The sequence below is a fragment of the Peromyscus leucopus genome, chromosome 20 (genome assembly GCF_004664715.2).
Source record: "Peromyscus leucopus breed LL Stock chromosome 20, UCI_PerLeu_2.1, whole genome shotgun sequence".
Classification (NCBI taxonomy): domain Eukaryota; kingdom Metazoa; phylum Chordata; class Mammalia; order Rodentia; family Cricetidae; genus Peromyscus; species Peromyscus leucopus.
The window spans coordinates 42,212,803-42,663,597 of record NC_051080.1 but is presented as its reverse complement, the minus strand read 5'-3'; the positions used below and the strand labels follow the sequence as shown (position 1 = coordinate 42,663,597).

At 42.3% G+C, this 450,795-nt stretch overlaps 2 protein-coding genes, 1 long non-coding RNA gene and 1 other non-coding gene across 6 annotated transcripts; 2 read left to right on the top strand and 2 right to left on the bottom strand.

Annotated features, from left to right (window-relative positions):
• Nucleotides 1–40,961: 40,961 nt before the first annotated feature.
• On the top strand, nt 40,962–296,260 carry Stk3 (serine/threonine kinase 3). 3 transcript variants are annotated; one of them, XM_028884472.2, is made up of 12 exons: nt 72,834–72,915; nt 76,812–76,832; nt 77,109–77,237; nt 80,830–80,944; nt 99,880–99,928; nt 121,052–121,216; nt 121,686–121,853; nt 190,440–190,577; nt 200,547–200,672; nt 224,433–224,625; nt 236,192–236,367; nt 295,955–296,260. In XM_028884472.2, exons 4-12 carry the CDS (start codon nt 80,850–80,852, stop codon nt 296,111–296,113), a joined length of 1,269 nt encoding a protein of 422 aa, XP_028740305.1. In that variant the 5' UTR covers nt 72,834–72,915; nt 76,812–76,832; nt 77,109–77,237; nt 80,830–80,849; the 3' UTR covers nt 296,114–296,260. The 3 variants fall into 3 exon arrangements, with proteins under 3 accessions (XP_028740302.1, XP_028740306.1, XP_028740305.1); XM_028884469.2 differs by lacking the exons at nt 76,812–76,832; nt 99,880–99,928 and adding an exon at nt 40,962–41,187 and having other exon boundaries at nt 72,835–72,915; XM_028884473.2 differs by lacking the exons at nt 76,812–76,832; nt 99,880–99,928; nt 121,052–121,216; nt 121,686–121,853 and adding an exon at nt 40,962–41,187 and having other exon boundaries at nt 72,835–72,915.
• On the bottom strand, nt 204,233–208,970 carry LOC119086383. The gene is made up of 3 exons (XR_005089663.1): nt 208,902–208,970; nt 208,523–208,658; nt 204,233–204,471 (listed from the first exon to the last, which is right to left on the bottom strand). It is a non-coding gene; the product is annotated as an uncharacterized LOC119086383 (long non-coding RNA).
• Nucleotides 296,261–319,578: 23,318 nt separating the features above from the next.
• On the bottom strand, nt 319,579–325,464 carry Kcns2 (potassium voltage-gated channel modifier subfamily S member 2). Its single transcript, XM_028884468.2, has 2 exons — nt 325,024–325,464; nt 319,579–324,426 (listed from the first exon to the last, which is right to left on the bottom strand). Exon 2 carries the CDS (start codon nt 324,381–324,383, stop codon nt 322,950–322,952), a length of 1,434 nt encoding a protein of 477 aa, XP_028740301.1. The 5' UTR covers nt 324,384–324,426; nt 325,024–325,464; the 3' UTR covers nt 319,579–322,949.
• Nucleotides 325,465–427,062: 101,598 nt separating this feature from the next.
• Nucleotides 427,063–427,135, top strand: Trnak-cuu. Its single transcript has one exon. It is a non-coding gene; the product is annotated as a tRNA-Lys (tRNA).
• The last annotated feature ends 23,660 nt before the right edge of the window (nt 427,136–450,795 follow it).

Below are 450,795 nucleotides of genomic sequence, written 5' to 3'. Positions count from 1 at the left end.
CTCTGTTTTCAAGTCACAAGAGTTTCATTACTTTCTCTTTCCTCCTGTAATCATCTGTATAAATCCACACCAACACAGAGACTGCTACCCCTCCCCCTCCTCTCCAAGTTTAAAACTCTATTTGCATATTTAAAATTGTGCACATTCCAGTAATTAATTTATTTGAACTGTTTTCAAAAAGGCCTCTCTGGAGCTGGGCATGGAGGTGAACTCCTTTAATCCTAGCATTGAGAGGTAAAAGTGGATGAATCTCTGTGAGTACAAGGACAGCCTGGTCTACATAGTGAGCTCTAGGCAGACCAGGGTTACACTGTAAGGCTCTGTCTTAAAACACAAACAAAAACTCTGTGATTATACTGAATTTCAGGTCTTATTTGGCTCTGCAAGTAATAAGACCAAAATTCAATACCCAGAACCCATATTTAAAAGGCCAGATATGGTGGTGACATGCTGTTGTACTTACAGTGTTGGGGAGGTGGAAACAGGCGTCTCCCTGGGGCTCACTTGTCTGCTAGCCTAGCCTACTTCGTGAGCTCCAGGCCAATGAGAAATCCTGTCTCTAAATACAGTGAACAACATTCCTGAGGAATGTTACCTGAGGCTGTCATCTGGCCTTCTCATGCATGCACACACACGGGCAATGCTCCTATCTACATATACACCTGCACACACATGGATATATGCACACATATGTGCATTGCACACACTCACAAGCACACACACACACACACACACACAACACACACACACACACAGATAAGGGAACGGTGTCTTACGACCTGAAGGACACTGAGATTAAGTTTGAGTGTCACTGTCCATTTCCCCCTCTCCTACTAATACCCGCTGCTTGCTCTTTCCTTCCTGCCAGTCAGACAGACAGACGGGAGAAAGAGAAAGATACACTTTCCATTGTTAGTAGCTTTCCATTCTTTGATGTAAAAGGGGTAACGCAGACATTAAATGATTAGACTTGATCCAACTTCTTTGCATCTTATGACGTCAAATAGCCAATAGGCACTTAATTGTGCCTATCTGTGTCACATACCGCACAACCAATCACCTGTGGCATATACCATGCAACCATTCACTGTGGCATATACCATGCAACCATTCACTGTGGTATATACCATGCAACCATTCACTGTGGCATATACCATGCAACCATTCACTGTTTATATTTTCACTGTGGCATATACCTGCCCATTCACTTATATACCATGCAACCATTCACTGTGGTATATACCATGCAACCATTCACTGTGGCATATACCATGCAACCATTCACCTGTGGCATATACCATGCAACCATTCACCTGTGGCATATACCATGCAACCATTCACTGTGGTATATACCATGCAACCATTCACTGTGATAAAAAAAAAAAAAAAATATAACATGCAACCATTCACTGTGGCATATACCATGCAACCATTCACTGTGGTATATACATGCAAAACTTATATACCATAAAATAAAAAAAAATGTATATACCATGCAACCATTCACCTGTGGCATATACCATGCAACCATTCACTGTGGTATATACCATGCAACCATTCACTGTGTAATCAAACACTGTGAATACATAACCATCACTTGGATATACCATGCAACCATTCACCTGTGGCATATACCATGCAACCATTCACTGTGGTATATACATTTTTTTTTTTTTTTTTTTTTTTTTTTCAACATTCACTTTATATACCATGCAACCATTCACTGTGTATATACATGCATCATACCATGCAACCATTCACTGTGGCATATACCATGCAACCATTCACTGTGGTATATACCATGCAACCATTCACTGTGGCATATACCATGCAACCATTCACCTGCTTGCTTCTCTTGTTTGACTGATTCTTTTGAAGACAGGGCTTTACTTTTGCATTTCTGTCCCCCACAGTTTGGTGGTACTGGATATCTTGATCTTAGTCATATTGAGGTTTGTCAGAAATGGTTGTCCAGCATGCTGAGCCAAGTGTGTGAGTGGAGCCTGGTCTGTGTGGAGTACCGACTCTCTCCTTGTAAAGATTAAACACCCAAAGAAATGAGCTCTAGCCGTTCACAGTGAGGTGATCGAGTGGAGTGTGTCACTGTGTCATATGAGTATTCATTAACTTACTGCTGACTGTGTGCTGGCCACTTTTCTCACAGTAGGAGAGGTCCCCCTTCTCATAAAGTTGACAGATTTTTTTTGTTTTGTTTTAAGATAGTCTTTCTTTGTAGCCCTGACTGACCTTGAACTTTTAGAGCTCTATCTACCTCTACCACCTGAATGCTGGGGTTAAAGCCATGCACAACCATGTCCAGCCTAGATTTATTTTTTAACGAACAAGATAAACCTAACAACAGATAGAGGAATACTACAAAGTTTTGTGTTTTAGTTCAGTGAAAACTCACCACAAGAATAACACTGAGACCCTAATGCCTCCTCTTTCCTGATTCCTGTTGTCAGAGGCGACTTGACAGTGGACAGAAGGACAAAGGACGAGTCCTTTGATTCCTGCGGTGACTGTGGCAGCCACAGGCAGCATGGCTGCCCTCACTAGCTGCTGCTTCTGCTCCCACAGGAGGCTTCTTCTTAGGTGTCCAGAGTCTGTATGTTTGGAGTGTTCTCAGCCCCTGTTCTTCCTCCTGGGCTTCATGCTTGTGGCTCTTTCTGGAAATAGAATTCACACCTACCGTCTTTCACTTGTGTTTCCTACTGAGGGTAAAAATCTCCCGTGCTCTCTCTGCATTGGAGTTTTATCAGTAACATCTTTGGGTTCCCTGAGCTGGGGAACTGTCTTGGTCGTGGCAGGGTTGGGGAATGGTGGGAGTGGGGGGGTGTTTCTTTATAAGTAATTGGACTCAGGGCTTCCTGCATGCTAACTACATACTCTACTACTGAGCTATACCCCCCCCTTTTTTTTTCTGACTCCTAAGTGTATAACATTTCCTTGACTCCAGGCCTTTGTTAATGCTTCTGACTGGAGGCTAGACTTTCATCTGATCCGTGTCCAGCCACTCCAGAACCGATTGTTCTGTTTTCTTCAAAGCACAGGTCTATCTGATATCAGGTTTACTTTGGTCGTTAGCTCCATGAGAATACAGACCTTGTTTCATTCATTGCTTGAAACAGTGGCTGCCCCTCAGGGAGCAGTGGATTCGTACTGCTGCGATGTAGGGATGGAGGAGACGATCACCCAGTATGTGCTGAATGAGTAACAGAATTCGGGCTCCTGTCCTCTGAATCCTCACATCTTTCCTCCACCATGGCTGCCATCTCCCTCAGACTGCAGTGGCTTAGTTCTCTGCGTAGACTTGTAGTGTAAGCAGCAAGACACTCACAGAATCCCTTGGGTGGGAAGGGCCTATGTGACTAGTGGTTTCAGAGGTTCTGTCCACAACTGCTCGGTACCGTGGCAGTGGGAGACTGTGGCCAAGGACGCCGCTCGCTCCTACACAGCAGGCAGCAGGGAGGGTGACAGGAAAAGGCAGGAAAATGGTGTTAATTACGTTTATCATTGCTCTGATCAAATACCTGACAAAATCAACTGAAGGAGAAAAGGAGGGAGGAGGGAGGGAGGGGAGGGAGGAGGAAGAGAGGGAGAGAGGAAAAGAGGGAGGGAGAGAGGGAGAGAGAGAGGGAAGGAAGGAGGAAAGGAAGGAGGGGTTTATTTTGTCTTACAAGGAGGTCATGGTGGCAGGAAATTGAGGCAGTTGGTCCCATTGTGTCCTTCCTTAGTCAGGAAAGCAGAGAGAGATGAATATTGGTTCTCAGCTCAGGGATTTTTTCCCCCCACAGTGATCCTAAGTCTTATCAAGCTCAAAATCAAGATTAACCATCACAATAATACACACTCAAGGACCCACCCTCACCGACCTGCTTCCTCCAGTTACACCCCACCTCCCCAAGTCTACATAGTGCCACCAGCTGGGGACCGAGGTTAAAACACAAGCTTGTGGGGGACATTTCACATTCAGACCGTAACAGGTGCCATCCCATCATTGGTGTACCCTCTCTTCCCAGTCAGCGGAGTCACCCCTTCCATTTCCTGAGACCAGGAAGTGTCATTTGAGCTACTGCTAAGGGTTCTCTCTTTATGGAGCACCCACCGCATCATCCTGCTCTACAACACAGAAAACCATGCCGTGCATAGCCAACGCCTTCTGTTATGCTCTGGCACAGAGCCAAATACGCCCAGCAGACATGGCACAGTGGCATGTGTGGACAGAGAAATCAACAATGCCAGTTGTCTGAGTTCCAGTTTAATGTTCAATCTTCTGAGCTTCAACCGCTCATGAGAGATCTTTAAGAACCAGCCTTTATGATGCCTGGCTCTCTGTGCCCCATGAGGACTTAGCAGTCAAATCCATTTACGTAACTGGAGCGTGTACAATTTTCTCTGTAATGTGTTTGTTCACTTATACTAAAGTATCGTTTTCAAATTTAGAGATTTTTCCTGGGTACTCTCTTTTCCAAAACATAATAAACCATTAAATTTTATTGACCTTGCATTGATTTGTTGGGAAATACCACAATTTACACTTCTCCTTTTTAATAACATTCCTGCTCTGCTACTTTGACATTAATTCTTTATCCATAATAAAAACCCCTCTGTCTGGTCCAAGGGTAACTTAATTAAGAAACAATCATTGGTGTGAAAAATTTGTGCAGACTTTTCCAAGAGGAAAATACATGCATGCTTTTCCTTTCTCCACAAGTTTATTTTTCCTCTGAAAGAACTTTTGTGGATTAGTCAAGCATTGTTTCTTCATACAGAGACCAAGCTGGCTTTCCTAAAATTGGCAAGTATTTGCTAATCCTGCTTTTCATTTGCATGTAAATTAATGTATAGATAGTTCCCTTTACAAGGCTGGATTTATTCTCACTATTCCCTCACACTAAGCAAATAAATGAATCTAGACTCCATTCAAGCTGTCTTTATTCAACATAGGAAACAGATGCAAGACAGCATTTTTAAAAAATCACTAGATATATGTCAGTATATGTATTAAAATTTTCTTACTACATGATAAAAAAAATTGTCATATATTTCCAACCGTTGGTAAATGTGAAGTAAGTTGGTTTAAAATCATAAACCATTTTTAGGGTTCAGGTTGTAGCTTACTGGTAAACTCTTCCATAACATGAAAAGATTCAAGTTGGGTCCCTGACCCGAGAAACATCGTATTTCCAGCACCCAGCTAAATATGTTGTTCACGCCTTTCCTTTCCTTTGCCCTCTTTTCTTCTTGATTGGTTTATCCTCTTCCCATCCAAGTATTGCTACCGCTTAGTCCTCAGGCTTTACATTGCTCTATCCCCTCTACAACTAAATAACTCTTGTATTTATTTTCTTTGTTGATAGCCAGGAGTTTATCCAGCAATTAACTTGAGCTTGAAATACTTGGTCAGTTCATACTGATGGTTACTAATGTCACCCTTAGAAGTTTTAAATGCACTTCAATGCATTACTTCTCTAAGAACTTCAAATGCCAGAAACTCTTAAAGAGGTTTAACCTTCTAGCACACCTCTCTAAAACAATCAGCAAATATTTTACCCTCCTTGGTAGAAACTTAACACTCTTGGTTTGCTAATAAGGTAAATAAATCTTCCTTTGGAAGTTGTGACAGGTTCTGTACTTGCAGTTGGGGTTATAACTAGAAATTCTGAGTACCCAAGTAACAATGTGTTTTGCTTGGCCCTTTGACCTTCATTAATTGCAAAATAAACAGATCCATGAAGCAAGAGCTTTTTAATAAAATTGAGATCAATTTGGCTCTTAAGTGGATTTAATTATTGTTTATTCTCAGCAGCTTATTGACATATAATTCATATACCACATAACTCACTTTATAAAATATATAAAATGTTTTTTATACTTTCACAAGTATGCATAGCCATTAATACAGTCAATAGTAGGACATTTTCATGGCCACAGGAAAAGCCTGTCTCTTAAGCTATCCCTTCCTGTCCCCTTTACAGCTTTTCCCCTTGCCCTAAGCAATAACTTTTAAAGAAATCTTTCTATATAGATTTCTCTGTTCTGAACAACATTCAAATTGAATCACATAGCATGTTTTCTTTCACTTAGCACAGTGTTCTCAAGATTCACTTATGATATAGCAATGCAGCAGTGCTTTGCTCCCTTTTTAAAGGATGGCATTGGGTGGGGAAATACCAGTCTTGTAAGAATCATTAACTACAATTCACTTACAAAGCAAAGCAGTTACAGGGCAGAAGGGGAACTTAGGGAAGAGGGTTGAAATGTTTCTTTTTTTCTGCGGAGATTGGCTGTTTCTAGGAGCAAACACAGGATAGTAAGTGAGGAGTAAAAGAATGTCAGTTGAGGGATAAACATCTTTGATGGCCAGCCCTCATCGGGCTTTTGCAGGGGTAAGGTGTGGTAGGAACCTAGGCTTTAGTTCTGGAATGCTAATTACTGTGATTTCAGGAAATTGTCACTTTTTAACCCAAAATGGAAAAACTTTTCAAAATGGCGTAGTCATGGCTAATTTTCCTGACTTTTGTTCCAATAGGCAGGTAGGTGGAGGATGGGGCATAGTTGTTGCCCATATTGCACCTCCTGCAGGATGAGGCAGCATTCTCATCAGGGGTTCTTGGAGCAATCTCTGGTATTAGTAATTTTTCATGAGAAATATGCTGTAGCAGATATAAAGATGTTTCCTCGATGGCCTCCAAGCCTGCTGATTTTTCTGTAGCTACCTAATAGTTACCCCTGGAAAGCTGAGACCCTAAAATCACCAAAGAAAGGGATATGGAATCAGTCTGAGTGTTCCCAGCTGACATTATGGATGTAGAAGAATTTAGTGTCTCTACTCTTGATAACTTTAAGGGATTAGAGGGCAGTCAAGAGGACTCAGATGGAGTCAGATTGTTCTAGGTTCATCTGAGTAGAGAAAATTATAGTAGCAATTGAGAACACAAGGTCCAGAGATTAACTGCATCACTACTAAGAGCACTTTACTAGGAACATCCAGAACGTTTTTAAACTGTTCACCAATGGGATAGTAATGTTTGGCATGGTCTTAGTCTGATTCTGTGGGCCTTGTAAAGCAGAGGACACATGAGCAGGATTATTAGGAGTGATCAAACAGTGGCATGTTTATGAATAGGAAAAGGATGGGCATCCGAATACTCTCCTGGCATATCAGCAGCCCATATAGAGGACTGTAAATGCTTTGCTTCTTTTCATGGTCCAGTATACTTCATTCTGTAGCTAGTCCACATTTTAATCCATTCATTAATTGATGGACATTGGATTTTTTTTTCAACCTTTTGACTTGTGTGAACAATAGTGCTGTAAACATTTGAGAACAAGTGTCTGCTGGTCATATGCTCATATCTCTTGAGCATACACTTGGGGTCAAATAATAATCTTAGATATTATAGTTTGGGAACTTCCAACTGACTATATTGCTTAACCTGCAATAGAACGAATGAGAATTCTAATGTTTCTACCCCTCATCAGTATGGTGGTCATCTGATTTTGGCTCTGGTTGTCCTAGCAGGTGTGAAGTGGTGTCTTATTGTGGCTTCAACTTGCATCTTCTGAGTCTGACTCATTTCATTAAATATGATCCGTGTTCCTGCAAATGATACAATTTTGTTATCCGTGATAACTGAATATAACTCCACCTCATTCTCTTTATGGACAGCTAGTTGATTCCTTATTTTGTCTTTTTCTTGTCTGGGGAATGGTGTTAGCCATAAACTTGAATATGCAAATATCCCTGATGTGCCATTACGTACCCAGGATTATTTTCAGTTTTTTTCCCAGGATTGATAAAGCTGAATTATAGGCTAGTTCTACTTTTATTTATTTATTTTTTCAGGAACTGCCACACTGATTTCCAGAGTGGCTATGCAAACTTACATTCCCATCAGCCATGTATAACTCCATCCCTGACTTTGTCATGTGTTGGTTTTCTTGACAATAGTCATTCTGACTGCCAGGGAAAGGAGATGGAATCTCAATGTAGTTTTGATTCCCTAATGGTTACAGATGTTGGACATTTTATGGTATGTTTGTTGGCCAAGTGGCCTACCTTAGGCTGAGGACTCTGATTCCCTTCCTGTCTGGGAAAACAGGGCTGGAGCCTTGTGCTGCTTGCTATGTTGCTAGGTAGCCTCTCTGGGTAGCCTTGCTGTGTATGTCAGTGGTCTCATGACAATCTTTGCAATTTCTGATGCTCCTCCAATCTTTTATCTTTGGAATGGAGTCTATCCTGTGCTGCACCAACTCATTTGCCCACTTCTAATCACACCCAGGAGCCAAAGTGCTGTTTTCTACTTCACGCCTGTGCTAAGCCTTTTGATCCAAGAACATGGAATGTTTCCCCATTCACTTGGTATTCTTAAAAATTTCCTCACAAAGGGATTTTAGTTTTCAGAGTCTTGTATGCCTTTTATTAATTTTTTCTTATGCATGTTGTTCTCTTTGATGCTATTATAAATAGATTGTTTTCAGGTTGATAATTGTATATGTAGAAGTGCAATAAATTTAATGTTCACACATTGTCCTTGTCTGATGCAACATTGCTTGATTTCTTTACTGATTCTAATAGACGTCTAGTAAATTCCAAAGGATTTTTGCATGTATAAGATCATGGCACTTTTGAAAATAAGTTTCTTCTTTTCTAATATGGATGTGTTATTCCATTTTCTTACATACTGCTTAATCAGAAGTGTGATTTGGAAAGTGTTCTTAGTTTTCTTTTTGAATGTGTATATGAAGATCAACACTAATTCTTCATTGACTAGTTTGCAAAGTCGATGGTGAAATCTTGGCCTCGGTTTGTTTTTTGGGCACTCATAACAAAACAAAACACCCCGATTCAATGTCTTCCTTTGTTACTCTCGTATACACATTTTCTATTTCCTCTTGAGTCAGTTTTGGCAGTTTGTCCCTGTCTCGGGGTTCCTGATTCTTTCAGCCTTGTCACTTGATTGTTTTAAGCGTTGACAGATGTGATATGTCAGTACCAACTGGAGAACACCAATGAGGTGAGGCTGGGTGCAAGAGTAGACAGGAATAAACAGCAACAAGGGATCATCAACGTATGAAGCCACAGAAACCAAAATGTGCCTTAGCAGAGAAGTCAGAACAGGCACGAGATAGTGTCAGTTGGAGACTAGACTGCAAAGAGAAGTGGAACCGGGAGTGCAATTGTGGGAAGGAAAAGAAGGAAAAGAAATAGACCGAGACTTGGGCAGAGAGACCAAGGACAGTGGAAAGATCAGGGAGTAGTGCCTGTTTCTAAACCCACTCTTGACTCAATTCAGGCTTTTTCTGAGCTGTGGTGAAGCAAGGAGCCATTCATTGGGTTTGGTGTTAAAGGGTTCAAAGACGTGGAAAAGTGGGACTGACTTCACTGGGCTGTGTCTTAGCGAACGTTTCTATTGCTGTGAAGATATACTACCACGGCAGCAACTCTTATAAAGGAAAACATTTAATTGGGAGTTGTTCACAGTTCAGAGGTTCAGTCCATTATCATCATGATGGGAGAACACGGTGGCCTGCAGGCAGACGTGGTACTGGAGTAGCTGAGAGTCCTACATCTTGCAGGCAAAAGGAAGTCAACTGAGACACTGGGCAGTATCCTGAGCATAGACCTCAAAGTCCACCCCCCTAGTGACACACTTCCTCCAACAAGGCCACACCCACTCCAACAAAACCACACCTCCTAATAGTACCACTCCCTATGAGATTATGAGGGCCAATTACATTCAAACTACCACAGGCTACATGAGAATAGCATGAGAATTTCAGGAGGAGTCCCACAACCTGCTGAAGACACATTCTAAACTCCTTAGTGGTGACAGAGACATCCAAGAACAATTAATTTAAGTTAACATATGTAATTTGGAACCTATTTGGACCATACACGATCACTGACAAAAATGCACAATTATACTAATATTTTCTATGTCCCAGAAACAAGAAAATTATTTTCCCATATTTTGGAATATAAAAGTTGAGCCTTTATTCCAAATTAATTCTTGCCTAAAAAAGAATGAGTAACATGAATCCATTAAATAAATAAAAGAAGTAAAATGGAAAATATTTTTGATCACATACTTGATTAAAATATTTAGTATTATGTGTATCTGGAAAAAGATGTCCCTTGAGAAATACAAATTCCTGCTAAGCTGGGGTTTATTCTAAAGGGAGAAAGCCACAGCTATGCTAATAATCCCTTTTAAGATTCTGTGGATAACACAAGACTCAAAGCATTATCTAATATAAACATGTAAGGAGATTTGAGAGAAACACAACAAAAATAAACTGTGAGGATCACCCCTACAGAGATTTTTCCCCTCCCTCTGACTTGTTTAAAATCTGAAGGAAAGGAATAAGAATGGTTATAAGGATAGAGAAGAATATTGCAGAAAGTCATAAACAGCTCATAAAAATGAGCTAGGTCCTTAAGAGCATATTAAGACGAATTTAGATATAGATAGGTTACCCCATCTGTTATTGATTGGGTTAGGATTTTAGTTGAAACTGAGAAATAAATAAATTAGCCTTGCTCCAAAGGTGACTTGTTTGACAAAATGACCAGACATTAGTTGTCTTTCTCCTCTGCCTGTCTCCTGTCTTCCCTCCTCCTTCTCTTCCTCTTCTTCCTCACATTTCTCTCCCCTTCTCCTTTTCCCTTTCCTCCTCACCTTTTTTATTCCACAGATGGATCCCTTTGTGTTTCTTGGGAAGACATTTTCTGAATCAACAAGATTTCATATTCTTTGTAGTTAACTGTGGGTTGAACGGAGCCCTGTCAAGCCGGCTTCAGGATGGCCCGGCTGTGGAAACACGAAGACACAAGAAGGGGCCTGGAGAAAGGCTACCCCTGAAGATCCTTCTGACTCAACCTTTCAAAAAGGACCCGGACCCGAGAGGCTGTGGCGTGCTGCCTGGAAATTAGCCTGGCGTTGGCACCGGCGCTGATCCCCTCAACAGATGCTCCTTCTTGGCTCTGGAGAGCAGCGGTCCAGGCAGAGGAGAGCCTGGCAGGTCCTCGGAGAGTAAGGCATCTGAGCCGTTATCTTAAAGATGGTCGTTAGCCACGTGTACACTGTACATGGACAGAGACGATCCCCCAGGAGGTGCCGTGGAGCTCCTGCCTCCGTCAGAGGAGGCTGAGCATGCAACGACACTCTACACTCACATACACAAGACCTGCACATATTCACACTCACACACCTTTACCCACACTCATAGTCACATGCTCTTGCAGACTCTCACTCATATATACTCATGCCTATCCTTACACTGACAATCATACACACATGTATACTCTCACACACGTTCAGACATGCATGCTCTTTCTCACACATACACATGCATTCACATTCATACATGCTCAAACATCGATTCATTCATTCATATACTTGCACACATTCTGACACACATGCTCACACATAGTGACACATGCACATACATACCCACATGTACACACTCAAATTCATACTCCTATGCACAAACATGTAAAAACAATCAAGCACTTTCAACTCATGCACTCATATATCCACACATACTCTAGTGTACTAACACATTCACATCCACTTACATAGCACATTCACACAAATTTGCATATATATTCACATTCATGTACTCATACTAGCATATACATACACATTATCACAGACTTTACATGCTAAATCATAGATTCACATTTACACACACTCACTCAATCACACACTTGCTATCTCTTGCACACACAAACTCAGATACAAACTCACCTACTCACAAACACACATCCAAAAACACATAAAAGACATAGTTATACACATGCTTGCATACACACTCTAGAAAACATACACTCACTCAAAATCATGCACTCATACACATGTTCACACTCATACACACAGATGTACACTCAGTCACAATTATACCCTCATAAACACATACTCATACAATCAAACTATGACTCAGTCTTAAAAATACACACTCTTGCGCATGCATACTCACTTATATTCACACACATGCTCAGACACAACCAACCACTCACTCAAAAAACCATATGCTTAGATTACTTTCACACATACACTGATGCACTCATACATGCTTGCACATGCTTACATACTCATATACCAACATATATACCATCCATCACAAGTTCACACATGTTCACACTCATTCACTTATACAAACTCAATGCACATTCAAGCATACTCCCATACTTAACACTTACATACTTTTGTACAAATAAACAAGAACATTCACACAGGCTGACACACACAATCACATAAATACACTCAGACACTCATTCACACACACTTATTCACTCACAAATGCATCTATGCTTACTTAGATCTATGCACACTTACAAACTCTCACATGGATACATACTTATTCATACTCATGCGTATAAGCTCAACACATTCACACATATAGTTTCACACACTCATTGGAACTCACATTTGCATACTAACTCTTGTAGCAGGTCTTTCTTTGGACCGCAGCTCCCAAATAATGACACGGAGAATTCTTATTAATTATGAAAGTCAGCCTCAGCTTAGGTTTATTCTCAAGTAGTTTTTTTTGTTTTTCTCAATTTATTTATTTTATAATTTTACTTTATATATCAACCATGGATTCTCCTGTCCCTCACCTCCCATCCCCCTGCTTTCCCTCCAGCTCCCCCACCATTCCCATCTCCTCCAGGGCAAAGACCCCCCTGGGGATTCAGTTCAACCTGGTAGACTCAGTCCAGGCAGGTCCAGTCCCCTCCTCCCAGGCTGAGCCAAGTGTCCCTGCATAAGCCCCAGGTTCCAAACAGCCAACTCATGCACTAAGGACAGGTCCTGGACCTGCTGCCTGGGGGCCTCCAAAACACTTCAAGTTAATCACCTGTCTCACTTATCCAGACTAGACTGTTACTCACAACTCCAGACAGGATACCTAGAAAACAAGACCATAAGAAAGCCACAGGGATCTCCCAATGACCGAGAAATGGATGAGATCTACATGAACAACCTGGACGTGAGTGGGGGTAATGAAGGGCAAGGGTCGAGGGAAAGAGAGCTTAGGGGAGCAGGAGAACCCAGCTGGATCAAGAAAAGAGAGAGAACAAGTAATAAGAGACCATGATAAATGAAGACCACATGAGAATAGGAAGAAGCAAAGTGCTAGAGAGGTCCCCAGAAATCCACAAAGATACCTCCACAATAGACTGCTGTCAATGGTCGAGAGACAGCCTGAACTGACCTACTCTGGTGATAGGATGGCCAAACACCCTAATTGTCAGGCTAGAAACCTCATCCAGTGACTGAGGGAAGCAGATGCAAAGAGCCACTGCCAGGCCCCAGGTGGAGTTCCAGGAGTCCAATTGGCAAGAAAGAGGAGGGATTGTATGAGAGACCAAGATTGGAAAAAGCACAGGGACAAATAGCCAAACTAACGGAAACACATGAACTATGAACCAATAGCTGAGGAGCCCCCAACTGGATCAACTAGTTCTTATAACTTAAATTAACCCATTTATATTAATCTGCGTTCTTCCACGTGGCTTGTTACCTCTCCTCCACACTGTACATCCAACTTCCCTGTGTCTTGCTGGCAAATTCTGCACCTCAGATTCCTCCCCAAGTTCCTTGCTCTCTCCGGAAGTCCTGCCCATCCTCTCCTGCCTAGCAATTGGGCGTTCAGCTCTTTATTAAACCAACCATAAGGTGCCTAGGCAGGCAAGGTGAAACAGCAGCACATTTTCACACAGTGTGATCAAATGTTCTGCAACAAACTCTTTCACACATGAAGTCACTTACAAACACATTCACACATTCATAGTCCTCACACACTGCCACACTCAAACTCACATGCACACTTATACCTTCACACAGATGCTCAGTATCACAGAAACATAGATGCCTTCACATCCTTGTACATGCTCACAGTTTCACACTCACATTAAGAAATATAGTCACATGGTCAGACACCCACACATTCCCACACACTCATGCACACTCCTGCCCTATTACACACAAGATCACATGGGTATACTCACATGTGTACAAGCACATACACCTACCTAGACACTTGGTCTCACATACTTATGCCATTACTTTTATACTTATCCACTAAGAAATACACTGTCACACATGTTCAGACAAACTCTCACAAACTCATGAGTTTGCACTCACTCATAATGCTCCTATGTACTGCAATACACCCTTGCACACCTAAACACTAACACAGTTTTCACACACATATTCATACTTGCACACTGATACATGTTCACCTACACATGCATTCACACTCCAACATAGCCTCACTTACACACTTTCGCCCTCTATACTCACACACTCCCACTTATACATTTGTGCATATGCACATTTGTGTACACTTCCTCATTTAAACTTTCTCACACTCCTACAAGCCTACAGGAACACGTTCACATGCACACTCACAAAATACATTCACTTATATAGTCTCACGCTTGCCAACACAGCACTCTCACACATGCTCATACACATGCTTACACACGTTCACTTTCAAATTCTCATACATTATCATGTAATCAATCACATGCACTCATACCTTAGCACACTCATGTACATTCACTCTCACACACTAACACATGCTCATCCTCTCACACATAATTGTTTCACACAGTTTGCATGCATTTACATATACACTGCCATGCATTCAACACACTCACTCACATACTCATGCACATTTACACCTCTCACACTCTCACATAATCTCCCGTATCTACACACACACACACACACACACACACACACACACACACACACACAGAAACATCCTCATGTTCTTGAACCCACATTCAAGCATTCAAATCATTCTCCACCTCTTGCAAAGCTGGGGCTTCTGGGAGGTGGCATTAGTCCCGATTCCTAATGTGAAACATTTGCTGTTTTGTAAGAACAGGAAAGAACTATTATGAATCTGTTCAAGGTGGTGAAGAAGCCTCTGAGTTCTTATGTCATGTGCATGAAGGTGACGCTGATTTACATGTTTTTTGCAGAAGAGGGTGGTGGAGAGTGATTGCATGGTGCCCATTATTATTAAAGATGCATGAAAGTGCATTCATGTTGTCCCTGCTTTGACTTAATTACAGTTCTGTTTGGGGGGAAGGAAAGTTCTGTGTTCTCCTCCGGAGGGGAGACTGTTTTGACTCGAAGAGAAATTTCAACTTTAGTAAGAAGAATCATGTACAAAAATTGTGTGTGTGCAACTCTGTGCACGCGTGGGCCTCTAAGAGCCGGGTAGTTTAGAAACAGAATGGAATAGACATCAACTCTGCTTTTGTCATTTCAGCACGTCTTCCTTTTGGGAGCAGACTCTTCAACATCTGGAGGACATATGGCACATGCCGCTCAGTACTGATTGGTCTTCGATGCAGCACATAATAAAAACAATTAGAGTCATTTATTGCATGGAATTTATATGGATTCTGGGAGAGGAAAGCCCATTCTTCTTGTGATATCTCAAACAGTGGGTAGTCTATGCGCTTGCAGCTCTCGGGAGTGATTTGTGCTGCCATTTCCAGAGGAACTGTCTGGGAACAAAGCTAACAGGAAGGTACGCACCAGCAGAGCAAAGAATCCTTGTGTTCCTATGTGCTGTTCACTACAGAATCTCCGCACTCACTGCAGTGTGTGTTCACTGTGGCATCTCAGGACTCACTGCAGTGTGTGTTCACTGCAACATCTCAGCACTCACTGCAGTGTGTGTTCACTGTGACATCTCAGCACTAACTGCAGTGTGTGTTTACTGCAACATCTCAGCACTCACTGCAGTGTGTGTTCACTGCAGCATCTCCGCACTAACTGCAGTGTGTGTTCACTGCAGAATCTCCGCACTAACTGCAGTGTGTGTTCACTGTGGCATCTCAGCACTCACTGCAGTGTGTGTTCACTGTAACATCTCAGCACTCACTGCAGTGTGTTTCACTGTGACATCTCAGCACTCACTGCAGTGTGTGTGTGTTTGCTGCAGCATCTCAGCACTCACTGCAGTGTGTGTTCACTGTGGCATCTCAGTGCTCACAGCAGTGTGTGTGTTTGCTGCGGCATCTCAGTACTCACAGAAGTGTCTGGCACTGCAGCATCTCAGAGCTCACTGCAGTGTCTGGCACGTAGGAGGTACTCAGGAAATGTTAGATGAAGGAAAGTCAGAACTGAGAAACAGGATGAAAACATAATCCTGGCAATGTGTTCTCACCTCCAGTTCCATTTGTGTCCAGAGCTGTTTCTGCCTTTGGGGCCATTCAGGTTTGTGAGTTAGCAAGTCTCCTTTACTACTTCTAGTTGGTTTGGCAGATACCACAGAATCGGTTCATTCGGTGCTGCCACAGCCCCACAGTGACACAGCTGTTTACGCAGCATCTGGAAAATGAAGTCTAATTACTTGTATGCTCTGCAGTGAGGACTTCTGCCTGTAATGGAGCACCCACTAAATGCATCTGAGTGACATTTGCAGGGGGTTTCTGAGCAGCGTGCTCTGACTATCCTGGCATCACTGTAGTAGACACACTCAGGTACTATTTTACAGCAGCTGAGTCAGCAGCTGTCCTGAAGGAGTTTGGCTCTGTGTGGACTATAGTGACAGCAGCCACTTCCTGGTCTGGCAGGAAAGGTTTAAATTGCCGTTGTGTGTGTGTGTGTGTGTGTGTGTGTGTGTGTGTGTGTGTGTGTGTACACCATAGTGCACATGTTGGCAGCAGAGGAAAACTTGTAGGAGTCTGTGCTTTGCTTCCACCATGGGGTTCCTGGGGATTGAACTCAGGGCCTCAGGCTTGGCAGCAGGCGCCCTTAGCCACTAAGCCAATTCACCAGTGCTTGAACGAATTCTTGTTTCTACAGTTGAACTCTGGCCAATATAATAAATTTAAGTTGATTTTTTGTCAGTAGCAACTACAGAAATTGGATAATTTCTAAGGGCCAACAACAGCAACCCAAAACCAAATGAAGTAGAAATAGTAACAAAAAAGATGCAGAAAAAAAAAATGGGTATTTTCAGTGAAAACATATCAGACTGACATTGGGCCCAGAATTCACTGTGCAGACCAGGTAAACCTCGAACTCACAGAGATCCACCTGCCTCTGCCTTCCAAGTGCTGGGATTAAATGATTGGGCCACCATTCCCAGCTTCAACCAGAGTATATTCTACCAGCAATTTCCAATATTCAGAACCTAGTAAATCCTGGTATTTTGTTGTTAAAGACACTGGACCCTCCCTCATCAGGCCTGGAGGAAGGGGTGTCATTTCATCCCTCACGGGGTGTCACCAGGGTGCAGGCAGAGCACCTGCTTCTAGCCTCCTCCCACTCCGATGGTAAGCACTCCTTCAGTTTTTCCTGTCTGCCTAAGTGGCTTTGGTTTCTCTGCTGTCCTTCACAAGGGAGCGCTCGAGGCCAGTTCGGCCTTACCCAACCCAGTTAGACCCTGATGCCTGAGCCAGCATGTCCATTTCAACCAAGTCAGCTTCATCTACAATGATGTTTCTCCATGCCTGAGTGCTTTCAAAATATATTCCCATAGAAATTATACTAGTAGTTTGTTTAAAGTAGCAAATCTGTGTACCTTTGCAGCATCAAATTCAAAACAAATTCAAAATTCAAACAAAGCACCTTTGAAAGGACAGTCCTGGCCTTTCAAATACCTGAGGCTGTTGTCGTCACCGGCTCTGGTCCTTCACGTGCTTTCGCAGCACAGTGGCTTGGGGGACCTATGGGCAGTGCCAGGAGCGGATTGGTCAAATTGAAGAGCATTTTCCCTGTAACAATTTTCTGTTGCTTCTCTAAGAACCACCATAGCTTGAATACCCTTTGTAAACTGGATACGCTCACTCTCCGAGAACGGATCAGAGCAGCACTGAGAGCTGGGGTGAAGGGTCATCACAGTGGAAATACTCTCCAGGTTTTCCCATAAGCAACCTCCCCCACTCACCCCTCCTTACCACGGAACCCCTACTGCCATTAATCATAACTGCCGTACTAGGAAGGAGAGACAGCTGCTGTTTAGAATCAATTCTAAGGGCGACTCATCTTTCCTCATAACAAATAGTGTTCATCTTTTTGGCTACCTTGTTCTTGTATGTATTGGATCAGAGGAAGTGACGGTTTCCTGCACTATCTGATGTAAAAGCAGCACAGTCCTTCACGGTGGGTCCCAGAATGAGAGGAAACAGAACAGTCGCAGGGGTCAGTGCTGGCGAGTCAAGCTTCTTCGGGGGAAGCTCCTGTACTAATGCACCTGTGGAGTGTTCTTTCCATTCTTTCCAGCTAACACTTTGTACAGGGTAAGTTGTCCACACCCGGAAGCATTCTTGACCACCCATTACAATCTTATAATCCTATGTTCCATGACCTTGAGCTAAGCATTCTCCAAAATGCAGTCTCTCCTGAAATTATGACCTTAAATGAAGCATGCTCAGAAATGTACTCCTTAACATTAAATGGTGCATGCTCAGGAATGCACCCACCCTAAAGTGTTTGCATGCATACATACATACATGTCCCCAGGTAAAATCCCTATGCTTCCTTTATTCAAGGAGGGCATTGCATTGGAAACAACCTCATATTTTCCTTAGCGGCTTCAGGTTCTGAATCGCTCTTGGTCAGGCTTGTTTAGGTTTGCACTTACTGAGCTGTGACCCTGCAGCCTTTGGTTACAGAGCCAGACATGTCAAGCAAGAAATCAGAGCTTGCTTTTCAAAGCTGAAGAGTCTTGAATTGACTGTTAATGCAGGAAATCTAGCCAATGTACTCGAAGTGACGTTTTCACACTGAAGGCCTTCATGGATTTAGTTAGGCATTTGAAGTGACACTGAACCCACATGAGTTTTAAAGAGCACAATTGGTGGGTACAAGAAAATGGAAAATCTTTTTTATCTAGTAGGGGGTGAATTGGCCAAGGAAATAACATACAGAGACCAGGGGTCTAAGCAAGGAATCAGAAATACTCAAAAATTGTGCGTGGACTTGCAGGCCAGGTGCACCACACTCGGAATCTTACTTTGCTTCTGTTTAAAACAAGCATGCCACACACATGCCGTACCTGAGTGTGTTTTTGCTGGAGATCAAAGAAAAGCAGGACTGTTCTTGTTAGTTATTTAGCGGTGCTCTTACCCTGCGAGGAAATGTCACGAAACATGACAGAATCCACTAACAAGAGTTTTATTAAGATAAAAGAGACAGACCTGCAGAGAGACACGTGTGTAGAGAAGAAGGAGGGAGCCGGGAATATGGTGCCGGCTTATAAAGGCTGGGTGGCGCAGGCGTACACAGGTCCATGTGGCTACTCCACGCATGCACAGATCACATGGTTGCGTTGCGTGCTCTTACGCAACCATGCAAAGCCACGGGGTCCTGGTCACTCGAGTTGCCTTGACCTGGAAATGGCTATTTTGACCGGGAACTGACTAGGCGGAAGTGTCTAGGTCTGCCGGGCATGCGCCAACATGTCCAACCCTGGGGGCGTGTTGTGAATCCATCATCCCTGACTCTTCTTTTTTAAAAAAGAAAAAAAAATTGTAGTTGAGTGGGTATGGGGCGACGTTTCTCTCAAAGAATGCTTCTGGCTGAATAGTGGGCATCGGTTGGCTCTTGAGGGAAATGGGGAGGGTAGTGAAGTCCTGGGATGATGGTGGGGAAGTCCTGGAATGACGTTCTGCCGTCTCCTTGTTCTGCAGCTGTCCATCCATGCTGTGGCTGGGAACCTTCTGTTTGACAAGATACTGTTGACATAGAAAAGCTTAGAGAAAAAAGATCATTATTATTTTATTTTTGGAGTTGGCATTTATCTGAGGTAGATCTGGCCTGCTGAGATAGAGGCATGTGACATTTACCTGAGGTAGATCTGGCCTTAGAACTCTGCTTAATTTTTATCTGAGACAAGTCTCATTAGAGGTAGTTCATTTAAGGCACCTGTTTTCCTTAGGCAAGCCTTGCTGGAGGTAGTTTATTTAAGGCACCTGTTTCCCTTATTAGGTTAGCACTTAGGAAATGCAGGTGATCAGTTGCTGAGTATCGAACAATGATAAATTGTTGTATTACATTGTTCCTTACCGCCTGGATATTTTTGATGGTCCTTTTGCCTCTGGCTCTGTGTGGCCCTGGTTGGGAAAGGAAGGGGTGATACCTTATTCCTCTGGAATTGGTGACAAGGCAGTGGATCCTGATGTCCTCTGGAGCTTGAGAGTGAGAGGCCCTGTTTGTTTCACTGTATATGAAGAGAGATTTTTCTGGGATGGAGGTGAGATAAAAGGTTTTAGATGAGACAGGTGGACCCAGTGAGGAAAGCCCTCGAGTTTAGCAGCTGTAGGAGTCAAGAATTACCTTGAAGGGTCCCTGCCACTTAGGGGAAAGGAGTGGAGGGGGGTGGCCTGGAGGGAAGAGAAGAACCTGATCCCCTATGTATATTGGAGGTGGACAATTATTGTCACACGACTGAGGTAACGAACAGTCTGCATAGCTCCATAGAATAGACCTTAGGTGACATAAAAGGGGAGTTAACAGGCTATCTGTAACAGTTGGAGGGTTGGATAAAAGACCTGGTGTTAGAACTGGACTTCCATACATTAGTTCAAACGGAGAAATTGAAAGAGGTTTTTTAGGAAGAGCCCTGAGCCTGAGAAGAGCTAGAGGCAATAATCTTACCCAGTTGAGCTGAAGTTCCTGCGACATCTTAGTAAGAATAGTTTTTTTTTTTTTTTTTTTTTTTTTTTTTTTTTTTTTTGGTTTTTCGAGACAGGGTTTCTCTGTGTAGCTTTGCACCTTTCCTGGAACTCACTTGGTAGCCCAGGTTGGCCTCGAACTCACAGAGATCCGCCTGGCTCTGCCTCCCGAGTGCTGGGATTAAAGGCGTGCGCCACCACCGCCCGGCTAAGAATAGTTTTTAAAGATCAGTTGGTACGCTCCACCTTTCCTGAGAATTGAGGACAGTATGGGATATGAAAATGCCAAGGAATGTTAAGAGCCTTAGCTAGTGTCTGAGAAATCTGAGAGGTGAACTCTGGGCCATTGTCAACTGAAGAGAAGCAGGAACCCCAAACGGAGCAATAATTTCTCAGAGAAGGAGGTCTGCAATTGTCTGAGCCCACTTATTAAAAACCAGATGTGCACTGAGTGGTGGCGGCGGCGGCGGTGGCGGCGGCGGCGGCGGTGGCGGCAGCAGCAGCAGCAGCAGCAGCACACGCCTTTAATCCCAGCACTCGGGAGGCAGAGGCAGGCGGATCTCTGTGAGTTCAAGGCCAGCCTGGGCTAAAGAGTGAGTTCCAGGAAAGGCGCAAAGCTACACAAGAGAAACCCTGTCTCGAAAAACCAAAAAAAAAAGAAAAAAAGAAAAAAAAAGCAAGAAAGAAAAGAAAAAGAAACTGGATATGCCTCAACCCAATTTGAAAATGAGACTACCATCACGAGGAGAAATTTAACTTTCCTGATGGTGGGTATATAGGTAAAATCGAGCTGCCAGTCAGTCCCTGGAAGGGAACCTCTACCTGGTGGGTAGGAAAAGACTGACTCCTATACTTGGTATTGGGATCTGTTTTTTGGCAGATCTCACAAGAGGCAGTAATAGTTTTTAAGAACTGTAAGTCCTCAGAGGTGGGCTGCAGGTGAGCTTTTACGAATTGAGACAGAGCAAGATTATTAGGATGAAAGAACTGGTGTAAAGAGGAAAGAATTTGTCTAGTGTCTGGAGTTCCCTGTGAGGGTGTAGGCTGTACTGTATAGATTCCTGTGGTGGGTGAGGTGAGACTTGGCCCTGGAGGGCCGCTGTCCTGGCTACCTGGTCAGCCCAGTTGTTTCCCCTAGAGATGATGGAGCTGTCGGTCTGATGAGACCAGCAGTGGACAATTCCTATAGCCCTGGGGAGGTGGGAAGCCTCCAGCATGGCCATTATTTGGCCTGAGTTAGATATGGATCCCCCTTTTGCTGTGAGAAGGCCACACTCCATCCAAATAGCAGCGTGGGACAGGAGAATATGAAAAGCATATTTGGAGTCTGTGTAAACATTTAGAGATTGTCCCTGTGCCAATTGGAAGGCACGGATAAGAGCTATTAGCTCAGCCTGTTGGTTAGTGGTATGTGGGTAATGCCTGTGCCTCTATGATCTCAGTATCTGACACTATGGCATAACCTGCTTTACGGGTCCCTTCATATAAAAAGGAGCTGCCATCTGTGTACCAGGTGTAAGTGGCCTGAGGCAATGTGCCCTCCTGTATGTGTGAAGGGTGAGGCAATAGTTCCTCTGAGGTTTCAGTACAGGAATGAGAAGGAGAATATTCAGCATTAGGTTGAGGGAGGAGGCTTGAAATATTAAGAGGTGGACAAGTCCGGAAAGTAAGTGTGGCATCCTCTAGTAATGCCACCTGGAGAGAAAGAACGTAGGAAGGAGGTAAAGTTTGTAAGCCTTTATAAGTTAAAAGATGGGACAGATTATGATGAGAAAACAAAATAATGGGTGACCCAAAGCTTAGCTTCTTTGATTCCTGAATAAGGATCTCTGCAGCTGCTAAAGCATGGATGCAAGGTGCCCAGCCCTGACTGGTAAGGTCTAGCTTCTTTGACAGATAGGCTACAGGTGCAAAGGAGGGTCCCAGCCGATGCCCTAGAGTTCCCAGGGCAAATCCCTCCTTCTCTTCTACATAGAGGGAGAATATAGCAACTGTTTTTTAAAAGTATTTTAAACTGGCACCGTAATACTTTTGGTGAGAAAACTTCCAATAACTTTATTCCGAAATTTAAAACCAGCATTTAGGCAGAAAACCAAAATAAGAATTGTAAATGTTAGAAAGTGATGTAATTAATATTTATAGATAGAATGATTGAATACCTGGAGATTTGGAAGGACTGAGAATAACATTAGTAAAATAGTCCTCCATAAATCACAGAGACAGGGATAGACACATCATACCTCTTTTGAAAAACCTACGGGTTTAAAGATGTCGGCACCTTCCTGAATAAATTCATAGGTTCTCTCCCGTTTGTTTTCTTCTTTGTTACTTGTTTTCTTGTGTTTCTGGGAATTTCACAGCATGTTTCTGAAGTTCATTTTCAACAATAAATATGCTATGGTAGCCAAGAAAAGTTTTTTTTAAAAAGCGAAATAATGCACATAATTTACTCTATGTGCCAGAATCAAAACATTAAAATGTGTGATGGTAAGATTAAAACAGTATAAGCCTTGAATCCAGTAGATTTTGGTTTCAAGCCAGGCAGTGGTGGTGCACACCTTTAATCTTAGCACTCTGGAGGCAGAGGCAGGCGGGTCTCTGTGAGTTTGAAGCCAGCCTGGTCTCACAGAGTGAGTTCCAGGACAGGCACTAAAACTACACAGAGAAACCCTGTCTCGAAAACAAACAAACAAAACAAAAATCAGTTTTATCTCCAAGCCCTGACACCTTTAGACTACTGGTGTTAGAATTTGTAAGTAAAATCTGTGTTATAGACCCCAACTGTTCCAGTTTCCTCCTCAGCCCTCACTGCCTGTCCTTGGCCTAGAGCTGTCATGGGTGGAGTACCTGCCCCTGCCTCTGCCCTTGCCCCTGCCCCTGCCCCTGCCCCTGCCCTGCCCTGCCCTGCCCTGCCCCTGCCTCACGCAGTTGTGTCTGATATGTCTGGTTTGGTGAGCACCTCTAACATTTCAAGCGCAGCCCCTCAGAAGCCTGCACAGTTGGGTGCCTCCTTCAGTCTCTCTGCTGTCACTAGAAGAGTTTCCTTCCCTGAGCAGCCACCATTCAGAGTGGGCCTGAGGGACACATGGAGCCCAGCTGCCTCCACTGCCCTGCAGATCTAAGAGAACAAACCATTGCTGTTTCGACCTATTGAGAATCAGTCAATAAAAGGCACCAGCTGTTTCTGTTTTTACTGCTGTTGAAGTTCCCAGAAATTAACTCAGATACTGCTGCTTTGACCTCATTGGCTGGAATTTAGACACATGGCCATTACTAACTGTAGGAGACTGGGAAGTACAACCAGGCTAAACTTAGTATTTTATTACCTTGGAAGAAAAAAAGAAAGTCTAAATATGTATTCAGACATATGTCTAGATGAGTGTGTATGTGTGTGAGTTGTGCTGATGATTGGATCCATGGCATGCATGTGCTACCACTGAGCAATATTCCCAGCCCCATTTCTCTACTTCTCGAAGAGACCCTTCCATGTCAATAAAAAGCCATTTCAATCACAACGACTTCATTTTTTCTATAATATATTTCCAGTGCTATGGAATCTTAGTTTAAGATGTGCTACGTTTGTTTATTGTGTGGAGTATTTGTTTAATGATGCAAAGATGTGTCACAGTCTTTTATGTTGCATTTGTTTAACTCTCTAAAGCTGTGTTACTTTGCCTGTCTAAACCACCTGATTGGTCTAATAAAGAGCTGAATGGTCAATAGTGAGGCAGGAGAGTAGATGGGTGGGGCTGCCAGGCAGAGTGAATAAGTAGGAGGAAAAATCTAGGCTCGATAAAAAGAAGAGTGAAGAGTGAGAAAAGGAGAAGAGGACACCAGAAGCTAGCCACCAAGCCACACAACCAGCCACAGAGTAAGAAAGGAAGACATATAAAATAAAGAAAGGTAAAAAGCCTGGGAACAAAATGTAAAAGAAGAGAAATTGCTTAAATAAGTTAGAAAAACTGGCTAGAAACAAGCCAAGCTAAAGCTGAGCCTTCATAAGTAAGAATACATCTCCATGTATTTATTTTGGAGCTGGGTGTCAGGACCCCAAGGAGTAAAAAAAAGCAACCCAACTACAATTCAGTTCATAATTTCCCTTAACATTATTTCCAATCTCCTTCCTGAGTCAGATAGAGCTAAAATAAAATGCATGCTTATCCATATTTTTTTATATGTATGGTTTTTTGTTGGAATTATTCCTGGAAATAAGATTGCTGGTTCAAAGCATGCATGTATTTTCATTTTGAAAGATGTTATAAAATTATGCTTAGAAGGACTTTACTAATGATGTATATTTCTAAATAGATATATAAATGTCTCTTATGAGACAATTTAATTTTTATATACATTTATTTTGTGTTTATGTGTATGTGTGTGGGGGCACCTGTACCACAGTGCACATCGGAGACAACTTAAGGGAATAGGTTCTCTCTTCTCTGGAACCCACATAATGCTGGGTTCCGATACTGATGAATAATAGATGGTGGCAACAATAGCCGCAGTAGCAGCAGCCGAGTAGATGCACACACCAACAAAAGGGCAAAGGCAGGCAGGTAACAGCACACCGCCGCCGCTGTCGTCGCTACCACCACCACCACCTGGATCTTTAAAGGTATTTCCTGGAAGGATTAACTGAGAAGGGAAGGATCCAATCAAGTTGGCAACCAAGATTACTGTAAGTTCATAATAATAGTTCAGGCCATGATCACTGGTCCTGCTCTGAGACAGCACATCAGAACGGAAGCATGCAGTGTAGCTAAGCACTTGCTTCATGGCCAGGAATTAGTGAAAGTCGAAGAAGAAGGGGTCAGGATCCCACTGTCCCCCGCATGGATGTGCCACCAATGGCCAGAAGACCTCCCGCTAGGTCTCATCCCTTAAAAATCCCACAACCTGGGGCTGGAGAGATGGCTCAGTGGTCAAGAGCACTGGCTGCTCTTCCAGAAGGCCCAGGTTCAATTCCCAGCAACCACATGGCAGCTCACAACTGTCTGTAACTCCTTTTCCAGGGGAATCTGACACTTCACACTAAAACACGTAAAATAAGGCACGCATGCCTTTAGTCCCAGCACTCCAGATGCAGAGCCAGGTGGATCTCTGTGAGTTCAAGGCCAGCCTGGTCTACAGTGTGAGATCTAGGACAGGCACCAAAACTACATAGAGAAATCCTATCTTGAAAAAAAACAAAAAACACAGCCTCTCAATGGTACCACTCCAGGTGTTAATTAAACCTTTACTATATGACCTTAGGGGTCATTTAGAATCCAAACTACAGCAAAAGTGTCAAATCCTCATTAGATATTCAGTCCATTCATTGATGCTGATCCCTGGAAGTTTGGTTTTTTTTTTTTTTTTTTTTTTTTTTTTTTTTTTTTTTTTTTTTTTTAGCAGACAGGAGCCAATTGGAAATACAATACAACAAATATCTTGGGCTCATCCTGTCTTGAAGCATATGTTCATTTCTTATCTTAGAACTGTGAAGCAAGACGTATTTTCCCAGGTTGATGCTTCCCTTCCCTCCCTGGGACTCGGGTTCATGGTCCTTGTTCTAGTCCTGAAGGATGTCTCTTCATGTGTGCACAGGGAATGGGCTCCAAAGCGATTGGCATTAAAAAAAATCAGACACTTAAAATTAAGAAAACTCTGGAAAGCTCTTGGCTCAGTAAGGGGAAGACTGGCTGTTTTTCATGGCAACAATTCCAAACTTTTGGAATTTCCTTCTTAAGTTAAAAACCCCCTGATTGGGCCAGGCAGTGGTGGCACCAGGCAGTGGTGGCACCAGGCAGTGGTGGCACCAGGCAGTGGCACCAGGTGGAGGCAGAAGCAGGAGAATCTCTGTGAGTTCGAGGCCAGCCTGGTCTACAGAGTGAGTTCCAGGACAACCAGGGCTGTTACACAGAGAAACCCTGTGTCTCAAAAAACAAAAACAAAAACAAAAAAACCTCCCCAAACCCTGATAGGTACATAATCCTCAGATTCCAGATAACGGCAATGATAATAACTCTTAAAATCTGGTTATTTTCAAACAAATGGATTACTCTGTACCTATGATCAGTCATTAGTGCTTTCCCTTAGTTTATTATATTAATTAATATTATATTATATTAATTTAATATATTATATGGATGCTTTCAAGCTTTCCCTGCTAATATTTAATTAATTTGATTAATTAATATTAAATTAACCCTTTTCATATCTGAAACATGCCATGACTTTGTAAGTTGAAACATATATTTATTTCCTTCTAGGAATCATGGCTAAGACTTGGTAAATTATTGATTGCACTTGGAAAATGCTACACGTCAAAGGCTTATGGTCTACACTTTTCTAGCATTAAACCTATATTTTTCTGCAAAAAATAATCACTTCCCACATTTCAAATAAATATGAACTAATTACAAGTCATCCATGCTTACTTTTCAAGACAACATAGAGACCAGGTCTGGTGCCTCATGCCTGTGATCCCAGCACCCAGGGCTGAGGCAGGAGGAGGTCATTATAAGCTGGAGGCCAGCCTGGGCTTCTAAGTGAGTTTCCGGCCAGTGAGGGCTACCCTGCCTTTCCTGTTGTCAGGTCCCAAAGACCCAGCACAAATGGCTAATTGTAATGAGTATTAGCATCTGGAAGCACACGAGCTCACTCAGGACCTGTGGCTCCTCCCAGCACTTCTCACCCTGCCCCCAGCTAAACTTCGCCAGCCCCAGGGTGGGGGTGGGGCTTCCCTTCCCTTCCCCCACCTTCTCTTTCCCATATAACCCTGCCATTTCGGCCAGGAGCTCTCTCGGCTCCTCTCTTAGCTTGCTCTCAGCCTCTTTGCCCTCTTGGCTCTCTCTCCCCCTCACCCCCTCTCATGGCCTGGTTTAGTCTAGACTCTTCCAGAAGCCTCTGGCTGGCCTCCTCCTCGTAGCTGCTGTCAAACCCTTCCCCTCACCCACACCGTGGACGGCCATGTTCTCATTCTCATTCACCTGTCAAGATTCACTGCACCCTGAACTAGGAGTCAAAGTCTTCCCCGTTCTTAAATGACTCTGCCAGGCACTTTGTCACATCAGTGAGATATGCTTTTGGAAAATAATTAGGTTATGCCTTCATTAATGGGATCAGTGCCCATTAAAATAGGCTGGAGGAGCCGGGTGGCACAGGCCTTTCATCCCAGCACTTGGGAGGCAGAGGCAGTGGATATCTGAGTTCAAGGCCAGTCTGGTCTTACAAAGCAAGTTCCAGGACAGTCATGGCTACACAGAGAAACCCTGTTTCAAAAACAAACAAACAAACAAACAAAAAACAAAAAACAAAAAAAAAAAAAAAAGGAAAGAAAGAAAGAAAGAAAAGGAAAGGTTGTGAGAATCTCCTTACCTCTTATGTGAGGGCTGAAGAAAAAACGGTCATCCATGTTCTCAGCAGGGCCTCCATTTTAGACTTCCCAGCTGCAAGAACTTTGAGACATAAATCACTATTGTTTCAGCTTACTGTGTCTTATTATGGCAGTGTAAGAAAACAGCACACATAGTGAACAGTATTCTGCACAGGGAAGCAGACAGAGCACCAAAAATCAGCGCCCTCAGGACCGAGCTCCATGTCAAGGAGGACACATGTGTACCTTGCTCAAGGACAGAGGGTGCTGCAGTAGGACACTCATAAAGCTTGCTAGAAATCTGTCCCCCAGAACATCCCTCCCGATGGATGTTTCAGTGGGGGGGGGGCATGGTATGGTGACTGCCACTTCTGTTATGTACTGCTAGAGCCAAGTGCCTGAGATGCTGCCTATGATATAGAAATCCAGAGGAAAGAACATACCAACCAGGAAAATAAATCCTTTTCTTTTGCAACATTTTTTTAGCACCTACTCTTTACAAAGTTCAGTGGTTTGGAATAAAATGGCCTGCATAGGCTCATGGGGATTGGCATTATTGGGATCTTGTTGGAGTTGCTATGACACTGTTGGAGAAAGTGTGTTACTGGGGTCTGGCTTTGAGGTCTCAGATGCTCAAGCCAGGCTCAGTGTAGAACTCTCTCTTCCTGCTGTCTGCTGATCTGGGTTTAGTATTCTCAGCTACCTCTCCAGCACCATGTCTACCTGCATGTCACCCTGCTTCCTACCATGATGACAATGAACTAAACCGCTGAACTGTAGGCCAGCCCCAATTAAATGCTTTCCTTTTTAAAAGTTGCTGTGGTCATGGTGTCTCTTCACAGCAATAGAAACCCTAACTAAGACATAAAAACATCATATTATCTTGTAAAGAAAAAAAAATATTTAGGAGCTAGAGAGATGGCTCTGTAAGACGAATTGCTAAATGATCTTATTAATTAAAAAAAAAAAAACAAAAACCCAGAGCCAGATATTGGGGTAAAAGCCAAGAGATCAGGGAATAGGACAAGCCACAGCCAAACTCACTTCAATTCCTCAGCTTCCAAAGAGACCTACTTCCTGTCTACCCATGCCTACATGCCTTTCTGTTCTTCCATCTCACTTCCTCTCTCTACCCAGCTACATCACTTCCTCTTTCTGCCCAGTTCTGTCACTTCCTGTCTGAATGTATGTACAGACCTCCAGACCTTTATGGTTAACTAGTGTTGGAATTTAAGGCATGTGCCACCATGCCTGGCTCTGTTCCCAGTATGGCCTTGAACTCACAGAGATCCAGATAGATCTCTGCCTTCTGAATGCTAGGATTAAAGGCGTGTGCTACCATTGCCTGACTTCTATGTTTACTATAGTGGCTGCTTTTTCCTTTGATCCTCAGATAAGCTTTATTAGGGTGTACAATATATTGAGGGACACAATATATCACCACATGGCTCTGTGGTTAAGAGAACTTGTGCTTTCAGAGGACCCGGGTTTGGTTCCCAGAATCATATGGCAGCTCACAACCTTTTGGAACTCTAGTTCCAGGGGGATCTGATGGCCTTTCTAGCATCTGTAGGCACAAAGCACACATTTGTTACACATAAATACATGCAGGCAAATACTCACACACATAAAAATAAGGAAGAAATATATAAAGGGTGTCTCTCCATTTTGAAGAGCAGGCAATACAAATGAATTTGGAGGAAACAAAATGAACTATGGCACACTCATTTGGTGAGGTAAGAGGTGGTGGCTGTGGCTCGCTCTGCTTTGCTGATCTTTCAGCTTCCACCCTTGTGGGAGTCCAGGTCTGACCTGTTGAAGGGTTCTTGGGGGCAGGGAGGAGAGAGGAATGAGGAAGTATTAGATAGAAAGATAGAAGGAAATGATAAGAAAGACAAAGACACAGGATAGCTTCGGGAGGACACTGGGTCAATACCCAGCTGCCTCAAGGTTTATTCCAAAGGGCTTTTTATATAATGCCAAGGGGCAAGGCAAAAGATTCCCCCTTTCAAGATCAAAGCATAACATAGAGCCAAAAGTATATATACCCTTTCAAAACACCTGGTAACCACACCTATGGCCAAATCATCCCATTATGCAGCCCTGCTGGGTAAAGCAAGCTCAGATTCTCTGATCTTGAGTAAGGTCTTACTAGGGATCCTCTGTGGGCCCCCACACACCCTGATATCTGGCTCCAGATTTTTATTATAAAACAAATTAGGATTCATACAACATCTGGCGTCCAACATGTGGGGCACAAATTCACAAAAAAGCCACTTGCCTGTGGCTTAACAGTAACCAGCTCATGCCAGAGCTGCACACAGCCAGAGTCTACACCCCACTGCACACAGCCAGAGTCTACACCCACCTGAGCATGAGTCCCCACTCTGCCAGCTAAGTTTCTGTTGCAGCCTCTCTGCAGCAAACTGCACAGGATTTGGGCTCCAAAAGCCACAGGAGTTAGCTGCTTTCACATGGTCCCCCATACAAATAGCTGGGTCTTTTGCTTCTCTCCTCTCAGGGTACGTTGTGACTGTCTCTGGACTCCTCCTCAGGCTGTTGCCACACCATCATTTGAATCATCATTGTCAGCAGATTTGGTGAGTCAATTGGGATTTCTTAAAGGTGGGGATTAGTTTTTAAAAAGTCAGAGAGACAGTTTTTCCCCCACATTAAAAAATGGAAAACACATTTACATTGGAAAGAGTTTGTTCTCTGTTTCATAATATACTAGACAGTTTGAAAATGGAACAATTAAATGAGAGGATAATTTATGTAGATGGGATTTACATAATGTCAATTATAAACATCATCAGTTTGATCATTCTTGTTTTATCCCTAAAAAATTTGGCTGATATGAGTGCCAATATACAAGTCTTAGAAAAAACTTATTAAAACAGATTATAGAGATACTCACACCCAGACAGAGAAATTTAAAGGAGAACCAATCTCAATATTGCATTATAAGGTTACAGAAAAACAGCCTAAGGCCTTCAAACAGCCAACATTAATTTATCCAGTAACCTTACAGGAACTGCCAAATGATAGATATCCCCAAGACTGTGTAAGAGCTGAGTGGACTCCTGTGCAAATGTTAGATTTGAGGAGATTCAATGAAGCAATAGTCTCACGTGACATGCTCTCATTTTTTGTGAAGCAGATGTTAAATTGTGATCAACTTGTAATAGAATTATCCCTTAAGACTGGAGAGATTTAGTCGGGCGGTGGTGGCGCACACCTTTAATCCCAGCACTCGGGAGGCAGAGCCAGGCGGATCGCTGTGAGTTCGAGGCCAGCCTGGGCTACCAAGTGAGCTCCAGGAAAGGCGCAAAATTACACAGAGAAACCCTGTCTCGAAAAACCAAAAAAAAAAAAAAAAAAAAAAAGACTGGAGAGATTTGGTTACAGCTGTCTTGAAGGCTGGTCCCCAGTTACAATAGAGGATCTGGTGGAAGGATGAGGCTAAGACCATTGAACAATGCAGTAGGGCTAGAGGTATTGAAATTTCCAAAGATCAATTTCTTGGAGAGGGTAATTATGCTGATGTACAAAGACAATCTTTATATGATGACCACACCCTGGCTTTATGCTGCTAAGCAGCCTTGAGTACTTGGGACAGAATTAAAGACATAGGAAAGAAAATTGAGTCATTTACTAAAGTTATACAGGGTCCAAAAGAAATCTTCACTGATTTCTTACAAAGATTGACTTCAGCATTAAATAAAATGATACCAAATTCAGAAGCTAGACAAATAATAATTGAATCTCTTGCTTTTAAAAATGCTAATGCATAATGCAAAAGGATAATGGGGCCATTAAAGGCAAAATCAGCACCCTGGGAGGAATGGATCTGAGATACAATCAATATTGAATCTCATGATAATGATGATGCTTGAATAGGAGAAGTAATTTCTAGAGTTTTGAAGAAAAATCATAATGTGAAATGTTTCAATTGTGGTAAACAAGGTCACCTAAAAAAGGGACAGTAAACAGTGTGTTCCAAGAAACAATGTTTTTCAAGGAATACACCCAATTGAATGCCCTTCCCTTCTGGATTATGCAGAATGTATGGCAAAGGCAGACATTGGACTAAGGAATGTAGGTCAATAGGGACAGACAAGGTAATCCTTTGCCGTTGCCATCAGAAAATGCCCTGAGTGGCCTCCTGCAAACCCCCATGGCAAATTCAGTTTAGTCCTTTCCTATCATCATGGAAGAAACTCCTTCCCAGAGCAACTAAAGAACCTAATGCCTATTGTAAAACAAAACAAAACAAAAAGTATATTGCTCTGGAGGATAGAATAGCTATAGAACAGAGAACACAAAATTCTGGAGAAGCCATAAAGCAAATTTTTTGGCAAACTTCTTCTTTTTTTTTTTTTTAATGTTTTTGTTTTGTTGTGTTGTTGTTGTTTTTTTTTTAAATTTATATATTTTATTTTAGTGTATGTATGTCTGTGTGAGGGTGTCTAGTATCCTAGAACTGGAGTTACAGACAGTTGTGAGCTGCCATGTGGGTCCTGGGAATTGAACCCAGGTCCTCTGGAAGAGCAGTCAGTGCTCTTAACCGCTGAGCCATCTCTCCAGCCCCGGCAAACTTCTATAAATGAACAAAGACCAAAATTAAAAATAAGAATAAGTGACCTTCTCATTGAAGGTCTTGTAGACACAGGTGTGTGTTGCTGGAGGGCTTCTCTCCAGGTTCCCCAAGCCCCGCAGTCCCACAATCCACTTATAAAATAATCACTCAGACGCTTATATCACTTATAAACTGTATGGCCGTGGCAGGCTTCTTGCTAACTGTTCTTTTATCTTAAATTAACCCATTTTTATAAATCTATAGCTTGCCATGTGGCTGGTGGCTTACCGGCGTCTCTACATGCTCTTCTCCTGGCGGTGGCTGCAGTGTCTCTCCTCCTTCTTCCTGTTTCCCCAATTCTCCTCTCTCTTTGTCCCGCCTATACTTCCTGCCTGGTCACTGGCCATCAGTGTTTATTTATATAGAGTGATATCCACAGCAGGTGTGGATGTAACAATAATTGCACTAGAATCATGGCATACAAATTGGCCTTTTCAGAAGGTAAATGTTCAGCTGTTAGGGACTGAAACATTATCTCAAGTGAAATAGAGTGCAAGATGTGTCAAATGTAGAAGGACAGAGATGAAAATTAAAGCCATATGTGGCTAATATAGCTACGAATTTATGGGGCCATGGAATGGAATACCCAGATTAACATTCCTCCAACCTCAGAAACAAACCATAAACTATCTTATGCTTCTGAGAAAAAATACTAGAAGGTATTATAAAGAACAGTCACTGACCATCCAGATTGCACAAGAACAGGGCACAACAACTGCTGATCTTTCAAAGACACCAACAGTTCTATCTTTAAAATGGCTAACAGACAAGCCTGTATGGGTTCAGCAATGGCCTTTAATAACAGAGAAACTCCAGGCTTTAGAAGAGTTGGTACAAGAGCAGTTAAATGCTCATCATATTGAAGAATCACCAGCCCTTGGAATTCTCCTGTATTTGTTATTAAAAGAAATCTGGTAATTGGAGAATGGTAACAGATCTAAGAGCAATTAACAAAGTAATTCAGCCAATGGGCTCTATACAATCTGGAATTTCTCTGCCTACTCTGTTACCTACAGGATGGCCTCTTATAGTATCAATTTAAAAGATTGTTTATTCTTAATACCCTTACAAGAAAAAGACAGAAAATTTTGCCTTCACAGTGCCTGCTTACAATAATTCTCAGCCTGTTAAGAGATATCAATGGAAGGTTCTCCCACAGGGAATGTTAAATAGCCCAACGCCATGTCAATATTTTATATGACAACCGTTGGAAGTAATACATAAACAATTTCCTAAATCTATACTTTACCATTACATGGATGACATTTTACTAGCTGATTCAAATGTAGATACTTTAGAAAGAATATTTATAGAAATAAATAAAATTTTGCCTTGTTAAGGATTACAAATTGTTCCTGAAAAGACACAAAGAGGAGATTCTGTTAATTATTTAGGATATAAAATAGGTCTTCAAAAAAATTAGACCCCAAAAGGTGCAAATTAGGAGAGATTGACTGCAGAAATTGACTTTGTAAAGATTGCTAGGAGACAGTTCCTATCTAAAGTCCACTATTGGGATAAAAAAAATGATGAACTGAGTAATTTGTTCAAAACATTAAATAGTGACAAGGACTTAAATAGTCCAAGAGAATTATCAGCTGAAGCTGAGAGGGTTGGCTTTGGTGGAAAACAAAACACAGGATGCACATGTGGAGCATTTGGATACAAAGCTGAATTGCATTTTGGTTATTTCACCCTCTAAGCATTCACCTACAGGAATATTAATGCAGAGGAAAGAAATTATCTTAGAATGGGTTTTTTTTACTACATAAACAGAGTAAAAATTAAAAACTTATGTGAAAATGATCTCTGAGTTGATTCTAAAAGAAAATTAAGACTTTGTCAATTAGCAGGAATAGACCCAGCAGAAACTGTAGTACCTTTTACTAATGATGAAATTGACAAATTATTGTCAGAAAGTGAACCTTGCCAAAGATCTTACAGTAATTTTTTGGGAGATATTAACAACAAATATCCCAAAATAATTCAATTTATAAAGAGAACTAACTAGATCCTGCCTCTCATTGTATGGGGAACACCAACATCTGGAGTCTGTATTTTTTGTTTGTTTGTTGTTTTGTTTTTTCGAGACAGGGTTTCTCTGTGTAGCTTTAGTGCCTCTCCTGGATCTCACTCTGTAGACCAGACTGGCCTTGAACTCACAGAGATTTGCCTGGCTGTGCCTCCTGAGGGCTAGGATTAAAGGAGTGAGCCACCACCACCCATCAAGAGCCCATACATTTTATACTGATGCAACCAAATCAGGAAAGGCAGGTTACAAATCAGAAAATTTAAGTAAAGTGGCTCAAAGTCCTTATAGTTCTGTCTAAAAGTCAGAATTATATGCCATTCTGATGATATTAACAGATTTTACAGCACCACCTAACATAGTTACTGTTTCTCTGTATGCAGAAAGAGTTATTTTACACATTGAAACTTCTGAATTTATTCCTGATGAGTCAGAGTTAACTTCATTATTTATTCAATTACAAGAAACAGTCAGGAGTAGGTATCATCCCCTATATATAACTCACATCCGATCCCATATGGGTCAGTCAGGCCCTCTAGCACAAGGTAATGTGAAAATTGATTAGCTATTGATAGGAAATGTGCTGGAGGCCTCAGAATTTCATAAAAAAACATCAGGTTTGAAAACGGATTTTTCTATAACCTGGCAACAAGCCAAGGAAATTATAAGGAAATGTCCTACTTATTCTTTATACAACCAAACTCCACTACATGTAGGAAGTAACCCAAAGGGTACTCAAAGGAATGAAATCTGATAGATGGATGTGTTTCATTTTGTAGAATTTGGAAAATAAATTATGTACACCATACCATTGCTATCTCTTCAGGATTTCATTGAGCAACTGCTCTGAGTTTGAAAAGCTGATTCTGTATTTGCACATTTTCTAGAAGTTATGGCCATCATGGGTATATATGTACAAATTAAGAATGATAATTCTCCAGGATATGTCTCTGGTAAAAATGAAACAGTTTTTTGCTTATTACAATATAAAACATATTACAGGTATACCACACAGTCCTACAGGCCAAGCAGTCACAGAAAGTTCAAATCGAACTCTAAAGTATATGCTAAATAAACAGAAAGGGGTAACAAAACCCTCCAGAAATAGATTATATAATGCTCTATTAACTTTGAATTTTCTCAATGCCAATGAGAAAGGAACAACAGCTGTAAAGAGTCATTGGATAAAAGAAAAAAACTACAGAATTAAATCAGCCTGTATACTTTAAAGATGTGCTGAATGGAAATCAGGATATGTGTTACATTGGGAAGGAAGTTTTGCTCTTGTTTCCACAGGAGATGAAAAGCTATGGATACCATCAAAATTGATAACGGTTCAATTTGAACAAAAGAGACCTCTTAATTAAAAGAGGTGATAGTTCATCAATCACTGTGACTATTCAACTTAAACTAACTTATACAACTAACAAATACCTTTCATTCAATCAGATATAACTTGCCAAAGGGAAATTCCCCAAAGTTAGGGTTGGGGAAGGGTTCTGTTTTTGTCTTTTAGGAGAATGAAGACAAGGAATCTGAAGAACACCGGACAAATGAGACATCTGTAGAAAAAGGATGAATTATCCAGAAAAAATGTCCCAAGAAAAAGAGTAAATTGGCCTATTGGTATATCACATATCGAACAGGATAAATTTTCATAAGTCTTCCTAAATGTTTGTTTCTGTACTTCCCTACAGACACATAACACAAAAGTTCTTTATGTAGTCCCAGTTCAGTTAAAAATTAAAGCTGGCTTTGGTCTGGAAGAATGGCTCTGTCCTTCTCTAATCCCAAGCATGGCTGTTAAAGGGAAATGCAAAATCTCTGTATCATGTCAGAAGAGCCACCTGATATGGGACAGAATAAAACCAAAATTAGGGACTATTTTATTGCTACTAATCTCATGATCCTTTGGTTTTATTTTTGACTCTTTAAAATTTTTCTTAAGGTATAAATTTTATGTCAAAATTTATGAGATATATATATATATATATATTATATATATATATATATATATATATATATAAACTTTTTTCATGCTATTAATGGTCAGATAGAATACTAACTAATTCTTGGCTCCCTCTAGCTTCCTGTGCTTGATTTTGGGTTTGATTCTCTATCAGTTTTCTGCAGGGAACTATGATCATACCTAACAGAAACCTTTGAAGTCTCCAAAAGAATGATGGGGCCTTACAATGATGATTCCACATGGGCTATGATAATGCCATTAAGCTGACAAACACCACTCAAAGATTGGCTTTGGACTACAACCTGCTCAGGACAATTTTGAGATGGCTAGCTGAGATGATTCAGTCTCACAGCCTACTATAGTCAGGACTCAAGACAAGCCCTGCACTTTCCCATTATGCAGAGACTGGACAACAAATGATATACAGCTAACTTTCCCAGGACTTGATAATGAATCCAAAATTTTCTTTTCAGAATCCCCTAAAGAGGCCTTTACCCCAGACAGCAGGAAGTAAATTTAAAAACACAGTGCCTACATTCCCAAGAGGTAGGGTGGGTGGGTTTTGGTCCTTTAGTGGGTTATGGATATTTGTCATTGTTTAGGGTGGTTTATTACAAGTTATTATTGGTAACAGTCAGGAAAAATCTAAACAAACGAGATTAGATTCAGGTATAGCATTAATCTTGTCTTGAAAAGAAAGAAAGAGAATACAGATACAATAAGATAAAAGGTAGATTATTGAACCTACTCTGAAATGAAAAAATAGAGAATATGGATATGATAAGATAAAAAGGTAGATTATTGAATCCACTTTTAAAAAGCAGCTACTAGTTTTAAATATTTTGCATTGAATTTGATTTTTTTATTGTATACAAATTTCATATGTTGATACAAATTTGAGATTAATTTGTTAGAACATATTGTACATATATTTTTAATCTTGTTCAGGGTATTGTACTTATACAGCTCATTTAACAATGTAATGCAAATTTCTTGTCTTTGAAAGTTATTATCACCAACTGTTTAGGATAATAAACAAATGCACATTAGTGGTTAGTCACCTATTACAATCAAACTTGTAGTCAGGTTACGTATGTTTTTAAGGTCAAACAGAGATATAATTTAAATAGATAGGTCATCTTCAAACACTTCAGAGGTCTGCAGAATATGGCATTTAAGATGTTTTAATAACATAGATTTTTTTATGATAATGAGACATGTCTGTTCTTGGCAGCACTAATCTACTTCAGAGAAGATGATGGGCATCAAAGAAACTCCTTATTCAGTTTACTTTCTTTGTGGCAAAAGTTAACCTCTGGACAAGAAAATGCCCTTGCCCTGACTGCTGGCAAGCAGGACCCATATAAAGGACTGTTGAACCTTGCTAAGACAAGGTAGGACAGCCCTTCAGAATATTCTGCTTCACAGAAAAGTCTGTCAGATATGCTAGGCCTGTAGGCTGAAGATGGATGCCCCAACGTTGCACTCAGGCTAAGGAGTTGGTGAGGTAAGAGGTGGTGGCTGTGCCTTGCTGTGCTTCTCTGATCTTTCAGCTTTCACTCTGATATCTGGCTCTGGGTTTTTATTATAAGACCAATTAGGATTTGTACAACACTCATTTTTATTTGTGGTTTTGTTCTGGAGTTGGAGGTTGAACCTAGGGCCTTGTATATGTCCAACTCACTTTCCTTTCAATATATAATTCATGCATTAGTGATCTTTTAAAATTCTTGATGTTTTCCTGGCCCTGCACACACACACATGTGCTGTGGGACCCCCTCCCCCAGCTCACACGTACACAGTAATATTATTTTAAACATCAGCACTGGGAAGGCCTTTTGAAACTATCCCATCCACCTTCCGTTCTCCTCATTCCCACACCAAATTCACTTTTTCTGTTTCAGCAAAAAGCATCTCGAGAAGTGGTTTTATTTTTATTTTTATTTTTTTTCAACTTATCAGACTTTAAAATGGACTCAAATCATCTTCCTTCACACAGGTTCCTTATTTTCCTCCTAAATTTATCCTCCAGGAAGTCATTCCCAGCCCACCACTAGAACCCTCACTGGCTACTCCCAGGGCACTCAGGGACTGCTGGCGTATGCATGATGCTCTGCGGTGAACTTTTTCTTCTCCTTCAACCCAGCCTAAGTGTGAGTCATCTGAACAGCCAGACCGTATCATTTGCTCTCCCCGCTTCTCACATAAGCAAGTGCTTGGCTGGACACTGTCCTTTTCTACGGGCTCGTCTAGTGAATGCTAACCACCACTGTGCTTCCCAGACCACTTGCACTCTGGTGATGATAGACGCAGGAGGAAGTCCAGGAAGAAGGAAGCACGAAGTCACTGTTTACTTACTCCTCTAGTCTTCTAGTGAGTTCATTTAAGGCATTCCTCTTAAGACAACTACTGACTTGCCTCCCTTGCCCTTCTCTCTCTAGGACTGTGGGTTTGCGGTGGTTTGAATGGAAATGGCTTACCTAGGCTCCAGTGGCTCCTGGTTTTATCAGATTATAAATGCATGCACTTCTGGAGACACCCTATAATTTCACTCATCAAAAGAAGCATTGAGGAGGGAGTTTCTTGGCTCTTTGAGTTGTACCTTGAGAGTCACCACAATCATATAGACGTTAATGATATGGAAGCCTGAATCCCTATTTCCCTGGGATTCTCTCCTTCTCGTAAACTCTGTATTTAAAATCTGTGTTAAAATGGTCTTTTGATAAATTTCAAGTCCTTTTTGAGAAGCTTACACCCAGGCTCTTGACTGTGCTTTACAGAAGCTCCTAGAACATTGGTTCCCTGGTAATTGTTGCCTGGATGAGTGGAGACTGGTTTCTACAGAGAAAATATCAAGAGAAAGTCTGTTCTCTTTACCCCTTTGGAGTCACCAGGATTGTGTGGTAAATGCCTTTTCTTAAGCAACCATCTCATGGCCCTGAGTTGACATTTTAATGACTCAGTTTTTGTAATTGTCATTGTCCTATCACTTCTGAACTGCCCGAGGTAGATCTTGAATAGATGAAGCAGGTATACAGCTGTGGACTACTTTTTCTTGTTCACAGAACTGGGTTGATACTCATTTTGACTAACTTTCACTTCAGACACAAGGTTCTAACCTTGCACAATTCTTCATTTAAGAATATTCTAATAAAAGCAAGCAAACAAATTTGTATAGTTGTGAGAAAGTGTATGTGTATGTATTTTAAGGTTAAATAGTATACAAAAAATTGAATGTGTTTAAGGGGTGAAATTATAATGAGTTTGGGGCTGTTGGGGTGGGGAGAAGGACTCAGGAAAGAGAGAGAGAAGGGAAGAGAGAAGGAAAGAGAGAGAAAGAAAGAGAAGGAAGGAAAGGAAGGAAGGAAGGAAGAAAGAAGGAAGGAAGGAAGGAGAGGAAGGAAGGAAGGAGAGGAAGGAAGGAAGGAAATTCTCTCTTTTATCTTTTTCCTAGCACCATAACTAGTGGTTGGTTTCCCAGGTTACCCAACAGGACACCTGGTGCTCTAAATTTGGTGAGAGATCACTGCAGTGAATATTTTCTGTCATTCGACTGTAATTATTGTGCTCGTACACAATCAAAATCAACCAGAATTCCCAGAAGTATCTCAACTGCTCTAAGCTACAAATGTCAAATGGCTTGGTGGCTTGGGAAACATTAATAATAATAACTAATAATTATAAGCAGACTAGAGAGGAAAGTGTGGGCAGTTATACTTCAAACGGATTTACAAGATGATTAGCCTGTATCCTTGAGGAATCCAGAGAAATGAGTCAAATCTCAAGTGGGCCAGCGCCCCTCCTCCAGCTGAGCAGGTCTTGGGCGGGGAAGTCTCTTCTCCACTCCGGTTGTGCCCTCTAAGGCTGCCTCTCCCCGCTAGTCCCTGCAGCGCCTGACCCCGCCCACCCCTCCGGGCCCCGCTCGGCCCCGCCCACCCCTCCGAGCGCCGCTCCTCCCGGCTCACTCTTTCCCTGCTGCCCCACCCACTCTCTCCTTGCCGCGCTCGGCCCCGCCCATTCCCTCCGGGCCGCGCTCGGCCACGCTCTGCCGGGCTCAATCTCTGTGGGCTGCGCTCGGCTCCGCCCACTCTCTCCCTGCGGCTCTCGGCCCCGCCCACCCCTCCGGGCCCCGCTCGGCCCGGCTCACTCTTTTCCGACAGCGCTCGGCCCCGCCCCCTTTCTCCCGTCCGCGCTCGGCCCCGCCCCCTCTCTCCCGGCCGCGTCGGCCACGCCCCCTCTCTCCCGGCCGCGTCGGCCCCGCCCACCCTCCGCTGGCTCAGCTTCCCAGCGGCTCCAAGCGAAGGCCGCGGCCGAGGGGCGGGGCGGCCGGGAGGAACCGTGTCCAGGGGCGGGAGGGAGATCCGCCGCGGAGTGACGGGAAAGTTGGTCCGAGTTCTCGGGAGTTTCCCGGTGTGCTCCCCCGCGTTCGGCCGGCGGCTCCCAGGCTGCTTTCCTCTCTGCCGCCCTCCCGGTCCACTCGGCCCCTCTTTCTGCCGCCGGCCGCCATGGAGCAGCCGCCGGCGCCCAAGAGGTAACGACGGCGGGAGCTGGATGAGGACGGAAGCCGCGGGGCGGGGGCGGCTAGGCCAGGCCTGCCGCGACCCTGTCCCCGCCGGCCGGGCGCCGAGCAGAGCCTGGCCCAGTCGCCCACGGCCCGGCCGCGTCCTTCCGCGAGGCCCCGGGCCCCGAGGGGACGGCTCGCGGGGCCCCGGCGCGCGGCAAGTTGAGTGGCCAGCGCTGGGCACCCCGCAGATCGTGGGGTTAGGAGGGTTGGAGAGGCAAATTCACGAAGCCTTGAGACTTAGGACGAGGACATCAGTGCACGCTTTTCCTTCTTGCTCTCTCTCTCTCTCTTTTTTTTTTGGTCAAGTGATTTTAATATAATAACCCTTCACCTTGAGACGATGTATTGATTATTTACAGTTTAAGGAATTAAATATATTAATAGTCACGCAGAATGCAAAACATTATGGACATGCTGTAATGACAGGTGTTTCTCTCCCCCTCAAGTTCTAAAGAATTTATGGAGATGAGACAGGAGGAATGTTAAGTCAGAACCCCTCCCTCATATGGTTTTGCATGTAAAAATAGTGGTACTTTGGTATACTGTGTATTGTTTGTGTTTAATCTTGGACATATTGGTTGCATATGTGTACAGCATGTTTGAACTAATAATTTCAGTGATCTTAGGAAGCTAAGTAAATGCCCACTGATAAAAGTTCATAATGTGCACTCCCTGTGCCCCAAGAATGAATCAATTAATTGTTTGATGTTGTATAAGACATTTAATCTCACTTTTTCATTTTTAATTTATGCATCTCTCTCCAAGAGAGTGTTGTGGTGAAGATTAAAGACTTCATGTGCTTTGATAGCTAGAGATCTTTAAATGGAAACTGTTTGGCTCAGGAGCATGAAATAATTAAAAAAGGTAGGGACTTTTGAGAATGGTTGTGAATTGTGTGATTAGATATGTGAGCCTTGGGGCCTGGAAACCATCTGTTCACGTGCCAAAAAGGGAGGTTGTGAACAGGTTCTCAGAAGGGACAGGCTATCCATCAGAGTCCTGGGAGCAGGTCATTTGATAGATTGTTTCTAGCATGTTGTTGGTGTTTGTCATCTAGTATTCACTGGGCACTCCCCTCCCCCTCAGTGACAGAAGAAAAACTTATTTTTTCTTTCTGCTTTAGAAGGACAGTAAGGGGGGGGGGGAATGTCTGAGACCATGGCATAGGCCAACTTGAACGACTGAATCGAAGTAGAACCTCTTTATTGATTAGCTCTACTGTAGGTTATCAATTTCATTATGGCTGTAAGATAATACATGTATTTGATGAGACATCAGTGAACCCGGACAATCAGAAGTTGTGGGTGATAATTCCATAGTGATTTATACTTTACAAAGCAGTGGTTACAAATAAAACAGACTTATTTTTAACTTTAAATTTCTTCAGAGACTCATCGTTTTAATCTAGAAATGCAAATCTTTTAGCTCTTTTCCCACCTCCTCTCCTGTGTTGCCCTGTTTGGCCTTGAATGCCTGGGTTTAAGAGCTCCTGCCTTAGACTTAGGAATAGCTGAGACTAGAAGGATAGTTCTTGCTCAGGAAAGCAAACTTTAAAAAACATTACATTTTGTTTGTTTAGTGTCTCTGCCTCCCACCTGTGTGTGTGTGTGTGTGTGTGTGTGTGTGTGTGTGTGTGAGTGCGCGCGCGCACTCTTGTGCATGGAAGCCCATGTCTTGTGTGGAAGTAAGGACTACTTGGGGGAGTTGTTTCTCGATTTTACCATGTGAATCCTGGGGCTCAAACTCAGGTGATCTGGCTTGGTGGCAAATACCTTTACCTGTTGGGTTATTTTGCTGTCCTACCAGAAAGGCATTTCTAAAAAGCAAAAGATACGTGTTTTTCATAGCATTTTCAAATTCATAATATTTCTCCTCACAGCAGCTCTGTGGAGCAGGTTGGATTGCAGAAAGTTTTATTTTATAGATGAAGATACAGCTTGTTTCCAGACAGGAGCCTGGGGGTTACCGACGGTAAATGTCTGTGTTGCTCTCCTGATCTTTGTTGTCTCACAGTAAAGTGTACCTACCGTGGGAAATTTATACATTGTGACTTAACATTGGGGCTTTTCCCCTGAGACTCATTAGGTTATTGTGTGTGTGTGTGTGTGTGTGTGTGTGTGTGTGTGTGTGTATGTATGTATGTATAAGTATCTGTGTACTTGTCAGAAGTGATGTAGAAGCCTTATGTACCTCATCTGCATGGTCGGTCATTAACTGATGTTGTTGTTTTTTTCTCCTGTCCTCTTTTGCTCCCAAATAAGTCATTCATGTAGGCTTATTCTTTTTTTTTTTTTTTTTTTTGGTTTTTCAAGACGGGGTTTCTCTGTGTAGCTTTGCGCTTTTCCTGGAACTCCCTTTGGAGACCAGGCTGGCCTCAAACTCTCAGAGATCCGCCTGCCTCTGCCTCCCGAGTGCTGGGATTAAAGGCGTGTGCCACAACCACCCGGCGGCTTATTCTTAATTATAAATGTCTAGCTTTAGTTTGGCTTATTTCTTGCCAGTTTTTCTTAAATTATCCCATCTACCTTTTGTCTCTGGTACCTCTTGTCTACCTCTTTAACCTTTCTCTATTTCTGTATTTCTTTTCTTTCCTTCTTATTCCATGTCTGGCTGTGTGGCTGGGGTATTGGCCCCTTGGTATTGGCCCCTTCTTTTCTCAATCCTTGATCTCTCCTTCCAGATTTCTTCTTCTATATATTCTCTCTGTCTGCCAGCCAGCCCTGCCTATCCTTTTTCCTGCCTTGCTATTGGCTGTTCAGCTCTTTATTAGACCATCAGGTGTTTTACACAGGCACAGTAACACAGCCTCACAGAGTTAAACAAATGCAACATAAAAGAATGCAACACCTCTTTGCATCATTAAACAAATGTTCCACAGTGTAAACAAATGTAACACATCTTAAAATAATATTCTACAACAGACTGAAGCATTATTATGTGATGTGGTTGGTACATACCCTCCTTTAGTTAGTTATTTTGAAAAATAGTAATCCTGACCCTACCATGCTATGCTAGTTCTATGCTAGTTCCAAGTTTAAATGACTTCACTTGTAAAATATGTCATGGGAATTAAATGGGCTCATATGTAAAGCACTTAGTAAAGTGTTTCATGTATGTTTAGTACTATGTTATTGTTAGCTTGTAGTTTACTCATAAATGACGCTCAGAGAGGTTAAGGAACTTGGTTAAGTAAGAGCATCAGAATCCTTAGTCTGATGGTCTGCAAAGGTGCTTATGCCTTTATTATGTAGAGTGGTACTTTTTATAATTCTGTAATGTAGTGATCATCTTTTCTGCAGCTTTCTGGAACCTCAGCCCACTTTTTCTTAGTCTCAGTAAGAATGCCATGTATCCTTTCTGCCTGGAGCAGCACTACCTTAACATTCAGATGTAGTTTCATGGGGATGTGTTTGCTGCCCTTGTCCAAGCCCATGTGATCAGTTGCTGCTGCTCAGCTGGCATTTTGAGTTTTTCATGTGAGCCTTTATTATTTCATCTAGTTTGCCATTAGGTCCTACCAACATTTCCATGAAAAAGTTTGTGGATTATTTTTTTCTTTCTACTTCTCATTTGTAAGATGACTTCTGTATTTCAGAGTGACGTGCCACACTTGAATTGCAGCAGTGCCTCCTCACTGGCCAATTGTGTGTTGTCCTTTTCAGAAACTGTTCAGCAGTGGAGACATTCAGTAGCTGAAGGGCTGTGTTTGGGGTAGTGGGAGGGCATGGGACTGCTTCTAGACTCCTGCCCCTTGCTGTCTTGCAGAGCCAGTACTTCATAGAACAGTTTGCTTTAGTTGGTCCTGCATGTAGCTTCCAGTTTATTTTGCTAAAATATCATTGCAGTCATGCCTTTCTCCTCCATTAGAGATACAGTATCAGGTGGGGGGGGGGGGGGGGGGGGGGGGAGGGGGGAGGGCTGGGTTTTGTCATGGACTCTCCAGCTTCTTCTGTTACCAGTGACCAAGTGAATCTGGCCTCATAAAGCTTTCCTGGTGTTCTTTATTCAGGCTGGAGGCCATGAGTGCTCCCAGTTTTGCTTTGGTTCATGTTGTTCCTTTAGAAGAGTTTGTGTTAACTGGCTGTGGTGGTGCATGCCTGTAATGCTAGTACACAGATTGAGAAGGGAAGATCACTATAGATTTGAGGCCAGCCTGGGCTATATAGTGAGTACCTGGCTAGCCTGGGCTATAGAGTAAGACACTGTCTCAAAAAATAAAATAGAAAAAAGAGAAAGAAAAGTTTGTTATTGTTGTTATCATTATCATCATCATTATCATTTTCTTGTAGTCCATTTTATTCTTCCATCAAGGTCTGCTTCATAAAGTGTCTTCTCTGGGTATTTCTTTCTACCTCAAGATATTTTTCAGGGTTCCTAATGTGATGCTCATTTGATTATGTGCTATATCCTTTTTGTTCTTTTTTTTAATTACAAAATTTTAGGCATCCAAAACTTAATGAGGACTAATTTGATAAATATTTATGCATCAGCACCTAGCTTAAGACGTAAAATATTCTGAATATGTTTGAAGCCTTCCGTGTGTGTGTGTGTGTGTGTGTGTGTGTGTGTGTGTCTGTCTTCTCTGTTGCATCTCCTTCCTACCAGAGGATGGCCACTATTCTGGTGTGGGTATTTGATCTTTGCATACATGCCTTTATAAAACATGTAAACATGTTATGTAGCCTTGTCACTGATTTTGGATTTTCCTTCTTTTGCTATCATTCTTCTCTGGGAGCTGGAGAGTCTAGTGTGCAGCCAGATTTTAGAGTCACAATTCAGGATTCCCAGGCCATCTTGTACAGCAACTCTCATCCTCAAATTCATGGATTCAGTGTTCTACCAAGTCTTGTGTAGAACAGAGGCAGTACATGAGCTGCCTCTATCATTTATTCCAGGTATCACAGTGGTTTCTTGGTGTCCAGATTTTAAGTGTTGTCATACTGGACTTTGGAAATACGAGAACTCTGGTTGTTGGGAGTATATGTAGTTGTGTATAATTCTTGTCAAAGTGAGGATAGATATCCTTGCCAGAGAGACATGTTTTACCAAATGGGTCTCGTTCTTCAGCCATATTTAAGAATGACAGTTATGTAAAATTATAATTAACTGATTGGGGAGCAGTAGAGAAAAGTTGATGTGCAGCAGTGAAGACAGTGGAGAAGTAAGTGAGCGAGCTTTTGAAGTCTGCTTCAGGGTTGGTAACGCCTCTGATTTAAGCTGTCGTTAGTGAAGCTGTAGACGTTAAAGAGCTGGTAGCAGTGAGTAGTTTGGGGGAAGTAAAGTTGAAGATTGAAGTAAAAGAATTAGGGATTCAGAGTGTATTTACATAATTAAAAATGAAAATAACCTTAAGTCAGATATTTCTATTAATGGCTGAAGTTGGAAATTGTTGTATGGACTCAAAATCAAAGATAAAGAGGAATCAGTAAAAAGTATTCATGGTTTCCTTAATACGAACTAGCTTGTGATATCTGTGTGCCTGATCCTGGGAGTTAGGAATGTAAATTCATGGCAGAGAAGTCTGAGCGCTGTCAAGACAGTAAGAAGATGTTGTAGTGAGAGAATGGACTTGTCCATATTCAGAACATATAGGTTCTTGGAATGATGGAAGCGAAATTTTTGTGTCCTGGTGTATAGATTCACCGAGTGAGGGCTAGAGTTGTCTTTGATGAACTTGGAGAACTCTTAGAAAGTAAAGCAGGCCGTGACTTAGGGAGGAGTTAGCCGAGTTCCCACCGTAACTTAGTCTATTCAGTTCTCGTTTTTTGTGCAGGGGATCAGACTCCAGAGTCTCATCTATACTGGCACCCACTTGTGCTAATCTATACTCACAGACCAGACATGTTCAATTCTAGAATCAGACAAGTGACTAAAACAGACTTTCCCTTTTGGAGAGGACTGTGACAGTAGAGTATGGAACACTTTCAGGGGAGCAGACTGCAGCTGCACATTGGATAATAGGCAAACCGCCTCTCTAGGTGATTTTGAGTAACGATTTGTTTATCTGTTGTTCTTTAGGAATGAGGCATAGGACTTATAAGTGCTGAAGTGTTTGTTAGAAATGTAAAGGAGATTTGTGTGTGTGTGTGTGTGTGTGTGTGTGTGTGTGTGTGTGTGTATACCAAGCTAGATTGAAATGAGCGTTTCTGAAGTAATCTGTCATATGTGTTTGTTTGTGTGAGTTATAGACTCGCACATGTGGGAGCTAGTTTTCTCCTCCCACCGTGTAGGTTCTGGGAATTGAACTCAGGTTGTCAGGCTTGGTGGCAAGTGCCTTCACCTGCTGAGCCATCTTTCTGGCTTTTTTTTTTTTTTTTTTTAACTAATCTAAATGTTCATTCTGAAAAGCTTTAATAAATGGTATATGTATTTCAAAGTAAGTTTATAAAATAACAGATTTCCCTAAGGCTCTCTGGTTTTAGGATTCCTCCTCCATCCCTCTCCCTTCTTCCTCCCCTGTTAAGTTCCTCCCCCTCATAGCACTGTGGCCTGCTCTCCCTTCTCCAGAGCTCCTTCCCTCTTCCCTTGTCTACTTTCCTGGCTTCTATGATCACTCCAGTTTGTACACTCAAACCTGAATATTGATCTAAGATCCATAAAGAAAAGGGAATATGTGGTGTTCATCTTTTTTGGCTCTGTATTACCTCACTCAGTATAATATTTTTCAATTCTACCCATTTATCTGAAAAATGGTGATTCCATTTTTTTCTTTACAGCTGAATACAACTCCATTGTGTATATATACCACATTTTCATTATTCATCAGTTGATGGACATCTACATATAACACACACACACACACACACACACACACACACACACACACACACTCAATTTAAATGGAGTTACCCCATAGGGAGGATAATGTTCCCCCAGGAACTATAGACTATTCAATAAAACCCCAGTGCCAGGCAAGGGGTAACTTCTTTTTAGTTGTTGATCAGGGGTCCAAGAGACCCCCTGTGGTAGTTTGAATGTAATTGTCCCCCATAATCTCATAGGGAGTGGCACTAATAGTAAATGTGGCTTTGTTGAAGTGGGTACATTCTTGTTGCAGGAAGTGTGTCACTGTGGGGGTGGGCTTTGAGGGGGCTATGCTCAAGATTATCACCCAGTGTCTGAGACCACATCCTGTTGCCTGCAAGATGTAGGACTCTCAGCACCTTCTCCAGCACCGTGTCTTCCTGCATGCTGTCATGCTTCCCAGTCCTGGTGGTAATGGACTGAACCTCTGAAACTGTAAACCACCACCCTAATTAAATGTTTATTTTTTAAGAGTTGCCGTGGTCACGGTGTCTCTCACAGCAATAGAAACCCAAACTAAGACACCTCCCAAACAATATAGGCATTGCCATTGCTCTTGCTTCCTTGCCAGAACTTGAAGGTAAGACCCTATTGCTGAAGGCACCACAGCCTCTGATCACAGGACTTGGAGAAATCAAACTGGTGTTGACCTGGAAGCTTCCTTCTGGAGGGCTGGCCCTCACAGGATAGAAGGTGCTATGCAAGCTGCCACAGGAGGAGAGTTATTAACAGTCCTACACAGCTATAAAGCCTGAGAACTGTGACAATGACCTGTAGACAAGATATCCCTAACAGTGCAATAGTGGCAGTTCTATCTTGGGGGTACCAACAACTACCTAATTGGACTTAGCACCTGCTCAGTAGGAGAGAAGTCATGCCTGGTGCTATAAACCTAGCTAAGCACCCCAGGCTGGAGAGGCTATACACCCTAGAGAAGGACCTATTACTATTATTTTCCCAAGTTAATATAATTTCCAAACTCTTTCTAAATACTTATCCTTGTAGATAGTTGCCATTTTCACCCCTCACCAAAGAAGCCACATTTTTGCAGCAAGCAGATGGAGGCTGTTACAGACATTCACAACTGGTCACAGTTGTGGTTCACACTACATAGGGTAGGTGACTATGGAGTGCTCAGCTTCAAATGGGACATGTTTACTACAACTCCTGCACCTAAGGCTCAGGAGATACCGTGAAAGGGGACGGAGAGGACCAGATGACAGAGAGGACCTCTGGACATGATAACAGGATGCTCTGTTATGAACTCTGAGCAGCATGAGTACCTGCATAAGGCTTGCATGAGACCATACCTGCTCACATGCCAGCACAGGTGGAGGAAGAGCTCACAAGGCCCCATCCCTAGATGAAAAGTTGTAGATTGTCAAGAGCCGCTGATGGAGGGTTTTCCTCAGGAACAAACTCGGTGTTAGGTTGCCCAGCCCTATGAGATCAACCCTAAACACGTAAGGGTAACAACTAATTAGATTCATTAGGTTGTTTGTGCATTATATGTGTCTAATATCTATATATAATATATATATATATATATATATAAAATCAATAATAATTACAGAAGAAGAGGTCATAAATTTGAGAGAGGTAATTGGAGGTTGGGGGAGGGAGAGGTAGAAATTATGTAAGTACAATGCACTTAAGTATGAAATTCTTGAATTAAAATTAAAAAGTTTAAATTGAATTCCTCTTTGGATTGAAAGGGAAAAAATGAATAGTTATAATTTGAAGAATTAAGAAAACTTAGTTGGAAAGAAGTCTGTTTAACTAGAGATGTTACATCAAGTGACTTTCAGAATACATTTTTTGAAACATGAATACAGAGATTCCTCTGCATGTATGTGTCTGTATCTCAAATAGGGGTTTTATGAAGTATATTATGTTTTCCGATTTCTGTTTTCTTGTTTGTTTCATTTAAAAAAGATGGCCTTATACCAAATTATTTTCATGATTCATTAGTGAATTATGATTCACGGTTTGAAGAACCATGGTTGGTGTGAATTTTAGTGGTTGTCAGGGACTGACTTCATCACCGTCTCCAACGTACTTGGTAGAGATGATGACATGAACAGAGGCCCCCCAGATTGGTGCTGCCGCTGTGACTTACAGATGCTGTGGAAACATCTTTGGAGATTTTAGAAAGGGAAAAGTCGGTGGAGGCTGAGGATATTAATATTTAAAATTACTGTTTGGGGAATAATTCTGTGTGCCCAGTTAAAGTATGGGAAATGTGAAATGATGATCTGTGATGTTTGACAGTTCACAAAGAAATATGTGATGTGTGCAGTTTGCTGTGAGGCAAAGGCTCGTTTGTCTCTGGGTGTGTGCTGGGAAACATCCAGCCATAGAGACGATGACCTCAGTTGCTGATTCTTCCAGCCATCTGTAACTGTGAAGGATCTTTCCATTTTCCTTCCCAGAGAGAAAATATATGCTCTCTGCTAGATTGTACTTTTGGCTTCAAGCTTCGACTTTGCTGTGGTTTTAGTTGTCGCATGTGTGTTAGGATTATTCTAATTTTAAGAGGCCCATAGCTCTTAGAACCAAGAGTCTATATTTAAAACATTTTCTTCTAATAACATTATAGCTTCAAGTTGAATGAATGGAAGCAGCAAATATGGAAAGGGACATGTCTGAAGTTATGTTTACTATCTGTTATGAATATTAAAGTTCACATTACTTGGAGTTTTGAAGTACCTCAAAGATTATATCTTAAAAATTAATTTCAGAGGAAAATGAGGGTTGCCAGAATGATAACTGATAATTAACTGATACAGTTAGCATTGCATTGGGTTCTGAATTAGCCTGTGACATCTTTGTAAAAAGAAGTGAATTGAATAAAATTTCCAGGAATCAGAATGCTGATGCACACAGGTTTATTGGGCTCCAAGGATGGAAAATTTTTGTATTAAAACACAGAATACTATCCTCTGTCCAGGTCACTTTGGTTCTCCGAAATCATCAGACAGAGCTCACTATAATTAGAAAGGAATGCAAGTTGCACTTGTTAAACTTCATTGAATGATTATATATTTGAGGAAGACAAACTGAAAATAACAGAAAATTTCCTGAATTCTGTCTCTTGAGTCATGTAATATGTTGGTTGTTCCTTTTCCGTTTCTTGTAAAAACTGGTTTTCTTAGTGATCACTCACTGCTTATGGCTTTCAGAGTTGGCTTCACTCACATACTTTTTATTCATACATTCAGTAATTATTTATGATTGCTTTCCAAGTGACAGCTGCTAAGTATATTGGCAAATGAAACAGATGAGTTTGCCTGCATATAACATATACTCTAATTGGAGCTTGAGCTCTGGGAGCCGGAAGTAGTGCGCATACACATAAAGGGCTGGAACCTTCTTAGGGAAGTGGGAGGAGGCTTTTCTGATGGGGTGAGGTGTAGGCCAACAGGACATTGAGAAATTGAATTGGAGGGAAGTGGCGGCGGCGTCAGCAGCAGCATAGAATGTAATTCAGCTAGAGGGAAAGTTATGAGAATGCCTGAAGGGGGATTGAAATGAGGCCGTTATGGCTGGGTTAGAGGATGGAAAAAAGTGGTTGGGGATGATGTCAGAGACAGGGGCAGAGTCAGTGATGCCAGTGATGGAAGGAATGTGGATTTTAGCCAGGGTGTTGTGGGCTGTCATTAAAGGTTTAAAGGGGGGTTTTAAACAACTTAACATTTTACAAGACTGTTGTGTTTGCCCTGGGTAGACTATGGAGGGTTTATAATAAAAACAAAAGGCCAGAGAGCTGCCTCAGCAGTTAAGAACACTTCATGTTCTTGCAGAGGACCTGAGTTTGGTTCCTAGCACCCACATGGCAGCTCACACCTGTCTGAAACTCCAATTCTAGGCTATCTGACTCCCTCTTCTGGCCTCTGTATGCACCAGGCATGCACATAATGAAACATAAGGATGCACACAGAGAAACGCTATTGCAATAATTCATGAAACTGGTACAGTCAGTGGAGAGAGGAGAGAAGTGGACAGCTTTCAGTTACATTTTGGATTTAGAAATGATGTACTAAGTGTAGTGAATGAAGCAGGCAGAGTAAACCCTGACTCCTTGTTTGTGTTTGAGCAACTTGGAAGCCGGGTTTGGGGTTGTGGGAACTAAAAGAAGAACAGGGTTGGGTGTAATCTCTGTCTTGGAATTCCACACTGCCAGAAAAATGATTTGTATCAGTCTGAAGTGTGATATTAGGGGATTCCCTCCGAAGAGGAAGCAAGTAGGTAGGCTAAGGTGGGCACTAGCTTCGTCTCTTTGCTTCTTGTTTTAACCAGATTGAAGAACAGAAGCGTGTCTAACTTGTTTCAGGTGTGTTCAGATGTGATGGTGACCTGCTGTTGAAAAGTCTCTTCCCTGCAGTGTCAAACACTGGCACAAAACATACTGCTCGGTGAACTGAGCCAGGACAGACACAGTTGTAATAACCAGAAGCACTTTCCCCACAAAGAACATTGTCTTGGTATTCACAGAGTAACCTGTACGTACGACAGGAACTGCCCCTTTCACCTTTTAGTCCTCTGTCCCTTTTCTCAGTGAAGACTTGAGGTTGTTTGAACTGTAGGTTCTCAAAATCTGTTTTTCTGATTGCTTACTCAGGGTTCAGTCCAACTGACTGTTTTTTGCTCTGTATTTCCAGCAAATGGGCAGCTGGATCCAGAGATGGATCAGGCTCAAGTTGGATCACTTAGGCATTGTCATAGATGGGGTTTGGCATGACCTTAGGAGTCTCTTAATGTCTAATTGTCTCCCAATGTGTGTGGGGGCAGCAGCTGCTAATGGTTAGTGTTTATTTCTTTTAATTTATTGGGTGCTGCAGAATGGTGAAAATCTGGACCATTTTGATTTCACTTGTTACTCAGATTGTACTTATAAGCCACTTCCTCTCACTGTTTGGTTCCCAGTGGTGTCATTTGTACAGGAACACAGGACAAGTGCTTGCTTCTTTCCTGTTGCTGGAACGCTTTGAGTTAGTGACTCAGTTCCCTTCTTCCTTCACAAGGGACAAATCTGTCTTTGTCTTAAGTGCCGTTGAGGGGAGAGGGACTTTTAGCCTCTGCAGTTCCATCCTTTCTCAGTCTTCTCAGGAGACGTTTACCCCTGAGGGTCTTTGATGCTGTGACAAAACACTCAGGGCTCGTTTAGTGCATTTCCTTTTCCAGATTTGGAGTTAGCCATTTTTCCAAGAAGCTCTAGTTTCTTTTTGGTGAGAAATGGTATATTAAAATCCCAATTCTGCCGGGCGGTGGTGGTGCACGCCTTTAATCCCAGCACTCGGGAGGCAGAGGCAGGCGGATCTCTGTGAGTTCGAGGCCAGCCTGGTTTCCAAAGCGAGTACCAGGAAAGGCACAAAGCTACACAGAGAAACCCTGTCTTGAAAAACCAAAAAAAAAAAAAAAAAAAAAAAAAAAAAAAAAAAAAAATCCCAATGCTGGCACTAATTTTAGGTAAGAGAAACCATTAAGTCTTTCAAACTCTGGTGGTACATTTTGTCAAAATATGATGGCACTAACAATTTTGAGCTTGTGGTAGTTTGAATAGGAATGGCCCTCATAGGCTCATACATTTGAATGCTTGGTCATTACGGAGTGGCACTATTAGGAGATGTGTCCTTGTTGGAGTAGGTGTGGTCTTGTTGGAGGAATTGTGTCTCTGGGGGTGATCTTTGGAATTTCAAAAGTTCAAGTCAGGCCCAGTGGCTCTCCCTGCTACCTGAGGATCCAGATGTAGAACTCTCAGCTCCTTCTCCAGCACCATGTCTCCTACATACCACCATGCTTCCCATCATGACGACTAAACCTCCAAACTATAAGCCAGCCCTAGCCAAATGTTTTCCTTGATAGGAGTTGTTATGGTTATGGTATCTTTTCACGTAACATCTAAATTACGTGTATTTCTAAGTTTGAGTTAGAAGTTGGGTATGTATGGACTCATGGTATGTTAGAGACTGTAGACTTTGACTTCATGTCCTCTGTTTACTTTGATCTGAACTCCCAGTTCTCATTTTTACCACCTTTAAATGTTTTAGGTAGCTACTTGTAAGTAAAAAGAAAAGACTCCAAACCAGTACTACTGTTGGTAAGGTCAGATTTCAGGCCTTAAGTTTTGAATAGAGTTTTAGCTTGCCTTTTCTTCTGTACATAGAAGTATATCTGTGTACACGGAAAATAAAGGACTTTAGAGTGCCTACATTTTCAACAGCCATAAAGTTTGGACTACAGAGAATGAAGACATTGTATTGCTTTGAACAAAATTTGTAGTTCATGTGTTTTCCAATAAATTAAAAAAGAGATTCTAAGGAATGGAATCCCTTAGAGAAGTGACCCTGTGTGCTGTTGCTGTGCAGTTGGGTAGCACTGAGGGGTCAAGCAGAGCAATGCCTGTTTGTGCAGACTGCAGAAAACAACCCCTGTCTATCATAAATGACTCCTGTGCACAGCACTGAGTCAGAAATGGGACCCTTTGAATGATGCGGATGTTTACTGTTGTCTGAGTGTGAACTTGGCTTGATGTGAAGGTTCTGTTAGAGGGTTGATCTTGGGTGTTATTTCAGTAGTATATGAGTAATTAACATTTGAGGTTTGGGGGAATAAATGAGGAGCAGTATGTATGAGTAGACCCATGTTTGAAGTGTAAGGAGTGTCTTTGGTACAGATTATGTGCTCCCTCGATACGGTAGATCCACAGGAACATCATGGTGGCTGTGGTAAGTTTCATATAGAAGCAGCCACCCCCCCTCTTTTTTTTGAGTCAATATCTCTGCTGTGTAATGAGAATGACCCTCTGCTGGATTTACAGGGTGCATTTTCAAGTTTGTTTTGTCTGTATTTTCTGGACTTAAAGATTTTGAAAAATTAGTAATCAAGAAACTGACTACAGTAAAATGCTTCAGGACGGGGAATATCCAGCTTCATGTATGTTCCTTACAAGAAATTAAAAAGGAATAATGTCACTTTCCAGCTGATGCTAAGTAAAAAACATTATCAGAAAACAAAAACCAGAGTTTGGAGAGGAAAGGATAGAGTCAAATCTTTTCCCTTCTAGCTCCTTGTCAGGAAACTATAATTTTATAGAAATTTTGGACAAAGAGCCCAATCTGAGAGGAAATAACTTAGTCCCCAAGTTCAATACATTTTCTAAAGGCAAATGCGTTATGAGACTATGAGATTGCATCTGTTTCACCATTGGCACAGCGACAGGTGTGGTGCTTAAGAGCATCAGAGCCAGGCAGGTCTCAGTTCTGATAACCACTGCTCTTCTGCAGGGCCAGGCCAGGTAGTTACTCTCCTGTCTTAGTACATTTGTAAAATGGTGGCTATAATAGTACCTTTTGGGGGCTACAGGGCAGTTAAATAAATTGTAAGTTGTAAAGTGTATGTCTCTGAAGATAATTTCCAAAATGTTTAGAATGTGGTTCTAGTATTGCCAGCATCTTTAGGGTATTCATTACCCTCCGAGGGCTTACAAGGACAACTTTCACTTGGGTGCATAGGAGTCCAGAGATAAACATTTACTGAAGAGTTATAAATTGTTTAGCTTCTGAAAAGCAAAAATGAGCAGAAAAAGATGACCCCTGGATTTTATTAGTTTGAGGAAAAATGTACTTCCTGTAGTTGACATAGAAAAGATGTTTGATGTTGTAGATTCAAAGTCATATTTATCACTCTGTGTAGCCTAGAGAATATTTATTGTTAAGGCCTAACTTTGAGAATATTTTGATTTTTAAAGCATTGGTAGAGAACAAACCCAGGTTCTCCGAAGTGCTGTGCTGTAATGCCTGAACAGCATGTAGCTGCAGCCTCTAGCTTGGAGATATGCGTTTGGCTGTTGTTCAGCAGTGTCAGGCTGCAGCACTGAAGGAAATGTACCCTTGACTAGGGAGCTGGAAGTGGCTGGATAGGAAGTCCTCCTCCATATATGTCTTCAAAAGCTGTAACTAAGACAAACAACCCAAGTGAAAAAACAAACAGAAAGATCTCTGTAGTTGGAGGTTTCTCTGGTCCCACCCGGCCCCATGGTCCTGCGTTTCTCTGCCAGGTCCTGGCTCCAGTCGCAGGCCCATGGTCCTGTGTTTCTCCAGTCCGGCCAGGCCCCATGGTCCTGTGTTTCTCCAGTCCTGCCAGGCCCCACCAGGCCCCACCAGGCCCCACAGTCTGCAGCCGCTTATAAAATAATCACTCAGAGGCTTAATATTAATTGTAAATTATATGGCCTATGGGTCAGGCTTCTTGCTAGCTGGCTCTTATAACTTAACTCAACCCATAACTATTAATCTATGTATCACCATGTGTTCCATGGCTTTACCTGCGTCCCATTACATGATGCTCCTTGGATGGCCGTTTGGCGTCTCCTCCCACTCTCCTCTCTCCTCTCACTATCTCTCTTGGGCTTTCCTCATGGCTCCATCCTGCCCTGCCATAGGCCAATGCAGCTTGATTTACTAACCAGTGGGAACAGCATGTATTCACAGTGTACAGAAAGACATCCCACAGCAGATCTCAAATAAACAAGATTTCAGCTCAGAGCACTAGACAAAAGAGAACAAACAAATCCCAAATTAGCAGACAGAAATAGATCATAAATAACAAAGTAGAAATGAGTGGAATAGAAATAGAAACTAAATACAAAAGATCAGTGAAGAGCTGAATCTTTAAAAAGACAAAATTGGCAAACTCTCATCAAACTAAGAGAAAAAGAAAAGTCAAGTAAAATGAGAAAGATGGGACATTTCCACTGACCGCACAGGAGTGCGGAGGTCACTGGAGGTCCTGGAAACCGTGCACAGCAAGCACACAGACACCGTCCTAAAGTTCAGTCTCCAGGAAGTGGGGAACCTGACCTGATCAGCAGGTAATAAGATCAGTCATCAAAAGACCTCAGTGACACAAAGTCCAGACCTCACAACTTCTCTGCTGTGTTCTGCTGACTTTGCCACTTCCCTTAAGTTGCATCATAAAGAGTCAAGAGCAAAGGACTTGAAAAGACACTTCTCTAAAGAAGATGCACTAATGGCCCATGCCCTCCATGACAAGATGTCCGGCACCAGGAATCATCAGGAAATGGAATGCAGAACCATTAAAGACTGATAAATCCTTTTACGTTGGCTACTTTTATAAACCAGTGGTTGGAGAGATGACTCAGTGATTACGAGCACTTGCTACTCTTTTTTTCTTTTTCTTTTGTTCCTATATCTTTAATTGCAAATATTTGTTGCAGAGAGTTTGACTTGAGGCCTTTGGTTTCTGCTACAACCATCAATACTGGGCCCTCACTGGGGATCTTGGTTTTTCTGTTGTTGCTCTGTGTCATGAGATCCTGAAGCTTTGGAGCTGCAGGATGTGCCCCTTCATGTGCTCCAGAAGATCACGGATGGGGTGGATCAACTCATAACCCTGATTCTGGGCCTGGGTAGTTGCAGGGTTGGTCAACCCACCTGCCCTCCCTCATCCTCATCACCAGAGTGAGTTCTCCTGCATTGCCCTGGAGTTCACCCTGTGCAGTGCTGAGTAAGGGCTGGACCAGTTCGCCTTCTTTCATGTCCTCAGGGTTAGCTCATCTCACACTTACACAATCAGGGCTAGCTCTACTGTGTTGCCCAGGCGAGGTATAGGGGCCACTCTCAGGACCAGCTCCTCCATCTGCCTCAGATGGTGAGGGAGGGGGCGTCTCTCTCTCTTGCATGCTGCCATATGGCAGATGAGAGACAGTGCCAGATTTCCCAAGCTCGTGTTTTTGGCTGGTTCATCCCCCAACCCCCCACAGGGTCAACTCTTCTGTGCTGCCCAGATGAGGTGCAGGGCCTGCTTTTCTCAGTGCTGCAGCTGGGGAAGGGGAGGGTCTATTGCCTGGCCTGTCGGAGGGAGGGGCAGGACTTGCTACTCTTTGGTTTTTAGCACCCAGATGGCAGCTTATGACTACCTATAACTCGAGTTCCAGGGGATCTAACACCCTCTTGGCCTCTGAGGGCATCAGGCCTACATGTGGTACCTGTACGTAATGCAGGTGAAACACTCACACATATAAATTAAAAAACAAATGAACCGTGGTGGTTTGAATAGGAATGGCCTCCATAGACTCATGTTTGAATGCTTGGCCCATAGGGAATGGCACTATTAGCAAGTATGGCCTTGTTGGAGGAAGCATGTCACTGTGGGGGTGGGCTTTGAGGTCTCCTATGCCCAAGCTTATTGGGGGACAATGGGGGTCTAGCCCCTCCATAGTCCCCTCCCAGGGTCCAGGAAGAATCTACAACCAGCTGATAATTAATCTTTGATGAAAAGAAATGAATCTATGTACATGAAACTCCTTAGGCCATATACTTCATTGTTCTGTATGAGTCCTCTCTCTACAAGCTTCTATTCTGCTCTCATGCTTAGCTCTTTTCTTGCCTGATTTCTCTCTACCTTTATCTACTGTTCCATCTAAGTTCTATTTTAATTCTGCCTTATCTAGGTCCTTTTCAGCTCGTTCTTACCCAACTAGTACTTCCCCATCTTCCATCTCGTCCACATGTTCTCTTTGGACAAAATTTTCTTTGTCCCTCTCCATTCTCTGTCTCTCCGTCCTCTTAAGTCTCTCCGGAGTCCAGTCCCAAGCCATAGCAGTCCCCTGGTCGAGCAAGGTCACCATGCTTGAATTCTTGTGTGATCATAAAGGCAGGTAAGAGTTTCCTCAGGTAGTGATTGTCAGGCTTTCAGGGTCAAACGGAGGGGTGATAAGAATCACATAGAGGGGCAGTAATTGTTATTATCATTTGCAACCCAATAGGGAAGTGATTAATGAATTAACTAAAGGTTAAATTTGGGTAATATCTAAGAAGAGGGATCTTATGTGCTCAACTATAATTTTAAATGTGATTGGTAGAAAATGTTAAAAATCTATAAGTTGCTAGGTCAATGGGAGAAAATAAAACTGCCTTTTTTTTCCCCCCTGTGGCTATCTGTTCAAGCTATCTGTGGTTTTTCTGCAGGGTGGGGGAAGTGTGCTTGGTCGCTAGACAACCTGTGTACAGCTAGATGCCTCTGGTGATAGTTGAAGGGAGATCTGGAACTAGAGGTAAGACTTGGGAAAGGAGGTAGTTAAACTTAATTGGCACATCCACCAGGCCTTCTCAAACAGGTAGTCTGGATGCGTAAGTCTGTTCTTAGAGAGCACAGAGGTATCTCTGATAAGGTTCTTTCCTCCGTCTGAGGATGGACCTGGCTGGATGCTGCCAATGACGATAATTACAGGGAGGCTTGAACTGGGGTTCTGGCTGTGCATAGCTGTCAGCACAGGTTATCTAAATATTCTTTTAGTAGAGGGGAAATGGTGCCCAATCAATGATGGAAAAGCTACAATAGCACACAAGAAACTCATAGTAGGAAACAGCTGATAATCAAAAGCCAAATGTCACCTTGAGCCTCAGCTTGACCTCTGGAAGGCCCTCAGCTTCTTCCAGGTATTGGCTTTGTCATAATCAGCTGAAATCCTACTTTGTATGTTTTTGCGGCTTGCAGCACAAGCTTTCCCGGTATGGCACACAGTCTCCTGCTGCTGCCTGCAGATCGAGATAAAGAGCTCTCAGGTACCGCTCCAGCACCGTGTCTGCCTGCACACTGCCATGTTTCCCACCATGACCATGGACTAAACCTCTAAACTGTAAGCCAACCCCAGTTAAATGTTTTTCTTTGTCAGAGTTGCTGTGGTCATTGTGTCTTAATAACAATAAAAACCTTAAGACACAAATCAAACAAAAACAAACAAAAAAATTCAAGAAAAAAGCAAAAAACCCCCAAAAAACAACCCCCCCCAAAACCCAAAAAGACCAAAATCAAAACCCAAGACCAAACTCAGAAAATAGAGTGCCTGAAAGTCTTTCTAACACTGTGATATTTGTACACTGCTAATGGGAATGTGTTGTTGATAAACTAGGAGAGTTTCTCAAAGCAAATTAACCCAGAACTATAATATTTTCTAGGTTTGTATTTGAGTGAAATCATGCACTATTTATTATTTTCATGCTTGGCCTTTTCAGTTACTAATGGTGTCCAGTTTCATCCTTGTTTTTACAAATGACAGAATTTCATGCTTTTCAAAGATCACTTTTCTTTATCTGTTCATCAATTAATGGATACTGTTTATTGATAATTGAGCATAGTGCTATAAAAATGAAATATGGAACACTGATTTTGTTTCCCTTGTGTGTATACTCAGTAGTGGGGTTGCTAGATCATGTTTGCTAAGACCCCTTGTGGCTATATTCTCTATTTTCACTGTTTTTATAAACAGATGGCAAAGATGGAAGTGATAGTGCTTCATGATTTGGGTGCTTTGCCAGAATACTTTTTGGTTTTTATTTTTTATTTTTTGGTTTTTCGAGACAGGATTTCTCTGTGTAGCTTTGCGCCTTTCCTGGGACTCGCTTTGGAGACCAGGCTGGCCTCGAACTCACAGAGATCCACCTGGCTCTGCCTCCCAAGTGCTGGGATTAAAGGCGTGCGCCACCACCGCCCGGCGTACTTTTTGGTTTTTAAATTGAGATCATTTTTACCTGTTATCTTTTAGAAATTAAAATAAAAGTAAAATCCTAGCTGTGTCTGATAGAACACTGATAGATAAATTGCCCCCAACACATTACTCCAAGAAAATTAGAGCATTCTAAATGTAACCTTATTGTATTTGTGTAAATATAAAATAGCAGAATACTCTGTTGTACAGAAATTCAGTTTAGTGACCGTATAGTCTATTCAAAGTAGAGATAAACAGGATTGATGATAGGCTCTCTTGTGGTACACAGGATGTCCACCTTAGAAATGTGTCTCACATTTCATGCCTGGATTAATAAAAATGATTGTCTGCATTGTATTTAATAGTTTGTTGTTGGATTTTCTTTTACCCTAACTCCATGTTGGAACGCTGAAATATTGTTGGTTGTTTTTGCTTTTTTTGAGGGTTCACCACCCAGCTCCCAAATAAATCACATACAGAGGCTTCTTTTTTTTTTTTTTTCAGAAGTCAGTTGGGCATAATAAACTTTATGCCCAACAATGGAATAGTCTGTAGCTGTAACAAGCAGTTAAGACTTGGTTGCTTTTATATTTTTGCTTTTTAACACTCTTTTTAGATTTTTTTGTTTTATATGTATGGGTGTTTCGCCTGCATGTATGTCTGTGCATCCTGCACATGCCTGATGGCTACAGTGGTCAGAAAAGGGCAAGGTCATCTGATTCTCTGAAACTAGAGCTACTTACTGATGGTTGTGAGCCACCACCACATGCTGGGAACTAAACCTGTGTCCTCTGCAAGAGCAAGAAGTGCTCTTTGCCGCTGAACCGTCTCAGAGGCTTTTCTTAATTATAAATGTCCAGCCTTAGTTTGGCTTGTTTCTAGCCAGCTTTTCTTAAATTATCCCATCTGCCTTTTGCCTCTGGGCCTTTTCCTTTTCTCACTTCTGTGTATCTTATTTCACTCTTACTCCGTGGCTGGCTGGGTGGCTGGGTGGCTGACTCTAGCAGCCTCCTTTCCTTGTTTTCTTGCTCTTTCTTCTCCTCCCAGACTTCTCCTTCTATTTACTCTCTCTGTCTGCCAGTCCCACCTATCATTCCTTTCTCCTGCTTTGCTATTGGCTGTTCGGCTCTTTATTAGACCATCAGATGTTTTAGACAGGCACAGTAACACAGCTTCACAGAGTTAAACAAATGCAACATAAAAGAATGCAACACGTCTTTGCATCATTAAACAAATGTTCCACAGTGTAAACAAATGTAACACATTTTAAAATAATATTCTACAAGTTTCCTAACACCTACAGTCTTACCATTGAAGCATTACTTCGAGTTCAAGGCCATCCTGGTATACACAGCAAGTTAGAGGCCATCCAAAGGCCTTATAGTGAGATCCTGTTTTAAAAAAGAAACCTAGTCAAAACAAAGTGTATTTTAAAAGCATGAAAAAGCAATAGGGGATTCTTCCCCATTGCCAAAACCTGTTACCCAGGATCCTAAAACGTTCATGTGCTGCAGATATTTGAGTTCCTGCTGTGTCTCAGGTGTGGCTTTGATGTGGAGTGTAGCCATGAACAGAGCGGTCTCCAGTGATGTGTAGGCATCGCTGCCTGGGGTTTTCGTTTGGAAATGCCCTGCATGGGCTCATGTGCTCGGACTTTTTTTTGGCTGGAAATTGTTTGGAAGGTTGTAAAACTTTAGGAAATAGATTTACTGGAAGGAACAGCTTGCTGAGAGGGACTGGAGGTTAAGTAGCCCATCCCTTCCCCCTCCCTGATTTCCAACCGCCATGCAGTGTGACCAGCCTGCTTTCTGCTCTTGCTGCCCTTCCTGCACTGTAAGCCAGGATAAACTTTTTAAAACATAATCTTTGTCAGGTATTTTGTCAAACTAATAAGGGTGACTGATGCAGCCCCTCCCAGCATAGATTGTCACAATCCAGATACATCCACATTAAAAAAAAAAGAAAAGTCGTTTAGTTTTCTACACCTCATATTGTAACATTCACCCATTTCTCTTTGAAGTGTATTGTGAATTTGCTTCATATAAGTGTTTTTCATTTTACTTTCTTTAGGTCAGTGTTTTCTATAACATGATTTTAGTGTCGTATTAGTGAACAGGAATTTCATAATTAACAAATATTCTATATCAAGATATTTAATTTACTTCTAGATTTGTTGCAAATACATTATTGTATTTCTTGTTATTTCTAAGAATACACTATTAATTCTTGCCATTTTCACTAAAAACCTTTCTACCTATGAAAATGCAAACTTTCAATATGGGTTTTTATATACAGAGAGTGACCCTATTTATACCTGTCCCTCAGTTTCGACAATCTATTCCTGGTCAGTCCTGTGTATAATGTATTCTCCTATGCATATTTTACACTTCATTGTTTTGAAGTAGTCTGAGGGTTCATAATAATCTTGACTATTTCAGTATGTGGTAAGAATGTTGAACAGTTTATCACCACTATTATGTGGCATATTTCAGTGTAAACTAATCTTGAAATTATAAAACATGAAGAATTTGGAGAAATTCTTCTGCATAAAACAGTCTTTCTGTTTTATGCAGAATTCTCCCATCTCCCATACAATACTTAGGAAACTTTATATTGAGCTCTAGAGAAAATCATAACAAATTCATACATTTAACAGAAGTAACAAAAATGAGACTGTACAAAGTTATGATTTGATAGAATGTTGAGGTGGCATTTAAAAGTTGAATTGTTTGAGAATTTGGATGTCATGAATAACGAGAACTGCAGTGTTTCGTAGTATGGGTGAAGGCTGCCTTTAAGCTGGTGTAGAGGATGTGTTCTTACCTACTTGAAGAGATAGTGAAATGACAGGTATCTTCGTTTGTGTTACTGTATGATAAAGGAGTGTAGACTTCATTATTTATAAACAAAACAATTTATTTTTTCACAGTTGCAAAGGCAGGAAAATCAAAAGTTGAGATTCTGTTGTTCAGTAAGGTCTCTTGTTCGTTTCCAAAATGGTATCCTGTTGCTCCATTCTCTGAAGATGAGGGATGCTGTCTTCATAGGCCAAAGTGGAAAGCTCTGTGCTCTGTGGAACCTTCCCTGGCTTCAGTTCCACTCGTGAGGGAGGGAGGGGCTCTTAGGACACAGTTACCTGCTGTAGGTGTCGCCTTACTTGTGCCTGCCACACTTCCTATCCCCATGCTAGGGACTGACCCTAGGACCTTGTGTGCCAGGAGAGCTCGTTACCACTGAATGATGAAGCCCCTGGTTCTCTTCACTTTAGCGTTGAGAGAAGGCCTCACTAATTTGCTGGGCTCTTCTTGCACGCTCTCTTCAGTCCAGACTGCCTTTGAACTTGCGCTTCCTCCATCTCAGCCTCCCAAACAGATGGGATTGCAAACCTTTGTCACTAGGCCCAGCAGGCACAGTCACTCACTAAGTTTTGTTGGCTGTTTGTTTTCAACATGTCTGTTTATTGTTGAGAAGCCACACTCAGACTACAGCAGTGAGAAAACCAGATTGTATTAGCCACTTAATTGTAGCGCGTCTTTCTCTGTACCTCCAGCTCCCAAATAATGACATGGACACTTATTATTAATTGTAAAAGCCTGGCCTTAGCTTCTGCTTGTCCCACTAGCTCTTTTAACTTAAATTAACCTATTTATTTTACGCCATGTTCTGTCACCTGGCTCATTACCTCACCTCTCCACACTGCTCGTGCCACTTCCTCCAAGTCTGACTGGTGACCCTGCTTTTCTTCTTCTTCTTCTTCTTCTTCTTCTTCTTCTTCTTCTTCTTCTTCTTCTTCTCTTCTTCTCTTCTTCTTCTTCTTCTTCTTTTTTTTTTGTCTTTCGAGACAGGGTTTCTCCATGTAGTTTTGGTGCCTGTCCTGGCTCTCACTCGGTAGCTCAGGCTGGCCTTGAACTCACAGAGATCCGCCTGCCTCTGCTTCCTGAGTGCTGGGATTAAAGGTGTGCGCCACCACTGCCCAGCTAGCTATCTTATCTCCATGAATTTAAAGTTTTATACCTAAACCATTTCCTATCATAACTTACATTTACCATCTTAAATCTATCTTTTTTGATCTCAAAACATTTTTTAGATAAACAACTTAAGCTTTTATGTCTCTCAACCATATATATTTTATGTCTTTTTTCATGAGTTTTTTTTTTTTAATTTGGTAACAGAGAAAATTGTGGCTATAACTGTCTCATCTTCAACTCCATCAGAGACCTGCAAAGGATGTAATATTACCTGAGTAAATAGGAAGTGCAGAGCAAACAACTTCCAAAACTAGAGACATGACCGAAACAGCTGCCTGTCTGGCCAGTCAACCAAGTTTCCTTTGTAAGGTTAGAGCATCCATCTTTGGTCTACAGGCCTAATATCTGACAGACTTTTCTATGGAGCAGGAAATTCTATGGAGCAAGTCCTACCTTGTCCTGGCAAAGTTTGGCAGTCTTCTTCTTTTGTGTCCTGCCTGTCCATTTTGGACAGCATCTGTCAGCAATCAAGGTAATGGCAGTTTCTTGCCCAAATGGCTTTAATGCCCATCATGCTTTTTTGAAGTAAATTGGTGCTGCCAGGAGCACATGTGTCTCACTGTCATGAAAAGCCATATGCTATTAAAACATTTTAAATGCCATATTCTGTAGGTCTTTGAAGTGTTTGAAGACCATTTATTTATTTAAAATATATCTGTTTGACCTTGAAAACATACCTAACAAAGCTATAAGTTTGATTGTTATAGATGACTAATTACTAACTTGTCTTTCTTTATTATCGTAGATAGCTTTCCATGACTAAAACTTTACATTCCATTTTTAAATGAGCTGCATAGGTACAATACCTTAAAGAAGGATAGAAACATATATACAGTATAACAAAAATAACCTTAAATTTATATCAATATGCAATAAACCATACCAATGTAAAATATTTGAGACTAGTGGTTGTTTAAAAGTAGACTCAACAATCCACCTTTTTATCCCATCATTTCTATACTATATCCCCCATTTTTCCCTTCAGAAAGAGATCCCTGAATCTAATTTCCTTTGTTTAGCTTTTTACCTGACCATGACCAATAACAACTTGTAACCAAGCTCCTCAAATGATGACAAATATCCATAACCCACCAAATGACCAAAACTATCCACTCCACCTCTTGGGAATGTAGGTACTGTGTTCTCTAGACTTCATCCTGTTGTCTGGGGGTGATGAAATCTTTAGGCGACCCTGAAAAAAATTGGGATAATGGTCATGTCTTGGGAGAGCTAGCTTTATCATTTGTTGTCCAGTCTGTATGTAATGGGAAAATGCAGGGCTTATCTGAAGTCCTGGCTGGAGAAGTCTGTGAGGCTGGACCATCTCAGGTAGCAGCTTGAAGATGTTCTGGATGCAGAATTTTGAGAAAACTGCAGCAGAGGTATTCTGAGCGGCTGGATCACCTGGGCTACTTGTTTTTATTAATGTCTGGTCCTTTTTTTTTTTCTTTTCTGAAAACACAAACTTTTAAAGGTCACATATATATCTGCATTAACACAAGTTTGGGATGTGCAGTGTGCACAAGTCAGTTAAAGGTGATTGTTCTATGTTTGATCAGGTAAAAGGCATCTGTTAACTTTATAAGTTTGTTTGGACTGTACAACCAAATCTCTATCTATGCCATATGAAAGGATGGCATGTAATAATAAGTCATGAGGACTCTGCAGCCAACAAGGTTTACCATGTCTCCTCCAGTCTCAGAGCTGTTCCCATGCAGAGGATCAGCATACACACCACCTGTCCTGGAGTCTTTCTAGTCTTTCCCCCTCATATCTGTAGCCAGGATCCTCAGGATGTCTCTCTTGGTAAATTTGATCTCTTTTAACTTTGAAGTAATTCATAGCTTTACATTTCCTATGGAAAAAAAAGCACAACCTCTCCCTCAGCTAAACTCATTGTCAGACTTCCATTTTGCAGCCGAAATATCCCTAAAGTATCTAGGCTGGTTTAATTCAGCAGTCCCTTCCACAATCCAGGGTCTCTCAGCAGCTGTCATTCTCTGTTCATTAGCATTCGAAAAACTCAGTCATCAGAGCACCATACAGGATCCATATACCTTGTGTATTTCTCATTTTTATGTAACCCTTTTAAAAAATACTGTTTCACTCTCTCCTTAAAGACTTTATTATTTTTAAGCTTCTTATTTTTTTCTATGAATGTGTATACCCATTTTCTTTTCAGCATCTAAGCACATTTTTAAACATATTGTACCTTTTTAGAGGTTTTATGTGTCTGGACCTGGCTTTACTAAGCATCTGCTGTGTTCTCTGACTGAGACAAATCTTGAACTGCCATGCCAGCCACCACAAGGCTCAGCTCAGTGCCTGGCTCTGGCACAGGTGCTGGTGGCTGGTTCCAACCCCCGGGCAGCAGCCCATAGCTGCGCCTCTGTGAGCCACTGAGCACCAGCCTGCCTGAGAGACCGCAGGACTAGGAAGCTACATCGGCCCCTTGTTTAGAACTTTTCTTAGCGTTCTCAGGCCCTGTTTGGATATTTAAGCCTCCATATTGGATGCCGTATATAGCAAGTCTTTGTACTGTCAGCTCCCAGATGACGACACAGAGACTTATAATTAATTATGAAAGCTTGGCCTCAGCTTAGGCTTGTCCCACCAGCTCATAGAACTTAAATTCACTCATTTACTTTAATCTACATTCCGTTGCATGGCTTGTTACCTCATCTCTCCTTACTGTTCATGTTGCTTTCTCCACATCTGGCTGGTGGTCTTGCCTTTCTTCTTCCCTGAGTTCTCTCTGTCCTGAGAAGTCCTGCCTAATGTCTTACTGCCTAGCTGTTGGCCATTCAGCTCTTTATTAAACCAATCATAGTGACACATCTTCACACAGTGTAAAGGAATATTCTGCAATACTTAATTAAGAAAAAATAATTCTAGAATGTGCTTGACTTAGGCATATAGGCCTACTTCTCAAGTTTTATTAGGGAGATCCATCATGGGTAACTTGTTCTCTGTAGCTTTTTCTAGTATGTGGAAGACTTCCCACTTAAAGCCAAGAGTATATTTTTTGAACCTATGATTAAAACTTTTAGCCGGGCGGTGGTGGCACATGCCTTTAATCCCAGCACTCAGGAGGCAGAGCCAGGTGGATCATTGTGAGTTCGAGGCCAGCCTGAACTACCAAGTGAGTTCCAGGGAAGGCTACACAAAGAAACCCTGTCTCGAAAAAACCAAAAAAAACCAAAAAAAAAAAAAAAAACCAAAAAAACAAAAAACCAAAAACCCAAAAAAAACCAAACTTTTATATTTGAGATTATGAGGTGTTAAAACCTACCACTGTCATAGATAGATGTAGCAGTTTTTCTGTGTACTAGCAGTCGCTTCCTAAATAATCACTCAGAGACTTAATATTAATTATAAATGCTTGGCTGATGGATCAGGCTTATTACTAACTAGTTCTTACAACTTAAATTAACCCATTTCTATTAATCTCCATTCTGCCACATTGCATTACCTCTCTTTCTTCTTGCGCCTCCTGTTTCTTCTCTCTGTCTCCCTGGCGACTCTTCCGACTCTGCCCTTCTTCTCAGTGTCCTTAGTCTGGTTCTCCCACCTAACCTTATCCTGTCCAGCTATTGGCCAATCAGTTTCTTTACTAAACCAATCACAGTGACATATATTCACACAGTGTAAAGGAATATTCCACAGACAGATAAAACTATGCTTGTTATATTGCATTTGTCATATCAGTAAAGTAGGAATGCATGGTCTGTGTGCCTGTGCATGTGTGTGTGGTGTGTGTGTGTGTGTGTGTGTGTGTGTGTGTGATGGTGTGAGTATTTGGACTGGTTTAGGTGATGCTGAGATGGAACACAGGGCCTCATGCACGTAAGGAAAACAAAACACTGTATAGCTGAGCTGCATCTCCAGCCCTAGAGCAACTTCTCAACATGGGAACTTTTTTTTTTTTTTCAGCTATAGAGGGTTGAAAGCAGGCAATGTAAAAATTATTTTAAATTAAGTCTTAAACAAAAAGATCGGTTTTCATTTAAGTTACCAGAAAGAGAAAATAATAACAAATGGCAGAAAACACGAATTGTTTAACAAAATAAGTCATGTGTTTTCACTTGACAAATACCTCAGAGACACTGCCTTCACTTAAGTTAAATTAGTAACATTTTAGTTCTGTATGTTGAGAAAATAAGGTGTGTGGACTTAGAGAAAATACTGTGTTTACTGTATTCATCTGAGTGACCTATGACCTGTTGTGTTTAAAGTGAGCCAGATTATGGGCCTGTTTTGAAAGAAACTTTTCAACTCCCAAGGAATCCCAGAGTGGATAGATTTCTTTTTGGTTTAATACTAAAGAGACTTGTTAATACAGCAATGCTGTCTTCACAGCGTCATGTAGATGGTTCATCTGGAGTTACTTTTTCTTGATTAGCCATGAGGGACATGAAGCACTTTTGGTTTCCAGTGCACAATCGTCCATCTTTTTGAAGGTTTAAGGGCCAACTTCTCTTTCACAGGACGGCATTGCTTTTCTGATTTGTAACATCTATCAATTTAATTTCCTCTCCGTTTACTAGCCTTTTTATCTCTGTCGCTGCCTCGTCTAACGCTTTCTCAGTCTTCCTTCAGTGTCTGGCCCCTCATCCCATTGCTCCTCAGTGGCAGCTGCCTGGTCAGTTCCACGCTGGACTGATTCTCCAGTTTGCTTCCGTGCTGCGCAGCTCTGAGAACGTGCACACCTGCAGAGCGTTGTTTACAGTTGTGGTCTCCTGTTGCTGTCCAAGTCATGCAGTTACTTCCCTAGAACATTGTCTGCTCTGCTTGCTTCAAGGAGTCATACATCCCTAGATGTCAGATTGGGAAAAGTTAGGGTGGCATAAATGTCAAATTTAGCTTCTAGAGTCACCCCAGACGGCTCGCTTTTTGACTTCCTAAAGCAAACATTGAAACCAATATCTGAGAACCCCTCAACTTCTGCCACCAGTGCAGCGCCACAGCGAGGACCCAGTCACCCCAGTTCTTATGGTGAGAGGTGTTTCCTTTGCTGTTTTGAGGACTGGTTTTACTTGGTTTAGAACTTTAGGTTGTTTTTGTTTCCTTGGCATTTTAAGGTTACTGTAGTACTCTGGCTTGCTTAGTGTCTGATGAGGTGCTCACACTCAATCTTATGTTTGTTCTTTTAAAATCACCTAAAAATTAGAATATAGAATAATGGCTCTAATGCTTCTACTTGCATACGTATATACAAGTATGATCTGTACCTTTTACATATACATGTATACGCACATAAACTAACATTTCCATGTGAGAGGATCGCTGCAGTAGTGAACTCCATCACCTGTACCATAAGTGTATGGTACAGAGTGGAACCACTGCCCACACTGTATCATTCACTGCCTGGGCTTCTTGCAGTCTGAACTACTCAGTGTGCCCATGTCTGGCCTTTCTCCTCTCCATGATCATCTTGCTGGACAGTCAGAGATTGTGGTAGTATGCCCTCAGGCTCCCTGATTTTGGTTGTTCTTCAGACCCTCAGAGTAGCTGGGTCTCAAACAGTTAGAACCCTCTCAAGATGGAACCTGGCTGATAACCCCTTGAAGTATGGGGATAAAGAGATGGAGTTCTCCTGTGGTGAGCAGTTATGCAGGAGTCACTGTTGTTCCACATCTTCCAACTCAGCTAAGGCTGTGAGAACTGTTGCCCTGCCTAGGACTGCCGGTCTCCTTCCCGGACATCATGGCTTACAATGTAGATAGTTTCTACTTTCCTTACGCTGCACGGAAACTGGGACTGGAGCTGCTGGGGCTTGAGGAAGGGCAAGATAAGGAGAGAGAAAACCAAACCCTAAGACAGAACAAAACATAATCGAATTGCTGGGCACTGGTAAGAAAGAGAAAACAGCACTAAACATATGACATGTACATACAGCAGATATTTGCTTGCTTAAGGACACAGCCCTTCTGTTTTTATATTCTGTGTAGCTCATTCCTCACCCCATGTTTTTCAGTGTTCTTGAGTCTGTCTTGTTATTCCCAGGCTTCTCCTTCATTTATTTACTGTGGAGGCAGCTCATCCTCTTCTCTCCTTGTTTTTATTATTTTATTATCATTATTAAATGAAAAACTTTGTGCTTTTTATTTGACAGTTTCACACATGTATATAGTGAATTTTAGTTCTTTTCTCCCCTATTACTCTGCCACATCACCTTCCTCTCACTGAAGCCCTTCTTTTTACCACCAAGTATCCATCCCTTCTACTATGTATTTGTCCATCTGTCTGTCTCACTAGATAGGGTTGTCTTTATGAACATGATGGATAGGTTGATTCCTGGAACACGGCTACCCCCTGAGAGAAAGTGACATTCCTCTCCCAGCCACTGTCAACTATCAATAGACTATCAGGGCAGGAAGGTCCCTTATCAGCCCTTTTCCCTTTCACAGTGAACTGTTGATGGCCTGATCTTGTACAGGTAACCATAGCTACAGTGAATCCATCAGTGCATCAGCCATGTCAGGTCCAGAAGGTACTATACTGTTTCATAGCACTCTTCCTCAGCCTTTGGCTCTATGTTTCCCATGTCTGCCTACTGAGAGATTCCCTGAGCCTTAGATTGTGTGTGTGTGTGTGTGTGTGTGTGTGTGTGTGTGTGTGCGCGCGCGCAGTCCCATTTAGGGTAGAACATTCTACAGTCCCATATTTTCTGAACTTGACTATTGTACTGGCTACTGGCTGGGTTTGTGTGTCAACTTGACACAAGCCAAAGTCATCCTCAGTTGAGTAAATGCCTGGATGAGATCCAGCTCTAAGGCATTTTCTCATTTAGTGATCAATGGGGGAGGACCCAGTCCATGTTGGGTGGTGCCATCCCTGGGCTGCTGGTCCTGGGTTGTATGAGAAAGTAGCTGAGCAAGCCATAGGAAGCAAGTCAGTGCGCAGCACCCCTCCATGGCCTCTGCATCAGCTCCTGCTTCTGGGATCCTTCCCTGTTTTGAGTTCCTGTCCTGACTTCCTGCAGTGATGAACAGCTATGCTGAAGTGTGAGCCTAATAAACCCTTTCCTCCCCAACTTGCTCTTTGGTCATGGTGTTTTATCGAGCAATAGAAACTCAAACTAAGACAACTATTGTCTCTATATTAACCGCTGTCCGCTGCGAAGAGAAGTTCTCTGATGAAGGCTTAGAGCTGCAGCAATCTATGGACTTAAAGATATATAGAAGACAATTTGATACCATGTTCGTTTAACAAAACAGTAGTAGGCAGAATTCTATATTATTATTCTTATGTAAGTACAGTGATAAGGAGATTATTGTTTGTCTCTCTGTGTATATGCAAATGGATAACAAAAATACATCATAGTATAATAACAGTTTTAGTCATATAGTGATCTTATGCTAGTCATATTAGAATTGATTATATTTATATTTACAGTAATAGATACATGCCTATAAGGGCAATATGCTGCATAATAATGTTTTGGCTAATGATGAATTATGCATGATGACACTGGCCTCATAAGATTATAATGGAGCTGAAAATTTTCTGTCATTTAGTGATAGTATAGGCACTGTGATCTTTGAATACAACACGTAATGTTTATGGTGGTACCAGTATAAACAAGCCAGTGTGCTACAATCCTATAAAAGTATAACACATGCTTTTGTGTACAGTATATACTACTTGGCCATGATAATAAATGACTAAGCTGTTCATTTATGTATTAACTGCACTGTAGTTCTAATAGTTGTTTATGAGTATATTCCTACTTATAAAAATGTTTAGTACAAAATTGTAAGCCATGCATGTCTTCTACCATCTTTTCTGATTACCTTATTTTCCTGTCTTGTATGGACATAGTAGTAGAAATTGGTATATACTACCCATGTAATAGGCTATACCGTCTTGGTTTGTTGAAATACATGCCATAATGTTCTTATGATGAAATTGCCTAAAATACTTCTTGGAATCTATCTCCTTTATTAAGTGATTCATGACTATATATTGTTGGGTGAAGGCAGTAGAGGACTCAAGAGCCTGCATGAAGTAGAGTATGTATGAAATGCTATCTTGTATGCTTGAATGAGGGAAAATGTATTCATGTTTGAATGACGGCCTCACAAAAGCTAATAGAAGAGGTTTGTATCAGGGTGTGTTGCCTAGGCACATGAGGAACATCACTTGGAAGGAGACTGTTTGCTTTATACATTTCATATTAGTTTTTGAAGCATCTGATTATATTGCATATTACATTTTTTTGTAAAAGATTTTAAGGAAAGAATTTTCTTTCTTTTTAAATTTTATCAGTAAGCTAAAAAAGCTGAGTGAAGACAGTTTGACTAAGCAACCTGAGGAGGTTTTCGATGTATTGGAGAAGCTTGGAGAAGGGTGAGTAAAAAAAAAAATATGAACATATCTTTTTGATATGACAGCTTTGTCTAGTCTTTCAACTAGAGTGTGCTTGCTGGAGTTGAATACTACTAATATCAATTAAATTTGGCAATTAATGTCAAATTATGATAGCTATGGTAATACTGTCTTTTTTTGTTTGTTTGTTTGTTTTTTCCGAGACAGGGTTTCTCTGTGTAGCTTTGTGCCTTTCTTGGATCTCGCTTTGGAGACCAGGCTGGCCTCAAACTCACAGAGATCTGCCTGGCTCTGCCTCCTGAGTGCTGGGACTAAAGGCATGCACCCCGGGCGGTAATACTGTCTTTTAGAGGAGTAATCTCTCTCTAATCTCTCTCCCTCACTCTCTTTCTGTGAAGTAAGAAATATGGTGTAAAGTGATTTGTAAGAGGTTTGTTTATCTTAGGCTGCATTCTCATTAATAAACTACAGTTTTGGCTTTATTAGGCTAGTGGCTATAGGTTTGTTTTAGCACCTTATTTTATTTGGGAAAAGGCCAGTGGAAACTGTGAATTGAGTATCTGGAGGAAATCAGTATGTATAGACAGAGAATTGTTAACAGTGTCAAATTAATAGTAGAGGAATGTATATCATTTGATCATACAGAAAGGTAGATAGTAAGTGTAAAGTAATTAAATTTATAAGAACATAACATACAACATTGCAAATATAAGATGGAAGGAATGATATGAACTGTATTGCTCACTATATATGAGTTGTCACATTGAAGATGAACTCTTTGGGGAAAATTGAAGTAAGCTAACCATGCTGCTTACATGAGACTCGTATAAAACAAAACATTGAGTCCTGTTCAAAAATCATTATCAGAAAGAATTAAACCTGTGAATAAAACTAAAAAGAAAATAGAAGGGGCAGTGTTTATATTAGGTGAATTAAAGTCAGACTGAAAAGAAGTACATTATGTAAGGAAAGGAAAGAAAAATTATATTAAAACATTTTTGTCACATAGTATGATAACTAAATTTATAATGGGCAAGTTATTTGCAGTGTCAGTGGACTTTAATGAAAAATGGATATGTGTCTTTATATGTCTTTTAGAATTGGACAGATATAAAACATAGAAAGGGATTAAATGTTATTAGCAGACTTGATTATGTATGTATTTATGTAAAGCATCTATTTGTATTTATGTATGTTTAGACTTGCATGTATATACTTTGCAGTCTTCCTTTTTTGGTTTATCTTTAAAAACAGAAACTTGACAAATTCTAAGGTAGATTTTTTTTTTTAATTTTTTGTTTCCACTCTTCCTTCGTTCCCCTTCAGAGACAAGTAGGCCTCCCAGGGACATCAGCTGAACATGGCACAACAAGATACTATAAGACCAGGCACAAACCCTCACATCAGGGCTGGACGAGGTAACACAGTAGGAATAAAAGGGTCCTAAGAGCAGGCGAAAGAGTCAGAGACACCCCTACTCCCACTGTCAGGAGTCCCACAAGAACACCAAGCCAATGATCATAACATGTATGCAGAGGACCTAGTGCAGACCCATGCAGGCTCTGTGATTGCTGCTTCAGTCTGAGTCTCTGTGAGCCCTATCTAAGATAGATTTTTACAAATACATTTTCTGATATAGTTGGCTAACTTAGAAATAGTTACAAAATGAAATATCTCAGTAAATATAAATTGGGAAACATAATCTGAGGTAATCTAAAGATTGAAGGAAATATTATAGATTATTTAGAGAGCAATGAAAAGAAATGAAGAATGTTCTGGAACCTGTTAAGTGAAAAAATTTTAGTTTCAGATTTTTTCATTATTAATGAAGGTAAAAAATAATAGTACTTACTTAAACAACTTTACACACACACACACACACACACACACACAATATATATATATATATATGCATCTGTGTGTGTGTGTGTGTGTGTATGTGTGTGTGTAACAGAGTTTCACTGTGTAGTCCTGACTATCCTGGAATTCACGCTGTAGACCAGGCTGGCCTCAGAACTCACAGAGATCTGCCTGCCTCTGCCTCCTGAGTGCACTACCACTGCCCATCCAAATTTTCATATTCTAAAAAGAGCTAAAATAATAAAAATACAACAAAAACAAGGAGGGAAAACTGACTAAAACTGAAATTAATGAAGTAAACAAAAATTTAGGAATAATAAATACATATGAAAACCTTGGAATGTAATAATTTATTTAAATAGCTTCTGTTATTGACTAATATAAATCAAGATAGAGATATAGCATGGACAGGGCCCTGGGTTCAGTTCCCAGCACCCTCTACTCTACCCACACACAGGGAGGGACGGAATGAGAGAATGCAAGAACAGGAGAGCGAAAGTCTACAAGATCAAACTAAGACAAGGGTGTAAGTTCTGGTCAGGAGGAGGTTTGAGAGTCGGGGTGCTGCTTTGTGACAGTTTGAGGATCCAGAAGCTAAGGATTTCTTAGCAGATACAAAGTCTGTGAATTGATCTCACAAAGAAGTGAAAACTGAGATTAGTTACCACAGAGAAGACAGAGAGATAATTTAATATTGATGAAGTAAAATAGAAGACTTTCTTAGTTGCTTTTCTAGTTGTTGATAAAAATCTCTTACAAAAGCAACTTTGCCATCGTTGGAGGATACAGCCTGTGGCCTCACCCTCTCTAGTCAGCTCCACGCCATGCATGCATACATGCAGCTTTGCTTGGTAGATGTCCTGAGGTCTCTCCTGCAGGTTAGGCTTCACCTCACAGCTTCACACAGTGGTATTTCAGGGCCCCCTGTGCATGGGTTCCTATACCTGCCACATATTACCTAGCCTCAGCTGCCCTCTAAAAACCCAGAGTAAGTCTCCACGACCCCTCAATCTTAGATCTTCCCGTATTCAGATTTTGTGACTGTTTAGGCACAGTCTTACCTGGAAACCAACTCAGGAGGGAGATTCTGGGAAACAGAGCTCTCAATTTCTGTTATAGATCTGAGATATCCTTGGAGAGAAGGGACGGTGTTGCTAATTTATCTTAATAATGTAGCATTGAATCCTACCCTAGCTTTTGAGAAGAGGAAAAGCAGCCTTTCCCCCAGTGACTGTCACCATAGTGAATGAAGTCGCTCCCAAGAGCCTGTGCTGCAGGACGCAGTGTCCAGGACAAGTGTCTTCTGACTGCTTGTGACACTGCTGCTTACTTTCAAATGTCAACTTGGCAGTGCTTATTGTGTAGTTTGTAATATTAGGAACACCGGGAACACTGTATCTTGTTCTTTTCTGTGGAAACAGTGTGGTGAGAAGACCATGGTCTTTGGAGTCACTGAGTCAGTATCCTCATCTTTCAGGGATGAGAATTATATTTTTCCTCATGATTGAGAGGAGAGTTTGATAATGCTTGTAAAACCTTGTCTAGTACCTGCTGCACTGGTTTTAAACCTTGATTGGAATTCATATTAAATTACAGATGTCTTCCTTCTTCATTGTGTCTGCTCTGTAAAGTACATGAATATTTACTTGACAGACTTTCAAGAGTTGGAGTAGACATTAAGTCCTGTGTCTCCTTCTATGTGAATACCTATGAGCATGTGGCCTTTCTCTTGAGGAGACAATACTGAAAGAAGCATTTTGAGGGGACTTTGACTGAGGATTCTCTGCTTTAGTGTTAAGAGGTTCACAGTAGCTGAGTGTTGTGGTACACATTTGTAATCCCACTCTTGGGAATTTAAGATCATTCTTGGCTATGCTTAAGGCCAACCTGGGTCACACAAGACCCTGCCTCAAAAGAGTCAAAAATGGAAAAAAAAAAAGGTTCACAGTGATAGCATCCCGGGACTTTTGCTTGATTCAGCTTTTTCTCTTACCCGAGACTTGGACTGTTTTTAACTTAATTTTCGTGCTTGTAATTTCCGTTTCTGTCTCCTTAAGCTGCGTTTGAGTTGACAAACCGTAAGTTAGTCACTTGCCTCCTTCCCTCTCCTCCACCTCTCGCTCCCTTCCTCCATAAGAAAACAGCAACTCATTCTGTTTTTACATGATAAATTTTAAGTTTGTAATTTGAGCAGTAAAGCTGCTTCATTAAATTATTATTCCTTTATTTTTGTTATTCATCATTTATATGATGATTTAAGCTTGAAAATGTAATATGCAAAATATGTGTAAAAGTCACAGTAGTCTTTAATACAATGATATGAAAAAAATAATGTCTTGGCTTTCTTTTTTAAGGTCTTATGGAAGTGTTTTTAAAGCTATACATAAGGAATCTGGTCAAGTTGTTGCAATTAAGCAAGTACCTGTTGAGTCAGATCTTCAGGAAATAATTAAAGAAATTTCCATAATGCAGCAATGTGACAGGTATGAAAATACTTTATTTCCTTGTGTTCATTATGATTACTTTCATTAGTTACATAATAAAATATATATATTTTTGTTACCTATGTAAGTTGTTCATGATTTCACATTAGAAGCAAGATCAATACTAAATAATTCGAGGACGATGTTGTCGAATTGTCCTTTGTTTGGACTTACAACTCTTTGCTAATAAACAGAGATGATATAAAGGAATACAGGGAGGGAATAACCAGCCTTCCTTTCTTCAGGAAAATTTATGGATAGTTATTCTGTTTTTGATGTTAAGTGGCTCATTTTAATTCTGTATTACATTTTCTGTTCTTGTTTTTCCACTTGGTTTCTTATATAGCCTAAGGCTGGCTGGCCTTGAATTCCCATAGACTGGCCTCAAATTTGGGTTCCTTCTGCTTCATCCTTCTGAGTTATGAAATGATAGACATGTTCTGCCGTATCTGGCATATAATTGTTTTTGTATATCTGACTCATTCAACAAGCACTTATGAATATTTTCCTATTGGACAAGTACTGTGTCAGGATCTAGAAATATTAAGGAAACTAAGATTTTGTTTTCCTTCCTGAAGCGCTAAGGTCTAGTTGGGAGGACAAAACCATGAACAAAGAGCTCTGCCTGAGTATAGTTAGCGTGCTGACTGGGGGTCCTTGGAGTGGTGGTGAGAACAAGGAGGCAGGGTGCCTTCCTCAGCCATGGTGATTGCAAGTCCAGAATGCTGAGGACCAGTTAATTTGGTGGAGAAATGGAGGGATAAAAGAGTTAGGTATTATATGGAGAGGTGAAAATATAGTGTCTGTATTTGATACAGAGCAATTCAGACTTTTTTTTTAACCTTTAGATAATGAAGAGCCATCAGAGTTTTGTTTGTTTTTGTGTTTTGTTTGTTTTCTTTTCTCCTAAGTCAGCAGAACAGTGTGATGAACCTGTTTTTATTTGTTTAAAGGGAGGTGACTGTCAGCTGAGCAGCTGTGTAGAACATTGGTTATAGTGGGGGAGGTGGGGAGGAACTGTGACCTGGCAAAGCAAGTCAGAGGAAACGGAGAAGCAGTGGGTGAGACCTTGCATTTCAGCCTAGTAGCCACCTATTAAAGCAGCCAGAATAGCTAAAGCTCAGCCAGCCCTAAGCACCAGCCGTCTGTGTCGTTTTTACTTGAAGACTGTGTACAGTTCTAAGGCTCCACTAAAAAGTCTTCTCTGACAGTCTTAAGCCTCCTTAATGATGTCTTAAGAAAATGTCTTCTGAATGAAAACACGAAATAGAAGGCGGAGGACAGCACTGCTCCTGAAGATAGATAATGAATGAAAACATGAAATAGAAGGAGGAGGACAGGATTGCTTCCTGAAGCATGGAGAAGGTTTTGATTGTAGATGGAAGGGAGAAAGCTGGCAGAGGGAAGAGTCCATGCTGAGCATGGCCGGCTGACTAAACCGGACCATGAGAGGGAGAGCAAGAGAGGAGCCACCAACTAAGACGCACCAACTAAGAGACGCATCCCTGGTCAAGAGGCCAAGAGAGCAGAGCAGCCCAAATGGCAGTTACAGAGGGGTCAGGCTGGGGGAAGGGAAGTGGAAGCCCCACCCCTGGAAGGGACGGGTTTAGGGTGGGGAGGTGGCTGAGAAATGCTGGGAGGAGCCACAGGTACTGAGGGATGCTGGGAGAACTGGGAGGAGCCACAGGTACTGAGACTTGTCCTGGGTTTGAGGCCTAACAGTCTCTGCTCTGTGAATGTTAGTGCAGTACCTGCAGAGGCCAGAAAATGTTGTTCACAGGTTGCATGATGGGAACTAAACTCAGGTCCTCTGTAAGAGCAGTGCCTGTTCCCATATGAGATCTTTCTGTTGTCCTTTTATAGAATTGATGTTTATTTGTTGTGTGTGTTATGGTTGTGGGTAGGTTTTCCATGTGCACATGTCAAGGTCAGAGGAGAACCTGGGAGAGTTGGGGTTTAGTGCAGGCCATCAGCCTTGGAGGTGAAACCTTTACCTGCTGAGTCGTCTCATTGGCCCTGTAATGCTTGTCTTATATTTTGTTTATCTGACGCTGATAGCTAGTGAAGTAGCCACCTTTGATAGTAGCCTTTACTGGATGCACTCTGTAAGCAAACTGTCCTCTAAACAAACTGCATTTTTCTAGGTGTTTTACCCATGCGGGTTTATTTTTAAACCATCTTCTCTTTGCCACCCATGGGTTGGAATAATTAAAACTTTTTTTTTCTTTTTAGATTTATTTATTTTATTTTACATGTATGGGTGTTTTTGCAGAATATCTCTTCCCTATATTCATGCTTGGTGCCTAGGGAGGCCAAAAGAAGGTGTCAGATCCCATAAAGCTGAAGTCACAGATGGTTGTAAAGCTACCATGTGGGTGTTGGGTATTAAACTTGGGTCCTCTGGAAGAGCAGCCAATTTTCTTAACCACTGAGCCATCACTCCAGCCCCTGTAAATAATTTTTAAAATAGTTTTGCTTAGATTAAATCCTTTCTACTACATTCTCTCAGATTGTCCTCCTTTGAGCTTGATTACGTAGAAGGGTGTGCAACACAGTCTCTGCTGTTTTGTAGTTTTAATCCTTCTGTGTTTTCTGTGATGTTGAAAACTCTCTCTTTTAGATAAGTGTAGGCAGAAGTTTCTGTCCTTGAAGCCGCTCCAAAGTAACCACACAGAGGCTTAATAGTAATTATAACTGCTCAGCCAATAGCTCAGGCTTGTTATTAGCTAACTCTTACATTTACGTTTGGTACCTTTTCTTAGTACAGCATGTCCATTTTGCTTCTCTGCATCTGCTTGATACTCTTCTGACTCCACCCTTCTTCCCAGCATTCTGTTTGACTCTCCCCCAACCTTATCCTGTTCAGCTGTTGGTAAATCACCTTCTTTAATAAACCAATCATAGCAGCATATATTTACACAGTGTAAAGGAATATTCCACAGATAAGATATTTTATATACCAGTGTATGTAGCATATCTTTAACAATCACTAATTGTAATAGAGTTCATTGTTTGCTTCTAAGTTTTTCTGTAAATGACTTGGGTGTGAACACAGCTTATTCATCTCTGTAAGATTTAAACTGTCAGTTCAGAAATACTCTAAATTGTTAATGATATTGATTGAATATATGCTGTTTGTATAAGTATTTTTTTTCTCAAGAACGGTACAAACAACATGAAAGAAAAAATATGCCATTTGACTTCATTGAAATATACATAATTTTGAAGCTGAGCATTAATAGTGAGTGAAAAATCCTTTAGAACCATTATATTTAAAATGTTTTTGTTAAAGGAAACTAACTCCATTTGTTTCTAATATTAAGTAGTAAATGCTTTGCCAAAATGAAGCATTATTTTTGTTGGGGATCACTCAAAACACTTGGGCCTCCTCTGGCTTGTAATCTTGTTAAATTTTCATCCATGAAGTAAAACCTAATTATACGCAGTTGCTGGGCTTTAGCTACAGACGATTCAATGTAAATAGAAGTTAAGTCATTAAATTTATTTATTGAAACATGAAATGTTGAGAATACTTTATATTAGGATTAAGAAAAAAACTTTCTTTCAATGAACCATAATTGTTTCTCTTCAGTCCCTACGTGGTGAAGTACTATGGCAGCTACTTCAAGAACACAGACCTGTGGATCGTCATGGAGTACTGTGGAGCTGGCTCTGTCTCGGACATCATTCGGTTACGGAACAAGACGGTCAGTGTTCAACCGTCTCCCTCCCCGATCTCATCCAAAGGTTCCACTTTAGAATCTGACTAGTATTTCGTTACAAAGAAAACAGTAGTGGGAAAAAAGGAGGTTGAGACTAGGCATGCATCTTTCTAAGGCAGGTTGAGTCACCTGGTGACCTCTCAGGGACTGGGGAACTGCCAGTCCTTTGAGAGTCAGCATGTTTATGCATAGTAATCTAAGTTCAGTAAATGATGCTGGAATTCTATCTAAACTTCATAACATTCATTACATTTCCTCATCTTAATTTTTCTGTATTACCATTTTTAGCTGGTAATAGATGAAGTTACATTTCTGAATTTTTGAAAATAATTGAAATTTTTTTATTTTTCAAATGTCCAACAGGTATGTGGAAATGAAAGTGCTAGATTTCACACACACACACACACACACACACACACACACACACTCGCGTGTAGTGAATTTACTGAAGTGTACTACTTAATAAAACCTAACAACCAAGGCTCAGTGATCTTTTAATGTGGGTGGCTAAGAAGAATTATCAATGAAATGGTTTGTAATTCTGTAGAACAGTACGTTAGTTTCTATATGAAGTTACTATGTGCTGTCAAACATGTCTTGGTAAAATAAATTCAGAAAAAGTACATAACTACTTGAATCAATTTGTGGTTAACCAGAGTCATTTTAACGTTCTGATTGGTGAAATACTTGGACGTTTATTCTAATATTTTTCTGTGGAGAAAATAAATAGGATTTCTTTAAAAGGAAGTGAAACAGAGGTTTAAATAATCCTTGTTTTGACAGAGGATTAAATCATCTGTGACATTTTAATTAAGTATCTTAGAATTTCTATTGTTCTTAAATAGCATTTATGTAAATCAGATGATTTTTGAGTGGCAGAATAATTAAAATAATTACACCCTAGTTAGAGGAGTGTTAGAAAGTCATTTCAGGGCTAACCTCACTCCATTTGGTTTTTAAAATGATCAAATAAGAGATGGAGTAGAAGCATATGAAATAGAAAAATTTAAACATCTATTTTCATGGTTTTAAAGTATTAATTTTACTATTTTGAGTATAGAGTAGGTAGTTGATTCAAGAAGTTTCTTCCTTGTACCAATCATTATGAGCAGACAGACATGGATATGACCACAATCTTGAAGAAATAATTGGCTCCACCACTTAGCCTCTGAGGGGTTCTGCCCCTTCATATCCTTTGTAAGGAGTCAGTCCCCTGGCATGTTGGGACCCTGCATTAGGAACAGCCTAGTCACTATTTTCACAGAGTAGTTAACATCTCTTCATGAAAAAGACTAGAATGGTACAGGAGATAGGTGTGGCCTGTGGGGGTTGCCTGTGCTTCTTGCCTCGTTTGGCAGTTTGTGTCAGTTTTCAAGAGCATTAGTAGACTTGCTGTCTGGTACAAGGCCATCCCCCCATTTATTATCTAAAAAGACTAACATTGTTTGGGGACTAGTAATAGAAGGATGTGTTTCATTTCTTTTTGGGGTTTTGGGAATTGAACCTAGGCCCCCATGAGATTCACTCTAGTAGTTGTTTTCATGGTCATAAAACAGTGCTTTTCATAGTCACTTTAGGATTTACGTGCTCTGTTGTTTTTGTTATACGCTTTTTTGTTTAATTCTGTGTGCACATCATCTATCTATCATCTGTCTATCTGTCTGTCTATTACCTATCTGTCTGTCTGTCTATCTATCTATCTATCTATTTATCTTCTATCTATCTATCTATCTATCTATCTATCTATCTATCTATCTATCATCTATCTATCCATCCACACATATATCTATCAGTACATAAACACTTGGCATTTTTATTTACATTGGCAATGCTTATAATTATCCATGAAGTTTTGCTTTAATTGCTTTTTATTTCTCTCCACATTTCCCAGTTGCATGCAGAACATCAACTGTTTTTAAACGTGTAAGATGGTGATTACAGTGATCCTGCATGCTATGTATGTTCTCCACCACTGCGCTGCACCCAGAGCCCTCTCTCAGGTTTTGTAAATCTTGATCGACAGTTTCTTTAGTATTGGAAGATGCCATCTCATGACTGTCTAGCTCCTTTGTCTCTTCTAGTAAGTTTTGCAGTTGTTTCTTTGAAGATAAACTGTTACTTTTTTTAGGATTTAACCTTTGGATTTCAGAAGCTTTGCTTTGATGTACCTAGAATAGGCTTTTAACATCTTTATAAGGTATTTGTGTCTTGTTTTGATGAGTCTCATATCTATAGTTTTTGGACTTTATCCCTAGAGTAGTAGTGGAACTCCCTCCTTTCTTTCTTCCTCTGTCTCACCCTGTTGTGAGGGATTCTGGGATCATTTCCTTTTTTCTCGATTTTCATCATTTTGGTCTGTGTCTGATTATCTTTGAAATAGTGTCTCTAATTCCAGCACTTGAGAGGCAGAAGCAGGCTGTATGAATTCTTGAACTCCTTGAGTTCAAGGCTAGCGTGGTTTGCAAACTGAATTCGAGGCCAGCCAGGGCTATGTAGTGAGAGTCTGTCTTTAAAAAAAATAGAGCCGAGGGATGTAACTTGGTAGAGTGCTTGACCAGCATGCATGAAGCCATCGGTTTAATCCTTGTAATAGCAACAGCAACAAAAATAAAAATAAAAATAAAAATAGATATGATTTGAATCTCTGAATATTGATGTCTTCTTCCACCAAAGGCTTTTTGCTTGATTCTGTCAGGTAGCAATTCTGGATCACATTAATCCAATCTGGATCAGAGATAATTTGAATCTGGCCTGCTTTAATAGGATGTAGAGCATAGTTGGTCTTTCTTGTCAGACTTTCTTTGGACCTCCAGCCCACAAATAATGCATGGAACCTTATTATTAATTATGAAAGCTTGGCCTTTAGCTTAGGCTTGTTCCCCTAGCTCTTATAACTTAAATGAACCTGTTTCTGTTACTCCTACAAGGTTCTTTACCTCTCCTCCGTTCTGTATATCTGACTTACTGGCATCTCCTGTGCATCTAGATTCATCTTCAGTTCTCTCTCCCTGGAAGTCCCGCCTATTCTCTTCTGTCTAGCTATTGGCCAGTCAGCTCTTTATTAAACCAATCAGAAGTTGCCTTTCACACAGTGTAATCAAATATCCTGATATTGTAGGGCTAAATGACTCCTTGGAAAGTCCTAATGTTGATCCTCCTCATTCAGAATTTGTTCTTTGTTTTGGCCTCTTGGACTTTATTCCTTAATTTATAGGTATCTTTTGAGAAAAGCCACCTTTGTTCAGCTTATATCTCTAGTTTTCTTTCCTCATTTTTGGCTCAGAAAGAAGATGGTGCTTCTGTGTCATAGAATATCATTTTAAGATGTGTTATATTTGTTTATTGTTTATGCTGTGGAGCATTTGCTTTAATGATGCAAAGATGTTACATTCTTTTATGTTGCATTTGTTTAACTCTGTGAAGCTGTGTTACTTTACCTGTCTAAAACACTTGATTGGTCTAATAAAGAGCTGAACCGCCAATAGCAAGGCAGGAGTAAGGGTAGGGGGAGCTGTCAGGCAAAGAGGATAAAATAGGAGGAGAAATCTGAGAAGAAAGGATCTAGGAGTGAGAGGAGGAGGGGAGGACTCCAAGTGCCAGGCACCCAGCCACACAGCAAGCCATGGAGTAAGAAGTGCAGAAAGGTATACAGGATAAAGATAGAAGCCCAGAGGCAAAAGGTAGACTGGATAATTAAGAAAAGCTGACTAGAAATAAGCTAAGTTAAGGCTGGGCATTTATAAGTAATAATAAGTCTCCATGTGTTTATTTGGGTGTTGGGTGGTGGGGCCCCCAAAGAGCCAAAAGAGTAAAACAGCAACAGTAACTTTAACAACTACACTTCTCTACTTGACTGGTCACACACAGCCTTGTCCTGGTCACACACAGCCTTGTCCTGGTCACACACAGCCTCCTTGTCCAGGTGGTTAGCTCTTTCAGTAGCTGAATGCTGTGGAGCATCTGGCACATTGTTGGCACAGCAGAGCCCTTTCCTACTGGCTCCTCCGGGTTTGCGCTAGCAGCCTCTAACTTAGCTGCTGTTCATTCTGTGTGTCATTTGGGGAAGGGATCCATTTTTTTTTCTTGTGTAGAAATCTATTTCTCATGAGACAAATACGTATCCTTTCCATTTGACTACTAAACCTACTCTGCCAAAACCGAATTCGCGTGGCTCAGTAGTCAGTCTCTCTGTTCTAGTTAATCTATAGACTAGACTATTTTTGTAGTAAAAACAAACTTTTAAATCTGTGGCACACTTGATACTGGGGATACAATTTCCCTTAATTCTCTTCTTTCCCCTTGATCTCCCACATGGTGTTAAGAGAAGTTGTCAAGTTCCACAAAAGGTCTTGATGTTTTTATATTTGGAATTGTATTTAACTTATAATTTGGGTCAATTGACATTTCACTATTCATAGTTATAGAATGTCTTTATAGTCAGTTCTCAGAAGAATAACTTCTCTGCTCATGTCTTTCAATGCCCTTCTAGGCTGTTTTGAAAAAACCTGTACATTTTAAACTGCTTTGTTTCTAGGGGCTTTGCCATCTCTGTCCCCCACTGTCATGAATGGTGCTTTTTTTCTGCTTCTACTTTTTTGTTGGTTACATAATAATCTTTGCATATTATTATTATTCATGATTGCATACTCACTCCACTTTGCATTTGTTCTATCATTGAGCCTGTTGCTTGATTTTCACCAATTATTTGTTTATTTACTTTCTACCAGATACCCTTCTTGTAATTGAACTAATAAGGTCCTGTTTGATTCTTTGTATTGGTTCTTGTCCAAAGCACTAGTCCTTCTTTTTTTAATCTTTTCTTTTTTAAAAAAATTTTATTGTATGTATTTTTGTTTTCATCATACATTTTATACACACACACACACACACATATATATATAACATTTTGTTATATACATATTTTTATATACATATATATGTATATAAAATGTATACACACATGTTATGTGATCCCATGAGAGTCTGTTAAAGATGAACAAGAATTTATTAAGATATCAAATGGGGATAATACACTCATGGATACAGAACAAAGTAAACTGCAGTCATTGTCCTCCGTTCTGTCCAGGGGTAAAGGGAACCAACTGTCCGGTCTCTGATTACCCAAGAGAGAGCCAGCGCACCCCCTCCTCAGTTTTAACTGGTCACATACCCAGAGAGGGCCATGCCCATCAGGCCAGATAACCAAAAGGTCATTGGCTGAACGGAATGAATTTCCATAACACTTCCCCTATTTTGTCTAAATAAATGGGTTCTAACACATAGCTATATACAATAAGAACAATTGTCAAGTATAGTTCAGAATAAAGAAAGGACAATAGCATAAACAAAAATGGAATTACAATCAACAAGAACATCAAGCAAGAAACACATACTAAATATCCAGGCCCAAGGTAATTGGCAAGTTACAGAGATTACTCCAATAGCTGTCCTATCCTGAAAAATCTAAATCTTGAACCTGATATGCTCTTAGCTAAAATATGAGAGGATTCTAACTGCAACTATCTAGTCTTTAACCCCATCAAAGACCTAAGATGGAAAATAACATTATCTGAGTAAACGGGAAGTGCAAACAAGCAACTTCTGAAAAATACAAGAAATGACAGAGACAGTTGGCTGCTTCAACAGTCACCCAATGTTTCTCTGCAACGTTGGGGCATCCACTATTGGCTACAGACCTAGAATATCTAACAGACCTCTTTCAGAAGCAGGAAAATTTGAAAAATTGTACTATTCTGTCTTGGCAATGTTCAGCAGTTGCTTTTCCTTGTGTCCTACTTGTCTGGATTAGACAACATGCTTACTGTCAGCAGTTGAGGCAAGGGCAGTTCTTTGCTCAACAGGCCATTTTTGCCAAGAAGAAAACTCCATATGGAGTGTCTTCGATGCCCATCATCTTGTCGGGAGTAGATCAGTGCTGCCAGAAGCAACCATGTCTCCTGTCAACAGAATTCTAAGTTACTAAACATTTAAATGTCATATTCTCTGGATCTTTGAAGTGTTTGAAGATTACCTATCCATCTGAAATATATCTGAATATCTGATAGAAATATATATAAATATATCTACAAAACCTAACATGGCTATAAGTTTGACAAGCATGGATGACTATCAACTTGTAATTCTTAATAATTTATGTAGCTTAAAGACTAAAGCTTCACATTATAAAAATAAACAATCTTTAAACAGATGTACAGTATAAGGACAATGACCTCAAATTTGATAATATACAAAAATATCTTAATCAGACATAGAAATGTATAGTGCAATATGAAAAAAACCTTAATTTGTATCAATATACAAAATATCCTAAACAGAAGTAGAACATACATACAGTATGACAAATAAAATTTTACATTTGTATCAATATGCAGAAATATTTTAAACAGAAGTAGGAACATATGTACAATATGACAAATATGGTTTTGAATTTGTATCAGTATACAAATAATTTTAAACAGGAATACAAAAATAATTTTATGTTTGTATTAATATACAAGAATCCATACTAATGCAAATTATGTAAAACTGATAGTTGTTAATTTAGTTTACAAGTGGGTACAATAATCTACTTTATTTCCTATCCTACCTATCCCCCTTTTTTCTATTCCAAATGAGATTCCTGATCTAACTTTATTCTTCTGCCCCCAACCCTATAACAGCTTATAACCAACTCCTAGCAGATGACGATTATTGAAAACTATGAGAAAACAAAAACCTGTTGGGAGAGGGGGTGTCATTTTCTTAGAATTGTTTCCTGCTGTTTGGGGGCGATGGTATCTCTGTGGGATCCTGTACAAAACTAGAACAATGGTTAAGTCTCGTGAGGACTAGCTGTAACAGTTGTAGCCAGTCTCAGAGTAAAGTAAAGCTTACCTGAAGTTCTGGCTAGAGGTGTACAATGGTGGACCATCTCAGCTAGCCACCTTGGAACTGTCCTGAGCAGTTTGCTGTCCAAAGCTGATCTTTAAGTGATGTTTAACGGTTCAGTGGCATCATCATGAACCAGGTAGAATTGTTGTTGTGGGGCCCCATCTTCCTTCTGGAGACTTCAGAGTGATATCTGTTTGGAAAATTTTTGTTCCCTGTGGAAAACTTAAACATTATTAATATCGAGACAGAAAGTGTAAATTTTAAGATAGTAATATATCTAAAGAAAGGTTCTAAAGAATCAAAAAGAAGTATGAGGAGAAAGAGATTTATAACAACAATAGTCCCTATATTTTGGTTTTCTTCTGTCCCACACCAGGTGGCTCTTCTGATATGAGACAGAAACTCTAAATTTGTCTTTTAACAATATGCTTGGATTTAGAAAAGGAGAAAGCCATGCTCCAACTCTAAAGCCAGCTGTAATTTTTAATTGAGTTGGGACTATAAGTTTTCTGAGAAGTAAAGAGATATTAATGTTTAGGTAGTGAGATTTTACACTGTAGATAATATTGGTACCATTAGTCAGATTTTTCTTTGCTTGATAGTTTTTTTTCTGAATAGCTTTTCCTTCTTCCTTAGACATCTAAATGTCCAAGGTCTTTTGACTTCTTGAAAATGGGTATTTCTGTTTTCCTGTAAAGACTTGTAGAATTGTCACATTGGTGGATGAGCTATCTCTTCTCCTTATTAAGAGGCCTTTCCTGTTCAAATAGAACCTATAATTAATTTTGATGGTATCCATAGCTTTTCTTCTCCCATGGAAACAAAAGCGAAACCCCTTCTCTAATGTAGCATGGTTTTCATTCTGAGGTCAACACATCTTTGAAGTAAACAGGTTAATTTCACTCAGTAGTTTTTTTCTATTATCCAATGTTTTTCTGCTGCTGTTGTTCCTTTTCTCATTAGCGTTAAGAAAATTCAAGGTTAATAATGCATTATGTAATTTATCTCTGGGGGTCTTAGTTAATATGCTTTATATTATAATATGCAAAAAACTGTTTCATTTTACTAGACATTTGTGCTGGAGCATTGTCAGTCTTAATTTGTACAGGTGTACCCATGATGGCCATGACTTCTAATAGGTGTGTAATTGCAGAATCAGCCTTTTCAGAACTCAGAGCAAGTGCCCATTGAACCCTGCAAAATGTATCTATTGTATGGTGTATTTTAATTTTCCAAATTCTGCAAAATGAAACACATCCATTTGCCAAATTTCATTTCTTTGTATACCTTTAGAGTTACTTCTTGCAGGTAATGGAGTTTGGTTATAGAAGGAACAAGTAGGACTTTTTTCAGTTTCCTTGGCTTGTTGCCAAGTGATGGAAAAATCCTTTTTCAAATTTTTGCTATTGACGTGGTATTTTCTTTTTTATGAAATTCTGAGGCCTCCAGCACATTTCTTATTAATAACTGATCAATTTCATGATTACCTTGTGCTAGAGGGCCTGGCAGACCTATAAGGAATGGGTCTGATGTGTAAAATATATATATATGAATGAGACGATTCCTATTTCTGACTGTTTCCTGCAGTTGTATAAATAACAAAGTTAATTCTGTTTTACCAGGAATAAACTCAGTGGTTTTAATATATAAAACAACTCTTGCAGCATTTTGAGAATCAGTAGCTATATTGAGAGGTTCTGTAACGTCCATTAGTACCATAAGAATGGCATACAATTCTGACTTTGTACAGAATCATAAGGGCTTTGAGCCATTTTACTTAAATCTCCTGATTTATGTCCTGCCTTTCCTGATTTATTTACATCAGTATAGAATGTAGAGACTCCAGAGATTGGTGTTCTCCATATAATGTGAGGAAGTACCCAACTGTTTTTTTTTTTTTTTTGTGAATTTAAGTCTCTTGCTTTTGGGATAACTGTTGTAATATCACCCCCAAAATTACTGCAGGCTCTTTGCCAATATTCATTTTCTGTCCATAAAGAGGACATTTCCTCATTAGTTAAAGGTACTATGATTTCTGCTGGGTCCTTTCCTGTCAATTGATGAAGTCTTAATTTTCCTTTGAAAATCAAATCAGAAATCTTTCCCACAATGTCTTTAATTTGTTACTCTGTTTATGTGATAGAAATATCCCTTCCAATATAGTATCTTCCCTCCACAATAAAAGCCCTGTAGGGGAATACATAGAGGGTAATGTGATCAGAATGTAGTTAAGCTCTAGATCTGCACAATCCACATGTGCCTCCTGTAATTTCTTTTCCACCAAAGCCAATTTTCTCTTAGCTTCAGTAGCTAATTCTCTTGGACTATTTTAAGTACTTGTCACCATCCAGGGTTTTGAACAAATTACTCAATCAGTTTTTATCTCAGTAGTGGACTGTAAATTGAAAAATGTCACCTAGCAATTTTTGAAACTCATTAAGAGTCCAAAATTGATTTCTTCTGATTTGTACATTTTTAGGTTAAATTTTTTGTAGACCTATTTTTATTTATATTCTAAGTAATTCATAGAATCTCCTCTTTGTATTTTTTCAGGAGCAGTTTGTAATCCCCAGTGAGGCAAAACTTTATTTCCTTGAACATTTTTTCTAAAGTATCTACCTTTGAATCAGCTAATAAAATATGATTCATTTATGGTAAATTATAGATTGTGGAAATTGTAAATGAATTATTTACAACTGTCTTTGCACAAAGTATTGGCACAGGGTGGGGCTATTTAACATTCCCTGTGGGAGAACCTTCCTTTGATATCTCTTAAGTAGACACTGTGAAGGCAAATTTTTCTTTATCCTTTCTTGTAAAGGTATAGTGAAGAAAAAAATTGTAGATGTAACCAACCGTCTTATTAAATAAGAAACACAGAGCCAATGCAAAGATGAAAGCCCAAGAGGTCAGAGCTAAGAGCCTTACCCTTCACTTCTGCAGCTATCCTCTTCAGCCAAGAGACTTACTTCCTGTGTGTTTGTCTTTATATAGACTTTCTGTTCCGCCTTCTCATTGGTTGTAAACCCAACCACATTACTGCCTCGTCACTGCCGGTCTGTACAGACCTCCAGGTCTTCTATGGTTGGTATTGAGATTAAAGGCATGTGTCTCCATGCTGGCTATATCCTTGACCACACAGAGATCTACCTAGCTCTGCCTACCAAGTGCTGGGATAAAAGGCGTGCACCACCACCGCCCAGTTTCTGCTATGGTTTGCTAATAGCTCTTACCCCCAGGCAACTTTATTTATTAACATACAAATAAAATCACATTTCAGTACAAATAAAATATCACCATAAAAAATCTTTTTAAGTCAATAACTGTAATAGGCTATTCTATAGATAACATAGAAGGCAAAGGTATTCCAGACTATAGAGAGCCCATCAGCTGAATTACTTTACTTATGGCTCTTATATCTATCAGCATTCTTTGTTTCCCAGATTTCTTTTTAATAACAAATAGAGGAGAATTCCAAAGGCTGGTAGATTCTTGAATAGATCAAGCATTTAGTTGCTCCTGAACCAGCTGTTCTAAGGCCTGCAGTTCCTCTGAGGTCATAGGCTACTGCCCAACACAGACAGGTTTATCTTTTAACCATTTTAAAGGTGAGGCTGTTGGTACCTTGGAGAGATCAGCAGTTGTTGTGCCCTGCTTTTGTACAAACTGAATGTTCAGTGACTACTTATAATATTCTTCCCAGAAACATGAATTGGTTTATGATCCGCTTCTGAGATTGGAGGAATATTAATAATCTGGGTATTCCATTGCTGTAACAGATCACGACCCTATAGATTCACTGCTCTATTAGCCACTATGGCCTCAACTTTCCTCTCTGCCTTTCTAGCCCTATGTATTGAAGCCATCTCATGCTTCGTTTTACCTGAGATAGGGTTCCAATCCCCAAGAACTGAACATATCTACCTCCTGGAGAGGCCAATTTGGATGCCATGATTCTGGTGTAATTATAGTCACATCCACCCCTATGTCCAGCAAGCCCTCAATTGTAATGTTACTTATTTGTACTCTTAGCTTTGGTATGATCATTTATAGAAATTGCCAAAGTATTCATTTTATGGTTCCCCCTGGAATTTTTGATTCATCTCCCAAAGCTATTCTATCATCCAGAGCAGTATGGTTTTTACAATAGGCACTGGATTCTCTAATTGTTCTGGGGAGGAGTTTCCTCCACAGTGACTGGGAATGACTGGACCACAATCGACTTGGGGACCTGTGAAAAGCTCCCCCAAGGATGATAAAAGATTGCCTTGTTTGTCTGTTGTTGACCAGCATTCACTGGTTCAGTGTCGGCCTTTGCCTCATCTACATAATCCAGGTTGGGGCCTTCTGTTTTGATCATTCCTAGAAGAAACATTATTTCTAGGAATGCCTTGGATACAATTTCTCTTTAGATGGCCTTGTTTACCACAATTAAAACATTTGACACTTTGATGTCTCTTCAGGCCTTTGTAAATCATCTCTCCTATCCAAGCCTCATCACTATAATTATGAGACTCAATATTGACTGTATGTTGGATTCATTCTTCTATGGTGTCAATCTGACCTTTAAGGGTGCAATTATCTTTTTGCATTCTAAATTAGCATTTTCAAAAGCCAAAGATTCAACTAGTACTCATCTAACTTCTTGATCTGATATTATATTATTTACAGCTTTAGTCAGTCTTTGGAAAAAGTCAGTGAAGGGTTCTTTTGAGCCTTGTATGACTTTAGTAAATGGCTCAGTTCTTTTCCTGATTCTTAATTTTGATCCCAAGCATTCAAGGCTGCCATACAGCCTAGGAACAAGGTATACTCATCAAAGGTAGCCTGATTATTTACATCAGCATAATGGCCCTCTCCAAGAATTTGATTTTGGGAAATCTCAAAACCTCTGATCTTACCTTGTTGTTCAAGGGCCTTAGCTTCTTCTTTCAATGAGCTTTTCCATTGTACCTGAGGACCATATTCTAATAGTACAGAGACTAATTGATTCTAGTCATTTGGAGTGATTCTATTCCTAGAGAACCACATATTCAGCATCTGCTTCATATATGCTGAATGCATACCATAGGAAACTCTTGCTTCCTAATCTTTTAAATCTCTCATATATGTAGATTTCCATTTGCAATCTGCATATCCTTTGGGATAATTGTTATTTGCTGGCCTTTCACAAATAGTAACAAGATAAATCATAGCAGGTGTGCTGACCACCCTAGTAGCTCACCTCTAACTCTGTAAGATACGGGTGTGGTTAATTCCCCTCTATCTTATTTCGTCTGTGCCTTAATGCTCTTTTGACCAGTTTTAACAAGTTCTTCTAAGGCTTAAAATCTATTTGTAACTGCCTTCTGTAGGTCTCAACCTCCTGAACAGTGAACGCTTCCAAAGCCTTCATTAAATCAGTCAGTTTCTTGTTCTCATGATTCATATATAATTCCAAAGATTTTATCGTATTCACCAAGGCTACTGTGTCATCCTTAGAGATTGTCTGTATGGCATGCTTATTACCTTCCAGACCAATGTTCCGTCTGCCAGTTATCTTAGCCATCCTCCACGGAGTGGGTGTTGCCTGCTCGTTTCTCATTACCACTTTGCAAAGTCTGCTTCATTTCAGTCAATTTCTCATCTTCGGCACTGTTATTGAACCATTTTTAAAGGATATGATATGAATTGCCAGACTAATAGCAATTATAGCTAAAAATGTGTATATCCCAACTAGGTTGTTTATCTCTTCTAGCATGCCATCCATAACAGAAATAAGCAGGTGTCTAATTCCCTGCATTGTGGTGTTACCTGCCATTGACTTGGAAGAAGTTTACAAATTTGTAAAACAAAACAAAACAAAAACAGCTTATTTACTTATTTAATTGTTTATCAGTTTTTTTTTTTTTTTAATTTTCCGGAGCTGAGGACCGAACCCAGGGCCTTGTGCTTGCTAGGCAAGCGCTCTACCACTGAGCTAAATCCCCAACCCCTAATGTTTATTTATCAGTTTAAAGTTTAAAGTTATCAGGTAATTTACCTCAGCTAAAATGCTTAGAAGATTTCCCTAGGTGTAAAGCTCTTAATTAACCAGGCAGATTTGGATGGCTGGTTTGTGCAAGGATTTTAGGTTGTAATAACGATGTTTGGCCAGCAGGTGTCCCAGGTATGACACCAGAGCAAGTTCTGGGACACTGTAGCCTGGCTCTGGCTTGGCGCTCCCAAAGTCGACTGACCTGTGAGTTCTAAGCAAAACTTAACAGGAACTACACTGGACGGATTTGGTTAGAGAAAGCAGCGGAAAATTCTTAGCCTCTGACCCCGTGCTGAAGCGGGGCAGAATCTATATGAGGGAGGGGGCATGTGAAAATGGCAGGCTCAAGCAGAGCTGGACTGCATGGGCCGGCTGTGGAGCACATACACAGGATGGACCTGGGCTGAGGGTTCGGGGTGACATGGATGCCCTAAGTCAGCCTGCTAGAGGTGCTGTTCCAAATTAGGAGCAGGGATGTAAACCATCCGTGCAGGCTTAGCCGAGCTGGGAGCACAGACCAACTGCAGGGCGGGGTAGGCAGCTTTTCCACAGCCTCCGTGGGCGGGGCAGGTGCTGACACTAGCGAGCTATTCTGCATGGAAGGTGGGCGCTCCGAAGGCTGTGGGGTGGATTGGGGCTGGACACATGCTTCAGCACCTGTGCTCGCCTAGCAGAGCCAGTCGGGGCTGCTTGCCTGGCATACGGGCTCTCGGGGGCTCAGGGCGGACAGGCGCTCGCTCTCAGGGTAGGCGTGAGGGGGACTGAGGCTACAGCGGACTAGCCATGGGCCATCAGGCTGAGTTCACGTTGGGTGCCACTTGTTATGGGATCCCATGAGAGTCTGTTAAAGATATCAAGAATCTATTAAGTTATCAAATGGGGATAATACACTCCCAGATACAGAACAAAGTAAACCGCTGCCATTGTCCTCCGATGTGCCAGGGGTGAAGGGAACCAACTCACTGGTCTCCGATTACCCAAGTGAGAGCCAGCCAGCATGCTCCTTGCTCAGTTTTAACTGGTCACATACCCAGAAAGGGCCACGCCCATTGGGCCAGATAGCCCAAAGGTCATTGGCTGAACAGAATGAATTCCCACAACATGTATATGAGTATTTGCCTGCGTGTATGTATGTATACTATGTGTGAAGAGGTCAGAAGGTGATGTCAGATCCCCTGAGACTATAGTTAGAGAAGGTTGTGAGCAGCAGCATGGGTGCTGAGAACTGGATCCAGGTCCTCTGCAAGAGCAGCCAGTGCTCTTCACTGTTGAGCCATCCCTCTGGCCTTTTTCTCTCAATCTGTTAAATAATTTTAAAAGTTTTAATCTTGACCCAAGAAAGCCTTGGATTTGCTGTGAGTGTGTATTTCATAGATACTGGTTTATTCAGTCGGCCCTGTCATGCATGTTTGTCTGTTATGCCTTTGAAATGGCTTTTCCTATGTTTATATTCACAAAAATGAATTAATATATAACATGTGGATATAAAACTTCATTACAGCTTAAGCTTTATAAATCTGAAAACTAATCTGAGAACTAAAATTCAATGCATGTTCATTGAATTTGCTATTTCTGTGATTATCTTAGAAGTGTGAATAAAAACAGTAAAGTATGTGTTGAGAAGCAGGTCATATTGGTGCTCATGTGACTCACAGATGAGTGCTCTTACACAGCTTTGGTGTATTCTGATTTAAACGATGTTCACTTGATTGTTTCGTACTAAAAATTACAGCCATTTTAATAGTAGTCTTACTCAGGAATTTTTAGGTAAGCCCCTCTATTAGAAGTTTCTTCACCTGGACTGACTTCACAGATAGCAAGTCTAGTATAAAGAAGAAACATGTAAATGTGTAACAGTAATAATTAATAGAAGAAGAGGTCATGAATTTGAGAATTTGAGAGAGTGGGGGAGGGACACAGGAGGAGTTGGAGAGGGGTGGGTGGAAATGGTGTAAACACATATTCATGGGTGAGCTTCTCAAAACAATACTTTTTTCTTTAAAAAAGAGATTAGAACTAAGCGATTGTTTAGCAAGTTGACAGTAGAGCTTGTGGTTTTTGTTGTTGCTTGTTTGTCCAGCAGTGACTTGGGAGGCTCTAATGTGCTTCCTGGCATTGTGCTTAGTTTTGGAATTGAAGTTATTGATTTAAAAATTTGATCAAGCATTTCTTTGAAAGTCTGAAAATAAAACCACAAGAAAAAGCAAACCTAACTTAGGTTACATGCCTTCTAAGAAACGTTTAAGTTTGTGTTTATCTGGTCTGTGGAATAAGCACCGTTTATATCTTCCTCCCTCCTGTTTTACAACCTGTGCTGTTCAGTCATACGCCATGGAATACTGCCCTGTAAATAAGAGCAGGTTGGGGGCTGAGAATGAACTCATCTTCAGCCATTTGGTGTCTTCTGTTACCTTGTCTCCCCAAATTCCTGGCTTGGTGAATTTGCATACTTTTTGTCCACAAATTCCTAGCTTAAAACTCTATCTTTTCTTATTCTTATAGTTCAACCATGTGCAGGAAGCTGAGGCAGGAGAATTCTGAGCTACATAGCAGGACTGTCAACATCCAATCAACCAAACGGCAACAGAACATGATACTTTACTTGAAAATGACCTTTTTTCTTAAGCAGTTTGTACCTACACAGCAACCCATTGATTAACTGGATCGGATCTTCTAGAGCAGTGGTTCTCAACCTCCTGCTGCTCCGACCCTTCAGCTACACCTCGTGTGGTGCTGACCCAACCATAAAACTATTTTCGTTGCTACTTCATAATTGTTATTTTGCTACTTACTGTTATGAATTGTAATGTAATACCTGATATGCAGGATATCTGATGTGTGACCCCCAAAGGGGTTGCACCCCACAGGTTGAGACCTGCTGTGTCAGCATAGTTCTTGAAGGAGAACAGTGGATGACAGCTGTTGCAGCCTGACTGTCGTGTGCCTGTTCTGACTAGTAGGCAAGCTGAGTGTGTCTAACTTCCTCTCTGTGTGCCATCCTTTGCCTTCGTTGTTCTTCTTGGCCATCCTGATCAGTTTGCACGACATGTTTGACAGTTTGCTTGAAATACCTTTTTTAAAAATTAGGAGTTATCCGATTGTGAGCATAGATATTAACAAGAGTCTGCAAAACTTGACTTGCACTTTTTCTTTGGGAAATATACAAGAAAAGATCAAAGGATAGGATGAAGCTTGGTGCTAATTAGGTGTCTCCCTGTGATTATAATTGGGGGTGAGTTGTAAGGTGGGAGTTATCAGTTTAGTGTTGATCTTGACACAAAGCAGGCCAGAGTCACCAGATGGCAGTGAGTGTGCCTGGAAGTTAATGGTAGTGTGTAGCTGAAGTTTTCCTGTGTCCTGGCCTGCTGGCATTCGGGACAAATCTTTCCCAGTCGCGTCGCCCAAGTAAACACACAGAGACTTATATCACTTATAAACTGTACGGCCATGGCAGGCTCTTGCTATCTGTTCTTATAGCTTAAATTAACCCATTTCTATTAATCTGTAAGTTGCCACGTGGCTCATGGCTTACCAGTACCTTACATCATGCTTCTCCTCATGGCGTCTGGCAGCGTCTCCTGACTCAGCCTTCCACTTCCCAGCATTCTCTTCTCTCCTTCCCAGCATTCCTTCTTTCCACCTACACTATCCTTCCTGCCTGGCTACTGGCCAGTTAGCATTTTATTTATCAATCAATCATAGCAACACATATTCACAGCATACAGGACATCCCACAGCAGTAGTGACAGCCAGAACTCGGGTTAGAGTGACACTCCTGTGTTCTAGTGGGTGACACTTTTTGCCTGATTCTGTGGCATTACTGAAGTCACTGCTCAGTGTTATTTGAATCCTTTAGTTTGTAATTATGGGGGGGGGGAAATTTGTACATATGACTTAAATTCCAGAATTTTGAGGTTGGCTTTGTAAACACATCACACTTATTTAGTAATGGATTTTTTTAAAAAAATTTTGCTCAGTATTTTCATACTGTCTTTTAGTTTGGTGACTCTTCTCTCTAGTTAGCCCAGCTATTTTGTCATATACTTGGAAATCACATTTATTTAGTCTCTTTTCATGTTTGGGAGAAGAGTAGTTATGGATGCCTTCCCCAGGAATTTTAATATATTTCTCTAGGAAATATTTGAAGTCCCTAGAAGAGATACTCACATCCAGAAAGTCTTTAATAAATGTTTATTGAGTTGACAAGATTAATTGACTTCCTCCTGTGAATATAAAATAGCTACTCATCTATTTGATGTTATAAGGATAGATTGTAATTTGCATGGATGTTGCATTTTGGTATAATAATGGAAATTATTAAATATGACTATATATCAAAGAAAGTCCACCAAAAATGTGAAAAATGTGTCATGCTATTAACTTTGGTATATGTGAAACACCAGGGTGTGTTGTATTGGTTCTCTGACTGTTGTGGAAGTTATGTAGTATTTTTGGGTTTAACTCTTTGCTAAAAAATTTGTTAAAAAATGTCTACCTTGAAAGCTTTAATCTAGACCTCCTTTACCTCACAAATAAGAGCTGTGTTCTGTTGTTGTAAGTGCAACTTAATGTAAGCATTATTATTATTATTATTAATTTTTCATTTAAACAGTAATTTAACATATTTATGTAATTAATATTAGAAAGTTCCTTTCGAAGGAATTTAAAAATAACCAGTTATATCAAGTGCCATTTAGCATCTCTAAACATTTATGCATCTTAAACATTATATATTGCTGTGAAATTGAAGCTTTTTAAAGATGAGTTACAGTTTGGATTAGAGGTTTTCAAGATGATCCATATGTGATTATGAAGCTGTGCATTGATATGTGGAAGAAAGGCTGTATCTTAGAGGTTTATCCTGTGCTTGGAAACATTCTAAGAAGTTTCCCATGGTTATTCTCTCTGCTTTAAGCTCATTTTTGTTTTGGCTACTTATTTTCATTCAACCGTGTGTGTGTGTGTGTGTGTGTGTGTGTGTGTGTGTGTGTGTGTGTGTATGTATATATACGTGTATATATGTATATATACGTGTATATATGTATATATACGTGTATATATGTATATATACGTGGATATATACATATATATACATATATATATAATGATTGGAGACCATTAACATGATGAATTTAAGTTTTAATTTTTTTATGAACTAGATTGATGACCTGGGAAGATAACTAACTGGAAAGGAATTCAGCTTCTTCCTCATCTGTTAAGTTATTAATAATGTTTTATGGTACTTTGCAAGTCTGTCAATTAAATGGAATGCTTTGAACACATTTATTGGTAGAGGCTAGTACACCTCACTGGAAGTGTAAATGATACTAATAAATGTTTTTATATTCTTTACATCTTAGATGGTAATAAATCTAATGATAAGAGCAGTTCTGTAAAGAGTTAAGTGTTCTTAAAAAACAGAAAGGGAGAAATGTTTAGCCTGATATAGTTCAGAGAAAAACAGTTGCTTAGCAGATTTTCAAGAGAATAAATCATTCAGTCCATTCCACAGCACTCACTTTGTGGCTTATTTTGGTCGCTTTATCTCTAGCTTCTGAACAATACTTAGCAAGTAGGATGCTCAGTAAATACTTAAAGAATTGGAGACTTAAAGAATGAATGGATCAGATGAGGGGGGTAGACAGTAGCCTTGGAAAGGAAATAAGGGTATTAAAATTCTGTTTCTGTCTCTAAAGGCCGGTGTAGCCCCTAGCTCACCTAAGGAGAATGGTCTCAGCATCTGGTTTAGATGGATTTTCCTTTCTTATCAGTTCTTTAGGATCATTGCCATATACTTGATGATCTCTGTTACTGTTACCTCTGTTTTTGATGGAGATTTTCCTGCTTCTTTTCCCATGGTGACCAAAGCTGTGCGTGCCATCTTTGTGGTTTTCCAAAGTCTTCCGTTTGCTCCTCACTGTATCTGTTTCTCAAAATGTGTGGGTACTTTCTTGAGGAGTCTTTCTTGGAGCTTCTTGACTTCCTGTTCTAATGTAGACTCGTTGCCTTTTAGGTCTGCGGTTCAGCTGCAACCTTGGGCTTCCTTCCCCCTGGATTCCTGGGTCAGTGCCATCATTTTCTTACATATTTCCTGTTTTCCCCTTGCTTTTTTTTTTTAACCAAAATGTCTTCTTTATGCAATAAGAAGTTCATTATTTGAGTTCTCGCATATCTGAAACTATCTTTAATTTGGTTGGTGGTTAGCCTATGTAAATTTTAAATAAAAGATATTTTTCTCTTAAAATTGTGGGACTTCATCCCATTATCTTCTAGAATCTGGTATTGCTAATGTAATGTGGTGTCTGTCAGTGCCTTACTTATTGGTGAGTCTCACTTCCCCTGGAAGTTTTGGGGCTTTTGTTTCTTTTTCCTTATGTTTCTGATATTTCACACGAACAAAGTATATGATAAGAATATAAGTAGGCTTAATTTAAATCCTTTTTAGTAGTTATGCTCAGGGTACAGTAAATTCTTTCAGCATGAACACTGTGTTTCTTCACCTTTGGAAAAAGTTTCTTTGATAATTTTTCCTGTTTTCTTCATTTGATGATGATTTGTGTTTAAACCAATTGATAGATGTATGAAATTGATATGTATCTCCATGTATATATCTATATATAGATATATGCACACACCTAGAAGATATTTGCCTCTTTTTATCACTTGCCTTTGTTAGAAGGAAGTGAGAGTGATGGTTTATTGTACTTTATGTTCTGACTCTATTAATTAACTGTGTACTCAGCAGTTAGATTGTAGTTTGCAAGAATTTATTTTTATTATTCCATTCCCATAGCATAGTGATGCTGATACATGCATGCAAATGCTTTTCACATTGCTGTGAGAATCATTTTCTTTTTTCAAGTAATTTTTTGTTTTCTGAATCATCCTCCCTTCATCCATCCCTCTATCCTCCTCTTCATCCCCCTCCCTTCCTCTCACCTTCTTCCTTCTCTTCCCCTCCATTGCCCTCGCCCCTCCTTTCTTGTTCCTTTCTCTTCCTCTGCCTTGGTTCCCATTCTTTGTCTTTATTTCTTCCATGCTCAATTTATGGAGTCTTAGAGGTGAGATGAACAGCTAAATAAATACCTTCAGGTTTGGTTTTGTATAGAGTCTGTGTTATTCTATCTCCACCTCAGTTGTGATATGCCTATTCTATCTACTTTTATCCTCAGGAAACATTAAGTGAATATCATTAAAAAAGATCCATTTATTTTGTTATATGAATGTTTTGCCTATATGTATGTGTGTGGTATACCATGTGAGTACCTGTGCAGACCAGAAGAGAGAGTTGGTTCTTTTGGAACTGGAGTTACAAATGGTTGTTAACTACCAAGTGGGTTCCAGGTCCTCTGGAAGAGCAGCAACTGATGTTAACCCCAAGCACTTTGCAGAGAACTCTGTTAATCTATTACAGTTGAGCTACATACGCATGCTAGGGTCCTTCTAGCAGTTCTTCTCAGCCTTTGAGAAATCTTATTAGAAGTACACGATCGAGTCTGTGCAAAAGTTGTTAACACAGAAAAGGAGAACCAGATTGATATGGTGAAGATCACTAGTTCTTGGATCAGTGATCCCTGTGGGGCTTTCAGTCTTCATAACTTAGCTGTCCTCTATTTGAAATTTGTCACTGGGTGGTGGTGGCACATCCCTTTAATCCCAGAACTTGGGAGGCAGAGGCAGGCAGATCTCTCTGAGTTTGAAGTTCTGCAGATCAAGTTCCAGGACTGCCAGATCTGTTACACAGAGAAACCCTGTCTCGAAAAACAAAACCAAAAAAGAAATTTGTCTGTACAGATGATAATTACCAGGTAAATTATCTGTCTCTAAACACAGGTAACATTTATTTTGTTCTATTAGAGAACATTTTAGAATCTGTCTTTACCAGGATGAACTGTTTCTGTGATAGTAGTCTGGTTTAGGGGAATGAGGCTGGTGGAGAGGAAATTCAAGACTGAAGAGTTTAGAATTCAGTGTGATATGTATATTTTCTCTGGAGGCTTGTGATAGATTTGTTATTTTGTAAAGGAAACAATTGGGAAGTCCAGTTTTCTTTGATCATCATGTCTTTAGAGTGACAGAGGCTGCTGTATTATGGCTGTCCTGCGTGGTGAGCTCTGCCGGTCACGACGCTGGCACTCGTCCTTCGGTGGATATTGTGAAAACAGCACACGCAGTGCTTGTAATGTGCCAGGTGCTCTTCTGAGTAGTTCCCATCATGTTGTAGTGTTAAATTGTCCTAAGAAGATTCGACAGCTACAAAAACTGTTTTTAATCCTTTTTCCACAAGAAAAGTGGAGTCAAAGAGAAGTAAAAGTAGGTTTTGGAGACAGAAAATACCTGTCTTATAGGTCTGACCTATAGTTGTCAAAACCATGGAATCTGGACCAGAATTCCTAGGTTGAAATCATGTGTATGCTATGTACTTACTGTGAGCATGGGGAAGTGTTTCAGTTTCTTTGTGACTTAGTTTCTTCATCTGCACGGAGTGACTTAAGACTACTTTACTTCATTGAGTGTTTTAAAGAGAACACCCAAGTGGATGAATTGTCAGAGCAGCACCTGGCACACAGAGCCTTCTTGTATGTGTTGGTATTGCCACCATCGTATTATCTCCTGCAGATTGGAGGGAGTATCTTCATGTCATGAATTTACCCATCAGATAGGTTGTGGTAGAGATGTGCAGAGAACTACAGACCTAAGGACAGAGTTCTAGCACTCACCATCAGTCTTTTGAATTACTGTTACATTTTAGGCACAGTAAGAGTTTCTTCAGTAAAATCAGGCACTGGCTATTCAGATGTCCAAAGATCCTACTAGCCTTAGAATTAGTGTATTGTTCATAGCAGCTTTGATTTGAACACTAGATTTATAGCATTTAAAATCTATTTACCATGTTTAATTACCATGCTATTAATTACGGGCTTCTTTAAACAAGTTTTTTCTTTAAAGCATACCAAATTCTTATTATGATTTAATTTGCCTCCCTGTTATATTATTTCTGATAATAGATGTCTTTTGATATATGTGGACTTGTATTCCATAATGTGCTTTTCTGGGGTTTTCTATCTGCCCGTGTGTTACTAGTTTAATTCATGTTTATCTTTCTAGTCATTTGCTACATGCTTTCTCTTTGTGAAATAGATACAGTTCATACTGGATCTACAACTTCTTATGTATTAAGTGCTTTTTTGTTGTTTTGTGATCTCTTTTTTCATATGGGAAAAGATTTTTAAATGTCTGCCTACTGATCATTTTCACAGTATACTGTCACTTTTCTTTGAGAATCAAGGGATTATAAGCAGCATGTATATGTGTATTTACATGTGGTATAATAGAGAAAGCTTTCATTTTTAGATCACTAGTTGACTTCGAGATAGTATTAATCTTTTTTTCTTTGCCAGACATGTGCAGCCCAGATTTCATGAAAGACAAACTCTTTCTGCCCTCTTATATGTAATAATAGTTAAAATATTCTAGTTATGTTTTCTAATATATGTACTCTGTGCTGAGAGAAAGGTTTGTGTTTTTCTAGAATAACCCTATAACTTTTTTATTGCTTAAACTTTGGATACTTTATACTTGGATCTTGTCTTTTTTGGGTGGGATGACGTGGAATGAAAACCTGCTCTGCCGTTTTTCAGTTTCTTTCATCCTGAATACCCAAGAGCCCTTGTTCCCTTGTATTTTTTTTTTTAAACAAGGGAGAGGGAGAGAAATTTGGATCATAAAGCAGCTGGAATGTGAAGCTTGATTGGTATTCAGATAAAGTGTTACATGTAACCTTCCATATTATTTTTTGGTCACTATTCTGTTTGTATTATGTATCATAAAAAATAATGGAATTTGAAGCATTTGAGGATTTCTGAAATGAAATCTGAACACAGTATCAGTTCAGTTTGAAGCAAACATGTAATTTGGGCAGAGTAGGCAAAGAGACAGCATGGAGACCTTTAAACAGTCCCCATGTTTCTTGTAAAAGACAATTTTATGCACTTTCACTGGCCTCACATACTATACTCCTTTTTCTAGGGGCAGAAAATGGGAGTCAGTTTAGAGTCTGTTATGTATTCAGAATAATGGTTAGCATTTCTGGAGTTAGTTATTTTTTTTTTTTTTTTTTTTTTTTTTTTTTTTTTTTTTTTTTTTTTTTTTTTTTTCTTTTTGATTTTTGTTTAGTTTTTTATGTGCACAAATCTCTATTCTAGGAACTTCCCCTCTTTCATGTTAATTTTTTTTCTTCAGTTTTTCAGGACTGGGTTTCTCTGTGTTGTAGCTGGAAGTTTTTCTGTGTCACAGCCACTCAGTCCCAAATGCACATCCAGAGGCTTAATTACTTAATTACAAGTTGTTTGGTCTATGGCTCAACTTATTACTAACTAGCTTGTTCATGTTAAATTAACCCATTTCTATTAATCTGTGTATCTTCATGTATTTACCTGAGTTCCATTATATCTTGCTTCTCATGTGGGGTCTTGCATTGTCTCCTCAGACCCCACGTTTCTTCTTCCTGTATCTCTCTTGGATTTCCTGCCTGGCTGTCTCCTGTCTTGCCATAGGTCAAAGCAGCTTCTTTTTTTTTTTTTTTTTTTCGAGACAGGGTTTCTCTGTGTAGCTTTGCGCCTTTCCTGGAGCTCACTTGGTAGCCCAGGCTGGCCTCGAACTCACAAAGATCCGCCTGCCTCTGCCTCCCAAGTGCTGGGATTAAAGGCGTGCGCCACCACGCCCAGCTCAAAGCAGCTTCTTTATCAACCAATAGTAGCAACATATATTCACAGTGTACAGAAAGACCATTCCACAGCACTTCCCCTTTTCTGTCTAATTAAAAAGGAAGATGGATGCCCCAACATTGCAGAGGAACTTTGGGTGACTGTCCAGGAAGCCTGATGTCCCTGTCATTAGGTAACATTACATCTTTCTGGAGACTTTGATGAAGTTATAGTTTGTTTTAGTTATAATAAAAGTTAAATTAGATACAAAACTTTAGACTTACAAAGATAAGATAGATAATTAAATATTTTCTCTAATTTTGTCAAATGCAAATGGATTGGATATTGTTACTGTAATTCTTAATAACTGTTTTTGTTTTACTATATTAAGGTTAAAAACCTTCCTTTTTAATTAGACAAAAAGGGGGGAATGCTGTGGTATAATGCTCTTGTACACTGTAAAGATTTGTCACTCGAATTGGTTTAATAAAACACTGATTGGCCAGTAGCCGTGCAGGAAGTATAGGCAGGGAGACCAGACTAGGAAAATTCTGGGAAGAGGAACAGTGGAGTCAGTAGTCACCAATGAGATGCAGAGGAAGCAAGATGAGAATGCCACACTGAGAAAAGGTACCAAGCCATGTGGCCAAACTTAGATAAGAATTATGGATTAATTTACATGTAAGAGCTAGTTAGTAATAAGCATGAGCTACTGGCTGAGCATTTATAACTCATATAAACCTCTGAGTGGTTATTTGGAAGCCTACTGTGGGATGGGATGGGAGACAGAAAAGCCTCTGATTACACTATATAGCCCTGGCTGTCCTGGAACTTACTCTGTAGACCAGGCTGGCCTTGAACTCATAGAGATTCACTGCCTTTGTCTCCTGAGTGCTGGAACTAAAGGTGTGTGCCAGCACTGCCTGGCTTTAGGTGCTATAGGCATCAGTTTGAACTGTTGGTTACAAGTTATAGAAAACTACATTATACTGTTTATTTATTTATTATTTATTTGTTTTGAGATAGTATCTCACTACAGAGACTTGGCTGGACTAGAACTTACCATCTAGATTAGACTGGCCTTGAATTTACAGAGATCTGCCATCCTGTGCCTCCCAAGTGCTGGCGTGTGCCCAGCCTTATACTTTCTTTTTTAAACCGTAAAGGAAATCTGTTTGCTAATGTAACTAAAATTCTTTGTAAAATTAGTCTTGTATGTGTCTTGATTTCGGGTCAAAGGAATAAATAGAGTTTGTTTTTTGTGACACCATCATATTAGTGACAGCTTTTTTTTCCTAGCTACAAGATGGCTGCCAACAACATCCTGGATTCTGTATTTCAGTTAGAAATCCAACAGTTAGAGTAATAGTCCTGTACCTCAGTGCTTCAGCATGGGCTTTGCCTTTCTCTGAGCAATCACTGTGAGCATTAGCACTGTTATGTGGTAATTGGCTCCACTTGTGGCCGTGATGAGGTTGACTAAGACATGGTCTGAATGTGGAGAAGTAGTGATTGACTGTAAGGGATTCAGAGTATATTAGTAGGAGCAGGATGACTGAGAGCTAGACCGGCTGAAAAGAACATGTTTTTTGTATATTTGCTAAACAAAAAGCTGCATTGTCAAAGCTGTTGGGCCCCTAACTTCCTCCCTTACAATGGAGACAGAAAGGTTGGTATTTCTTAAAGAGCCCGTTGCTCACTTGTCAGTGAGAGGTGAACTCTCCAAGGAAGTTTACTGGGCCTTGAGGACCAGAGTTCTATTTGGGTCTGTAGCCCTCTGCTTAGTCTTAGTCCTAGGCACTGCTGTATGTTCATTTCTGTGCTAGGGTCTGAGAAGAGTGTTGGCTTGCATCCTGGTTATAAAATACCAGAAATTAAACAAAGCAGGAAGATTAATTTTGGCCCATGTGGTCACCTGGTTCCATGGCTTTTAGGCCTGTGACCAGGCAGAAGCATCGTGGTGGGAGGCTGTAAGGAGTAGAGCTGCTCACCTCAGGACTGGGCCAGAGGGAGGGACAAGAGCTAATCATCAAGGCCCTGCCCCACAGTCAGCTACTTTTTTCAGTAAGGCCCCACCTCCTAGTGTTCATCTGTCAGTCCGTCCATCAGTAGATGAATTCCTGAACTCAGTTCAGGACTCTTTCTTTTAGGAGGTGGTGTTTCATATTCAGATCATAGCAGAGTTGAGTGTTCTGTATGGAAGGTGATTCTTCTCCTCCTCCTCCTCCTCCTTTTCCTCCTCCTCCTTTTCCTCCTCCTCCTCTTCCACCTCCTCCCTTTTTCTTCTTTTCTTCAGTATAGCAAGTAATAGCTTTAAAGTGAATGAAAAAAAAATGACAGCATGTACTGTATGATTAGACCATCAGAATTTTTCATAGCAATCATGTGCCACCATGTCCTAATCTCTAGTTCAGTACATTGTACACTTCATGCTTCATTACATCTTTTCTAAATTTTTTATTGGATTATCAACACTTTTCTCTATGATTTTTCCTGTTACAACATAGTCCTCCAAATAGATGATCTCTTTTACCTTAACTAAGCACATTAGGTTTACAGTGGTATGCTCTTGTCTTCCCTTGGTAAGTTGCCCAGTTTCCCCCTTTGTTGTTATTCTTCTTGGCATTTTTCACAGTTCTATTTCCCTTTTGTGAGTCAGGCCCACCTTCATACACTATTTTCTTAGTGTGCATTCCTCTGTAGACAGATGATTTGTCTGTCAAGCCAGATATGCAGGGAGCTCCCTGCCTGTGGTAACCCTGACTCACAGCAGCCTGTGAGTTATTTGGAGTGGTTATTTGGAATGATTTCTTTAGTGGAAGTTCTGGATATGGAGCCAAAAAACCAAACTTCAGTGCCTAGGATGTTGATTACCTGGGTGCATTGTGTAATTTCACTCAACTTGAGACTCCTAATCCTAAAATGGGTGTAAAATCATATTACTTTTCTTACCTACATCAGTGTTTCTCAGTGAGGGACAAAGATGAGAAGTGCCAGAATTCTGTATCATGAAGCTTCATGTGGAAGTACTACTTTATTACTGTGAAGGCAAAAGTCCTTTAAAAATGCTGTTTGCATCTTCTGTTTTAAATTAATAATGAGTTCAGAATTTTATGTTTGTTGAAATTGTAGCCATCTAGCATTAGACTTCAAAAAACTCTGATATGTGTTATTGTATGCTTTTCCTCTTCTCATTTTTATTTTTGTTCCTTTTTTCTTTTCTAATTATGTATTTTAGATACTTTCTCATACTAATACATGGAAGTTTTATGTGAGTGTTACTGAATGCTTATATAGTTTTTCTTCTCTTGGATAAAATGAGTTCCAGCTTTTCCATTTTTGACCATTAAAATCAAAGCTACAAAAACATTGTACAGATGTGTTGATTTATTTGTATTTTTAATGGTCATTGAATATATTCAGAGAAAAGGGAATTTCTGGGTCCTTGAGTGTCAGCCTTTCCCAGTTCACTCCTCCAGGGCCGGGGAGCAAACCCAAGGCCTTGTGTGTGTTAGTCTCTGCTTTGGAGCAGCTTCACCAGTTGGCGTGCTCGCTTGTCCAGGCGGGTCTGACAGGCTGATGGACTGTGTGTATGGCTCGGGTCTCATGGTCTCAGCTCTCACTGGTGTCTTTCTGCTTCTCTGGGTTTTCTAGTTTCCTACAGGTGTTTGCTGTTCATTGCATTGTGGAACTCTCCCTTGGATTTTAAACTGCTTCTACTGTAGCAACTTCTAGTGTTACTGTAAATATTATATCTCTAACTAGTTTCTCCACATCTTGGTTCTTCTACTCTGAAGAGCTTTTTTTCTAAAATTTCAGGTATGATCACAGTAAGTGGGTGACTTTCCATTTTGTCTTCGTTTCCCATCTCTATTTTTATTCCAGAAACAACAACAACAAAACAACCCAACAACTAGTCACTGCTACTGGAACACACACACACACACACACACACACACACACACACACACACTTTATTATTTTGCATAGTCTATAAGATAATGGCTGTCGGTGTGATATTTTCATATATGCACAGAATGTGCTTTGATTGTATTACTGCCTTTGCTGCGCTCTTTCCTTTTCCTTCCCCAGTCTAGTCTCGTTGTACTGTATGTCTCTTTGTTTATGTGTGTGTGTGTGTGTGCATGTGTGTGTGCTGTGGCTGCATGTGGAGGTCAGAGGAAGGCTTTGGAGAGTCAGGTTTTCTCCTTCCGTTACAGCACCATATGGGTTCAGAGTATTAAACTTGGATCTGCAGGCTCAGTGACAAGTGCCTTTACCCGATGAGCCATCTTCCAGCCGCTGGCTTGCCTCTCTTTCTTTCTCTTTCTTTTGGTATTGAACAAAGCATGTCATAAACGTCTTGATGTCTTGTTTTGTCTAATGAGTGTGATGATCTAGAGTTCCATTGTTTTTGTAACTGACATGGTTTTGTTTATATTTATGGTCCATTGTGGATGTGGACCACATTTTAAAACTTCCCTCTTCATGCTTTGACTGGCACTTAGGCTGGTGACTGATATGTTTTTATGCCAATCACCCTTGCATTTGATACTATTTTCTTCTCTTCTTGGTCACTGCTCTTCCATGAGTCAAATAAGTTGTCTCAGCTGTGAAGCTTCCCTCAGTGGGGGAGATGCTGAAGTGAAATGGCTGAGGTTGGCAGGAACTGTGTGATATTCAAGGCTTTGAAGGTGTGTTAAGTGGCTTGGGCTTTGTGAGTCCTGGTTTTGGTACACAGTCGGTTTTAAGGAGGGCTGTTGTGGAGTGTTTCTGTAGCATCTCATAGTCTTATAGCGGTTTGTTTACTAGCTATCCTGACTATCATGAAGAAGGAGACAGTGGAGCAGGCTTTAGTTCCTGCCCTGCCTCCCTTCTGTGTTTGTGTTTGTTTGTTTAGGTAGTAAGTGAAACGATAGTGTAGAGTAATGGATGGTAAGAACCCAGTCAATATAAATTAATATCAGTGGGTAGGTACATTTGATTTGAATATAAAAGGTTTTTGAAAGAGCTGAGATTTGATACAGGCTTAAAGGACTGTAAGGCCTGCATGACTGAGTTCTGATCAGTTTGTGTTTGTTTGTTATATGTGTGTGCGATGTGCCTGTGAGTTGACGTGATCAGGTGCAACAATGACTTTAGGAGGTCAGATAACTTGCCAGTCAGTTCTCACCTCCACCATGTGTTCTGGGCATCAAGCACAGGTCGTCCGGCTGTGCAGCAGGTTTTACCTGTTGCGCCATCTTGCTGCCCTGGTTGGTTTTGAAGACCTTGTGCAAGTGGACTGGAGAGCTGGCCATTCTTGCAGCAGGCCTGGGCTCAGTTCACACACACACACACACACACACACACACACACACACACACACACGGCGGGCTCTGATGCCCTGGCCTCGCAAACCCCATACACGTGTGACAGTAGTACATTCACACACATGTGCTCACAGAATAAATAAATGTATTTAAAATAAGATCCCGTGTAAAATCATTGTGTAAGTGAAACTTCAAATAGTAGGATAATTTATTATCAAATTTTAAGTTTCACTCTCACAATGATTTTTTAGTATCCCTGTGAGCTAACAGTATTAAATACAGAGTGGACACATTGTTTCATGTGTATAGATGATTAAATGAAAAAGATGAGGTAAGTTTGACTCATTTTTAGAAATGTAAATTCCTAATTTTGTATAAACTTATAAAACTTCACTTGCATGGGCTTTTACTGACTAAAAACATTAAGGATTTCTGTTTATTTTAAAATCATTTATGCATTTGCCCTTGAGACAAGTTGGTGGGTGCATTTTTTATCAAAACCATATACACGGTGACATATTAAATGTATCATATTATTATACTAATCATATGACTCTAGAAACAAAAGTAACCAGAGGACTAAAGCCTATCAAAACCATCTTTTTGTTTTTGTACAATGAAATTCTTTTTAAATTTGCCAGGGAATTCATAGTAATATTGAAACCAGATGTAGACTTCCGTCTTGTAATGCATTAGCTCAGCTACAGAAGTCTTATTTTCATCCTGATTGCTGAGTGCTTCATTTGTGGCTTCTAATCGCTCCTTCTCTTCTAGAACAGATTATAAAATGCCATTGAAATGACTTAAAAATGACATTGCCCAATCATGTAGTGACAAGAAGGAATTAAACCCCAGTGTATTGAGATCACCTTAATTAAACCTAAAAACAAAGTAGCCCTGCTGATCCTTTTCTCTTGCAGGGCTTCTTAACAGATATACAGAGAGAAGCATTAGTCTAGTTTGACATGGATCTGTGACTTTTCCATCCTAGAGCTGAAATCTTCCTTATTTCCTTCTGTTGGGAGTAGATTGTCTTTCCTCTGTTTTTTTCTCCAAGGGTTTTCAGTACAACCTGATTGTCTTAGTCAGGGTTTCTGTTGTTGTGATAAAATATCATTCCCCAAATCAACACGGAGAGGGAAAGGGCTAACTTCATCTTGTAGCTTGTAAGTCCATCACTGAGGTAGGCCAGGGTGGGCACCTGGAGGCAGTTGATGTAGAGGCCAGAGAGGAACTCTGCTCACTGACTGGCTTGCTCGGCCTGTTTTCTTTCAGTACCCAGCACCATCAGCCCAAGGGTGGTACCGCCCACAGTGGGATGGACCCTCCCGCATCAACCATCAACTGAGAGATGTACCCTCGGCTTTCCCACAGGCCAGTCTGGGGGAGGCGGTTTCCCAGCTGAGGGTCCTTCCAGCCGACTGCAGCCTGTCACGTGACACACAACTACCAGCACACAGCCTTTCGAAATGGTTGGGTCTGTAGCTATTTAACTGAGAAAACACCGTAATACCTCAAATTGTATTAAATAAAGGGAACAGATTCCACATGAAATCTATCCACTTTGAGTAAAAAGCTATAATTTATATATAAATAAAAATTAAAAACAGATTATTTAAAAATGAAAGTCCATGTCTTAGGAAGGTGAAGGTCTGCTTTATGTTTTGATACCATGATGAGTGAGCATCTAAAAGGCACCAGGTAAGCATGACAGATGGCGCCTAGGTCAGGGCCTGCTGTGTGGTTAGTGTCCACTGAGTCACGACGGTTCTGTCTGCTGTCAGCTCTTCTCCGTTAGCGAGAGCCAGGTTCCTGGGGCAGCTTTAATTCTTGATACACACACTACTTCCATCCAAAGTTCATTTGATTCCATTTATGTTTAAAACAGAACAGGCAGGGATTGGTTGCTTAGATTAGCTAGAATTATTTTGGTGCTAAAATTTAGCCCTCCTCTTCCCCTTTTCCAGTCTCAGTGGAAGAGAAGTGGGCGTCACTCGTCTTTACAGATCGTCTCTTTTCTGCGCTTGCAGTATTCCTTTCTCGGGTGTCGCCCTGTGTGTCTTGTCTAATTAGTCCAACTAACGACTAATTTTAGTGTCATTCTTTCTCTCTTCCCCAGTTGTCCCCTCACTTTGAAATGCTTTTAAAAATGCTTAAGCAGTTACATGTCTGTCTTCTAGAGCAGTGGTTCTCAGCCTTCTTAATGCTGCGACCCTTTACTACGGTTCCTTCTGTTGTGGTGACCCCCAACCATAAAGTGATTTCATTGCTACTTCCTAACTGTAATTTTGCTGCTGGTATGAATTATAGTGTAAATATATGATATGTAAGATATCTGATGTGTGATCCCCAAAGGGGTCACAGCTCACAGGTTGAGAGCTGCTCTTCTAGACTGAGACCCTTTTTGTTAGGTTAAAAACACCTCCCTCTCCTCTGGCTTCCTACCTCCCTCTAGTAATTGAACTCATGGCTTTGACCACTGAGCCTCCTTCCAGACTCCTTTCTAATTTATTTTTTTTTTTTTTTTTTTTTTTTTTTTTTTTTTTTTTTTATTGAATCTTTCATGGTTTGACCATTTCTGATTGCTCATCCTTTGAACTGCTTCTCTGACTCTTTCTAATTTATTTTTTGAGGCAGTGTTTCTCTGAGATTCCAAGGCTGACCTTGAAGTTTTCTTCCTCCTATCATAGCTTCCCAATTGCTGCTATTTAATATGTTGCTATGATGTACAACTTTTTATTTGTTTTTATTCTTTTTCTTTTTTAATATAGAGCTGTGGCTCCAGGGTGGTGAGCTTTAAGAATACAGTGTGGGAAGTCTGAGAAGTTGACACTAAAGTTACTAATTATAAAGAATGCTTCCTGTCTAGAATTGTGCAGATTTACCATTTATTTCCATTTGTATATTCTTACACATCTAGCAAAATGTTGAAGGACTCCTAGTAAAAGAAGTAATTTGTGTTTAAAAACAAACAAACCAACTAACAAACTCCTTTACTAAAATGTAGTAAAGAGGCACCCCCCCCAAAAAAAAAACCTCACACATTAAAAAAAAAAAAAAAAAACAAACCAAAACCCACAGTGTATCTTAGGTCCATAGCTCATAAGACATTCAGATTTTCAGGATCCAAATTTAGAAAGAGATGGCCAGCATCGGATAATCACGCCCTTTAAACAGCAGGAGGAGCTAAATGCTGCAGACCGTGCAAACAGGTTTTACTTTTTTTTGTGCTTTACATAGATTCCCTAGAGCTTTTTGCTTTCACATCTGGATTTCTTCATTTCAGCACTCAAATGGGTTGTTAAAACAATACTGTACCACACAGTGTAAAACCAAGCCGCGCTATGTCCAGGCTCTGAGGGATTAGAAATCGTATTGGTTCTGACTAGAGGGTGATGTGAAATGAAGAGGAACAGATTGACTCCTTGGAGGAGCTGGAGGGGTTTCTCATTGACAGGAGGATAGTGCAGTGAAGTTAAGTTTCAGATCTGCCCTCTCAGGTCAGAATCAAATACAGGGAGGCCATTAGCAGTTCTTTTTTTGTTTGTTTGTTTTTTTGTTTTTCAAGACAGGGTTTCTCTGTGTAGCTTTGCGCCTTTCCTGAATCTCGCTGTGTAGACCAGGCTGGCCTCGAACTCACAAAGATCCACCTGGTTCTGCCTCCTGAGTGCTGGGATTAAAGGTGTGCTCCACCACCACCGCCCAGCAGCAGTTCCTTTTTAAAAGGAGCTTTTAATTATGTATATATGTGTGCATGTGTGTACACATGCGTTGTATGTGTGTGTGTGTGCGCGCGTGTGCATGCCCATGTGTATGTGTACATGTGTGCATGTTTGTGTCTGCACATGTGTCTGTCTGTGCTCGAGTGTGTGTGTGTGTGTGTGTGTGTGTGTGTGTGTGTGTACATGAGCACATGCCAGTGGAGCCCGGAAGAGGACATTAGATCTTGGAGCTGGAGTCACAGGTGAGCCACATGACCCAGAAGGGGTCTAGGTCCACAGGTGGAGAGCTAATGCTTTAAATCATATTTCTGTAAGCAAACACTTTATAAGTATAATAAAAAACATTGCAGCATATGATATACAGTAGTCTCAAATCTGAGCTGGTGTTTGAGACAGTGTTCCTTGGTGTGGTGTGGTACATGGTACACTTGTCGTGTGTTCAGAGTCAAGGCTACAGTGAAGTCACATGATACAGGACAGGTGAGCCTGTTAGAAATACCTCAGATCCATTATACATTTGAATTTGAATTTTTCTTATTTCAGGTTCAGAAATCTTTAAAATTTTTGAAATTCAATTAAAATAAAATGGCATTGTTTTTCCTTTCTCTTTTCCCCCTTTGCCTTCTCTGCCTCCCCCAGCAAGTTCACAGCCCCTCTTCTTGAACCATTCATTGTTACATGTGCATGTACGCTGATAAATACATAAATACAGCATGCTGAATCTGTTTAGTTTCGCCTACACGTATGTGTTTCGAGGACTGACTACTTGGTACTGGATAACCAGTCATGGGCTCCTCCCGGGAAGATTTAGTCTCCCTCAGCAATTGCAAATTGCTTGTAGCTGTGGCTCTGTGAAACTTGCTCTGACTGCATTGGGATGTCAACTGTTGGCATTGTGCAGGCCGTTCACCAGGTGTTGCTGAGGGTCCATGGGCACAGCTTCCCTGTCAGCCCGAAGGCACACCTCTCAGCTGACTTCGGGCCTGTGGCGCTCACATCTTTGCACTCCTTCTTCCACGAGGCCGGTTGAGTCTTAGGTGCAGGTGTTGTGTTGTTGACATAGCAGCTTTGGCTGAGGAGCTCAGGTAGTTGTTATCTACATTTTGATTAGTTGTGGCTTTCTGTAATGGTCTCTTGCTGCTGCCAAAAGCAGCTTCCTTATCTGGGTCTGTGCCATGTATGGTGGCCATGGGGTCCCTGGTAGAAGGCAGGGCTGGACTTGGTGGCCAGACTGAGAGGAATGGAGATGGGCTGACCAGAAACCCTTTACATTGTCATGTTTTCCACATCCTCCCAGTGAGTTATGATACTCTGTCTGGGGTCATGACCTAGAGTTTATAAAGAGCTGGGACATAATGACACTCTCATCTCCTACTTTCTGAGTGTGACTGAAAACCGTTTAGAAAGGAGGAGGAGGCATGGGTATAGATCAGGGGTCACATTGCAAGCAGACAAAAGCAAAACCTTGTAGTGTGTTACAGAAATTCCTTCCTTTTAGGACACAATGAAATTCCATTATATGTTGTCATGGTTTGAATAAACATCCTTCTGAAGTCCATGGGTTAAAGATTTGGGCTCAGGGTGATGATGTTGGGAGGTGGTGAGACCTTTACAGCTGGAGTCTTGAGGTCTTTAGGTCATAAGGAGTGTCCCTCCAAAAAGGATTTTGAGACCTTCAGTGGACCTCATTCTTCTTTTATACCTGGTTTGTGATGGATCATTTTTGTTCACCACAATCTCTTTGCTGTTTGGCCCAATAGACTCTCTTAGCCTTGGCCTGACCTTTCCAAATACAGCCAGAGTAACCTTTTCTCATTATGTGTTAAGTCTTTCAGTTATTTTGTTATAGGACAGGAAACTAACACACACACATAAACGTCCTTTATCTGTCACTGGACATTGCAGCTTGCTTCTCCTTTTAGTTATGTGAATGATGTGAATGTAGGAGCAGATACCTCTTTAGGATTTTGTTTTCAGTTCTTTGTATATTCTCTGAGATGTGGAATCCCTAGATGAAAAAGGGCACTCTGTTTAAATATTTTAGGAATTGCCATATGGTTTTCCAAAGTAACTATACTGTTCTACATCCTCTCTTTTTATCTTGTTTGGATAATAACACTAACTCTAAAAAAATGAATTGGTTTTCAGTTATTTAATTTCCATAACTACTGTATTGAAGATCTTTCCCTGTGATTATTAGCCGTTTTATCTTTTTTTTTTTTTTTTTTTTTTTGAGACAGGGTTTCTCTGTGTAGCTTTGCTTTCTGAGCTCACTTGGTAGCAGCTGGCTCGACTCACAGGATCCCTGGCTCTGCCTCCTGAGTGCTGGGATTAAAGGCGTGCGCCCCCAACGCCCGTCTTGTATATCATTTAAAGCATTTATTTTATTATTTGGTGTGCATGTCATGCGCTCTCATGGGATCCTGCATGCTTTGGCGTGGAGTTCAGAGCACAGGTTGTGTAAGGTGCTCAGTTCTGCCCCTCACTGAGATTCTTCTCACATTTGCTGCCTCCTGCACTCTGGGCCTGCGGGCCTGAAAACCTCGGCTGACTCTTGGTCTCTGTCTCCCATCTCACTGTAGGAATGTTGAGATGAAGAGCGGATGCACCTGCATCTGGCTTTTTCTGTGAGTTCTGGGGTCATCTTTGGGAAGTGAGGCTTGCCCATGTTTTCACCTGTTGACCCACCTTGACCCATGTTGTAGCTAGAGTTTTCCTGCCTTGCCCTCAGGACAAATCTTTGTCACCTGCCAGTCCCACAGCCGCTCAGACCCAACCAAGTAAACACAGAGACTTATATTGCATCCAAACTGTATGGCTGTGGTAGGCTTCTTGCTAACTGTTCTTATAGCTTAAATTGATCCATTTCCATAAACCTATACCTTGCCACGTGGCTCGTGGCTTACTGGCGTCTTCACATGCTGCTGGTCATGGCGGTGGCTGGCAGCGTCTCTCTGTCTTCCGCTTCCCTGAATTCTTTCTCCTTGTCCCACCTACTTCCTGCCCGGCCACTGGCCAATCAGTGTTTTATTTATTGACCAATCAATCAGAGCAATTTGACATACAGACCATCCCACAGCACCACGTTGGTTTGTCTTTGAGGAAATACCTATTCTGGTCCTTTGCCTTTAAAAAAAAATGTTTTTCTTTTGTTGTTGATTTTTAAGAGTTTTCTGTATATTTTGGAAATTATTGTTTGATCACAAGATAACTTGCATTTTGTTATTTTGGTTATTCCACAGATTTAAGGAACAGTTCATGAAGTCCTACATTCATGTTCTCTTTTGTGCTTGTGTCCTTCTGGTTGTCCACGTGTGAAGCTCTGACTGTCCTTCTTTTCTACTTGTGGTTTGTATTTAGTCTCACATTGAAATCCTTGATCCATTTTGAGTTTCTATGTGGATATGGTGCTACATGTTGAAAAGATTCTTCTTTCTCTATTAAATGGTTTTGATACTCTTGTTGAAAATCATGTGACTGGGTATACCTAGGCTATTTCTGGGATCATCATTCTATTCCATCATCTGTATGTCTTTCCTTTTACCAGTAAATAGTAAGATTTCAAATTAGGAAATGACTCTTGCAGTTTGTTCCGACTGTTCTTTAGCCCAGGCTGGCCTGGGAAGGCTGGAAGCCATGACAGTTCCACCTCAGCTGCTGAGTTATGAGATTACAGGTGGGAACCTTCACCTAGCTTGGGCCCATTAATTTTAACATTTTTTCTTTGTTTCTTCATTACATTACTGAGACTTTGATGGAGATCACATTGAATCTGTAGATTGTTTGGGTAGCATGGGCATCTTAGCAGGAAGTCTGAACGTGGCCATGGGATACATTTCCTCTTTGATTTCCTTCAATAGTGTTTCCTGGCTCTCACTGTATAAATCTTTCACGTGGTTAATTCCTACGTGCTTTATTCTTTTGATGTTAGTGTAAGTGGAATTTTTTTGTAATTTCCTTTTTAGAAATGCTAATGATTTTTGTGTGTTTATTTTGTACTTTGTCTCTTGCTACTTTGCTAAAGCTACTCATTCTCACAGTTTTTTAGTGTCATTGTTGTCCTGCAAACAGATCATTTTAATTCTTACAGTTCCTGTCTTGCTTCATTGCCCTGCCTAGAACCCTGTAGTGCTCTAGAAATGGCAAGAGCAGTTATCCGTGCTTGTTTCTGACTTAGTGGAGAAGCTTCCTCAGTCACTCATGGTGCTCCGTGTGCTTTGAGTCCTTAGCTTGCTGTGTGTTGTCATCATACTTTATTAAATTAAACTTTACTGTTTAATCAGTTAGCTTTCCTGTTAATGGTTAAAGTGGTTTCTTTTCTGTCATTCTGTTAAGATAGTATATTTCATTGTGTAAATTTTGTATGTTGCACCATCCTTCAACTTGAGAAATAAATTTCATTTGATCATGTTATATAAAATCCTTTCAGTATTCTGTTTCCTTGTATTTGCCAGTATTTTATTATGGATTTGCATTAATGTGCAGAGAAGAGTGCTGTTCTGTAGTTTTCTTACAGTGTCCATTTCCATCCCTGGTCTCAGCATAATGCATTAATAAAACAAGTTTTCTAAGTGTGCCTTCCCTTTTCTGATTTTTAGAAAGGTTTGAGAAGTTGAATCAAGGAATTTTCTCCCCACCTTCTTCTAGTGTAGTTTTTGTGTTCCAACATAACATCCACTCAATTGGCTCCATATCATTAGACCTCAGTAAAATGCCTTTCAGGGGTGGAGGCTGGAGGTATAGCTTAGAGACAGTGCATGCTTATAAAGTGTGAGTCCTTGGGTCAGCCTCAGGGCATCTCCCCATCTCCACACTCAAGACTAAATAGTTGTAATTTCCTCAGTTATGATAAAAGATAAGTTAGATATAAAACCTTAAACTCACAAATATAAGATAGATAGGACATCTTCTTTAATATTGTAACTATAATTCTTGCTCGATAATTGTTTTGTTATATGTACTTTTACCATGTTAAAGTTAAAACCTTCCTTTTTAAAAAAAAGAAGAAAAGGGGAAATGCTGTGGATATCGTTCTATATAAATAAAACACTGATGGCCAGTGACCAGACAGGAAGTATAGGCGGGACAAGGAGAGAGGAGAATTGGGGAAACAGGAAGAAGGGGAGACACTGCAGCCACCGCCAGGACAAGCAGCATGTAAAGACTCTGGTAAGCCACCAGCCACATGGCAAGGTATAGATTTATAAAAATGGGTTAATTTAAGATAAAAGAACAGTTAGCAAGAAGCCTGCCACGGCCATACAGTTTATAAGTGATATAAGCATCTGAGTGATTATTTTATAAGTGGATTGTGGGACTGTGGGGCTTGGGGAACCTGGAGAGACGCCCTCCAGCAACATTGGTGCTCAGTGAAGTGTTTGGTGTCAAGCCTGGCCCTCCGAGTTTGATGTCTGCGACCTTCACGGTGAAAGGGAAGAGTGCACTGCCCACAGCTGTCCTCTGACGTCCATACTTGCCCTATGATGCATACATACACACACAAAACAAACAAATAACCTGTAAAACGTTTTTTAAAATTAATTTTTAAAAACAAAACTGAACAAGGAAGAAGTGATTGGGAAAATCTGAAAAAAGAAAAGTTTAAATTTTTAATATAAAATGGATGTACACATATCACCAAAACAGTGAGTAAGTAAAAAGAGTTGAAAGGAAAATGAATTTGGTGGACAGATCAGACTCAAGTAACTAAAACAAATTGATGTCTTTTCTTTTTTGTCAATGATGTTAACAATATTGGGTCCAAAAATGAATGGTGAGGACGTCAAGTCAAGACAGTATTTGAAAATACTACTCAAAACCCACGGAAAGGGAAGGTGGGCATACAGTGCCTCCATACCTGAGGAACTATTGGCAACTGAAAGCTTTGGAAGGATGGAGAGTCAGTGTTCTTTGGGGATGTGGCTAGTGGTGGGTTGACCATGCTCCAGGGTATAGCCTCATACCCAAGAGCATTTTGGCAACATGAGTTGCACTTGATGGTTTTAGAAAGAGGAGAAGACCAGCATTTGCATGGAGACTGAAGGGGATAGATCTTGGAGGACTGGGAGAAGGGGTGAATATATATTATACATACATATATTAAATACATTGTACAACATTCTCAAAGAACTAATAAAATGCAAAAAAAGAAAAAAAATGAAAAAACAAAACAAAACAAAACAAAAACATGAAACCCAAACAGCCGCTCAGATATGCCTGAATATCCAAAGATGCATCTCAACCCTCCTCTGGTTCTCTGCTGCATTTTCCTGTGGTATTTGTCGCTGACCTTTTTTCTTATGCTGCCTCCTGTTTTCTGTCAAATTATGCCTTTCTCTGTACCTAGAACATAAGCTCAGGCATTTATGTTTGATGCGATTATGTAAGCATAGGTAAGTCATTGGACATTGGTGATTAAGTCACATGTCATAAGATGGGCTGAGAATCCAACCCTCTGATAGCATGGTTGTTTCCTCTGGTGACCATTTCCTATTAATTGTTCAGGGTTCCACCAAAAGTCATTTTCATTAGTATGAAAGAGTTATATTATGAATTAAAAAAGAGGAGCCAGAGATATACCATAGTTCAGTTGGTAGAGTGCTTGTGCTTATGTATGAAGCCCTGGGTGCAGCCATGAGTCCTTGAAGGCCCAGCACTCGGGAGGTCCATGCAGCAGACCAGAGGTTCAGGTCATCTGCAGCTCGATAGCAAGCTTTGAGCTACCTTGAGTTTCATGAGTCAGTGTCTCTGTCTCTGTCTCTGTCTCTCGTGTGTGTGTGCGTGTGTGTGTGTGTGTGTGTGTGTGTCCATGTGTCCCCTTTCATCTCTTTTGTTCAGCAAATTACAAGGGATTTAGAAATTCTTTTCTAATAATAGGAACCTAGAAAGAAAAGCAAATTTTACTTATTGTTATTTCAGAATATCATGCTACACTCTAGGATTTTTTAAAAAGGTGAAAAACATATTATAGTGGCTCAAAGGGAAATGTTGACTTCTGGTCAAGGTGATTCTTGGGATATGCATTTTTACTTTATGAGAGTCATAGATAATTGTGAAGAAATTTAATATTCCATTCTTCAGTAAAGTATGTAATAATAAAATGACAGTATTATGTGGCGGGCAGGAATTTTGTGATTTATTAGTCTTGATCTTTTTTGTAGGGGTTTAATGACTGTTAGAAAGAAGCCCTTGTGCCAGGTGGTGGTGGCGCAGCCGTTAATCCTGGCACTCAGAAGGCAGGGGCAGGCGGATCTCTGAGTTCGAGGCCAGCCTGGGCTAGAGAGCCAGATGTAGGACAGCCAGGGCTACACAGAGAAGCCTTGTTTTGAAAAACAAACAACAAAAACAACAACAAGAAAGAAAGAATGGACGTGTTACTAATGTTGTCCTCTGTGATTTTATCTGATATGGCATTTCATCACAATTTTAAAAATATTCCTTTCCAGTTGACAGAAGATGAAATTGCAACTATTCTAAAATCTACATTGAAAGGATTAGAATATTTGCATTTTATGAGGAAAATACACAGAGATATAAAAGCTGGGAATATTCTCCTCAATACAGAAGGACATGCAAAGCTTGCAGATTTTGGAGTGGCTGGCCAATTAACAGTAAGTTGACTTTAATAATTTGGATATATTTTTGACTGTTTTCAGACTTGATTTTGACTAAACTGATATTCAGAAAGTATGGAAGGATAACTTCGTTATTCTTATGGAGAAGAAGCCATGTTTGAGTCTATTTATGGTGTTAGGGTCAGTAGATAATAAAAGACATTTTATCACCAAAATGCTCAAGTTTATGAAAGAGAAACAATATTGAGTCTTGGTGTACTGGTTTTCATTGCTTTTGTTGTTGTTATACTATTTCAATGACTATCTCTAGTGAGATGATGAAGAGTTAAAAGCTCTTGGTCATTTTACAGTTAAAGGTTCCTACAGTATGTCATGCTATAACTAGTTGAAACATTTGGAAAATAGTTAATTTTTAATAGAATCTATGTTAATTGGGATCACACGTTGGTACACCTGTCTCCTTTGTGTTTTGTGTAGTATTTATTCTTATGTAATATTATTGCAGGACACAATGGCCAAACGCAATACTGTGATAGGAACCCCATTTTGGATGGCTCCTGAGGTAATTCAAGAAATAGGTTACAACTGTGTGGCTGACATCTGGTCCCTTGGCATCACTTCTATAGAGATGGCGGAAGGGAAACCCCCTTATGCTGACATACATCCAATGAGGGTAAGGAGATGGTGTTCTGCGGAAAGCATTGATTTTGAGTCTTGCAGGTTTGTAATGGTAGCAAACACAAAGCAAATGCATTCTTTAGATTCTGTGCAGAAGGAATAGACTGTTAAAAATGAGTAACTGTTACTTTTCTACTTTATTTCACTATATAATTACTTGGAAGACAAGAACTCTGAGGGCCATTTATCTCCCATAAGCACTATTTCTTCCATCCCAAATAATGCCCACAAGATCCTTGCTTTTCGGTAGAGAAATGTATTGTTTCTTTGTTCTTTAGCTCATTACTTTGCAAAGGCTGCTGGAAAGGATTTAAGAAATCTCCCCCACTTTCCCACACAGTCCTCAGTTCCTCCCTTTCTGTGCCTTTCCTTCCTTCTGTGTTATTTAAGCTGATATGAAAAAGTCCCAGTGGGCTGGAGAATGGCTCTGTGGTTAAGAGCACTGCTGCTCTTCCAGAGGACCCGGGTTCAATTCCCAGCACCCACGTGGAGGCTCACAGCTGTCTGTAACTGCATTCATGGGTTCCGTCATCTTCTGACCTCTGTGTCCACCAGGCATAGATGTGATTACACAGACAGGCGTGTAGGAAAAAACCCAAGCATGTAAAATAAACATTTGGAAGTCCTCATGTTCAGTGTTGCTAACTATCTGTAAGGGAGCTAGGTATATTTCTTTAGTTGATTGATTATTTAAAAATACACTTTTTTTTCTTTTGCTCACCATTACCTGCCTCCATGAAGTCCTCCCTATGATAATCTTTGCATTTGAAGTATATTATATACTGTGTATATTCAAGTCTCGCTTGCTGTGCTGTAGGATTTGTAATGACACAGTTTTTAAATCACAGTAACATGTGACTCGAGCATGGCTGTGTACTTTCCTCTTTGTAAATGCTTATTGCCATCTAGTGGCTTCAGTTTCCCTAGGAAGGCTGTAGGAGTGAAGGAGGGAGGGTGTGTATGTGTCACAGAAAAGACAGGGTGACTTGGCGAGGCAAGCAAAGCAAATGGAGGAAGAAAGAAGAGGATGCTTTCCAATATCTAATGAGGAGTACATTGGAATTATGTTTAACATTACAAGGATACAGATAAATACAGTATTGCAAATATGTATAAATCTATATGCCATATTGAGGCACATTACCAGACAGCTTATTTTAGTGGTACGGTTGTATTCCGTTTGTGGTTTGCAGTTCCTCCACAGGATCAGATAAGTTCTAGAGGTGAGTCTTACATTAAAACTACTCTGTTTCTACCCATTGTGAATCTTTTCCAAACAAATGGTTCAGCACATTAAAAGTCCCTCAGCCAGATTGAAAAGATTGTAGTATGTGGCTCTTGCTTTAATGATTTTAAAACTCACTTGAGTTTGAATTCATAGTTATAAATTGTAAAAATGTATTAGAATATAGTATTTCGTTTGGGGGGGCACCCAGGTAGGGGGATCAGGATCTGTCCCTGGTGCATGGGCAGGCTTCTGGGTATCCGGTGCCTGTGGTGTGACGCCTTGCACAGCCTTGGTGCAGTGGGAAGGGGCTTGGACCTGCCTAGGCTCAGTGAGCTGGGCTCTGCTGACTCCCCATGGGAGACCTCAATTTGGGGAGATGTGGGGATGCGGGGTGGCTTGGGAAAGAGGGCTGGGGGATGGGAGGAGGGAGAAGGAGGGATCTGTGGATAACATGAGTAGAAAATTTCTTAATAAAGAAAAATAAAATAAAATAAAAAAATAAACACAGCTGAAAAAAACATAGTATTTCTCTTTTTAAAATATCTAGATGTGCTGTATATATTGCAAACTTCTTCCTAGGATGCCTTGGTCTCTCTCTTTTTTTTTAATCATCATTTTAAGTCCTGCCAGGTTTTGAAGTCCCAACTCAGGTTTTATTTGTTTGTTTGTTTGTTTAATATGTATTGCATTTTGCCTGAGTGTATGTTTGGTGTGTGCCTGGTGTTCAGGCTAGAAAAGGGCATCAGGTCCTCTGAGACTAGAGGTATAGATGGTTGTGAGCTGCCATGTTGGTGATGGGAACCAAACCTGGAAGAGCAGCCAGTACTTATCCATTTCTTCATCTGCTCAGATTGTACTTAGATGTATGGGACTTCCTTGACCACAGTCTGTACAGACTTCTGTTTTTCTCCTAATTTGCATACAGAACACAATTGACTCTGGATTTTGGATGGTTGCCTTATGCATTTGAGAATGTAATGTGGTTATAGGATGCTTTGTAAATGGTGTTGGATCTTCCTGTGTTGTGAGCTATTTTACAGCCTGAGTGCTAAAGCGCGGTGTTGGGAAACAGCGAGGCATGTAGGAGATTGACATCCGGAACCAAGTCCTCAGCTGAAAGGCCTCTCACTTTCCTTGAAATGGTCATGCTTACTTGGGTTTTGGTTTTCCATTAGGTCCTTAGAAAACAGTTGTCTTTGGTTTGCTTGTGACTCAGTGCTTTTCCTTAGCTAATCATAGCCTAACTCTGTGCTTTATGCTTATTGCATTTGTCACACAGAATATGAAACTATGGTGTCTAGGGTATGTAGTTAATAAAACTAATAACAAAATAATAAAATAGTAACCTGTACAGTCTCATCCAGTTATCAGTGGTTTTTTTTTTTTTTTTTTTTTTTTTTTTTGTGTGTGTGTGTGTGTGTTGAGGGGTGTTTAAGATAAAAGAGCCTTCTGAGAGTGAAAAAAAAAAGGCCCTAACTAGAATTGGACAGCGAAAAAATGTATTTGAAAGTGTTATTATATCACTAGATAGTTCAGATAACCTTTAAGGAAAGGGTTACATTATTTGTTAATATGACTTAACCTGTCAGTAGCATAATCAGAATTTGAACTCAGGGATTGAACTTAGGTCATTAGGCTAGGCTGCAAATGCCCTTAACAGCTTAGCCATCTTGTTGCCCCCAGCCATTCTTAATAGGCGTCTGGCCCTGCCAACCACATGTAATAAGAACCCTACTTAATAGTGGTGCTGACTTCCAAGACTGATGTGAGATTAGGCTTTTGTTGTCATTTGCTTAGATATATCATGTTTTTTCCATGCCTTATAGTGTGATGTGACTGATATTTAAGAATTTTGAGACCTGAGTCAGTTTTTTGTCTGTGAATTAGTGGTAATGGCTCCATTGTACTTCATAGAGTTGTTTAAGTTCAATGAGGTATCCGGGAAATGCACTTAAACATAAAAGAAAATAGAATTGTTAACATTTTGTAGTTACTTTTCAGTTTTTGTAAATGATTCAGGTTCTTAAAAATTCCTATTTAACGCTAGTCACCATCGTTCTTAGGGAGCTTTTGCTGTGGGAAAACAAGCACCTCTTTATTCAGCTGACTGTGGTGTCTGTCCAGGAGGACAGTGAATGGATCGGGACCCTACGTGGTACCCAAGGCCTTACTCTGCTCACACGACTTCTGCACATGCTGCTGGAAGCAGTATGGAATCAGTGGGCCATGCAGACAGAGATACGTTTTCTCCCCTTTCTAATGGTGATGAATGGAGTTTGTTTGTTTTTAAATATGGGTTTCTGTGTATGAGTGCACGTTGTGTGTGTGTGTGTGTGTGTGTGTGTGTGTGTGTGTGTGTCTGCGTGTGTGCGCGCGTGCGTGTGCAAACTAACATACCAGAGGATAATGTTAGGTGCTAGTTCTTGCCTTCTGTCCTGTTTGAGGAGTCTCTTGTTCTCAACTGCTTACCCCAAGCTAATTGGCCTTTGGACTCCCAGGGATTCTCTTGTCTCTGCTCCTCATCCCCCTGTAAAGTGCTCTGGTTACAAGTGGCTCTTACTGTGTCTGGCTTTAATGGGTTCTGGGGGCGTGGTGGTGTCTAAATTCAGGTCCTCATGCTTGTGTGGCAAGTGTCTTGCCCGTCTCCCTAGCCCCCAGGGTTTTCTTTTTCCTCGACTTTTCACTTTTACCTGCTGTCTAGCCCAGTGATAGAAACCATGCCTGATCACAGAAGTGTAAAATGAGCTTTTCCTACCGCAGAGAATTCAATCAACTGGGCCCCTGAGAGTGCCCTTCAATACTGGTGTTTGGTAGGATGTGCATTTTTGTAAGATAGGTTTTTAAAGTAACTTTTTGTTACATATATTGATTTGTCTGTGTTGGGGACACAATTCATGTATAGAAGTCAGGACAATGTGGCTCTCTCTTTTCACCATGTGGCACTCAAGGATTAACTCAGGTTGTTAGGCGTGACAGCAGGTGTCTTTTCCTATTGAGTGATCTCACTGACCCAGTTTATACTTTTGATCAAATGAAAATAGGGGCTTCAGGAAGCAAGGACTCCTTTATCCAGAGTGATTGAGAATTGTGTGCTCAACAGTAAGAATATCATGACCCTCACAGAAATTTATGGTTTTTTTTCACTATTTGCTTTATCACAGTATACAATAATTCTGCATTTTAGTCTGAAATACACACACACACACACACACACACACACACACACACACACACTTCATATTGTATGGACATGGCATCCATATCTTCTTGTATTATTATTATTATTAGGTTAATATTAATATTATTAGGTTAACCCAGCTGCTCAAAACTGTTTCCTTGTCTTGCTGGGTGTGGTGGACACCTTTAATCCCAGCACTTTGAAAGCAGAGGAGAGTAGAGATCGAGGCCAGCCTGGTCTGTATGCTGAGATTTGCCTCAAAAAACAAAACAAAACAACCCTTTCTCTAAATTCTTCTATCATATTATATGAATAATGTATGTAACAGCACTTTTTAATGAGGCATTTGTCTTATATTTTCTGTTAGAGCTTAGTTTTAAAGGAAATGAGCTTCATATTTATTTTGAATTGAAGCTGGCAGAATGACCTATATATAAAAGTATTCAGTAAATATTTTTGTTAAGTGAATGTGAGCTAAGTTCTCTTTCTATCTGGAAGATACTTCTGTGATGTTAGTATTGAAATCTGGTGAGCTCAGACTCTTCTTTTTTACAATAATAAATGTTTTACCTAAAACTTAGGGCCAGGGAAATGAACAAAAACTTGAGTGTAAATGCTAATAAAGGACAGCTCGAAACACCCATCTTTCCTTGTATCCTGCCTTCCAGCCTTTTATTTAACAAAGTTTATTTACATTTTAAATTGATGTTATTCATTGTTTTTTGAGTACTTTGGACCCCGTCTCCTTACTGAGGGACTCGGAAGGAAAAGTATTGCCGTGCTCTAGTCTGATTTCTGGACACAGCAGCATTGGTTTGTGAAGGAATAGAATTGTTAGACCTTATGGCAGTTTGTTTGAAAAGCAAGTGTGTGGCATTAGTGTGTTCATCGTTACAGATACTCTTTTGTTCTCACTTTGTTCTAGTCACTATTGAGGATAGAGAACTTAGGTAGCAGTTATTGCAGAAAACACACAAGTCAGTGGAATTGTGGCTTGGAGATTGGTATGCTGACAAGTGTTGACTGTAATCTCAAGTGTACCACACTCAGAAATCCGTAATAGTTTTGGTAAGAAGTAGACTTTCTATCAAGTTTGACTTTTGAAATTATGCTTATACAGACACACAAAAATGACAATAGATGAGACATAGTTCAAATAAGTTCATCTTAAAACTAAATGTCCCCAGAAAGGTTGTTTACTAGCTGAAGAACCACACGTATTAATTATGTTAGTTCAGATTATGTGTATTGGTACTTAGTTTTCAGTGTAACTTTTACATGAATAGAACTCTCTTCATTACAGATGGGCTCATGTAAATAGTGTAATTACAAGAAGTTGAGTTATGAAGTGAAAGGCAAGGAATGCATGATAAAGGTGACTTTGTAAACCTCACAGTGACTTGTAAACTACAAGTCATCATTTTCATTGGAAGGCTTATGAATCTTTCAAATTCTGTAATCAAATAAATGATACTAAAGAAAGAAGTAATTTAACATAACAATGTGGCCTATACTAAACATATGTTCCTGTTAATAAGTTACATTATGATCTTTCAGGACTTGTGTTTAGTTAGTACATTTTGATTCATTTGATACCTCAGTTTTTCTTAATTTTTATTAGCAAGTTGTTACAGTGGTTAACAAGAAATACACAGATTTAAGTTGCAATCGTTTTCCCAGGGTTATATGATCCAACTTCACAAGCGTCTTGAACATATGTAGATGCTTTTCTACTTTGCTTTAGCTGTGACATACAATTGATAGAGGCAAGCATGAAAGCTTGGGCAAATTTTCCTTGCTTTTTCTGGATCTTGCTCAGGTTCTGTGGTATTTATGTAAAGAACAATTTCGTTACTGGGGAATGCATGTTGAAATTACCATGTGCACTGTTTTGCTGTAGGCCTGTTGGCACTGCCACAAAGGTAATGCTCTGCCAGTAGGCCGTTTCCTTGTCGGCTGCACTTACAGTTTAATAGAAATATTACATGACTTTTTAAACAAGTGTTTTGGCAGGGAGGAAATGGCAGATTCCATACAAACAAGCATAGCTTCCTTTTCTTAACCACACTACAGCTACTCAAGAAATTGTAGTTGGTTTCAAGTTTGGGAGTTTAGGGGTAGAATGGGGAGTCAGGTTGAAACAGAAATGACATTGATATTTACTATGAAATAGTCATGTATTTTTACTGCTGGATTTTATTACTGTTTAGTTTTAGTCAGTGACAACTAATATATTTCTGCATCACAGCTCAGATAATTTTAATGCAATTTAGGAATAACTGGGTTTTCATTGGTTGAAAAGGCCACGACCACAGATAGGTCCTAGATGCTAACACTGCTTTTTAAAGTTTTCTTCCTTACACTTTTGGCCTTGCTATGTGATTGGCCCTTCATGACTTTGCCTAAGCAATACCTTTTTTTTTTTTTTTTTTTTTTTTTTTTTTTTTTTTAAGTAAGCTGTGATTTTGTCTTGATGAGCGGCCTTAATAGCTTGAGAGCATAGTATGAGAATTGGGAGGTTTGTTCGCATAGACGTCAAACCTGATGTGGCTTCTGCCACATCTTTTGGTCAGTTTGCTTTGGGTCTCTGTTACTCATTTTGAAGAGTCATATTTATACTTTTTATTTGGAAGTTGCTCCATCCTATTCCTCTTTTACTTAGTCCGCTGGCCCTTAAAACGATTGCAGCTTTGATAAAACTGCCATCTTCAGTTGTAAAGGATTCATACTTTTGGAATTGCCTATAGGGAAGAAATTGTGCTTTACTTTTTGACGTGTCTGCGGCCACATTCTTTTTCTAGTGTAGAGCTCACTTTTCTTTTGTAGGGAAGAGGGATGATTTATACTCTACTCCTTTCCTTTTCTTATTGTTTCTGACCTCTCCGCCAACCACCTGGCAGCTGGAGAGCGTTACACTGCTTGCGGCGTGGTGGAGACTGGCACTGGGTGTGTTCTTACAGCCATCATAGCACCGGCTTTTGTTTTTCCCCATGTTTCAGTTTGTTGGTAATGGACATATGGACATCATATGTTCCGTGGAATACTGTACGAAGCCAATTTGAACTGTTTCCATTTGCCTCAAGTCCAATCATGGTATTTATTTTTCCATGGCACTTACCCAGATTATCCATACCTCCTGCTTAGCTTGTGTCTCTGCTACCATGGACTGTGTTTCATCTGATTGCCTCTAGTTTCTCACAGTATGTAATTGCCTTTTTCCCATAACTCCCTTTTCATAGCACTGATTGATGTTTATAAACGAGCCCAAGATCTTTTAGATAACAGATATTCAGGTGCATACTACATGATACTCAGTTTACTTTTGTTTACATACAAGGAGAGTTTTATATCCATTCTTCTTGACTGGAACTGAATATTCTAGTGAAAAAATTTAGGAGATTGACTTATGGTTTTAGACCAGTATTGCTTACTTAGTATCCATACTAATATGTAACAGTAATATGATATCAGAGTCCATTTGGTATATCAAGTCAAGTTATAATTTTATTCCTATGTTTTGAAGGTGAAATCCTCAAGTTCTTTTGTAGGCCTGAGGAAAGTGACTATCATATTGTTTCTTGTAGTTCTCTGGCCTTGCATTTCTAATTACTACTTTGCAGACAGTGAATATAGGAGTTGCAATACTCTTAGGTCATTCAGTGAAGCACTGGTATTGTTACTGGGAAGCTGTAGCTTTAAGCTTGTGGGTCAACTGGCAGAATTCATTTTTTATTCATTGAGCCAATAATTACTGGGTACCCACTATCTACTGGGGACTGTTCACATCCTGGGGATACAGAAGTAGAAGAAAAACATGAACATTTCTCTATTGGGTTTTATATACTGAAGGGGAAAGAGAATGTAGAAGAGAAATACAGCTTTTATATTACATGGTAATAAATACAAACAAAGCCAGGGGACGAACTAGGAGATGGTGAGAGCCACATCGGGTTTGTGTGTTGTGTTTTAGTCAGCCCTTCATCTAGAAAGTGGTACTCGACTAAAAACCTGAGGAAATTTAGGCTGAGTCTAGAATACTTAAGGAAGAAGTTAACATTTATATTTAGTTGTGCTGAAGTGGGGGTGTTAAAGGTTAAAAATCAATGCTCAGAATTTTCTTCTGAATGAGCTGCCATCTGAGTAGAGGAGGGACAGAATGTAGCCTGATCGGTGCTAAGATAGACCCCTTAGGAGGTTTTTCCTCAGAAAGGGACGGTGGCTAGATGATAAGAATGGCAATAGCAACAAGATAGCGAGTGGTGGATTCTGTTAGATCTATAGTTAAAGTGGGTTAGCTGAATTTGTAGATAAATCATGTACATTACACAGAGGTGATTTCAAAAGTCACTCTGATCTGCTTTGGAAGATGGTTGTTTCTACTCTATCAGTTAAAGTTTGGAGGGCCAAAAGTGAGTGGAATATTGTTTGTTTTTGTAGGAAACACAATTACTATTTTAATATGTTTGTTGTACAAAGGAAAGAAAGGTGTAAAGGAAGAAAGCAAAGCATAAAGATGAAAATAAAAATTGCCAGTACTTGTACAACTAAGAGATTTGTAATTGTCATTTGATACATGGTCTTCCTGTTTGCTTTGTGTATATAACACAAGAACATGCTGGGTTTTTAAAAGCATTTGTTAGTCAAAGGTGGAATAATGAGATTATATTGTCTCCTTATATCGTCTTCTCATTTAACACTATATCTTGACTACTTCTCAATATCCTTTTGACTCAAGCAAGGTATGGTCATGATGCATGCTTATAATCGCAGCTCTTGGAAGGCTGAAGGAGGAAGAGGGCAAGTTCAGGGCCACCCTGGGGTACATTGCAAGATTCTGTCTCAGTAGACAAATAATTTGAAAGTAAATACATTTTAATACAAATTTTGAGTGTAAATAAATGTTTATGAAATATTGTTTCAACTTTCAAGACTCATTTGTCCATTAATTATAAGTTACATTTTTTAAATTTGTTTTTTTGAGATAGGGTTTCTCTGTGTATCCCTGGCTGTCCTCAGACTCACTCTGTAGACCAGACTGGCCCAGAACTCAGAGATCCACCTGCCTCTGCCTCCTGAGTGCTGTGCGTGTGGCACCACACCTGGCAATAAGTTTTACTTTTTTTTTTTTTTTTGAGACAGGGTTTCTCTGTGTAGCTTTGTGCCTTTCCTGGAACTCGCTTTGGAGACCAGGCTGGCCTCGAACTTAGAGATCTGCCTGTCTCTGCCTCCCGAGTGCTGGGATTAAAGGCGCGCCACCACCGCCCGCAATAAGTTTTACTTTTAAAGACCGTATTCTGATGCAACCTTTAGGTTAAGGCACATCAGTTCTGCATGATTTTAATTTTCATTTCTTTTCCACACTATTATTTCTACATAAGATTTTAAGAACTCTACTGAGAGAGTTATCTTCTAGCCTTAAGAAACTCATTTTTACTGCAGATAATACATTGTATCTTTAACTTTGTATCAGTAGGCAGTCTTAACCAGCTGAATGATTGCATCAAGTCTAAATAATCAACCATATCAGAAACATGCAATTAATAATGAACAGATTGTTAGATACTTCCTCCTAGCAGGCCAGACATTTTAGAAAGAAAACACTCTGAATATTTTCTTCATTTAAAATGTATTTAACCTGCCAAAAAATACAAATGTGGTTTTCTTAACCTTGAGTACTGGTATATACACATGCATTTGGGAAGTATTCTGCTGTTACCAACCTCCTGGTCACTGGGGAGGTAGAGCTGCTTCTCACTCCCTGGCTGTTATTACTGTTTGCTACCCCTCTTGCTGCTGACATTCTGAGTTCTAAAACGCCCTGTCCCATCTCAAGAAGGAGAGTTCTGGACATTTCCTGGGAGGGGACAGAGGGTGGAAGAAGTGTAGGGAGAAGTTGCCCACATCTAGCGATTTGGAGGAGATGTACGACTGGAAGCCAAAGAAGGAGGAATTGGGAGAATCTGTGCTTTAGACAAGGGAAAGACGTAAGGAGAAGTAGTTGATGGCCCTTCAGCAGTGTGTGGCTCTTTTGTTTTTGTTTTGGTGACATGAACAGATCATCAGATTTAAGGCCGCGATTGGCTTTTAGGAGTATGGTTTAGCAATAGATAGTATGGGGTAGAAATAAATTCCTGAGACATCAAGAAAGTAATGGGCAGGAAAATGGAAGCAACAGGAGTAGACTTATCTGATGTGTTTGGCAGCCAAGGAGAAGAGGAAAGTTAGAAGAAAAATTGAAAGGTGTCAGAATCCATGGAAGGTTTAGTAGGATGAGGAGACTTCATCTGACTTTAGAATTATAGGAAGGACCCAGGGCAGAGAACTTAAGATAAGAGTAACTAAGTAAGTAAATAGGCCAGTAACTAAGCACAGCCCCAGTTAGGCAAAATGGAGTGTAAGTCTAGTTATCAAGCAAGGGAAATAGATGGAAAGTATGTTTATAAAATGCTCATGCCTGAATACCCAGTGTGTATTTTCATTACTTCCCTCTTCGGAAGCAATATAAAGTATTTTATATGGCTACCAGTCTTAGGCAGGGCTGATAGGCTGACAGAAATAATTTTCTAAGCCAACTGGTTTATGAATCCTGGTTAGCATTAGTGCTGGTGTAGTTGCTTACAAATTGTTCACCAGCCTTTTAGCAACCATACCATGACCAGCTCAGTGCAGACCAAAACTCATGATTGAATAACTTTAACCAAATTTTAAGAGTTGTGAAATATACACAAAATTTCATCTTTTAAAAACTAGTGTGTGTGTGTGTGTGTGTGTGTGTGTGTGTGTGTGTGTGTGTGTGTTCCTGTATGCATGTGCATACAGGTGTGCATGCCAGCATGTGTAGGTGTTCCTTTATACAAGCATGTACAGGTATTCATGCTAATGCGTGTGGGTGTAGCGGCCAAAGGTTGAAGTCTGATACTGCCTTCTATCCTTTTCTACTCTAGATTTTGAGATGGAGTCTCTTGTGATCCTGAAGATTTCTGTTTCAGCTAGGCTGGCTGGCTAGTGAGCTGCTGGGATCTGCCTGAGCTGGGGTTACAGGTGTATACCAGCTTGCCTGGCTTTCTTATAGGGGGTGCTGGAGATCTGAACTCAGGTCCTCAGGCTGGGACAGCGAAGGATTTTACTCAGGAGCTATCTTCCCAGCTCCACTTTTTTATTGTTCTGGACTCAGCACTATTGTTCACCTGAACTTCTTATCATCCCCATCTCAACTTCATAACTTAAATAACTTCCTGCTACTTTGTTCATCTGACATTAAGTAGCCACCATTCTCTATACGTTTGACTATTCTCGGTACCTTATATAAGTAAACTTATACAATATATGTCCATTTTTATAGGATGGGGTGTTCTGGATTCTTTTGCATAGACTGGTGTTTTGTAGGCTTGTCCCTATTGTTCCATATATTGGAATTTTGTTTTTTTAATTAACTAGTATTGTCCCACCCTCCCCATCTCTCTGTGTGTGCATGTGTGTGTTTATCCATTCCTTTGTTGGTACACACTTGCATTGTTATTATTCATAATAATTTTTATTATTGTGAGTAATGCTGCCACAGACAAGAGAGTGCAGATGTCTCTTTGAGTATTTTGAGTGTCTCTTTTCATTCTTCTGGGTATGAGCCCCAAAGTGGAATTCCTGGATGGTATGGCGAATGTGTTAGGATTTTTGAGGGACCACTATAATTTTTCCATAGCTCACCAACCTCTCCTGTTGTATTAGAGGCACAGGAAAAGAGGGCATATAGAACATATTGTTGTTTTCAAGGACGTATAGACACAATATCTTCCTGTACTTGTAGCTCCATTCAGAGGCAGGAGAATTGAGTTTAAGGCCAGCCTGACAATACAGAGAAACTGCATTACAAAAGAAAACAAAGCCAGATTTACAGACTCATGAGGTAAAAGAAAACCCTTGTGCGTCTTTGAGTGAGTCATTTCTGTGATCGGGAAGCTGGTTCACTTGTGCAGAGGAACAGAGGTCATGGCTACTCTTTACTGTGATAATCCTCAGAAGTTACATTTCTCTCTCACAGATCACAGTGCAAGGCTAAGAACATTTTGGAATGTATGATAGAGAATTTGTTAAATGTTTTGTTTTCCACAAACCAAATAGTTCATTTAACTATCTTTATTCATATAGCATTTATGTATATTTTCCCTTGTTAAACATTTATTTTAAGTTGGTTGACTTAAATCTATGTGTTTGAATCAGTATAAGTTAATGTGTCGTGCCCATTCTTTGACTGACTTCAATATGCAAATTTAGAGCTTATTCAATAATTTAGTATAATATTAAAATTAACAGCAGCTTTCTTTTTTGTTATTCACAAATGTGCATTTGGAATATATTGTTTCAAGCAGATCTGTTATAACACATTTAATGCAGTATTAGAATCATCATCATTGTAATTGAGAAAACAAAAGAACCACCTCTTCATACCAGTAAAATGTATATGAAGCAGTGAAATGGAAAATATGAATTATTTTCTTGCTTTTTGGGTATTTCATGGTTTTTATTTTGAACTTTAGTCGGAAGTGTCTCATAATTTCTTTTAATCTGTTTTGTTTGGGGAAAAGTGTTTTCAGACCTTATCTTTTGACCGCCATGTATGGGAACTAATTGTGATGTTTTATTTAGTAACACATTCCTGTAAACCACAGGCCAAATGTTTTAGCTTTTGGTATATGGATTCCTGTTTGTTTATTTGGTTGTTTTTTTTTTCTCTATCTCTTTTTTTTTTACCTTAAAGAAGGAGAAAATTAATCCTCTCCTCTGACAGTGAACATTTAGTGTTATAGTTTTATGATTCTTTAAAATTTGCTTGCCCTAGGCTAACTCAGTTCTTCTCATTTTTGACATTGAAGTATCTGGAAAGATTGAAGTCATAAAACTGAATGTCTGGGTTGTAAGAAAGTTTAGAGGCTATAAATAAAATATGTAGCACTAAACATTAACCACAGAGTTACTTCTGTTAGTGTTGATATTTTTGAAGCTAGATACTACTACAAATCCATAATGTGTCTCCCTTAAAAGAAGCATGTAAAAATGGTATCCTTATTTTAACACCTCTGAAACATTTCACAATAATTATAAGCATTCTTGGTGAAAAGCTTAGACTTCTATGAAGTGTTTTAAAATGTGTCCCTGGCCTGGTGGTGGTGGTGGTGGTGCATGCCTTTTCCCAGCACTCAGGAGACAGAGGCAGATGGATCTCTGTGAGTTCTATGTCAGCCTAATCTACACAGAGAGTTCAAGGACAGCCAGAGCTACACAGAGAAATCCTGTCTCGAAAAACCAACCAACCAATATAACAAACAAACAAAAAGATGTCCCCCAATTCTCCTAAGCAATAATAACTTGATGGTCAGAATGTGCCAAAATTGGGCGTTTCCCCAGAATTCTCTCTGAATTATCGTATTGCCACATAATTTAAATCACCCCTTGCTCTTAAAATATTTGGTGTGGGAGTAAAGCTGGGAGTGGGAGAGGTGGTCCTCCCAAGGAATCGCAGACCAGTTGGCTGTCCAGTGCCACCAGCCCAGAAAACAAACATAGAAGTAGCAGTATATGGTCTCAACAGATTATATTTAGGAATATATATATATATATATATATATATATATATATAAATGTACACACACACAAGTACTTATATTATTTACTAATAATTGATGAAAAAGACAATGAATTTGAACAAGAATAGAGAGGTGTACATGGCGGATTTAGAGGGAAGAAGGGGAGAAATCTGGTAATTAAAATACAATTTCAAAAATAAATGAAAAATTATATGGCTTCGATAATAGAAAAGACTACTTTTTATTTGTTGAAGAAATTGTTTTTAAAACCTTTGGAGGGAAAGAATTTATTTCAGGTTTGGTGAGATGGGTCATCAAATAAAAGTGCTTGTGCTCGAGGCAGTCAATAAGTTCCTTTTCTAGAGCCTACATGTGCTCAAGCATGGCGATAAGTTCCTTTTCTAGAGCCCACATGTGCTCAAGCATGGCGATAAGTTCCTTTTCTAGAGCCCACATGTGCTCAAGCATGGCGATAAGTTCCTTCCCTAGAGCCTGTATGGAATCAGAGACTCAAGTCCTACAAGTTGTTCTCTGACCTCCACAATTGCATCATGACACAAGTGTGCATGCACACACATAAGAAATACATAAATGCAAAAAGGTTGTTTAAAGTTTATTTTATAGGCCTTTAATCAGAGCTCTTCTTTCTAAGTCTGTTAATGCTTGAAGGAAAGAGTGATGTCTGAGGGCTAACTTGATGACTTGTAGATGGGAAATTTTGTCAGATAATGTAATATTATGGAAAACGTCTATAGCAAATAAATAACATCTATGCACACATGCACGCGCACACACACCTACCTGAAAATCATCTAAGGGTATTTTGTAGGCTAGGTATTATGTTCATGTAGTGTGAGAAGAATCTTTATCTGGCTCACAGAAAACTTCTGGCAAAGCAATTTATAGTTCTCTCTTTCTCTCTCTCTCTCTCTCTCTCTCTCTCTCTCTCTATATATATATATATATATATATGTCAGAATTATATATATATGTATGTCATATATATTTATATATGTCAGAATTGAGAAGATCAGGCATTTTCAGAGTGGTCTGTTAACAAAAAAGAGTAATTAAATAAAATCTCATGATTTTTAAAATCTGAAGGGATTAACTGTAGGCATCTGTTTTAGGCATCTAATACAATCATTGCTTAAAGAGTAAATAAGTTATTAGTGAATTGAAACTGTTTGTAGCTAATAAGTTTATTAGTTATCAAACTCTTTAGTTTAAAATAAGATGTGGAATAGTGTATACCTACTAGAATAATAAAACTCTTTTAAATTTGTTTGTTAGATAATATGTGTAATCAAGTAGCAGAAACAGTTGGAAAGCTGGGTACAATTGACATTTAATTGGGAGTGAATAGGAAACACTTCATATTTCTAAATGAGGTTTTAATTATAGTAAAATTGACTCACCTTTTTTTGACGTCTTTGCAAAGGAAATTTGAAACCACTTCAGTTGATGGTTGGCTTTTTCTGACTTTGATTAATCACTTTCAAAGTAAGGAGGTGGATCAGCACAGTGACTTCATCATTACACACACTAGTGACTTTGTAATTACACACAGTGGGGCTGTTGGAGACTTAGGTCATGCGACTGCAGAGGGTCTTACTGGTCACTTGACACAGTGCTGTGCATGTTCTGTGTATGATTCACACACACACAAGACAGATCTGAAAGAGATTCTGTTTCTATTGCTTTTGGTAAATATAGTTTAATAGAGTATATTTTAACTAGAAATAGTGGTTTCAAAGACATTTTATCTGTTAATTCTAAAAACATTAAGGTTTTTTTTTTTGTTTTGTTTTGTTTTTTCCTGCTTTTTGAGGCAGGGTTTCTCTGTGTAGCCTTGGTTGTCCTGGAACTCACTTTGTAGACCAGGCTGGCCTCCAACTCAGAGATCCACTTGCCTCTGCCTCCTGAGTGCTGGGATTGAAAGTGTGCACCACCATCGCCCAGCAATAAATTAATTTCTACTTGAATGAGTAACAGTGAACAATACATGCTTCATCAGCTGACAGATAGAATCTTCATTGGGAATAAGTACTTGACTGCATCTGGAAGATTCTTGTCGATCTCAGCAAGAATATTAACTTCTATGTAGTGTCATCTATTTGTAAATTTCTCATTTGCTCATTACACAGGCTAAAACATAATAAATGATTTTGTCATTAGTACTGTATTAAACAGCCAAGATTAATAGAGGCAATGAAACAATCAAAATGACTTATATGCACATATGAAAATACCAGTTAAATCCTGTGTATTCACGTATGCTATTTAAAATTCTAATGTAGGGAAAGGTAACAGAAATAGAAAGTATCTAATAATGTAATTATTTTAAAACAAGCTTATGTATATGGTTAGTCTTTTTTATATTTATTTATATGTATGTATGCATGTATGTGGGTGTCATGGTTAATCTCTTTCAAGAGGAATGGAAAGTACTGCTTTTTAAAGGAAAAACGTAAGTACTTATATTCTTTTCAATACCAAAGCAAGAAACAAAAGTTTCATTCACTTTTTTTTTTTTGGTAGAGAAAATTTCATCAGATTTAAACAACAATAATTATTCTCATGAGGAAAAGTTAAACTTAGTATAATGTTGCTAATTACATCACATTTTTCTTACGGGTTGTAGATTTAAATTTCTTTTGTGTTTTTAAGTTTTAAAATTCTCAGAGATTCTTACTTGGTTTTCTTAGTCTGAATTGCCTTATATATTCATTCAATTTTTAAAAGGATGCTGCATATTTAATGGGAGAACTTTTTTTTTTTAAGGAAGTGTTGCCAATCAGTCTAAATTTGTTACAGTTAAAATTTGATGGTCTACAGACAATTTATAATCCTTTTCTTGTTATAAAATATTGTCAAATTTTTAGTAGCATCAGTCGGAAAGTTTATGGAAACGTTGTTTAAGGTGGTTTAAAATAGACTAAGTCTTTAATTTGAATTGGATGGCACCTGTTTTCATTTTGTTTCCTCGGCAACACTGCTGGTACCCAAATTGCCCAGAGACCACCCTGGTTTTGGAAGAGAATGAAATCATTCTGTCTTTTTCTTTAAAAAAAAAAAAACTTCATCCTTTTACTGACTAAATATTTAAACAGGGTTATAAAACATCTGTCAGAGTTTGTGAACTCACTTTGGAGTAAAAGAGTTTAGGACACATAACTGGAAGTTTTGAATAAAAATACCTGAGTAATTTTAGTTTGACTTTCTAACGGTGAAAATTTTAGTATAATGAGAATTAGAAATTAGAAAAGTGACTAATAGTGAAAGGAGAAAAAAATGGCTGGACTTAGAGAGTTTTATGAAAAGCTATGATTTTTTTCTTTCATTCATTTAATGAGAATTTGGATTAAAAATGGAAAGATTTTTTTTTCTAGATGCTCCTAGAAGTCATGGTTCCTAGCAAAGCATGGTTTATTCTCTAGAGCAGTGGTTCTCATCCTTCTTAATGCTGGGACCCTTTAATACAGTTCTTCATGGTATGGTGACTTCAGCCATAGAATTATTTTGTTGCTACTTCATAACTGTAATTTTGTTACTGTTAGGAGTCCTAATGTAAATATCTGATATGCAGGATATCTGATGTATGACCCTAAAGGGGTTGTGACCTACAGTTTTGAGAATCATTGCTTTAGAGACTCCTACAAGATGAAGATGGGATGATGGGGCTAATAGAAATGGAATGTTTTCATAGGTCCTGCAGTTTTCATATTCTGTCATCTCTTCATGTCTTTGGATACCATGGAATGTTATATTAACTGTTTTTAACTGGGGACAGTTGAGACTTATAGTCATTAAAATGAGTAGATAAAAATTACTTATTTTCAATGACCCAAGGCCAGAACTGATCTCTTATACAATAGACATATATCTTAGGCTAACATGTATTCTTTTGACAAACTTTCTTGATCAAATAAGATTTATTCCTGTGCTCTCAATGAAAATTCATATAAGATATTTTAGTTCATATTTATTGGATGAATAAATAGATCTGCAGGTCTTTATTTTAAATTTTTTTTATATAGATTATTTCCTGCTGTGGAAATATTTATAGGAGGCAGATACTAAATCAGACTGGATAAGGAATCCTAGTATACAGAACCAACATGAGTACTAAATGTTTGACATCATTAAAAATGCTATTCTATTGTTCTTTTTACTGTAAGATTACATTTTAAAGACATCCCTTTTTCTTAGTTTTTGAACTTGAGAACTGGTTGTAGAAAGCCATTGGAACATTTTCCACAGAATGGTGGTTAGGGCAGAGCAGGGTAGAAGTATGGAAGACCCAACAGGAAAATGCTAATAGTCCCGGTGATAAGTGATGGACACTCACATTAAAATATTAGCTGTGGTAATGGAGAGAAGAAGGGTACTTCAAGATCTATAAAGGGCTTGAAACAAATAAGGCTAGTCTTATTTTAATTTTGTTTCAGCTTAAATGTTGGTACTAATGTTAACTATGTCCGTTATCCTGGAGGGACAGTTCTTTACTCATGAGTTTCCTCTGAAGCATTTCCTTACTTTCAAAGATGCTTCTGTATTTAACTTTTTAAAAATTGTTTCTATTCCAGAAGTGAGAGAGAAAAAGCTTAACCCTAAGTACTAGGGAATTGAACCTGGAGCATCCTAAGCAAGTGCTTTACTGCATCTTCAGGCCCTTCTCCCCTTTTTGATTGTCTCTATTGGCTTTAAAAAACATATTTTTTAAAATTATAATTACATCATTTCACCCTTCCCTTTCTTCCCTCTGCCCTCTCTCATTTACTGCCCCCTGTTCATTTTCAGATTCATGGCCTTTTCTTTTAATTGTTGTTATATACACATTCTCTCCTAAATACATAAATAAAACTCGCAAATCTATCTAATGTTCCATTTATGAAGATGATCTCAGGGCTATCCATTTAATATTGGATAACCAGTTGGGGCTCTTCCCTGGGAAAGAACATTTTTCTCACTCTCAGCATATCCTGGTTGCTCAGAGTAGTTCTTTGTTTATGGCTTAATCCCCATGAGTTTTCTCTCCTTGGTGTTAGCATGTCCATTGGTGTTGTTATTGTTCAGGTCTTGTTTAGGCAGCCATGTTGACGAGACTTCATGGATTAGAGACATTTCTAGGAAACACAATCTCACAGCAAACTTCCTGTTCCTCTGAGTCTTAGAATACTTCCTTCTCAATGATCCCTGAGCCTTAGGTTAGGAATTGTGTTATAGATGTATCAGATAGGACTGTGTACCACATGGTCTCTTGTTCTCTGCATTAAGATCAGTTATGGTTTTCTGTAATGGTCATTGTCCATTGCAAAGAGATGTTTCTCTGATGTGGGGTTAGAACTACACTTATCTGTGGGTCTGAGGATAAATATTTACAGTATAGTTATGAATTATTCTGGTTTAGTAAAGCGGTGGTTGTAGGTTCATCTCCATGATCTGTGAATTCATTAGCCCTGGATAGTGGCTAGGGTTTTAGTACCAAGCATGGTTTCCTTCTTGTTAAGTGGGCCTTAAGTACAACTAAAGAGCTGTTGGTTGCTGCCGAGTTAAGCATGCCACTACTGAACCCTTAGGGCTTTTGAGCCATGCTGGCCGTTGTTGTGGCTCATAGGCATCATGACTGGATAGGACTGTTGGTTGCTTCCTTCCTTTGGAACCTCGCATGGTGCCTTCTGGGTCTGTTATAAGTTGAGGTCTGGAATGGTAATTCCTCTAACATTGTTACTTTTGCTCAGGATTTTTTTTTAGCTGTCCAGGGTCTTTTGTAGTTCCATATGAATTTTAGGGTAGTTTTTTTCTATTTCTGTGAAGAATGAGATGGAGATTTTGATTGTTATTGTATTAAATCTGTAAATGGCTTTTGGCAGAATGGTCATTTTCATAATATTAGTTCTCCCAGTATATGAGCCTTGGATGTCTTTCCTTTTTTCCTAGTGTCTTTAACTCCTTCTTCAGAGCTTAAAATTTTCATTGTAGAGGTCTCTCATCTCCTTGGTTACATTTATTCTTAGATACTGCCTTTGAGGCTGTTGTGAGTAGGATTGTGTTCATGATCTCTTTCTCTGTTTATTTGTTGTTATTGTATTGAAAAGCTATTGAATTTTTGCAAGTTGAATCAGTATCTTACTGAATTATTATTGATTGTTTCTGGTAGAATTCTTGGGATCTCTATGGTATTATCTGCAAGTAGGAATACTTTGACTTCTTAATTTTCTATTTGTATCCCTTTTCTGCCTTCACAGTTCCATCTAGTTCTTCAAGCATGATATTGACAAATAGTGGGAATAGTGGCCATCCAGTCTTGTTCCTGATTTCAGTGGGATGGTTTCAAGTTTTTCTCCTGTAGGATGGTGTTGGCTGTGGGTTTATCATATACAGTTTTTATTGTGTTGAGGTGCTTTCCTCTAGCTGTGCTCTCTCCAGTACTTTTCTCATGAAGGCGTGCTGGATTTTGTCTGTCTTTTTCTACATCTATTGAGATGATCATGTGATTTTTGTCTTCAAGTCCATTTATGTGGTTTATTACATTTATTGACTTGAGTATGTTGAAACATCCCTGCATTTCCATAATAAAGTCATGATGGATAACCTTTTTGATGTGTATCTGTACTTGGTCTACAAGTATTTTATTAAGCATTTTTGAATCTGTTCATCAGGAACATTGGCCTGTACTTTTTATTTTGTTGCATCTTTACATGGTTTTGGTATTAGCATGATGCTGGCTCCATAAGGAAATTAGGGTGCCTCCCTCCCTCCCTCCCTCTTTCTCTCTTAAGTTGGAAGGCATTTTATTATTATTTCGGTCTTCTCATTTGTTGTGGGTCTGTTTAGGTTTTTTTTTTTTTATCACTTCTTGCTTTAATTTTGGTGGTTTGGCTGAACCTAGAAATCCATCTGTTTCTTTCAGGATTTCTGGCTTAATGAAGTACAGGTTTTAAAAGTATTATGTAGCTCTGGCTGTTCTGGAACTCACTCTGTAGACCAGGCTGGCCTGCAACTCACAGAGATCCACCTGCCTCTGCCTCTTGTGTATTTGGATTAAAGACTTGTGCTGCAATACCCAGCAGATTCATGAATTCTTTGTGTTATTTTCTTTGTTTCTATTTCATTCATTTCAGCTCTGATATTTATAATTTCTTGCTGTCTAGTAGATTTGCATTTATTTTGTTCTTGTTTTTCCAAATTTTTCAGTTGCTTTATTAAATCACTTCCTTGTGTTCCTTCTGAATTTTTGAATGTAGTCACTTAGAGTGATACAGTTATCTTAGAGGACTGCTTTTAATTTGCTTCACAGGTTTTGTTGTGTTTTCATTTTCATTTAGTGTCCAGAAAATTTTAAGTTCTTTCTTGACTCATTCATCATTCACTAATAAGTTATTAATATGCATGAGTTTGTGTACTTACTAGAGATTTATTTGCTGTCAGTTTCAGTTCTTATTGTGTTATGATCAGATAGGATACACCGAACTATTTCAGTCTTTCTGAGTTTGCCAAGATTTCTTTTTTGTCCCAGGATGTGATTTACTTTACAGGGGCTTCCATGTACTGCAGAGTATAATGTATTCTTTGGCTCGAATATTCTATAGCTATCTATGAAGACCATTTGATTTATATTGTCATTTAATTTTGATGTTTCTCTGCTTTTGTCCAGATGACTTGTCTATTGAAGAAAGTGGGGTATTGAAATAACCTTTTAATAGGTTGATACTAACTGGTGTTTTTAATTCCAGTAGTATATTTTTTTATGAAGTTGGGTGCAGTAGAGTTTGGTGGATGTGTTAGTTAGTGTTCTTGCTGTGACATGACCATGGCAGCTCTTACAAAGGAAAGGATTTGATTGGGGCTGACTTGCCTTTCAGAGGTTTAGTCCGTTCTCAACACAGTGGTGGGCAGCATGGCGGCATGCATGTAGACATGGTGCTGGAGGAGGAGCTTGAAAGCTCTGCATCTGGATCTACAGGCAGCGGGAAGAGAGAGCTGCTGGGCCTGGCTTGAGCTTTTGCAACCCCAAAGCTCCCCCCTCCACTTCCTTCAACAAGGCCACACCCCCTAATAGTGCCGCTCCCTGGTGACCAAACATTCAAATCCATGAGTCTGTGGGGGCCATTCTTACTCACACCACAACAGTGCATGTATGTTTATTATAGGAGTGGCTTCTTTGTTAATTGTTCCCTTGATTAGGATGAAGTGTCCTTTATCTCTCCTGATAAGTTTCAGTTTGAAGTTTGTTTTGTCAGATACTACGATAGTGATGGCTGTGTGCTTCCTGGTCCTGTTTGACTGGAATACTTTATGAATTCTTTTGTATCTTTAAAGTAAAATGTGGTCTTATAGACCACAGATAGATGAATTTTGTTTCTTGATTAATTTAACCTTCTTGTGTCTATTGATTGGAGAATTGAGGCCATTTATGTTTAAAATTATTGAAAATGCCTTTAATCCTAGCACTTGGGAGACAGAGCCAGGTGGATCTCTGTGAGTTCAAGGCCAGCCTGGTCTACAGATCGAGTTCCAGGACAGTTTCCAATGCTACACAGAGAAACCCTGTCTCAAAAACACCAAAAAAAAAAAAAAAAAATTATTGATAAGTATATGTTGATTTCAGTTATTGTGTTGTTGAATTTTTGTGTTCTGTTATATTTTATGTTTCAGTAATCATAGCTCCATTTTTTTTCTCTAGGATATTCTCATTCCTCTCTTCAGCCCAAAATTTTGTTTCCTCTTTTGTCTTTAGGTTTGATCATCTGTTGAATATAATTTTCTTTTGGGCTGTTCTATCTTTAGCTTTGGTCTGTTGGGTGTAATACATATAATTTTAAATGTCAAATGTCATTTCTTGAAGGGGGTAGGAGGTCCTAATTACAGGCTTACAGCACAATGGGAGGACCCCGGAGGGCAGAAGTTCACTACTGATCTTTTACAATCTTACATATAATCTGTTAACACTCATTATTCAGGATACACAGACAAGGAACTTCCCTTAAGCATTCAGGAGGGTGGAACATGGCAGGGAATTAGCATTGGGAGGATATTAAGGTCAAGGTCCACAAGCAAGGCAACAGTTACCCAAAACGGGGGCCAGGGACCAAAATAGGTCCCCTTTTATTAAAAAATGAGCTTCTGACTTGGGTTGCGTGGGACGTCAGCAGGTTACCTTACCCGTCATGGAGACACCTGCTCAGGCCACACAGGTGCTCTGTCTTATGTTGGTGAGTGCCCCCCAGTCATTACCCTTTCTGAATACTCATTATCATACCGGCTCAATCGTGTGTGAGCTGCATGGTTAATTGCTGCCAAAGATCTCAAAGTGGCACTGGGCTTGTAATCTGTGTGTTTGATACAGAAAAGACCAACAGAGGTCCTATCTTACCCATAGCCAGTAGGCTAAGGCAACTGAGCCATTCCCTTCCTTAACGAGCCTTACTGTACATTGGAGTCCTTATAAAATAGTATCCCAAAAGCAACTGGAACTTGAGTTTATAAGTTTATAATTTTCATAGCCAATCAGGATGTATATAACTACTGAATTAAATTTATCATGCCCAATATAATGAAAGATTAACTAACTATAGTAGCTACTTTTGTTGCCAGGGTCTCCACTGTGCTAGTTGTAGTAAGCAATTATGAAATGGTAATCCCAGAAACAGTAGCAGCAGTGTGTGCCATTGTTATAACAGCAACAGCGGCAGCAGCAATGTCAAATTCTTTTCTGGATTGTATGGACATCTACTGGCATGGATCCAGCTCCAGGAACACAAACCGCCAAGGCCCGTTTTTCTTGTTCCGAGCATGACTTTGGCTGGCAACTGAATCCAATCTCATGGCTACAGTTCCTAGGCTTACATTAATGCTTGCCAAAGCTGGCCATATTGGGCTCTCAATCTCTATTGGCATCAGAAGGGTAGATTTTTTCATGATGACCCATTAGGTCTCTATCATGTTGGGCTTCAGCAGCAGCCACAGGGTTCGTTCAGTGCTCAGGAATCCAAAGAGGAACCTCATTGTCCTGAGGAAAGACATAAACCAAACTCCAGGACCACACCAACACTAGACCCGGGTCTCCTCCACATGCTAGTAGAAAGATCCTTCCATCGCTCCAGAGGGTGATTTGCAACAGGAGCCCTCCAGTGCTTATCTGCATTGGATCCTCCAGCAGAATCCGATAAAACTCTAGCAGAATCCACCGATAAAAAAATTTTAAATATATAAAACAAGGAAAAGAATAGAATGTGGAGAGGAATGATGAGTCCCTACTTCTCCCTTTTTTTAACTTTAGTAAAATATTTGTTTGTTTTTTTAATATTTCAAATTTTTCTATATTTATTTTTTATTGTTTAAAATTAATTAACTTTTCTATTATCATCTTGATAGTGTATGTATTCTTATCTTAATAGTGAGATGTTTCATTGAGGCTTGCTCAGTAATTGAGTAAAACTGAAATTTATTATAAGCCACAGTCTTCCTAGGGACCTCCATGCTATATATATAACCTGCATGGTTCTGTGGGTTGTAGTCTGATTGTTCTTTATTTTACATCTAGAATCCATTATGAGTAAGTACATATCATGACTGTCTTTCTGGGTTTGGGTTACCTCACTCAGGATGATTTTTTCTAGTTCCATCCATTTGTCTGCAAATTTCATGCTTTCATTGTTTTTCTCTGCTGAGTAGTACTCCATTGTGTATATGTACCACATTTTTTCCATCCATTCTTCTGTTGACGGGCATCTAGGTTGTTTCCAGGTTCTGGCTATTACAAATAGTGCTGCTATGAACATAGCTGAGCATGTATCTTTATGGTATGAATCAGCATTTTTTGGGTATATGCCCAAGAGTGGGATGGCTAGGTCTTGAGATAGTTTGATTCCTAATTTTCTGAGAAAACGCCATACTGATTTCCACAGTGGTTGTACAAGTTTACATTCCCACCAACAGTGGAGGAGTGTTCCCTTTGCTCCACATCCTCTCCAACATTGACTGTCATTGGTGTTTTTGATCGTAGCCATTCTGACAGGTGTAAGGTGGTATCTCAGAGTCGTTTTGATTTGCATTTCTCTGATGATTAAGGATGTTGAGCATTTCTTTAAATGTCTTTCAGCCATTTGTGATTCTTGTTTTGTGAATTCTCTGTTTAGCTCTTTAGCCCATTTTTTAATTGGATTGTTTAGTATTTTGATGTCTAGTTTCTTGAGTTCTTTATATACTGTGGAGATGAATCCTCTGTCAGATGTGGGGTTGGTGAAGATCTTTTCCCATTCTGTTGGCTGTCTTTTTGTCTTATTGGCTGTGTCTTTTGCCCTGCAAAAGCTTCTCAATTTCGAGAGGTCCCATTTATTAATTGTTGTGCTCAGGGTCTGTGCTGTTGGTGTTTTATTTAGGAAATGGTCTCCGGTGCCAATGCGTTCAAGAGTGCTTCCTACTTTCTTTTCTATTAAGTTTAGTGTAACTGGATTTATGTTCAGGTCTTTGATCCACTAGGACTTGAGTTTTGTGCATGGTGACAGATATGGATCTATTTGTAATCTTTTACATATTGACATCCAGTTATGCCAGCACATTTGTTGAAGATAATTTCTTTTTTCCATTGTATAGTTTTGGCTCCTTTGTCAAAAACCAGGTGTTCATATGTGAATGGATTAATGTCAGGGTCTTCAATTCGATTCCATTGGTCCGTATGTCGGTTTTTATACCAGTACCAAGCTGTCTTTATTGCTATAGCTCTATAGTAGAGTTTGAGGTCAGGGATGGTGATGCCTCCAAAGGTTGCTTTATCGTATAGGATTCTTTTAGCTATCCTGGGTCTTTTGTTTTTCCATATGAAGTTGAGTATTTTTCTTTCCAAGTCTGTGAAGGATTGTGTTGGGATTTTGATGGGGATTGCATTGAATCTGTAGATTGCTTTTGGTAAGATTGCCATTTTTACTATGTTAATCCTACCTATCCATGAACATGGGAGATCTTTCCATTTTCTGATATCTTCTTCAATTTCTTTCTTTAGAGATTTAAAGTTCTTATCAAAAAGGTCCTTCACTTGTTTAGTTAGTGTTATCCCAAGGTATTTTATATTATTTGTGGCTATTGTAAAGGGTGATGTTTCTCTGACTTCTTTCTCAGCCCTTTTATCATTTGTGTATAGGAGGGCTACTGATTTTTTTGAGTTGATCTTGTATCCTGCCACTTTACTGAAGGAGTTTATCAGCTGTAGGAGTTCCCTGGTAGAGTTTTTGGGGTCACTTATGTATACTATCATATCATCTGCAAGTAGTGAAAGTTTGACTTCTTCCTTGCCAATTTGTATCCCTTTGATCTCCTTTTGTTGTCTTATTGCTCTAGCTAGAACTTCTAGTACTATATTGAATAAATATGGGGAGAGTGGACAGCCTTGTCTTTTTCCTGAATTTAGTGTTATCACTTTGAGTTTCTCTCCGTTTAATTTGATGTTTGCTGTTGGCTTGCTATAAATTGCCTTTATTATGTTTAGAAATGTTCCTTGTATTCCTGATCTTTCTAAGACCTTTATCATGAAGGGGTGTTGGATTTTGTCAAAGGCTTTTTCATCATCTAATGAGATGATCATGTGGTTTTTTTCTTTCAGTTTGTTTATATGGTGTATTACATTGACTGATTTTCGTATGTTGAACCATCCTTGCATCCCTGGGATGAATCCTACGTGGTCGTGATGGATAATTGTTTTGATATATTCCTGGATTCGGTTTGCCAATATTTTGTTGAGTATTTTTGCATCAATGTTCATGAAGGAGATTGGTCTGTAGTTCTCTTTCTTTGTTGCATCTTTGTGTGGTTTGGGTATGAGGGTAATTGTAGCCTCATAAAAAGAGTTTGGCAGTGTTCCTTCTGTTTCTATTGTGTGGAACACTTTGAAGAGTATTGGTATTAGTTCTTCTTTGAAAGTCTGGTAGAATTCTGCACTGAAACCATCTGGTCCTGGGCTTTTTTTGTTTGGGAGACTTTTGATGACTATTTCTATTTCTTTAGGGGTTATTGGTCTATTTAAATGGCTTATCTGGTCTTGATTTAATTTTGGTATGTGGTATTTATCCAGAAAATTGTCTATTTCTTCCTGGTTTTCCATTTTTGTGGAGTACAGGTTTTTGAAGTATGATCTGATGATTCTCTGGATTTCCTCGTTGTCTGTTGTTATGTCTCCCTTTTCATTTCTGATTTTGTGAATTTGGGTGCTCTCTCTTTGCCTTTTGGTTAATTTGGCTAGGGGTTTGTCTATCTTGTTGATTTTCTCAAAGAACCAACTCTTTGTTTCATTGGGCCTGTATGTCTCTGCCAGCCACCGCCGCCGGGCCTACCTGCCGGGTGTACTTATTTTTAGGCTGTTTATATCATGGGGCATTTTTCCTTCTTCTTTAATATGGTAGATATTGCTGGGTACATTAGTCTAAGTTGGCTGTCCTGGTTTTGAGGACTTGGTGCATTGCTTCAGGATCTTCTGATTCTCAGAGTATCCACTGAGAAATCAGGTATTATTCTGATGTGTTTTTCTTTATATGTGAGTTGTGTTTTTTCTCTTTTAGTATTTTTTCTTGTTGTGTGTGCTTACTGTTTTAATTATAATAGGCCATATCAATTCTCTGTTGGTCTTGTCTCTTAGGTTCTGTGTGCTTCTTGTATCTGGTTGAGTATGTTTTTCTTAGTTTGGTGGAAGTTTTCTTCTATGATTTTGTCTGGTCAGTGCCATTGACCTGGGTTGATGGCAGTTATTATATAGTATTTTGGTAGTGTTATGTACATTTCCATAGGACGGATGGATTTTTCTTGGGGGAGGTTATACTGCTTTAATTTTTCATCTTGTTTGTATTTTTGTGATGAGATATGTTCATGTGGCATGTCAACTTCTTTTGTTAATTCTGTGTTTGATGATGGGCAGGGAAGATTGGGGAAGAGTATGGGAAGTATGTGTCAGGTTGGAACCTAAAGGTTGGATATGGCTTAGGTGGATTCAGGGCTGGGCTGTGTGCAGAACAAGCATCTGGTCTAAGTCTGAGTTTGTGGGTGAAGCTGGGTATTGATGAGGATGCATAGAGTACAAAATCAGGTGGATTCACACAGCCAGACCTGAAAAGCAAGTGCAGGATCTGGGTGGGTGGAGAGTCAGATGTGATCGGGGAGGGGCCTGTAGGTTGGGAGCATTCAGGGTCCTGATGCAAGCCTAGTCACTGGGAGCCATGCACCACAGGAGTGACGAGACTAGGTCAGGGCTCTGGATGTAGGTGCTGGGCTGTATCAGGGACTTGGGGAGGATGTGTGGAGGGAGAGAATCAGGGGAACTGGCCTTGCTAGACCCTGGAGAAGATTGTGCAGAAGAATTCAACTGGGCAGAGAACCCCAGCCTCCTTTCAAAAACTAGCCTTTTTTTTTAAAAAAAGTCCTTATTTTCCATTTTGAGACAGAGTCTTGCTAAGTTGCTGGTGCTGGCCTTGAATCTGCTCTGTAACCACAGCAGATACTGAAATCTGTGATCCTCCTCTTTAGCTTCCTGTGGCTGTGATTACAGGCTCAGCTTGAAAAAGAGATTCTTACAGCAGATTCACTATTGATCTGTTACAGTTCTACTTTTTAATAGCATTCATATCTGTGATACAAGAACAGCATCAACTTACAAACAGGAATCCATTTACCCTGCCTTTAGCTTTACTTACATGTATGGTAATTGCTCCTGCTGTCTTGCTGTTTTGTTTTAAGGGTTCAAGTCTTCTTTCAACCCAAAGGTTTCTTTGTGTTTCTGGTTTAATGGTGTTGCATGGCTTACCTGGGGTAGTCTTCTCTGACTGCATAGTCCAGGCTGGCGCTGAACAGATTCTCTGTCTCCATTTGCAGTCTTGAATCACAGGGGTGTCCGGTCTCTCCCAGCTAAAGTATCCTGTCCGACCATTCCTAGATCAGGTTATATGTTGGGGATAAGGCAGCAAATCCTGGCCTGGGTTTCTAGAACCTTGGTGAGGCAAGGTACTTAAGGGACTGATTAAAACATAAAACACAAAGTACTTGTTATTTGTGGTGGTATTGTGTTCCCCAAAATATTGTGAACCCTAATAAATTTATCTGGGGTCAGAGACAGAACAGCCACAATATTAAACATAGAAGTTAGGCAGTGGTAGCACACGCCTTTAATCCTAGCATTCCAGAGGCAGAAATCCATGTGTTCAAGGATACAGCCAGGCATGGTGACTCATCACACCTTTAATCCCAGAAAGAAAGCCTTTAATCCCAGGGAGTGGTAGTAGAAAGCAGAAAGGTATATAAGGCGTGAGGACCAGAAACTAGAGGCATTTGGCTGGTTAAGCTTTTAGCTGGGTAAGCTTCAGGCTTTCGAGCAGCAGTTCAGCTGAGAGCCATTGGGATGAGGACACAGAAGCTTCCAGTCTGAGGAAACAAGACCAGCTGAGAAGTTGGCCAGGTGAGGTTAGCTGTGGCTTTTTCTGGCTCTCTGATCTTCCAGTGTTCACCCCAATAACTGGCCTCAGGTTTGATTTTATTAATAAGAACTTTTAAGATTCATGCTACATCTATTGTTATGGAAAAAGCTGTTATATCATATTTATTGGACATTAGATAGTATTAAAAATCCTTTGGTTTTCCTAACGTAAGTTATAACATATGGAGCTTTTCTTAACATGAATTATTTTCATCTTATACACGTACGTACACACACACATTTTTGGAGACAGGGTTTCTCTGTTGTAGTCTTGGCTGTTTTGAAACTTCCTCTGTAGACCACGTTGGCTTTGAACTCACAGAGATCCATCTGCCTCTGCCTTCCAAGTGCTGGGATTAAAGTTGTGTGCCACTACTGCCCAATTTATATATTTATATAATATATTTATATAATAATTTTCATAACAAAATTATGATACAGGTGTTTTGTCTTCATGCACCATTTTTTAAAAACCATGTATTTTTAATTGTGATGAAAATGTGACATAAAATTTACCATCCTAGCAATCTCCAAGTTGGTGTTTTGCAGTTTCAAGCCTATTCAAATTGATGCATACTAATCTTTTTTAAAATGATTTTTTGGTTTTAGTTTTATAAGCTAAAATTCTGTGGTAATTACCCACGTATTTCCCCAGTTCATTTCCTCCCTTTTCCTGCTCATCAACATTCTATGTTTGTTTGTTTGTTTTCTGTGTCTTTAACTACTTCATGGGAGTGGAATCATATATTATTTGACTTTGTGGCTATTTTTTTTCACATAGTCTAATGTCTTCAAAGGTTTATTCATGTTGTGGCAGTGACCAGACATTACTTAAAAGGCCAAATCCTATTTATTGTGCATATGTCCTATTTCATTCATTCTCATTATTCATTTTCAGATTTTGCTTTCTCTCAGTAGAGATTATTTTTCTTTTTTACCAAGTTTCTTTGTCTTCAGGTTTTAGCTTACTTGGCTTTCTAACTCACTGGCCAGGCTTGCTCTTTGGAAGCCACGTGAGGAGTAGGTATTTTGTAGGTGTATTGCCGATTTGTACCTTGTTATGTTTCTCACTTAGACATTTAATTGATTGCAAGTTGTAAAAGACTGAGGACTTTGTCGACTGAATAATGATCAATTATGAAGCTAACATTCTTTTGCAAGAGCGTCCAGCCTCTGTGCTTCTCAGCCTAACTGGGCACCTCCTGCTGCCTAGGGGCTGGTGATATCGTAACTCCAATTGAGCAGAGCTTCCTTTGTTGTGAAAGCTAAAGAAAAGTCACGGAATACCACACACTCTGCTGCTGACATCTGTTTCTGATACAATTTTGGTAATATGATAAAAATTAAAAACGTGTTGTATGATTATTGTTTGTGATTCTCTTCATAACACGTGGGTAACTTGTCTTTCCTTTGTGAGGTTTGCATGTGTGAGGTGTTATTAAGTCCAAATGGAAGGGAATTGTGCTGCTGAGGACTGTTACTGTCGAAGCAACTTCTTCTTCTTTTTTTGACACTAATCTTCTTAGATTACCTGTTAAATTTCTTGAGTAAGTTTTATCTTGCTCCTTGAATTTTGCAAAATAATGAAAAAATTTTGTCAGAAATTACATTTGTATTTAGGGAATACTTTTTCTAAAGCCACAAGTTATTTTAACATAACAAGCTAGTGTGTATTCTGTGTTTTACTTTGTTACAGGAAAACTATCTGTTTTCTTTAAATTATTAATATTGAGATTAGAGCTGTGATTATTGAGATAAAAATGCAGTTAAGGAAAGTAGATACAAATGTTCATGAACACAGTCTGGGTAGAGAGAAGATGGGACACGGTTTGAAATAGGGTCATAGGGGAAAGAAGGAGGAGAGAAAAATCAGAAACTAAAAAGATGAGGTTAGAAGGAAGAAAAGAATGAGTGAGTAATGCAAAGAAGACAGAATCTGAGGAAAAGAGAAAGGGGTGGGGCCTGGGGAGTTCCTGACCACATACCTAGTGTGGAATAGTTACCACATACATGGTGTGGAATAGTTACTTTTGGATGTCCAAAATGAGGACTTGAGCTGTTTGGTTAGGAATTCTGGGATTTCGTTTTCTCTTGTTGCTGAGCAACCATGTTACTGGTGCATCCAGTAGGCTTCTCAGAGCGACCCTACAGGTACAGTCTGTAGAACAGCCCTTTCAGGTTCGTCTAGCAGGCTATCCTGCCAAAGTTGAGTCAGGCATATTTAGCTTCAAAGCTAATTTTCTTTGTACTACACAGCTCAATTTCTAGATGAAATCATCTCTTTGTATTTGCAATGTGCCCTATAACTTATTTAACTTTTATTTCATGTAGTAAGTCCACATAGTAAGTTGATGTTCTTGGATGTAATCTATGCTATTGCTGTCCATATATATTTCAGATATTAATAATAAAATTTGTATATACTTAAGCATACTTCTTGATATTTTACAAATTAATTTTACTTATTCCTTGTTTTTCTATTATGTGACTTTAGGGCAAGATATAGATTCTTTTCAACTTTATGATATATAAAGCTGGCATCAAATTTATTGAAACATTAGCTTATTGTAAAGATTAAAGAGAGAATGTATATAAATAACCCATTGTAGTGGTGGTGGACAGCACCCACCAGGGTTTGTGTAAACATGCTAGTATTGTTTCCATCTTCATTGAGAATTTGACTGCTTCTTTAGTTACATAATTCTAATTTTTAGTTTTAGAAATATTTTTAAAAATAACACCCTGGTTTCTAATACTTTTTTTTTTTTTTTTGCATTTTAATCTTGTCTTAGTTACTTTTCTTTTGCTGTGGTAAAACTCCATGACCAAGGCAGCTTATAAAAGGAAACAATTGTTTTGGCATTACAGTTTCAGAGGATTAGAGTCCATGGCCATCAGGATGGAGCATGACAGCAGGCAGGCATGGCACTGGAGAAGTAACTGAGAGCTCACATCTTGACCTACAGACGTGAAGCAGGGAGAGTTAACTGGGAATGGTGTAGACTTTTGAAACCTCAAAGCCAATTGTAGACCGAAGTTTCTGTCTCCCTAGCAACTCCAAATGTCCAGCAGCTGCTTCCCAAATAATTGACTTGGAGGCTTAATATTACTTATGAATGTTCAGCCAGTAACTCGGGCTTATATAACTAACTAGCTCTTCTGCTTATATTAACCCATAATTCTTATCTATGTTTAGCCACATGGCTTGGTACCTTTTCCTAGTGCAGCATGCTCATCTTGCTTCCTCTGTGTCTGGCTGGTGACTCCTGACTCTGCCCTTCATCTCCTCAGCATTCTCAGCTTGGTCCCCCTGCCTGCACTCCTGCCTGGCTATTTACTGGTCAATCAGTGTTTTATTAAACCAATTCAAGTGACAAATCTTTAGAATGTACAAGAGGATTATTCCACAGCAGCTCTCAGTGAAACACCTCCTTCAACAAGGCCATACCAGCTAATTCTTTCCAAGAAGTTCAACCAACCAGGGACATATGGGGCCGTTGTCATTCAAACTACCACCAGGTTTATGTGCTTCATCTGATCTGCTCTTGATGAAGATAAGATTCATCTTCCCTCTCCTTTCCTTCTCTCTTTTAAAAATGGTCTCCTGTAGCCCAGGATGGCCTCAGATTCCCTATGTAGACTAAGATGAGCGTGAGTTTCTGATCCTTCTTACCTCCTTCCCCCACAATCACACACACCACATGCTGGGATTGCAGGCATGTGCCTCCATATCTGATTGGTGCTGTACTGGGGATCAGAACCAGTGCTTCCTGCATGCTAGGTAAACAGTCTACCAACTAACCTGTATCCCCAGCTGAGATGGCATCTTTTCTCTCCATGGATATGATTCAAGTATTTAACATACACATATATTGGTATATATATCATTAAGTTTATAAAGTATCTCCATAAGCATTTGCCTCTTTCATTTGCCTGGAAGTCTGTTCTTTTGTAGAATTCTATGGCACTCGCCCTATTAGAAAGCGTTGAAGGTAATGGCAAAGAGCTGGGTAGTTTGACTTAACTGTTTGCTGTTCCACTTTGGAGGAATCAGCTCTGTTCTCATTTTTCTCAGTTGTGACATTTTCATGACTTAATAGGAGTATTTATGATTAAATTATTTTTTTAGAAGACTTTAAGTTTGATTATGTGTGCATGCAGTACCAGTGGTGACCAAAAGGGGTGAGATGGGTTCCCTGAAGCTGGAGTTATAGCTGGTTGTTAGCCACCATGTGGTGTAGGGAACCTAACCCAGGTCCTGTGCAAGAACAGCCAGTGCTCTAACCACTAAGCTACCTCTCCAGCCCCTTGATTAAATTATTTAATGTTCATCGAATACTTATCATTTAAGGCACTACCATTAACTGCTTTCATTGTAGTCATCATCATCACCATCCACAGAGAAGTCTTTCCTGACCAACGTATATGTGCTGTGTGCTCTATTCCTTATCATCACCCATTTTTTTTCTGTTTTTTCCCTTTGTTTTTCCATTTTACGTAGAAATTTATTTAATGTTTGCTGTTGATATTGTTCAACTGGATTGCCTAATCTTTAAAGACTGCTTTCTTCATGATTATCCCTAATATTTGGGACAAGGTGTGTTAGATTTTGTGTGTATGTGTGTATAATAAATGAATTAGTGACATAGCTAAGATCTCATTTGCCTATCAGAGTGAAGTATATGTTTAGATACCCAAGATTGACATAAGATATTTTACCTCATCTGAGGACGGTACTTGAACAAACTCTAGCCACAGAGCAAATTAATCCAAATAGAACTGAAGCTGGAAGGCTGGGGGGTGGGGGCGCGGGGAATCTTACAATATATAAGAATTCTGAACTGTAAATAATACTAAGTAATAGTCACTTACCAAGCTAGTTAAACTTGAGAAGAATTAAGACAACAGTATTCATTATATTGAATGAGAAAAATGATCTGGACTAGGAAAATTCTCAACCAACAGATGCTAAAACATGGTGAAATTCAACTTTTTTTTTTTTTCTTCATACAGTAGCCAACTTTATTCAGTGTCCCAGACAATTTATACTCTGGGACTTAAGAAAAGTCACATGAATAAAGTTCTCATGAGATCAAGTTGTATACAATGATAAAAACAAGTCGTATGGGGCAAAACATATTTTTCCATACAGGTGTATAAAGGATAGTTCAAACATTTAATTAAATAACAAGAGTAAGCAATGATGAGTAATCTTAGAGTCAGCTCACACCTACCTTCTACACCTGGAAAAGAGCACAAAAACACATTCCAAGATCAAGTCTGTGTTTTGAAGAATTTGAGGTCACGAGACTCCTGTCTTGTTTTCTTGGAGTGTTAACATAAGCATTCAGAATTCTTCTCAAATGGCTCCTTTCCAGGACCATGTTGCAAAAATACACCTAAATTAAATTTATTTTAATTTTAGAAAAATCCTCATAACATATATATATAAAGAAAGCTCTTTTAAAAATGTGGACGGACGGACACACACACACACACACACACACACACACGTCTCTGCACCATTTGCATACCTGGTGCCCAAGGAAGCTGGAAGAGTGCATCAGATCTCCAGGATAAGGCTTTATAAATAGTTCTGAGCCATCTGATGTGGGTGCTAGGAACCAAACTCGGGTACCCAACAGCAGCAGTACTACTGAGTCAAATCCCCAACTCCCTGATATTTCATTATAATGCAGAAGATGAAGATGCACCATTACTCTTTCTGTCTTCTATCACTTGGATGTGATGGAATTTTCTGCTATTTGGTCATTGAAGGATTGAATGATTTCTCTCTCTCTGTGAATAGACTCTGCACATTGCTTCTTGTTATAATTGTAAACACAGTTCTCTTGATGTAAATGAAGACAACAAAAGATTTGACCGAGTAGAGATGAGTCCAGGTTATCAACATAATTTCTTAAGTACATTAGTATAAAAAGTATATAAAAACAAAACTAAAAATTTGATAGTAAAATTCCGAACCTTTTAATAATAGATATTCTTATTCAGTATTTTATATCTTGTATGTTTAGTAAGGTTAAAAATTGGAATGACACACAGAAAAGGATATAAATACATCTTTTTTGCTATCCCAGTTATGTGCTTAGCCTCCGTTCTCTGGTGCTCTGATGTACTTTCTGGCCTAAGTTACTTGCAGGAAATGTGTACTGTTCATAGAAGGAATTGGTTTGTTTCCTCTCTCTGTATCTGCTACAATTGACCACATTCAAAGTGGTGCTCTGTATTGCTTGATATGTTTTAGTTTTGCTGATTGCTGTCAATGATATGGACTACATATGGTTCTACCCCATTAAATGAAAATCACAGCTATTTAGAAGTATACTTTGTTTGTTATTGGCCTTAAGCTTATAGGGCTGTTGGACTCACCTGCGTAACTGCATATTGTTTAGGAAGCTCTGACCTCCATGTCAATAAATTATGAGCGTATGTTTTTACTCTGAATGTTGAGAAATTTCAAAATGACTTCAAGAGTAGGAAACTATGGAAGCAGTGCTAGTTGGCTGTAGGCTGGGGTGGAAAATCACCAGGAACAGGATATCTAGGTAATCTAGGAGGTGATTTATGTCATTTTTCAAAAATAGCCTTCCCTACTACTTGGCAAGGAGGATGGATCAGCCTCATAGAGCTGAGATATAAGAGATATCTGTGAGGGAGAGAAGGATAGCAATGTGATTAGAGTGTATTCAGCGTGCTGGAGCCCTGAGGGTTCCTGTTGGAGTAAGTCTGTCAGTGTTCCGAGGTGAGGCCAGGGCAATCTGGTGAAGACAGGGACTGCTACTGTGAGTGCTTGAGTATACATGCTTTCACTCAGACGGTAGATTGTATCACTGCTTGAAGATGTGAAGCGGACCAGAGCCATGGTTGGTAGAGCAGATGCCAGGACGCAGGCTGGCTAGGAGTTGCAGAGAGAAATGGTCCTGAGTAGTGAGCTCTGTAGGTGTCTGTTTGGCTTTAAGAGTGCTCTGAGGTGGGTAGAAACCTTATCACAGTTTTAAAAGTCAGAAACAGCTGACTTTTCTTTGCTTATGAATGATCTCAATGAATAAGGAAAGACACTAGCCAGAGTGGGATTTCAGCACAGCGACTGCATTTGGAGAGCGAGTCACATGCAGGGTCGAGAGTAGACTGGCACCCAACTGACTGACTTTAGTGTTAATGCTTAGGAGTTTGGCTAGATTAAAAAATTTGAAATGCTTGTCTTTTTCTTTAAGTTGACATTGAAGGTGCCAAAACTGAATTTGTTTTTAAACAGATCTCATGATCACGTCTTATGCTCTACTTACCACTTGGTCAGTAGTGATTGAATATCAGCTCTGGGTTCAAGCACTTAGAACTCAACAGTGAATCAGTCTGAGCATTGTGTCACATGGCAGCTTGCAGTTGATAGCTAGGATAATGTGTGGACAATTGCAGATACTCGTTTGAATTTTTTTCTCATAGATTTATTCACTTTAGCTGCTGTCTAATTTATGATAAGTGTGTAATAAGTAAGTATTTGTGTATGTTCATCATTTAGCTCCTAACAGCTCTGTGTACTTAACATTTGTTCTACAGTATCTGAGATGTCAATCGACTGTAAGGGCTGTTTTAGGTCAGAAGTTAGGTTGAACCTGATTTGCTAAGCCTTATTCTAAAAATACTATGGAGCTGCTACTACTACTGTGCTTTTAGGGTACCTTTAAAGGACTCTGAAACAGGAGGGTGGCCACCCTGCGAAGGCATTAGTGGTGATTTCTGATTAGAATTTGATATTTAAATCTCTACATCTGGTTCTGTTGTTTAAATGAATCTGGTTCAGCAGAGCGAAACAAAGACTGAGGTGATGATGTCAACCCCTTCTGTACCTGTAATTGCAGTCGGCTCACCCTATGGACTCCCACATCTTTGGTGCAAGGGCTGTATGAATAATTGTTGGAATGGTCTTTGTGGCTGCATCTTTAAATGTTGGAAATGTTACTTTAATGTGATTATGCAGTAAATCTTAATCATAGAGGCACACGGAGGTTTCAGTGTAATACAGAGCTGGAAGGAGACACAGTAAACAGACGTGCTCCTGTCTTAGTAGGTGGAGCCATGTCTCTGTAGAGTTGTGTTCAGTGTTGATACAGAGAGAGAGCACTGGCAGTGGGAATGCTGTGCCTTTGCTTTCCTGTGTGTTTTAATCTCTAGGTTACTTAGTTCTTCTGAACGTCATGGGATGCTGTTAGAAGATGCTGGTGTCAGTTAGTTATGGGATTAACGTTATAAAGATTTCATAATCGTGAAGATGTAACATGCCTTCATTAACTTTGAAAACTTTATTCTGATAAAAAATTTGAAGAATGTAGAAGACAGATATTTTAAAGTATAATGTAGCATTATATTTTCTGTTGCATTTAGGACTCTTCATATGAATATATTATATTAAAATATTTGGTCATAATGCAAGGAACTCATTTTTGTTCTTATAAGTTTTTAGCATTTAAAAATTAAATACATGTAACATATAATGCATATTAATGTTAAGTGGTAGAGAAAATATTTGGCATCAGTTGAATATTTTGTTCTGTGCAGATCAAATTCTTGTTTTTAAAGTGGCTTTGTGGTTTTTTGTATTTATAGGTTTATTTGTTTTGATGTTTTGTGTTTGAGTTTTACCTGCATGTATGTAAGTGTGCCACATATGCGCAGTGCCCCAGGAGGCCAGAGGAGGACCTTGGATCTGAGGGAACTGGAGTTAGAGATGCTTATGTTGCCATGAGGGTGTTAGGAACCTAACCCTGGTCGTCTGTAAGAGCAGTCTGTGCTCTTAACTGCTGAGCCATCTCTGCAGCCCTGAATGGTTTTATTTTGGAGAAAAAATTTGATTTTACTTCTTACAGTATGTAGATATTTATTCCAAGTATGCTGCAGCCTGAAACTCTCAGTCCCTCAAACCTGCGAGCCATTGACTTGCTGCTGTTGCTTTTGTTTGTTTTGTAGATAGAGTCTTACTATGTAGCTTTGGCTGGAGTCTTGCTCTGTATACCAGACTATCCTTGAAATCATAAAGACCATACTGTCTCTGCTTCCTGGGTGCTGAGATTGAAGGGCTGTGCCATCCCATGCAGCTTGTTAACTTTAAAAGCCTTGTAATTTGTTATCTGTTACCACTGCCGTGATTACTAGAATTTTGGCTCATACAATGGCTTATATCTACAATCCTATTCCAAAGTATGCAAGCATTTCTATGAACATTATCTGTATATTTTGGTTACAAATTATTTTTGAGTAGTTAAAGTATTATTTGCAGACATTGTTTGAAAAGTGAGATAGAGTTAGAATGTCATAGACACCCATAGTGAGAGCTCATAATTATTTGAGTGAAACTAACATTACTCCTGTTCCTTCTGAGCTCTATGGTCAACTCTTGGCTATTTGATAAAGTTTAAAATGTCTTAATCAGTTTAGCCTGCTGTAACAAAAATACCATACACTACATGATTTTTTTTTAAAAAAAAAAAAAAAACCAAAAAACAAAACAAAAAAAACCAACCCTGAATCCCACCCCCCACTCCTTTTTGAGGAGGGTGCTTAGGAATCTAAGGTCAGGGCGCTGTTTCCTGGTTAGTAGACATCCATCTCCTTGTGATGTACATAGAGAGTGGCCTCACCCCAGCCCCACTAGTCTGTCACCTTGAGGGGTAAGGTTTAAGAGAAGAATTTCAGGGCTCATTTATAATATTGAAATGTCCAACCTGAACATTTTAATGAACGCACAGTACAGATTTATCTTGTCTAATATAATCTTGTTTTCTGTTCATAAATGTTGCTCTCAACCCTACAGTCTTAGTTGGTTCCCTTTCTGTTGGTGTTTAACCCAGGGGTGGCCCTGGATTGCCTCAGTTTCCTCTTAATATTAATAGCAATAGGCAATCTCTGCTGCAGCTACTGGCCTCGTGCTTCAGTGCCAGCACATGTTGGTTTTTCAGCTTATTCTTACATCCTACTTCTGTGTGAAAATGAAATTTTTGGTTAGTCCAGTTGGTACTGGCCATATGTACGTAAGTGTAAAAGCCATCCTTTGGGAATGAGGAGGGGCAGCACCCCTGCAAAAACTAATGCTCTCTCCCCAGCAGTCACAGCTCTGAATAGCTCTTCAGCCAAGGGTAGGGTTTGTGAGGCTCTTCCTCAACCGTGGTAGAGTTCTAACTGACTTCATCTCATGCAGGTCTTGTGCACGCAGCCATTAGCTGCTCCGAGTTCCTGTGTGTAACAGGATGTCATCATGTCTGGAAGACAGAACCTTCTCAGCTTTGGAGAAACAAAGTTTCTCCCAAACCTCTACCTCTTCCAGTCTTTCACTGCCCATTGCGGTCCCTGAGTCTCAGAAAGGGATGTGATATCCATGTCCCATTTGGGGCCGAGTGCTTTCCTGTTTCTTAGTTTCTGCAGTTTGACCATCTACTGCAGAAAGAAGCTTCTGTGATAAAGGTTGAGATCTGGACTAATCTATGGGTATAAAGGTGTATTTAGGGAGCAGTCCAGTTAGCAACATGTGGTCTATGATCTGCTTCTCTGTGGAAGCTTTTCTCCACTGTTAGAGGTAAGTTTCTAATTGTCTTCCTCAAAGGTTAAACATCTTGAGTAAACAACATAGGTTACTGTCTTAGTTAGGGTTTTTATTGCTGTGAAGAGACACCATGACCTCAGCAACTCTTATAAGGAAAACATTTAATTGGGATGGCTTGTTTACAGTTTCAGAGGTTCAGTCCATTATCTTCATGACAGGGAGCGTGATATCCTGCAGGCAGATGTGGTGCTGGAGCTGAGAGTGCTACATCTGGCAGGCAACAGGAAGTCGACTGTCACACTGAGGGAAGTTTGGGCAGAAGAAGCCTCAAAGCCCGCCCCACAGTGACACCCTCTCCAGTAAGGTCTCACCTCCTAACAGTGCCCTCCCTTTGGGGGCATTTTCTTCCAAATACCACAGTTACCATAGTAAAAACGTGTTTGCTTTTTTTTATGCTTGCAAATACCAAGAAGATAATATCTGTTATTAAACAGCAAAATAATTCAAAACCTAGAAGGGCTTTAAAGGACAGTATAGCTTGAATTCCAAAGGGTAGAATTAGACATGTATTAGTTTGAATATCTGCCCACTCTCGCTTTCGTAGTCAAAGAGGATGGGTAGGCAGTCCGACTTGGCTGCATCCGCCAGTTCCCAGCAGTCAGACAGAAAGCATTTAGGAATATTTTTTCCTTCTTTGAGGTAGGGTTTTACACTGTAGCCCAGGGTAGTTTGGAATTCACTGTGTATCCTGGGATGGCTCCAGCTCTCAGAAGCTCACCTGTTTCTTCCCTCTGAGATCTGGGATTGTAAGTGTGAGCCCTCTGGCCTGGCTTAACAGTAAATACTTAATGAAGAAAAAGTTGTATGATCCTGGGTTACTGTATTTTTTAATCGACAATACGAATTGAATTCTTGTCTCAGAGCAAGCCTGAATTCAGTAGACATTGTTGGTATATTTTTATTAGTATTTATATTCCAATACACTTCAAGTTGTATTTTTAAAAGTGTCTAATTCCTTTTCTTATTTTTTTTTTAATTTTTGGTTTTTTGGAGACAGGGTTTCTCTGTGTAGCTTTGTGCCTTTCCTGGAACTCACTCTGTAGTCCAGGCTGGCCTTGAAGCCTAATTCCTTTTTATCAAGAGTAGGAGAAGGGGAGGATGCTTTAGAGGTATGTTCAAAGTACAAAGTTCCTTGTCAGTTCTGATCACTCCTTTTCTGCGCTTTTCTAGATGGGGCAGGACTGGTTGGTGGGCACCACAGTAGCCCGTACCCACCTTCTTTGCAGCTCCAGGGATGTTGCTGTTGCTTGCTTCACCAGAGATCTGTTCCCTTAAAGTGGATTTTCAAGGGCTTATTGTTTCTTCATTTTATTTTACATTTTTAATATAGATAATTTTCACAGTTAGACTGACATCACTAAACACTATAGAGTGGAAGATGATCTATACCCCCAGCTACTTCTAAAGAGAAGGTGGCAGTGTCCTGGTGTCCTTTTCTTAGCCATCTGATAGTCACTCACTGTGCGTCACTGGTGATGTGATTGGCCGTGTCTCCTGTGCAGTAGTGGAAAGTGGATACGAGAACTCGGTTTCAGGACCTCCCTGCTCCTTACAGAGCATTGACAAGTAAGTGATTTAACAGTCATGCAGGCAGGATTTTCAGAGTAAATAATTTCCATTTCCATTACTGTGGCCTTGCATTTGTGAGTGCAATGCAGGAACACGATACTTTTCTGATGGATTTAGAGAAGCTTAAAAACACTAAGTTACATATCAAGCTAATTAAAACCTTTAGAGACTTCAGTTTTTGTACTCACTGGTGAGCAAATAGTTTTCAATGTAAAATACCAATAATTCTACAATTAATTAATTAGGAATTAATACAGATTTTTTTATATAAATGCACTGATTTTAACTTATGGTTTTATGCTCATTTTAGTATATACTATGACATTTTTATCCAACAAGTACATTAATGAGCAGAATTTAAAAATAAGCCAATTTTTACATAGTAAATTATAAAAAAATTTAAGTGACCACTCCTATTAAAAAGAATCTTTCTGCCAATTGTGAATGTTTTTTTTTCTGATGCCCAGTTTATCATGTGTGTGGTTACATGGGAGTTCATGTTGACTGGAGACTCTAATGTTGAAACTTTATATCCCTGTATCATCTTTATGTATGTGTGTGTTTGTGTTGGCCAAATTATTGATGTCATTTGCTTATGTAGACTTCTGATAAGTTAAGAAGCTACTGACTTCAGGAGACTCATAATCCTTTCTCAAAAGAATGTACATGATCAGTCTCAGTAGGTCAACAAACACAAACAAAACAAAAACAAAAAACATTAGCGTTGGGAGGGACCAACCAGTCTTACACACAGGGGCATGGTCCTCACTTCAGCAGAAAGTGCATTGAAGTTGGACTTTCCAAATGTTGTAAGTTTCAAAGAAATAGAGAATCCTAGTCCTTAATGTTGGTGTTAAGCTACAGTGTCCTTAGCCTTCCTGTGACCCGCCCAATGGCCATCAACACCACTTTTTCTTTCTCCTTCCTTCCTTCCTTCCTTCCTTCCTTCCTTCCTTCCTTCCTTCCTTCCTTCCTTCCTTCCTTCCTTCCTTCCTTCCTTTCTTTTCCCTCCTTCCTCCTTCCCTCCTTCCCTCCTTCCCTCCCTCCCTCCCTCCCTCTCTCTCTCTCAAACTAATTGGCTCATGTTTGGTTTACTGAATGTCATCTGGACTCAGTAAGAAGCAAGTGACCTGCACTGAATTAGTGTAATTGTAACACAAACAGAAGATTGCATAGTTTTGGTCTTACACAGGAAAGGAGAAAGTTGGAGAGATTTTCCTGTTTGATAAATAGAAACTGAAGCTGCAGGGTCCAGACCTAGTTCATACTTGATTTTACCTTTAGGGTTTTTTGTTAGATCAGTATTTGGAACTTTGGGTACTTGTCTCCTATAAGAAAGGTTGCTTTTCCTCTTGAAACTTATAATTTTTTTTCTCTTAATCCTTCAAATGCAGTATATTAAGTTGTGAATCTGATACCTCCTTAAGCATAGTTAATATTGTCTAAAACAGAAAAGTACTGCTGGGAATTTGACATACCACTTTCTTTATCCTGAGTAACATTGAAGCATTTCTTCAAAGGCCGTTTTGTTAGCTTTTGGTATTCTAAATTACACTGTTTCACAGAGAAAATGATTCCATTTGCCAAGGGTAAATAAAGCTACAGAATTCAAATATCATTTTAAATAATGTATTTTTTAAAGAAAGACTTAACTAGATGATCAACCCTGAAAACATACAATTAACGTTTTCTAGATTGAGCAGGTTAGTTTTAGGAATACATGTACATATAAATAATATATGCATGTAACAAAAATTAATGAAAAAGGCTGTGAACTTGAAAGAGAGTAAGAGGCATATGGGGGGTGTTTGGAGGGAAGAAACGGAAGGGGAAATGATATATTATAATCTCAAAAATAAAAGAAATAATAATAAAAAGATTTATATGATCTGAAGAGAAACCAGAATATATATTTTAATTTTATGACCTTGATTTAATAATTAAGTTTTACTTTGAAGGTATCATGTTATAATGGAGTTACTTGACATTCTAAGCCATATTCTCTGTAATTTATACCCATATCTTATGTCACTGTAGGATAAAGTACAATAACTATTTAGCCAGTTAAATCTTTCATTGATTCAACCTAGCTTGTATTTTCTTCTTTCAGTATTTATTGAAATATTTTTCTTATGCGTTGTGTATGTGTTGTGGGGAGAGAGAAGGGGAGAAGGAGGGAGGGAGGGAGTCAGGGAATAAGAATGAGAATATATGTGGTAGTCAGAGGACAACCTAGAATGTCAGCCTGAAGGCTCCTTCCACTTTTGTTTTAGACAGGGTCCCTCACTGTCCTGGATCTTTGCTAAGCAGGCTAGGCTAGCTTTCTGGTGCATTCCCAGCTGTCTGTCTGTCCACACCAGCCATCTTACCACTCCTGGAATTGCAGGAATACTTCCCCATGCCGGTCTTTTTAAGTGGGTTCTGAACTTACATCTTCATGCGTGTGAGGCGAGCACTGTATCAAGTGTGCCCTCCCTGTGGCACCCCATCTCTTCTTACGTATTTCCCTTCCCTGTGGACTGCGTGTCTTAAGGGTACATGTACTGAGTCCCGTTCCTAATTTTTATTTTTAACATCATCATCATTGGTGTCTAACACTGTGTCTGACATGAAGCACACACTCAAATATTAATTAAAAATATAAAAAGAAGCCGGGCGTTGGTGGCGCACGCCTTTAATCCCAGCACTCGGGAGGCAGAGCCAGGCGGATCTCTGTGAGTTCGAGGCCAGCCTGGGCTACCAAGTGAGTTCCAGAAAAGGCGCAAAGCTACACAGAGAAACCCTGTCTCAAAAAAAAAAATATATATATATATATATATATTATAAAAGAAATGAAATTCATTTAAATTAGTATTTAAAAATCTGTACAGCCAGGGCTACACAGAGAAACCCTGTCTTGGAAAAAAAAAATCTGTACTCTTAAACACCATTTAAATACTGAATAATCCAATAAATGTTTGTGTAGTGTAATTACAATAGTAGAAGCCTAGCTGTTTTTTTTATTTTGTTTGTTTGTTTGTTTTGAGACAGGGTTTCTCCATGTAGCCCTGGCTGTCCTGGAACTCACAATGTAGACCAGGCTGGCCTCAGAATTAAAGAGATCTGCCTATCTCTGCCTCCCAAGTGCTGGGAGTTGCTTAGCTGGTTTGTTTACTGATTGTATCACTTAGACAAAGGTAATTTCTATGTATGTCATTTTGTTTTCTTATATGATAAAATGAGAACAATATAGTCTTTATCATGAAGAGTTACTAAGTTAAATGAGATAATAATGCATATAAAGTTCTTCAGGAGAATGCTCCACACATGTTGATTTTTTCTTTGTTATTTTAGAAGTTCTTTGGGATCATATGAAATATATGAATTTATTAGAGGTATATGGTTTTATATTGAGAATATCTAAAAACAGGTAATATCCTAAGAGCATATTGAGAGATGAGTAATTAGATAATGGCCCAGGCAAAGGCTTTTTATGAACTGTTAGGACATCTGTGCTTCAGAGATGATGGAGAAAGACTGGCATGCAGATTCATACCCTGGGAGAGCTGCTTGGTGAGCAGATGAAGGAGCCTGCTAGCTGACAGACAGGCTCCTGTGGTCAGTAGATATCAGATCAGCTTGTGTTGTCTCTGAAGAAAAATTGATGCAACATTTAGTAATGTATATAAATCGTGACAAAGATAATAGCTGTTATTTCATTATTAATAGTAATTGTGGACAATTATTTCTGACTATATACCACATACCAGGGTTTTTATGTTAATTTCAGTTCTATAGCTGTTATTCTAAAGGCATGCGTTCCAGCAGCCTCTGGAACTTGCCAGAAATGTGAGTTCATGGACCTCATATCTGGTCTGTTGACTCTGAAATTCTCAGGATGAATTTGGCAGTCTGCAGTGTAAGAAAATTCTGTTGCATGTTTAAAGTTTAAGAACTGTTCCTTTTGTGTATGTCTAGACACTGGTGAGAAAACCATGTTTATTAATGCTTTAATAGTGCTACTGTTAATTATCTGGTTTTTTTTTTTTTTACATATAGTAAGCATAGTTTAGTAAGTTTCTGGTCAGCAAATTCCAATATTATCCTGTAGCTATTCACTGTATACCCTGTATAGAAGGTACAATCACTTGATGGCTTTGGAGCTTGGCGACCTGGCCTCAGTTCCCAACTCTGTCCTGTATTTGCAGAGTATGTAAGAGACAGTCAAACTTCTTATACTTTAGTTTCTTGTGGAATATAAAAATAGAGAAATAATTTCTCATAGGATTCTGGTGAAAATGAAAAGGGATGATTCTTTTTAGAGTATTTAGTACATTGCTTTATAAATCATGCTAGCTAGTATAGACAGTAATTGCTGCTGTATTAATACATATGTGTCTAAACATACATAATAAAAAAATTAGAAACAGTTCAGAAATACCCTAAAGACAGAATGTTCATCATTAAAACCATCAGATCAGTGCTTATTTGGAGCCGTAAGTGTTCTCTTTCTTTCTCTTGTGTTATTGGTGGAGTGGTACCCGCTCTCTTCCGTTGCTATCCGTCTGTCCTTTCCTTTCTCATGGGACCTTACAGATTCAGGTGCTCCTCATTGTAGGCCCCTCTTAACTTCTCACTGAAGGGACTCTGGTACTTTTTCACATTCACTTGAAACTGTTGACAGAATATCCATTTGCTATTCTTACCTCTTTTGACTTCTTTGATACTTCATTTCTTGATTCCCCCCAAGCTCCCTATGGCTGTCAATCTTGAGTTCTAGACTAATTTTTAATTATATGTTTAGATAATTACCTTTTATATACTGTTGGGACACTTCAAATCTAATATTTATACATTTGTTTTAACTTTTGTCTTTTCTGTCTTGTATTGTCTCTCATACAGCTAAATCTAGAAATTACCTTTCTTCTAATCTTCCACTTTTATTAATCACCACGTCCTATTGACATTGCCTTCCTGTCCAACCCCCACAGCCAGAGATGCTTCAGATTTCCATTCCTCAACCATTGCTGTCTGTATGACGTCCTTAAGATTTCTTGATTTCAAACTTGAATTCTCCTTGTGTATTTCTACATCCATCTCCCAACTGATGTACTAGGCCTTCATCTCGTTTCCTTCTGCAGTAACTTCATGTCATCTTATTCCTTAAAACCTCCCCATGAAAACCCAGTTTTTTAGGTTTGTGGCTGGTTTAGTAGTTAAGGTCTTGGGGTGCTCGAGAAGGCCTTTGGCTGTGAACACCTTCTGTTTCTGTCCCACCTTATTTCCTTAGCCACCTTTAGTGTACGGTCATCACTTCCAGTTCCATATCTTCGCCTCTCTAGTGTTACTCTGTTACCTGTATTTTCTTCATCTCTCTTCTAAACAGTCCCCACTGAAAACACTCTGAACTTTCTTACCACTCTGTAAACCCCAAGCTCAGACATTGTATTGTATTGGAGTGACGTCTCTATGTAATTATAAATTTACTGACAACAGCATGTACAGCATTTAGTTCATGTTTTTATTGTAGAAAGGTATAGTGCAGTGCTTTGTGACATATAGGTACTAAATAAGTAAATAAATTCATATAAAATTTGATGTATTTGGGGTTTTTCTTTGTACTTTAAATAACTTGGGAGGCAGACACATCTGTGTTCGTTTTTTGGGCACCACCTGAGCCCATCAGCCTTGGTTTTCATCAGAGCAGCTGTGACTTCTTGTAGCTACCGCTGAGGTCTGGCCTGCTGGCTGTTGGCATTCCTTCTTAGGGGGAGGAGGAGGTGGGTGGCCAGTGGACCCCCGCTGAGATTCTGTCCACTCCCGCCTGCACCTCAGCCACTGTGTGTCCTCCCGCCCCAGGTGCACATGGCCTCATGGTATTGGGAGATGCCAAGGACACTGTGGAAGGTTAACGAAGGTGGCGTGTCTGTCTGTCGAGCTGTGGGGACCTGGATGTACATTGTGCAGGGAGAAACTGATAGCCATGCTTCTCTGCACCATCCCTCCTGGACACATGCTCTGTCAGCAGGCCCCGTCAACTCACTGACTGCCCAAGTTGGACTCTGTGGCATCCTGCTTACGTTTATGGTGGATGACCTATAACGAGCAGGTACTTGGTTATTTACACTTCTTCAGGGAGAGAAATTTTCCACAGTGGTGTAAGGCAGTAAATGTGGTCATGCACACCTGTAACCCAGCACTTAGGAAGTGGGGGTGGGAGGGCTAGAGTTCAAGGCTAGTTTAGCTACATAGCATAGTGTGAAGCCAACCTGGGTGTACACACACACACACACACACACACACACACACACACACACACTTATACATATAATGGAACTTGAAGGGAAAAGGAGCGTTATCTGCTCCATCAGTTAACAGCTTGAGTGCTACCATGTGTTCAGCCCTGAGTGAGGCACTGAGCGAATGGAATCAAAAGAAAGGGACTCTAGTGTTACAGTTTTCTTTTTCTCTGGCAGTGTGGTGCTTTTATCCATTTTGTACTCATAGTTCATCATATTTTATTTTTAGTGTAGTTCAGTTTTGAGAAACAAAATGGAAATTCTTTAGGTTAGCATCTGAAATGCTAATTTTGAACTTTACTATGGCACTTGTCCAATAGAATCTGTTAAAAATTTTCCTCTAGGTCAGATCTAAGTTGAGAAGAATGAGGTAACTTTAATATGAACCCAGATTGCAATACAGCCTTTCTCTCCAGTGAGTTGCCAAACTCACGATTCCATTTGTATTTGGAATGGGGGAAGCTGAGTTAATATGGATGTTTGCCAATGATAGCAAATACTGGCAAGATAATCTTGTTCCCTGTGCTTAATTATGTGGTTTTCTTATAACGTTTTCCACATATTTGTTGGTACTTACTAGCCTTTCAAGGTGAATTTACATGTTTGCCAGTGTCTCATATATACTTTATTCTTCCTGAAGTTAATCATTTACTGGCAAGTCTCCTGTCTTCCTAAGGCCAGCTAGAAGTGTGTGTGTGTGTGTGTGTGTGTGTGTGTGTGTGTGTGTGTGTATGGGTGGTTTGTTATGTGTCTTTCTGTGTGTGGGTATCACACACCTTTTATTTAGCTTCCACTTCTATCTCTTTGTGAGGCTTTATAGATTACCCTTCATTATAGGGACCCCTCATAAAGGCTGAGATGCAGGTGTGGTGATTGTTCTCGGCATCAAACTCAGAGCACTGTGCTTGCTCAGCACACAGTTTGCTGTTGAGGTGTGGTCCCTGCCCTGTCTCATTGTGGGTGCTGTTCTCAGGGTTTCAGGCACTAAGAGATAGTAGTGAGAGAAACAAGGGTCCAATCTTTTAAAAAGGTACTTACATGACAGAGAGAGGTGAGGAGTTATATATGCACATATTTAAAAATGAGCCGGGCGGTGGTGGCACACGCCTTTAATCCCAGCACTCGGGAGGCAGAGCCAGGCGGATCTCTGTGAGTTTGAGGCCAGGCTGGACTACCAAGTGAGTTCCAGAAAGGCGCAAAGCTACACAGAGAAACCCTGTCTCGAAAAAACAAAAACAAAAACAAAAAAAAACAAAACAAACAAAGAAAAGGTATCCGGTATTGATAACTGTAAGAGGGACACAGAATGACAACTGTGTTTGTGACATTTCTACACAGGAGGGGTGAAAAAGGTTATTTGAGGCGTTGGCTGTTAGGGTTGGTACAGATACAGGAGGAAAATGAATGAACCATGCAGATGTGCTTTGAGTGAATGTTTCCTTTAGAAGAAACTAAGTGGAGTATTTGGTATAAGGAACAGCAAGGAAGCTTAAATGCTGGATCTGGGTAAGATGCAAGAGGAGTGAGAGGTGAGCAGCAGGGTAGCAGAGGACCAGACCGCCGAGGCTCTTCATGAGCTGTGATTTGATTTTACTCTGAGACTTGAAGCCATTGGAAAGTCTGAAACAGAAGAATGCTGTGTTTTAATGCTGGATTTAAAAGCTATCCTTTTTATTGAGGGTGCAAGCAGGAAAAATAAACAATGAAGCTGTTACCTCAGTAGTTCAGGCAAGAGATGATGGGGGCTTGGCTATGGTAGTTACGGTATTAAGAAGTCAGATTCTGGATGCATGGATATATATATTTATTTAGTTCTGATTGTCTAAATGAGATGTGATAGAAAGACAGACATGGATTTTTTTTATAACTTTTTGTTTGTTTTTTTTTTTTGTTTTTCAAGACAGGGTTTCTCTGTGTAGCTTTGCGCCTTTCCTAGAACTCACTCTGTAGACCAGGCTGGTCTTGAACTCACAGAGATCTGCCTGCCTCTGCCTCCCAAGAGCTGGGATTAAAGGCGTGTGCCACCACCGCCTGGCTAGACATGGATTTTTGTCTTAAGATTTTGGCGCGGCCCCCTGGAAGCACAGGAGTGAAGCTGTGGTGAGGCCTGCTGTGGAGTATCTGCTCTGCCATGCTCACTCTTAGGAAGGACAGCGGCCCAAAGGGGCCTAGGCACAGGTCTTCTTCCTCTACTTCTTCTTCTTCTTCTTCTTTTTTTTTTTTTTTGAGACAGGGTTTCTCTCTGTAGCCTTGGCTGTCCTAGAGTTCATTCTGTAGACCAGGCTGGCCTCGAACCCAGAGATCCTCTTGCCTCGGCCTTCTTAGTACTGAGATTAATAGGAAGTAACTAAGGTCTATTTGAAGCACCTCTGCCTGGCTAATAGATCAAAGCCAGGGTTTTCAGGCTTATCGAAGACATCTTCTTCAGGCTACCCCATTTCTTCCTTAGTTCCCCTATCTTAATAAACTGTGCAGGCACATACTGGTATTCCGATCAATCCACATGAGTCTATTAAATGGGTAACAGAATTTATTAAGATATAAACTGAGGAAATACACTCGTGAATACAGAACAAAGTAGACAGCGGAAGTCGTCCTCTGATCTGACTGGGAGTGAATCCACCTTGAAGGCAGGAGCAGGGAGAAGGGGCATGTGATCCTTCTCGTTCATGTACAATGTCAGGAAGCACCGCTTCCTTCGGGCCCGTTAGCCCAAGGTCATGGGTGGAGCAAATACCACTACATTTCCCCCTATTGTCTAAATAAGGTTATAAACTTAATGCAAACTATATACAATAAGAATGATTATCAAGTATTGTCCAGGAAATACAAAGGGTAATAACATAAACAAAAATGGAACTACAACCAATAAGAATAACATTAAACAAGAAAGACATGCTTAATGTCTAGAACATGGGTAAATGGCAGATTACAGAGTTTACTCCAAGAGCTGTCCTATCTTGAAGATACTAACTCTAGTGCTAATATGTTCTTGCTAAGATACGAGAAAATTGTAACTGTATCTAGTCTTCAGCTCCATCAAAGACCCAAGAAGGAACATAATAATACCTGAGAAAACAGAAAATGCAAGCAAGCACTTTCTGAAATTCTTGTTGAGAATAGACAGAGACAGTTGGGAGCCTGGACAGTCACCTAAAGTTTCTCAGCATTGTTGAGGCATCCAATTTGGCTACAGACCTAGAATATTTGACATACCATTTTCAGAAGCAGGAATTTTGAAAGACCATCTTACCCTCTCTGGGCAGAGTTCAGTAGTCACTTTTCCTTGTGTCTTGCTTGTCTGGAAAGGACAGTGTTCATACTGTCAGCAGTTGAGGCAAGGGTGTTTCTTTGCCCAGCAAGCCATTTTGCCAAGAAGAAGACAAACTTCCATATGGAAATGTCTTAGAAGTCCAACATTCTCTTAGGATCAGATCAATGTTGCCAGGAGCAATCATGTCTCACATCAACAGACTTCTAAATTATCAAAACATCTCTAGGTCTATGAAGTGTGTGAAGATTACCTATCCATCTGACATATGTTTCTGTAAATCTGGAGAACCTAACTAACATAACTATAGAAATGACAAGCATGAGTGACTATAGCTCTGTAAGTCTTCTTTACCTAAATAACCTATGGACTAAGGCTTCCCATTAACAAGATAAACAGTCTGTAACCAGATGTACCGTATAAGGACAATGACCTCAAAATTGTGACAATGCACAAAATATCTTTTTTTTTTTTTTTTGGTTTTTTTTTTTTTTTTTTTGGTTTTTCGAGACAGGGTTTCTCTGTGTAGCTTTGTGCCTTTCCTGGGACTCACTTGGTAGCCCAGGCTGGCCTTGAACTCACAGAGATCCGCCTGGCTCTGCCTCCCGAGTGCTGGGATTAAAGGCGTGCGGCACAAAATATCTTAAACAGAGGTAGAAATGTATAGTGCAATATGCAATATGACAACAATATTCTTAATATGTATCAATATTTAAATATCCTAAACAGAGATAGAACACACATACAGTATGATAAATATAATATTACACTTTTATTCAAAATATTTCAAACAGGAGTAGGAAATGTATACAACAAATATAGTTTTGTATTTGTATCAATATACAAATTATCTTAAGTAGGAATATAAGAATAGTTTACATTTGTATCAATATATGAGAATCCATATCAGTGCAAATTATCCAAGACTGATAGTTTGCTAAATCACTTTACTAGTAGATACAATAATCTGCCTTAATATACTGTATCTATCCATTCCCCTTTTTCTTTTTTAAAGGAGAATATTGAGTCTATATTTTATTGTTCTACTCCCAACCCTATAACCATTCATCCATAACACTGAGAGAAATGAAACCTTTGGGAGAGGGTCATCATTTTCTTAGAATTGTTTCCCACTGTTTAGGTGGTGACAGTATCTCTGTGGGGTCCTGTAAGAAAGCTCAATCAGGTCCCCTAGCCTTAGAGTCTGCAGCCAGTCTCAGTAATGGATAAGATTTTTTGAGATTCTGGCTAGAAGTGTAGTATAATAGTATTCAGGACAGTATAATGACTGTCCTGAAGAGTTTTCAGTCCAAAATTGATCATTGAATAATGTTCTTAGATGTAATGGCATCATTCTGTACCGAGTAGAGTCGTTGTTGTGGGGCCTGTCTTCCTTCTGGAGACTTCAAAGATTGCTGTTGGGAAGACTTATTTTTCACCGTGGAAAACTTGAACATCATTAGTATCAAAATAGAAAGTTTGGATTTAAAGATGACATGACATGTAAGGAAAGATTCCGAGAAATCAAGAATAAGTATGGAGAGAAATAGAATCTTGATAACAATGGTCCTTAGATTATTAGTTTTCTTCTGTCTCACACCAGGCGGCTCTTCTGATATGAGACAGAATCTCTTAATTTTTTCTTTTAACAATATGCTTGCTTGGGTTTAGAGAAGGAGAGGGCCACATTCCAACTCCAAAGCCAGCTTGATTTATAATTGAATCAGGACTACAACTATTCTAGAGTTAAAGAGATATAGATGTTAGGCAGTAAGGTATTATCCTGTGGAGTAGTATATTGGTACCAGTAGATCCTTCCTTTATGCCATAGAGGTCTAGGTGTCCAAGGCCTTATGATTTCTTGAAGATAGGTATTTCTATTATCCTGTAAAGACAAAATACAGAACCCTGCCCTGACTCTTGTTTATTGAGTTTTCCTTGGTGGCTCAGTGGTTAAGAACACTGACTGATGTTCCAGAGGACTGGGGTTCAATTCCCAGGCTGTCCAGAATCCGATCATGCCAGTACAATAAACAAACGAATGAATGAATGAATGAATGAATGAATGAATAAATGAATGAAGAAGGAAACAAGTGACCTCTTTCTCCTCTCATTTCTTCTCTCTGTATATCTGTTTGGATTTCCCACCTACCTCTAAGCTGCTTTGTCATAGGCCAATGCAGCTTTATTTATCAACCAATCGGATCGACATATATTTACAGCATACAAAAAGACATCCTACAGCACACTGGAGTAACTCTTAAATTAGTTTATGTTCTGAGCAGATAACGTGAGCATTCTCTTCTTCCTCACTGCTATAAAATAAGCTTATTGGCCTCACATTATCCCTTCCATCTTGCCTGAGAATTTGCCAAATAGATGCATTTGGAGCTATAGTCACATCAGCTGTTTGAAGCTTATGCTGCGTAGGTAGTAGACTTGTTATCAAATTTGTTTGTGCAATGGCTTCATTGGCTTGCCTTTCTGTTACTGAACTGGGGTGAACTCAGCAATGGAAAGTTTGATGTGGTATAGGAAGGAGGAAACGTTACAAAGGAGAGAAAACTGGAGCTTGAACCTTTCTCGAAGGGTAGCCGGCACCAAGAGCCAACGTTTGGTAGAGATGGGACTGGGAGAGAGCAAAGGGAAGTTAAAGGGTGGAAATTCTGCCTGTCCCCCAGATTTGCCTTTCTTTGCTGCCTTTCTTGATTCTTGCTGGTTGGGCTAGATGTGTGCATAGATGTGTTGGGGAAAGAAAGGGTCAAGGGAAGTCAGAGGGAGATGGAGGAAGAGGAGAAAATAGAAATACTTTGTACATAGCCATTGACTAACAGTAAGGCCCAGGCAGTCCACCTGTCTTGACGATAGATACTTCATTTGCTAGTGGCAAAGCCAAGACTGTTGGTCTTGTATCTCATGTTACTCAGAACCTTAACAGTCTCCTCAGGAGTTTTTTCCTCATTTCCAGTCTTTCCACTATCCTAAGATTCCTCCATCTAGATACTTCCTTGGACTTAGAGTTGAACTGATTATCATCTAAGGCTACTTAATTTTCCCATGTATTCCATCTTGTGATCTCATCAGGTGTGCACTTCCTTCCAAGTCTGCCTTAGACTTTGTTGTGTTTCTTGAACCACTTTCTTTTAACCTCTCTCTCTCTCTCTCTCTCTCTCTCTCTCTCTCTCTCTCTCTCTCTCTCTCTCTCTCTCTCTCTCTTTCTCTCTCGTGCGCTCTCACGCTCTCTCGCTCTCGCTCTCTTAAGGGATATTCTAGCAATATACCAACTCTATATCAATGATCCCATATTGATAATTAAAGGACCAATGGCTTATTAAACATCTGCTATGTGGCAATCCTTAAAACAGACAAGTTACATATTATGGTCTTCCAGCTCTTAAAGACATATTGCTGGTCCTCCATGTAGCTGCTGCTGTTATTGTTACAGCTCTGATACCCACCCCAGATGCAGCCTCGCTGACAGCCGAATCCTCATGCAGCATCTTATGCTCTGCAAGATTTTACCTTTCCCACTGTACCAGCTTCCTCCAAACAAGGCTGCGAAACTGCAATTAAATAGTTATGAAGACAGATTCCACCCAGACCTTGATCTTTGTTCCAGGACAGACTGTTGGCAATCCTTTCATACATTCCTCCCTCCTTCCTTTACTTCTGAGTCTTACAACACCTCAGCATTTCAATTTAGTGTCTCCTCAGTCATGTAAGGTCTTGTCTCTCTACTCAGAGCAAATACTGGAGACTACTAGCTCTCTGCCATTTCTGCTTCTTAATCTAGGCCAGCTCCTTAATATGCTGCCTCTAAAAATAGCTGGCTGTCTAGAAGTCCATTCTCTCCTCTCTGGAGGCTGCACTCCTCAGGTCTAGGTCTTGGCAGACCTGGCGCTCTTGAGGCCTCTCTCCTGGCCTTGTGGACAAGGGTGTTTTTAAGCACTTAACCTGCCTAGTGTCTGCCTCTTTGTCGCCGCTCTTTTTTAAAAAAGGGAACAAATACTAAATTAGAGCTCCACTCTTATAACCCCATTTAACCTTAATCATTTCTTTAAAGATCCATTCTGTAAATCTGGTAAGATTGGGGGAGTAGGGATTGATTGATAATTAGTACTGGCCAACTTGTCAGGCTCTAGAATCACCTAAGGATAGATCTCTGGACACACCAGTGAGAGAATTTCTAGATTAGATTGATTGAGTAGGAAGATCCACTTTAAATATGAAAAGCACCTGTCTTAGCTAAGGTTTCTGTTGCTGTGAAGAGACACCATGACCATGGATGGCAATGCTTATAAAGGAAAACATTTAATTGAGGTGGCAGTTTTAGTTCAGAAGGTCAGTCCGTTATCATCATGGTAGGGTGCATGGTGGCAGGTGGACATGGTGCTGGCTACTTCTTGATCAGAAGGCAATGGGATAGGAACTGTCTCACTGGACATGGCTTGAGCATATGTGAGACCTCAAAGCCTGCCTCCACAGTGACACACTTCCTCCAACAAGGCCACACCTACTCCTACAAAGCCACACCTCCTAATAGTGCCACTCCCTTCGAGTTTATAGGGCCATTTACATTCAAACTACTGCAGCACCCTTCCAGGAGCTGGAATTATGGACGCAATTACAAGGAGAAGCAAGCTGAGCACTGGCACTTGTCTCTGTGTGGTGACTGTGGACACACTGTCACCAGCTGCCCCCCTCCTGTCGTGCCTTCGCTGGCATGGTAACTGTTGCCCTCCAACTGTGAGCAGGAACAAACCCTCCTGCGTAAGTTGCTTCTTGTCAGGGACTTGGTCAAAGCAAGAGGAGAGAAGAGGAACCTGGGAGGGTCAGAATCCAGTTCTAGCAGTTAATACCTGTACCTTTCCAGCTCCCTCTCTTCACCATTTTGTTTTGTTTTTGCTTTCTTTCCTTACTTTTTCTATCTTTGTTCATTTTCTTCTCCTTTCTTTCATTTCTTCCTTCATGACACCCTCTGTTGAGCAGCATTTCTCAACCTGTGGGTTGCAACCCATCTGGGGCCAAATGACCCTTTCATAGGAGTAGCCGAAGACTGTCAGAAAACACAGATATTTACATTACAATTCATAGCAGTAGCAAAACTACAGTTTTGAAGTAGCAATGAATCTATTCTTTGGTTGGGGGGGTCACCACAACATGAGGAAGTGTATCACAGGGTCACAGCGTTAGGAAGGTTGAGAACCACTGGTATAGAGGAAGTGATTCCTTTTTCCCTGTCCAAATCAGACCTCTCAGTGGTCAGTACCCTGTTCTTCTTTTTGTGTTCTTGCAGTATTACTTTATCTTACATTCATTCTCTCCCCTTAGTTTTCCAGTCTCTTCTCCATGGATTCCTTTTTAGCAGCATGTGAGCAAGCTACTATTGCCATGTGATGCAAAAATCATACTTTTTACAAAGCAGATCACAGTGTTAATGCTATAAAAGTCATCTTGATTTTAAAGAGGGATATAGTTTAGTCTTCTGCAATTTCAGAGTAATCTTTATTCTTAATTTGATAAAAATATTTCTGCTTTACTTTTAAAAGTGTACTAAAACTATCAATAGAAATGTAATACATTAAAATACAAAACACATTCGTCTCTATCTTCTGAGATATAAAATGTGTTAATTATTTAAGCTGTTGTATGCATTTCTCTTTTAAGATACAAAAACCTCTATTGTTATATTTTAAGTAGGCTCTCAATAGTTTCTTTCTTTTTAATGGATTACTGATTCTGTCAAGGTAAATTGTTGCTGAAGTCCTTGCTTGTGCTTACAGCAGACAATAGTTGTTACAGTATTAAATTTGTGCCCTTCCTTCCCCCTGGAAAGCCATATATTGCTGTAGAGCTCTGGAAGTTCACATGGTGTAAATGGGCAACAGTGTAATCCATATCCATATAATCATTTGAAACCTTAGCTACTTTTGTTTAGTGTTTAATTTATTATATTCAGTGGCTAGTAGAATTATGCAAAATAAAAGTCTAACATTTTTGTATTCAGAGTTCTGAGTGTGACATTTTTTTCATAGCCACTGGTATACTTTATTGACAACAATTTTGTCTCCTAAATGTGTACAATATGAATCACTTAGCTGTATTAAACTTAGTGAGAAATTGCCAATCTGGGACTAGCTGTATAAATGCAGTATTCTATTTAGGGTCATAGTGCTGAACAGCTGTGAGCCTCCTCTACAAGAACAGAGAAACTGGGTTGGTAGGAAGGGTGGGTACTACCACTTTAATCAGTATAGTCCACCATATTTTAATAGGCTAAAATAAAAACCAAAAAAAACAAAACTAAAAAGACGAATGCAGCACAATGCATTTGATAAAATTCAACACCCATGTATGATGTTGAATAACTTCACAGAGTAAAGAGTGTTTCTTTAATTTGATAAAGAATGTGTACAAAAGCTTGATGGTGACAGACAGAACATTTCTCTACAGTGTCAGAAGCAAGAAGGAGGTCTGCTGTCACCATTTTATTCAGTACAGTGTAGGAAATTCTGTCAGCAGAAAAGACAAGTAAAGACACACAGTGGAAAAGAAACAGTGAAACTCCTTCATTCCACAGATCTGCACAACAGGAAGGCATGCACCGAGGAAGTAGAGGGTACAAGTAAGCATGCTAAAGTCCATTGCATTTCTCCGTCTTTTAGCCCAGGACATGTGGATATCAATGATGGAAAGGCAGTAACACTTAACATCACTTAGAATAGCTATTTAAATAAACTTCACCACCCTTTGTGATTTTTTTTTTTTCACTTCAGTTTTGGTAGAGGTTTAGCAGTTGTTTCGTTCTTTGAGAATAACTTCCCCATGGTTTCCATCCACTTTCCTGTTTTAAATTTCACTGGTTTGCATTTTTATTGTTATCTTTGTTGACTTTATCTTTGCTTACTTTACTTTGCTCTTCTGTTTCCGAGTTCTTATGGTATAAGCAGGATTATTGACATGAGACTACTGCCCATTCTGATATGGGCATTTCGTGCTACAAGTGTCCCTCTCAGAACTGCTTCAGTAAATCTGGTGTTTTGCATTTTCATTTTCCTTCAGTTCAGCGCTTTTACATTGTTACCTTAGGCTTCTTCTTTTGATCCATGGATTATTTAGAAATTTTCTCTTTAGTTTCCAAGTGTTGGGTCTTCTGGTCATGTTTCTGTTAAGATATCTAGTTTGATTACAGCGTGACTGAAACTATGATTTCAGTTCTTTTAACCTTGTTGGTGTGTGCTGTGTCTTCAGGATGTGACCTTGGTATCTGAGCTCTTGGCTTGAAGAGAACATGAGCCCTTGAGTGGCAGCACTGTTCTGGGAGGTGCTGGAGTTGAAGTGTTCTGTGTCTGTCCTGGCTTTCAGCAGTTGCTCTTCCTGTTAGGAGAGGGTGTTGAGGTCTGTTCACTGTAACTGTGCTTTGTCTGTTTTTCAATGTTTAGATTTATTTCATCCTTTTGTTTTCTGTATTTTTCTTAGTTTTTTAGTTTCTTAGTTTTTTAGTTTCTCCCCTTCCTGTGGGTTACTTGAATGTATTTTTGAGTTCCATTTTGGTTTATCCATAACGAAATATTAGTTTTTCTCTTTTATTAGCTTGGGTAAAGTATAAAATCCTAATTTCTCTTTTGTTTTCTTACTTTCTCCCATGCATTAATTATTTCTTCTACATGCATTAAATTGTTGATGAAACTACGAAAAATAATTTCCAAAACTCAAGTAGAAGAAAAATCTATTGTACTTAGCCTGTTTTTAAAATCTGTATTCTAATCTCCTTCCTGGTAGCCCCCATTTTCTAATTTCCTGTTTTCGTTTATTCAGAAAACTTGCTTCAGACTTCTGTTGGGGATAGAGTTGTGATGGTCTCTGCAGTCTCCTTTCACCGTAGAATGTTGTGATTTCCTGGGCATGGGGGAAGGCCGAGCTCCCTGCCTGCCATGACCCGACCGTGCTGGCTGGCGGTTCCTTTAGATGTCACCTCCTGTCACTCTGACACTCATGGCTTCTGATGAGAAGTCTGCCGTCATTTTATTCTTCTTTAAAGTGTTATTTTGTGTATAGTCAAGTTTTTTTTTGCCCTCAATCTTTGGTTTTCTGAAATTTAATTAATGTGTTTTTTGTATGAATGTCCTTTGTTCTGTCTCATGGTTTGTACAGTCTCTTGACTCTAAAGACTTATATTCTGCCAAATATTGTAAGTTCCTAGCCAACTTTTAAAGTTGTATTTGTTCTTTGACAGTCTCATCCAGGTGTGTGATGCATTCTGATAATTTGCACCCACTTTTTATTTTCCCACTTCCCATTCCTGTCAGCCCTGCAGCCACTTTCCTAAAACTCCTTTTCCCACCTTCCTGGCTTTTTGTTTTGCTTTGTGGCCCACTGAATTTAACCATCTGGGTCACCATGTGTCTGGAGCTAAAAATCAGAGCCTGATGAGGTCACTGGTAGACAGAGAACTGAAGACAAGGACTGTGCCTCCCCTAGACTCCAGCAGCAGTAAAGGGGAGGCTGGGGTACGCAGTCCCCTCTGACCTCAGGCTGACTGCTGGTGGGTCCTGTAGCTAGAGTTTTCCTGCCTGGCCCACAGTCAGGACAAATCTCTGTCACCCGCCAGTCCCACAGCCGCTCAGACCCAGCCAAATAAACACAGAGACTTATATTGCTTACAAACTGTATGGCCATGGCAGGCTTCTTGCTAACTGTTCTTATATATTAAATTAATCCATTTCCATAAATTTATACCTTGCCACGGGGCTTGTGGCTTACCGGCGTCTTCACATGCGGCTTGTCATAGCGGTGGCTGGCAGTGTTTCTCTGCCTCAGCCTGCTGCTTCCCAGAACTCAACTCTCTCCTTGTCCCACCTACTTCCTGCTTGGCAACTGGCCAATCAGTGTTTTATTTATTGACCAATCAGAGCAATTTGACATACAGACCATCCCACAGCAGGGTCCAGGCTTATGTGGGTGTAGTGCAGCCGGCTGGGTCTGTTGTGAGATTAATTGCAGAGCTGGCTGTTGTGTTTTTAAAATATATTTCAGTGTTTTCTACAACTCCAAACACATAAATGTTGGATGTTTTGACTTGGTCCTAGAGAAGTCGATGGGACTCTCTGTCCATCTCTCTCTACAAGCTCCCCAACCTTACCCCCCATGCATCCAAGTCAGTTTTTCATAAGTTGTTCATATAGAATACATATTTATTCTGTTGCTCTGTCTTCTAGCTCACTGATGTTTCCAGGCTGATGTTAAAGCCGGATATTGGGCTTTTTATTTTGGCTGTTTTACTTTTCACTTCTACATTTCCACTTAGCTCTTTTTTAAAATACCAGGCTTGGCAGTAAATGCCCTTATCTGCTGAGCTATCTGTCTTGTGGACTCCTCAACCTTTTTTTTTTTTTTTAATCATTGTTACCTGAAGACTCTTCTTCTGTTTCTCATTAACACCTCTGTTAACACCTGCTATCTTCTGGTCAGTTACACTGCCATCTTCCTGGTTCCTGATAGGATAAGTAATTGTTAGTTGAAAACTGGACATAAAGTTGTTTTCATTCTCTGGGTCTTATTGAACTCTATACTAGATAGACTTGTGACATTACTCCAGCTGGGACCAGTAGAGTTTGAACTCCAGATTCCATACTCAGCCTTTGTTGACACCCAGTGGCAGGAGTGGCTTTTCATTGCTGGCTGGGTGGAGTTGGTTCCTGCTCCTCACAGATTCCATTGCTTGGTGACTGTTTTACTGTTGGGTGATAGTGAAAGTCTTGGTGGTTCTGTTGACCTCCTCAGTAGGGAGAGCAAAGGGCAGATGCTGCCCGGCTAAGGTGGAAGTCCAAGCTCCCATGGTGTCCACTGACAACATTGGAGTGGGGAGATGTCCGCAGAAGGTGGAAGTCTTCAGTCCATACTTGGTCTTGTCTGGTCACTGTGGCAGAAGTCCTGTGCTGCCCTCTTCCATTTCCTAAGGTGGAATGTAGGCTGTCCCTCAGTCCTTAGGGAATGTGTGGAATGGAACTGTGGGTTCTTGCCACCCGTGCATTCCAATTGCCTAGAAATCTGTAAGTAAAATTGTACAATACAGTGAAATGCAAAGCTATGTATAACATAGATGTGCAAGTATCTTTTTTCTCTTCAGGTATAACAGAACCAGACTGGCTTTTGTTGATGGAAGCCTGCCCCTGAGTTAGTGTACTTTTGGAATTCTCCCTTTCCTCTGCGTATGACTTCTCAGTCTGTAAAACTGAATGTCTCCCGAGTTTGTGCTTGGGGCAGTGGGGTTGGAGTGGGTGCTTTGCCTTCATGCTCTTACTGGAAAAACAGTGATTCACAAAGACATTTTTCGGGTGGTTCTGACATGGAGCCAGTGTTGAGAACTCATGGCCCAGGCTTTGGACTTGGATATTTGCTTGTGGTTCATGAGATATTTTAAAGAAGAATATGGAGTTAGGTATTGCTGCATGGTTAATCCCAGCACTCAGGAGGCAGGGTCAGGTGGATCTCTGAGTTCGAGGCCAGCCTGGTCTCCAAAAGTGAGTTCCAGGAAAGGTGCAAAGCTACACAGAGAAACCCTGTCTCGAAAAATAAAAAAGAAAAGAAGAAGAAAAGCTGTTTTCACTCTATCTTTACTAAGATATAGACCAGAGTGTTCCCACAGTGAAGCTGAGGAATTATGAGAACAGATTGTTTTCCTCTTCCACTTTCTCCTGAATTCCTGCACTTTGCTGTTTCTTTCTGGCCACAGACTTGTATGTGTGTCTTTTTTATGATACACTTTCACATTTTCAGAGGTTCCTTTTTTGGTCTTCACATAATTTTCATCGTGAGGTAATTTTAGTTTTTTAAATCCTAATTGACATTGATGTTTGTCAGTAGTGTTTTGGTAAAGTTGGTATATCTGCTCTTGGGCCAGGGTCTCATTTATTGTGCCATACTCTTGTTATTCTTAGGACTAGTTGCTCTTTATTTTAATTCAGGACCTGGAGCTGTTAGGACCTTTGCACGCTCCGTTTCAGTGCAGCTCACTGATCCATTTGGGGTCTCAGGCCTTTAAAGCACCCTCTTAAATCCTCCAGCTTCTACCAAATACAGCCAGAGGTTCAGTGATGGCTTGGTTACTATGCACTATGTTTTCATATTTGCTGTTTTGATAACTTGATTAACTATCATAGCTTCTGTAATACCCAGTCTCTATACTTTGATGTTAAGTTATGACACTTTCTTTTTTAATTTGATGGGATGATTTTATGCCAAATGATAATTTTGAGAGTGGAGGTTCTGTTCCTAGGTGGTAAACTTGGCTCCTGGAGTCTCTGCCCAGGCGCTCTGCTTTAGAAGGCCCATTCAGTCACTTTACTGTGGCCATTCTACATCCTTCCATGGGATCCTGCTCTTCGTGCTGAACTCTCAGTCTGAATGTCCTTGAATTTGCTCATCTGCCCAGGGCTGCCCTTGTGACGGTGACTACATCAGGTCTGTGCGTCCAGAGCAGCTCTTGCTGCAAAGGCTGGCGTGCGGTAGGAGCAATGGGATCATTAGGATGTGTGGATCAGCATAGTCTAGCAGGGAGGCAGAAGGGGGAGTAAGCGGTTGACTCATTTTCTTACCCGTGACCCACAGATGGGAAAGAGAAGCCTGGTAATAGGTATGGGTTCAGCTTCACTGTGGACTGACTTCCTTCCATTCTGGTAAAACAAAGGTAGACACTATGCTTCCCTATGCCCTCTGATCTGTGAACAGTACTTAATAGTCTTGAACTTGTCCTAGAAAATTCCCAGGTGATACAGAAGCTGCTAGTGACTAGGATCCATTTGTTTCTCTGGTCTCCTGGTTGCAGTATTGTGACAGTTCATGACTCTTTACACCCATCTCTTTAGCACATAATTTAGATTTGCCTTAAAGTAAAGGCATTTGCTTTCAGGTTTCCCTGCATTTCCCATGTTTTCTGTAACTTAGAAATCAGACCTAGTGTAACTTCAGGGGAGAGATGACTAGAGGCTGTAGGATTAATATTAACATATGAGAGTGGTTAGTTCGTGGAAAAAGACTAGAAGCTGTTCCTCACGTGAGCCTCATCTGAGGAAAAGCCCAGCCACACAATCGGGAGAAGTTCTAAGTCAATGTCAACGTCTTATAAAGGACCATATGCCTCATGGCCTGGCACTGTGGAGCATTATTGTTCCTTAGCTCGAGAGTCTACTCCTGTTCCTCCTAGTTCTTTCCCTTTTTAAAATAAGCCGCTTCTGTGTCTGTCCTGGTGCATTCCTGTCTTGGCACACTGAGCCTGAAATCAGGTTTCCTCTGAAGCCATATCCTGGCCAGGCACCATGCTCAGCCTTTCTTTCTTCTATTTCCATCTCTTTCTCTCTCTTCTGGATGCCAGTAAGAAGGGTGAGCATGCTTCCCTCCACATTCTTGGCTTTCTTCATGTTTCTCTGACCTCTGTGCCTGCCCGAAAGGTGTAACTTTCTTTCCATCTTTCTCTTCCTGGAAGGTTGAATTTTCAGCTTATCTACCCTGATAATTTTCTCTTAAACAATAATAAAATTCTTCCTAAGATTCCTTTTCAGACTTAGAATCCACAGAGGAGAACCTGCCTTTCCATAACAACTGTGGGGCCGTCCAGTAGAATGTTCTCTGCTAATACAGGTGTTATGTTCAGCATGGTAGCTGCTATCCACAAGTAGCCAGAGCCCGCAGTGCTCCCCTTTGCTTTAGATTACTCTCCGGGCTGGCAGACGGGTGTTTTCTGGCCTGATGAATGATTACGGAAGTTCCTCGAATTAGAGATGGAACAGATCTTGAGTTTCGAGTACCAGTGCTTTACTTAGTGTGCACTGTGGAGACTGCAGAGCAAGAAGGAGGTTTGCTTCTTACCGCTTTCACATTTGCGTTTGCATTTTCTTTCAAAGTAGCACATTAATATTTGCATGGCTAGATCTTTACAGCTGGACTGCTGACATCTTTGTACACAAAGAAGAACTAGATCCAGCTGTCTCGCTTGTGTGGAAACGAAACACCGGCGCTGCAGTCAGGTGGCCTGGGCTTCAGACTGAGGTCCAGTTTTAACTTCAGTTATTGTTTGCTCCTTTTAGTGTTTTTGAAAAGAAGTTATTACTGTATTTTCTTTTTAAAAATACCATTTCTGTTTGACTTAGCTTGCTACCCATGTGCTATGTTCACTCTTAAAAAATAGCTCTGCTCTTCTTTGTGGGTTCCCAAGGTGCCTTCTCCTTTCCCTCACTTGCTGGGAAGCCAGCCTCCTGCTTACATATCTATGATGCATGTTAGCCTGGCATGGTCCTTGCTCCTGTGCATTCACAGTTCAGCTGCCCTAGCTCAGATGTCGGAGTGGACTCCTTACACTGAGGTTGTAAACCCATGTAGGACAGCTTCTCAGTGAGGCATTTTCTACAGGTCCAAGCTCTCTTGGGGTCTAATGCTTGAGATTCTAGGTACGGAGATAGTTAGATATTCTGAAGCACATTTATTTTTTGACTTTTTCAGAGTACTTGTGATCAGGGAAATTAAAAACAAAACAAACAAAAAACCACCCTTTAATGATAGGTTCAGTATGTAGTTAAGCAATATATTGTATAGAAACAAGCAAAGACTAATCATATAATTTATTGTACTAACATTCTTCAATCATATGGTGTTAGAGATAAGATAAATTATATGGCTCTAATGTGTGTCTGTGTTATTTGGTTGGTGGCAGGGATGTCAAAGACTAGCCACTGATTATCAACACTTTCTACAACAAGGGCTTATGACTTAATCAACTTATACAAAACCCAGAGATTCTTAAGAGCATCCTCATGGTTGGTTGAACCCAGTAAAGACTGAGAAAATCTACTAGTGTGTTATTGGTTTTCTAAAAAGTCAAAGACAGAAATGAAAGATATAGTGGTTTTCCTGGAGACATTTTGATAGACTTATTTATTTGAACTGTATGCCAAATGTTCATGCTTGCTTAGTGCCTGTTTGTAAGTTTGATGTGACATTTATATTCACTTTATGATAGTACTGGGTAAATAAGAGTTAGAGTTAAGCTTTTTATCCTTGTGTTTCTAATAGCTACTGCCAGGTGAGCCTTATATGTTAAGATTATCTGATGATAAGGCTGCAACTTATTGGCTCAAAGTTCAAAGGAGAGCCTTAGCTTCAAGGACATAAATCACTGGGTTGTTATCTGCTAATTTGTAACAGAACAGCAGGGAACAACGTTTATCTAGACAATCTATTATCTGCCTGCAGTTTGAGGCTGAGGTCAGCTCTGTGGGCTGAGGCCTTTGAACCGTTCTGCAAAGAAGAGGCTCAGATTTATTATTTTTTTCTCTAACATGAACAGGTGATTCGCTGTCTTTTCTGAAGCTGCTGTTTATTTTGTCCAGTATCAAAGCCTCACTAGAGTCTAATTTAACTATGAAGTCATCAGAGGTGAATCTTGTTGTTTAGAGGCAGAATTTCATGGTGTTTGTTTTGTATATTCATTAATTTTTCTCTACAAGTTGACTGTGATTTCTGTGAGTTCCAGATAGTCTTTTAAAATTTGTAATAGCAAATCTTACAAAGTCACATACTTAAAGGGACTATTAGGGGAAGTTGATTGACTGACCAAGTGAAAAGGCCTTGCAAAGAGGAAGACATAAGCGTCCTGTTTAAGTCAGCCTAATTCCAAGACATTCTTACCTTATAGGGAAGCTTGACATTGTCTAAACAAATAACCCCACTGTTATTGCTTGGCCAGTGACCTGTCTGTTCATTACTTCTGAATCACAGTGTTAGTGTCAGCTAACTAAACAGAAATGACCTTATAAATATTTCATTGTGTGTTTGTTTGGCTTTGCAATACTGGCTACACTGCTTTTGAGGAATCATCACAGGCGTAATGTGATAGAAGATGTGTAAGAATGTTCACATTTGTTAAAGGACATGCCTTTTTATATTGATTTCATTTCTTTTGTGTATATGAGCATTTTGCCTGCCTGTATCTAGGTGCACCGTGTGCATGTCTGGTGCCTGTGGACATCTGATTCTCTAGGACTAGAGTTACAGTCCATTGTGAGCCACATGTGGGTGCGGGGAATTTTACATGAGCCCCTGCAAGAGTTAAATTCTGAGCCATGTCTCCAGTCCCAGCTTTACCATTTCTAAGGGTGCCCTTCTGTTGACTCTGCCCTCTTTCCTTCCTTCCCCCTTTCCTCTCTCTAGTCGCTATCCTGGTGAGGTCAAAGTACTGCATCTTAGTGGTTGGATTTGCCTTTTCCTAATGATTAGTGATGAATGTCTTCCATGTGCTTATTAGCATTTTTGGTTTTTCTTTGTAGAAATGTTTAAGTCCTTTACTTTAAAATTGATCTTTTATGCTTTCTAGCTTCCACTTTCTCTCTAAGTCTGTCTTCTGGACTACCTTTTAGTTCTTGGGATGTGTCCTTTGATGCACAAAGCCTTAAGTTTCTGTCAATTCCACCTTACTTAGTTTTTCTTTTATTGCCTGGACTTTTGTTCCATACAAGAAGTCGTTGCCAAATTAATTGTCATGACATTTTCCTCATATGTAAGAAGGAATTCTTACAGTTTTATGGCTTTTGCGCTCAGGGCTAAGTCCTTGATAACTGTGAATTTCATTGTAGCCTGAACTTCATTTCTTTCTCATGTGCATAACTGGTCTCCCTGCTGCTGTTTGCTGAGAAGCTTGCTGATGTCAGCGCTCTTTCTCAGGGCCGACTAACTTCAGGTTAACTGTTACAGTTGGACTGCAGTAAGTCCAAGCCCTCTCTCCTGCCGCCCACTCACTGCCTTCCAAAGTCCTAAAGCTTGTTCATGCTTTCTTCCCGCCAAGGAGGAAAGACCTGGCAGATCTGTTTGCTGACGGCAGTAGCATCACCATTTGGCATGTCTTATACCTTCTTAGATGGTTTTTCGTTTTAGGTTTAATAATCAGCTTTGCTTGTTGAAACTTAGAAGCATTATGGTGTTTTTCTGATGTTTTAAATGACAGCCTTGTTTGTAAATCTGCAATTTTATTTTTAACTCTTAACCTGTCTTAACTTTAGGTTATTATTCTGTAAAATGAAAGGGTTGAAGTAAATATCCTGTTGTATATCTTCTACTGTGAATGATTTCAAGACACTTATATATGCCTTTTTGCCAATTAATAAAAATTCAGTAGACAGTAGAAGTTCTGTCTTATGCAAGGAATACATTAAAATTGATATAGTAGAATGTTATCTGTATAACTCTGTAGTTGTGATCTTTTTTCCATATATGGACAGAAGTTTTGCCATAAATATTTTTAATTCTCTTTAATAATAAAATGTTATAATTTATAGTATTACTACCCCTGTCTTTTTTATGCATAACAGAAAATGGGCATAACTTAATACACATTAAATTTGCATATAAAAGAAGAGGCCCATCTATAGCCAGATGGCAAGGTGTAGAGATGCATTCTCAAAAGGGAAAGAATTCTCAGACTTAGAAAGGGAGAATTTTAGGGTGCTGCCTGTGAGTCTCTCTCTGTTTAACAGGCCCATGATTATATGCTGAATGTGCATATTTATGGTTAAAAGGCCTTTTGTCATCTCATCTATGGTGTTAATTGTATAATTATATAAATTTACATATTAAATATGAGTAGTTATTACCTGTTCTAATTCATTTTATTTCACAAAATTTTTGTTACTGCTGTTTGCTTCTTGTCCTTTTATAGCATGTAGGGCATGCTATAAATAACATATAGCATGTGTTATTGTTTATCGAGTATATAATACATTTGTTTCAGTTTGGTTTTGTTTTCTGGCATAGAATTTGGAAGCAATGGTTAACAGACTATGAGAAGGAGACTTTTTATAGCTTTTCAATTTGGAACTATCTGAATGTATTATCGTAGCTGTTAAACATTTAGCACTTAACCTATTTCTGATGAATTGAAGTATTATATTTTAAAACCTTTTCATTTAGTATCTTGACAATCTAGTATTCAAATCACAGTAGTAATTTTGTTTATGCTTAAATGATTTGGTAAAAGATGCAGATTAGATTACTGCTGGCCTTTTAAAACTGAAATAGGAAGTAAGCTTGGCACACACAGTAGCAAGATTTGGAAATGTGTCTTTGAAAGGGGATGTCTTTGGTAAAAGGCTATAAATGTGTCTCCTTTGGAGGTAGATTCAAAAATCATGATAAAATAAATGATGTGCTCAGTGAGCTACTGTTCAAGTAGCAGGAGCTAATGGGAAGTGAATATATTAGCAGCAGATGGACTTGGTTCCCGAATTGCAATTTCATGGGGATTCCTGTACTTAAACTTATTTTTGAGATTTAGAATCTGTCGAGAAGATAGGAACTTACTTCTTTGGTTGTTTTCCTGGGTTCTTACTGTGTCTTTTGGATGTTTTATCTGCACCAGGCTATTTTTATGATTCCCACCAACCCGCCACCAACATTCAGGAAGCCTGAGCTCTGGTCTGACGACTTCACCGATTTTGTTAAGAAGTGCTTAGTGAAGAGTCCTGAGCAGAGAGCCACGGCAACGCAGCTGTTACAGGTCAGTGCCGACACAGGGGTGACTTCTGCAGCTCATTCCCAATGCTGGCCAGCCAGCGCTGCAGCCTTGTGACCTCCCTCTGAAGACTTGGACTGTGCATTGCGGTGCATGCGTTGAACTCCTCTGCATTTTCTTTGTCTAACGTCTGTTCCCATTCCATTTTCTTGCTTTTCCATTCTCTCCTCCCTGGGGTGCTTGTCTCTGTAGGTTTATTTCTAAAGGCTTTTCCTTGACTCGGCTTCTCTCCCTGGACTTTGTGCTCCTCTAATATATGTAATATACATAAATCCAAGATCCCTGAACTCCTTGAAAATGTTACATCTTATAAACACTAGTTACAAGATCACCTAAGGGAAGTTTTAGTATCCCTACTATAAATAAACTTTGTATCCAGAACACCAAGAGGCTTTTTAAAAATCTATGAAATTTAAAGCAAAAAGAAATAACATAATGAACTTGTAATAAGTAAGTTTGTGGAACTCTTTTTCCTCAACAGAATTGCCTCAGAACTCTCAACTAATAAGTGTGCTTCACAATGTGTCTACAGTATGCCTCATAGTGTGTCTCTCATTAACAAATTTGATAATTTTCAGATACTTCTTACTGTTAAAGGACAAGCAACACTTCCTGTAAAAAAAAAAAAATCCCTGAGCTACTATTAAAAATAAAATAAAATTGATTGAAGGCTCCACAAAATGCTCTGTAATGCTTATATTTTTTGAAAATTATACATAGGGCTCATTCTTCATGAAGTCAATATTGCAGTATCTATTTTTAAAAATATGTATATTCTTTGTAACAGCAATTTCATCTTAACAGTTCATTCTGAAATATTAACCCTGTGTGAAATTATATATGAATATGGTCCATTAAGAGGAGTTATTAGGACGGACGGACACACACACACACACACACACACACACACACACACACACGCCATAAAGACAACTGGTTATTCAGTGACTCCTTGGGCAGGTCATTGTAAGGGTAAGAGGCAGGAATGGGCTGCAGATTTTCTTGAGTTTTGAGTTATGTTCAAATATTATTTTAAAAATTAATTAGTTAATGATTAAGATGGCAAATTTGGGCAAATGAGATAACTCAGTCTGTAAGGGCATGAGCTGGCCAGTCGGACAGCCACAGTGGAAGGAGAGAACAGATCCCCGAAATTCCTTCCCCACACCCCTGTGTGTGCTGCAGCGCACACATGCAGTGCCCCCCATAGGTAAATTAATTTAGAAATTAAAGGAAGAGGGCTGATGAGACCCACATGGTGGAAAGAGAAGACCAACACTCATAAGTGGTCCCCTAATCTGCACATACTTCACATTAAATAAAAAAATGTAACAAAATAAAGTATTTTTTAAATTAAAAAAATTTAAGAAATAGTAAATTTTATTTAGGTATATTTTTCCATAATAAAAATTGAAAAACAGTTGGTTAAAGCATTTATTTTTAAAGATTATTAACTTTTCAAGAAAATATTAAACAAACAAATCTTGGTGTCATTATCATAATAAACATGTGGATGATCCAACACAAAAGAAATGATAGAAAGGAAGGTCTGAAAAAAAGCAGAAAAAGTAAAACAAATGCCTTAAAATCTGATGGTGAAAATGTATTTGGGGGACTGATCTTTTTTTTTTTTTTTTTTTTTTTTTTTAAGATAAACTGATTTATTTCTAGCTTTTCCTTCTAGGGGGAAAATCTTTGTTTTTAAGTTAGAAAGGATGGAAACACTTAAAATATGTCAGTATAATTCCTTATTTTTGTGTAGGTTAGTATAGCCCAGAAAAATTAAATGACTCACTGAAGATACCGTAGTAAGCCCGTGATTATTCTAGACAGATTCCATTTGTTCCAGCCCCGTTCTTTAAAAAAGACTTTCATTAAGTTACTTACTGTATGTGGGTGGGGACGCAGTGAGCCACAGCACACATGTAGAGGTCTAGGACAGCCTGGGGGCCGCTTGTCTTCTGTGTAGGCTCCTGGTTTAAACACTGACACTCAGCAGGCCCCAGCCCTGCTCTGTGTTCCTTCTGACTTCCTGCAGGAAGGGTAGGTTAACTGAGCTCTGCCATTGTTTGTGCCCACCCCGGGCTTGACTGGAACATGGTACTTATGACTCACTCTTGCCAGTTGAGGTGAGACGGAGGAGACTTTTATTTTCCTCTCTGACCCTGCATCATGGTCTAATTACCTTAGGTATGCCCTCTTTAGTTGACGTATCAGTTCTGTAGTATGGCTTTAAAGGTAGAACATTATTGCGGCACTCACAGGAAGGGGTATTCCGTACTCACCCTGCTTTTGTTCTTTCTGTTTGTCTTCCTTACATCATTTCCCTTGTCTACAGAACTATGTTAACTACACTTTTAGAAGTTTTGGTGACTCTTAGTAATATTAGGGGCTGGCAGTTTGTTTTCTTGCATCACTTGAGAATACGTAGTTAGGGACCCCATGTGTTCCTGTTGTGGAAAGGCCACAGGCAACGTCCATGGGCTCCAGAGACTTAGGAGATGTTTCGTTTGGATGGTTTATTCCATGCTGTCCACTAATTTCTTCTGTTTGGGGCCGGGGTTGGTATAGCTTCTAGAACCTGTTACTTTAAGCCCTCTCCAACAAATGATGAAATTTTTTCAAATATGTTTTCAGCCTCATCTTGTTTCTTATTTATTGACACAGCATCAGATCCTATATTTCAGTCCAACAGATCCCCAGGGCCAGAGTCTGTCTTACTTCCTCTTTTCTGTACTCCACGTCTTTTCTTGTCTCCTTGTCTAGATCGTGGATTCTTTTCTGTCTTGGTTTTGCTCTCCAACCTATTGATCTAGTTATTTATTTCAGTTACTGTATTTCTCAGTTGTAAGCTTTTTCATGTATCTTTTTTTATGTCTCCTGAGTAAGATATTCTAATTTTTCTTTCATTTACAAGCATGTTTATTGCTCTCTGCTTTTATAATGTCCATGTCATCCTGTTGTTAGGGTCTGTTGATTGTATTTTTCCTGTTTAAATTGAGATTTTTCTTGGTCCTTGGTATGATCCAAGATTTTTTTTTCCCAGTTCAAAACTGGACATTTAAAGTATCATTGTCTCAGGGTTTCTATTTCTGTGAAGAGACACCATGACCACAGCAACTCTTATAAAGGAAAACATTTAATTGAGGGTGGCTCACTTAGAGTTTCAGAGGTTCATCTATTATCTTAAGGATGCGGAGTATGATAGCCTGCAGGCAGATGTGGTGCTGGAGCTGAGAGTGCTACATCTTGTTGGCAACAGGAAGTCAATTGACTGTCACTGAGTGAAGCTTGAGAAGAGACCTCAAAGCCCGCAGTGACACACTTCTCCAACAAGGCCACACCTCCTAATACTGCCACACCCTTTGGGGGCCATTTTATTTCAAACTACCACAGTAATGCTATTGGACTCTAGATTCTGTCCATCCGTCTGTCCATCCTATCTATCTATCTATCTATCTATCTATCTATCTATCTATCTATCTTTCATCTAACTAGCTTGCTAGCTAGGATCTATCTGTCAGTAATCTATCTTATCTATCTGTCTGTCTAACATCTGTCTATTTTCATGGTAGAAACTGAAGGTAGGGCTAGACAAGCACTCTACCACTGAGCTATACTCCTAGCCCTTTTGCTTCTTTTTTATTTTGAGACAGTTGCTCACTATGTTGTTTATGTGGTCCCCGAATTTACTCTATAACTCAGACAGGCCTGAACTTGTGAATCTCCTGCATCTGTTTCCCAAATAGCTGGAATTATGGGTCTGTGCCACCAGTCCTGCTTTATACATTTTTAATTTTTTTTAAATTCTCAGTTCTTGAGATCAAATCCAGTGTTTCTAAATGCTAGCTGCCATTCTACTACTGAGCTTCACCTGGGTCTTCATTTAAATCCAGTGTTACAGCAAGCATCCTCATCCGCTTTTTCAGGGGGTAGAGGGTTACCATCTTATTCTTGATTGCAGAAGGTAGAAGTCCAAGTTCCTTCCTTGGTCTCCTTTGACATTTCAGGAAGGGCATGTTAGTCTTTGCTGAGGGTGAGAGCATGCTCAGATTCCTCCAGTGGCCTATACTGATACTGTGGCCTCATCATAGCCAAATAGTGGTGATGGTTCAGGCCTTTCACTGTGACGGTGCCCCAATGGGGAGGGAGTGGCATGTCTTATTACCACCTGGTAAAACTCTAAATCCAGGCTCTCACATGGTCTTTTCTGACACTTTCCATTTGAGGATGGGGTACTTTACTTTGTGGAGATGAATCTCCTGTGTTAGCAATTGGTCTTTTTTGGTATCATCTCAGTTGAAAACCTGGACAGTTGAGGGGAACAGAAGTCTAAATCCCCCACCAATGTGCTAGTGGAAAGGCACTATAGTGCTCTGTGCTGTTTGCCCCCAGTGGAATGGCTGCTGTCTGAAATCTGTGTGTCTAACTAGGTTATCTGTTTTCTGGCTGTGTGGCTTGAGACAACACTTTTACAGGGACAGAGGCTTTGAAGAGTGTGATCATTGGTGCTTATGATATGCCAAGGTGAAGGGGGATCTCACAATCTGAAATTAATAGGTATGGGCAGTTAATGGCTGCTGAGAAAGAGAGAATCACTCTTCTCCAGGGGTGAGCCCCCATAGTTTATCCAGTCCTAAGTGGCCAGCCTTAAATACATAGACATATATGAGTAACACTAAATGAACTCAGCAGGCTGTATTTACAAATGTGTGTGTATCAATAATAATTAAAGAAAATGAGGCCATAAAATTGAAGAAGATTCGGGAATATGGGAGGAATTAGAGGGACAAGGGGGGAAATGATGCAAATATAGCACTTACATATGAAATTCTCAAAATATCGATACATTTTTAAAAAGAAAGAATATGATAGATTGATTTAAAGGTAATTTCTGTTCTTTTATTAGCTTAGGTAAGTTCTTTATCTACTTTTGATTTAATTTTTTAATTAGAGACAGCAAAACTTCATTTCCTTTTAGAATTTGGTATTTTCATCTTATTATTTTGAAGTATTAAAAAAAAACACCCTTCATATAAATGGCCCACATCTCATTCTAAATTATGTCTATTCATATCATCTTTTTGTCATCTAGTGGCATTAAATTATTATTTGAATATCTTTACATTATTCTGTAGTGTTTTGTGTTTCCAGTTTTAAAAAGTACTTAATCCCCTAATCTATTTGGAATTTACTTTGACATTTCTGTGGTGAAGATTTAGTTTAATTTCATGCCTACCCAAAATGTGCAAGTTTCCTTGTATATTCTACCCCAATTTTAGGTGTAGTCTTGTTTTATTCATTCTCTTCTCATACTTAAAACCATGTAGGCATTCTAGGCATTTAGCAATATATGATTTTTATATTATGTGCTTTATTAATATACATATTGTTTTACTTTTCTTCTTTGTGTTGTGTTCTTTTTGGTCATATCATTTGTAACACTTTATATTTGGCCAGTATTTCATTGCTTACCTTTTTTTTTAATTTTATTTTATTTATTTTACATACCAACCACAGTTTCCCCTCCCTCTGCTTTTTCCTTCCCACTTCCTCCATTCATCAGAAAGGGTAAGGCCTCCCATGGGAGTCAACAAAGCATGGCATATCAAGCTGAGACAGGACCAAGCTCCTCCCCACTACTTCAAGGTTGAGCAAGGCATCCCACCATAGGGAATAGGTCCAAAGAGCCAGCTCATGGACCAGGGACAGATCCTGGTCCCACTGCTAGGGGCCCCACAAACAGACCAAGCTACACAACTATCACCCATCATTGCTTATCTTTAACCCAAGTTCTTTTAGTATGCTTCTTACAAGAAACATGAGTGAGATGTACTTAGTATGAATGTATCATCTCATGTAAGGAGCATGTACTTGAACTATTGAACCCATGAACTTTTGCCTTAGGATTGAAAAGTAAATGGGAATTTGCTCTATTGATTTACAGTGGCACATAATCGTATGCTAATGCCTTATTCATGACAGTTGTTGTGCTTTCTTTTTACTACCTTGTTTTTTTCTGCACTTGTTTAAATGTTGATTTATAATTTCAATATTACACCTCTGCATTTTTTTAAAAAAATGTTTATTTAAAAATGTGCCAATGTGTATGACAGAACTTCATCTCTGACTACACAGAATGCTCAACTCAAATACTATGGTACTGGTCTTCAACTACCACTTTAATTTTTCAAGGTGGTTTTCCCCTGTTTCTTTTTCTTTCTCTAGTGTGTGTGTGTGTGTGTGTGTGTGTGTGTGTGTGTGTGTGTGTGTACACATGTGCAAGTGTGTGACATGGTGACTTTCTATGTAGCACCCAAGTTATCCTTGAACTCACCAGCCCCCTGTGATTACAGGTGTACCTCCTTGCCTGGCCCACCAGTTCCTCTCTGAGGGCCACAGTTGTATGTAGATCAGTTACAGAGAAAGCAGGAATACACATGGAACTGGACAGATGGAGATGTTTGAGGTTCAGACATTTAGCTCTAAGCAGAGCATTGTTGTGAATTTATAATAAATGACACAAAGTTAAGATACACTTTGGAACTGAGATATGGCTTAAAGTGTTGCCTCAGTTTCCCCTGAGAAGTTAACAAAGTATAGTCCAGGTTGAGATTTTTATACCTTTTTTGAAGGCTATAATTTTGTTGGTTCTGTTCTTATGGATGTCCCCCACCTAAGATGCTAAGGGCCAGAAGTGTTCAGATTTCATTGTTTGGATCTGGATAGATATGTGACTTTCAAGTTGAACATCCCTAATTAAAGCATTTAAAATCCAAAGGGCTCCAGAATCTGAAAAGCTTGACCATCATGTTATTTAATTCTTCCTTCTATTCTACTCTTTTTGTTTGACTCATTTTGTTGCCACCCAATCATTCTCATTTCCCATCATATTTATTTCTTCTCTATTTTGGCAACTGCATTTTATACCTCAGGCTCTCAGTGATTTTTAATTGTATCTTGCCACTGCATTTAATTACTGAATTGCATTGCAAAATTATGGTATCAACATTTCCCTATATGTTATTCTCTTATTTGTTTATTAAAGCCTGTTCTCAGATAATAATCCAGGCTTTTCATCCTAAGCATTTATCTTAGTTGCCTGGCTGTTAATCCTATCCAGGCTCAAAGAACACTGAAGTAGTGTTGCTGACAAATCTTCCACTAAGTTCTATTCATACATCTTCATTTTTGTATCTTTTTGTGTTTTCTTCATGACTGGAATTTAAGGGAGGTTCCACTCCCTTATCCCTCTTTTTTTTTTAAAAAAAGATTTATTTATTTATTATGTATACAGCATGTATGACCAGAAGAGGGCACCAGACCTTATTACAGATGGTTGTGAGCCACCATGTGGTTGCTGGGAATTGAACTCAGGACCTCTGGAAGAGCAGTCAGTGCTCTTAACCTCTAAGCCATTTCTCCAGCCCCTTGTGTTTTCTTCATAATGTGAATACCTTGTTGTATTTGGAAGTTTTCTCTGGTCCCACCCAGTCCTGCCCAGCCCCTCAGTCCCACAGTCCACTTATGAAATAACCACTCAGAGGCTCGTATTAATTATAACTGCTTGGCCATTAGTTCAGGCTTATTACTGACTAGCTCTTACACCTAAATTAACCCATAATTCTTATTTATGTTTAGCCACGTGGCTTGGTACCTTTTCTCAGTTCTGCCTTGTCATCTTGCTTCCTCTGTGTCTGGCTGGCAACTCCTGACTCCTGACTCTGCCCTTCCTCTTCCCAGAATTCTCCTCATCTGCTCTGCTTGCCTATACTTCCTGCCTGGCCACTGGCCAATCAGCATTTTATTAAACCAGTGTAGAAGGGCATTACCCCACAGCACCATGTCACAGAGAGGTGCTGCTGTGAACTGAACCCAGGACCCAGGGTATGCCACACTCGAGGTTGGCCGTTGGGCCATACCCCAGCTTGTTTCTTTAAGTGGAGCTTGTGCTAAACCATTGTGAATGGAACTCGTATGGCGTAATTAAATTGTGACTATGGATTTGTCTTCCTCATCTTAGGTAGTAAATTCCTGAACATTTTTTGACCCTTTTCCTCCTTTCTTGGCTGGTCCTTATTCTCTGCACACTCCCTTTTTTCTTGTAGTTGCTGGAAGTTATCCCAAGTACCCTGTGGCACAGAAGGAGGTGGTCATGGAGAAGTCTATGCTCAGTACTTTATGGTTGCTCTGCCTAAGAAGTGGCACATAGCGCAGGTGTTGGCATTCACAGCAGACACTTACCAGGCCGTCCCACCAGTGCACAGCAGCTGGTGCGGGTCCAGCAGGAATGTTTGGGGGGTGACTGGGGTCTTAGTGGATTTGTCAGCAGAGCATCATTTAAAGAATTGATTCCTTATAATCAGGCTTAGGACTTTGAAGTGATGGTAAGATTCTTACTTACAGTGGTTTTTTCCCTTACTTGACAGTTTTTCTCTTGATAGTTTTATCAAATAATTTGTTTACCATGTTAAAACCCCTTCCAAGTGTCTATAATTTCTTCATCACTAAGTTTTTTATCTGAATTTATTTTTTTCTATTGTAAAAATGTTTCCCATTTTTCCTTTTTTAAAATTATTAAGAGATTTTTCTACTCATTTTACATACCAACCACAGATTCTCCTGTCCTCCCTCCTCCCGCCCCCCAGCCTTCCCCCAACCCACCTCTCATGCCCACCTCCTCCAAGGGAAGATCTCCCATGGGGAGTCAGCAGAGCCTGGTACATTCAGTTGAGGCAGGTCCAAGCCCCTCCTCCCTGCACCAAGGCTGCACAAAGTGTCTCACCATAGGCACTGGGCTCCAAAAAGCCGGCTCATGCACTAGGGACGGGTCTTGATCCCACTGCCTAGGGGCCTCATAAACAGTTTAAGCTAAACAACTGACTCACCTATCCAGAGGGCCTAGTCCAGTACCATGGGCTCCTCAGCTATTGGTCCACTAGTTTGGCTAGTTGTCTCTGTACTTTTTTGTGTGTTCTATTAGTCTTTATTAAAATAAACAAGGTTGTTTTCCTCTGACTATATATATACTGGCAAATAATTATGAGCATTGCATTTTGAAGCTACAGTATTACCTCAAAAACATAATTTTATCTGTCCCATATATTTCTTCTACTATCTCTCATGTTCTCCTTTAGTGAAGAGTTTAGGTCTACTCAAGGCTGATGGGGTAACTTAGCTAGTACAGGCCCTTGCTGCCAGGAATGGCGACCTGGCTTAAATCCTTGGGACCCACATAGTAGAAAGAAAGAGAGCAGACTCCACATGTGTGCGCGCGCGCGCGCGCGCACGCACACACACACACACACACACACACACACACACACTTTAAGATGTAATTAAAAAGAGTTCTAGTCTATTCTTATGGCTTTTTTTTGCTTATCAAAGTGCACAGCTTATAAAATAATAGAGAATATTGTCATTTCTTAGCTAGATGAGGGAAGAAAGAGGCAATAGATTGAAATGAGGGAGTTAGGAAGTTCTTTTTCTGTCTACCCTGTAAGTGACTAAATAATTCAAGACATAACAGAATAGGGATGATGTAAAAGTAACAAGTTAGTTCTCTTTTGTTTGACCATCCGTTATTAGAGTTAATTACATTTTTTATAAGTGCCAAATTAGCTTATTTTTACCTGTAATCATTAATCTGCTTTAAATATTTGAAAACTTTTACCACCTAATGCCCACTTTCTTTTAACAATTATATCTTTAAGGTCATTATTATTAGGAGTATATTAATAGGAGTATATTTTTATGTGTATGCTTAGATTTTTTTAAACAAGTGGACTCAAAAACACTTTTTTGAAGCAAACAAAAGGCTACTTTCATAATTAACATTAGTTGTATAAAATAATGAAACTTGTGACGCTGGATACCAGTTATGTGTGTTTTAGTATTTGTTGGCTATAATTGAAAAAAAATCTGAATTCATGCCATTTAACTTTGCCTTTATAGCATCATTTTATCAAGAATGCAAAGCCTGTGTCAATACTGAGGGACCTGATCACGGAAGCCATGGAAATCAAAGCCAAAAGGCACCAGGAGCAGCAGCGGGAGCTGGAAGAGGAGGAAGAAAATTCGGTTCGTAATCAGTCTCTGAAAGTTGATATTGTAGGTCATCTGGGTCACTTTTACACAATTTTATTTTGTTTCTTATAATCTTTTGATAGCACTTACTAATTCATTACATAGTGAGGCATTTATTAAATCCTTAAAATATTTCTTTTGCTGTCCTTTTCTGGTGTTTTAAGAACAAGTGGTTAGTGGAATGTAAAGTTGACATAGCAAGACTTTACAAGGGTGTTTTATCTTGACGTGGACAGTTTGTGTCTTACCATCTGTAATTTTCTTTAACTGACCATCAGCTATGTTGTGAAAATAGTAAGTGCTGCTGAATATCTGGAGAAATGGATCCTTTATTCATTGAATATAAAATGGTTCACACTGTAAAACAGTTGGTAGTTTTCTAAAATATTACACACAGAATTAGATGATCCAGTTCTGCTCCTGCATGCATACAAATAACCAGTGTCTAACCATTGTAGCCAGAACTGTTAGGGTCAGGGCCTGGGCCCTGGCAGCCCTATCAAGGTGGAGTAAACAGAGAGTGAATAGGCCAATTCAACAGGTAGGACAAAGCAGTGAGGGAGAATTGATTCCAAATGAGCACACTGGGAAGAAGAGCAAACAAAGAGTTCCAGGAAGCACCCCCCCCCCAGTCCATCTCCAGGGTCCTGACATGAGTCTTAGGTTCGAATAGAGAGCAACAGGTGTTGGTCATATCTAAGCAGTGTTGGTCAAGGTGTGGTCTGGCCCATCAGTGTCTATGCTTCAGTCTGTCCTAACAAGTTGTCAGAGACAAGTTCCTCCCCTGGCTGGTACCAAATTCAGCCATTTCCTTCTGCTGATATGAGATTCCTGGGGAAATCCCAGTTTCTCACAGAGCTGTACAACTCCTGATGTCACTGGAAAACCAGTTTGTCATTGAAGTGGTGCTTGTGTTGTTTTATAAAAGTCAGATATTTTCACAAAACTTACACTCGTTTTTAAACAGATCAACACAAAGTTTGATAAATTTTATGCATAAAATTGTAGGCATTCAGGGCTTTCTTGTTTTCATTTAGAATATGCTAATTTATCTGTAGTAGTCAAGATGTAGCAGATACAATTTGTAGCTTACTAATTAGGGCACAGGTAGTATTCATTGCCATATAGTATTTAAACAATCAAATGATTTTTCAAAAAAATTAGTGTGTGTGCACTTGTGCAAGTGTGTGTGTGTGTGTGTGTGTGCGCACGCGCGAGCTTGTGTGCATGTGCACATTTGAGAATACTTGCCATGGCAAGGTCAAGGAAGACAGAGACAATTTTTCAGGAGTCTGTCCTCTCCTTCTGCTGTGGGGTTTTAGGAATGGAACTTGGGTCATCAGGCTTGGAACCATGTGTCTTTACCGAAGTTGGTATGGTTTATTGAAATATTATACAGGGAGTTGAGTGTGTGTGTGTGTGTGTGTGTGTGTGTGTGTGTGTGTGTGTGTGTGTCTGAATGTTCATAAGTATTGGAAGACCTCACTATTTTTTCAACGTAACATGGCAACCATTCTATACATGGTTCTTCAATTATTTAAAAGTGAAAAGAACAGCGCTAACAAATAGAGTTTAAAAGGTAAAGCCTAGATTGCACCACTGAGAATCTGTAGTCTTTAGAAGTAGGTTAAAAATTGGATAAGTAATTTATCACTGAAGTTCGGATATGTCCTTTGTCATAATGCTAACTAACTAAAGCATAAGGAATTGAATGGATATAGAATTTTATATTAAATGAAATGGTGAACATTACTTACAAATACCTCATTAAGTCAGAGTTGCACAAATCTTTGTTTTTATGCATGTATCAGACTGTCTACTTACACTTTCAGCTACATAGAAATATTGTATTGCTTCACACTAACTTAGAAAGGGCTGTTTTCATCATACTGAGACATTGGAAAAGCAATGGGAATGTTCTGGTAACTTTTTTCTATCTGAACTCCAAGCCTTTCAGGCTGTAACAATCAACATGTGTGTTTGGGCCTGCGTGCAGCGCACTCAGTGTCACCATAGTGCTCTTGCACCACAGCCAGGTGTGTGCTGCTGTCTTTGCTGCTGCTGCTGTCTTTGCTGCTGCTGCTGCTGCTGTCTTTGCTGCTGCTGCTGCTGCCGCCCAAGACCCAGAACAATGGTAGCGATCACCAGCAAGCTCCATATTTTAAAACACTTCTTATATGGCCTAATGCATATGTGGACACTTTTATAAATGTAACTTAAATCTTAAAAAATATATATATACTTATTGAAAAGTGATGTAATGAATTAGTAGGGTACATATATTTATATTTGAGATGAAATTGTTGACTGTAAGTTACAATTCCTTAAGAGAACTCATTGCTTGTTACTTTCCCCTCTGTAAGTAGCTCATACTTGGAGAGAATCCCTCTGTGGTGCACACAGAGCTGTGGCAGTAAAGCTTGTTTGAAGTGTCAGTGGTGGGATTACATGCTATTTTCTGATAACAGTAAGCACAGCCTCTGGAAAGGCCCCTTCACATTCAGAATCTAAGCTTTCAAGAAGAGAAGCGACAAGAAGCAGCAGATTCTGGCCGCAGAGCAATGAAATCCAACGTCATTTACAGTGGGGTTTTGCACTGAGCTACAGAGGGCATTTAGTGCTGCTCTCAAATATCACTGCACATCCTATGGAGGCCACAACAGACAATCAGGGAATCACAGCAGACACACAGGGACGAGATAGGGCAAGACCCTCCCCACCCTGCCAATGACCATGAAAATACAGCGATAAAGACAAAGGAAGACATCTTGGATATTAAATACTTGATATGAGAAAGCATAAAAAGGTTAAATGAGAAGTTTGAGGAGATAGGAAACGAGAGAGAGAAAGAGAGGAGAGAGAGAATAAGATCACTGAAAGTTTAATCAAGTTCAACAAAAAATAAAAGACATTCAGGAGGAAAAGGAAGAGAAGGGATGGAATTACCAAGAAACAACCTAGCTCCCAGCCTGTTTTCTGGCTTTCTGTTTTGTTTGCTGATGTCTCTCACCCCATGTTGGCTCATTGTCCACATGGGTGTTCTTTTTCATGTCTTTGCTATTGATTTAGAAATGTTTCAGAGAAGGCTAAGTATAAATCCATGTGTTGCTCCTGAGATTCTAATTCAATGACAATTTCATGTGCCTGCCAGTAATTTCTTAGCTCTTTTGAGTTTTAAATATTAAACTTTTAATATGGTGGTACTTAATATATCTTTGTAAGTAAATCTATAGAAAACTTTATATATTTAGTGATTAAGACCTTTTTGAGTACCCATGAGTTTAGTACCATTCTTTTTTTTTTCTGCCGGGTTGTGAATTAAGTCACCCAGGAAAGGAAGGTAAGCTTCTGTAGACTACAAAAACAACAAGCGGAGTAGAGCAAGGAGGCGTCTGTACCGGGGTCTTAGTGAAGACAGCAGAAGAAGTGGTCGCGTCTCTGGACAAGTGGCAGTTCTCTTACAAGACAACTTGTTCTGGGTTCCAGAGTAGCATTTTCTTAGCCTGCCCCACCAAGGAGAACAGCTGTAGGATAGTGGCCATGTTAATCAGGTCTGTGCTTATCTTAACACTTGTAGTTGTGGAGTCAAGGCTGTTTTACAGCCTCTTACTGTGCGTTACAGCTTTCCCTGTTCCCTCATGACAGCTGTGGGTTCTCTTTGACTCGTTACACTTTGGGGTTTCATGTGGCTGAAACTCCAGCACCACTCTGGTTAGTTTTGCGTCTCCGCTTTAACTACTACCTGATTGAGTAAGAAGTTGTTTCTCTGACGAAAACTGGACAAATAAGTAATCTGTGGGTATAAACATGAGTATTTAGAAGACACTTGGCAACATGACTGTTTGTCAAAACCCAAGTAGTAGGTTAACCCTAGGGCCTAGGGCCCCCTTTGTCAAGGGCTTCTGAGCAGGTTCACCGGACCTGGTATGAGTTCTCTCGAGTGGAGTGATTGGTTCTCCCCAAAGTCACAGTACTGTTTTCACTGTAGGGCACATCTTGCCTGGTAGGTCATTATTGTGGCCCATAGGGTTTACAGCTGAGTTAGCCTGTTGGTGACTTTTCCCACGTGGCCCGAAGAGCACCTTTCTAGACCTTGAAGACTAGCCGGTGTGGAGGAAGCATCATCCAGCTCAGCGCCAGTTTGATGTCTGTTTGGCTGTGACCATAGAATGTGCTTTCTTCACAAAGGGTCAAGTTCTGGTGGACAGTAACGAGCAGTGGCAGCAGCCTGTTCTGTTTGGGGAACTTTGGGGCTCCCTGACCAACAGTCCATATTGAGGCACCCCATGTCTGTACTGGGGGTTTTGTTTAAGAACCCATGGCTTCTTGGAGGGCCATTATCAACTCATTCTTAGTGGGTTCCTCTCTTCAGATTCTTTTTATGGTTATATTTTTAATAAGCTCATGACATAGTAAGTCTCCATGTGGCTTTTTTGTTTATCCTTAGTTTTGGTTACCTTCCCTTCTTCCCACACACCTTCCATACCTTAGTTCCCCTTCCGTGTTTAGACCTTTCGGTCCTGGTGCCTGCCCCTCCACTTCTCATGACTGCTGTGTCCCCCCCACCCCTCCTGCTCCCTCTAATAGCCTTTCTGTTCTTCTGGCTTCAGCAAGCATGAAGCATGGGGCTCAAGTTCATAGCTAGGTCGTGTAAAGGAGAGCGTGTAGTGAACATGACCCACACATACTCTAGAAACAGCTTGTCTGGAGAGGTGCTGGACTTTTTGTACAGATGTTTTTAAATTAATCCAATTACAAACAGCTTTCTGCAGTACATACTTATTCCCAACATCAAAGCTTTTGTGTTAAAGCATCCATAATGCTTAATGACAAATACTTATTTTATTTTTCATTTCCCAGCAGGGTTAAAAATTTTAGTGTGTTACATAAGAAGTTATTTCCTGTATATCATTGTAAGATATTAGCACATCTCTAGTGTGAGTAGATTAAAGAACCTCCATATTTGTTCATTTTACTGTAAATCCCTGGCTTGCTTGTGGATCCACCTTTTAAAGAGTGTGTATTAACAGATTGACTCTTTAATAACGCACGACTTTACAGTACACGTGACTGTCAGCAAGGAGCACTGGATGTAGTAGAGAACAAGCCTGTGTCAATGGCCCCTGCTATATGAGTTTAAAATAATAGAATAAAGGGTACGATTTCAAAAAGTGTATGGTTAAGTGTTCTTGTTTTTAAACATACACGTATTAAATTTTATTAAGGATTCTCTAAATATTCTCATAAGAGATTGTAAAAAAAGGTTTCTTATTAAAAATGAAATGAATAGTTCTTTTGCATATAAAAATTAAATACATGAACTGCTTTATCTCAGTATGATTTAATTTTGTCTAATGCAAAAGTGATTCCTAAGGGTATGTGTAACTTGATCCAATAAGTAAACTATTTAGTGGGTAACTAGTTTATTTGGTTGTGTCTGTACATTTGAACCACCTGGTGACTTTTGAAAACAATAATTGTGAGGACAGTGCCTAACATTTGCCTTTGGGAGGTTTCTTGTTTGTTTCAAACTGGGCTCGAAGACATGGGCTTGGTTAAAAGCTCCGTATTGGGATGCTGGCTAGCCAATATGATATCCACCACCCTGTAGATTAACTAGCATTGACTTAGTGAGGCTACATACTCACCAAATATTTGTTTGAATTTGAAAGTGAGAGATTGTTTCAGTTTCCATTTTTAATTAAGTTTTTATTTTGAATAGTTCTACCATTTACAGAGTAATTGAAAAAACAATAGTTTCCATGTACCTGGATTTCAGTTTTCTCTATTACTAGCATCATCTTAGATGATACATTTGTCTAATTATACATTTAAACTAAAGTCTCTAGCTGCATTCACTTGGTTTTTGTCTAATGTCTTTATCTGTTTCAGGATTAACCAGATACTATACTGCTCCCAGTTGTCATGTTTCCTTAGACCCCTCTTGATGTCACAGTTTTTCAGGATGTTTTCTTGTTTTTGATAGTGTGAGCAGTTCTGAGGGATCCCAGTTAAATAGATGTTTACTGTCTGAGAATGGAATTACTGGTTTTGGAAGAAGACACAGAGAGAAAGGTTCATCATATCATATGAAGAGTACTTTCTGGAAGTCAGGAGAGATGGCTCAGTTAAAAGCACATAACGCTCTTGCAGGGAGGACCCAAGTTTGGTTCGTTGGGCATCTCACAACTGCCTGTGACTCTAGCTCCAGGGAACCCTGTGTCCTTTTCTGACCTGTGTGAGTCATGCACTCACCTGTGAATACTTACACATGGACACACATACATATGCACAATTAAAAATAAAACAAATGTTTTTTTAAAAGAATACTTTTGGTCAACATGATTTATCATTATTGGTGTTAACTACAGTTACCTGGTTGGCACAGTATTTGCCAGATTTTTTATAGTAGAATTTCTTTCTTTGCCTTTCTGTACCATACTCCTTGGAAGTAAGCCGGAATACATAGCACACCTCACAGGATGGAGAGTTATGCTCCACTTTCTTGAGGGAAAAGACAGGAGATGTATCTGTTCTCTCCATTTATTTATTTGTATCAATCTTTATTTGTGGTTATTTATAATTTTATTTTAGTTAAAGTATAATTACATCATTTCTGCAATTCCCTCTCACACCTCCATTTTTCCACCACCCATGATTTCCTATCAAATTCATGGCCTCTTTTTTTTTTTAATCATTGTTGGTGCACACACACTGCTATAAATGTAGCTTTCTGAGTCTGTTTAGTGTCGCTTGTATGTATACGATTTCTTGGTTTGTATAACCAATTTGGGGCTCACTCCTGAGAAGATAATTCTTTTATTTTCCGCAGTCATCAGCTTTCGGTTCTTTGTCTGGAGGTAGAGCCCTGTGAGTTTCCCTCTCCCATATTAGCAAGCTCTTGATGTTGTCTTCGTTGGGGTCTGGATTGGGCAGCCATCTTGCTGTGATAGCGTCTGTGTCGTTTCTAGGAGACAGTCTCACACGGGCCTCCTGTCCACCCCCTTCTGTAAGGCTCCCCAGGGTTGGCTGCAGCAGTTTTGTTAGAGATGTGCCTGCTGGGGCTGAGAACTCTGTGACCAGTTGTTGTTTTCTGTGGTGGTCTCCAGCTGCTGTGAAGAGGAGCTTCTTTGGGGAGGGCAGACAGCTAGAGAGCAGTCAGTCAGTGCCCAAGCTGCAGGGCTAGGGCTAGGTCTCTGGGTGTGGTGGTGGCTGCAGGGGCCCACTTTACATTCCAGGTTATAACCTGTCTGCTGCACTCCCTCAATCCTGTGTCCTCCCCAGTTGTTCCAGACTCGGCCTCTGGGATCTATGTCTGTTGACTCCTCTGTTCCTGTGACACAGGCCTGGGGATGTGGAGGAGCTCTGTTTGTTCAGACACATCCTTTCCTTATGTTAGTCCCAGCTCTCCTCCTGCTCCAGAGTTCCTTCTCCTTATCAGAGGCAGGATTGAAGTACAGACTGACGTCGGGTGTGCCTTGTTATGTGTGCAGCACTGTTGCATCTGTGCCCTCTCAGTTTGCAAAGCATGAACAGACAGGTGTGACTGTGCCAGCTGGTGTGTTCTCATTTATCTTTGCTATATGAGCCTCTGTGCCCCTCTGTATCTATCTATAGGAAATTAATTGTGAGTTCAGACAGAGGTCTCTGACTTTTACTCACGCCACACAAATTATTTCATTTCTGTCCTTTTGCTTGCTTATAGATCACTGCCCCAGGGAACCGGAGAAGTCCAGTTCCCACCATCCATCATGCATTACTGAAGTTTTCATTTCAGAATTGTTGGCCAATTTCCCCATAAGAAACATTGGTGTCAACTGCAGCCCTTGGGTACAGCTCCTTACCTTGTAGTTTTCTTTAGATTCTAAAGTTGTTAGAATCCTTCCCCCTATAGGCTTCAGTGAAGTTCTTTCATACATTTATCATACAGCTCAACTTGTGTTTTCATCACATTTTGTCTTCTGTTCTCAGGTCCCTTAGCTTCAAGGAAAACGTATACATACTCTTTGAGTATTTACTTGTGCACGCGCGCGCACACACACACATATATAAATAGGCCAGACAGAGATTAACACTGTATGTTAAACCTTGGGTACTATACAACTCTTTTGAGGCAGGGTCCCCCAGTGGCCTGGAGTTCACCAAGTAGTCTAGGGAGCTGGTCAGCAAGCCCCCGGATCTGGCTCTTTGAACTGCTCCATGGGAATTACAAGTGCACACTACCATGCATGGCTCTTTTGATGTGGCTAGAGCTTGAACTCAGGTCCCTGTGTCTTTACTGTCTTCCCTAGCCCTCCTCAAGGTTCACTTTTTTTTTTTTTTGGTTTTTCGAGACAGGGTTGTTTCTCTGTGTAGCTTTGCGCCTTTCCTGGAACTCACTTGGTAGTCCAGGTTGGCCTCGAACTCACAGAGATCCACCTGGCTCTGCCTCCCGAGTGCTGGGATTAAAGGCGTGCGCCACCACTGCCCAGCCATGGTTCACTTTTTATGATGTAATGTTCTATTGATTTTGATTAGTACATGGTGTCACACATCCACCATGACAGTCAGAAACAGAACAGTTGCATCACCCTAAAAAAGAAAAAAAAAGTCCCTGTGGAGGCTGAATGCCCCTGGAAGGCTGAGATGGGGGATTAGCTACATTTGACAGACTGTTTGAAAACACACAGACACACAGCCTCTGTGCTTACATTCACAATACCCTGGTCCTTAAACTTGCAACTGTTGATCTGTTCAGTCTCTGCTTGTGACCTTTTCTCAAATATTATATAATAGGTATTATATTAGCATTTGTATATTGTCTTCTTTTACTTACTTAACAATATATATTTCAGATTCCTCTGTGCCTTTCTGAAGCTTAAAAACTTACTCATTTGTGAAGCATATAATATCACCTAATTGTACTACAGTTTGTCTATTAACCTATTGAAGAAAGTAGTAGTTTCATACTAGCTTGGGGGCAATCATGAGTACATTTTCTGTGAACATTTGCTTTACTGGCTTCTGGGGGGGGGGGTAACTTTTCAACTCAGTTAAGGAAATCCTGTGATTGTTTAGTGCACTTGACACAGACTAGACTCGCCTAGGAGGCTAGCTTCTGACCAGGCCTGTGGGGAAGATTCTTGATTACACTGCAATGGGAAGACTTAGCCACTGTGGAAGTCACCATTCCCTGGGAAGGGGTTTCTAGACTGCAGAAGAGTGCAGAAACCAGGAAGTTAACCTCTTCCTATCTATGTCTTGGCTATGGGTGCGGTGTGAACAACTGTCCCAAGCTTCTGCCACTGTGGTCCCCACAGTGATGGTCGGTAACCATAACTACGAGCTAGATAAGCCTGTGACAAAACAAAACTACGAATTCCTAGGATTGAATTTTTTACTGCATGTTGTAATGTGTTTAGCTTTATGGGACACTTTTCAGTTCAACTCCGAAGTTTTCGCTTTGTATTTCTATCAACAATGAGTGAGATCTTCTGTTACTATAATACAGTAGCAGTTCATAGTGCCAGACTTTCACATTTTAGCTATTCTAATAGGTGTTGCATGAGCTTTCTGATTCTTTACTGTTATGAATGTGGAGCAACTTTGTATGTTTATTCACCATTTGTATTTTCTCTTTGACACAATATTGTGTTTATTACTTTTCCCACTTTAATGGGGTTGTGTTTTTGTAATACTGATTTTGTAAGAGTTCTCTTTGTGATTTGGTTTTAATTTTTTTCACTTTGTTGATGTTTTGTTCACTTTGTCTAGTCTTCCCCTTCAGAAATCAGAAGTCTTAACAGCCTTCTAGTCCCTATCCCCTTTCCCTTTTCATTAGTGCTCCTTAGTTCTATGAATTCAGTATCAAACACAGATTTTCCTCTTGGGTTTTATTCAGCATTTTAAGCTTCTGCATGTATTGTCAAGGTCTGTGATATATATTAAATTAATTCTTTAAACATCTGTACCTACCCCCCCCAATTGTTCGGTTGCTCCAGTACATGTTTAAAAGACCATCCTTTCTTCATTGAGTTGCCTTTGCTCATCTCTCAAAAACCAACTGACCACATCTGTTGATCTCCTGAACTCTTCCTCCTGACTCATTGTTATATCAATGGTAGAAGAGTTTATTTATTTTTTTAACCAATACATCTTGATTAGTAAAATTGTAAAAGCTAGATAGTGTTATCTTTGCTATTCAGTACATGGGGCTGGCTCTTCTAAGTTTTTTGCCTTTTTACATGATATTTAGAATCATTTTGTTGACATTTAAATATTAAACTCTTACCATTTGAATTGAGTTGGGATTAAATGTATACATTGTCAGAAGGAAATGGCTTCTTGCTGGGCATGGTGTATAAGGAATTCTCAACCCGAGTCTTCATTTACAGACTTATAAGTTACACCCTGATATTTAAATCTTTTTTTGACAGTACTTAAGTGATGTGACTAGGTTGGAAGAAGGTTACTTTTTGCTACCCTGACTAACCTTTGTCCGAGAATTTCAAGCTGCGGTCTTTTGCATTGTATGTTTCTGAAGTTGATTTGTTAAAATTATTTAATGGCAGCAACTTTAAGTCTATGCAAGTAATATTTCTTCTATGAAGTATGTATTAAAATTTCACAAAGGAACATAATAAGAGGAAAAAATTTTTCATGACAAATTAGCCCTTAATATTTGTTCTAGGAACATAAGATATATCTTAATTTTTATACACAATTGATCTAGAACACAGTGATGTGAATATTTACCATTATAGGATTTTGTTGGTTTTGTGGAATTAATAACTATTCTTTGAGCTCCATCTATTATTTAAGTTATTCTGGAAACTGCCAAATGTTGACTACATCTGTTTTCCTTGAGAAGTAGTGACAATGTTTTATATAATATACTTGTTTTTACTAAACTGTAATAATACCATAGTCATTTATAGTAATCTCAAATATCTTGGTTAAAAATGATCAGTGGCTACCAATCTCTTTTCTTCTGATGATAGTTAATGTATGAACCACTTGTTAATGAAATTTTAGTCTTTTGTCTGTGGTGCCCTCTTGTGGACACTTTATAAATTGCTTACAGCAATACAGTGATCTTCAAATTGTTATAAAACATCTGATTTTATAAGTTCCTTTTATATTTTGCTAATCTTTTAACAGACTTTTGGCTGTGAGAAAAAAGTGAAAGTCACAGTAAGGGTTACTTTTACCACTTAACTTACCGTGTTGAACATGAGCGTTATGCGCAAGCAATGGAAGATAATCTCTCGTTTTGGAACTTTCCATAGGATGCCAAGAGCTTGTTCAGTCTTGACCATGAACCTCCGCAACACTGCACACATGCGCTCTCACCATTCAGGCATCTTTCCCTAATGAACAAGTTGTTGATGACTTCTGGAGTTTCTGAATGCTTTGCTATCATTTTAAGACATGCCTACATACATGCAAAAAGTTAGGATCCATCAAGTTTCTGTTTGTTAAAGGCAGCAGCTGTATGTGCTGCTGCTCTGGTTTTGCATTGAAGTAGAAGGACCACCTACTGATGGCAGTGAGAAGAGTTCATTCTTTGTGCAGACTTCCAGGACCACACGTCTCAACAATACCGAGTGACTGGGTACCAATGTATACTGTTTTGCAATCTGATATAGAAAAAGTGCTTAAGCTGGGTGGTGGTGGGGGTGTGCATCTTTAATCCCAGCCCTTGGGATGCAGAGGCATGTGGATCTCTGTGAGTTTGAGGCCAGCCTGGTCTACAGAGTGAATTCCAGGACAGCCAGGGCTACACAGAGAAACCCTGTCTCAAAAAAAGAGTGCTTAGGACTGCTCTTTAAAGGAGAATATTGTTTGTTGTTTTCTCAGCAGTACTTAGCGTAGTTTGGTTGAACATGGTGGTGGTGAGACCAGATCTGCCAAGCTGGTGCTGGCCCTCCTGTGCAGACACAGCAGACAGGCTCTGTGTAAGCAGGGCAGTGCTGTCCTTCCTGGGCAAGGGGACTCACCGGTGTGTCCTTCCTGGGTCACGGCAGCAGTGTCCCCACTCTAGGGGGTAACCAGGGGGCGTTCTCATAACTGGGGAGGGACATTTAAGCAAATTTACAGTGGATTTTTGCCTTTTCTAGCTGAACTGATTTGATATATTTTTGACTGAGTATGCTAACATCAATGAGTCGCTGAATTCGTTTCTTCTCTGTTGTTATGATAAACTACCATGACCTACAAAGCTACTAGGGAAGGAAAGTTTAATGTGCCTATGGTTCCAGAAGGAGAGTTCATAATGAAGAGGTGAGCATGCCCGTGGCAGCCAGCACAGTAAGGTGGCTGCTCACATTTCATCACTCAGGAAGCCGAGACAATAAGCTGGAAGTGGGGTGAAGCTGTAAAACTCTCAGAGCCCACCCCAAGTGACATTCTTACTCTAGCAAGGCTGTGTTTAAAGTTCCATGCAGTGCTTCCAGCTGGGACCTAAGCGTTCAAATATAGGAGCCAGCGGGGCTGTTTCTCACTCAAACCACACAGCCTCCAGCTCCAGGACCAGTTAGCTGTGTAGAGAGGGCCAGAGAGTCCCACGTCTCCTGCTCCATCTCCCTGCTTAAGCTGTCTGTACCTTGCAGACCTCTCAACTCTTCTACCCCATGATCTTTTGTGCACACATACACACCCTTTTTTAGAGTCACTTTGGTCTCCTTAGGTCCAGCATATTGAAGTTATTTTTGACCCATTATATTTGCACAAAAGACTTTTAGAATACCAATTTTCGCCTCATGATTCCTTTCAAATTCGGGTTGTAAAATTTCTGCCAGGACTCACCCCGCTTTAGCTTAGGCTCTAATTACCCTGACATCTGGCTCTCAATTATGACATTATTCCAGTCTCCTTTTCTGTCTTGTTCTCCAACTTACCCTTTATTTTCAAGGTTCCTATCACTCTTCGATTACACAGTTTATACCGACTCCCAATGTGTAAGGCATTCCGTAAGCTGTGGCCTATCTCCTGAGGGTATCATATTCACTGTAATTTCCATTCTAGACAGAATATTTCTACCTTTACACCCCACTCAGACTAGAAGACTACTAACTGTTCTTGATTTTGACTCCACAAACCAGCTTTCTAAGCTTAACTCTGAGCAACAGATGCCCTTATCTCTTACTATTCTCAGTCGAGTGTGCACTTGAATATTATCTTTGGGATAGCAAGCCTTTAACTAGATATTTATCTCAGATGATGGTGCGGGTTCCTCTGGAACAGGTTCATATTTACCGTCATCAGCTGTCTAGTGCTACATAGAGTTAATTTCGGAGTGCGGAGTTTTGCAGACTGAGTGGGTAATGTCAGCTAGAGGGCAAAGCAAGCAGATGCCAATTCTAAAGGGACGCTTCTGTGAAAGAGTTCCCTGGCACTTAAGAGAAATTAAACTATTAGAATATTTTAAATAGATTATCTACTAAAGGACTAATTTTCTCATTAGTGTTGCAAATACTTCATAAGATCTTTGTGTAAATATTTTCAACATTAGTGAATTATAGCAGGATATTTAGAAAATGTTAAGGTAGGAAATGCCACAGATACAGAGAAACCCCATACAAAGTGTCTATTTTTCTTAGACCATTATAGCACAAATCTGCCCCAGCAGTGGGGTAGGATTTCCTAATAATGTTTTCAAATAGTTGTATTCCATGCGGACCTTGTGATTCACAAGCTGGATCATGGTCCGTGCTCTGTTTTGCATTCCTGGCAAATGATGGCCTCTGATTGAAAGTGCTGTTGTGTCCCTTCCTGGAACCAGGCAGCATCTGCTCTGCAGACCTTTCTCTCTCAGGAGGGTAACACGAAGGAACACGCAGAGCTGCTGTGTTCTAAAAGTGTTAAGTCCCATCTCAAATTAACAGTCATCTAAAATACAAAAGATTGCATTCAGAGTTCATGATTTTTAAGTTTAAAAAAAGTTGCTGAAAAGTTTTTCAATGCCGTTACCAAATTTATTAGTGTTTGAGTTTTCTAATTTCATATAAAATAATTTTTTCCATCTGCATTTCATTAATCATCATTCATGTCTCACTCACATTTGTGAATTGAGTGTGCTACTTTGTTAAAATTCCCCTTTTGGGGCTATTTATTTGTAAATTAGTGTCTTAGCAAAGTGACTGCATATAAAAATACTATGTTACAGAGCCTTCCTTTCCAAATGAATCAGCAGTTTGGTAGTTTTCTGTCTGATTTGTGAATTTGAAGGTGCAAGCCGTCTCTGCCCCTTGTAGACTCAGCAGCACCAGTGCAGACTGTCTGGAGGGTAGAAATCCATTTCGTACCAAACGGAAGTTAGGATTCTTGTTGAGCATAATGATCGTAGACAGCATTGCTGTTATGAGGATAAGAGACAAGGCTCAACTCAGAAAAATAGGTCTAATGTTTGGGGAGTCAGTGGGTTGCAGCTATGACAAGATGTTACAATAGTAGCTGTTAAAATGAAACTGAAGGAAGTCACTTCTGTCTTCTCGCTGTATCTCACTGCACCAGACAGCATAAATTCCAATTTCTAAAAATTAAGTAAAAGGTTGAAGCACAAGTCAGTCTGCTTACTGGCATTTCCCTCGTCTGTTATCTCAGCAAATGGAGTGTGCCTTTGCAAAGCTGTAATGTAGTTAAATTGGACTTACAAATACTACATGTAATTTCAAAGCCTGATTCAAGATTTGGTGTCAGGTAAAAATAGCTATAATCCTTATTTTTCTACTTATTTACTGTGTGACTTTGGGTAAAAATTTAAATTTAATTGAACTTCAGATTCATCATTTGAATAAGAGAAATATTTCACTGAGTTCACAGAGGAAAATGGATGTAGCCTACTAAAAGTTTGATAACCATTTTTATCATTATTAAATGGAAGATCAATAATAATTGTTTCTGCTCCCCAAATTTCTTCAATAACTTTTCTGCTTAGAATAGTAAGTTAAAAACAAATATATTTTATTTATTCTTTGTATCTGTCACATCATGCTTCCTGATCCCACCCATCTTTCTCCCCACCCCAAAACAAAACAAAATAAAATTTAAGAGAAAAAGAGGAAGAAAAGAAAAGAAAAAGGAAAGAGGAGAACCTAGTCATAGAAGCTGCAGTGTGACACAGTGAGTCCACGGCGAACCTCTCTGTCCTCAGATGTTTACCCACAGTGAGTCCACGGTGAACCTGTCCTCACATGTTTACCTGCAGTGAGTCCACGGCGAACCTCTCTGTCCTCAGATGTTTACCCACAGTGAGTCCACGGCGAACCTGTCCTCACATGTTTACCTGCAGTGAGTCCACGGCGAACCTGTCCTCAGATGCTTACCTGCAGGGCCTTCATTCCAAATAATCATCGGTCTAGTTCGAGGCCCCTGGTCTGTGCTGGGCCCCCAATGGGACTCCTCCTTGGACATCCCATTTCTGCCCAGTGTCATGGAGATCCGGCAGCTCTGGGTCTACAAGACCACAACCCCGACCCACCCACTCCCCTTTTCCTACTGCAGCAGGACACAGTTGGGGTAGATGTTGGGGTGGTCAACACATAACCCTGGTTCTGGGCGTGGGCACTTGCAGGGTTGGTCAGCCTGCCAGATCTCCCCCGTCATCACCACCAGGGTGGGCTCTCTAGGATTGTCCTGGCAAGTTCACCCCTTGCATTGATGAGAAAGTGGGGCGGGAGGGGGCATTTCTCCCACTTTCACATCCTCAGGGTAGGTTCTCTCACACCTACATCTCTACTGTGTTGCCCAGGCGAGGTGTAGGAACCACTCTCCAGAGGGAGTGCTGCAGCTGATGAGGAGCTGGACAGCTCTCCTGCTTTTATGACCTCAGGGCCAGCTCTCCCACTTACCTCAGGTGAGGGAGGGTGGCATCTCTCCTCCGCCCATGCTGCCACAAGACAGATAAGTAGTGGGGGCAGCTCTCCCATGCTCACAACATTGGGGCTGGCTCGCCTGCACACAAATATATTTTAAATAAAACTTTATCTCTATAACTTTATATAACATTGTCCCTTCATTCTGTGCTTGTCCTTATCTCAAAGTGAGGGCTTTAACATTCATTCAGTGAAATTTAAAGAACAATGCTTTATACTGGACAATCTTGCACTGCTTTTAGATGTTAGAGTGTAGTGGACTTAGGTAAGTCAGGCATACAGACAGTTAAAGCATGATATGCTAAGTATATGGTCAGCATAGCAACAAGGTATCTTGGGAAAAGTTACATGGCATTCAGTCCTGTAGTGTGTGTGCTGAGAACGTGTCTGAGAGTGGCTCTCATGGGAAAAGTTAGGGTACAGGACACTCCACCCTAATTTGTGTCTGTGTTCGTGCATTACCTTCCCATCCTCAAAGACAGAGTCTCAGTGGCCCCAAGCACTAAGTAATGGAAACAACCCAATTTTATCATGATGTGTGTGTGTATACACACACACAGACACACACACACACATACATGCATATATACGTGTATATATACATATATATATACATATATACATATATATGCATGCATCAAACTATCTTGCTGATTCCTCTAAGTATGTATGTTACTATGTGTTGTTAAAAGTTTAATGTTATGGGGAAAGATTTAACTTCAGGACGGCTTCTTCTGTGAGACATTCTTCACGTGTTCAAGCAAACTTAGAGGCTCTGCCCTTGGACTCTCACTGTGTTGTCAACACTTCCTTAGAGCACTTAAGAGACTGTCTCGTAATTTATTGCTCACATGTCAGAAGATTTCTCCCAAACCTCAAATTCCTTAAAAAAACCAAGTGGAACAAAACTATGTCTTACTCATCTCTGTATCTCCAATACTGCTGAACTACTTGATACATTACAAATGTATAATAAATGCTCACTGAATGAATTAGTAAGTGAAATATAAATTGTTTTGTTTGTGAAGTAATCTCATGTTCCTACTAAGTCTTAGATAATCATAGTAGCAGGGATTTAGAAGTTAAAAAGTCTCTTGTCTTCATCAAGCTTTCAGTCTAGTGGCAGAGAAGGCCAGGTACCCCCTGTAAAGAGTAGAGGGTAAAGCAGTAAGTAATGGTGGAAGCTTCAGTTACATTGGTCATAGAAAGCCTCTGTGAGAAGATTGCATTTGAGTAGAGTTGTCAGGGAAATAAATGATGGCCCTGCGTTATAGAAGAGCATTCCAGCCTGGAAGATGAGCCAACTTAAAGACTCACAGAGGAGCAGCTAAGGAGGCCAGCATAACTGGAGTGTGGTAAGCAATAAGGAATGTGCCAGGAGATGGAATTGACACATGTGACAAGGCCGGTCACATCCCACCACAATACAGATTTCATCTGAAAAGTCAAAGGGAGAGTTTACAGCGACAGAAAGTGTGATCTTTTGAATGAATGTCTTCCAGTTGTTTTAGAGACTGAAAAAGGCAAGAATGAAACAGAGAACACACAAGCCTGCATTAGTAGTTTAAGGGAGAGATGCCATTCAGACCAATATAAATGGCATCTATTTATATTTGTTGAACTCTGAGAATTAGAATTGGAAAGTAAGGTCCATGAGATAGCTCAGTGAGGGAAGCACTTGCTTCTAAGCCTGATGACCTCAGTTTGATCCTCCGGACCCATATGGGGAAGAAGAGAGCCAACTCCTGCAAGTGGTCCTCTGACTTACACACACACACACACACACACACACACACACACACACACACACACACACACACACACACACACACACACACACACAGAGGCAGATGCACATGCACTCACACATACATAACAAAACAAATAAATGTCATTTTAAAAAGGAATTAGATAAATAAACTGTTACAATTGTAAGCCTGTATCTCTGACCTGAGCATTCAAAGTAGTCAAAATGTAGCTGTAAATAAGGAACACTGTAGCTGAAAGGTTTCTCCAATCCCGCCCAGTCCTGCAGTCCCACAGCTGCTTATAAAATAATCACTCAGAGGCTTATGTTAATTACAAACTGTATGGCCTATGATTAAGAATTCTGCTAGGTAGCTCTTTCATCTTAAATTAACCCATTTCTATTAATCTATATGTCCCCATGTTGCTGTGGCATTACTGGCCTGCTGGCATGTTGTTCCTTGGGCGGCAGGCTGGTGTCTCCTCTGCCTCTCTTTTCCTCTTCCTGTCTCTTGGATTTCCTGCCTGACTATAACCTGACTCACCATAGGCCAGAGCTTCTTGATTAACCTATCAGAGCAACACATATTCACAGCATACAGAAAGACATCCCACAGCACTTACCCTTTTCTGTCTAATCAAAAAGGAAGGTTTTAACTTTAACATAGTAAAATTACTTATAATAGAACAGTTATCAAGCAGGAATTACAGTATAATATCTAGTCTATTTGTATATGGCAAAATTAAAGAAAATATTCTATTCTATATTTGTGAGTCTGATGTTTCATATCTAATTTATATTTTATAATGAAGGAAAATTATAATTATAACTATTTAGCCTTCAACTACACATGAATTTAAAATTACATTTATTTGTTTTGTAATGTATGTGTGAGTGCATATACCTGTAGGATATAATATTACCTAAGTAAACAGGAAGTGCATTGTAAGCAACTTCCAAAAATCTAGAATGACAAAGACAGCTGGCTACCTGGACAAGTCATCCAAAGTTTCTCTGTAATGTTGAGGCATCCATCTTCAGCCTATAGGTCTAGAGTGTCTCAGTCGCTTCTCTATGTGTCTTGTAGAATGTCTGGCAGTCTCCTCTGTGAAGCAGGAACCTGAAGGACCATCTTGCCTTGTTTTGGCAAGATTTAGTGATAATTATTCCATGAATCCTGCATGTCCAGTCAATACAACATTTTGTCAAGCAGACCAGGCAAGAACAGTTCCTTGTCCAAATGGCTTTTACCATAAGGAAAGCAAACTCCATATGGAGTTTCTTTGATGCCCATCATCTTCTTTGAACTAAATTGGTGCTGCCAGGAACAGACATGTCTCACTGTCCAGAAAGTCTTAAGTTTTTAAAAACATTTTAAATGCCAAATTCTGTAGGTCTTTGAAGTGTTTGAAGATTACCTACCTAATTGAAATATATCTATGTATACCTAAAAATTTTAACTAACATGACTGTAAGTTTGATTATCATAAATGACTAATCAATCTGTATTTCTTAATTATATATTGTAATTTTAAATGAGCTGCATAAATATAATACCTTAATCAAGAGTACAAATATGCATACAGTATAAGAAAACTTACTTTAAATTTGTAATAAATTAAATCTATAGCAATGTAAAACATTTTAAACAAGTTGTTGCTCTTTAAAAATTGATTCAATAATTTACCCTTTCCATCCTATCATATCTATAATATCCCCTTTTCTTCTTTAGAAAGAGATTGCATTTATAATCAGCCCCCTTGAAATAAAAATAAGCGATTATAAACAATATTTTGGGAATTGGGGCATAGCTTTTCATACATACTACTTCCTGCTGATTGGGAGCATTAGTAATCTTATGAGGATCCTGAGAATATTAAGAATTATAGTTAAATCTTGGCTGTAGCAGTCTGTGAGGATGAGTTGTCTTAGCCAGTTGCTTTGAAGCTGATTTTGAATGTTGGATCATCTGGGCCATGGTGTCACTAAAGACCTTTCAGGGGGTTTTAGCTGATCAAATCATATTAACCTGGAAGCAATCCATAGGTTCTCATCTTCTGTGGAAACAAAAGCAGTAACTTTTTTCCAAAGCAACTTATCCTTAGACACAAATTTTGAAGTTAAGATACCTTTGAAATATATACATTGGTTTAACTCATCAGCCTTTATAATCAGATGTCTTTTTATAGTTAAAAATCCCAAAGACAGTGTAATTCAGACTCTCTGTGTGATTTCCATCTTTATGTGGCTTATTTTTTTAATCTTTAAAGATTTTATTTTTTAAAATCTATTTCTTTATATAACTGCATATGCTCCTTTTCCTCTCTCTTCCAAGCCTACATATATTTTTACACACATTGTAAACTGTTTGGAGTTTTATTCCATCTGAATATGACTTATTGTGAGTCTATTATTCTTTCCTGTCCAGAAGAGAGATTTTAAACTGTTAACCTGCATGGCTAGGACAAAACCGCAGCCCTGGCTGCCGACTCCGTCCCCTCAGCTTCCCACCATGGCGGTGGTACCACCAGCTCTGGGAGCCCTGCGCACCGGCAACTCTGGGAAGCAATGGGTCTCTGCCTCCATCAAGGAGTGTGTAGTGTGTGTGTGTGTGTGTGTGTGTGTGTGTGTGTGTGTGCGCGCGCTGTGACGGAAATCCACCGTGCTGTAGGTCAAGCACACTTGCCACAAACACGCTGTAATGTAGTTCACAGCTTGCCTGAGAGGCACAACTAAGAAGCTGTTTTTAGCTCTGTTTTAGAATCTTTTTTTAAGTTCCCTCAAGTTTTAGGTGGAAGGTCAAGCCAACACGTTGGGCAGCCAAATGTAGCTGTAAGGTTTCTCTGGTCCTGCCTGGCCCTGAAGTCCCACAGCAGCTTATAAAATAATCACTCAGAGACTTAATATTAATTACAAAGTGTATGGCCTATGGCTAAGAATTCTTGGTAGCTAGTTCTTTCATCTTAAATTAACCCATTTCTATTAATCTATGTTGCCACATGGCTGTGGTGTTACTGGTCTGCTGGCATGTTGCTCCTTGGGTGACAGGCTGGCGTCTCCTCTGCCTCTGCCTTTCTTCTTCCTTCTCTCTCTTGGATTTCCTGCCTGCCTATAACCTGACTCACCATAGGCCAAAGCACCTTCTTTATTAACCAATCATCGCAGCACATATTCACAGTGTACAGAAAGACGTCCCACAGCAGGACACATATGTGGTGGAATAAATGCTATGAGAGAAAAATGCATTTCCAATTCTAGTTCTGTGTTTAAATAGTCTGTAACCTTAGGGAAATCTTCCTTTGTATGAACCTAGTTGTTTTTGTTTTTTCAGCTATAAAATGAGAGATTAAAATATTTTCTTTCTTATTTTAAAATTCCTTGATTTTATAATTCTGTGAAATGGAAATATGAAATTCTTGCTGCATTTTTATGCAAAGTCAAACAAATGGATTCAGCAGCATACAGTCTATTCTTATCCTTAAGGCACATGTATTTATACAAACTTTTATGGAATAAGTGCTCAAATTAGGACATCATAAGTTTACGTGCAAAGATGTATGCTGAATGTCGTGAATTCTACTGGTTTGGAAGATAAAGCAATAACAACCAGTGAGCCATGGAGGTAGAAGACATTTGAACTTAGTTAAATGTATAGAGGATATATATTAGTTACTCTTCTCATTTCTGGCAATAGCAATTTAAGGGATGATGAGGTTATTTTGGCTAGAATTCAAGGGTGTAGTCCACCAGGCTGTGTGGTCAAGGCAGCAGGAACTTGAAGCAACTGGTCACATTGATCCACAGCAAAAATGTGATAAATGCTGGTGCTCAGCTGGCTTTCTCTTTTATATGCAGTTTCAGGACCCACATCCAAAGAATGGTGCTGCCCACCTTTAAGATGGGGCGTCCCGCTTTAATTGATCTAATCAAAATCATCCCTCAGAGGCATGGCCAAAGAGTCATCTAATCTAGATAATCTCCTACAGGTGTGTTTTCTAGATGAGTCTAGATCCTGTCAAGCTGACAGTCTATTGGAACCATCACAGAGGGAGAGCATTCTGTGTAGAGAAGGCATGAACAGAGCAGGAGTCTTAATAAGCAAAGTAGCATTGGGGATTATGGTGAAGGTTCAGGTAAGATTGGCTTGTCTGTATCGGAGGATATGTGAACAGTGAGAAAATAGTACTGGTAAGAGCTGAGAAGACGTTAAAATAGAGGTAAGAACCACGACCCATTGGAGTCTCTTCGGTAGACCATTATGACACAAATAACAGTCAGGAATGACTAGTACAGTGTGAAATCCTCTGTTCCATGTAGCATGCAGGCAGTTTCCACTAGTTCTTTATTTAGTCACAACACCAATGTTCCAATGACAAAAACTAGAGTTCAGGGTTTGAATGTTTGCGGGAATCTGATGCCTGCTGAGCCATTTGAGATAGGAATTGAACTAAGGTCTGTGTGAGTTGAGGAGTCAGAATCTTCAGTCAGGAAGTGTTACTGCACGCACTAACCAAGGTGTAAAATGGGCAGCATGATGAGTAGCCACAGAAATAGAAAATGAAGTCTTAAACAGGAAGAAATTTGTTTTTTCCTAAAGAATTTGCTACTTGATGATATAGAGTGCCAGAGGATGAACACGTGCCACGCTGAAGTGGTTGCTCTTGGGCAGCTGGGGAAGGTCACAGCGCTGTGTGATGTGGGTTCAGGGACCCGGGCAAACAAGAGACCCTGGAAAGACAAATGCAGATGTGTCTGATTTGAAGCCCTGAGTTTTAAATGTCCTTAAACATTCAGGTAGCAAATAATGACACCTCAGACAGTTGAAAACATGAGAATGAGGGGAAGCTGTGAAGAAGAACTTCACAGACCTTGAGACTCAATGCCCAGACTCACCAGTAGGGAGGGCTTGGGCAGAGGAGGCTGGTACACAGCCGTGAGCCCCTCACTGCAGGTTGTCTGAGCTGCTGAGAGGATAGCCTTGGGGTTTCTGTTCTCCACATCTGCGTTTTACCTCTGCAAGAACTGTATTTTAATTTTTACGTCTTTAGTTTAAATTTTTTGATCATGGGTATTTTGCCTGCATGCACATCTATGCATGAAGTATGTGCCTTCACATTTACATTTCCTGCCTTCTGTGAAACACTAAAACTATGGGCTAGAATAGGACAACAAAAGCAGAAAAAGAAAAAAGATAAATTGGACTTCTTTAAAACGAAAACCTGTTGTGTGTCAAAAGGTAGGTACTGTATAGAGAGTGAAAGGTAATTCACAGGAAAAGAAATAATGTTTGTAAATCATTGCAAATTCTAGCTGCTAAAGGATTAATGTTGGGTTGTGTATTCTGGAATGTTGACAGCTCTGCAGCGGCAAGCAGGCCGATCCAAACTGGGCAAAGGAAACTAGACGTGGCAGCACAGTCCTGTAATCCCAGCTTCAAGTCTAGCCTGGGCTACACAGTGAGACTGTGCCTCAAAAATCCATAAAAGAGAAAAAGGTGAAGGGCTTCAGTAAACACTTTTCCAGAGAAGATCCACAGATGAGCTGTTGAATATGTGAAAGGTTGCTCCATATCGCTAGCAATTGGAGAATAGAAAGCAAACACGATTGACGCTGCTTCATACCCATTAAAATGACCTTTTAAAATCAAAAATAATAAATATTGATGAGGAAATAGAGAAATCAGAGCCCATGGCACTGCTTTTGGGAATATAAATGATATGTCTACTGTAGAAAACAGTTCAGTGGTTCATCAACTAAACAGAGTAGTTAGTGTGCCCACATGCGCGCGCGCGCACACACACACACACACACACACACACACACAACTATCCATATTGCAGCACAGTGTATTTTGAAATTTCAATCCCTTTTAAGGCTGAATGATATTTGTTGTATGTATATAACACATCTTGGTTTTTTCGTTCATTTAAGGGTAAATACTTAGATCATTTCTACTTTTTGACGGTTGTGAATAATGCTCTGTGGACACTAGTGTGCCAGTGCCTGTTTGAGTCCCTGCCTCTAGCACTGTTGACATTATAATATTAATGGTACTTTTTATCATTAGAAAAAGCATATGTGTATTCCTACTAAGAATTAAGAGACCCAGCTGTCTTGGAGAGGTCTTTGCTCACTCTGGTATTTTGCCTGCAGGATGAAGATGAGCTGGACTCTCACACTATGGTAAAGACTGGTTCAGAAAGTGTGGGCACAATGCGGGCCACCAGCACAATGAGTGAAGGGGCCCAGACAATGATTGAGCACAACAGCACGATGCTAGAATCAGACCTGGGGACCATGGTTATAAACAGTGAGGATGAGGATGAAGAAGATGGAACCATGAAAAGTATGTATGCGGCTTCTTCTCACTGAATGGCACCTTCCTCTTTTGAAAGTGTACCCACATTGAATCCAGGATAAATTCTGTTTCTTTTTAGAAATAGTTGTGGAAATTTTTGGTTTTTGAGCTTATTTGACAGCAAATGTCAGCCTTAAAAAAGCTTTAAGAAACAATATATTATGTATGTATTAACACACATATATGCATTTCTATAAATATACATCTTTAACTTAGAGTTGTGGGACTTTTTTCTGTTACAAGCTACAAACCTGTAATTTAATTTGTGAAATATTTTAAAGAGAGGATAGTGTTTCTAACATTTACTTTTTCAATTAAAAACGAAAACTTAAAATTTTGTTTCAATAAATATAGCGTAATATTATTGCACGTGGTCTAAATTATCAGTTAAACAACAGAGACGGAGTGCAAGCTGGAGATGGGACCCTAGGAAGGATTATGCGAAGGAGAGGCTCACAGAGAAGACTCAGTTCTGGCATACGGCTGCTTCTGTGTGAAGCATGGTGCCTGGGTTGCTGTAGAGACTGAAGTGACTGTTAAGACATTCGCTCTGACATATGTTGCTTCCAGAATGACAAAGCTGTAAATCCTTCCATGAACTGCACCCCCAAACCTGACTGGCAGTCAGCAGCAGTACAGGATACAGTGTTGCAGCCAGAGGAGAAAGCACACTGACCATAGCTGTAGTTATCGACTGTCCTTTTCCTTTCCCTACTGTGTGGTCCTGTGTGGTAGGTTACATTCTCCTGCATCCATTGTTTGTAAGTGGCAGAGAAACAGGGACTGTCTGACCTCTGTGTGAGGAGGAAATGGTAGGAGAGGACCCAGATGATGTGTCTCCTGGCTGGGACGATATTGAGTTACTTTAAGGTGAGAATTATATCTCAGTGTGTTTAAATCAACTACATTTTATTAGAAGAAATGTAAGATACATCTAGATACTTTAAGATTTACTTTATATGTCTGTGTGGGCCTGCGTTATGTATGTGTACTGTGCACATGCGGGCGCCTGAAGAGGTCAGAGGAGCCCTGACCCCCGGAACTGAAGTTATAGCTGGTTCTGAGCTCCTCCTCCATGTGGGTGCTGGGAACTGAACCCAGGTCCTCTGCAAGAGCAGCCAGTGATCCTAACTGCTGGGCCTTCTCTCCAGCCCGAGTCTAGACATTTTAAACACAGACTTCAGTTAGAAATTGTGAATGTTACCAAAACCAATGGACAGATTGGAAGAGAAGGCCGTGCAGGAAGGTTGGGCCTCAGGCGTGAGTCTGTAGAACTGCTGCTGTCCAGACCCCGGCTGCTCCTGGCACTAGTGTGCTGAGTGATGCAGATGGAGCCCTTACTGGCAGTGCTATTGCATTCATTTTAAATACCGTGAAGCTGGTGACTAGATGCCAGGGTACATCTGTAAATATCACGATTCCCTGGACCATGTTTGCTAGAAAGAATTAGCTGAAAGACATGGCCTCTGATTATTCTTTTGCTTGCCCTTTTGTGAAATAGTGCAGTTACCCAGAATTCTAGTTACAAGGTATTCTAGGAAATACAGTGTTTGTCTTATAGGGTGTACAAAAGGAAGGTACCCCAGAGGCTAATGGCAATGGTTTTTAATTTCACTCAACCACAGAGCTAAAGGATAAATTCCTTTCATCCAGAGGTTCCTCATTGAATGTTATAGACCCTGGGCCTCAGCCTTGGCCTGCTCAACATTTTTAATTAGATGTAGCTTTTAATTTTAAGATGGAAGTTTATGAAAATTGCAAATGCTACACAATAGGACAAAGTGAAAAAACATCTCAAAATAGAATCAGGATCTTAAAGATTTCCATGGACTGGAGCAGTTAAGTTGATTTACAAGACAAACTGGGCTCTTTGTCCAAACCACTAACCTCACAAACATACACCAGAGCAGTTGTCCCTCAGAGACACTGTTTCTATGGGATAAGCAAGGCCTGGGTATTTCTGTTTAAAACATAAAGGGGGGGGGGAGGAAAAGAAAAACAACAACAAAAGCAACCAGTGCTACAAGCACGTCTGAGATGCAGCCAGGACTAATAATCCCTTTTTAGAACAAAGAAACAACAACTTAGTCTCGAGTGCCAGAACTCGGTTAGCGTAGGGCTGGAGTATTCAACAGGACAAGTCTCCCAGCATTCACTGAGCAGAGGCACTAGTCAGTGCATTAGGAATAGGTGGAGAAATAGCTGATCAAGTTTAGATTTTATAGTATTTATATGAACCTTTCATGACTGCCTATCAGTTGCTAAATTCTGAGTTCTATGTACTTATATATCTGATAGATGGGCACTTATATATCAGAAATTTATTTTGGACTCCCTTCCCCATATACATACATACATACACACACACACACACACACACACACACACACACACACACACACACACAGTTTTATCTAATTAATGAAAAATCATATGCAGTTCCGCTTCACATTTGGGGGAGTTCATTCTGTAATAAGATAATATTGATTCAGAAAGGGTTTACAAGAAAAACCAAGAAATGGAGCCTGACCTAGTGCTGGCCGCCTCTGCCCCACAGTCCACTGTTGTCGCTAGACAGCACTCTGAAAGGGTCTGTTCTTTGCCTCCTCTTCTTCTCTTCTTGCCCAGTTCTGATTTATAGCCTTTGTTTTCTTTTCTCTTAAAACTCTATCTTAGAAAAGGGTCAGATACAAAGGTATAAATGCCTAATGCTATTTAATGCTCATGAAATGAATTTTCCCCATAATTACGAAGTCTTGAGCCAAAGGAATAAGTCACTAAGAAGCAACTCGGGCTGGGGAGATGGCAGAGTGAAGAGCATTGCTGTACAAGTATGAGGGCCTGACTTTGATTCCTAGCACCTACTTGAAAAGCTGGGCATGGTGGTGTGGCCTAAAATCCTAGCACTGGGGAGCTGGAGACAGGAACATCCTCTTGCTGGTCAGCCCTTCTGTCCAATCATTGATCTCTAGGCTCAGCGAGAAACCCTGTCTCTTATATTTTGGTGGGAGCCTAGCCTTTAATGGCTGAGCATCTCTCCAGCCCTAATCAACTAACCTGAGCTCTTAGGGGCTCACAGAGACTGAACCAATAACCAGGGAGCCTGTGTGGGCTGACATAGGCCCTCTGCACATGTTAGTTGTGTAGCTTAGTCTTCTTCTGGGACTCCTGACAGTGGGAGCAGGACTGTCTCTGACTCTGCTGCCTGCTCTTGGGACTCTCTTCTTCTACTGGGTTGCCTGGTACAGCTGTCCAGCCTTAATAGGAGAGGAGGTGCCTAGTCTCACTGCAACTTGATACACCATGGCTGGTAGATATCCATGGCAGGCCTGCCTTTTTTCTGAAGAGAAATGGAGAGGGAGTAGATGGTGGGGTCGGGGGAGTGGGAGGGACTGGATGGAGAGGAGGGAGGGGAAACTGTGGTTGGGATGTGAAAACAAAACAAAAATAAATGAATGAATAAATGAGGGGAAACTGTGGTTGTGATGTAAAAACAAAACAAAAATAAATGAATGAATGAATGAGGGGAAACTGGTTGTGATGTAAAAACAAAACAAAAATGAATGAATGAATGAATGAGGGGAAACTGTGGTTGGGATGTAAAAACAAAACAAAAATGAATGAATGAATGAATGAGGGGAAACTGGTTGGGATGTAAAAACAAAACAAAAATGAATGAATGAATGAATGAGGGGAAACTGTGGTTGGGATGTAAAAACAAAACAAAAATGAATGAATGAGTGAATAAATAAAAATAATAAAATAAAAAATAATGATTTTGTCTCAAAATTAAGGTGGAAAGTGATTAAGGAAGACAATGACATCCACCTTTGACTCCGGAAGTACAGTTTAGGCTAACACAGATGTGTGGGAGGGAGAGAGGGAGAGAGTAATTTTGAAGAAAAACAATAATTATATGCCTCTTTAACTAGTAAGGTTAATTTTGCCAAGATATGGCAGTAAATATGACACCATAAATCCTCCCTCTCATGCAGCTTGTTGCAAATACCGGAGTGTTTCTGGGCCATTAGAAACCCTTCATTTCACTCTAGAGAGGTGGTAGGTATCCAGCTGTGTATGGTGTGGTTACAGTAGTTTGGAGCTCCCTGTGGGCACTGAACATACTCTACTGTCTGTGTGCCCTGGGCCGGGGGGGCGGGGGGGGTGATGTAGTGGGAGCAGCTCAAGGCTGTTATGTGGTGTCTGTTTCACTGCCACAAAGCACAAGCCAAACACGGAAATGCTGGTCTTCCTTCCTAGGGCAAATGAGTGTCTGCTGGAGGCCTCCAGAGAAAGATTTCCAAGGACACACAGTTACCGTGTTTATTACTCTGTTCTTTTTGTTGAACTGAAAGCTCAGGCTTCAGCTTGTCTGTTTCCTCCTATTGCACCCTCATTGGAGATGGAGAACAGCTGGTCAGGGTTCTCTGCACCAGTGCGCTTGTGCATACTACTCAGGTCCTCCTTGACTGTTCCCAGACCTACACAGGACAGCTGGGCTCTGCTGTTCTTTCTGAATTTCTCACCTTCCTCATAACGAGGCTCCAAACCTTCCCTGGATTTTGTGGATCCCCTCTTATTTTAAAATATACTGTGGTGAAGTTAGAGAAAACTAACTGGTAGCTTCTGTCCCATCCTGATTTTGTATGCATTTACTGCATTCTTGGCAATTATTAATTAGATAGGGCAGTATATTTTAAAATATTTGTAGTGGCACAGATGGGGTAATATGCATGAATACCTTTGATGTTGACAGATACTGTGCTGCTTCTGTGAATTGTTACTTTGTTCTTTATACCTGAGTATCTTTGTCACACCATTCTGAGAAATTAAAAAATCAAGTAAACTACATTTTGTTAAATTATTTTTAAGTCTCATATGTTTATCTTTTCATGAAGACCTGTTTTCTTTTTTGGTTTTTCGAGACAGGGTTTCTCTGTGTAGCTTTGCGCCTTTCCTGGGACTCACTTGGTAGCCCAGGCTGGCCTCGAACTCACAAAGATCCGCCTGACTCTGCCTCCCGAGTGCTGGGATTAAAGGCGTGCGCCACCACCGCCCGGCCAGAAGACCTGTTTTCTTAAAAGACAAATGCAAACTAGGAACATTAATGAATAGTTATGATGGATTGACACATTTTACAAAATTATATTCCACATAACTTAGTATCCTTGTAAATGTTTAAAGAAATGAATGAGACAGAAAACAGCTTTTTCTTTAAAGTTTCATAGGCACAGTGGGAAATGAATGGTGGTTGTTTTTCCTTTGTTGCTAATGGGTTTTTGGTTATATAAGCAAGTAAGTTGAAAGAATTGGGCCAAAACTGAGGAACTAAGTAATTTCAAATATCAAGTTTATTATTATAATAAAGTATACTTTAATAAGCGAGGGTCAGAATTTAACGGCAGCTGGAGAAATTGATGTCAGTTTTATGTGGATATCCTTTCAGTGTTGTAAGAAAGTGTTTGCCATGGCAACCATGATCACATATGACCACCTACCTCATTCTCATTGCAAGGCCCCAGAGTTCCCATACCCACCCCTCCCTCAATTGCAAGTGAGAAACGTCATCCTCTCTGTCTCCCCGGAGTCTAAGCTGTGCACTGTGGCATGTGTTTCCTACTGTACAGTAAGACACTAGCTAGGCAGTCACGGCTGTCCCGCCCGTTAACTTCTAAACAAACGATCTATTTCCCTCAAATGTCAACAGTGAGTTTTAAAGTAAGAGTAGACAGTATTTAGACATGCAAGAGCTTGCATCTGAATAGAAACTGATTATGAAGTCATCCAAAGAGGGGGATCTGATGGAGCAGACGGCTTTCTCTTGTTGGAGTTAAGTGTAGATTTGTTAACTCTCTGTATGAATGCTAATTTCTGACTTAGTAGGTAATTGTCCAGACTTCTTTAGTAGAAATAAATAGGTGGTATTGTTTATTTAATATGTATGTTCAATGTCTTTTAAACTTTTGTCTGCACCATTTATACTGTTTAAGAATTATTCTTGTATGTGTGTGTTTGGTTTTGCTCACATGTGTGTATGTGCACGGTGTGTACCTGCTGTGTGAGGAGGCTGTGTGTTGCTGTGGAGGCTCCAGAACTAGACTCATTGATGGTTGGAAGACACCGTGTAAGTGTTGGGACTTTGTGCCTCTGCAGGGTCAGCAGGGATCTTAATCATCACTGAGTGTCTCTCTAGCCCGTGTCCTGTTCGGTATGGCATTCTTTAATAACTTAGCTTACAGAAGTTAGTTCTATGGCCTCAGCTAAACAGAAATTTTAAGGGACAGTAGTGTTCGGCCATTTTCCTTTTCTTTTTTTTTCCCTTTTTCTTTTTATTTGTCTCTTATACAATACATACTGACCACAGCCTCTCCTCCACACACTCCTTCCCACCCCCCTACACCTCCCTTCTCCCCCATATCCATACCTCCTTCATTTCCCTTCAGAGAAGAGCAGGCCTCCCAGGGATATCCACCAAGCATAGCATTACAAGATGCAATAAGACTAGGTACAAATGCTCGTATTGAGACTGGACTAGGCAACCCAGTAGTAGGAAAAGGGTCCTAAGAGCAGGCAGAAGAGTCAGAGACACCCCCACCCCCACTGTTAGGAGTCCCATAAAAACCCCAAGATACACAACCACATCATGTATGCAGAAGACCTAGGGCAGATCCATGCAAGCTCCATGATTGCCACCTCTGTCTCTGTGAGCCCCATGAAGGAGCCCTGCTTGGTTGATTTGGTGGGCTGTGTTCTCCTGTGTTCTCCATCCCCTCTGATTCCTACAGTCTGCCTCTGTTCTTCAGCAGCGTTCCCCAGGCTTGGAGGACCTGATTGGAGACCTCCAGTTTAGACTCTTCCTTCATAATGTCTGGCTGTGGGTCTCTGCACCCTCTACCATCTGCATCCAGAGGAAACCTCTTTGTTAATGACTAGACAAGGCACCCATCTATCATTAGGAGTCATTCCATTGATTTTCTTTTTTCTTCTGCCCGTCATGTTCGATGCTACCCTAGGTCTCTGGGCTACCAGCCTCTGGTTCCTGGCCATGCAGAGCGTGGGCTCCCTCTTGTGGCGTGGGCCTCAAGTTAGACCATTGGTTGGCCACAATTCTCTGTCACCATTGTCCCAGCACATCTTGCAGCAAGACAGGGTTTTGTGGCTGGGTTAGCATCCCAGTTTCTCATTTTCTCTTTCCATAGCCTGTAGAGTACCTTTCCACACCAAAGAGACTAGAAGTGAAGGTTCCATACAGACACCAGCTCGACCTCTCTACTTTTGGAAACTCTTACATAATTTCATGTTAGAATTGTGTCACTTGGCCGCTCTGCCAGAAGAGGTCTCATCCTGACAGGAATGGAAGGGCTGCAGACAAGACCGAGGCTCCCAGGGGGAGACAGTTCTGTGAGTTCCCTTCTGTGTTACTGCGCCCTGGGGTCATCTGCCTTACCTTTCTCTTTTATTGCTTATAGTCGATGTCTGACTTTTATCCAGCCTTTCCTCTGCTCTTCATGAAAGGAAATTCCTATTGAAGTAATCTTGCTTTTAGTTTTCAAGGCTTTTTTTCTCCCACAAAAGGGTTATTTTCCAATAACTCTTATAGAGTTGACAAATGTCTAAAATTCAACTTAAAGAAGTTTGTCCCATTTTTTTCTCTTCGGGTGATTTATAACAAGATATTATTAACCTGAGTATGCTTGCGCATACTTTTCTCCTTCTTCTAAGCATATGCTGTTGCTCTTGCTGTATAGCCTACGTTAGCAGGTGCTTTATCATTCCCACTGTGCTTTGGGTGAATTTTCTCAGATATAAAGATCTGAATCAGGAGTGGGCTGATTACAGTGGGCTGGAAGTATAGCCCTGGCTTTAGTTCCAAGCCCACCCCCCCCCACACACACACACACAAATATGCCCACACAAACATGCGTACTCTCTCATGGCCACACACACAAAGTGAATCCCTTGTATATTAAAAAACTCTTACATGCTTCACTATAACACCAACATGTTGGTCAAGTTTCTGAAAGGTGTTCTATAAGTCCTGGGAAAAAGTGCAAACCATAACTAGAATATTTGTAGTGAAGCCAGTGCTGAGTGAAGGGAGGTGCTGGGAGAGGAGAGATTTGTTTGGGAAGGGGTATTGCTCAGGGGTACTGTTTACTTAGTAGTTTTGAAGCACACATGCATGTGTGTGTGTGTGTGTGTGTGTGTGTGTGTGTGTGTGTGTTACCAAAGCTCTTATAAATACTTAATTTACTTGTAAAGAATGCAGTTAACACTCAGGAGGGTGAGGCAAAGGATCATGAGTTCAGGGCCAACCAACTTGGGCTGGTCTTTGGAAATTTTACTTCCCCAGTTGCTAAGTTCCGGCCGTCAAAGATCATTTTCCTCTCCTCTCTGACATTATGTTTCATGTTAAAGTTTTCAAATGTCTATGCATATGACCCAGTTTAAGACTGTGATGAATATCAGAACTTATAACTGTGCATATAATACCAGTACAGAATTACTCTTCTTGGGCTTGGGGTATACAGTCAAGCATATACCTAACATAGACGATGTCCTGAACTTGTTCCCAAGCATATCTATCTCTATCTCTATCTCTCTCCCTCTCCCTCTCTCTCTCTCTCTCTCTCTCTCTCTCTCTCTCTCTCTCTCTCTCTCTCTCTCTCTCCCTCTCTCTCCCTCTCTCTCCCTCTCTCTCCCTCTCTCTCCCTCTCCCTCCCCTCCCTCTCTCTCTCCCTCCCCCTCCCTCTCTCTCTCCCCCTCTCCCTCTCTCTCTCCCTCTCTCTCAGTAAGAGCACTGGAGGAGAAGGGAGAGAGAAAGGAATACTAAGCAGAGGGTTTCTCTGTTATCTCCTTACCTCTCCCTTTGTGTTTTGATTTTATCAAGTATCTTATAGAGAATTTGTTCAAATGTAGTTTTAACTTACTGTATTATTTTCCTCATAAAATGGGTTGGAAATTGAGACTGAGGTTTAATTTATAGATCCTATTTTATAGTAAGAGGTTACAGTAGAAACCAAATTTCAATTCTGAAAATCTAGAAATATGTGTTTTAATGATGAAGTCTAGAGACAAATCAGGGGTATTTGACATTTGTTAGCAATGTTAGTGAAATGTGAGTTTCCCATTCATGTCAGTAATACAGCCTCAGAGCATCCAGCAGCTTCCCCCCCCCCCCCCCCCGTCAGTCTGCTTCCTGGTCTGTTCATCAGCAGTTGAGTGGAGACACTGCAGTGAACGGGAGTGCACATATGTCCTCATGACCTGCTTTCAGCTTTTTAGATACTTAGTAGGAATGAGGTGTAAAGTCTGTGTTGTATGTGGTTTACCATTTAAACTACCTAACCAGTATGAAACCGGTAAACAGTATGTAGCATTAGGAGAAAATTATATCATTTAAAGTAATGAGATATTTTACACAAATACATGCACTACAATTCCTGTTTCCTACATCCTTACCCGAGCAAACTTATCTACAATCCAAGTATGCCAAATAAATGCACACAGGGACTTAGGAGGTGGGGAGAAGAAAGGGAAGATGGATGAATGCCTGCATGATAGTCCATCTCATTAACGCTCCTCTTTTTCCTCCTTTTATTGAAAGTAGATTTTTTTTTCCTCACATAATGTATCCTGATTATGGTTTCTTTTCCCTCTCCTCCTCCCAGTTCCTCCCCACCTCCCCTCCCATTCAAATCCATTCCTTTTCTGTCTCTCATTAGAAAACAAACAGACTTCTAAGGAATAATAAAACATAACAAAATAAAATATAATAAGGTATAACAAAAACTATCACATTGGAGTTGGACATTGCCACTCTTTTTAAGTTAAAAGATTCCTGACTCTGAATTTATGACAGAAAATAGACAATGTTTCTGATTCACCCTCTGCTGGAGACTGGAAGTGGACCTCTTTAGCATTGCATTCTTTTGTTGAAATGGTTTCGTACCCCATCTTCATCCAGCAGTGCTCTGTAGCTGTCAGGATTGATCTGCATGTACTGTTGCAAGTACATTCGAAATTGGCCAGGTCACTGTCATGACTGTTGTCTCAGTTCACAGTGTTACAAGTCTGCTGTGTCCCCATAGGGAGGTAAACAGGATGGTGACGAATCTGAGGAGCATGTCACTTGAACAGAACTGGGGCTGTTTCATCTGAAAACACACAGCAAAGATGGACAAGTCTGTGAAAGGAGCTTACATGAGTACAAGTCAGGACACAGTGACTTTCTTGTCCTCCCTCCAGGAAGTCCTTCTTTAAACGGAAGATAACTTACTTTCTGCAGAATTAAAGGAGGACTGCCTTCTTGGTGGTCTCCGGGACAGTGTTTGAAACCCAGAGCTTTAAGGAATCTAATTTAGAAACTACTGATCAAGACCTTAACCACAGGATTTAAAAATAAAATTAGCTATTCTAAATGTTTGTTTTTTACTGTAATTGTCCAATATAAAGAATAAGCCATCAAAAGATTCTGAGCAGCAGAATGGCATGGTTTGTTTGTTTGGAAAGTCATTGTGCTGACAACATCCGGTTCCCAGAAGCCCAGACATTGGAGGCCACAGCGCCCTCAGTCCCTTTCTTATGGAGTAGGCAAGAAATGCCTAGAGACTAAGTATCAAAGATAGAGAAATTTGGACTTGCCTCTACGGGATGAGCCTCCCCATGGGAGGCCTTGCCTTCCTGTGGTGGGGGAGGGGGGGTTGGGGGTAGAGACTGGGGGTGGGAGGAGGTAAGAGGGGGATCTTTGATTGGTGTGTAAAATGAATGAAAAAATTTCTTAAGAAAATAGAGAAATTTAAATACCTCCATTTAAACCACTTTGGATCAGTTTTGGGGAGAGGAGAATCCGAATTAATGCTCAGCCTCATTGCTGTAAGGATTGAGTGACTATGTTGGCCTTGGCAGAGGAGGATGATGGGAAGAGCTACAGGTTTGGTGGGAACAATCTTGCGTTTAGCCTCAGAAGTTAACTGCTAACTCAGATCCGTCTCTACTAAGTGGTATAATAGCAAGCAGCTGTGAACTTGGAACTAGCACTTAAGACCGTTTGAGATAAAGAAATGGCTTCGGGAGACATAGATAGAAATAAGACAGGCAAAGCCACAGTACCCAAGGAGCAGGGGAATTAGGTCCAAGACTTTCAAGGAAGCAGTCAGATGAAGGGAAAAACCCATCAGGCCTTCCAGGTTCTGAACAGCTTAAAAGTCTGACATTATAATTAGCACAGACATAAACATAAACATAAAAAAAGAAATGTTTAAAATGTACTGTCCTTGACACTGGCACTGTTCTTAATAAAATTATGATAAAGATGTCATTAAAATAATGAGATGTTTTATAGTCAAGAGATACGGGGTCTTTATACATTTGTTTCATATTTATTTGGCCTGGGTACTTCTTTCATCTTACTTTTAGGACTGACTGTGTTGGCCTTGACCTTGACCAGAATAAATTTATTATATGGCTCACTGAAAATAATTCCATTTCAATAAATGTCATAGTTCTTTAACTGTTAGAGCTTATACCCTCCTTCTGTATTTGTTTACCTAAGGAAATGCCACATCGCCCCAAGTACAAAGACCGTCTTTCATGGACTACTTTGATAAGCAGGACTTCAAGAACAAGAGTCATGAAAATTGTAATCAGAGTGTGCGTGAGCCCTGCCCTGTGTCCCCGAGGGCTTTTCCTGATGACTGGAGAGTCCCTCAAGATGGAGATTTTGACTTTGTAAGTACATTTTCTCTCTTCTTTCTAGATTTTTTCATCACATTGAGGAACATAGTTCATAAATATGAACTGTGTGTCTGTAAATTATAGACTGTGTATTAATGTGTAACCATAGCTGTGGTTGTAATCGTAGCTTATTTATAGAACTATACTAACAGCAAAATGTAAATATTGCTAAATAAATCAGTTCGAATTTAGAGAAACATGTAGGCCCTCCAAAATACTGTACATGATAATCATTTCAGTTATCAGAATAAACCATGCAGACTCAAACATACTCTAACATGATGTGCACATGGACTCTATCTCATGGCCTACACACTGAAAACTAACTAATGTGTCAACTGTACTCGGTTTCCACATTAAAACTGTGTCTAGGTAACATGAGCTTTAGTAGAAAACTGTGTCTAGGTAACATGAGCTTCAGTAGAAAACACACTGTATTCTAGTGTGTATTTTGTTTTATTTGTTTCTTCTACTTGGTTTATTATTATTTGTTTCTTTAACGAATGTAAAGAATACAGATAATCAGTTTGATGCATTTGTTTCCAGAACTTGAAAAACAAGTTCTCAATGAATTCTTTGATGGAAAAAAAAATCGCATTGAAATTTGCTTCAGCAAGTTTTCAATACTTTGTTACTTTTGCAAAGTATTCTGGAATAGTTATTTTTCAAATAAAATTATAATAATTTATAATTGTATTTATTAGTAGACATAATACTTATAAGCAAATAAAATGTAGATCATACATATCTTAAAATTTTAAGTAGTATTAACCCATTCTTTAGATGTCATGATAAATGATTTGGGATTATAATTATTTTAAAGTAGTGACTTTTCCAATCACTTTTATTTTTGTGTATGTATGTGTGTGTGTGTATTTTTGTGTGTGTGTATATATATATATATATATATATATATATATATATATATATATATATATAGTGTGTGTGTGTGTGTGTGTGTGTGTGTGTGTGTGTGTGTGTGTGTATGTGTGTGTGTGTTTAGAAACCAGAAGGCAAAAATTGGTTCTCACTTCCCACGTGATTTCCGGGTTTGGTACTTGGGTCACTGGGAATGTCACCAGGTGCCTTTAACCACTGAGTCATTTCTCTAACCTGGGATTATAAATATTTTTAGTTTTGAATGCTTTTCCCCTAAATGTCTTCATTACTTGAGTTCTTTTCATAATGAGGTGTTGAGATTTAAAATTTTCTCAATAAATTTAGTAGTAATTACTAGTAAATATTAGCACTGTAATTCATGAATTAGCCTGAAAACAATTGCAGTATCTGTTTACCATTTTTTCAATACTGAGGAACTAAGAAAAAACAAAATCTGTATTTCCTTTGTTCTGGTAAGATTTCATTTTAAGCCATCTACTTAAAAAATACATAAATTATTTAGAATGCTGACATTCTCACTGTAAATCATTCATGAGCATGATGAATAATGTAGAATATTTAGCATCAAAGAATTCTGTCTTGTTTCAGAATAAATGTTAACCTCTTGGATGAGTGCACAGTGGGTGGCTGATAAAATACCACAGATGAGAAATAGCAAGTAAGATGGTTAGTTTTGCTTCAGTAGTCTTTGGAACCAGCCTCCAGCTTAATGGCTTTAAGTGTCCTAAGATCACATTATTTATTTGTTTATGTTTGGGTGTTTGTATGGGCACGCATGTGCCACAGTACACATTTGGATATCAGTCAATTCTCTTTTTCCAGTCTATAGATGGGGATTGAACACTTCGCCAGGCCTGGCTTTAGATAAATGTTTTATTTGCTTGTTATTTTGTGAAATAGCGATGTGGCTGGGTTCATTAGTGTTTCATCTGTTGACCTCACCTAGGGTTTCTCAAGTACCTTTAGGAATTTATCATCATGACCAAGGTAGCTGAATGGCCTCTGAATTTATCTGTTTATATTTCTGGCAGATGTGTTAAGTGTGGCTACCATTCAATGGTTCCGTACAATACCCTCAGACAGGTTGTCTGTTTCATACTCATAGATGGCTTCTGCGGCAGTGGAAGCCTTTGTGAGAACAGAAGGTGCAGTCCCCTTGACCTCGACATAGAATCCACACACCATCCATTTAGAACAACACAGTGTTTTCAACCAGGGTCATGGAAGACTGGTACACTGGAAACTGTAGATGCTACTGAAAGTAAAGGAAATAGCTATGAATGAAAAGACATTTCCTGTTCATTGATTGGAAGACTTAGAATGTTAACATTGCACAGGGAACTGCAGATTCATGTGCTCTATCAAAACTGTAACAACACTTTTTAGAGAAGCACAAAAACTCATCGTAAATTCAACGGCTACTAGACATTAAGCTAACTTTGAAAAGAACACAAAGAAGTAAATGTCACTGCACTGAGAGCTGTGTGGTGATGGCATGAAGACTAAAAGATGCACTGAGGGAGTGGAGGGCCGTCAGCTAACCCCTCGTGTGTGTGGCGAGTAAGCTTTCGATGATGGTGCCAAGACCACCGTGTTAGTCAGCTCTGACCACTGGGTCAGACTACCTGTGGTAAATGTTTATAACAAGAAAGAATCTATTTGAGCCCACGGTTTCGAGGCTCCAGAGTATGATCAGGTGAACCCATTACTTTCATACCTTTCCTAGGGTTGCCAGATGGTCTTCGGGAGGGAGAGCCGGGGCAGTAAACTGCTCACCTGTGACTAAAAAGGAAAAAAAGTGGCGAGGGTCCCACAGTCCCTTCTTCAGACTTGCCCTCGGTGACCCACGAGCCTGCCACTGGGCCTCACAGCTCACATGTTCTATCACTTCCCAGGAGTGCCACCTGTAACACATGGGTCTTTGAGTGACATTTGGTGTCTAAAATACAGCCCAGGTGGGTAGTTTTTGACAGATGATGCCGGGAAAGCTGGATATGCCTGAGAAGGAAATAAAGCCTGGCCCTTGCCTTATTCTGTACACAAAAAGTTAACCAAAGTTGATCAAAGGTTTAAATCTAGGAACTGGAAAGGCAGGAAGATTCCTGATGCTGGGTTCCTTCCTTTTTCTTTTGGATTTGACAGCAAAAGAAGAAGTAATAGAAGAGTAAATAGACAGACTGTCAAACCTAAGCACACATGCGTCAAAGGATGCTGTCGGTGCCGGGAAGAGTGACTTACGAAACTGGAAAAATGTTTTCAAATTACATATTTGGTGATGGGTTAACATCTGAGTATTTAATGAACAACTAAATGGCAGCAGGACAAAACTATTTTAAAAGTGAAGAAAGGAGCTAAATATCAATTTCTGCAGTGAAGATAAAGTACTGGTAAATACCTTAGAAGGTGCAATGTCACTAGTCATTAGAGAAGTTAAACTCAATGGAATAAGGAACTTTAAAACCCCTTTCACAATAATGACATAAAGCCCTGAACACAGATGGATAGAGATTCCGGGGGTCATAAAACTAGACCCAGTTTTTACACAATAATTTCTTCACTGCCTGGCACAGACTGGGCTGCCTCGAAGAGGAAGTGAGGGAGTGGCCAGGACAGTTCTGCCTTCCTGCCCTTTACTGCACCTGTCGTCTGGAACTACGCCCCTCTCATTATCTGAGGACTAGAAAATATTTGTAGCAGCCACAGAAGAACACATTCATGGGGATAGATAAAGGAGGGTTGCCTGGAGATGCGGCAAGAATCGCTGAGAGTCCCAGTCAGGTTAGTAGAAGACAGTGAGACAGAGTCCAAGGGAAGCGTGGGTGGACGGTGTGTGTGCTTTGGTACAGTGTAGCTCGGCTCACAGTGAGAGGGAGGAAACTGAAGTCAAGAGAGACTCCACCTGACTCCAGTTCCTGTTGCTCACGAGGGAAATCTGCTCAGATTCATTCTCTTATCTGTCTCATACAGAATGTTCAAATACGTGACTCATTTGTTTTGGAGTGTGAAGTGTGCTAAGGATCCTGTGGCCTCTCTTTATGGTCTGTTTCAAGGCTGCTTTCCAAAAGAACTGAATTTTGTAGGTTCCTTTGTCTGTTTGATAGAATATTGCTTTAAACAAGCCAAGGTTGTTTGGTTCAGTTTTTCAAGACATAGAAGTTATCCTTCTGCCTTTCAATAACTGAAAGAGCACTTAATCATCTCCATGTTCAGAGTGGATTCCTGAAGGGTGGGCAGGGCTTGTTCTCAGAGGCACCTGCTACCCAGCTGTCCTCGGACTAGGAAGCATTTTTTTTATCTTAAAGTCTATATGCAGTATATTTTGTATATTTTCTTTTGAATTTTTAGCATTTATCTTTTGTGAACTGTTTCATTATGTTCTTGGATGTAATAAGATAGCAACAGAATTTATGGCATGACCAAATGGAAAGTTACCATGTAAAGATAGGAGATAAACTGTATTTGGGCTGGTTAGCTGATTGCTTTAACTCTGTTAAAAAGAGGGGAGTGGGTTCTGTTTGGAGTGTGTCTGTGAAGATGCCCAAAACACATACAAAAGGCAGATCTGCTTCTTGTAACACCAAGCTGATGTTTGGGGTTTGTTACAATTATTTCCAAAACATCCTCAGCGTCCAGATTGTTTAAATGGAGTTCATGTAGATTTTGTTTTTCAAAAGTTACAGCATCACATTTAAGTAGACATATTTTTGGTAATGTAAAGACTTTGGAATAAGAGCAAATATTTAGAAGCCATCTGTTAGTTCTAGTGCTTTTAAAGGAAGAAACTGGGTTGAAAACAATTACTAGTGTAAGTGGAATTAGGGAAGTCAACTTAGTTTTGGTTTTAGCCCAAACTAATTGTGAGTTAGCATTTCCTGATTGCTCTGATTCTTAAATATTTACTTGGTCTGTGTTGTTCTTTTGAGCTAAGGCCTAAAAGAATTCTCTGGAGGACTAAAGCACTGGAGGACTGAAAACTGCAGTAATTATGGCAGCAAACAGACCCTCTCCTGAGTGTAAACTGGCCCAGGCCTTCTGTAGTCCTGCCTCTGATGACTGGCTTTGCAGGTGACTTTGGTTACAGCAGTGGTTCCTAACCTGGGGGTCATGACCCCTTTGTCAAACTCTGTCTCCAAAAAATGTTTGCATTGCAATTCATAAAGTACAAAATTGCAGTTATGAAGTAGCAACAAAGATAATTTTATGGTTGGGGTCACCACAACATGAGGAGCTATATTAAAGGGTCACAGCGTTAGGAAGGTTGAAAATCACTGAGTTATAGGGAAACCAAACAAAGTAAGTCATTTCTGAAAAATGCAGAAAATGGCAAACCCAGAAAAAGAATGAGCCCCGAAGTCACCATGAGCCTTTAAAGGCGTCTTCCTATGTTTGGGGAGGGTCCTTCACTGTCTCCATGTCAGCAGTTGTGAAGGGTAATTAAGAGACGAGGGTGGGGTGGGATTGTGGAGGTGGAGGACAGGAAAAGGCCAAGAGAAGGCAGTAGCAGAGCCCGCCTTGTAGAAAGTCTGAGGAGAAAACCTGAGCCAGCCTCAGCCAGGTTTTTACATGCCGTCATGTGCTCTATCTGGTGAAGTGTAGATGATTCTTCACTTTTCAAGAGATTGTGGCTGAAAGCTTTTCTTATACTCGAAGGACTGTTCTTTTCGTTCTTTGGACTGAGGAAATCAGTTTAATTGGGTATTTAAGCATGTTGTCATCAATTAGCTTTGCATTAATTAAATAATTATTGCCAACTATTTCCAGATGTGTGCAAGAGTATTAACAGAATATGAAAAGATAGCTGTAGGTGCTTTAGATTTATTTTTTATGGGGTACAGAAGAAATAAACTTATAACTCTCCAGTGTTGGGCGAGTAGCCTGGGTGAGTTTATGATTACAGGTGTACATGTGGGCGAGCTGCAATGGTCGTGGTATATTGTGCTTTCACTTCCCACTCGTTCCTTAGAGAGCCAACAGGAAATTAAAATTAACGAGAAGCCTGCACTTCAAAATACTTGTGGAATTCTTGCCTATTTTTTGCCAGCTCACGAAATTGTTCTGGCAGTCATGTCCAACAGATGGAGTGGTATGTGCAGAGTTGTGTCATGTGATTGTCTAGCTCTGTAGGGTCTGTGTAAGGTTTTGACTATACATTTACTAAGACATTAAAGAGAATCATAATCTGTTTTGGAAAGAAAAGTGGCCTCCATTCAAAGATGTGCTTATGTACCATAGAAAATAATGAGAATAGTAGGCAGAGTCCGTTGAATCCATAGGAGTCAAAGGTTAGACATTTGGAATCGAACCACTCCTGGTTTCTCGGGTATTATTTAAACCATTTAACCACCTAAGGGAAAGTTTCTGCTTTCTTATCTAAATATGATATTCGAAACATAGTTTCTGAAGTTTTTATTTGATAGTTGTGTCTAGGCAAAATCAACTGAAACATTAAGCTAATTCTGATTATTTAGGTAATTAATCCTTAAGTTAAAACTCAATATGGCATCATTTCCTTTACAAATTAAAGTAAGTAGGCCTGTACTTATTGGATTAATTAAGATAGAAGGCACAGGTGCGGTATGCTTCCCTGTCACCATGTTGGAATTTATTAAGATGTTTAAAGCTTAGAATAAAAAGTCCCACCAAAAAACGTTCTAGGAAACAAAGCCTTTCCTCACAGTAATTTGTTCTTTTTAAGTGTAATTTACTTAGAAGATTGTATTGGGAAAATTGGCTACTTTACACTAACAACAAATATATTGTTCTCCAAACATATGTTTGGGTTAATGTTATGTCTGGAGAAGTCATTTTGCCTCTGAGGGCTTTCTGTTCAGAGACGTACTTGGAATACTTAGTCAGTAAGCATTAAGGACTGCTACAGTGAGTACATGAAAGATGTTAATCAATAGTGAATTTTAGGATCAAAGGGTTAGACGATCTAATTCATCATCTTTTAATTTAAAACTGGTGTCTGCTAATGTTTACCTCTTGAAATAAACCATGAGATTTAAACTAAATTTTGGAATTGATTGAGGACACCAGGAGCATATCAATTTGTGTTTTGAAATGGAATAGGTTTTTTGTAATTTTTAATTTTTTGAGGTTATAATATAATCATTTACATTTATAATCATTTATAATCAATTACATCATTTTCTAGCTTCTTTTTTCCCTCCAGTCCTCCTATATAACCCCCACCTCGCTGTTTCTCAAAGCCATGGCCTCTTTTTTATTTAATCATTGTTACATATATACATATGTATTCCTAAATATAGAAATACAACCTGTTCAGTCCATTTAAAATTACTTGTCTGTATATAGGAATGGGATTGTTTTTACTTGAGTTGGCATAAGTGAAAGTTCATTGAAATCAAGCTTTACACCTTCCCTGTTCCTTCAGATCTTGAGAGTACACATAGCTGAGTATCCAGGGCCGTGCTCTGACTGGCTTCCCGGTGTGTTTCTGCATCCTGGTGGAGCTGTTGCTTTGCCGGCCTGCTTGAACTGGTCCTGGCTTGTTTTCCCTTCACATTCTGATGTTAGAGTAACTGACTTCCCCATGTTCTCCCTCCCTCCTTTTTAAATACAAAGCCTTTGGAAAGGTTGGATTCTTCCTGCTGAATGATTTTCTAGTGCTGGCATCTTAAAATTAGTCTCAGCTCTGCCTGGGCATCTGGGCATATACCCATAATCACCCTGGAGGCTGAGGTAGGAGAACCGTGAGTTCAAGGCCAACCTGGGCAATGTAGGGATTCTTATTTAACAACAACAACACAAGTCCAAAGTCCAAGTGTCTTAGCTCAAAACCAAAGTCCCCTGACTTCACAACTGTTCCTCGTAACTGTAGACAGATTGACGCACCTCTGAGGGTGACAGAGTGATAGTGTGACTGTTGAGATGAACGCACCGGGTGATATGTTGATGGTGTTGATTCATTTCACAGGTCATAGGAAGAACCCTTTATTTTCTTTATGAATTAAACAATAAACAAAGCTGCCCCTGAGCGTTTCCCAGGGATGATGTGGTACCCTTTGGGTTTGGATGGGGAGATTATTTGCCTTGATAAAATTTAAGAAATAGTTTCAGTTTTTGTGTCTTTTCTTAACAGTTCCTTAAGCATTTACCTTGGTGTCTCGGGCTGTAATTAAGTTATATAAGCACTTTTTAGATAGTTGCAACTAATTAGGTGCATACCTAAATTAGCCCCCCCCATATACATACACTTCAGAGCACATAATTAGCATGAAATTTTCCAAGTTTCTTAGCACGAATTCACTCTCAGTTCAGAATTATACTTTCAGAATCAACTTTTATAAGGCAAACAGACAAGTTATGAAATACTTTGGAGATACAAAGTAAGTACTTTTTAAAAAATATTTTTATTTTATAGTTAATTTAATTTTACATATCAGCCACGGATTCCCCTGTCCTCCCTCCTCCCACCCCCCAACTTTCCCCTCCAATCTACCCCCCATCCCCACCTCCTCCAAGGCAAGGTCTCCCCTGGGGAGTCAGCCCAGCCTGATAGATTCAGTTGAGGCACGTCCAGTCCCCTCCTCCCTACACCAAGGCCTGGAGAGATGGCTCAGAGGTTAAGAGCACCTAACTGCTCTTCCAGAGGTTCTGAGTTCAATTCCCAGTACCCACATGGTGGCTCACAACCATCTGTAATGGAATCAGATTCCTTCAGGTGTACTTGAAGACAGAGCACTCATAAACATAAAATACATGGATAAACAAATCTTTTAAAATATTCATAGGGGCTAGAGAGATAGCTCAGTGGTTAAGTAAGTACTTTTTAAAAGAAGTCTCATTACAGAGTTCTTTATGGCACAAATAAAAGTTGAATGAATGTGAATTATAGGTGCCACATATAGCCCGTATTAGTATTTTATTAGCACGAAGCTAAACATTTCACAGAAAACAGTTTATGAAGATAGATACTAACTTAAGTTCTAACTGTGGAAGAAGCTTAAGACTGAATTGTGCTAACTGCTCTTGTAAGGATGCTGACGTGGGCCACACTACTTCATAGGCATAAACCCTGACTTCAGAATCCTGTTTATTATTTGTAACTTTGTTCACTCCATCACAGTCTGACTCTGACTGGTAGTGTTTGATCCTCCATCTGTGGATGAGAAAATTAATATCTGGGCCTGAGCCCATCAGTGCTTTTTAAGGGCAGGAACTTGCTTCAGTTAGCAGTGTAGTCACACACACACACACACACACACACACACACACACACACACATTTATTAGATACATGATGAAGGAATAAATTAAAATATAAAGCACATGAAATACTTGAAAATGTATTTTTAGGCCATCAGTGTTTATTCTTAACACGGAATGGATAATTTTGGCTGGTCCTAGATTGACAAATAAGGCCAGAGTGATGCAAAAGCTCCCCTACCTTAGAGGAAGCCACCAATCAAACGGGGCTGAACTGCTGCTCAGAATTTACCACGAGGTTTTAGAATAAGCCCCACCACTCCCAAATGATCACCCTAGCCGACCTAAGAGGGTCAAGGTGAATCGGGATCACTGGGGTCCAGTGTATTTCCTAACAGCTTCCTCATTCAAGTCAAGCTGGAAGCACCAAGATATCCCATCATCGATAATACCCTTACAGGAGAGGGAGACTGGCATCTCACCTCCTAGCTGGAATCTGCAAACCTGTTGTGGAATTGCCAATATGGTAAAATTTCAATTCCTTTATTACTGAAGATAAAGGCTTAATGGAACAAGCTGCAAGGCAGAGTTGGTAGAACCATAGAAAGAGCTCAGCCTTCAGAGAGAGGAGGGGTTAACCCTCACATTTCCCTTAGGAACCCAGTCATTTTGAGCCCCTAGAATAGAACATCACTCCTTCCCGTAGCTCACATGAAGAAATACGGATGAAGAAGGAGATAAAGGTTTCTGCTTAGCATTCCTGTGGAGGGCTAGGGATTTGAACTGGTGGCCATAAAAGAGAAAGAGCTGAGCCTTCTGAAGAAGGCTTCAGTAGTAAAGGGAAGCACAGTAAAACCGTCCATGTGAAAGCCACACCATTGTGAGGCAGTTCTCAGCAGAACCAGACAGTAAGACCTGTCTTGAGATAGTCAGGCTTGGCGATGACCTATGTATCGTCACTTTTTGTTTTTTGTTTTTTTTTTTTCTCCGAGATAGGGTTTCTCTGTGTAGCTTTGCGCCTGTCCTGGAACTCACTCTGTAGACCAGGCTGGCCTCGAACTCACAGAGATCCACCTGCCTCTGCCTCCCTAGTGCTGGGATTAAAGGCGTGCGCCACCAACGCCCGGCTCCTATGTCTCCTCTTTGGTGCACCCTGCCTCTGTATGAGCCAGACCTAGGACAGGAGAAATAGTATTAACTCTCTTAGGCCATGGATATTTTGTCTTGAGATTTAAAGTAGAAATGGACCAGGGGAGATTTGAGTCAAATTTGAGATTAAAATTTTTAAGTAGTTGGATTTTTACTTAACCAAAATGACCAAAAAGTTTTAGCATTTGTCCAAATTTATAATGAATGGTATAAATTAACTGCTGTCTGTGTTTAGTGTCATGCTATAGAAATACTGCATGTGACACCTATTATTTATACATTTGTTTGTCTGTTTGCCTTATAAAAGTTGATTCTGGGGGGCTGGAGAGATGGCTCAGAGGTTAAGAGCACCGATTGCTCTTCCAGAGGTCCTGAGTTCAATTCCCAGCAACCACATGGTGGCTCACAACCATCTGTAATGAGATCTGGCGCCCTCTTCTGTATACATAATAAATAAATAAATCTTTAAAAAAAAAAAAGTTGATTCTGAAAGTGTAATTCTGGACTGAAAGTGAATTAATTAGTGCTAAGAAACTTAGAGAAAATTCAGGCTAGTTACATGCTATTGTCTCCATTTGTGGTTTAATTGTTCTGGAATTTTAAAAATGATCACATTGCTTTTAACAAGCTACAACTTTTAAAATATGTTACGTATGGGATTTTTTTTTCACTGCAGTCTCTGCTTCATAACTAAAATAGTATAACAGGACCATGCATATCAATTTAGCTATTAACAATTAAACACATATTCTCTAAGCCAACTGACTATTCCTTTAAAGTCAACGTTATACTTTAGGAAGAACTTGGCTATATTAGTATCCTACAGAAGCATGCAACTGGCTTCTTTGAGTAGAAGGGCTTCATCCTTGAGGACTTTGGTTCTGCTCCATGTTTTGTTCAGAGGGACAGCATATTTCCGTGGGAAGGAAGTGGAATTCATGTGTTTGTGTATTTCTGAAAGTCAGTTTTAGGAAGCATCTTAATTTATGTGAAAATTCTTAAAAGGAATTTCCTAAATGCAGAGGAGCAAGCATTCCTCAGGAGGCATCAGTTCCCACCACTACCAGGTTTTGTGTGGATTCACTCAGCAGAGTAGTTACTTAGTGCCTCAGGTTTGGGCTGCGCCATAGCTTTCCTGTGGAGGAAGACACTCTCAGATAGCTCAGTGAGGCTATATATTTTTCTTTGTAGAATACAAACATATTTTATTTACTTTTTTACATATTTACTAAAAAGAATCACAAATATACAATATGTACAGTAAGAAGATTCAGTATTTTATTGCGTACATAAAAAGTTGCATAAATATTGAATTATTAGGCATTGCATTTGAAATAACTAAAACTCACATATGAACAAGCAATTGTCTTACTAGATGTTATTCATTTAATAGGAACTAATTTTTCTTAATTAATTAATTTCTCAGAACAATAGGAACTGTTAATATGTTAACATTGAGTTAGAATGTTACATTTTTCATATTTTCTTGAAATTACATGATTTAAATATAAATTAGTATTTCCTGTTTTGCTTTTAGAAGTTTTTTTCTAGAATGACATACTAACAACTGAACATTTTGAATTTTTAATGTTTCCAAAAGAATTTCAGGTATCACTCTGTATCTTTGCTGCTGGCTTTAGGCAGACACTTGGAAACTAGCCTCACATTACCTCTGGTCCTTCCCAGCATGCCGTTTTATCTCATTTATGTAGCTGGTAGTTGTTTAGTACGGCTAGTTTGCCACCGATCAAAATAGACACACACAGCGTTTCTTCCACTCCCTGCGCCTGGCCACTCTATTAAACACAAAGTTACCCTTAAGAAGGAGTTTTAATTTGTTATATTGACCTTCTGTTTCTGGGCATTTTCTTGTTTGTTCAGTTGTAATGAACTGGACCTAAGTTGTTGGATTTTTTTTTAATGTACTAATATTTCAAAAGAATCTTACTTTGTATTCATTGAGAAAGCTGTGAATAGGTGTAATGAGTTAAGATCTGTTGACAGTTTTAAAAATCCTGTCTGTGGCTGGAGTAGGAAAATGGGACTGTTGAGCCTGGTGAAGTGTAACTGTTTGCAAAACTAATTAAGAAACTAGAGGAAGAAAAATAGCGTGCATAACTGTCTTGTGACATGGACAAAAGTAGGCCATGCTTGTTTGTGGTATGCCTCTGGACTGGGCAGTGATGACACTTGACTGTTAAATGGTTCTTAATAGCAACTTAAGAGAATGGATCTGTGCCCCAGTAATAATCCCTTCTTTATTACAAGTGCTTACGTACTGGAGTAATAAGTACGAAAGCCTTTTTTACTGTGCCAGGTTTTGTTGTGATTCATATTCATGAGTAACCCGGACACCAGTGTCAACAGAGTTCATTCAGAGCCTGTGCCTTTCTTCCTAACTTGTCCTCGGAGTTTATCCTGTCAGTATTGAGTAAAAGATTTGGTCCTGAACCCTGTTTGTAATTGTCACAATATTTAAAAGTAAAATAAAATTTATATTAATGAACTTACTGTGTGTGCTTAGAAAAATCTTAACTGACTAGAAAGTTGCTAATTAACTTTTCTATATGTATCATACCAAGTCAAGAAAGGAAAGTTATTTAGTTCTCCCTTTCACCATATACAAAATCTCTAGCAGGTAAGATCTGAAAACTTTTTAGATTAAAAACAAGTCTACAGCGGATGAGTAGGGACAGATGGGTATGCGATTGAAGAGGTCTGGCTGGTGTTTTGGAGCCTTTTTTATTCCTGTGAGCCGGCTTTCCTGCACGTCCTTACTCAGCTACGGTGTGTGAGACCCTACGAGTACTGGCGCTGGATTTCCCTGCCTTTGCTCTGCATGTTAGAAGCCATCAGGACCACATGGTTAAAGTGTTTATTTGGACACTTTCAGAAGATGTGCACACCACTCGTTTTGTTTACTTCTTTTCTACCAATTTTTGACAGTTCTAAATTGTCAAAAACTTATTAGACTTACGTTCCCATAGATTTTTTTCCAAATTGTTTTTTTGATAAATGAATCTGTCATAAAACCAACAACAGCTGTTTTTAAACATTTGTAACAGCTTTATTGACCTGTATACTCGGCCTTCTCTAATGCACCCACTTAAACTATACAGTCCCGCCTGGGTTTCATATGTGCACAGTTGAAAAGTAACCCCACGATTAGTTTTAGAGTATTGGGAGGGCACTGTATGCAGGGCTGTATGTGTATTCTTATTACAGGAATGAATATATAGGCAATGCACTTGAATACATGTGTGTCTGGAACCCAGAGATGCACCTGAGGTTGATGCCTGAGTACCTACCTCCCACCCTGGGACGGGCTCACTGATGGTGCTGTGAGTCACAGGGATCCTCCTGTATCCACTTCAGTACCACTGGTGTTACAAATCCACACCACCATGCCCGGCTTTCTGTGTGGGTGTGAGGTGAATACTTGCCTGGCAAGTACTTTCCAACTAAGCTATTAGCCTAGCTCTCAGTCTTAGGATATTTTTATTCTTATCCCCCAAAGAAACTCGTATCCCTTAAACAGTAACTTCATGTTTCCTTTTAAAAATAGCTTTTCTGAGTTATCTCCTTCTACCTTGGGTTCTGGGGAACTTAGATCACCTGGCTTGTATATTAAGCCATCTTGCCTGTTCTAGGTATATACTCTTTTTATATTTAAAACATTTATATATTTACTCTTACTTTTATAGTGGTGTGTTCTTTGTATGGATATGCCCACGGCATGGTGCACATGCTGAGGTCAGAGAACAGCTTGTGAGATGGATTGGCTCCTCTCACCACGTGGGTTCCGGGGATTGGACTCGCCTGGTCAGGCTTGGCAGACAGCATCTGTGCCTGCTGAGCCTCTCATTAACTCCCAGGAAGACATTCCTGAACAATAGACTCTTTAATCTTGCTGCTTCTCTGTATGTGGTGGGTGTGTGTGGAGTGTGCACATGTATGCAGTTGCGCACACATGTACCACTGTCTACCCTGGTTTTTTTGAGACAGGTCTGTTACTGAACTCAGAAATAGGCTGGCAGCCAGCAAGCCTCAGCAATGCTCCTGTCTCTGCACCCGCTCCCATCGCACAGAAGTCACAAACAGACACAGTTATGTGGATGCCAGGGATTTAGACTCAGGCTGTATGCTTGTGCAAATAAGCACTTTGCTTAATGAGTATCTTACTAGCCTCCTAGTCTTGCTGGTTTAGATTTTATATAGAATGAATTGTATTTTGTATATCCTTCTGTAATTTCATTCTTGAAGAAGCTTCCATAAACAACCACATTAGTAATATAGATAGCTACTTTGCTATGGGAGGTCCGGGTGATTAGATTATTAAGTTCATTTAATGGTAGCTTAATGACTTGTAGATCTTCATATATTCATTGTAAATTATATATGGAACTTCAGGGGTTCAAGAATAGCCACTGGCTCATATGTGCCAGACCTTGTTTTAGGTACTGTCAGAAGCAGGAGGTAGAATGAGGCCGACAGGGACAAGAGGCCCCGTGTTGACCGTGAACTGTGATCTCCCCTGTGGCATAGGCATGCCGCCAGGTATGTTGCGCAGGCTGATTACTGATAAAACCCCAGAGACTAGACTGCTCATAGGAGCAGAGGCCAAGGTGTTCTTTGGCAGAACCTCTTTGATTCGGTCCCATCTTTTTCCTAACTTGCATATACAGTGAGCCAGTCAGACCCACTTTTTCATTTAATACATTGACAAAGCTTCTTTTTGTTTGTTTGTTTGTTTGTTTGTTTGTTTGTTTGTTTTTTCGAGACAGGGTTTCTCTGTGTAGCTTTGCGCCTTTCCTGGGACTCACTTGGTAGCCCAGGCTGGCCTCGAACTCACAGAGATCCGCCTGGCTCTGCCTCCCGAGTGCTGGGATTAAAGGCGTGCGCCACCACCGCCCGGCCAACAAAGCTTCTTTATCAGCAGCCCATTTTGAGTCCCCCCTCAGCCTCTGAGAACTTTACCTTTCACTTAATAAAATATTCCCCACTTTGCACACTCTTGGTTGTCAATGTGCCTCATTTATCATGGTCACGAGAGAAGAACCCCAAGGAATAGAAAATCTATGATAGATCAGTAAATAAACCAGACAAAAGTCTCACCTAGGTTGAGAAAGGTAGTCGACGGTGCTTGTTGGATGGGAAAAGACCAAGAATTCAGATTTTAAGTGTGAAGTATACAATCTAAGGAAATAGTAAAGATAATAAACTACTAAGTCAGAGTATGTGATGAGATGTTAAATACTGTGGGAAGAAAAAATCCAAGTAACAAGATGGGGCCCATGTTTAAGGGGTGCACTGTGATAGAATGTTGGGAGAGGCTGCTCAGAGACATGACACTTGACCGCAAGACTTGTAGGAGGTACAGAATGAAGCAGAGTGACCAGAGGCCACGTGGAAAAAGAGATTGAGTTGGGAGTTTCCGTGGATGTGTTCAGAGAACAGCTAAGCAATACATTTCTTTGTGGTTGCTGAATGAATGAAGGCCAGAACGTAGGGCAAAATCAGGTCGCAGGGTGGAGAAATGGTGGGCTGGACAAGAAGTAAACTCTTGAGAGCATCGCAAGCATTGGGCCATTTATTTGAAGAGGAGAAATGACTTGGTCAGTAACAGACAGGAAGTTTACCCTGGCCGTGTTTGAGTGTCTGTCTGGTGAAGCGCAGGCAAAGCGCAATGGAGGTAGTAAGAGTCAGCTGGCTTCCTCCTAATTCCAAAGATACAAGGCAATTAGATTTTATGATTACTTGAGTGAGAAAATTAAAAGGAGACTAACGACAGTTCCAGAGTGGTGAATGGAGCGGATGAGAAAGGATCAGTTCAGATCTAAGTGTGAGCAGTAAGTACATGTGAGTCAGTCATAATGACAAACATCTTTCATTTCAGCACTTGGAAAGCAGAGGTGGATGGGATCACAAGTCCAGCTCAGTCTGCACGGCATAGCAGGTCTCAAGCCAACTTGAGCTCCATAGCAAGACCCTGTCTCAAAAGTCAAAACAAAACAAGACAGGTGTGTGTGTGTGTGTGTGTGTGTGTGTGTGTGTGTGTGTGTGTGTATTCAGGAGAGAAGTCTAGGCTAGAAATTGGTTCATCAGTAGGTTGATATTTAGGAGACTTAAGTGAATATTCAAAGGATTCTCTAAAGTAATGAGTATGAGTAGAGTATGTTAGGGCCTGTATCAGTTTCCAACGGCTGCTATAACAAATTACCACACAGTGTCTTAAAATAGGAGAAATTGACGATCTTACAGTTCATCCCCCCACTGCTCCCCAATACAGTGGTAGAACAGGCATGGAGTAACAGTGGCAGATGTAACAAATGATGCAAGAAACAAGGAAAGCCTTGCTCCCATGCCGTTGGAAACTGGAATAGTGAAACGTCCATCTGTCCAAAGCCTAGTGACCCTGACTGTCCTCTCAGCCTTCTCAGTGGTTCCTGGTTTTGCCTGAAGGGAATGCAATCCTTGCTCCTCATTTTCCATTTCAGTGAGCTGAAGACAGCAGCACAGTTGTGTGGTCTTTTCTTACTTGGTTGCTGTTCTGTGTTGACTGTTCTGTGTTGACTGTTCTGTGGTGGCTGTTCTTTGGTGGCTGTTCTGTGGTGACTGTTCTGTGGTGACTGTTGTTCTGTGGTGGTTGTTCTGTGGTGGCTGTTCTGTGGTAGCTGTTCTGTGGTGACTGTTGTTCTTTGGTGGCTGTTCTGTGGTGGCTGTTCTGTGGTGACTGTTCTGTGGTGACTGTTGTTCTGTGGTGACTGTTGTTCTGTGGTGACTGTTCTGTGGTGGCTGTTCTGTGGTGACTGTTGTTCTGTGGTGACTGTTGTTCTGTGGTGGCTGTTCTGTGGTGGCTGTTCTGTGGTGACTGTTGTTCTGTGGTGACTGTTGTTCTGTGGTGACTGTTCTGTGGTGGCTGTTCTGTGATGGCTGTTGTTCTGTGGTGACTGTTGTTCTGTGGTGACTGTTCTGTGGTGGCTGTTCTGTGGTGACTGTTGTTCTGTGGTGACTGTTGTTCTGTGGTGACTGTTCTGTGGTGGCTGTTCTGTGGTGACTGTTCTGTGGTGACTGTTGTTCTGTGGTGACTGTTGTTCTGTGGTGACTGTTCTGTGGTGACTGTTGTTCTGTGGTGACTGTTCTGTGGTGACTGTTGTTCTGTGGTGACTGTTCTGTGGTGACTGTTCTGTGGTGACTGTTGTTCTGTGGTGACTGTTCTGTGGTGACTGTTGTTCTGTGGTGACTGTTCTGTGGTGACTGTTGTTCTGTGGTGACTGTTCTGTGGTGACTGTTGTTCTGTGGTGACTGTTCTGTGGTGACTGTTGTTCTGTGGTGACTGTTCTGTGGTGACTGTTGTTCTGTGGTGACTGTTCTGTGGTGACTGTTGTTCTGTGGTGACTGTTCTGTGGTGACTGTTGTTCTGTGGTGACTGTTCTGTGGTGACTGTTGTTCTGTGGTGACTGTTCTGTGGTGACTGTTCTGTGGTGACTGTTCTGTGGTGGCTGTTCTGTGGTGGCTGTTCTGTGGTGACTGTTGTTCTGTGGTGACTGTTCTGTGGTGACTGTTCTGTGGTGACTGTTCTGTGGTGACTGTTCTGTGGTGGCTGTTCTGTGTTGACTGTTCTGTGGTGGCTGTTCTGTGGTGGCTGTTCTGTGTTGACTGTTCTGTGTTGACTGTTCTGTGTTGACTGTTCTGTGTTGACTGTTCTGTGTTGACTGTTCTGTGGTGGCTGTTCTGTGGTGGCTGTTCTGTGTTGACTGTTCTGTGGTGGCTGTTCTGTGTTGACTGTTCTGTGGTGGCTGTTCTGTGGTGGCTGTTGTTCTGTGGTGACTGTGCCTGTTTTCTGCGAAGCCTCATCTGTTCCGTCACCATGATTTTCTTCGCTAGAGATTTGGCTTAACTGCTCATTTTAAGAAAAATTTAGTCTAGATTTTGTTTACCTACTCCTCAATTATTTGTTACCACTATATCAGATCTGCATTCTTATGTGAGAAAGACAGTGTTTAAGTGTCTGTGTGCTAATGCATGTAGAGTATAAACCAGGTTCTGTTTCTAGTAACTTCACAGTCACAATTCAGGAAGTTAGCCTAGCTAGAAAGATACTTCTCCAGCCATGTGCAGCCTTTACTTCATATCATTTGCAGCATTTCCCAGGAACGTGCTTTAGTCATTTAACGTGTATGCAACTTAGCAGTTTTATAAAAATATAACTCCACCCATTTAAAATGTAAGTCTGTTACTTGTGTGGTTCGTTCCGAGTTGAGCATCCATTATCACAATCACGTCCTCTGGAGCGTCTTGGTAATCTGAAGACGCCCCTCCTCCCTCAGTCCCCTGCTGTTACTCGCTCACCTCCCCATCCCTCACCTTCTCCACTCCTCGTGCCCTGCCAAGGCCACAGCCAGCTCATTTCTGTCCCCAGTGTCAACCACCCTGGACGTTGATTGGAGTGCCTTCATACAATAGGTAGCCTTCTTCCATTCATGTAGATTTCAAGGTTCATTCATGGTATGGCATGTACTCCTTTTATGACTAACTAGCATTTCATTCTGTAAATAAATATATCACATTTTGTTTATCTATTGATCAACTGATAAACATTTGGATTTCTATCTATTAACTATTGTGGATAATACTTGTATGAACAATTTTAGACATTTTTTTGTTTAGACAGTCATTTATTTTTATTTTTCTTTGGTATGTACCTTGGAATAAAATTAATGAGTCATGCAGTAGTGCTGAGCTTAACAATCTAAGAAGGTTAACTTTAGGCCATTTTCTAAAATGACTCTGCTATTTTGTGTTCCCATTAGTGGTATATAAAGGTCCAATTTCCTTATTCCCTCTAAGATCCTGTTAACATACATAGTTCGATGGTGCTGAATATATTTGTATTCATATCTCTAGAATTCTTTCTTCTGACAAATCTGAAACTTTTTGTCCATTAAACAGCTCCCTTTTCTTCACACCAGCACTGGTAGCTTCCATTCTGCTCCAGTGTCTGAGTTTCCCCTAGACAGCCCGTGTGCATGTGACCGTGTGCTCCAGTGTCTGTTTCTCCTAGACAGCCCGTGTGCATGTGACCGTGTGCTCCAGTGTCTGTTTCTCCTAGACAGCCCGTGTGCATGTGGCCGCGTGCTCCAGTGTCTGTTTCTCCTAGACAGCCCGTGTGCATGTGGCCACATGCTCCAGTGTCTGTTTCTCCTAGACAGCCCGTGTGCATGTGGCCGTGCAGCGTTTTCCTTTGGCAGCTGCGTTGTTGAATTCTGTGGATCAGGGGGACACAGTGCTGTCTTTCAACCCGTGAGCTTGTGTTGTTTTCCTGTGCATTTTGTTTTTCTTTGATTTTTTTTTTTTTAGTAATGTTTTCTAGTTTTCAGGGTAGACGTTTTACTCTTGTTTTGTTAAATTTATTCCTAAATGTTTTATTGATTTGATACTGTTATTAAATGGAATTGTTTTTCTCAGTTTTGTTCATTGCCGCTACATAAAAACATAGTTTTGTATATTGAACTCTGAAACCCTTAGAACTCATTTGTTGGTTTGAATACTGTTGGTGACTCTCTTAGGATTCTTGATATGTAAGATCCTGTAACCTGCTTTTGGAGATGGTTTCTTATAGCATTATATTTATATACAGCGATTCAGCATGTATGCATCAAGGCCTTTGCTCCATGTTGGGATTGTAGACAAAGGCATGTACTCTGCTCTTATGACTTCTGCATTCAAGGACAAATTCTTCAGCCTTTACTAACTGTTCAGCACTGTAAACTGTTTGAGAGACCATGCTACAATTATCATGAGAAGGGATGCTAAGGGAAATCCCACATAAGATTTTAACAGAGTCCTAGACCATCTTGTCAATAAATAGCTATTATTATGAAAATCTGACATTTCAAGGCCAAACTGACCTTGGATATTTAAAAATTATCCTATAGTATGAACTTCAGCTTTAAGATTTTTAAAGTCTATCAAAATTTAAGGAGATTTGTATTAATAGTGAAGCAACATGTTGAATTTTTAAAGTATATGCAGATGTTTGATTATGTAGTAAATCTGTTGCTATAAAAGCGTATGATCACATTTGGAAAATTGCTATTGCATGTCTTGGCAGTTTGTTAAGAACTGAAAACTTTTAAAACTAACTGGTGTTTTGATAGATTAAGTTCAAGGCCACCTTTTGTTTAAATGATGTTTTGTTTTCTGTAATTAGACCATGCTAGGTGAATTAAGTATGTAATTAAAAACAGAAGGTTTGGCTAATTCTGAATAAATGAGTACAGAATACAAGGTCATTATCCATCTCTAGTGGGGTTCCAGATGAACAGTGCACATGGAACTATTTAAAAACATTTTGCATGGTCAGGGCTCCTTGAGGTTGCTGTCCATGGCTTTTAAATTAAAGTATTCACAGACTTGAAAAAAAAAAAAAATACCTGTAGTGCTCATCTGAAGGAAAACCAAAAAGATTAGAATCTAATCTTTCATCTCAAATAAAAGGTAAAATGTATTCCTCCTGCTTCAAAACTGAGCACTTAATGTGTCCTTGGCAATGGTGACTCCATAACGAAGGGCTCAGCGCTTGGAGAACTCTGACTCTAGCTTGTCTTCGTTTCCACACAGCCTAGAGCCATGCAGCTACAGCCTCCTGGTTTAATGCGTTCTTACATGCTTAGTCACAGTGGGTGCCATGGGACAGATGCACTGAGAAGTATTTTATTTGGAGTACTTTTTATTTTTTCTATGGTATAGGAAACTTAGCAAACAGGTGTCCAGCTGTTTGATTTAACTCTGGGCCTGGGAGCTCAGGGTTAAACTTCCCTGGAACCCATCTCAGTTTGGCTCCGGATGTTACTCCCAGGTCTTCTGCCTGCTTCTGAGTTACGGGGTGTGCTGCCTCTCTAGCATCACCGCCTGCCGTCCCTGGCTGTGGCCAGCCATCTAGACACCATTTAATGTGAGCTTTCCTGGTGTCCCCTGTCCCTGTAAAAAGTTAGATCTCCCAATAAGTGCGTCTTTATTCTCTTTTCAAGCTTTCATTGTACACTTTGGGAGTCTTTTCTAACCATCTCCCGCAATTTAAATGCCTCTGGGATAGAAACCATGATGGTTCATTCAGCACTTTCAGCTCGCACCAAGATGGCTTCTGACAATTGAGAGTTGCCAAAACAGCATTTGCTCCATCAAGAATTTGTTGGTTAAATGTGACAGATCTTTTCATTTAAATAGCAATTAAATCAAAAGCAATGTAATATATTAAGACAAATACTGTGTACTGTAGTAGGCAACAGTAAAACAATAATAAGTGATGTCTTATTCTGTAATCTCATATCTTAAAATTATTTAGGAGACCACTTTTTCTGGGCATATGTTTTTATGAACTTTTCAATTAGGAAAATATTTGATGGCTGCTGATCTAGGATACAGTATTTAACTTCCCAATTTGAGACAGTTCCAGGTGCCAATACAACCAGTTACAGTGCAGTAGGATAATTGTTCAGTAGAAGAGTCGTCTGAGTGACGAGGAATGTCAGAAACTTACTGATGATGTGATCCTCCTAGAGAAGTCGGCATTAAACAGATTCCTGTGGGTAATAGTATACCAGATGGACAGGCGGGCGATTGGTGCTACAGTAGGCACAGAACTGCACATGCGCAGGCATGGGATTGAGTTGAGTGTGGTGGAAAGGAGGCTGGAGTATAGGTAGGTGCATTCTGTCCTATGGAGAAGTGGGGAATTTAGATGTAGGCATTCGACTGACTAAAGAATTACAGTGAGATGCTCATCTCAACAATCTTAATGACGAGGTGGGATTAGAAGTAGAGAAGTCTGGAGAGTCTGTTGCAGTATTACATGGTTCATGTAGACATGAATGAAGGCGGTGGAACTGATGGGAAGGGTAGTTTGGGGAGAATCTGTACCAGTCCCATGATCGTATCTGGGAATTGAGGATGAGGGAAGATTCTGGTGTGGTTCCCAGGTGTCTTCTTTGAACAACTTGGGGAGCAAGGAAGAAGGAAGTCTGAGTTATTCCAGTGAAGGAGTGGTGACTTCTTCAGGCGGAACATGATGAATCAGTTCAAGATACACAAATCCGATCAGCCCTTCAGAGAACTATTCCTTAGACATACTCTTAATGGACCTCTACAGAGCTATCCATCTGAGCTAGAGATTGGGAATTTTAGCTTGTTCTTGAACTGGTTGAATCGTGAGTATAGAAAGAGAGTAGACAAATTGAGACAGGTCTCTGAAATGTCACAACAACAGGGGAAGGAAGGTGATGTCTTAGTGCTGAGGAGGAGACTACTTCAAGAAAGAGGAAGCGAGCGTATAAAAAGTTTTAGCAAGATTAAATCACATGAGACTATGAACTGGGCGCCATCTGACTTTTGGGAAGTAGCATCCATGAGAGAGTGAAGCCTGAAGCAGATTCTTTCAGGATGTGGAATAACTAAAGGAGGAAGTCAACCTCTTCCTAGGACTGGTTTGTGAAAAGAAAAGGTGTAAGAAGATGATTAAGCAGGAACATAAAGAAGTGTTCTGGTTTGGGTGTTTGTTTCTTTTAGATGGAGTCTTTGCTCTGTTGCCCAGGCTGGCTCAGGCAATCCTCAAACTTGGCCTCTGGCCTCCCGAGTCTACCGAGGGCTACTGGTGCTTATTGTCCCCAGAAGAAGCTTCCTTTGTTTTGCTTTTAAATCTGAAAGGCCGGAAGATTTATAGAGTATGAAAGAAACAAAAATACCTGTGTTTGAGGATTGACTGAACACAGCCAGTGGGAGGACGTGCCTGTGAATGGAGGAGATGGACAGAGAGCGTGGATAGACAGTTGTATGGACGAGGGAGAAGTGCCACCGCGGGCCCAAGACTCCGGGATACTGACGGGGGTAGCGCGGATGTTTGGAGGCCACCAAATAACCACACATCTCCTTTGATCACACTTTAGTAAATTCAGAACAGAGCTGCTATTGTGGGTCAGTTCATTCCTCCCCCCAAAAAAAAAGCAAACCTACTATTTTTTGAATCACTTGCATATTCAGATTTAATTTTTAGACTTTTCTTCAGTTTGACACCTCATTTAGATTTACTTTGGTCTTTGACTTCATAGAATCAAATACTCTTTCTAACAAATTTCTAATAGGGTCAGAAAGTATCATTTTAAAGTTTTCTTAAATTAAGTTTTTATTGTATTTCATCTATTTTGTGGATGTGTCTGCACATAGGCACATGCCCTGTGCACATATGGAGGTCAGAGGACAACATGCAAGTGTCGTTTCCCTTCTTACACCACTGTGCCACCAGTGAGTGCTGGGCCTTGAACCAAGGCTGCCGGGGTTGGTGGCAGGTGCCCTTCAACTGCTGCTCCATCTCGCCAGCCAAGAAGAAATCTTTTAAAACTTCCAGTCCACTTTATTCAGAAAGATTCTTCCGAAGTGTGTGGGATTGTAGCTCAGTTGGTGTCTTTCTTCGCTTGTTGTCTTTCTGTCCGCTTTGCTTACTTTCTGCCATGCCCACACCATCTTTGAGGTTTCCAGTGCTGGAGGTTTTAGAAACACCCATTTTCACTGTTCTACAATGATCTGTTGTGCTGGGCTTTTTGGAGAAGCTTTACGAAACTGAGTAGTAACAAATGAATAATGTAGTGATTTCACCAAACTTGTGAAACAGTTTGTAAACAGTAAAGTAAAACAGGTGATGTTTTACTTTAGCCGATGATTTATATTCCTCTCATAAGCAGTTTCACTTGAATTTTTGTCTACTGAAGGCACACATTTGAATGCTACCTTTTGTTGTGTTAAAGCGTCTAAGTAGCAGTGAGTTGATGGCTTCATCTGGAAGATGAGTAAGAGCTGAGGATAAGTAACGTTTGTAACAGGATTTCGTCTGTAGCTCTTCATTGCTTTATTCACAGAATAGAAAAGGGAGTTTTGTATGCCTTTTTCCCATTCAGATATTAGCACTGTCCTCTTGATTATTAGACGTTGTATGTTCTATAAACCTATATCCTCTGCTATATTAGCCTTGCTTCTAGCTATAAGATTTCCTAGTTGAGTTCCCCAAAATTGTTCCTGTAATTGCTAAAGAATTAGAAGTGAAAAAAAGCTGTTTTATACTTACTGCTATTAATTATAATTTTAACTCTAATAAATGAAAAAACAGATTGGGCCAGGCGGTGGTGGTACACGCCTTTAATCCCAGCACTCGGGAGGCAGAGGCAGGCGGATCTCTGTGAGTTTGAGGCCAGCCTGGTCTACAAAGCGAGTTCCAGGAAAGGCGCAAAGCTACACAGAGAAACCCTGTCTCAGAAAACCAAAAAAGAAAAAAGAAAAAGAAAGAAAAAACAGATTGGTTTTCATTTATTAATGAGCATGCTAAATGGTCCAGTGATGCATTTAAAAACATAGTACAAATTACAAAATATAGTTTGCTATTATTTTATTTGCGTAAAAATGAAGAGAAAATTGCGTACACACACTGTGTTCTTTTCATGTAGCAAGGAGAGCTTGACAGTTAGCAATGATGCTTTCACATGGAGACTGGGAGGAAGGAGACTTTTATTTGATGTAGATTGCTAATATTTTCTTTTATATCTGAAAAATATAAAATAAAAATGTAAAGATAAGGTTTTGCTCTCTTCTCGGATTTACTCTGGGTAAGTAGTTTCCAGGGTTGCCTGTGCGCTGTCAGAGACAGTGTAGTGCAGGCCTGGCCTGGCCTGGCCACCATCTGCAGCAGTGATTCAGATAAGAAGCAGGTGGTCTTAACTGCATGGGTGGGCAGGCTCACCTAACAAGCTTGTAACACCTCCAGAGCCCCTCCTCAGAACAGGAAGTCTGTGGTGTGTGAAAGGGTAAAGGTCACCAGGGCCCAGGGACCTCACAGGCTTGAAAACTGATTAGTGATCTGACTTCTCTGGGCTCCGTTCCTACAGTGATCCCAAAGATGCCAACACAGCCTCTGCCTTCAAGAAACTGACAGTTTATTTGGGGCCGAGGGTAGTACCAGTTGCCTTCAAGATGAGTAGATGCATTGCAATCGTGTAATAATGTGTTAAAAGAGGGAAATGCCCCCAAAATTTAAGCAGTGTGAGGCTATCAGTATTTCTGTTACTTAATATTATTTAGCAACATAAGACAATGAAGTATAAACATTGCAAAGAAAGAGAGAAATACCAGTATTATTTGAAATTGAAAATATTTTATTGTCTAGTTACAAAAACCGAAGTAATCCACTGATATTTATGGGTGTTTTCACAAGTATAACAATAAGATGGTCAATTATAAAAATAATACGACATTTGCCCACATAGCAGCACAGACTCTACTGTGACACAGCCATATGTGCAGATCCACCAGTGCAGTCTTGTATACAGATCACAGCCACACTAAACTACAACTAACTATAACGATAGACTGACCGTAGAACTAAGCTAAGCAGCACAAACAGTAAATAAAGGAACATCCCATATTTGGAGGATTAGTGAGATGGCCTGAATATTTTTAAAGTTATTCATCCCCGTTGTTGGTATGTAAAGTGAATAAAATTTTTTTAAAAGTTATGCATCCTACCCTACTCTTTGCATTCCATCATTTAATATAACTAAAATGAAGTTCGCTTTTGTTTCTTTTTTTCTCGTATTCTGACAATGTATTTCTGATGTTAATTTGAGGGCAATAGGCCAAACAATATTGAAAACAAAGAAGTAATGAGTTGTTTGAATACACGGGTATTAGAAAACATTTTTAAAGTTACGATCATCAAAACTAGGTCATGAAACAGAAGACGTGGAAGTGAATTTTGTTGTTGTTGTTTATTTGTTTTTGTTTTTCGAGACAGGGTTTCTCTGTGTAGTTTTGGTGCCTGTCCTGGAACTCACTCTGTAGACCAGGTTGGCCTCGAACTCACAGAGATCCGCCTGGCTCTGCCTCCCGAGTGCTGGGATTAAAGGTGTGTGCCACCACCACTGGGAGGAAGTGAAAACTTTTGACTGTCAGAAAAAAGACACTCAGTAGTCTTTCTGTTGAAGATGTCTGTATAAAAAATGTCTGTCATTGAAGGGGTCTGACCTGGTGTGGGCGTAATGAGCTAAATGTGCAGGGAAACAGGTTCCTATGTGGATGAAAGCTGAATGAAATATGTGTGCATATGCATGTGATCTTGCTGTGGAAGAAGGCATTTTATCTATTAAAATACTATTTAAGGTACTATTAAAAGCATTAAAAAGAGCTGATTAGGCTGTGCAAAGATTGATATTTTCAGCATGACAAAGTCAGTTGAAAGACAAATTGTGGAGATGTCCATACCCTTAATATATTTATAACATGGTATCCACTCCCTTCATATTACAAGGGTTGCACCAACTAGTGATATTGTGTCTAGTATGGGTGGGAAGGTGAGGGAGCACGTGTGCATGTAAACTTGCTGAGTAATTGACCGTATGGTTATAGCTTTGAGAATGCTTTCGGGCCCTTTTACTCACATCTAAGAATATACTCTAAAACATAAAGATATTTACAAAAATCATTTAAGGACATTTTTAACAACATTGTGTAACAGGAATTGAAAAGGTAACCTCTGCTCTAGAGACCTGTTCCTTCCGGCTTACCATTTCCGTTACCTAGGCTGCTGCTGTCCTTTCCATGGTCAAGGGCCACGGCATCTCCCTTCCAGGCAGCAGGTCGAAGAGGGGGATAATTGGGGCATGCCCAGACATTTTTTGAGAAGGCGTCTAAGAAGCTGCCATACATGTTGGCCAGATGCTGATCTCTTAGATACGTCTGCTACAAGAACAACCACATCGAGTTGTCCTTAGTTCACAGCTACAGGATTTCTGTGGGAGAAAGCCCGGGGGCGGGGGCGTTAGCATGTGTCCCACTGTTTTTTGCTTCATTTTCCATCTCTCGGTTCTTTTTGTGTTCCTGCCAGCCACTGTCCAGGTAAACCGATGACCGCCCTCCCTCTCTGGAGCCACACATCTGTTGTTAGCAGCAGTCACTACGCTCCCTGTCAGTGTGTCATTCTTCGAGACGTGATGTATTTTTCCTACCCAAATATGGAGAATCGGTTGCAGTGCCTAGCAGATGAGGTTATTGTGACAAAGCATGACCAGCTGGCTCATAGCATTTGGAAGAAGGAAAAGAATCAGCCCTCAGTCTTCTAGTCTTCCTTCCCACCTCTACCCCAGTAACTAAGAAATAGTCATTTTGTGCTGTACTGTTTGGAGGGATTTGGGAGTGTGAAGGAGATTTCTGTCATTTAATATATTTAAGACACTCTACAAGTGATAAAATTATATCTGAATCCCACCTTCCAGAATATTTCCTTCTAGGTAAAGAAAAGCAGATTTGTGCCTTATATGTAGAAATATAAATTACTTTCAGTATTGTATCTCAATAAAATGATTGTAGCTTTGCCAGCATAGGTCATTTGGTAAAGCCGTGCTTCCCCATCATGCGTAGATTGTTTAGTAAAGCCATACAACTTGATTTAGAGTCCGTTTCCAGCTGTGACTCATTGGCTAAGCATGGGAGGGAAGCAGACAGACGCTGCTGGCTTTATCTCTGCACCTTTTCTCTGTTAGATCCAGTAGCAGCTCAAGGTATGGATAACTGGACACAGGATATAAGCTAAATTACTTTGTTTGAAAAAAACAATGGAATGGAGGGTAATACCTTTTGACTTAAGGGCTGTACATTATAAGACAGCCTGAGGGATTTGAAGTTGATGTAATAAAAAAGACCCTGGATTGCTGTCTAAAGATAGCTGTTCAGGAGTTTTATTCACCTGAATTACTTCTCGTGAGTCTAGGTAAGTAAAGGGACAGGACTGTCACCTCACAGACTTACTGCACTGAACATTCTCCCTGTCCCCATCTTATTTCTTCAGTAAAGTTTGTCAAGTGAATAGTAAACACAGTCCCCTGTTCTGACGTCAGTACCCTTGCTCTTCCCAGCTCTTGTGCTATAGAGCACACATTTAATAAGTGTTTGTTGGATACATTAAATTTACATGATGCATGAACGGATTGAAAAATGAACATTTTGCAATCATTTTTTCACTCATTTTCCTAAGAAAGAGGTTATTTTGGTCCAACCAGTAGACTAGTGCATGCAAACAGTCTAAAGAAGAATCTTGATTGTCGCTCGAAGTTGACTTTAAACTTGTTGGACAGGTCATGATGATGGCAGCTAGCTCAAGTCAGTGTTGTAGTGATGTGGAAGCAGCACCTGGGATTGTTAGCATCTCCTGTTGGAGTTCTGCTGTCTTGACATTGTATAAATATCACCTAGCTTTCTCTCAAGTATGGTTGCTGAGGATGAATTTTCCTATAATTTACTTTTTCTCAACTCTTTGTCCCTTTCCCCTCCCCCTTTATACCACCTCTCTGGGCCTCCTCCTGTCCTTCAGTCCCAGCAGCACACTGTCCGCTGTCTGAAGGTGGTGTACTTTAGTTCATATGGTAAGTGCGGAACCTGGTGATTGGAGGTGGAAGGAAACACCTCCCACTTCTGCAGAAACGTCATTGATCTCTGCCACTTGCACGGTCTTAGTCCTTCACACACACACTTTCCTCTGTGTTTCTGTTTGACCTAGTGTGAGTCTGATTATGTTATGTCATTGTCCCTTGAGTCGTTTGTTTATGTCTCTGTTTCCCTAGCCAGGTAGGGACTATATTTTATCCTTTTATGGTCTTATGGAGTTTAATAAATAAGTGTGTGGACATGTTTTACTTAGACCATTTCTCATTCTTTTCTCAAGGCTTTTTGACACAAGCAGTTGTATTACTCCTGTTTCATAGATGAGGAACCTACAGCTTAAAGGAGTTAAACTGCTCCATGCCAGAAAACAAACAGTTGGAGGAGTCGAGTTCAAATCTGGGACTTCCTGGAGTCCAGATTTTTCTCTTGCGTCATTTGGCCTCCAATGTCTCTTCCTCAGTTCTTTGTTTCCAGATGGCTGGTGTCCTGTCAGTTCAGCCTTACCTTGGTGTTGCTGCTGCTCTGGTATCCTGAGCGCTAGTCTCTCCCTAGAACTTAACCATCCTCTACAAGGCACAACAGCTTCCCAGCCTTTGCAGCTCTTTGTCCATTTATTCATGACTCTGCTGTTTTAGAGTGTTTTATGTTTTTGATGATGCTGCCTGATAGCCACCTGCTTAAACATAGCTCTTGATTTAGCATTTTCAGTTCTCCCATGATAAGTGTCTACTGAAATAAAATAGGATTTCAAGACAAAAAGAAAGAGAGAGAGAGAGAGAGAGAGAGAGAGAGAGAGAGAGAGAGGAGAGAGAGAGAGAGAGAGAGAGAGAGAGAAAGAAAGAAAGAAAGAAAGAAAGAAAGAAAGAAAGAAAGAAAGAAAGAAAGAAAGAAAAAGAAAAGATTGCATCTTTGCAAAAATACTCGTATGTCTGAAGGTTATACATTAGATTCCAGTAGTTTCCTTGGTGATTGTTGGGCTCAGGTTTTTTTTTTTTTAAGTAAAAATAAACTTAATACTGAATGTACTGCTTTTATAATTCTTAAATGTATTGTTATTAGTATGTGTGCGCATATTTGCATGCATCGCCACATGTGCCATGCTGTGTAGAGATCGGAGGACGTCTCTGTAATGTAGCCCCTCTCCGTCACTCACTTGGGTCATCAGGCTGCTATCGGTGGGCAGCAGGCACTCTGACCAACTGAGCCACCTTTCTTGTCAGTTTGGAGTTAATGATAAAATAGTATTTCTTCTCCAAGTCCTAATAATGATACATTGATATTTAAATCAGTACTATTGTTAATGGCAGAGCTTGGCATTTTCTCCATTCACAGGAAAGAAATCATTCTCTTTGTTCAGATGGCTTCTTAGTCTTAAAAAGTTGTGGAGCTTGGAATAAAGGGAATTGTATTGCATTTTTAGGCCATGGTAGCACACATGTCAGGAAGTAAAATCTTGCTTTGTCTGTTGACATCAAAAGCCAAATCCTAAGAGGCAGGTCTTTAGAAGTGGTAAAAAAGAACTGATAGATTTTCATTAGCTGGAGCTAACAGTCTTAACCCTTTTGAGACGTTCACCCTCCTGTTCTCAAACACATCCCTAAGCTTTCCTCCATAACTTAAACTCCTGCCACCTACTAGCTGGTTTTAATCACAACACTTCTTCTGATGCCGCAGTCCAATGAAGCACCGTTTAAGATAACTGGCCACACCCAGCTTTGGTTGACGCTCGCCTCGCCTCTTTGTCTTTTATGCACTAAGCAAATGGTCTCCAGAAAGGAGCTCTGTGGACCTTCAGAATCTCTGTGACTTTAAGGTCTTCCCTAATTTTTTTTTCACATGGTCCAGCTGCCAGACAGATTGTACATCAATTTCCTGCAGCATTTGGCAGGCCTAAGTATTTACTGCCTTGAAAACAATTTGAATTTATTGATTTTGAAATTTGTGATTACTTTCTAAAGTTTTTCTCCCCGTCTAAATTTACATTGGAAAAAAATAGCCACAACAGAACACATTGGCCTATTTTTTGTGCCAAGACTTTCAGGGAAATATCTTATATGATTAATATAGTGTGGCTAATCTGGTGTAAAAAATCAATTTTATCCATTTTTACTCTTGAGAGCATGACCATCCTGTGTGAACTACTTAAATAGCCTGTGACTTCACTGATCCAAAATTAAATGTCTTATTTGTGTGTGTTGTGTTGATTATATAAATTGAAGTTGGGCCACGTGTCTTCAAAAGTGGCATTGCATTCACAGGTCCATGTCTTTTCTTAGCAGAGCAACATCCTCAACTTGCCTTTGGCTTCCTTAAACCAGTGGACTTGGCTCAGGGAAACAGTTTTATGGTACTAGGCCACTCTGATAGATCTAAATTCCAGTGATGGCTTCCTTCTTAATTCCCTTAAACCAGTTTGTCCTAAAAGACCTATTCCCATCAAGAGAGAAACAGCATTTTTTAACAACTTCATGATAATTTCATTCTATCAAATTCAGCCCCCGCCCCTTTTTTTAAAGATAGTTGGTCTTTTGTTACAAGGTTGGCATGCTTATTTGAAGGATTAAATGTAAATATGTTGAGAAATAAAAGCCAAGCTATTTGTAATGCCTACACAATACTTTATTACCCTTAGTGCTGCAGCACCTCACAAATAACATAACTTCTGCCGAGGGAATGATTGACTCACCATGGAGGTCTGGCTCCTGTCTCATTAAATCTTGTAGAATTGCTGGGAGGTAGCGAGCAGTGATTCTTTCTGCTTGACATATGTGTAGAGCTAGGCACCAAGCAGTTAAGAGGTCACATGCAATGTCTCCGAGGGAATGTTGTTTGGATATCAGCTATTGAATCTAATAGTTGCTGAATAAATATTGAGACTTAACTCCTGAGGGCCATCTTAGAGAGGACAGTGTGACCTAAGTGCTGGAAAATGAGTCCTTACACATTGTAAACATTGCTAATTTCTGCCCTCATTGACAAATTATTTTACACTGTGTATATGTGTCTTTATAAAAATATTTCACTATTTTGTGTGTCTTTGGATTTTCGTTTAAAAACATTTCATTTAGAAGAAAAGCTATATAAAATCATTTGGTAGTGCTAGGATTTGAACTATATTGCTCTTAGAATTCAAACCTTTGGATTTATTTTTATAAAGCAAGAAAGGGTATGTTTTAAATATGTAATTTAGCTGGAAGAATGCTGCTTATCTACAAGACTTCCATCCAAAACTCTGTGTGCAGGCTGTTCCTGCAGAACCCTTCAGAAAGATGGATGCTGCAGACGAAGCAACATTAGTAATGCTTGTGTGTATTTCAGGAACAACCTGGCATTTGATCCTTTGGACCTTTAAGTTGGTCTTTGGTGCTAGCTCAAGAAAAGTGAGTGGTGTGGGGCCAGTTTCAGTTTGATCAGTGGCCTCTCTGGTGACCTGGAACTTCTCTCCGATAGAAAGTCACTAAATGAGCCGGGCGGTTGTGGCCACGCCTTTAATCCCAGCACTCGGGAGGCAGAGGCAGGCGGATCTCTGTGAGTTCAAGGCCAGCCTGGGCTACCAAGTGAGATCCAGGAAAGGCTCAAAGCTACACAGAGAAACCCTGTCTCAAAAAAAAAAAAAAAAAAGAAAGAAAGAAAGTCACTAAATGAAAAGTCCAGGAGAAACCTAAGTCTCAAAACTCTTATGCCAATGGAAAAAAAACCACATGTATTCACAGCAGCAGTTTGTCCAGCAGTCTTTATAACTCCCATATGGTACTTTGTGTCTTGACATTAAAGTTCTTAAACACCCAGGCTGCAGTTTTCATTTCATTTCTTCATCCATTCATTCAACAAATCCTCCTGGAAGGACAGCTGTGTATCAGCTCCATTAATTAGCACACTGTGGAGTTCTGTTCTCACTCCAGTGTTTATACCTGTCAGAACATGTCATGGACCCAGCACTCAGGAAGCAGAGCCAGGCAGATTTCTGTGAGTTCGAGGCCAGCCTGGTCTACAGAGTGAGATCCAGGACAGGCACCAAAACTACACAGAGAAACCCTGTCTCGAAAAACAAAAAGGAAAGAAAAACCTGGGAGAAGCGGAAGAAGGGTATTCTGAATGAAGGCCTACAACTCATTTTTCTTCAACTCATTTTTGTTATGAAAACTTTTATAGTTTAAAAACTTGAAAAATAGCTAGACAGTAGTGGTGTACACTTAATCCCAACACTCAGGAGGTGGAGGCAGATGTATCTCTGAGTTCTGAGTTTGAGGACAGCCAAGGCTACACAGAGAAACCCTGTCTTGGAAAAAAGAAAAAAAAAACTTGAAAAATAATATAATAAAGACTGAAAATTTACCACCTAGACTCAACAAATATTAATATTTTCCCTATTTGTTGTATGTCTGTGTGTGTGTTCTTTCCCCGAGGCAGTTTTTAATAAAAAGAACATATCCTGAGTTTATTCTTAAAGGGCTAGAAGACATAGTGGGTCACACCATGGTCAGATTTCTTCTTGGTGATCTCTGTAGTGATTGTGGTATAATTCTGTTCAAGACTGTTACAGAGACATGCTGTCATCTGTAGTAGCTGACAATACAGTTTGAATTCAGTGCCATGCTTCTTTGAAAAGGGATTTTGTCTGTGGTGAGCATTGAATTTTGTGTTGTGTGGACTCCCCAGTGTGGCTTGAGTCTGCTCACTGGTGCGTGCTGTCTCTGTGCATGTGTTGGCCTTCGTTTCTCTGCCTTGTATCTAAAGCAGATCACATGTCCCCTCGACTCCCCCAAATTCAAAAAGTATTTTTTGTTCCATTTAATCTCCACTCCCCCAAATTCAAAAAGTATTTTTTGTCCCATTTAATCTCCTGGACTTAGTATTTTCTAGAGAAAAATCTGCTAATTCATATCATTGTGCCCTATGTGTGGTATCTTTTTTCCCCTCCTCTGACTTATTTCAATTTTTTTCTTTACCTTTTGGTTTTTTAATCAAACCTAGTCATGTATTTTTGTGATTGATACTCTTTTACAGTCTTGTTTTTGTAGATGTGTACCTTCTGCAGATCTAGAAATTTCTTCCCACTCTCATTTGTTCAGAAACTTTTTCTTGTCACATTCCTTCCTTGCCCTCTGGGACTCTGAAGAGGGTTTTATGTTGTACAAACTCAGAAACTCTCCCTTTTTCTTCTTCAGGATTTTCTCATCTTCACAACAGATAATTCTGTTTATCTTTTTCTAATAGATTATTTTCATCAATTCTACTCTGCTACTAAGGTTATTTAGTAAATTTTTAATTATGATGTTTAATTTTTCAGTTCTAAAATCTCTATTTCCATTTATTATGATCATATTTTCCCTCTCCTGGCTGGACGTCAGCACAGCTGATTTCTAGTCTTCTATCTGGGTCATATCAAGGCTAGACCCTGGGTTGTCATCTTCTTTGAGAGTGAATCATATTTCCTGAGTCTTCCTACGGCAAATAACTTTAGATATTTCATCCCAGAAGCCGTAAATGCTTCCTGTAGAAGAGTGTGTTTCTGTTGGTTCTTGGTGTCGATTTAGTCCACAGCTCAAGATGGCATCCATGATGAGTCAGTCTGTTAACAGTGTTCCTTGAACTAGGGGAAGCTGAGCCCCTTTATCCCTTACGCTTCTGAGTTCAGCGCTGCACTGTATGTTTGCTACTGTAGTATGTAAGAATAGGTGAAGGAAGGCTGTGGTGGGTGGCATGTGGGGTGTGCATGTTCACGGTGTGGAAGCATTAAACCATGCATAGTTGTAGAGTAAATCAGTGAGGGTATTTAATTTATCAATGAGAGTATGAAAACATTTTGGGTTGACTGTAAAATAGTTTTTCCTATGGTTATTTTTGAGATGAAATCAATTATAAATAATTATCACTTGTCTGGTATCTATTATTCATGGCATTAAATGTGCTACAGTTTTGTTGTACATTTGTTTTATTGCAAATCTGAAATCTGCTTGTGTATTTGCCTCTTGTTTGCTAGTAACATGATTGTTAGTTCTCAACTTGGGGTGGAGGGTCAGGCAACATGGCTTCCACCTGGAACTGATTTTCCCCTTTTTCTATTAGAATGAGAATCCTAGTTACAGGAGGGCCACACAACCAGAACATTAACCCATGGCCCTTTCAAACTGCCGATAAGTGTAACACATGACTCTGCTGCAGTGACCTCATGTCAGTGCCCCTTACAATTCTGATTGCACCTACTAATTCCCTTGGATCTTTCGTCACCTACCCTATTGCTTACTTAGTTTAACTCAAACCCAAGTCTGCTTGCTGTTCGCGTCTGCAGGGCAGTCAACTCCCCATGCTAGACCGAGGTCCTCCTGGATACAGGATTCTCACCTTTCCTCCACACCCTGCTTCTAACACATTATCTAGATAAAACAGAGGACATTACTGCATTGAATATGTGTGGAACGTTAAGCTTTTTTCCCCTAATGGCTTGACTAAGAACTTTCAATTTATACTTCAATATATGTTGTATTAGAAGTCAAGTCCTGTTTTTTCTGCCCAGGCTATCTACCTTTGTCCTGAAGTATATTTAAAGCTATATAATCCTTATAGTACTAAATGATTCACTTTAAAGTGAACTAAAACAACTGTTTGCTGTGTTTAATCATGATAAAATCACATGAAGAAATGACAGTTAAGTCGGAGCCTTTTATGTGGCACCGCTTGGCAGTCAGCAGAGAAGGACCATGAAATTCCTGAGAAGGGACTAGCATTATTGTCTCAGTTATCTCAAATGTGATGAAGCAGGGTCATGAAGAACAAGTTAGCTGTCATCAAATCTGCTGCTAAGGAGATTCTTACCCCTTCAGACCACATAGTAACAGTGTTTACTTCACTTGAAACTTGATAAACGCTAAGTTTTACCAGAGTATAGATATTGGATGTTACTTTACAAGACATCCTTAAGAATTATTTCTATTTTCACTTATAAAAATTTCAGATTTGGGGCTAAAGAGTCAGCTCAATGGTTAAGAGCACTGGCAGCTCTTCTAGAGGACCAGGGTTCAATTCCCAGCACCCACATGGCTGCTCACAACTGTCTATAACTCCAGACCCAGAGGACTTGACACCCTCTTCTGGCCTCCAAGGACACTGCACACATGTGGTGCAAAGACATACATGTAGACAAACACTCTTACACATAAAAATAAAAAGATTTTAAAACTTCAGATTCACAGGGCTTTGTCTCCGACCTCATATTTGTAATATTGCAGAGAGTCTGTTCTTTAACAACTTGTACTCAGTCTTATTGTGGACTCATATTTCTAGTAGGGCACAGTGGTACATGCCTATAAACCCAGAACATGGGCAACTGAAGCAGGGGAACTACTGTGAGTTCAAGGCCAGCCTGGGATGTATAGTGTGGTGATTTGAGTAAGAATAGCCCCATACTCTCACAGATTTGAATGCTTAGTCACCAGGGAGTGGCACTATTTGAAAGGATCCGAAGGTGTGGCCTTGTTGGAGGAAGTGTGTCACTGGGGGTGGGCTTTGAGATTTCAAAAGCCCAAGCCAGATCCAGTGGCTCTGTCTTCCTGCTGCCTCTTTATCTGGCTGTAGAACTCTCAGCTGCCATGTCCCCACTATGAAAATAATGGACTAAACCTCTGAAACTGTAAGCAAGCACCAATTAAATGCTTTTTTTTATAAGAGTTGCCATGGTCATGGTGTCTCTTCACAGCAATAGAAAACTGACTAAGATACATAGCAAAGCACAGTTCCCTGAAAAATTTTTTGTAGCTAGAGTTTTCCTGCCTTGCCCACAGTTAGGACAAATCTTTGTCACCCGCCAGTCCCACAGCTGCTCAGACCCAACCAAGTAAACACAGAGACTTATATTGCTTACAAACTGTATGGCTGTGGCAGGCTTCTTGCTAACTGTTCTTATAGCTTAAATTAATCCATTTCTATAAATCTATACCTTGCCACGTGGCTGGTGGCTTACCAGCGTCTTCACATGCTGCTGGTCATGGCGGTGGCTGGCAGTGTCTCTCTGCCTCAGCCTTCCGCTTCCCAGAATTCTCCTCTCTCCCTGTCCCACGTACTTCCTGCCTAGCCACTGGCCAATCAGTGTTTTATTTATTGACCAATCAGAGCAATTTGACATACAGACCATCCCACAGCAAGTTTTATCACACTAAAGCAAGACATGGTAATCTATGATTGTACTCTCAGCACATAGGAAGTAGGGGCAGGGAGGTCAAGAGTTCAGGGTCAGACTTGGCTCCAGTGGCCATCCTGGCCTGTGAGACTCTGTCCTTAACAGAATTCCCAGTAGCCTTCACAGCAGCGTGGTGAAGAGCTGTTGTATTCGGCCTTTAAGTTTCTTGCATTGTGCTTAAGAACTAGGGTGGGAGTGGGTGAGAGAAGACAGGGACTCTGCCGCCACTGTCACCTCTGCCCATTTTCTTCTGGATGCTCTGTTCTGTCTTCTGTCCTTGATGCTTCTGACCAAGGTCATACAGACAGACGATAGGCACAAACCTCCCAGGCACATGAAGCTAAGGGCCTGTGAAGTTTTGGTTTCTACCCAGCATTAAGCTATCAACCATATGAATAATAGTTCCTAATAAGGTGTTAGAATTGTGTTGACAGAGACATTTGAGTAAGCATTTCTGTAAGTACACTTAGACTTTAGAAAACGCCACAGTAAAATCTTTCATGATTAATATGGGATTGCTTTTTAATATCTTTTAATGCATGGTAGTGGTGAGCAATGCTAATAAATTAATAAAAAAATCATGTTTGTAAGGTAATGTAACTAATAAATTAAGGGATTATTGATGTCACAGTTGGATGGTGGTGTGCCAGTTAGCCTCCACTATTACTAGAATAGTAACTTGTGTTTTTCCCTTGATAGCCAGCTCTTTAAAAATAAATAAATAGATAGATAGATAGATAGATAAATAAATAATAAAATGGAGGCTGGTGAGATAGTTCAGCACTTAATAGAACCTACTGCTTTTACAGACGACCCTAGTTTGGTTCTGAGCACTCATATTATGCAGCCCACAACCACCTGTGACTCCAGCTCTGGGGGTTTGCTGCCCTCTTCTGGCCTCTTGAGATATCTGCACATAAAAGCACAAACGCATACACAATAATTTTTTAAATTATATCCAAGTATTAACAAAATAATAAAATAGGAACTCTTAACCAATTCAAACTGTTTAGTATCTGGGAGAAACAAAACATTTGTCTCAGAAATAACAGAGTCTGGAGCTGCAGGCCTGCTACTCTAGCACTCCAGAGGCTTACACAGGAGGATTACAGATAAGCCCTGTCAGAATTATAAGGTGAGTTCAAAGCCAGCCAGAACAATTTAGTATGACCCTGTCTCGAAGAATAAAAAGTAAAAAGCGTGCTTGTGACATGACACTTAACACGGTGTGCTTAGAGCTGTGTATCGAGTCCCAGTACCAAAAAAAAAAAAAGTTAAAATGAGAATAGTTTAGATTAAATAAACAGTTTTACGGGTTTGCAAAACTCAAGTGAGGTATGCTTTTTTCTGGATTTTATGTATTTGACAAACAGTTGTGAAGTACCAAATGCTGAAATGTGAGGAACAAGGCCAACCTTGTGCTTGGGCATCTCCCACGGTGGAGTTCTGGACTAGCAGATAGTTTTCTTGCTCACAGTACATCAGCACACGTTGTAACACAGCCATGTGCAGCTGCTTCAGGTGCAAAGAGAAAGGGTAACTCACTCTGTTCATAAAGACTACTTGACCAGGAAGACTGGATGAAATCTGTTTAATTTCAGTCCTGAAAATAAGTAGAACTGCAAAGGGAATAGTGTTAACAACAACTTGGAGCCAAGGTAGGAAAGTGCAGATACATTTTCATCAAGGAAAGGCATGCAGTCACTAAGTCTAAACTCTTCAATTTTGGAATGTTCAACTGCCAGCTCATGGTAGAAGGAGCTTGATGAGTACAAAGAACTAGATGAGAAACGTCCACAATGAAAACACAGGCTCATTGGTATGAGCAACGTGAGCCAAAGCTGCAGACCTAAGCAGGTAGGCATTCATGCAAGGCTATGTTAGGATTCTACATGCAGTGAAGAGTATTTAAGGATCTTTAGGGGCATGATATGGCTCAGTATGATTTAAAATAGTAATTCTAAATAATATTCTTGTGGGGAGGCAGTTTCGGGACAAGGTTTCTATGTGTAGCTTTGGTGCCTGTCCTGGATCTCGCTCTGTAAACTAGACTGGCCTCGAACTCACCTGCTTCTGCCTATGAGTGCTAGGATTAAAGGCGTGCACCACCACCACCCAACTAATTCTAAATAATAAATAATAGTTCTTAAAAATAAACCTGGGAGGTTTGTGCCTATCGTCTGTCTGTATGACCTTGGTCAGAAGCATCAAGGACAGAAGACAGAACAGAGCATCCAGAAGAAAATGGGCAGAGGTGACAGTGGCGGCAGAGTCCCTGTCTTCTCTCACCCACTCCCACCCTAGTTCTTAAGCACAATGCAAGAAACTTAAAGGCCGAATACAACAGCTCTTCACCACGCTGCTGTGAAGGCTACTGGGAATTCTGTTAAGGACAGAGTCTCACAGGCCAGGATGGCCACTGGAGCCAAGTCTGACCCTGAACTCTTGACCTCCCTGCCCCTACTTCCTATGTGCTGAGAGTACGGTTTAGAGAATGAGTTGGGAGGAAGCACAGGAGGAAGCTGGCCAGCAAGCTGTGGAAATGGCCTGCTTGAGGTGGCACATGAGACAGAGGCACACACTGGGCTCCATCAGTAGGTGACATGGACACGCATTGCAGCTTTTAAATATGCTAAAGGTTCTTGGCAAAAAGATGAGTGGTCAAGAGCCCGAGGAGGAGCTTAGTGGTTCAGAGCACTTACTGTTCTTCCAAGAGTTCTAGTTCCATGGGGATCCTATGCCTCCGGCCTAGTGACCATGTGGACTACATACATGCATACATGTATAGTAGAATATTATTTTAAGGTGTGTTACTTGTGTTTATGTTGCATTTATTTAACTCTGTGAAGCTGTGTTACTGTGCCTGTGTAAAACACCTGATGGTCTAATAAAGAGCTGAACGGCCAATAGCAAGGCAGGAGAAAGGATGGGGCAGGGCTGCCAGGCAGAGAGTATAAATAAAAGGAGAAATCTGGGAAGAGGGATTGGAGAGCTAGGAGCCAGAGAAGGAGGAGGACTCCTCGGGCCAGCCATCCAGATCCACAGCAAGCCACAGAGTAAGAGTAAGATTTACAGAAGTTAGGAAACAGGAAAAGCCCCGAGGCAAAAGGTAGACGGAATAAGTTAAGGAAAACTGGCAAGAAACTAAGCCAAGCTAAGGCCAGGCATTCATAAGTAAGGATAAACCTCCATGTGTGATTTATTTGGGAACTGGATGATGCCCCCCCCCAAAAAAAGCCAAAAAAAAAACACCACCACACATGTGAGCAAACACACACACACACACACACACACAATTTTAAATCATAAAAATAAATCTTTTTTTTTTTAAGATGGTCAAGGAACCATTTAGAAAATAGGAAAGGCTCAAAGACAAGTGGTCCCAAGGTCTGAGCCTACTGAGTGTTGCAGCCCGAAGGATGTCTGAATAGAACTGCTAGGCTCCAGAACTCAGAAGACAGTGTGTAGTGTTGATGCAGAAGTGAGTTGTCAGAGAAATAGTACTTAACGCTAAGCGTGTGCATGAGCATGCCTAGGAAATGGTGTGCAGTGACGGCCGTGCAGGAACGGCCTCAGAGAACTTTAGTTCCAACACTAAGGTGCAGCCAAAAAGTGAGACTGGGGATTATGGGAGTTGGGTTTTTAAGAAAGATGGTACAGACAAAGTGTAAGTAATCAGCTTTCAGGTCACGTGAGATAGAAACACAGAAGGATCTAGAGCAGGAAGGAGATGGAGTGTGATTACCAGCTTTAGAGGTCCAGACTGTTCCTCCATACCGAGAAACATGGCTTTCAAAGAGGAAAGACAACATTGTGGAATGGTAGGTGGGATCCAAGGCAGAGTTATTTGATTGATTGATTGATTGATTGATTGAGATACAGGGTCTCAGGAAGTAGCACAGACTGACTTTTAATGTGCACTTCTGCCTCAATCTCTGAAAGCCAAACTTATAAGTATATACTATCCATACCTGGCCTTATAATTAGTTTTCTTTTTAAATTTTTAAAATTATTTTAAGTGTACAAGTGTTTTGCTTGTGTGTGTATCCACACACCACTATGTTATGTTCAGTGCCCATGGAAACCAGAAGAGGGCATGGGATCCCTTGGAACAGGATTTACCGACATTTGTGAGTCACCACATGGGTGATGGGAATTGAACCCAAGTCCTCTGGAAGTTTAGTCAGTGCTCTCAACCTCCGAGACAACCCTGCAGTCCCAGTTTTCTTGACATGTTTATTTAAAATGGGAGCTATTAAAAGGTATTTTTTGTAGATGTAAAAGATAAAATAGATCTGGATAGTACACAGAAAAAAGACTAGTTAGGTTTCTGAAGAATACCACTCCATGGCAATTGTCAGGTAACCAGGGAGACTAGAGGCCTCGACTGAAGCCAGTGTAGCATGTGGATGGAGCACACATGTTGTAAGGACCTGGAGTCTCGTGTTTTGATCAGAGTCACGGGATGTCTTCCTTTGTGCCAGGCAATGTCCTATTTTCATTGTCCTTTTGGAATGTTCTTGTTCAGTCATGCAAAAGGCTGTCACCCTATGGTCTCCTGGGAATTGTAAAAGAGTAATAAAGTTTTGAAAACACTTTACAAAATTCAAGAATTATAAAAATGCTAAGTGCTTTATGTGGTCATTGATTTAATCTTATAATGTTTAGACCATTTTGCCAACTCAATGTGGAGTTTATAAAACATGCTTGTTCTTACTCTTTTTTCTGTGAATTTTCACTTTCTGATTTTATTGCCTCCTTATGTGTGTTTTTGCTAGTTCGGCAATAGTGATTAATTTAAAATTATGTATTGTAGTTAAAGCAAAAATAAAGTGAAACTGAATTTTCTAGCATAGGTAAAATTCTTTGGGTTTTTTTTTTAAGTCATTCTTTGTAGACCACAGCATAAAGACTATAGTCTTAGCTAGGCATGGTAACTCATGCCTGTAATTCCAGCAGTCAAAGGTTGAGACAGGAGAATTGCTGTGAGTTCAAGGTCAGGCTGGGCTATTGTAGTAAGACCCTGTCCCCACCTCAGAAAGACTAGACCCAAGCTAGTTGAACATTTGCAGATATTGAGTTATTACTCTGGAAGTTACTTAATCATTCTAATCTTCATTAATATCAACTGTAAATTGTCATCTGATAGGATATATGTAAACATGATAGTAAAGTTGTAAAGTAATATAGAGACACTGTGGTTCGAGAAACATGAGACCTCAGACATTTATGGCCAGTTAAACTCCCATCCTCACTGTGGGTTTTATATGAATAAACACTAGGATGTGAACAAGCCACGGGCAGATTCATTTTGTTTAGTTTTTAAGAGCCATTGACATTATGATTAAACTGAATCACAGTATTTACAAAACCCTCTGTGTTTGGAAAATGTACTATGGTCAATAAACAATGTATCTCAGTTTGTAAGCTTACCTGTTGTTCAGATGCTGACTGTACCTTATACTAACTAAATAACTTGACATGTTTACATTGTTAAAGATTATTTTATGTGTACACTTGCTTTGTCTGTACGTCTGTCTGTGCATCACATGTGTGCAGTGCCCATCGAGGCCAGAAAAGGGTGTGGGATCCTCTGGAACTGAGGTGACAGGGTGTAAGCTGTCCTGTGGGTGCTGGGAATGGAACCTGGGTCCCCTGGAGGAGCAGCCAGTGCTCTTCGCTGCTGAGCCATCTGTCCAGCCCCGGAAGTTTCAACTCTGGAACACTGATAATCTTGTTTCACTCAAGTGTTGCCTCTTTAACAGTGTCTGCCAGAGGGAAGCAGTTGAAGCATGTAGTCATTGTGTTCTATGTACTCATCCATAATAATCGGAATCCATATGAAAGAACAGTTTCTGTAAAGTTAGCCTGAAAAACATTAAGTAGCTGAATGCTGACCAGGTATTTCTACTCACATGGCTTTCTGGTGGGGTGTGTTTAGCACATTCAGAGGAATGGTTTCCCTCAAAGTACTGAGACAGCTTTTTATTCTATGGTTGCCAAATTGACCCATCCGTAGTTTACTGCCTTACACACAGTCCGTTGATACTGTTGGTGATCTCTTCCTTGTCTAGAAAAAATGCTAAATAAAAAATTAAGGGTGAATTTTTCAAAGGAAAGAGAAATAAAGGAGCTGGGCGATGGTGGCGCACGCCTTCAATCCCAGCACTCCCAAGGCAGAGCCAGGCAGATCTCTGAGTTCGAGGCCAGCCTGGTCTACAGAGCGAGTTCCAGGACAGGTACCAAAACTACACAGAAACCCTGTCTTGAAAAAAAAAAAAGGAAAAGAAAAAAGAAAGGAGAGAAAGAGAAAGAAAGGAAGAAAGGAAAAAAGAAAAAGAAAAGCAGGCTTCTCTGAAACAGAAAACATGCAGCACTAAATATGGCCACCAGAGGATGCTGAGTAGCCAAAGACCTAGTGTTCTCATGGAGGCTGAATGAAATCTTGTCCTTGTGAGTGGGGCTTCAGTCAGTGACACTGTTCATGTCCAGGGAGCTCAGTGCCTCCATCTTCTTCAGCTCCACATACTATCGGTCTGAAAGTGGCCCATCTTCCTGACTTCTCAAGGGCCAGTGATCAGCTGGAAGTGTGTCATCCTTCACAAACATCTCTACCTCGTGAGCTTACCTGAACTTACCTGTTGAACTTCACCACCACCCCATTCAGGACTGCTTGCTCAGAAGTCACTGTACAGTTCAGCTAGTGGAGTGTTTAATTTGTCCCATTTCTACTGGTTCCTATGGTCACTTTCTTAGTGGGACTCAGAGCCTCCACAGCATAGTTGCCAGCTGTTCGCCATTTAGCCGTCCTCTAAGTGAGTAAGAAGTCCACTGATTCTTTAGGAGTCGCGCTCAGAGCTGAGATCCGCCGGGGAAGAGAACCCTGTCCTCACCCTGCAGACTCACATAACCTCTCGGTGTTATTGTTATAACTCGGAATGACACTAAGACCAGTGAAAAACAATTTTGGGTGACTGAAAAATTAGAAGGCAGTTAACAAAATCCATAGGTGCCTCCATGTTTAAGTCCTTTCTTTTTGAGCAGCGTAGCCTAGTGCAGCAGCTGGGCACACCGGTGAATATGGACTGTGAGAATGAGGATGGCCTGCTAACAGGCCTTGTAGTGAGGGCAGGCTGGGGTGATGGGGCTTTCCTAGATCATGTGCTCTGCCTAGAAGAGCAGTAGCTGAAAAAGTTGGCCATGTGGATGTCCCTAATAGAAAATGATAAAACACTGACATCTGCAAAGGGCAGTGTGGGGACCAGCGTAAGGAATATTTTTCCGTCTAACAATAATTTCTTTGCAAATTTATCTGTCTTGGTTTTGTGCCTCTTCTGAACTAGAAAGGCAAAGAGCATGTTCTTCACAGTATTCTTGCTCAAAGATGCTTCTGTTGATGCCAGGGGTCAGGGTCGTACCACTAGGTCTGCTGCTGCATCACTTACTTGGGATTGGGAATAACACATGTCTGAGAATCCAAAAGTTTCAGAATAATTACCCATTGCATAAGCTATTATTTGAGCAACAGAATCTATCAGCCACTTGCAACAATATATGGAAAGTCCTCAAGAATACATTGAATTTAACAGTTGCATAGCTATTTTATTATTTTTCCACCGGAGGTAAACCAACAGTATGGCTTTCATTTGCTTAGTAATTAAAGATGCATTTCCCCTTTAATCCTTATTAGAATGGACTTTTTAAAGAGTGAGCTGAAATTTCATCCTGTAAAATAAAATGTAAAGATTTGCTAGTAAAACTACTTCATATTAATGTGTATTATTCAAACCAGAGCTCAAATTCTTATCCCCAAGTTTCCACTCACAGCCACAGCCTCCTGGCATCCCAGTGTGTAGATGCAGCGTGAGATTAGCTACTCTTTGTGAAGTCCCTAGCAAGGCTCTGCCTGAGCTGTCACGTAACAGTGGAGCCACTCCGAAAGCAGGTGTCTGGCTCCAGGGAAGATCTGGCCGGAGCCTGGCTTCCTCGGGAAGTGTAGTGGCTTGGTGGTACCCTAGCACTGCCAGCTTCTGGGGACATGTGGGAAGGTACTTATTTTACAAAGTAGTACTAGAGGGAAATTCTTCAATGCCTTGTGCTCTACTAAGTGAATTGACATATTAAAATTAGAATGTTTAAGTTTTGCCCTTCTCACACTTTTTCCATTAAAAACCAGTGAAGTCTTTGCAGCCTGTTCATTTACTGTAACGATCTAAGGGGAAATTTACTACAAACGCGTACTCTGAGTGTTGTGGAGGTGGTGATGCTGGCATGTTCGTTTCTTGCTCTTCTGGTGATGTGTGCATACCACTTATCTGAGATGACTTGGTGTACACACACTGTCTCCCTCTCCCCACACCAGAACCCTGAAAGGCTGCCTTTGACAGGTGATGGCTCCCTCACAGAGCCACATCTAAGACAGTAATAGCTAAAATAATTCCTTACTGGGAAATTTTATTTTCTGAGCTTGTGTGACAAATAACAGTGCTGATTTTTGATACCTACTTTACTACTACCTTTCATGTTTTTAATCATAATTTGTGTTTTAAAAGAACTATGTTTTGATGGGCTGACCCCTGGAGCTGATTAGCTAGCCAGGCTAGCCAAATTGGTGAGTTCCGGGTTCAGGGAGAGACCCTGTTACAAAAAAATTAAGAGAGTAACCAAAGAAAACACCCAACATGGACCTCTGGCCTCCACAGGCATACACACATGAGCATGCACATCTTTCGCGTGTATGAACTTGTACATTACACCATACACGAATAAAGAGATGCTATCGATTTGAGATCAAGGAAGGTATAAAATGAGACAAGGGAACACGAAGTAGTGCTGTCATGTGGCCACAGACTCGGTGGGGACATTAAAAGCTTAAGCTTACAGTTAAAATTTAAAAGCTAGCTAGGCTTGGTGGTACACACCTTTAGTTCCAACACTTGGGAGGCAGAGGCAGGCAGATCTCTGGGTTTGAGGTCAGTCTGGTCTACAGCCAGGACTACACAGAGAAAGTGTCTCAAAACACCAAAACAAAACTACACAACAGAAGACGTAAAAGCATAATTATTTTTTTAAAGTAGACAATCTAACAGAAGGAAAGAAAATCCAGTTTTGTTTGTTTGTTTTGTTTTTTTCCTTACCCGGATTAAATTCAAGCGAGGGTATTTCATCGAGCCATTGGTAGGGGACATTGGTATCCACAGAAAGGAGAGACTGGCAGTGATTCCTCAGCCTGTTGTGTGCTGAGCTAACCCAACATGTAAACTCACCATATGCCACTAAGTTAGGGCTCGGTGAACACGTTGCTGGGCATTTGGAGAGCACATTGGCGGAGACGCTGGTTTCACAGGCTTCTGTGGGCTGAGCCAAGGCTGCAAGATCATGAGCTGTTGTGTAGTGTGGTGTGAAGAGTAAAGTGAACCTCCTGGACTCTGCCTTCCTTGGTCCCTAAAGAATGTGGGGATTTTCTGCTGTTTCTGTGCTCCCAAAGAGGAAGTCAGAAGTGATCACGCTGCCTAAGTGGCTTTAAGAGCAAAGCGGACAGAACCCCAAGGGTTAGGCTGTCACCCTGGCAATACTACTACATCATGAAACACCTACCTCCACCTCTTCTATGGACAGATGACCAGTGATCAACCAAACCAGAACAAGAGCACAGAAATCCACCCCTTCCATTGACAAGACACCCAGAAAGGGTCTCTCCTCCACCACCAGACAAGCAAGACCTTAAAGGGACAGACTTCTGGCCATGCCTCATGCTAAGGAAAGGGGGACAAAATTCATATTTAACATGAAGTTGAAGTTCATAATTACTCCAGACTTTTAATGACTAAAAATACCAGAAGCCAGTGGGATACACACGACATTCTTTAGGGATGTCACAGAAATATGGCATTATACAGATGAAAATATTTGTTAGTGAAAAGAACTTTTAATTTTATATAATGATTCTACAGAGATTTGGCTGCCTAATCAGCTAGTTATAGAACTATTTTAAGAACCTTGTGTGTCACGTGTCTACATTGCTGTCACTCAGGAGCTATCCACCTTGTTTGTTTGGAGACAGGATCTCTCATTAGTCTGGGGCTTGCCCGTCAGCCCCTGAGATCCTCAGTCTCTACCTTTTATTACTGGGATTACAAGTGCCAGCCACCCAACCAGCTGCTCCCATGGGCTCTGAGGCCTGAACTTAGGTCGTCTTCACACTTGCAGGGCAAGCGCTCTGCCTACCGAGCTTTCTCTCCAGCCTCAGCATGCTGCTTGGGTTTTGTTTCATTTTGATATTTAAATGACATCCTACTTATTTTGGGGGGTACATACATGCCACAGTACAAGTGTGGCAATTGGAAGACAGCCTTCAGAGGCTGAGTCTCCTTCAAACATGAGGGTCTTAGAGATTACACTTGAGTCTCCAGGTTTCTGCAGGAGTTCTCTTACCCAATGGGCCATCTCACTCACCTGCATGTTGCTTTTCTGATGTTGGGTGTAGTCTTTCATAACAAGTATCTTTCACATTGGTAAATGTTTAATTGAACTATATAATCACTTACTTGGTAATCCCGTGTGTGTGTGTGTGTGTGTGTGTGTGTGTGTGTGTGTGTGTGTGTTTTAAACTTTTGAAAGTGTTAATCAAAATTGCTGAAATAAGACATTGATTTCCACCTGCCCTTTTTATATCCAGAAAATTTATTTACTGTTTGGTTTTTAATTTACTCAGTTTTTCTGGACCTGGAATGTTGAATTTTTTTTTTTTTTTTCCGAGACAGGGTTTCTCTGTGTAGCTTTGCGCCTTTCCTGGAACTCACTTGGTAGCCCAGGCTGGCCTCGAACTCACAGAGATCCGCCTGGCTCTGCCTCCCGAGTGCTGGGACTAAAGGCGTGCGCCACCACCGCCCAGCTACGTCATTCCTTTCTTAAATGTGTGTCCAAGATCTTTCCAGAACAAGACAATCTAACACTGCTCATCAGTCTTTAATTCATCTGCTTCGTCCAGGCTCCACATAGCACCAGACCATCCATGGACATCTAAACAAAGTCCTGCTGTGTGTGGAGGAGACATTACATACTATAAATTTTCTTAGATCATATTTAGATTGGTAAAATATGGAATCTGTCTCAAAGGCTATGTAGAGAAATATTTATTTCACTAAACAGCCCATCAAGTGGGAAGCACATACAGGCATTTCATTAGACCAGATGTGACTAGAATACATTCATTAAGAAAAATACTTCTCTGGTATAACCCAAGAAGAAAGGTGAGGGGTTTGGGTTTTGTTTTGTTTTAAAGAAACGTTGTGTTTCTGTTGCTGTGAAGAGGCACTGTGACTGTGGAAACTCTTCTAAAGAAAAACTGGGGCTGGCTTGCCATTCAGAGGAATAGTCCATTGACAGGAAGCATGGCGGCATGCAGTCAGGCATGGTGCTGGAGAAGGAGCTGAGAGTTCTGCATCTAGATCACCAGGCAGCAGGAAGAGAGTGAGACACTGGGCCTGGCTTGAGCACCTGAGACCTCAAAGCCCACCCCCAGTGACACACTTTCTCCAACAAGGCCACACCTCCTCCAACAAGGCCACACCTACTCCAGCAAGGCCTCACCTACTCCAACAAGGCCACACCTCCTCCACAAGGCCAAACCTACTCCAACAAGGACACACCCACTCCAACAAGGACACACCCACTCCAACAAACCCACACCTACTTCAACAAGGACACACCTACTCCAACAAGACCACACCTACTCCAACAAGGACACACCTCCTCCCACAAGGCCACACCTACTCCAACAAGGACACACCCACTCCAACAAGGACACACCCACTCCAACAAACCCACACCTACTCCAACAAGGCCACACCTACTCCAACAAGGCAGCACCTACTCCAACAAGGCCTCACCTACTCCAACAAGGCCACACCTACTCCAACATGGACACACCTACTCCAACAAGGCCACACCTACTCCAACAAGGACACACCTACTCCAACATGGACACACCTACTCCAACAAGACCACACCTACTCCAACAAGACCACACCTACTCCAACAAGGACACACCTACTCCAACAAGGACACACCTACTCCAACATGGACACACCTACTCCAACAAGGCCTCACCTACTCCAGCAAGGCCACACCTCCCATTAGTTCCACTCCCTGTGAGGGGCATGTTCTTTCAAACCACCACATTCCACTTCCTAGCCCCCATAGACTTATAGCCATATCATAATGCAGAAATGCATTTAGTCCAACCTCAAAAGTCTCCAAAGTCTATCATGGTCTGAGCAATGTCTGAAAGTCCAAAGTTCAAAGACTCTTCTGAGACTCATGCAATCTCTTAACTGTAATCCCCTGGGGAAAAAAAAAAAAAAAGCAGATCAGATACTTCCTACATACAATGGCATAGGACATGCATTACCATTCCAAAAGGGAGGAAAGGGAGCACAGTGAGGAAATACTGGACCAAAGCAAGACTGAAAACAGCTGGGCAAACTCCAAACTCTGCATCTCCATGTCTGATGTCAAAGTGCTCTTCAGACTCCAACTCCTTTCAGCTTTGTTGACTGTGGCACACGTCTTCCTCTTGGGCTGCTTCCACTCGCTGTCAGCAGCTCTTCTCAGCAGGTGCCCCATGGCTCTGACATCTCTAACATCTTGGGGTCTCCAAGGCAATCCAGGCTTCTTCACAGCTTCACACAATGGCCTTTCTGGGGGCCTCCATGCAGGGACACCCCTGACACATGCCTGACCTCAGCAGCTTTCCTTAGTTGCAGAGGGAGATTATATAACTCCTTTCTTCTATTCTTGGCGCTACAGCCAGAAACATGTGGCCAAAGCAGCCAGGTTCTGCTGCTTGCTGGAGCTAGAAAACGTGGTGCCCGTGTTCAATTACATCTTTACCAACATTCTGTTTTCAACAGTTTCCTTCACTGCCTAAGCTTGGCTGTCCTGAAACGTGATCTGTAGACCAGGCTGGCCTCAAGTGCAGACATCTGCCTGCCTCTGCTTCTAGAGTGCTGATATTAAAGGTGTGCGCCACCACACCTGGCTGTCAAGTCACATTGATGTGAAATTCCCTAGAAAATAAACTATAAAAAATGTATACTGGCCAGGCGGCAGTGGTGCACGCCTTTAATTCCAGCACTTGGGAGGCAGAGCCAGGCGGATCTCTGTGAGTTTGAGGCCAGCCTGGTCTATAGAGCAAGATCCAAGATCCAAAAACTACACAGAGAAACCCTGTCTTGAAAAACAAAACAAAAAAAAGGTGTATACGTAATGCTTCAATATCCTGACCTTAAGTACCACTTGCTCCACTCCCCAGTGTCCTTGCAGACACAGCCTCATCCCATACACCTCTAAGCTGATGGGTGAGCTCACCTGTATTTACCGGGCTTTGGTCTGTTTCCTTTGGGAAAATAAGTGTGACAGATTGTGTACGGTGTTTTTAAAACCAAACCAGATTCTGTGCAGTGAAGTAAAATTTTCAGCTAAAATAGAAGGGGAAAAGGAGCATGTTGCTCCAGGCCACAAACAACTCAGAACAGTCTGAGGCATGCGTGAGTAAATCTTACAAAATGCTATAGGCAATTCTTCGTTGAAATTGCCATAGGAAATTATTGTTGTCAGACATTCTGTTGGTAGTTCATATCGGTAGAATTGCTAGCAGATGGGAAAATAGATGAGTCAGGATACAGTATTAGCAATCCATGTTTTTTTAATCACAGGCCACTAATAATGTCTGCAGCATCTGTGAGATTCGTTTAAACAGTTGCTAGGAAGAGTTTGTTTTCCCAGTAAACACAATAAACCTCGTACAGTATTTTCTTAATGGACTATTTGACTAAACGTGTTAACATTTATTTACATGCAAAGACTGTTTTCTTCATTGTAGTGGTGTCTCATTTATTCTGACATAATGATTATGCCAACAACCCATAAACCCATTAAGCTTGAAATGTTACCACATTTATACATTTTCAAACTTTGTAATTGAGCTGGCAAGGTAGCTCAGTGGTAACAGCCCATGCCACCAAGCCTGACAACCTGAGCTGAAGCCCCAGGACCAGAAGGAAAGAAGCCACTCCTGCAGGTTGTCCTCTGACCCGCACACTCCGACATATGCACAATACATAAATGAATAAGGGCTTCTGATATCTTTTTTTTTTTTTTTTTTTTTTTTTTTTGGTTTTTCGAGACAGGGTTTCTCTGTGTAGCTTTGCGCCTTCCCTGGAGCTCACTTGGTAGCCCAGGCTGGCCTCGAACTCACAGAGATCCGCCTGGCTCTGCCTCCCGAGTGCTGGGATTAAAGGCGTGCGCCACCAACGCCCGGCTGCTTCTGATATCTTTATATTCCTGTATCTGTTGCTGTTTTGATTAAGATTTTTAAAAATATCTCCAGTAATTAGAAATATATTTGACAAACATAATATAAAAATCCAAGGATTTTTTTTTTCTCCAACATGGTTAAAATTATTTTAGAAAGTAATTCAGTAGTGATACTTAAATGTGATATTTTAGATTGGATAGTAAAATGAATGTGTAACTTAAAGTTCCAGTTTACTAACAGCAGTCAGTAAACATTCAGGATTTCTCATGTTCAGGAATAATCCTAATTACTAAAAGTTTAAACTGTCAGAGTTATCAGTAGGGTGACTTAAACTTACTTTTCATCTCAACTTTCACATCACTGAATTGTTTGGACTGCTGATATATGAAGTGTTAACAAATGAAGCATTAATTTGCATAGAATACTTGGGTTTTCTTTTTAAGATACTGAGAGATGTAATATTTTAGGTTTTATGTGCAGAATCTTCTCCTGCATGAAATGTGAGAACCTAGGACTATCATCACAGAATGAAGTTTCTCTTGGACCTAGAAGTCATCCATCAAACCACCAATTTCCAAACATTATTGCCTTCTCTTGACCTTCTATTTATGAGCAGATATCTTTGTGCCCTTCTGTTTGTTGCTGTCAAAAGTCTTGGGCTTTTCCTTAGTCTTACTTAAAACAAAAATGAACTAGCTAACTAACCTGAAACTTAAGAAAAGGGCAGCTCTGCCTCTCCCAGGAGGCTCTGCCTGGCCCATTGGCTCTGTTGACCCATTTCAAATGTTCTCTACAAGGTTCTCCTGCTCTGTAGACATGTTCCCGGGACAGTTCAACTTGGCTTGAAGACCCTGGGAATTTCTCAGTAGTAGTGATGTTACTCCCTGGTAGGCCTGTTGGGAAAACTTCTGCTGCTTGGAAACATAACCAAATGCCCAGGGAAATTTCCTATCAGATACTCAGTTTACACTTGTGGGATGAAGGTATTTCATCTTTGATGGAAGCTGTGAGGATGTTTCCACTCTGTTCTGCCTTCTCATTTGTCTCCCATTATGAACCCACCCAAGGAAGCCTGTTAGGCTTCCACGTTACTTTAAATGTTTGAGATCTAACAGGTCAGAAATACATACCTTGAGAGTGTGCAATTGCCCCTGGCCAAAATTGAATGGGGCTTTCATTTTGTTGGCTTCCGTTACCTTCAGGGCCAGGCAGGAAAAAGGTTCTGTACCTGAGCTTGCCTCAGAGAGACAAAGCATGCCGGGTGGAGGGAGGACAGAGTGTGTGGATGGAAGAGTGAAGAGATGGATTTGAAATCCCCACCCCCCTGCAGCATGGTAACTGATGTCAGTCACCGACGTGGTAGAAGGGCGGACTACAGGTTGCCGTGGCATAGAGGTTGGCTGCGCCATCAATCACAGTGTAACCCGAGCAAACCAGCTGCCTCTGTCTCCTCTTCTAAACTATGAGTTAGACTCGGTCTCTGGGGCCTGCTTACATGGATGGCGTCTGTGGAAGTGGAATGCACGACTCTGTGCCTCTGTCAGACAAATGGCTTTGTCATTAACAGGAATTATTAACAATCCCAAATTCCAAAATGTGTTTTCCCTAGGTCCATGAGATTTAACTTACCTGATATCAGAAATCAGTTTCACTCTGTTGTTAATGGTATGTCTTGCCCCTGATTGATTAGTTAGAGGTGATGGGCTGTTGGGAGGCAGGATTTGTTAGAAGAAGGCGGCCCCCACAGGTTGTTTTTGAAGGGACTCTCTTGGCCCTGGTGTCTTCCATCTCTCTACTTTCTGTCCACAGTGAGGTGAGCCGCTTTCCTCACACGCCTTCCCACCATACTCTTCTGCATCACCACAGGCCCAGAAACACAGAACCCACTTACCAGGAATCGCAGCTTTTAAACACATGAGCCCAGTGACCTGGAACCCCAGGCTAAACCCGGGAGCCCAGTGACCAGGAACCCCAGACTAAACCCGGGAGCCCAGTGACCAGGAACCCCAGGCTAAACCCGGGAGCCCAGTGACCAGGAACCCCAGGCTAAACCCGGGAGCCCAGTGACCTGGAACCCCAGACTAAACCTGGGAGCCCAGTGACCTGGAACCCCAGACTAAACCCGGGAGTCAAAATAATTCTGTGCCCCCTTAAGTTGCCTTTCTCAGGTTTTATTGTCACCATGGCAGAAGCTGACTGACGAAGCCTCTGGCTCCAAACACCGAGGTGTGGGTACTCTTGTCTGTGTACACCATGTGTCGATTAGATGATCAGGAGAGAATCTTTTTTTCCCGTATAATCTTCTCCATTGTGGGCTTCAGTTCTATCTTAAATGCTGCTGATTCCCTAAGTCTGTGTCTGTAGCTTAGCTCTCCTTCCTGGTTCCCAAGCCCCAGATAACAGTTCCTGTCTGATGATTCCACCTTGATGCCTTCTTTACACCTCAAACTCCCTGGGACTAAAATCACTTCCCTGCCATAGTGATGATACCAAACTCAGCCAGTCAGCAAAGACGCCTGCCAGGTCTATTGTGGTCTCTCAGTCCTTCTCCTCCTGAGCTCTCTCTCCTTCCCAGCAGACTACTGAGTAACTGGTGATGGGTTTCCTGTCTTTTTTTCCTCCATGACAGTCCTTTTCTGTGCTTACTATCTAAGGAATGTTTCTAAGTTTCCTCTACGATTATTCATAGGTAACGTGTCTTGACGTGGAAACTGTCTGGTCACAGTCCTGAAGAACTGTAGCATCTGTGTTTGCCCTCTCCCTCCCTCCCCGCCTCATCTTCTGCTCCTCTTCCTTCTTAACTCTCAGCAGCCTGCTGGACACCTCCAAAGATGACACACATTTTGTGTATCATGTATGCTTCTGTTTGTCCAGCTTGCTTGCCCTGTTACCCTGTTTCCAGCCTTCTCATGCTCCAGTGTGCTCTCTGTGTGGTCCTTCCATGCCAGCTAGATTACAAACCTGTGAGAAGTATTTTATTCATTTCTTTGTCTATAGTGCTTGGTCTATAGGAAATCTAAGTAAATATTTTAATAAAGGAGTTTCTCTGAAGTTCCCTCACAGCCTTACCTGAGGACATAGCTAACTATAAATTATGCGGAAGTCATTTTCTGTAACCCCAGCCACACATAGCTCCAATCCAAAACTCAGACTCAAAAGAAAACAAACAGTGAAAATGAGCAGGATAAGCCTCACCTCTACCCCTATCTTCCTAACCCTATGTCAGGCTTTCGTCAACAGCCTGCTCTTAGTACAGTAAGGTTGGTTAACAGGATCTCTCATTCTCAGTAGATCCATGGGCTGGTAGAGATTTGGAAGAGTAAGCTTGTTTAACAGTATCGTTCTCGGTAGATATATAGAAAAGTATATATCCTGTGACATCAGAAAAAGAAGTGAGGCTGGGTGGTGGTGGTGCACGCCTTTAATCCCAGCACTTGGGAGGCAGAGGCAGGTGGATCTCTGTGAGTTCGAGGCCAGCCTGGGCTACCAAGTGAGTTCCAGGAAAGGTGCAAAGCTACACAGAGAAACCCTGTCTCAAAAAAATAAAAAAAGAAAGAAAAAGAAGTGAGAAGTTGCTTTCAGATGAAGGTTTCTGAGGAGAACATTGTTATGTAGCACAGATTAGTGTTATAGATATGTTTATATGTTAATAATGACAACTTGTCATTGAGGGAAGATTCTTTGAGACCCTGTCCTCTACTCCAAAAGGCAGTGCATCTGTAAAAGACACTGTTCCAAGTGAGACAAAACTGTATCACCAGAACAAAGAATACTTAGGTGCCTTATTAATTCACTTTACAGCAGACCACTGGTTCCTCAGCAATGCCAGCTAACGGTTCTCCAGCACCACAGACCTGTTCTTCACAAATGTTATACATTGAAAACATAAAATCTGTTAAGAGAGAATCTTTCTTCTTTCCTTGAATTCAATTCATTGCCATAATTAGCATTTACTAACTCTGGCAGTTTGCCCTAGTAAAGGAAGACATCCACAAGGAGAGTCTTAAAGCAGCAGATTGTGAAGTTGGAGGAGCCGTTTACTTCTCAGGATGGGTTGCTACGCTGCTCTTCGGTGACCAGTCCCTCCGCGTCCTGTGGTCTGCTCCTACCCACTGGCTTTCAGCAGTGAGCTGGCTAGGTTCTAGAAGTCTGTAAGGCAAAAAAAAATTGGATCATGAAACTCCAACATAACCAAGTTAGAAAACACTTTCTGGAATCAAATACCAAATTGTGTGGTGTAGAACTTTAGGGATGAGAAAGACTGACATGTGCTGAGCAGACGTGATACGGTAAGAATCGTGAAGTGTGGCTGGAGCGCTGGCTCAGCGGTGAGGCACTTGCCGCTCTTGCCGAGGACTCGAGTTCAGTTCCCAGGACCTCCATGAGGTGGCTCACGACTTCCAGTAGGAGCTCCAGGGCATTCTGATGCTTCTGACCCCCAAGGGCATAGGAACATATTCACACACAGATACAGAGTTTAAGATAATGAAAGTAAGTCTTCTGTTTAAGGAGAGCACTGAAGTAGAATTGGACTCCATAGATGTGCCTGGGTACACCTGTCTTCAGAAATGTGGCTCCGTGTCCATGCTGGCTCCACAGAACAATGTTACGTGTGTATAGTTCAGGGAGGAGTTAGCTTCCTTGTGCAAACTCCTTCTCCCCACAGTGATCTGAACAGAACTAAGCGTGGAACAAATGTGTAATTGATGCCCGGTTTAAGATGAGTTGGGGAGCCATACACTACCATGAATGGTGTGCAGATGTCAATCACAGCAGAGGGGAAAGCTAGGTCCACTGCGCGCTCAGGAGACTGAGGAGGGAGGGCCTTGAGCTTGAGGCTAGTCTAGCATATATAGGGCCAGCCTGGGACTACACAGAGACTCTTCCTTTAAAACAATAAAAAGTAGTAAGCCAGGGAGGTCATTTTATGCTGCCCAGTGCAGCACAGCAGGCTGGTCTCCCACCCAATTCAGGGCAAGCGTTCAGCCTGTGCTGAGCATCAGCCTACAATATTGTTCTTCCCAACATATTTTTGGAACTTTCTCTTGTGACTCATTCTCGGTATCCTCAGAACCTTTTTTTGGCAGAGAGTGAATTTGATTTGGGGAAGCAGGAGTCACTTAGGGCCAGGTATGGTGAGTAAAGTGGAGGATCGCTGAGAAATGCTATTTCAGCCTACTATTTTGGGTAATAAGTAATGAGAGTGTTTTCTAGCTTTGACTCATAAAACAACTGGAGAGTTATCTTCTTCTAAAAAATGAGCTTCAGGTTTTATCATTTTCAAACTAGGTCTCATGTTCTCATATAATGTTTCTGTTCCAGAATATTGGCTACGTGAAGTTTAAACCTACTTTGCCTGGTTCACAGGCACCCACACCTACCTGCCCTCACCCCCTGCATCCCACCACTAAAGCCCTCTCCTGAGACCTTCGAGTCTGGCATTTCTTCACTTCAGTGAGGCAGGGCCTCCTCTTCCCCAGGGCTCAGCACTGCTGAGATGCTTTCTCTGTCAAGGACCAGTGTGGCCCGAGTGCCTTGGAGTTCATGGTGGTGCTCCTTCCTTTCTGGAGCAGATCTGTCCTGAGAAGCACTCAAAATTCCCATAGGGACTGCTTAGACACCTCACTGTGATCTCTGCAACACAATGACTCTGTGCTGGCCTGGATCCCATCAGCCCTTGAGAGCTCAGCCTCCTCCTCATCTCTAGGCTCCCAAAGGGCAGTGGACCAGTTCTTTCCTTGTTTACCCATCAAGGTGTGGAGTACATGTTTAACAGGGGTCTTTTTTCTTTGTTAAAAACTACCTACCCTCCACTGTTCTGTAAGAGGGAAGGCATAGTTTTAGGGGTTTTTACATTATTTGGGAGTTGGGAAGCATATCCATGCCATAGCATTGATGTGGAAGTCAGAGGACTACAAAAGATTGGGTTTTCTCCTTCCACCGAGTGGGTTCAAGGAATTGAGCTCACACCTCAAGCTTGGCAGCAAGTGCCTTAGCCCACCTACAAGTCCAGGTTAGGGTTTATTTGAAATGTTGCTAGGGTAAAAGCTGACTGCGAGTGTCTGGTATAGAGCATCCTATAGCCACTGATGACATTCCTGATGTGCTTCTCAGGAGGTGACCCATGGAGGACCGACCCTGTTTTGACAAATAGACAGATACAGTTAGTTAAGCCTGGAGTGCTGTAGGTCCTTTGATGTAGCAGGACAGGTGCTCTCTCCTGATGTTGCAGTGAAAAGCAGTGAGGAATGTGCTGTTGTCCCTAAAGCCAATGTAACCAGGCTGTACTGCATCCTGTAACAGTGTGACCAGACTGTACTGCGTCCTGTAACAGTGTGACCAGACTGTACTGTGTCCTGTAACAGTGTAACCAGACTGTACTGCGTCCTGTAACAGTGTGACCAGACTGTACTGCGTCCTGTAACAGTGTGACCAGACTGTACTGCGTCCTGTAACAGTGTGACCAGACTGTACTGTGTCCTGTAACAGTGTAACCAGACTGTACTGCGTCCTGTAACAGTGTGACCAGACTGTACTGCGTCCTGTACAGTGACCAGACTGTACTGTCTGTAACAGTGTGACCAGACTGTACTGTGTCCTGTAACAGTGTGACCAGACTGTACTGCGTCCTGTAACAGTGTGACCAGACTGTACTGCGTCCTGTAACAGTGTGACCAGACTGTACTGCGTCCTGTAACAGTGTGACCAGACTGTACTGCGTCCTGTAACAGTGTGACCAGACTGTACTGTGTCCTGTAACAGTGTGACCAGACTGTACTGCGTCCTGTAACAGTGTGACCAGACTGTACTGCTCCTGTAACAGTGTGACCAGACTGTACTGTCCTGTAACAGTGTGACCAGACTGTACTGTGTCCTGTAACAGTGTGACCAGGCTGTACTGTGTCCTGTAACAGTGTGACCAGACTGTACTGCGTCCTGTAACAGTGTGACCAGCTGTACTGTGTCCTGTAACAGTGTGACCAGACTGTACTGTGTCCTGTAACAGTGTGACCAGGCTGTACTGTGTCCTGTAACAGTGTGACCAGACTGTACTGTGTCCTGTAACAGTGTGACCAGACTGTACTGTCGTCCTGTAACAGTGTGACCAGACTGTACTGCGTCCTGTAACAGTGTGACCAGACTGTACTGCGTCCTGTAACAGTGTGACCAGACTGTACTGCGTCCTGTAACAGTGTGACCAGACTGTACTGCGTCCTGTAACAGTGTGACCAGACTGTACTGCGTCCTGTAACAGTGTAACCAGACTGTACTGTGTCCTGTAACAGTGTGACCAGACTGTACTGCGTCCTGTAACAGTGTGACCAGACTGTACTGCGTCCTGTAACAGTGTGACCAGACTGTACTGTGTCCTGTAACAGTGTGACCAGACTGTACTGTGTCCTGTAACAATGTGACCAGACTGTACTGTGTCCTGTAACAGTGTGACCAGACTGTACTGTGTCCTGTAACAATGTGACCAGACTGTACTGTGTCCTGTAACAGTGTGACCAGGCTGTACTGTGTCCTGTAACAGTGTGACCAGACTGTACTGTGTCCTGTAACAGTGTGACCAGGCTGTACTGCGTCCTGTAACAGTGTGACCAGACTGTACTGTGTCCTGTAACAGTGTGACCAGACTGTACTGCGTCCTGTAACAGTGTGACCAGACTGTACTGCGTCCTGTAACAGTGTGACCAGACTGTACTGTGTCCTGTAACAGTGTGACCAGACTGTACTGTGTCCTGTAACAGTGTGACCAGACTGTACTGCATCCTGTAACAGTGTGACCAGACTGTACTGTGTCCTGTAACATCTCACTGCCAGTTCATTCTCAGGTTGGCCACATTCAGTGCAGAACTTACACCTTTGGGTTGTTTGTTTGTTTGTTTGAATCACACTACTATTTTATCAAAACAGAGTAAAAATATTCTAGAATTTTCCATTTGAGCGCTAAAATTTTCAGCATGTGGTAAAATAAGGGATAATTTTATTTTATTGTTGACTGAGCCTGTATTCAGTCTGGCCCAGTTCTTGATCTATTGGTATTGGGTTTTTGCAGCCAGCCCCCTGTAGCTGTCCCCAGAGCATCACCTGAACAGCTGCTTTTGACAGTGGCACATCTGTCTCTGGGTTTCTTCCTCTTACTTTTTTATCATTCAGTATTAGCAGTGCATGTATCGATCGACTTACTGTGGATTACTTGAAGTTCCTGCAAGGCGTAGCTTATGGCTTTTTCAGGGAAAGAATTCCTGCTTTAATTGTTGACCAGGCTTCTAAGACAGTGTAAAGAATTTTTTGGAATATTTATTTTAAAACTCATTAGACTTTAATATATTTTGGATGATTTTACAGTATTAATTTCTTTTTTGTTATTTTTTCTGCATTTAGTTAAAAAACCTAAGTTTGGAGGAACTACAGATGCGGCTGAAAGCCCTGGACCCCATGATGGAGCAGGAGATTGAAGAACTGCACCAAAGATACAGTGCGAAGAGGCAGCCCATCCTAGACGCCATGGACGCGAAGAAGAGGCGGCAGCAGAACTTCTGATCCACCCATCAGTGTGAGCGGAGACCAAGCAGCCCCAGAACTGAAGGATTGTACTACTTTTCAATCCCTAAATGTATGTTCTACAGTTTTGCAAAAGTCAAAAACTAATGATGGTACACACCTAGATAAATTCCCGAAGGCAAACTACAGTTGCATCCACTCTGACTTCATTTTGAAAGGATGAGGACGATAGGTAGCTCTTTCTGCCAGCTCTTCCACCAGCAACCGAACCAATCCAACAGCAGAGCTGCTGCTCTATTTCGTCGTACTGGAGGGCTTTATGTTACAATGTTCCTTATTCCTATGGAGAAGCCTATTTATTGTACCCCTAGGTAGACTTATTTATTTATGCAGTTTCACTTTTTGTTTTTGAAAGACAAGATCAGGATAGTTTTGGTGAATATCCGGACACATTGACAGATGATAATATACAACTAAATTGTACATGAAGCAGGGAGCTATAGGTGTGTTCCTTCATCTCCAATACAAACAGAGCAGCAAGGGCAATAATATCAAATGGACCAGACATTTTTATACTGAAGACTTAATTCCATTTCTCCCCTTTGAAGTGTTAAAATTCTTGACTTTAATATTGGTACAAATAAGGCTATATATATGTATGTCAGACAGAATTATTCCATGTAAGACCAAAGAAATCAATGAATCCTTGCACAAAAAAAGGTGTGGGAAATACTTTTTAAAGAACTGAAACCTGGCCGGGCGGTGGTGGCGCACGCCTTTAGTCCCAGCACTCGGGAGGCAGAGCCAGGCGGATCTCTGTGAGTTCGAGGCCAGCCTGGGCTACCAAGTGAGTTCCAGGAAAGGCGCAAAGCTACACAGAGAAACCCTGTCTCGAAAAACCAAAAAAAAAAAAAAAAAAAAAAAAAGAACTGAAACCTGAGAAGACAATGTAATGGTTAACATTTCCTGTATTGGTCCGCAGTAATCTCATCAAATTTACTCTGCGAAAATTGCTTTTGTCTTAGGACTTTTTGTTGATTTCACTTATTTCCTGGGAGTTGATAGGTATGTATCTGACAATAACAAAACAGGAAAAACGTTTGTACTCAACTGGGTGTCCTTGGGGCCTAAAAAAAAAAAAAAACAGATTTAAGCTAGAAAGAGACTCATTTCTGAGCGGAATTACCATTTGTGTAGCTGAACCGGGACCATCCTTTCCTGCGCTACACACGGCCATTTTGAGTGTGTGTTCCTTATGTGTTGATTACTATGTGTACATCATGAAGACAAATAAATTCCATTGTGCCACCCACACATTTCATCTTTTTTTTCCCAAGCTTATGGCCTGGACTCTGTCAGGCAATTCAGGCTGTATGACTCATTAGTGGTGACGCGAAACTTCGGTGGCTTTGTAGCTCAGGTTGTTCCTCTCAGACCCCAGGCCACCGTGCTCTGGCAGGATGCTCCCTCCTGTCAGCCCCGCCGCGGGATCCAGTGGTTACAGCTGTGCTTGCCACAGGGAAGGAGCTCTGACAACGTCACAATCACTTCAACCAGCAACAACTCCAGTGGGTGCAAGAGCTGTCCCAGGGGTCGGGACGGGGTGGCCGTCCTCTGAGGCTGACGTTGACCGCAGAAGGCAGGTTACCTAGAGAAAGCTTCTATTCGTTTTAAAACAGTGTTGTGCCCAAGGGCATGCCTTGAAGAGACATTTGTTTTTGTTCTGTTGAATCCTTATAAATAGTATGTTGTATAATTGCATATCAATTATAAAACTGAAAATAAGATGGCTAAAACTAACAAGACTTACTTTGTGCATGCCAGTTGATATTTAATACATTAGAAAGCCATGTTTTCACTGATGCAGCTCATCTTTATTGGAGTCCACTGGGGACAGTCAGACATGCTCTAGCTCACAGTGTCCAGGTTTCCTTCCTTAATGGTCTTTCTTGTCACCAGCCTAACCCTGGTGGGGTCAAATAACTCATCTCTGCCACCTGCAAAAGCACCTGCTTGAAATGACAGAAACTACCAAAGATGGCCTCTGCCACCTGACCGAATGAGACTGTTAGCCACTTGTACTTCCCGTGTGCCTGAGTCAGGAAACTGTTAGCCGCTTGTACTTCCTGTGTGCCCGAGTCAGGACAAGGGCTCCCCTTTAGTAATGCCACATTCTAATTATTGTGAATACTTCTGCACCCTGTTATTATATCTACATCTATTTACACACACACACACACACACACACACACACACACACACACACACACAATTTTGTTTTTTTTGAGACAGGGTTTCTCTGTGTAGCCCTGACTGACCTGGAACTCACTTTGTAGACCAGGCTGGCCTTGAACTCACAGAGATCCACCTGCCTCTGCCTCCCAAGTGCTGGGACTAAAGGTGTGCCCACCATACCTGGCTCATACACATATATTTTAAGGGAATTAAGAGCAATGAGTATCATTTTACCCTAGAGCTGTGTTAAATGAGTCAAAACGTTTTAGCATAATGATCTTAAAGTGTTCCTGTCTTCTCCCTCCCTACCCCTGTTCTCCTGCTACAAAAAACTGAAGTGTTGAAGAATGATGAGCCGTGAAAGAAACCTTTAAGTCTAGTTGAGCCTAATGAATCACAGCGCTCAGGAAAAGGATTTTCTAGCTATTTTTGAGTTTAAGAAGAAACCTTTTATTTGACCCTCCCTGCTGAGAACTTCCAAAAATAAGTAAGCATACTGTCTGCACAGCCATCCTTTAACAGATACTGTGAGTGCACAAGGCTGATGAGTCTTCATCAGGAGAAGCTGGCTGTCCTGTACGGTGAGGGGAGAGTGCTTTGTGTTTGATTTACTGAACTTAGATACTTCACAGTTACAGCTATCACAGCTTGTCTTAACATAAACAGTTCTATGTTCAAAATATGGGCTATAACTTTAGCCCATATAAATTGGAGAAGAAAACAGACTTAAGGGACTTGAGGAGCATGACCCCTGTTACTCGGGACCCTTACAGTGTCCTGAGCTGTGCTGGACAGGGTCACTTTTCCGTCTCTTCTGCTCATTTACTGAATCACATCCCAGGGTTTGAAGCAGTGCACTGCTCACTGCCAGGTACGTCACTTTCAACAAACATTATATAATACATTAATGGGATGTTTTTAACTTAGTCACAGGAAATCTTACCAAATTACTGACACATTTATATTCAGTAGAAATGCTATTTTTGTTTCTTTCCTATTTTAATGTTAAAAATCAATGACTAAATTCTAAAAATACTGCTATTCTAAGTAGAATTCTTTAACTACTTGGGATTACGGAACTGTTACTATTAGGCACAGGCACTGAACTAGATATCTCATCAGAATGCTGTTTTGGAGTGTCACTTGTCCCTTTTTGGCACAGCCTAGGAACTGGAGCTAATGAATATTGTGTTTCTTTGCTCATTGATGTGATGAAACCTGGACTCAAGGAACTCTTATATATCTTAGTTGGGGACTCTGGTATGTCTAAGGGTGACTTGGGCCCCGGAGCCTGAGTCCACTGTCCCCTTTTTCACACCCACACCAACACTTGACTTCAGCCATCCCTTCCCTGATGGCTTTCTTCGTCACAAAGACTACAGGAAAAGCCGACTGTTTCTGTTTGTTTTCCTCTCACAGTGGGCAGTCCAGCTCTTCTCCTTCTGCTACCTGATTGAGGTCCCCAAGTCGGCTCAGAATACCCACTGCCAAGTTGAGCGAATCTGGCTTCCCGGTGTTCAGGCCCTCAGCATTGCTCAGCTGACATTGTGACCTCATCTTTCATTATTGCTTTATTTGTTACCATAATTGTTTCCTTTACCTTCATTTCAGGTTGTAAAAAGTCTGTCAAGTTTATTGACCATGTTTCTCTGTGGTGCTTCTCGGTGGACTGGCTAGGAAGCACTGGGCATTAGATAGAATGGGTTTCATTGTATGCAGTACTCATCGTTTATAGGTTGTCTCTACAGCAACCAAAATGTCAGCCGTGTTCGAGCTCTATTAAGACCTGTCCTTGATGTATTAGCTCGGCACTCTTCACACAGATGTGTGTTCTTTCTATTGAAAAAGCAAAGGAAGACTGGAAGAAACGTGGAGATGAAGCAAAGTCACAGCCGATTAATGCCGGTGTGGCCCTGGGCTTCTGTGGGTCATCTCCAAGCCACCTTCTCACTGGACCACACTGTAATAAGCACAGGATGCCTGGCTCTAGACTGTTGACAGTGTCATCAAGCCTCAAGACTAAGGATCAGCCGGGCGGTGGTGGCGCACGCCTTTAATCCCAGCACTCGGGAGGCAGAGCCAGGTGGATCTCTGTGAGTTCGAGGCCAGCCTGGGCTACCAAGTGAGTTCCAGGAAAGGCACAAAGCTACACAAAGAAACCCTGTCTCGAAAAAAACAAACAAACAAAAAGACTTAGGATCAGTGTGAGCTGATTATTACCATTTTTGCCTTTCAATAGAACCTCCATTTTCTGAAATGGTATTCTTTCTATATGGGAGTGGGATTGTGGGTACCAAGCTCCTTTCAGTTACCAGGATGCAGGCAGCATCTGTTTGCCTTGGTTGCCATGCCGCTCTGGAAGATGCCCTGTGTCCTCCTCTCCCCCTTACCAGCTGCCCTGGGGCAGCACTTTGGAGAAGCATTAAGGTGGTAAAAGGATCCTGACATGAGCCGTTAAATGCTCTGAGTTCAAATATCAGTTCTTCCTTTCTTGTCCTAGGCAAAAATAACCACTAGACCATGCAGTATTTAAATGCATTTGTAGCTGGAGGGATGGTTCAGTGGTTAAGAGCATGTGCTGCTCTTCAGAGGACCCAGGTTCAATTCCCGGCACCCACATGATAGTTAACAATGGTCTAACTCCAATCACAAGGTATCTAAGACCCTCTCCTGACCTCCATGAGCACTGAATACATGTGATATACAGACACATGCAGGCAAAGCACTTGAACACATAAAATAAAAATCTCAGAAATAAGTTTGTAATAATGCAGCAATTTCAATGAACAAATGCTCCAATGTCTATCAAATGTTTAGCAAAGTCCCTGGCATTATATAAATGGGTATTAATAAATTAATAATTTATTAATAATATTAATAAATTAGCTTAGAATCAGCTTCCAGCCCACTTCGGCCTCATTTTCATGCACTGTTTTGCAGAAATAAAAAGGGGAGTCTGTTGATTGAAAACCAAATGTTTTGTTTTCCAAAATGAATTAGAGTCTCCTAGAACCCAAGTAGGCTTTCTCTTAAGAGCTGGCTCTGTTCTTGGGTAGGAATTTGTATGAGGAAACACTATCATTCTTTTGTTAAATGCATTTCCTTTACAAGGAAGCATTTGTCTTAAGCTTAAAGCTCATATACTCTAGGACTATTTTCTGTTTGTAGGGATTATTGTTGAGGCAGCTTCAATAGCCTGATCCTGAAGAACCATCTGGAAATTCTCATTTATTCCCCTAAAAGGTTTTTCTGAGCAAGTCTTAGTATCCTTGGGTTCCTGCAGATATGAAACATGTCATTGATTTGCTCTCCATTGATTTACTTCAGTTCTGGGAAGCTCAAAGTCAAGTTTGTATCTGGAGGGCCTCATATGATCCTATGATGTGCATAGCTACATTTCCATGATTATATTTATGGAAATGAAAAATACTTTTTAAGGGACATATCTGTAAGTATATGTTGCTTTTTATACTTAGAAGAATTGGGTTCTATACTGTATACAATCTTCATATTTTTATAGGATTCTTGCGCATTCTTTGTTTATGTCCTGGACCCAAAACACTGCTGGTTCTCTGTGTGAGTGCATATCATCTGAGGAAGGAGAATGCTAGGGTGTAAGATACCAGAGACAGTTCACACCTGGGCTTCCTCTTCTGGAAGGAACACCATAGTCCCCTTGGCCCTCATTCACATCGCAGTTACATAAGAACTCACCCAGGCTGATGAGGCAGACGCCTTAAGCCCAGTCCAGCTAACAGGTCAGACTCCCTTAAAGCTTGTTTAGATAGGTAGGTAGAAAGGTAGGTAGATAGAGATAGATAATAGATAGATAGATAGATAGATAGATAGATAGATAGATAGATAGATAGATAGATAGATAGGTAGATAGGTAGATAGGTAGATAGGTAGATAGATAGATAGATAGATAGATAGATAGATAGATAGATAGATAGATAGATAGGTAGACAGACAGACAGACAGGTAGATAGATAGATAGATAGGTAGGTAGATAGATAGATAGATAGATAGATAGATAGATAGATAGATAGATAGATAGATAGATAGGTAATATTTTTAGTACTAAGGGTTGAACCTGGGACTTCACACATGCTAGGCAATCACTCTTAATCCTTCCCTATATTTTAAGTCCCCTTTTCCCTTTTATACTCTTATTTCTATTTCATATTATTAATGGAAATAGAAGGATATAAAGAATAAAAAGGAGGAAGGTGAAAGGAAATGCTCTTTTCAGGCTGATACAAATGACAGCCTACGTCAAAAATTTTCAAGCAGTGTTGTACTGCCATCACCTTTTCACTGGAAAGCTCCAAAAGCCAGCAAGTTCTTAATCCCTAATAGAAACCCTAATGCCTTCCCATGTTTAAATCTAGCAACTGGTTGTCTTACATTTCATAGACTTTACCGAGTGTGGTGGTTTGGATGAGAATGGCCCTGTAAGTTCATATGTTTGCATGTTTAGTCCTCAGTTGTTTAGGAAGGATAAGGAAGTGTAGCCTTGGAGGAGGTGTGCTACAGGGGTGGGCTTTGTGGTTTCAAAAGCCCACACTAGACCCCCTCCCCGCCCCACGCCTGCTGCCCACAGGTCAGGATGTAAAGCTCTTAGCTACTGCTCCAGTATCAAGCCTGCCTGCCACCATGGTGATAATGGATTAACCCTCAGAAACTGTAAGCAAGCCCCCTATTATAAACACTTCCCTTTATAAAAGTTGCCTTGGGCCAGGCAGTGGTGGTGCACACCTTTAATCCCAGCACTTGGGAGGCAGAGGCAGGCGGATCTCTGAGTTTGAGGTCAGCCTGGGCTACAGAGTTAGTTCCAGGACAGGCTCCAAAGCTACACAGAGAAACTCTGTCTCAAAAAAACAAAACAAAACAAAACAAAAAGTTGCCTTGGTCATGGTGTGTAGTGGGTAGCCATTCCAGTTTGGATCCGGAAGTTCCAACCCCCATTGAGACTTTGGCAACTGTCACACCTGTGAGGCGGAGCCAAGGGAGGCGTCTGGAGACCCGAGACCTGGATGGGCCAGCGCTCGCTCAGTTCCTGGACCCTAGACGGTGGAGGTCGACTGAGTAGAGCTCCAGAGAACACTGCTGTACTGCGATACACCTTCCCCAGACCCCCGCAATCTCCCTATTCCTTCATTTGTAAGTCACCCACTAAATAAATCTTCCTTTTAACTACGTGGAGTGGCCTTAATAATTTCACCAATATCTGGCGCCCAACGTGGGGCACGAACCCACGACCCTGAGATTAAGAGTCTCATGCTCTACCGACTGAGCTAGTGGGCCTAACTGCTCCCTTTTTCGGGAATGGAACCATGTAGGCGTTCCCTGGTTCTAAGGAACTTTGCAGGTGGGTTTAGGTACCCACCAGCCGGCGAGGAGGCTGAGGGCAGGAGCCACCCAGGCCTTTGGAATTTGACCCACGTGGGTGCCAGATATTGGTTTTTGGGTTTTTTTGTTTTGTTTTTTATTCTCGTCTGGTAAATCTTGATGCTTTGCCTGCTGTGGTAGTTTGGATGAGAAGGCTCATATGTTTGCATGCTTGGTCCCCAGTTGGTGAACTATTTAAGAAGGATTGGGGGTGTGGCCTTGTTGGAGGAGGTGTGTCACTGGGCTGGGCTTTTAGGCTCCACAAGCCCACAGGCCCAGTGATTCTCTTTCTTCCTGCTGCCTGGGGATCCGGATATAAAGTTCTCAGCTACTGACCCAGCACCACGTCTGCCTGCCGGCTGCCACACTCCCCACCATGGTGGTAATAGACTGACCCTCTGAAGCTGTAAGCCAGTCCCTAGTTGAATGCTCTCTTCTATAGGTTGCCTTGGTCATGATGTCTCTTCACAGCAAGTGACTAAGTCACCCAGGCCCTTGGCTAAGTCAAAGCAGGGCAGTGTGTGTACTCAGCGTGTGGCAGTGGGCACCGTTTGTCCAGTCATACTTCTAACACTGATGAGCAGAAACAACAGTTTTTCCAGGCAGGAAAGTTTTACCCTTACCTGTCCATCTTGAAGCAAATTCATGTCTTCAGTCTGAGCGTTCTTTTTAACAGACAAGAAAATGTATTTCTATTACAGATTGAGAGGTATCTTTGAACAGCAAGCCATTAATATGCTGTGTGACCTTGGGTAATTTACTCAGTCCCTCCCCTGCAAGTGCCGCCTTCCTCATCAAGAGCAGAAAATTACTTCACTGGGTTATGAAAAGGTAACAAGACCTCCGGATCTCACCTGGCATCCATTGTCCACTTCCATTGTTGGTCAACAAACATCAGTAGAGTACCAACTGAAGCCATATATACACAGCCAAGAAGAATGGACAGCTGAATTAAAAAACTGTCAACAATTTCCAGAATTTAAAATCCTGAATCATGACAGGACACTAGTGGAATTCAGGTGTTTCTGGTACATGGACTGCTCTCACCCAATGTGAGATTGAACTGTTGACCTTGTGTACATCCTACTTCACAAATGAGTCTGTCAGATACACTAAGCCTATAGGCTGAAGATGATGCCCCAACACTGCGGAGAAACCTCAGGTGACTGCCCAGGCAGCTGGCTGTTTCTGTCAACTCACAAATTTTTTGGAAGTTGCTTGCATGCACTTCCTGTTTTTTATTTTTGTTAGCTAATATTATTTCCTTCTTGGGTCTCTGAGGGAGTTGAAGATTAGTTAGTTATGGTTGAAGATTAGTTACTTATAGTTGAAAATTAATTAGGATAGAAAGTGCATTAGATACATCTTGGATTTACCAAAATAGGATAGATAATGGAATTATTTTCTCTGATTTGTCCAATACCTGTTTAGGTATTTATTATTTGTATATATTGTATATAGTTATTGTACTTTTGTATATAGTTTTTCTTTTGTTAGTTATAACCTTTTGCTTTTTTTTTATTAAAATAGAAAAGGGGAAATGTGGTGGTAATCTAATTGTACTGAAATGTGATTTTGATTGTATGTTAATAAATAAAGTTGCCCGGGGGTCAGAGCTATTAGAGCCATAGCAAGAGTGTGGCGGTGGTGGTACACGCCTTTAATCCCATAGATATCTGTGTGTTCAGGGATACAGCCAGCATTGGAGACATATGCCTTTAAGACCTAGGGGGCTGTACATTCAGACAGTGACGAGGCAGTCACGTGTTTGGGTTTACAACCAATGAGAAGGCAGAACAAAATACTTTAAATAGACGAACAGACAGGAAATAGAGCTCTCTTTTGGGAAGCTGGGACACCGCAGGCAGAAGGGTGAGATTTTAGCTCTGAGCTCTGACCTCTCGGCTTTCTCTTTTGCATTGTTTCTGTGTTTCTTATTTAATAAGACGGTTGGTTACATCTATAACCAACTGATTACCAGCTTCACTGCTCACTGTGGCTACAGAAACGAGGCTCCTTGTACGTGCCATGGTGCTTACAGTCTGGAGTGTGGGCAGGGTTGCAGCAAGTGGTTTTAAGATGTGGAGATGGCTTTTCTGAAGGGAGAGGGGAGATGGGAGGGAGCCGGGAGGAATGGAGGGAGGAAAAACTGGTTGGGATGCATTGTATGAGAGAAGAATCTACTTTCAATAAATAAAACAAGATACAAGGGAAGAAAGAGAAAAAGATGTGGTGACAGCCCCACCTTGGCCTCAAATGCTCAGGAAGGCAGGAAAAAGAGAAGGACAAACTGGGGAGAATGAAACTCACCTAAAATACAGAAATAAGAAAGACTAACAGCACTGAACAGTCCAATTAAAAAATGGGCTAAAGAACTAAACAGAGAACTCACAAAACAAGAACTACAAATGGCTGAAAGACATTTAAAGAAATGCTCAACATCCTTAATCATCAGAGAAATGCAAATCAAAACGACTCTGAGATACCACCTTACACCTGTTAGAATGGCTACGATCAAAAACACCAATGACAACCAATGTTGGAGAGGATGTGGAGCAAAGGGAACACTCCTCCACTGTTGGTGGGAATGTAAACTTGTACAACCACTGTGGAAATCAGTATGGCGGTTTCTCAGAAAATTAGGAATCGAACTACCTCAAGACCCAGCCATACCACTCTTGGGCATATACCCAAAGAATGCTGATACATACCATAAAGATACATGCTCATCTATGTTCATAGCAGCACTATTTGTAATAGCCAGAACCTGGAAACAACCTAGATGCCCATCAACGGAAGAATGGATGAAAAAAATGTGGTACATATACACAATGGAGTACTACTCAGCAGAGAAAAACAATGAAAGCATGAAATTTGCAGGCAAATGGATGGAACTAGAAAAAATCATCCTGAGTGAGGTAACCCAAACCCAGAAAGACAGTTATGGCATGTACTCACTCATTGGTGGATTCTAGATATAAAATGAACAATCAGACCACAACCCATAGATCCATAAAGGCTATATATATTGAAAAAAAATAGCCAAATGAATGGAAACACATGAACTATGAACCAAAGGCTGAGGGGCTCCCAGCTGGATCAGGCCCTCTGAATAGGTGAGACAGTTGATTGGCTTGATCAGTTTGGGAGGCATCTAAGCAGTGGGACCAAGTCCTGTGCTCATTGCATGAATTGGCTGTTTGAAACCAGGAACTTATGCAGGGACACTTGGCTTAGTCTGGGAGGAAGGGACTGGACCTCCCTGGACTGAGTCTACCAAGTTGATCACAGTCCTCGGGGGAGGACTTGTCCTGGAGGAGGTGGGAATGGAGGGTGGGCTGGGGGTATGGGGAGGGCGTGGGAAGGGGGAGAATAGGGGAACCCATGGCTGATATGTAGAACTGAATGGTATTGTAAAATAAAAAATATATATCACAAAAAAAAGAAATATTAGACTAGTGATAGATCAGGGATAGAAGGAAAAATTTAGAAAGTTAGAAGTGAAAAAAAAAAAAAAAAAAAAAAAAAGAAAGACTAACAGACCCCAGAAGCTAAGTTCATGATACAGTGAAAGCGCATAATGAAAGCACTCTGTATTCCTCTGGCTGGCTGGCTCAGTTCTATGATTAGGAGAGGCCATGGACTCCTGTAGTCGGCTTCTGATTTTGTTTGCCCCAATTCATTAGACATTTTCTGGATAAGATAAATCCAAATACTATCTGGCCTGTTTTGTGGTGCCAAGATCTACCAGCCACACTCGGCTCACTGATGTCTGCTCTTTTATTTATTAAATATTTAGAAGCAGGGTTGTCTTGAGGGGCTTGCCGAGGTTGGACAGTAAGGAATGGGGCCTGTGAGGGGGGCAGAGTGGGAGACGCCCCTGAGGAATTGCTGCACCCAGCCTTCCCAGTCCTCTACCCGCTGTCTTGTGGGAAAAACTCTTCAGCAGCTACGTTCAGCATGCTTCCACTTGGGGATCACACCAGGGCCTTGAGCACGCCAGGCCAGCACTCTGCCACTGAGCTAACACACACACACACACACACACACACACACTTCCTTTAATTCAGGCAATTTACAAAAGATATATGAAGTACAGCCAAGCAGCTGACATGAAGACAAATGAGAAAAATAATAAATAAAAACAAGTGTAGACATATCATCTACATCATACTAATGTAAAATAGTTTACCAGGAATTCGTGTAAATAAAGCTTCCCAGACACCAAAGTAAAGGACACTGGTATGACTAGGCCACCAGTATGGCAGCCACTGGCATTTGAGCTTTGGACAGTCCCAACTTGAATGTGCTGCTCAGCACAAAACACACATTGTATTCCAAGCACTTTGTATAGAAACAACCAATTTAGCATTTCTTTTTTAATATGTTGGATATGTTAGCTTAAAATACATTTTTAAAAATTATTTTGATCTTTTATTATTTAAATGTGGCTACTATCAAATTTGGAATCCTATGGAGCACACATTGGTTCTACATGTTATATTTCTGTCGGACAGTGGCAGGCTATCAGAAACATCCAGAGAAGGTGACTCAACAATAAAGAGAATGGCAGGTATAGGATGTGGGGGAGGTGAGGAGGACTTCCTAAATTGATTACGTTGATTCCCATAGAACTACAGATTAAAGGCCATTCAATTATAAACTTGTAAATATATTCAGATATTTTATAACTTAAAGATAGAACTTTCAAACTTCAGGAAATGAAAGAAAAGCATAAAATCTAACGGTAAGCACTGAGACACAAAGTGTCGTCCCCACCCCCCAAAGGACACCCATTGGTCAGAACACAAGAGTCAAGGTAACGTCAATATTTAATCAATATTCTCAGAGTGAACACAGGACTTTTGTCTGATGATGTCCTCGCTGTGTTTTCCAACAGCATAAACACCTAAATTCACTAATGGCTCCCCAGTTCCTGCATCATCTTAGACTTCCGGGCATAGCCAAGCCCTCTTTGTTCCCTAGGTGCGTCTCAGCTTCTGAATGCCCAGTTCCTCTTCCCCGGCCACCCACTGACCTAGACCTGAAACCCAGGTCCCCCTTACGCCTTTATTGCCTGTTACTCCCCTATTCTGTCTTCAAATCCAGACTTCCAAACAGGAGTGGAGCCATCTTGATACACTCAGAAAAGGAAGGAAGGGGGAGGGAGGGAGCGAGGGAAGGGGGGGGGAGAGAGAGAGAGAGAGAGAGAGAGAGAGAGAGAGAGAGAGAGAGAGAGAGAGAGAATAAAGGGATGAAAGAGACACAGAGAGAGAATGGAGTCTTTTATTGTAGCTATGAGGCAGTTTTTTTTTTTTATCATTTGGAGTGGAGGGGACATGACACCCTCATGTAGCCCAGGCTGGCCTTGAAACCCTGGTCCCCTGGAATTCAGGCCACGTCACTATGCTCAGCTGTCTCACTCTTCATTCCACTGTCCGTGGTGCAGAAGTCTGAATCAAAGTGGAAGAACATCTTTGTCTAGTCTGGAAAATGCCTGCATTATGAAGAACCAGCCCAGGTACGAAAGTGTTTTATGAAATTCAATACTCAGGTGACGTATGGAGAAAATAAAAACGTTTGCTACAGTAAAGCTACAGCAATAAAATATTGCCAATAGTTCTAAGATGACATGTTACAGATTTGCTTGTGTGATTAATATGGAAAATCCAAGTATTGATAACAGGTCAAGACTCACCACAAGAAGACAGAGGGAACAGCGTCGTTTCTACTAACCGAAACTGAAATCCAGGAATGAGTTTAATGAAAAGAAAAGCAGTCACCTTGATTAAGCCTACCTGGTTCCTATTCCGTCTTTCCCTAGAGCCATGATGGAAAATTGAGTGCCTTAAGTAAAGCACATTAATGCTTTGACTTAGTGTCTGTGGAAAGGCTAGTTAGAGAAAGGACCTGTGTTTGGACATGTATGAGCCAGAGATATTCAGATGATGGGAACATGGTCCATGCCTCAACCAAAAGGGCACCCATAGCCTCAGGGTGTTGTGGTGATACTGTGTCCCCCAATATATCGTGCACCCCAATTAATTTATCGGAGGTCAGAGAACAGAACAGCCACTAGACAGACATAGAGGCCAGAAAATGGTGGCATTCACGCCTTTAATCCTATCACTTGGGAGACAGAGATCCATCCAGATCTCTGTGAGTTCAAGCCACACTGGAAACAGCCAGGCATGGTGACTCACACCTTTAATCCCAGGGAGTGATGGCAGGAAGCAGAAAGGTATATAAGGCGTGAGGACCAGGAACTAGAGTTGGTTAAGCTTTTAGGCTTTTGAGCAGCAATAGTTCAGCTGGGAGGCATCCAGTCTGAGGAAACAGGATCAGCTGAGGAACTGGTGAGGTGAGGTGGCTGTGGCTTGTTCTGCTTCTCTGATCTTCCAGCATTCACCCCAATAACTGGCCTCAGGTTTGTTTTTATTAATAAGACCTTCTAAGATTCGTGCTACAGGGTGTCAAAATGGAAGCCAAAAGAGGACAGGAAGGTGCCTGGGGCATGGAGAATGGACAGGGTAGGCCAGTGAAGCAGGCTGAGGCTGGAATGTGGACATAGTGGTGGTAATAAGGAGACAGGACAGATTCAAGGACTGTTAGGGAAGCTGAGCCAGTGGAACTGGCTGACTTACTGGATTTCGGAGGTGAAAAAATAAAAACGTGAAAGGGTTGTGCCTCTGTGGTAGAGCACATGCCTACTATGTGGGCAGTACTGGGTTGGAGCCCCAAACAACTAAGAAGATAAAGGTAGCCCTGAGGACCCCAGTGCAGGCCACCCCAGAACAGGAATGAGTTAATGGGGGGAGGTGCCTTTAAGGACAGGATACCAAGCTCTGAGTTTGAGGCTTCAGATGACCTTGGGATCTTAGGTGCTGGACTCCTCCTGGTGCTCAGTAACAGGACAGCTGGATTTGGCCGTGGAAACTGTGCTGTGAGGAGGCAAACATGAAGGATAAAACAGCAAGAGGTACGGCTGACAAATCTGACAACCGGTCAGGAGGTCTGAGGCAGAGCCAAGAGTGGAGATTCCCCAGCTCCTGCTACGCCTGAGAGATGCTCAAGAATGTGGATGAAGGTGACCAGTGAGTCTCTACCTGACCAGCAGGCTCCCCTCAGAGCTCAGCTCATCTGTACCACAATGGTGATGACTCTTGGCGTTGGAGCCAGTGAGAAGCGGAGCCCAGATCTGCCATTTTCAGTGGGTAGTCCTAGACAAGATGCCCAGGTTCCAAATGAAGCCTTACTAACTGATCTTCACAGGAGAGTGGATGAATGAATTTGGGCCAATTAAACAAAGCAGTGGTTTTCTTTTTAAATGAAGTCGGACTGGAGGGTGGTAAAGAGTACTTCCTGCTCTTCCAAAGCACCCAGGTTGGGTCTGAGTCCCACCAGCCATGTGGTGGCTCACAACTGTTTGCAACTCCAGACACAGGGGACCCACTATCCTCTTCTGGTTTCCATGGGCACCAGGCATGCACATGCAGACAGACAGACATGCAGACAAACTCTCATGCACGTTTATTTTTAATGTTGATCTTTATAAACTGTCACAGAAAAAAATACCCAGGTGACATTAGGATTTTGCAGAATGGAACCATCTAGAAAACGACTTTTTCCTCTCTCCAGGAATAAATTTATATATAAATTTACAGAAATTGCTGAGAAATGGAAACTTACCAATAAATTTATATATAAATTTACAGAAGTTGCTGAGAAATGGAAACTTACCAATTCAGTACTTGGAGGCAGGGAAATGTGGCTTTCAGTTTTTCTCTTAGACTTAGGTTTTATTCATTTGTTTTAATTCAATACATTCATTTTTCATATGCTGTGTGCCCTGTGGACACCACAGAACATGTGTGGAGCTCCGAGAAACATGTCCAAGGATTGGTTCTCCCCTCCACCATGTGGGCTCTGCTGATTGAACTCAGGTTCCAGGCTTAGCAGTGAGTTTCTCTAGCCATGGAACCATCTTGCCAGCACAGGGTTTTTGTTTTGTTTTGTTTATCACAAATCTATTCAACTACTACTAATTACAATTTAATTACACTTTAAAACTACACTTAATATATTATCTGTCCATCTGGGGGATGGCTCCATTAACGCATTCATTATATACCCAGGCATGAGGACCAGAGTTCAGGTCCCTAGAATGCACATGAATGCTAACTTGGCCTGGAGACACACTTGCCCTTTCAGCCTCAGAAGGTGTAGTCAGGATCCCAACAAGCTGGCTGGGAGACTAGGCAGAGTGGTGAGCTCTGAGTGTCATTGAGAGACCATGCCTCAAAAAGAAGAAGGTAGAAGATCAAAGACTTCCCTCAACCCTCACAAGCATGGGCACACACATGCACACCCAAAAAAGAAGATTAAATGTTCTGATTTTCTAGTGATGTGGCAAAGGCTAGAGTGAAGCAATTACTATACATTCCATTGCTCACACAAAGAGTGATGATGAATGAACTCTAAACACTGTAAGGCTCCCAAGAAAGACGATGGGAGCCCTCAAGCCAAGCACCAACTCCATGCCTCTCTAACAGTGAGGTTATCTGTTGAACTGGGCTGGTTAATCATCTCTCTGCTTTTACATTTCTCACCAGCCAAGGGGAATAACTAAACCTGCCTCATACGGTTACTGAGAAAATTAAATGGAGCAGCACGGGTCAAGCTCTTAGAGCTGTGTGTGGTGAAGGTTGACTGTGATCATTCTCAGGATCCTTGCACTTGAGCTGACAAGACTAACTTTGGACAGAGGCTAGGTGAGGGGCACACCTGTAACCCCAGCGCCGAGGCTCGGTGAAGTGGGGGAGAGAGGCGGAGTCACTGGTCAGCCAGCTCCAGGTCCAGTGAGAGACAGACAGAAAACCATCACAAAGACACCTGACATCCATCAACCTCTGGCCTCCATACATGGCATCTGTGCCTGCACATGCATGTGTGCCCCCCACAAACATGTACACAGCCACACACACAGACATACACCAGGAAGAAGCGAAGACAGAAGTAAGGAAATCAAGACTGTCAGCCTCGGAGCGAGAGCTGAATGCGCGGCTCACGCCTTGTCCAGGCCTGCAGCTCCTGGCCCTGGCCAGGCGCTCACTGTCAGGGTCCTTGCTGCTCCCCAGGTCCCACTGGGCAGGGCCTCTGAGGAGCCTTCTGTCTACTCTTCCTCGGTCTTCTTGGCCTAGCCTGGCCCAGTGGAGCAGATGTGAAGCTGGCAACAGCCGGCCCTGGCCCCTCGGTGTTTCGCTTTGAGTCCTAACCGGATGTCGCCGCCTCTTCTCACACCTGGCCCTGCACCTCACAGCCAAAGTGTGGCAGAGAACTGGAGCAGCTGGAGTCCTCCCCCTGTCCATCCGCGCCCACTGTCTGCAGGGCGCAGCACACCTGCTCAGCTCCTCACAAAGATGGGAAAGTGAGGGCCTGGAGTCCAGCGCTGTCAGTGGAAGGGCAGCGAGAGACCAATGTTAGGATCGTCTCTGTCGCTAGCACCAACCACTTGCAGTTCCTGCTGTGGGCACAAAGTTAAAGAGCTAACGACCTCTGTCTGACACCTGGCAGCGGGGTGCTCGGTGCTCAGCCTCGCCCTGGGGAGTCGGGTTCTGTTATTCACCTGTATGCTGGCTTGCTTGTCGGTCATTACCCAGTGGGAGCACCCACCAAGCCCCACTTGGTTCTGGAGTCCCTGCAAAGGTGTGCTGTTGCAGGGATCCTCTCTTGCCATCTCCTTTTGGTGGCTTGGCCTGAGCAGCTCGGGTATCTGACCGGGGAGGGTATCAAAGAGGGTCAGTGCAGTGAGCCTCCTCAAAGATCGAGGCTCCAGTCCTCAATTCTGCCAAACTGACTTCCCAGAGACATGGGATTGACGCCCCAGCGGGGATTTTGAGGGACCTCTGCTTTGGTTTGCTTATGATCTGTCGGCATTTAATTGTGTCATACTCCGCACTGGACATGAGAGAAGAGTATGTCGGCCCTCAAAGAGTTCCTGATCAATGGAGGTGATGTCAGCCAAATGATGACGTAACTGCCGGGAGGGGAAATGATTGGCTGTCTTGAGATGACACACAGCAGAGGCACCTGACGTGGGAGAGGGGTGCCACTTAGCAGGACAGAGAAAGCCAGTCTGGGGAGTGCTCTGTGTTCAACCTTCTTCCTCACAGGGTTTGGATTCCTTGAGGCCTGGGGGGGCTGGGGACAAGGCCTTGCCTGGCCTTGAGGAACTGGTTAGGGTTCTGGAGTGCAGTAAAAACCTGCCTACTGTGGGTCTGTCTCCAGTACCTCTCCTGGCACTGTGTGAGGCAAGCACTCGAGTTTCACCAAATTGGTGGCATCTGTACATTCTGGTCTCCAGTCAGCAGCTGGACCGGTGTCTGGCATATCAGGACAAATGGTGGGCTTCAACTCCATAGCACCTTAGGTGTTCTATGCTTTGATACACACTTGACAATTCCTTTCAAGGCCAGGGCCTCAGGTAAAGTGGAAGTCAGTAAATATGGGGCTGACTGGAACATCTAATTTTAGTTTTATCAGGAGAGGGCTTTACACACACACACACACACACACACACACACACACACACACACACACACCAGCTCTTTAAAAATGGGGGAACCACTGAACAACCAGTTTAGTTCTGGGGCCTCTGGGCTCCCACCGGCTCCTCTTCCCAAAAGCAGTTTTCAAACATGGAATCCAGGAAGAGCGTTGAAGCAAGCTGTCTGGCTTCTCTCCAGCAGTCAGTGGGGAAGCCCAGGGACGCCCTGGGCTCTGTGCATTGTGGTTTCTCTCCTCTCCTCCCACAGTTTCCACAAAAAGAAATGCAGAATACAAGCCAGTGAGGTGGCCTTTGTCATAAGCAGGTCTGAGCACAGCGGGCTGCCGTTCAGGCGCTCCCAGTTGAGCCAGCCATGGAAGACTCACAAAGTTTACCAGAAAAGTCGATGGGAGGCTGACAGAGCAAGCCAGCACTCCTCTTGGGAAACAGTTAGCCTGGTGTCTGACTGCAGACACCTCGGTTCTTTTCATAGTAGGTCTGAAAATAGCTCAGAATTCTTTAAATGTCTGGAGATGTGGGCGATGAAGAGTTTAGTGAAAAAAAACCCACACCTCCCAAGAACCCCAACTCTGTCCTTGTTGTACGCCCCCCTCCAGGCTGCCTGGATGCCAGGCACTGTTGGGCACCTCCACAGGTCTTTGCAGGACCATTATTCTGGCCTTGGAACTGGAGTGCTGATCCTGGTCATCCAGCATGCCACTCACAGGGTCCTTTGTGTGTCCCTTGCTCCAAGTCTCCCCAGTCCCTGTTTTCTGTCCTGGCTCCACTGAAAATCAACTCTTCTCTGAAAGGACCTTTTTCTCCTCTTAGAGCTTAAAGGGTCCATGCAGATCTTCTCCCTCCTGAGCTGTGGCCCCTCGTATATGTAGTTGGATTTAACACGTGGCTAGGGAAGTCATTAGTGGGTCTCAGATGATGGAAGATGAGCCCCAAGGGCTTGCAGAAAAGAAGGGGTCAGCTGGAGCCTTGGCTGGGGGTTTACCAGGAGTTATCAAAAGAATGAATGAGGTCTGAGTGCGGGTGAGAGCATTTGAAACAGCTGTGGTGGCTGGGACCGGTGTGTGGTGGGACCAGTGTGTGGTGGGACCGGTGTGTGGTGGGACCGGTGTGTGGCGATGCTGGGACGCAAACATTGGTGACACTGGGTTCACAGTTGAGTGAGACCCAGTGTAACCTGGAGGGCTGGGGCCAGCACTCAGTAGTAGAGCGCTTGGCTGGAATGTGCAAGGTCTCTCTCTCTCTCTCTCTCTCTCTCTCTCTCTCTCTCTCTCTCTCTCTCTCTCAGGAGTTTTATCTGCAGATGCCTGACCCTATCTCACATGTCTGGTTTTGCAGATGGATGAAGCTCAGAGGTCTACTTCGCTACTTTGCGAAAACCTCCCCAGAGGACTTGGATGTGAAGTGGCCCTGCAGTCTGTACCACTTACTATGAACGACGCCTCTGCTGTTTATTGCCCATGAACTGAATATGGTTGACAATTACTCAGCTGCTGATAAATGATTGCTATGGAGATTGAACAGATAAATAAGTGGGGAGGAGTCAAGGTGACTGACAGCTCCCCCCAATGGACCAGAAGCACTGTGATTCCATGATCAGGAATGAGGAGGACAGGAAGTTGGATCATAAGTGGTAAAGCCACATTAGACATGATGACTTCTGAATGTGGTTGCATAACATGAGCCTGGGGTCTAGGCTGGAGTCAGGCTGCAGACTTGGGAGCCATGCATGCTGGCTGAGGCTGCAAGAGCGCCTCCCTCTGACAAAAGTACAATGGAGAAGGTGAGGAGGAGACTGAAGAACCTACCCAGCCAACAACATGTAGCATCCAAGAATTTGACACGGGGACAAAGAAGTTGGAGGCTTGTCTATGGGTCCAGTAACTTGAGAAGCGAGGAGAGGCCTCCTGGCCAGGTGTTAGGAAAGGGCAGCTCTCAAGACTGACGGGAGCAGAAGCGAATCTTGAGCACAGAATTAGGAAATGGCGGGAGAGCCGAGGCCCTCTGAGGCTGCTGGTAACCCATCTCCACTGCTCAGAAGAGAGAAAGGAGCTGGTAGATGATGGACTAGCTGAGGTCCCTGGCTTTGGGGACTTGGTAGCCCCTCAGTGCTCCTCGGATGCTGGCCATTGGCAGGGGTCACATCCCTGTTTCTGTGTCTCTGTGTCCCCTCTACACACATGGCTGAGTTCCTCTCTAGACAGCCCTGCCCACTCAGACAGTCACCCAGGCAGCAGAGCTCCTCCTCAGGGAGGCGCCTGAGGACCCCACTTTCTCTCGGGGACACCAGCAGCTAGCCAGCCATCAGTCCCTCAGTTAAGCAGAGCCAACATGCTCCTCCGTGTCCCTGAGCACCTGATAGATGCATGCCTGTGCAACGGTTTTTCCTCCTTGCCTCACCCCCATGCTGGCCCTGGATTGGCTGGCCTCACTGTGGTGGTGGCTGCTGCGGGGAGGCCTAGGCTTTGAAGTTGGTGCCAGTCACATTCTGACATCATAAAGCTAGTCAGGATGTCCCACCTCAGCGACAGCAGAATTCAGCTTAGGCTGTTGAGAGGTGGCTTTCCTCTGGCCTGCTTTTGTACCTGGCCACTGCTTCTCAAGCACATTGACTTGACTATTTTTTTAATTGAAATTTTTTCATTTAATTTTTTTATCATGTTTTTCCTTCCCCTAACTCCCACCACCTTCTTCTCTACCTTCACACTTCCCAGCAGCCCTTGCCTCCTGGACTTTGTGCAGGTCTCTGCACTGAGAAGAAATGGGGGGGGAAGGGGAGGGGGAGAGGTAGAATGGAGGGGAGAGAGGAGGGGAGGGAAGAAGGGAAGGGGAAGTGGGGGAGAGAGGAGGGGAACATCCTCCTCCTGTCTTTATTGACCTCCACCAGGGTCTCTTGACTCTCTGGTCTCTTCCTGATCTCATTAAATGCTGCCTATCTGTCTCCAGTTTTCTCTGTTTTTTCTTTGTTTTCTCCTGTAACATCTACCCCTCCTTCATCTCTTTTTCCTGCCCTCTTCCTATCCTTGTTTTCTTTGATAGGAATTTCCACAACTCAGGGGTGGACCATGCCAGCTGCTCACCCAGTCAGTCATCTGCGAGGGAGAAGCCAGCCCACACTGCCAGCCAGGACAGTGACATTGAGAAGTAACAGAAGGAAGAAAAAACAGTTTTTCCCATCTGCAGTATCAATGCAATATCAATAGAATTAATGTCCTCGGCAGAAAGCTACTGAAAGATTCTGAAAATAAGAGATGAACTTTGAACACGTTATTTTTGAGGAGCAGGTATTTTGCCTTGTAAAGCATCTTGGTGCCCAAATATCCCTGATACAAGTTTATTCACTTTTTGGATGGAGGAGTCAAGCCACACCCCACTAGATGGGAACATGGGTCATGGTCAGTGCCACCTTGGTTCTGGCATTGACCTTCACCTCAGCTTTCCAGGGGATGCACGCAGAATGCGGCACCCTGCAGTGAGTTAACCTGTGAGACAGGAGAGTCATCTGAGCTACACACCCAGAACCTCCCAGTAATGTCCTGGAACAGGGGTGAGCACCTGCTTCACAAAGAACAAAAGTGAGCCAAATGGAATGCATGTGGTTTCTCCTCTTTGCCTAGTAATTTTTAATAGCAGAAATTTGGATTGCATATAAGAAGTATGAGTAACTTAAAGCCTACGACAGACAAGGGCTGCTTGTTTAAAACTCAAGGTACTTGAACCAGACACGAGGCCTGAGCCCTTCTCCTTGTCCCTCTCTGCCTGCACAAGAGGGTGAAACCTCTGCTCTCCTAAACATAAATCAGAGATGTGGGGAGCTCTCGGGCTCTAAGGACGACATTGAGAGGCATGATGAACTTCTGCCGTCATACCAAGGTAAACAAACACCTTTAAGGATTATCTCATCCAACTTCCTCACTCTGAAGCAGCAGAAAGGGAAGTCAAAAGGCCAGGAGTTAAGGTTCAGTCTAGCAGTGCCCCTCTCTATGGTGATATTTTAATTGTACTAAAATGTGATTTATATGTTAATAAATAAAGTTGCCTGGGGGTCAGAGCTATTAGAGCCATAGGAAAGCTGGGCGGTGGTGGTGCATGCCTTTAATCCCAGCTCTTGGGAGGCAGAGCTAGGCGGATCTCTGTGTGTTCAAGGATACAGCCAGCATGGAGACACACGCCTTTAATCTCAATACCAACCATAGAAGACCTGGAGGTCTGTACAGACAGGCAGTGACTAGGAGGTCATGTGGTTGTGTTTACAACCAATGAGAAGGCAGAACAGAAAGTCTTTATAAAGACAGACACACAGGAAGTAGGTCTCTTTCGGAGAGGTAGGACCACCGCGAGAGGGAGGGTAAGGTTTTTAGCTCTTAGCTCTGACCTCTTGGCTTTCTTCTTTGCATTGGTTCTGTGTTTCTTATTTAATAAGATGGTTGGTTATATCTACACCTCTCATTGATTTCCCTGGGGCCTCGGGAGACCGCAGCCTCTAAGTTCCAGGTGGGAAAGACTAGAACCAGTTTCACAAATCCTCCAACAATATTCACACCCAACCAGCCTGGACACTCTGAGTTACTCCATAACAGCTTGACAGATTGGCACTCTGGAACAGGGCGGGGCTGTCAGAGCAGGCTGTGGGGGATCTAAGCAGGGCACTGAGTGAAAAGGAAATCCTTCAGGAGCCTCTGGCCCACTGGGGTCCCAAGAAAATGTAACAAGCCTTCCACCAAGCACCTAGAGGCTCCATATCTTAGCAAAAGCTCCTTTCCCTGATGCCTGACAAGAAGAAATTTCAGCCTTGGGGCAGGGGAGACCATCACTTAAATCTCCAAAACCCATGTAAATGTGGGGAGGCAGGATGGTCTCCTGCCACATGGGAAGCCGAGACAAGTATTCCCAAAGCAAGCTGGCTAGCTAGACTAGCAAAGCTGATGTACTTACTCTAGGTTCAAGTGAGAGAGCCTGCCTGCATATATAAGGTGCACAGTAACTGAGGAAAATAACCAGCTTTAACCTCTAGCCTCTACACACATGTGAACATGAAGACACACACCACACACATATAAACATGAAAAAATAAACAAACAACCCAGTTCAGTCTTCCAGGCAGTCCAGTCCCTTGCTCCCCAGTGCCCTTGTCTCTGCCGCTCCATGTGTAACTGAGGGGCCTTAAGGAAATTAAATAATTGTTTTCTGTTTAATCTGCACATTTGCAAGGCTGGCATCCTCAACATGTCAGTCCTGTGCCTCATTCCAGAGTTGAGGCCCAGGAGACTCAAGCACAGGACTCAGATAGAGCGGCGCAGTGGAACCACCTGGATGCTTGCACAGTCGTGTGTTAATGAGTGTTAAAACTGACATTGCAAATACAGCGTTCTCGATGTTTAAAATTACAACCCTGGAACAAGTCATGCTGTTAAAACATACAAGAAATACCAGTTAAGCCTAAGTAGAGACCACACAGCCTGTACAGATCACCGCTACCCCAAAGTGCAGAACAAATCATTTCCATTGAAATGAAGCAATAATTAACAGGTAGTTCAGTGATTTGAGTGCCATGATAAGTAGAAATAACAAATCCAAATATTAAACACCAATTACTGCCTGATGAGCTCGGCATAAGCTCGGCATTCCACACGCCCTTCTCTGCAGCAAACCTGGGGAAGGAGGATGTCTGATGGGGAACACAGCCCAAGCCTAGTGCATCCGTGTAGCGGACATGTGTTACTTCTAAAATGTCCGTGAGCAAAGCAGGTCAAATGTCAAGAGTGAAGCCGGACACAGGTGCACCTGTGTCTACTGATGTGTGTGTGTGTGTGTGTGTGTGTGTGTGTGTGTGTGTGTGTGTGTCCCACCAAAGGAGGATTGATTACAGCTCACTTTGACAGTCTGATGGGGTCACTTAATCTTTGTAGATTTTACTCCCAAGAACAGGGCAGAAAATGAACCTGCCCTTCCTTCCCTGGTTACCAGGAGACACGCTGTGGCAGGGCATTATCTAACATGGCCAATCAGAGGCTTTGCCCCTGAGAGCAGCACTTGTGAACTTCATACCTCGGTGTGGTTTGGTGGTGAGGACAGGGTTCCCAGAGTCCCACACCATTCTTCACCTTCTGTGGGAAGTCAGTGTCCCAGCATTGGGGTGGTTCTCCCTCAAGGTCTCTGAAACCGCTGCTTGGAGAACTCAATGTTCCTGGGAACTTTCCATGTGCTGGACCGACTGAAAGTCTTGGTGGGCAAAGAAATATTCTTTTACAAGTATACATATATGTACAAGAAATGTTTAAAAAAAAGTTTCTAAAGCACTTTGGGATTCCCCCAAAGAAAGGCACCAGATAAAGCAAGTCACTACCAAAAAGAAAAGTCAAGTGTTCCAGCTTTTGTACCCTCGTAGGTACCCCCTAGAGGTCTCTCTTTTTTGGTGGTAAACCCGCTCATTTAGGAAGTCCTTGTGAGAGCAGCTGTTACTCTGCCCCCTGCCTGATCTCTCCTTTGCACCAGTGTCATGGTCAGTGACCATGGCTGCCATGCCATTACCTTGTATCAGCAGCCTCGGCAGACCGAACAGTCCTCGCAGGCTTGCTGTCACCTGCCTTCAGTGCATCTGGGGACGCCTTATAAACGTTCTGTCTTCCAGGGCTGAGGACACTAGCCAACAACAAGAGTTCTCTTGCAAACTCCAGAAAACAAGCCTGGTCCTCTGACTCCTCGGCAGGTTCTTCAGGTTGTCTCACATCCTGCTGCTTTGGAATAACACACATAGTGTGTCTGCATGGAGGCACTAGAAGGTTGCCACCCTTTGCCCGCCCCCAATAAGACTCCAATCTGATGAAAGATTTGAACTGGAGGCTCAAGGACATTAAGTGGTCAGTGCATTCATCCAACAAATCGCCCACACTGTAGTAGCCATGACAACTACTAGAACACAATGCCCTCTGAGAAGATCCACTCCATACTCTCGTGAGGTGTGGATTATCCTTACCCGACTAAAACACAAAATGGACCAATTAAGAGTAGGTCCAGACTTTGGATAAAAAGCCTGTTTATCTCCATATTTGGATCCCTAGATTCTATAGCCTTGTCAAAGACTTAACAATAACAAAAACCACTGGAAAACCATCCGATTATGTAGAGGATGCTGGGAAAGGATTATCCTAAGAGGGGCCCAGCTCCCTTCCTACTGTGTTATGTTGGCGAGCTGCAGAAGAGGGGCAGAGTGTGCGGAGGAAACGGCGGCAAACCTTCAACGAAGCTTAATAAGCTGAAAGGTTTCCTGACTAGCCTTAAGGTTTTTAAGAAATTCACAGTTATTTATGTTTTATGAAGTAAGTAGTTTTTGGCTTTATAACTCTTTTCTTCTGGCCTCTACCCTCCACACACACAAGAAAACCCTGCAATTGCAATGGAAATAAGAACTCCAGGGCTTCCACCTTGGGTAAGCCATGCTCCTTCATGCACGTCTGGATCTTGAATATGCTTCTGTACTACCAGGCTTCCATGTCCCAGCAGGAACTCAAAGCAATCAAAACATCGTACATACTCTCCTGTATCCTAGAAGCAAAACTACCTAAAGAGAATTCTGCTTGGAAATAAAAGGGCTGTCATTTTATGAGCTTTCAGAGCAGGCAAGAAAATGATTAAGCTACTGCCCTTGCTAGCAACCTAACAATGTTCACCTCACGACGACAATGCAACACTAACCTGCTCTAGTTAAGAAAGACGCACAACCTTATTCCTAAACATCTCTAAAAAGAAGTTCTTGAAAAACATGCTAATACCAAGACACAGCAAACTTTGGTCAAAATGGCCTGGATTAGGAATCCCAGCCAGAAATAAATGCCTCTATGATTCCTCCAGAAGAAATAGAGGCCTGACTGTTAATGAAAGGGTTTAGCCTACATGAACTCTGTTTATAGCATCTTGGGGTTTGGGCCATGTTTAACTAAAGTCCCTTCCCTAATCTATCTGCTTAGGGAAACACATTTAGTCTTTACTACATGTGGACTGAATAACATTCTCTTACACTGACACTTAGGAGATACACATCTATACACATCTTTCTAAAAACTGACTGGCATATCCATGCAAGTCACAAGGACAGGACCAAGTAGAAAGAAGACTTGCATTGGTCAAGTGTGCTTAGCTTACAATCTTTCTGTTTTGGTATTAAATGAAAGCAATGGATAAATAATTGAGATTCTGTTTTCACAAGGTTGTGATCCAAATCTCATGATATCCTTGCTGACCTCATAGACAGTTGTGTTTCCACTGGACAGACTTGTCGGGGCTTTTTATATAGAGTTCACACAACAACCTCAGAAATACGAGCAGAGACAACTCTATTCACAGATAATACTGGGGCATAAACACTAGAACAGTGCACACAGAGGACAGATAAATCAGCAGTCTAGATACTCATCTGGCAGAAAGAGGAACATGTTATGCCCATGATGCAAAGACCAGTGAGTGTCATTTCACTGAAAGGTGCAAAAGCATGGTGTTAGACACACCATCCTCTAAAAAATGCAGTCCTCTAAATATTGCAAAAACAACCTAGGGCTTATATCCCATGCAGCTCTCCCTCCAGGGTCAGAATGACTCCTTATGCCATAACCCTACAGTGCCTGGACTGTGCCGAATGTGCAAGAGGCAGATCGGCAATGTATGTCTGAGGATGACAAACGCTCCCAGCTAATGGAGAGAATCATCTAAACTCAGTTCACTGGGTGAACTCCTGCTCATGTTTGTCAGGCTTGCCATGAGGGATTTAACTTTATGGGCATAGTAGTCCCTTAAATTGACTGAAGGGACCTCCTTCATTCCATCTCCAAAGTCACAGCTACGCATAGCACTCTCAAGTTGCTTTTGGCGCCGGTAAAAGTGGGAGAACTTATTGAAGATCAAGGTGATGGGCAAGACCACCACCAGGATGCCTGCCAGGATGCAGGCAGAGGCAGTCAGCTTCCCGGCTGTGGTCCCTGGGACCACATCTCCGTACCCCACAGTGGTCATACTGACGGTAGCCCACCACCAGCAGGCAGGGATGGTAGCCAGGCCTTCATTCTCCTCCTTTTCGATGGTATAGGCCACCACCGAGAAGATGGAAATCCCCACCGAGAGGTAGAGCAAGAGCAGCCCCACTTCCTTATAGCTGTATTTCAGGGTGGCTCCCAAGGAGCGGAGGCCAGTGGAGTGTCTGGCCAGCTTGAGAATTCGGAAAATCCTCATCAGCCTCAGGACCTGAGCCACCCTGCCCAAGTTGGCCAAGGTAGGCGAACTCTCCACCACCAGGTTCACCACCAGAGTTATGTAAAAGGGGACAATAGACATGAGGTCAATAAGGTTTAGAGCATTCCTGAAGAACTTGAGAAAGTCAGGGGCCACAGCAAACCTGGCCACCAACTCAAATGTGAACCAGGCAATGCCAAAGTGCTCCACGATTTCGAACCTGGGGTCTTCACCAGGGTTGCCCTGGCTATCAGGGATTTGGAAGTCAGGCAGGCTATTGAGGCACATGGTGATGATAGATCCCAACACCACCAAGATGGAAAGGACGCTGAAGACCCTGCTTAAGACTGAGTAGCCCGGGTTGTCCAATGCCAGCCACAGCTGCCTGCGGAAGTTGCCCAGGGGTTGCCCATCAAACTTGGAAGCATCATTATAGAAGGCCAAGATCTCATCAAAGGAGGACGTGGTACTCTCCTGGTCACTCTGTTCGTCCCACTTCTCCTGCTCAGGTTCCACTTTACGGCCATGGTAGCTATAGCTGCAGCAAGAGTCGATGAAGAACTCATTGATACCCCAGTACTCGATCTCCTGGCTGAAGGAGAAGACGCACAGCTCAGCCATGACGTGAAGCTTGCCAGTGTGGTAGAAATGTAAGACGTAGGGGAAGAGCTCAGGGTTACGGTCGAAGTAGAACTCATGCTGGACATCGTCATAGTCATCGCAGAGTTCCAGAATCGCCTCTCGAGAGTGGCAGAGGAGCAGCCGGCCCAGGCGCGTCTCGGGGAAGCGCAGCAGCGTGTGGGAACGCAGCCGTCTCTTGAAGCCGCCCACATTGACGCGGATCTCTCCATCCTCGACGTCGGCCTCGGACACGTCCCACAGGCTCTGACGGGTCATGCTGGAGATGCCCAGGCGCCCGCGCCGCGCGGGGGCGCTACACCTGAAAGCGGAGGGAACCGCATCTGTGTGAGCGCCGGCGCTCCCCACCCCAGCCTCTCTTTTTCCTTCTCCCCACCCTCCTCTGGCGGGCCCAGTCCTCTCCAGCAGGGTCTCTGTGCGCGGTCGGGCACTGGGTGCCGGAATGGTTCTATGGGGGTTGACCCCTTCCCAAGGCAAGGCAAGGGTGTTCGTTTCTACGAGTATAGTCGGGCCTCCACCTCCTCCCCGGAATAGCGTCCAATGGCTCTGAGAGCCCGGGGGGCTGCGTGCTGACCTTGCCTGTGAGCAGACCAAGGAGACGCCCCCGCCCTCTCGCCGCAGACAGGCGGGACCCAAGCTGAGATGCGCACCGCAGGGCTGGGCCAAGAAGGGGGCGCGGAGATTTGGGAGGGGGCGGGGAAATTCACCGCTCCAGTGGGTAAATCTGGGCCCAGGGGGAAGAGGGTCAACTCGGCATCCCAGTCTCCAGCCTCCAAGGACCGATCCCCTTTCCAGCCCCCTCCCCACCCCCACCTCCGCGCCCTTCTGGCGCCGTGTCCCCGGGCCGCGTGCGCTGCGCCTTCCCCTGGCTTGCCTTGCGCGTTCTGGGAGCGCTTACCTGGGTGCACCGGCGCCCGCGGCCGAGGCCGGCGGGAAACTTCCCCGACCTGCTGGCGAGCATCACCGCGGTGGCCGCCGCAGGCTGGCTGCGCGAGTGCGCGCGGGTGCGAGGATGAGGATGTGTGCGCCTGTGTGTGTGTCCCGCCACTGGGCAGGCGGGGTCCGCCGTGCGCCTCCTTCAGTCTCGGGCCCCACACGCCGCCGCCTGCAGCCGCGAGAGGCTCACAGGTGGCTGCGTGGCCCCGACGCTCGTGGAGCCCCCCTCTTCCGATCCGCGCGCCCCTCACCCGCCAAGAGAGGCAGAAGCCCACGCCGCAGGAGCCCGCGGAGCGGGGGTGGGAGCAGAGCCCGTGCGCCTTGCCGAGGGCCCAGAGCCCCGAGCCGCGCGATGGTGCTGAACGGACAGCTCCGTGCGCTTCAGCCTGGGGCTCCGCCGCCGCCCCAGACTCCGAAGATGTCATTCTGTTCCCCGGGCGCCCCCAAGCTCTGCACCGAGCCAACACCTTTCCCCCCTCCCTCCGCATCCTCCGGGGACAGCTGTTACTGCCAGCACCCCCAGGGCTCAGACAGAAGGTTGCCTACGGTGACTTTCTCCCTCGCTGGGTCTGTAGAGACAGGCTAGGGAATGAGGGATGACTTTGGTGTGTAGGGTAGATATGGCAGCAACAGAAGAATTTGTGGGCTTCCTCTTTCAGAGACCTGAAGAAAAGTTTCCCACACCTGGAAATGGGGTTATTGGAAAATAGGTGCTGTCCGAGAAGGCAGGTTGAGCTGCAGCAGGGATGTGGGTGGAGCAAGAGGTTGGGGAGGTGTGCACAGGTCCTATTGGCTTGGAAAGGAGTCATGGAGTTTTGTTTGAGAATTCTGTGTGGGTATCGTGCATGTACAGGCCAGTGTGGTGTGTGGGCTGCAAAGGGGTGCTTGGAGTTCTGTGCACAAATGTGGTCTGAGAACAGTAGGACTTTCCAATGTCTGTGAACAACATTGACAATGTCTTCTGATGGGTGGGAAGATGCATGCCGCATGCCTGTATGGGGAACTGTAGCATCAGTGTAGAATGTGTATATGATGTGGGACTGTGTGCTATGTAAACAGTGTGACCTCAGCACCAGCATGGTCATCACAAGACTTAGGGTCCTCCTAACTGACCCAAGCCGAGAAATGGACCCTTATTCCTGGGTCTCCCTTTGGTCTCTGGGTCTGTTGCACGGTCCTCATTTTCAGACTATTGGGTTCATCCTTAGCACAGAACTAGTGTCTACATGTCTTGGTCAGAAGTCCTAAGAGAGTTCTCATCGGGTGGCTCCAGACTCACAGGAAAAACAGCACAGCCATAATGAGAAACATTTTCCTTATGTGGCTCTAAGGACACCACCTTAATGGAAAGCTGTTCTGGCTCTCGACTGCTTAACGGTCTGGGACTGGAGCTCTGGGCTAGAGCGTTTGCCTGGCATGTGTGACGCCCTGGGTGTTGGTCCCCAGAACCACGTAAACAATGCAGAAGACAAGCCTGCTGTGGGCTTCCTCATCTGGAGAGAATCCTTGATCTAGTTTTGTATGGGATCACTGGATCCAAAAGGGACTCATCCTTGTGCCAGCCACTCACCTTTGAGCATGAGTGATGTGTACATGGGCAGGTGTGTCCTCACTGAGAGGACCCCACACCCATGTCCCTGAAGCATCTATGGGTGTGGGCTTCCAGCAAAAGCAGTCATGTGTGGGAAGAACAGTGTGGTGTGGTCCACATGAGCTTCTTTTCTTTTGTGTTTGGAGCTAGAGGGGTGTGGTGGGGTGTATGTGTGTAGTGAGTGGTCAGTCTATGTCTGTCTCCATGTCCACTTATTTGTGATTACTCATTTTTCTTAAATGTTTCAGTTAGCATACAAAATAATTATGACATTCTCATTCATTTACAATTTACTTTTCCCATGTCACCCTGTCTTGCAGTCCCCTTCCCTCCCCCAACGACCCCCCTTTCTTTTGTTTTATGAGACAGGGTCTCTCTATGTAGCTCTGGCTGTCCTGGTACTCATTATGTAAACTAGGCTGTCCTTGAACTCACAGAGTCTGCCTGCCTCTGCATCCCGAGGGCTGGGATCATACTGTGCCACCACACCTGGCCCCAATCATCTATTTCTGTGGGAGTCTGTTTGGCATATTCTCTCCTTATCCTCTGTATAGTCTGGCTGGATGTATCATTTGAAGTCTGGAGCTCCCCATCTGGCTGGGCTGCAGTTTGGGGGCTCCTGGGGCTCCTTCATCCCGTGGTGTGCTGTTGAGATAGTGCCAGCCTTTGCAGAGGGGGTGTGCTTTGGTGAATGTGTCATCCCTGGCTTGCTGACGCTCACTTTCTCAGCCCTTCCCACACCTCGGAGGGTGGCTACGAGGTCTCCACACTGCGGGTGCCCTTAGCAGCAGCCCTGGAGACAACACTCTCTAGCCTGAACCCCCATCCTCTCAGCTGTCTGCTGGCAAGCCCAAGCCCGACAGCCACCTTCAGCCACTCACGTCTGTATGGGGTCTGCAGCATGTCACTGTTCTCGGCCACTCCCATCCTTCAGCCTCCGCTCCTTGTCACTGTTCATTAGTCTCTTCCTCCTGCTCTACTTGGGGGTCTCTCCTCCTAGGAATGAGACATGCGTTTGATGACGCTGGGGTTTTCTCTGCTTTATTTATCTCACTCATTCATTCTTTCTTCTGATTTTATATGAGACTGTTTATGGAGAAAGAAATTCTTAACTTTTGTTTCTTTGTCCCTCCCTGGGACACCCCCTCCCCCTTCTCCCACAGTTCCTCCCACAGGCTCCTGGGGCTCTCAGACTTGTGATTTCCCTATTAAGGGCGCTCCCTGCCACCCTCAGCTCTGCCCGTCTGCCCCCATTTTGGACACCCATCTCCATCTTCTACTTTGTGCTTGTTTTCTCCACTTTCATCTCCTGACCCTTATCCTCTTCTGTACCCAGGCTACCTTGGATCCCCTGGTCTGTAGCTGCCCTTGATTAGTTTTTCCTGTGAGGTCAGGCTCAGGGGCAAACCCACACCCACCTTTCCTGAGATTGGGGCATATCAGCTGTTTCTTGGAAAGGCCAGGCAGAAGCTCCTGGACCTGGCAGATGCCTCTGCAGAGGGTTAAGTGTGTGTGACAGGCAGAGGCACTTGTTTATTTCCCAGTCAACTCACCGAAGAGAAATGGAGCCAACTCCCTCCTTCTGTAGCAGGGAAGTTGGTTTTGTTTATGGTTTATTTAGAGGGATGAGCCCTGATCTTAAAATATTGCTGCCTGCTTCCCTGGTGGTATATGTCTAGTTTACCTGGGGAAGACAATGAAGGAGTGGAGGAGGGGGAAAGGCATTCTGGGAAGGGGGATGAGGGGATCCTGGGTGGTGACCCAGATCCTTGCACCTGGGTGACTGTCTCTCTGCTTCCCCTGCCAATGCAGATCTCAGCTGAGCCCACACAGCGCAGACTCAGATTTCCCCTGACAGGCGAGGGGGCTGCTTCAGCGGCCTGTCGAGTGAGCTGGGCGACCTGACCTACATTCCCCACTCTGCAGAAGAGCCAAGTCCCGTCTTTCCCTTGGGCTCTGGTCCCTGACCCTGACCTAGTGGAATACTCTCACCCATACCTTCTGCCCACCAGCTTGCCTCCCGATGCAGCCAAGTGTCCCTTAGAGATACAAGAAGGCCATGCCTTGGCTCCTAAAGCCTTCCAGGGGCTTCCTAATACATTGAAAAGGAAAGTCAATTGACAATCACCACTCCAAGACTCTCCATGGTATATCTCCGGCCACCTCTCACACTTCATCTCTTTACTGTCTTTTGTGCCCTGGCCATATGTTCCCTTTGTTCCTGTGACCTTTGAACCTATGATCATGATGGCTTTGCATGACAGATTTTTTTTTCCTTGTCATTCAGGACCTGTTTAAATGTCAGCTCCTCAGAGGCATGACTTCCCCGTCAGCCCAGCCTGCTCTGTCTGTGCCTTCACCATGCATATAGTAAACAGCATTGACTACCAACTAAAGGTGAGTGAACAGGGTTCTAGTTGCTACATGAGGTTGTTCCATGACAAAATATTCACTTCAGCTCCTCTTGAAGGAAAAGGAGAGATGCTGTGGCTGGAGAAACTTCCAAGCTGTGGGGGTCTCTCTTCAGCAGCTGATTGGATCTAGGAATCCAGTGGATCTCGTAGCTAGTCAAAGTTCCCATGATGCCTTGAGCCTTGAACCAGACCAATTGACCCAGAATCCCCAGCTTTTTCTGAAAGCTCCCAATGTGATCCTAAAGTGGAGCCAAGATTGATGGCATTAGTGACGGTGTCCCCAGAGCTGTGTGCCATGAGCCTGCACTCGGAGGTCAGCACCGAGAGCAGTGGCTGCCCGTCATGGACGCTCTATGGCTTTTTTAGTCAATCCTCACTTGCTGAAGGGCTCCTTGTGCCTGCTGACCTGGGAAGCCTTTGTTTTCTCCGTAGACAAGGGCCGGCTCCTTAGGTCCCTGTAACGGTGACAGCGATAAGGAGGACTGAGGAGGGAGACAGACGGCTGGGTGGGTGAAGTGTTTCCTGTGCAAACATGAGGACCTGAATTCCGACCCCAGGAGCTGTGTGCAAATCCAGGCCCGGGTGCTGCGCACTTACAGTCCCATCACTGGTGAGGCAGGAAGAAGTAGGAGCATCTCCGGGGCCAGCCAGTCTAGACTAATCAGTGGGCCCAAGCTAATAAAAGACCTAGTCTCAAAAACCCGAGGAACAACACCCAAGGTTGACTTCTGGTCTCCACATACATGTGCATGTATGTTCACATGCAGACACACACACCCCTCTATGAACATGCACATGCATGTTACATGTATAAAATTAAAATAAAATAAGGACTAGGGAGCTGGAGACATGACTCAGCAGTTAAGAACATTGGCTGTTCTTGGAGAGGACCCAGATTCAGTTACCACACTCCAGTCCCAAGAGATGCAACACCTTCTTCTGACCTCTGTGGGCACCATACATGCACATGGCGCACATTCATACATGCAGGCAAAACACTCACACGTATGAAATAAAATAAAATAAAATTTCTAAAAGGACTAAGACAGGCAGACAGTGGAAGCCGGAGGCAGGTCTGGGAGAGATGGAGGGAACAGGCAATGGAGACCACAGAGCTGGGAACTCCTGAGCCTTGCGCCTTAAGAAGGCAGTGCCCGGGAGGGAAGAAGCCAACAGTGTAGGAGATGGACATGGCTAGGAGAAAAGTTGGGGGAAAAAGATTTTATGAAGTTTTGCAAATGCAATTGCTCATTAAGTGTTCTCTCAGGAGATAGCAGTAAATATTTATGTGGCTTTTGAGTTGCTTCTTGACACAGAACTGAGGGTGTTCTTATGGGAGTCCTTGCCTAGCTGTTTGAAATTATCCCCAGGGAAACCCCTCTCCAACAACAGCCCCCCCAGGCTGCCCCTCTCCAACAACAGCCCCCCCAGGCTGCCCCACCTCTCCAACAACAGCCCCCCCAGGCTGCCCCTCTCCAACAACAGCCCCCCAGGCTTCCCCTCTCCAACAACAGCCCCCCCAGGCTGCCCCTCTCCAACAACAGCCCCCCCAGGCTTCCCCTCTCCAACAACAGCCCCCCCAGGCTGCCCCTCTCCAACAACAGCCCCCCCAGGCTGCCTTCTCACCAGCAACATCCCTCTGGGCTCTTAACAGAAATGGGAGCTCCCTCCACACTGGGCCTCGGGTCAGGCTCTTGTCCCTCTCTCGCCTGTTCCAAGCCCTGCCTCCTGGGGCTCTCTCTATCAGCCCCACTGCTCTGCTTCATTGAATTTTCCAGAACACACTTGGGCTAGAATAATTAAGAGAAGCTTGAGTTAAGCTCAGACTTCAGGTTACCACAAGGAAAAATGACACCGTGAGAACAACGTAGCTGCAAAGGTGGGCTCCTGGCCTTGCTCTCCCCTGCCTCAGCATCCAACCTTCTCCTTCTTCTTCCCTGGTCCTCCTCAGAGGCCACGACATAGACTATCTGAGGCCCTTTCTATCGGCTCCCTTCTCCTCTTCAGTCACTGCTTCTACAGGTAATTAACAGATGAACTGAAGCCTCCAGTCCAGAGAAGCCTAGATGAGGACGACCCACCATTAGGCTCTCTTGTAAATACATGCACAGATGGCAGCTCCATACTGTCTTCTGTGCCAGGTGACTGATAAAGAATAAGAGAGTGGAGGGAATGAGTGGTGCGTGGTGGTGGTGGTGGTCATTCATGGTCATGGTGGTGGTGGTGATGGTCATCATGGTCATGGTGGTGGTGATGGTGGTGGTGGTGGTCATGGTGGTGGTGGTGGTGGTCATTCATGGTCATGGTGGTGGTGGTGGTCATCATGGTCATGGTGGTGGTGGTGGTGGTGGTCATCATGGTCATGGTGGTGGTGGTGGTGGTGGTGGTGGTCATCATGGTCATGGTGGTGGTGATGGTGGTGGTGGTGGTCATCATGGTCATGGTGGTGGTGGTGGTGATGGTGGTGGTGATGGTGGTGGTGATCGTGGGTGATGGTGGTGGTGATGGTGGTGGTGATGGTGGTGGTGTGGTGTGTGATGGTGGGTGGTGATGGTGGTGGTGGTGGTGATGGTGGCGGTGGTGGTGGTGGTGGTGATGGTGGTGGTGTGATGGTGGTGGTGATGTGGTGTGGTGATGGTGGTGGTGGTGGTGGTGGTGGGTGGTGGTGATGGTGGTGGTGGTGGTGGTGGTGGTGGTGGTGGTGGTGGTGATGGTGGTGGTGGTGATGGTGGTGGTGGTGGTGGTGATGGTGATGGTGGTGGTGGTGATGGCGGTGGTGGTGATGGTGGTGCTGGTGCTGGTCATCATGGTCGTGGTGGCTGTGGTGAACACAGCAGAAGAGAATCTAGGCAACCAGCTCAAATGCCTGCTCTAGTCCTTTCCAATTCAACTTTTGCAGCCAGGGTGCATGAACACCCACTTTTCCTAAGGCTAGAGTCTCTCATCTTAAACCTATGCCAGCCCCTAGTTGGCGATTATTGTGGCATTAAAGGCGCCCAGGCTGGTGCACGGCAGTGCTGAGAACACCGGCCATGACTAATGCTGTTGTGAGCCTTCGGGTATGTTCGGCCCCAGCCAGACACCGCTTGCCTCTCGCCTTAGCCTGGATGCTACTGTTGCTTTCTTTCACTGAAGTCCACTAAATGGGGCTGTTTAGACCCAAACAGGCCTCAGTAGTTCCAAAATCGACCTCTTACCCACCCCAAGGATGGCGGGCTGACTGCTGTAACGAGGGTTGTTTCTCACTCCTGCTGTACGTGTAGGGTGCACAGGCGATCCCGGGCCCCAGCTCCGAAAGCCTGAGTCCTTTCCAGGGATCATCTGCACTAAGCTGAGAAGCAGTAGAGAAGTGTGGTGCAAGACGTTTAGATGCTTTTGAGGCCAGGTCTAGAAGTGGCAGACGTCGTTGCTTGGCCAGATGTCCATCATTTGCCACATCTAACCATAGGTGGATGGTAACGGTACAAGAGACAATGTGGTTCAAAGAAACTGGGGGCAGCAGCACGCTGCAGTTGGATAGAAACCCGGACGGGAAGAGGGGACCACGGAGCCCCTATTCACCAGCCTCACCTTCATGGCCTCCCCCGGGATCCTGAGCTGGCTCAGAGGAATGGTCTCAGCCCTCGCTGGACCTTTGCTTTTCTTTTTTCGGTATAATGTGTCCCACCCTGTGCATGTGAAGAGACCGGTCCAGACTCTGGGCTGAAGCGGTGGGGAGTCAGACGACAGGAGGAGCCGTGGGGAGGAGCCGTGGGGAGGAGTCAGACAGGAGGAGCCGTGGGGAGGAGTCAGACAGGAGGAGCCGTGGGGAGGAGGTGGGAGGAGCAGGGGAGGAGCAGACAGGGGAGGTGGGAGGGCAGACAGGAGGAGCCGTGGGGAGGAGCAGGAGGAGCAGGAGGAGCAGTGGGGAGGAGTCAGACAGGAGGAGCAGTGGGGAGGAGTCAGACAGGGGAGCCGTGGGGAGGAGCAGTGGGGAGGAGTCAGACAGGAGGAGCTGTGGGGAGGAGTCAGACAGGAGGAGCGTGGGAGGACAGACAGGAGGAGTGGGGAGTCAGACAGGAGACCGTGGGGAGGAGTCAGACAGGAGGAGCCGTGGGGAGGAGTCAGACAGGAGGAGCCGTGGGGAGGAGTCAGACAGGAGGAGCAGTGGGGAGGAGTCAGACAGGAGGAGCGTGGGGGAGTAGACAGGAGGAGCGTGGGGAGGAGTCAGACAGGAGGAGCAGTGGGGAGGAGTCAGACAGGAGGAGCAGTGGGGAGGAGTCAGACAGGAGGAGCAGTGGGGAGGAGTCAGACAGGAGGAGCAGTGGGAGAGGCAGGGGAGCGTGGGGAGGAGTCAGACAGGAGGAGCGTGGGGAGGAGCAGACAGGAGGAGCGGGGGAGGAGTCAGACAGGAGGAGCGTGGGGGAGTCAGACAGGGAGCGTGGGGAGGAGTCAGACAGGAGGAGCGTGGGGAGGAGTCAGACAGGAGGAGCGGGGGAGGAGTCAGACAGGAGGAGCGTGGGAGGAGTCAGACAGGAGGAGCCGTGGGGAGGAGTCAGAGAGGCAGGAGAGTCAGACAGGGGTGGGGAGGAGTCAACAGGAGCGTGGAGGAGTCAGACAGGAGGAGCTGTGGGAGGAGCTGTGGGGAGGAGTCAGACAGGAGGAGCAGTGGGGAGGAGTCAGACAGGAGGAGCGTGGGGAGGAGTCAGACAGGAGGAGCTGTGGGAGGAGGGGAGTCAGACAGGAGAGCTGTGGGGAGGAGTCAGACAGGAGGAGCAGTGGGGAGGAGTCAGACAGGAGGAGCGTGGGGAGGAGCAGGAGGAGCCGTGGGGAGGAGTCAGACAGGAGGAGCAGTGGGGAGGAGTCAGACAGGAGGAGCTGTGGGGAGGAGTCAGATGACAGGAGGAGCAGTGGGGAGGAGTCAGACAGGAGGAGCTGTGGGGAGGAGCCGTGGGGAGGAGTCAGACAGGAGGAGCAGTGGGGAGGAGTCAGAGAGGAGGAGCAGTGGGGAGGAGTCAGACAGGAGGAGCTGTGGGGAGGAGCAGTGGGAGGAGCAGTGGGGAGGCAGTGGGGAGGAGTCAGACAGGAGGAGCTGTGGGGAGGAGCAGTGGGGAGGAGTCAGACAGGAGGAGCAGCGGAACTTCTCATGCAGGCCACAGCCTGGCGTCCAGACTGGGAAGCTACATGACCAGGACACACACGGTTGGTACAGGTGTCCAGTCTCACCACGGCCCGGTTGACTCCAAGGGCAGCTCGAATGGTGGAGGAGGTGCTTGACTCACTGGTTCTTACTGCACTGGCTGCATTTCTACAGCTCCAGCTGTAGAGGGAGCCCTGGAAGACTGGGGAGACCCCACCAGTGTCCGCATACAGCGGTGCTCACATGCAGGAATCTGTGTCAGAATCCGGCCAGGTCAGGGCAGACGCACAAGAACACAAGACTTCTCCCCTCATCTTGCCTTGATCTAGACCACATCCCAGCTAGGAACCTGGAATAAATTTCAGGAAGGACTCCCTTTCTCCTCCAAGTCATGTGTCCTTTACCATGCCAGCTAACTGCCTAGGACACCCTCCCAGCTCCCCGAACCTCAGCCCCAAGGTGCTCACAGCTGCTGCCCCAAGCCCTTACCCTTCTGCTCCGAAAGCAACTTCCACCCACCCTTCTCCCCATCCCTCGCCCATCGATCCATCCGCCCACCTACCCATCCCACACCCTGGAAGCCTCTGTGGGCTCCTGTTTCCATGGTTACTTTCAGGGCCTGAGTCTGCTCTGGGTTTGCTGAATGATTCCCTAGCTCCAAGCTGTTCCCCATGACAGCCTTCTTGCTGGACCCAAACCCTAGCTGGCTTTTGAGGCCCTACCCTGCTTAGAGACCCCCATCCCCATCAACATTGCTCACACATCTCTCAAGGTGAACAGTTTCTTGGATTAAAAATAAAACCCAAAGTTCTCTAGTGTTTGCTAGCGAGCTTGTCTGAGAGACTGCCATGGGAAGCCAAGTGGGGTTCTCAGAGGTAGAGAGAAACTTGAAAGGGAGGGTTTCTTGCAATAATAATAATAAAGGCTAGCATTTATTGGATACTTGTAAGCCAGACACCGTTCTGAGGACTAACATCTAGGAATGAGGCTAATTCATATGGCAGACCCGTGGGATGCACCATGATTATCTGAAGGAGAAAGAGACACAGGAAGCTTGAGAGCCATGGTTAAGGATGCAGAGCACACCAGTGCCGGGACTTGGAGTCAAACAGACTCACTCCTGGAGGCTGTGTCTGAAACACCATGCTCACAGCCTCCCTGCCGCTCTTCCTCCCACCTAGGCATTCTGGAAGTTTCCCCGAGTCATTTTTTCTTCCAAGACAGGAGGTTCCTGAACACCCCCCCAGCACACTGCTCTGCTCTGAGGGTGACAAGTACCATATGTTAAGAGTGCCCTTTTCTAATCTAGGCCCCTTGGGAACAGCTGTCAGTGGCTCTAAAGCTTGGGTGGGCTGCAGCTGTTCTGGGGAGGAGCCTCTTGCCCCCTGGACCCTGAGAGGGTCTGTCTGGACTCTCGAGATTTCTCCAGGGCAGAGTCAAGCAGCAACTTGTCCTCAGAGGCCTTCAGGAGGGTGGGAAGAAGCAATCCCATCAGATACCCAGCTGAGGGAAGACACAAGATGTTCCTACGAGTGACAGAAAACCAATTCACACTCTTCCCTGCAGCCAAAAGATTAAGCTAATTTTTCATTTCTCTGCTTACGTGCAACTCAACTAAACATAGGCATCTAGGAATGCAAACAATGACTGGATTTTCTAATTTAGGGCAGTTTTAATTAAATCTTGCTAAAATGACAGAGACTTGGATATTTTTATCATAGTGGGAAGCTGTATGATTTGGGATAGAGAGGGGTAGAGAACATGATTCTAAACACCCACCTCCACTCAGCTGGCCTCCCCGGCCAGCTCCTGACAGAAGATCATTCTTTTTGCCTTTGCTCTGGTCAGCCTTAAAAGTCACCAGTTCCTCTGCACTGTGCTCTTTCTAATTAGTTGAGGCTGGAAAAAGAAAGTCAAAATGACTTGCTGGAAAAGAGGTTTGCATTTGAGAAAAAATAAAGGACTCATCAGAAGTCACAGCGTAAATATTAGGAAACCAACCTCAGAGCTGTCAGAGGGATCGATCTCATGTCCCAGTGGTGAGGACTTGTCCATAGCCAGGCTTCCTCTCTCTCCAGGGCTGTGGCAGGATTGCCTTCTCTTGAGATTGGCTATGGAAAATGACTCATGACTGGAAGTGATGTGTCATGTCATGTATGGGCTGGGACATTTTGTTGTCAGAGAGAGAGTTCCTCGCTCTGCGGTGGAATTCCTATAAAGAGCACCTGGAGCCGTGTGCTGTCCTGCAGAGTCCAGCAGCCCTGAGGGAATAAGAAGCAGGCTCTTGCTGGAAAGAAAAGCTAGGGTGGGTTCTATCACTGAGAATTGAGAGCTGGTTGGTGATTTCATCCACTGGGCTCTCTCTTCTCATGAGGAATACAGTATATGATGCTGTTTTGGTGAACACTGTACAATAAAACAACCTTATTTTAATTATACTACATTAGATTATTTTGGATTTCAAAAATTATCAGTCCAGTTTAGTCTAGAGTAGGGTTCTCCCTTGCTTTCACTGAAGCTAAGTGAAACTGGCAGGGAGTAGGTATAACCCTATTAAGTCATGACTTGCATGTCAGCAAAAGCCTTTGAAATTTACCACAATATCAGGGCAGAAAGAACAGCATCCCCCGAAAGGAATGGGAAGCAGGTCGTGGTTCTCAGGGGATCATCCACAGACTCAGGGCTGGGAAGAGTAGACTCCCAGCACTGGATAGGTGGATGGGAAGAAGGAAGTGAGAAAGTGTCTGAAGAATGAATGTTAGTAAGTTTCTCTGGGGCTAGGATGTGGTTCCAGGTTGAATGCTGCCTTCCAGGCGTGGAGCCCCAGGGTTAGTCCCTGGTCCCACACCAAACAAAGCAGAAGCTTTTCCTGGGTGATGTGTCACATCCAGAATGTCCTCATTCTGATGTGGAGGTTATGGTAATTCTATGATAGACAGATGCAACGTGATAGAAAGTGTTGAGTTCACAAAGGCCCTGAGTATTTGTTCTGAATTGTGAGCGGCTCTTCCACCATGAGCTGCTGCTGCTTCCTTAGCACATCCTTCCGCTGTCTCAGAATGTGTTGCCATCAAGCCAGAAGAGGAAGAAATAATGTGGAACACTCTTATAGTTCATGACTACAAAGTAGATGCAAAACATATCCACTGGCATGTCATTGGTCAAAACTCAGTCACATGACTGCTTCTAGTTCCTGAAGAGGATAGGAACCCCAAGGAAGGAGAATCAGGCTTGATGCATCCATATGGTAAGAGGCTTCCATTCTTCCAAAGTTCAATTTAGGCTGTAATTAATCCTATATAAAACCAGCCATAAGTAAACCCAGCTCTGTGCAGGTTACATTTTGTGGGTTGATGAGTGTGATATTTACCTAAGGCACAACCTTCTACTTTTTGGATTAAAATAATAATCATAGACCTGAGCCACAGAAGCACCTTCTGGGATAGCTAAATGACTGGGCTTATATACAAACAAGACAAAAGCACTGGAGGGTGAGCGGGGAGGGCTTGGAAGGAGGGGTAGAGACCGCTCTGACATCAAAATTACTGTTTTAGAGAAGAATATGGCTTCCGGGACAGCACATCAAAATTACTAACTAGAGAAGAATATGACTTTCAACTTCCAGAAAAGTAGACTTGAATGAACGCAGGACCTCGTGGCTCAGTTAAAGGGACAATGTCTACAAAACTGTTTTTCAAACTAGATGTCAGCATTCAATCTGGTCCATACACACACAGTTACACTGTGAGATGTCCCACCCTGCCCGCCCATGTTTAAACACTTGCTTCCCAGCAGATGGCGCTGTCTTGGAGGTAGTAAGACCCTTTAGAAGGTATTGCTGGAAGAGGGGAGTCACTAGGGTGTGAACCTTGTGGGTCATAACCTGCCCAGTTCCCCCCTCATCCTTTGCTTTATGGTCTGTGGGGTGCAGCAAGCCTTGCCACAAGCTCACACCACCATGGACAGTGCCCAGCCCTCATGCTTTCCGCATGATGGACTATGTCCCCTCAAACTGCCAGCTAAAGCACAAACCCCTCTCCCCGTAGACTACCTCTGCCAGGTGTTTGCTCACGGCGCCCTGAAACTACAGACATGAACGCTGTTTTAAGAAACACGGTATTATCGAGGAGCGAGTCAACTGCAAACACACTGAGACTGGTTCAAGTTATTGGCCTGTTCTAGCAAGGACCCGCTGCCATGGAATGGGGACCCACCGGCATGGCATGAGGACCCACCGGCATGGCATGAGGACCCACTGCCATGGCATGGGGACCCACCGGCATGGTATGGGGACCTGCAGGCATGGTATGGGTGACCGTGAGGCTTGCAACCACGTTGCCTTTGAATCTGTTTCAATACATTAAGTGCTACTGGAGAAAGGCAAAAACTTCACGCGAAGGTCCACGCATGGGTGTTAGTAGTTCACTGGGAGGTTTTAGGTACAACGGAGAAAACATCATGAGGTATTGTGTGTGCAAAGGACTTGCAACCCTAAAGCCACCAAAGTCTGATTTAGTGGCTGTCCACCTTCCTGCTGCAAAGGGAGTAGGGTGGAGTGGGGTATAGCTGGGATTTATATAGTGAGTCTGTAACTAGCAGTGTGTCACCTGCACAGACTTCTCTCCTGTTGCAGTGGGAGGAGATTCTGCGGTAAAGCATCCCCCAGGGAGCCACAGAAGCTGATGAGGACAAGTAGAAGCACTCATGCCAGTCCTATGGGAAACAGATCTGCAACCTTTGGTGATGAAGGACTGAGGAACCTGAGAGCTGATATTAGACGGGGTGGGCCTCCTGAATTTCTGTTGTTCCTGTGGCTAATCAAAGCCATTTGGCTTCCCTGTGAGCAAGGTTGACAAGTACAGATGAAGCTGCCCTACAGAGACTGAGGGGTAGCTATAACTTTGAGCAAGACTCATGGAGTGGAGCCACAAGCTAGGGATATCTGCAGACCCCCAATCCAAAGAGCAATTCCTACTCTCCTCCACCATTTCCAGGAGGTGACGGTGAAGGCTGGTGTGCACACAGCGCTTTGTGTTTTCACCAGGAGGGAGGCCGAACCCTCGGTGTCTCGGGGCGTCTTGGCTCTGAACTTTCCCAATTCTGCACCGCACAAAGCCGAGTCAAATGGTCTTCTAAGATTTTCCAAACCCCCTCGGCTGTGTGGTTTTCAGTGTAGCAACCACCAGGATATCCCATCATCTCCAGATCAGGGTTTTTAATCTCTCCCCTTTCTAACATTCCAAATTAGAAACTGTGGAAAAACTTCAGAAGCCCAAATGCAGAGGAAGAAGACCGATTCAAGGCTTATACCTCAACGAAGTCTGACCCCGGGCCTCTGACTCGGATCAGCTCTTTCCTCTTGAGCAGAGGAGGGGACCGCCGTGTCTGGGGGACATGAGTGCGTTCTCTCTCACCAAGCTTGGCCCAGAAAGCATTTGGCAGAAGAGGTGTAGGAGATTGCCCTGAGCTCAAAGACAGCTGGGAACGAGCCAGAAAGAGCGAGAGGGTCAAGGCCGCACAGTCATGTGTTTTTAAGCCTTAAAGTTGAAACACATGGTTTGGCACCTGGGTAACAATAGGACAGAAAATCTGGAACGAGAAAATTCAATTTGCAGAAAGCTGTGGCTGAGCCCTGAGTGGGATTTGGAGGTTGGCTGCTGGTCGAGTTGGTCTGTGGAGCTCTGAGCACCTGTTTGTGTGATGTGTGTAATGGAGTGTAGGGATGGGGCCGTACTTGGCCATGCGGCAGGGAGGAGCTGGTGGTAGAGTTGCCTTGGCAAAGAAGAGAAGAGCAGGCCGAAGGGAGAGGGGGTGACAGTTTCTCTGGAGCCTCCCATGCAGGCAGGAAGCCAAGAAGGTGATGACACCTGGGTACCTCAGGGCTGCCTTGGAGCTGGTGGGACACCATGGATACCCCAGGCTTATCTCTGCATGGAACCCTAGACAGCTCCTGCATATCGTGAGTTGGTGCCTGTGGACTCTTCCTCTTCACCAAAAATAATTGACATTCTCCAAGGGACGTGAGCAGCAGTGGATTTCCATCGTCTGAGTGGCCCCAGGCCAGGGGGCTTGGTCAGCAGTCTGAGGACGATGGGCCCCGTGGGAGAAGGACGTAGAGAGGAATTCTAGGTCACTGCTGCTTCTGCAGTCTCGACAAGGGAAAGTAAGTTAAAGGAAAACCGGCAACAGAGATGTTTTTCTTTCAAACTTAAAATTAGGTCATATGGTAGGTGACATGGTGGATAATAGGATAGTGTATCTAAATTCAGGACTGGCCTAGAAAAACTTGCCAAAGCAGAGCCGGGTTAGCCTGATTGGTTCCTGGCTATGCACACTTGTTTATCCAGCCTATTGTCTAAGCAAAACAGGAACCCACAGACTGCTTTATAATAGCAGCAGGAACCTTGCCAGCCAGCTGCTGGCTTCGGATGATGTTGTGCTCTAAGGTTTTGAGGAGGCGGGGTCACCGAGGTCTATTTAGAATGCAAATGGTTGCTTAAAGTCTCTTAAAGGCTTTAAGAATGTATTGTAATCATTGAGTCTTCCCCTAAACTCAGCATCATATTCATGAATAAATTGTTGTGCCTTTGATTCGACAGAAATTGGGTGGACTCGCTGAATTAATGAACTTTTCTTTTCTTCTGGTCCTTCTCAGAACCGTGGCAATGTGCACTGTTAGCTTTGTGAAATGCAGATGAGGTATAATTTCCCCAAACTGATCTGTTCTACATCACTGAGTTTCAGCTATTTGCATTCTTATGCTAGAATCAAATTTAGCTTATTATTATTGTCGTGGAAAATAATTATAATCCTTTAATTGTCACGGCACTTGACAATTAAAAAAATTCACAATCCCCCTTAGTTCCTCTTCACTCTAACCCTGAGACTAAGCAGAGTCGGGTCATCACCCCAGGCTCCAGTTCCAAATGAGCCCTTGCTTGCAGATAATCAACTGAAGTCCTCAGAGGTTAAGTGACTGTCACGGAGAGTGGTTCTGCCCATCCCAAGGGCTGGCCTTATCAATCCCCCTGTAAGGTCTGCAAGGTGGATTTGCCCATCTTCATCCTGCAGCTTACTCCGAGAATGATGGATATGGGCACCATGCCTGACACAGTGGTACCTTTGTGGCCCTTTCTCCTCCCATCTCTAGGTGATGGTAGATTCTATTTGAGGTCTTGAAATCCAGCAGGGCCAGACTCTGACTGAACAAGCTTTTCCTTCAAGCAGCCTGGAGCTCTGGGCCTCAAGTCAGACCACATGTACAAACATTTACACACATGCACATACATGTGCAGGTTCATATGTGCTGGCAGATGCTAGCTTCTCTAAATTGGAAATCAGTAGCAGGTTAAGAGGCTATTCTGGTCTCTAAAATCAGCCCCTGCCATAAGCTCATGGCTACTTGCGAGGCCCAAGTCCATGGCTTTCATTCCCAGGTAGTTCTCCCTGCCGGTTGCCATGTACACAGCACTTGGTGTCCTCAGCCCTGAGCCTCTGCCTGGTGAGTCCTCCCCCTCTCCCTCCCCCTTTAGTGATGTTGTGCCCAGAAGACATCAACAATGCCCTAGGGCTGTTTTTGTTCTCACGCTTCCTCAGCGAGCCCAGCCTGAGTGGGGTAGTGGTGGACAGCCGGGTCATGTGCTCGCTGGGGCTCGACTCGGCTGCCACCTGGTCTGACTTCCTGTTCTAGAAGGGGATGTTCCCATTTGTGTGTGGTGGATAACTAGATCAAACAAGCCTTGAGTATAGATGACAGGCCACTCTGAAAGAATCCAAAGTACCCCACTAGCTCTCTGGAGGAACAGCACCACACCAAACACACAAACAAACAAACAAACAAAAACAAAACCCGCAGACTTACTGGGAGCCTTGTAACCAGTACCCTGGAGGCAAATGTCTGGTTCAAGTTCAGGGGGTGTGAAGCTGGCCTGTGGGTCTCAGTCCTTTCTTCACACCACTGTCTCGTGTTCTCAGGAGGGCTGCCATACCGCTAAGCCATGTCTGAGGAGGGAACTGTGATGACACATTTCCCTCCCACGTCATTGGTTGATACTGTGTCATGTGACCACTTCTAACTGCAAGAGTTGTTAGAAGGGAAAAAGAGCATTCTCTAACTTTTCAAGACCCTACAGTTTACAGCCATAAGAGACAGGGAAGCAAGAATTGGGGGCCAACTTAATCAGACTGAGAAGGGAAAAAGGAGTGGATTTCTTTCACCTAGAATTAATGAAGGAAGTCTGTGTCCTTCATACACATAAGCCCTTGAGTCTCCCAAAGGCCAGGTGCCTACCATGTGAAACAGTAAAATGCACGGGCAGATGTAAAAATGATATTCATTCAGCAGGCACACGTCAGGCACTGTGGCTAGAGAATGGCGAACCTCTCCGTGGCTGAGCAGAGGTTACCCTGGAACGGGAGCAGCGGGCAATGGGAAGATGTCAAAAGGAAGGCTTCCTTGAGGTGGTTGCGCTGAGCCACATCACCCCCTTATACATCACAAAGGCAGTATAAGATGTCTGTTTTCCAGCCACAGTTACTAGGCTGTGGGGTAACTGTCTTTTAAGTCGTACCTGAGGACCTCTTTCAAATTAAGATAAATTCCACACAGTGGTACAGTAATCACTCTACATCAGAACCACTTAGCACAGGCTCTTCCATGCCCCATTGAGTTCTAAGGACTCCAAATGGACACTCTTGAATGGCATCTTTCCATACTGTTCTCCCAAGGAACATCAGCAGTGGATTCTTTGGAAGTCTGAGCTGAGCAGGAGGTGGACTAAGGTTATGAGGATTTGCAGACTTTCCAAGGACAGGAGGCCCATCTGAGAGAACAGGGACTTCCTGAGGCATCCTGGGTTACGCTGAAAGGTTTCACTACAGACACAATGAGAGGACACAGCACCAGGGACTCCTTTTCCCTGCAGACTGGAAACTGAGGTGACTGAAGTGCCTGGACAATGGGACAGACTGAATTCAGAACTTGTCCTTGACTTGACCGTAGCTTTTATGGGGTCGGCTCACTAAGTTCTACTTGTGTGTGGCTCTGTTAGTTGAGCAGATGAAAACCTGCAGTCCAGTTTCAAACAGGCAACAGGAGGCTGGCCTGCGTGGCTTTGCTATGTAGCAGAGTGGCGAGACCTCAGAGAGAAAACCCAAGGCCGTTCCAGCAAGAGGACATAGCTTGAGGCAGCTGTAATCGCTGTAAACAGAGGGGATACATCTGGAAGGAATAATGAGAAGAGGAGCCCCAAGTCCAGTCTCTAACCCTTGCCCAAGAATTTACCTGATCCCTCAACAGTGTGTGCAGAGATCTGAGCTGCCATCCAAGCAGCTGGATGTGAGACCTCTGCCCAACCAAGTTCCCTGCCAGCTGAGAAAGAAAACCTGCACGCATCCACAGCCACTCTGGATGAAAGGAGCCGTTTCCATCCCTTCAGAGGCGTTTGCAGCTGAGGCACTGGTGCCCTCACACGTCCTCTGGCCCTTTTATTTGCTCATCTGCCTGTGCTATCGTATGTACAGCAGCTCTGCCCACAGAAACCTGTTCTGTTTGTGCATGAAGCAGGCCAGAGTGACATGACTGTGACTTGCCCACCACTCAGCACCAGGCATAGGGTCCCCAACCAGTAACAGTTGTGAATAGTGTTATTCCAAAAGAAGAGAGGGAGAGGGGCTGACTCCAGACTCTTGCCGACGCTTCCCAGTAGGGTCAGTCTCTTTCGGTGTCTACCTTTCACTGACTTTTCTCTCTTCCGCCACACATGCTCCCCTGACAGCATCTCCTAAGATCACCTTGAAACTGCTTGCCTCTAATCTCAAAGGATGCTTCTCCTAAGATGCTGGGGGCACTCTGGCTCAGATAATAAAACATGACATCTAGGGTTGCCAGGTAACGTGGCAAACAGGACTGGACTCTGGGCTGATGCATTCAAAGCTCCATCCTTCCCTCCCATCCTGGACTTTGCCTGAGGCCCTGGAGTCAAGGGCAGTCATGACAGCAGGGGTGGGTATTGCATGGTTGTATGGGAAGGGAGGATTTGGCTGCTCTTGGCCTCTCTCAAAAAAAACGAGCAGCTGTGGGAGCAGCTGAGTGACAGATTGATAACTCAGTTGTGAATTCTCCTTCACAGTTAACTCAAGGCCCAGGGAAGCCATCAAAGAAAAGGTCAATGCCTCCCTGGTGTCAGTTGCTCAGTGTGGGGTCCACCTCAGCTTCGGGAAGGGGCCAGAGCAGATGCTGGTCTCCAGGGGTTCTGCTTAGAAAATTGCTCATCGCTGAATGCTATGGAAAACTGCCTCCATGTTCCCCTCTAGGAAAGAGTGACTTTCCACCTGGTGAAGTCCCCTCCAGGTCCAGAGGATGGACAGACTGCTCCCAGGCACACCCTCCTTCCCAGATGGCCCCAGCAGATACAGCTCCCATGACATGGGATAAACACTACCAGGGGAGGCAGATGATGCAATGCTGAACTCACCAGAAGCCGGCTACCCCCAGGGTGGTTGGAAAGCAAAGCTCTCTTGATCTACAGACAGGCAGAGGGCCTCCTTTATGGCTTTTCTCTGCCCTCCGGCTACACAGAACTTTGCCTTCCTCACAGAATCCATCCTCACCAGGCAAACGAACCAATCACAGTCTCCAGAAAGCTCGAGTCTCTTCAGCTTGCTAAAAGAGATGAGTGAGCATATCAGTCACTGGGTCTAGCACAAGAATGCAGGTCCCAGAGAGCCTCTGCACAAAGAGATACAGTTTGGGCAAAGGGTTTAGTTATATCCAGATGGTTCAGAGAGATGGCTGGGCCTCGGTTCAGATCCACATTTTTCTTCTCATCAACATCCCTTATGTAAAAGAAGGTAATAATAACAAAGCACAGGCCTCTCATGGGTACAGTAGGATTAGATGATGCTGTGTTTATACAACTGCTATGCAAATGCAAAGCTCCATTCATGCTAATGGTGCCAGGGAAAGGCTTGAACAGTAAGGATAGTGTGATCCCATTCTACGCAAAACTGTAGAGTACCAATAGGACAATCACCAAATGTTCATAGTAGTTAAGCTTGGGGCAGTTTTGATCTCCTCTCATTTCTCGCCTGTGTTCCTTGAATTTCTTTTACAAAATATGCACATAAGTCACATTGCCTGCCTATAAGCACAAGGCATCCCAGTAAAGGGGACTCTTGATGAGGTTGAGTATGGAAATTTAAGACTAGGCATCTAGAGGGAGATAAGTTCTCTCCATAATAGAAAGTAAAGAGTATGGGTTCCCAGGGCAACCTGAGAAGAGGATGAGAATTGGCAGAGGTGGGAAAGAGATCAAGTGAAAAGATCCCTTGTAGTTAGCAAATGACCTTAAATTTTGCACTACTCACTCAAATGCTTGTTTCCAGATATTTGTGGAGACCTAAAACCAGGGTCCAGTGTCATGGAAGAATTGATGTGAGGTATGACAGAGGCATCATGTGAGAATACAACATGCAAGCGAAGCATCCATCCTCCTCCAGGAATAAGAAGCAAAAATGTTGGGGAGACTTTTAAGGCAACACAGACAGACAGCATCTATAGCTTGGGCCATGTCATAGTCCTCTCCACCCACACGTCTAAGCTGGAATAGCTGGGGCTCCTCAGAAAACCCTTCCATCTCTACATGGCCTCTCCTTGTGATACATCCAACAGAGCATCTTCCTAGGGGCTGGCTGCTTATGTGGCTGTTCATGGCTCCAAAGTCACGCATCATGAGAGAGGCCACCAGGTGGAGGCTGCCCTGCCTTCTTGACCCAGCTTCTTAGAAACCCTGGTGAGTCATTTCTAGTACATCCTATTAGTCAAAGCAGTCAAAAGGCCCACCCAGGCTCAAGAAGAGAAGACTCAGCCTCCATCTCCTAATGGACGAGTTGCAGAACTCTAGAATGTGCATGTGGGGTTGAAAATACAGTTGTGGCCATTTTTGGAAAATACAATCTGCCATCAGACATTTCACAGATGCTGAGAGGCAGGACAGACCTCAGCTGATATCTGAGTTACAATCAGAAAAAAAAAAAAACAGCACTACTATTGTTTAAGACAAAATATTAACAGAACAAAATTTCAAATGAAACTAAGATCCTTTGGAAGAACATGGATAGAGACTTTTATTATAGCAGATTTACCAGGATTGGCTGTGAACATCATAATGGAAATGAACAAGCCATAAGAAAAATGTTTCTCTCTTGTTCAGAACTTTCTGGATGGCGCCAACAGTGCTGGAAATTGACTAGGAAAGAGCTGGAAGAGGGCCCCAGGGTCAGCAGGTCAGACCGTGGCTGTTGGTGGGGACCGTGTGTGTGATACACTGCCCAGAGGCGGTGGTCAGGGCAGGGCCAGGCTAGAGAGGAAAGGGTAAGCGCAGCACATTCTTCCACACATCGTCTGCTTCTCCTGCATGTGTGTCCCCTCACCAGTGGCACCTTAGGGACACGGACGTGAGGGCCTGGAAGCTGCTCTTCCACGAGGTGCTTCAGCAAGTGAGGCAGCGGCTCACAGGACGTGGCCTCTTCTCACAAGGAACACTTGGCCTCTGACACCAGAGACCATTCCCTGCAAAGGAAGGTTTCTCCACACTAGGCCCCTGTCCCCATTGCTCTGGCTTTCCAATAAACCTGCATTGTGAGTTCCTGGGGTCCCTGACAAGTGACCTGGAGGGACCTTCAGATCATACAGATTGGAATGTGGGGTGATTGGAAGGGGTGGTGACAAACCCGTCCTTTATCACCATACCATCCGCAGTCTCAGGGATGAAGCAAGGGCGAGGCCTTCCTGTTGAGAGAAATCATGAGACTGCATTTGGGCTCAGAGAGAAAGGAAGCTTGATTGTTGGGAGTGGAGTTCCAGTGCTGACACATATTTGAAAACCTATCCGAATTAGCTTTAGCTGTCTGAACAAGACTGAGCACACCCCTCTCTCAGCATCCAGTCCTCTCCCCTTTGCTCCAAGATCTTCTCAGCTGACATTCGATGACCTCTGGGACTCATTTGCCCTTCCATAAGCCACACCCCATCACCTACACCCCAACTGACCACTGATCTCACGGTGATGCTTTGGCTGCTTCTTTTTCTGGATTCTTTGGGTTTGGGGGGCAGTGGGTCAGTGCTCCCCGAGTTCTCTTTAAATACACTGTCCATGATGCTCTCTTACAGACTCCTACGATGCAAGGCCTGCAAAGACCTTGGACTCCAAGGCTTACAACACCTCTCATTTTGCCAATCTGTTTCACAGTCTGGGAAACTAAGGCTCAGAAAAAGGAAGATTTGCCTGCCAGGCTCTCTATCAGCACCTTTGCTAGGACTCAAATTGTCCCACATAGGGTGTGACCCACGCCTGATCCCACTGCAGCTCCCTTCCTTGCCATGGCCAAGCTGGAGATCGTGCCAAAGAGTGTCAAACAGGAACGCGTCTTCCTTCTAGAAATACGTTATGGATCAGCAGACAGGCCCCTCAAGACCCCAGCAATGCAGTTTGCCCAAAGCCTAGCACACAGTAACCCAGAAACATATGTGGTGAGCAATAGCAGTCATAAATTTTATGAGATTATGTGTTCCTAATGTGAGATTTCAAGCTGATGTGTTTGTTGCACTATGCCAAGCTTCAGTGTGATTCAATCAAGTTGTACTTAATCTTCCCTTATTTACTCTGGGTGAGGCTGAGGCATGGAGTCTGTCTCTGGTCCAGTCTGCTGAACTAATTGACCCCAAGTATTCTGATGGAGTGGTGATTTGTTTTCTCTGCATGTTCAGAGTTTATTTGCTTATATCATTAGAGGAGTCTGAACCACATGGAATGAAAGTCTGTAGCCACGCTAAGGCCCAGGACTCCTTTGAAGAGTCAGTCAGGAATAGGGGATACCTCGGAGGTATCACAGCTTCTTTTCCTCCCAAACTGAATCACGTACAATGCTTTACATCTCTATTAACTGGAAGACTTAACTCTGCCATTTTGAATACCTCCCAGCATCTCTAAGCCCATACCCGGTGGGTCGGGAGTGAACAGAGAATATTGTCCTCTTATGGAAGATGAAAAAGGCCTAGCCATTTTGCCCAAGGCTGGGAGTGAATCCAACTGCCCAGTTTGTCCCCTAGGGAGATGATGGGAGCGTGCAGATGGAATCTGGGGACTTGACACAGAGCGTCACCATTTCTTGGACTAAGAATAGTGAGGACCAGTCTACACTTGACAGCGAGGGTTAGGGGACCTTCTGCTGTTACAGGGATGGGAGAGATGTGGCCTGTGCCTTGGGGCAGGGCTGAGAGAGTTTCCTGTGACTTCTCCTTTGATCATGGTGCTGACTGTCCCAATTCTCCTGGGATTCAGAAGTTTCCCAGGGTGTGGGGCTTTCAGAGCTGAAATGTGGAAAGTTCTGGGCAAAATAGGACAATTTGGTTACTCTTAACTTTAACGTCCCTTGACTTTGGGAACTGAGGCCTTCAGATTTAGCCAGAGCTTTGGGCTGGGAATGGGAAGACCGTGTCTCCTCTAACAGCTGCTGCCCGGCCTCTGTTTCTGGGAAGAAAGCTCACTGATTCAGCTGCAATCTCTGACTGCTCTAGAACTCATGTCAAAATGTAATTGACATCGTGACAGTATTGCGATGTAGAGCCTTTAAGAGGGAGTCATACATTCATGAATGACTAAGGTATTGATAGCCTACCAGTGGAGGCTGGTTACTGTGACACCCTCAGGTTCCCCTTCCAGGCACTCGCTTGTCCTTCCATTTCTCCAGCATGCAAAGGCAGTGCAGGAATCAGCCATGTGCTTGGCTTCCAAGCCTCATCAACTAAAGAGACAAATTAAATTTCTAATTTACCTAATCTATGTTATTCTGTCACAACAAAAGAAAATGGACTAAGACATAAGCCTGCCCCTCTCCCACTCAAGAGCACAACTTACCCTCATTCTCTCAGGCACACAGCCTTAGACCTCTGCTGAGGGAGACAGCTGCCTTTCCTGCCAGAGTGAGCACTGGCAGCTGTCTGTGCTCACAGTCTCTGGAGAGTGGAACTCTCCGTGTGTGTGTGTGTGTGTGTGTGTGTGTGTGTGTTGTTGTTGTTGTTGTTGTTGCTGTTGTTTTAGTAATAACATCTAGAATACACTATGATAAGCCCCTGGGGACTAAGAATAGTATCCAGATTCTACTTTATTAGGAGCTGGGGCTCTGGAGCCCTGACTCTGACCTTAATTTGACCTTGAGGATTAGTATGACCTCCTTGGACCTCAGGTTCCTGATATGTGTTTTTTATTGTTGGTTTTGGTTTTGGAGTTTGTTGTTTTTCAAGACAGGGTTTCCCTGTGTAGTTTTTGGTGCCTGTTCTGGATCTTGCTCTGCAGACCAGGCTGACCTTGAACTCACAGAGATCTGCCTACCTCTGCCTCCCGAGTGCTGGGATTAAAGGTGTATGCCACGACCACCTGGCCAGGTTCCTGATATGTAAAATGGGGCACAACAGCAAGGTTAGATGCAGGACTAAGTTAGTTAATCCAAAAGAACTTAGACATTATTACCCATTGTATCCAAAAGAGATGGCAGGGTTGAGCCTGCTGGATTATTTTGTGTGGCCATGTGCAAGGCTGTCCTGGTGCCTTCTGCACCGCACACCGGTGGGGGAAGCTCCACTGAGCTGGCTAAGGGATGTTACAACAGCAAGCAGTGCCCAGACCTCACTGGGTGGACACAATAGTTCTGATTGCACCTTGGTGCAATGCCCGCCGCAGGTCTGAGTGGCTCCCAGAAGTGCTTCCTTCCATGGCATGGTTCCTGTCACCTCTGCCAGCTGTTCTGATGCACCTCATTTTCATTCTGCCCCTCCACCGAGTCACTTGCTGGCTCCCAAGACAGGATGTGGGTTGACAAAGGGTCAGAAAAGGTCCACGGGTTTCCAGACACAGAAACTGAAGGCTGTCAGAGGGAAAGCCCTGCTCCGGGGCCTCCTGGTTGGTCAGCTCGCTGGGCTGTGAGACAGCTTGTCTTCCTCAGCGTACAGGCTTCAAGAGCAGCATCTTACCCGATTCCAGCAGGAGGCAGCTCCCTGACGTTCACCACAAGGAACATCTGCAGATGCTTGACATCTTCCAATGCACCTCAGGGCAGTGTGTTGAGGTTCAGAATCTGGATGGCATTAATCTTACTTAGAATAGTTTGCCAAATTAGTCCTAAGAAAATAAATTTAATAGTAGATGTTTTTGAAAGCGTACCTTTGGCTTGGATTTTGTAATCTATGTCTTTATTACTTTACCAAAATGTTCTTTAAAAACTGCACAGAATCTCTCATTTAGTTCTTATTGTTGTAATGGCATAACACAGCTTTCCCATTGTGCACTTGACAATGTCCAACTCATGTTTGGTAAATGTGTATTTAGCACACGCCTCAGTGGAGCAGAAGTTGTATTGACCTTGAATGGTGTAAAACGGTAATTTTGTCAGAAGACAGTGTTTCCACAGGTTCACTACCAGGATGAGAACTATCCACACTCAAGGAAGAGCAAATGTCCTGGGGTCATTTCAGAGGACATTCCCTTTCCTTGCCTTGTTTTCCGTGCTATTTGAAGGAAATAGCCTAAGTTCTCAACTGTTTTTATTATTGATTGTTTAGGTAAATTGTCTACTAACACTATTTATAATTCTTCTCCAGAAGTGTCTTTTCATGAAAATAATCCCCAATATGTTTATATACAGAAATATTTGCATTTGAGGAACCTAGAAATCCAACAGAAAGCGGTGTCTCATGAGGAAAGTCAAGGTTATAGCTAAAATAATAAGGAACATGGCGCCCTTCTGACTTTATTGGGACTGGCTTCCTTCATTGCATCTGCCACAATTTCGGTTGTTTATTTTTGTATTTCATTCCTTAAATAGGTATAATGTCATTTGCTGTTGGTACTTACATTGCATGTTAATGTTCTGCCATAATATTATCAAATTTTGCTCTGGCTTTTGTCAAATGGATACAGTTTCCATTATCATATTCCTGCTGAAAAAGTTTTGGGGATGGTCCTCTAAACAGAAGATCCAACTTGCCAGAGAGTAAACAGTGTATAATCTACATTCTACAACACGACAACATTTTTTTTCTCATGCTTACAATTTATTAGCAGATGATATTTTTCTTTAAAATTTTAGACTCAGCTTGCCAGCAGTGCAGTGGTGAGGTGCTGAGGGACGCTGTGCTGTGAGCACTGCAGTGGTGAGGGACGCTGTGCTGTGAGCACTGCAGTGGTGAGGGACGCTGTGCTGTGAGCACTGCAGTGGTGAGGTGCTGAGGGACGCTGTGCTGTGAGCACTGCAGTGGTGAGGGTGAGGGACGCTGTGCTGTGAGCACTGCAGTGGTGAGGGACATCATGCTACTGAGCAGTGACCAGATCTTAGCAGGCTGACACAAGTCAGACTAAGCACACATGTGAGCGACGCTGGCTACACAGCTTCCCTCCGTATGTGGCTCAGTGATCCAGGCGGATAGCCTGCAGCTGTACGTCTGACCCTGGTACCCAGCCACAGCGGAAGGAAGTCCGTACTGGAATGCTTGGGCTCAAAAATGGGTGGTCACTGCTGTCACTGCCAGTTGGCAAGGACTGAATCTAAGACGTCTCCCAACCGTGAGGGGCAGAAATAAACGATTGTTGTGCTTACCTGGAAAGAACAAATAATATTAAACACCAGATCAATGGCTGTGATGACTTTCTATGTATTATGCTCTTCGTGTTTGCAGAAAAATTATGTAAATGTTGCTGGTCTTGACACCATTTCTCACTTTCATTCTCATCTCAAGGAACAGAGGACAGGGACAAAAATACAGACTTCTTTGACGAAGGATAAAGTACGCATGCTGGTGCTAGTACCCTGCCTCCATTGTTTGAAAGAACGTATTGCAGTAAGTGTGTAAAAACTCCCTATGTCTAGAATCCCTTGGAAGTTAATTTACTTATCTGAGGTTAGAAATCTAGCCCTCATCCCCTCATAGGTAGTGTTCGAGTTCTCTGTTCTCTCCAGCTCTAACCAGCCCCATCCAACAGATCTCCAGCCTTTTCCTGCTTCCCCGAGTCTTTCTGGGGGCTCCTGAGATGATTTTAAGTCTGCTCCTCGAACTGGCTCATCAGTTCCTGTTCCTGCCCTGGCTTCTCCAGCTTCTGTTTTCCCCAAATCCTTATCCTGCCACTCACCACATTCTGCCTTTTCCTGCCCTTATCAGTGGCGGCCATGAAAAGCTTGGGTTCCCAGGAGCCTAAGAAATGATAGAGTTCAGCGTATGTGGTGAATAATGAACACTCCATAACCAATACCTTAAATCCAGGGCATTAAATAAAAATCGTGGAGGAGCTACAACGAAGCATGCAAAGAGATGAGCACAAGGAGAAGCCAAGGCTCTTGACTGTAAGTCTCCACACTAATTCCTTGGGATTGAGGTGGGATGCCTTCTGTTAGGCTATAGCACATCTGAGTGGCAGCCTTACTCAAATCACCGTTATCCCCAATACTGGTCTATGGGCCTTGCCTCCTTTCAGACAGCGCCGTGGCAGTGAGCATAGTCCACGTTCAAGCTGAGCCCAAAGAATGTGAGGAGACCAGGGAAGGAAGAGTCACTCTTCCAGAGGTGTCCTGAGCACTCTGCTCAGCCCCCCTGCTCAGTGTTGCTTTCTTGGGAATTCTCAAGGAAAGTCAGTCATTTTGGGGGTGGAATCCCCATGTAGTGATTTTTGCAATACTATGATCAACTATCTGACAGCAAAGGAACAGCAAAGGAAGGACTTTTCTTAGTTCATAGTTTCCATGGTGAGCAGAGTGCAGTACTACAGAGCAGTTCACACTATGGCATGCTGGGACCAGACCTCCAGAAGGCCCCTGCTTCCAGCGCAGGGGTGAGGGGTCAATACAAGCCACTGTGCAACATTCTTGATGGTGGAGTCCTAGACTCTGAGTTCCTAGGTCATGTGGCCCTAGAGGACCCCTGGAACTCTCCACTATGCCTTTGAAACAGTTTTTAACATTGACACAAAACTCAGCAGAAGGTAAGAAAATAAGAAATGCTTTGGCTCTGTACAGGAGACGAATGTTGCCTTTCCGCCCCACTCCTATGGGGTCTTCTTGTTTAGGATGAAATACGGAAACTGCTGTAAAAGCAGCTTCAGCAACATGAAGCATTCCATAAATGCACTCTATTCTTCTCATTGACTTTTTGTCAATTTGCTTTGATGGCTTCCAAATAGAATTTGAGGCAGCTTGAAAGATTAATATGGTAAAAATTGTCCCCTGCCCCGCAAAAACAAAACAAAACAAAACAACAACCCACCATGGGATTGCAAGAAAAAGCCCAGTGACCAAAGGCACAGGAATGGGTAAAACTACATCAAAAGCCACACCAAGAAGTTCTGAGTATAGCACTTAGTTCACGTGAGGCATGTGAAGGGTGTGGATAGGCAGGGGCGACTAATGTTTTCTAAGCACCTCCTATGTGCCAGACATTGAAATTCTGCAATATGAGCTTAACCAATTTTTAAAGTTTTCAAGAGCCTTGGTAAGGAGAGAGAACTTTCTAATAACTTAACTTTCTAATAAAAGAAATCTGCACACATTCATAAATAAACCTACCTCTTCCGACTTCGGGTTTTAAGATGTCTTTATGTGAGACACACCAAGAACCATGTTGAAGAATGTCCTCTAAGCGTTTCATTGTGTTCAGGTGCCAGGTAAGATGGATGAGCACACCCCAGCGTCTCTCCCTGGGACACACAGCTCTGAAAGCTGGAGACTGTACAAGATGCCGTCTGAGGATTCTGAAAGGCTCTTAGCAGTCTGAGCCTGTGATGGAGAACCAGCATTGGATGAACCATTGACTGATTGTGAGGTACCACCCCACCCAGGCCTCTCACAGTTCAGACAGTTAAAACAGAAGCTCCACCTTAAAACCAATGCCCTAATTTCTCACCTGGGAACTGCAAAGGAAACCCCAGAACTTTGGGAGTAACAAGAAAGGAGAGAAAAGGTGTTTCTTCGAAAGTGGTTGCGTAAAGGTGTCTATCAATTGACCTTGAGCAGTTCATGTGAATTTGATCCCTGTGAATTTGATCCTAAACAGAAGACAAAACTCACAGATAGACCACTACTCGGGTGCCAGAATGACCACTAGGGGACGCCTCTCTATGACAGAACACTATAGACTGAAAGTTCAACTGCAGTTCTAACCACAGCCCACAGAAGGCAGATTGGAAACGGAGACCAATGCTTCACCAGATTCATTGCCTGCTAAGACAAAAATAGACATAATCTTCATGGGACTTAAGTAAGATCCAAGGTTTCATAACATAATAATCAGCACATCTCGGACGAAATTCAAAATGACTTGGCACACAGCTAACTAGACAAGCCACAACTTGCCTGGGAAGACACAATGGGAAATGACCAATGCTTAGACGACAGATGACAGAATCATCTGACGAAGACCTCAGAGGAGCTTTGAAAACTCCAAAGCCAAGGGTAATTCTCTTAACATGAATGAAAACACAGAATGTCTCAGTAAAGAAATAGAAGACATGAAAGGAAGAAAACAACCATTTTAGAGCTTAAAGTACAGTAAAAGCAGGGGCCAGAGCCACTCTAGATGGGTGGAATGTGACAGAGCAGGGCTGGAGTGACCAAGAGTGCATTTAAAGATGCCTCAACAGAAATGGCCGGGTGTGGACAGTGAGGAGAGAGAGCAGGAACACGTACAGACTTAGAGGCTCTTCCCCTCACTCACGCACCTGCCATTCAAGTCCCCAGGGCTCCAGAAGCAGAAAAAGACAGCTGTGCTTAAAAAAAGAAATGTTTGAAAATATGATGTCTAAAATATCTCCCCAATTCAGTAAAAGAGTCCAGAAACTGAAGAATAATTCCAAAGAAATCTGTGCCTAGCTTTAACTTCTCTAACTTCTGAAAGGCAAGAAGAGGATCTTGAAAATTCCCAGAGGCCTAAAAACATGTGACTCATAGTGGAAGAGCAGTCGACATACTTAGGAATTTCCAGTGGAAACCTTGGAGGCCAGAAGGAAATACATAATATTTGTAAAGGTTGAAAGAAAAGAACTGACCTCTGAGAAGTTTGTGGACAATGAAAACACATTTCATTGTAAACCACCCAATCCCGAGGGGCTGGTCTTAAACAGAAATCAAGACTAGAAGGGCTCAGTAGGTTGTGTATGGTGCATATGTGTAACAAGAACAAAGAAGGTCAGGAATTTGGGAGGGAGTTGGGGGGACACGGGAGGAGTTGAGAGGGGAGAGAGAGGGGTAGAAACGATGTAAATATGGTGCTCACCTATGAAACTCACAAAGAATGAAAGCAGAGCAAAGCCACCCTCAGAACAAGGAGAATAAACAGTTCACTTGATTTCTGCTCTCACCATTATCCAACACATTCGTGTGTGTACAATGCCAGGGTCTGGGTGGAGGGAAGAGCAGGTGACTGACATGAGCTTCCTGTTGCTCAGGGTCCTTCATTTGTTGGGACAACAGTTAAACCCAGCAGCAGCATTTCAAAGGGCTAAGTGAGCATTGCAGATGTGGACAACGGAAGGAGAGGGGACACTGTGGGCTGAAGTGGCTACAAGTCTCATAGAGAAATTCAAAACTGGACTGATAGTAGAAGTTAGGGTGAGACACCAGATGGTAAGGGAGAGGATTCTGGGAAATTGTTGGGACCAAGTCTTCAGGTACGCTTGAAGGGTCCACACTGACCATTCATGGAAGGTAGTTTGTGTGTTTATAATGAGCTTGTCATCTCATATTTCACAGAAATGATGTGGGTGCGTGATGGTGTGCCCCCCTCCCTCACAGGCAGCTGAAAGGCACTGGATGACATCAAGAATGTGCAGCCTCAGAAGCAGCAGATAGAGAATGGAAACCAAGCCTCTTGGCTCAAGGAGAAGGCACTGAAGCCAGTCACTGTTAGTTTTATCATGATGGTAAAAGATATCAGCCAATGTTTGAGATTTTTTTATGTCAAATTAGAAAATGGTCTCATCTTTTTTAAAAAAATGGACATAGTAGACACAAGATCTGAGGCTCACACTCTTAATTCAGTGGGCAAATTTAGTAAGTCCCATTGAAAAGCCTGTAAGGTCCCCACCCTCTTTTTTCCTCACCAGTTACCAGCAGCATTCTGCTTTTCACAATGCTCATGCCAGTGCCGAACAATTAGCGTGGTTCTTTTGTGTCCTTTTGTGTTGCCTGGAAAGCCTGGTTAGATCTTGAGCCTTGAGTGATACTTTACAAACGGTGATGCATGCTACCAAATAGATAACAGCCCATGCTACATCTCCTCCCTTTTTGTCATCATTAGGCTCAAATATTACTACCTGCTCTATCGCTCTGAACTTCCCTTTAGTGATTGTTGGTAGCCATTGATAACCTTCCTTATCCAGAAACAAAATGGTGGCATCCTGATTCTGTCATCCTTTCTTCCTTTGTGAGCTGGAATTCTTCTGCAAAGACCATTCATATATCAACTACCTCAAGAGGTAGAGATCATGGTTTAGTTTGGTCCAGGGCCACGGTGTTCAGAGGTGGGATGTATGGGAAGTGATCTGATTGATCTAGCTTCAATGATGGATTAATCTATTGATCAATTCATATCTAATATGAATTTGGAAGTATGAAAAATTAAGGAGAAGGGGCCTAATCATTGAGAGTGTGCTTCTGAAGGATGGGAATCGTCTCTGACTCTTCTCTGCCTGCCTTCTGCTTCCTGGATGTCACAAGGTGAGCATCCTTTCCACCATAGCTCTTTAGCGGGGATGCTGTAACTTACTACAGGCCGCTGAGCAGCCAGGCTCTCCATGGAATGAATACCTGAGCTTAATGAGGGTTTAGGGCAGTAAGTTGTTTATCTCAGGTATTTTGTTACAACAATAGAAAGTTATTAGTATCATAGAATAAGTGCCTGTTTCTTTATTTATTTGCAAGGTTTCAGAATGAGTGAGTTATTTGGCATACTCTGAAGATGACCAATCAATATATTTATTATTATTATTATTATTATTATTATTAACTTAAACACTTTAATATCTTGAATATTTTTAAAGCCATTAAAATTATTATTATTCATTGTGATGCTCAATTTGTCCTGGGAATTTTTTATATGATCGCCATGGCCTTGGCTCTCTCTTGCTTTTCAGGCTCATCTCATACTTTTTTTTTAAAGACAGAAAGGGTTTCTCTGTTTAGCTTTGGTGCCTGTCCTGGATCTCGCTCTGTAGACCAGGCTGGCCTCAAACTCACAGAGATCCGTCTGGCTCTGCCTCACTAGTGCTGGGATTAAAGGCGTGCGCCACCATAGCCCGGACGTCATCTTGTACATTTCTTATGGATCTGAAAAGAGGTTTTCCTGTTGCTGTGAAGAGACACTATGACCTAGGCAACTTATAAAAGAAAGCATTCAATTGAGGGTTGGCTTGCAGTTCCAGATGGTGAGTCCATGATCATCACAGTAGGTAGCATGGTAGCAGGCAGGAAGACATGATGCTGGAGAATAGGTGAGATCTATATCCTGATCAGCAGGCAGGAGTCCTGGCCCAACCCCTGTGACACACTTCCTCCAACAAGGCCACACCTCCTCCAACAAGGCCACACATCTCCCAACAAGACCACGCCTCCTAACCCTTTCTAAACAGTCCACCAACTGGGAACTAAAGGTTCAAATATATGAGCTATGGGGGCCATTCTCATTCAAACCAGCACAGAGGCCATTCCATCTGTGGACAAAGCGCTCTGATTACTCTTAGTGGGAAATGGTATTTAAAGAAAACTACCTGGGCACTAGGGAGCTTGTCAGTACCTAACAGGTTATCATCCTTAGAGCTTTTCAGCAGACAGAGAAAATACATCATGAACTCATGTTGTATTCTTATTCAAATTTAAAACGATACGCTTTCCCATAAATTCTGTGACCTTGCATTTACTTTGCATTTCTCTTATTCTAAACATCTTGGGTTCCAAAGTGAATTAGCTGTTTGTTTTAACACCCTACTGCTATGGTTTAGGGTACGACAGGATTATTAGGATTAACAACATAATTACTGAAAAACAGCTTAATATGTATATACTTTTTCTTGTTACAATAAATCTTACTTGGATTATACAATCAAATCACTGGGCTTTGAAATCACTTGAAATTATTCTTTCTGTATGAATAGCAATCTAAATTGGTACACAGCTAGGCTTAATTGTTTTATTTACTTTCTGTTTTAAAGGATTGCATTTTTCTATTGGATTATTTTTATAATTCTGTAAAGCATTTATATTGTTTACAGCTAAAAATCTACACAAGATGTGTTCTGGGAGGCGAGCTTGCACCCTGTCTTCTCCGTTTGGTTCCTTCTGCATTTGTGAGTTGATTTCTGTGGATCTGCATTTGAAGTGTATACAGCCAATACAGCCAAATCATCTCCCCACTCTCAAATTAGATCCTGTACTTTACATATGCTTTCCAGAGTTTCCTGCACTGTTTCCCAATTTAATGGTGTTACTATCACTTCACAGTGTGTGGAAGCATCCCTCGTTTGTTTTACAGCTGTGCACCATTGTGCACTTTAATAGCAGCAAACCGCACAACCGATCCCCGTTCCCTGTTGCCGGGCATGTGCTGTCTTTACTATTAGGAGTAGCGCTTCATTCAGTCTTGTGCTCCTTCATACTCCTGAGTGTTCCTTTGGAATAGATGGTTACAAGTGGGAGAGGTTTGTGCTTCTATAAAGGCAAGCCCATATAAACGCCGATGGATATTGCTGAATCTGCTTCCATAGAGGCTGGTCCACGCTGCATTTCCAATTGCAAGGTATTGAATGCCTACTTTGCCACTGCCTCCCTAGACAGAGTATGTTGTCAAACTTTTGGAGTTTTGCTTATAAAATGGTATCCTGTGCAGAGCTATTTTACATCCTCCTTATGACAGTCAATTTAAGGTTAATCTTCTAACACACTTTCTGGGTCACTGTAGCAGTTCAATAATTGAATCTATGAAAGCATGAAGTGGCATTTCAGGACGATTAATCTAGCTGCAGAATACAGAATAGTTTAGAATATGGAAGGAACACAGGCAAGAAGCACAAACTAAAACCATAAGAAACATAGTTGTCGTCTTCTGCAGCAATTCCTGTTTATTTCTCCTCATGGCAGGGAAAATACACTTAATTCCTACCAGTTCGGTTTGCTCCATCCAGTGGTGACATGTAAATTGCAAGGTCTCAGGGCCTGTGCTACAGTGCTATGGTGTGTGTGTGTGTGTGTGGTGCTGGGAAGGAGTTCACGGTCACATGCCCTGCCTTCCTGGTGGTCTTTGGCCAAGGAAACAAGGACATGGAAGTTGTGTGTGGCCTGCTTTAATTTCAGCCCTTGTACAGTTGGCCCTTGGCTCGTTCATGCCTCTCAGGAACCTAAGGAAACCTGGCTGTCCTCTCATCACTGAGAGACTCCAGAAGACTCTGAGAGGACAGTTTTATCTCCCATAACTCTGTGCAGCCATTTCTGCTTCTGTGCTCCTGGGCTGATTCTCCTTGCTGGAAAATGATGTTTCCTCTGTCTTCAAACATGCTCAACATCTCTCTAAGGTGCACACTGGTTGTGACAGAATATGTGAGCTCTCTTCTCAGCAGCCTCAAACTTTCCTGGCTGTCTCTGTTTCCCGGTTTAGGGGATATTTCTCTTCTGGGAGGAACAGTGAAGAAGAATCTCCCAGGGCTCCAGTCCTCACTCTGCCTGACCACTGGCTTTGAACTAGAGCTTCATTCATCTCTAACAGTCTTCTTTAGGCAACAGCGTTCTAGTTTGCTTTCTAACACTGATAAAACATTGATCAAAAGCAAGGTGGAAGGAGGGCTTCACTTTACTTCCAGGTTCTGAAGCTATAGTGCAAGTGTCCTGGGTGGGTCTTGTGTTGCAGTAACAAAATGCACTCCTTACATCCTAGCACTTGGGAGATGAGGGAGGTGAGTTCAAGGCTAACCTGGTCTACACAGTGAGTTCCAGGGCAGCCAGGGTTACAGAGTGAGTAAAACCCTGTCTCAAAGTCAGCAACAACAAAACTGTGAAAGATCAGGTTGCTTACAAAGAAGAGAGACTTCTTAACAGCTCATGGTTTGGAAACAAAAGTCCAAAATCAAAGTAGCCCTGTGTGTTTGGTCTCATGTGATAGTCATCTACACACACACACACACACACACACACACACACACACATACACACACACACCCCTACACACACATACACACATACACATACATATACACACACATACACACACCCCTACACACACACACACATACACACACACATACACACACATACACACATACACATACATACACACACACACACACACCTACACACCCCTACACACCCCTACACACATACACACATACACACATACACACACACACATACACACCTTGGCTGCATCACAACATGGCAGAAAGACAAAAAGGAATTTCTGCATACAGGAAGGGCCAAACATGGGGTGGGCTTGATGTGAAATAATCCTCTTGTACACTGCAAAGATTTGTCACTCGAATTGGTTTAAGAAACTGATTGCATATGGCGTTCCAACGTGTACCAAAATTTCCACATAAAAACCTCACAAAGCTTAAAAAAGGACTCCGACACACAAGAGCGGAGTCAAGCAGGCTTCTTGGTTGCCACCTTTTCCTTGCTGGTGGTAAGCAGAGGCACTGCCCCTTTAAGAGACGGCTTCTTGGTGTGGTGGTATTCTAATTGTACTGAAATGTGATTTTGATTGTATGTTAATAAATAAAGTTGCCCGGGGGTCAGAGCTATTAGAGCCATAGCAAGAGTGTGGCGGTGGTGGAGCACGCCTTTAATCCCAGCACTTGGTAGAAGAGCTAGGTAGATCTCTGTGTGTCCAGGGATACAGCCAGCATTGGAGACATATGCCTTTAAGACCTGGGGGGGCTGTACATACAGACAGTGACGAGGCAGTCACATGTTTGGGTTTACAACCAATGAGAAGGCAGAACAAAAGACTATGAAAAGACTTACACACAGGAAATAGGTCTCTTTCGGGAAGTTAGGAGCTCGCAGGAGGAAGGGTAAGATTTTAGCTCTGAGCTCTGACCTCTAGGCTTTCTCTTTTACATTGGTTCTATGTTTCTTATTTAATAAGACGGTTGGTTACATCTACACTTGGCTCGGTTGTAGTGCAAAAATGGGCAGCTCTTTTAAGAGGCCCTACTACCAAACACTTAAATGGTGTTTATGAGCAGCGGGTGGCCCACTGCATGGACCTAGAGACTTCCCAGAGTTGGGGTGGTTAGCACAGCTCCCGGCTCCCGGTGCTGGCAACAAATGTGGCCCCTCCGTAGCCTCTCAGGGAACCAAGGGAGGGAGCTAGCCACCAAAACTGCCACTCAGCTCAGCAGTTGATTCAGACAAAACAAAAACCGAAGAACCCTCTAAACGGGTTAAGTGTCTTTAAAAATATACGTAGGCTTTGGAGAGAAATGAAAAAGAGTAGAGAAAGTTCTTAAAAAAGAAAGAGTAATAAAAAATATAATAACTCCTCATAAAGATGGGAAATACATAGAGTCTGGATACTGTATGTTATTGTGTTGTATTTAAATTTTTGACTGCTAATGAACAAATGATAACTGCTAAGAGACATTTGATTATGAAAGCTGCTAATTAACTCATCTGTATATTTTAAAGATACATTTCACCCTTCTGGGGTCTTTGATGGAGTCGTAGACTAAATAGTTGTAATTATAGTTTTCCTTAATTATAATAGAAAGTAAATTAAGTACAAAACTTTAGACTCACCAAGATAAGATAGATAATAGAGTATTTTCTCAAATACAAATAGACCAGATATTGTAGCTGTAATTCTTACTTGATAACTGTTTTGTTGTATATAATCTTACTATGTTAAAGTTAAAAGTCTTTCTTTTAATTAGACAAAAGAGGGAAATGCTGTGAAATAATCCTTTTGTACACTGTAAATATCTGTCACGCAAACTGGTTCAATAAAATGCTGATTGGCCAGTAGCCAGGCAGGAAGTATAGGCGGGTGACCAAACTGAGGATGCTGGGAAGGACAAGGGCAAGGTCAGGGAATGGAGGCAAATGCAGAGAAGCAAGATGAGAGGTGTCGCACTGAGAAAAGGTGCCACATGGATAAGAATCATGGGTTAATTAAAGTGTGAGAGCTAATCAGTAATAAACCTGAGCTATGCCTGAGCATTCATAATTAATATAAGCCTCTGTGTGGTAATTTGAGAAGTGGCTGTGGGTATTTGGGAACTGGAGGTAGGGGTGGAAAATGTCCAATTACATGGGCTCACCTGTAACAGCTTGCCCTCATGAGAACTATTTGAGGGAGCTTTTAACCCCTTGCAAAGGTGGTGCCCCAGCAACTTACTTCCCAGGAGGCCCTAAAGCATGAAGATTCATCACTTCTTACCTCCCTATTGATGAACAAGCTAATGCACCAAGTTTGGGGGGTGTCCAATCTATAACCACCAGAAAAGCTCAAGCTACTACCAAGAAGGGGGTGGGTATGTCAAATCCAGGAGGCCCTGAGCAGGAATTCTCCCTCATGCTGTGGAACAGGAAGACTCCTAGGGTGAAGCCAGGGACCTCGGGTCTGGCTTCCTTTTTATCTTTTTTCTTCTGTGGGATGGCAGTTAACCCAGATAGGCTTCCTGAACTTTGAACCTCTCCCTGCAGGACAGAGCCCAAGTTCAAGTCCCCACCACTGCCAGCTGCCTCTCTGCTACAATTCCAGGAACTGAGGCCTGTCGGTCGGGCCTGGTTTCAGGTATTGGACTTCTGGCCCTTTTCCTTCAGTCATGTGGCTGCTGGAGCAGAGAGCCCAGGCAGATGGGAATATGGTTAGCTGTCAGGCTGCTTTCCAGGCTGAGATGGGGAGTGTATGGGTCTTAGTGGAGAGAGAGTTAGAAGTGAATGGGACTGTGAGAACCCTGGGGAGCTGGGCAGAATGGGTCATGGGACATCCTGGGCAGGCCCCTCAGATGAGAGCTGGGAAGCACTCTTCCTCAGGACCCCCCCCCCAGCCTTAGAAGCGATGCCACACTCAGCACTTGTCTCAGCCTCTTTCCTCACAGCACTTGAGGCTGGGGAAAGTCTGTGTTACCTTCTGCACTTTCCGGGAGCCCAGGCTGCACCGGAAGTAATGCTTTATCACAGAATAATGCATCCTGGGAATGTGCATAAGTCAACGTCCAATACAGGAGCCCTTATGTGGCAACCTTTGACCTGCAGATCCTGAGAGGGATGCAGATTCTGTCCCCAGGAGGTACAGCAGGTGGGTGTGGTAACAAGTGAAGCTCGTACTCTGCCGTGAAATTCAACACTAAATAATACATTAATATAACACGTTTTTCTGTGTGCATGCACGTTTGTGAATAGTCATGTGGTGGTGGTGGGGCGCACATACACAAATGTAGGTGTATCAGAGTCTTTCAGTCAAACCCAGAGCATTGCTTTCTCTGAGGAGCCGCTGAGCTATTTCCTAGCCCAGTGTCTAATATATTCCTTAAAAAACTGTGTGTGGATGCTTTGCCTGCATGTATGTCTGAGCACTACACGGGTGTCTGGTGCCCACAGAGGCCAGAAGAGGGCACTGGATCCCTCTGGACTGGAGTTACAGACAGTTGTGAGCAGCCGTGTGAGTGCTGGGGATCAAACCCAGGTCCTCTGGTGTTCCTAACCACTGAGCCATCTCCCTCAATGTCATGCATTTTTTAAAAATCAAAATGAATGCAAAAAAACAAATGATGTGTAAAATAATCAAGTATTTAAATAAAGGCAGGCTCCAACTCACACATACTTTATTCCCTCTGCCTGGCCCAGCCCAGCCGACTTATTCTAAAGAGAGTTTGAACACCAGTTTCCATTTGATGACCTTCTAGGTGACATTAGGCTAAGTGACTGGAAGGCCTTGAGCCTCCATTACCTCATCTGTGAAATTCGAGAAATGATCAACCTTAAAAGTTGTCCTGAGGGTTAAATGAGGGACTGCCTCCAATGTCACACCAGCCCTTCGTCCTAAGCTTTATAGGAGCCATCGTGAACCAAAAATAATCTCTTTAGCACCGAATCCAACTGTCTGTGCACAGTGGACATGTATGCCTGTTGAATACTTAGATTAGCTATGGGAACGGAAGTGCGTTCAGGCCTCTCAGCTGACAGGTGGCACTGATGTACACACAGGATGTGAAGAAGCACCAGTCTCATCAGAGGCTGGAAATGCAGATCTCTGAGACCCTGGACCAGAACTGTGCGTAAGCCAGAGCCATAAAATTAAAATACCTGCAGTAACCTAAGAGATGGCCTCGTGTATTGTACTTTCACAAATCGACAAGAAACAGATGAAGAATACGGAAGGGAAGTAGGAAACAAGCAACATATTGAAACAGGAAATTTCACACAAGAAGAAATACAAAGGACCAGCCATCCATGGAACCGTGTTCTACCTCAGCGAGAGTCAGAGGAGTCCAAAAGGAATCATGTAAAAATCCTAACTTTCTACAAGTCATAGTTCCCAGTCCTAGCAGAGGTCGGTGGGAGCAGCCCCACACTTTCTGGAAGGAGAGCAGATGGATTTTCTGCAGTGTGACTTGAATGAAAAGCTGTGAATCCCTGCCAGCTCTTTGACTCGGTGATGGCCTCCTAGAAGTAGCATCTATGGTAAACTAACAGCAGGTGTTGTGAGGGAATCTGTCAGGGACAACTAAGTGCTGTGTAACAGGGCGAGACCTCATTTGAGTGTCCTGCGGTAGGGGATTCTAAACATTGCTGGGTGATAAGGTTGAGAATTGTATTTTCTGCTTTCCTTTCTTTAAAGTTTATTCATTTTGTGTTTGATGTGTACATGTGTGTGCCCCCCTGAGTTCCTGCAGACCATGTGCCTGCAGGTCCCTGCGGAGGCTAGAGGGCACTGGATCCCCTGGAGCTGGAGTTAGACGGTTGTGAGACACTTGATGTGGGTGCTGGGAACCAAACACAAGTCTTCTGAAGAGCAGCAAGGGCTCTTAAACACGGAGCCCTTCCCTTGCCCTTCTGCCTTCCCTTAAAATAGATTATACTGAGGTGTAAGCACTTAACGTGAGATCTTTCATAGCCAGATTTTAAGTGCACATTACCTCTCGCCGTGGGCACAGCGTGGCACAGCACACCTTTAAGAGCTCATTTAACTGCTGTTGATGAGTAACTCCATAGTCTCCCAGTCGCTGGTAACCACTATTGCATTCTTTCATTTCATACACTTGGCTCTTGGAGATTCTGAATGTAAGTGGGATTGTGCAATATAGTCTTTCAGACACTGGCTTAGTTCATTTAGCAAAATATCCTCAATGTAGCACATTAAATACTTTATGTGCATTGTGCATGTGCAGATACAAGTGTGCTCATCCACATCTGAAAGCCAGAGATCATCACCACCAGGGGTCTTTCTCTACTGCTCTCTGCCTTAGCTTCAGAGACAGGTTCGCTCCCTGAACCTGCTGGAGTGGCTGACCATTGGACCTCTCAGAACCACCTGGCTCTGCCCTCCCTTATTCCCCCAAGTGAAGTTTCCTCCCAGCTTTTCTGAGGGTGCTAGGAATCTGAACTCAGCTCCTCCCACTTGCACTTTATCTAGGGAACCCTCTCCCCAGCCCAATTTCCTTCCTTTAAGATACTGAATCACACCAATAAGCAGGAGGTGTATGTACACACTGCGTGTTCTTTACCCATTCATCTGCTCACAGCTCCGAGTCTGGGGACCGGGAACAGCGCTGCAATGCTTGTGTTCCTCTATCTCTATTAAGATCTTGGTTAGTGCTTTGGGTAAATCCTGGGCACAAGATTGCAGGGTCACACGGTACTTCCATAGTCTGCTTTTTGGCTTCTCTGTATACTCCCAGAACACATGTTACCTTTTACAATAATTTTGTTTTAGAAATGAAAGAACTTGAGGGTCTGATTATCCGGGGGAGCAGGGGAGTGTGTGTGACCTTGCACCTGTGACTTTTGGAGCTGTTGTGTCCAGCACTCTAGTCCTGGGGCCCTGGAAGAAGGAACTGGGCTGGCCGCTGAGGCCCAGCTGTGTGTTCTTGCGAAACAAAGTGGTCAGGGCCGTGTGGGTGGAATCTGGGAGGCCTGGTGCACAGTTTTGCAGCATATGGCTGACTTATAATAAAATAAAGAACAAAGTTTTTGAGCTGAGTGATTGCATCATCAAATACCACAGAGCTTAAGAGGAAATCTCCTAGCAGTTGCTTAAAGCTAATTGTTCTGTGAAGGTCACAGAGTGCTGTGTGCCTTAGCAGTATGCTTAGGAAAGTTACACAAACAGCTCACTGAATTGCTGGCAGAAACCAAATTGATATTTGAGTTTACTGTATTTTCACAGAAGTTATTTTTCCCTATAGGAGATTTTTTTTGGGGGGGGGCACAGTGGAGAATGCAGACCCTCTAATGATTCAGCAGACCTCTAGGATGTCAGTCCTTGGGCTACCTGGCTTACTCAAACTGCCCATCTGCCAACCTCCTAAGTAAGCAAGGTAAGAGACAGACAGCTGAGATGGTGTTGGAATTCACACTCTTGGACATCGATGCCTTCAGCACTGGACTTGGAACCTCTAGGACAGTAATTATAGCCCAAATGCCCTGCATGTATTGGATTGCCCGAGGCCAGTGGGGATCAGGGAGGCCAAGGCCCTTTTAGTAGGGAGGTGCCTCGTTTCTCCATCCCCATGCCCTGCAGAGCTGAGGACTGAACGTAGAGCCATATGCACTCCACCACGGAGCCACGTCTTAAGGAGATGTGGAGAGCTGCTCTGCATAGGTTGGACAGTTGTCTGTATGTACTGTGATACTAAATACTAAAGAGGCCAGAGGAAGAAACGGAGCCGGAAATCAGGAATTATGACAACCAGGACAAGGAGTTTGAGGAGGAAGTGTTGACAAAGACAAGTTCCATTTATCCAGCTGCCATTTATTGACACATGTTCACATGATGTCTCAGGCAACAAGTGCTTTAGACACATGCCCTCAGACCATTCTCACAACCCAAACACTATTTCCATGTCCCTCCTAGGATTACAGAAACCAAGGTGTAGGAAATATAAGTAGCTGTCACAAATCATACCGCCAGTGAGTAGAATAGTTAAAAGATGAGCCCGGATCTGTCCGAGTCTGAGGCTCTTGATCGTCTGGAGAATCTGGCAAAGGAGAGGGCCAAGCAGAGCGTGCCCTGGCAGACAAAAAGGTTGCAAAGTGATGCACCGAGAGCCAGGTGCTGGAGGCCCTTGCCCTTGTGCCTGGCTGTGGAGGGAGGCAGACTCTGGCAAGCCCACAGACTGTTCAGGGCATGCGCACACTTTGGCTGGATGTGGTTGGGGGCCCTGGGCTCTGCTCCCAAGCCTTGCCGCATCTTGCCCTCTAAATCCATGCCTCTCCTGGACTGTCTTGGACCGGTGGTGCTACAAGACTCTGCCTCTGCTTCTGCTCCCCACATCTCCTCCAGATGCAAAGGAGCTATGACCTGATGCTGCCAAGCCGGGGAAGATCTTCTGAGGAAGTCCTAGGTACATGGCACGGGTGGTCCCTGGTCCCACCTTTATGCTTCTGCTTCAACATGTAATGTCAACCTATCAGATGCTCATGCTCACCCCTGCCAAGGCCTGTAAAGTCCTGCTCTGCAAGCTTCCAGTGTGGGGAGAGGCTAAGGCTGGGAGTGCCTGGAGGCCTGGTGCTGTTCTGTCTCTGCTGACTAGGGTCAGAGGCTGGAGCTGATTCCATGCCTGGAACAGAACAGTGGAGCTGGGTGCAGGCTTTTAAGAGCTTATGAAGAGAGGAGTGGCCAATCACCTTTCAGCCCTCACAGTGGCTGTTGGTTTAACTGCACGTGGGACACTTTGCTTTTAAGCTGCTCTTACATTTTAATTTTTGTTCTATTTTCAAAAAATTAATTTTAATGTAATTATGAAAATCCATACTATATCCATTAACGTTAGACATTATTCAATGATTCAATTCAAAAGAAAGTTTTTAATATTTGGGGCCTTATGGTATGTGATGGGTAGTAGTCTTCACTGTCTATTTGATTCTAGAATCACCTGGGACACACTTCTGGGCAGTTCTGTGAGGTTGTTTCCAGGGCATCTGACCAAAGAAGGATGCTCTATCAGAACGCGGTGGTGCCTTCCACAGACTGAGGTCCCATGCTGAATAAAAGGGGGGGGGGATGTATAGATGTAACTAATCGTCTTATTAAATAAGAAACACAGAAACAATGTAAAGGAGAAAGCCGAGAGGTCAGAGCTCAGAGCTAAAATCTCACCCTTCCGCCTGCGGTGTCCCAGCTTCCCGAAAGAGAGCTACTTCCTGTCTGTAAATCGATTTTCCAGTCATTCTGCCTTCTCATTGGTTGTAAACCCAAACACGTGACTGCCTTGCCACTGTCTGAATGTACAGCCCCCTAGGTCTTAAAGGCATATGTCTCCAATGCTGGCTGTATCCCTGAACACATAGAGATCTATGGGATTAAAGGCGTGTGCCACCACCGCCACACTCTTGTTATGGCTCTAATAGCTCTGACCCCCGGGCAACTTTATTTATTAACATACAATCAAAATCACATTTCAGTACAATTAGAATACCACCACAGGGATGGGAGAAGGCAGCTGAGCACCAGCCTTCCTCTCTCTCTGCTTCCCCACTAGATACGATGTGACCAGCTGCCTCACACTCATGCAACCTGGCTCCCCCTGCTAGGGTGGGCTCTACCCTCAAATCATGAACCAAAAGAAACTGTCTCCCTAAACTGCTCTTTTTCCCCCCTAAATTGCTCTTAAAGTATTTGGTCACAGAAATTAGGAAAAGTAACTAATGCATGGTATATAGAAATATGTTTTTAAATAATAATTTTGTTTAAAAGAAATATTATGATTAGTGTAAATACATCCAAGCACAAGTTATATTAAATGGGAACTTCGCTGAAGAAATAAAATGGAGATAAAAACTAAAAGCAAAGAGAGAAAGAATTGGTACAGATTTCTGACTCCATACAAATACCATGCTGATGCACTTTTAAAGTGACTAATGGATCATTTCACATATTGGATCATTTCACTTATTGGATAATGGTGGGTGCTGGATTGAAGACAGATAAAACGATGGAGGGCTGGAGAGGCCAGACTCCATTTGTGGAGCACCAGATGTGGTGGGAAGGTCTGTTTGTAGAAAATAGAAGAATAGGTTTGTTAAGAAACTCCGTGAGTCTCCCATCTGCATCTCTGCCCTCATGTTATGCTATGATTCATGCCGTGAACTGTCCCATTTCAGGGAACTTAATGATGAAGATGAAATGAGCCAACATTATTATATTCAATGTGCCAGGCACTCCAAGCATGTCATCTCATTTAATGTTGTAGTAACCTCAGGGGACAGATGTTCTCTTTTGCATATTGTAGATGAAGTCACCAAGGCTTAGAGATCAAGTGACTGCCCCACAGCCATAGAGCTGGAGAAAACAGCCATTTGCACAGTCTAGTGTTAAATGTAGTCTTCTCATGGTCCCGCTCTGCCTCTTCTGTGAGCACGGCACAGTCTCAAGTGTCTCTGTTCCCCACACTACAGTGGAGTGAATGTTCTAGGACCTTCCACACACTGGTGCATGCTGGTGCTTGTGTTCACAGGGAATTATATCATTTATTGAATCCAGAAAGAATGTTCAGAGCTAAGCAAGGAATAACAGGGAGATGTGTGTGGAGAACTCAACTGGCCTGGTCTCATAGGAATAGGCAGAGTAGTCTCAGGAGCTGGGGGTAGGGTAGCAATGGAGTCTGTGGGCCTTCCCAGCATGTGGTTGAGGACAGGCTCTGGACCTTAGAGGCTGCTCCAAAGAGGCGTCTGCATTTATTTCCTAGGGCTGCCTCAACTTAGCACCATAAACAGAAAAATTGATCTTCTCACAGCTCTAGAGACTGAAAGTTCAGAGTCAGGTTGTAGATGGCTACAGTCCCCTGTGGTTGTAGTTGTAGATGGCTACAATCTCTCCTGTGGTTGTGGTTGTAGGCAGCTACAATCCTCCTGGATTCTAGTTGTAGACAGTTACAGTCCCCTGGATTCTGGTTGTAGGCAGCTACAGTCCCCTGTGGCTGTGGTTGTAGGCAGCTACAGTCCCCTGTGGTTGTGGTTGTAGGTAGCTACAGCCCCCTGGATTCTGGTTGTAGGCAGCTACAGTCCCTGTGGTTCCGGTTGGAGGAGTTCTGAAGTTCTGTCGTGCAGTGTGGGGACCACTTCCCCACTGGTGACTCACCAGTTCTGGAGACATCTGAGCAGCGCTTTTGCTGAGAGGGGTTGAGTGTTTGGGGAATGCACCAAGTAAGATTCCTGCCTTCTGGCTTTCTCCGCTGTCCATCCCTCACCCTGACTCTTCCCACCACTGTGATCTGGCAGGCTAGAGGGACGGGGACTTATGGGTGAAGGCCAGCTCCATCACTCACAAACTACCTAACCTCAGAAGTGTTAAATCACACCTCTTGAAGCCTCATTCTGCCTTGCTGCAAGGTAAACCATCTCTTCTTACTCAGCCTCGTGAGGCTGGAACGAAGCACTCAGCAGAGAGCGCGCACCACCAGTGTGCAGTATGGGACTGCTTCCTTCCTTGCCTGTCCTTACTACGGAGGAGGCAAAGGGCTGGATGTACCCGCTGTGGCTTCTCCGGTTCCACTACTGTTTATCGATCACCTACTGGGTACCTTGCTTTGTGTTGTGCTGAGTAATAAGATTAGCTCTCATCCAGTAGGCTCACATACCCACATAAAACCATAGTAAGTTTTTTTTTGTCCCATGGCCTCCTTTGGACTCATGAACTTCCTGAGAACCCTCAAGGTCTGGTAGCCTGAGATCTTGTCAGTGCTTTTGACCATGTAGAGATTTTCAGTGTCTGCTCTTTGCAATGCCTGTACGCTCCTTATTTTTACCAGGTTTTCTATGGTCTTAATATCCCCATTCTACTTGAGGAAGCTGAAGAAAAGTCATGAAGACAGCATTGTTGGTCTTCTACATGGCCTGTTCATATCCAAATACTAGTTTGCTAGTGCCTTTTAGCAGATTCCATCCCACAATGTTTAATCGAAGACACTAGCATGACAGAGTTACTCTAATGCCTCCCATGGGGAACTGGTTCCAAGAACTAGCAGTAATGGCGGCATGTCTTGATGCTGAATGACCCCAGCTGGAGTAGTCCTGGAAAGGAGCGTGTCCATCTGAGTCTACCTTCTAGTGCGCCCTCTTTGTTCTGTCACTGCTCACACTCTGACTCGTGTGTATCTGATGGATTTGTTCTGGGTCTGCTCACACTCAGGCTCGCTCACATGTAACTGATGGGTGCTTGGAGATGGTAACTTTACCTGTAGAGTTAGTATCTGATTCTCTTATGCATATTTCATTTTACTGAGGCTCAAAATGAGCCATTTCTAGTTAAGAGGCAGGACCATTACATAAGGTTCCAAGCTTGGGGGCAGTTCTCTAACACACATGTGCAAATGCGCACACACACACACACACACACACACACACACACACACACAGCCAGGGTAGAGAGGTTGAAATCATACAGGGCTTTGACAGAGTTCCCTGGCTCTTAAGGATGGAGTGTCGGGGACCCCTAAATGGCAATGCTGCAGCCCATGTCCTAGGCCCAGGCCTAACCTAGGCCAGGTTCTTACTACCAGGTAAACAGAAACCTAAACTCAGCATTCCTCAGAAACCTCATAATATGGGTTCCTGTTTGTCGGAACGTCACTGCTTCCCTCCTCCATGTCCAACAGTCAACTGGCAGGGACAGACTGTATCTCATTCCCAATTAACCCGAAAAGCCTGCATCCGCTCTGGGATACCCTCCACACTGCTGACTGTCACGTACAACCCGCTGGCTCTCCCCAAGCTGTTTTTCTCTCTCTCCTCTGGGGCTGCTTTGCAGTTTGCCTTCTAAAAAAACTGTGTTTTCTGCCCATGAGGTGGTCTAGTCCGGTGGTTTCACTGGGCCTCACTCACATTTGGTGTCAAAACATGGGCGAGATACTTGGATCCCTGAAATCTCCCCTATAACCGAACCAAACCGCTGACTTGGCCTTCCTAAGCATGGATCACTAGTCTCTGCTGGCCTCTTCCCCCCCACCATATTGCACTCCAAACAGACCATCTCTTTGGCCACTTCTCTACCTTCCACCCACATCTCTCCTCACCTACCTGGGTAAGTGTCTTTCTCTTGAAGGTGTTTGCCCAGTCTCTCTCTCTTGCTCAGCAGAAGCCACATTGATATGCCAGGCAGTCTTCCAAACCCTTTTAGGCACATGGACAGGGATGCCTGTCCTCTGTGATTCCGGGCATCTCTCTGGCAGGTCTTGGTCCCCAGGGATGCCCTTGGGCTGAGACTAACTGTGCTTATCCCTTACCATGTTGCTCTCCCTGTGCTCCATTCATATCCCATCTGTCCTCAGGATAGAGAAAGAGGTTACAGCCTCTGTTTCCTCCACTCAGGTGTGCCACTGGAACCCTCCTTCTGGTAGGCTCCCGTTAGCAGCATCTCCTTCAGGGAGTTAGAAGGAAAAAGTCTCTCCAAAGTCTCCTACCTCCTTTCTTTTCTCTGCTCCTGGAGATTCCTTGCTGACATCTTTTCTTCAATGCCATCCCACCTCCTCCCTCAACCAACCATGGGCTCTTCCCACTCAAAATCAGACTCTTCGACTCCTCTTATGCCTTTCCCTCCACAGACTCTGGGGGACCATTAAGCCTCCCATAAGGTGGTAAATTTCGGCAAACTGAGGCGAGTCACCCAGAGTCCAGATGAGAATCCAGCTGAGTTCATTGCCCAACTCTCAGAGGCTCTCCTTCGCACACCAGACTAAATCCTAGTTCTCAAGAGGACATGCTTGTCCTCAGCTCTCACTTCCTGTCCCAGTCAGTTCCTCTTATTAGGAGAAAACTTAAATCCTAGATGATGACCCTCAACCCCCTCAGAGAGATCTGCTGACTGTGGCATTTAAAGTGTTTAATGGAAGGGAGGAGCAGGAAAGAACTGAAAGTCTTCCTGGGATAGACAGAAATACCAGCTCCTGGAAGCAACCCTAAGGCCACCTCCAGAGGAGATGGAACACCAACAGACTCCATGTGAGACCTACTTCTGGTAGAAGCACTGGTCACTGGGAAAAGAACTGTCCTGTGCCTTGCCTATTGCCAGGACCCTGGCCAAACTGTCAGGACAGGCAGGACACTGCAGGGATGACCACCCTTCTTTTCCTCTCCAAGGTGGTCAGTCCCCCAAGTTCTCTCTCCACAGGAGAATCCTCAGAGCTTCTGGGCCTGGTGGCCACAGACTGATGCTGCCCAGAGATCCCTCCCCCAGCAAAACCATTGAGACGGTCATAGAAGAGCCCAGGGTAACCGCACAGATATCTGGTAAGACCCTGTCATTTTTAATTGACACAGGAGTTACTTTGTCCATATTTCCAGTGCACTCTGGCAAAGCCTATTTTTCTCAGATCTCTGTGATGGATGTTGACAGCTGGCACTCCCAGCCTAGGGTTACAAGTCCTCTCCTCTGTTCCCTGTGGGCCACCAGGTCACTCGATCCTCAGTGTTCCCATCCCGTAATTGGGCAGGAATATAGCGCCAGATTAGACTTTTCCCTTTCTTTTTATCCAGCTCCTTCTGGAACCTTCCTTTCTGGTCTCTGAGAGCCTCCTGGTCCCAGTGCCATCTTCACCACACAGTTTAGCCACCTCTGCCGTAGCAGCAAGCAGGTCTCCGCCAGCTCCTCGCCTTTCTGGCTTTACAGCTTTGGGTGCACAGGACAGACATGTTGCTTGCTGGTGATACAAATTTGAGATCTTTCAAGGAAAAGTTTAAATTACCTGAGTCTCTTAGATAAAAAGCTGCAAACCAAGACTCAACTACCTGCCAGTCTATATTGGTTAATAAAAAACAACAACAACAAAATGGAGCTTCCCAACAGACTCATAAACTCTGTCACAAGGGCTTAAATAACATGAGTAAGTAGAAGTCCTTGATTTTAAGACACACTCAGTCTTCCCTAACAGACAAAACCTATGAAGAACTTCATGGACATTGTTAATTTTCTGCAACAAGTTATAAAAAGACAAGAGACAGCTACCACCTTATTTCTTTCATTGACTTACAAAAATACAAATTCTGATTAGACCTATAAATGTTTCAAGTGTAAAAGTCAGGCCTTGATTTTTCCTAGTGCTGATTTCCTACTGTGATAGGTAAACTCACAAACAGGTTTCAGTAAAAAAGCAAAGTCAAAACAGCCATGTTGTTGCTGACTTAACAATTGCTTTTCACTATTCCTTTATGTTCCAATGATGATTTGAAAAAGCTTTCTTTTGCAATGACTATTCTCAATAACCAAGTACCTATGTCTCATGATATTAAGAAACAAACAAACCATAAGCAAGAAGATCAAATGGATGTTAAACATGAAAAGAATTTTAGTAAAAAGATTTATATGTGAAAGCTAAAATGAATGGATGTGATTGCATGGGGAAAAGATAAAAGTTTAAGTAAGCCGAGATGAAGGTTAGAAGGATGGGTTGTTCCCAGATGGAAAGGGAAGAAAAAGGCTAATGGAAGTTGTTTGAAAGAAAATGGCCCCCAAAAGGAGTGGCACCATGGGAGGTGTGGCCTTGTTGGAGCAGTGTGGCTTTGTTGGAGGAAGTGTGTCACTATGAAGGTGGGCTTTCAGGTCCCTATGCTCAAGCTATCCCTAGTGAGACAGACCACTTCCTGTTGCCTGTGTGTCAAGACCTAGGACACTTCTCCAGCACCATGTCTGCCTATATGCCACCATGTCACACCATGACGACAATGGACTAACCTCTGAAAATGTAAGCCACCCATTAAATGTTTTCCCTTATAAGAGTTGCCATGAGCCGGGCAGTGGTGGCGCACGCCTTTAATCCCAGCACTCGGGAGGCAGAGCCAGGCGGATCTCTGTGGGTTTGAGGCCAGCCTGGGCTACCAAGTGAGTTCCAGGAAAAGGCGCAAAGCTATACAGAGAAACCCTGTCTCGAAAAACAAAACAAAACAAAACAAAACAAAACAAAAAAAAAAAAAAAAAAAAAAAGAGTTGCCATGGTCATGGAGTCTCTTCACAGCAATAGAAATCCAAACTAAGACAGGAGTCATGAGGGTCGGAGAAAGTGATTTAAGAGACTTAAAGATGATAATATGGTATTAAAATTTCAAAGTTCAAAATTTAACTATCAGTGTTAAACCTCCATTTAATTCAATAGAGTTGTCATAAGTGATTCATCTAGTTTTGGTAGCAGTTATAAACACTGGCTACTAAAACTTTAAAAACAATAAACCATAGTCATAGGTTCAAAAAACTTTAACTTTCCTTTAGTCGTTTCAAAGGTATTCATGTTTATGTTGATAACTTTTCAGAATTTATTTATTTACTTATTTGGTTTTTTGAGACAGGGTTTCTCTGTGTAGCTTTGCGCCTTTCTTAGAACTCACTCTGTAGACCAGGCTGGCCTCGAACTCACAGAGATCCTCCTGGTTCTGCCTCCCGAGTGCTGGGATTAAAGGCATGCACCACTACCACCCGGCTCAGGATTTGCTTTTGCTATGTCTCAAAAATATGATTCTGCTCAAGATGTTTGAGGCACACATTTATTTTATTTAATTTATTTATTTATTTATTTTTGTTTTTTTTGAGACAGGGTTTCTCTGTGTAGCTTTGCGCCTTTCCTGGAGCTCACTTGGTAGCCCAGGCTGGCCTCGAACTCACAGAGATCCGCCTGGCTCTGCCTCCCGAGTGCTGGGATTAAAGGCATATGCCACCAACACCCAGCTTATTTTATTTTTATTGAAAATAAGTTTTTGTGCCAGGTGTGGTGGTGCATGCCTTTAATCCCAGAACTCAGGAGGCAGAGACGGTGCCTCTCTGTGAGTTCTAGGACAACCAGGAATACAAAGAGAAACCCTGTCTCTAAAACAACAAACAGTCTACAGGTTTTTTCATACAGTCTATTCTGATTATGATTCCTCTCCCCAAACTCCTCCTAGGTCCTCCCCTCCCTACCAACCCCAATCTATACCCCTTTTGTGCTCTCTCTCATCAGAAAACAAACAGGAATCTAAAAAATAATAAAATAAGATAAACAAAAACAAATAAACCTAAATTAGATAAAGCAAACAAACAGAAAAATGAAGAACCAAAGAATAAGCACAAGAAACACACATAGACACAGAGACACCCACATTGGCAAACACAGAAATTCCATAAACATGTAAAATCAGGAACTATAATATTTAAGCAAAAGACCTTTATGGTAAGAAAAGAAAAAAGAAAGAAATGTCCAGACAAGGCACTGTGAGACAAAAAAACAACAAATAAAAATATCATAGTTAGTTTTGTGTTGGTCATTTTGTATTGATCATGTGCTGGGCATGGGGCCTGCCCTTAAGAGCAGTCCATATGGTTGGGGATTTAGCTCAGTGGTAGAGCGCTTGCCTAGCAAGTGCAAGGCCCTGGGTTTGGTCCTCAGCTCCAGTAAAAAGAAAAAAAAAAAAAAGAGCAGTCCATATATACAGTGAGACTCTGTTGGAGAAAACTCATTTTTCATTTGCTAGTAGTTATTAATTGGAAATAGCTTCTATATTAGGGATATATACCCTTCCATTATCAGCACTGGGACCCCTTCAGGCCCAGACCTTGCAGGCTTTTTACATGTTGCCACAGTCTCTATGAGCACATGTATGCATTTGTCCTGCTGTATGTGGAAAGCTTTGCTGTTGGCAGACTTCTCTTTCCCAGCTTCCAGTTCCCAAATAACTGACACAGAGACTCAATATCAATTATAAATGCTTGGTCAATAATTCAGGCTTATTACTAACTAGCTATTATAACTTAAATTAACCCATGTCTATTAATCTATGTATTGCCATATAGCTCATGGCTTTACCCGTCCTCCAGCAGCATGTCTCGCTCCCCTTGCGTCTCCTGGCAACCTCTCAGACTCTGCCCTTCTTCTTCCCAGTTTCCTTAGTATAGTTCTCCCACCTAACCTTATCCTGTCCAGCTATTGGCCAGTCAACTTCTTTATTAAACAAATAACAGCATAATTTACACAGTATACAGAAGGATTGTTCCACAGAATTTCCCCGTTTTGTCTAAATAAAAAAAGGAAGGGTTTGACTTTAACATAGTAAAATTATATACAACAAAACAGTTATCAAGAAAGAATTATAGTTACAGTATAAAGTCCATTTGTATTTGGCAAATTTAAATAAAGTACTCTATTATTTATCTTATCTTTGTGAGTCTAAGGTTTTATACCTAATTGCCTTTTATCATAAATAAGGAAAACTTTAACTGTGACTATCTAGTCTTCAACTCCATCAAAAATCCCAGAAGAGTGAAATGTTTCCTAATGACAGGGACATCTGGCTACCTGAACAGTCACCCAAAGTTCCTCGGCAACATTGGGACATCCATCTTCAACCTACAGGCCTAGAATATCTGATAGATTTTTCTGAGAAGCAGGACTATCCTACCTTGTCTTGGCAAAGTTTGGCAGTTGATTTTTTTGTGTGTATCCTGCTGGTCCAGTTTGGACAGTATACTGTCAGCAATTGAGGTAAGGGCACTTTCTTGCCCAGTGGCTAACTTTGCCATAAATAAAGCAAACTCCATATGGAGTTTCTTTGATGGCTATCATCTTCTCTAAAATAGATTGGTGCTGCCAGGAGCAGATGTGTCTCATTGTCATAAAATGCCTTACATTATTAAAACATCTTAAATGCCATATTCTGTAGATCTCTGAAGTGTTTGAAGACAAACTATCTATCTAAATATATCTGTGTATGACCTTGAAAACATACCTAACATGATTATCAGTTATATTACTATAGATGACTATTAATCTATATTTCTGAATTATACATTACATTTTTAAATGAGTTGCATAAGTACAATACCCCAAACAAGAGTAGAAACATACATATAGTATAGTAAAGATAACTCTAAATTTATATCAATAAACCAAAATCCATACCAATGTAAAATATTTTGAGATTAATAGCTGTTTTTCGGATTAAAGTAGATTCAATAATCTACCCTTATATCCTATCATTTCTATATCCCCATTTTTTCTTTTCAGAACAAGATCCCAGAATCTAATCTCCTTTGTTCAGCTTTTTTTCTGACCATTACGAATAACAACTTGTAACCAACCCCCCTTGAATGATAGCAAACATCCATAACGTCATTCTCTAGACTATTTCCTGTTGTTTAGGGGAGCTGGTATCTTTGGGGGAACCTTGAGAAACTGGGATAATAATGAATTCCTTGCTGGAGTAGTCTGTGAGGTTGGACCATCTCAGCAAGCAGCCTTGAAGCTATTTAGAATGCAGAATTCTGAGGAGACTGTAACAGAGGCATTTTGAAATGCAGGGTCACCTGGGCCATCAGTTTTCATTGGTGTTTGGTCCTCTTGTTCTGAAAATACATAAATTTTTATAGGTAACGTACATGACAAGTATGAATATGTGGTGTGTACAAGTCAGTTAAAGATGTTTTTGTTTGTTTGTTTTATGTTTGAGCATATATGTTATGTGTTATTTGTCTTCTAGTTCTTCTAGGTTTATTTTTTTATGTCTGTAGCCAGGACTTCAGGGGGTCTTCCCCAATTAAACCTGATTTACTTTAACCTAGAATAAAATCACAGCTTCTCATTTCCTGTGGAAATAAAAGCATAACCTCTCCCCCAAAGCAACATACCTTTTTACTTAAAATTTAAAGTCAAGATATTTTTAAAATATATAGGTTGGTTTAATCTAACAGCTGTTATAATCCAGTGTCTCTTAGAAGCCAAAAAATTCAAAGAGAACATAATAGCATACAGTATCCAGACTCTCTGTGTATTTCCCATCTTTATGTGTCTTTCTTCTTTTATATTACTTTACTCCCTTTTAAAGGACTTTATTTTACTATTTTAAAACTATATATTTCTTTTTTATGACTATCTATACCTTTTTTCTTTTCTCTCCCAAGCCTTTGCACATTTTTAAACATACTATAACCAGTTTAGAAGTTGTTGTTTTTTTTCCATCTGAATCTGTCTTTAGGGCACATCTGTAATCTTTTTCTGACCTCACGAGCCTTTAAATTGCTAAGCAGTGTGGCTAGGACCTCCACCTCTGTGTTGGTGGCTGGATCTGCCCTGCCTGGTTCCCTGAGAGCCTAGCTTCATTGCAGAAGAACCAGTGTGAGAGCCATGTTTACTACCCCAACTCTGGGGAGTTTGGGGGTCCACGCCGCCACCACATAGCATGCCGCCCACTGCTCACAAACCCCATGTAAGCGTTCAGCAGCAGGGCCTCTTACAAGAACCACATCCATTTCTGTCACTAGCACCAAACCAAGAAGTTGTCTTTTCGTGGAGCTGTGACTGGGCTTGCCGCTAGAAAACACAGCCTACCCGAGAAAAGGCAGTTAGCAAGAAGCTGCACTTGACTCTGTTTTTGTGTGTTTAGAATCCTTTTTTTTAAGCTTTGTTAGGTGTTATGTGGAAATTCTGGCCCCACACTGGAACTCCATTTGTCAGCAGACTTTTCTGTCCTGGTTGCCAGTTCCAAATAACCTACATGGAGACTCAATGATAATTATAAATGCTCAGCCAATAGCTCAGGCTTATTTATAAGTAGCTCTTACAACTTAAATTAACCCATTTCTATTAATCTATGTATTGCCACATGGCCTGTGGCTTTACCTGTCCTCCAGCAGCATGTCTTGATTCCCCTGCATCTCCTGGAGACCTCTCAGACTCTGCCTTTCTTCTTCCCAGTGTCCTTAGTCTAGTTCTCCCACCTAAATTTATCCTGTCCAGCTATTGGCTAGTCAACTTCTTTATTAAACTAATCATAGCATAATTTATACAGTATACAGAAGAATTATTCCACATTACCTTATTTCATGGTGTTCTCCATCCCCTCTTACAGTCTTTCCACTTCCTCTTCCACAGGCTTCCCTGAGCCACAAGGGAAGGAAATTGATGGAGACATTTACATTTAGAACTGAGTATTCCATGGTATTCTCTGTATAATTTACAGCTGTGGGTTTGTGTATTTATTCCCATGTACAGCAGGAGGAAGCTTCTCTGATGATGGTTGAACAAGATACTGCTCTGTAAGTGTAACAGAATGTAGTTAGAAGTCATTGTATGGCTACATTCCTTTAACACAACAGTAGTATTTGGCTTTCTCCTAGGTCCCTAGCCTATCTAGTCTCAGGCTCTTGCCACCTGAGCAGTGTCAAGGAGGTGTTCCATCTCACGGAGTGGGCCTTAAACCCAATCAAATATAGTTGGTTCCTCCCACAAGATTTGTGCCACTGTTACTAGCACATCTTGCAGACAGCACACAATTGTACACTGAAGGATTTATAGATATGTTGGTGGCTACCTTTCTCCTCTGGAGCATGCCAAGTATCTCCCAGTGCTCTGAACACTAGTCAGTGGAGGTGAAGGCTCTAGATAGGCACCAGTTTGACTTCATTGTGCTCAATGAGTTGTATAGGTGTTGACTTCACCAACAGGGTCTTACCATCAGTTTGTGGAGAGCAACCAACAGCCTGGATTGTTTGGGGGTTCTCATGGAGCCCCTTTAGACAGTAACTCAATTAGATGTAACTCATTTCTGGAACTGAGTCTTCATTTGGTGACAAGAGATGTCCATATGGGTAAGTGCACCTCATTTACAGTGAGTGCCCTTGTCGACTGGCCTAGAATGTGGAGGGCCTCAACGTCTATTTACTGAAGGGCTGCAAACTCCAAGGACTAGGAACTAGCAAGTGCTATCAAGGGTCTTTTTGACTTTTTAAGACATGGTCTCACTGTTTAGCTCTGGCTGACCTGGAATTTACAGTGTAGACTGAGGCTCCCTCAGATTCAGAGATCCACCTGCCTCAGCCTAGGATTAAAGGTATATACCCGGGTCCCTTGATTTTCATTTGTTCATTGGGTCTCACTTCCTCCCAGCAGGGAAGGTCCCAAGGCAGGCTGACCCTTGTCAAAATTGGGGGACACGTGAAGTCTATTTTCTGAAATCTTGAGCCTGATCTTCTTTCCTCTACCAGGGACTTCTCTCATATCCATCAGCTGGTAAGTCCCTTTGCCTTGTGTATTCTCATCCTGCAATCAATAAAATGAACTTCAGAAAGGGCCAGAACTTTCCTCCCACCAAGGCCCCCAAAATACCAGATTTTAACACATTACTTTACTTTCGGGGGAGAAAAAGCTGTTTTAACAATAGGACTTGTTTGTTAACAGAGAAGTTTTAGCATCAACAACGGAACAGATTTCAGAGTAGTCAGAATTGCCATTTCAAACTCCTCACCTCAACCACCTTACTTATATCCCCTAACCTCCCCTGATTAGTTCAACAGCTTCATTCATTAAAAAAGACTCCTCTTCCTCTCTGGTCCTCCAGACCCATTGTGTGCATAATTACCCCTTCTTTCCCTGAGGACAGAGCTTAGGGAAGGGATGGAGAGGAAGAAGATGTAATGAAGGGGTAAGAAGTAAATGGAAAGTCCAGCAGGAGTGGTCAGAGCTTCTGAAACATGTTCCCTTCCAGGGATCTCAGACTTCCCAGTGTCACAAGATGTAGCATACATCTGGACCCGGAGGGTGCTGGTGCCACCCATGAGCACAGCAGTCCAACCTCACCCTTCTACAAAAGGAGTCCCCTACTAAGGCTAATCTTGACTATCAACTTGACTGAACCTAACAGACACCCCTTGATGGTTATGAGAAACGGCGCTCGTGGCGGTGCTGGTTACTGGCGGAAAAGTCACGGCCATGGCCACGACTACCAGAGTTACAAAGAGCTTTATTAGAAAGAAGGAGGGGAGAAGAGGGAGGAGCCAGGCCTGGAGAGAAAGGAAGATGGCGGGAGCAGAGCAGGAACAGAGAGAGAGAGGATGAGGGTCCAAGTTCAGCTTTTTAAGGTGGGTACGTAGTTGCGGGTTCCCACTGATGATGTAAGACACAAGACCCAAAGCTGCACATGTGTGGGAGTGAGGGCAGGATCCTAACACCCCAAAGAGACATACCTCTGAGTACATCTGTGACTGTGCTTCAGGGAGCTTTAACTGTGGAGGGAAGAACCATCCTGAATGTGACAGCATGGTTCCCTGGGCTGGGGGCCCTCACTAAAGAGAAAGAGGAAAGTCAGTTCAGCACCAGCATCCATCTCTCCCTGCTTGCTGACTGCGGATACAATGTGACCAGCTGCCTCATGCTCCTGCCCCACAGCTAAAGCAGCTCTGGCCACCATGCCTTCCCCTCCATGATGACGAGCACAGTCTCAAAATAGGATCCCAAATAAACTCTTCCCTGCTTAAGCGGTTTGCGTCAGACATTTTGCCACAGCAATAAGGAAAGTAACCAACACAGTAACCAAGCAAAGGTCAGGATGAGGGCTAGAAGTCCATACAGCACCATCAGACATGAGGCACATCACAGTTACCCATGGTCATCATGAGTTAGTTACTCTTCCGATCTTTTACTGTGACTTACTGCATCCTGGGAAGGTCTCAGTGATGGAGAAAGGGCACAGTAGTTACTGTCACTCCTTGGAATTGGCCTAATCCTGGGTGTGTCCATGGCTCATATGTTTGGTGTAGGAAGAGGAAACTGCTACCATGTTAGTATGTCAGGGAATGAGGGTCCTTTTGAACCCCTCCAAAGAACACATTCTCTTTCAAACTCCTTTAATCTTAAACAGAAGTTGAATGTTATTCTTTTCCTCTCAACCATATGGAAAGGTTATGAGGTCCAGGGTCCCCACTCAGTTGGGGGAAACTGTACCGTATAAAGAAAGAGCCCTGCCCTTTACAAATCAGCCACCTTCAAAAGAATCCTACCGCCGTCAGCAGCTGCCTCAAATGCCTCAGCCAGACCCCAGCAGAGGAAAACAGGCTTTGCCCTTTGGGGTTCTCTTTCCTAACCTGATGTCATTTTCACCTCTTCTAGGATTCAACATATTGCTTCTTACATGACTCAGAAAGAATTTCCAAGTCAAACAAGGGAAAGGGTGTGCTGTCCTTCCCAGTGATGTTTTTCTGTTATTCTGACCCCCGCAGCGTGCCCCCAGGGCGTGGGGGGGGCTGGTGGAGCTGTCCATGACACAGTGCAGATGTGCATGGAGGAGTCAGAGAAAGCCAATAACATAGGACACGGCCCGCTGCTTCTGAAACAGAGTAAGCATGGGCAGTGTGCGTGTGTGCGCGTGTGCGCGTGTGCGTGTGTGCGTGCGTGTGTGCGTGCGTGCGTGCGTGCGTGTGTGTGTGTGTGTGTGTGTGTGTGTGTGTGTGCTTTCGGGGTGTGTGTTTTGCTTTTCCTATTAAAAACTTAAATTAGCAAGAAAATTGTGAACGGTCATACTCTTCCAGCACAGAAGGCGGCCTACAGGCTGGTGCTGTATTTTGCAAGCCCATCACCTTCCTTCATCAATGTGGTTTCCATTAGCCAGTGAGCTGTGGAAAGGTTGTGGTGTTTCACCTTCCTCTTCAGAGCAAGGACTCCAAGTTGCCTTGTTGCCATGGTAGTCGCTAAAGGGATAGGGAGGCAACCTCCACAGGGAGGATGATACCCCTCCAGCTCTGAGTGCCTAGAGATAGCCGGTTTTTATTCATCAGGTTTTCTGGTCAAGCGCAGAGCTTGGCTCTCAGCCTCCCAGGTCGGGCATGAAATAAAGGAGGTTTCAAAGGTTCTGGTCCTTAGATGTCCTCTTACAGCCTTCTTGTCCCTAGGAAGCAGGGCAAAGAGGAGGCTGTCTAAAGATCATTTTAAAAGGCAGTGTAAGTCAACTCGGTAAAATCTGATGTTCAGTGTCTTCCTGCTCAGTTTCACCAGCACACTTCCTGCTGCTGCTTCGTGTTAGCTGGCGCTGACGGGGCACCTGTTATGGGTTAGGCTTGTGTCAAGTGCCTTCATACGTATCGTCTTGCATGGTCCCTATGACAACACCAGAGGGAAAGATTAATATCCCTATTCTACCAGTAGAAGGGTGTGGAGATCTTGAAGGCTAGAAAATGAAAATGGAATGCTACCAATACTCCAAGATGGACAGAACTGGCTCAAGCCCCTGTGTTATCTTTTCCTGGCTGTGGAACACAGGCAAATTACTCAACTGCTGAGCCTCAGGGGCCTGACTGGAAAAACAGGGATTATCTTATTAGAATTGTTAGGAATGGATCGATAACACACGTACAGTTAGCATGCCGCCTGGCACACAGCAGACAACCAGTGAACAATGAGGGTTCTTGGAAAGCTTTCTCTAGTGATGTGTGTGCAAAAGCTGAGGAAGGAGATGGAAGTGGTCGAGACAGGAAGGCTATGGGTTTTATCTCCCATTATCAGGAAAGGGGATGCATGGTGAGGATAGAAACACACATCAATAAAACAGAATAGGAATCCATAAATAGAGCCCACAGAAACTGGAGCTGTGTGATAGCGGAGACATTATAAATTACAGGGGAGCTTGTGAACCATTGAATAAGAATGTTCATTGCCTATGTGGAAAAAAATTAGACTATCTACCTCACACCAAAATAAACTCCGCTGGCTTAATGACCTAAATGTGCAACAGTGTTTTTATGACATAGAGATAAGAAAGGATTTATTTGAGGACATTAAAATCAGAAATCATAAACAAAATGTTAAAATTTAAAACCAGAAAATAAAGTAACCAGTATATCATAAAAATTTATGTCTAAGACATATAAAGTTCCCTAAGCCAACTTTTAAAAAGGATAAAGAGCCTAACAGAAAAAAAAAAAAAAAAACCTGTAAAGCCCATGAGCCAGTGATCCACACAAGAACATTAAATGTCCAAGAGTCACATAAAGAAAGCCGGGGCCTTACCAACAAGCTAGGGCTGGTATTTAATTTAAAGAAGTAAATTCTATTGTACACTTTCAACTTGGTGAAAATAGAAAATGATGATAAAACAAAGTATTGTTAAAAATGTAGGGAAACAGGAGTTTGACCACTAGGTAAAAGCATTCTTAGAGAACATCTTTTGAAGAAATTTAATAAAGTGGTAAATGTACATACTCTCTACTTCCAGGAAATCTGAGAGAAATTCTCAAATGAGTTTTATAAGCATTGCTTGTAGAAAACACAAATAAATGAGTGAAGAAAGGAAGGAAGGAAGGAAGGAAGGAAGGAAGGAAGGAAGGAGGGAAGAAAGAAAGAAAGAAAGAGAGAAAGAGAGAAAGAGAGAAAGAAAGAAAGGAAGGAAGGAAGAAGAAAGAGTCCCAAAATCCTTGTGACAGAGCTAACAGACAATGGGGGATCCATATGATGGGTCACTAGAATGCAGGGATCCACTCTGCATGTGTCAATACAGCCAGACCTTGAACAATCAATGCTGAATGGGAACAGCAAGTGACAGAACAGTGTGTATAAGATGGTATCATTTTTTGCACAATTAGAAAAACGTAAGACAGTGTTATACATTACCAACCTATATATGTGTTGTGAAAATATAAAGATATGGCCTGGGGCACATAGAATCCATCGTGCTTACTCTAAAGATGGAGAGGAATGGTACTGATGCAGGGACATGGGTATCTTGGCTCTGCAATGTTTTATTTCTATTTGAAATAAAAATTTTGAAGTCCTCATTAATTTAAAATGGCAGGTATATTAATTCTTCATGTGTTCTGTTGTTATGTTTTTCCTTTAAAGGGGGTGTGTGTGGAGAGAGGTGTCCATGGTTAAGAGAACTGGCTACTCTTGCTGAGGGCTGGGATTCAGCTCCCAGCACCCACATGGTGGCTCACAACCATTTGTAACTCAAGTTCCAGGCAATCTGACATCCTCTTCCGGCTTCTGAAAGTCCGAGCACACGCCTAGTGCACATGCACACATGCACACATGCAAGCAAAACATTCCTGCAAATAAAAATGAATTTGAACAAGTTTTAAAGCTGAGGTGACTCTGTGTTACTCTCTCCTTCCAGAGCCTGCTTCTTGTCAACTTTTCAGGAACGTTTCCACCGATCACAGAAGTGGCGTTTCGGTGCTGAGGGGTCAGTTCATCCTGCCTCGCTCTCTCCCCAAGGCCGCGCAGGGGCTCTATCCAGGCATCTAGCCTGTCTGGGGCCCTTCGAGAACTTCTGGTGCACAGGTGTGGAGAGCAAAGTACTTCTAAGATGGAGCCTCAAACTCTGAAACAAACGCTGGAGGACTATTCCATCAGTGTGGGGCAACCGGAAACAGAATTTACCTCCGAAGACTCAGAGAATGCTTTCCTAAGAACTGTGGGAGACACAGCATGATGGAGTGCCCGGAGCAAGAAAATGTAAGTTACGCTGTAAGGCGAAAGGCTGTGCGGGAGGGAAAGGCTGGCCATGGTTAGCAAGAACAAAAACTCTAGAGGAAGAGATGCGTGGTGGAGTCACAAGAGGCCTCAGCTCAAAACCATAGATCTCACCAAAGAGAGAAACTAAACACCTTCCCAGCGCAAGCCTCTTCCTATGCTTCCTATTGGCTGAACTCAAAAGAAAGCAAGAACCTTGGCATCATGGGATATGTAGTCCACAGACACAAACCACCACCACAGCCGGGCCAAGGGCATGGGGATGAGGAAAAAGAACAAGCAGCCAGATAACTAAAGGATTTAAAGGACTCTAAGTCGTGAAGTTAGTGAGCAAGAGCCACACGGTTTTGTTGGGGGTGGGGGTGTGGGGAGGAGATCCCTGAAGCAGGATCACTGTTAAGGAAATGGAAACCAAAGCGGGGGAAATACTGCTTGGAATCTGGGCTCTTGCTGAGACTCTTTAAGAGACTGGCCCCTTCATGAGCCAAGTGTGAAGGGCAAAGGAGGGACAAGGGAGTCAGGTGGAGCAGTAGACAGTAGCAGTAAACGGCTAAAAGCTCCATGTGTTCCTCCAAGTGCAAGTCGTGGGTAGCCATGGTTTCCAGAGCACAGATGTGGGAACGAGCAGGAAGCTGATGGGAAGCTGGGTGGGGATGCAAGCGCTGTGGGTGAGACTGAGCATCTGCAGGATCCTAGGCTAAGACCACCCTTCAGCCCGAGGCTGCCTGGGACCCCACAGGGAGCAGCTGTCTGTGCCCCTAACCAGGCTCCAGGCTGTCTGGAGATGCTTCTGGGCAGGCTAGAGATACATCAGGGACCCCAGGCTGCCTGCCTCCCTCAGTGGCTCTCCAGCAGACAAAAGCACTCATTAAGATTTCTTTCAGCTCTAGGCACTCCCTGCGAGGTCTTCTTGGCTTGCCCTAGACCAGAGAATGAGGAACAACAGATCAGCCCGGAAGCTGCGTCCTGGCCCTTGAGTACTCCTATGACCATCACCATGTTTCTAGTGTCTAGTGAGGTGTCTGAATTTAGAGTTTTCCTGGGTTAGCCATGGTTGAAGCTGGGAAGGGAGGAATCTACAGACTCTCTTTTGGCTGGGACACTTACACAGTGACTCTTAACCTAAGATGCTCAAATGGGGGGGGGCGTGTCTTAGGTGAACCTCAGACACACCACCTGAAACACGTTCAGCTCTGCCTGTCTAGTCTAGCCTCTGCCTTTCGGAGATGAGGACGGGCCCCCTGAAGGCAGACGTGCTCCCAGGTGAAGAGGGTAGGGAAGGAGAGCTCGTGCTAGAACAGGGTCCCTGCTTCCTTAGCCAATGTGCGTTCTACTCCAGGGCCTGACAGTTCATTATTCTGCGGAGTGGCTTCTGTGTGTGTATTTCCACCAGGTGAAAGGTGTGGCATTTGGCCTCCCAGCTCGCCTGACTGCTAACTTCCCCACTACACACAGATGGGCTCATCCTGGCATTGAGCTGGATGCCATGAAAAATCTCTAAACTCAGTTCTTAATAGGAAAATGTATGCTGCCAAGTTGGGCTCCCCAGGGGACATTTTAACTGTGTGACTCATGGGTATTTGGAAATTCTGCTCCATTTAAGGGTGTTCTATTTACGAGCATGTGTAGGTTTTTAGAGTTTTGGAGTTGTTTGTGATGAGGGTGGGGTATATATTAAGAATGTATGTGTCTCTCTTGGACTGTAAACAAAATTGTGTGTGTGTGTGTGTGTGTGTGTGTGTGTGTGTGTGTGTGTGTGTAAGAGAATATTACTGAGAGTAGCCGTATAGGAACTTTCTAGAAAATGATAGCTAACTCTTGTCCGGTCATTTTCTGCAGAATTTGCTGACCCACTTTTGACTTGCAGGCCATCCATCTTCCCGTTTGCTGAGGTGCCCAGCTGCGGGAGCAGATGCAGGGGTGAGGTCAGCTAGAAATAAGGAAGTCACATTTTGTGATGGTGTCATGGTAACTCAGGTGGAAGCAGCATGCTTTTGTGTCCTCACTCCGTGTTCTAGAACTGTAACACAGGAGCCTGTGTGACAGAAGCCATGGCTGCCAGTCTCCTCCCTCGAAATTCACCTGGAAAGTCGGCACAATGTGGATGAATGCAGACTTGACCCAAAGTGCCCCCACCATTTCAGATCTCTGAAAGAATGTCCTCTGTCTTGACCTCTAGAAGGGAGCTATGACAGGTCTAATGATGAGGTGGAGGCCACAGGGTGGCCATAGCACCCAAGCTCAGCTTTAAGGCAGGGTATGCCGACAGGGCACCATCAACCACCCGGGTGCTCTTGGGAAAGAGCCCATTCTCCGTTCGGGAGCAAGCTCCACGAGTCCTGTGAGCGCTGCACTGAAGCCATGGAGCCCACATCTTTGATTCTCTCCATCTTCCCGCTAAGCGTCTGCACCCAAACTGTCTGTATTCTCTCTAAAGGAGGTTGATTTTACAGGGTCTGAATCCCTTCACACCACTCTCTCCCCTCTTCTGAGAACACCGTTCCCTGAGCCAATCTACCTTCCTCCTGTGAGGAAGATCCACTGGCGCAGTCCTCCACGGAGGGCCGTTTGCCACCTGGAATCTGAGCGGACTGATTCCCCAGGAGCCTGTGCAGCAGCTTCACAGCAGGTTCCAGCATCCGGAGGACGAAGGCTGCCAGTGAAGACTGAGCTGAGATCACCACACCCTTGGGACGGGCTTGGGTTCAAAGTGTGACCTGAGCCAAGAAGCGGGGAGCTCACTCAGGGCCCTTGGTTCCAGAACCACAGTGCCACATGCTGAAGGCTGATCCTTACAGCGGCGGTCACATCAGACCAGCAGAACTGCTTTAGGTCGAGGCCTCTTCTGGAAGCCAGCATGCCCTTCCAGTGCCGCCCGTGTCCCCATGCAAGGCACGCCTTGTGCACGGGTGTGCGGCTCTGTCCCTGTCCCCACAGCGGGGTAGCTGGAAGTGGTAACTCAAGTAGACAATGAAGTCTCTTCACCGCTGTCAGCACAACCATAAAGAGAGCCATCTTCACTGTAACATTGATCTTCATTCGCTGATTTCATCCTCTCAACAACAAACTGAGAGGTCAGGGCAGCTGTCCGAGCCCACGAGCTAGGAAAAGGAAGGCAGCCTCCCTCCAGGGCCTACGCCTTCAGCCATACCCAGATGTAGTGGGGGCCATGGCTAGTTTTTAAAAGACAGCTGTGTCCACGTGTCTGCAGTCACATCTTTACACTATGAGAAAGAAGTGGGGTGTAGATTGAAGGATGTGTGGGTATCACGCTCCTGGGAAGTGGTTTTCCCACCACCAAGGGTGTTGGCCGTCTCCGAACACTCAAAATGAGACCAGTGACCTCTCTGACAATCTGCTGTGACTGGGAAGGGCATTTAGTGTGATGAATACAGTTGGTGGTCTGCCCTTTGTGGTTTTCTGAGGCCACGTGAGTCTGACCAGGTCATCAGAATGCCCCTGTCCCGGTCCACTGTCCTGCAGAGTGTGGATGCTGTGGGGATGGAGGACGTAAGAGGAGATGACCGGTTGTTTAGTGGGCCTCTGACAGGCCTGGAAGATGCTTTAGAAAGTGCTGGTCTCTATTTATTTAAATGTTTTACATAAAAGTCCAGAACATGTATTCATGTATGCTGTTATGGTTTGGATTGAAGTGCTCCCCTCCCCAGCTCGTTTTGAAGTTTCCCCCAGATGGCGTTGCTATTTGGGAGGTTGGAGAATGTCTGTGAGGCTGATGGAGGAGGGCACTAGCAGCAGGCCTTTCAAGGTCGTTTCTGGCTCCTGGTTCTGAGCCATTGACCCTCTGCTGCCTGGTTCATCATGCTTGGAGTCTCCACCATGCTCTTCCACTCCCACGGACTCTACTGTGCCTTCTGCCACCATGGTTGGCTGAAATCCCTCTGATACTGTGAGCCAAAATAAACTCTCCCTTCTTTAAATGGTTTATTTCAGACCTTTTGGTCACATTAACACAAGTAACTATTAACAGCGCATGGCTTTTGCCAACTGGCCTGTTAACAAAAACTGTCTGGTTGCTGGAATGCTAGTGAACCTTGACTACTCTGCCCTGGTGTCCATTTAAACAGAGACAATGCCTTCATAACCTGGAAATGGCTATACCATATAACAGTAAAGCAACGTGACTGTGTATGATGGGCGGAGCCCTCAGGGAAGGAAGAATATCCCTTACAGTGCAATGGGGCAGCCAGATAACATATGACAATGAATGCCATTCACCATTCACAGGCCAAAGAAGTGTTATTTGAGCTGTGGGACAGGTGCAGGACTAGGCGTGGGGACACAGCAAAGAAGGTCCCACCTTTGTGTTTTCCAGTTAGAGGGGCCAGTAGCTAGTTACACAAATGAACCACGAGGAGTAAGCCTAGGGTGGTGTAGGAGAGAGCAGGGTGTCCCTTCCATTCTTGTGGGTCCAAGAAAGGCTTCCATATGAAATAATTTTTAATTCAATATCCAAAGGACAACTAGGAAAAGGAGGGACTAGAAAGAGATACAGTGAGAGAACAAAACCACGGCAGCACCAAGAGGAGAGAGAGCGTGTCTGGGTCTCAGCTTCTGGGAGGCCCTCGGAGCTGTGTTTGACAGCATCGAGGCAGGAGCAGGGCGGGAGCGTTGGCCGCAGCACCTCTGAGGACGGAATGCTTGCTGCTGAAGTGCCATCCTCATTAGTCTCTTCGATAAAAACCCGGAGTCAGATGGCGGGGTAGCGGGGCGGGGTGTGTGTGTGTGTGTGTGTGTGTGTGTGTGTGTGTGCGCTCGCGTGCTAAAAGATCAGAGAAACAGAGCAGCCAGACGCTAGAGACTTCTTACCTCTACGAAATCTAAGACCGAAAAGGCATCCTGTCTCTAGGAATCCTCAGACTGAATGGACCAGATCCTGTCTCCACCCACCTTGTTTTCCTGTCTCCACCTCCCCAGTCCCGGGATTAAAGGCGTGGACCGCCCTGCCAGGCTCTGTTTCTCCTTTAGACTGGTTCAATCTCTCATAGCCAGGGAGGCCTTGAATTCTTGATCTTCCTGCTTCCTCCTCCCCAGTGCTGGGATTAAAGGTATGTGCCACCTCTGCCTGGCCTCTGTGGCTAACTAATAGCTAGCTCTGCCCTCTGATCTCCAGGCAAGATTTATTTGTCAAAACACAAACAAAATATCATACAAAACGCTGCAAGATTTTCCGAAAGGCTTAGCAGAAAGGGCGAGAGCTGAGACACAGAGGCTGAAGGGGTGAGGGTCTGGAGGGCCCCAAATCACATAAAGAATTGGGACTCCAGCTTGGAGGCAACGGGAGGACCTGAAGGAATCCAAGTAGATCAGATTCAAAAGATCCTCTTGGATGCCTCGTGGGCCCAGGAGAGGATCTAGCCAGAGAAGCCAAACACAGTCACCCCCGAAGGAGATCACAGTGGCCTGATTCTGATGTAAGCATTTAGGAAGACACTGCTTTCTCCTTTTTATCACTTTCTCTTGGTTCCTCTGCCTTTGGGAGTCTGAAGTCAAGATGTGTTTGCACTCTCCACTCCACAGCTGTTCCCGGAAGGCGTCCAGTCAGTGCGCTTGGGAGCTTATGTCTTTTCCCCAGACTATCTTGACTTTGTTCCTCAGCACAGGAAGGAAATACCATTTCCCCAGCTCTTTCTTCAGAAAAGTCAGTTCTCATTTGCTTCTCTGAGCTGTTGGTCTCTGGACCGTGTTTGGATTCCATGCACGCATTGTGCGCGCACTGCGGTCCAGCTCAGGGGTGGCTCTGCCTTTCTCGGTTTCTCTGGAGGCCGCGTACTTCCCTCCTGATGCTTATCTTCAAGCCCTTTCTCAGGATGTCTTGCCCATTAACTTTCTAACAGCATCACGTTCAGTGCCAAGTAGCTTGTTTCGGTGGATTCCTGAAACAGGCCAGACCCTGAGCCAAAAAAGACAGGATGCCTCAATACAAAGCCACTCATTTCTGAGAATCCTTTAGTGGCTCTCCCCTGCCCTTGGGGTAAAGTACAAACCCCCTCTATTTCTGTTGTTTTGGACAGCCAGCTTCTGTCCTTACTCTTTAAGGCCAAGCCTTTTTTTTTTTTTTTTTTTTTTTTTTTTTTTTTTTTTTTTTTTTTTTTTTTTTTGAGCTCTAGGGTGGACCATTGGAGAACTGGGGTGGGAGCCTGAACCAGGAGGAAGAGCTCCCCCTGCTGGCGGGCAGGTCTGCTGCACTTTAGTTGTGATTGCCCCTGTATCTTGTTCTAATGCCATTTAGCTATGTTTATGAAGATTTGGGGGTTAAATCAAATTACATGTGGGAGTGGTCTTAGAGTGTGTGCTTTTAAAAGGAAATCTGTGGCAAGTTGTTTTCCCGTGACACGAGAAAGCCTTTTACAACGGGAATGGTCACTCCTTATCATCAGTTCTGTCGCTGAGGTTATGAATTGGGGTATAGTGCTGAAGGGATTCTCCTGGGGATGCTGTGTCTGTTGAGGGCTCTGAGTAAGTTTCCCAGGGAAAGGGCACAGTAGCTGAGTCTGATCCCCAAATTCTTGCACATCTGACATCTCCATGCTTTACAGAGGGGCTCCTTCCAACCTGAAGTTTTGTCTATAAGAAGTGATTGGAGCTTCTCAAAGCCTGACTGGGGGGTGGTGTCAGCAGCATCAGGGGCCCTTGACTGGCAGGGTCAGCAAGACCGATGCACACGTTTGGAAAGAAACCAACTCCTCCTGTGGGTCTTGGCTCTAGACTGAAGAGGAAGAAAGGAGGAGAGAGCAAGAGAAACACCCCCTTCATGAGAAGGGTACCAAGCACATTACCCAAAGGGATTGTGTCGGTCACAATTAAGGTTGTTTTCTCTTCATCCAGATGTTGTGTGTTACTGAATCCATAGTTGGTAAGCACATACATGCCCCCTTAGCAATGGCCTGTGCCAGCCTAATGGCTTCCTAAGTAGAGGCTACAACAGAGCATGAAGCATGATGAGCTGAGCACAGAGGCACACACACGGTGCTGCTGGGACTATTATGTGATGTCTCACAAAGCCAAGACGTGGTCTCATTTTGTAAATGCTTTCTCACATAATGGGATGAGGCCCACACTAAAGCCTGTAGATTTGGCTCAAGCAACGGGATTAGGGACATAGGCTTGACTTCTTTGTGTGCTTTGAATCCTTGCTATGAGCCTTAAGTGCAAAGCCAGCATAGTATTTTACCTGGAAGCCTGGAAGGTGGAAGCTCAGTAGCTTGCGGACTAGACTTCATGGGGCTCAAAGTCTGGAGGAATCAGCTTGCTTTTATATAGTTGGGTGGTATGCTACATACAAATAAAGGAGGCACTGGTGGGATTCTCATTCACCTAGCCATCTACTGGGGCCAGAAACCACTGGACCTGAAAATTGTGTTCACAGCACCTTGAGCTAGGGGCATGAAGGGCAATCCAGAAGAAAGAAGAAGAAGACTTTTCTTTCTTCAGTCGAGAGGGCAGACAGGCTACATGCATTTGAAATTGGTTATAAACACCAGACGCACCAGCTACAATTTAGGAGGTCTTGTGTGCAATGTGTCCGGGCCCAGGTATTTTAATGCTATGTTGCAGAGAAGTAAGCGCCAGCTGGCAGCTGACCGACCATGCTCAGGGGTCAGTTCTAAACAGCACTGTTTGGGAAAAGCTCAATCTAAAACAGACAGCTCTGGATGTGTTTAGGTTTTGCTTTCTTTCCACTTTTAAATATTAAAAATTGACTCCAGCTGTGGGGTAGAAAGTAACGCCTAACCTATAAAAACATTGACAAATAAATCACAATGCAATTTGCCGCGCATTTTTGTGAGGTCTAAACACCAGTTCTTGAAAGGAATTTTCCATTATTGCATCTTGGGAAGATAACTTCTTCATGAAAAATTCATTTGACTTTTATATTTCATAAAATCATCACATAGCATTCCCACATTTGGGATCTGTGTGTGCTGAGCACTGGGGTGTGTGTGTGTGTGTGTGTGTGTGTGTGTGTGTGTGGTGTGTCGGCTCAGCTCTCCATCCCCCTCAGCGTCTCCACCATGGCTTTCTCAGTACAGGGAACAATGTAAGGAGCTTTATCTAGTAGTTTGGGGTTGCCTTTCTGAAAACCAGAATGAAGTTTAACAAAGGGCCAATTTATCTCAGTTTAGGCTGTCACAGTCCTAATCAAACTCTATCAGCACACCTTGGACATCACCCCCGCCCAAGCAGGCAAGGTGGCCCCCTGTGCTGTTTGTGGTAGAATCATTGCTGGGGAACAGTGGTTTGCCTTTTTAGCTGGTCCAGGAATTCATGGGAGGCCTGGAACCAAGGGAAGAGGACCAGCGTGAACTTGGGGCTGTGATAAGAGTTTCCAAGTGTCTTTTTCAGATGTTGCTGGCCCCCTGCCTGTTATGTTGGGCATCCATTATGAAGAATTGGTGTACCATTGGAACGTGCCCCAAATCTTAGTGGCTTCGTTTTGCTTATGGTGCTTGTCCATCTCAGGTCATCTGCACTGTAAAAATGTGACAAAATCTGGTGGATGGAGAAACCACTATCTGAGACATAGTGTCATGTACAGGAAAAAGACCACCATGAGAGCCTCACCCAGTAATCAAGCTCTCACATCTCATTGGCCAGATTTAGTTACATAGTACTATCCTGCCTCCAGGGGTCAAGAAACCTACCTGCCCTGAAGACTGAGATGAGGAAAGACTTAGAGAAGACTACAAGTGGACAGTCTGCCTACTGCACCTCTTAACCCTGGGGGTCTTTTGCAGTATCTGTACCAGCCAGTGAACCTTCCGGGCCCTAGGCTCAGCATCACAGCCTTGGGGTGGGTATGGCCATGGAGAACAAGGGAGCAGATATCCTCCTGGCTGCCTACCCAGTTCTTGTTTTCTGAGTGTTACACTTACATTATTTATTGGAGTGGCCCTGACCCTTGCTATCACATAGTCCTCTCTCGGGCCAATTGATTAGATCAAAGAAATAAATTTATCTAAAACTGTCTTCCAGAAATTTATTGTTTCTGAAATGGCTATCTGCATGCCACAAGAGGACATGCAGACAAAGGCTTTGTCTGCTGTCTGCACAGAGAAGCTAAGAAAATTAAATGGTAGGGCAGGAAGAGTAGGCCAGGCGTGCGGCAGAGAAACGCATGGAGAGAGGCCTCCCAACACCACTTCAGCACACAGATACCTAACACCAAAACAAAACCAGCACTTTCCTGGCCAGGGAACATGACTGAAGCATGGGCAAGTAACCGTGTTTACCACAGACAGTATTAGGTCAAGGGCACTGAGTTTCTAGAAGTTTCCCATCAACATTCTGACACAGAACAATGCATGCCTGGCACTATAAGCAGTCACTTTTGACAAATGTTGATCTGGTTGGGCAGCTCTTTGGTCATGTCCTTAGGAGAAAGCACCTAGGGCTTGTGTGTTTTGATTGATTGGAATATATGCGAATCATGACAACAAAAATGTCCAATTGCTTATAAAAGGAAATCTCTAAATAACAGTAGCTTAATTTTCTCACAGCAAACACTTGTGGAAGTAGGTGAGCTGAGGCCGGCACAGTGGCCCAGCTGGACCGTTGGTGTCATGCTGCCCCCCCCCCCCCCCGTTTCTCTGCTCTATCTTCATTAGAACAGCTGTCCCACCCTCACATCCGAGATGGCTGCAGGTGTCACTGAGCTGCTGCTCCATGGTCCCAGCAGAGGAAGGGGAGGAGGGGTATCTTGTTTTGAACCCCTCCCCCCAAAGGCTCCGTGGCCAGAGTTTAGTTACTTAAATGAATAAGGTGAAGAAAACAAGGCATGAAGAAAGTCAGTCTTGGAAGTGAGTTGACTTAGCATTCTGTCTAGGCCAGGCTTTCTGTCCCTACGGAGTTCTCTGTGGTGAACAGTTCCATAGTGGACCGATCAGAACCCTCCTTTGGGGAGGGCATCACACACAGGAATGGAAGTTCACCAGCTCAGGTGATGCCACACGTGGTTCTGAGCTAGTGTTCCTCATCTCTGTGGGTCCTGTTGTACATCCTCAACTGGAGTTCTGGAAGCTGGAGGGAAGGAGCACAGCATCCTGGAGGCCACACCCTTTGTGTGTCTTTGTAAAATGTCTTTATTTCAAACACCCTTCTCATCAACTCTGAAAGGGCCCGACTGAAACACAAATTATTGTTGGAGTTACTATGGTTATAATTAATGCCAGAAAATTTTAGGGACAGCAGAGCACCAGAGGAGAGTTGGAAAAGAAGACAGTGTTAAGATTGTATTTCTTTCTCTCTCTCTCTCTCTCTCTCTCTCTCTCTCTCTCTCTCTCTCTCTCTCTCTCTCTCTCTCTCCCCCTTTCTTCCTTCCTTCTTTTCTTTTTTTTTTTTTGTATATTTTCTGAGACAGAGTCTCATGTGGCCCAGGCTGACCTTGAACTTGCCACACAGCCAAGGATAATCTTGAATTCCTGATCCTCCTGCTTATCCCTCCTAGGTTCTGAGATTAAAGTATGAGGGGCGCCATGTGCAGCCTAAAGATCATATACTGACAGCTTCTCTGTTTTCCTGCAGCTAGCCTGAACTTGGCAGCATGTAGCCACCGTTATTCCTGCTTGTCACATCTCCCCCTGGTTCTGTTAGCCTCTCTATTTCTATCTACCTGTAACTGGCCTTTTGTTACGAGTTACAGATTGTCTATGTTGCCATTTTCATTTATTATCTCCTAGGAGACTTTCACAAAGAGGTATTTGCTCTTGTTACTGGCTGGTTACCAAAGGCACAGTCTTAAAGGACTAAGAAAGCAGGTGAAGTAAAGGGCTCATGTCCTCTCTAGATGACCAACTTTGTGAACATTTAAATATCGTCATGGGAGTCTAGATTTTAAACCTGGATGATGGTTGTCAATCCCCTGAAATGATCAGAATACCGAGGTTAAATGCTCTCCTGTCTTTCATTAGTGGGATTCTCTGTAAGTGGGCCCATGAATCCTGTTGTCACAGCCCTGGGGTTTTGATAGCTTCCTTGCTAATGAGTGTGACAAATTGGCCATATTGCACATTTCCTGTGTTGATTAGGACCAACCATTTCTCTAAAGATATTTGAGAAGAAATGGCATTTTGACAGAAGTCTGATTCTGGGGATATGCTACTAGGTTGACCATTGTTTCTAGGCCTTTCCAGTGAATGGAACTGGGAGTTGGAGAGGAAATATATCTACATTGATATGTAGATCTTAACTATACCTTTGAAAACTATACACACGTGAGAAATATATATGTATATGAAAAGCATATTGTTTACAGAGCTTGTATTAACTTCTTAAATCTGAATTTTTTTCCTCCACACTAACATTCTGATTCTCGAGGACACAGAGAGTATAGGAATTCAGAATCTCAGTCACTCGTTGTTTGATCCAGTATTGTATGTAGAGCACACACAGAATAACGGTGCTAATCCTGCTGCTGAAGACATTTCAAAACATTTCTGTGCCTGATCACTCTATCCCGCCTACTTAAAAATATACGTGCCTTCATCTAAGAAACAGAAGAACTCTGTTTGTGTATTTCACATCCTTTTAACTCTTACAGAGTCTTAGTTTTTTCAGTGTTCCTCGGAAGTGTCCCTGGTCATCTTGACTGTTGTAGTTTTGTTCTCTGGGAGACCTCTAGGTTGGACTAGATTGTTGACAACACTATGTCTATGTTCTTTCATATCTGAAATTCACTTCTGCTGTATATACAATCCTTGGTTCACACCACATTTTCTTTTCTTGAATGTCTTGAACATACTCCATTTTCTTCTGGCATAAGATGTTTCTGTCAAAAAGTATGATAATAATCTAATGTTCTTTCTCTTTTATGCCATATACTCTTTTTTTCCCCTAGTTGCTCTAAGTGGTTTTTTTTTTTTTTTCTTTTTCTTAGAGCGCTGCAATTTTATTAAAATCTTTCTTGGAGTTGATTGTTCTGATCAATATCCCTAGGTACACAATGTACTTCTTCCTCCCAATGAATTGGCCATGCTGCCATCATAAAACAGCCTTCTTTGTTCCTGGGAATACTGTCTATTCTTCTAGTAATATGCCCACTTCAACTTTATTCTGATTATGTTAATATGGTAATCTTGCTCCATTCTTTTACTTTTGAAAAGATAGGATTTTTTTTTCAAAGAATTTGTAGATTTGTGGCAAAATTGAGCAAGTTACCTTATGGTAACCTTTGCTTCTATATACGCACGGTCTTCCCTACTCTGAACATCACATGCCAGGGTCAGGGTGGTACATTTATTATGGTTGATGAAGTCACAATGACATGTAATTATCACCCAAAGTCCATATTTGGCATTAAGGCTCACTCTTGGTGTGTTGAATATCCTGCAGCTTTTGGAAGTATCCACCACCCACTGTCACATGTAACATGAAGTATACACACTGCCCTGGAATCCTTCTGTGCGCTTCATGGCCATCCCTTCCCAATGCCTGACTACTGCTGTGGTGGTTAGTTCTAATTGACACAACCCAGAATTATCTGAGAAGAGAGTATCAATGAGAGATTTTCTAGATCACCCTGGCCTGTGGCAAGTCTATGGAAAGATTATTTTAATTGCTTTAATTGATGCGGGAAGATCTAGCCTGAAAGTGGGCACTGCTGTTTCCTGGTTTGGTGCCCTGGACTGTAGAGAAAGCAAGCTGAGCACGAAGCAGCAGCATCCATTCTCTCTCTGCTGTTTATCCTGCATGTCTCTGACCGGCTGCCTCCAGCTCCTGCAGCTGTGACTTGCCCCACAATGATAGACTGACCCTGGAGTTGGGAGCAAAAATAAAACCTGTCTCCCCTAAGTTACTTTTTATCACAGTGAAACCTAGGACAAGCCCTGGTCTGTTTACCGTCTTCACAACTTGTTCTTTTCTGGAACACCACACAGTTGACATCATGCCTGATGGCAGCTCCTTTCACTAAATAATAAAGTGGTAAGACCCTCCGCGGCTTCTCACGGCTCTGCGGCTTCTCATGGCGCCGTGGTTCATTTCTGTCTAACACTAAATATTAAAACATTGGCATGATGCACTATACCTTATTTATCCATTCACCTATTGAAAGATATCTAGGTAGCTGCCAGAGTGGGGCAATTATGTACACAGCTGCTCTAAGGATTTGGGTTCGGAGTTTTGCACAGACCTACACTCTCAGCTCTTTGATGGATACCGAGAGGCAGATTGTTAGATCGGACAGTAGGAGAGGAACATTAAATTTGTCATCTCTCAGGTGGTTGTACCATTCACACCCTGCAGTGCATGAGCGTTCACAACGCCTCACATTGTCACCCTCATCTGATGTGGCTAGGGTTTCTGATTTTAACTGTTGTTTTAACTTCCAATTCCTAATGACACATAAAGTCAGGCATCTTTTTGTGTGTTTATTTGCCGTGTGTTATCTTCTCTTGTGAGGTGTGTCTGTTCATGTTCTTTTGCCCATTTTTTTAATTGGGTTGTTTATTTTCTCAATGTCAATTCCCCCAAGTTCTTTGTGTATTTTGGATAACTGTTCTTGATCAGATAGGTTTTTTTGCAAATATTTTCCTTATAGCTTGTACTTTCCTGTCTCTGTGCATGCCTGGTCATAACAGGCATTGTTCCCAGCCCTTTGTGAGCAGTTGATGCAATTCACCCTAATCCTTTTCGGGGACACAGCCTCCAGCGGGTGGTGTTTGGGGGCAGCATTTCTTCAGCTGTCACTGCGATCACCAGAGGTTCTCTCCTCTACCATGGGTTCTGGCGATCAAACGCTGGCAAAGCAGGGTCGCACAGCAAGTGCTTTTATCCACCGGGCCATAAAGCCAGGGTTTGATTCTAAAATGAGCAAGATAAACTCAGCTGGGAAAGGCAACATGACTGAAACACAGGCTATTGGGAAGGGAGCAAGGCACTCTGGGATCTTGCTGTGTCGCTTCCGCTGATATCTGGTATCAAACATTTTGGAAACATTTCTTCTTGTTGCCATAATTTGGTCTTGTTGACCAAAACTAGGAAAGGTAACTGAAGAGTTGAAGTCTATTCAAAGGAAATGAAGAAAAGCCCTGGGTAGTTACCAGCGGCCTTTGGTGTGGCTGCCAAGCATGGAGGAGGGGGCCAGGAGCGGGGGAACGCAGTGACAGATGCTTCACTAACTTCTACTGAGTTAGTGTGGCTTTCTTTGTCCGTTATGAGGGTCATGAGAACCTGCAGAAGAGTGGCCACCCATTGCTAGACCCAGTATGCACAGCTCTCAAATCTCTTCAGGTGCAGGAACTTCCCATCTTTCCTTGATGGTTTTGGTTTGTTTTAAACAAAACTGGTCCATCTCTACATACTCACAGACATCTAGAACTCTTGGTTCTAATACTCTTAGCATCTGAAAGCATTCAACAGACATTTTTATGCACTTAATTTTATTTATAAGCTAAAATTCCATTTATCCAAATGCAGTTAGATTTCCCTGTTCCCATGAACACCTTTGTAAGTGACGAAAACATCACAAGATCCTAGAGCACCCAACTCCCTTCTCACACTCCTGTGTTTCAGACATCTTGCCGTACCCAACTGACTTTTAAAACAAACCCAAGGCTGGCTTGATGGCTCAGTGGACAAAAGCCCTTCGTGCAAACCTGCCAGCCAGAGTCTGTCACCGGAACTCACGGAGGAGGAGAGAACTCGTGTGCGTTTTGGCACATGTACAGCCGCACTTCCACACATATGATGTATACATATGGATGTATATATATACACTAACAATGATAAGGATGATAAATAAATAATACAATTATACACACAGGCCACTTGCTGGGAGCTTTACAAGGCACTGGGTAATGAGATACTTAAACCATGGTCAGTGTGTGGCTTCTTTCTCCTGCCTGTGCAGTGGGGCTCTCCTGGTAATCTGGCTTTTCAAGGATGCTCGAAAAATTTATTGTAGGTAGAAATCCTGCTTCTCTTGACCCAGAGACTTTAGGAGCCAAGGAAGGAAGTGGGATTTCCAGATGAGGACTGTGTTGTTGGAAACCCTGTCGGAATTTGGATAAACTTTATTTCCAGATGGAAACAGTGCCCTCCTAAGGACTTGTCACATGATGGCTTGCAAAACAATTGTCTTCTTCAGGGGCATGGGCCAGTGTCCAAATGGAGTTTTTATAGTTATAGAGTTCCACATGACCAGTCTCTTTTCAAAAATCACATTCAAAGAAAATACATTTATCAACTAAAAGTAGCCTTTGAAGCATGCAAGTCCTTATTTGTATCTCTTAAAGACAGGATCCAATTTATAGCTCTAGGCAACGCAGGGGACAGTCAGGTCTTGACTCCACTCCAGTCCCTCTGCTCTCCAAAGATACCCCATTGCAGATGTCCTGCTCTCAGACATTCCCAAAGTTTCCCGACATCCCTCTTGAAGGACTGGAGACTAGCCCTGGTTACAGCAGGAACACAGAGGCATGCATGGTCCAGAACTTTGACACCCATTTGGGAGAGTGTGGCCTTGTCAATAGGCATGTTCCAAATGCTTTGGTGTGAAGAGTGGTTTAAACCTAGGAGACAGGTGGGATAAGTGGATGAGACATTACCCAGTGGCAAGGTGGGCCCGGGAGAGTGGAAGTCGTGGAAGGGTCGTCGGCAACAGTGACAGAAGAAGGCAGTAAATGTCTACAAATCTAGAAGCTGGGATTCCTGGGCAGTATTGGCAAATCAAGGCAAATGCTCTATCCTGATAAACTGAGGTCCTGGGTGCCAGTACCCAATGCAAGAGATTAGATAAGAACATGGTGTTTCAAGTAACCCTACATCAGCCCCCTAACAAGGAGTGGCCACGGGGAACAAGGCAGAGCTTAATGTTAGAAAGAGAAGAGATCAGAGAGGAACCACAGGAGACTGAATGCAACAGAACCCCAAAGTATAAAGTCTAAGTACCCCATGTGCCTGGGAGCTGACAGAGCTTGGCAGTGGCTGGAGCATGGGCCCCTTTAGACTCCTCACAAATGAATTAAAAGCCACTAAGGATGTGGGCAAGTCACACTACTTGTCTGGGTTTAGTGTCCTTCTCCCTAACAGGGGCTAGTAATTTCTACTGATAGAATACTTGAAGGCATTTAATGGCAGGATAGTTTCAAGACACTTGATGCCATATTGTGGGATTATTAAAAATAAAACTTTAGATGTATCAAATTCAACAGGGTGTGACTGAAGCAAAGAACAACTCCCGAGGAAGCCAGTTCCCAGAACTGGCATCCGTGAAGAGTGACTCCCTAGCTGCTAGTGATATTTGTAGGACTGAGGAAAGGAGGCAATGTATGGGAAGTGGGCATGAAGTGCAAACACAGCCGGACCCAGGATAGCATGCCATTTGCTTGCTTTGGGCTTGGTTTAAGCAGTTGACTGCCTGTGAGTAACCCACTGTGGCTCACTGAGAGTCAGCTGCTCACCGGAAGAGTCGGCTACAGGCTGTGGTGATAGCCCGGGAAAGGGTGAGAGTGTGAAGACTCGGCTCCATCTCCATTTCCCACATGAAGAGCCAAGCGAGGGGTGGTCCTTGCAATACCAGTGCTACTATGGAGGTGAAGACAGGCAGACGTCTGGATCTCGATGGGCAACGGGCCTAGCCTACTTGGTAAGTTCCAGGCCAATGAGAGGTTCTGGTTCAAAAAAAGGAAGAGAGAATGGCCAAAAAAGGCCTGTGAATGGCAGCCAAGGAACAATACCAGAGGTTGTGCCACACACACATACACAAGCCCTCACACATGTGTGTGTATGCATATACATGTGTACGCACACACATACACAAGCCCTCACACACGTGTGTGTATGCATATACATATGCACACACACTCACTCATACATTATAGTTTGTTTTAGTCACCAGGTTAAGCTTTAGTTCACTGTGTATGCAGAGCCCTTGGGCCAAGGATCACTAAGGGGAAGAGGATCGCCATGTATTTGGGCCTCTCCCTCTTCTTCTGCTGTCCTCATATCTCATCTGCCCACTCTGGTTGGGTCTGGCCCCGAATTCTGGGTGCAGGTAACTGTTAGAAAAATGCAGGCCCAAGTGTACGCACAAGTGAGCCAAATCAGCCAGCCAACTTGTTCCTAAGTCAATCTTCTGGCACGTGAAGCCCTCCCTACAGAAGACCTCCTGTAAACAACGGATGGGTTGCCAGTCTGGTCTACCATACCTTGTTGCTTGGGACAAAGGAGGCTAAACAGTGTTAGCTTCAGGTCGGGGTCCCGTCTTTACTAATACTTTTTGGGCTGACCTTCAAAGAAGATGACCCAGCTGGGAAGTGTGGGACCTCACCCTGAACCAAGGTCAGTTCAAGGCCACCTCCAGGCTCTTCAGCCCCACTTCTCTCGGTGAAGTTTACCACCAAGCTCCTGTTAGTACACACCCCAGCACGGAAGGCCACAGCTGAGATCTGGGGAGAGGGCATTCATTATCTTCTGTCCTCCCTACTGCTACCACAGAAGCCGCTCCACTGAGGGGGAGAGCATTGTTCCCACGTTTACCAGCTGCTGCAAAAGAATTCCAAGTGCCATTGAGACCGTGGTAATTTAATGATGAGGCTGTGAATTAAGGCGTAACTCCAATTGCCACCACATTCAAAAGCTTAGGTTGCTGGAGCTGAGTTTATCTTGTCTGGTCAAGCAATGGGCCATCCCTGCAGCTCTGGGAATAGGCACATGGAATTCTCCAGAAGGAGAAGGAGGAAGCACAGGTCTTGATGGGGACACTGAGGCAGAGGAGGAGCAGCAGGAAGTCTGATGTCCCAATTCAATGGGGCTGCAGCAGCGACTGACTGTCCCAGTCACTGAGAAGAGGGGCTCTAAATAAAGCACTTCAGACAACTGGAAGCAAATGCTTTTCCCCAAAAATGGAAACTTCTAAAAGCACACTCATCATTGTTCCCTGCTGTAATGGGGCCATGTCCCGAGAAGGCATGTGGAGTTATTTGCCCTGGTGCTAAATGACCCCTAACTAATGCGTTTTTCTATTTGGGGACTGCCCTTCCCTTCCAGATACCACTTCTCAGTGGGCCATCCCCAACTCTGCTAGCCTGTTTGAACTCAGCAGGAGCTGAAGCTCACTGGGGGAGACCAGAAAAATGAACCCGTGAGAACAGTAACCCTGTGTTTCCATGGACTCCAGAGAAAGAGGCTTGGGCTGAAGAGGTCCTTTATTATTGGTTTTATTTCCTATGTATTTATCTGTGATGACTGCCACCCTTCTCTCCAAAATACACATAGAAATACACATACCATCTCTCTCTCTCTCTCTCTCTCTCTCTCTCTCTCTCTCTGTCTCACACACACATACACACACCACACCACATCTCTCTCTTTCTCTCTGTCACACATAAATACACACACACATACCATATCACATACCACACCACATATATACATACACACAACACACACATGTACACACACACCATATCACATACCACACCACATATATACATACACACAACACACACATGTACACACACACCATATCACATACCACACCACATATATGCATACACACAACACCCACACGTACACACACACACAACACATATACCCCACACACACCACACCACACACTTTCTCTCTCACACACACATTCACACACCACAACACACATACATGACCTTTCTCTCTCTCTCTTTCACATATACACAATACACACCTCACACCACAACATACACATACCATACACACATATACCCACACACACCACACCACACTTTCTCTCACACACATACACACACCACACCACATATACAACACCTCTCTCCCTCCCTCTATTTCTTTCACACATACACACCTACACACCTCACACCACACCACACACACACACACACACACACACACACACACACACACACACACACACTCATTGCAGACCAAGGTCTCAATTCATAACTTTTTCATCTCTATCCCTGCCATTCCTGCAAAGGACCTCATATTTTAGGAGACCCTCCTTTCCCAAGGGCAAGGAGTCCAAGGGACCAGGGGAAAGTCCCGCACAGAGCCCATGCCTTCTCTTTTCAGTGTCATGTTTTGTGTGTCCAGGTTGTTGAGAAGCCTACCGCAAAGGCCCTGGGCCCACTGCAAGGCCTCTGGAGGGCGGGCTACAGGAGCGGGGTGTGTGTTCTCAGACACAGCCTCGTTGCTGGGGTTGGAAGCCTTGGGGTGGAATGTGGGTGTGCTGAGGCTGCATAGAACAATTCTGGGAGAACAATTCCTCCACCTGCCTGCCCGTGTTTCCTGCTCTGCATATCAGAGGAGAAGAGGGATGGGCCTGGACAGTGAGGCCGGCACCTCTGTGCTCTCGCCAAGGCTGCACAGATCACAGAGAGGGAACATTTGAACATTTGGGGCTCTGAGGATGGTCCATCTGACTCTCTCTGTAGCCTTGCGAGTTTTTACCTGCTTTATTCCAGTCAGATCTTGGCATTGCCCCACACTTCGCGAGTATTTCCAGACTCATTGCCACTCAGCACACCAAATATGGTTTGAACTCTCATCTATATCCTCTTTTTTTTCTTCTCCATTCCCTTCCCAGCCTTTGTCATCTTGGAGACACCAAGACTAGAAACTTGGCCTCTGCCTTTCAAAATCTGGACTGCCTGTCCCCTCTCTTCCCATAGCTCCCTCCTATGGGGAAACCAACTATTCCTTCCTTTATAAACAGCCTTACTTTTAAAGACATCTTTAAAGACAGGGCTTAGGAGATGGCTCAGCATGTAAGAGCACTTGATGCGTGAGAACCTGAGGTCAGGTCCCCAGCACCCATGTGAAAAGCCTGGCGTGGACATGCACACCCTGTATTCTCAGGGCTTTGGCCACGGAGATGAGAGGATCGCTGCTTCAGGTTCAATGGGAAACCCTGTCTCAAGGTAAAACGTGATAGAGCAGGACACCTGACATCCTCTTCTGGCCTCTGTGCGTGTAGGAGTGAGCACACTCTCACATACCCTTGTGCATGTACCACATATACATACATGTAGCGCCCGGGTACGAGCGAGGGGCTGAGGACTAAAACAGAGACAAGGCAGTGGTTCATTCGTCTCAGCAGAATGCCAATGCCGTTTATTGAAGGAGGGAGGAGGTCTGAAACACAGGCACAGTGGGAGAACCCGGAGGGCAGAAGTTCGCTACCGATGTTTTACGCTCTTGCATCCTAGCTGCTTACACCAAATGCAGGATACACGAACAAGGAACCTCCGGTGAGCGTTCAGGAGGAAGGAAACTGGCAGGGAATCAGCATAGGGAGGACACCTGATCAAGGTCAGCAAGCAAGGCAACAGCTACCCAAGGAACGGGGTTGGGTGGGGGGTGTCAGGGCCCAACACATAATACCCCCCAAAAACCCCAAATATAAAGGTGTCTATGAGGAATATCTTTATCTATATCCATATCTCTCTATCCAATAGAACATACAATACAAATCTCAGGAATGCAGTATGGGAGTCAAGAAGAAATGCTCTTCCCATCTCAACAGATCAAACATGCCTCTCACGGACCACTCAGCCATGTGTAGATTCTCTTTGCTCAAAGAATGGTCACTTGTGGCTCGGCCGCTCCGGAACAGCTCAGTCCCTTTTTCTCACTCTGCACTGTCTTGTCTTCTATCACACAGAGTACATCTTACCATTGTATCTCTTGCATGTTGTGATGATCTCGGCCTGGCCCCTGCTCTGGAAACCCATGCTTCGTGCTGCAGAAGTCAGGTGACATTAGCCATTCCCTGGTGGGAATTCCAAGCCCTCTGTCACCCTGCACTTCTGACCCCACGGCTTTATCTCACATCATTCCCAGCCTCAGCAACATCAGGTCATACGCAGCATCCCATATGCAGCCTCCGTGCTGAGAAACTCCACCCCATGCTCCAAGTTAGCTACACCCCAATGTCATGATGGCTCCCAACAGTCACAAACTTGACCCTGGATGTCTCTGACTCATGCATCAGGACAAAGCTGGTCCTGTGACAGAGCAGGAGCAAGACTCTTGGAGGACTCTAGTGCTATAATTAGTTCTGAAACACTCTTTGCCCTCTTCCCCCAACCCTGTTCCCAGCTCTCTCTATAAAAAAAATGAAACGATATAAACAAGGACAGTTTCCAAAATACCCGTTATTTTTATCGTTGGGTTTTTTCCCCCCTCTGCCCTTTACTCTTGATGAAATAAAACACTACAGTGGAGGAGCAGCAGCAGCAGAGGGTGCTGCTAAAGACAGGGGACCTCTGGTGTTCAGCAAAACCTGCTTCCCGCACACTGTGCACAGGCACACTCTCAGAGACACCTGGAGCCCAGAGGCTCGGCTCACTGTCTGCAGTTCTGGGTTATTTACTTACTTATGCCCAGCAGTATATGTTTGAAGTGAGTCTTTCCCAGTCTCTGTAGTTCTTTTTCTGGGTGAAGGTTGTTTCTTCTGTATATAACACAGGCTCTGTTCTCCAGGGCCCCTCAATATATTTGCTCGTAAGAGACGAAAATGTCACATTTTTCCTTAAGATCTTTATTCTGCATAACCCTGCTGAAGAATGCAGTAAAAATTGAGAAGCTCAGGGAAAAAAAAATCTGCCTTTCAAGACAATGAATATGCTGAAGGAGAGCAAGGTGTCTGAAGCTGGAATCTGCAGAAGGCTTAACTGTGTTCTGTAAAGCTAGAGAACAACGATAGTCATAGTTACCATAGTTATAGTAACCATATGGATCTCCTTTCCTGTCCACCCAGGTACCCTTATAGTCTGAAGCCAAGCACCTGTTTATATTGATCCAGTGTAGCAGTAATGCCTGCATTACCGATACCTGTTCACCATGTCCGAGGGAAGGGCTGCGGATTAAAAATAGAGACAAGAGACAGCGAGTCATTCGCCACTGCTGAATGCCGAATGCCATTTATTGAAATAGGGAAGAAACCTTAAATACAGGCTTACAGCACAAATGGAGGATCCCCGGAGGGCAGAAGTTCGCTACCAATGGTCTACAATCTAGACCCAATGTTCTACATTCTTGCATCTAAGTTGTTTACACCAAATACAGGATGCACCTAAGTTGTTTACACCATAAGCAGGATGTAGGAACAAAGAACCTCCGGTAAGCTCTCCGGTGATCCTAAGGTGAGAAGGACACCGGCAGGGAATCTGAATAGGGAGGACACCTGGTAAAGGTCAGCAAGCAAGGCAGCAGCCACTCACAGTCGGGGGCCAGAGCCCATGGTGCCCACAATGCAGAATGATGGTGTGTGTGTGTGTGTGTGTGTGTGTGTGTGTGTGTGTGTGTGTGTGTGTATTGGAGGGGCTATTGCAGATCTGGAAAAATGGTGTTAGATGTTATGAGCATTGGCCACAATGACCATTGGGCAATGCTGAGAAAAACAAAACAAACTCATTCTTCATTTTGTTGTGTGTTTTGTCTCTTGGTGTTGGAAAGCAGAATGCAAAGGCTACCAGCCCTCTCTAGTCTCCTCTCGTCACCTTTTGGTCATAGTGTCTTCTGAGTCTCAGACCCTTCCCCTGCTTGTTTACTTGGGAGAACTCCTGTTCACTTTCAAAGCCTTGCTGACACAGTCTGTCTGGGAACATTCTGCTGTTCCACCATACCTGCCTCAAACACAATTGAATTTCTCTATCAAAGTAGCAGGTGCTAGTATTTACTCTCTCATCCACTGAGTTGAGGGAGCACCTCCTGCATGCATCTGCAGCTTTGTTTTACAATTGTCTGCAGCCTCAGGGCTTTCTCTGACCACAGGGATTCATCATCTCCACAGGAGGCGGTAAAAGGGCCAAGAGGCCAGTGCTTTAGAAGTAACCCTTGCCGTGGATCTTTGCATCCACTTTCCTCAGACACTGGATGAGGGTTCTAGGCCCCAGATGGAGCTCCAGGAGTCCATTTGGCTAGAAAGAGGAGGGATTGTATGAGCGAGAATTGTTGAGACCAAGATTGGAAAAAGCACAGGGACAAATAACCAAACTAATGGAAACACATGAACTATAAACCAATAGCTGAGGAGCCCCCAACTGGATCAGGCCCTCTGGATAAGTGAGACAGCTGATTCGCTTGAACTGCTTGGGAGGCCCCCAGGCAGTGGGACCCGGACCTATTAGAACCTGGGGCTTATGCAGGGACACTTCGCTCAGCCTGGGAGGAGGGGACTGGACCTGCCTGGACTGAATCTACCAGGTTGAACTGAATCCCCAGGGGAGTCTTTGCCCTGGAGGAGATGGGAATGGGGGGTGGGCTGGGGGAAAGTGGGGGGGCGGGAGGGGGGAGGACAGGGGAATCTGTGTCTGATATGTAAAATTAAATTATAAAATAAAAAAAATAAATAAAAAAACCAAAACCAAACAAACAATAAAACAAGTAACCCTTAACCCACAGCAGGCAGGAACCTGTTGGTATCCCAAAGGGTGCCCTACACCACACCCCAGAGCAGACACAGCAAGACTGAGCCCCAGCTGCCCCGAGCACGGATCCACTGTTTCACAATGCAAGGCTGGCTTTTCTCTCTCTGGTTCACTCTCTCAACATGCTTTCTTGGATCACCTCCCAGTAACAAGTGGCGAGCAAATCCTTACTGCAGCAGGGTCTACTCGAGCGGGAGACGGTCCCGAGCAATCTCCCTTATCACCCATTAGCCCTCGCCTGTGTGTGCTTGTGTGCTCAGGACAGCTCTTTGGAAAGGATCCACTGCTTGTTGTTTTTATTTATCCCCTGTCTAAAGCTCAAAGAGCCTTCTGGAAATGCTTATGGAAGTGACTGAGGGGAAAGTACGAAGCTTATGGGTCACCTGCGGAAGACATACAGGGCTGAACTAGTTAGGGGTGTAGGAAAGGGCGGAAGGAAACTGTTTAGAGAAACTCGGTAGGGAAGAAAAGTCAGATTAACTAAAGAGAATCTAAGAAGCCCCAGCATCAGCAAAACGATAAAGTTCCTGTGGAAGAGGCGTTATCCAAGAAGCCAAAAACGGCGTGCCAGAGGAGTGAAAGGTGAAACGGTGAAAGGTGAAAGGTGATCTGGGCTGGTGTGGAGTGGCCAGGAGGGGACCAGCAGGGCCTAACAGAGGTCAGGGTGGAGGGGAACTTGACGGTCTTTGAGAATGAAGTTCCTGGGGAAGGTTAAGTCCCAGACAGACTGATATGTTTAATGATGGTAAACCCTCTGAGGGGTCGTCAGGTACCTGAATATAGTTTTTATTCATCAATCAATGCTGGCACAGTAGGAAGAAAGGTACCAGCCTAACTAGATTTGGAATCATCAAGGACAACAATTCCTGAGGGAATTTCCAGAAACATTTAATTGAAAAAAGAAGACCCACTCTAAATGTGAGTGGTACCATCCCATGGGCTGGGGGCCTGGACTGAAACAGAAAGAGAAAGTGAGCTGAACGCACCATTAATTTCTCTCGGCTTCCTAATAGTGGATGCAATGTAGCAAGCGATTTCAGGGTCCTGGTGCCATGCATTTCCCACAATGATGGTCTAAGTCCTCAAACTGGGAGCCAAATAGACCCTTCCTTTCATGGCTTGCTTTTCTTCAGTATTTTGTTACAATAAGAAAAAGAACTAACACAAATGGCCCCTTGCACGATGGAAAGCACGTGCCAGGCTGGGGAGACAGAGGGAGCCGATGCTCTGAGGCAGTGTGCCTCAGTGTCCGGGCGATAAGGCAGCAGAGCCTGCACTGCCTTAGGGGTATTGTGTAGTTCCAGCGTGTGCTATACTGTCCGACTTCTCCTTTATACCCTCTATTACCTTTCATTTGTGATAGTTTAATCCAAATAAATGTCTTCACCGATGGGGATGGACAGGCAAGATAGAGTGTTTAATTCAACTGAGGTTTGTTGGCCACCTACTGAGAGGCAAGCCTATGCTAGCTAGGGCCTAAGCATGAAGTGAATAAAAATAAACCCCTCAAAGAACTTTCAACTTTGCAGGATGTACTTTATAAATCAATATATTCTCTGTATTTTAGCACATTTCTGGGAGAGCATAGAGAAGGACTCTGTTAATACCAGAGAGAAGATTGGGAAGGGGCAGCTTCAGAGAAGAGCTAAGATGTGGCCACCATCTGAAGCAAAACAGAAATTTCATGAGGCAGGTGTCCAGATGTCCACCCATTCATTCGTCTGCTGCATGTTTATTGAATTCCTGTTACCCAGCAGGCTTTGAGACGACGACAGTGGATGAGATAGCAACCCTACCTGTTAGGGAACACTCTCTGGATCACTGGCAAAGGATGTGAGGGATGAACGAGCAAGGGGCTATCCAGGTACCTGCCTCATAGCACTTCTGCTTTGCTTCAAACGGTGGCCACCACCTTAGCTGGCCTCGGAAGAAAACAGAGCCAACTGGCTCACTTGGTTGTGGAGGTTACAGAGCCTCGTAACCTACCATTTGAAAATTTTAGGCTGGCAGTTACAGTGACTAGTCCAAAGCTGATGGCTTGAGAGCCAGGCAGAGGACAGAAAATGATTTTTGTTCCAGCTCAAGCAGTTAGGAAGAAAATCTACTTCCTATTTATTCTATTCATATTCTCAAGAAATTAGACATGCTCTGCTCCCAAGATTGAGGGCTCATGTCGTTTGCTAATCCAAACCCTAACATCTTCCAGACACACTATCATAGGTTCACCCTGAGGGATGTATGACCATGGCCCACTCTGAGCATCCATCCTGAAGTCCAGGCAAGTATTTTACTCATTGTTAATCTTACTCTCTGTTGTGAAGATTAGTTAAATCATATGTGTGTGTGTGTGTGTGTGTGTGTGTGTGTGTGTGTGATATATGTAATCATACATATATGATTCTCAATACAATGATAGTCCATGTACATTGATCAATAGGTAACTTTCACTGTTAGTTCTATCATTTTGTTATCGATATTGCGATCATAACCTTCTGCTACAATAACCAAGGGCCAGAGAAGGGGATTACATCAGCAACGTTATGGTGAATATAAACCTTAGTGAGGAAACTTGCAGTGAGAGAAAGTGTGGGCCCCATGGGCCCTGGCCCCTGACTGTGAGTGGCTGCGGCCTTGCTTGCTGACCTTGACCAGATGTCCTCCCTATTCAGATTCCCTGCCGGTCTCCTTCTCACCTAAGGATCATCTGAGAGCTCACCAGAGGTTCTTTGTTCCTGTATCCTGTATTTGGTGTAAACAACTTAGATGCATCCTGTATTTGGTGTAAACAACTTAGATGCATCCTGTATTTGGTGTAAACAACTTAGATGCAAGAATGTAGAACATTCAGTAACAGGTAGCGAACTTCTGCCCTCCAGGGATCATCTATTGTGCTGTAAGACTGTATTTTAGGTTTCCTCCCTCTTTCAATAAACAGCATTTGGCATTCAGCTGTGGCGAATGACTCGCTGTCTCTTGTCTCTATTTTTCAATCCGCAGCCCTTCGCTCAGACATGGTGAACGGGTATCGGTAATGCCGGCGTTACTGCTACAAGAAAGGAGATTCTTTTGTCATTGCATCAGGATAACTGCATCAGGGAAGCCAGTCAACTTGCTTTGAAATATGAGCCGATCCAGAAAAGTGAGTCTGTAATGAGAATTATTTCATAGGTTCCAAATTCCTGAATATGAATATAATAACTATCTTTAAATTATTGTTTAATTTCACACATGAATATATTACACTTTGATCTATCCCCTACTCCACCCCTCCACCCCCACCACTTTCCCCTCCTGACTTCATGTGCTCTTTTTAAACCCACTGGATCCACTCAGTGCCGCCAGTGTGTGCCTGGGAGCAGGGCCATCCGCTGGAAAGTGGGCAATATGCCCCTCCCCTAATAGCCAGTGGCTTATAGCTCTTCAGATAGGGTAGAATCACCCACCCCTGAGCTGGGATTGTGGCTTGATTGTGTGCAGGTTTCATGCATATTGTCATAGCCTCTGTGAGCTTATGTGTGCAGCGTCCCTGTCATGACACGACATGCTTCACAGCAGTCTTCCACCACTTCTGGCTCCCAACAGTCTTTCTGCCCCATCTTCCATGATGATCTCTGAGCCTTGGAGGGAGGGGAGATGATATTAGGGGAGGTGATGTCTTATTTAGGGCTCCGCATTCCACAATCTTGTTCTCTCTACACTTTGACCAGTTGTGAGTCTCTGTATTAATGGCCATCTGCACAGAGAATCTTCTCTGATGAGGGCTGAGAATTGCATTGATCTATGGATATGAAGATAAGTATTGAAAGTGTAGTTTAATACTGTGTCTATTTAGCTGACTGCTGGTATTAAGTTCTCCCAGGAAATATGACCTACCCCACTGGGGGTTCTTGGCCCAGTTAACAGTACCAGGCATGAGTCCTTGTAGAGACAGATTGTATTGTCTGTAGAAGTATTTGAAAGGGTTGGTTATTTCTAACCATCCAAGAACCTTTGTTACATAGAAATTTCAGAGCCCTTTTTGAGTCAACGAAACATCAATTGCTTTATTTTCTACTTTTATCTGAGCACAGATACATGTTCACCCTAAAAACCCACCTAAGCATAAAACATGAAGTACTTGAAGGCCCTGGCTCAGCTCAGGAGTCCCTCTAACAGCAGTTCTGCATCTGGCCTTGGAACAGATGCCATGCAGGGAAAGTCCAGGCCCTCCTGGGTAGGCAAGGCCTGGGACCCCAGTCTGGGTCACACCTAACCAGAGGCCTCATAAAGTGATGAGGCATTGGGAGCCCTCTTCTCCTTGTCTTGGCACAGAATATGTAAACACACAAGGACCCGAGCCTTCTCACCGAGTAAAAGGGAAACACGAAGACAGAGGAGCATCTCTGCCAGTCAGCTCTCTTCACCGAGTCAGAAACAGGGAGGAAATTCTACAACTGCCAGTTTTGATGGTGTTATCAATGGTGGCGGTGGAGTGATGGACACTGCACAGAACCGTGGACCACTGAGTTCACCGTCAGGGTGATATCAACTCCATGAACCTCCCTGGTGGGTAACAAGGCAAAAAGCAGTATGTATGCCACCCTGAGAAGTTATTTTTACTTTCCATTCTCTCTGGTTACTCATGATTTCCTCCCAAAAATGCACTCAAGAAGAAAATGGCCGCCATCAGGTTGTATTTACTCAAGCAAAGACTGGTGCCCTTAACAGCCTTGCTTGCCAGTACTCTGATATTTTGAGAGATGGCTCCAAACTGGGCCCAGGAAACACCTTTTTATTTTTCCAAAACACTGGGGTTCATCATTTAGACACAAGAGCAGAAATTGTCTCTGCCCTCAAGTGGCCAGAGTGGCCTGGTGAGGCAAAAGGCTTGCTCCCATGTGTAGCTAGAGTTCCTGCTGCCACAGTCAGGACAAATCTCTGTCACCGCCAGTCCGTAGCTGCTCAGACCAACAAGTAAACAAGAGACTTATATTGCTTACAACTGTATGCCGTGCAGCTTTTGCTAATTTCTTATATCTTAATTAATCATTTCATAAATCTATACTGCACGTGCTGGTGCTTACTGGCGTCTTTACATGCTGCTGTCATGGCGGCGCTGGCGTGTCTCTCTCCTCAGCTTCCGCTTCCAGAATTCTCCTCTCTCCTTGTCCCCTACTTCTCCTGCACTGCAATCAGTGTTTTATTTATTGACAATCAGAGCAATTTGACATACAGACCATCCCACAGCACCCATGTGTTGAGACTCAGGGTCACCTAAATCTGTTGAGATATACATTGAATAAATGAGACAACATTAAGCTGGGCTGCAGTGGTGCACGCCTTTAATCCCAGCACTTGGGATGAGTTGAAGGCCAGCCTTGTCTACGGAGTGAATTCCAGGACAGCCAGGACTGTTACACAGAGGAACCCTGTCTTGAAGAAACAAACAGAAAAATGAGACATTTGAAACTGCATCCACGTGTCATGCAGTCTCAATGTTCTCAGTACCAAACGATGACTCGATAGCGGAATCGTGTGCACAGAGGCACTCATGTTTTTTCTTGCATTTTACTTACTTCTTGGGGATCATGTTTTTTTGAGCTATGAGAAATGGAGGAGAGAAAGGCTGCAGACAGCATGAGATATTGGGAACACTGAGCCAGTGCGTAAGCGCCGGGCCTGCCTGCCTCCACTCCCCCCACCCCTGCCTCCACTCCCCCCCCCCTGCCCCCCCCCCCCCCTGCCTCCACTCCCCCCACCCCTGCCTCCACTCCCCCCACCCCTGCCTGTGTCAGACAGACGCACTACCACACAGAAGTCTAATGACCACATCCATGGTTTTCTCTGTGGCTAAACAATATTTGAATAGTAGTCCCTGGTGAGATTTCTTTACATTTTATTTCCTCTCTGACTTATGGATCGACCTTTTCAAGGTGACTTAGAGGTTTCAAGAAAATGCAAGCCTGTAATTCAGTTAAGATATTGAGTATATTGAATAAAATCAGAACTAGCAATAAAAGACAGAAGAAAAATGTTGGATTTTGTTTGGTTAGTGAGTAGAAATTGAGTGTTAGGCTTTATTGTGGGGAATCTGTTCAAACATAATCCAGTTAATGGCACCGTGTTCTGCGTCCAGGTCTATTACCCTTCATCATGTAATTTTGGAGAAGTCACTTAAACAAAAACATCTTGGACTGGACTTGGCTTTTGGAGTCCGATTTTAGTTTAAGTCCTGGCTCTGCTGCTTACAAAGAAAGCGACCTTGAGCACATGAATTAATCTGTCTGAGTCAGTTTCCTCACTGGTCCGGTGGAGAGAGTACCCTTACCTCATAAGGTTTAATGAAGTACAAATGAGGTGGCGTGTGTGAAATGTCTCCTACTTCCTCCTGGTTTCTTTCTCCAGCTTTAAAAGATTAATTATGCCTGCCATCTACTTGTCTAACAGCCTGTGGGGAAGATTAGCTATTACCTAGAAACCAGTTTCAGTGAGTAAAATAAATGAGTTCATAACAGAACTGTTATTATTATAGTGTGCAGTGCAAATGTCCAGGGGGCCTGGGAAGTGGGTGGGATTCTGTGTGCTTTGTGAAATGGATTTGTGAGGGGTGGGGGACAAAGACAAGAAGGATTTGTGTCCGAGTGATGTTTGCAGCATCTGCTTTCAGTTACTAGGAGAAAATATGATTTCTAAGGATTTGTGGTGTTACATGAGTGCAAATATTCAAATACAGTGATTCCGGCTGTCTGTGTCAGAAAATGTATGTTATCAAGGTAAAAATCCCCTGTTTATGAGCCAAAGAAACTCCCTCTCCCTCCCTCTCTCTCTCTCTCTCTCTCTCTCTCTGTGTGTGTGTGTGTATGTGTGCGCATGCATGTGCACACAAATTTGGCAAAAGGAGGAATTTTATAGACTATTTCATAAACATTTTAAAATCAGGTGAGCTTTTAAAAGCTCCAAGCTACCTGTTCATAAATACAGTTGCAGGTATATAGATGGCTTTGGAAGTAGAGTCCAAGAAATTTTGCAGAACTTTTCTCTCTTGTCATAAAGGAGCAAGACTATCACAATTTTTCTACCTCTAAGGAATAATATTTCAAAGGACTTCTCTTCAAGCATAAAGCATACGGTAATAGCAACTTTTAGGATAAAAGCAGGCTCTTTTATTCCTAAGATTAAATGTGCATACATCATTATGCAATAGGAAGCCTGGAGCTGCTGTATAATGCTATCCCTGGGGACCATGCCCAGGACAGTATTCACACAGTGTCTTTATAATGCAAAGTTTCAACACAGTCTTATTGGTGCAACATTCATCTTTCCTGAAAGCTAGCGAAGTGTTAGTTTTGAAGTTAGACTTTGAAGATGCAAAATATGTTTGGCCATCAGAATTCATACAGGCATCACAATTGAAGGCAGAACACTTCTTAATAAGCTCCCAGGTATGTCTTTTTAAAGAATGGGCAAGTTATTGCTTAAGAGAATCTAAAATCTCAAAATCTCACAAATTACTAAGACTCTAACTTTTTTCTTTTACTTCTGTATCATTTTAATTAACTGGAATGAATGCTCTGAAAGGTTTGGGAACTCTGTGTTAATAAGTTTAAATTCTTTCTCCTGGGGAAGAGCGATGCACTCTAAGCTTACAGGACATCATGATATGTTTCCTTTCTCCACTCACGTTTCAAGAACAATAATGTCTCACCTATTCAGAGGGCCTGATCCAGCTGGGGGCCCCTCAGCCTTTGGTTCATAGTTCATGTGTTTCCATTCATTTGGCTATTTTTTTCAATAATTGAGTAAAACTGAAATTTATTATAAGCCACAGTCGTCCTAGGGACCTCCATGCTATATATATAGCCTCTATGGTTCTATGGGTTGTAGTCTGATTGTTCTTTATTTTATATCTAGATTCCACCTATGAGTGAGTACATACCATAACTGTCTTTCTGGGTTTGGGTTACCTCACTCAGGATGATTTTTTCTAGTTCCATCCATTTGCCTGCAAATTTCATGCTTTCATTGTTTTTCTCTGCTGAGTAGTACTCCATTGTGTATATGTACCACATTTTTTTCATCCATTCTTCCGTTGATGGGCATCTAGGTTGTTTCCAGGTTCTGGCTATTACAAATAGTGCTGCTATGAACATAGCTGAGCATGTATCTTTATGGTATGAATCAGCAGTGGGACCAAGTCCTGTGCTCATTGCATGAGTTGGCTGTTTGAAACCTGGAGCTTATGCAGGGACACTTGGCTCAGTCTGGGAGGAAGGGACTGGACCTCCTGGACTGAGTCTACCAGGTTGATCGCAGTCCTCGGGGGAGGACTTGTCCTGGAGGAGGTGGGAATGGAGGATAGGCTGGGGGTAAGGGGAGGGGGGGGGAGGGGGGAGAATAGGGGAACCCATGGCTGATATGTAGAACTGAATGGTATTGTAAAATAATATATATATATATATGAAACAGGAAAAAAAAGAACAATAATGTATTTCCTTATATTCAGGATAAGCTAGTGTCCCTCCGGCTGTCAATACCTTAGTTTACATGCCAAATGCCAATAAGTCATTTCCTAATGGGAAATTCAAAGTCAGTTGGCTCCCCCATGTCAGCAGTAGTAATTTTGAGCAGAGTGCTGAAGCTGGACTCAACCTTGTGTCCCTCAGCATGTGGAGCTAGCGACTCTGCATCTGTTTTAGAATTTGCTCTTCCTGCTGTCACAGACTTCAGTGCTAAGGGGACACCCTCTCACGTGCTGCAATCCCAGCACTGCGAGGTAGAAGCAGGAAGTTCACTCACAACTTCAGCTGCTCCGTAAGTTTGAGGCCAGGCCTGACTTCGAGAAATTCTGTCTTAAAACATCAAAAACTGAGGGGACTGGAGAGATGGTTCAGCAGTCAAACACATGTGTTGCTCTTGTAGAGGATCCAAGTTCGATTCCCAGCACCCATGTTAGGTGGCTCACAACTACCTGTAACTCCAGCTCCAAGGGGATCCAATGCCTCTGACCTCCATAGGCACACATGTTCAGACATACATACACACATAAATGTAATTAAAATAACAAAAGCAATTCTTGAAGACAAAAAGAAAAAGAACTTCAGTGCTGAGATTTATTGAGAAGTTGAGAAATTGCATGTCACCAGAAAAACCTCTATGGTAATACTCTCCACGGAAGAACAGAATTTATAATCCTCTGGAGAGCTTTATTATTAGGCCACTGCATTATGTTCATTAGCTGGAAGGTTCTGAGAGCTCAGTAGTAATTGCATAGAATATACTGACATCTGGTGGCATTGATTAAGCAAATACAAATTAATAGGTAACATCATAATTAAAATTATTGACTGAACTGTCTTAAATATTCATAACTCTCTTGGAGCTTTGCTAGACTCCTTTTTAAAAGGTTTTGATTTCCCTGCTATAATACTTGTCATCTGACCTAATCTATTCATTTAAGTACTTAGTAAATAGTTATGTTTTAAATTAAGATTAATTAATCCTAAATTAATAATGATAAGTTTGACTTTTAACAAATTATGGGTCCAATTTTAATAATACCATTTAAATAATAATTTTTTTACATTTGTATTATTTTTAAAAAATACCACTTTACCTGTGCCTAGTGGCACATGACTTTAATCTCAGCACACTCAGGAAGCAGAGGCAGGATAATCTTTGTGAGCTGGAAGCCAGCCTGGTCTACAAAGTGAGCTCCAGGACAGCCAGGGCTATGTAGGAAGACTGTTCAAAACAGGAAAAAAAAAACTTTAACAAAAAATACATGTAATTTTCCTGGCTTCCTGCTTGAAAGCCAACTGTGGAGAGTGGCCTACAGCAACAGGGGTGTGGTGTGTAGATTGCATGCTACTAAATCACTTGACTTTTCAAAAAATACACCTAATCAAATCGAAGAGAGTCACCACTGTCTCTTTATTGGCATGGCTCTCCATAGCTGTCATCTCGGGAAGTAAGACAATAGTTTCCACCCTGCTTTTCAAAGTGGAAAACAAAGGCAGATTTTGACTTGTCCAAAGTCATCATCAACCCCGTGAATAGGATCTGGGAGCTGCTAACCCTTGGTTCTCGCCACCTTTTGAGGTGTGTTTCCATTTAAGATGAGTGGCATGTAGTCAGTTGTCATGGCTTTAAAAAAATCTCTCTGCAAGGTCTGACTTTTGCATCAAATTCTGGACTAAAATTGTGTTTAAATTTTGTTTCCTCTCATCTTTTTCTGGTTTTGATTATTTTTTAAGAGTAGTTGATGGTCTCATGACATGATCCTTTTATTTTGTATTTTGTGTCTTGTGTTTTGAATTTTATGTGAAATTGTGGGTTTGATCTTTGACCTCTGTTTACTATAATACTGATTTGCCACTAATTTGATAGCAAGCCATAGGGATCTACTGTAAACACGCTGCTCACTTTACACAGCTCTGTTTTACTCTTAAGTGAAGAAATGTGTGTATGGAATATAATTGAGAGACTCTTGCAGAAGTAACAAAAACCACATAAGTTTCCAACTTCCCAGGTAGCGCTCAGATTCATATAATCCCTTTCTGTGAGGTAAAACCCTAGTAAATTGAGAGAAAGTCAGCGATGTAAATAGCCACAACCTAGCATTTAGTTTTAGTGTGGTCAATATATTCACCTAGGAAAAACATGGAAATGCGGCATGGACCACACAGCTCTGCCTAAGCTGGCTAGGCTCTGAACCCAGAGAACCCTGGTTACAGGTGTGCTCAGTGTGGGAGGCAAGACCAGCCCTGGGTCTGGTCACTGGTCCTGGGGAAGGAATGAGAGGCTTTGGTGACTCAGGATTGGGAAACACTGGCTTGAGGGTGGCTAACTGCTGGCTAGGATGATCCGCCCATGGTTTTTCTTTCCCACTTACCAGACTTCCCAGAGCTGATGGTGATCAGCTCCCCACCCCATGGTCAACAGAGGATGAGAGAAGCTCCACTGCAGGCTTCCCCTCATCGCGATGCACCACAGGCACAGGCCAGGAAGGAACGGAGTAGCAGTGACCATGAGAAGATGGAATGTGGCCCCAAAATATCGGGGTCGAAACACTACCTTTCTCCTCCTCCCTGGTGTGCCCGCTGTCTGTGAGCTGCTAGCACAGAAGTAAAACATATGAAAGGTTGGCTCACCAGTCAGTGCCGGTTCCAATCTTCCGTTCTTGCCGGCTGCTTTGTGACATGCCCAGTGTTATTGGCCAACCTATGAATCTGAGCATCAGATAAAAATGAAGCATGCATTATTGTCCTCGGAATACTTTGAGTCAACTGAAATACACGTGCTATCCAAAAGACATTTATCATGTTTAACCTGGTCCACTTTTTCTTTTTCATCTCATTTCATACACAAAGATAGCATGGGAATAAAATATTTGTTTATCCTCCAAACAGTTACTGAATCTCCTCCTTCTTTAAGTACAATCAAGATATTATGGATGAGGGGAGGAATGTATGGTGCATAGGCGCCCTGTCCAAGAGAGGCGTTCTGCTGGAGCTCAGCGTATGTGTGTGTGTGTGTGGTAAAGGAGCTCACTGTTCAGTCGTTATAAATACCCATAGGTGAGTGATGTCACAAAGCCAGGCTGAACTCATTCGATGTCAACAACATTTACTACCTAGAAAAGGAGCACTGCGTGGGACTTAAACTAGGAGACTAAACTAGAACTTGAAAGCTACCATGGAGCCTGGAGACGCAGGAGATGTGTTCACAGAATAAAGCTAACTTGTAGGAAAATCTTCACAAACACTTTGGATGCTTCAAGAGACATAAAGTTCAGCCCTGACTCAACTGAACATGCTATTAGCAAGTCCACCCAATCAGCTGCTACTGTATTCATCTCTAACTGGGAATTCTAACAGCTCCCCTGACTTGCGTCAGGGGCCCTACACTCATTGGCTGAGGTGATGCAGGTGGACATGCTAAGGGGCACCAGCATGAGGGACACATTAGAGCACACCAGAAATTCCATCCTGGGTTTGACTTTAATTCCTTAACTAATAAGCAGTCATTGGAGAACTTTGAAGAAGGAATGGATGACATGATGAACAAGGTGTAAGGAATTTAATTCTCCTCTCCAGCCCCCTGCCATCGCCTGGCAATCAGTCTCTTCTCTCTGCTGACAATTTTCTGTGATGTCAATTCAACATCTCCTGCAGGCTCTGGGAGGAAAATCCATCCCAGCTTGGGAAGGGCTGTGTGCCTTGATGTCCTCATGCTATGTAAATCAAAGGCTGCTACAGCTCAGTCCTTCCACACACTTGAGCGTATCTATTGTTTGGAACTCCCTCCAATTTACTCACATTTCACGATGCATCATGCTGTGTACAGCACATTCTTGTGCTGCATCACCAGAAAGCATCCTTGTTTTATGATGTGCTGTGTTTGGCTAGACAGACTTAAAGATCATTAGTCCCTCTCCTCCCCTGTGCCCTGCCTTGCTGAATTCAAAACACTTCTAACCCCCAAAATCTTGGTACTGTTCCTCTTTTGAGATGAATACGTTTCTAGATATGTTTACTTTTCTTACATTGAATTTCACTGAATCGCTGAAATCCTAAATTTCTGTGACACCTATTACGCAGAGGAGTCAAGTGATGAGTCATTCTACTGCACCGAGTTGAACTATCAGTAAACCTGCGCTAGCGACTTGTGTCTTATAGTCGAAATGTACTTAGTCAAATGTATTTTTGCAGGGTTGAGTATTGTCTCACTGATGAAGGCCATGCCTGGCAAGTGCAAGGCGAGGACCTGGGTTCTGTCCTCAGTTCTGAAAACAAACAAAAACAAGAAACAAAACTATACTTTCCAGTTTAGTTGTTCTTTTCTTTATTTGAAACAATTACAAGGTTTAAAGAAGCTTGAAATTATTACCTTAAGTCATTTCAAAGTCCCTGAGTATTTTGTTTGTTTTGTGTTTTGAGACAAGATGTCTCTCGATAGATCAGGCTGGCCTTGAAACAAAGTTCTGCCTCAGCTTCCCAAGCACAGAGATTATAGATGTGTACCACGACATCCCACCCCGTTAGCATTTGACTTTTAGTTCCTAATTATCTAAGTGAGTAAGTGAGTGAGTGGATGGATTTGATGGATCTGGGAAAATGTTTTCTCTTTGTATTATGTGTAATTTGGTAGTCAGGAAAATGTTTCTAGAATGTGAGGTAGTAAATACTTTCAAGTCTGCGGCCATACATTCTTCATCTCAACTATCTGACTCCGACATTATGGTGTGACAGCGACGACCGTATGTAGAATAAAAATGACAGACATAACTAAACTCCAATAGGACGTTTTACAAGACACGCAGTGCTTGGGAGGACTTGGCCATGGGTTGGACCAATTGTATTGTTCTCAGACTCTGACATGCTCCAGGATTGCATGAGTTACTTGTGACAAAAAGGATTCCCAAACCTTAGCTTATGTTTCCATGGGCCAAAGTAAAGGTTGGGGTTCCCCAAATATTTCTCATAAATGAAACTTGGGGTCCTCTGTTCGTTCTTTCCTCCCAATATAATGTGGTCCCAATGCCCTAGATTTACTGCTCAATTTTTCTAAGAAATTAGTAAAAATAAATATTTATATAAGAAAATCAAAGTTACATCAATGAAGATTGGCACATATTAAATGAAAGAAAATCATTTCTTTCTGTCTAGAAAATTGGGGGCCCAATAATTTTGCTCTGCAATTGTAGCCAACATCAATTTCTGAAAATCATCTAAATGGTCATGTTAAATAAATAGTAACTGTAGCTGGAACCAAATATTTTGGATTTAGTCTCTAAGGTGTAAATTGAATTTAAATAATCCCAATTAACTTGCAGAACTTGTTAGCCCTCCAATCTCTAGAGTAGTTTACTGCCCTTATTATTAAAATTATCATAACCAAAAATTACTTAACAATGAGAGCTTTACAGCCCATAAAATATCCACATCGTCTTAGCATAGCATTGGTTGATGCTTTGTAAATCTGGGTCCAGACGTTTTCCAAAAGCTTGTTGAAAGCTACTCAGCAGAGCAATGAAAAGATAGAAAATACTTTTTTCCATATAGAAATTGAGAGGAGCTTGGGTTCCGCCCTGCACAAAAGCATTTCTCATACCGAGAAAAGACAGTCAAATTATAAGCAGATGTACAATCACATGACAATCAATTAAAATATATCAGGTGAGGTTTGGTTCCAAATTTGAATTCCATTTTGTTGGCTCGCGGCCTCGTTTCCCTAATAGTGGGATGGCTGGATGGGGAAACATCAGCTCTGGTCCACTCCCACCCTCCCAAGCCCAGATAGCAGAGGTGGAGGTTCCTCCAGAGCAGAGAACTTGGCGTCTAGGAGCCCTGCTTTACTCTTCAGGGCGTTGCCAGCTGCTGGTGATGGAAGGAGAGGAGAGCACAGCCCTCTCGGTGGCTGGATGAGGGTCCATGTGGTGCTTCTCTGTTATTCAATTCAAAGCTAATAATTTAACAGCTTTATTCTTGTCTTTCTTTTCTCTTAACGGCATGTTGTCTGCTTGGCACACTGTGCAAGTAGAGCTAGGATTTAATTTTTCTTTCCTTTGTATTTATATTTTGAGAAAGGGGAAAAAGGAAACAATTAGGTTTTAAAAATCAGAATTTAATTTTTGACTCTCAACAATGAATTGGTGAATATAGCTGGATGAATTACCTCATTTCCCTGGAATTAAGTTTTTTGAAAAATGGAAAATAACACTTTCTGATGTGCTTAATTGAACAATAAACAGGTTAATCTTGGCTGCAAGGCAGTTGGATACTGGAACACAGGAAATTCAATAATCTGATATTTTAAATTGTTTTTGTAAGTGATACAAAGCTGTTTTAAATATGTGGTTAATGATGCAAGTCCTCAGTGCCTGCGTAATTAAATGATTTTTATGTTTTCATTTGACAAGAATAAACTAACTTTTAAATGCATGCTTAATAACTTAATAACATAATGGTCCTTGTTATGTGTCCAAATCCTCTTACAACCCAGAGCACCCCCTCTAATGATGACACATTTAGCACTCCTTGGTTTTACTTGGATAGGCTGCCAATCCTCAGATTGTCCTCACTAATGTGAATACTAATGACTTCACTGTTTTGTTCAAGGCAAGGTAAGCCACATTCAGATCACAGAGAAGCCAGAGACACTTCTCAGCCACAAAGGAGAATGCATGCATACCAAAGTTTTTGATCCTGTATAATCCTACATAGCCTATCCTACCCTAAAATTGATTTTGAGAAGTCAAACCTGTAGCTAGAGTTTTCCTGCCTTGTCCACAGTCAGGACAAATCTTTGTCACCCGCCAGTCCCATAGCCGCTCAGACCCAACCAAGTAAACACAGAGACTTATATTGCTTACAAACTGTATGGCCGTGGCAGGCTTCTTGCTAACTGTTCTTTTATTTTAAATTAACCATTTCTATAAATCTATACCTTGCCACGTGGCTGGTGGCTTACCGGCATCTTCACATGCTGCTGGTCATGGCAGCGGCTGCAGTGTCTCTCTGCCTCAGCCTTCCGCTTCCCAGAATTCTCCTCTCTCCTTGTCCCACCTACTTCCTGCCTGGCCACTGGCCAATCAGTGTTTTATTTGACATACAGACCATCCCACAGCACTTCCCCTTTTCTTTTTTTAAAAAGGAAGGTTTTAACTTTTATACATCTCCAAAGCCAGCTTGGTATATTTGGGAATTTGGGCGTAGCTTCTCTTACTACTTCCTGCTGGAGGGGGGTGCTGTATCTTATGGGGACACAAAGAAAATTTTAGGATCATGGAGTAGTCCGTGAGACCGTATCGTCTGAGCCAGTTGCCTTGAAACGATTCTGGATGTTGGATCATCTGGGCCATGGTGTCATCGGAGACCTTTCAGGTGGTCTTGGCTGGTCAAACCTGATGTATCTTAATCTGGAACAAATCCATAGCCTCTGGCTTTCTGTAGAAACAAAAGCAGAGCCTCCTTTCCAAAGCAACATATCCTTACATCCACATTTTGAAGTCAAGGTACCTTTAAAATATACATTTTGGCATAACTCAACAGCTTTTGTAATCAAATGTTTTTCTTCAGTTACAAATATCAAAGAGAACATAATCCAGATTCTCTGTGTGGTAGCCATCTTTATGTGGCTTATTTTTTATATTACCTTGAGCCTATTGCTTTAAACTGCAGCCTTTTAAGCCTGAAACGGCGCTGTGGCTGCTGGCTCCACCCACTTCAGCTTCCCAACATGGCGGTAGTACGTTTTCCGCCAGCTCTGGGAGCCATCGTGGGTCTATGCTTTTATCCAAGCAGCGTGTAGCCCAGAAACCTCTTTTTTTGTTTTGTACTAGCAAAGGCTAAATCTACCACGCAGCTTAATGTGCCACTTGCAGAGGCCTCATTCCTGCCATACTGCAGATCGAGCACACACGCCAGGAACCCACCAGTAACTCAAACCGGCAGCTGCTGCTCATTTGAGAGAGACAATTAGGAAGTTGTTTTTAGCTCCGTTTTAGAATCTTTTCTCAGGTTTTAGGTGGAAACTCTTGCCCTCTCGTTGGGCGCCATTTGTTGATGTAACCAACCATCTTATTAAATAAGAAACACAGAAACAATGTAAAAGAGAAAGCCGAGAGGTCAGAGCTCAGAGCTAAAATCTCACCCTTCCTCCTGCTGTCCCAGCTTTCGCGAAAAGAGACCTACTTCCTGTCGGATCGTTTTTTTTATAGTATGTTATTCTGCCTTCTCATTGGTTGTAAACCCAAACACATGACTGCCTCTCACTGTCTGAATGTACAGCCCCCTAGGTCTTAAAGGCATATGTCTCCAATGCTGACTATATCCCTGAACACACAGAGATCTTATGGGATTAAAGGCGTGTGCCACCACCGCCACACTCTTGCTATGGCTCTAATAGCTCTGACCCTGAACACACAGATATCTATGGGATTAAAGGCGTATGCCACCACCGCCACACTCTTGCTATGGCTCTAATAGCTCTGACCCCCCGGACAACTTTATTTATTAACAAACAATCAAAATAATAATTCAGTACAATTAGATTACCACCACATTTGAGCAGCCCGGCTAGCTCAGTCGGTAGAGCATGGGACTCTTAATCCCAGGGTCGTGGGTTCGTGCCCCACGTTGGGCGCCATTTGTAGCTAGAGTTTTCCTGCCTTGTCCACAGTCAGGACAAATCTTTGTCACCCGCCAGTCCCATAGCCGCTCAGACCCAACCAAGTAAACACAGAGACTTATATTGCATACAAACTGTATGGCCGTGGCAGGCTTCTTGCTAACTGTTCTTTTATCTTAAATTAACCATTTCTATAAATCTATACCTTGCCACGTGGCTGGTGGCTTACCGGCATCTTCACATGCTGCTGGTCATGGCGGTGGCTGCAGTGTCTCTCTGCCTCAGCCTTCCGCTTCCCAAAATTCTCCTCTCTCCTTGTCCCACCTACTTCCTGCCTGGCCACTGGCCAATCAGTGTTTTATTTGACATACAGACCATCCCACAGCACAAACCTGTAACTATTTCCCCCAAAGACAGAATAAAATGCTCTTCTGTTTGTTTGATGGGAAGTTCCACACACACAGAAGGACCAGCATCATGATCCAAAATATTGAGGTACTACCAAACTGGGACCTTTGAAGTCTGGTGACTTAAACAGTTGTATCCTCCTAGAATCTTGTTTCTGAATGTCTCTTCATTTTCAGAACAACTTCTAGGCTAGGCTTCTCTCACATTGTGATCAAAGGACCTGTGCATTCACCTCATATCATCTGCGCCCCACCATCCTCCTTCAGAGTGCCATTTTGGATTTCTAAGTTGAACAGTGAATTGCTTATTTGTGTCTGTTACTCATGAAGTGGGAGGCCATGTAAGCAGCCGCTTGATTTTCTACGGGAGGTGTTCCTGAGCTGGAGAGCAACACAAGAGCTCTGTCGGAAGCTTTCAGAGTCCATGTCTAAAAGGAAAGTGAATACAGCGTAAAAGCTGGTTCATCTCAAAGGAAGATTTTTCATATAAATAAATTATTTTTCCTCCTTCTGTTTTTTCAATCGAGCATGGAATAATAACATATAAGATAAACAAGATTCCCTTCAGTTCTGACACAAAGAAAAGGAACTCACACAGTTTCTATCTCAGCAAAACCTTGACTTCCGACGAGGAATCGCCATTGGGGGTAAATCTTCTCCCTCTGTAATCATCACTGCCTGACCCTGGTCACCTCGCCCCCTGCTCATTAAACAGTGCTCTAATCTCTTCAGTCCAATCACACTTTTCTGACCACACACCACATTGGCCTCCGTGTTTCAGATCTGTTTTGTAGCTTGCCCAAATAACTAGTAAGGGATTACGAAGAAATGAAGACTACCTGAAGCTGGCAGTCTTGTCTCAGACCTCTCCTGCACGGCTGTTAGGGGCAGCAACAGCATCTCACCAGCTGGTATGTTCTTTGCCTCTGTGGTGATTCCCCTAGGTCCTGCCCCTGGGAAGGCTCCATTATTGCCAACTCTTCTTGCTGTTGTTTTTTTCAGCTTCCAAGTTCCCCATGGTAAAGTATCTTACTATTTTATGTTTACTCCATCCATGATTTCATTTATACCTGTGAGTCCAACAACAGCTTCAGTATAGACAGCCTTATCCAAGTCTCTAACCCAGGTCCCACCACAAAAGCATCTGTGTCTACCAGGAAGTGAATAGGACACTCAGAAGAGAAAGTCATCACCTTCCGTTCCCCAGCCTCTTCCCGCCCTAGCATGCTCACCCTAACCAGGATCTCAAGACCATCTTTGCTCCCGCTTCACAGAACCCCGTTCCAGTGACTAGCCAAGACTTATGGATCTGTCTCCATTCCCAATGCATCACCCTAATTCAGGCCCTGGTCTGAACAACTGCTATAGATAACTAAGTCTTTCTCCCTTCCATCCATCTCCTCCACCATACCTTCCTAGGTATCCCCTGAAACCAGGGACTCAGAAGACGATAAAGCAAAGGATGCTAGACAAGGGTTGGGCTATAAGCAGATGGTACCAGTGCTCAATGAAAGAGAGGCATAAACAGGGTGGTGTTTTTTAAATATATGGGTAAGGGCGGGAAGGAGGGAGGGAGGGAGAGGGAGGGAAGGAGGAGAGGGAGACTGTGTGTTGCTTGAATGGTAAATGGTCTTTTAATAAAAACCCGGAGCCAGATATTGGGGTGAATACTGAAAGATCAGAGAGACAAAGAAAGGAGCAGCCACTGCCACGTCTCACCTCACCAGTTCCCCAAATCCTCTGACTGAACGCCTCTGAGTCTTCACCCACAGGCTCCAGCTGAAAAAGCTTCTGCTGAAAGGGATGCTTCTGCTGAAAATCCTTTAGTTCTCATCGCCTCACACCTTATAGACCTCTCTCCACCCACTTCCTGGGATTAAAGCCTGTGTGCTTCCCAGTACTGGATTAAAGGTGTGTGCTACCACTGTCTGGCCTCTATGTTTAATCTAGTGACTTGATCATTCTCTGATCTTCAGGCAAATTTATTAGGGTACATAATATATCACCATGAGAGAGAGAGAGAGAGAGAGAGAGAGAGAGAGAGAGAGAGAGAGAGAGAGAGAGAGAGAGAGATTGGAGCCTGAAAAGCTGAGAGGAAAGCAGATAGAGGCCAGATACTGAAAATGGGAAAGAAACTATTTGCCTCTAATTTATTCTATTTTCTCACCATCTGTCTTATCCACAGCAATAAAATTCCTTAAGCTCTAAAATTTCAAATGGTGGCCATTTTATTTTAATGTTTACTGTCAGGGTAATGAGTCTCAGATTGGCAGAGTAGGAAGTCGGAGCAGTACTGATTAGAATAGAAATCTAGATCCAATTAAAGTTCTTTTTATGAGAAAAATGATTATTATCAGTCTCAAAATAGCCTCCTGATGAGCTTTAACTGTGCATATTTATCAAAAAAGACATCAGGTCTTATAAATGCCAGGTAAACAGTCATACTTTCCCAGAGGAATAAAGCCAAAGGGATGTTTCATGTAGAAATTCACAGGCCGGGCGGTGGTGGTGCACGCCTTTAATCCCAGCACTGGGAGGCATAGCCAGGCAGATCTCTGAGTTCGAGGCCAGCCTGGTCTATAGAGTGAGATCCAGGACAGGCACCAAAACTATACAGAGAAACCCTGTCTCAAAAAAACAAAAACAAAACCAGCAACAACAAAAAGAAATCCACATATTGCACCCTGATACAAAACCTTTATTATTCAGGGACACTGAAGTGATTGGTGGACATGGGGAACTGCTCAGATGGTGCCATACTCGTGGCCCTGACATGAGGAGCCGAGTTTGATGCCAGCACCCTGTAAAAGCTGAGTTTAGTAAGTGTGTTTACACTCCCAGTTCTGGGAGGACTGAGGCAGGAGGATCCCTGGAGCATCCTGGCCAGCCATTCTAATACAATCAACAAACTACAGGTTCTGTAAGAGACCCTATTGCAAAACAAAGTAGAGAACCATCAAGGTTGACATGATGTCAACCTCTGCCCTCCAACACATGTCCACACACTGCACACACACAAACATGTACATGAACACATGCATGAAAATGAAATAAAATTATTGGCATCAAGATAAAATTAAGCTAAATTAAAATAAAATTATTGGCATCTGAGTCAACATGGGAAAACAAGCCATTAAAAGCTTGTGAGTGTCTGTACTTTCAGACCTGAGGTAACATACCCTTAGAAGAAAATTAGAGATGAAAGTACCTTTATTTTGAGCAGAAGTTTTTATTTTATTTTTCCAGCTATGGTTTCCAAGTAATTGGTGAGATGTGAAGTCAGTTTAGTGGGTCACAACCAACATTTTTTTATTATTTTATTTAAATAACATTTTTTTCACTTATTTTACCTACTGGCCACAGTTCCCCCTCTCTCCTCTCCTCCAAGTCCCCCCCACCCCCTAGCCACCTCCCCATCCACTCCTCCTCCATCTCCATTCAGAAAGGGGCAGGCCTCCCATGGGCTTGAACAAAGCATGGCACATCAAGTTGAGGTAGGACCAAGCTCTTCCCCTTGTGTCAAGGCTGGGCAAGGTAATCCAGCATGGGAAACAGGTTCCCAAAGCCAGCTAAGCACCAGGGGCAGGCACTGATCCCACCGCTAGGAGCCTTACAAAGAGACCAAGCTACACAACTGCCACACACAGGCAGAGGGCCTGGGTCTATATTGAATAAATATGGAGAGAGTGGACAGCCTTGTCTTGTTCCTAATTTTAGTGGAATTGCTTTGAGTTTCTCTCCATTTAATTTGATGTTGACTGTTGGCTTGCTGTATATTGCTTTTGTTATGTTTAGGTATGTTCCTTGTATCCCTGATTTCTCTAAGACCTTTATCATGAAGGGGTGTTGAATTTTGTCAAAGGCTGATAAGATGATCATGTGGTTTTTTTTTTCTTTTGGTTTGTTTACATGGTGTATTACATTGACAGATTTTCATATGTTGAATCATCCCTGCATCTCTGGGATGAAGCCTACTGGGTCATGGTGGATTTTTTTTTTTTTTTAATGTGTTCTTGGATTAGGTTTGCTAGTATTTTATTGAGTATTTTTGAATCAATGTTCATGAGGGAGACTGGTCTGTAATTCTCCTTCTTTGTTGCATTTTTGTGTGGTTTGGATATCAGGGTAACTGTAGCCTCATAAAAAGAATTTGGCAAAAAAAAAAAAAAAAAAAAAAAAAAAAGCCGGGCCGGAGGCAGAGGCAGATGGATCTCTGTGAGTTCAAGGCCAGCCTGGTCTACAGAGCGAGTTCCAGGAAAGGCTCCAAAGCTACACAGAGAAACCCTGTCTCAAAAACAAAAACAAACAAAGGAAAAAAAAACAGAAAAAAAGTAATTTGGCAATGTTCCTTCTGTTTCTTGTTGTGGATATTTGTTTGGCCAGTAGCTTTGGTGTACCAGCCTCTTGGTGAGTTACGTGACTGCTTAAATTTGAGGAGAGAGGCGTGCTTGCTCTCTCGTGTGGTGGTCAGAGATTGGACTCTGGTTCCGTTCACCTCAGGCAGAATGGAGAACCACAGAGGCTGTTCACTCTGTTCTGTATCCATGAGTGCATTTTCTCTCCATTTTAAATCTTAACAAAACTTTGACACCCTTTTAACAGACTCTCATTGATTCGCTAACAGTTTCTGTTGTGTGGAACAATTTGAGGAGTACTGGTATTAGCTCTTCTTTGAAATTCTGGTAGAATTCTGCAATGAAACCATCTGGCCCTGGGCTTTTTTTGGTTGGGAGACTTTTAATGATTGCTTCTATTTCCTTTGGGGTAATAGGTCTATTTAAATAGTTTATCTGGTCTTGATTTAATCTTGGCATATGGTACCTATCCAGAAAATTATCCATTTCTTTTACATTTTCCAATTTTTGTGGAGTACAGATTTTTGAAGTATAACCTGATAATTCTCTGGATTTCCTCAGTGTCTGTTGTCGTATCCCCCTTTTCATTTCTGATTTTGTAAATTTGGATGTTCTCTCTGCATTTTGGTTAGTTTGGATAAGGATTTGTTTATCTTGTTGATTTTCTCAAAGAACCAAATCTTTGTTTCATTGATTCTTTGTATTGTTCTCTTTGTTTCTGTTTTATTGATTTCAGCCCAGAGTTTGATTTTTTCCTGCTGTCTGCTCCTCCTGGGTGAGTTTGCTTCTTTTTGTTCTAGAACTTTCAGGTGTGCTGTTAAGTCACTAGTGTGAGATTTCTCAAATTCTTTATGTGAGCACTTAGTGCTATGAGCTTGCCTCTTAGCTCATTGTGTCCTGTAAGTTTGGGTACGTTGTACATTCATTTTCATTGAATTCTAGGAAGGCTTTAATTTCTTTCTTTATTTCTTCCTTGACCCATAGGTTAAATTGAGAGCTGTTCACTTTCCATGATTTTGTAGGCTTTCTGTAGTTTGTGCTGTTGTTGAATTCTAACTTTATCCCATGGTGATCCAATAAGATACAGGAGTTATTCTGAATTTTTTTGGTATCTTGAGATTTGCTTTGTGACCGAGTTTGTGGTCAATTTTTGAGAAGGTTCTATGGGGTGCTGAGAAGAAGGAATATTCTTTTGTGTTAGGGTGAAATGTTCTGTAGATGTCCATTAAGCCCATTTGAGTCATAACATCTGTTAGTTTCCTTATTTCTCTGTTAAGTTTCTGTCTGGCAGACCTGCCCATTAGTGAGAGTTGAATGTTGAAGTCTCCCACTATTAATGTGTGGGGTTTTATGTGTGATTTACCATTTAGTAATGTTTCTTTTACAAATGTGGGTGCCCTTGTACTTGGGGCATAAATGTTCAGAATTGAGACTTCATCTTGATGGATTTTTCCTGTGATGAATATGAAATGTCCTTCTTCATCTCTTTTGATTAATATTAGTTTGAAGTCTATTTTGTTAGATATTAGAATAGCTACACCAGCTTGCTTCTTAGGTCCGTTTGATTGGAAAGTCTTTTCCCAACTCTTTACTTTGAAATAATGCCTGTCTTTGAGGTTGAGGTGTTTCTTGTATGCAGCAGAAGGATGGATCCTGTTTTTGTATCCATTCTGTTAGCCTGTGTCTTTTTATAGGCAAATTGAGACCATTGATATTAAGAGATACTAATGGCCAGTGATTGCTAATTCCTGTTATTTTTTGTTTTGGTGGTGGTGGTAGCGGTAGTATGTGTGTGTTTCCCTTTTTTGGGTTTTGCTGGTGTGAGATTATCTACTGCCTGTGTTTTCATGGGTGCAACTAACTTCCTTGGATTGGAGTTTTCCTTCTAGTACCTTCTGTAGGGCTGGATTTGTAGATAGGTATTCTTTGAATCTGGTTTTGTTATGGAATATCTGTCTATGGTGATTGGAAGTTTCACTAGGTATAGTAGTCTGGGCTGGTATCTGTGGTCTCTTAGTGTCTGCAAAACATCTGTCCTGGACCTTCTGGCTTTTACAGTCTTCATTGAGAAGTAGGGTGTAATTCTGATAGGTCTGCCTTTATATGTTACTTGGCCTTTTCCCCTTGCAGCTCTTAATATTCTTTCTTTATTCTGTATGTTTAGTATTTTGATTTTTATGTGGTGAAGGGACTTTTTTTTTTTTTGTCCAGTCTATTTGGTGTTCTGTAAGCTTGTTGTATCTTCATAGGCATGTCTTTCTTTCAACTGGAAAAGTTTTCTTCTATGATTTTGTTGAATATATTTTCTGTGCCTTTGAGCTGGAATTCTCCTTCTTCTATCCCCATTATTCTTAGGTTTGGTCTTTTCATGGTGTCCCAGATTTCCTGGATGTTCGGTGTTAAGAATTTGTTGCATTTAACATTTTCTTTGACTGATGAATCTATTTTCTCTATCTTGTCTTCAGTGTCTGAGGTTCTCTATTCCATCTCTTGTATTCTATTGGTTATATTTGCATCTGTAGTTCCTGTTTGCTTACTCAGATTTTCCATTTCCAGAATTCCCTTAGTTTGTGTTTTCTTTATTGCCTCTATATCAATTTTCAAGTCTTGAACTGTTTCCTTCACCTGTTTGTTTTTTCCTTTGCTTTCTTTAAGGGATTTATTGATTCTCCCAACTTTTTGTTTGTCTTTTTGTTGATTTCTTTTTTTTTCTAAAAATGTAGACTCTGAATTTACTTTATTACAAAAGGAAAAGATTGTGCACATAATTAATATAGACAAAGGTGTCCTCGGATGGGGTCAGACTGACCAGTATGAATGAGTGTACCTCACTGAAGTACATTCACTTATAAAAACATGTTGCCTTTGCCATGTGAAAACCGGGTATTTAGTTCTCTGGATTTCCTTATTAGGGCTTTCTTCTGAGCCTCATCAAACCGATTAACCTTGAGATCTTTATCACGATCAAATGGCGTTCTCTCTTGGTGCTTGTTTTTATCTTTAGCAGCCTTATTTTTTAACTTTTTGTGGTGAATGTCCATGAGGGATTCTGATCTTTTTGATTTGTTGTATGAGTTTTTCCCTTTTTGTTGATTTCTTTAAGAGAATTTTTCATTTCCTCTTTAAGGGCCTCTATCATGTTCATAAAGTTATTTTTAAAGTCATTTTCTTCTGCTTTATCTGCGTTGGGATGCTCAGGTCTTGTTGCTGTAGGACCACTGGGCTCTGGTGGTGCCATATTGCCAATTGTGTTGTTGCCTGTGTTCTTACACTGCTGTTTACCATCTGTTCTTCCAACTGGAGTAGGTGGTGCTTGTGCAGAGGCTGTTGACGTTGTGGTGCATGGCTGGCTAAGAGGAGAGGGATGTGGTTGGCGGGTCTGGGTGGCAGAGTGGGTCTTGGGATTTACAGATTCCAGTGGGTGGGTGGGGGTGTTGGTGCAGCCTGCTGCGGGCCTCTCACCTCTTGGCTGGCTGCTGGGGACTACTCCAGGGCAGTGGAGATCTACCAGAGTGGAGGGCTGGGACCGACTGCCTTGCCGGGACTGAGATAGGAAGGGGAGGGGCACCGGATATACCCTGAAGTTTGGGACCTGGCACAACTAACATGTTCTTAAAGTAACAGAACAGAAGTTTTCCGACAAAGTGAGTGTTGCACTCAGTAGCATGCAACACAGGTGAGAAAGGCGCCATTCTCTGAAACTTCAATTGGGTCAATGCATCTACATGCACATGCGCATTCAAGAGCAGTGCCCAAGGTATCTGCATGCACATGCGCATTCAAGAACAGTCCCACTGCTTCTTTATGCCTATTGTAGCAAAAGAAAAATGTACCTAAGACAATATAATATTCTCTTATTATGTTTAAAAAAATAAGACTGTTCCACCAAATGTCTGTCTCCCACTGCCCTGTGCATAGCTAAAGGACCATCTTAATAACAGCTAATGGCTATCCTCTGCTCCACATTCAGGACATTACTGATGCTAATTATTCTCAAAGTGCTATTCCTGGACCCTAAACATTCTAAAACCCTCTTAAAGGATTCTGCAAGTTCAACACAATTCCCATGATCGGACTAGGAAACCATGTGCTTTTGGACCATTCTTCCATTTGCATTGGTGGAGAAAATAGAAAAAAAATTAACAAAACACCTGGGTAACATGGGAAAATAGAGCACCAGGTGAAATGAGGGGCCAGTGTTTCTACTCTTGCTAGGGTCTATGCGTATGTCATTGACAGCCAATATTTACCTCACTATGGTCAGTGTAAGTCATTAGCAGCAACTGTGTATTCATTATGGTCAATGTAGGTGTCACTGGAGGTGACTTTGTACACACTGTCACTGGCAGTCACTGTGTGCTCAATCAGTCAGTGTACCTGTCACTGGCAGTCACTGTGTGTTCAGTACATCAGTGTACCTGTCACTGGCAGTCACTGTCTACACAATACAGTCAAACTGTCATCATCACTACAATACAGTCAGTATATCTGTCACTGGCAGTCACTGTCTACACAATACAGACAGTGTACCTGTCACTGGCAGTCACTGTCTACACAATACAGTCAGTATATCTGTCACTGGCAGTCACTCACCATTATGCATCCACTGATTTTTCTCTGTGTGTCAATTCAGTTAGTAATGACAATGATTAAGCAAATAAACATTTATTTATTTTATTAAATATTCACCTGGGTGAAAAAATGAGACATTCTCATGAAGTCCTGGAATCAGTAGTTACAATTTTGACACCAGGAAAATCATGCTATTATCTGAGCTGTGAGCCTAACCATTTGCTTCTGATGGAGCTCCTTTTTCACATGAAAACGATGGTTAATCAGATATGGGCATTTGGAAGATCCTCTCTCTAAAGTGAACAAAATGAAACTATCACTTCATGGAAAACAATCCAAAGTATTTATTGCCAATAATAAAATTCCAGCTTTCAAATGAAAATGAGAATCTGGGAAACTTGACAGCATACCAATACTCAAAAAATTTATGATGAAATCAGTGATGATATTAATGAAAGTGATTACTTGATCCTGAAATGTGTCAGCCTTTGGAAGTTCTGCATAACTTAAGGAATCAATAGTTTCCAAATGCTCAATGCTGGACAGACCAATGACTTTAAAGTGTATAGGATGATGAAAAGTTATGTACATGATTTTAGAAACTTTAAGAAACTGCTACTTTTTGAGTTTCTGTGTCAAATATAAAATGAATAACCAAAATTATCTTTAAAATGCTCTTAAAATACTCCTCTCTGTTCCAGTTACAGATTTGTGTGAGGCCAAATTTTCTTCAACTACTTCAACCAAAACAATGTCTCATATAAGATTGGATGCAGAAGCCAGCCTGGGACCACAGCTGCACTTTATTAAGCCAGATGTTAAAGAAACTTATAAAAATGTAAAACAATGTCACACTTCTCCCTGATATTTTCATTAAATATTGTATTTGTTTTCCTATGCAATAATCTTATGATATTAATGAAGAAATTAAATTCACATTTTTTTCTTAACTGCAGTTGTAACACTACAAGCATTTATTTGCACAACCAGCGTACAGATACTCTCTGGCTCTTCAGTCATTTCTGAGGGTATTGAGGAGTCCTGTGACCCAAATGCTTGAAAACCATTTTCCTAGAGCTAATTCAATTACTCTCTCAAACATCACCAAATCTGAAAATACAGATTACATTCATATTTGAACCTCTGGATCAACAATCAATCGTCTGCTTAAGAAAGCTTGCTAACGGGTATTGCCTGAGGACATCTGAAGCCATTTCTGAGTTTTAAGAAGTGAGTCTCATAACTGAAGAAACTGAATAAATTACTTGTATGGTAGGCAAGGATGACCTTGTGTTCAAAAGGAAGACTTGGCTTATTCTCCAGTTGATCCTGAGTTCACTCTACTGTCAGCTGAATGTAAGGGGAATAAAAAACTTTAATCATCAATGAGAGCCACAATTCTAATCTGACACTTTAAATGAGTCCTGTGCTCTTAGATGTGTGTCACAGACATTGTGGAATACCTACCCTCAAAAGTTTTTCTTAATGAAATGCCAGTTCAAGAACCTCAATGCCCAGTCCCAGAACCTTCCAGAACAGATATTACCCTACAGTGAAAGTTTGTATAACTTAATTACATTCATCACACTGATAATCACATTCTGTGCTGGTGATACATGGCACCTGGAGCTCATTTTACAAACATTAACTAGTTAATCTGCAAAGCATCCCTAGGAGGCAAAGCATGATGATATATGAGCTGACAACTTAATTATGTTCAACAATTCAGAATATTTCCCCCTTCCAAGTGGTTTTCTATTGCCAGTTCAGAGAAGGGGCCTGCTGAGTTTTTAAAGCAGACATGGAAATCAACTCTATTATTCAATCTAGAACTGTTTCCTGTGGAACCAATCAACCTGTACCATTTTCCAACAATCAGTTCATAGAGACTCAAGGCTCCTGATTTAATCGAGTGCTGCATTCACAGATCTCCACCTTCACTACAGCCTTGTTCCTTTCTTTTAAACCCCCAAGTCATTTCAGATGTTAGCCCCCATTGCTTTGACCCATGTTCCTCTCTTGCTGTAGGATGTCCTGTATGGCAAATGTGTTGCTCTGATTGGCTAGTAAATAAAACACTGATTGGCCAGTAGTCAGGCACGAGGAAGTATAGGCGGGACAAGGAGGAGAAGAATTCTGGGAAGTGGAAGACTGAGTCAGAGTCACTGCCAGCCGCCACCAGGACAAGCAGCATGTGAAGATGCTGGTAAGCCACGAGCCACGTGGCAAGGTATAGATTTATGGAAATGGATTAATTTAAGATATTAAGAACAGTTAGCAGAAGCCTGCCATGGCCATACAGTTTGTAACCAATATAAGTCTCTGTGTTTACTTGGTTGGGTCTGAGTGGCTGTGGGACTGGCGGGTGACAAAGATTTGTCCTGACTGTGGGCAAGGCAGGAAAACTCTAGCTACACTCTCTTATCTGCTTTTCTTTCTAAAATATCTTTCCAATGTAAAGATACTTACAGGCAAATTCAATCATCTGGTCTCCTCCTCCCAAACTTGGTAATGGATAGGCCAAACCTGCTCTCTCCCACTTTCCTTTCCTGCTGTGTGCTTCTCCTGAGTCCTTAGGTCCCCTCAACCACTTGACTTGTTTCATTTCTCACTCCATAAGAAGTTCACTTATTTTTCATCTGAGGAGTCCACTTGATCTCTCTTCTTTGGCAGGGGGCTTGAAAATGCATGCCATATCTTGAAATATCGCTAGAGGGTATACTGTTAAGTGGACTGTTAGCCTTTGTGGGGGAAATTATTGTATAATTATGTTCTTAAATGCATAGGTTATTTCTGAAATGGGAAATACAATTTTTAAGAACTGTATTTGGGTGTTCCTTTGAAACTGAACCAAGCAAGGAGTGGGTGCACGGGTGTTAGAGGACGTCTTACTTACCTTTCTGCTGCTGTGACAAACACCATGGCCAGAAGCAGCTCCTACAAGAGCGGCTTTACTCTGGCTATGGCTCAAGGGAGTGAGTCTAACATGTCAGGGAAGCAGGGTTGCTCGGAGCAAGTGTGGCTGTAGAAGCAGGGAGCTGAGAGTTCCTATCTTCAAGTGGAAGTGGGCAAGGCTGCAAGACCCTTAAAAACCCAGCCCAGTGATGTCCTTCCCCAGCAAGCCTGTACCTCTCCAGCCTCCCCCAAATACTGCTCCTTACTGGGAACCAAGTGTGCAAATGCCCCAGCCTGTGGGGCATTTGTCTAAAATATGTGGGCCAGGACAGGAGGCTGGCCATTCTGACCAAAGTTGATGCTGTGATCTCAAATCTGAAGGAAGAATGCACCAAAGGCCATGCCCACACCATGAAGGGCAACTGACTTTACTCATGGTCTGCTAGTTTCAGTATAAAACTCATTTTTGAAATAACTTGGCAGCATCATGTGGACAACTGAGTGCCAAAGCCTAGCCAAAGCCTAAACAAACTAGCATCATAAGAAGCCAGCTGAGAACAAAGCGCCTGTTCCACCCAACATTCCCTTACTCTTCTCTTGACTGTGAAGCTAATGAACACATACTAGAATTGTTTTTCCAATAAAACTGTGAGCTCAGGAGACAATATTTCTCTCACATTTCTTGTAACTTAACATACATCCAATTTTTCTCTTTTGTTATTGATTTAAAGTGCCCGTCCCACTGTCAGGCTGTGTGATCTGATGTTTAGGTCATGAAAACAGTCACCATACCTCTACCAAGTAGTTTCAGGCTAAACATAGTGTATGAATCTCAATAAATACTGATTGAAGTAGAATTTCCAGCCAGTGAATTATTTTGTTTAAAATATGACAAAATACAACCATCTATTAGCCATTTATTCCCAGACACTGAAATCAATCTGGTACTTGTGTTGTGAATTTTCCACGTCCAGTGTTCAGGGTGTGGTTAGAACAAATTTTTGTGCTAACATGAAGTAAGATATTCCACAATCAAGGACAAGTTTAAGGTGGAGTGTACTTGGAGCACAGGTAATGCGCTCAGGGAAGAGTTCATTTCTAAAAGGATGGACACAATTAGACAAGATGATAGGTTCTCTGTGCAGCAACAATGACCTTTAGCAAAGGTTAGTGAACTTTTCACTACGTAAGTAGATGGAAGAGTCTAAGAATAAATACAAGACTAAGAATTGTGTTTTTCCAATAAAAATTGCTTTTCTGAAGCCCTGAAATTATTTTCCTACTTCATCATTTGACACAATCTTTTAAACAGCTAATTTGTTCCAAAATGATATCTGAACAGAGTACAAATTATACCACTTAGAATTTCAATAGTGCTGGTGAAAATTTAAAGTTATTATAAAAAATGAATGATGGATTAGCTTCAGAGAAGGCATAAAGTGCCTGGACCAAAAGCCTTCAGATGCTTAGCCAAAAAGTGAGTGAGACTTAGCGACAGCTTGGGCAGAGCAGGTGAAGGTGTGGGAGGGGAAAGAGACCGAAAATGCCGGCCTCACTGTTAGAGGGAGGTGAGGACAGAGAACCACCTTGGGATATTTTAAAGAGCTGAGAGGTGCTGAGCACGTTGACTTTAAATTGAAACAGGGAAGCATCTATAAACAGCTGTACAGGCAGACTAAAAACACAGGTAAGAAATTAGAATTGGAGCTGATTTTCAGGAGCTTCTTTACAGGATTTAAATAAAAGACAAACTGTTGACCATGATTATCCCTTATCACCCCCAGGCCCCAGTCCCAGGTGTGCTCCCCCAAACTCCAGCTGGATGAAGTGCTCTCTTGCCTAGGATGCTGTCTTCCTTTACCCATCCCGTGTCCCAGCAGCACAGCCCACAGCTCCTCAGTCTTCAGCTCACATTAGAAGTATGTACACACACACACACACACACACACACACACACACACACACACACACCTGTGCTAGGTTAGTCCCTCTCCTATGGCCTTTCAGAGTACCAACTATTACTCTATTTCAATGTGTTCTAGGACCTTGCTTGTTCCTCTTCCAATCACACTCAAATTTAAGGTCCCCAGATTGGAGATTGCATCCTTCCTATGCATTGTCTTCATAACTTTGTTACATGTTGCACTCAATGAATTGAATGAGCAAATGAAATTAGGTTGTATCTAAACAAGAGCACAAAGGAAAAAGGTTTCCAAATGCTTGATGGGAAAAGAGGAATGCCATTGTTGCCTACCTCAGCAACAAGCTTGACAATTCCCTGTGGTACCGTCGATCTTATGGAATGAATATGGCTTTGGGGTTGCTTCTAACATGTGACTTTTTGAAAAAGATAAAGTAAAAAAAATGACAGCCCCTTGAGTAAGAGCACATGTTCCAAGAAACTGGAAGTTGTCTGCTCTTCATGTTATCAGATCAGTTCAGTTTTAAAAATATTTTTAAGATTAATTTTTAATTTTGTGTATATGGGTTCATACAGAGGCCAAAAGAGGGAGTCAGATCCGTTGGAGCTGGAGGTCGTGTTACAGGAGGTTGTGAGCCATCCAACATGGGTGCTGAGAACTGAAACCAAGTCTTCTGGAAGAGCTACACATATTCTTAACCCCTAAGCTGTCTCTCCAACCCAAGATCAACCCACTTGGCCTACCAATGATAGTTACCATAAGTAGACAACGAGACAGGAGGATGATGCCCTATTGGAGCCTTGGCTGCAGCATCAGGGAGGCAGAGCACAGGAGTGGGGTCTCCCCAGGTGCTAAGAGAATAGGGGGGCTTCTTACACATGCACATGGCCTCCCTTTTGTGGACCATAATGTGGTGGTATTCTAACTGTACTGAAATGTGATTTTGATTGTATGTTAATAAATAAAGTTGCCTGGGGGTCAGAGCTATTAGAGCCATAACAAGAGTGTGGTGGTGGTGGTGGTGGTGGTGGTGGTGGTGGTGGTGGTGGCACATGCCTTTAATCCCAGCACTTGGTAGAAGAGCTAGGTAGATCTCTCTGTGTGTTCAGGATACAGCCAGCATTGGAGACATATGCCTTTAAGACCTGGGGGCTGTACATACAGACAGTGACGAGGCAGTCACATGTTTGGGTTTACAACCAATGAGAAGGCAGAACAAAAAGACTATGAAAAGACGTACACACAGGAAGTAGCTCTCTTTCAGGAAGCTAGGAGCTCGAAGGAGGAAGGGTGAGATTTTAGCTCTGAGCTCTGACCTTTCGACTTTCTCTTTTACATTGGTTCTGTGTTTCTTATTTAATAAGACGGTTGGTTACATCTACACCATAAACTTTCTGCTCCATCAAGACAGACTGCAGATTCACTAGGCCTGCCTGCCTCTGCTACCATGGGAAGCAGGAACACTCCTTAGTAACCAGATTGAAGACAGCTTCAGGGACATCCAGAGTGTCTATGGGAGGCACCATCTGGAGGGCCTGCAGGCCGGGTCATCTGAAGCTGGAGTAAATTAGGTCAGTGGTAAGGTGTCTGGAGCAGCTATGACTTAGGTGTCCAGATGCAAAAACTGGCTTGAGCAGCAGCTGCAACAGTCACAGTAGTTCCTGCAACTGAAATGCAATGTCCTTGGGGGATCCAAGACTGGACTACATGTGGAGTGGTGAGGATGTTTAAGTCGACCTTGGTTCTTGCGATGATAGGAGGAATCCTTGAAGAGCTGCTGCATGATGGACTACCCCAGAGGTCTCCACAGATGCACCATAGCTATACCCCGCTCCCCACCCCCTCCCCCCACGCACATACATTCAAGAGCAACAACACCATTCACACTCTTACCACACTCAACTCAGAGACAACAGCAGCACTTCTGAGCCCAGCTGGGTCTCTACTTCACCTTGGACAGTGACCAGATTTGGCTCCCGAGTTGGGGATGTAGATGGAGGTCTGATAGCTGCCAATCAAGCAACCAAGTTAGCCAGAGTTCTCTGACAGTTTCAGACATTGATGAAGAAAAATAATACATGAAGGGGTGCTCATGGCAGAGATCTACCATGAAATTCTTAACAAGTCACAATGCTCAACCCCTAGACAAATACCCACACAGAGGGATGGTTGTGAGTTCCTCCTGATCCATCCCAAGCAGGGCATGCTTCTGAAGGGAAAGGTGAGATCCTCTCCTGTGGTGGTATTGTGTTCCCCCAAATATTGTGCACCCTAATTAACTCATCTGGGATCAGAAAACAGAACAGCAACTAGATACAGAGGCCAGAAAATGGTGGCACATACATCTTTAATCCTAGCCTTCTGGAGGCAGAGATCCATCCGGATCTCTGTGAGTTCAAGGTCAGACTGGAAACAGCCAGACATGGTGACACATGCCTTTAATCCTAGGAAGTGATGGCAGAAAGCAGAAAGGTATTTAAGGCGTAAGGATTAGGAACTAGCCTGGTTAAGCTTTTAGGCTTTTGAGCAGCAGTTCAGCTGAGATCCATTTGGATGAGGACTCAGAAGCTTCCAGTCTGAGGAAACAGGATCAGCTGAGGAATTGGCAAGGTGAGGTGGCTGTGGCTTGTTCTGTTTCTCTGATCATTCAGCATTCACCCCAACACCTGGCCCTGGGTTTGTTTTTATTAGTAAAACCATATAAGATTCCTGCTACACTCTCCTTCTGTGGGATGGTCTTTCTGTATGCTGTGAATATGTGCTGCTACCATCGGTAGCCAGGAAGGAAATCCAAGCAAAGATACAGGGAAAAGAAATGCGGAGTCAGGGGAGACACTGCAAGCCACCAGGGGAGCAAGATGTAATGGAACACAGGTAAAGCCACGAGACACGTGGCAATACATAGATTAATAGAAATAAGTTAATTTAAGATGTAATAGATAGCTAGCAAGAAGCCTGAGCCAAACAGTTTGTAATTAATATTAAGCCTCTGAGTGATTATTTTATAAGCTGCTGCAGGACCTGGTGGGACGCAGACAAGCTTCCGGTTGGTTACTCTCTCCTCTTTCTTGTTCTCCTCATTCCCTGTCTCAAGATATAAGCAGTCATCATACTACGTTTCTGCCATGACATGCTGCCTCATCAGAGACCTAAAATTAACAGGGTGGATTGATCACAAACCAGAACTTTAAAAACTATAATCCAAATAAGTCTTTAAAAAGGCAACTATCTCATGTGTTTTGTTAAAATAATAAGATAAAAAAAAATGTTTATTTTCTATGATGATTAAATGTATTGAATATTTGCTCCTGGTCAGACATGGCTGAGTATTTTTAATACTTTGTCTTGTGAAATTCTCATCATCACCTTACTGAAAGGACCAAGCAGATGCCATAACAGGCTGCTCAGTCTTCTCTCAGAGATTAGGCCTCAATTTCCATTTCCTAAGACTTGAGCAAGCAGTTTTTGGGAGGGCCATGATAGTCCTTGCAGTAGCTCCCTTTCTGCACATACTCTGACTGCTCAAAGTTCAGCCAGATGTTTACTGTCTGGGACCCCTCACCAACTTAGAGTTATGTACATGAGTCAAGGACAGAGCCTAGACCACTGAGCCAGCCCCCACAGTCAGTACGTGCTAGGCTGGCCAGCCCCCATGGCAGCTCAAGGACAAAGCCTGAGACTTATCCAGGCCTGCTCCCAAAATGATAATTGTAAAGCCCAACCAGTAAATTCAAAGGTTATATACCCTCACCCAGTTAAAAGAGAACAGAGATAAAAATAAACCAATCACAGTTGCACCCAAGACAACCCCCCAAACCCCCTGAAGGGCTTGTGGTTTTTGCCTTTAAAAAGCCAGCCACACAAAGAAAGAGCAACTCCTCCCTGCCTCACTGTATTGGGTGTAAGAACAAGTTCCCTGTCTAGACTTGTATCTACAGAATAAACCTTGCTGTTGCATTCTGGACATCCACGGTCTTCAGTGGTCTCTTTGGGGTCATGATCTGGGTATAACACTTACAAAGCAGGAAATCTTATCAGTCCTGAAAAGAGGAGAAAATTGTGCCTTGGGAAAATAAAATCACTTGCTCAAGAGCATGCAGTGGTCAGGGATGGAGCACAAGTTGGACCCCAGAACTGACTAAATCCTCTGTGTCATAGCTAACCAGCTCTACTGCCTTTCTAAGAACATAATAGTCATGCTCCAGCTGCTAGAATGTGGTCCCTTTTAGAGCTTCTCTCTCTTCCTTAAATAGCAAGAGAGAGAGAAAGACGTTAAAGGTAAATGTGAAGAAGATGAAATTTTTGTAGATGCCTACTTCTGAGTTGGAAACCGACTAAAAGATCATGTAGTCCAAACCTGTCTTTTCAGTGATGAGAAAACAAGGCCCACAGAGTTAAGAGTCCTTGCCCAAAGCCTTACAGCTGGCTAGCGACAGAATAAAACAGGGGCTGACAGCACATGCTAGGTAGCTGGGACACCATGAAGGAGGAGCTGTGGAAATTCAGGGAAGCATATGGGGAGGGCTCAGGGTGGGAAGCTGTGCTTTTGGCTGGTGGGAGGCAAACCCTACCCTTCCTCATCATGCATGCTGTTTCCATCCTGTCCTCAGCACACGCAGGAAGAACTCATAAAGGCCACAGCACTGGGCGGGGGATCTGCAGAGCGAGCTCCCAGAACTGACCCTGCTCTGTCATCTAAGACACACCAATGCTTCAGATGCAGATAGAAGACAGCAGAGAAGATCAGCATCGCCTCCGTGCATGAAGGCTGAGCGCATTTTCCCCCCTTTTCTTGTTTTTCCTTATTTTAAGCACATGCAAATCCAGAGAAGGCTTCACAGAAGGAACACATGCGAGTCGGTGGAGCAGCCGGGGTGCTTGACTGGCTAGACAGGTTTAGGAAGCCTGCCAGAGATGCATATGACACTCCATGCTGATCCTGGAAAACTACACAGAAAAAAATTCTAATTAGCAATCTGGACCTCAAGCTGTGCCTGGAGGCTGCTCTCCAGGCATCAGGATGCTGGGTGGAGTGGGTGTCTCCTGGGCCACACACACACACACACACACACACACACACACACACACCCCTGCACTTCCCTCTTCCATGCCGGTCTTACTGTCTACATGCCCACATTCATGTGGCCACACTCTTCTCCCAGGACCTTCAAGAACCATGACCTTGAAGGTTTTTCCAGTGTGTATGTCTTATACTGGAATCCTTGGTTATCACCGAGTTTCTTCAGCATTTAGTTTACACACATTTATCTTTTTATGTGTGCATTCTCCCTCCTAAACTGAAGTTAAGTCACTTAAAGCAAATGACAGATGTAGCCTCTTCCATGGTGGCCACACCCCTTCTGGGAGCAGTAGGCACTCAGTGAACCTTGATTGCTGACAGCGATGACAGCGACCAGGACATCGGGGAGAATGAGTGAGTGGGGAAGGAAACTCTCCAGAAAAATTAAGTTCCATTCAGCAAGAATGATCACAGAAACCTGAAGGACAGGTTAGATTACAACACAGACCAGACTCCACTCACACTCACACCCCCCACCCACACCCCACACTCATACCCCCCATCCATACCCCACACCTCACTCCCACCCCACACCTCACCCCCCACACCACACACTCACGCCCCAATCCATACCCCACACCTCACTCCACACCCCACACCCACCCCACACCCCCACCCATACCCCATACCCACCCCCACACCTCACTCCCACACCCCACACCCACACACCCCTACCCCACACCCACACCTCACCCCCCCACACTCACCCCCATCCATACCCCACATTCATACCCCCCATCCACACCCATACCTCACTCCCACACCCCCACCCCACACCCACACCTCACCCCCACACCCTACACCCCACACTCACCCCCCATCCATACCCCACACTCATACCCCCATCCACACCCCATACCTCACTCCCACCCCCCATCCCCCACACCCACACCCACACCCCACCCACACCCTACACCCACACCCCACATCCACCCCCACCCCCACACCTCACCCCCACATCCCCACACCCCACACTCACCCTCACATCCCTACACCCATACTCCACACTCACACCCCCCACCCATACCCTACACCTCACCCCCACATCCCCACACCCCACCCCCACATCCCTACCCACACCCCACACTCACACCCCCACCCCACCTCACCTCCACACCCCCACACCCCTCACCCACACCCCCACAAAGGAAAAAGGAAAGGAAAAAACGGTAGAAGTCAGGGCCTGTATTTCTCGCTTGAGGCCCTTTCAATGAGCAATGGAAATCAGAATCCGTTATCACTGCAAATGAAATATCCTATTTCTAAAATTATAGTTCTTATCTCACTCTCCCTGGATATTTTCTCCAGTTCAGGAACAGCCTTATCAGTAACACACCTACTTTGTATAAAGATTTGAGGGGTAATTCTTCCAGCCCCCTGTACCCCAATTCTTTCCATGATAGAAAGACTCCTTGGGTTAAGTATTGTTGCCAAGAGAATCTACTTAGGAAGCAAATAACCACAGGAGAAGATCTGTTATGTTAATAACTTGTCGTGTATGCATCCTCGGAGCCTCTTAAAAACAGCTCGAAGCAATGGGAAGAGGGACGGAGTGCTGGGTAGGGAGGGACACAATGGGCTCTGAGACTCTCTCCCTGGTCAGAAGACGGTAGACAAAAATGGGGGGCATGTCAGGAGAGCTGACGCTGGGGGCGTACGATGCTTGTCTACTAAAATCTGCTTCAGGGGTGGCCTGATCCCAACATTTCTCTTCCCAGAAGTATCCCCCTCAAAGTGATGTTCAGATAAACAAAACTTCTGGCTGTCCCGTCTGATTCCTTATCTCAAGTCTTTTTAAAATGAATTATAGAATTGGTGGTTTGGTGCTGTGGGATGGTCTGTATGTCAAATTACTCTGATTGGTCAATAAATAAAACACTGATTGGTCAGTGGCTAGGCAGGAAGTATAGGTGGGACTAACAGAGAGGAGAAAAGAAAGAACAGGAAGGCAGAAGGAGTCACTGCCAGCCACTGTCATGACAAGCAGCATGTGAAGATGCCGGTAAGCCATGAGCCACGTGGCAAGGTATAGATTTGTGGAAATGGATTAATTTAAGCTATAAGAACAGTTAGCAAGAAGCCTGCCACGGCCATACAGTTTGTAAGCAATATAAGTCTCTGTGTTTACTTGGTTGGGTCTGAGCGGCTGTGGGACTGGCGGGTGACAAAGATTTGCCCTGACTGTGGGCAAGGCAGGAAAACTCTAGCTACAGTTTGGGGGTGGTATTTTATAGTTATCTATAATCTGTCAACCCAACAGTCAACAGAAACTGCTCAGGAGAGATCATCAATAATCCCCATTGTTTCCAAAGCCGATAAGCATACTTCATTTACTGTCTTAGTGCCTACCCTCTTTCCCACTGATCGCTTATTAAATACACCCTCAATTTTCAATCTGTCCAAGTTTCCATGGTACTTCTCTTCTCTGGCTCTCCACAGTGTTGGCTCTTGCATGGTCTGCCCAGCATCCCTTTACATTAGTAGTGAAAGGACCAAGCAGACGCCATAACAGGCTGCTCAGTCTTCTCTCAGAGATCAGGCCTCAATTTCAGTTTCCTGAGACTTGAGCAAGCAGTCTCTGAGAGGGCCGTGAACAAAAGACTTAGTCCTTGCAGCAGCTCCCTTTCTGCATGTACTCTGTCTGCTAAAGGTTTAGCCAGTTGTTTACTGTCTGGGACCCCTCACCAACTTAGAGCTACGTGCATGGGTCAATGTGAACATGGGAGGCCAGCCAGCCTCCATGGCAGCTCAAGGACAGAGCCAGGCCTGCCCCCAAATGATAACTGTAACCCCCAACCAGTAAATTCAAAGGTTACACACCCTCACCCAATCATATGACTCCAAGGCTTGTACCACCCTGCTTGCGGTTTTTCTCTTTTTAAATTTTTTAAAAATCCACCCACTGTGGATGTTGGACTCCGACCAAGCCCGGGCTTGCTTGTTATCAATAAACCCCTTTGTGTTTTTCATCTGATATTGGCTCTGTGGGGGTCTTGCTTGGGGGTCTCCAGATGCAGCCACAACAGTAGCACTCCCATTTCCCTGAAGAGAGTGAGCACATGACCCAAACAGGCCAATCATAATACTAAATCTCATTGCTCTTAGTGATTGTTGGTGGGTAGATCACATGTCCCACATCAGGTTAAAGAGAGTTTTTAAACTAGATTTCTCAATCCAGTGTTGGTTTAAGATGCCCTTAATTACTTACGTTACCTAACATTCAACCTCCAAATTTCAGTGACTTTTAACTACCCTTATTTATTTTCTTGACCAAGAAACTTTTGCTACAGACTATAAGGACTGGCTTAAGTTAGACTTCATGGCTTTCTTGATTCTCCGCCAACAGTGGCTACTTGGGACCTTCTTTTACCAGGAAGAGACACAGAGCACAGAATAAGCAGACAAAAAGAGATGTGTCTGACGGTGTTGGCCATAACTGTTTACTCTCACATTTCCCCTGGCCAAAGTAAGCCACAGGGCCAGTCTCGGCATGACTGAGAAAATACCTCTGGTGGCAGCGGTTGTCACTGCGCAAGCGATGGGATAACAGCACAAACACTGTCATGCAGAGGAAGACATGGAACCCGTAGTCCCATTTGTCTACCCCCTTCACCTTTCTGAACCCATGGTTTTAAAACAGACACCAGGAGCTGCTGTGGCTATGATCCCACCAATGCAAAACTGATCTGAAGATGAAGCCTATACCACACAATCAGGTTTCTACACCCATAGCCAAGCTTTACCCTGCCTTTCCAGCCTTTAATTATGACTTATTTAACTTCTCTTTGAATTGGGATCCTGTCACTCACATGCTATGAACTCTAGTGAAGTATTCATTTACCTCTCCAGGGGGCTTTGTTAGCCTTGTGTTCTGTTTGCATTTTTTTTTTTTTTTTCCAAAAGAGGAGTTGGCAAACAATGGCCATGGGACAAAAACCAGCAGTCTTCTGTGTTTGCAAATAAAGTTTTATTGGAACATAGTCACATCCATTTGTTTGCATGTCCTTGGCTGCTTTCACATTGCAGTGGCATAATTGAATAATAGTGGCACAGAGCACATGGCCCACAAACACGGGGATTTATTACTAGCCCTTTACTGTGGTTTGCAAACTACTGCTCTAAAAGAAGTTTGCCCATGTTCTCTCTGACTAGTCTCAGACACCCGAATGTGGGTGACGCCCATATTGATTTCCTTGGCTCTGACCTAACTCCTCCTTTGGATACCTGCATATCCTTTTCTTCTTGAATGTTCTAAAGCTCCTAAATTCATGAGTATCAAACTTAAACCCATTCTTTCCTCTTCTTCACCTCAGTCAATGGTGCAGCTTTTGTATCCGATCACCCCAACTAGAACATAGTTTAATTCATCCTGTCCACCTCTACCCCACCCCCACCCCGCCCCACACCTCTTCAGTTGCTTTTCATAAACTGCCTTCTCCCCCTG

What these genes read in the sequence shown, in the direction of transcription:
- Stk3 (XM_028884469.2), top strand. Translation starts at nt 41,162, where the DNA reads ATGGAGCAGCCGCCGGCGCCCAAGAG. An exon ending in TTCGGTTACGGAACAAGACG is followed by an intron (nt 80,945 to 121,051) that starts GTCAGTGTTCAA and finishes ATTCCTTTCCAG; the next exon opens with TTGACAGAAGATGAAATTGC. An exon ending in AAGAGGAGGAAGAAAATTCG is followed by an intron (nt 200,673 to 224,432) that starts GTTCGTAATCAG and finishes TTTTGCCTGCAG; the next exon opens with GATGAAGATGAGCTGGACTC.
- Kcns2 (XM_028884468.2), bottom strand. Translation starts at nt 324,383, where the DNA reads ATGACCCGTCAGAGCCTGTGGGACGTGTCCGAGGCCGACGTCGAGGAT.